General features: G+C 41.0%; 30 protein-coding genes, 3 long non-coding RNA genes and 3 other non-coding genes across 68 annotated transcripts in view; 19 read left to right on the top strand and 17 right to left on the bottom strand.

Annotated features, from left to right (window-relative positions):
* The first annotated feature begins 42837 nt into the window (after positions 1-42837).
* Positions 42838-49027, top strand: LOC139620623 (potassium voltage-gated channel subfamily A member 3). Its single transcript, XM_071476346.1, has 3 exons — positions 42838-46004; positions 47855-47929; positions 48070-49027. The coding sequence occupies exon 1, from the start codon at positions 42964-42966 to the stop codon at positions 44572-44574; it is 1611 nt and encodes a 536-aa protein (XP_071332447.1). The 5' UTR covers positions 42838-42963; the 3' UTR covers positions 44575-46004; positions 47855-47929; positions 48070-49027.
* A 7482-nt stretch (positions 49028-56509) lies between these two features.
* On the top strand, positions 56510-65898 carry kcna2b (potassium voltage-gated channel, shaker-related subfamily, member 2b). 2 transcript variants are annotated; one of them, XM_071476343.1, is made up of 3 exons: positions 56511-57083; positions 57827-58151; positions 58957-65898. In XM_071476343.1, the coding sequence occupies exon 3, from the start codon at positions 59074-59076 to the stop codon at positions 60574-60576; it is 1503 nt and encodes a 500-aa protein (XP_071332444.1). In that variant the 5' UTR covers positions 56511-57083; positions 57827-58151; positions 58957-59073; the 3' UTR covers positions 60577-65898. The 2 variants fall into 2 exon arrangements, with proteins under 2 accessions (XP_071332445.1, XP_071332444.1); XM_071476344.1 differs by lacking the exon at positions 57827-58151 and having other exon boundaries at positions 56510-57083.
* Positions 65899-71146: 5248 nt separating this feature from the next.
* Positions 71147-85875, top strand: kcna10a (potassium voltage-gated channel, shaker-related subfamily, member 10a). The gene is made up of 2 exons (XM_071476342.1): positions 71147-71285; positions 81921-85875. The coding sequence occupies exon 2, from the start codon at positions 82098-82100 to the stop codon at positions 83841-83843; it is 1746 nt and encodes a 581-aa protein (XP_071332443.1). The 5' UTR covers positions 71147-71285; positions 81921-82097; the 3' UTR covers positions 83844-85875.
* Positions 85876-95619: 9744 nt separating this feature from the next.
* pnpla1 (patatin-like phospholipase domain containing 1) lies at positions 95620-99850 on the bottom strand. Its single transcript, XM_071474997.1, has 9 exons — positions 99500-99850; positions 99184-99416; positions 99008-99073; positions 98711-98923; positions 98486-98546; positions 98130-98369; positions 97793-97910; positions 97186-97308; positions 95620-96903 (listed from the first exon to the last, which is right to left on the bottom strand). Exons 1-9 carry the CDS (start codon positions 99705-99707, stop codon positions 96828-96830), a joined length of 1338 nt encoding a protein of 445 aa, XP_071331098.1. The 5' UTR covers positions 99708-99850; the 3' UTR covers positions 95620-96827.
* Positions 99851-100902: 1052 nt separating this feature from the next.
* etv7 (ETS variant transcription factor 7) lies at positions 100903-106234 on the bottom strand. 2 transcript variants are annotated; one of them, XM_071476340.1, is made up of 9 exons: positions 105766-105945; positions 105374-105521; positions 105082-105246; positions 104820-104996; positions 103390-103521; positions 103119-103262; positions 102024-102166; positions 101825-101925; positions 101397-101728 (listed from the first exon to the last, which is right to left on the bottom strand). In XM_071476340.1, exons 1-9 carry the CDS (start codon positions 105796-105798, stop codon positions 101539-101541), a joined length of 1233 nt encoding a protein of 410 aa, XP_071332441.1. In that variant the 5' UTR covers positions 105799-105945; the 3' UTR covers positions 101397-101538. The 2 variants fall into 2 exon arrangements, with proteins under 2 accessions (XP_071332442.1, XP_071332441.1); XM_071476341.1 differs by lacking the exon at positions 103390-103521 and having other exon boundaries at positions 100903-101728; positions 105766-106234.
* Positions 106235-106374: 140 nt separating this feature from the next.
* LOC139620616 (uncharacterized methyltransferase YdaC) lies at positions 106375-108590 on the top strand. Its single transcript, XM_071476337.1, has 4 exons — positions 106375-106520; positions 107356-107612; positions 107926-108106; positions 108203-108590. The coding sequence occupies exons 2-4, from the start codon at positions 107358-107360 to the stop codon at positions 108397-108399; spliced, it is 633 nt and encodes a 210-aa protein (XP_071332438.1). The 5' UTR covers positions 106375-106520; positions 107356-107357; the 3' UTR covers positions 108400-108590.
* A 1095-nt stretch (positions 108591-109685) lies between these two features.
* Positions 109686-112427, top strand: ube2t (ubiquitin-conjugating enzyme E2T (putative)). 2 transcript variants are annotated; one of them, XM_071476338.1, is made up of 7 exons: positions 109686-109824; positions 110233-110342; positions 110926-110995; positions 111080-111185; positions 111288-111386; positions 111653-111736; positions 112119-112427. In XM_071476338.1, the coding sequence occupies exons 2-7, from the start codon at positions 110234-110236 to the stop codon at positions 112233-112235; spliced, it is 585 nt and encodes a 194-aa protein (XP_071332439.1). In that variant the 5' UTR covers positions 109686-109824; position 110233; the 3' UTR covers positions 112236-112427. The 2 variants fall into 2 exon arrangements, with proteins under 2 accessions (XP_071332439.1, XP_071332440.1); XM_071476339.1 differs by having other exon boundaries at positions 109693-109824; positions 110205-110342.
* A 111-nt stretch (positions 112428-112538) lies between these two features.
* Positions 112539-150630, bottom strand: LOC139620613 (leucine-rich repeat-containing G-protein coupled receptor 6). Its single transcript, XM_071476333.1, has 18 exons — positions 148728-150630; positions 134963-135034; positions 128504-128575; positions 126503-126574; positions 123130-123345; positions 122881-122952; positions 120787-120855; positions 120234-120305; positions 120023-120094; positions 119580-119648; positions 119102-119173; positions 118681-118746; positions 118487-118558; positions 117703-117774; positions 117035-117160; positions 115720-115874; positions 115002-115082; positions 112539-114877 (listed from the first exon to the last, which is right to left on the bottom strand). The coding sequence occupies exons 1-18, from the start codon at positions 148973-148975 to the stop codon at positions 113622-113624; spliced, it is 2934 nt and encodes a 977-aa protein (XP_071332434.1). The 5' UTR covers positions 148976-150630; the 3' UTR covers positions 112539-113621.
* Positions 119131-172991, top strand: LOC139620615 (transcription factor PU.1). Its single transcript, XM_071476336.1, has 6 exons — positions 119131-119241; positions 170385-170419; positions 171222-171435; positions 171521-171639; positions 171857-172013; positions 172178-172991. The coding sequence occupies exons 2-6, from the start codon at positions 170399-170401 to the stop codon at positions 172486-172488; spliced, it is 822 nt and encodes a 273-aa protein (XP_071332437.1). The 5' UTR covers positions 119131-119241; positions 170385-170398; the 3' UTR covers positions 172489-172991.
* Positions 172992-173937: 946 nt separating this feature from the next.
* Positions 173938-176480, top strand: LOC139620614 (adenosine receptor A3). Its single transcript, XM_071476335.1, has 3 exons — positions 173938-175081; positions 175205-175668; positions 175849-176480. The coding sequence occupies exons 1-3, from the start codon at positions 174744-174746 to the stop codon at positions 176085-176087; spliced, it is 1041 nt and encodes a 346-aa protein (XP_071332436.1). The 5' UTR covers positions 173938-174743; the 3' UTR covers positions 176088-176480.
* Positions 176479-184928, bottom strand: LOC139620618 (uncharacterized). 3 transcript variants are annotated; one of them, XR_011690854.1, is made up of 3 exons: positions 184225-184928; positions 183276-183472; positions 176479-177084 (listed from the first exon to the last, which is right to left on the bottom strand). It is a non-coding gene; the product is annotated as an uncharacterized lncRNA (long non-coding RNA). The 3 variants fall into 3 exon arrangements; XR_011690853.1 differs by lacking the exon at positions 184225-184928 and adding an exon at positions 183574-184214; XR_011690852.1 differs by lacking the exon at positions 184225-184928 and adding an exon at positions 183651-184212.
* A 7527-nt stretch (positions 184929-192455) lies between these two features.
* tead3a (TEA domain family member 3 a) lies at positions 192456-213211 on the top strand. 3 transcript variants are annotated; one of them, XM_071476330.1, is made up of 13 exons: positions 192456-192705; positions 199175-199416; positions 205402-205466; positions 205690-205752; positions 207843-207854; positions 208253-208363; positions 208478-208521; positions 208632-208693; positions 208782-208915; positions 209026-209196; positions 210384-210524; positions 210632-210784; positions 211292-213211. In XM_071476330.1, the coding sequence occupies exons 2-13, from the start codon at positions 199410-199412 to the stop codon at positions 211403-211405; spliced, it is 1077 nt and encodes a 358-aa protein (XP_071332431.1). In that variant the 5' UTR covers positions 192456-192705; positions 199175-199409; the 3' UTR covers positions 211406-213211. The 3 variants fall into 3 exon arrangements, with proteins under 3 accessions (XP_071332431.1, XP_071332433.1, XP_071332432.1); XM_071476331.1 differs by lacking the exon at positions 205690-205752 and adding an exon at positions 205856-205918 and having other exon boundaries at positions 192492-192705; XM_071476332.1 differs by lacking the exon at positions 207843-207854.
* A 3335-nt stretch (positions 213212-216546) lies between these two features.
* LOC139620610 (plakophilin-1) lies at positions 216547-232397 on the top strand. Its single transcript, XM_071476326.1, has 15 exons — positions 216547-217038; positions 220408-220529; positions 224314-224499; positions 224636-224829; positions 224931-225072; positions 225376-225583; positions 226183-226351; positions 227054-227171; positions 228676-228843; positions 228949-229125; positions 229454-229607; positions 229713-229899; positions 230850-230934; positions 231580-231677; positions 231818-232397. Exons 1-14 carry the CDS (start codon positions 216855-216857, stop codon positions 231640-231642), a joined length of 2157 nt encoding a protein of 718 aa, XP_071332427.1. The 5' UTR covers positions 216547-216854; the 3' UTR covers positions 231643-231677; positions 231818-232397.
* Positions 232398-235441: 3044 nt separating this feature from the next.
* On the bottom strand, positions 235442-242157 carry tnnt2a (troponin T type 2a (cardiac)). 3 transcript variants are annotated; one of them, XM_071476328.1, is made up of 12 exons: positions 242129-242157; positions 240260-240316; positions 238854-238883; positions 238584-238608; positions 238046-238109; positions 237694-237810; positions 237516-237593; positions 237311-237421; positions 237112-237221; positions 236848-236938; positions 236719-236759; positions 235442-235684 (listed from the first exon to the last, which is right to left on the bottom strand). In XM_071476328.1, the coding sequence occupies exons 5-12, from the start codon at positions 238097-238099 to the stop codon at positions 235651-235653; spliced, it is 636 nt and encodes a 211-aa protein (XP_071332429.1). In that variant the 5' UTR covers positions 238100-238109; positions 238584-238608; positions 238854-238883; positions 240260-240316; positions 242129-242157; the 3' UTR covers positions 235442-235650. The 3 variants fall into 3 exon arrangements, with proteins under 3 accessions (XP_071332429.1, XP_071332430.1, XP_071332428.1); XM_071476329.1 differs by lacking the exon at positions 242129-242157 and adding an exon at positions 241730-241786 and having other exon boundaries at positions 240260-240313; XM_071476327.1 differs by lacking the exon at positions 242129-242157 and adding an exon at positions 241730-241751.
* A 1530-nt stretch (positions 242158-243687) lies between these two features.
* Positions 243688-251492, bottom strand: lad1 (ladinin). Of its 4 annotated transcripts, XM_071476322.1 has the most exons (14): positions 251336-251492; positions 250396-250566; positions 249490-249823; positions 248263-248336; positions 247339-247510; positions 246969-247061; positions 246565-246608; positions 246436-246478; positions 246035-246084; positions 245876-245942; positions 245613-245747; positions 245140-245229; positions 244480-244570; positions 243688-244249 (listed from the first exon to the last, which is right to left on the bottom strand). In XM_071476322.1, coding segments are annotated over exons 1-14 (1404 nt in total). In that variant the 5' UTR covers positions 251374-251492; the 3' UTR covers positions 243688-244247. The 4 variants fall into 4 exon arrangements, with proteins under 4 accessions (XP_071332423.1, XP_071332425.1, XP_071332422.1 ...); XM_071476324.1 differs by lacking the exon at positions 245140-245229; XM_071476321.1 differs by lacking the exon at positions 243688-244249 and having other exon boundaries at positions 244472-244570.
* A 2133-nt stretch (positions 251493-253625) lies between these two features.
* Positions 253626-256149, bottom strand: tnni1a (troponin I type 1a (skeletal, slow)). Its single transcript, XM_071474996.1, has 5 exons — positions 256099-256149; positions 255739-255870; positions 255248-255337; positions 254921-255097; positions 253626-254299 (listed from the first exon to the last, which is right to left on the bottom strand). The coding sequence occupies exons 1-5, from the start codon at positions 256105-256107 to the stop codon at positions 254195-254197; spliced, it is 513 nt and encodes a 170-aa protein (XP_071331097.1). The 5' UTR covers positions 256108-256149; the 3' UTR covers positions 253626-254194.
* Positions 256150-261992: 5843 nt separating this feature from the next.
* Positions 261993-264522, bottom strand: phlda3 (pleckstrin homology-like domain, family A, member 3). Its single transcript, XM_071476320.1, has 2 exons — positions 263733-264522; positions 261993-262607 (listed from the first exon to the last, which is right to left on the bottom strand). Exon 1 carries the CDS (start codon positions 264163-264165, stop codon positions 263734-263736), a length of 432 nt encoding a protein of 143 aa, XP_071332421.1. The 5' UTR covers positions 264166-264522; the 3' UTR covers positions 261993-262607; position 263733.
* A 1025-nt stretch (positions 264523-265547) lies between these two features.
* LOC139620607 (cysteine and glycine-rich protein 1-like) lies at positions 265548-272330 on the bottom strand. The gene is made up of 6 exons (XM_071476319.1): positions 272031-272330; positions 268826-268935; positions 267815-267983; positions 267555-267684; positions 267379-267475; positions 265548-266061 (listed from the first exon to the last, which is right to left on the bottom strand). The coding sequence occupies exons 2-6, from the start codon at positions 268932-268934 to the stop codon at positions 265985-265987; spliced, it is 582 nt and encodes a 193-aa protein (XP_071332420.1). The 5' UTR covers position 268935; positions 272031-272330; the 3' UTR covers positions 265548-265984.
* Positions 266933-367726, top strand: nav1a (neuron navigator 1a). Of its 12 annotated transcripts, XM_071476312.1 has the most exons (34): positions 266934-266987; positions 271026-271148; positions 281577-281760; positions 285103-285996; positions 286860-286951; positions 297191-298015; positions 310762-310864; positions 312481-312807; positions 343669-343807; positions 346888-347191; positions 351177-352005; positions 352150-352671; positions 353489-353530; positions 354642-354790; positions 354905-355084; positions 355196-355248; positions 355519-355542; positions 355755-355832; positions 357692-357775; positions 358858-358966; positions 359054-359175; positions 360589-360773; positions 360873-361035; positions 361126-361324; positions 361414-361502; positions 361609-361707; positions 361839-362010; positions 362534-362799; positions 362922-363073; positions 363169-363240; positions 363343-363548; positions 363671-363789; positions 363902-364090; positions 365011-367726. In XM_071476312.1, the coding sequence occupies exons 4-34, from the start codon at positions 285110-285112 to the stop codon at positions 365104-365106; spliced, it is 6876 nt and encodes a 2291-aa protein (XP_071332413.1). In that variant the 5' UTR covers positions 266934-266987; positions 271026-271148; positions 281577-281760; positions 285103-285109; the 3' UTR covers positions 365107-367726. The 12 variants fall into 12 exon arrangements, with proteins under 12 accessions (XP_071332410.1, XP_071332404.1, XP_071332413.1 ...); XM_071476313.1 differs by lacking the exon at positions 355519-355542; XM_071476310.1 differs by lacking the exon at positions 355519-355542 and having other exon boundaries at positions 355196-355275.
* A 388-nt stretch (positions 367727-368114) lies between these two features.
* mybpha (myosin binding protein Ha) lies at positions 368115-387411 on the top strand. Of its 2 annotated transcripts, XM_071476317.1 has the most exons (13): positions 368115-368403; positions 370988-371053; positions 371859-371993; positions 372436-372603; positions 376510-376598; positions 376724-376919; positions 377330-377469; positions 378685-378844; positions 380074-380210; positions 383869-384055; positions 384147-384209; positions 386954-386996; positions 387105-387411. In XM_071476317.1, the coding sequence occupies exons 1-11, from the start codon at positions 368142-368144 to the stop codon at positions 384185-384187; spliced, it is 1581 nt and encodes a 526-aa protein (XP_071332418.1). In that variant the 5' UTR covers positions 368115-368141; the 3' UTR covers positions 384188-384209; positions 386954-386996; positions 387105-387411. The 2 variants fall into 2 exon arrangements, with proteins under 2 accessions (XP_071332418.1, XP_071332419.1); XM_071476318.1 differs by lacking the exon at positions 370988-371053 and having other exon boundaries at positions 368116-368403.
* A 3207-nt stretch (positions 387412-390618) lies between these two features.
* On the top strand, positions 390619-401469 carry LOC139620597 (cell adhesion molecule CEACAM5). Of its 3 annotated transcripts, none has more exons than XR_011690851.1 (19): positions 390619-390769; positions 390886-390924; positions 391761-391832; positions 392464-392748; positions 392855-393124; positions 393368-393637; positions 394826-395095; positions 395965-396255; positions 396440-396712; positions 396904-397170; positions 397355-397645; positions 398345-398617; positions 398701-398815; positions 398953-399110; positions 399199-399300; positions 399570-399638; positions 399807-399886; positions 400298-400366; positions 400508-400577. XR_011690851.1 is itself a non-coding variant. In XM_071476291.1 (19 exons), exons 1-19 carry the CDS (start codon positions 390739-390741, stop codon positions 400570-400572), a joined length of 3270 nt encoding a protein of 1089 aa, XP_071332392.1. In that variant the 5' UTR covers positions 390619-390738; the 3' UTR covers positions 400573-401469. The 3 variants fall into 3 exon arrangements, 2 of the variants coding, with proteins under 2 accessions (XP_071332392.1, XP_071332393.1); XM_071476291.1 differs by having other exon boundaries at positions 399827-399886; positions 400508-401469; XM_071476292.1 differs by lacking the exon at positions 400508-400577 and having other exon boundaries at positions 400298-400380.
* On the bottom strand, positions 401308-403663 carry apobec2b (apolipoprotein B mRNA editing enzyme, catalytic polypeptide-like 2b). Of its 2 annotated transcripts, none has more exons than XM_071476296.1 (4): positions 403320-403663; positions 402176-402356; positions 401684-402035; positions 401308-401562 (listed from the first exon to the last, which is right to left on the bottom strand). In XM_071476296.1, exons 1-3 carry the CDS (start codon positions 403601-403603, stop codon positions 401694-401696), a joined length of 807 nt encoding a protein of 268 aa, XP_071332397.1. In that variant the 5' UTR covers positions 403604-403663; the 3' UTR covers positions 401308-401562; positions 401684-401693. The 2 variants fall into 2 exon arrangements, with proteins under 2 accessions (XP_071332397.1, XP_071332398.1); XM_071476297.1 differs by having other exon boundaries at positions 401692-402035; positions 403320-403654.
* Positions 403664-405752: 2089 nt separating this feature from the next.
* Positions 405753-410389, bottom strand: LOC139620598 (zinc finger BED domain-containing protein 4). Of its 2 annotated transcripts, XM_071476294.1 has the most exons (6): positions 409662-410389; positions 409126-409377; positions 408712-408971; positions 408507-408627; positions 408030-408188; positions 405753-407163 (listed from the first exon to the last, which is right to left on the bottom strand). In XM_071476294.1, exons 1-6 carry the CDS (start codon positions 409809-409811, stop codon positions 406321-406323), a joined length of 1785 nt encoding a protein of 594 aa, XP_071332395.1. In that variant the 5' UTR covers positions 409812-410389; the 3' UTR covers positions 405753-406320. The 2 variants fall into 2 exon arrangements, with proteins under 2 accessions (XP_071332395.1, XP_071332394.1); XM_071476293.1 differs by having other exon boundaries at positions 408030-408627.
* Positions 410390-410532: 143 nt separating this feature from the next.
* On the bottom strand, positions 410533-415478 carry ccdc115 (coiled-coil domain containing 115). 2 transcript variants are annotated; one of them, XM_071476302.1, is made up of 5 exons: positions 415250-415478; positions 413415-413518; positions 413220-413326; positions 412936-413127; positions 410533-411640 (listed from the first exon to the last, which is right to left on the bottom strand). In XM_071476302.1, exons 1-5 carry the CDS (start codon positions 415250-415252, stop codon positions 411501-411503), a joined length of 546 nt encoding a protein of 181 aa, XP_071332403.1. In that variant the 5' UTR covers positions 415253-415478; the 3' UTR covers positions 410533-411500. The 2 variants fall into 2 exon arrangements, with proteins under 2 accessions (XP_071332403.1, XP_071332402.1); XM_071476301.1 differs by lacking the exon at positions 415250-415478 and adding an exon at positions 414092-414644.
* On the bottom strand, positions 414715-414786 carry trnae-uuc (transfer RNA glutamic acid (anticodon UUC)). The gene has a single exon. It is a non-coding gene; the product is annotated as a tRNA-Glu (tRNA).
* On the top strand, positions 414796-418075 carry ebp (EBP cholestenol delta-isomerase). Of its 2 annotated transcripts, none has more exons than XM_071476299.1 (5): positions 414796-414929; positions 416586-416898; positions 417017-417053; positions 417152-417282; positions 417546-418075. In XM_071476299.1, exons 2-5 carry the CDS (start codon positions 416589-416591, stop codon positions 417764-417766), a joined length of 699 nt encoding a protein of 232 aa, XP_071332400.1. In that variant the 5' UTR covers positions 414796-414929; positions 416586-416588; the 3' UTR covers positions 417767-418075. The 2 variants fall into 2 exon arrangements, with proteins under 2 accessions (XP_071332400.1, XP_071332399.1); XM_071476298.1 differs by lacking the exon at positions 414796-414929 and adding an exon at positions 416243-416401.
* trnah-gug (transfer RNA histidin (anticodon GUG)) lies at positions 415461-415532 on the top strand. The gene has a single exon. It is a non-coding gene; the product is annotated as a tRNA-His (tRNA).
* A 576-nt stretch (positions 418076-418651) lies between the features above and the next one.
* Positions 418652-418724, top strand: trnaf-gaa (transfer RNA phenylalanine (anticodon GAA)). The gene has a single exon. It is a non-coding gene; the product is annotated as a tRNA-Phe (tRNA).
* Positions 418725-419022: 298 nt separating this feature from the next.
* fkbpl (FKBP prolyl isomerase like) lies at positions 419023-423196 on the bottom strand. The gene is made up of 4 exons (XM_071476295.1): positions 423025-423196; positions 421741-421908; positions 421333-421604; positions 419023-420331 (listed from the first exon to the last, which is right to left on the bottom strand). Exons 2-4 carry the CDS (start codon positions 421904-421906, stop codon positions 419654-419656), a joined length of 1116 nt encoding a protein of 371 aa, XP_071332396.1. The 5' UTR covers positions 421907-421908; positions 423025-423196; the 3' UTR covers positions 419023-419653.
* A 24704-nt stretch (positions 423197-447900) lies between these two features.
* Positions 447901-461039, top strand: LOC139620590 (protein Wnt-2b-A). The gene is made up of 5 exons (XM_071476284.1): positions 447901-448646; positions 451546-451766; positions 454880-455157; positions 457767-458031; positions 459759-461039. Exons 1-5 carry the CDS (start codon positions 448465-448467, stop codon positions 459986-459988), a joined length of 1176 nt encoding a protein of 391 aa, XP_071332385.1. The 5' UTR covers positions 447901-448464; the 3' UTR covers positions 459989-461039.
* LOC139620596 (uncharacterized) lies at positions 448448-474567 on the bottom strand. Its single transcript, XR_011690850.1, has 3 exons — positions 473619-474567; positions 469808-470059; positions 448448-448683 (listed from the first exon to the last, which is right to left on the bottom strand). It is a non-coding gene; the product is annotated as an uncharacterized lncRNA (long non-coding RNA).
* On the top strand, positions 473285-483279 carry LOC139620588 (putative helicase mov-10-B.1). 2 transcript variants are annotated; one of them, XM_071476280.1, is made up of 22 exons: positions 473285-473442; positions 474590-474771; positions 475635-475728; positions 476117-476264; positions 476946-477168; positions 477396-477482; positions 477802-477964; positions 478087-478241; positions 478701-478868; positions 479106-479212; positions 479323-479522; positions 479805-479908; positions 480631-480728; positions 480818-480916; positions 481162-481267; positions 481356-481473; positions 481591-481782; positions 482206-482274; positions 482362-482487; positions 482759-482847; positions 482942-483037; positions 483167-483279. In XM_071476280.1, the coding sequence occupies exons 2-21, from the start codon at positions 474605-474607 to the stop codon at positions 483024-483026; spliced, it is 2598 nt and encodes an 865-aa protein (XP_071332381.1). In that variant the 5' UTR covers positions 473285-473442; positions 474590-474604; the 3' UTR covers positions 483027-483037; positions 483167-483279. The 2 variants fall into 2 exon arrangements, with proteins under 2 accessions (XP_071332381.1, XP_071332380.1); XM_071476279.1 differs by having other exon boundaries at positions 479299-479522.
* Positions 483280-483843: 564 nt separating this feature from the next.
* Positions 483844-499140, top strand: LOC139620587 (putative helicase mov-10-B.2). Its single transcript, XM_071476278.1, has 23 exons — positions 483844-484143; positions 484236-484338; positions 488814-488995; positions 490040-490136; positions 490236-490377; positions 490492-490744; positions 490870-490983; positions 491355-491532; positions 492040-492182; positions 492299-492475; positions 493864-493976; positions 494120-494316; positions 494469-494566; positions 494729-494826; positions 495699-495797; positions 495925-496027; positions 496120-496237; positions 497266-497457; positions 497573-497644; positions 497726-497851; positions 497931-498019; positions 498148-498260; positions 498365-499140. The coding sequence occupies exons 1-23, from the start codon at positions 484010-484012 to the stop codon at positions 498424-498426; spliced, it is 3003 nt and encodes a 1000-aa protein (XP_071332379.1). The 5' UTR covers positions 483844-484009; the 3' UTR covers positions 498427-499140.
* LOC139620593 (rho-related GTP-binding protein RhoA-D-like) lies at positions 498655-523368 on the bottom strand. Of its 2 annotated transcripts, none has more exons than XM_071476288.1 (5): positions 523346-523368; positions 505254-505409; positions 503253-503373; positions 501624-501754; positions 498655-501510 (listed from the first exon to the last, which is right to left on the bottom strand). In XM_071476288.1, exons 2-5 carry the CDS (start codon positions 505407-505409, stop codon positions 501337-501339), a joined length of 582 nt encoding a protein of 193 aa, XP_071332389.1. In that variant the 5' UTR covers positions 523346-523368; the 3' UTR covers positions 498655-501336. The 2 variants fall into 2 exon arrangements, with proteins under 2 accessions (XP_071332389.1, XP_071332388.1); XM_071476287.1 differs by lacking the exon at positions 523346-523368 and adding an exon at positions 519797-519947.
* An 11556-nt stretch (positions 523369-534924) lies between these two features.
* Positions 534925-576716, top strand: part of LOC139620594 (chemokine-like protein TAFA-2) — a 77744-nt gene continuing 35952 nt past the window's right edge. The window contains exons 1-2 of the mRNA XM_071476289.1: positions 534925-535565; positions 572174-572274. Of these exons, the coding sequence (XP_071332390.1) occupies positions 572175-572274 (100 nt within the window). The 5' untranslated portion in view covers positions 534925-535565; position 572174. The remainder of the gene's footprint in view (positions 535566-572173; positions 572275-576716) is intronic.
* LOC139620595 (uncharacterized) overlaps positions 545025-576716 on the bottom strand; it is a 217741-nt gene continuing 186049 nt past the window's right edge. Inside the window, exons 3-4 of the long non-coding RNA XR_011690849.1 lie at positions 545386-545609; positions 545025-545149 (exon numbers count right to left, since the gene is read on the bottom strand). This is a non-coding gene — a long non-coding RNA (uncharacterized lncRNA). The remainder of the gene's footprint in view (positions 545150-545385; positions 545610-576716) is intronic.

Here is a 576716-nt window from a genome sequence, read left to right as displayed (position 1 = left end):
TATACAAACATACAGCCAGGCATTCATACGCACATACACACATTCACAGGTCCAAACACAACCTGCATTGTGAGAAGTCGTGTTTCCTTAAGTTGGAATAAAATAGGTTTAATCGTTCTTTCTTCAGCATGTTGACACTGAGATGCTCCATTACCAATGTGAAGTCTGACATAAATTGCTGAGCTTGTCTTCACACACTGCCTTTGTCATAGGGGCCTTCGGCATCTGACATGGCAGCCAGAGACACTGTTACAGCTATAAAAATTGACCATAATGATTTTGATTGTACCGCAACATGTAACTGTATACCAGAGATCACAGATTACATAAAGACTGGGGAGGTAAAGCAGGAAACAGCTGGAATTGGGAAACTGGGAATTATATTTATACCCAAAAGATATAAAGTTATTTTATGACAACCTTATGACATCATGGGGACCCCAGGATGTTTCCAGCTCTGACTAATCTGAACTATTTTTCAAACAGGTAAAAAGTGAAAGTTGAGTGAAACCCCTGAGGGTGATTACTGTACATAGTTGGAATGCATAGGAGAGAAAATAACAGTGGTATAGTTTTTAGAGATCACACTCTTGAGGAAAAGCTCAATTACCACCCCCACAAAGCTCTAGGCATGACCTCCCACACCTGTAACCAACAGTAAAAACACTCCCAGTATGTGAAGACATGTGGTGTGACACACCCTCTCCAATCTCAAAGGAATCACATCCAACATGCTCTAACTTCAAAGGAGCACTTAGTAATCAGTGGCCCATGTTTATAGACAATAATATTCCCTGGTCTTATATTTTCTTGAAGTACTTAAATGCTGCTAAATGTAGCAATATTGCTTTATCATTTATGTTTTTGGATTTACATATAATGCAAGCTGGTAACTCATAGATGCAGGAAGGACATTGATAGTAACTTGGAGATTTAAAGGTATAGTTTGGGTTATTTGATGTGGGGCTGTGTGAGGTAGTCATGCATTGTCAGTGAGTGACCTGCAGTAGATCAGATCAGCGCACTGCCAGTTTAGAGAAGCAGCCGGGAACACCAGCACAGAAGCTGAGCGACGTGCTGCTGTGGAACAGGGTCAGCAGAAAAAAAACTTTTAAAAGACGCCCCCCAAAACAATCCAATATCCGTTTAAATGTACGCTTCATTTAGAATATTTTCAGCGCTTTATCTTCCTGTCAAAACAAAGTGAAGTTTAGCTCGGCTGCAGCTTAATACAGTGAGCTGTAGGTGCGCTTGTGCGTAGGAATACGGGAGTCAAGTGGTGGAAAAAATGTAGTACCAAAGGAAAGTGCTGTTTTGACAGCAAGATAATGACTATGCATGACTACCTTACACTACCCCACATCAAATGACTCAAGCTATCCCTTTAAGCAGGGGATGTTTTTGTTATCATTTTTGTGCTATTAGTAAATAAGGAAGAACCTTTGCACCTTTAAAAGCGTCCTGTGGAGTCTGTGTGAATACATAAACACATCTATATTTATACTTAGTGTTCCTCATCAAAACACATTGTGTGTTTTTCTTGAAGTCTGATAAACATGTTCAATGCATTTCCTTGCTCGTAAAACATTCACAAAGGAAAGTTCCTTAGTATTTACTCTGTTTAACTTCTTGGCGCTGTGCACAAAGCCACTGTTTACTGCAGTCTTCTTCTTCCCTGCCTTTACTGGCACATTTCTGCATTTCTTGTTGCACCATTGCCACCTGTAGATCAGTGGGATCATGTGAAACAATTGTCAGGAATATTTATTGCATCACTTGTTTGAGTACATCACACAAAACAAAACAGAGGCTCACACGTTAGAAAAAAACTCCATAGTGCTACTGGAAGTCAAACACTCTACAAGGAACACTTGAGAAGGTTACAAAGCATTGTGTTAGTTCAGGGTGGATATGAAAGTCTATGCAGTCTATGCATCTGCCTTTTATGTGTGTTTTATGCAAACAGTCGCAAAACAATCCCCTCACCAGAAAAGAACATCGATATTGGATGTTTCTGCAAGAGCCCCGATTACATTTAGTGATGGTAATGACTGTACAATACATGGTTATAGAAAAAAAAACTATGGTTAAGGTATTGTTAACATTAGGCAACTTAAACACAAGCCCTGCATGATTGTCAGACACTATGCACTCCCACCACCACTTTCAACCTTTCTACATAAAGGCCACTACTTCCTGTGTTGGTATTGCACATTGGCTTCAGGATATAAATCATGAGATGTGAAATTGTCGGATATGGAGCTAATTTTTGTGATGCTTATATTCACTTTTGTTTGCTTTTGCCTACATGTAGTGTTTATAGTGTAACTCGTATATGTAGTGTTTATAATGGTGATTTTTTAAAATATATTTTTCTTTTTGTTAACAAATCCCATGAAGAGACAACAATAAACTGATCCTACTAACAAGTATTGTATGTGAAGCTCAAGCCTGTTATAGCTTATTCTTCTGCGTCACAGGCCCGCAATGTTCAGAAACTCTTAAACTCATAGTTTGAGTCCCACATGTATCCTCTGGCGGCTGTCGGAAGTTTGAGGGATATTTTCTATAAATTACAGTGGCCACCTGTTTTAAGAAAATATGTAGCCTTGTTTTTCAGAATGAAGCTATGCATTACATTTGTGACCATATTTTAAAGATTTACAACTTCAGCAGAAACAAATGGCATTGGCAAAGTACAAAAAAGATAAACTAACTGGTTTTTGGTCTTTTCATGAAATTTGTCGCCAATAACAAATGTGAGAAAAGCACCAAATATTGTTTTATAAATCAAGTGAGGAGCCTGGGAAGGAATGACATTGCACAAGAGTTAGTCATGAAGATGCAGAATGGCTTTCGTCACTTACACAAACTTAAAATTAAGTGTGTTTGATCTGAAGATTTTATGAGCTTTTAGGCCCGCTCCTTTGTCCTGAGCTGTCCTTTGGTGTGCTTAGACAAAAAGAGATCAGAGTCAGACACAGTCTGCAATGGGGATTAAATAGGAACCAGCATGTAATGGAAATCAGCTCACCAGCTTGCTCTACAGCCACCAAGAGACTGGGATGAATTGTTGAGTAGGGACAAATAATTCACATATGCACCAGGGCACAAGGGACACACACCAGATCTACCATGCCCAAGCTTGTATAAGTCTTCAAGACCATTTTTGTCATTTGTTTAGACCTAACTAAAGCACACAGTTTACTGGAAAGGCCCTGGACATAGTGAATTAGTAATATAAACAGTAGCATCAGTAATATGAGGAATTCTTCTGAACTACTTGGTTAGATGCACTCCTTACTGCTGTTTTAGAAACATACACTTCAGATAACTCTTAAAATGTTTGCAAACAAAAAGAAGAATAAACTATTATTAAGTTGCATAATTTCTCCTGAAATGAGAAAAAAATGTTGTTTTCCTCTACCGGTTATCTTGCAGATTCCTAGAAACCAAAAAACAATTCAAGCACCATTCACACCTCTGGAGAATTTAGATCTAACCAATTAATCTAACTGGCATGTTGTTGGATTGTGGGAGGAAACCAGAGTGCCCGGAGGAAAGCCACGCAGGCACAAGGAGAACACTCCACACAGAAAGGTCGCAGCCAAACCTGAGTTCTAGTGAGGCAACAGTGTTAACCACTACACCACTAGTGCATCAGCAAAATAATTTTTATAGACCATTCAGTAGGAGTAAGTTATGACAAGTTTTCATGATATTCATGTCAGACAGCTATTTGTATTACCTGCAGAGTTTCCAAGCATCATAGCATATGAATGCAATGCTAAGTAGCAGCTGAATGGGGAAGCTCCACATGCTGAAGACCTGCACTGTGGCACCACCAGGAAGGATTCACAGACCAGTTTGCAATTTTAACACGATCAACTCTGAAATTGTGTAATTTTGACAAAAACATGTATGGATGTATGTTTCATTACGACTCAGTGGCTATGGTGAGCAAGTTTCAAGTTGATTTTGATGTTGAAAGGGAAGCCTCTGGAAGCTAGGAAAAATTCATGTATGCACCACTTGCATGAATTGGGAGAAGAATTCTATCAATGTAAGTTGCAAGCACGCTGGATTTACTCAGCTGAGCAAAAACCACTGGCATGGTCCTTTAAGCGACTCGCTTCCTCTGTGTGTGGCGGCTTGCAGTTGATATCTGACAGACAGCATGGCTGGTACTGGTCTATGGGGTTTAGTTACAGCCATAAATAAAAACCCAGTACACAGGACACATCTGCTGCCACACAGTAGCTACTATCTGCTACTTCAAAGCAGCATCTGCTAAAGCCATTGCAGCTCCATGGTGAAGGATGGACAGAAAGGAAGGAGGTGAAATGGGAAGAGAAAGACGCATGGAGTGAGAGAGCAATGAGCAAAAGGACCTTCAGTGACAAGGTCTTTCACAAAGGAATCCCCAAACCATAAAATATGAATGCAGAAAGGCTGATGTCATTTGCTTAGTGCATATGGTGGAGCATCATGAAAAAAGCTGCATTAAGGTCAGGGACTCTTCCCACACAGATCTTCACCATAAGTCTGGTAAAGCAGGTTACAGACTGGCTGTGACAGACAGTAGACCATGGAATACATCTTCCAACATATGGACACTGAACACAAATCATGAAGCATAAAGCGGAGGCTGATCTTGCTAAATTGGCGGGACAAATAGATTTATATAAATCACAGGAGTCTAGAAACCGAAAAAGTCTCTAATATTTAAAAGAAAAAGAAAAAAGCCAGTCGGTCAGCAAAACAACTCTAAAATGTATTTCACTTTAGACAGATATCCTGACATGGATGTCATGGTTCCCTGAGGATAAAGCATAATGGTAACCCTTTGGTGACACACAGAATGTTCTTTCTTTGACCTACTTGTTTAGTGGTGCAGACATAGTTTTCCTGTATAATGGCATTCATGGTGTGCTCACATCCAGGTTAACTCAGCTCCAAATAAAGTGTTTCAGATAATCTGCTGGTTACAAGATGTCTGATCATCTGACCACACAACGTTTTCTTGAACTGTCAGACTTCATTGTAGCAATGTCACTATGTTCCCAGATCTACTTTGGAGGTTATAGTAATCAATAGAAATGACGACCAAAACATGAAAAGTAGACCCAAGATGTGTAATAACCCAGGTTGTGGCCAGCTGTATTCAAGGGGATTGGAGCGATTGGATGTTTTCTGTCAGAACACAGTTTCTTAATGCTAACCTCTGAATGAGATGTTGAAATGTTGTCCCGCGAGCCATCATTTGCCTCTAAGTCCATAGTATCGTTCAAAGTAATGCTGAATACCTCATTTCTTTCTTTTCCAAAAATTTCTCACCTTCTGGCCCTGAGACGGCTGGAGACCATGTTTACACACCCAGCCAAAAATCACTCACACAGCATCCAAAGCTACTCTTGCTGTAAGTTATCTGGAGCCAAAGTCCAGGAAACTTAGCCCTTTGAGAGGAAATTGGTGTATAATTGTCTACTGAGAGAGCTCCTCACGTAAATAAAGCCAAGTGATAACATAAAAAAGATTTTTTCTTTTTCTCTTTTCAGTCCTCTGAGAAAAATATTCATAGAGTTTCATTGTACTTGGCACCTCATTTGACATGGGGATAGCTCTGGACAGATGTTCCCTTCAAACACACATCTGTCTGGTTTTCTTCTGAGATATTTGATGTACTTCTCTCATGGTGGGAGAGGCAGGGGTCAAACGCTCATGAGGTTTCTCTGCATTGAAGTCCATGCAGGGTGGGGAGGTCAGAAAACGGCGCAATGGCGCAACAAAGAATAAAAAGAGTGGTGGAAAAGATGCGGGATGATGAGTGATCTGCGATTATCCCAGCTCCGTGGTTTGGGATAAGGTGATTTAAGTATATCTTCTAGATACAGTCGTCACCTCAGCTGAGTATCATTTGGAGTGATTTGTGGAATATGTCACACATTGAATTATTACAAAAGTGTGCTTTGTGCTGCAAAAAAAGTCCGATAAGCTCTCATGTCTTTTGTCATTACAGAATTTCACAAGATGCTACTCACCCTGTCAAATCCCATGTAGAGCAAAGGAAACATCAGCAGAATGGAATGAAGCACCTAATTGATCCTGAATGACTGGAAATGATGTGGAACCCAGACTCTCTCCAATCTGTGGTTGCCATTTTGGGTATGAGTTCCCAAAATTAGGGGTGTAGTTATATTTTCAGGAAGTCTGCTAAAAAAAAAAAAAGAATAAGTGTGTGTGTGTGTGTAACATAACTTGGGTGGTTAGAGCTTGGCAGACACACCCCGCCTCTGTGCCAGGCACTTCTCTAATCAACGCAGGTCACCAGAGTTAGATGGCTGCTCTCTAAGCCTCCTTAACTTGGAAAAGATGTCGCGGCTTCACCCTACATTCAGCACAGAGCTCCATCACCTCACTTAAACATGGGGACTGTTTCATAATCATTTCATCATGAACCCCAAAGAGATTTCAATATCCTGTGTCTGCGCAATGAAGGTGGAGCTGCTTACTGTGTTACACTCAATGCAGTAAGCATTTCCAGCCTGCATTTATAGCCAAGCTTAACTTTCACTGTAATTGCTTCTGTGTTTTTCCACTCACTCTTCTCCATAGAAAACATTCTTAATAGGCGAAGAACACGTCCTATGCTTGATTCTCTGTGATGTAAAGTATTACATTTGCTTTATCACTTTACCCCTCAGAGTTCATAGAAAGGCGCTGGAAACTTTTCAGTAATGGCTGCCCTTTCAAAATTTATTCTGCAGACAGAATCTACCCCTTCATGGAGGAGGCAACATGCACAAATGCGTGCACACTTACACAGTTAAATCCATACATGTCACGTTGTGGGACTCCCGGCGGTCTGCAGAACTGAGCCTCTCTGGGTGTTTACTGTTGTCTAGCGGCACGAGAGGGCCTCTGAGCCATAAAGATGTCTCTTCCACTCCATTCATAAACCTCTGACTAACTCACTCCTAACCCAGTGGGACCACACAAGACCATTTCTCAATCACCCTGTCAACACACCTTGCCAAAACATTACTACCTTGACCAAGCCTCCACCAACTGGAAAGACTGTAAAATAGTAAGAAGCACTGTGTAATGCTTAGCCTTCATAATTTGTATATGTAGACGGACATTTTTGCAATGCTTTGGATGTCTGTAGACCAGTTTCTAACTCGACTCTCGAGTCAGCAAGAGTTCACCAAGAGTTTCAGCTACTGTTGCTGCCGAGCACAGAATATGAGGAACAATCTGGGTAAGAATTAATCATCATTCATGTAATTCCAGAGTCAAGCCTTTCTGCCTGTGGACAAGATTTGAAGTTTCTTACCAACTTCCTGCACTTTCATCTTCACATCTTGACAAGCACGCAGCACTGAATGTTTGTAAAATGACATCACCATGACCAAACCACATATAAGTCATTCCTGTGTGTGTATGTATGTGTGTGTGTGTGTGTGTGTGTGTGTGTGTGTGTCTGTGTAGCGTGCACCTATGCATATGTGCGTGTGTGTGTCTGCGTGTGAAAGAGAGGGATGGAAATAGGAAGTAAAGTGATAAGTAATGATGGGTGTGAGTCATGTATTTATATGATATCATCAGCATCGGTAGCCTGGTGTACAATAGAGACGTGGACAAATCTGTCTTGACCTACTTTATTAGATGACCCGCGAACCCAACACATTGGGCGGAATTCTAATTTGTTGGATAAGAAATTACCTTCAAAAAGCCATTTTCAGCCGGTGGCCTGTGTTTTTAAGCAGGAACAGGAATTTGCATTGAGGGTTTTGTGGCTCCTGAGGGAGCTGCAGGGAGTCTGATAAACTGACTCAAGTGATGTCACTCAAGGCAGAATCTGTTGGATCTGTACAAAGTTTGAAAATAAAAAATCTGGAGATGTGAAACTCGAAAGAAGTGAGCGTACTAGACCTTTGTAGTCAACCTTAATATCTCTGCTTGAGGCTAGAGGTCACAATAGCTGTTGTGAGTGGTTGAGTTGCATTGTGGGCAATGTAGGCATCATGTTTTGACAAGAAAGAGGAATGTGTGGAATGAAAAAGATGTTATCTCTGGTTCTGGTGCATCAAATTTGATCCTTTTTTTTGTCCATCATGAGTCTGACAGTTTTAGAGGAGTACAATGCCAAATCAGTGGTGCTCCCTTTTAAACGTAAAAATAATATTACATACAGGTGATTTTTAAAAAAAATTGTTGTTGCAAAGATTAGACTACAGGGTCGGCTCTTTAGCAGGATCCCAGGTGCTAGTTAATCACTGCATCTTGCTCAAGCACACTTGTGTTTGCACGAACTGGGAATCAAATCCAGAATCTCCTTTGGATGGATGAGATGAATTGACATTCATGGTCCTAGAGTTTCAGCTTGGGTAAACCGGGTAAATACCCGGTGGGTAAATCCTTATTGTAGGCAGTGTTGTGCACAGAGAAACATGAGGCATAAAAACAGCAAAACATCAATAAATTGATCCCAGTTGACAATGAAAAAGGACACAGCACAAGCTGAAAAACAAGAGCACAAGAAATGTCTGCCATCAGGTCCGATTCACATCTGGCCTCCCAGTTAATGGGGATGTACAGGCTTATACTGATGAGTATGTTCACCATGTACAGATATAAACATCTTAATTTAATGAAAAACTAGGGGCTATATTTTAAGGAAGCAATTTAGTCACCCCAAAAGAAAGAAAATAGTGAATAAAGTTCAGTCCACATCAACCTGACAAAACAGTGTCTAAATAACAAATGTCCTGTTTGCATTATGTCCCACAACTTGTTGATGATGTCACATGTTCCTCCTGCCACGTCGAGGGTCTGCAGAGTGTCGGCCACAGGTCGAGGAGGGGTGGGGGTGAGGTAACAGGAGGTAATGTTACCCAGGGGGGTACAGCGAACACACTTGGCTTTCACACATTTATGTCATTATTCGTTAAGAGATGCTTATTTTGCCTCTTGTGTGTTGCCATTGGAGCCGGCTCTGGTTTACGTCGTGACTTAGAAAAGGAGCTAGAAGAGAAAGGAAGAAATAAAGGCACAGAAAGAGCGAGAGTGAGAGAGAGAAAACAGACAAAAAGAGATAAACACTTAAGGAAAGAATGACATGGCACAGAGACAAGGCAACCATTAAAACCAGCTGACAATCCCCCTGATTGATCTCACCACATCAGAGATGGCACTGATTCTCCGTCTGGCAGAGAAAAGCATGTAAGTGCAGGACAGAACACAGGGACTGACTGGGTCCTATTTTGAGCCAACAACTTCCAGCTACTTCTGAAACTCTACCTAGTGCTGAGAGGAAGTGGGCAAACAAAAACAGAGTGATGGGTCCGTGCTGTCAAACAGTTTAGAAAGCACAATTACTGTTAAGTGTCTACAGATACACACTCTCTCAGACAATCAGGGTCCACACTTCACAGCTAATCAGCATTGCTTCAGCATGTCGACAGAGATGAATGGTGAGAGGCAGGTGCTGTCAAAAAAAAAAAAAAACATTCCATGCTCTGCAGAAAAATGCATGTGCTCCACCAGCCTAGCACTTACAGTATCACAGAGCCGCACAAAGACAACATGTTACTCAAGACTGCCTTTGTTTTTCTTTGTCTTTGACAAGCTCCAGCTTTCACATGAAGATAAGTGGCGGCGGAGAGGGAGGGGTGGGTGGCTGAGCTTCAGTAACGGACCTGAGGTGGCAGGAAACTGGTGTTGTGTTGATGAATCCCGTGGTTGCCATATTTTTTCCACTGTCGGCTTCTGTCAGTGTCAATCCGCTGAGATGCTCTAAAAACAGCTGGTTTGACAAAAAAAAAAAAGAAAAAAAGAAAGAAAAAAAATCCTAATGAAATCCAACATGCTGTTGTCTCTTTGTGCGTTTGTGGACAACTGTGGACGATTACCTGGCCTCAACACATGCCCCTCTTAACCTTTGATTATTGCTCTTTGCTCTTTCTCTTACAGGAAAGATTTTAGTTCTTTGAAATGTGCAGTCTTTTCCATTTTGAGCCACATAATTCCTTCCTGATCACAACTATTTTCTTTGTAACACATCACAGCAGTGGAAGAGGAGGTATGACTCCAATGTGTGGTTTTACACCGTCTTCACAGATATTCTCTGTATTTAAGCCAGCACAACCCAGTAACAACATCCACCACAGCCGAGCGTCTGGCAAGTTTCAGAGATGGATTGCACAGACAGATGAATGCGTTTTGAAGGTGTTCAGGCTTGGTAATTGTGGTTGCATCACACTTTGTCAAGTCCGACTCAATCCTCCTTCCTGCCTTGCCAATCCCTCCATGAGCCTTTTCCACTACACTAAAGACACAATGATTTTAACCCCTGACCCTGACTGATTGTGACCATGTGGTCTCAATCGCCAGCCTGCAGGAGATGTGTGTGTGTGTGTGTGTGTGTGTGTGTGTGTACGTGTGTGAGCTTGCACACATGGAGATGACTCACAAAGAATAATCCGCAACGAATAATCACATGGAAAACCACCAACTTTTACTACTTACACCCGCTCTGACAAAGGCAGATGTGATTTGGGCAGTTTGGAGGAGAGATATGTGTGTGTGTGTGTGTGTGTGTGTGTGTGTGTGTGTGTGTGTGTCTGAGAGAGAGAGAGAGGGGCCCTACAGTGAAGTATTCACAGGTGTCCATGGTCATTAACATGTGTTTATAGCTCCGTCTCACACTCACACAAGTATGGAAGCTTATTCCTGATGTCTGCGGTTGGGTAGACAGCCATGGAAAATCACTGCCACAATGTTCTCAGAGGCAATCAATTAAACAAAGCCTAATAAGTGCTGTCATACATCTTGAGTGGGTAGTGATACTGTAATCAAGCCTGTTACCATATGATCAGGCAGATGCAATTAAATAGTATGTCACTGCCAACATAGATTTGGCAATGATGTTCCCATACTGGCTACACTAAACGTGGCAAAGGGGATTATCCATGCACTTGATGTGAATGAGAGGGGGTTGTGTGCCTGTTTCCTTTCTGCTGATTTATATTTTGACTACACCAAAGGTGAAACTGGAGCCTTTGGTTACGATATAGCTATAGTATGGGCTGTATCTTTGTCAGAATCCTATGTGTGCTGGAGTCATGAACAGCAATTCAACAGTACACTATTCCCAACTCCAGTAAAAGCAATCTGGCCTTATCATAAATGTGAAATTCATGCTCTGAGTGGACTGAAACAAAATCACTGGACAATTTAGAGATTAGGCTATTTTTCATTACAAATTATATTTATGAACCTCTTCAGTGGAACTGTGTTGCAAGAAAGACTGCTTGTGTTTAATTTTTAATTCCTGTCAGATAGGACCAAACGCTGTCTGGGAAATAAACTTGAGACCATTTCGAGTGTTTACATATGAAAGGTAGGAGAAGAGTAAACAGAACTCTCAGAGAGTCTGCGTTAATGGCTTTCTAGTGCCAATTGCATCATGTGGCTGTAAAGACTATGAGCTGATAGAACCTGAAAACAAAAGTTAAAGCAACTAAAATGAATTGAAGTAAAGCGTTTCTGTCAAGGAAGAGCAGAGAAAAAGAGAGTGCATGGATGAAAGGCAAAATGGTGACACACCCACAGAGGTATATATCCAGAGACAAACATCCATCAGAGTCAATTTTGAAGTGGACGGGGAAATAAACAAAGATCTGAGCTAATGTAACCCAGAGATTCATTGCTGAGTAGTGTTTTGGCCAGAGAGCACAGTTTTCAGACCAAATGACTTCCTCCCTCGTCTCAAGCCAGCTCACTAGAGGATTCCTGCTCTCATTATACTGGTCAACATGTTGGTGAAGACTGGGCTTGTAAAATGCATTTATTGCTGGTTACATCTTGAATTACCTTTATTTATGTCTTCATGAGGAGGGAGAATCAAATTTAAAAGCTTTCAGATGACCTGCAAAATCCCCATATTTACTCAGCTGTCCTGCCAAAATAAATAAGACACGACAATTCAGACATCGTACCTTACAAGAACACCTTTCAAAGTTAGTTTCGTAAATTTATCTACACACCTTATAAATTAAATAAAATCAGTCTATACTGAAGATCTTCTAACTACCAGCCATGGCTAAGTACTCAACACAGACTGTGCGCGGCTGAGCAAGACAGACTCTAATAGGTGGTAATTGTCATGTTCCCCCCTTTATTTTTAATGATGTCAGGGTTATTACAAGAGAGCCATCCAAGCCCAGGGTTTTAGGTTACATCTGTGTGTCTTCTTGTTCAGATGAGTGTGACCAGGGGCAGTGACATCTGCTGAATAAAATATCATCCACATATGGATACACAGACATGTGTTTCTGCACAGTGATACACATGAAAAAGCAACGTGGGCTGTGCAAGTTTCGGTTGCAGTAGTCTGCCAAAGTTCATCAATCACTTTTGTAATAGAGTGTTGATTAGTGTTCCCTGATGTTCCTTTAAACACGGGGTACATGCCCTCATGACAGAAAAACGCAGACACACACACACACACACTCTCCACACACTCACACACACACACACACACATGAATACACACCCAACCACTTTGACACATGCTAAATAAAACATCGGACCCTAGTAAACCAATCCTGCCCACATATGCTGAGCACAGCATGGGCAGTACGCTGTATTGTACTGTTGTATGACATTCTGTGGGCTTGAGTTTCAATTTGGAAACCATAACACAGGTCGGAGCTTGGGGTAGGGAGACTGTTCAGCTAATCTAAATCACATGGCATTTTGTCACCGTTGATTTTTCTGCCAGTGACATTATTGCTCGTCCAGGGAGCCAGTTCGACTGAAGAGCATGAAAAGAACAAGGAAAATCATGTATTTTGACATGCCAGGTGATTTGCCAAAGCTGCACGAGAACTTGGACACTTGCAGACTGAAACAAACCCAGTCCCATCTGAAGGACTGAGATGAAGGACTGAGATGAACGATGAGATGACGATGAAACATGGTTTGGAAAAGAACCCCACCCTTTTCTTCGTTCAATGTGTCTCATTACTTGTAATTGGATAAATAAACTGTTTACAAGGCGTGATTATGCAGTATCATAAAACCCCAAAGAGAGACAGATCTGTTTGTCTTTATAGCTGATCACAATTTTATTAGGCCTCACTCAGTCCAAATGGTTTTAATACAGCTGTAATGAATACGCAGTCATGCTCTGTCATGCTCTTACCATAAGGCTTTCAGGCATGACTAGTGGTGATACAGTAAACTACAGTACAATGCTAATGACACAGAGGGGATCTCATAAAGCTAAGCCGTTTGCCTGCTTAGCCACAGTAATGTCATTATCAAGCTATGCTAGGCTAGTAATAATGAGAAGCCTTATTTAGCAAAACAAGCAGAACTGCATAAAACCCCACTGCTTTGTTGGTATTACATGTGGAAATTCTGCAGTGGAGACTTTCTGGTAAAAGCGGAGCGCTTGAGCACAACGCGAATGAATGTGGTGCTAATGCAATTACTTGAAAAGGAAATGATGTAATTGCTTGGTGGGGGGGTTCATGTTAATGGGCATACCATTACATTTCCACTGCGTGAATTTTCTCACTGCTTAATAGCAGATAATTCATTAAACGATCAGGAATCACGCCACAAATCTGATTGTGCATATGGGCGTGTGTTTATATGCACACATGATGCATGGAAAGGAGCATTTTTACTGTACAAATGAAAAGAGGTGCTAGCTGCAGCTGACTAAACCCATGCAGTAAAGGTCTCACATAATGAGCTGCTGTGTGTTTCATTAATTCACCTCATAAAGAAAACGAAACAGACCACCGTGGATCCCAGCATGCTGCCTGCCCTGTATGAGTGAGCTACTTTCTTAACCATTAAGTTAACACCTGGATTTTCATCTGCTTGTTGCAAAAGTAAATGTGTAAAACTGACTCCTGCACTGTACATAAATACTGAGAAAATTTTACTTGAGGAGAAAGTGAGTCTCTGAATTGTTTTTCTGTCTTTAACATTCGTTACCTCTTTAGCAGGTATAGCACTTATCCGACTTGACAGCTGTGTGCAGAATAAAGGCACAGCTCCAGACACAGGTGCATGTTTGGCATCTCTGACTTTGTGACATAGTGGTGCAGCCTCCCCCAGACACACCTCTGGGTCTGACCCTGCATGATTTACCTTCTACACACACACACACACACATACACACTGGACCTTGCATGAGAGGTTTGATTGCGGTCCAGAACTTTCATAGATGCATGGGTGATTTGAGAGTCTTGAGGAATCACAGTACTGCAGATTCTTAGGATCCTATTACAGACCAGAATCCAAACGCACAACTCTAACAACAACAACAACTCTAAGATATGTCTTCATATATATCGTGCAATCATTCAGTTGAAATAATTATTGAAGGAGCTGCTTTTATGTATTTTGCATACAAACTAGAGAGCACAAATCAAGGCCTTTGAAACTCTTCTGAATTCTTTTAGGTCTTGCGTCACTCCTTAAAAGACAATTTAGGTCATAGTTTATTATGACAGTAAGCTATGCACCAGTGGACTGGCCTTCAACATTACACTAAGTGACCAGGTTTCTCCACTGCTTTATAAGGCAGGGAAAGACAAGTTTATGCCTTGTTTATGATTTAGGGGTTGGGTGGAGATAGTGATGAATTCAGTGGAGTAGCTGAGGTAAACAATTTGCGTGTCCAATAGAAACATTTTTATCAAAATTTGACCTATACCTTTTAGTTTTATTGCTGTTGTCACTTTGTTTCACTTCTGAATGTCAGTGTCAGTGTTTGCGTCTGAACAAACAAGCGATAATAATCTGTTTACATGTCTGACATGATGAAGCTAGCACTTGAGATTACTGCCTTGTGTCAACAATCAGGGCTTAGGTATTCCTTTTACATCCGTAAAGCCTAAGTGCAAAACAGTCATATCCGCTGTCAGAAATTCCACCTGCTTGGAAGGTGACCGGGTCTGTGCTTAAACTGTAAAAATTCCTGCCATTGCTCCAGAGCACAGCATCCATGCTTTTAACACATCTAACCTGACCTCGCTCTGACTCAAGAATTTCATTAAAAACACTTTACACACGCAATGAGAAATTGCTGAAAAAAAAAAAAGAATGAAAGAAACAGAAAGAGAGAGAATGTGATACTGATTGACAGAGGAAAAAACTGCGTTTGAAATAAAGTTATGTTTACAACTGTTGGAGCCCACATCAGCGGTGGAACGTCTGTCGTCCTAAACCTGGGGCCTCATTTATCAAACCAAGCTTAGAACACGTTCAGTGTTGTGCATAAGTACCGCCTGCTCACAATGAAGTTTAGCATGCATACACACACAGCATTGATAACTCACACCTAGTTTACATTCAGCTGCATGTGCATGTCTTAATGTAAATGAGGCATATGGCCGAGAACCTTCTAGTGAAAGGCTCAGTACCCTACTCTTTGTAGAAAAACACAGCAGCTGAGGAGAATAGAGACAATAGATATCACAGAAAGTAAAACTAATACTGTTTAATTACTGATGTTCAGCTGAAGCAAAATGTTTTATTGGGCATTTATACATTTCTAAGACTCACGTTTAAGAGGATTGTTCAAAAATAAAGACCGTGGCAAAAAAAACCTTTGCTTTAATTAATAAAAAGTTTACTAAAATATTTTTTAAAAAGGCTAATCTAATTGATCAGGACTGTGTGGGTGTGGTTTGATCAATGCTGATTGATGGCAATACAAGCAAACAACCTCACAACTGTCTTCAGATTCTCATTGAAATGTTGCTTAAATACTGATTGGTGCACAGACATGCCTGACAACACGCTTTAAATCTGAGACGAGCACAAATAAAACCACGCAGACAAAAATCTCTCCTGTGAAATCATCAAAACTGTAGTAAGTTTGGCAGAAGATTCTGTGAGAAAATGTGTTTTTACAGCCTCTAAAGTGCAGTTCACACAGGAGACACTGGGAATGGTATCAAGAAAAAAAAAAAGAATTTCACCATAAAAGAAACAAATGTTTTTCAGTTTATTAACTTGCCTACCATAAAGGGTGTGTTCTTACACGTGGGCAGCAACAGTTGCAGTAAATGTATACATACCCATACTTCTTACACATCAAACTCTGCATGTTTGCACAGTTGATAAACGAGGCCCCTGATGTAGAGGATTTGACATATGAGAGGACCACCAGCTCCACCCTCACCCACCTGCCTGCCTGTCCATCTTTACCTGTCTGCTGAAACAAGATCCTTGAGAAAAAGGGACCCTGCCTATACCCATCTATTACAAACATTGTACTCCCTGCCCACTGTCCTTCCCCATGCCCATCCCCTTTCTGCCTCACCCACCTCACCCCGGGTGGGGATCAGGTGTCTCTCTTTGAAATCTAGGATGGGATCAAAGAGGACGCAGGCAATTGATAGGGCAGCCCCACTGCCACCAGGACCCTTAATGGAGGCCTAGGATGGCTGGGACCTGGGCCAAATGGTATGTGTGTGTTTGTGTGTGTGCATGCATGTTTTGTGTGTGTGTGTGTGTGTGTCTGTGTGTCTGTGTGTCTGTGTGTGTGTGTGTGTGTGTGTTTGTGTGCATGTGACATAGAAAGGGGGAAATTTACAACTGGGATGCAGTGTTGGGGGGGGGGGGGGGGGGGGGGGGGGGCTTGATGAGAGCTAATAGGCTGACAGAGGGGCATGGCAGGAAGGCTGCTGTCTTCTCATTAGCTAACATTGTGGCAAAGCTTAACTTGCAGACACACATCTGGAGTGGGTTGGCTAATCATAGATTTCACAGTTTAGAGAAATTCTGGGAAAGAATTGAAAAGAAAACTACAAAAAGGCAATATGCCTCTTGGGAAAAGCTACAAATCCCCACATAATAAAAGAATTTGAGTAATTTTGCACAGAAAATTAATAATAAATTCACATTCACAAACATCAACAGCCTTTGTCCAGCCAGTCAGCCTCACAGCTCAAACTAAATCAGTTGAGTTGTATAAATGCAAACCATCATGGGGATATGGGTGGTATGGACAGTGGCCAAAAAGCTAAATAGCTATATACTGAAATGCATGTTCCTTTTGTTCTGCTCTCTCTGTTGCTGCAGTAATTGTTTTCAGATTGGTGTTCTGGGCCTTTTCAAATATTTCTGCTGAACCAGTGGTTCTACTTGTCTCAGTTGTAATTTAGTTATTGTTTTGTGGTCAATTACAGTGGCGTGTTACATTCTAAATTACAGCTGAGGGAAGATGAAGAGATACAGACAAATCATGTTTTGTTTGTGTGTTTTTTGTGGAGGAACATTGTTGTTCTGTGCTGTAGGAGTCGTACTCTGCCTTTAATACTATAGAAGACTGCCTAAAATGGCCACCTGTGTGTACTAGACTGATGACACAGTATGTGTGATTGTTCCTTTCAGCACACTGATGCATGTCCAAGCATAGACACATACATGTTTTTTATGTTTCACAATAAATGCGTCACCTTCAGGTGACTGGATTTGGGATGAGAGGTAGGTCCCCAAATGTTAACATGTGTTTATTGATGTGTGCACTTAACCATCTCAGTTTGATGCTTAACCTTAACCTAAAACAAATTCTCACCCTGACGTTAAGACGGTCAATCTACTGGTTGAACGTAGTTTGGATTCATCATGTGCAGACCATGAATGTATTTACAAAATTTCATGCCAACCGATGTAATGTTGAGATATTTCATTCTCAAGGTCTAACACTCAAATTAAGATAGAAGCGTGCACACACACACACACACACACACACACACACACACACACATACACACATACACACACACACACACACACACCAAACAGACACAGACCAAAATCCACCCTAAAATAAATAGCTATTCTCGTGGGGACTAGATTCTTGTCCCCTTATGGAAGGCAAGTCTCCACATGTGATGATGTGAACAGATTTTGTCGCCACAGCATAATGGAACACACACACTCACACACAGTCTCCTTCAAAATGTGTGATGAAAAGTGTCATGGCACGATGCCAGATAACCTAAAGGTGTTACCTTTTTTTTACCTCCTCTTTCCAACACATTCATACATGTTTCCTCCTTTTTCATCTTGAAAATGTCAATTATAATCTTGGAAAATGTAGATAGACATGAGTGTGGAGGAGGTGGGTGGTGGTGGGTGTCAATATAAAATGATAACCGTAAAGATAACTGTCATGTTTAGATTGAAGAGGTTTCTGTAATCCCAGATGTCCTATATTCACATGGTCATGAGGAGCAACTAAAATCTTTGTAAAAACAACTCAGGTAAACTTTAAGTTTGAAGACCACTCACACAGACATTCACACACACACACGCACAAGTGCAAACACAGACCAAAATGGTGCTTTGAACTGCACATAGAGTGCAAGTCGCAGTGCAAGTTCTCACATTTCCCAAATGCTTACATTCCACTTGCTAGCTCGTCCTGCCCCAGTCTCAGCGTCAGTCTCCTGAGTTTACACAGTCAGACAACCAAGCCGAGGGATGACAAGGTGACATCCAAGGCTTTACAGCTCTGATGGATACACACGCACAGATGAATCAGGTGGTATTTGTGTCTCTGGACAAACACTTGTAAAGCCGGGACAGTAAAGCTCTCAAAGACAAACACCTTGAGGGGACAGAGAAGAGGGAGACTTTAAAGCCATCAGTACAGAATTCATGTGGCTTGACTGGTCAGATCTACCAGCGTTACCGGTGAATCTTTTACTATTTTTCAGCCAGCAGGGCAGACTGCCTACAGACTTGTTTCATAAAGATGACAACTCTCTAATTCATTGTGTATACATACAGAAAATACATATATATTATACAGTAATACAGTTTTTTTTATACAGTTTTTGTTTTGTTTTTTTTTGCTGCGGTGGCCTTTCTCAACCTTTAACATTAAGCAAAATATACTGTTTGCATGGGGGGGCGGGGGTTGTTTAGCTATCAAAGTAGAAGAGGAAGAGGAAGTTATGGCTCTGTCTTGTAGGAAAAATACACACAATGAAGTGCTTGCACATGTATGTGTGTTTGTGTGTTTTTTTTTTATCTCTTCATCAATTACAACTTTGCATTTCTTCACTTTAACCCTGGCGTCATCTCTTACACCATGAGAAGGAAGACAGCGGATTTCCGTCTGTCATAGAATGTGTGTTTGTGTGTGAAACTCTCACTTTTTGAAATTTGAAGTTTATACATAATGTTGGGATTAAGTTTAGAATTGAAAAGTGAAAAGTTTTTTACTCAAATGCTGTATGTACTTTGCTACTTTAGTTGGTCAACTACTTTGGTTGCTTTGCAGATTCCAATTTTGCACACAAAATATATGATGAGCCTGTAAAGTATGATATGGTGCTACAGATTAAAATGTGCAACTTTGCAAACTGTGCAACTATATAAAGTTGTCAAAACCTCAAACAGCTACAGCAGTAATAGGCTGAACACACACGAATGCATCACTTATCGAAATCCCCAAATATACAATGACTCTCAGAGCACCATAATAATTACTTTTATACATTTTGTTAATAATACTACTATCAACGTAATTTAAAGATCTGAATACTTCTTCCACCAGAGGGGATAGGAAACACATACTTTATCTCAGCAATGCGTCTTGCAAGTACAGAAGTATGTGTATATTCTTAACTATGGTGGTCACTGATTACCTGATAATGATAGTGTTAACTGGTAAAGGTTCATCATCATGTTTTCAGAGCTTGGGAGGAAACATTGTAGCATCAGTGTCATTTGCTGCCCTCAGGTGGTGAATAATAATCCTACAGAGGGAAGCCTGTCGAAAAAAGTGTGCCATTAAAAGTTTTTTGTCTAAGATGCCAACATCATTATTGGAAATATTTATATTTTTTCAGACTTTACCCTAATGTAATAGTTGTAGTTCACATGCTTCAGCATATGAAACCATAAGCAGTTATTATCTGCTATTATTAAAATCCACCGTGTCACTCCTGCTCCCTGTGTGGTAGTTTGAGACTGACTATCTAGATCAAGCTCCCCTATCTTCATTGATACCAACCGCCCCTCTTCTGCTCCCTCAGTCCCCTGGCTCTCTCGGGCCCAGCCACGGTGCACTTGTAATGGGCAGCTCTGGAAACCCAAACCCTCATTACCTCCCTCATTACGCCCTGCTGCACAATGGGAACCTGTTTCTTGGCTTTCACCCCTTCGCCAGATAAAACACACACACGCACACAGACACACACACACACTCAAATGCACCTCATGCCCTCGTCCGTCTCTCTTTTTATTCCTGCGGGCTCTCTGTCTCTGGTCCAAGACCCTGGTGATCAGGTCTCTGTGGTTCTTTGTCTGAGCTTTTGTACTGTGGTACAAAGGCGGGCTGTTTCCATCTACATCTCTTCTCTTTTGCTGTTGTTGTTTTGTTTTTTTCTTTTTAAATCTACTCCCTTCACTCTCCTCACTCACATATTTATGTGAAAATTTCATTTTTTGTCTTATCACTCCTTAGTCTTTCCTCTTCTTTTATGTTGGGGAGTCTGTGTAACTCTTTCCACTTTGCTTCACTTTTAGGAGAGTGGGCCCCGTTCAATTTCCTTCACAGGCCACTGGGGAGCAGCAGTGGACGTCATGTTGATCTTATAAAATGGTGGCTGGAACAAAATTTGGGGAACAAATCATCTGAGTGGCAGCCTGAGACCTTGTAGTTTACTAAGCCCCGGATCAAGCTCCTTAAACCACAATATTCATAATTAAGCTTTGAAGGCTGAGCTTGTCTGTTTTAGTGTCTTGCATTGTTTGGCCAACAGGTTTTAAATGATCTGTTCAGGATGTGGACTATCAGTTGCCAGTGAGTTGTTCGAGCTGCAGGAGCTGAACTTACTTAATCAACAAATGCTGTTCTCTCTGGAGTCTCTTTAAGATTATGATGCTAATAGTTATCTGAGAAGGTTTTTGTCTCAGCTATGCAATAAATCTTCACACAGCCACCTTCATGTGGTCTCTCAGAATATCCATGTGGATGTGTTTTTATCTGTGTTTGTAACTATATTGTGTCTCCCCCCCCCCCCCCATGCAAAACTGGAGCTACTCCACATTAATGCACACATCAGGCTTTGCAGGCTCAGCCATCTTTATGTTTCGCTGTATTACCAGGTTGTCATAACACGGCCTTCGCTAATGGAGCCTCTTATCACTTTACCAGTGGCAAAACAGGAGAGTGGTCAGGCCTGTAGAGTCTGTTTAAAGACAGAACACATAAATATATCTTACCTAACACCAGGGTTGAGTACAGACTTTCCCACCAATGTGCTCTCTATGTTACAGGAGTGTAGGTACAGGTATTAATGTAAATAGCAAGCTGCTGTGACTATTCAGACTAACTCACTTGATTATGGGTCTTTTCAGTGCTGGCTCCTTGGCTAAGAGGTAAATAGCTAATGATAAATCATAAGTCATGGCTCAGGAGATAATGGGTCATGCTGGTTTCCAGATTGCAGTCATAAAGGCCAAGTGCATTTTTATCAGTATCAGATGTACTGTACATGGCAACAAAAAGGAAAGAAAAAAGAGAGACTGAGTCATTTCCCTCTCAGATCCATCCTAGGACCAAAGGAGGAAGATGTTTACATGTGCTGCCAAACATGTGTGTTGGAGGACACGATGCTATGCTAGGCATTTGTTGCAGTGATCATACTGCACTTACTTCATTCAGGGTTTTACATGATTGCAGTTTCTGCAATGATTGATTATGATTACATATTCCGCAATTTCATTGCAAAATACTGTAGAGCATTACATCAAAAAGTTATACTCACAAGTCACTTGATGTGATGAAATGTTAACACACCACTCGTCCTTCCGTTCTATTAAAAAATTGTGCAAAGAACTTTGGACATGTGTCTTTTCAGCCATAAGGGTAATTTTTGTAAGGGTTAAAGTGAGGAGGTTAGAAGGATAAAACTCATTGTTTCAAGTAACTATACCCTAAATCCAGTGTATCCTTCCTTGAAATTTTTCTTCACCAGTCATTCTTGTGTTATTCTTTATTTGGACAAGTGGGAGCCAAGTGTTTGGGGCACTGTCACTGAGTTCATTGTGTCTTTCAGGGACTGTGTTATTTTGATAAGTTATCTTTCATAATATGGACTTATTTATTCAAAGAAGGGGTGCTCATTAGTCGGCTTCCTCGCAGTATGTCCACTCTTACACAGTCAATAAATGGTGGAGTTCAAAGATGAATTTGATTGTGTAGCTCTCACACAGAGAGACTCCATCTGGTTGCCTGAGGCGTTATTCCACCATGTGTAATCATGACAAAAACAAAGCTCAGCAACGTCTTACCACTCTCAGAACACACACATGCACACTCAAACACGCGAACACACACACTGTCTCTCTCTTTCTATCTCTCACTTATACACACACACACACATACACACACACTCAACATGTGGAAAGAGGATGTTTCATCCAACAGTGCTCCATCACAGAGGGTCGCCCTCAGTCCTGGAAAAACAGTAAACTGGGTCATGAAGGAAAGACTGGTGAGTTGGTTTACCACTGAAGCACATGTGGGCTGGTGTGTTTTCACACACACTCAAGCTGTGTTAGATGCACAGTGCAGAGCTAACCAGAAACGTAAAAACTAATGAACCTGGATAGGAACTACTGCTTTGCTAGATTATTCATAACCCACTCACATTTGGATTGATTATATTCAGGTTTTTAGACAACTCATAATGCTAGAATACAAATCAAATTACTTTTAAGTAAATAAACATTACAGCAAACAGTGCCAAAATGTAACCCCATGGATAAACAATTATCCTTTCTCTGTTGCAATTGCTGCTGTAACAGTTTTGTCATGTTTTTGATTGTCCTTCCAGAGCTCCTAACCTTTTTGTTTATTTGTGTCCATAAAATTTAATAAAAAATGTACCCTAAAGAAGTCCAAAATATACATGGCGACAATTGGAAGAAAATGTATAATAATAAAAACAATTAAAATAACTTTTCCTAATAGAAATCACAATTCATTGCTTAAACTCTGCTCACAATGGAACAAAGATCTGACAATTAAAAGAACTTGGTGAACTTCAGCTTAAATTTAGCTCTGCCTATGGAAAAACCTTGTGTGTGTGTGTGTGTGTGTGTGTGTGTGTGTGTGTGTGTGTGTGTGTGTGTGTGTGTGTGTGTGTGTGTGCACCTGCATGTCTGTCTTGTGTGCATGCACGTGTAAATGATTATGTGGCACATTTCCTTTTGTGCCACAGGCTTCTAATTACCAGCTTCTTTCCATCCCTGCATTGCCTTTGCTAGTATGAGGAGATCATATAAAGGCTAAATTTATACATGAGCTCAATGTATTTAAGCTGCTAATTGCATCCTAATGACTAAAGGTTGGCCGGGAAGCATTGTGTTTCAAGCATTGCTAATTGAAAGGGCAGGAAGTGGTGTTGTGTGTGAAAGGAGGCAGCCAGAGACACACAAACAGAGAGGTGAGCAGGAAAGAAAATGTCATGGAATCTGTGACTGAATCAAATGAAAAGTGGTCATGAAAAAAGAAAGCGAGACTAAGAAAAAATTCTCCTTCTAATACACGTACGCAGGCTACTGTCCCGTGCCTTTCAAATGAATGACTATGTCATGTGTCATTGTCTTTACAGTCTTTGCAGCTGCTCGTCGGAGATCTGCATTCCTATCAGTGACTAGGAGATGACATGTTTGCATCTGCTTCCTTTGTATGTGTGAGTGTGTATTTCCACCTCTGAATTATCAGCGTTTGCTCACAGCTTTTAGAGCATGCAGAGGGAATGAGGACGAGAAAGAAAACTGAGGCATGAAGGACAGATGGGAGCAGTCAAGAAGAGGTGAACAGCTGCAAATCAGCATGATAAACCTGGCATTGCATTCTTAGCATTACAGAACAACATGTTTTTACAAAGAAAAATAAGAAAGGGCAGCATAGCTATGTTCCAGCAGAGTGGTACTGCATCATGAGGATGCCACCCTCTCTTTCAACATGTTATTTTGTCTTGAGCTGTTTGAAATGAACCACAACCCTCTGCTCTCTCCTTTCAACTCCTGCGTTACATAACAAGCGAATACCTTTCTTTATTCCTCTCGTCTTTTCTGTCTCCCCTTCGAGTCACATCACTCTCCTTTGTCATGCTCTCCACACCTTTGTCGGTCTCTTTCTCTCGCTCTCTCTCTCCCTGTTCTAATCAGTGCCTGTGGTGAATAATTCACTCAGTGCAGTGCAGACTGAAGCTCTTTGATTGGCAGCTTTATTCTCCTGTCTGTTACATTATTAACTTACCTCTATTGGGCATTGTTGCTATGGTAAAGGCCATTACATAGCAGAGGAGAGTCAGCAGTTTAATGGAATGACCTGCCCCCCCCCAAAAAAACATATACACCCTTAATCTTTTTCTCCCTCCATCTCTGATTCCATGTATCCTTTCTTCCTCTCTTTGGTTTGGTCTGTTCCTCCTGAAGGTCACTGCTTGATAGAGGCACACGGTGCTGAACTAATGAGTGTCAGGTGACCTTTTGATATGTCTTTAGTTAGTCTGAGGGCTAATAGACATACAAGTCAAGTATATTTGCAGTGCCTTTGTTGGCCAGTCTGGACACGTACAATTATGTAAGAAAAAAGATTGTTAACATTTAAGCAAAAAAATAAAGAGAGGTCCTGCTCAGGCCTGATAAGGATATACAAAAAGTTATAGTTAGACTCAAATTAATATTGGAAAAATATTTGATAATTCACTTTCTGAAGGAAAAAAGCAAACAAAGCATCGTAAATTAATGCTAATGTTGCTCCATAGCTGCCAGATGCTTAGATGGGCTGTTTGCTAACAAGTCTGCGCTATAGACTAAAAGTTCATGTCAGTCTTGTGGTAACAGCTTGTTTTCACTGTCCCCAAATGGCCACCAAACTGGTTAATGCAGGCTTAAAAATTTGTTGCTTTTTATTTTATAACTTATGAGTAAAAGACAAAATAATGATCAACTTCTTTTGACAAAAACTGATGGTTTTTGCAAGTATATTTTTTCATTTACTTATATTTGAACATATTTCAAAAAATGTCAATGACTTCACCTCTGCATATAAGTAAAATATATTGAAAGTCAACCAAAAATGAAAAAATAAACGGTAGACTTTTACTTGCAGCTCCATTTCTACATTCCACATCCTGTTGGCCTAGTCGGCAGATAAATGATAGATGTTGCAAAGGATAATAGTGAGCTTGAACAGAGTCCCAAATCCCCTGTGCAGCTAGTGTGCCTCATTTGAATTATCATTTTTTCCCCTTATAACCCATGTGTTCACTAGTGAAGCCCTTTAGCCACTGTACGATTATGTAAACGAGGTCAGGCAGAGATATGAGAGTGAAACAGTGAGAATTACAACTCTGAGGCCTCCATTCCACCACATGCGCCTAAAATTACTTCCCCAAGAACAATCATGGTTCCTGCAGCTTCAGTTCCCCTGTACTGCAGATTACTTTTTTTTTTTTTTTTTTAATTAATATTTCAAACACCATTCTTCCCTTAGGATAAACACCCATATGAACATGTATGGATGCACAAAATAACACTCATCCAAAAGAACACACAAAGATATGCATGCACACACAAGATACATCCATGATAAGCCTTAGGTGGGAGGAGTGTGGATGGGTGGTGAGCAAATTGAAAGATGGAGGAGACAAAGGGTGAGAAAAGGAGGAAGGATGGAGAAGCATGATAGAGGACAAAATGACTCCAGATCTTATTGAGATTGAGGGCACCCTAGCTGCAATGAAATTGCGCTTTAACTGTGCCAATGTCATTCTGTTTATGGGCTGTGAGGGTGAGTCTGAACTTCTGCGCATTAGTGTGTGTGTGTGTGTGTGTGTGTGTGTTTCCTTTTTTTTTTATCTTTTTTTTTTTTTTTTTTTTTTTGAAAATCAATTCACACTGTCTCACATCCCCTAGATGCCCGGGGAAGTCATCTGTCAAAGTGGGTAGCTGGGGAGTGCGTGTCTGTACAGCATGTATGTCTATGTGTGTCTTTGTGCGGCAGTTTTTATTTGCTCTGATTCCTCCAGTTGCTCAGGCCTTCCATAGTCTCAGTGCTATTAGCCCTTTGCCCTGTTCTGATAGAAAGACAGAACAGAAACCTAATGTACTTACTATAACTTTATACCTATAACATCTTCTCTTCTCTTCTCTTCTCTTCTCTTCTCTTCTCTTCTCTTCTCTTCTCTTCTCTTCTCTTCTCTTCTCTTCTCTTCTCTTCTCTTCTCTTCTCTTCTCTTCTCTTCTCCTCTGCTCTTTCTCTGAATAGAAATAGCACTGGGTCCCAGGACAGGAGCCTCAAGTCCACCGGAGTGAAGAGCACAGACGGATTGACTTTGTAATCTCTGAATGATGACACTCACTAAAATAGTGTGCTGGACCCATTATCTGACAGTAAGTTCTTAGACTGTTTTGAAAGTTTTTCGATTGTTGTAGACATGAATGATACAAGTTTTTGCTAAAGAAGTATTCTAGTGTTGTCAGTGGTAGACCACAGGGGAGCTTTTGTATATCTTTCCATACTTAACAGAAGGAGCTGACAGTATGTATGTCCATGCATATATGCATGATTGCCTGTGTTTGTGCACCTCTACACATGAGTGTGTGTGTGTGTGTGCGTGTGTGTGTGTGTGTGTGTGTGTGTGTGTGTGTGTGTGTGTGTGCTTGAGATAATCACATGAGCAGCCTTTTATGGGAAGCTGTGAGAAATTGGGTTAGTTCTTTCATCACATTGTCCTCTCTCACAAGAGGGAACAGAAAGCTTGTGCGTCTAATTAACAAGCACAGAATCACAGGCACACAATGTACCAAATGACAAAGACAGCTTTAGAAAAGAGCAGCGATAAGAGAATTGAAAAATGACTGCTTTTTGTATTTAAAAAAGACAGGTTGGCAATCTGTTGATTTATTTGTTGCAGAACTAATGAAGCAGTGACAGTGAATGGTTTCACAATCACTGGGCTTCATGGTGGTGAAATTACACTAATAAAGACAATCTCTTGCCGAGCAGTTGAAGATGGCTCTTATGAACAAACTGGAGAAATGTCCACGGAATAAGTGATGAGCTTATCCTCCAGTAAAACTCAAGTTGCATGACAACTAAGTGAGGTGGGAATTAACTGTCAAAATTTCCCCCTTTAAACAATTCAATTGGAAATACAGTTTCCTCTAATATTCCCCTTTTACTGTAATTAGTGCCAGGCCTTCCCCTCCTTTAATTTCCATTCCATGCAGAAGGAATCACTTTGGAGCATGGCTCAGATAGCCTGTCAGATGTGTTTCTCTTGTTACTGTGTTTTAGTCTAAGACCAGAAACAGTTTTTGCTTCCAAAATAAAAGAAAAAGAAAAAAGACTCTCTGTTTCTGTCCGACACGTAATTGGTTGGTGTTTGACAGGAACACCCAGTTATTAACTGTGTCCTATCAATTAAAACTTTTTCACTGCTCCCAGGATGACTTTTCTTTACTACTGTCCCCTCAGCCTGACTGTAACATTTCATCAAAATGTCCCGATATTTGCATTTTCTCTCGTACCATAATAAAATCAATACTTCTGGTAATGTTAACAGTTACATTGACAGTATTCAGAAGTTGCACCATTATATATATATATATATATATATATATATATTGTACAGTGACTATGTATAATACTTATCATTGGTCATAATGAACAGTGTTTGTTAATGTACTATTTATGTCTCTTATCATATTTTTCTGTCTTCAAATGTGCACTTAATGAACCAGCCTTACATTTTTTTTGTGCTGACATCAACATGACAGCAGTGTCTTTGGACTGAATTAAACATTGATCTCAATTAAACATTTACAGTAAATTCTAAGTTTACAGTATGTGTAAATTTTATATATATATATATATATATATATATATATATTAAAAAAAACATGATATGTAGCAGTGAGGAGAGGATGTAGGGCAAGATTTATGTGATACACACGCATTTAACCCTCCTATCGTGTTGGGGTCAAATACCTTTCAATATCTTTAATTTTTTCTGACCAAAACAAGACTGCATTACATTCTCAACAATGGCTTACTGACTACACTTAAATACATTTTGATCATTTTTCTTTTTTTAATCTAATCAAAAACAAAGTTACACCTGTAGTGTTACAGGTCAGATTTGACCTGGTAGTAATTATGGGTTGTTTAAGCAGATTAATATTTAGAAAGTATTACCAAACAAAAAATTACAACAAAACAAAAATAAAAGTAATAATATTGTGTGGTAAAATTATTGTAAAATTATGTGTCATGCCAAGAAAGTGACTTTAATTTAGCTGTAGAGTGGAATGCAGCAAATATGATGACACACACACCCCATCATTCACCATTTCACTCACACCCCCCCACACACACACACATTCACATTCCCATCTCCTGTCCCCCAGCTGCATAGCAGTATATAAGCTGGGGCTTTGGTCTGTCACTTTGTATACTTTTATGTCGTTTTCATTACAGGAACCACTTCTTTCTCGCAGACAAGGTATTGAGAACAGTTATAAAATATAATCAAAATGACCCCAGGTCCCACAAGGTATGCAGCCTCACATGGCAAAGATATGACATCTGCCTTTGAGCTTTTCATACCAGCGACTATAGAGAAGATCATTCGTCATTTCCGTGCTTACATGGGGCTGTTGATACTTGCTGGGGTATACAAATCCACCAATGAGGCCGCTTCCCATGAAGAGTTTATTGGATGCTATTTTCCATCCTACTGTGTTGCTTCAGACCTTTCAGATTTTTCAAGAATTATTCCTCTTGACAGTCAAGAGACAAGAATCGCTGGTTGTGAGAAGGACAAACTTGCATCCATAAGAGATGTTTGGGTTGAACACTTGCTACTGAACTACAATCAAGGACCTGAGGTCACGGTAGATGAATTGCTGGTACCATTCAGAAATCGCTATCCATTTAGACGATACATTCCCAGTAAGATTGGAAAATATTGCATGAAAAACTGGGCAGCTTACAATGCAAGGAACAGCTATGCATGGAATGTGCAAATATATACAGGCATACTTTGCTCATAGGAAAGTACATGTGGATAATTTTTACCCATGACACAACGAATGTAACAAAAAAGCTAATTTTAACATACAAGAAAATACAGGTTATTTTGGAAATGATTTGGGAAATGATTTTGTTTATCATTAGCCTCTTGTGGTCTGATAACATATTTGCATAATATATAAGCAATAAAATTGTGCCTATTTTAACTAAAATGATTTGTACGCTGTCAGTTAAATGAGGTTTACATTACACAAAATATAGTTTTGGATGAATAATAGGTTACTTAATATGTAAAACGTGTCATGAATTCAACCACAGCTCAAATTTGACCGGCAAAGACTAAAGATGTAAACCCTTTTCTGACACATATATGAAGGGGGGTTAAATGTGTGTCCTCTGCTCACAAGGGCAGAGATTTCTAAATACCAAAACTGAATAATTTATCAAGGCAACACCTTTCAGAGAGGTCAGTGATGGGGGATGAAGACAGATGGAAAGACGATGAGTCTGATGAATGAGTGACTGGTGGACAAGAGGAGAGGAAGAATGATGGAGGAGAAAACAATAGCAGACACCATGCACACACTCACACACACACACATTTGTACAGCTATATTTGTGGGGACCTGTCAATGACATAATGCATTAATTTTATGCTCAACTTAACCATTACATCTAAATGCCTAACCTCAACCTTTAACCCTAACATAAACCTAATTCTAGCCCTAACCCTTAAACCAAACCTTCAACCAACCGTCAAACAGCCCTTATGTAGTTTAGTATAATGGGCTCTTTTTGGACCCCATGAATATAGTAAAACAAGCCCCACCACACTCACACACAAAAGAACTGCAGTTATGTGACTGCATGAGAGTGTGTGGGTGTGTGTGTGTGTGTGTGTGTGTGTGTGTGTGTGTGTGTCTGTGTGTGTGTGTGTGTGTGTGTGTGTGTGTGTCTGTGTGTGTGTGTGTGTCTGTCCATGTGTGTGTGTGTGTGTGTGTGTGTGTGTGTGGGTGTGTGTGTGTGTGTGTGCGTGTGTGTGTGTGTGTGTGTGTGTGTGTGTGTGTGTGTGTGTGTGTGTGTGTATCTGTGTGTGACTGTACATTCATTGTGTGCACATTTACTGACAGCTCAGGAGAGGAGCTGGTATTTGGAGTGGCTCCTTAGTCAATCCTGATGTGCATGTTAATCTGCAGCAGTTGAACTGCTGGATTCACAGCTGCTTACCATTTTCTTCAGGTATTTTCTTCTATTTATAAAGACTGTGATGGTACTGTATTATAATTGTGAATATAATTCCAGAACTAAACAAACAACGTGAAAATTAATTGTGTTGATGCATTGTACATGAAATTATTTAGATATATCTTTTATGTATGGTATGAAGCTAACATTAGCTAGCATTAACAACAACTAAGAGCACTGCTGTCAGCGGGGAACTCCCATTCTCTGTTACTAAGAGCGATGTGCTTTTTGCCCTGAAGAGAAATCCTGTGCTAACCAGCTAGCCCCTGAGTCTACTAACATTTTCAACACATCCTCCACCCAAGCCATTGTTCCCTCATACTTCAAGCGGTCCATCATGTGTGTCCTGAGCCCCCTGCTGTGAAACATCTATCCCCACAGGTGCAAAGCAGCTCCGCCTGTAGCATCAAATTCACAGACGACACAGTAGTGGCACCTACAGTGATGAACAATGCCAGTCCAACATCAGCACCCTGAACACCAGCAAGACGGCGGAAATGCTGACTTTAAGAGACAGCAGTTCAGCAGATACACCGCAGATACACATCAGTTGTGAAGACAAATGTTGGGAAACACTGTGATCTCTGTATGAGTGCAGCTAGATCTACCTGCAGGGAAGCAGCAGACCTGCATACATCTGACCTACAGTGGTGATACTTAATCAAACAGTGAAACACTGGACTAGCTGGGAAAATCACCATCCTGAATCCTGTAAAGTTATTTTCTTCCTGTAGAGGACAGGAAACATCCCTCCCAGCAAGCACCTACCAGCAGGAGGGAATTCATGCTGCTTGCTTTTGCAAGGCCCAGTGGATATAATCCTCATGGGTTTGCAGGGAAAGAACTGCAGAGGCAGCTCTCAAAACAAGCAAAAGTTCAAAACTCTTCCAAATGATAACTCACATTACTATGCTGCAAGAAACATGAAAAGTCATTTTAAACATATGGTAGCATGCTCAACAGCCAGACCTGGGTTTAAAGTGGAGGCTAGGCAAGTCAAGTCAGTGTTAGGTCTAGACAATACTCTTGACAATATTATTTACAAAGACCAAAGATTCACACATGAGCAAGCACTTGGCAACAGTGGCAAGGACAAACTAGGTAGAAACCTTGAACAGAACCTGGTCCATGGTGGGCAGCCATCTGCCCTGACCAGTTGGGTTGAGGGAGAAAGAGAATCATTGGGTGGCCTGCTATCACAGATCCAGACTCTACAGCTTCAGAGGCAGAAATATCTGCAGACAGCAACAGGACGAGAGAGATGAGAAAACACAAAACTACAGGAGAGAGGAGGTGCCGAGTTAGTAACATGCATTAATGAGATATAAATGTGTATAGATAGAGACGGAGCTGTGGAGAGAAGAGCTCAGTGCATTATGGGAAGCCTCAGAGCAGCATGGGCATATAGCAGAATAATGGTTAAAGGCAAGCAGGACCCAGCCCTAACTATGAGCTTTATCAAAAAGAAACATGGAGAAGTTGTCTGTCTCCTGGACCCAAACTGGAAGACTCTGCCTCACATATTATGTCTGGAGATTCTAGGAACCACAAGTAAGTCTGCATTCTGGGTACTATAGTGCCTGACCATTAAAGGCTTTGTAGGCTTGGAGGAGGATTTTAAACTAGATTTTACAGGGAGCCAGCGTGGAGAAGCTAATATGGGAGAAATATTCATAGTTTTTATTCTTGTCAGCACATGTGCAGCAACATTCTGGATCAGCTTAGAGTCTTTATGGACTTGTTCAGGCAGCAGCTTGTCTGCTACCAGATGAGCCTGCTTATAACAAATTTTAAATTATAGCAAATGCAATATTAAATTTCCTTATAGTATTATCACATTTAGGTTGTAATTGAGTATGCATAGCCAGATTAACAGACTGAGATTATTTGTAAATTTTTTGAATCACTTAGGCAGTACATTTTAATTGTCTATATGAGCCAGAAAGGTATATATGGTGATGTCTCCTCACACAAAAAGTGGCATTCTTAGCAGACATCTAAGACTGTTATTGTCCACAAATGCATCAATAAAAAATAAAAACAAATCAAAGGTACCCCCATTTTTCTTTTCTTAATTTGTGGCCCTTAAAAGAATCCAAATATTTCTTGAAATTAAACAGTGAATCACATAAAGCCAGATTAGTGGGGATGATGAGCAATGAAGACACTTGAATATAGCAATTATACAAATTTTTCATAGCAAGCAAAAGTATATGCAAATGTAGTGACTGTAGTGACATTCGCCTGCATCGACACTTTCCTTTTTAAAACCCTTATCATGCAGACGTAACCTTGACTGTATCAATAGTTAAAGCAAATTAAGGTCAGTCAAATGTCATGAACTTTTTCAGTTAAACCTTAATTTGCATAAAAATGATAATTACAGTGGGTTTTTACAAAGACCCTGGTCAAGCTATTTAGATGAAAACACATCTTGGGGGACAAAAAGCAAACTCGTCATGAGTGTTTTAATATGATAATGAAAGCAAACACTCATTAAAAAAGACTGCTGAAACTGCATGATAGCCATGTTGCCTCTGTGACCTGGTACTCAAAGGGATTAACAATTGCTACTACACACACACTCACATGCATGCACATTTTTTGAGTGCACAAGATGTACTGCAGAGGTCTGATAATTCAGGAGTGGATGTCAACAATAAAAATAGATGACACAATATGAATATACACTGATGCTGAGAGGTGAAGAGAGTGACACGAGGTGAAACAAGCAAAAGAAAAATAAACTTAAGGAGAAAAGGCTATGTTCGCACAGTTGCTGTTGGCAAAGACAGCCTGACCCACTTACCAAGGATGTATGGCTTGAGAGAGAGAGAACATGGAGGCCAGAGAGGCCACCAAGGAGCTCCAGCCACAAAGTGTGTGTGTGTGTGTGTGGGTGTGTCAGCTTAGTTCTATTAATGACTTATTGCCTCTGCCTCTGTGGAGTCCAGGCAGACTTTGAAAAGGTATTGGACCTCCCATGGTACCATCAATCAATCACACAGATGCACACATACATATGCACACACACATATCCTGGGGCGCAAACACCTTCCTCCTCCTATTTCATCTATCTGTAAAATACACAGCGGGATAAAGCCACAGAAGAGAAATATGGAAATGGGGCGATGGGTGGGCTACAGTGGAAGCTGTCCTTACTTGAAATCCTCCATCAACCATTTATACTGCAGCTAGCCAGTGCCGTGGCTCTATGGATGGCAGCGTCAGTCTGTTGGTCTGTCCACTGCTATGATCCAGAGGAAAATATTTCAACAATCGTTGAATGCATTGCCATGAAATTTCGGCAACATCATGGTCTCCAGGGGATGAAGGTGATTCCCTGCCTTTTCCGCTAGTGCTAACAGTAGACCAAAGTTTTCACTTATCCTGTAAAATATCTCAACATCTTCTAGATGGATTGGAACAAAATCTGGAAAAGACAGTCATGGTCCCCAGAGGATGAAGCCTAATGACTTTAGCCCGTGACTTTTTTCTCTTGTGCTGTCATGAGGTTGACATTTGCAGTTTTGAGTGAAATGTCTCAACAACACAACAACAGTTGCATTTAGCTCAAAGGACTGCTATGCACAGCCGTGCAGAGCCGCTAGAATGGCTATAGACACCTGTGTCTGTGCATCCAGGACTCAACTGCTTTTCTCAAGGGGCATCTGCACAAACTTTGTTGAATGAATGTACATCAGTGCCTGATGAAAAGAAAAAGAGTACAGCACTAGCAGCACATTAGCGACTGAGACCTTTACATTGTTTTCTTCTATTTACCACATTAAACAGATATCAAAGTGCTTAAGTCTCCAAAATTCTGACAAAGCTGTACTAAGCAGCTTCAAAGGTTGGTGGCTGTATGTTGCAGTGGAAGAAAGTGGATTAAATTTTCTGACATCATTATCTGAAGTTCATGTGACAACACTTGAAATCGTGGATCAGTGGAAAACCTAGCTTTCTCTCAGTGGCGTACAAGCTCAGGGATGTTTAGGAAATGGTTTTGTGTTTCACGCTGTCTCAAGTCCACACTTTATTGATTTGGAAAAACAGGGTGAATGTACAGCATCTCCATTACTGGAGATAGGACGCTCTCTTCTGTTTCAACCACAACCTGTTATCTGGTTTGAATAAAGCATATGCATTATTGATTAATATGTTGCTGCTTTTACAAATAACTTGTGAAAAATTGTAAATATATTAATTCCTGCTAATATATAATCAACAATTATTAAACACAAATTTGCTCTTTTTTTAAATTTCTTTTAAATTTTGATTTATCTGTAAAATGGTGTCATGTGGTCGATGAGAAAGGAAATATACTCTGCAATGTGGCTCTGTGGATGCACTCGAGCACATTTCCCTGCATGTACCAACAACCATCTGGACCAACTGGGAACTGGATGGCTTTCCTGAACAGAGCCTCGGTGGAAAGACAGTGCAGAGAGGAACATGTCAAACACAGGTAAACTGTAAAGACAGATGGGCACAAATATATTTCATATGAAACATATATAAAAATGTTCACTCAACCAATCAAATCCCTTAACCTATCAACATACATTCATTAAAGTTTAATTGGCAATGTCATAATAGTGAAATATTGCATAACATAAAATCTGTATCTTTTTAAATATTTTTTTCTTTATTGAAAGTGTCATATCACCTGTTAGTGCCTCTATCTTGGTTTGAATTGCGACTGATTTTTCAAATTAGTGACAAACAGATTGCCAAAAAGTTATTTATTACTATTTCTAATATATGGGGTAAATAATGTAAATGATTACTCTCTGTCCTCAGGAAAGTAAGTGAAAAAATGAGCAATGCAGACAGATTAAGTACTTTGCCTCCAAGGAGAGGAATGAAATGGTAAAAGTTAGCCAGATGAAGAGGAAAAAGATCAGGAGGTGTGGAAAGGGATGAGTGGAGGTGAGAGACATGGAGGGGGAGAAGATGATGTGAGGAATTAAGTGTGAGCAATGTCAGCATGGAAAGGAGGAGGAGGGAGGTGGGGGCATAGAGAGGAGGGGACGTGACGGCGCTCTCACATTTGTGCTTTTTTTAATCCTGAGAGTCCCATGAATATGACTTCCCATGCTCTTTACTACCAGATCTGCCCCCATGGGAATGAATAGGCACTCTGGTTTATATTTTATAGACTGACATATGAAGTAATGGTCGTGTAATGCAATTATTCGACAGCTCTTCTCGTGGTTGTAGCTCTTACTCATTGTGACTCTTCAGTCTGAAAAAGATTTGGTTTCTAAGTAGGGTCTAACTAGGGCAGAACACAGAGACAAACACTCTAATTAATAGATAATTGCAAGGCTTTATAATTCATCAAAGTCCTGCGTGGTCCCCAGAGCTTCAATATGGATAACACATTAGAGTCCTCAGTTAAATCAATGTCAGCCTTGCAGTATTTTCTCCTGCAAATGCGGAGGGGTTTTTTTTCTGTTGTTGTCCTCATTCTACATGGAGGTGATGGTTGGTGCGTGAAGCAGGGAAGACCCTCTCTCTCTCTCGCTGGTGAAGCTGATATGCTATGGTGGGACTGTATCTATTATGCATACATATGGCCTGCCTCTACATCTTCATATTTATGAGATTCCAGTAATGCTGCAACTCTCCAGAAACTTACTGGATCCAATTCAACTTGAAAAGCAGATGTGTTTAAGTGGAAAAGTTCAAGTAACTTTTAAGGTGGTGGGAAAAATACAGTCTTGTGTGCAAATTTGTGTGTGTTTTTTCCACTGTGTTTGTGCAACCACATGTGTTAGTTTCCATGCATGTGTTACCTGTATGCCAGCTATTTGTTTACTTCTTTGTCTCCGCTCCGCCCAGAGTGCAGACATGATCGTCAGGCTCAAACAATAACAGAGTGCCACAGACAGCCGAGCTACAGCCGTGTTCCTCCCTCTGCCCCCCTCACCCTTTCTCCCACATCCCTCTCTCTGTTGCCGGGGTTACAGCAGGACCTGATGCGGCTCCTGGCCAGTCAGGCTTTGTTCTACAGATGGCCCTGTCCTCTCTCTCCCTCCCTGCTTCTCCTCCTGTCTGCCTCCTCTGTGTCTCTGTCATGTGCAGCTGCACTCCAGTCCTGATATCTATAGTTATGCTAATATGAGCAGTTGATTAATTAGTCCACACACACACATACAGGTGCTTTGTCATATGGGACTCCTCTTCATTTGTGAATATTCAGATTACAGCACCCCTGTGTGCTTTCACTGTTGATGTGTGAGTGGACAGGAGGAGGATGTGGGGATGGGTGAGGGCATGTCTCTGGCTGAGTAACAAGAAGACACTGCTTGTAAAAATGGAGTGATAGCAACCTGGATCTTATTCATCATATATATTAGTAGTGGGGTAGTAACAAAGACTCATGACTATGCTTGTCATTGCATCTTAGATTAGCACATCATTGCATTAACTGAGCCAGTTAAAAACAGTAATGCAGCAAAACCAGTTGTGCAATGTAAATAATGTTTACTGTAAATATTTTTTTCTCATTGGAAACTACTGCAGAACAATTAAAAAGGATTTTTTATGTAAATCTTATATAACATGACCCAGTCACCATATAAAGCAAAATCCTACTGCTGTTCCCTTGTGACTAAAAGGTGTCTGTCTGTCTGTCTGTCTGTCTGTCTGTCTGTCTGTCTACTGTCTGTCTGTCTGTCTGTCTGTCACTTTCCCTCTCTGACATTAGTCCTCCTGTCATTCCCTAAGGCCTTTCCTGGGGAATATAACCAGAGAAGCACTTAAACTTTCTCCACAGCTCAAGGGAGATGTGATCAAGCGACATTCATTTCCAGAGCCACACTGACAGGATGTCTCGGTAGCATCTTATCTCAACCTCCAGAGTTTTCCCATTATACAATAAAGCCCATCTTTTAAAATTGTATGTCCAGACATGCTTAGGCATGACATTACAGTATGTGAGTGGCTTTAAATATGTAGATAGTGCAAAAACACTTTGCAATGGTCGGCCTAACACACTGCAAACCAACAACAACATATATGGTAATGACACACATGGTTTGTGCCACTAAAACCTACCGATATACAGTACAAAACGAGAATTACCGCCTCACCATTGTATGCCTCCACCAACCAGACAAGTTGCAGGAAATATGGTCAGAATCTCCCCTTCCTGAGTTACAGCCCTGAATAACAGGCAGAAGTGTTTTTGCAAAACATTATGTCACTGTGAAGTTGACACAAAGTTGAAGTTGAAGTTTTTAACTAATTGAATATAAAATAACTTCATCATCAAGTTATCTTATTAGACACTTAGACATTAGACACACAATTAGTGTATGAATTTGTAAATTATGGCCAAAAAACGTGTTTTGTGAGGTCACAGTGACCTTTGACCTTTGACCACCGTATTCTAGATCACAGCCTTAAAATTACAGTGTAAATATTGTGTACACGTGGAGAAGTCTACTAATATATATACGTTTACCAATGTATTTTTCCCCAAAGTTTTCATTGTAATTATATCCTATCTCTAGAATAAAAGTAATAATTTAATTGTAATATTTGCATTTTTATTGTAAGAGGAGCACTTTATTGTAATATTGATGCTGTTACCCTGGCATCGTTTTTACTGTCTTGCTACCCAGTAACAGTATTGCTGTACCCTATAACTACTACATGCAGTCATTGAAAAAATACTTTTAACATTGTCATTTAGTTATAACTCCCTCTTGACCACAAAGTGGCTCTCCCATCGTTCCCTATCTTTTTGTCTTCTTCCTTTGTGCTTAATATTTGTCCTGGTGTAAGGACAGGTACATTTTAAAATAGATAATAGTTAATAATGATTAACTATAATTTGAGGACTGTGATCTAAACCATTACCTCTACATCAGAGGGGTACAAAAAAGCCAATAAGACAAACAACGAGCGAAATAAATGTTCCATTACAGATTTTGTGGTAAGAGTATACTGGGTGGTAATTGGTCAAATGTTAGTATTTCCTGAGGAGATGGCCTAAAATCAAATGGCACATTTTTTGAGAGAAACTAATGCATATGTAATCTACTTGTGAGGTCAGTGCAACCACACAGAAAGGCTGACTGGTAGATGCTGGGGACAGGTTGCCAGATACGTGATCCCCAACCTAAGTTTTCTCTTAAAGACATTAACTTCACCGTTTTTTCCAGGAACTGTGTGAATGGAGGCTGCTGTGCATCCCTTGCAGAAGATCCAAACCAGCCCATTTTCTCAAGTGCAACCAGATGTCCATGACCTCAGCCAGCTGAGCTGTTCTTCCTGCAAAATGACCCATTTCCCCCTCACTCTTTGGACCTGTTTCAATGCCTTTCAGTCAGCCACATTCCAGTTTGAGGCATTCAAGTGCAATGCGCAAGGTAGCCTAATTTCGTAGGTTAATAAGGGAGTTGGGGTGGTCCTATATTTAACATGGAGAGTGGAAACCACATTAAAAGGCCCTTTGGCTGTCCCAGAGCTCTTTCCCTGTGGACCGGCTGGCCCTTTTAATACAACACAGCTTCAATGTGGCCTCAATAAGAAAACAGGCTCTACAGTGAATGTGTCATGAGTCACAGTCACAGTCCATACATATCATTGTTATTATAACTATAGAATTGTCAATAAATAAATAAGTAAAAATAACACTTTGACTGAGAACAGTGGTGTAACTGTAAATGTAGCTGTTTCTTAATGAACATCATTTCACTTTATTCTCCCTGTAGAGCTTATATTAAACTATTTTTATTTTAACAACAAACACAGAGTCCTGGGCTGAACAAGCCTCTCTTCCATTTCAATGCATTCTTGGAACCAATGCCCCTGTATAGTAAAGTATAGGGATGATGCTCGCAGTGGTAGGAGAAACATTCAGATCATTTAAGCTTGAGTAAAAAGTAGCCAAAGACTCAGTGTAAAAATACTCCATTATAGGCAAGTGGGTATTCATCCTAGTTAAGTGAAGTACTCACTTATCTGACTTAAGTAAAAATATCAGAATATAATAGACAAAATGTGCTTAAAGTGTCAAAAGTAAAACTGTTTCTTATGCAGCAGATTGGCCCTGAGTTACATAATTATCTATAAGAAATGGATTGGCATTATTGATAGATTCACATGTAAGTAGCATTTTAATGTTGAAATTAGTTTGTAATAAAGTGTTTTGTTGAAAAATCTAACAATAGATAAATTATAAATTAAAATAGAGAAGAATTATGAGGTAGCAGAAAATGAAAACACCCAATTTAAGATTAAAGATTAAGATTAAAATTATACTTAACAACAGAATTTGAGTAACTGCACTAAATCACATCCATCCACTGTTTTTAAAGCAATGTCACATTCTAATGAGGAGCTCTACATGAGAGAAAATATGAACAACTTTACTTGCTAAAGTGTTTTTGAGTCAGTTAAACTCTGCTGCTGGGAATATAATGATAAAGTTTTTAAGTATAAATTGTTGCACTGCTTCTAAAAAATAATTGCAACTGTACGTAGCGTTGCCCACACTGTAAAACTGTGTCTTAAAACAGCTATTGGTGCCCCCTAGTGGTAATGTAAAAAGGCACTGTGAGCAAGTTTAGCATTTCATTTTAGGGTTAGACTATCACATGTTGTTGGCTACTTATGAGGCCCGCAGGGTGTAAATGCAATATCCTCACAAGTTTGGTGCAATTACAATTTAAGTTTGCTTGTATGGGTGTGTGGGTGGGTGGGGGGGGTTGCATGTGTCAGGTTGGGTGTTGCCGCACATTGCCCATGTTGACGGGAGACTTCTCAGATTAGTCCAGTCATCCGAGGTTCATTTAATTTAATCTGGAGGAAGCAGATGTTCATGTGCAGCAAACATAGTCATCCCTCACAATTAGCCCTAGGTCTCTTTCCTCCCTTCCTCCCTTTGGTGCTTTCTTCCTTCCACTTGTTGATATGTTGTCTGAGAGTGCGTGTGCATGCCCGACCATGATTAAAAAAGTATAAAGGTTAAAAAAAAAATACATCTGACATCAGACATCAGAGGAGCACACTCTTTATATTTGGTATTTTCTTTGTTGAGCAGGTTCAGTTTAGTAACTTTCATGCTGTCTTTCTCTCATTTTATTCTCAGCTCACATATCCACCACCGCCTACCCACCTACACCCACATACAAACACACACACACACACAAACAAACACGCACACACACACACACACACACTGTGGTGCATAGACAAGTACTTGGCATTGGCAATATACTTGAAGACTTTCCACTGACTACATTTATCTCCCAACACACACTTTGTAGAAGTGAGGACAAGCACAATGTCCTCACCTGGGGGGGACCGTCCTCATTTCCTCTGACCTTGTAAGGAAGTTCCAACTTTATAAGGTTAGTGGGAGATTCCCTTCAATCTCTAAACTTTCCCTACAAGCATCCTGTTGTGTAGGTGGAGTCAGGCTATCCATCCAGGTGATCAAATTCATATTTAGTTAACATCTTTGAATAAAAGAGTAGACTGCATATATGTATAATCTATTTATCACTGTGAAATTATCCCGTAATTTCATCTTCAATATCCTTATTTAGAGATAGAAAGTCGTAAAAAAAAAAAAAAAAAAAAGAAAAGAAATCTGACAAAGACGATTGCTTTATTCATAGAAAGCATTTTGTCAGAATGGATTTTCTGCACTGGATGAACTGAGAAACCCTAATTAAGGACTGAATAGGGTGTGCATGGTATTTGTGTGTCCACTGTAGTTAAGATTTTTCTGCTGCTGCCATCTCTGACACTCCAACTGTGTCAAGACTTTAAGGTCAAATGTCATCAGTTGGCAGATTAGAGTTTTATTTAACACTCCTTGGTGACGCAGCTGCTGTTGAGCTACAATAAATTAGGTTAGTAAGTAAACAGTTTTTCACAAGGGATTTTGAGGCATTTATTACTGACAGTAAAAAGATGGAGAAGAACATTCAACAAAGACCCCTAGTTGGACTTGAACTGGGGACGTCACTGTTTGTGATCAGCCTATTAACATAAGTCACTAAAGCACCCAAATTGTAAGTCACTTAAACCTTAATAAGTGGAGCCAATAAAACAGCTTTTCTGAGTACTGTTTAGCTATGGTGGAAAACTTAGCAAAAGGCACTTGAGTCCATAAGGAAATAAAAATTTAAACTGCAGTGATTTTTATTTTCAATTAATTCTTTACCACTGTATTTAACTGGTAACTTTCACTGTTTTTTTTTTTTTTTTTTTTCAAATTTCAGCACCTCGGACAGCAGCCTCTGGGGTCTCAGCTCAGAAAATCCATGCAACTAATACTAGAAATAATAAATAAAATTTGCAAACCCAACCTCAGAGGAGACAAGTGGAGGAACAACTGATGGCTAAGAAAATATTTTCTAGTGCATGCATTACCTGCAGTTTCTGCACAATGGGTCATTTTTGTCATGGCATTCAACAAAAGTAGGCTAAACATGACTGGTGAGCACAGCCAGGCTAGTAATCCGTGAGAGTAAAAAATGGTCACGTTTCAGGTGGAAAAGACAGGGATTACTCTCTCTCTCTCTCTCTCTCTCTCTCTCTCTCTGTCTCTCTCTCTCTCTCTCTATGTGATTATCTGATCAAATCTGTCACAGGACCCGCGATTCTGCGTGGGTTACTATAGTTGCCCTGTTCACATTCACCATTTATCCATTAAATATTGGACTTGTGCGTGTGTGTGTGTGTGTGTGCGTGTGTGTGGGTCACTCACGATGTCACATGGTACTGTTTTTTTATTACAAGTGTAATATAGTACATAGCCTATCTTCTTTTTCTGCCATTATTTGAAGAACACATTTCTTTCTCCCATCACCTTCTGTTCGATCTCGCTCCTCTCTTTCGCATCCCCGCCGTCTTTGTTTGCTCCTCTTCACTTTGACACGTAATATCGCCACTTTGGGACGCAGGCATCACTTAAACTATATGATTATGAGGATTTCAGATGGGGTGCCACTCACTCAAACCATCAATTCTCGTTGCATCATTAAGAAACTAAGGACGACAGGATTATGCTATCCATTTACAAATGCATTACATTTTGCCATGGCACACCCAAATTCGTTTCTTGGATGAACACATGGTGTAACAAAAGGTAATGCGTAATGCTGTAAGAGTGTAAAAGTGTCTCAGAAAAGTATGGCTCTGACATAATTTGAAGTACCCTCTGAAAATGACTGTGAGAGATGACCTTGTTTTAAAAGGACACTGTTTGGACTCGCCTTTAAATGTGTGTGTGTGTGTGTGTGTGTGTGCAAGAGCGCCTGTCTACAAGACAGAGAGGGCAGAGGGAGGCGGGCACGCCCAAAGGATGGTGTTGAATGACGCCCGTCTGTTGCTTCTTGTGTATATCGGTGCGTCCTGCCATTGGCGGACGACAGCGGAGGGTACCCAGCGCTGGCGCGCAGGGGGCGGGTGGAAGGCCTGTTTATAAACCCAGATCTCTCCCCGTGGGCGGGAACAGCAACAGTAGAGAGTGAAAGTGAGGCGCAGGAAGAGAGAGAGAGAGAGACGGTGGAGGAGACGAGGCTGTGGTGGTTGTGGTTGACCGGGGTTCGCGGAGGGGGCGAGGCGGCCGCCCCTGTATGCGTCTTCAACCGCGCATGGACGACCACCTCAGCCTCCTGCAATCACCCCCGCCGAGCGTGACCAAAACCCGGGGCGACAATCTGGTGAACCACGGATACACCGAGACAGAGGCCGACGTGATGACGGTTGTGGCGTGTGACAACATGTTAGAAGAGTCGGCGGCTCTCCCGGGCCACCACTCTCTGGACCGATACGAACCGGATCACGAATGCTGCGAGAGGGTGGTCATCAACATCTCAGGGTTACGCTTCGAGACGCAGCTCAAGACTCTCTCCCAGTTTCCAGAGACGCTGCTGGGGGACCCCAAGAAGAGGATGAGGTACTTTGATCCTCTCAGGAATGAGTACTTTTTCGATCGGAACCGACCCAGCTTTGATGCCATTCTCTACTACTACCAGTCTGGCGGGCGCATCAGAAGACCCGTTAATGTGCCCATTGACATTTTCTCTGAGGAGATCCGCTTCTATGAGCTGGGTGAGGAGGCTATGGAGAAGTTCAGGGAGGATGAGGGCTTCATAAAGGAGGAGGAGCGACCGTTGCCAGAGAATGAATTTCAAAGACAGGTGTGGCTGCTTTTTGAATACCCGGAGAGCTCGGGTCCTGCCCGGGGAATAGCGATAGTGTCTGTCCTGGTCATTCTCATCTCCATTGTCATCTTCTGCTTAGAGACATTGCCGGAGTTCAGGGACGAGAACAGGGATCCGATCACCATTGCGCCTGTGATAAATGGCACACTCCCCTATTTCATCAGCCCCTTCTCAGACCCCTTCTTTGTGGTGGAGACGTTGTGTATCATCTGGTTCTCCTTCGAGCTGCTGGTGCGCTTCTTTGCATGCCCGAGTAAAGCCACGTTCTCCAAAAACATTATGAACATCATAGACATTGTGGCCATCATTCCCTATTTCATTACCCTGGGCACAGAGCTGGCAGAGAGGCAAGGGAACGGACAACAGGCCATGTCATTAGCGATTCTGCGCGTAATTAGGCTTGTTCGGGTATTTCGCATCTTCAAACTCTCGCGTCACTCCAAGGGGCTTCAGATTTTAGGACAGACTTTAAAGGCCAGTATGCGCGAATTGGGCCTCCTAATCTTCTTCCTGTTCATCGGTGTCATCCTCTTCTCCAGCGCTGTTTACTTTGCTGAGGCAGACGACCCAGATTCGGGTTTCAACAGCATCCCGGACGCGTTCTGGTGGGCTGTTGTCACCATGACCACCGTGGGTTATGGGGATATGCACCCCGTGACGATCGGAGGAAAGATTGTGGGGTCTTTATGCGCAATCGCTGGTGTGCTGACAATTGCCCTGCCTGTACCTGTCATCGTCTCCAATTTCAACTACTTCTACCACAGAGAGACGGAGGGCGAGGAGCAGGCACAGTACCTGCACGTGGGCAGCTGTCAGCCTCTGGCAGACACTGAGGATCTGAGGAAGACCCGCTCCTCTTCCTCACTCAGCAAGAGCGAGTACATGGTGATAGAGGAGCACGGCATCAACAGCGCGTTCAAGCAGCAGCCGAACTTCCCCACCACCACCTCCTCCACCACCGCGCAAAACAACTCGCAGAATTGTGTGAATATAAACAAAAAGATTTTCACCGACGTGTAAGACAAGTTTGTTTTGTTTTTTAAGAGTCGTGGCCCTGAACACAGGAAAAGGAGGAGGGGGGTGGGGGGTTGGGGCGGGGGGGGTGGGGGGGGGGGGGGGGGGGGTGTGAGGTGAGGTGTCAACACACACAGCTGGCTCTGTCGTTGCGCACAGGCGTGTGGAAGCCCCGGTAGATGGGGATGAAGAAAGAAAGGAGTAAAAGAGAGAGGAGAAGAAAGTGCAAACCCTGTCTGTTCAGGGTACGCCGCTTTGTGCTCCATTCAAAAAATCAGGATTTTTTTTTTTTTTTTTTTTTTTTCATTTCAGTGATCTGAATTCATAACTCTGTAATGGTTCCATTCGCACTTGGAGAGAAAGGGCTCCGTAAAGTATTAGGCCTAATATTCTTCTCTGAGGGAGGGAATTGACCTGTTGTGCGTTGTGCAATAGCCAATATATTATCACAACAGGTAGAAATAGAAGCTTTGTAACTGTGAAAGATGAGTCCACATGTACGCTACTCGAAGGACACTCACATTGTATTAACATGCGTTATGAGTCGTGATTCGTCAGTCATAGCCTATGTATAATATTCAGAATCATTTAAATATTTGTGTGAGTTTAAAAACATAATGTCTGAAAACACAGTTCGGAATATATTATCTCAATTAGACGGTTCTGTGCTATGCCTTTATTGTGCGTTAAAGTCTAGTCCAAATGCTACTGTCTTTAAAAGATAACGCCCCTATAATTCCTGAACATAAACGGTCCTGATAGGTTATTTCATGCGTAAACGGCACCAAGTAAACACAGGGGCCAGCCGGCTGTCAGTGCCTCATCATCGGTGCAGGGCACATGTGAGAGAGGAGAAACACAGAGCTCTTTCACAGACACACACAGCGATCAAAGATGGAGCGTGCTTCTCTTTGGATGCCTCAAATATAGCCCGTTGTGATGCAGTCTCCATGGCGACGGTCGTTTCCTCGGTAACCCCCCAGTCACCGTTGCCATGGCGCCCTTGTTTCCACAGTAACCTCCCTGATGGCTTGGAAGCTATATTGAAGATTCTCATCTAAATAGCTTGTCTTCTGTCTCTAATAAGACTGTTAAGTCATCGCCCATCGAGCGCGTAAAATAGGAGCCCAAACGTGCCCAGCGCCACTATCACGAACCAGCGAGCTCGCTTAGTGTCTGCCACATTGACACACACAGACACACAAAGACAAATTGGAGTAAGGAGGTCTGTTTACAAATTGCCACCACGAACTGCCCCTCAAAAAATGAAAAAATTGAAAAGGGCACAACTCAGAGAGGTGCTAAGCCGGGAAAGGGAAAGGAGAGACAGCGTGTGAGGAATTATGAATGGACTGGGAGCACATTGTGTCTGGCTGTCCTGAGTGCGCTACTGCAGGCGCTCAGCAGAGGCTGCTGTTCTCCCACTGATAACACTGGTAAGTCCTGGGCACTGTCATGCCCCTGTCTCTTTGTGAATTACCTATTTGCCTTAAGCCATGTAGTCGTGTTTTAACTGACTGTATATTGAAGTGTTTTGCAGACTTGTCAATTCAGAATGAGCCTGAGGAGAATGAAACTCTATGGAAATGACATTATCTCCACTAAAGATGTGCAGATCAGAATAGTTCATTACAGTTCCTAAGTTAGTTGATGTAATAGTAAAGCAAGAGGTCTCTGTCTGTCTGTCTGTCTGTCTGTCTGTCTGTCTGTCTGTCTGTTTGAAAATATGTGTTGCACAAGTTGCAGATGCACACACGTGTAGATCTCCATCAGCCTGAGTGTGTATGTTGGCTTTCCTGTTTTGCTTAATGGGCGTGATGCTTCTGCTGAATGCCCAGGTGGTCTTTCACCTTCAGCTGACTTTGTCAATGAAATGAATAAGGGCACAGACGGCATGCCCACCCAGTTTGTCTCAGTGCTGCCCCCTGGTGGCCACCAGAACTGATGGTTCCTACCTGCTTTGTGTAACTTGTTGTCTTTTACCACCAACACCACACAAACACAGAGACCAAATATCACTGAAATACCAGACAGCTAATGTAAAAATAGAGCTTCTGGTTTGACACTGGTATTGTTGCATATATCATTTTTTCTCAAGAAGGGGGTTTATTCTGTATTTTATTTGCTAAAAACAGCAAATTATCATTTGCATGTTTTTATTTTTTTATATCAGTGTGTTAATTGGGTTGAAAATGGTCCTGGTCACAGTGTGACCATCTACTTTGCTTCTTTCCCCCGTAATTGATTCCTGTCTTTAAAACTGCTGCACTGCAGATTTATGTCTAGATTTATGTTCAGTGTCCGCCCTGACTGTGATTACTGGAAACAGAACTGAAACAGAGAGGAGGGTGAGGAGTAAAGAACATTTTAAAAAGGAACCAGAAGCTGAGCTCTGAATTTCTTCAGTGTGGCTGTGTGTCCACTTGCATGTGTGCTTTTGAGCATGTGTGGTAGTAGACTAATAATATGTATACCCCCCAGTCATGGTTGAGTAATAATTAGGGCAGTCTCATTAGCTGTAGTACCCTAAAGGCTAGTAGGAAATCCCATAGAAGAGCCTCCTCATTGATTCTCCCCTTCCATTTTGACCCCTGACCTTGACTTCATAATTTTTCAGTGAAAAACTCCATATTAGTCATCAGTTAAATGGTCTGCTCATTTCTCAGGTCACATAAAAGCTCCAGTGAGGAGAAACAGATCTATCGATCAGTAGGCAAGATATATTATGGAGGAGATGGGAGCTTGTCTTCTAATAAGATTGGTCAGTCTGAGAGCTCCTCTCATAAGCATGGGCAGAATGGATTATTAGCCACAAAATAGAGAACCGTGCACACTCATCTTTTCAATTCTTATTCCTTACCTAACCTGTACTAATGTGAATCCCCACAGCTCACACAAGTTTTATATTTGTTTGACTCTAGTTACTTCTCCTGATCGCCACTCCTCTCTCTAGGTTTGCCACAGTGTAGACATTTAGTTGATGCTCATATACAAATTAACTTGTAATTAGTGAGCCACTATGATGCAGATCTACTTCACTAAAACATAGTTGAATGTCTCCTCTCCTCTCCTCTCCTCTCCTCTCCTCTCCTCTCCTCCTGAACTGACAGTGTTTACAGTTTGATTTTTGCATGAGTGGTAATGAGACAGCAGGGACAAGAGGAGCAGCCTTGCATTGTTAATAAGCCCACCAGCCTGTGTGATGGGTCTGTCTACGCTGTGTGGCTCTAACAATTTTGCTTTCTCTTTTCCTCCTCCTCACTCCCTCGCTCTCCCCCTCTCTCAGGTAAAAGTTGTTCCATTTTTCTGCTCAGACCTCCTGGAACCCCCGATGACCCCAATTAGACTGCCTCCCATTTAGGTAAATAGACTATATTTGATAAGGAGTGTAAAAAGAACCTGGGTTAACTTAACTTAAGATTCATTGATAATTACTGAGAAAGGTTTTCTCATTTTAAAGCTGTTTATCCATTAACTGGTAGTGACCTTCTTTCCTTGTAGGGGCACAATGACTCTGGTCTTTCTGTTGGGCCAGATGGGCCAAAGTTAAAAATTGAGACAGAACTCCCACTGGATCAATTTCTCGTCCCCAGCCCTCGTCCCCCTGACTGAAGTCCTCAAACCTGGACTTCTAACAAGCGGTGCCTAGCAGTTCTCCTCCTCCAGTGGACCACCATTCAATCCAAAATGCAACAAAATGCAATCGCAAGAATGAAAAAAAACAAACCAAAAAAAAAACGTATAACATATTCAACATACAGTTTTGTAGCTGCAGTTTTATGACTGCTTCTGTTCTGGAGTTAACACACTGTGAGTGTAACCATCACAGGATCAAAAGAGATTCAGACAGTGACAGAATTCAACTGTGACTGTGTGCTATGGACTCTGACACTTCTCCATACTGCTTTCTATATACAATTCAAAAGGACAGCTTCAGGAAACAGCCAGCAATTTTGCAAAGCACATTTCATTCCTGGACTTTACAAGGATTTCTACATTCTGTATTCACGTTTCTGGGAACTGATATTCATTACGGACAATAACTGAGAAACACATTTTGCTTCGAGTCAAAAGTGACAAAAACTGAAGCCAACCATGATTTGCTGATATGAAACTGTGATACAAATCAAAGACTGTTAGCCATATGCCTTTGTTAGCTCTGTGTGCTCTGTGTTGCTAATATGTGAAACACACACACATCCTTACACGTGCGGTGGTTGCTGCTATTCCCCTGACCTACACATCGAGAACAATACAGAGGCATGCACCTACACACAAACACAGACACACAAACACGCACACACGTATACACATGCCTGTGGATGGCTCTCTTTTATCCCAGAGTGCACTGGTGTTTTTTGGTGATGGGGCAGAATGTTGTCAGGGGAAGGCTGTGTATGCCAGTATTTGTTCTGTGTTATTCCGTGTTGTCTTAAACATGACCCATATAAAGAGATTACGAGTTGTACTGTCTTTATTTGAGAGGAGCTGCAGCCTGCTTTCACTCAATTACTGAAAGAATGATACTCATATATGTCTGGGAGAATATCTAAGTCCAACTGCAGACCTTATTATCTATTATATGTACAGTATATTTCAATTATGGAGAATATGATGAGAGAAGGTTGAAACAATGTAACCCATTGTGTGTGGATGTTTGTGCACTTAAACCACTTCTCTTATTCACTCCAATATGTTATTTTTAGTATGTGCACTCTGATCAATTCGTATTTTATTATTTACCAGGATAAAGGTGGAATAAGGGCAGAGCAAAAACATTAAATGGTTTAAAGTGGGGCACCATATCAAGTGTTCAGAGTACTTTACAAAAAAATGTGATTCTGTGTATGATAAAGAGAAAAAATCAGGATACATTTCTAATGGTTTAATCATTCTATGTTCAATTCAAATTTTCTGAGTTAATCGGAGCATTAGTATCCATAAAAATGCTGTCGAAACACAGGAAGTGTCACTGTTTAATAAGTGTTTCCCATTCAGAGCCTTACACAGTGGCTGTCTTTCAGTAGTGAACAGCAGCGTCTGCCTTGCAGCCATCTAGACGCCTGGTTACAGAACAACACACTCATACCACAGAAGGGTCTAGTGTAGTTGTGCTGAACAGACAGAACAAGGCAACCTCTCTGTAACAGGGTGACTGGGTAAGTCCTTCATGAGAGAATACTGCATCTATTTGTAAACATCAGTGAAGCAGAAGGAAAATATTAAAAATAAAAGACAATATGCAGTCTGATTTAAGAACTGCAACATCAGAAGCGCCAGGGATTTATATTTGGCATGGTGATTCCCAATCTTAATTCCATGGTAACATTATATCATGCTATTTGGCTGCTCCCTGAGCTGCATGGCTGGGCCTTAAAGAGAACTGAACGGTGTACGAGCTCAGTGGAAAACTTCAGATCATCTCTGAGCTGCAGGAGGTAAATATTAACATTCTTACTGAGGTTTACAGTCGTCATGCTGTCATGCTGTGTATGAGCAAGTGTGCTTTATTGTTCCAGTCAGCCCACCGGCTTGCTAACAGCTCTGCCATCTACCATGGCTATTTTGTGAGTATCAAACTGCCTATGTGTATGGTATATTGGAAATTTGGTGATATACTTTTAGAGCAAATACTACCAATGTTTTCCATTACAGCACATTTATGGACACCCACCATCCCCACCCCCTCTTCCTGTTGTTGCCTGTTTGCCTGACATTGTCTCTCTCTATCAGTGGCTTTACTATTAAAAGTGTTAATGAAAGGTATAGTACTGCCTTTGAGATCATTAAAATACCTATGATGTCACCAAAGCTCACAACCGCCCGTGGCGCTACAGCAGAAAATCTCCATAGCAACAAGGGAGGGTTGTTGGCAAGATAAAAAGAAGAGCCATACAGAACAGACTCAGCTCTGCAGGTGGAGAGATCACAGCTTAAAGTGTCTGTATCAGTATCAACGGATGCACACAGCCTCTGAGAGGGGCAGAGTTGGCAGTGTGTCATTTAGTGCGTGTCTGTGTGTTTGTACGTATTTTATATGTGTGTGCTTGTGTCTCTGGCAGAGGATCAGGTTATTGCACCAAAGGCAGATTGGGACTCAGGGACTCCATTTGGACAGCAGGTCTAAGTAAAGTTGAGACAATGCCAACACTACCCATTCACGTGCCAACATTGGATTATATGCACACACAAATAACACAGAGGTATTATAGGGCTAAATGCCAACGACAACTTCTGATTAAAGGACATTCCAACATCTCTAGGAAGATAGAATGACTTAAACCTGTAATAACTTTTTTTTCCACCTGGTGGGAGCAGAAATAAATTTGAACACACAGAGAAACATTAACATTTATTTGAAGTTGTGCTTCTGTTGTGCTTCTGTTGCCATCTGACAACTGTGAGCCCAATATTTACTTCTTTTAGCTCTGTTTTTGGTCTCTACCAACTCCTGACTGAAGCACAAGACTCTTTAACTGCTAAATGCTCCAGTTAGCTAGTCACTAACTGTGTTTAAAATATCTGCCATTTGGTGTTGAGCAGCTAGCATACAGTGGGTTTTTCACTGAGCTTTCCTCGCTGAAAACAGCACAGCCCGCTGCAGCTCAAAACAACACTAGAGTGAACCAAAGTTTTGCAAAGATGCAAAAGTTCGCTGGTCAGACAGCCACACAATGAGCTGAAACTCACATTGTTTTCACATTCTCCTTACCCGAACCGAGGGTCTCAAATGTTTCTCAGGTTGTAAAGCCCTCTGAGACAATTTGCTGATTTTAGGATTATGTACATTTGACGTCACCTGAATTCATTAAAGACCCTCGAAAACATTTTAACTATTGGCTCGCCTTTTCTTGACTTTCAATGATGTTATATTTCAGAGTCACACCATTGGCAGTGCAGGGAAGGATGGTTGCTAAGGCTGATGATGCTGTTGCTAGTGCTCCCACAAAAATCTGATTATTTCTTGATGCTGATTGGCTGATCAGTTCCCGTACCCAGCTACAGGCACAGCAGACCAAGTGGGACTCCCTATCCAGACATATGTCCTCTGTGCAAACGCACAAAACAAGCCCACCTCAGACACACATACACATACTCTTAGAAGCACACTAACACACACAGGCACACACAAACACACATTCAAAATAGTATCTGTCGCATGTTCAAATCCAGATGTTAAGACACATTAGATTTTTTTCTGGCTGTCGGAACAGGGGGATATGCTGCCAGTCATCCCAGGTTTTGCTGTCAAAATAAACAGATGGTGGAGAGGGTGATAGTGTAAAACGGAGCAAGAGAAAAAGAGAGAGAGGGAGAGAGTTGCTGCTGTGCTCTACTGGATGACTCATCACTCTGTCACTGTGACCTTTATCTGCTACCCTCTCCACCTCTATTGTCCCATCCCTCCCCTTCATTTTCATTTTCTGCACTTTTCTAACTGCATTTCCCGCTGACTATGTTACTCTCCTCACTACCTCTTCTACTCTCCCTCTTCTCCATGACACTCCCTCTTTTTCCCGACATCATTTCAACCTTTTCCTACCTTCTCTTTACTTTCTTGCCCCATCTGATCCTATCGCCATCATTGCTCTGGGGTCAGGTGTATTCCCAAAGGATGTACGCTGGCTCTGACACAGCGTTACCACAAGTGGCTGTCACATAAGACACACACACTACAAACCAAATGGTAGCTGATGCCTGTGGCTGCCAGACTGTGGTTGTATACATTAACTGCTGATTTGATTGACCTGACTAGACAGGCAGCACTTAACCATTGTCTGCAATGTGGGAAGAAAACTGGGGGAGATTTCCTGCGTGTCAACGCATATTCAGTGGGCATTTCAAAATCAGGCGAAGCTTTAAAGTAAAGGGGGTCTCTGTATGCCATACATATTCAGTCATGCATACCTACTCATGCAGTACAGATATCATTAATACACATCCAAGTTTCCCCTCTTAGCTAAACCACACCTGCAGCTCATTTAGGCCATTGATTTGTCTTTGTTTTCCAAGGCTGAGACAACAACAGAAAGAGAAACCACATCCAGAATCAATACCACAGTACTCTACTCTGAAGGTGAGTACATGTCTCATCATGAAAGCAGTGATCATCATCAGCCTGGCTGCCCTCAACAGGCAGGTAGAAATTTTCCAAGGTCACTCTCTAAATATAGGGGGTGGGGGGAGCCCGAAGGGAGACATGCAGGGAGAGAGAGGAGTGAGGGGAGAAAATGAGGAAAAATGAGGGACAAAAGGGTAAAAAAAAAAGCTGATGATGGGAACTAACTTCCTTCACCCTTGATGCATACATTCACTCAGGTTTACTGCGAAATGAAAGGTTATGATGTCATGTGGAGCTATCATTCAGGAATTTAGTAACAGAGCGCGCGTGTGTGTTTGTGTGTGTGTGTGTGTTGTAGCTTGTAAGTGAGTGATCACCTGCTGCAGCACCAGCAGAGGTCATCCAGGAGGACGCTCCTCCCCTGCAGTCTGCTGTCACAAGTTGGATGAACGCCCTCTTCTCTCCTTCACCCCGTTTCGTTCTCACTCTCCTCCTCCCTCTCTCACTTCCACATGTCCTGCTGCATAGAAAAGGGAGGGGATTTTATGTGTGCAGGTCTGCTGACTCACTCACTCACGCACAAATATGTCAGTTATCCCACAATATATCTGAACTGAACTTAGATAGCAGTGGATGTGGATGATCAAGAGCTCAGTTATTCTCTGAGTAAATTAATTGAATGTGGGAATCATGGATTTTGTGCAGGGAGTTCTTGGGCACTCCTTGTATTTTCCTGTTGTCCTGACAATCACTACCATTATTCCATATACAACAGACATCTGTTTTCTTATCCACAGCTTACACAAAACGCACAGAGCACAGTGACATCTCTGTCGAGACCTTTTTTGGGGCCCCTTCAGCTAGGGCCCTTGCCCAGCCACTGTGGTGCACAAAGGTCAAAAACTGCCACATGAAATTGAAAAGAGGTTTTATTCATTCAGTGAATAATACACTGACATGATCGATGCAGTCATGTGGGGCCATTAGTTGGAAAGCATTCTAAAGTTTCTCTATGAGGTTCCATTTTGTCTGCTCGGCTGAACACAAAACAGAATCAATGGTCCCATTCTGCTGAGACTTGACACAACTTGAAGGTGAGAGGGAAGTGGAGACGGAACTGAGCATCTAAAATGGTTGGAGGGTTAACAGCCCTCTAAACTGTGGCCCAACTGTGGGCCAGTAATACAAAACCATTTATCAGATTATAGACATAGGTTTTCAAAGTCTGATACTGTGCCCCCTGATTCTCAGTCAAGTTCTGGAGTTACGACAAGCGTCTATTTTCTCAAATTTATCAGTAAATTTCTGGACATTTATTCACACTGGATGTTGAAGCATAATGGTGTCATCAGAAAATTGAAATCTGGAAATTAAATCTAAAAATATGTGTAGAATGTCTGTTTTTAGTTTAGACTGAGTTATGACTTAGGTAGAAGAATTTTTATGCAAATTGTGACAGTTGGGCACCAAGTGTTTTAAAGTATTTTAATTGCCTTAATTGCCTCCATTAGTTGTCTGTCACAGCTACTGCTGCAGTTCCACCTGCTGACCATGTTGGTCAACAGGCAAAATCAACAGGAGGATGGTGCAGTGAGTCAGAGAAATTAGTTCAGTAATATCATCTGTATCTCTTGCAAATTATGCTCATTTGCAACTTTTGTATTATTTGAATATCATATCACACTGTATCAATCTGCAAAACATTTAACTATCGTGTTTTTTTCCTAGAAGATCTGGGAGTCAAAAATGAAGATATGTTTCAAGTATGATAATGTTAAATTACAGCCCATGTATAATATGGTTATGGGCTCATTCTGTTACAGTTAGGCACCGCATTCCCCTTTCCCACTGTTTCCACTGTTTCCTTCCCTTTCTTGTCCCGCTGGTTTCCAGTTTGTCTCTGTTCCTCTTTATGTGTGTGTCTGCTGGGTGTGGTATCCAGTTGCTCTTGCCGCCTAATCGCCCGCACACCTGAGGCCAATCTGCGACTCGCTGCCTGCAGTATAAAACCAGGATCACTCCTCCACTCTTTGCCAGATTGTTCCAGTCTGCCAGGTTCCACTAAGGCATGGCCAGCTCCACTTATATTAAGTTTCTTTCCTCGTCTTTGCTCTCCAAGTTAACCTTGTCTTCTTGCCTGGGCTTAGGTCAACTCTCTCTGGCTCGTCTAACTCCTCAGTTGTTCATCCAATCAGCCGCAGACTTCTTCAGCTCAGTCTGCCCTGCTCCAACGCCGACCCCGGCCAAATGCCCTAGAACCACCTGTAGCTCCACTGGCTATCCTGGGCCCCCTCCCTGAACCCTGACCAACCTTCTTCAAAATAAACACAGTTTTGAACTGATTAATCCAGCAATCAGTCCAAATTTGTTAGAAAACCTAACAAATTCATTTACAGCATGGTTTAGTTTAGCCAACTAATACAATTTGGTTGAGGTTATGAGGTTCCACATAATTGAACATGAATAGTGTATGCAAAGTACATGTAAAGTAGTTGCAAAAATGAAACTAATAAAAAATTACAGTCAATAAAGGGTATGACTCACCCCTCACCCAATCCCAACAAACTCAATCCCATATCCCACACTCTAAGTGCCCTCTTCCCTGTCCCACTCATAAAAGTGTGTTATAGATAATTGCTGTGAATGTGGTGGTGGATGATGAATTGTTACACTGCTGACACCAAGCACTGGATATTGGTAGCCGGGCTCTCAGCTGCCCTGCATTTAGAAATGGACCCTCTTCAATTACAGTTATGGACGATGGGGGATGTAAGAGTTCCTAGCCATCAATCAGCCTGCTTATGATAAAGTGGCAATTGGTCCTCGTTGAGACCTTCAGCCAGAGTTGAAAACAGTAGCTCACTCTATGCGGAGTAACTGCTATCCCTGTGGTCCCATGTCATCATTTTTAATCAGTATTTCGACACTTTGATTGGAGAAGGATTGCATACCACATTGAACCTGTCCTTGGGCTGTGGAGAACGGCAGAGCAAGGAGAATGTGTAAGGGAGGACATGTGGTGTTCCTCATGTACTCTCTAGGGAGTTGTGAAGTCTCTTGTTCTTTCATGTGCGATTCCTGCTCTCTGCCTGAAGACAAATCTGGGTTTTCACCTGGCCCACTTTCAAGCAGCAGAGGAAAGAAGGGCAGGGAAGACTGTCTGCAAGAGAACTTCACTGCACCAGTCAATTTGACCATATAATCGCTGGACTCTGGGCATGAATTTCATCTTCAGTTTGTGATTGCATTAAGAGCTGTTAGCATCAGTCCCCTGTGAGTGTGAGCGTGTGCTTGCATGCGCTTAATAGGTGGGGGCAGTAATTAGCGGACTGTGATACAGTAGGCATGCCTGTAAATGATCAGAGCAGAATCAACGACTCAACAAACTGTACTAGAGCCTGCCTCTGTGCTCTGCATATATTAAAGACCTCACAGGTGGCGCACGCTGTTTACTCATACATTTCAAATCTACTGTCATAATGTTTCAGCACATACTGTACTGTTCTGTTTGTACAGATAAACAAAGCAAAGCACATAGACAAACATGCGCAGACAAACACAAGCACAGGGGTTCTGCCAGTAGTCATTCAAACCTGTACACACCCAGTCAAGAGCTCAAATCATAAGAGATGGGAAAATTATTATTTAAAAAAAACAAAACAAAAAAAAGACCCATTGAGTTACTGGAATAGCTTAGACATGCTGATGCCGGTGTTTTGTTCCCACAATGCACACATGTTGCAGCTTCCTCATTCCTTTAATTCATTGCTCTTATTTCATTTCAGAGGGAAAGAAATCTGTGTTGAATATCTTTTTCTCATTTTTCTCATTTCACATTCTTCCAAAGCTATAAAAAAAAAACATTGTTGATAGTGTGTGTATTCTTTTCTTGTTTTCTTTCTACCTTTGGATCCCAACTAATTTGCTCTGCCGACTGTCAAGTGTAAATGTGGCAGGGGCACAGGGCGAAGTCGAATGCAACATTTTAGGAAATTATATCGCTCATCTTATTGTCAGTTTGTGCTTCAAAAATGTTGTTGCATTAGTTCTTCTCACCTGAGACGCGCGTGTTGTTTTTGTTGAAAAGCGTTCCCACCCTGTACTTCCCCTTTAATGTGGACCACAGAGGACAGGAGTGTCGGGGAAGGGGGGAGCGCAAAGGGACGGGGCGAGGCGCGCGAGAAGCTCTTAGTATGCGCTGCGATGCCCAACTGCAGCCCACGCGTCTTAACTATGGTGAATTATGGTGAAATATGAGAGACGTGGGAAGAGCCGGCAGCTCAAAAACAGTTGGTCGTGATGAGATGACACAGCCGCTGGATAGATAAGTCAAATGAGGGAAGAGGGACAGCTATGAAGAAATGGACTCACGACCTCAAGGCACCTTTTAAGAGGAGACAAACTGGATAAAAAAAAAAAAAAATACATGCGTCTGCGAACCAAGAGAATCAGGGTGAATTCCTGCATGCCATTATCTGAAATTATGCTGTAGTCCGACAGATAAAGCTATGCTGCTTTGTTTAGTGCATGGGGTCTTTTGTGGCTGTCCGCGATCCACTCGGGAGAGGGCTGCAAATGGCTTGAGCATGTCTGGCACCTGTCACTCCAAACTAACTCACCCGCGCTTGCCAAATCTAAAAACCACAGCACTGCCATTTAACGTTTGAATATCCCAGTGCATGAACTTGGCTGCTTTGTCTCAGATTTATGAAAACAACAGTTCTCCGCCTATTAAAAACGCCATCAGAGGACTGCGTTATTCCATGGAATGGGTTGTGAACATAAGCCTCCATTTGTCACTAATGTGCATCATTGGTGTGTTCATATGGATATTCCCCATCAGGAAAAAAAAAGATGGTGGAGATAAATTAGGAAATAACGTTTTAATGAGCCAAAACGCCGAGATGCAAAAACCCTCGGGCGGAACGCGGACCTGTTTGGGGATCAAACAGGTGATTTCGCCTTAGATGAAATCTGCCGAAGCGAAGCATGGGTGCTTCCGAGCAGAAATACTGACAGCATCGCCACCTCCCGCAACCCCCTTCCTCAATAAGTCTCTGCTGATATCAGACTAGAGGATTACCTTTGCTGTTGTTTCAGGCGGTGGCATATTGTTCTGAAGTGGGTGGCGTCAAATTTAGCTGATGCCAGCATTTTAAAATTCGCTAAACAAAAACATCACTGTCCCACACACAGTCAGCACCACCACCAGCACCAGCAGCAGCAGCAGCAGCAGCAGCAGCAACAGCTTCAACCTGTAGCCATAGCTGCATCACAACATGTATCTGCTGGTGACTGAGGCGAGGGAGGCAACTCCTGCATCCTCACGCCTTGTCCCCTCTCCCACTCCCACTGCTGCGTCGCTGCAGAGCCGGAGCTTCGGGTGATGCACGTCTGGAAGAAAGGAGCTGCATTGACCGTGGGGGACTGACTTTGGACCGGACTCTTCTGCTGGGCCCAGTTACACATTCCCACGTGAGGACAGACTGTAAACAAGCCTCACAAGTGCCAGTGAAAATAGGTAGGACCTTTGATGTTTAATCGGACATTGCTGCTTTTACTACCAAATTTCAGTGTCTGAGGTCAAATCTAACACTTCTCCAATATCCTCTACCTCATAGCTTTTATGCAGTGGCCTATGAAGTTTGAAGGTTATAGTGTACTGCTCAACAGCTCTGCAGTAATGCAGTGGGCTATGTCAGCCACTGACTATGACTAATATCCCTAAATGTAGTCTACTGATAAACTATTAATTTGATAAGTGAGTTGATGAAGTTTTTCTTGGCTTAGGGAGGGAATGTACATCACATCACACCTACAGAGGGAGGAAATTTATCTCAGAGATTGTATGGAGCACTCAGCATATAATCAGATTTGCTGCTTGTAATTGCACCCTGTGAGAGCTGATACAGTATTACTGGCTAGCATATTGATCCAGCATTGTGCTCAAATGAGAGAGAACTCATAACCTAATACACATAGACACAATGGAGCCAATGCACTGAAATGGTTCTGCCCCTCCTCTCTGTTATTTCCAACTGCCCTGCTTGTGCCTGCTTGCAAGAGGACCTTGAAATAACACAGCATTTCTGGGAATTACTGCCGATTTTGGTCTGTGAAAGATGATGCATTTAATGAAATGAATGCATCAGAAATGCCACATGCCAATGAACAGCAGTTGGTCAATATGCATGCTAAAACCCCAAATTTGTAAATCTGTTTAAAAGTATGAGTTTCCTTGTTCATTGCATACAAAATACAACATGAAACACATGGTAATCACATTCATATTGCAATCTTTCCCTGCTTTCTATTCTATCCTGTAGCTCCTCACTGGCAGATCTGCCTGCACCTGAACCCACGAGAGTGGGGAGTCTTTATCCCCTCGTGGCCCAACGTGGCCCCACCCTGTCTGAAAGCTGCAGGTCCCATCTCCTTCCAGTATGACGGTTGCTACCAGCGACCCTGCAGATGAAGCAGCAGCACATCCGGGTCAGCCTCATGACCAGTATGACCCAGAGCCGGACCATGAATGCTGCGAGAGGGTGGTCATCAACATCTCAGGCTTGCGCTTTGAGACACAGCTCAAGACTCTCTCCCAGTTTCCAGAGACACTACTGGGTGATCCCAAAAAAAGGATGAGGTATTTTGATCCCCTTCGGAACGAGTACTTTTTTGACCGGAATCGTCCCAGTTTTGATGCTATTCTGTATTATTACCAATCAGGAGGAAGGCTGCGTCGGCCTGTTAATGTCACCCTGGATATTTTTTCTGAGGAGATCCGGTTTTATGAATTAGGCGAGGAGGCTATGGAAATCTTCAGGGAGGATGAAGGCTTCATAAAGGAAGAGGAGCGGCCTCTGCCAGAGAATGAATTTCAGAGACAAGTTTGGCTGCTATTTGAGTATCCCGAGAGCTCAGGTCCTGCTCGTATCATTGCCATCATCTCTGTCATGGTGATTCTTATCTCTATTGTCAGCTTCTGTCTAGAGACACTGCCACTTTTCCGAAATGAAGAAGAGGAGATGTACAAATATTCATCACAGTCCATGTACAACACCACCTCTACCTCTTACAGCTCAACATATTTTACAGATCCTTTCTTCATTGTGGAGACCCTCTGTATCATCTGGTTCTCTTTTGAGTTCCTAGTTAGGTTCTTTGCCTGTCCTAGTAAAGCTGGATTTTTTGGCAACATAATGAATATCATTGATATTGTGGCAATCATCCCCTACTTCATCACATTGGGCACAGAACTAGCAGAGAGGCCAGAGGACAGCCAGGCAGGCCAGCAAGCTATGTCTTTAGCTATTCTCCGTGTCATTCGTCTAGTCAGGGTGTTTCGTATATTCAAACTTTCACGTCACTCCAAGGGGCTCCAGATCTTGGGACAGACTCTGAAGGCCAGTATGCGTGAGCTGGGCCTTCTGATCTTCTTCCTGTTTATCGGTGTGATCCTCTTCTCCAGTGCTGTCTACTTCGCAGAGGCAGACGAGCCACATTCCCAGTTCAGCAGCATCCCCGAGGCCTTTTGGTGGGCCGTGGTTTCCATGACCACTGTAGGCTACGGAGACATGGTCCCAACAACCATCGGAGGAAAGATTGTGGGGTCTCTCTGTGCGATTGCTGGTGTGCTGACTATTGCCCTGCCTGTACCTGTCATCGTGTCGAACTTCAACTACTTCTACCACAGAGAGACGGAGGGCGAGGAACAGGCACAGTATCTGAATATCCCAAGTGTGCCTAAAGCCAGCTCGGCTGACGACCTGAAGAAGAGTGGTCGGAGCGGCAGTGGATCCACCCTGAGTAAATCTGACTATGTGGAGATCCAGGAGGCTGTGAACCACAGCACTGAGGACTTCAGACCAGAGGGCATGAAAACAGGAAATTGCACCCTGGCCAACACTAACTATGTAAATATCACTAAGATGCGTACAGATGTATAATGTGAGCTACTGTAGATGGTTAACTCCAGCTGGGGTCTGCAAGGACTGTAACGGCGAATGAAGGCGTGACTCCCTGTACTGACCAACGTATGGCGCCCAGTATGGGAGTCCGGAACAGATGAGTGAGATCAACTTGCAGAAAAGGTCAGTAGAGCGGACCACATAATCTCCCACATCCTACGGACCTATCATTTCATATCATAGAACTGCCCCCTGTCTTATTTAAGACATTATCAGTGTCTGCATGGAGTTAGTCTTACCGATGTGACAGTATTCGTCCTGCTCGCAACAGTAGCCAAATAGTAGCCTAACCAGTAATAATCAATATTAACAGTGTAAAGGGACCACAAGTTTCTACCTTCTTGCTCAAGCTGCCGTCGAGAGAAGATGCACGATATCAATGATTTCGATCAGCATAACCTTTATATTTAAATGTAAGCTAACTTATATACTTGTGATTGAAAACAGGCCATAATATCAGCGTTCGTGAGCAACTTTAATCTGCTGCTCTAACTGCCAAGGTCCTGAAAAAACAAAATCACCAAGATCACAGCTGTTCTGTCGGGGGAAAACTGAGAGATCGTTTCTTGCTTTCTCTCTGAGAGAGAAAGCTCAAGTGCACTAGCTTTACTCCTTCGGCCCTCACTAGATATTGTCTAGTGCAAAAGCTAGTGGCCTCTGTAGAGACCAACAGATATATGACAATTCTGTAATTCTGGACCACAATAGTAAGCCTCCTTCTTTTTCCTGCCATTTTTCCTTCCTTGATGAAGCTCAAGTGGATTAATCATATGAACAAACTCTCCAAGACTCTGCCTTTTTTTCCAGCCAATGCAGACTAGCAGGTGGACAGAAGAAATGTCTCTCTATACAAAGTGAATGTCTTATGTATTGTTGTGTGTTCATTTGATTTGTTGTAATATATGATTTTAGTAATATGATGAATGTGTGCTTCTCACCTACATTTCTTGATGATTAATGTAGACAGAAAGACTGTGAATATTTTTTCTGTAGTGTTCTGAATGAGTGCCTATTTCTCCATCTCCAATTATACCTTAAAGTGTCTCTTTAGCTGTCATCTGCTCCACTGTAACAGTGACTGCTGTTTCATCTGACCCCACTGCCCAGCATAAATGTTGCTGTTCTTGACTTCATAGCATTCCATGTTTGTAGAAATAGATCAAATGAGATTAAGGAGCAAATCTGGGAGAGATTTTAGTTTGTTGTTTTTGTCGAGAGCTAATTTCAGAACAGTTTAATGTTTAGTGCAGCAAAGATAATTAGTTTGATGTACAATCCATTAAGGCTTTTGTTAACCCCACAGGTTTCAAATTACCTCAATTAAAGACAGAGCTCAATGATCAATTAAAATTAACCTATGGGATCTTTAAGGTCCATCTGCAAGCTCATACAAGCAATGTCAACCACTCTAAGCTTGCATATGATATCCAGAAACTCATCAGCAATACTTGTAAAACTGATTGATCTTACCGAATCAAACTGATAATCTGGTCATTTTATCCTGTCAAGCGCTCTATCCCGTACAGTTCTCCCATTCAATACATCAAAATTACTGAACTTTGCTTGCTTCTGGAACAAATTAGAAACAACAAAGCTGTTTTCTCAGTAATTTTACTGCTAGATTTTACAGTGGTTAAGTGTTGCTAGTTAAGTTAAGACAAATGTGATGCCACCTGAGAGATTATATATCTTGAATTAGATTAATTTTTTTCTCAGAACTTTTTTTTTTTTTTGCCCATGTAGTTTCAAGAGTCATTCCATTGGTGCATTTTGCCCACATAATACAGGACCTAGAGTATGTGTCCTTTATGAGCTTTTTATCAAACAGATGTTATTCTGCTATTGTAGAGCTGCATGTCCTTTGAAGTATTCACGGTAGCATGCATTAGTATGGATAATACTTAAAAGGCAAATTTACTTCAATATATTCCTATATTTCTAGAGATACTGGCACTATGTGAAATATATGAAAGGCAAGTGTCTTTGTTAATAAGTGTGTGTGATGCTTTGCATATGCATCTTTTTTGCCATTGCAATTTGAAATATTGTTACATCCATCTGAAGTACTTGGGAGAGAGAGAGAGAGAGAGAGAGGGAGAGAGAGAGAGAGAGGATTGTGTGTCCATGAGAAGATTTGTTAACCATCTCTAATGTAAGGGTGATTGAGAAAATGACAGCAGGTTAAACATGAGAGGAAAGACGGAAGGTTTGATAGGTTTTGAAAAGACATAATTTAATGTGCCACTCCCCTCAGCTTCATAGTCTTTACAGACTGTTGCAGTCACAACCCAGTTACTGTGTCTCATAGTGAAAGCACGACAACAGCTACTACCTGCTGCCAGCCTGGCGGATGCTGAGAGATTCAAACAGTTGGTCAGTTAGACTTTTTGCTCAGCCGAGTGTATCATAATGCTCCAAGGGACTGTCGGAGTGCCCCTATCTCTGATATATAGGTCCATCATGCTCAGTGCGTAATGTTGTCTGTGTGTGTGTGTGTGTGTGTGTGTGTGTGTGTGTGTGTGAGAGAGAGAGAGAGACAAAGAGACTATGAGAGAAAGAGAGAGCTTTTAGATACAAGCTGAGCGTGTAGCTTTTAGAGACAATATGGTAGCAGTTATCTAAAACACTGCTCTTCTTGACTCCAGGCCAGAGCGACTGTGGTGTTCTGTATGTTCTGCTCCATCTTAGCACAACGCTGAAAGGCTGTGTATATACTGAACACATGCATGTAGTATATAATACAAAGAAAACTGAAAAGAATATCCTGCTGCACTCAGTAGAGATGAGATCGAGGAGGATGTGTTGACTTATAAGTTAAGCTGCAGTATCAGTGAGAGCTGATACTGGGAATTAAAGAGAGGAAAGGTTGGGAAGGAAAATATGATAATGAAAGTAAGATAAACACTGCCCACACCCTGTGCTTTCTACTCTGATATACTTGTATACTTGTATTTCTCTACACTGTACTGGAACACCTATGTGACTTTATGTGACCTAAAAGCTTCGTCTCGACTGCCGTCTTTTCCACTCTTGTTACCAAGCACACAATTGAAGTGACACTCTCTGTCAAGACAGAGACGCTCTGGGAGAAACCAACAAGACGGCACATCAGGATCTGAACCAAGGAAAACACATCTTTGCTCTTCTTCCTCTTCCTACTTCACAAGACAGACAAGGGGACACTTGACACGCACACATCGGACATTTGAATACATACAGCCAGTGTACACACTTGTACACACACTGCCTGTGAACATATAGGCCTACCTTTGTGGTGACGTCTGCTGTCAGGACTGCTGTGGTTTTATCAAACTTCAAGGCCACAAAGTGAATGGACTTAAACCCACTGCTGGTGGTGAACACACGTAGCCATGTAAACAATGTATCTAACAGTTACAGCTGCTTTCAATGATGTCTTAAAATGCCTAAAGCTTCAGCTTTAAAATGAGCTTCTGCCATGTACAGATTCCTGTGTAGCAGTGAATCAAAGTGTATGCTTGCTGAACTAATCCAAGAAACTAAAGTTGTACAGTAGATGAATTCTCTCTTTAGTATGCTCCAGGGACAAAGGGTGGAAGTATATTAAAAAAATAATAATCAAAAAGGAAATATAATTTCTATGAGAACTTAAATTTATTTGTGTCATCAGACATAGCGCAATTAATTTTTGTTTGTTTGTTTTTTCACTACATTTTTGTATTCAAATGTTATTATTAGCTCACCTTTGAGTTTCACACAGTGCATGGGCTGAGGTTTGACTGAAGTATAGATGCAAGCCTTGGTCAAGTAGATTCAGTCTGCACTGACTTAATACATGTTTACCCCGAAAAACAACTCCCACTTACTCTGTTTCCTTGTGTCTCCTTCAACTATTTTCTAGTCAGAAATGTGTTTGAATGTGCTTCAGATAATCCTCAGCTCCTTCACTGTATTGTGTTCTCGTGGTGGATTCTGCTCAGCTATATGTATAAAAAAAATTTTCTACCACTGTAAGAAAAAGACTGATCCAAGATACAAACTGTCTGCTGTGACACAGAGGAAATATGGAGCTGAACGATTGCCATACCCTTCACAAGGACCTATAATGAATACAAACTGATTAATAGAGAATATATAGATAGAGATACTTTCATCATTCAAAATAATTGTAAAATACAAAACAGTCATGGATACTAATAATGGTCTGATGATTATATCAAAAAATAACATCTTTACAATAACCTCAAGCTTCTGTTTTGCCTCTGTCTTTCTCATGTCATGTAATATGTTTTAAAAACAACATTTTGTGAAGACAATTAGTTGTGAAATTCTAATAGTGGATTTCAATGAGTTTGTCTCATAATGATGCTTATATTATCATGGGAGCCCAAAGCTGCTGCTTGTCACAGTGAATTGAGCAAAAGTTTTCTTCTCAAAATCTAGGGCAGTGGTTGTTTAGATAAAATCCAACAACTTACTGTATGTAATGTGTTAAAACACACTTAAACAATGTGTAAAACAGATTCCATTCTTCTTTGGAGCTCCTAAAGCAAAGATATTAAAGTCACGAGAAAGAAAATCTAAAAGTTTCATATACTGTACAGTATAATTTCTCATGTCCATTACAGAAGGTATATTTGATTGACTATCAACCCTCGCCTCCTCAATTGTTTTGTCCTGCTTCTCCCCTTAAGTCAGTCTAATGCACTCTGTGGTTTATTGAGAAAGCAAAGTGGTCTATTTATACAACCAGCGAGGGAGAAAGTGTGGCAGAGAGAATGAGGAAGACAGAGGAGAGCAAAATACTCTTGACTCCTGGTTCAACATCGAGTGGCACAAGTACAAACATTCTCCGTATCGGTGCCATTTAGTAGAGTCTCACACTTCCACCAGTAGCTGCAATGTTTGTCTCTCCTCTCATTGTCTTTCCCTTCTGCTCTCATCATGGCAGCTTGACTCTGTTCTCGCTTTCCCTCTCTATTATTTGCCCCTCTCACATTTCATTTCCCACACAGGCCTCTCCAGCAGCTCAAAGCACCAAAGTAATGTACAGTGGGTGATCTGATTCTTCTTCCAGACATATATTAGCAGGAGTATAATGCTCCCTCTGGCCATCTCAGTTGACTGGGTTCCGGTATTCCAGCTAAGAACAGAAACTGGGCAGCGTTCCAGATAACTGATGGGTATTGATCCACTGATTGCTGTTTGATTAGCTATGTATTAAACATGAGCTTAGATCAGACAATATTCCGACTATGTCACGCTTCTGTGGTTCATCTCATCTTATAGATGTGAGGTTTTTGCTCTGACTTGCGCTTTTATTTTGTCAGCAACATTTATTAAATGATTTAAAGTGGACACAAGAAATTAATGCAATTCGTATATTACCAATATGTTTCCCCATCCATTTTCTCCACTATAGGCCTGTCATTGTGATTGACACAATGCACTTGTGCTTGAATGTCGTATGAGGCAATACCCAATAGACCAAGTGAATAGCTCACATGCTGTGAACATTTGCCCATTGCAGTATGACCTGATTTATAACCTAATACACAGCCCAGTTAATGGCCTGTCATCCTGTACTTTCATTATAGCACAGCAGGTTCCATAGGGGAAACCTGTGTACGTACTGTGTGCACATCTGAACATTTATATATGTGTGTGGAGGAGGGGTAGCCCTTTTATCATCACTCCTGTCCCTACAGTGGAAGCCCCCCTATATTTACCTCCTCTATTAATAGCACTAGGTTTCCTTTCTGTTTATAGGGAATGCCTCCTTCTTGCTGTAAATAGTTTAACAGCCAGCGGAGTGTGTAGTTTATTGTAATTCTAAGTGTGGAGAACCAAGAGTTTTTGTTGGCCTATGAATATTTGTTAAGGACAAGGAAAAAAGATAAAATTAAGGTTATTTTTTAAGGAATTAAAAGTGCAGTGCATATATATATATATATATATATATATATATATATATATATATATATATATATATATATATATATATATATATATATATATATATATATATATATATATATATATATATATATATATATTAGATGCAGGTAGAATGTTTGTGGTTGATACAGGGAGTGAATAAGAGGGAGTGAAGGGGTGGAGTGGGAGCAGGGTTAGATTTTGAAGAGATGAGGAGGTGGCCATGTTAGTAAAGAATGTCACCGGGGAGCTCCAGCCTGTCAATGTGTCTAATGAGCTGAACTGATTCATGGGGTTGTCCTACATTCTGTCGGCTGCTCTCCATCATATAGCTTTACTTACAGCCCAGCGTAGCATTGCTGGATCTTCAATATTATCTTAGCCAATAAGATGCATTTATAGCATAAGAAATAGCTTTTTATAGCTGTTTATAACATGCTGGTATTAACCATTTAAAATGACACTGTTTAAAGATGTTCACATAAAGATTACATACATTTAACAAAATAGAATGAGGAATTTCAAGATCGTTTTTATCAATAATGTAAATACATTTTTATAATAAAATTCTTTATTTAATCTAATTTCTACAGTTGACTTCAATAAGCAGTTCATATAGGTCCACATTACATATGGAGAAATTGCATTGACCATAAACATAAAAGAAACCTAATGCTGTTAATATCTTCAGCCATGCTGTGTCTTTACTGTACTCCATCTGTCTTTATGTCAGCTACTGCAACAAAATTAGGCATGTGGAAGCAAAACAAACACTAAGCACAGAGTTAGATGTGGAGAGGATGAAAAAGATAATCTACATACCCTACCAAGCACTTGGAGTGAGCTTCAGAGACAAAACTCCCAAAAATTATGCATGACAAAATAAAAGGAGTAAAGAAATACACCATGAGCCCCGTGCTCTATTTTTAGCATAAACGTGCATAATAAGAGGCAACCAGCATTGCTGAAAGAGCAGAGACTCAGTTACACTTCAGTCTTGACAACCAGTGACAGCCTCTGTGCACACTGCAGGAGAAACAAACCCAATCTAGTACCTACAAGTGGGTAAAAATGCAGCATCTTTCTCAGCTGAAGGGTATCAATTAAAACAGAGCAAAGATACTAAAAAAAATAAATGTCTAACAGTCCTGCAAAACTCAACGTGTCTGACCTGACACACGAGCATGACGTGGGAATCCTGCTGCTGCTGCTTTCATGAATGGCCTGCAGGGGTGAAACTGAGCCATGTGCAAGCAGGGAACTTGTATCACAGTTAGGACAGACAAACATCAGGATTTTATTTTAACTAAACACCAGTTTTGAGAGATCTGAATTTAGTTAAAGGGCGGGTGGCTTCATTAATCAGCGGCATGTGGATTTCTAGTGGCTGGGCGGACAGATGGAGGGCTTCCTGCTGTGGTAAGTTTGCGTTTCCCTTTTTTTCTTTATCGAACTTTTAGCAAGTAACTGTGTCACTGTTAGTTAACCTCACTCTTCATTCATCATTTCCCAAGCTGTTAACACATCTGCCACCTAGTGCCCGTGAAGAGAAATAACTGTGAACTGGAATCATCTACTTGCCTTGTTTATGTGGTACTGTGCTGCATGCTTTCAAACTTTGATTCTGTGTCTGTGTTGGTTAAGAAAAAAAAGTAGTTATTTTTCCATCTTCATTCAGTAACACATTGGGTATAAGCCTACCTGTTGTTACACATTTAAAATATGTGTGTCAAATGCACTATACTGTTTACAATAAGTCCAATACAGCCCTCAAACTAGAAACAGACAAATCAATCCCCTTTTATCCTTCTGTGAGGAGTGTTTGCCAAAAAAAGATGTGACTAATGTTTTTGTAGTTCAATCCAAAAGAAAGAATTAGAAATTTGAAAAACGGAGAAACAAAGAAAATGAATGACGGAGGTAAGGCTGTCAAAAACCCTTAGCCTGAAAACATGACTACCAGAAAAACCTGACTTCTCCTATGCTACAATAAACCCAAGAGAAGACAGAGGGATAATGTGGCCTCCTCTCATAATTTGTTGATGAATATTAAGGATTATTTTACGTTTCTTCATATAAGAGACAAGGTTTTATGTGTGTGTGAGTGTCTGAGTGTGTGATTAAGTATAATAATAGTCACCGCAGCGAGGACACAGGCAAATGATACCCACTTCCTCTCCTCCTCTCTGTACCTCCACCCACTCATTGCTCACAGGCCCCAAAAATGGTATCGGGGGGCCTAAAATATCCCACCCACATAAATAATTCATAAACTCAGAAACCATGCTCCACAATCCCTCCTGGTCTCAGCTTCGCTTTTCTTTTTCCCCCTTGTTCTTTGGTCCCTGCTGCTATTGTCTCGCTTTGTGCAGGTGTGTTTCTACTCCTCTGTCTCTTCTGCAGGTTCAAGTTTGCTTGCTTGTATGAATGATTTTCTACCTGCCTGTCCTTATACAAGAACACTGCAAAACAAGGATTTTCAGATGCGGTCATACAGGTCCACTGGACACACACATACACACACACACACACACACACATGCATACTTACTGCCTCCTTGCTTTTGTTGTACCTCTTGGTGTATTGATTCAGTGTGCATCAGCAGTGGATCACACAATGGGTGTTAACTGGAGAGCATTAGTAGTCAGTGGTTACTACTATTGTGTCTCAGACTCAAGGGCTCATTTACTTTCCCTCTATCTGCTTGGTCTCCAAATGTTCAAACAAATCCAAATCTTCTAGATATTCCCTCCTTTCTCCCCCCACCCCTCATCCCCTCTCCAGCTTTGTCTTTGTAGTTGCCCAGCCCTGCTCTCTTTGGCCTATTTTTGTGACTCTGATGGGAAAGCAGAGCAGACACAGAGTGATGGCAGTAACAGCGTTGGGAGGAATAGGAAAACAGAGAAGCGTGAGTGACTGAAGGAAGAGCAGGAGATCAGGCCTGTTGAGACACGTGGTCGTCTAGGATTCCTGGAAGAAGACAGCGCTACTCATAAATATGGATTGGGATGATGTAAACACACATAAACAGACAGAAATATCCAGACTTGTGTCGCTGGTGTAAGCTCGGACATTAGCAGTGAGATGCATGCCAGGAGAACATCTGATGTACTTTATAAAAAGGCTAATGACTTGAAAAGTTAAGATTACATTTCAAAAAGGAAGAATGGGGTAAATCCTCTTAAATGTGATAGCACACTGAAAATATGTATGTATGTCAGTAAAAGTTGACTGTACTTGAGTCTAAAACTTATTTTTCAACGTGAAAAAGACATTTTTGATTTGAATTCAGATTTTAACCATAATGATAAATGTGTTAGATAAATGATCTGTGGTAATGCAACTGCAGTCTGCAGGTATACATCTGTTTGACTGGAAACACATGGAGCCCAATGATTCAAGCAACCGGCAGAGAGACAGGTTTTATTTTCAATAGCATCAGTAAGAAATGTCTTTAAACAAAATTTGTTTCTTGAGTGTTTCTCGACATCAGTGCACTTTCTTCCTTAGCTGACAGACTGTCCAAAACTGACATAACACTAACCACAAAAACAATCAGTCACACAAACAAAATCCAATCTGACCAAAAGCTTATATTTAACAGCACAGGCCTAGCGACGTTTGAGTGTGCAAAAGTGCAGTGCCACCAGTGACCTGCAGAGGGAAGCCTCTCCATACTGTGCAGTGCTCCCCATGTGACTGTGCTGATCACTCAGGGGCCAGACAGTGGCATCTCCTCCCCAGTCTGGGGCTGAACGCAGGTCCAGGGGTCAGCAAGTGGAATGGGCCAGACACGTCCATTTAGACAGTGCTGATGGGAGATTAAAATGACAGTAAGAAATGCAGTGCATTGATCTTATTTAACCGCGAGGAGTTTACCATTTGACCTGCATTGCTCATATAAAATACTATATACTGTAAGTACTTACTTATGAGTGCAATAGCTGACAAAGTGGTGCAGGTCTATAGCGAATGCAGGATTAGAAAGTATTCAAAAATAAATTCACATTAACATTGACATTAACATTCACATTGACGCTTTGTTAAGCTGGATTTTAAACTGCATTATTGCAAAGAACAAGGAAGAACAACCATAATGACATTGGTAGCCAGCTGTGCGCCTGCTGGGTCATACTGAGATCAGGAAAGGATCTGTTCAAGGAAATCACGGGGAGTAACAATTACAGCGACCAATAACTGTCCATGTCCATATGGGCATGTCAGTATTGTTTTAAGACTTTAAAAATGTGAACCTATCCTTTAAGGGCATTCTGTTGTAACAAAGAGCAGAATGCTCCTTCAGCTTTCTGATTACAAGTGGGAAAGTTATCATAACTGCTGGTCAAGAGAGCATAAGGCAGCCTGGCAGAGGGAAACAACCCTTTTTTTAATCTCCTTAGCCCCCACCCCACCACCACCACCACCACCACACTCTCTCTCTCTCCCTCTCTCCCTCTCTCTCTCTTCCCCTCGAGATAAAGAGTCACAGCTTTGCTTTCAGGACGAAGAAAAACAGGGATTTTGCAAGCGGGGAATTGGCCAAATTAAACGTAATCATGTTGTTGTTACATCACTCTCACATCTGGCCCCGGGGTGATTGCCCGGGTCACGACCGCCGTGCCTGCTGTCAGCGCGATGAGCCGGAGGGTGACGGGATACGCGTTGTGGCCGCTGTGGTGAGTCGGTCCAGTGCGCACTAACCAGGACCATGCCTCCGGCACGGCCCGGAGCGCCAAACTTCCACCAACAACGGCGTCGTGACGGCCCTGAAGGTAGGCCACTGCCCTCTCCTCCAACAGTCTTTTACAGTGAGTGCGACAGGTTCATGTGGGACTGATCGCCACGATGCGGGTTTTGTTTAGTTTTTAAATTTCACATTCATGCAAAAAGAAATTGAGGGAAGGGCTGCATGACTTTTTATATAGCCTACATTAAGGTAAATTCTTCCGCCAGTCTGGACAAACCTATATTTTTCCCTCTCTTATTAAGGTGTATATAAGGTTGGAGATGCTGGAAACAAATTCTAACATTTCTCAGTGGGGTATTTGTTATGTCTGTGATTGCCTAAATCACAGCTGGGTAGTAGTCTACTAGCCTGTAACTGACTCACATTACTTCAGGACCCTTTATAGAGCATCCTGTCTTGTGATGATGCATCAGTTTCTCCCCTTTCCATCTCAGTTGTTTTCAAAGCTGTTTAGGATTGAGTAAATCCAGCACCTGGGCTTGATTTGTTTTATACCAGAGGCAGGTCTGGCATTATGAAATTAAACGGGTATAATAGCTATATGTTTGATGAGAGTTTACACAGCATGTATTTCATGTAAGATTTTGATTTGCAAACTACAGCTGTTACAAAAATGCTATGAAGTGAAAAGAAGAATGTTTTAAATGTATACAGTGGATCCAGTGCACACACTGACAGAGATGGCATGCCGCTGTAGATAGTGTGCAGTTGTTGATGTGCATGTCAAAAACACTGGAATACACAGTAGATACCCCATAATGTACTGTTGCATTTACTGTTTGCATTTACCTCTGTGCCATGTGTTGTTTTATGAAGACATCTCTCACATATCCTCTGGGTATTACCCTGAACTGAGATTCCATGAAAACTTAATTGTTTAATTCACGCCCTAATTTTTCCCAGAACCACTCAAAAGTCCACTGACTCTCCACCCTCCTGTCACGACACAAACACACACCCCATTTTGCAGTCCATTAACAACTTGTATAGCATTCAAGGTGAAGCTAAAATTATTTTATGAATAAGAAATCTTCCTGACGGCGAAAGTTTTTCTTGGTGGGGAGACCTGGTGGAAAGTTAGTGTGAAATGAAAATAATGTTTTTCTTAAAATGGTTTGGTTGGTTTATTTTTCTATAAAGATGGTTGTTTCTTCTTCTGATAATCACCAACCAAAAACTACAATGTAGCATATTGTATTACTTAACATCACAGCAGCAGTTACATTTACATAAGCTCTTACAGGCTACATGCTGTGTATTAGTAGACTTGTTCCTGAGTCTGTGAACTGTTACTGAGACAGGAAGAAGAAGCCTTTAGAGTTCAAAAGTGTACAGTATGTGTCATGTGATTATTTTAGAAGCAGATGTGGAGATTCACTCAATATGCATGGTGTATTTTGCCATCTGTGTATGTATGTGTGTGCGTTTTGTTTGTATGCCACCTGAGATTAGTGATATGTAACAGAGAGTCGGACCAGATGGCCATATTTTTCCCGTCTGGATCTGGCATAAAAAAAGGCTTTCAAAAAAAAATAACGTGATATTTCTGTAAATGAGACAGGCTTAATCCCCACTGTGAAAGAAGAGTGCCAGGGTGGGGTTGGGAAGGGGGGGGGGGCGGCGCAGGAGGGTGACCTGGGTAGGCAGTGGGAGGGATGAGAGTGTGTGTTTGTGTGTGTGTGTGTGTGTTTACATATTTCATATCTTTTGAGGTAAAACAAAATAATATTTAACCTTCTGGCTGTGCACATAATCTGTTAATATGTAATGATATGCGATAGTAAAAATATGTCACTGTTGTTATTAAGTGACATGAAGAGATATTTAGAAAGGGAAACTGTGAGATGGGCAGGTGCAGACATGACATGACAATGCTGGTAAAAAAGACAACATATAGACTTCTGAGGGCAACTCACATGGCTTAGAGTTCTTCCTTTTTTTGCTGTCTGGGCTTAAAACGAAATTAGCAACAATGGACAGGACCTTTCAGTCTTCTCAAAGACAAAATTCCCACGATGGGGAGAGACAATAACACTTGTACCCTGTTCAAGTCAATATCTTGTCAGGCAAATCACTCAAAGACAAGATGACTTGGCCCTGAAAACTTATATTCTCAATCTGGTTTTTACTGAGTGATGAAATCCTACACAAACACCTGCCAAAGAAAGAACAGCTTTGATTATTCCATTTTAGAGACTGTTATGTTCCATGTTTTATCGTCGTGTTGTCTAATTTACGAAAAGCTGATGCCACAAACTTTGGTGCACCAATCGCAATTTAGTAAAACTCAAATCTCATGAGAGTCGGTCGGTTTCAATCACTGGTTGTTGTCAGTCAAATCTGATAAAAAAACTACACCCAGACAATCTCAGTGATGCAGATTAGCTGCTTTTTAAATGTGTTGGTGGGCTAAACCTTTGACCCTGCCTGGGTGTGTAACAGTTTCGTCCACCCAGACCCAAGATCTTCTTGTCCAGTCTGTATTTTTTTGCTTTTGTCTTTTTTTTTTTTTTAAATCCAGACACACCAACTAGCAGCGTTCAGACTTTGTACATATTTATACATATACCTCCTTATACCTCAGACATAATATGTAGAATTGTTCTTTTTCTAAAAGCAAAACATAGGCAGTAGACTATCTGTCTGATTCCATGAAACAGGACTTTTATTTATTCTGGTAGGCCTGTGTTTTGTCAGTTTCTCTGTGCTGTGTCTCTGTGCTGTTTTTAGATGTTCTACAGGAAGTTTTTAAGTTATTAGGAGGTGATTTTGGCTGTACTTTGCTCGTGATGTTGTTGTTTTGTGTGTGTGTGTGTGTATGTGTGTGTGTGTGTGTGTGTGTGTGTGTGTGTGTGTGTGTGTGTGTGTGTCTTGTCAAAAGGCCAAGGGAGGATTTTGGTCCCAGCTGCTGTGCACTGGGACTTGGCCTAGAGCCTGCAGACACACCCATGTCAACATCAGCAGTGTACATCTTATGAATGCCTCGCAGAGAATAGACAACAAACCCGCTCCAGACAGAATGTTTAGATGTTTTATAAATATTTTGTCACATTATTTCATATCTGCATTTCATATCAGCTTTGTTTGATTCAGTTTCACATGTGCCCTTCAAATTTATGTACTGTTAAAAAATTTCAGTCCTGCAATTCAATTATGTTAAAAAAAAAATCCATTCACTACGGGCATGGCTGAGCTGCAGGTAATAATCAAGCTACAGTTTCTCTTGGAATAATCTTCTTTAACCAGTACCACACAAGACACACAACACAAGACAGCCAGCTTCCCCCTCTTGCTGTTCACATCACACTCACTTTTCTACTCACACAATTCTTCGCAAGTTAAACGTTAGATTTCTACTATGATGTGAAGACATTTATAAGAAATAATACTGGAGTATTTATGTAACAATTTTACTTTGCAGCAGTCCCACAACAGTAAAGTGGAAATATTCCAACTAAAATCACATTATTTACCACAGTGTATATTAAAACTCAACAACGTAAAAGAGTGAAGTAAGTAATAAAGGTAAAACATTGTGAAATAAGAACAGTACATAAGGTTACAAAAACACAGTTATAGTCATCAACCAAAAAAATTCTTTTGTCTACTTAAACGTGTACAGCCTCACTTTTAATAGTGTGACACATAAGTCATGGACATGGCTTTCTTGGTGTGGTCTTTGCTGTAGAAGTTGGTTTATTCATGTACATGACTGTGTGTTTGTGTGTTCTATCTTCGCTCACTCTTCTCTTAGGCTGAATTCCCAGTAAAAGTGTCATGGCAGCTTTATCATTAGAAGAAAATTTTGTAGAGAAGGGAAGCAATAGATTGTAGCACACACGTTTAAGCGCGCGCGTGCATACACACACACACACACACACACACACACACACGCTCAGATATAGTAAAAACATAACGTCACCTCATATAACTGCCACACACTGAAGAACACTGAGGGTCCATTTTGCCTTAATTCTTAGTTCCATTAATGAGAAGCAGCGTTTGGCTCTGGTTACAAGAACTGCATTACCAAATGGACATTTGTAATTCATATTTCAGTAAGTGATTTAAAAGGTCAAGAGAGAGGGATAAGGTTATGATATTATAAAAATCTGTTTTTCGGATAATAGATGTTTAATGATTGAAATATATTCTCAATTGCCAACTGTAATACTGTTTGTAAATGTTTTACAGGAGGTTTGTTTGTACTGAATAGAAATTAGTGTACATTAGGTTTGTCTGTTGTTGTGTGTTCCTCATATGAATTATGTTCATAAACAACATCTGCATCAGTTTACGTTTCCATGGAAGTGAGACTGCAGGAAGTAGGGTGAAGTTCATATGGTGCAACACAAAGTAAGGGTGTGGAAGTGACATATTTAACTGGAGGTGCAACTAGCGGTTATTTTTATTATCGATTAATTTGCCACTTGTTCCACAGTTTGTTGATTAATTGATTGACTGTTTAAAATGTCAGGAAATCTAGAAAAACGCATGTTATAATTTGTCACAACCCAGCTGTGTTCAAACACATAGTTTTGTTTGACCAACAACCCAAAATTTAAATATATTTAGTTCACGCTCACATACGACAGAGAAAAGAGTCAAATTCACATTAAAGAAGCTGGAACCACCATGATTAGCATTTAAATTGACATTTTTAAGAAATAATCTTTTGTTGACCAAATAATCCATTTATCAACTAATCATTGCGGCTCTAAGTGGTTTTAGTTGCTTAACCTTATGCAAGCTTTAAATATAGTTTAGTTACATCAGTGCATGGATTCTGCAGCTGGAGGAAGTTAACAATGAACATTTTGCTTGTATGTCTGTATGTTCCGATAGATTAAAGAAATACTGTGTATAATTCAAGAAGCATTATATTTTTCTGTGTTTGTGTGTGTGTTTGTGTGTTTGTGTGTGTGTGTGTGTGTTGCTTTTTGTGTTTGTGTGCCTATCTGTGATGGCTTGCTAGTATCTGTGTTGATCTGACGGAAAAGATCCCTCGGCTTATGGCACTGAGCTTCCCAGCCTGCATTAATCTGCTTAATAGGGTCAAAACTCTGGTCCAAAAATACCAGCTCTACCAACCAATGCCCTCACACAGCCAAACACCCCACCACCACCACCACCACCACATCACAGCAGCATAACAAAGGGTCCAGCACACAAGGTCGACCACACTGTATTTACTGCGTCTTGAAGTGAGAGTCCTGTGGAAGCTCTTTACACAGAATGGAAAGTTGGCCGTAATGCCCACACACTTGTGTGAGCGCACTTAACAGACACACCAACTGTGCTCAGCTGCAAACATCTGGCACACTGCAGATTTATTCTTGTGATAATGAATTATATTCAGTAAAGTGTGTTGGATTTTAGACTTCAGTTTGTGATGAGGAAAGTGAACTGTGGTGAGGAGGAGATCATTTTAGGGTAGTTATTTGGTTATTAAGCAGGGAAAATGGACAATTGAAAAAACAGCAGCAGAGGCAGCTTTAAGTAAAATTGCACACAACGTAGTATATAGTTTCTACAGTGTGTAGTTTAGTGTAGTATTAATATACAGTGGCATGGCATATATGATGATGTATATTAGAGAATGGAAAGGATAAATTGAATGGAAACAAGAGTACATTTTCTATATTTAAGAGTCCGATTAGGATTGTGTGATCAGCTGTGACAAAAGCAAAGGATCAGAGCAGGACCAGCTGCAAGCAAAAGATCACTTGAAAGTTTAATGACGCCACAAGCCTGCATGGAATTACTCATAAAGACAAAAAACATACAAAAAAAAAACAAAAAAACTTGGAGCTAAAGTCAGAGCTAAATGTTCGGAAGACATAATGGCTGTTATACTCTGTATTTGTCTCAAGCTTGATCTCTGTACCTTTAAAAGCCTTCACGCCTTCAAATATCTGAAGTCAGCAGCTTTGGTCCTCACCAGTCACCGAACAAAATGGACACAAGTGTTGCCAGGCATAAATGTGGCATAACTCAGCTCAGTTGGAGGGAGTGAGTGTGTTGCTCTCTGTATCTTATTTCGTGTGCATGATTGTGTGTTTATTTGCATGAAGGTGTGTCTTCACACAATTCTACTTTACTGGAAAGAAATGTAAATTACAAGACAATGCTTTCAGTGTGCTGCACTTTATCTAAACCAGTTCATGTTGTTATGCTGAAACACTGCATGTGCCTGACGCATGTTGGGGCAGTAACAGTGGTGTTGCACTGATTTATATAGTAATACAATGTTTTGATGTCTAAGTTAAATATTTGACATCTGCATTCATCTCTTGCAAAGTACTGGCTTGTAGTTAAGCTAGATCTGCCTGCACATCTGTTCATGTTTACATACATGTGCTAAAGTCACAGGGCTTAGCTTACGAAAATGTACAGTTTCTCAGCACAGCCTGTAATACCATATTTCTGATGAAGATCCCCAAGTTGTCCCTCACATGTAGTTTTTGTTTTCTCCTCAGTGTATGTGTGCCGTGCTTCCCTGTTTGTATCACATGTAAAAAGACTTCTCATCGGTTTCCCCCACCATGACTCCCTGTGTATTAATAGCACAGCAAGAATGGTCAAAGCGCCATGGATTGGCGTGGGCCCCATATGACACCTCCGTTTTACGTTGTCCTAACATGAGTCAAGGTCACACTGCCTCCTCGGAAGCATTTCGTCCTCACGGCTGCACCGCACAGCTGCTAGTGTCTTTTTCCATGCATATATGAATGCATTACACAATCTGATATATATGTAGACGTATAAATGAATACCTGTTCATTATTTTTTCAGTTTTTTGTCATTGCTCTGAGTTTTAAGCTCTGTTAACCCTCAAATCAATTCCTTGCCCACTAATGTGTTTAACCATCCTAATCCCAGACTTTAGCACAGAGCCTTTTTTTTTTTAAAATGTTGCCATTAATTTAATGGAAATTAGTCTTCAATTCCAGGATGTAGACAAAATTTTATTTGAATGGTAAATTGCACATCAGTTTCAATCTCATTACAGTCAAAAGAATTTGTGTTAAAAAAAAAAAATAGTATTTTTGCCAATATGTAGCCTATAATTCATGACCAAATCTACAGTATGCATGAGTCATGGAATCTAGAAAAAGTGTATCATGTGTTTATGTAATCCATCCTGTACATTGATTTCTTTGTTTTTACTTTAGTTTTTTTTTTTTTTGTTTTTTTTTGTTTTGCTTTGGCATTTGCAAATATGCAGCACATTATCTGCCATCTGTTAACATATGTAGATATATAGTACTGTTGAAAGGTCTGTAGTAAAAATGTTAAAAGTCCTGTTCCAGAGAAGCGCTCATGACAGGCTGTCATGATGACACTACAGAGCCTGAAAAGCACATATCCCTGCTTTATATTCCTGCATGGGTACTTTTGATTCACAAGTCAAATTGAGAGTCCTAAACAGGATTTGATCCCTCTCACATTACACAAATATTAATGGAAATAGAACAAGACATGTTGACCAAACAGCGTTGACAAGACTCTTCACAGTAGTTGTTCACACATACTCGTGGAATTACAAGAGTGCAGTGGCAGCTTCCTTACATGCCTGTGTGTATAAATATGTTTTACAGCGTGAGGACAGGGAGGTATGGCTGGGTAAGCCTGAGAGTCACTCCATCGTATCTGACATAAGATCATTTATAATCCCTGAGGTTACCAAAAATACCTAAGGGCCCCTCAAAAGATCAAATTTCCATTTTTCTCTGCTCAAATGCTGGAAGAAGTTAGGCAGTAATTTAGGCCAGGCAACATTAAAAATGCATGTTCTCAAGGTGTACAGCTTAGACAGAATTTACAGTTTAAGTGTTAAAGGAGGTGATAATATAGGAGTTCTGCTGGGTTGAAAGTTGGAAAGGTGGAAAGCTGTGTGAGGTGAGGAAGGGAGCTTCGGTTCCTCTGCCTATGATTCTCTCTCATCATTCTTCCTGTCTTTGCCATGTTGGACATGTTAATGCAGTTGTTAAACATCAATTATGTATTGTGACACTGTAAATAAATCAGATATGGATACGGCCTGTGTGTGTGTGTGTGTGTGTGTGTGTGTGTGTGTGTGTGTGTGAGTTGAGCATGGAGAGAACTGAGGATCTAATCACGCTGTTCCAGTCGACAAGGCCTTGAGCACATCACCCATATCACTGTAAGACAGCTTATGGCAAACATGGCTGGACGCACACATGTGCACACACACAGACACACACACACACACACACTTATACAAATGAACAGTCTTTAGTGTCAAATAATTTTCCATTGTTTTTCTTTGTTTTTTGGGCAGCTTGTGTGGATGCCTGTTTGCATGTGTTCGTGTGTGTGCACGCGGCCTTTGCCACAGCTCTGGTTTCTACTCCAGCATAAGGTTACCCAGTGTAGTCTGTGATAGATTAGTCATTCTGATCCCAAAAGCTGCAGCACTGGCAGAACTTGTGGAGGACCCTCTACCGCCTTTCCTGTTTTTGCTATTTACAGCACATTCTACACAAATGGTCTGTAGGCTTCTTGCTAATAAGGTAAGGTGTGTGTGGCTGTTTATAGTGTTGTTGGTGCTGTGTCTGTGAGCCTGTCTGGGCAGTTTATACTGTAGTTCCCATCACCTACATTCTTCCTTTAACAGAGTCCAGAGAGCAGATTTTGGTCTGCGGCTGTTGAAAGTAAATTCCTAAGCCAGAGACCGCACTTTGCATGCCTTAATTTTTTAAGAGACAGCTGGATCTTAATCTAAACATATCACTCTCAACAGATCTCAGGTATCACTGTTATTAAAGGTAAATACCTGAATCAGTGCAACCATCTTGATCTGTTTTGGAAAGAATTTGTCTTCATGGAGAGTCCGAGCAGTCATACGTCTTTCAATTACTTTTAGAGACAGACATTTGAGAGTTGGTACTTCCCTCTGTTACATTAGGCAAAAATCAAATAATGATGGCTTATTGAATAATTGAAAAAACATTAGGAATTGATCGAGCAGAGCAATATCATTGGCTAATTTCCAGGTATTGATCTAGAGTTTTTGTCAGTGGACGCTGGTTTGCAGTTTCTATTTTAAGATCATGAGAAAGTTCTGGTGGCTCAAAGGGTTAGATTACATCATTTCAGTCACATGGTCAAAGAGGAGAGGAGTGAAGGGCTTGATTTGATTGATCATTTTACATTGTGTGTGGCTACATGTTGCAGTCCTACATTAAAGCTGGCCTTGTAGCCATCTTATTGATTTTTGTTTGCAACTTTTTCACATCAGACGTATTTACCAGTTATAAATTAGCCTTCTTCCTGTGTGCAACATCGATCACAGCTTTTGTTTCTCTTACTCTCTCATCATCATCTGTTTCTTCTTCTCTTTCCTTGTCAGAGCTGCTCTCTCATCATCCTGTCCATCCATCCACCCACCTATCAACTCCCATTCTCTCTCACTGTCACTTTCCTTCTTTTGCATTCTGTCCTCATCCCACCTAGTCCTCCAACCCACATCCGTCTTCCCAACAATTTTCATGTCATCCTCTCTCTCTCTCGCTCTCCCTCTCTCTCTCTCTCTCTCTCTCTCTCTCTCTCTCTCTCTCTCCCCCAGCAGGATTGGTATCACTGGCATTGGTTTTAGGTGGTGACTCATCTCTGGAGTCTTTAATTAAACATCTGCGGGCGTCACCACTCGGTCACACACATATACACACATGTACAGTATAAGCACACTGCATGCACACACAGATGCACACTCAGACAAATGCACACACACACACCTGACAGATCAGTTTACTAACTCATTTAATGTGACCTGATGAAAAGAAATGCAAATTTAAATGCAGAAAACACACAGCATGGATTATTTATTCTCAGGGCTAGAGGAAATTAAGGGGACGACACTTTAAAAAGTGAGCCCTGGTGTCTGGAGGAAGTTAGGCTCATGCCATCGCGGCACAGTCAGTTAATTATGCACTAATGTATGCAAAGCCCCAGTTACCCTGTACTGTCCTCTCCTCCTACATCCTGCTTTGGGGTCACTATAGGGTGTGTTTTGAGTGAGGAAGAATGTGTACACATGCAGGCCAGTGAATGCATGAAGTAGCTTGTTAGTGATATTGTGTATGTACAAAGAAAGAGGTTATTTTTCATAATTTGGGTGAAAAATACAAGTTTATACCAACAACTGGACAAAGTGATCTGAACAGACATAGATATTTTAACATTTAACAAATAAACCCTCCTTTAGCTACACTTACATTCAAATGCTTAGCTGCTCTTTTGTTTTTTGTTTTTGTCTGTTGTTTTCCTTTTTCAGTTACATGACTCATCACAGTGCCTCAACAATAACAGACTGTAGAAAGAACTTTACTACTAATTAGTCCATCTTTCAAATTGTCTCCTGCCACTGATATTGTATCATCTCTTTTTTCTTTCTTTCCATATTCTAGCTGCCTAACCGTCTTCCTCCTCTTTCTTCCCGCACGTCTGTATCTCCCTCTCTCACTCACCTTTCTGTCACTGCTGGTTTCCAGAGAGATGTGTATCTAAGAAACAAGGAGTCATGATAGAACATGTGCTTTCAGACGTCATATTCTATTAATTAACACAAAACAAACCCTTCACCATTGACAGAATCACACTGACTCTCTTCCTCTCTCTGTCTCTCACTCTACAGGTGTTAGAGAGAACAAAGAACAGAGGGGATTGTCGCTTTGTCCTGTTAATGTAAGTGCTGCTGAAGACTGGTACTCTGCTGCCACATCCAGTGACTGAGCCTCCCATCTGTCTATCTGTGTGTGTGTGATTGTCTTATCCTGGGGTCCCAAGGCTTTGCACTGGCTGGACTGCAGCCATGGAGGTGGCCCTGGTAGACTTTGAGAGCCTGGATGATCTTGACGTCAGCCTTGGGGATGAGGTGGACACCTATGCTGATGAGACCACAGCTCTCACGGTGGACCTGCCCCCAGAGCACAATAGCCCAGGCAGCAACTACTGTCTGCGAGCCCCTCAGCTTTCCTCTTCGCCTTCCCACCTTAGTCCTGTACCCTCTTGCATTTGGGAATCCACGTCATCTTCGCCCATTCCACAGACACAGACACTGGAAGTACCCCAGTCCCCAGCGATGCCAACTCCAAGCAGGCGGGGGCGCAGTAGCTGTGCCAGCATGATCTCCAACTGGAAATTGCTACTAAGCAGTGAGGGCACTAAGGAGAGTGAGACAATCTTCAGTCGGCTTGCTAAGGAGTGCTGCGAGGATCTGTTTGTAGATAAACGAGGGCTGTATGATGGAGACCAGAAAGTCATCATCAACATTGCTGGTCTTCGATTTGAGACACAGCTCAAAACATTGGACCAGTTTCCAGACACTCTGCTGGGAGATCCTTTGAAGAGAATGGACTACTTTGATCCAATGAGGAATGAATACTTCTTTGATCGGAACCGACCCAGCTTTGACGGGATCTTGTATTACTACCAGTCAGGGGGTAAGGTCAGACGACCAGCTAATGTTCCCCTTGATGTGTTTGCAGATGAAATTGTGTTCTACGAGCTTGGAAACGAGGCCATGGAGCAGTTCAGAGAGGATGAAGGATTCATAAAGGATGTTGATATCCCTCTACCAACTAATGATGTGTACAGGCAATTCTGGCTGCTGTTTGAGTATCCAGAGAGCTCCAATGCAGCCCGGGGTGTAGCACTAGTGTCTGTTTTTGTTATTGTCATATCCATCATTATTTTCTGCATGGAAACTCTTCCAGAATTCAGAGATGACTCTGACCCAGTTGTGCCCACACCTGTACAATATTTCAACCTATCCAGTGGTTACTCTTCTGTGGCTCCACCTGGTGCGAAGCCTACAACTTTCTCTGATCCCTTCTTCATCATTGAGACTGCCTGCATTGCTTGGTTCTTCTTTGAACTGTGTGTGCGATTTTTGGTCTGCCCTAGCAAAAAGGAATTTTTCCACAACCTTATGAACATCATTGACATTATATCCATCATCCCCTATTTTGTTACTGTGGTTACAGAATTGATCACGACGCCAGAAGAGAGCTCAGGACAGAACATGTCTTTGGCCATTCTGCGTATCATCCGCCTTGTCAGGGTGTTTCGAATATTCAAACTTTCACGTCACTCCAAGGGGCTGCAGATCCTGGGTCAGACTTTGAAGGCCAGTATGCGTGAGCTTGGCTTGCTCATCTTCTTCCTTTTCATTGGGGTCATCCTCTTCTCCAGTGCTATCTACTTTGCTGAGGTAGATGAGCCGAATACACAGTTTGTCAGCATACCTGATGGCTTCTGGTGGGCTGTGGTAACCATGACCACAGTAGGCTACGGGGACATGTGTCCCATTACGATGGGGGGTAAGATGGTGGGCACCTTGTGTGCCATTGCGGGTGTGCTGACCATTGCTTTGCCTGTTCCTGTTATTGTTTCCAACTTCAACTACTTCTACCATAGAGAGACAGAAGCAGAGGACAAGTTGCCCCTGGCAGATGCTCTTGAGGAAGCCATGAAGACTGAGACAGGTACAAAACAGGGTAGCAGCACCTCACTCAATATAGCCAATGGCATCTGGCAGAGTGACAAGGGGATATAACTGTAGAGAGACTTTGCCACAAAGCAGGAGAGAAATATTAGAGAAGAAGAGAATGGAGAGGAAATTGACTGTTATGATTTCGTTCAAAGAATGCTTAAATGAGACATTTTATTTGTACCTAACGATACTAGATATGTTTTATAATGATATACAGGACATACCATACTTACCTCTTTAGTGTCTATTATGGAAATGACACATTGAAAATAACAGACAAGCGAAAGAATTCACTATAGTCATATTCAGGATTGTATGTCAACATATTTCACGTTTACTTTGTGTTAGGACTCTTCCCTTAGTCGCATAGAAGCAGAAAAAATGTGTCATTGTCATAATTCAACATTACATATGTTTAAAGTTGTTTTGATCATTTTTGTCTTATTTTCATTGTCTTGGCCATTGTTCCTAATGCTTGTAACACTTTGCACAACGGCTTGACTGTTAAGATTTTGTTTCACAAGGACTCTTAACACAACTAAGTGTTTTAGTCATAGATAAGTTTGAACCAGACAAACTTATTGAAAGGTAAAAATGAAAGTTAAATGTTTATATGATTGTAAGTGTTAACTGCATTGCAGAGACACTTCTTGGTTCAGCTTATAGGAATGACCTTTCTGCTGCTGGAAAAGCTGACACATCGTCAGATTTTTATGATGAGTTATAGGTTATGGAAAGGTGAGCAACCCATCATGTGTGTGCAGCACACAATTCCTAACCAAGGCAATACTGGAACTGAGATTTATAATGGACAATTTGGGCAATGCCTTTTATCACTCATCTTCAGAACAGTTGCTTGAGGCGTATGGTCTGTGGCACCCAGTGGATGCTGCTGTGTGTGTGCAAAATAATAACTGATAGGGATGATGGCCAATCCTACAGAAAAATGAGAACAAAATTGTTAAAAAAAAAAACACACAAAAAAATCAAAATGCAATTTTCCTATGAGTGTGTGAATGTGCAACTTGTGTATAGTTTCTAGATTATAGCCCTTGCTGTATTTATTCATTTAAAAAGGTATCACAATTCTATTGTATCTATTCATTCTCTCTGATAATTAGCATGGGTAAGAATCCTCCACTACTAATAGCAGTCTAACTGACTCCACATTATGTATTATAATGGAGTGCCTTAAATTACATATTTGTGATATTGTTGAATTAGCCACACATAATCTCACTGTAACATCTACGTTCATCATGCATAAATGCTCCATATTTTTGATTTCAGCTTGGTTAAAAATGTAGAAGTTGAAACCCTTCTCCATTCTAGCATTTGCTTGTGTGTTTAAGTTATTTTCCAAAATGCTCTAAGAAAGAAATGCATTCTGACCTGAAATACAACCTAACATAGCAAAACTTTGTGAGAAAGATTCTAGCAAAATTTGGATTTCCATCAATAAATATATCAATGGATCTTTTACTGAGCAAGTAAAGCTTTCAGTTACACCACATCAGAAATTCATGAAAGTCATGAAATTCATGAAATTCAGAAAGTGAAAGAAGCCAAAGATACATACAAAGATAATACATGGGATAAAAGGGAACTATTGCAGGGCCAGGGGACATTAGACCACAATGTCCCATGATCTGTCTTATTTTGCAGGAATAACAATAAATTAAGCTGGAACAGAGCAATGTGAGTATTTCTTTCATAAGGTTTTTCTGATTATCACAGAAATCTTGGAAAGTAAACCCAGAATCCAGGAATGCAATATTATCTCAAACTGGTTGAGCATACGATCAAATGATATGTATTTGTATGTGTTTTCTGTGTGTTTGACAAACAGCTTCAAGGGGATAGATATTATTATAGTGACTATACAGTATGTCAGTTTTTATGATATAGTCAGTCTCTCATCTGTCTCACAACAGCTGGTAGACTGGCCTGAATTGACCTGTGTCGTCGTGGCTACAGCAGATGAGAGTTTATTACACCAACAAGACCATCGCACTGTATTTGGATGTGGATGTATGATAACATTTCAGTATATGATTTACTGTTATGTGGATGCAATATATTCTGGGATTTTAAATCATGTCTTCTCATGTTTTATGTGCACTGATGTGTTTATAGAAGTGTGTGTGTTTGTGTGTACACGTTTGTGTGTGAGAGAGAGATAGACAGAGGAAGAGAGAGAGAGGGAGTTGGCATTCTTGCATTTGCTCCTTATCTCCATTGGTGTCCCCCTTCAGGGAAGAAAATCCCTCATGTTATATAAGATTTCGTCATTACTTTCAGTAACCTGTCTCTGCTTTCACTGTAATGTTAGTGCCACACACACGGACACACACAAAGATAAAGGTCACAGCAACACAGCAAGTGCAGCAACCGTATCACTGGAAGCCTTCCAGACTACAACAGGATGCCAGTCTCTGGTTGACATAGAGTAGTCTGCGAGCTATTAATGCTAGCCACCATCACCTGATCCCCTTCTCTCTGGACTCACCTCAACACCTCGTCTCAGGCCAAGTAGGGTCCTGAGAGCTAAACTTATGGATTCAGTAAATACCTGAAGCAAATAAATTGTGAAAGAACTCCACATGGTACTCCCCATTTTATTTTACATGTGAAACAATATCTCTCAGTTACCAAAGGGATCCTAAAATAAGCATTTGTTTCCTTCAAGTGTGATGCAATGTGAAAAAGCAACAGACTCCCTATGGTGTAAGAAGTGAGTCTAATGTCTTCATACCAAATAACAGTAAGAAAAAAAAAAGTGTCCTGCATATTCACATGAGGTAGCTGGTGGGCAAAGTGGAAGATGCAGTTTCTGACACAAAATTCAAGCAAATCCAAGCAATGCATTTCTTCAGTGACTTGTTGTTACAGTGAATTCCTGTGGCTGAATAAAATTTGTAGCCCTGAGTGACATAAAAAAAAAATCTAAGCTTATATGCAGAAAATACTGTAAATGTGACTGCATTATTGAGATATCAGATGTGGGGACATGTTTTACCTTGTTCATGCAGAAGACAAAAATTAAGCAGTAGACTAGGCTTGCAGGGCGTTTGCAATAAAACTCATACTCACAACAATTTTTGATTTGCAAGAAATGTCTCATTAGCAATGCAGATTAAGTTGTACTCACAGGAAACTTTAGAGCTGAATTTTGTTCTCATATCACAACTGCTGTGTTATTATGCAGAGTTGGGAACAATGAAACTAACACACAACATCTCAGACTCTCAGAAGGCTGCTGAAGAGAGCTGGTCAGTGTTATCTGACAACTCTTGCTCCCCAAATTGTTTTCCAACTGCTGTAGTAAAACTGCTTGCATTTCCTCCAACCAGACAACAGGAACCCTACACTATGAATGGATGTATGGCCCAGATTACGACCATAGGAAATGAGGGACATCCAAGGACAAAGAGTGAAAACAGAGCTGCCGTTGGAAAGTGAGAAAGGGGGGATGAATGACACTTAGGAGACGAGATCTGAGAGTTCACACACTACCTGGTCTCTGGTCATTGACTGTCAGCCCGAAATAGGTTACAAGTGATAACTGCCAGACACATAGATCTATGGTCACACATACTCACACGATCTCACATACATAGATGTCCTCTAGTGCAGCAATTGTAGTTTGTATATACGAAGCACAGGAGGAAAAAGTTCCTAGTGCTTCCCTGACAGTATAAACACTTAGTAGCGTTGTTGATGTACATTTAGCAAAAGCTTTACCCTTGAGGGCACATATTTAATATTTGAACAAATAAGAGTGAAATAGACTAGAGTTTTGACTGAGAAGAAAATATAAACTGGTGATGCTTTCCATCAAGCAGACATGTCAGTCAAATTCAAAATATGAAGAAACCTACCATCTTGCTCTCAAGTTCTCCCTCAAGAAAGCCGGGGAGACTTTTGTTCTGTATAAAAGCTCTTCCAGGCTCCTTTTGTTACTAGTTTACCCCCTATTCTTACAGTTTGTGAGGGAGAACAAGAGAGACAGTTTGGGAATGGACTTATGAACTTCACCCAGAAGGCCACTTCAGCACCCAGAGATGACGTCAGTGTCCTTTCCTCTGCCTGCCAGAATACACATCTTCAACTATATACAAGCTGTGAGCTGTGTTATCCCCATCAAGCATTGTTTTTACACTCCTCATTCATATTGATACAGCTGGGTTGCTTTGTTCTGTGCAACTCTTACTGTTACTGTTAAACCAATTTACTTACACATATTTAACAGATTTAAGTATTTTCCAAGACAGGATCACTGTCTGTGCTCATGGTCTAGGTTTATAAGCTGGCAATAACAGCTCTACTTTGAGTAGAAACATTTGTGATTTCCATGGATTCAAACCCAAATTTAAAAAGGACATTCCCAGACGAAATGTTAAATCCAAATATCATCCATCATATCAGCCACGACTAAAACAGCTTTTGATATTAATCCTTGAGTGTCTGTCTTGTGATTTATCCAGAATGTGCGCGTGTGTGTGTGTGTGTCCCATATTCTCATTCCGCTGCAGGGTTTTAACCACAACCAGTCGATCCGACTGCATCCTTTACAAGGTTGGGCAGGTCACTAAACTTGTATTCCAGTCACCAGATACCTCATCAAAATTGTAATCAGTAATGTAAACCAAAGTCAGTGATAGTGACTTCCAGATTACTTTCTGTGCTTGTTGTGTAAATAAATAAGGCATAATATAGTTACTAAACTTTAAGGGGCCCACGCATCAATATACGTACATACACTGTATCCTCAACTGTGCTATATATGCACAAACAGGAACACATTGGAATTGAAGCACATAATTAGATAAAGAGCCGCAGTCATAGTGAGTGTGGGTCATACGCTGGTGTAGGTGCAACAATACTCATGATCCTGTTTGTGGAGACAGTGGGAGTGTTATCTTTTCCATGCAGTGTTTGAAGTAAATCTGCTGGGATGACATAAGATTAAAGCCCCACACAGATATATACAACACACAACCAAAGACAACCAAACTAAATATCACACAATCACACATTTAAACATTACATAAAGGTAGATTTGGGCTGTTCCTTATAGTGCCTCCCTGCAGTACCCAGGTTAGACAAAGAACATTTATTGCACTTTCTCCATTTCCTTCATGAAGTGCAAATGCACTAAACTACACCGTTGACTTTTTTTTTTTTTTTAAAGTGTATGGGAGTTTGTGTGATCAAAGGGCTGAAACAGCACAGTGGAAGATCCCTGTCGAGCGCTTAAAGATGCATGAGAGTGCTCCATCATTAACGAGATGCTTTGATGGAAAGTTCCACAACAGAGTGAGAAAAAAAGACAGAGGAGGCTACAACAAGCGTAGGATGCAGCGAGAGAGTTTGTGTGACACAGAGGAAAGAACTGGCACACAAGTCGGGTCTCCCTCCTCTGAGCATCATGTTGGGTGCGCGCATGAGTGTGTGTTTGTGCCGGTGTGTGTCCATCAGATGAACATGTTTTGAGTAGCCAAAACAAGCACTAAATATAATGTTATGTCTTTTTATAATGTTACTATAGTTATTCTAATATTTGCAGTTTATATGAGCTGACCTCATCTCATTTGTAGTCGCTGAAAAAAAAGGATATTGGAATTTAAGTGACTAGAGGGACAATATGAGAAGTTTGTCATTCCTGATGTCTCACACACAAAGTTTTTTAATAGTAAGGCTTCTCGCTGAAAGGTCAATTCATGCATCAGCAGGTTAAATCTGTGTGGAGAAAGTGAAAGAGCCATGTCTGCCACTCCATCATTACCACCACCGACGTAGCTTTAAGCAAGGCACTTAAAGGAGCATACAACTATTTTACCTAAGAGTAACGGTTTCAAAATCATGTTGATGGTACAGAGAATGCTGTGCTGACTACACACCACAATCTGTTGTTCTCCAGCTAACTGTATTCTCTGCACTCTCAGTACAGACATCATGGCAGAGGTGCAGAGACGAGCTCCTATCATCTCTGTTTTTGTATACAGCTGCTGTGGGTTCAGATGTTTCCAGTCAATCAGATTAGCCAAATGATCACTTGATATGAGTGGACCATGTGATAGCTGGTTTGTGCTGAGATGTAACACTCTGGGTGTATTACACTGTTTTTAATTGTGTGAGTTGATCACAGGGTGCCAAGAATAACACAAGATTAATGGTTTAAAAACAACTTCTTATGAGACCAACTCAAAACAACACTGTGTTTCACTGCAGCCAGTCATGGGATGTATTAAAGTGGTAACCCACTGATTCTTGTCATTCACATTTAACACTTTAAGTGTGTGATGATGAGTACTTATGTCTTACGAGTTGTTTGCGACTAGTTGTCGTCTCTGCTCTAGAAACATGACAAATATGAAAAACAATTTGTCCTAATTTATAAAATCAGTATTACAATACTGCAGTTGTTTACCAGTTCCATTGAAAAACAGCTATAGCAAGGAATGGGCAATTTTAAAATATAGACATTAAATTCTGAACCTATTGGCATTAGACTGTGGCACATAACTCACTAGGAAGTACCCTCTAAATTAAGGATTGATGGGATGAAGAGACAAGATGTGAAGAGAGGAAAAAGGTGAATAAGTGAGGAGTAAAACAGTCAGAATTAAGACAAATGGTGTACTGCCACTGTTTTTTTACAAGGAATAGACAATCCTTCGTGCAGGGCATCATCATCATCACAAGACTGTTTCATCATCTAATCAAGTGGGTTCTAAATTTAAACGATGAAGCAGGAGGAGGCAGAGGTAAAGATTAGAAACAGAAAACTGTCAATCTGTTGCTGTTTACTAGTCAGTCGTATCACCAGGTCCTGCTGAGTTAGTCTGAGAGATCATGCACACACAGACACAGAAATGCAGACATACATACACGCAGACTCATTCAGTAAAACAGATAAGTTGTTCTCCCAAGTGAAACCTGACAGCATCTGTTTAATTCTGTCAACTCAATCAACAGATCCAATCTAAATTATCCCTTATCCCCACAGATTACACATCTTCAAGACAGACAAACAAACACAGGGTGAGGTATGTGTTGGTCACATAAGGCTTTGGCATCTTAAGGCGAAGACTTTTATAGAACTTACATATCCGTTCACAATTTATTGAGATTATATCAAATTTAATTATTTTTTTTGGGGCTTTTTATGCCTTTATTATAGCTTAGTGGAGACTGACAGGAGAGGGGGTAGAGAGAGGGGAATGACATGCAGGAAAGAGTCGGACCGGTCGGGAGTCAAACCGGTGACTGCCCTGCTAAGAGCGTCTTGCACTCAACATGGTACGCGCCCTAACCACTCGACTACCGGGCCCCCCCGAGATTATAGCAAATTTAAACAAGAGTTAGAGTCTACAGCCATTTCAATGGGGCAGCTCTGTGAGGTTGAGCTGAATGCCAACTCGCTAACATGCTCACACTGACTACGCTCACATGCTTCAGCACATGTAATGTTTCCCACGCACAACGTTCAGCATGTTACCTAACCTTTGCTATTAAGTACAGCTGAGGCTGAAGGGAATGTCACTAGCTTTGGAGGCATCTCCTCATAAACAACAGATTAAGACTGTCACCTGCTGGTGTTGCTAGAGGAGAAGTGAGTAGATCCCCAAAGTCAGTCATGGTATTTCAAGATAAAATTTTGTGAATCTTGCAGATATACTGTAAGCTTGTGGTTTCACTTTTACCATGCCTTACTGGTAATTGACAGCCAGAAGGGAGACTATAGTCTGACTCCGCTACACAGAACTTGAACTGTACATGGCTGCTGAAGGCTTTTCGTCAGCAACCAGATGATGAAGAAAATATGCTAGAGTAACTCACTTAGATTAATAAATATACCACATATGCCCACACATACAAACTATACAGTGTACAAACATACAGCAAACCTATCTCTAATACCTTAAAGTTTAAGGCTTAAACCTTCTCAAGTGTAAATCAGTGGCCATACATACACAAGCACAAGCTGGCATACATGCATGCATTGATTTGGTCATATATTTTGAGATATGAGGTGGCATATTTTTACAAATTAAAGGAAAAATCTACCTAGAGCATTAGTAAGTAGTCTATATATGCTTCCTCTAGGAAACATTATTAGGAGGCACCAGATAAATTTCCATTGTTACGCAGATGACACCCAGCTGTACTTATCCATGAAGCCAGGTGAGACTAACCAGGTGGCCAAGCTTCAGGTGTGTCTTAAGGACATACAAACCTGGATGACCAGTAATCTCTTACTCTTAAATTCAGACAAAACTGAAGTTATTGTAATTGGCCCAAAACACCTCAGAGATACACTATGTGACAATATACTGACTCTGGATGACATTACCTTGGCCTCCAGTGCTACAGTCAGAAACCTTGGTGTCATTTTTGACCAGGACTTGTCCTTTACTTCACATATAAAGCAAGTCTCTAGGACAGCCTTCTTCCACCTGCGCAATATTGCTAAAATCAGACCCATTCTGTGTCTAAAGGATGCTGAGAAACTAGTTCATGCATTTGTTACCTCAAGACTGGACTACTGTAACTCTTTATTGTCAGGATGTCCCAAAAATGCAGTAAAAAGCCTCCAATTCATCCAAAATGCTGCAGCACAAGTACTGACAGGAACTAGGAAACGAGATCACATCTCTCCTGTGTTAGCTTCTCTGCATTGGCTCCCTGTAAAATCCAGAATAGAATTTAAAATCCTCCTCCTCACCTACAAAGCCATTAATGGTCAGGCACCATCGTACCTTGGAGAGCTTATACTTCCCTATTTTCCCAATAGGGCTATCAGGCTCCTCTCCTGTGGAACCAGCTCCCTGTGTGGGTTCGGGAGGCAGACACCCTCTCTACCTTTAAGATCAGGCTTAAAACTGTCTTGTTTAGTAAAGCTTATAGTTAGGGCTGGCTCGGGTATGTCCTGAACCATCCCTTAGTTATGCTGCTATAGAGCTAGACTGCTGGGGGATTCCATGATTCACTGGGTGCTCTCTCTCTCTCTCTCTTTCTCTCTCGATTACTTTATGCCATTAACTTTGTATTTTTTTCTCTCCCGTAGTTTGTACTTCTCCTCTCTCTCCCTCTTTCTGTCCTCATTCTGCAGGTATCTCTGCCTCTGGAGCAGCAGGATCCAGATCCACCACTACTCATCATTACTATTAACCACTGTTATCTGTCATCGTTATTGATAACACCATTACCTACACAGCTGTTCCTGGTCTCTCTCTCTCTCTCTTTTCTCCTCTCTCCTCCCCCCACCCCCCCTTTTTTTTATCTCCTCCTAAACCCAACCGGTCAAGGCAGATGGCGGCCGACCCTGAGCCCGGTTCTGTTGGAGGTTTCTTCCTGTTAAAAGGGAGTTTTTCCTCCCCCCTGTCGCCAAGCGCTTGCTCTTTGTGGGAACTGTTGGGTTTTTCTCTGTAACAAAGTAAGGTCTTGACCTTGCCCTGTAAAGTGCCTTGAGATAATGTATATTATGATTTGGCGCTATACAAATAAAATTGAATTGAATTGAATTGAATAGTAAGATGTTCCACCATGAGCCCCCAGGGCACCCTTAATGCCTCTTGGCACAAACTGCACAAATCTCAGAAACTCTATTCATCTTAAAGATATTCCTACATTGTTGTTTTGATGATAAGGGTGGACAGCGCTGTCTAATGTAATGGTCCAAAACCCCCCACAGGTTGTCTAATTGGGTTGAGATGTGGTGAGCATGGGCCTCATGATTCACATCATGAGAATCATAAGGCTCATGACCTGTAAAGAAGCATCTGCATCCTTTACACTTTTCCACTCATTTATTCAGACTTGTCCTACAGTCATTTGTTACCCTTCTGTATATCAGTTTATGAAAATGCAGTAAATGGACTGCATTCATTTAGAGCTTTATCCAAAGGGCTTTAAGTTCCATCAGTACACACACACATACACATTCCAGGCCATGGCCTAACCACTAGGACAAATGGTGGAGGAGTTGGGATCCAGTTAGTTAGTTATACTATCACGCCTTCTGTGTGTGAGATGTCACATACCTGTGACCAAGTTCCCATGATCTTGCTGCTGCATCACTTTTTGAATTCCCTTTGAACTCCCTTTTTTTGGTCTCTCATTCATGCTGAACTAGATCCAATCAGACGAAACAACACCCTTCCAGCCATATGATCTCTGGAGAATTTGTCATCTGATAGCACAGGATTGTTTAAACAAGTAAACACACAACCACACACTACAAAACCTTACTCAGAGAGCAACTTTTGATTGCTTTAACTTTAACTTAATGTTCTAATATATGTATGTGTGAGTCTTTTGTGAAAAAAAAGAAAGAAAACAACAACAACAACAAAAAATGACAGATGGAGATGGTTTCTGAATGTCACAAGGCAGTAAAGGTCACAACTCTTCATCGAATCATCATCTCAAAGGTCATCCGCTTTTCTCCTTGGTTCTCCATCTCAATTGATCAGGAGCAGTGAGGCAATGACACCCCAAAAACCAGCCAGTTTGTATCTCTGCTCTCTCTCACACAAAGCAGCCCACCCATTTTTTTTTTTTTTTTGAAAATCAAAAAATGATGACACACACCCACAAACAAATATCAACCTGCTCATGTGCCGTCAAACCACCTAAATATGCTCTGTTCACTCTGTTGCCAGACTGATTAGTGAAAAGGTCATGTACTTTTAGAGGTATCGTCACCAGAGAGACAGGCAGCTGCCTGTGTTCTAATTTTAGCCATGTCAGTCATTTCCTCAAATCAAATTTTCATGAGGAGAGGAGAGGAGGGTAGAGACAATTAAATTTGTGATTTTTTAATTGGCACAATCTGTTCTTGTTCTGCATATCCTGAACATACAAACCCCAGCATGTTTCAGTTTTACAGACCCCACAGTGTGTTTCCGCTCTGTCTTGACAAAGCCAGCTGGTTGCCAGCTGACTGGCGGGATCAGTGACTGGTGTAGGACAGCAGCAGATGTGTGTGTTATCCGTATGATCCATCCACACTCATTACATAAGAGGATCTCTCCACAGGTAACAGGCCATCTGTATGAAAAGATCAGTACATAGAGCATGGATATCAAATGGTCTGTCCCAGCTCTGTGCCAACACATGATACCAAAGTTGATCACAGGACTTGAATTTTGATTGAAGACTTTACTTCTAAAGTGTTCCTTCAGGTCAAGGGGTTCAAAGAAAAACAATGTTTTTATGTTTGTTTGAAGTGTACTCTCCATGCTGGGTTTGACTGAGAGATCTGGTAGACTTTTTGATATCACAGCACCATGTACCATGCTCCATACTGCTTGCCACTCCATCGTGTGGGTATATTATGAAACAGTATATCAGTCCAAACACTTATTGTCAAAAGTCATTCTGAAATCAGTACATTCATTGTTAATGGTAAATAATAAGAAACAGGAACAAGAGAAAGCCACTTTAAATTAATGACTGTATGAAAATTAATTGGGGTGAAGAGTGGGGCATGATTGATCTCCCCTCAATTTAGGAAAAAACTGCAATATTTCTGCAATTCCAAATACAACAATTAAAATTAATATGATCTGATGAAGTCATATGTGTGTGATCAGATGATCAAATATCTGTCATTTTCAAACCAATATGAGTCAATCCTTATGTTTGTTGGCCTAAAGAGTTGATGGCCCCAATAGAGCAGCAGTTTGTAACTAAATGAATAGTTGCATCCAGATAGATTTTTATGAAATGATAATTTGATTTGATGTCTCAAATTGAGAGTGGCTGCAAGCATAGGCTGGAGGTTAATACCTAACAAAAGCAACAATAAAAAGACACTGTACGAGACAAATAAGGGCAACATCATTTATTAATTTGAAGTCACAAGCATTATTCCAAAAGCTCTTTGGTTTTGGTTACAATATAATAAAATGGAGCCAGAGGAAGTCAAGGATTTCTGCCCCATAAAACATCAAAGCATCATTGTGCGAACTTACAAATTACACAATTTGTTTGAATTCCTAGTATTTCCTGCAACCATTTCCGAACTGGAAATGAGGAAACACAAGAGGCTGCTTACACTCAAGGAGACGAGGAGTGAAAGGGTGCAGTGTTCAACTAGCACATCACAGGATTAGTTATCACCTCTCATGTGAACATAAACTCTAGATGAGTGCCCTGCAGCTAAACTTGGAACTTGACTCAAACCACAAGTGTTTTTGTCTGGGATGTTCCACAAAAAAAATGGTGGGATTCATGATTTTTTACACACAAGTCAGCTGATTAACCACTGACATTCACACTTCCATCAGCAGTCTGTTTTTGTTTCATGGAAACAGAATTTACTGTAAGCTGTGAAACATTTTATTTGTATTTTAGAGACTGAACAAAGTTGATAATAATAATCTCATTATGCCTAACACAGGAGGATTTTAATACAACAATAACGAAGTCAGCACTACCTCCACCAAGGATGCCATGTAATAACATCAGAGTGAGAAACTTTGATTTCTCAGACCACATTATCCAGTGTCTCATCAAGCCAAGCTTTCAGTTTCCAAACAAGCGTCATTGTGACCGCACAATATGAGCACATTAATGCAAGCAGAAAAAAGAAATTGATTTTGGTTAGCCCATAACTTTTTATCCTTTTTCATCTTCACAGTAAACACTAGTTATCCTCACAGAACCTTTCCGCCACATTTGAAGTCTAGTGTTGCTTGTTCATTTGAAGTCTGTTTGGTTAGCTTTGTGTACTGTAATTATTATAACACGAATCTGGTACATTGTTGAGCATAGAAAAACCATTTACTACAACAGCTATAGCTTAACAGAGGTTGGTACTTAACTGATACATAGATACAATTTGAAAAGTATGAAAAAACAGAAACATTTTACCAGCTTAGATAAAAATAAAGTCGCCTTTATATTAAACAAAACTCAATATTCGGTTTTTATCAATGGAAATATGGACTCAAAAACATGTGACCAGATGTATAAAGAATATAGTGTTTACATTTGTGCTTGCTGAGCAAAAAAAAAAAAAAAAAAAAAAAACAGTCAGTGGCTAATAACGTCATTTTGGTTTAATCCTGTGATGGAGTGATGAACTGTCAGTGCAGACGCTTGGTATTTTCTGAATGGGCAGAAAAGGAAAAGTTATTCCAAGCTGCTGAGTGACTGTTTTTGTAGAGCGTCAAATTGTGCCTGAACTCTCAGCCACTGCAAGAACAAGATGATGGGCATAACCCTAAAACACAGAGATGATTCAAGTCCAGTTGAGCTGTGTCCAATCAGGTTGTATGAAACAGTGGATCTTAGTTAAAATCAGTACCATAAATAAATAAATAGTCATTCTAAAAGGGTCAAACACAATTTCAAGTCTATTAATTTATCGAAGGATGTTGTGCTATCTTACCTGTCCATCATATTTTTCTTGAGGCTACAGACAATTATGTTGGAAAAGAAGAAGAAAAAACATCTCAGGCTACACCAAGTCCAGAAAACCAACTCTGGAGCCTGCCTGAACAGCAACTCCATTCTGGGGGAGACAGAGAAGCCACGTACACAATAAATACACAAAGTCAAATTACAACACCTGTCTAATTGTTAAATTGATGTTTGTATTTCTGCATAAGGGAATAACTAAACCATAGCCATAACCATAACATAACCATGACCCAAACAAATACAAAAATGAAGAGATTTGCCAAAGTAAAGAGGGATGTGGGTTGGGTTGGTCAGTGTAAATGTTTTTTAATGCCTCCTTGTCTGTAAGTGTTATTTGTCTGTTTCTTTTTGCAAAGCTCAATTGGTTGCTGGCTCTAGCCTTAAATTTACTGGACAGGTATGAGAGTGGTATCAATTTTCTCATCTACCTCTTGTCAATAAAGCAGATGCTGCTTTTTTTTTCTCAAAATGTCAAACTGTCCATTTACTGTAAATGGAAAATAGAGGTAGACATGAAAGTTTCAGTGCACACAACCTGTCTGTGTTATGTACCATATTTTCAGTGTTTTTGTTACCTTTGCTTACACTGGAGTACGACGTAAAACCACAGCATTAGAGGAAGGAATAGGTATGATAAGATTCTCTCAGGGAGTCCAAACATGTTCAAACAAGTCACCACATTTTCCAGCAGAACTGAAACACAGAAGTCGACAAAAGCAATTTTTTTAGAGGGTTAGTGTAAAAATCTAAATGTTTTTGCTTCAGGCTCAATTCTGAAATGAACAATACATAATGGAACTTCTATAATGACAATAAAAGTTACAAAGTTGCAACAACTAAACTAAATGTAGTTAATGTAGTGTCTGTGTGTGTGTGAGAGAGAGAGAGAGAGAGAGAGAGTGCTAGCCATACCGTTCTTTACCACGCCAAAATGGAGAGGAGGTTCTTGAACTGCTTGATCTCCAGTCGATTTGCCCATCAGCATCGCCTGCATGTGTCTGTTGTCTATAAAAGATGTCAGTGTAGCCTTCTTTTGCGCCTTCATCTCCTCCTCTTCCTCAATGGCGGTGTGCACATCCAGCCAAGGTTTGGTTTGGTTATAGGTAAGTGGCCCTTCGGATGGTTTGTGTATCATAATATATGAGGGAAGATCTGCACATGAGGGAAAGACATTAAAAAGAAATAAGAGAGGTGGGTCAGATTGAGTCTGTGTGTAACCAAAACTTAATTGAATTAATTTAGCAATTTCCTCCTGTATTTTTTCCCACCATTGCGCAGAAGGAAATGAATGGCGTCTTTGTAGCCACTGTAGTAGGCTTGTTCCAGCGTCTGGAACAGAAGTAACTGTTACAAAATAGTCCTTCAGAGAGTCTTTTTCACCATGTTACTCTAGACAAGTGCTCTTCATTCACAATGATTCATCAACATAATAGACTGAGGACAAAAATCTGCACATTTAGAGTTTAGGGCAGTGAGATGAACAAGGGTCTGACCTCTAAAGCCAAGGGGTAAAGAGCATTGAAGATCCTGAGGCTGTTAGCCATGTTGGCCTTCAGGATGGCTCCATTCACTACCATGTCCCACCTGCAGGGTGTGTCTGTGGGGCAGATGTCAGTCTCTCCAGAGAACGGCGACACTGTCAGAGTTTGGCTGGAGGTTCCAGACAGTACAGGCTGCATGCTGGTGAAACCCCCATCTACATAATGCTGTGAGATAAGATCACACATATTATGATACAGACCAAACAATGTGCTCAAAGTGAGTTTGTGAGAAGGGCATCAAATACTCACTACTCCTTTGAAGGATGGAGGCAGCATACCACAGTACACAGGCACAAAGCAGCTACATAGCAGAGCCTAATGACAACATACAACATATACAACAACAACATACAATTACAAGTGTCCATTTTTTGTTTCTGACTTCCAATTAATCAAAAAGGTCTGGACCTGTAGTGCAGACTCACCTGTACCACATCCTCTCTGGACTGAAATTCAGACATGACAGTGTGCTTTCCATCAGTCAGGCGGGTCATAGCCACACCCAGACGACCACTAGCCAGTTGGTGCGCATCAGAAGGAAGATGTTTGTGTAAAACACACTCTAACCAGTGGAACACATTGATTGAGGGGTTAAATGGCCCAAGTGTAAAAGCCTTCATCTGTTTGGCAAAATTCAGCATTTCATCCCGAATGGTAACTATAAAACAGAGAACTTTTAGTCAGAAAAAAACAATAACAAGACACAGAGGTAGATTAAGAACAAATGATAAAGTCTCTTACTTGGGCTCATTTCACAGACCACAACAGCTGCTACCAGAGATCCAGCTGATGCGCCAAGAACACAGGGTGCTGTCTGCAGTATCCAGGGTGCATAATTTAAGAAGCACTGGGCGACTCCTAACTGGTAGACGGCCAAGAACCCAGATCCAGAGAAGGAGAGCGACGGAGGAACTTCATCGTAATGACAACTGGAAACTCCCGGAGCCATTTTCTAAAGCTTTACAAATATTTTTTAATTGTTTAATCGTAGACGGTGACACACATTTGTGCAGTGGCACAAATCTTACTGTTTAGAAACAAGGCTGAGTCAAAGCAGGCTGAAATTAGTTCTCAAGGAAAACTGGGCCTTTTTAAAGAAATCTCAATTAGACATACCATATTGGTTATGGCCATGTGATAGAACATATAACACTATCAATGGCTTGTCTGTTTTTATTCTTAAGATTTTGGTCTGTTTATTTCAGACTGGCTTCCATGTGATACTAAAAAAAAACAAAACATTCCATATCTTTGGAACCACTGGACTACTGAATGAAAAGTACTAATCAATGAATGTACGATAAAAACTGACTTTAACATGCTCTTTATTTGAATACTTTTATTGCAGACATGAAGATTAAAAATCACATTTTGGAACTAAAGCACCAAATATACATTATTGAGTTACATTGAAAATTTGTCAAATAAATATTTGAATTTTAATGTTATTAGTTTCAACAGACAATCTGGTGAGTTTCTGTAATCTTTAACCATACCTTTTTTATTCTTTTATATTCAAATTTTTGTTGTTTTTTTTCTCTATTACCTAATGAAGGGAAGAACTATCAATATTTTTGTGAGTCATATTCTTTATCCTACTGTGTCTATTGTATCGAAAGGGGAAAACGTATTTCCCATATATTAATACTACACAAAACTTTCCATGAAAGTAAAGTAAAATTATTATGCAAATGTCATAATTTCTGCTCTCTCGGAGTTAGGCATCAGCAGCTGAGCCACAGGTTAACATGCTACCACAGCACCCCCTGCTGGAACAGATGCCAGCTTTGATTAAACAGTGTATTGTGAACAAACGTGTTTTTTCCTGACTTCCCTTCCTTTATTTTATGAACTTGCCAGTGCTGAAGTGGAGTGTAATGGATGATGTAGTTCCAGTGCCCTCTGACCCAGCCTGGGATTTTGTACAAAGAAGGTACCAAAATTCCCATATAATTTTCATTGCAACAACAAATTAATTAACAATAAATTAATTATTGATATAATATATGTTAGAAATAGTTTAAGAATTTGAACATTGCTCAGTTCAAATAAACGTTATACAGAAATAAATTTTTAATTTGGGAAAGAAAGAAAGAAAGAAAGAAAGAAAGAAAGAAAGAAAGAAAGAAACTGACAACATTCCATTTCTATGACGTACAAAATATTTATTTTACAAAGCAGAAAAAACTTTGCTACTAGCAAGTTTTTGACTTTACAACAAGCATCATCAGATTGAAAAGCGCAAACTATTGAAAAAAAAATGCTTGTAAAAACTGGCTCACACAAACTGTTCACAGACACATATTATTGTGTGAACGTGAAAAATCTCTCCTGCCTCATCCTGCATTTAGAACACTCTTCAAAGAAAATGGAACAATTCACAGTCATTTCCATCACTTACCTGCAAGACTTACTCTATATAGCATATGGAAATAAGTGCATTATCTGTACAGCAAGCCTGAGAAATTTGAGCTCTGATTATTATTCTGGTGGTTGAACCCTGGTGTGATTTCTCTCAGTTTTCCTTGTCCCTTAAGATTAGTGTTCATTGTAATCACAGTAATACATACATAGATTCACAGCAAAATGAAAAGCAATCTCACAGTGCAAAAATTCCTGATAATACACCCAATGCACCCTAGTGCATTTTGTTAAACCTGTACATGCCTGGGTTATTTTCTGAAGCTGAAACCACAAGGTAAATACACCACAATCTCCCTCCTATTGTGTAATGATTTGTGTTGTTGTAATGTATTTGGCACATCTAATGCTATTTTTTTCTATCTCACAGGGGCACCAGTTGGAGGAGTCTGTGGGGAAGCGCGCTCAGGGGAAACCTCAAAATGGTCCTTGCTGAACTCATGTGTAGGACTGCTGTTTGGAAAGTCCCCATCCGGAGGTGGAGTGCGTTCTGGGGACTCGGCTGGGTCAGCCTGCTGTTTCCTGATGTCCTGTGGGAGTTTCAGAAACCTGAGGGGAGCCAGAGAGGAGGCAATAACAATGATTTTTCATGCTGCTGTGAGGGAAGAGACAGATAGTGAATGAGGCAGAGAAAAGGAAAAAGACCTGAAGAGGAGTTTTTGTCCCCGCTCCTTTTTGATGATGTTGAGCTTGTAGTAGTGCCGCAAAGCACGGGACATTTTCTCATAGGTCATATTGTCTCGGTTCTGTAAAAAAGGGATCACATCATCAGCGGCCTGCGTGACATCATTTACAACCATTTCCCCAGTCAGATGAATTGCATAGACCTACACTATGTGCTCACCTTGTGGTTCCCCCAGAGACGTGCCAGTCCATTGGGGTCAACCACCCTGAACACCAGGCTGTCCTGGTCTTCCCATCGTATGTATTCTTGGTAACGGTCATCACACAGTAGCTGATACACATAGTCCCACAGCAGTCTGCACTCTGGCAATGATTAAAACAACAATATGGCTTAGAATTTAAGAGACATTACAACTTATAGGACAGTGATCGATTGGGATTTCAAGTTCAATAAAAAAGTTGGCAAGAAAAATCCCCTCATTCAGTCATATGGATTTCTAAAAGGTAATCGTGTGTCAAAGACTTATATCTCTGAGTTTTTATACCCCCTCATGGTCAGAAACTGCTTGATGCAGTTTTAAAAGGACGTCCAATTCTAATTCAAGCTGCAAGCAGAGTTGAGTGGGCCCTCACACTGTCGCACACATCAGGGGTGCTGGCAGGAGGCCAGTTAGGGCAGCCGCGCATTTTTGCGACCATCAGACACCATGCTGACGAGTGAGATGTTAAAGTGTATGGAGTCATTTTGACACTCAGTTCTGACACCCACATCAGATGTCAAATGTTGCCACTTGTAGCGTGTGCGCTAAGACACACTTTTCAATGAAAACTCACAATATTCACAGTAAAGCACCATCAAGATTGTAAGAATTTCCTGAAGTTTGAGTTGGGTGTGGTAAACCCGCTATGAAGGGTACAACAAATTGTAAAACATGACGTTTCCTGTCACCATAAGGTGGTGCTATAATTGTAACTGAACAGCGGCCTGTAGATATCTTCAGGCTGGGACTGTTATCAAACACAAAATATACGGTTTGAGGCTTTTTTGTAAATCTTGGGATGTTACATGTGCCTTCTGAGTTTCATACATTTGGTGAAACAAAGGGCGAGGACTTTCTCATTGAAATTTTCTAGTGAGCCCTATTGAGCCACACCCATGTGCCATGTCTGACACGTGTGCAAAGTTTCATGAATTTTCAAACACCTTTACGCCCTGAAACATGCAAGTCATCTTTGCGGGATAATTAATAATAAATAGAGCAGTTCCAATGGGGAACACTGTAGTGTAGCTGGTAATAAATTAACCTAAAAGTACCTGGGATGCGGCCGTTAGCTTTGTGCAGGGGGCTCCGTGGCTTCTCTCGACTGGACAGGTTGAGAGGCTCCTGGACGATGCTCTCTGTTTGAGGAGGACACTGAACCTGGCTGTGGGGCATCGTAGGGACAGCTGCCGATCCATCTAACAGGGAGAGAGAGGAGCATAAAGAGAGAGGGACAAAGAGAGAGGGACAGAAAATCAGACATCTCATTAAATAATTACAACTGCTGGCCACTATATTTGTGGTATGGTAGTTTGATATACCCACTAATATTTGTAAGTGGAACAGGGTAAGTGTAAAAAATCAAGGGATGGTCTCTGAGAGGTGACACAAGCTCTGGCTGGCTGGTCACAGTGGTTACGATAGCTGCCGACACTGCATTGGTGAAAGCGACTGAAACTGTGAGAGAGAAATATAAGGAACTGTGAGACCTAAACTGAAAGCAAAAGTGACTTTACAAGGGGTGTAGTAAAAGCTGCAAAGTATTTAACAAGAGGAGGCCATTTTATTATTTGAATACAGTACAAAGAACAAAGTCATTGTTCTAGACTCTGGAGTTAAAAGATTGCTGTTCTCCAGGTAACCAGGACACACCCACTACACATCTAGTTTCCTGTAATGGAAAGTCTTTTCTTATGGGAAGGGCAAATGAGGGAAATGTGTGCTTGTATTCCTCTACTGAAGGGTGAAATGTCCTCACCAGTGGAAAGTAACAAAGTACTTTTACTCAAGGTAGGCATGCACTGATCAGGGTTCGGTTTCAGAGTCATAAGAAGTCAATGAATGTCCTCAGCAAAACACAGGCAGGAGAGAGCACGAATTCCTGTATGTGTTTGCACACGTACATGTGGCTCATCAGGAAGTATTTCCAACCACAATCTAACCAGGAAAAACAAGTTTGATTTGATATGCAACAAAGGCGAGCAATGGACTGTCTGTGGACATCTGTATGTATGTAGGTGTGCTCTTGGCACTTTCCTACACTCTGTACAACCATCCTGTGTATACAGTACAAAACAATCTGACCTGTATAGTTTATATAGAGATATAGAGAGATATACAGATACAGTTTGTTGTCCAGATCTTGCCTGTATATAATAGCTATATGTTTAGATTTGATTACAGTGGTTTAGTTTGACATCTTTGGGTGTATGTCTGTGTGTTTAAGTATATTGAGAGCTACTCATTCATGCCATCATCTCCAGCAGGGCGGACTATTGTAACAGGTGTTTGTCTGACAACTGCAGCACCAAACATATTACTACCATTCTTAAATTATCACACTGGCTTCTGGTTATCTATGGACTAGATTTTAAAGTGTTGCTGCTGGTGTGGTTTATAAATCACTTCACAACCTTGGATCAAGATATATATATTCCTGATCTTCCTTGAAGAATACAAACCTTTAGGAAGTGGTCAGCTTGTAGAGCCACAAGTAAGACCAAAACGAGTGAAGCTGCTTCTTATTACTGCACTGTAACTGCACTATATGATCTTTTATTTTATTTTTGTTGTATCCCATTTTATTGTACTTTAATTGATTTTATTTTCCTTTCTTTTGGGCTTTCAAATGTTCATTAGGAGTTACTTATGTGTTTGAAAGGTGCTGTACAAATAAAGTTTCCTTGCATTACTGAGAATTATGATGCTGATGGATTCTAAATATGTTCAGAAATCTACTCCTAGTCTTTACTGACCTTGGGTATCATTGACTTTGGGAGGCTGGGGCTCTGAGACACTGTGAGTGGTGATCTGGCAGCTGACTGGACTCTGGCTTTGACCATTTCCCAGGGAGGGAGACGTATTTTGAGGGTCACAGACAACACTCCTCCTTTGTTGTTTCACACACTGAAGGATCTCATACAGAACATCGCCTACAGAAAACCAGGGAGCGCACATGAAAACACAGGCACAAAAACAGTCAGCATGTTCTCTTTTTGCATACACATGCATTTCTACCTGAGCTGGGGCATCGGCGTCTGAAGTCTTCCTTGGTGAGCAGGCACAGGGCTCGGCCGTTCATTTCGAAGCGTCCCTTCTCTGGCCGGCGCAGTGAGTACTCCTTCTGAGCCCAGTGGAGCCAGTGGGCAACATCCTCTTTATCCCACAGAGATGGGTTTATTCCTAAAAAAAAAACAGACAGTGATGTTTTTGTGCAGGCAGAGGGTGCTGCAGTATTTACATGGTATGTGGAATGGGGTCTCCCAGGTAAACAAAGCATATGTCAAACAGAGAAGAGACTTTGACTCACGCAGCCGTCCAGGTAGATGCCACAGGTCTTCCTGAGTGGGAGCACTGACCAAAGTAAGCTGGTTATGGGGGGAGTGCTGCACACTTGGAGTCATGCTGACTTGCCTCCCATGCATTATGGATGAAGGACTGTTTGCTCTGTTTTCTTGCTGCAAACATGCACACACATGCCCATTAGTACACATAATCTCACCTGTTAGCGCCAGTATAAAATCAGCAGTACAGAGAATTTTAACACAATTTACCAAGTGAGTTTTCAATAAAAGCAATGTGCTTAAAATTTAAAGCACTTCATCTCAATAAACTACAAAACTACAGTTTCCCTTTTTTTAAAAAAAAAAAAAAAAAGACAACACGTTGTTAAACTGGTTTGCTCCTGTGACCTTAACTTACCTTGACCAAAGGTGGCGGGGAAATGTTCTCCATTGAAATGATCTTATCTATTCGGCTGAACAAAAACTGGATCGATTTCTTCGTACGCAGACATAAAACTCGTCCAAAAAAAAGAAATAAGCTTCAGATTAGAACTCCCCGAACTCCATTGTAAATGCTGATTGAAAATAACTTTCGAAGAAATAAAACTCTGCCATACTGTATATTTTTACATTCGACCCTTCCGGGAAATGAAAACGAAAGAAACACAATCCTTGCAGGGGGGGGGGTGTGCGCATAATAGGCTGACTGGAGGAAGCGACGGCAGAGGACATTTCCAAATATATTTGACTGCGCTCGATCGGAGCGTGATCCAGATGCGTGTGCAGCACAGGAGCGGTGCATACACGATCTCTTCAGGAAAATCTGTTGTAGCTGAGTGTGTTTTTCACACTTCGGTCCATTAAATATCTGAATGAATAATTATTGTGGGGGGTGGGGGGGGGGGGGGGGGGGGGGGTGGGGGGGGGGGGGGGCATGAATTGATATTGCCGGAAGTGAGTGATTAAAAAATAAAAAAAAACATCACTGGAGTGTGAAAAGTGAGAGGGAGCAGAGTAGCGCTGATGAGAGAGAGAGAGAGAGTGTGTTTCTGCGGCTCCTCCTCTTCCTCCTCCCCTTCCTCCTCCTCCTCCTCCTCTGCCTTACAGGAAGAGTAAACGCGCTGCCTGCTGTTACTGTCCTGAGCATACCAGCTTTCCACCGCGCGGTGAACGGTAAGGTGTTAATCCACTACCCTTACAACCTGTCTGCTTTGGGGAAAAAAAAAAAAAACACTCACCCAGAGTCTGTTTACTACGACACCGTTACCCATAAGTGTGCATGGTCATAGTGTCTCACATGGTCTCATATCTACTATACAGTGACATTATGGTCGACTAATGACAATCAGTTGACATAATTTAACACGTAGGGCTCAATAAAATCTTTCTTATGGAGAGAAGGCTTGGCCACAATAACACCCACTGCCTAACATAAATATTAGCCTATAATATCTTTAAAAATATATTATCAGATAGTCTACTGACGCTGATGATGATTACACTAGACAACTATACAACAAATAGTATCTCTGACAGTGTTTGTTTTTTGGTAGCCTAATACAGCAGATTAAACATTAACTTTACGTAAGAGGTTGAAGTAAGCAAAGTCCAACTAAGAATTACAAAAACGCCGACATAGAAGCTTTTGAGCAACACAGTTTATCATCGTCTTTATCATAATGCTCCCATCCCTTGATCCCCTGCTGTAGGGTTAGGGATGAGGTTGAAGTATCTGGGTCATAGTGGTTGTTAATGGGCTGTATAGGTATCAAAAAGTTCACTATGTCCAAATCATATAAATATATAATATGATGTATGTGGTAGTGTGATCCCCCACACTAATAGAAGACCAGTGCTTAAGATAGTCAAGATGTGTAAAACATGGAGTCACTGACTAGGCTAGTTACAGTGTTTTGTGGATATAAATCTCTAAAATAGTTTAATAGCCAACTGCATAAAAAAAATAAAAAAGAAATGGCCCCATGTCTTTTCTGTTATATTTCTTCAGTGATGTGGGCTCAAAAACTGGGCAAACAGCTGGGTCACCCAACACGATCAGTAGCGGGGTGGCTGGTCAGTAAGCTCCTCACGGTGCGCAATCAGGTCCTCGAGGAGAATGCTGTGCAGCTGTGTGGGATCCAGCCTGGCGACACAGTGCTGGAACTGGGTCACGGCCCGGGTTTGGGTCTGCAGTCAGCAGCCAAATTGCTAACGGAGCCCACAGGCCGCCTTATAGGCGTGGATTACTCAGAGTACATGCATCAGGTAAGATTTGACTTCTGACAGATTGGAATTAGTTGTGTATATTTAGTGCATGTATGGCTTCAAGTTTGTTACAAATTGTCTTATTGTCTTAAAGAAACCATGCACAGCATATTGTTATTTACAGATGTAATAAGATTCTTAAGTCTGTTTATTCTATTTATTCACTAAGAATAAAGTAGAAGAAACCACTGGCAGACATGCACACAAAAACTGAGAAAAGTATAGCTACTGCTGTGGGACAATATTGTATTTGATGGGGAGACGTTACTCACTTTTGGAATAGTAGAATAATTCTCTAGTTCTTCTCTTACAGATGGCAAGTGAGCGAGTGAAGGAACTTGTGGCAAGTGGGAAAGTGACATTACACCACTGTGATGTAGCAGCAATGCCGCTGGCAGACAGCACTGTGGATAAAGTCTTCCACTGTAACTGCTACTACTTCTGGCCTGACCTCAGGAAAGGAGCTTCAGAGATCCACCGGGTAATGAAACCAGGTAGGATATTAAACTGTAGCAGTGACAGATGTTTATCATCAAAATTAAAACCTGTCTCAGATGGGCTGGAGATTTCCCCCTCTTGAACCCATCCAGGAGGCTTGATGGTGACCACGCTGAGGCTGCTCCACGTGGCTACTCTCGCAGCAAAGCGAGTGATGCCAGGGGAGAACTGGTGCCCGGAGGCCTACATGACAGCTCTGAGAGACTCCGGCTTCACTGATGTCAGAATGGAGGACAAACGGCACAAACACATTACTTTTCAGGCTATCTACGCCACTGCCTTAAAATGAATTGTACATGCTCTACCCCACTTGTGTGATTGGCAGATTTTGTATGTTTACACTGTTAATTCATGGTGTACCTTTTCGGGATGGAAAAGCTGTGCACATAATAAGAACTGTATCATCCAACAGCGTTGTTAAATATTTCCTTGATGGAATTACACAATGTTACACTCAGAAATACACTTTATTTTCTTGTATGTGGAGCTGTATTACATGATTGAAATATTATAATTTATTATACAATATTTTTTGATATCAATATGAATCACAGTGTAGAAAATATATGCAGAGCCAATAATTAAACTAATGTTCAAAGCAATAAACACTATGCCACTGTTGTGCATCCATTAGCCTACATGAAACCAAAATCTTAGGTAAAGTGGTCTCAGACTTTTGGACCCCAGTATATGTGTAAAACAAAAACTCCATTAACTTTGGTATCTTTGAAATTGCACCTTACTTGGAATCATTTCTTTGGAAAACATACCTTTGCAACATGATAACATTGTAAATTCATAATATAAGTCTTCTGAAAGACAGTAAATGACAATATTTGTGCATGTTAAAACTCTGGCTTATGGGGATATCTGCCTCCAAAGGAACCAAGTAATACTGCTGTTGGTAAAGTAAAAATGTATGAACTAAGATTACTTCAGATATAACCTTATTCATCTTGAAGGAAGGTTTTATGGTAACATGCTTGAAATATACAGTGAAAAAAACACATTGTATACCTATATGGTGTATATACATTGTAAAATATAAATATTACAATAAAAGTTAAAGGAAAAAGAAGAAGATAAAATAGAGCCAGTGGGTCTTTAAGTGTAGTTACAAATTACAAGCAATGAATATGTTGTAAATAAGGGTGCATATGTGTTGCTATATTACTAGGTGAAATTGTACAAAATAATGCATGTGTTTCACAGTCTTATTAGATTGTAAACATCAGAATATATAGAATAAAAATAGAAAATAAAACATAACAGATAGATAGACTGATAAACTGAATAAAGGGGTGATCATACTGTGAGTAGGAAAACTGGACAAAAAAACAATAGTTCAGTGGACTCAGTTTGCCATGTGATAATAAAGCATGGATATAATATCAGCTCTAAACTATCCCTTATGATATAGACAAATGGATTAAGTCCCTAAAGATAGACTTTGTTTTTACACATACGGAACTGAATTCATTATTGGAGATATCACCCTTTCAAGCATCTCAAACAGGCGACGAAATGTTATTTCACCATGATTCAACGCTAGGGAGCCAGAACGGACGAGAACGCACCATCATTAAAACAGAAGAAGAAGAGCATTGATGACGTAGAGAGAGGGAAAACTGAAAACAGAAGTCGCGGGGTTTGTCGAAGTTGGTTCAAACTCAATATCTGTAAAGTGGACACAAGCTTCGAAGAGGGTAAAAAGGTAAGTGAATGTGATTTAATAGCGAGAAAATAAGATCTTATTTTAACTTCGGTGGGGTGGTTGGACTTAAAAAGACGTGCTGACAATTCCAAAGCCCCAACGTTAGACAGGTTTGTAAGGAGGCAGCTAGTTAACGCTAGTTAGCGTTAAATAAACTAGGCAGGTTAACTGGTGGATGTAAACACCCGGGATGAAGGTTGAAGGAGTTGAAGGAGTTCACAAAATATTTTTCGTTTGGTTCAGCTGAGTTTGTCCCGTCTAGGAAACTAGATTAACGCGTACCATGGCCTCTCATGTAACGTTGTAAGCTCAGTTAATGTGATGATATCTGATCTTTTTACAAGCATACTTACTCTTATCTTTGTCATACATGGCTTCAGACAGTTCACTCCATTCTCCACCCTGCAGAATGCAGAGGGCATCCCGTCTGAAGCGTGAAATGCAGATGCTGAGCACCGAGCCACCTCCCGGAATAACATGCTGGCAGACGGAAGAACGGATGGACGACCTTCGAGCACGTACGTACTCTGTTAATGGATGTATAGCTACTAAAGATACTCTATATGTTAGTAAAACCTACCTTTTACAATCAGTAACTTTATATTTTGTCTGAGTAAATCTGTCATAACAAGAAACTTAAACAGCCAAAAGTTTGGACACACCTGCCCATTCAAAGGTTTTTCTTCATTTTGACTATTTTCTACATTGTAGAACAACGGTGAAAACAACAGAGCTATGAAATGACTCATACGGAATTATGTAGTACATAATAAAGTTTCATATTGTAGTTTCTTCAAAGTACCCACCATTTACCTTGAGGACAGCCTTGCACAATATTGGCATTATCTTAACCAGCTTCATGAGGTAGTCACCTGGAATGCTTTTCAGCTAACAGGTGTGCCTTGTCAAAAGTTACTTAGTAGAATTTTTTTGTTGGAGTAAATAAAACAGCCAAATGTAACATGAACCTTCTGTAGGACTTATTCAATATTTTTTTAATGATTATGCTGCTGTTAATAGGATTGTACTGCATACATGTCTATCCAAATATCTGGTTTGTCCACCCAGTGATAAGTTGTCTTCCTTTCCCCTCATTTGCAGAGATAGTGGGTGGAACAGGAACGCCTTATGAAGGTGGACTCTTCTCCTTGGAGATCAAGGTCCCAGAGAGGTAACATTAATGAGGGAGTTTTCTCTACCAATTACCAGTCACAAACCCTTACTGCTGGATTTATCTGTTGTTTTCCTCTCAAAGGTACCCATTTGAGCCTCCCAAAATACGATTCCTGACCCCCATCTACCATCCAAACATTGACAATTCAGGACGTATCTGCCACGATGCCCTCAAACTCCCGCCAAAGGTTGCCAAAGATTTTAAACACAAATCAAACTATATGTTTTATAGATATATACCAGTGTACACGTGTTCGATTTAATGCTTCCTGCTCTTTGTTTTTATTCAGGGTGCCTGGAAGCCATCCCTAAACATCTCCACAGTTCTCTCCTCCATTCAGCTGCTCATGGCTGAGCCCAATCCAGATGACCCACTCATGGCTGATATAGTGAGTCACAAGTAATTTTGTATCTATACATATCACACTGTCAGAGTATGACATGTGTCATCATTTAAAGTAACCTAACTCTGATACACAATTACACAATTAGATCTCAGTCTGAAACACCTTTTGCCCTTGCCAAAAACAAAAAAAACAATTCAGCCTCTTGCAGCATTAAAATTAGAGGAAAAAAGAATTTTGATCAGACAGTGAACAATTGCGTAATCTCACCATATATGCCAGTAAAAACGCTTACATTTTTTTGAATGCAGTCATCAGAGTTCAAATACAACAAACAGCTGTTCATGGAGAAAGCCAGGAAGTCGACACAGGAACATGCTGTTCAGAAAAACACGGTAAGTCACTCTGATCTTTAAGTAATGCTGTTGTAAAACCTTTTCCTCCTTAAAGCTTTTTAATTTAATTGTATACTGACCATTAAGGTAGGTTGCATTATTCTTAGTGAGTTGTATGATCTTTGTCACTTTCTTCACGGCAATGTACTGTCATTGTATTAGTTGTGTGTAGTGTAGCTTATTTTACCCACAAGGTGGTGCTGTGCTCCTTTGATAAAATGTCTGCTAATTTAATATTTACTTGCAACAAAGTGATGCAGCCTGTCTGATTTATATTCAATTGTGACTTCCATATGTACTAATTATCTCTGTTGGGATGTGGAGAGGCATAGATGGGCAATGCTGTCATTGTCTGAAATAGTTTGTACCTGTCTTTGCTCAGGGAGTCATGGAGGGCAACAAAGAAAATACTCCAGATCAGAAAGCTCCATCCCGCAAAAGAGAGGCTCTCAATGCACAACAGGAGGCAGAGGAGCCAGCAAAGAAAACCTGTGTGTAGTTTCCACTTCACTTGTTAGATTCCTCTCAACTACTATAGAGTGAATGAAATTTTTCATTTAGGTCCAATAGCTACTTGCATTTCCCATGTATGCATTCATCTTCTTAATTCAGAAATTCATACATATTTTAAAAAATATTTATATGTAAATGTTTGTTTGTGTTGAGATATTAAAGTTTATTTTGAACACCACTTCTTGATCATTTAACTTTATTAATATAGCACACACAAGACCATGACTTCTTGTGTAGTGTAGAGGTGTGTTTCAGAGTAGTTGCATAGGCAGAGTGGTTCATGTATATAACATGAAGATAATAATTTTATTCAAACATATGCTTACCAGTTGTATACAAAGTATGTACATCCTAAATAGCAAGACAAGGTTGTTTTTTTTTACAAACTAAGGATTTATTTCTTAACATATAAAATTATATATTTGCTGTTTATCATATAAAAAGGGAGACAAACATCATAAGGCTGTAGTGAGTCAATACCATGCTAGTTCAGAGGTAGTTACATTGTATGTACATATTGCTAGCCTACTCTAATGTCTGTAGAAAGAGCTACATCCCATTCAGTCTGTATGACTGCTTGCCTCTTTTTGGGCAGAGTTGCATATTTGAGATAAAGTTATGTAAACCATGTAAAACTGTACCAGCGATCTGTTTCCTGTTGCATTTTGCTGCCACACAAAGGATAAAATTTTTATAAGCATTATTACACAGTTATTGAGAAATATATGTAACAGTAACATTTCTGTGAGGAAAAAATGTTAGCTTACTCTGGTAAAATGTCCTGGTGTGTTTGATGATGAATCCCTTTATTTGAAACAGACCTTAGCAATAGGATAGAACATTATTTAAAAAAAAAAAAAAAAGACAAATAAGATAACTCCACTTAAAATATAACCAAACAATCTGTAACCCCTAAGTTGCATGTCTCATGATCACATTTCAGTATAAATATTTACACTTAAAATTCTACTGGTTCTACATAAATTCCCCCTGGCTAAACCATTGATTTGTCTGATGCTCCATGATTTTCCATGTGGTTGATAGCTTTTCTTTGAGTTATCTCTGTGCCATGACTGGCACGGTCCACTGAGTAGTGTCTGAAATTGTTCTTTACTTTAACAGTCATGCTGTATTGTGGTGTCTCCTTTAAAAAGTCTTTATTGTGAAGGGAACCATAAGTTGCACTCCCTATTTTCAGAGGCACTTAGTTGTGTTCTCATAAACCTCACTCGAGTACTTTACAGTCTCCTTGTGAACTCATTCTGAGGTGCTTGAGGATTAATAACCCAGAGCTGGTCTTGCTGCTGCTGTTTGATTATGGTCCTTGAATGTCCATAGTGTCCCAGTTATTCAGACAGCTAGCTTGGAAGGCTCATGGATGAGAGGTGAGAGAGGAAGTCATGGTAGAGTGATACAGAGCGCAAGTGTTATGAATAACATCTTGATCCAAACTCCTCAGACATTCATTATCGTTCAGGCTTCCTCGTTCTGTTGGTCTGTCTCTATCTCTGGCAGCAGGAGTGGGTATCTGGCAAGGGATGAGGGGAACAGAGGAAGTAGAGGAGCAGTGGGAAAATCTGATTGGGTCCAGTCGGGGTTGGAGAGAGGACCCTGCACTGTACACAGCATCAGCATCAGTGAGTGACGCCTGTGTTGATGAATCGGAGCAGGAGCTCTTCTCTGTCTCCACAGAAACCAGTGAGTCCAAGGTGCGGTCCCGGCGCAGCTGAGGACGTGCTTTGGGGCGAGGCCAGAAGAAAAACTGGGAGTGGTCACGTGTGAAGAGGAGGAAGAGGAGAGGGTTGAGGCAGGCAGGCAAGGGCTGGAGAAGCAGAAGTACTGACTTTAGCACCTCCTCCCCCAGAGAGAGGAGACCCAAAAGGGAGCAGAGGGAAAGGAAAGCTACTGGTATGTAGAGGAGGCCGTTGGTGAATATCAGCCAGGCAACATGTTTGATCATGGCACAGTCCCACAATCCCTCACACTCCCCCCGAAGTAACTCCCAGTAAAGGCGGATGTATGAACCTGTGACTATAAGCAAACACAGGGTGTTCATCATAATGAGTGCCAAGGGGAAGCCTAGGGAGGATGGCAGCCGTGAGGATGGAGGAGGTAAGGGTGAGGGAAGGCAGAAAGGTGAGGATGCATATTCCCCAACTCCTATGAGTGGAAGAGAGGCCAAGGTGAGGGAAAGAGTGAGGCAGAAAAGTGCACATGTGCGTACACTTCCAAGGGATGGGGACTTCCCATAGGCACGGGCACAAGTCACGCTCACACCACACTGCACAGCTGCAAGAGTCAGAAGCAGCACACTCGCCTCAGACGCAAACACCCAGACCCATCCTGTTGCCTGACAACCAGGACCGCCCTCCCAGCGGGCACCATGGTGGCCAAACTCTCCCAGGGTAAGAGCATCCACAAGGGTCAGTGTGCATGTACACACACCAGTCAGCAGATTGGAAGCACCCATGCAGGCCACAGTGAAGCGGAGAGGCGACAGGTAGCCGGGTGAGCCGAAGAGGGACAGGAGCAGGAGGGAGTTCCCCAGCAGAGACACTAGAGAGATGGACCACAAGCCCACACGAACCAGCCAGCTTCCCAACAGAGAGTCACATGGACGGAAAGGACCTGCAAACATACAAATGATCAGATGTAGATAATCAAACTGTGAATGGTTCCTTGTAGTTCTTTTGACAAAACAATCTGCAAGCCAGTTGATGAAAACTTCATTACAAGGGGTAATTTAGGTTACCTGGCGTGGGTGTGCATTGGACACTGGTCTGTAGTTTGGATTCCTCTATTTCTAGTTGGAATTCCTCCAGGTCGGGGTCGTCTGGAATAAAGCGTTGTTAGGGTCAAAAATCGGTCTGTCAGTCAGTCTGTTTTTGGCATGTGTGAGGCAGCTTACTCTGCATGTGTATACACAGTATTTTAGATTGTGTGTGGCACTGGCTGTAGGGAGTTGGTGTAATAAGCGAGGTGATCTAACATTTATTTGCACTGACAGGAAAAAAATATTTTTAGAAGATAATTGGCACTTGCATGAAATTTGATTATCCTGACTGTTTTTCTAACAATTAAAGGTGAATAAATTTTAATCAGTGGTATGCTATGGCTTGATCATCATTTGTTTTTGTTACCTTTTGGTTCACCAGGCAGTTTAATGGTGTAGGTTTAATAGTTTTAATTTCAACTTAATTTTGGTTTATTGGTGTTTGTACTTTATGCCGGCCACAGGAATGCATCAAGGGGTCAACACTGTGTAAGAGTGTGTGTTAGCTGCCAGGTAGCAGTGGTTTCATCAAGGCTCTGACATGTTTCAAGCCAGCATGTGTCAATAATTCAGCAGTGAGGACCGACATGTGGGAGTCACATTTCCATCTATTACTTTAGCCTCGTCGTGGGTGTGTGCCAATGTTCATTTTTATACTGTATATATGCTTGTGCACATACTGTGTGTGCTTTCTTACAGTGTGTGTCAGCGTGGATAGGGTACATGGCCACAGTCCTCTTGTGTAGGTCCTCATCAGTGTTGCTTTGCTCTGTGTCCCACTGACCGGCAGGCTTGTAGCCATCACAGGAACCATATACACAGCACTGGTAGGCATAAGGCATCTCTATCACCCTGTAACAAACAGGTGGAAATAGTATTGACCATTGACCAGGAAAAACAATGCCACAATAGATGGTGTTAAACAGAGGCACTAAGAAAGTGTAACAAAACCTTTTAGATAAAGTCTTGGACTGTTTCAAAGCAACTTCAAGTTCCTAGAATCTGTCTCGGTAACATTTAATAGATAGGTTCACCATTTTTCAAGTCTGCAAACCTATCCTAAGTCTTAAAACAGTAGCCAGGTGCCAATAGAAACACTGACACTGTTTTAACTTCTTGTAATCATTCCTTTTGCTTATACTGGCCAGTGAGAAAGTCCTTCCCCCTCCTTCCCCCACACCCCATGATGTGAGCAATGGCAGATAAAACCCACAGTCATCACTCTGTGTAAAAAGAGGGAATTTGGTAGTAAAGAAACTGTAACATTGCAAGCTATCCTCTTGATTTGTTTACATTAGATTCCTGAAACCTCTTATTAGCATCAGATTAAATGCAGAGAATGAGCACTAATTGGTTGGAAGCACATTAGGAATGGATATCTTGCAAATGGCCCTTGCGAACAGAGGTAATGATTACAGCAATCAAAATTACCCATCATCTGGAGGGAAAATGTGGGAGAAACATTTAGCTGTCCGAAGTCTGGATCAATTGTCTTTTGTGTATGCACAAGCATTTGCTGTACATGTACATTTTTTACTGGCTCTCTGCCAGGGGTTCTGTTTTGGACATTGTTCTACAGTAATGCTGACATTGCCACTTGATCACCTGCCATCTTCCATGTCTTTGAAATTCACTCTCCAATTTTGTTTCACTGCACCTTTCCAGGCCTTCAGGGATCTTTATAACAAGAATTAACTTGCTGCGGACGAATGCTTCCTCATTGTTAAAGTTCAGTTCAGGAATGGCTTGCAGGGATGCACTGTAATTAGTTCATTGTCAACCCCGGCTGCTTTTGGTAAATTGAAGATATTAATAGAAACCTGTGAGAGGAAGGATAATTAAAGGGATGGCAAGGGATGCATTGTTCCTTACAGCCACGGGACACACACCTGGGTAAGTTATCATCTTAAATCAGTTTCAGGTGAGTGAGAAACCAAAATGCAAAGGTCATGCTGGGGAATACATTCAGGAAGAAAGAATAAGGGATACATGATGGTGTGTGTTTGTGTTACCTCATACGGGGAAAGTGATCGGGACTGAAGGCCTCATATAAATCTGTGTTGCCCCTCAGCTTGAGATGGGTGAGACTCCCCAAACCTGCAACAGGGACTGAGCTGAGATGGTTCTCAGTCAGGTCCCTGAGATAAATATAGAAAGGAATTGAGAAAAACAGTAGAGGGTGGTTGTCAGATCAGACCACGCCAGTGTTTACAAATGTGTTTTCATTTCAGATATAGCCAAGGGTCATCCTTGGTGCCAAAAAGGCCTTGTCTCTTGGATATTTTAAACTGTTCAGACAAAGCTCTCAGATTCCCTCCAGATAACACTTTCTGTCAGATGTAGCGTATCTGCTTGTTTAGCTAGGCATACAGTACTTCAACCAGTCTTCACACAGTGAAGCAGTTTGTATTGGCATGACCTGAGATGAGTCTCCTTGTCTCACTGAGAGGTTTTTCAAACAATAAATGCACACTGGTGTTCTCTGTAGACTCAGCCAAAGACAACAGGATTTCTGTGGCACACACTAGTAAGTATGGAGTGTTTGTGTAAGGTCAAAACGCTCTGACATACAGCTTAGCTTTAATCAAAGCTACACAAATTCGGCATGCCTACTGGGGGAACAGAGGACCAGATGAAAGGGAGAAGAGACTTAGTGACTGCTTTGTATCTTGCTACTCACAGTTTGATCAAAGAGTGAAGTGAGGCAAAAGCATCCGAGTGAATCCACTGGATCATATTCCAGCTCAGATCACTGACAAAAAAAAACAGAAAGTGAAGTGAAATGGACTGAAAGGAACTGAAATTACACATTGATTGTTGTATCTTGATCACCACTAGATGACAGTAAAGGGTTATAAGTATACATAGTTTTATCATGACCAGTGATTCCCAACCTTCCTGGCTTATGGCCCCTTCAAATAATTCAGAGTCTACTTCAGACCCCTCATCGATAGTGACTTTCTCTACACAGGCTGTTTAATTTCAGTGCTTTTTCTGGGCCTGAATTAAATCTGAAGAGGTAAAACTATCACATGAGAAAAGCAAAAATCTGAGGATCAATTTTGTGCTGCAGAATTATGATTCGTGCTTCATCTCACCTATGGTGTTAGTCATCTGATAAAATCTCAGATATACACAAGGTGACAAATTGAAGTTAAAACCAACATTAAGAGTCTCTGTAAGGTGTCTGTGAACTCTACTGGAGGGATGAGTTCCATTCTTCCAAAAGATATTCCCTCATTTGGTGTTTTGATGATGGTGGTGGACAGCGGTGTCCAACACGTTGGTCCATAATCTCCCACCGGTGTTCAATTTGGTTGAGATCTGGTGACTGTGAAGGCTATGAGCATTTTTAATACTCATCAAACCATTCAGTGACCCCTCCTGCCCTTTGGATGGGAGCATTGTCATGTCTGCTCATGTTTTTTTTTTTAAATATACAATTACAACAAGAGCTGACTTACAGGGCTCTCAGAGAGGTGAGCTGCTGGAAGGTGCTTGACTCTATCCTCTTGATTTGGTTATGCTGTAGCCCTCTGATGATAAAAATAGACATAGGCATACATAAGTGAAATATAATATGTGGAGGGAAACACATAGAAAGTATTGATTTCGATGCATGTGCGTATTCGCATCTGTCGGGGGTTTGACTACTCACATCTCTTGCAGTGCGGAGCAGTGGTAAAAACTCGGCAGATCCTCTATCTGGTTGTAAGACAGCTCCCTTCAACAATACACAAAGCACACACACACACACAAAGCACACATAAACACAGTGACCAGCTGTGGATTTATAGCGTGGGAAATTATGGGGGTGACAGGATTATTTGGGTGTACAGTCAGCTCTGTGAGCAAGGCGATATAGCAGGACAATGATTTTTTTTTTTTTTTTTGGGGGGGGGGGGGGGGGGGGGGGGTGATTGGATTTCACAGCAAAGTGACTGTACAAATGATTGCTTGGGGGCACAACTCTCCACAGTTGGGTTTTGTGTATCAGTTTTGTACCTCTGACTCCCCCCCTCCCGGGGTGTGTGTGTGTGTGTGTGTGTGTGTGTGTGTGTGTGTGTGTGTGTACTCACAGCACTCTGAGGCGAGGCAGCTGCTCACATAGATCCAGAGGGAGAGCTGAGAGACCAGCCCGGGTCAACGTCCTATAGAGAAAAAGTGAATCCTCTGATCATTGTTGAAGTGCAAGCAAGCGAAAGGATCCCCCAGTTCTGTGAGTCTAACTTGGTCAGACAGGGAGCTGTAAAGGTTCGCCAAACCTGTCACTGGCTGGCATAACTAACCTACCCCTCCCTATCCCTTTTTTGAATCTCCTGTTCTTTTCCTAAAACACACATATTCTGTTTTTTCTCTCTTGGCTTTTTCTGCATGTGTCTCTCTCCTTCTTATCTCTTTTTCTCTCATGTATGTGGACTTTGGGGATTGTATCTCTGCCCTCAACCTAAGTGTCTTCTAGCATTCTTTGTTGTTTGTTGAAACCTCACTCAGTGAAATAATACTCTGCATGTGTGGTGCCGGTGGTGTGTGTAGGGGCATAAAGGAGATGCTCACAAAATTTCCAGGCTGGTGGTTCCTTTCAGATCAGGAAACTCTCGAATCTGGGTTGCTCCGTTAAGGGAACTGCAGTCAAACAAGAAGAAAATCTGTCAGAAAACTCTCCCTTTTTCTTTCTCTCACTCCCTCACTCACACACATCTATGCATGTGCACACAGACCTTGTCTAACAGCTCATTTCAGCCATCAAACTTTTCCTCCAACATCAACACAGGCTGTTTTGGCTGTCTCTCTAGACATCATAAGTCACACCATTCAACATGTTCTTACAACACACTCTCTCTTACCACATCAGCACGCAGCACAGCAATACGCTAACACAACATCATTCAGTAGGCCATTACACATGTCCACTCAACTCTCACTGCAAAGGACAGAGGATGATTTAAACAGTGTTTGGGCTAACTCACTGGAATGGTTTCTACTGACCGCATACTCACAGTGTGTGCAACTTAGGTAAGAACTGGAAGGCGGATTTTCCCACAAACTGGATGGGGTTCTCATAGAAATGACTGCAAGAAAGCGAGACATTTAGTTTTGGACATTATCATTGTCATATTTTTGGAATGAGTGAGTTGTACATAATGGCAACATGAAGTAGCAACGGTGTGTTCATCTAATTGTAGCATTAAGGATAAGCATTAAGCTCACATAGTCTGGAGCTGAGGGTTTCCCACGAAGGCTCTCTCAGGGATAGCTTTGATATTGTTGTTATGGAAGCCCCTGCAAATATAAAAACACACTGTTAGTCTATCAATATGTTTCTGATTTTGTGTGTGTGTATGTGTGTGTGTGTGTGTGTGTGTGTGTGTGTGTGAAGAGCGACAGAGCGTGTTTATGAGTGAGAGGCAAGTCATATGTCCTCATGTTGCACCTGCCATTGCACAGCTGAAAAACATTTTTGGATACATGAGATGTAAACACGCACACATACGCTGTATCTGTGACACATATGCACACTGCGGAACATCTGCTGAAGCTGAGGGAAAACATGGTTTGTGTGTATGTGCGTGTGCGTCTGTGTGTATGTGCAGGCGAGCGGGAGCGTGGGTGTGTAGCCAGCACCTGCTTAGGGCGAGAGAGATTGTATCCGAGTGCCACATTAAAATCACTTAACGGGATTACTCGGGATAACGCAACCACGATAGTCATGTCGGGCAGGTGTGTTTTCGTGTAGGCTATGCGTGTGCATGTGTGTACTCACAGTTCCTGAAGCTTACTCAGTGTCCTGATGGCCACAGGGAACTCCTGCAGATCATTGTAGTTTAAATCCCTGAGAAAAAGATGGAGAAACAGAAAGATAAACATCATGATTAAATATATTTATACATTAAGTCCAAGGTATGATGGAGGTTTCATATCCCTGAAATGGAAATCATAATTCATTCATATGCAATTTTCTGTGTTTGATTGCATATGTTTGCGTAGCCATTTCCTCTCCGCTCCTTGAGGATGACAGCTGTAGAGTGTGAAGTTTGGATGTGACCCTTGACCTTTGCTGCTCTGACCTGATTATTTAGGTCTGTCTCTGATTAGTTTCCCAGGAAACACTGTATCAAAACAACCAATGCTATAGTTGACACAGCTCTTATGCAGGTGGCAGGAAAAGGGGTCTTACTGTATTTCTTGTCTGTATATAATAATGTACCATAGATGTGCAAAGGAGAAGTGTGCAGTGTACATGTCTGTGCACGTATACAAGTATGGACTCTGCCATATCAAGACATGTGCATGTGTGTGTGCTGTCTTTGAAGATTCTCAGCCATCCAGGACAAAGGATTTCTAAATGGATTTGTTTTTATTCTTTTAAATTTGCAAAAATGCCTTTGATGCGGTATTGATCGGAGTGTGTGCTTTTCAGTGGATGTTGTGAAATGTCTGTCTGGGTCTGTTCTGTCTTGTGTGCGTATGCTGTTGCGTTTTCCAGCAGTCCTCTGGACGGCTCTTCGTAGTAATGATTTTATAATACACACTAGGGGCTGGGGAGGGTGCTGGTGATGCAGATGGTCTCTCGTATTTCTCATAAGCGAGGCCGCTGTGAGAGATTAACCCCTCATACCAGCGCAATCCCCACGTCAGTGACACCTGTCATCTTATCCCGCTGAATCATCTGTCTCTCCCCACCGCTGACGGCCCAAACACTTTAACACAAACTATTCTGGTCTAGAGAGCTCCATCCCTCTTTTTCTCATTCTCTGGTTTCCCTTCATCCCCTTAACCATGGCTCCCCTGACTTATACTCACATTTCCCAGCATGGATAATGGCTTTTAAGTTGAGTGTTAAGATGGCCATACACTTATGAGTACTTGCTTGCATGTGCCCACACACATGCTCATAAAAAGGTAGGTATAGTTTTTTTTACACTTCAACAGGTTGTTAAGCAGCATGCCAGAATCATTTTTTTTCACCAGACCACCATGAATTTTGCAGGAGACACACCATTGCGCTGTCTCAATTTCTCTTGCTTTCTTTCGCCACCTCTTTCATAAGACTGCTTCAGTTTCCTGTGGTTTCCACAATGGTGTGTGGTTAGGATCTAGTTATTGGAGCTACGGCACGTACACTCAAACAACTCTCCTGTAGCCACGCTGAGACATATTTGACCTCAGCGCTGCTTAGCAATTACTTTTACAAAACACAGAAGAATCTGTTGATGTTACTTCAAGGTAATCAAAGAGGAACATTTCATCTCCCCATTTCTCCCGTTGATTTGTTGGTTGTGGTTTTGAGAAACGTTCAAACACCTGCTGAAATTACCAGGACATTAATCATTATGACTTTACGATTTAGCATTACACTTCATTATTTTTTATACTTGGTACATATGATTTATAAAAACATATTAATTTCAGGTGTTCCAAATAATTCCAAACACTTTCACGCATAAAAAGAAGCAGGGCTGTAGTCAGACACACAATTTGAATAAATTGAAGACTCTTGGAAATTAATGGCACTTGGTTTTATTACCTTGTTAGGTTTATACTTCAGGGAGTTCCTCATAAGTCTTAGGGTTATTCTAAGGCTATGTGATTGTTGTAAACATTACCATACCAAATGAATGTTGATACTTGCTGATACTTTGTCATCACAAAGCCTGCGTTAGTGTTTGGGGAAACAGAGGAGGTACTCATTTGGGTGTATGAAATCATTTCAGGGTGAACGCATGTAGCTTTGTGTGAGTGAGACTGTGAAAGTGTCTTACATGTAATTTATAAAGGTAACCATTGTGCACGTGTGTGTGTGTGTGTGTGTGTGTGTGTGTGTGTGTGTGTGTGTGTGTGAGTGTGAGATACTCACAGTGTCTCCAGACTGTGTAAACCTTCAAAACATCTCGCGCCCATGCTCTGGATCTGGTTGTTGTGGAGATGCCTGGAAAAAGGCCACAAATATTTTTTCAACAAATCAGAAATTACTCTGTGAAAAACGTTTCCACACTACAATCATCTCCGCCCTGTTCTAAGTCAGCGGAACAAATAATTTCTCTGGTAAGTTGAGAAACCTAGACTCAGGAGAGTTTTTAAGTAAACAAATCAAGATGTCACTTACAGTACAACAAGGGCGGATAGGTTGGTGAAAGCGTAATCTGGGATGTGTGTGATCTGGTTGAGGGCCAGCGTCATGGCCTGCAGGGAGGGCAGAGAGTCCAGGGCCGTCACTGGGATCTCTCTTAGGGAGTTGTCGTCCAACCACAGGTGTCTCAGAGAGCGGACCCCTCTGAAGGTCCCAGCCGGAACCTCAGACAACAGGTTAGCATCAAGACGCCTGCAGGGTGAGACGAGCTGAGCTTAGAGAGATAATTACCGAGTCTAAGTACAGTATGTTTGCTTATGTGCATGTGTATCAGTGCTTGTGCGTGCATTAGTGTGTTGTGGCATTGAAGCGCTTTGGCTTACAGGAAGGTTATTATGAGAATTACACATCCTTTATTCTCCTTCTTTCATCTTTGCTGCAACTTCTTAAAAGTGCCTCATTATGATTTATTCCCATGCTAAATAACCCATGTCTAGCCTCACTAGCACCGACATGTATGAAATGTAAGAGGACAGACACACAGACACAAGCGAGTAGGAATGATTGTGGTGGGCTTGTTTTATTCCACCTCACTTCATCTATGTTGTGTAAAGCCCTCTTCCATCAATGTCTGGAAAAAAAGAAAGATAGAAGAAGGGAGGAAAAGTTAAAGATGCATCTTCAGCTGCTCTTTCCATTGGAGTCTCGCTGTCGCCATCAGACCCTGACGTTTCCACCGCACAGACACAAACACAACTCCTTTCAGCTAATGAATTTATGACCCTGGACACACACACTCACATATGCTCTCACACATGCACTTTCATCTCTTCAGCCACACAAAACCTAACAAACCTTTGTTCCCTCTCTCAATCGGTGTCTTCACCCCACAGGCTATGAGTGTGGACCGTGATGCATACACCCCACATAAATGCACACATGCATACACACGGTCCATAGTGATGAATGATGCCCTCAGGGCAGAGTTGACAAGCTGAGACCACTTCCTCCTGCTATTCTTCTTTCTTTGGCCCTTCACACTCATTCATTAATCTCCTTTTCCTCCCTCTGGCTCCTCTCACACTCACATTTTGTTTCTTACATCTTCATTGATGCACTCCCAGCCGCCGCAAACCCCTTTGCGTCTCACTCCTTAACTCTTGTTCGTCTTTCAAACATCCTCCCTTATCAATCTTCCAGCGAGGTTCTTTGATTCTCGCGCCACAGCTCCTCCTCAGCCTCCTCACCCCTCAGAGGCTTCACCAAAACAAACAGCATCATCAAAGTGAAATCTGAACTTGAACTCTGAACTCTGGGCTTTTCTCCCCAGGGAAATTTTCCATCAGGAGAGGCAACTGTATACACTGGCAGATGCTCACACACACAGGCACACAGAGACACCCTCCAGCATACATGTAAATACACATGCATGTGTGTGTGTGCAGACACAAACAGCTTCAAGAAGTTCTCATCTTCTCTACTTCCTGAGCGCACTTTTTTTTCCCAGTGCTAAAACATCGTCCTTGTGCAGCCTGTGTGCTCCAACTGTGGACACTGTTTGTCCTTGACCCAAATCGCAGGATGAAAGCTACGGAAGACCCTTCAACTCTCTGGTTTGCTCTCCAGGGCAAAAATAATAATTGCTCCTTTGGGTGGACCTGCCAGGTCTCTAGAAGGTCCAGACAGAACCAGGGATGTTCCACAGAAGCCAATAAAGCTGCAACTATTTCCTGTCACATCAAAGTCTGAGGCACAATTACAGGAGAGAGAAATAGAGACAGAAAGAGAAAGTTCTCTTAAATGATCCAGTAGATCTGTCGACCTGCCTCCACTGGTTTAATTCTCTAGATGGTCAAAAACAAGAAACTTGAAGAAGTATGTTTCACTATTTTGAAATCTTTAACAACAGTGTTGTGTTGATTTAATGCGTCTTATGGAACTCATCAGTGCTGATTACACTGCTTAACCTGTGGGTTGAGACCCAAAACACAGCTGTCTGCTTCTGATGGCACCGAACTAAACAACAGCACTCACACTGCGTGTTGTAATTAGCATGCTCCAAATGGTGAGACAAATTTCTTGACTAGGTTTCAGTCCTCCGCTGACAAAAGGATTCTTGTCTGAGATTAAGTCATGATTTATTCTGGATGAAAGCCTCCTTTATACATTTATTCCAATTTAAAACCCATGTGCTGACTCAGATGCTGTCTCTCTTTCTTTTTCACCTGGTGTGTTTTATGTCAGCGAGAGGCGCCGACAAGCTTCACTCTCCAAAGCCTTTCCAGTAATCTCTCTCCACTGGGCTTATCATTACTGTAATGACAAGGTACGTCTCTATACTCCGGCTCTGTGTGTGTACTGTGTGTGTGTGTCATTACTTGAGACAATCTCTAGGTGAAGAAATTAAGAGAAGACCACACGTATGCTTGTGTACGTAAATACACACACACACACACACACACACACACACACACACACACACACACACACACACACATAGACTTAAGACAGAGACATGACAAAAATGGTTAATTCTGACATACGCACATTCACACAAGGACAGCCTGAGCTATTGTGCCTGGCTGTTAGTCCGGTGTGTATGTACAGATGTGGGAATGTGTGTGCAGGCTTGGTGACTGTATTAAGCGAGAGCAGGCCTGCTTTATACCAGACGGGGAAACGTTGTAGGTGGTAGAGGAGTTCCATGTGCACGCCCCTCCCCTGTTACGACTCCAGCAATTTGAGTGTGTCTGTTTGATGAAGGAAATTGCTCTATGGATATTTACAAAGAATTATTAATTTGGAAAGCAGAGATGTGGAGTTTGTGTGCGGTACAAAGCTCGGAGAGACGGGTAGGGGTGAGGAATTACAGATGAGGTGGTCCACATGCACCCGCCCAAAAGTGAATACAGACACACATCCACACACACACACACAGACACATATATACAAATGTACACTGACCCCACAGATGAGACAATTAAGCCACCAAACACACTCATTAGCCAGGGGGATAGCGGTGTGGGTGGTGGGAGAAGAACGGACGAGAGGAGCGGAGGAGGAAGAGAGGGGGAATTGATGGAAAATGGGGTTGTTTCACAGCTCATTGGAGATGCTCTCCCTGGCCTGCAGTGTCTGCTGTTTCCCTCATGGCTTCCAGATGCTACCATGAACTGCACTGACACAGTCAGGCTGTGACTCCTACCGTCAGGCTGTACAGCACTGAATGCAGAACTACTGGGGTATGGTCTGTAATATGTCAGTGGTACTCTATACCTGCATTGTGGTTAGAGCTGAGATGTGTGGGTGGGTGGCCAGGGGATGTTTCATTCCTTGCTGGATGAGGTAGAGTAGCATAATTAGTGTGTGTGTGTGTGTATACGTATGTGCTTAAGAGAGAGAGACTCACAAGGACAGTAGGTTGGGGAGGTCCCATGGAGCATCATCAGGAAGTCTCTCCAGCTGGTTGTTCTGCAGCATTCTGAAAGGCACATACAGATTATTCAGCTTCAGGTCACACTGCATGTCTATAGGTGATGGAGTGTATGTGTTGTGCGTGAGGGCACATCAAGCAGAGCAAATAATTCCATAGTGAGGGAAATCTGACACAAGGAGGAAAGGCTTGAAGAGAAGCAGAGAATGAAGGTTAGAGGAAAAGAAAAAGAGAAGCTCCTTGGGTGGGCTGCTGATGTCATTCTCAGAAGAATGGAGCAAAAAGCGAGGAGGAAGTGGGGAGCAAACAATAGTCCTCTCTCTTTCCTCTCCCTCCCTCTCTTTCTCTGTCTTTCTCTCCCTCTTTTCTTTCAAGTTTTTATGGTGACCAGTCTCCAGTGTGTCCCTGTCAGCAGTGCCATTATGCCTTTATCGTGGCATCGTGGTGCCACAGTGGTCAGTCTTTGTGAGTCTGTCAGTGTAAGCCCTGTAACGTTACAACAATAGTTACATATCTGAGCTCACAGTTAGGTTAATATGTGACATGATATGAATATCTTTTGAGTATGAAGCAATCTTGGTGCTTTTTTCTCTCGTGAAAGCCTCCTTTATTTTTACTTTAAAAAATTTGAGTAATGCTTTCATTTATTTTGCTAGAGGTAAATGTTCATGTCTCAAGATGTAGAGAGGATATCTTTCCAAATTCATTTACATAACTCAGTGTGTCACATACTTTCATAGTGTAGAATATTTCACAACAGTCTGCAGTGTAAGATATGATGATTGCTTTAGGGAAGAAAAAATGCTCAGGTTTGAGAGGATCAGGGGAATGTTTCCACTGGGATGATGATGCCATGATAAATACACTCTATTGAGCCTTTTCCTGTTTCAAAGAAATTCCCCCATGGGGAGCTTCTCTGTACTGCACTCTGGCTTCATAACCTTTACTCTGTGTGCTTGTGTGTGTGTAGAGAGAGTCAGCGGGGACCTCGTGGCTACCCTACACAAGGTCAGCAATCCATCTGTGTTTAACACAGATTGACTTTAACTAATATATTAAGGAAGGAAACCAACAGCTCAGCTGCTCTGAAGTCAAAAAGACTGTGCAAAGGTGGCTTGGGTGTTACAGTGTGAAGCGTGAATGCTTGCAGGCGTGTATGAATTCAGGATATGTGTGTGTGTGAATGACATAATAGCCCAGGATTCATGGCTGGTTCCCTCATTCCGTCTTGGTGAGTTTCACAACACAAGGTGAGAGAAGATCGACTTGTGTGCCTGGTAATCCCCCCATATTCCTTCAAATTACAAACCACAGTTCTGTAGCTAGGTTTATATTCTGTGGTGGGGCTTCTCAAACTTTTCTCAGCCAAGGTCCAGAAGGAATTGAGTTGGTTGCCAAGGCTCATGAAAACCTCCTTAATACCCTTGTCTTGCACCCACTAGAGGTATGGCCACAACTCATTAGATGCCGCACTCACGAGTCAGAAGGTACTATGGGTTTTATGGTTGCTTTGCACATTTTTGTGATTTAATACTTCACAGCAGTGCTAACAGTTGGTGGCCATGGATCATAAGGCTTTGAATACACTATGAGAAATGGGGTGTTAAGAGGGCAGCTTTGAGTGGCTTTTTAAATTCTTTTTTTTTTTTTTTTTGTCACTTACAGTAATCTCGGTGGGTGGTGTGACTGGGAGGTCCCTGCATTACACCTGTGAGGGTGTGTGTGTGTGTGTGTGTGTGTGTGTGTATGCTTGCAACTGAAACAGGGCTTGTTTGGGAATGAAGGAGCTGCAAGCAGGGCAGGTCTCCCCCAGCCCATAAACTTTAACTGCAGTTAATGATGCGAAGCCTGTGTGTTTTATTCAAGGCGGGAGCAGAACTCCCCTCCCCCTGAAAGGCTGGAGTGGAACAACCCACCTGGGATGTGGACTGAACCACCAGAGTGGGATAGGGAGGGAGAGAGGCGGAGGTTACTTACAGAACTTTGAGGCTGTGGAGACCCTGGAGAGCATGGCCTGAGATATACCTCAGCTGATTCCCTGAGATACGCCTAGGGGAGAGAGACACGGAGATCAAAAAGGAGAGAACAAAATATAAAAGTGAAAAATGAAATATAACCACATACACAAAAAATTTACAAGTCTCATAAGAGAAGTTTTGCCATTTGCTTAACTGTACATTTTTGGATTGAACTGTGATATGACTTCATCCTTGAGTTCCTGCTTCGGGGGTTACTGTTGGGGCAGTATGCAAATAACAATATTCCATTCCATTCAGTGTGGTTGCTATTGGCTCAAAGCACATCCTGAAACCTTAACCAATCCTGGGAGCTCTGATGAGTGAGTAAAGACGGCATTAAATGAGACTAGGTCAAGAAGTGCAGCGTGAAAGTATATTTGCTTGTGGGTATGCAAGTGTGTTTATGTGTGTATAGAGTAAGGTGTATACTACATAAGTGTGCACGAGCTGGTGTGCACGCAGTGTGAAAGTGTGTGCTATTTTCCATGTCCTTGAGGTAAATTGGGCTCGTTCTGAGGGGCCTTGAGGACAGCGAGGGAGAAAAACCACACACATTCACACAAGCAATCCAATCAGTTTGTTTATCAAACACAGCACCTAATGGTCATTTGTGAGTGTGTATAAGATGTCCAAATAAATAGCATTCAGTCCAGCGGAGTGACTCTCGAGGTCACGAGCTGGAAGCACAGTTTAAACACAGATTTTGTCTTCACAGCTCGAGACCACCCACTTTTATTAAACACACACACAAGTTAGAAGTTACTCACTGGCATCCTCCTCATCACACCATTGCTCTGAAGGTGACATTTGCCTGACATTTCACCCTTATGCTAAGCAGCCTGCCTCTGGCTGAGTTTTTCCATCAGTGCCGGGATATTGAAATATTGATATAGAGCGCTGTCTGCCTTTCCAAACCATCATCCAGATGGTAATGGACTAGGGCTCCCAGCAAAGTCCCTCTGACATCTGACACCCATGTCAACATGTCTCATTCTTATTACTGTGCAGTGGCAAACCACACAGCCCTCCCCACGCCTGCCAAATCTCACACTCAGCGCAGTTTAGAACTCTTAAAAAGCTCGTATTTATCAACACAAACACACACACCTGCATATACACAAACGCACACCCACATCAGCTCACTAGAATACAAAATGGACTGATCGTTATCTAAGCTATTGTGGTGGTATTTAGTCATGCCGCTCAAACCACAGTCAAAACTCATTCAAACGTACTTTGAGTGCACCACATGATGTCTCAATTTTTCCTCTGAGATGAAGGATGCAGATGACAGAGAGCCGATCTGTAGTCACTGCGGCACTTTGACCCTACAAATTCCAATATTCATTCTTGTTTCAGGATAAGTGGTTCAATTTGCTCTCAGATCTGATTTGCGCTCATAAAGAAACCTGTATACTGCCCCGTTAGTTGTCCCTCTGAGGACAATAGGTCTGCTACTTCAATACAATTTCAGGTTCTGCTGTTGCACAAGCTGGTCACCAGGGACCATTTCAATAGCTACTTTTCCAGAGGTAACCGTTTCAATAGGCCTTGCTGAGGTCCTGACACCAGTAAAATAGATCTAAGCCTCTTTCTGCAAAGACCCCTAAGTGCCTTCTTTTGGTTCCTGCTCAAATGCAATGATTGGTTACAGACGCACTGAATGGAAAAAAGATATAGGTAGCACCATAGAAAAATAAATGTCTTTTCTATGCAGGGATGAAGAGCGCCAGTAATTTAGAGTTTTAGAAAACAAACATTGTAGTTAAGGCCATGGTATGATGTGCATATCGTACTGCCAACCCAGCCTTTCTCTATTAGCTGCACCATTGGAGCCAAAACAGCATTAGAGTGGAATCATGTTTTTTTTTAGTTTTTTTTTTTTTAGCTGACTTCATTTGTCAAATGGATAATTATGTCGAAAGTGAAGATGGATATTGAAAAAGGAAAGAATTGTTCAGACGTTCTTGATAGACATCAACAGAACACCGGCAGTTGCCATTGACCAACTGTTTCCATGATATCAGAGTGTGTATTTATGTGTGTACGCGTGTGTAAATGATCGCACGTATGAGTGAATGTTCCACACTTAGCCTCCTAGTCGTTCCACATCAATCTCATTCTAATGAAAGGCGCCTTGCTCTTGTCAAACCATGGCTCCAACTGTTTTTTCTTTTAATTTGATTTGGGGATGGTTAGAATTTTTCTTGGCCCCTGGACTGCGTAGATAAAAAATCCACCTCAGCATAATTCAGCTCTATTGAAGTGATTCATAGATAAAATAACAGAAGCCAGTGTAGTTCAAACGTATGGGAGAAGAGTGGGAGGGGTGTTGCTAGTAACAAAGGTGAGACCACCCTGCTATCAGAGCTGATCAGTTAGGGCTTTACTGAAGCATGCCAACTCCTGATTATCCGATGTATCGCCATGTCCTATTGCCTCAAAAGAATAAACAAAAAAGATGGATTAAAGACCTAGAGCGCAAAGACAGCATCATATTTCGGGATGCTATCTCAGGCAGTGATAGGTCGTCATAGTGGCAGCAGGACCAGGATGGTTGATAGGAGTCAATGATGAAAGAAGATGGAGAGGATAAACAGGTCTTATCAGAGACAGGGCAGTTCATGTGTGGGTGTATCTGTAAGTTCATATGCGTGTATGACCTTTTTCACCCTTCGTCCATCAATAGAAATGTTATCCCTCCTTCTGTTCGGAGGTCCAGCCTGAGGGTCAACCACTTAACCTGGTGTTAACCTTTGAAATTACTGGAGTAAAATATAGACATGTGGAAACAGTGTGTGTGTGTGTGTGTGTGTGTATGTGTGCGGGTGTGTGTGGGGGGGTATGGGTGCATGTTTGTGGGAGGGAAAGAGACAAGCAGACAAAAACCCATGTTGGCAACACTAAAAGGAAAAGTTTTAATTGACCTAGATACTCCCAGATGTGTTGTGCACCTGGACTATCAAAACAGCCAATACTGTAACCCCTTAACCCTCACCTACGTCATACTCCTGGCCTATCAGCAGACAATCTTATCACCAAGGGGAAGACAAGCAGGGCAGCATTGGCCTCCACTCACCACTTCTCTCCTGTAACATTTGGATTTCGTTTGTGTGATAGCTGGAGAGCAACTTAGGGCATTCTCACAGGGCTGGAGAAGCCCAGGCAGTATGGATATTCCAGAGTTGGAGGATACTGACGAGACAGATTTATCAGAAATTCAGTCTTGAGCTGATAACAGGAGCTAGAACCATATTCTACGCACATTCACTTAGGCAAAGCCAGCACTGAGAGGGGGTTTTAAAAATATCCAGTGAGATTGTTTAACCTGTCAGGCCACTTTGAATTGTCTGATTTCAGCTCTGTATTTAGGAGGTGAGTGATGGCTACAGATAATGATAAGATGAGCATGAGAGACTCATCCCAAACGGTTGATTATGAAGGGAAATGTGATCTCCGGAGGTACAAACAAGCATGGACTTTGATACTGACGTTAGGCGGAAAGCGCTGTCGCCTTCTAATGTATTTTTCAGGAAGGGCTTCTAGGGGGACACTCTTGCCTAATACTACCCCCTGCTAGTTCCAAGTAGCAATTAGATCAATAGGTAGTGCATCTTTGATATTGGAAGAGAACATTTAAAGAGAGGGGATGTCTTTGATATGTCAGGTAGATGAGCAACCAGCCTCACAGTCTGTACCTGAGTGTGGGCATCGCTGCCCTCTCATTAACCCATAGACACGCTGTGCGCCTCTCAGTCGCCTCTCTTCACGTTCCGTCTGACAGACAGTTGCGTGCAGGTTTGTGTATTTGAATTAAGAGGTGATTCACTGATCAAAGCACCAAATGAAGGCTTAATAAGAGGGATCTAAGATCATAGAATAATATTTAGAAATAAGGCCTTTGAGTTAGCGACAGGCCTGGAGGGCGGGGCGATTAAACTTACATCTTATTATTAATATTAATGCCACAATGAATCAAAGGGAGGTTTAGCCTGGCGAGGTTTGCTACCTGCTTTGTGAATTAATTTAATCACCTTATTTGAGGGTTCAAAGGGATTAGCTGCAATGTGATACTCAAGATTTGAGAAGTGAGTGAAGAGATGAGAGACAGCGTGATAATATTCATTTCTGAGCAGTGCTTCAGAAAGATCCTTTGTAGGTCGCTCATAAGATTTTATTCCTTCTCCTCCCAACAGTGTACAACTGGATGAAAGCTGAACTTCTTGCCGTAAGCAGATGTGTTTTGGTTTGTAAGAATGTGGAGAGCGCCCAAAACGGGAAAGAAGTAGAAAAACTATCAAAGGCAGTGACTCCAACTTGCAATAGCCTGCAGTAAAATGGAGATGGGGGGGGTATAGAACTGAATTGGAAAGGAGGGAGATAGAGTGAGGGAGGGCAGGCAGGGAGGTAGAGCCCAACATCAAACAATTTATCACTCTACCAGTCACAACATGCCTGGCCCTTGCCTTTCCCTCTGCTACCAACAAGTGCTGTAGACCCACATCAAACGCTCTCTCTCAAGCCGACAGTGTTTGTGTTTAGAGCGTCGGTTTGATTTTCTAAGTGCTATAAGTTGTTGTAATTATAATGTGTTTACCATAACCTGCCATGCTTCATCTTTCCAAACATTCCAGATGGGAGTGGAAGTCAGAAATGTGCTTCTCCTTTCAACCCCAGAGATGGTCAGCAGGCTATAAAAAATGGCTTTGGGGCAGGAACATCCTCCTTGGAAGAGTTACAAAGCAACAGAACGTCTCCATAAAATGTCAGAACATGAGAGCAATACAGGGGAAGGAAGATCAACAGGGTTGTAAAATACAGGGAGGATTATCTCTGGACAAACACTACAGGTGGAGTTGCATCCAAGACCCCCACCCCCTTCTTCCCCAATGCAGGCAAATGTCAACCTCAATGTTCAGCATCACTCTGCTCTGTGTGGTTCTGATTATTACGCCATCAGCAATGCCTGACCTTTACCGTTTTTACAACAGCAAAAGTTCACATCAACAGTTCAATTAATGACAATGAATCAAAGTCTTGAATTCTGTAACTTCAAGGTTTCACAAAACTTTGTTCAGCTTTGTTCTACTCTTCAGACCCAGTTTGACTGTGATTCAAAGTCAACTGAACGGTTATCCAGCAAACCTTTTGCTTTCATCATCATTAGCTCATGCCTCACAGGCTGCAGCTGCAAGAATTAGCAAAGAAAACAGCGCACTGTTCAAACACCCCATGGAGACACACGCACACACACACACACACACACACACACACACACACACACACACACACACGCACGCGCGCACACACACACACACACACACACACACACACACACACAGACACTGCAGGCTTCAGAAGTAAAAGAATCAGGTGAAGGCTGACATACACACATAAGCCCCCATGAATTACTACACACTTACACACACATTCACACGCTTGGGGCAAATCTGCGGGCAGCCTTTGTCAAACCGAGCCGAATTCTGCTGAGTGGTCAGATCAGATATCGGTGAGGTCCACCGAAAAATGTGTTCAAAACGTTTTGGGATTTTGCTACAGCATGTGTTCTTTCATCAGCCCTGTGAGAATGAAACCAATACTTTCTACTTTGTGAAGTGCTGACCAAACTGTGTGTAGCTCAGAAGTCAAGAAATTTGGCACAGTGGCAGAGTCAAATTCTTAGTCTTGTTTGCTTATTTTGAGATCACATATACCCAGGTTCAGACCATATTTATGTTAATTTTATACAGCTTTGTTGGCAACATATTGTTTATTTTGTGAAATTAATTTTTTTGTGAACAAAAAAAAAAATGGAATGTATTAAGAAAAGTAAGTATTTAGAACCATGTCTGTTTTGGCATTTGACTCACTCAGCGTCTCAGCACCTGTGTTTCTAATGATACCCAGCCATATGTATACCTAATGCTATAAACAGGAAAAACATATGATCTTTGCTCTCTTCATTTTCCTCAATCCCATCCTGACGGTCTCCTATAGTGTGTGTTTGTCTTGGCAAGGGCTTGTGTCTACGTGTATACTGCTCCTGCTGAGCTCTCCAGCTGAAACAAAGTCAAGGAGGGCAAGAAAGCAGCGGCTTGGATGCTGAGCACAGAACCTGCTCTCTAAACACTTTGAGGACCATATATTCACTCTCTGAGTGAATATCAGAGAGTATGTTCACTCTCTGAGTGAATATCAGGTTCCCTTTGCCTCCCTCTGTAGACATCCCACGATATACTAGCATATTGCTGCAGGCAGTTTCTTGGTAGGAGAGATCAGAGGCAGGCCAGAGTCATCAATCCCCATCACTGAGGGCTGCACATATCATCGGCTCGGGGAACGACTGTTTCTTGTCATGAGTGAGTTGTGGCAGTGGAGGTTTATTAATTGAACGTGAGTTGAATGATTTTGTACTTACAGTTCTGATAACAGGTGCAATCGGTGGAAGGCTCTGGGCTGGATCTCACTGATGTTGTTCATACTCAGGTCCCTAGAGAGAGGAAACAGAGAGCATCAATATCAAAGTATCAATCAATGTATACCTTATCGTTGTTCCTTTAAGGTGCCCTGGACATATACAGTTACAGATGTTTAAATGTTTTTCACATGGAGATCAATCATAAGGAGTGGGAGTAGGACACACAGAGAGGTTAGAGGGGTAGGTAGAGAGGTTGGAGGACGAAAGGGAGGAGAAGGAGATGTAGATGAGAATTTTCCCCAATGAATCATTGCTGGGCAGCTGTAATTTCCTCCTCGTCCGAGTGACTCTTTCTCTTTTCCAGATGTCTCACTCTACCTACTCTTATATCTGACCCCTCAGTCTCCCTCCATATCTACCTCTCTCTCCTTCTCCATCTCACTCTCTCTCTCTCTCTTCTTTTTTTCTCCCCCAGGTTTCTCAGGAGACCCTCTCCTTCCCTCTTTTGTTCAGAGCTGTAATATAGACACACTCCATTTCTCTCTGTCCCTCTGACACACACTCTGACGTGAGAGGGTGTGTTGTGGGGTGAGTGTTGACGCAGCTGCGTTGCGGTCAAAGAGGGAGAGGTCCAGGATGCTCGGATACATGCATGCATGCACACACACACACACACACACACGCGCGCGTTCAACACACACACATAACCTACGAGGACAACTTATGTGTCAGGCTCTGGTAGAAAACATATATAACCTTGTGGCTCCAGTCATGTAAGGTCATCTCTTTGATAAACACAATGAAAGCAAGGAGGTGTTACGTCACCCCTTCTTTGCTTTCACAGCCCATGGGGTCTTGCATGAGTCTTCAAGAGACTTGTGTGTGTGTATGACACTAACCATTGCTCATAAAGCCAGACCACCGGGCTAGCAAGTGTAAACTGTGCTCTCAGAAGCTCTTCGCATTTGGGAGTTTTGACACACTGGCTGTTTGTTTGTCAAGGCAGCCAAGCTGACGGGGGGCTGGATGGATCTGTCCGCAGGCGTGATCTATATTCAGCTTCAGGGGAGATGTGGAAAAGAACACTGTACAGCAACAAGCTGCTCACAAATTTGGGTTTTTGAGTTGCCAGTCATATTTAGCAGTTGTGACAAATCCAGTTATACCAACAGCTTGTTACCTTGTCAAAGATAATGTTTAACATTAGGCTCTGGGATGTGGTGGGAGGAGGTGTGTTCTCACCATGTGATGAGCTTGCAGTCTCTACCCTGTCCTTTTGCCATGAGATTTTGTAGGTCAGATAATTATGTAGTCTTTTTACAGCCTCTGCTGACATTGACTATTTTTCTTATGAAAGCATAATAACGGCATGTTACTTTCCATGAATGGGAATTTCCTGTTACAGATGCCCCCCTCCTGGGAGGTCTGACTGCAGAGAGAGGGGTTCAAGGTGTTACTCAAGGACACATGCAGTGTGGATGCTTTCAATCAGTGTTGAGGGAAAAATGGTTTCACAGAACAAAGTAGAAAAATAATTTTCCACTGTTGTTACCATTACTGACTTAGACTTTATAGCATGTTTTGATATGCAGGTCCCTGTGTTATTTGTACCTCATGCTCTGCTGGCAGACCATGAGCACAGGAGTGTCATTATACACACTTATGTCAACTGTGGAGAATGGTTCATATTGATAGGTGGTGCTAGTAATATGCTATAAAAAGGTAGCAATGGGCAAATAAAAGAGGAAAATAAGGGGATCACAAGTCAGAGTAAACAATGCTCGTTGTAAAACACTTAATTAGGGCTTTGCAAATGTTTTACGGCGTAAAGGAAATTCATTCAACTTGTTTGTAAGGCTTGTTTTTGAATACTTGAATCTAATCCAATCTATGTTCCAAGAAAAACCCCACAAGTGCACCTTTCAGACTTATAGCGTCATCAGTAATGTATGTTGTGGATTTTCCTTAGTTGATACTGAAAATTTTGCAGTTACAAGTGAATGTCACAGGACTGAACATAACTAAACATGGTAAATCCAGTATATAAAATCTTGTGCTCCTCATCAGCTCCTTTAAACAATATAATACTTTTCTTAAAAGATAATAAATAAAAGTAAAATAATTCAGCAAATTAGCAAACAATATATAATTCATTACTTTTTACACGTTACTACCCCAAACCGTATGTCCTATGTTCCCATGCTATCATAGGACCCTGAGCCTGGCTCTCCACTAAAGCACTGTGGTGATGTCATGTAAATTATATGCTTCATGCCTGTCCCATTTTTTGGCACAATCTGCTCGAGCTCCAGGCAGTAATCTGGGAATGAATACAACAAGTGTATTGCACTACTGCTTGATTAAAGTCAGAGGTAAATATAAGTGATAACAAAGTTGCCATGGAAATGACACAGCAGGCAGTAACGGCGAATAAATTGACATAATCAAGACTGGGTGACATCACTTATGACACAGCGCACGATCATCTCATGGGGCCTCATGAGCAATATACATACACACCGTAATCCGATTTATTGTGTGTGTACTAATATTCCACTGAGAAAAATATTTATTGGAACATTCAAGAGAGATCATTAAAGCATTGCAACATGCACATTCAGACACACACACACACACACACACACACATCGCCCAGCTTCTGGGGATGCGCCCATGGACAACTCTCCATTATCTGGTCCTGATTAAAGAAGCCATAAACAAACGTTGTGTGAAGTCCATAACAGCGGCCTCACTCAGACAGAATAAACATGCTGCAAAGGAGAGAGAAAATGTTTAAAAATAAAGACACACAGTGGTGAGTCATGGGGAAAGGTTGAATGCAGCTCAGCTCGGCTGTGCTCTCCAACAAGCTCATTGGGAAGCCGGAGAGAGAGAGAGACATTTCTGCAGCGCAGGCCAAGGCCTCCGCTGACAACTTGACGTATCGTTGGAAGGCGCTGCGCTATGGCTTGTTTTTAAAATCAAATAACAGCTGTGGCTTTTTTAAACCATGATAATTATGATTGATGACTACCACATGTGCATTGTGTCGGCTGGCGCTGTGACGTGCAGATATTTTCAACGCAAATAAACGGCCACAAAAGAAATGAGAAAGAGAGCGGTTAAAGATTTTGCAGGCTCCGCAGCGTAGGGGAGTTTCACAATTAGAACTGGGGGTTCTGTGTCCCCATTTTATGGGCATCTCTAATGTCTGAGTGTGTGTGTGTGTCTCCTGTGTGAGAGAGTGCAAGTATGTGTGTCAGTATCTGTGTCTGTGTGTGCAGTGCAATATTTTTTCCATTTATAGGTGGCTGCGGTGTGCGTGGTAAGATGTCTGTCGCTCATTTTCACACCCCTATTGTTTCCCAGTGAGCCTGCAGATGTGGTGGGTACAATCCCTGGTTGGGCTTTCACCACATCATACATGGACACTGTCGGGGCATGGAAAAGGATTGCTCTGTGGGTCTGTGTGTGTGTGTATGAGGGAGAGCAGTGAACTACATGTGGTTTCTTTTCTTCATTTTTCATGCAAGTATTCAGTAGGGAACTGTCCTGCCCTATCTTGGCCATCACGGCGTCAAGAAAAGGAGCCTGATATTGCTCAGGGAACAACACATCTCTCAACCGACCAAGGCGCACAGGCCATCTGGTCCCCTTAGATCTCTGTCTGTTGCTGAATGACGAACTAAAGACTCCTGAGCAGCATTAGGAGCAAAGGATGCAGACATGGAGACCCATGCTCATCCCTCAACAAACACACTCACAAATGTGCCTCTTGACTGCCCCCCCCCTGCTCCAAATCAACAGTATGACTGACAAAGCTGTCAATGATCTCTTCCTGTTTTCCCCAGGGAGGAATTAGATTTTCATGTGCGCTCATTTAATTCGTGAGTTTTAAGCACAGTAGCTTGTGTGAAATTGAGGAAAATAAGGCAGCAATTGGAGGAGGAAAAAAAAGAAATGGACATTTTTCCATTTCCATTCCCTCCACTGTTCCATGTTTTTCAGATACACAATATGCTCTGATAGATCGTTCAGTCTTTCCTCTCTTAAGTGTGTGCATGCTTATGTGCCTGTGAATGTAAGAGAGGAGGCTTTGGCATGGGAACAAAGGTAAAGCACTAGATATCTGACTGCTTTATGCTGTGATTAATAGAGTAACCATGGCAAGAAACTTGTCTTAAGGGGGAAACAGAAGCATGAAGAGGCAGAGGTACATTTCCATTCATCAGCCTTGGCCCTTTCTCCCCCTCTCTCTCTTATGCCACTCGATCGCTCGCACTCACCCTTTCTGTCCCCATCTCCGTTTCAAATTTCAACCGGAGCATGAGGTTACACAGTTACAATAATGTGATTTATCATATTTCCTCTTCGCCGTCAACAGAACTACTGAAGTATGTTATCGGTTGTGTGATCAAAGGCAGTGTGTGCGTGGGTGTGAATGTGCCCCTAGCTCCATTGTAGCCAATTTCAAACTGGAAGCATTTCTGACAAGAGCTGGTGACTTAGCGCAGCAAAACAACTGGCCACATCATATGAAAAACAGCCCTGTTTATGTTCGGAGACGTACACACACACACACACACACACACACACACACACACACCCACCCACCCACGCTACATCCACGGGCACTCATACACACTCCAGGCTCCGGGTGGCTTTTGTGGGGTGGATGATGGACCACCCTGGTGAGTGAATATACCCTCAGACTGGGACAGATGTGATCAGCAGGCAGGTGTCTGTTTCTAGCATCAATGCTGAAATGTGTCAGTCAGACAAAGCTGAGCAGGAACACAGCCTGAGGAGAGATGACTTGATACTGTTAGAGTAAAAAAAAAAAAAACATAGTATGGAAAAGTTAAGTACATGCAGGTACTGTACATAACAATGCAGACAAAACCGTGTAAACAAACAGGCTTACACTGTTGCCCTTGAGAGGGATGTTTTTCATAACTCTCTCTCTCTCTCGCTCGTTCTCTCTCTCTCTCTCTCTCACACACACACACACACACACACACACACAAATCACTTCACATGAGCCATACCCTGAGGTCTTCCTTCTCACTTCCTCCTCTGCTCTGTCTCTCTTTCTTCTTCCCTCCCTGCCAATCCCTTTCTCCCTCACTCAGGTGGAGAGTCTTACCAAACAAACAGCCAATAATGGCGGTAAGCTCGACGCCTTTGAAGACGGCTTATCTGTGAGGAACATTAGAGTAATAGATCTTTAGTGGAAATCAACAACCGGAGCCTTGCCCAGAGGGCAGGAGTTCTGCACTAGCGGTGCTTGAGCCACACCTTGGCTGTCTTTTACAGTAACTATGACAGTAATGTCTTCAGTCGGATTCAGCCAGTCTGAGCCTCTCCGCTTAGTTCTTTGAAACAGTTAAGGCCACGATGAAAGAGGATCTTTTATGCCACACAATGCAACTGGTAGTCAATGCTCGGGCGCCGCCTAAAAGAGGGCCTAAATGGTTGTGCGCATTTGTGTGTGTGTGTGTGTGTGAAAGAGAGAGAGCAAATGTGTGTGTGCTGTGAGTGAGGGTGAGGTCTAAGTGTGTTTGCTTTTTTTCTATCTGAATAGACTGACTGCTTTGGCATTCAGTTTCTCTCTCAGTCACACATGAGCTTGCACAAACACACACACACGCACACACACACACACACACACAAAGAGTCAGGAAGGAGGGTACAATGCTGTCATGCCCTCCTCCTTCCTCTAAAGATGTGTGTTTTTTTTTTCTCCCTCTCTCCCAGACTTCCTGGGAGGGGTACACTGCCCTTTGTGTCCGAAGGCACTCTCTCTTTATCTTTCCCTCTCTTTTTCTCTCTCTCTCTCTCATTCACGGGGCACAAAGAGCGAGGGAGAGGGTGAGGAGAAGTCTTTCACCTGGACAAGGAGGGCCACGGAGAGATCTCGGCCACAAAAGAGCAGAAAAACAGAGGAGGGGGGGGGGACAAGATAACAAGGCAGAAAAGGAAGATACGTCTATGTTTTTTGTGTTCCCATGTTTTGTGCCCTTTTCCGCTTGCTGCGGTTTAGCGGAGAATGACAGGCGGATGTCTGGGTGGAGAGAGCGGCTGTTTAGTCTGAGGCCATGTCATGGGAAACATATTCATGCCCTCTGGGACTTATTCATACCCTGGTATACCGCACACACACATACACACGTGCATGTACACGCTCTGTGTCCGTTCCTTGTCCTCCCACACACACCCTGTCATGAGCGAGAGGGGAGGGGGGTGAAAGGTCAAGCACTTCAGTAATGGAACAGGAAGTGTTGGAACAGTCGGCGCTACACAACCTACAACTAACTCCAACATGTGGACAGGACTGACAGGCAGCTGTTGTGGGTAGGACATAGCTCTGGAAGGCAGAAAGGCATTCATAGCCCTGCCCATAGTCCACTAATCTGTTGTTTGGCATGTATATTTTGTCTGGCTTTCATATATGTTTGTTACATGACCAGTGCCAGAGAACTTTTTTTTTTTCTTTCTAAATCGAAGCTAAAAATTCATGCCACATTAAAGAAATGTTTCAAGAACACGGGACAAACAGATGCCACTGATGTGTGGAAGAGGGTTACAAATTTCACCACTTTTCCGCACATCCTGAAAAGGTATCTCTTACAGAGCGTTTTTTTTTTTTTTGCTGCACACTGATTCGAGGCAGATTCTCAGCAGTGGATACAACAGTAAATGAAACCCGATGAGTATTAGTGTCAGGCTCTATTATGACTTCATTTGGTTGAATGGCAGAAACAGGAGGACACTGGATCTAGTTAGAAGACTGCTCAAATCCACTCCTGGCTCACTCCTCCTTAACTGCTGCACTCACAGATCTATGATCAGCTCATCTGCTCCATATATTCAACTGTACCCACGGATAACATCTAGAACTGAACTTAGATCAGCGCTCGATGAAATCTTACCCCATACCAATGAGGACATGTGGCTGCTGTTGGTTTAAAGAGATTTAGTTTGGCCCCTTGCCATGCATGTAAAAAGTCCAGATTTCCTCTTTTGCTCCTTCTCAGACATGTAATAGAGACATGAGTAAGTCTGGCTGCAGTTGCTGAGGCTCTGCAGTGGACGAATTCTCTCCAGCCTCCCTTCACAGCAGATGGAAAATACACCTGTGAAGCCCAGTTGTAGCGAGAAGTAATACCATTGCCTTCTGCCATCAGAGTGACCTGACTGCTGTTTCTGTATTCAGGTCAGTTAAACTAACCCTCCAAAATTAAGGCTTCTGAAAATGGTTTTATCGTTCTTTCTCTCCCTTCTTTATCCATCTCTTCACCTTCTGTTTTCTACATCCCATCTCCCATTTCCTGGACATTCCTGTGCCGTTACCCACATTTGGCCAATGCTATATATGTGAGTGTGTGTGTGCCCTGAGGTGTGTGCACATGTGTGTGACATTTAAATGTGTCTGCGATTGCTTCTTTGTTCCCTTTAGCTAACTCCCGTCCCAGTGGCCCATTCTCCCGACCTAATCCCTGCTAGCGTTGCTGTATCAGCACTGCTCTGTGGGATGCTTTGATGCTGCACAGGGAGATTGGATAGGGCATTAACCATCATTAAGTCAGTATGCGCATGTGATTGTGAGTGTGTGTTCAAGCATGGATGTGTGTATGTACATCCATGCTTGTGGAACGTGTTTCCTTGTGTGTAATGTGTACATGAGGGTCTTGTGGGTACAGAGAGTGTGTGTGTGTGTGTGTGTGTGTGTGTACACTGTTGGAAAGGGCATTAAGTATCATTAGCTCTTGCCAGTCATCACCTGCACACTGCCAGCCCCACATGAGCCACTTTAGTCAGCAGGCCTGGCCAGCGATCACACAGATAGGTAGACAGAGACAGACAGAGCCATGCTGAGGTACAGAGGGGACTTAGAGAGCTATGTCTTACACACTTTGCATTCAGCACTCATGTACACACAACCCTTCATATAGCTCATTATTTTAGTTTCTATGAGTTTATTGTTATCATTTGAATTGTAAAATTGAAAACCAGATATTAAAGATAAGAATTACCATTTCTTTTTGACCTAATCCTAACCTTTTTAATCTAATAAACTCAGTTTTGTTTGTTTTCTTTTCATTTTTTTCTTGTTTGTTCTCTTTTCAAACTAGCCTCTGCTTTACAGAGGTGGGAAAGAAAGAAAATTATATAAAAAAGACAAATATCTAGAGATATCTTTATGATAACAAGTCAGTTTTAAGATGATTCCTTTTTCAAATTTGGGAGCCTCATAAAATTTGATTAGCAACCACTGCAAAATCCTAAATTTGGTTGAAACCAAACTCCTTGTTTTAAGAAAGTATTATATTCTTCTGGTGAAGATTGAGAGAAACAAGAAACAACTAGTGTAGGACACGAGTTATCCGACCATATGTACATACTGATAAAAAATAACAGCTCGCATGGGTCCTGGGTGCACATGTGTATAGATTTACACATATGCGTGTATACGCACTTGGACATTTAGGGAAATTTGTCGCGGCCTGGCCTGGGACAGTACAATGCCTTCTCTGTGGTGGAAAAGATAGGGCTAGTGCACTTGCACAGATTCATGCACTCACGCACACACGCACAAACATTCCCATGGATTCCCAGGGTTGGAAAGGGGCTGAATAGGAATCTGGGCCATGCAGGCATTCTGAATCCTCTCAGTCAGAAGCAGCCCTTCACCCTTCAACCACACGTCACAGAAAGCACATTCCTGGCCCCTGTGTCACACTTGCGTCACGCTGGTATCACACGAAACATACAGATTCACATATTCAGTCATTGAGCATGGGTAACCACTGTTGTGTTTAGTCCTCACAGGCTTGTGACATGCAGCCCCAAGACACCCTTCACTTTACTTCGCCGATCCTCCTCCACCCTGGTTCCCCTCAAGATCTTGTGTCGTGATTGCTTTCTGCTGTTTTCTAAAGGACAGGATATGGAGCGGTAGAGTAACACTATGGCCTCTCTGTCTTCTCTGCCTGCCGCTCCTGAGGGAATTGTCATTGTTTCCATTGTTGTCCTCTACCTGCCTACCTGCCGTCTGTCCCTGAGCGACATTTAAAAGCCTCCCAGGTTGCTCTCAGGAAACCACAAACCACTGCACCATCCAACGCTAACTGCCTCTCCCTTCTCTCCAACACCCTTCTGGCATAAATATCACTTTTGTTGCAGGCGGAAGTGGCTTTTTCTGCTGGTGGTCACCGCAGGGCCTCCAGGGAATCTAGGAGAGAGCTGAGGAATTGACACTTTGAGGCAAACACCTCCAGTTTGTGGGAGGGAAGGAACAATGAATGACTGAACAAACAAATCGAGAAAGGAAAAAAATTGTGCGTCTTTGTCCAACTTTTTAAGCAGAACAGAATAACTATGATTACATATGTCACTGTTTTCTTCCTCTGTATAATCTGAGGTGCGTAACTCTCTTCTCCAACTCTGATCACAGCTGACAGTTAGTTGGCTTGTAGCCGAAGCACCACCTCCCCCCACTGACACACACACACACACACACACATACATACATACACACACACCTTGAAAACATTTACACCAATTGGCTTGGGTACACACCCTTCATTTTTCTCAGCCCGCTGCCCTGAGCTATATGCATTCATTCTGAGTTTCTAAGAGGCACAGTCCACATCAGAGACTGTACATTTGCAATTGGTGTTACATGACCAGCGTTAACACCTGCTCTGAAAACACGCGCCCGTGTACACACACACACACACACACACACACACACACACACACACACACACACACACACATACACATACACATACACTCAAGCACTTAATTTATGGATTCTTCTTCTAATTGAAGCAGGCCAGAGGAAACAGGTGAGGAAAGGAGAATGGGTGGTGGGGGGGTAGATAGAGAGAGGGAGGGAGGGAGGGGAGTGTAGTTGAGGCAGAGGGCTACCATAGACGACTGGAGCCAGGACATTGATGCTGGAGCTGATAGCTGCTGTATAGAGGACCCTCCACTGACAGTTCACACACACACAAACACACACAAACACATGCACACACACACAGTCCTCTTTTCTCTACAATTCTCTTATTTTTGTTCATTCTTTCCCCCCCCAAATTCTCCTTCCCCTCCATCCCTCACAATTTCTCTCTCTTTTTGTGTGTGTTCTCTCTCTCTCAGACATGATGTTTACAGTGTGACCCCCGGTCGCTCATGATAGGAATCATTCCATCAACATAATGGCTAAATGACACGCACACGACTGTTACAGTCATGGCCACCACAGAGAGGCAGGATGTTGTCTCCTGCATGTGTATGTACAGTATGTGTTTGTTTTTTGCATGCTTGTATGAGTGTGTGGACTCCTGCTTAACTTCAACCGAGTCAATACACATTTTTCTACCAGCAATTTCCAATCCTCACCTTTCTCCTTCTCAGTTTTTTACCCCTTTTCTTCATCTTCCCTTCTTCTATTTTTCTTGCTTCACCTCCACTGGCTAGAAAAAAAAAACCCTCAGCAGTCTGGGTGGTCTTCACACACACACACACACACACACACACGCGCACGCACACTCACACACTCCTTGGTTTTCCTCTGTCTGGTAATGCGCTAGCTGCGGTTTCCTGGCCTCGGCCAAAACACCGTTAGAAGTTCACCGCGCTCACCGCTACCACAAAGCATCACCTAATCGCTGCTCAACCCCAGCCCCTGACTCACATACAAAATGCACACACACTCTTTTCCTCTTACACACCCATGTGCACACAGTGAAGACCGCTGAGGGAAGTGTGGGACGTGTAAACATAAGCACCTGACAACCCTCCAAACTGAAAGTCTATGGCAGCTTGATCTTGAACATACTCATTATTTTCAACATGATTCAATATTTCATTTAAATAGGTATAAGTCTATCAGGGGGACAGTTGTCTAATTCATTTACTCCCAGCTAACATTTGTGACAGACAGCCTACTTATTGTGTCACTGTGAGGCCAATTCTTTATGATGAGTTACTTTGCTTGCAGCTACACATAAAACAGCACCAATCCCTGATGTACATACAGTACGCAGTGTTCTCAAACTCAACACACATTAACACACATGCACGCACACCCACGCAGACACACACCCTTGGGCAGTGTCTTTCCTCTCTAATCTGATATCAAAGAGAGAGGCTTTCAAAGCATCTCACATGACAGCTCATTTCATGCGTTGCCCACGGAAACGATTATTGTCATAAATCTCTACCCACTTTGCTCCGAGTTCCTGGAAGCATCTTTGCCTCCGAATGGTTAAATTCCTTTGCAGAGTCATCCTGCATTCACCTCAGTGTTATGATTGTTTGTGTACAAATGTTTCTACCTATATGGAGTGGAAACGTCCAAGTGTGCAAATAAACACTAGAAAATGGAGTGAATCATGCATTGCCTGGATTGCCCCTTCGGTCGCTACAGCACGTACAGTCGCGCTCACTTTGAAGAACTCTCCGATGACACGGGTGAATGATGTCATATACTTTCACAGCATTGTGTGGATGTGGTTTGTAATGTGGACCGTTCCCAAGCAAATCCCTGTGACCTCGGCAGCCTACAGTATGTGCTGGGAGGCTAATCCAGCCTCCACAGCACAGCGGGGCGTGCTGGACAGTTTGACAGATCCTGGTGGGGATTGGACCGGCTCTCCGCTGTTGTAACCTTTTATACTCCAGGACGAAATGAGAGACTGTGGCCTGCTGTGCTGGGCTCTGGGTTATGTATGCATGTGGGCAGGGTTAGGGAGGGGATGTTGTTTTGTTTGTGTTTGATGATTTTTATCAGCGAGGCAAAGGAGAAATCTGTGATTCTTGTGTGTGGTATCTTAATTTGTTGCGGCATCTCTCCTTGTGTCTCACATTCCCTTCTTTTCTCATCTGCAGAAATGTGTGTTTCTATGCATGTGTGGGCGTGTGCGGTTGGTCGCTGAGTTTATTTATCTTATTCTAAATCAGCCCTCAAACTCACTAATTGGTCCAGTTCCACCGTTAGGTAACAAGGGGAAATGAACAATTACTCTTGTGTTTGTAGGGAATGATGTGTGTTTGTGTGTATATTTGTGTGTGTGTGTGTGTGTGTGTGTGTGTGTGTGTGTGTGTGTGTGAGCATGAATGCATGCACATGGTTGTAGTGGATTACTTGAGAGCAGTGTAGATTTAGTCTCAGGTCAGCACTGTTTTTATTTTAAAGGAGGACAGAGAGGCTCAACACTCTCCCTCCCAGATTCATCCCCGCTTGTGTGTGTGTGAGTGTGTGTGTGTGTGTGTGTGTGTGTGTTGGCTTAGTTGTATGGCATGCCCTGTTGTTGGACCAAGTGCCTGATGTTCTCATAGGTAGAGTGGTTAGAGTTAGTGACCATATTTCACCACCATAAACTCTGCATGTGTTTTAACTTTCAAATGAACATTGTGAAATCTGCTGAAGAGTCAGGCATCATTCAAATAGAGCTGTCTTTTATGTGTCTCCTTAAAACTCGTTTGCTACATAAACTGTTGATCTTTCCTCACTCCCTCCGAATTCTGTCCCTCCACTCTTGTAATACTTGTAGAGCCCCTAGTGAGCAACTGCTCTATCACACCCTGTTTCCTGGATTCAACTTCTATCACTTCAATATCAGTTATCACAAAGTGTCTCTAATCTGTCCTCAGAGGCTTAGGCAGTGAAGCAATTTAAAAGATCTGGCTGTAAGCCACAGCAGGGTGGTGTAAGGAACTGCCCAGATCTCCTGTCTTTTGCATAATATACGTCAAAAACTTCTCTCACTGCCCTTAAAAATCCCTGGGATTAATTCCTGCAAATCCCTATAGTAAAATACTATTGATAAATAATATTAATGATCATGTTTTTATGGTATTTACACTATGTTTATTAATGTCTTGTGCTCTTAAACACAACTCATAAGTCAGATTTAAAAATGATGTCCATTTCGCTTCAGTCTTTCTAAATGAAGCCCTGAAATGAAGTTATCTAACAAAAGAAAAACAGACAATTAAATTCATTTTCTGAGTCAAATGCCAACAATTCTTCTCTGTTTAACGCTTGAGTTTTGGTACCATAGAACAGCAAGATACATACTTGTGGAATAAAACTGATAATTAACCCTTAAACACATCTGTGTTTAAACATGCAAACACATGCATACAAACACATATGTGTGTGTGTGTGTGTGTGTGTGTGTGTGTGTGTGTGTGTGTGTGTGTGTGTGTATATATATATATATATATATATGTACACACATGCATACATGTACACAAAGGCGCACACAAACACACACACTCTCTCTCATGCTGGGTCTCCAGTTGGCGCTCAGAAACCTGACACTGAAAGAAGTGGTCCAGTAATTTTGCTATAGTGGTCAGCACACACACATGTTCCCACTTGGCCCTGTCCGTTTTTATCTACATGCGAGCTCTGCCACTGTTTCCTGGTCACACATCCAACTGTCTGTTGCCTACTGCTCCCACATACAATTCAGCAACATGAATAAGAGTTTTTTCACTTACAACTGAATATCCAGAACTATTGGGACTCATGATTGTTTTTTATTTTTCATATGAAACTAACTGGCACCATGGTTGAATAAGAGGAGGTTTGGGGATCAAGGATGACATAGAATGTCCATACACAAGACAATAATGACTGGGGTCAAAGACACAGGCCTGGAGGTGGAAAGGTGAAGATGAAACAGGACAAGATAACACACCCCGGAAGTCCCTAACTGTTGTAACAGAATCACGTGTTACTCACAGGTAAGTGGTGAGAGGGCTGAGGTTGGCTGGCACAGATGATAGTCCCAACTCTGAGCAGTCCACCATGACGAATATCCCATCTTCTTCACACTGGCATGGAGACGGGCACAGCGACACCGCTGGCCCCTGCCTGTCTTCCTGGATCCGTCCATACCCCCACACTCCAGGGGCGGACCCCCAAACTCCTCCAGCCATGCAGAGAAGCACAAGCAGAGACAACATGTCTGACTGTCCACCTGTCTGCATCTACACCTGTGGGGTTTCCTGTCCTGTCACGCTCTCTCTCTCTTTTGTCCTCTTGGTTGAGAGCCAGCTGTGATAATTGAGGAAGTTCCAATGTTTCTTCTCTTTACTGAATCCTCCTCTGAATGCTGAGCAGGTTGTCTACACTGTAAATCTGTCCCTGTCACAAGTTCTGCCCCTTCATCTCTCTGCTCTGTCTCCCAGTCACCACTTCATTCCCAGGGGTTCACTTGAATATAACTTCTTTCCCCTCTTTCCTGTCTTCCCTCTCACTCTGCCCTCTTCTCTCTCACTGTCTCTCTCCCCCAAACACAGTCACTCTTTCCCCCTCTCTGTCTCTCTCTCTCACTCTTCTTGTATATATCTCTTCCTCTCTCTGTCTCTCTCTCCTTACCTATTGTAGAAGGACCGCATGAGTTGTGAATGAGCCACCCTCATTGGCCCACAATTTAGGGATGGGCTGGAGCATCTCCGGAAAGTAGGAGGAGCCCGCGATTCTCAAACTCTTCCCTCTCTTTCTCCCTCTCTTCCTTTCCCCTGTTTTACTTTGCCCAGAAGCTCTCCTCTGTGAGGAGAAGGAATGAGTGTTTAGTTTGAGGAAGGGAAAGGGGGAAGAAGGGTGGAGGGGGTGGCAATGCAGTACAGTGGTGTGAGACAAGATTTCTCCTTGTGGGACCTTATGAATGGAACTCAGAGAAAATGAGACAGTGTTTACAGTTGAAAGAGAGAGGAGGGAGAAAAAGGCAAGCTCTGGAGGATAAGAATGAAGGCAGCAGTGTGTGTTTGGCTGTGTGAGAGAGATGCAGAGGGTCAGAGTGTGTGACTGGGAGTGACTGTTTTTAGGAAATTGGAATTCTGACACTTCGGCACCCCTCAGTCCCCAGAAAGAGCAGAATCCAGTGTCTCGTAAGTCACACCTTCTCAGGTTTCTGCCGCTGGAATGTCGCGATTGCACACACGCAGAAACACACACACATGCATGAACACCCATAGAAAATAACAGATTATGAGTGACCGGCGCAAAGGAGTTCATGTATCCATTTCACATACACACACTCCAGTCTATAGAGAGAAGAGTGTGGATTTGTGAAGCAGTGTCAGCTGCCTTGGGCTAAAGCCTATCTGTATTTCACAGTGCTCACTCAGAGTTTCTCCACAGAATCCTGAAAATAATTTCATCCAACAGCCCTTTCTCTTATTGCAGCACATACAGTAGAGTTAATATTAAAAAAAATAAAACTGGGCTTTCCCTGATTCAGTAAGCAGCAGGGCAAGAATGATGTTACATGATGCATACAACTCTGCTTCATATGTTACACAACTAAGCTTTACATGCTGGGCACCTGTAAGTACAGGATGTTGCACAAGAGCCTTATGATGCATTCTATGATTGTAACAAATCAAAGAAAAACTGGCTTGCCATTGAGATCAGGCCTTTCTCCCAGCAGCAAGTACTAACTGGTAAAAAGCTGCAACAGGGAGGGAGGATGAATTTCTTCAGTGAAAGAAACCATTACAATAAAACACTACTGGCTGATGAACGCAATAAATTTCAGAAATTTAGCGGAAATCCTAGATGGGGTTAGCATTTAATCGCACCTCATAATTCCAGTTTTGGTGACTTTCATGTTTTACGAGTGGGATTACATGGTCTTCAATGAGTTGATCAAATGTGACAATAACTTGGGCTCAAAATCTTTTCAAACCCCACTGGATCAACTCAAAAATGCATGGTAGTCAATGTGGACAACAAAGCTGTTTTCTTAGTTCCTGGAAATCTCAGACTTGAGGAACCGTAGATTTCATTTTACAGCAGCCGTATGTTATATGCACGCAAATGCGCACATGCAAAGCCAAGAACAAAGGTGCGACATATTAATTTATGACATAAATTACACTGTGAAAAAATGCATGGCTGCAGAGATACTGGACCTATAAAAAATGCGCACCATGCTATAACAGAAAAAAGTCTTTGCACGCACTTTGAGTTTGTCTACCCTTCCAGCCTTTCTGTCTGTTACTCCGTCTCTCTTTTCTCTGTCTTTCTTTCTCCACCATTCTCTGTAGGCTGAATAGTTTCTCATTAATTAATTAACATTCCTATGCCACTGTGTTTTCTGAGGGGCCTTTGTTATGGTCCCACAAAAACTCTTTCAGAGCTGGTCTTCACACAGTCTCTCTCTCTCTGTCTGTCTTTCTCTCACTCTCTCACTCTCTCACTCTCTCTCTCTCTCTCTCTCTCTCTCTCTCTCTCTCTCTCCTCCCTCTTTGTAGTGGTATGTCTGTTGTTGCTTCCTCTGTCTATTGTTAGTTTGAAAACCATAAAAGTGATGTTTTATGGTATTTTTTCTCTCTCTCTACTCACTGCTTCAGTTGCACATTAGGAGTTTTACAGACTGCTCACAGTAGCACCTTTGCGTGATCTTACAGTACACCCACGTACAGCACACACTGATTCCCATGGGCACACGTGCACATATACAAAAACATGCTCACATACTCTTCATACACCTGCAAACTCTTCCACTCCCCGGGCTCTCGCACCTCTCCCCTTCTTGCGTACAGAGCTCTGTCATCTTTTTAAATACTATTTAATTGTCTGGCCCTGAGGGAGCCCTAAAACACGCTTACTGTAAAAACCTGCATGTCCGGTCTCCTGCCTGTCTCTTTCTGTGTGTCTTCCCTTCTCTTCTTCTTCTCATTTGTTGTCCTTCTTCCCTTCAATCACAAACACACGCTCACAACCATGCATGGCACTCCTAACCAATAGAGCAGTAGGCTATGTATTTGTTTTCATTGCACCTGTTCTGACACAGTTGTGATAGATGTGTGCGGGGTCAAATGTAAGCCACGGTAATCCAGTCCTCTTGAGAGAAAAAGGGTGAGAATGCAATAGTTGATAAAGTGGTTGGTTAAAGACATGCGTATACTAAGGTGCATGGCTTCATGATAGTTGAGGGGGAAGTTTTATGCTTTTCTACTTTTATAGATAAGAATAAATCAATTTATGTCTCTAGTCGGATTATTTGGGGACTAAGAAGCAGCTAAGTTTTTGTATGTGCTTGTGAGAACTTTTGTCAAAATGTGTTAATGCTAGACTATTTGGAGTCTGGAAAACCCTAACCTAACCCTTCTTTGCTGAATTTGATATGTGGTAGTTAATACTAGTTTAATCCATCAGCTGTAATTATATGATGCTGCATGATATTATGTTGATGTTGCGGTTTTGTCTGGTGATGCTCACCTGTTGCATGTTTTATGTTAACATGTCCTGCAGCTCCGTATTTGATGAGAATATGTTATGTCATTTATAGGGCATGCCTACTAACAGTCAACCAAATGTAAGTTGATGAGAGGAGTCTTGGCCGACCCAGTTTTCATCGGTCAGTTTGTTGCAGGAAAAAGAAAAGTCAAACTCCACAGGAAGTGGGGACACTCATACAGTCAGGGACAGACATCATACACATGGCTGGTCCCTGCAGTTATTACAGTGTGACCAAGCATCTTGGGTTCACTTAACTGGGCATATTTAATAATAAAATAATCAACAGGACACAGAGATGAACAGGCAGCATTTTTTATTTTCACAAGTGGGAAATATCAAAACACGTAGCAAATACAAGACAGTGTGTTCCATTAATTAGATATGTCGGGCAGGAAATCCAAAGTTTGGGTACATTTTGCGTGGGTAAGGGATGACCGCAAGAGGGTGACATGTAAACTCATTAATTAACATGGATTATCATTTGAAACCCGAAAGTAGCCTGATGTTAGCCACTTAGCATGGCCACTCACTCTAAAATTCTCCTTGCTGGTTGCTCCAACACATTCAGAATCATCACTGCTTTTGCCAGTGTTCAAACAGGCAGTTTGCTTGAATTTTGTATCATAGGCTTGTTATTACAGTTTTGTGTTTCTCTGTGTTGACAATGTCACTTATAACATTCTTTCTCAACCCTGGACCTCAAACCATTTTCTGATTCTCCCCAAAAATATAGATTTAAATGATTCAATTAATATCATAAATGTGTTATGACTAGTCAACTAATGGCTTGAACTAATGACTACTAGTCCACTGGGAAAATCTTTGGCCAGGGGCAGCCCTAGTCATTCAGTTAGCTGTCAGCACATACTGGTGGCTTGGAGTCACATCATTTTCAGTAAAATTGCTTCAGCTTCATTAAGGGCAACACACAGAGCAACATCATGACAACTTGTCACAATATGTCACTGTCCTATTTCCCAGCATGCACGCACATCAGTTCTTCAGAGAAGCAGAAACTTTATCACATTCACTTCCCTGACTGGCACATCCCAGCTGCTGGAGCTTGCTACTGCTCCTAGCTCTGTGACGCATCTGGCATGTGATAAATGCATCAAAAGACATGTGGCAAATGACCCGAGCCTCCTTTATGTGGTGTATGTTGCACTCTAGTGATAATCAAGCTCTGTGTGTATGTACAATTCATTCACACAACCCATATAGTGGGTGAAATCATGTTCTGCTCAGAGCTCCAAAAAGGCTTGAGCCAGCCCTGCGCTGAATGAATGGCTCACAGTTGTTTGCAAGTGTGCAGACATTTGCACATGGCACTGGAAAAATATGCATGCACTCATATTCTTTCTGTCTCTCTCCTTTTTTGGCATACTCACTCTCTCACTCACACACGCTATCAAACAGTCTGCATCAGATCAAAGCCTGTGCTCTCTCCCCTCTCCTCCCCCATCCTCCCCCTCTCCGCTGTGCTCTCTGGGCTGTAAACACTATCCAAGCAACGGCAGCCTTGAAGACACAAAGACAAGTAGCTACCTGACACCTGACACTAACTTGAGAGCACTCACCGTGGTGTACCTGGGAATAAAACACACACACACACACACGGCTACCTGAGCTCCTTGCAGGAAGAAGAGTCCGTTTGGGGAAAGAACAGAGAAAGTAGCCGTGCAATCAACCCCCCCAACACACACACACACACACTCCATCCCACCTCACCTCCTTGCCCATATCCCCTAACCCACCAACACCTCCACACATCAACATAAGTGTGTGTATATTTTTGCACACCTGCACGCACATGTCAACAGACGCATGTGCTCACAAATCTGCCTGTGTCTGTATTTCTGCATGTCTGAGCTGTACAGGCAATTGAAGGTATACTCAGCGGAAGCAAGTGAGACGCAGTGGGTCACCAGTGGCGGCAACCTTGGTGTGTGCTCTGGCTTTTCATGTGAAACCACCTGAAAGCCAACAAAAGGTCCCTCTCCTTCACTCCATCCCTCCCCCCGTCCCTCTCTTCCTCTCTGCATCTCACAGTACAAAGGAAAGGAATGAATGAAAGAAAGAGCAGCAGGGGGGGGGGGGGGGGGGGGGTGAGGGAATGAGGATGCAAGGGTGGGGCACGGGGGGGGTTGTAGAGGAGGGGGTGCTGGCGAGTGGGCAAAACAGGGGTGGCTGAGGTCTTTATATATCTGTGTGTTTGTATGGGACGATAGTAAGCCTCAAGGGATGTGGTTAGTCATGGAGTTCAGCAAAGCACTCCATTACCGGCTGGAGAGATAGAGCTCCTCACCTCCACTGGAGGGTCCGAGGTTAGTGTCACATATTAGGAAATATGCAGTTCAGCAATGTTGTGTCTTTTTATTATAACACAGATAAACGAATTACAGTAGGATTCACACTTTAACCTCTGAAATGATGACCAGTGATAGCCAAGATATCCCATTATATTCCAGCAGTGGGAATAATTTGATTATGTGTTTATTTTCATTTCATTACCAGAGTTATCTCAGAGCTGATATTCATCTGCAGTGAACAGCACTAAACAAACAGGACAGAACATTTCATGAGAAACTGTATACAACCTTACACTGTGCACACCATGTCAGCAATAAATGTAAGCCAAACAAATTCGTTTTTCACAATCGCAAAAACACATTTCTTAAAACTTTCCATGTTTTTCTCAAAACTGCAAACAAAAAAACCAAGTTGTCCAACTACATTCACAAAACTTGACTCTTCTTGCAAAATCAATCATCCCCAAACATTTAATCTATGCTCAAATGAAACACTGTTTTCAAATTATACACAAAAAATAAAAAAAACAACTGAGCATTCATTACACACCACATAAAAAATGGAAAGCACAGTGTTCAGGACATGTGGCTCCAGTAAAGGCATTTTATAAAGTAAATCTTCACTATGGCAAAAGGGAAAAAGGACAAGGACAAATTAAAAACACATGTAAACGTAACGGCATAATCAAACTCAAGATTCATTCCACCTAGCATCACGCCTTTGTACTGGGTCAGGCCAGAAGATTTCATCTACATCACAGGCTATATTCTCCCTAGCCAGGCATCAGGGGAAAAAAACTCTAGTGTGGCAGAGCCAATCTTGGCAGGACTCCACACTTATTGTATTTCACCACAGACCAATTCCATGGAGGAGGTTTTCCCTGATGTAGAGTTGTTGGTCGTACACCTTCCACCAATGTAAAGACAGTGATGAACTTTTCCCTTCCCCGCCTTTACTGTAGGTCTGTACAGCAAACTTTCAATGATGATTAACCCAACCGGTCGAGGCAGTCAGCCGCCCACCCTAAGCCCGGTTCTGTTGGAGGTTTCTTCCTGTTAAAAGGGAGTTTTTCCTCCCCCCTGTCGCCAAGCACTTGCTTTTTGTGGGAACTGTTGGGTTTTTCTCTATAACAAAGTAAGGTCTCAACCTTACCCAGTTAAGTGCCTTGAGATAATGTATATTAAAATTGAATTGAATTGAATTTTATATATATATATATATATATATATATATATATATATATATATATATATATAGTACACACACACACACACACAATACAATGCAATATATGTAGTATAAATACTTGTTCTCGTCTCTGAACCTCTGGATTATGGTGGCCACAGAGACAGAGGGTTGCACTGTCATTCAATGAATAAGAACATGGTCTATTACAGTCACTCATATTTCATCTGAAATTACTATTCTTGGTCTTGGTCTTGGTCTTGGTCTCGGTCTTGGTCTTGGTCTTGGTCTTCCTTGTCCTCCTCCTCCTCCTCTTCCTCCTCTCACACACGCTGTTCCTCCTCTACCTCTCAGATTATTTTCCTCCATTGCTTCTTTCACACTTCAACCTTCAACAACCCATGCACTCAAATCTGTAAGAATCTGGACAATAACCAATACACTGTAACAAAACATCTCAATCTCCCCCTGCATTGCACACTGTGAACTGCACACAGGAGCAAGCAGAGAAAGCAAAGTGTTATCAGAAGTAACAGACGGCAAGATAAACAACAGAACTTATTTCTCCCGTCAGCGAGCATTTAATCAGTATGAAGTGGAAAAAGCTTCTGATGAAAAACTACTGTTGAAAAAATTTTAATAGTGGCAGCCAAAAACATTTAATCTCTCATTAAATCTCTGTAACCACAAAATGCACAGTCAAGAATTCTATATATTTTTGCTATATATACACAATGCATTACATTTATCAAAACTGCAACTCCAACACACAACATTCAATGTATCGTTCCCTTCCGAAAAAATGATTTAGTGGCTAGTCCTACACTTGGAAGCTCACCTCCACCTTGTTTCTGCATCACCTGCTGAATAAAATGAAAATGTTTTTGATGAATTTTGGGTACTGCAGGTGCAGTTCATTGGAGGTGTGAGACAAGAAAGCAAGAACATAACATTGTCAGTTCACATTTGTAAGTAGAACTTTCATTTCATTTGTGATCCAGTGATTTGTTTGCAATCTGACTGGAATCACCAAAAATAAAAGTTAGAAACGCCTTCCACAACAGGAAGCCCAACACAACAAAAGTGTACCCACCATTGTCTGTTGCAGTAATAGGACTAACAGATGACCTGTGCAGCCTCGCTTCTTAAAGTTGTTCATCAGACTTGGACAGAGGGCACATAAAGTAATTCTTCCTTCTTCCTACAAAGATTAAAAACACTCCAAGATTGAAAAAGCACAGTTTGAAAGTGGCTAACATTAATCATATTACTTAAATATGTTTATATTAATTGTGGAACATTACTTAGTCATATTAAAATTCAAATGTAATGTAACTTTGAAACAATCTGTTAGGCCTGAACTAACAGAATTTCATGATATAAAAAGAAAAAAAAGATCATGGGAGAAAATGGTGCAGCCTCCTGAACTTCATTGTGGTCAGCAGTCAAACTGCTCCTTATTTGTTTGATGATGAAAAAATGTTAAACAGTCAAACAAATGACAGTGTTTTTGAGTGTGAAGCGAAGAGAACATGGCAGTTGTTTTCTTTGTGATGAAACAAGCACTGATCATGCTCACACAAGTTGAGTGAATTTGACAATTAGAAGTTGGCAGAGTGCTGCAGTGGTGATAAAGGGGTGTGGTCCAGGATGAAAATGGATGTATTTAAGTCTGTTGAACTCAAAGATGACAGTGAAAACAAATCATTCCATCATAATAGTACAATATACTAAGGATGAATAAGTAATGCAATCAAACTAAATATTTTTGAGTAACATAATACAACTGTTAAAGTAGAAACAAAGAAAGTAGAGACAAATTCCAGGCTAACGGTTCACTTTCCTTTTCATCAAGATATCTCTCATGCAGAACTTACTGTCGTACCAAGACAAAGCTTTCTTGTGTTTTGATCTCCATTCTGCTTGTTTTCTCTGCAGTGACAGTTTGATATACGAGGGTTAATATGGTGAAATAGACTGACTACAGCAGACAGGTCTGCACCTGTACAGTGCCAAAGAGAGAGACGCTCCACTCTGTTTGATGCTATTCTAAGCGACGCCACTGGCGCTGCAATCAGAGGGTGTGAGTTTTGGAGTGAGTTTGTAGGTGTGTGTGTTTTTAGGTGTGACTGTTACACTTGTACACTAAATACTATCTATTAAAAGTTTGTTGACCTAGAAATAAAGTAGCAATCACTGTGGTAAGAACGGCCTAATCATGCCTCTGTACGTGTGTGGAATTCTGCAGCAGTGTGTGTGTGAGTGTGAGTGTGTGTGTGTGTGTGTGTGTGTGTGTGTGTGTGTGTGTGTGTGTGTACTTGTACTTGCTACATAGTAAGGACCAAAAAAAGTATTTTACTAACAGAGTGAGGACATTTTGGGAAAGTGAGGACATTTTGGCCAGTCCTCACTTTTTGAGACACCTTCAAATCACATTTTGAGGGTTAAGACTTGGTTTTAGAGTTATGGTTAGAATTAGGTTTAGGTTAAGGTTAGGGTCAGGGTTAGGGTTAGGCACTCAGTTGTGATGGTTAAGGTTAGGGTAAGGGGCTAGGGAATGCATTACGTCAATGAGTGTCCTCACAAAAACAGAAGTGCAAGTATGTGTGTGCGTGTGTGTGTGTGAGTGTTCATGTGCACTTGTGCATGCACTTGTGTGAGTGATGAATGTTTGTGCCGTCTTTGTAGTCATACCCAGTTCTGCACGATAGTATCAGCCTTGTCAGTGTGGAGGGAGACTGATGTGGAATGTTAACAGTGACTGAAAGTATTGGACTGTCTCCATAGAGTCTCATTCATGCAGAACCTAGATAGGACTGGCAGGAGACTCAACACAATATAGTGAGAGATGAAGAGAGGAGCCTTATTATTGTAGGTTTCACACCAACATCAGAGAATTCCAGCCACCTGAAAAGTACATAGCAGCAGCTGAAAGATTACAGCTATTAAAACAGAAATTGGGCACCCGGGAAGTATGACACATATCATCACTGAAAGCATGATTACAATAATCGTATTGAATCATACCATTATGCTGTGTGATCTGCTCTTTATGTGATCTAGAGTTGAATTCCGAGTTAGGTGATGAAATGGCGCCATCTTCAGCCAAAAGACAGAACAGCATCAGTGCAGCAGGTCAGGAAGTAAACAACCAGCTGATGGCGACAACCCACTTGACTCACTGTAAGATCCATAATACACTGAACTGCTACCGCTCCCATCGTATTTCAGCTTTCATGATTTTGGCACAAGCTAAGATTCATATTCTTTATGAATGTCTGTAAATAAATATGCAGCTGAATTCACTGGAAACATAGTCGTATTGTACACCGATAGATACACCATCTCTTTGAACTCCTATGAGATAAGTGTACAAAAGTAAAAAAAACAAAAAAAACAAACATGTCTTCTCTAATTTCTTTTTTAAGCCCTTCTACCTGCAGTGTGTTAATTGAAAATATTCCAAGAAAAACTCTTGTGCTCTAGTGCTTTTTAAGTCAGTATGAAAATCTCAAAAATCTGAATCTGTGTGCCTGTAAATAGTGGAGATTATCAGACGAGATTGGGTGTGGTATGGCTGTAAGCATGGAGATTATCATGCATGCTTTTGACAACATTTTACCGCAGCCTATTTGCGTGTGAAGACAGAAACCAATAAGAGATGAAGATGAGAGAGTTTCAATTTTTCCACCACCTCCAGACGTACACAGTCCCCCATTCCCCAACCCAAGTATCTCCAGACTGTGAGAAGGTGGTCCATGCTTTTATACAATCCAGTACAGTTGAAGGAGCAATTTGTAAGTTTTACCATACATACCCAGCATTAGCATTAACAGCGGTTTATTTACCAGTCTAGAAGAAACACTGGGAGTTCAGCATCAACCTTAATTCCTTAAATTCCTTTACTTGACAGGAGCTGTTTCCAGCTTTGGAAAGCGGCCCTCTTGTTTTGCTTCTTTTTTCTGTCACTTCTTTTCTTTTACAGAAGTCAGCATGCTAACCAGCTAACCCCTGCCCGGTCTCATCACTTTCCAATAGCGAGTCACTGAGGCGTCCAGTCCCCCTGAAGAAGTAGTGCTTCTCAGAGGATGTACTATACTATGTACTATAACCTCTTGTATTGTAAACACAACGATGGCTGACAAGACTGATAAGTAAACAGCTGTTAATGCTAATGCTGAAGTGATAGCAGAACAAAATAGTCTTTAAATTGGGCTAGATTGTTTTACTGGCTAGACTCCTGCATCTTATTTGCTTATTCACGTGAAACTTACGATACTTCACTTTATAGTTTATGTTTTGTGATGATTCGCTGACTTGCAAAATACATTTGAAACCAAACAAAAACAGAAATACCAGCACATTTTTTCACTTTCCTCTGTAAAAATTAGTATAAACTAACTTTAGAGAGTGTGAGATTAGAATTCAGACTGGACAGGAGAGCAGTACATACAACACAAGTCACATGATCATTTTAGTAGTTAGACTCCTCTTTAGGTCTTTCTGTAATAAAATTCTGTAGATCTGAGCTAATTACACAAACTTTTATTAGCGTGTTAGAATTTCTGCTGAAACAACCGCAGAAAATGAAAGAACATAACATTATCCTGCTAAATAAACTCAGACTTGGTTCCTATTGTTTTCTGCCTACCACTTATTCTGTAAAGCCGGACTCACTGTCAGCTGTGATCCTGAGCTCACTCTGCTGCTCTGATCCTGTCTGTTGCTGAGCAGGACTGAAACTGGTACTCCTCGTAATCCTGCTGACAAATAAACAGTCATGACTGAACACATAACCCTGTCTTGGCAAATAACATAAAGACTGTTCACAAGTCCCAAATCTCAAGTTTGAGTAGAGTATCAAGTCTTTCGAGGACGAGTCTCAAGTCAAATCTCAAATCACTGCCGTGGCGACTCAAGTCCAAGTCACAAACTCCAGTCCCCATGTGAGCCCACTAAAAAAATCCCCACTAAATCTGATGATGACAGACATTTGATTTTAAAAAAATTAACAATAGGCATTTTTCATGGATGGCATTTTGAAAAATCAATGACGACTTAATTCAATTAAAATTGCTGCTTTTTTTTTTTTACCCAATTTACACTCAAGAACTATTTATAGACTCCAACCAACAAATCATCAGGGCCAGTCATCAGCAAATGATCTTTCTTTAACTTGCTGTGGATTTATCAGTATTCATGTACAAGCCGGCAGATGAGTAACCAGACATTGCAGTGCAGAAATGCCAAAAAGGGCATTTGTTTGTTGCCATTGCATAATTAGTTCAAAAGAAAACACTGACAAGTTTATTTTTCAACTCTCTCAGTACATATTTTGGTCACACTTTTAGGGATCCTCATCAAGAAATGTGAAAAAGAAAAGATATGTATTTATATACAGATTAAATTTGGTTAACTCCAAAATATCAGTTGTACTATCTGCCTGATAGTACAGATAGTCCTGATTCAGTTAGGTTATTGGCAAAAAAAAAAGTTGCTGAAGTCTACCATTATGACAGGTTAGATACCAGAGGAGTCAAAATACCTGTCATATAGGTGGTCTTTACCCTGCATCCACCGTTTCAATCAGCTGTCTATTACAAAATATTTTAATATGCAGTGTGATTAGGGTACAGACAGAACCCCCTTTCAGGTTATAGTCCATTAGATCACAGGAGGTATTGTGATATTTTGATGGTTAAATTTAAGGCATATTTTGCCATATAATACCCTTTTAATGCACAAATCTCATGCATTAAAAGGGTATTATTTAATAAAAGTTTTTAATTCTAATGAATAATCATAAATTGTGTGATTCAGTGTTGGTAAAGAATTAAACATGAAAAAGTCCAAGATGAGTTAACATGCTTTATAAGCACTGTAACTCCTCAGACTTAAACACAACAATTCAGCTACTGCATATTTAGCACAAAAAGTCAAACCACATGAACTCACATTCCCACGAACACACACTGCCCTTTCATTAATTCTGCTGACCACCGCCCAGTGCAGACTTCAGCAAAGGAGAAGTGAATATCCAATAGTTACTCAGACAGTGTTATGGTCTTCTGTGGAAAGAGGAAGCCTTTCCCCTACCATGACATCACAAGCTCTTTCTAGGGCAGCCAGACTAACCATAAAGTGATGTACACATACTGTCACAGGTATCCTGACTCCACTGGACACTCCTAAATGTGCAGAAATCACAGCGCAAAAAACCCCAACTGGATGTAGTTTCCATGGATTCAACATTAATATAAAGTAACTGTTGTATTGTTGTGATATGTCCTTTTTGGAATTTTTCCTTCCCTCCCTGATGACTATTTCCCAAGATGTAATTTGTGTTTTAGCTTTTCTTTTAATGAGAGCTTGTACATCAGACATGTGAACCAATGTCAGACTTAAGCTGTCAATTTGAGGACTTTAGATACAGTTTGACAAAAGCTTGAAGTCATTGCAAGTTTGACTTGACTTGAGAAAGACTTGATATCCACACTAAGTGGGTAAAAGGGGTAATGGCTAAACATCTTAAATTCTGAGCATATATTCAGGAGCAGAACACCCATAGTGTGTTCAAGGCCTAATTGAGCCTGTGCCTTTGGTCTGGGGGGGGGGGGGGCAGTGTTACTGCAGCCCCCACATCAATTACCCACCACATCCAATGACAAATCGCTACACACTTGCATACACACATGAACACATACACATACATACACACACACCTACCCCTTCCCTCATACACACACGCACAGACAGATTCACACACACACACACACATACACACATATACACAAATACACATACAGAACATCTAATGGTTAAGGACTATAGAGTGACCATAAATGTGGATATTGTTAGTTATTGTTGTGTTGTTGTGTTGTTGTTGTTGTTGTTGTTTTTCCCCATCTCTCCACTCCCATTTTCCTTTTCCCCATATTCTCTCTGTTTTCCTCTTCCTGTCTACTCTCATTCCTGATGCGGTCCGGTTGTCTTCATAAAGTTTAAATATGCGATAGGCGGAGTATCTCACACTCCTCCTTTGCAGAGTAAATCTGCCCCAACAACACAAGGCATCCAGACCACTCATACTGCTTGCCAATATTGGGACAGGACAAAAAAAAAAAAAAAAAAAAAGGCCTAATTGAGGGTCAGTTAAACTTTTATTAATTAGCTTTTAATGGAATCTCTGTAACTTTTATTTTTTTGACTTTCTCAGATGAGTTCCGGTTGATTGCTTTGCATAAAATCTTTTTATGTTCTTATGTTTGCACTTGTACAAAATGTTAGCATGCTAGCAAGCTAAATTAAGATGGTAAACATGGCAGTTAAATGCTAAGCATCTGTATGTTAGCATTGTTACTGTGAGCATATTAGCATGCCAGCATAATTGAATAGCTCAAAGTTTATTGTTAAATTCAAAATCAGCCTAATTGTTGTTTGTTGTGTCTTTGCTTTGTTGTTTGTCTCTATCGAGGCTGTTAAAGTAGAAAAGAGTACAAACATAATACTAATTACAGTGTTTCTGTGTTAGGAACTGACTGATTGGGTGGGTCAGATTTACTTGTGTCTATGACTTCACACAGTAGTAAATTATATTGTTTTTCATGCCTCAGTATCATTTACTGCACTAAAGGGCAGAGGACAGCAAAACATTTTGTTTTGTAATGTTAACATCATAGTTCAAGCACTTTACCTTCGTATACCATGCAAAGCGGGACAAACGAACAGATGTTACGTGTGAGTTTGTTGCTAATGAGGCAGCAAGTTTAGATGTGGGAGGTTGATAGAGAAGACAGCTATTGTTTTCGTCTACCCTCCCTTCATGACAACAGCTGCAGAGTGGAGGTGTGGGCCTCCAGCAGGAGGATACACGTTGATCTGGTCAAGCTGTACAGAGGGGTGTGTGGGCTTCCGTCTGTGCAACAGGGACTGGTTTCAAAATAGCTCATCAAAGGCCCTCAGGCCCTTTTATTGTGTTCTTTGGAAGCAAGATGGAAACTCTCTTGGAGATGTTTTATTTTATCCTCGGAGCACAGATAAAATGTCACTGTCTCGCTCAGGCTCTCTTTGTCTCTACTTATCTCACCATGAAAACAGATGATTTATGTACAGTCTTTGCACTCAAGTTTATGTGTTATTCTGATAAGGCCCTGTGCGTGTGTGTGTCTGTGTGGTTTATGAGTGTTTATTGAGACCACAAATTGCAGGACTGCCTACTGGACGACACAAACAGTGTTCCGTGGGAATGCAAAGTCCCACCAGTTCCCAATCCCTATTTCTTATCTCCAGCATTCCCATATGAGTGATGTATATTATTCTCCTGAACCAGGACCACTTGCTAATGATCATCTGCAAATGACATGCACTCATGTGCATGCTGCAAGGTTAAAACAAGATGAAAACCTTAAAAATGAATAAAGCTGTAGAAAGTAAAGCACTTAATAAATAAATAAAATGCAATTTACAAATGTATAACAAATATAAAACTAAAGTGATGGTATAAAAAAAAGAGAAAATTACAACTTGGAACCAAAAATATGAAATGAATAAATTACTATGTTACATATTTGCAGTAGAAATGCAGAGGCAGTGAAAGCACAGAAAAAGAGAGACAGCAGCGTGTGAGAGCAATAGAGAGGCGGTGGAGGTGGTGATGTTGCGGGTCAACCTCAGGTTTTGCATACTTGCTCATGTCTCTGACACACAGTACATATGCCAGCACTACGGCATGTCCAACTGCCTCCTCACCTGCCAGACTGCTCACCTGACTCACCTTGCCTCCACTGGGGCCCTGCCCATGGGTATGAACATCAAACAGAATTTTTTTTTTTAACCGTTGCTCCACAGAACTCATTCAAATCATCATCGGGTTTACCATCAGACCCACACAGATACATGATTGTGCTTAACTTTGCAACACAGCTAAATGTAATGTGATTATATCAGACATATGTGAAATGTTGGCTGCTGAAAATTTAACATATTACTCGGTTCAGTAACTCTACATGTTGGTGTTCCCTTCTGGGGTGTGGGGCGTTGGGTGTGGGGGGATATGGCCTTGCCACTTATCACTTGACACACACACAAACATGCACACACATCCCAGCACACACAGAGACACACACACACGCACGCACCGTTTTGTCTAGGCGTTAGGGGAATTCCCAGTAACCTGCATGTGTACTCGTGATTTGCGTATGTTCACAAATCCAGGGGGTTTAGCTTTAACTGTAAACCCACTACACCTGGACGGACACACACACGCACGCGCACACACACACACACACACACACGCACACACACACACACACAGCACATTACTCATCAGCAACTGATGACTGAGCTGATAAGCCAGAAAAAAACCCTTTCTTATGTGCTGCAACACTCCACACACTAATGGTCAACAATGTTTGTCTGTGTGTGTATGTGTGTGGTTACCAGTGTTACAAGTGTTCAATTCACCTGCCACTCTGTGACCGTTAAACATCCCAGGTGACTCAGACGTACTGCAGGCAGACAGCTGACCAAATCTCTCACTCTCTCTTACACACACACTCACGTGCACACACACACACGCAGATATTCTCAGCCACATAAAAATATTCAAATGTAATTAAAATAATATAATAATAATTATTATTATTATAATAATTGCTACAAACTGACAGTGGCAGCTTCTGCATGGCCTGTAGATAGTTTGTCATAGTACATTAATATAGAGAAATAGTGTAGTATATAATATACTATGGAACGCCAGCCTCAGTAGTAGTGCTTCATGTGTTAAAGAAAGAGTGCAATCTTATATCTTTAGCATTCGTTTGGCCCCTGTTGCTGTGTGTTTCCGAAAATCTGCCTCAGGTTCAAAACCCTCACCCTCCCCTCTGTGAATCCCTTCACTACCTTGAGTTTATTTATAGAGGCAAACTCATATTTTTAGCTCAGATTTCCTTGCTCATTCTTGAACAGGGGGGGTTTAACAACATTTTAAGTTCTAAAAACCCAAGTCAGATAACCCATAGTTATGTGACAGTTCTCAAGTTTCACCTGCATCTGTCTGTGTCTCTGACTGCAAGGGTCCAATGTCTCTCTGGCCTTATCACCTTGTCTGAATCCTCCAGGTGCAAGTGGAGTTAAAGGAAACCTAACTGTCACCTATTTCATTGAATGCTGAGGGTTTTTCCAAACATGTTTATCAAGTCTTTTTTTTTTATAAAGCTCTTGAGAAGTATTATTATGTTTTGATAAATAATAACTACTACTGCTCCTTTTACTGCTATTGTTACTATACTACTGGCACCACTACCTTGCTGCAGAGGGTTAGATGAGAAGATTCACACTCTCATATCTGTAGGTTAAATTTGAAGCTACCTCAAGCAGCTGGTTAGTAAAACTGGAGTCTCCCGGCCAAGAGGTAGTCCAGCACATAATCTCTCATAAAGCTATAAATTATCGTTCTTACACTTCAGCTACCTAACATTAAGCAAACAAGTTATAATATATAAGTTACAAAGCTTTCCTGATCTTTGATCTTTTTCCATGTATTTTAATGTGGTAAAATCTTATTATTTATGTGGGAATTTTTATTAAATTTTAATCCTGTAGTTATTGGTAAGAAGAAGTATTAGAAATAGTCCATGCTCTTCTCACATGTGCACTACAATGATCAGTCTAAGGCATAAAGTACCACTCGGGTTTTATACAGATTTACATGTTTAATCTATGTACTGTAAGAAACCCAACTAGACATTAAACTGCTACTACATCTACTTTGTCTACTGCTATTGTGGTTGTCATTGTATTGGTATTACCATTTGTATGAGTATTGTCACTGGTATTGGTGTTAATATTGGAGCTGCCATTGGTAATTCTAATGTTACTGGCACTGGTATTTTTATTGGTACCCTAGGGGATAGTGGATAGGAATTAGGACTTGTATTGGTACTGGTATTATTTATCTATAATATGTTCAAGACAAATTATGTTTTGAAAAATAAGACAAATAGATAAGACTTTCAAAACAATAAATTACTTGACAAGTGATGTAAAATATGCAGCTCGCCTGAGCTTCACAGACAAATTATTGCATGACAGAAGCAAAGGCATGTAGTTTTGTAAACAAATGCAAATACATACTACATGTGTACATGTGCATGTGTAGAAGTTACACTTACACAGCTAATAAAAGAGAATTATGATACATGGGGTTAGGATGGAGGATGGGAATATCTACCTTAAGTGTGAGCAAATATTAAGCAATGATGTCAAACCATATCATAATGATTTAGGCCTGCTTTTCAGTTTGATTTCTGAAGTACTGTTTTGCTTTCATCTGTTTTACATATACTGTTAGGATCCTGGGGGTTAAAAAAGGTGTATGACATCATGTGCATCAAGTACGGGAATCACTTGTGATGTTTCACGGAAGCTATTCTCAATGCTAAACAGGTTTCCCAGTGACTCCACTTTAAAAACCACAGCCTACTGTAGTCACATGAATAAACAACTGGGGTGAAGCAATTAGTTCATGATCAGATGTAGAACCAGAAGCAATATATTTTAATATTTAAATCATGACCAAATATGCACAAAGCAAACAAAACTGTGCTATGTGCGTACAAGAAAAACAGTAAACTTTCACAGTGCAGTTTACGCACATACTGTATGTATCTGTATGAATGTGAATGTGTGTGTGTGTGTGTGTGTGTGAGAGACAGAGAGAGAGAGAGAGAGAGAGAGGTTGATAAAGACTGCAATATTCCAGATGGTCAGCCTGTCACACTGGGGAAAATCACTGGCACTATTGGCTCAGCTGCCGCGCTCTTTCAATCAATTTTCTGAGTTTCCCACATAAGTATGTGACATTGGACACACGCACAAGTACATGTACATGTGTGCAAATTTTTTAAAGGGTACAGTCTAGAACCAGAGAGAAAGAAATTCCCAAAACTTAAGTGGTACAGAAACTATATAAAGTTTTTTTTTTTTTTTTTTTAATGTTTGCCTGGAAAACAACAAAGTAATTGCTGAGACACTTTGATATACTGACCTTCCATGACCCTCCAATATTTCTTCATGCCCTCTGATAGGTTTACAGTGGAGGGGCCGGTAGTAATATTTCATTGTGGTGAATTGCTACACTAAACCTGGACAATTTGTAAAGTTACTAATGTCATTCCTGTAAGCAGAGTTTGAGCTTTTATCATGTTGCAATGATAGCCCAGGAATAAAACACAGGTTGTAAATACCCGCTGCCTCTCTCATTATTTACACTTCATTTATCAATTTCCAAGGAGGTCACAGGCTGCTGGCGCTCCATTTGGATTTATTAAGAAACTGTTTCTAAAGCTATAAATACCTGTGTCAAAGGTTTTTTTGTTTGTTTGTTTCCTTTTGTTTTTTATAAAAGTCATGTCTGCTCTGTTTTATTTCTTGAGGTTAAACTGTAGAAGTGGACATTTACTTGAATGTTTAGTGTGGGGAAACACTGAAACAAGTCACCAGTCCATGACAGGATCAACACATTTACACAAAGCCCCTGATGTTCCCATTAATACCAACAGTATGAACAGTTAGAGTCTGTGGTTGACCTGACATATGTCTTTGAACTGTTTGGCCACGAGGCTGTGATTACAGCTCATTCATAATTCTTGACTGAATCAAACCCCAGTCATATGTTGGTTGTTAAACATCAGGGTGTCCTCCACTGCCTCTGTTTGTACAGCAGGCTCTGTGAGTCAGTCAGGTTGACACGATTGCTGTTTTGCACTACAGAATCACTGCTACTTCACTATTAGAGTCTGTTTGTTTCACACATTGAAATGTTTGGGGAAGTCACTGAGCTACAGGACACATGTTGCACATCAACAAAAAGGAACAAGCTCACTTGCAAGAAACAAAGCATATACTGAAAGTGAGCTGTGAATGATGTCATACAGTCCTCACCTACGGTGTGATGCAATACCTGTGTGTGTTTGTTTAACCACAGTACATGGAGCTTATGGAGAACAATGACATTCTTACATAGCAGCCCTCAGTTTAATTAGGAAGTTGATTAGAACATACTGTACTGTATATCAGAGCTACAGTTATGTTCAGAGAATTGATCCTGGGAAGGTTTTCAGAGGGTAGGAGACTTAAAATAGATGTATTTCATTCACTAAAGTATATGAGTATATACCAGGCGTAGTTCATGATAGACAAACTTGCTATAGCAGTGTAAGAATAGGGGGGATGTTACCACTAACTGGCACAGGGGGCCTAGGGATATCAATTTAATTTTAACACCCTTGTGTAGAATTTATAAGCACTATATACATTTAATAAACGGTTAATAACATGTGGTTAGCAGAGGTAAGTGTCTCCTGATGTAGCTGTCAACAACTGTAACTCCTCCTGTGAAGCATTTATAACTAGATACTGGTATATAAACAGATGATGAAAGACAATATAACTCGTAACTTGTATTTATATAAAATTTATCTTAATGAGAAAAGTTGTATATGATGAAAATACTGTACATTATTATACACCTAAAAATGACCTTCTATCTGCTTACAACTTCATTATTATGGGTTATTATATGTTTATAGTGCTTATAATTGATAAATAGAGGGGCTAAAGTAAGTTGAATTATTGCTGCCTGAAAGACAAAGGACCCTGTCAAAAACACAGTCCTCATTTGATCATGTGGAACATGTCATGATTGAACATAAACATAAACATATTTCTCATGAAGTCAGTTTTTTTCAATGTATCATTCTCAAATGGGTGAGAAAATTTGTCTGTCACACATGACGGTCAATATGTGAGCATGTGGGTGTATTGTATTGTTTTCTAATATACATGTTAGATTTCAGCCCATATTCATTCAAACCACATACGTAGGAAACATTCTCCCACATCCTCCACATGCCTCCCCTCTCCATCCCATCTTCCCCACTGCCTATATTCGATTAACACTACGCTGTTTGGTCTTTCTGCAAAGGTGCTTCATGTTTGATTCCAGCAGGTTTGTTCAGCCAAAAATATAAAGCCACATGATTATCTTCCTTATTACTGTACCTCTGCTGCGTCATATGAAATGATAAGAAACCACAGATACACCACAGGCTTTGATTCCATGAACTAAAACTCCAACAGCTAAAAGCATATACTGATGCTCTTAATAAAATTTTGTTGTAAAAAATAGACAATAGACAACTAAATTTCACCTCTTTTTGGCCTAAAACCCTGCTAATACAATACATATATAATGTTCAAAAACAATAGCCAGAAATACCCATTAATTTGTAAACCACTCCCACTCCTGTGCAAAGGGGCTTGGCCAAAAGTGTTCAAAGACTATAAAAGGGAGATTAGGTCCAGGGCATCATACAGGTGAGCATTCACATTCTCATGTCTCCACTCTCTACTGCCTGAGGATACTACCTCACTGTACCAGACACAGGAGTACACCTCACTTAACAAGGTACAGCTATCCTCTTCCTTGTGTTCATTCATTCAGGTTGTGATTTTGTGTGTTGCTGTCATATGACCATCTGTCAGCGTCTGACAAGTTAGAAAAGTACGTATGACAGCTTCTTTCACTTCTCTGTTTGTGTTGTGAATTTTGAGCTTCGATTCTGGTCTCATGAGGGTGTTTTCTCTGTACAGATTGTCCCTTAAGTATGCTGGCAGAAATGGAGACGGTGAGTCTGATATTATTTTATTTTATTTCTTATTTTAAGCTGTTTTTTAGTCTTTTTTTGTGTGTGTGTGTGTGTGTGTGTGTGTGTGTGTGTGTGTTGGGGGGGGGGGGGGGGGGGGGGTGATTGTGTAATTTTTTCCCCCATGAATTACAAAGAAAAGTGTTTGTTTGTAAAACTAGGTATTCCACAAATAGTCTACTCTAAATAGATTATCTTTTTAAGTGTAACAGATGTGTGTAGGCTGAGAGTTAAAGGTTTTTTTTTTAAATAGCAGCTAAACCACACAACGTTGTCACCCAAATGTTACCTATGCTGGTGAAAGCACAAACACTTGCATAAATTTGCCAGTCAAACTAAAACAAACACGGTCACAGTGTTGTTGCCTGGCTCATTTCCAAGACACAAACACTACAATGCACAGCTTAGATCAGGCTAAAGTTCACTGCAGCATGTAAGTGTCATTAGTTTTTGTCATTTGACAAAACTATGCTATATGGAAAAAAAAAAAATTACATCATGTAGAAAATGGATGATGAAGCTCATTGAAAAGCTTCACACCTCCCAGCGACAGTATTCACTGTACATGTGTGATGGGCCACAACACCAACAATGGGTTCTCCTGAAAGAAAACAGTGGGTGTGCGATAATAACAACACCTCAGGCCATGACTGACATGAGATAAATGCCACCCACTATAAAATATGTTCCAAGCCCAACAGCAACGCAAACAACAACCATGCCAAGGTCGAAACCCAAGTGCGTTTGATTTCTGACAGCTGTTGTCCTGCTCTGGTTCTGTCAGATGGCCTATGTGACTGAGATCAGGCTGAGTGGAGCTCGTGGGGCCTGGAATGGAGTGGCTCCCTCCTCTTGCCCTGAGGTGGACCTGGAGGTCATTGAGGAGTACCTGCAGGAGCATTCATTGGAGGTCCAGCCTGTACACACACCCACATCACCTCTGAGCACCATGGGGCAACAAACGCACACACACTCCCACCAGGGCACCAGGATCATAGGTTGGTGTGATGATCCCGACAATGTAGGCACTTATATATTTCTACGTCTTTTACCTGACTGTATGTTTGGCCTGTTTCTCTGTAGAGAATAGCTGGTCAGGCCAGCATGCATATGAGTGGCACTGTGGCTCTCACACTCCAAACAAGGAATATGAAGAGCAGGCCCCACCTCTAGCCTGGCCTAGTTCCCATGACAACCAATGGGTGAGTTCAAGAACCCCAATCTCTTCGTAAAATAGAGCTTAATTACTTCTTTCATAGCTAAGTACTACAACACGTCACTGTGTGCGACACATTTCAGCATTTTGAGGCTGAATTTAGACTAACACAAGAAATTTGATTGGCTTCATTCATGATTTTCGAAGATGGTTACACCTGTGAATTATTAACATTGAATATGTTTTGCATGTGTTTGCTTCAGGACCACATTGCACATTCCTATGAGGCACCTGCATACATTGACTCAGACTCCCAGTCCAGTAGCTCTCAGTACCAGGAATACCAAGATTCACCATCACCATCATCTGACAGGGGAGGCAGGGAGGATGGAGACTCCCTGCCTCTTGCCCCACTGTCAGGTATTTACACATACACATATAACACGAAACTCTCAACAGCCCAGATCATGAACAAGACACAGTTGGAGGGTGGAGGGGGGTGGGGGGGGATGCATGTTGACGCACGTACTAATGTGTGAATCATTGTCACCTCATATTTGTATTTACATCCCCTTCTTCCTCAGCAGGAAAGAGGAAGGAGCGGTTGTTCCAGTTCCTGTTCGAGATGCTCCAGACGCCATCAATGCGAAGTTGCATCTGGTGGGTCCAGTCCTCCTCTGGCACCTTTCAGTTTTCCTCCCAAAATAAGGAGCGCCTGGCTCAGCTGTGGGGCCGACGAAAGGGGAATCGCAAGCCCATGACTTACCAGAAGATGGCACGGGCACTGAGGAACTACTCCCGCACCGGAGAGATTCGGAAGGTGAAGAGGAAGCTCACATATCAGTTTGACGAGAAGACGCTGAGAGGCCTACAAGGAGACTCTAATACAGTGTAGGAAGCATGATGGCGAGTGCACGTAAGCACAGAAATCGAATGAGTAGTGGATATTCAGACTAAATTGCTGTGGACGTCCCATTACTGTCCTTTCTCCTGATTCTGATTCTGACATGTGGAAACAAATGAATACTGAGTATTTGAAAAGCCAGAAGATGAAAACACTGAGCTTTCTGTAGATCAGAACCATACTGGAGTTTGTGCGTGTGAGGAGTGAATTGGAAATGATACAAGGATGCAAACTCCAGGCATAGGCGATGTGTGAAAAGTCAGCTGGCATTAAAAAGTATGTAAATCTAAAAGGTTGTGACGTAATCTACTTCATAAGTAGAATTTAAATCATTCTTAAAATAAAGTTGTGTTTTTTTTGTTTTTCTGTTTTGATATTTAGCAGATGTAAAATCATTTGTCTTAACAAAATTAACTGGTGTAAACATGTTTGTATTAAAATAACTTTTTTTCAGATTAAATAAATCAGAAAATATTTTCTGAATATTTGATACATTTTCTGTGTCGGTCTGCATTTCTATTTATCTATCTGTCTACATATAAGAACAAAGACATACTGTGTAGTTCATATCAGCCAAGCAAATACAGATGTGGTTATAAACTGAAGCGTGCACGCACACACCCAAACACACACACACACACACACACACAGCCAAAATTGTATGCAAAGCGTGGACTGAAAAACTGACACTAAACACAGACCTGTTAATCAGTAACATCTAAAAAGTCCCCTCACACACGGAGTAACAGAACACACACTGAACACATATGAGGCGCTCAGTATTATTTTCTTGTTTAAAAATTACACTAACAAAATTTTCGGAGTCAAAAAATGAGGTCATACACTTATATGCTGAAAAACCAAATAACACAGGGGCAAATTACATAATCAACTCACATGTACTGTTACTCCTGACTATGCAGGATATACTTCAATGCAGAAGGTTTATTCAGGTAACTGTCACTGTTCCTCTGGTATGATGTATTTGCTATGAGTGGTGGAAAGTGACAACGTACATTTACTCAAGAACTCTGCGTAGGCACGATTTTGAGGTATTTTTACTTACTATTTCCATGTTATGTCTTTCAGAGGGAAACATACTTTTTCCTCAACTGCGATTTTCCACTGCTGTAGTAACTAGTGACTGTGGCTCAAGAGGTAAAGCAGGTCGTCCACTAACCAGAGGGTTGTTGGTTTAACCTATGGCTCCTCCAGTCCACATGTCAAAGTGTCCTTTGGCAAGATACTGAACCCTGAATTGCTCCTGATGGCTGCTCCATCTGCATATGAGTGTATGTATGATGTATGAATGTGTGGGTGAATAGGTGAACGTGGCAAGTATTAGTAAAGCGTCTTGAGTGGTTGATAAGACTTGCTTACTGATTAAGATTTTACATATGAAACATATGATCAGCTTATACAATGTGATGCTGTTGTAGCTACAAGTATCTTTCAGTAAATTAAGTTCATGAAATTAGCTGAAACAGTCACAGTATCAAAATGCAAAACATCAGACTTCAAAAACTCATAGTAAATGATCTGAATGTGCCCTCAGATCTGATGGGTTCCTCCATGGCTCATACCCCATCCCTCCACCAAGTTCGGTGCAAATCAGTTCAGGGCTTTTTGTGTAACCATGCTTTCAAATAAACAGACGTGGGTGAAAACATAACCTCCTTGGCCGATGTAATTAACACTTTGGATGGGGCCAGTAGCCCTGTAATGAGTAATCCTACTTTTGATGTATTTGACACAGCAGGTTTTGCTGATGATAAATGAGTACTTATGCTCATAATTTGGTACTTTTATAATGTGGTATCACTACTTTAGCTTTGCCACTTTTACCTTTACCTTAGTAAGTCTTTCACCACTGGCAATTCCTATTGTTTGAAAAATGTGCCATTCAGAAGTCCTCTCCTTTCAGGCTAACGAGCCACATTTATCACAGTGGGAAAGACATTTTCGCTCACTGATGAAATACAGATGGTGTCTCCATGGAGTGCCTGTTGCTATGTGTGCACGCAGAAGCGCATGCATGTTTGCATATAAAAAGCATCTGCTCAAAGTTTTCGTTGGTCATTTGAAGCCAAGAGCTGAAAGCAGCAATAGACTGAACATCAAACTCAGGATTATGTTGGATTTTATTCAGGTGTGGAATTTGTCGCACCTGTCTACAGCCTTTAAGGAAACCTGCTCAATCAAACTTCAAAGATTCTCTCTCTCGTCCCTGCTCTCCATCTTCAGCGATGGCTGAATGGAGTTGGGTGGTTTACACGGTACTTGAAGTGCTGATTGCTGTGGCCTGTTGCCTTGGCAATGTGTTGGTGGTGTGTGCGGTGTGTGTTGGTATCCGGGATTCCCTCCGGGAGCCAACCTTCTGCTTCCTGGTGTCCTTGGCGGTGGCTGACTTCCTAGTGGGTGTGGCTGCTGTGCCCCTGGCTGTAGTATTGGATGGCTGGGTGAGTCTGATCCCTGACCTGTGCCTGCTTCTCAGCTGTGTCGTGCTCGTGCTGACGCAGGCCTCTGTGCTGTCACTGCTAGCTATCGCCGTGGACCGGTACCTGCGGTTACACACACCACTCAGGTGAGGTATGCACTCTGAAACACTGGTTTACAGGTAGAAGAGCTATGTGGATAATGTGCTTTCTTTGTAAAAAAAAATAATCTCTGTTCATTGGCTTGTTTCTGTTTTATCCCTCATTCTCAGATACAAAGCCCTGGCCACACAGAGGCGTACATGGTTGGCTGTGTCTGTGTGCTGGGTACTTTCCTGTCTGCTGGGGTTTACCCCTCTGTTCGGCTGGCACAACTACTCCTCTCTGACATCTGATTCCACCAATACATCTTCCTCTTCCTCCATCTATCCACCATGCACCTTCCTCTCTGTTATTTCCCTCCCCTTCATGGTCTACTTCAACTTCCTGGGATGTGTCATGGCACCCCTGCTGGTCATGACGCTCCTCTACGTTCGAATCTTCTGGAGCCTGCAGGGCCGTCTAAAGGAGAGCTGTCCCCAAGCCCAGGCCTCTCTGCTCAGGGAGAAGAGGCTGGCCTGCTCCCTGGCTCTGGTTCTGATTTTGTTTGCCAGCTGCTGGATTCCTCTGCACCTGATGAACTGTCTGCTGCTGTTTCACGGTCCTCAAGCGGTCACACAGGGGACACTCTATACAGGCAGGTGACAGTAGCTTTACAAGTGTAACACAGACTGCAGCTTGTCATTTTTTGTTTTCATATTCACAGATTTGTTTGCATAGTTCCTCCATAGTTCTGAACGATTTTTTTTTTTATGCAAGATGTTATCACAGATCGCAAAACTTACCAGATCTGACAGTGAAAAATCCAATTTTCCAGGTATTCTCCTGTCTCATGCCAACTCAGCCATCAACCCTGTGGTCTATGCCTACCGCATCCCAAAGATCCAGCAGGCCTACACCCAAATATGGAGACGCTTTCTGTTGAGGCTAAACTGTTGCCATGGGGACAAGCAAGTTCAGCGATCAATAACAACCGAGCCAATCACACAGAGACGTGTGGATCAGGAGGGAAGACCACACCCTGACAAAGCACCACGGGTTATTTTGGTGAAGTGAAGGCTGTTTGAGGTTTGAGTTTATGGGAAACTCACAAGAAAGGCTGACTATCCCTGTGTCCAACAGCCAGTTAGAGCTTTTATCACAGAAAACCATGTAGACTGAGGTGATGCAGGCAGCTTGTGATCCTTTGAATTAGTAAAATCCTATCTTGTAGCATTTGGTTTGAATGAAACCCTGCAGACTCCAGCCCACCATGGCATTCGGTTGCCTATCCGTGATCTGAAAAACCTTATTCTGCTCAAAGCTATCTCCTGTGTCTCCACTAGAGGGTGCTCGACACTAACAAACTCAGCAGCTGCTTTTGCACACAGGCCATGACACCATCAAAAGGCAGAATATGGTGAACAGACAATTTCAAGACCTCATTCACTGATTTTTGGACAATTGATTTGAGGCAAGTATAACTTTATTGAGATGTACATATATTTAAGCAAGTCATGTGACAGGTGAAATCAATTCAACGCTAATCCTTTGCAGCACATATGTACCTGATCCTTTTTTATGATGTCATAGAATAAATGTGATACTCAAGCCACGAGAGTGTGTTGAATATTGATGAGTGTTCAGTGAACTCCTCAGGGAAGGCAATAGACTGTATAGTTATCACCTGAGCAGGGTGCAATCCCACCCACCAAACTATACAACCTACTACCTCACCCTGACAGAGCCAAAATCAAGCACACCACAACTTCACCTGTTAGGGAGCATGGCACCTAATTTTTCTGCTCTAGCAAACCAAAAAAAAAACAATGCTTGTCACAATGCATTATTTTCATTTGATGCAAGCATATGTTTTGATTGGACAGCATGTTTGCCCATCTGGAGATGACAGTCGGCGAGTGGCTGACTCAGCTGTCTCCTTGGGAAAGACAGTAGATTGTATAGTTATCTCAAAAAGAGGTTACAGAACCCCACAACTATTCAATCTACTACCTCAGCCCCAAGGACAGCATCCATGTTGCTTCAGCAGTAAAGATCCTCAAAGGTAAAACTCCTGCAATGGCACAAAGAAAAAGAGACAGAGAGGGTTATCTTAATTAACTAGTCTTTTCTGTAAAATACATGCAAGATAAAACTGGATAGAACTGTCACTTAAGTGTATATTTACATAACATTTTTGACTGTTTTGTTCAAATTCAATCCCTGCAGAAAGGAGTGTAATCGTAATTTCAGTTGTATCTCTGTGTCTGATTCTTTGTTTTCGTTTAAATCGGTTCCTGGAAATGGTTCAAAATCATGACTTATGGCAAAACCTGCTCGTGCTTCATGACAACAAGTCTTCAACTGCCAAGACTTGGGGACACATTTACCACCTCTTAACAAAAGAAGACCCACGGAAATTTTGCATATTGGCACATCCTCACCGATCAACCAGAGCTGATGCAGAGCTGAATGAGCATTCCATTAAAATGAATCAAAGACAAATAATGTAACAGTAAGCAGACATCGGAAAGTGAGAGCACTAATGTGTGAAAGCCCACCAAACAACTCACTGACTTCCTTAGACTCTGGCATGTGATCGAAAGAGAAAAAAAAAAAAAAAAAAAAAAAAAGAACTGCTCGACTCTGTGCCAGGAATTCGTTTCCGTTTTTGCCAAAAACTGAGCTCATTCCAGTGGGCTATCCCTGTGTAGGCTGGCTGCTGCTTCTCAGACGGAGGTACACACACAGATGCCTGCAAATATGGCTTCCACCAGCTGCCTCTGATTGAATACAAGGCTGGGATTCTGCCCCCCAAAACACAACATGAAACACAAAATGGCGTCTCGCACATCGGCCATTTTAGGTCTGCTTAAAAACACTATAAGGTCTACCTTTCAGGTTTTTCCCCGAGCCTGCTGTCTCATGATGAAGAAAGAGCCGCTGTTCTATCGAGCATCATGAAGAATCAATCTTGTGCCAAGCATTGAGACGAAGCCAACAGACCCAGACGACACACTCTATCACGGGTACTGAGTGAGACAGCAACTCTTACATTTCTTATCAGCTGGAAAGTTCACAAAGAAAACGCATCATCACATAGAGCATGTCCGTGTCTCTGTGATTTCCCTTGTACCATTCATTTCATTATGACAGATCCTACTTGTGCTTTATGGGATAAAGGTTGGGATGGGCCAGCAGGCTTACACGGCAGCGACTGAAGGGTTAATGAGTGCCAGACTAAATGCCAGGCCTAGGCCTCAGATAGACAGAGAAAGGGTTAGGAGGTACACTGCTTGCATAAATTAGCATACAGCCACAACCCCTGAGACTTGGTCCAGACCAGCCCGTAGTTAGCATGCAGTAGACCCTACTTGCCTGATTACAGAAGACCAGACAGACAGAAGGGGGTGGGGGTGTGTTGGCATGATGCCCAACTCTGCCACCGTGCCAGTGACAGATCTACGAGCTCTGTTTGGTCGCCAAGAAACATCCCCTGACTGGAGCTGTATTTGGAGGACGAGGGCAACAGACTAATAATGATATAAGACACTGCACAGGGGGAAATGGGTCAAAGTAATGAAGATTTAACAGGACATGTGAGCATGGCCTCCAATGAAGAAAAACGATTTTAACATTAATTGTGGGGAAGTCTGTGCTTCTCGGTTAATTGCAGAAATTGCTGCCCCATTCCCTGTACAACTCCCGACTGTTTTGGAAAACACTGAAACCAGACCCAGTCATGTGAGCTCCACTGGGCGCTGTTGTCTGTGATTGTGGACTTTGTCTATGGCACATAAAAGGGGCACACATGGCTCTGCTGGGGCAAATCATTTTCTCTGTCAACAGCTCCAAACTAAATGCGCCTCAAGCCTGTGGGGCAGCTGAGAGGATCTTGAAGAAAGGACAAGAAAAGGCAGAAATGTGGTCTATTGAGTTAATCTCATCTGCCTATCAGACAGTCTGTCTGTGCATCTGTCACAGCAGAATTATGGCTAAATGGTAGTAAATTCACATACGCACTCTTCTGCGTGAGCCAAGAAACATGGACCTTGTCCTCTCTTGTCCTCTGATAACGCTGCTCTGCTGTGACCAACCAGGATATGTTTTTCTGGAGACAATTTCCTGCTTGAGTATGTTAATCTTTCTTCGGGTGACAGTTACAGTTAGCTTCTTTTGGGTTTTCTAAAACCTCTTCTCAGCTATAGCACAGGGAATCTTATCTTTTTCAATAAGTTTCAAGCAGATGTTTTGTACTTAACGTGTTGTGTCTATGCAGCATCAAATATTTGTTTAAAATAAATTCATTTTATAACGCTGCCACTAGTATAAAAAATGAAGGCCTTGTAAGAAAATTAAAAAGGAAACACTTACAAAACAATGAAGACAAGTCGTTCTGATCAAACTATTCACTAACTCTAATAGAATGCGTTGAAAGAATAACATCAAAATCGCAGCTAAACTGAATTACCAATGTTTATTACACCAGTTTTACAAACTTCCAACATCAACCTAAACCTGCTGTACTTTCAAAATACACAAGAATACATAAATGAAAAGACATGCGAAAATTAATTTTAAGAATATGGTGGAAACAATAGGCCTTAGCTTCCTCTCTTCCACTGTGAAAGGATGCAGGATTCATCGGATTTACTCCTCACCCAATACGCAAACGACGTAAACACACAAATTAATTAGCAAATCCCCAAACACACACAGCACACTCAGATGCCAACAAAACTCCGCAGAATTGGAGCAGATTTTCACAGGAAGCAGAGGCAGGGAAATACCTATTGGATTGCCTGGTCCCTTGGTCCGCGAGACGGGATGAATGCTTGGCACAGACACAACGGAGGGGGCACCAGACGATTGGTACAGGTTCTTGTGTGTTTCTCTCTCTCTCTCTCTCTCTCTCTCTCTCTCTCTCTCTCTCTCTCTCTCTCTCTCTGAGCTTTGTGCCAAGAATGGCCAGTGTCTGTGTGCCAGGCAGAATTTCAATGAGGGAGGAAGGAGGTGGTGATAGTGGGCAAAGAGGAGGAGCGGTGGGGGAGCTGGAGTTGGCAGAGGAAGTATGCCACACAATAAATGGCAGGATGAAGAATTCCCACAGTCAAAAAGATACAAACGGATGTCTCCTCTTACTCATGTCCAGTCTTACTCCAGAGAAAAAATGTGTCCAGCCATCTGGCAAATACAGGAAAGAGGGCTGATCCGCAATAGAGCACTATGGTTATTTTATGGTACCTGCTTTTTCACCTTCCCCGCTCCCTAAGGAATGCCTGATTTCCTACATTAAAGGACGAAGGACAGGAGCACAGCGCCTTCTCCGTGCCCACTTGGCATGTTGCCCGCTCTGATGTTCTGTATATCCTCATTAACCAGACGCAGGCACACAGGGCTCATGCTCACATGTACGGTACTGAACTGAAATACGCTGCCATATGCACGCACTTACACACAACCACACGCTGGTAGACACAACACACACACAACGTTTGCTTGAACTGTGAACACAAAAGGAGCTCAGCTTATCTTACCCTGATTTACTAAATGGTAATTAAATGAGAATACTTCCAGTCCTACAGCTTCAGCCATCAGCTTCTCCTTTTTATGAGATAGAGGGCTGCACAAACACATGTTGGACTCACATGCGTAAGAGCTAGGTAAACATGCAATGTGTCTGATGAAATGATAGTATGACCCAGATAAGGCGGGAGTATAAGAGAGCCATTGTATTGACTATCACAGTGTCCAGCAATCATTTCACCCATAGATACCCACACACAGAAGTGGAGCAAAGTTGAATGATCAATATAAAAATTCTAGATCTAAACTTAGGCATCTCAGCTGAGTTTGTTGTGACATTAAAAATGTATTTTTTATGTACATGAACTGGTCTCAACTCATTTAAGAGAATGATAAACAAAAAAAAGAAGACAATCTTTGACCATCATTATACCCTCCAACTACCCAGATGGCCAGTGACCTGCCTGAATGAAGAAAATACACATCAAAGGTGTCTTGCCTCCTCTTCACCTACTCTCCCTATCCCTTCTCCTCTTTCCTACTTGTTTATGCTTTTGCTAATGTGCTGATGAAATGTGTGGTTACCATGGTTTCAGATGTTTCTTATAGCTCTGATGCCTTGCCTGGCATGTTGCTACACGCCCACATATTATAGCATTCACTAATGTCACACAGAGCAGGCCATACATGTACATGCACACACACACACACACACACACACACACACACACACACACACACACACACACACAAACACACACACACACACACACACACACACACACACACATATATATATACAGCATATCCACACAAACACTTGAAAAGGTATGCCCTTTCAAACAGGGTGAGCGTGCATATTTGTGTGCATCTATACAAAGAGTATGCGTGCAGGAGTGCAAAGTGGTGTATGTCGGGCCGAAACAGCTGCAGCTTCCTGCATGAGAAGAGAAACTTCCTGTTGCCTCGCTGCAAAACGCGGCCGGTCAGCCAAGATATCAACCAATCAGCTATGTTGAGGCTGAATGCAGGAAGTTAGCCTGACTGCCTCTAGGAGAAAAACTCAGAAACATTATGAGGCAACACGATAAGTTCATCTGAGGATAAGAGAGGGGCGGGGAAAGAGCTCTCCCACTCCTGCCTCTCTTTCTGTCTCTGTAACCCTTGTTCTCTCTATTTTTCTCCAGCTTCTTCTTTCTCAACATTTTCCTCTCATCACCGTCACATGTCGATATGGTTAAAAAGAGGTTCTTTTGGTTCTTTTTTATGAGATAATCTGTCGCTTTATGCCAAAGCTGGATGATTTGAAGTGACAGAGACTGATGCAGACGAATTGGGAGTAGTTTACCCACAAATTGTGAGGGGTATGTTGAAAGGGTCTGCCCATTTTCAGTGTTTCTTAAACACGTGGCACGAAGGCGCCATCTTACCACCAACCCCTATTTAGACCAAGATACAGTACTGACAATAAGCAGTCTACTTAGATAGTCCTAATAGTACAGACAATATGTAGATATTGGCTCAATTCAATTTCCCCTCGAAAAGTAGGTTGAATGATGGAATCAGTTGTTGGTTCATTTCACTATTGTGTTTTGTTTAATTCGAAGAGTACAACGTTAATATTTTGCTTTTGTTTTATGGCATTCTGGCCTCTGGCATGCGTCTGTAATCAAAATAAACTGTGTAATATGAATAGCATGCTTGTTTTCTTGCAGCTGACTAAGATACATATCAATCAGATAAATGCTACTGTTTACGTTGACATTTTTTTCTCTTTCGACGGCAGGTCAGACTAGTGATAAAAAACCAACAGCTTCACTGATTAAATATGGAAGACCTACTGAAGAACACCAACATTTAACAGCAACTTTTTGCTGAACAATCTTTACAGCGTTGTCTGTTTGTGTGACCTAACTCAGTTTCATTTCTGCCTGAGCGTCCTTCTGCAGTGTTAAGTATCATATACAGTAGCTGATGACGCAGTGTGTCAAGACAAACATCACAGTGGCCACCTTGAAACAAACTGTCACACCTCTAGATCGCAGAAAGATAAAACTAATGCACACACGCACACCTGTTCCTGTGAAGCAACTGTCTTAGTTTTCACGACGGCAGAAAGTGCAAACAGTGTGTGAAGCGAATGAGTGTAAATAGTAACAAAGTAAATATTGCCCTCTTATTTCCTATCATAACAGCTTTGGATAATAAGAGACCTGCCAAGCGCCTTGTCCTGTGGGTGCAGCTTTTCATCACTGGTCAGCAGCTAAACTTATACTGACCTGAACACAACAACAGCTCTCTGGCTCGGTCGACACTCTGAGGTCAGAAAGTAACCAAGGAGGCCTGTCCTTCCTCCTGCCAGTCTACAAAGAGACACCTGTTCAATCGGAAAGCCACAGAAAGACTGTTTACCACCCTGTCAGAGCCTGGGAGCAGGGAGGGGAGAGGAAGAGGAAGACAGGGAAAGACAGACAGACACAAGGGAAGGAGGAGAAAGAAGATGGTCAGCAGGGAGTCAACGAGTCCCTCTAAGCTCTAGAAAAGTTTCTCCTGTTATGTCCATCGAGCCAAAATGGCGGCGAGCGGAGTGCGGCGTGGCAACCCGACGACGATAGACACGTTTACAGGGGGAAGACCATGATGAAGGACAGAGAGGAGGGCGAGAGGGACTGGAGGAGAAAGATTATAGGGCAGTGAAAAAGACGGGAAGAGGTGTCGCAGGATAAAAAAGAAAAATACCTGGAGCCTGTATGTGAGCGGCGGGCTGGGCCGGAGGACTGGAGGAGAAGAGGGCCGTGATGGCGGGAAGAAGGGAAAAGAGAGGAGTAGAGCACACCCTCTGAGAGCTACACCCCCTTCCCACAATCCCCTCCTACTGGCGTGAGTGCGTCTGTCCGCACACAGGGTGACAGAGGGACGTCTGCTCACACACAGCTCTATAACACACACACAGAAAACACACACAAGCCACAATATCAACCACAATGTGCACAAGGAAAACGAGAACAGCTCCAAAACAGACTGGCGACAGACTCACTGTACATGCAGTTGCGTATGATCAAAACGGCGACACGCGAACACACAGTCACAGGACAGTTCAAAACACAAACATACACATTATCAATTCGCCAGCCTTTGTATCGCCCTCTGCTCTGCCCTGTGCTGTGTTTGCCTCGGTCCGCCTGCCCACTTTGGCACTGCTGCCAAGAGGGAAGGAGAGAAAAAGGAGGGGAGGAGGGGGGATGTAGAGATACAGAAAGAGGAAGGGAGGGACATGCTGTAGCGAGAGAGGGGGAACAGAAAGAGGAGGAGTCAGAGAAAAAGAGTTAAGAAAGACAGTGAGACACAGAAAGACAAGAAAAAGAAAAGAGAGGAAGCGTAAACTGTCGTGAGCAGAAACAGTGACACAAAACAGTGGGACAGCAGCTGGGAGCACTGAGAATTTGTATGTGTCTAACATCCACACTACACCTTTCGACTTGTACCGGACAGACTATCTTGCAGCCACAGACAGATGGCGAGAGAGACGAGCAGATCCTGATACTTCTGCCATATTGTTCCATCTGACCATATTTTTACAATCAATACATCCGAAAAAGCCGAAACTAGCTTAATATTCAAACTCTAAACTGTCAGGAAATTTGTTGTAAAGTTCTCTTGCCCGAAAGAGGAGTCCTGGGTGACTTACTGTCTTCTTCGACATCTTTATTCTGCCTGCTTTTCTCCGCGTCTCCTTCCATCCTTCCCCCAATTTGTCCTCTCCCTCCATCGGGGGATAATATCAGCCCCCCTCAGTGGGAGGGGTATGAGGGAGTTAAGCTAAATGAATCAATGAGCGAGGAGGGTGGATATTTCAGAGAATATCACTTTTTTTTTTCATCCATTGGCATTTTTCCCAGGTCTCCCTTTGATTTCTCACACTAGCGAGAGAGTTGAACACCACTGCAGATTTTGGATCAGCAAGCTGTTGCCTCTAGATGACCTCAATCATTAGGAGAGAAAACATAAATCCATCTGTTCATAAATGGCCGACATTCTCTATAGCCTGTTTGCGGACCAGTCACTGGCATTTGAGCGGGTATCCCAAGCAGAGCCAACCAATCAGAACGGACTTCAGAGCTGACGTTGTTTTGAAAATGTTGAGAGTAGTTCTTAAAAGCAGGAATACTTTTTACCATTAAAATGCAAACATATCCCGTTTCTCTTTTACAGCTCACATCAATTACTTGAAGACAAAAATCAAACCTTGTTCTGTCTTTGGCAAGTGGAACAGTTAACTCTTCGTTGTAGCTGTTGTAATACCTGAGTTACTGAGTCCTCAAACTGACCGAACACTCACTCACTCACTCACACACACACACACACACATTGGGAGGGTGCTGCCAGTCCTTAAACACTCACCACAGAGACAAAACAGACCACAATAGTCCAGCTTCGCTGCTAAAACTCCGCATGAGCCTTTTCTCAAAGATAGGACAATGAACACACACTCACACACACATTCATACTGTACCCAGGCACGCACACACACACACACACACACACACACACACATGTGGTGCGAACAATCCAGTTCTTCCATGGAGGCTCAGATTCAGCCAGCAGGTTGGACAGCCCCTCAACCTGACGTCACGTCTCCTTTGTTGTTTATGAATTTATTTCTCTCCTCAGCTGAACTCTCTGAACCCAAAGTCCCCCACCCTCTACTCTCCTCCCCTCCCGTCCTGTCCTCCAGCCCTACACTTACCCCCTGCCAACGAAGGCGGGCAAATACAGTATGGCTTCAACAAGGAATAAGAAAAGAAAGAGAGACAGGCAGACACAGAGAGGAGAGACAGGGAGAGGAAGAGAAAAGAGCTCAGATGTCTATCTCACTTTTTCTTTTCCTCCTTTTCTTCTTCGATCGTTCCCTGTGTCTCTTCCTGCTTGGCCTGTAAAAGTTTCAGCTGCATGGCGGGGCCGGCCTCTTTTGGCAGCCATCCAACTCTTGACTCTCCTGTCCCCTTGCTAGAGCAAGAGAGAGAGAGAGAGAGAGAGAGAGAGAGAGAGAAGGAGGGGAGGACAAATATAGTCACAGCTAGACTGTACTGTACAGTTGTGGAGGCAGATGTACTCTGAATGCACAGCGACCATTTTTATTTCACTATAGCCCACGCAGGAAGAGAGCAGTTTGTTGCATTCCTTCAGTATTTATAAGAAGTTTTCAACGCAACATGCAGTGGATAATGTGTAAAATACAAGCTAATCATTGCCCGGGACATCATGCAGAGTTTCAAAAGGCTCTGCCAACAGTTGTGTTGTTAGTCTGCCTTTAACTGAGTGTGACAGCTGAATCTGATAACAGTGTTTTACTGCTCACACCCAGAGCAGCGCTCAAATTTCGTTGTACTATGTATAATGACAATAAAGGCGATTCTGATTCTGATTCAGTTCACACGGGGACACACTGACTTTGTCATTTCTCCTGGTATCGATAACACCAGCAGCTCAGTTATTTGCACATGCACACGAGAACATTTAATTGTTACTGATTTACACACAGTTACTGAGAGGCAGTTACTGAGAGACCATATCCTACTCATCGCTATGCAATGTGAATTAGACCAATTAGGGGACTAATTACAGCATTAACTACTAGGTGAATAAAAAAAAACCAACGAGGCTGTATATCATGGCGACATCTTACTTATCCATGAAGTAACTTCAAACAGCAAGTATCTCCATTTTTGAAGACAACTGTTTAAGGCAGTCAGTTAATATAGGAACATGCACACAATATATTTTAAAGCCAATGTAGCATATGAGCTAAAATACTGTGAAGGCATTGGTCAGACATTGTGTGCATAACTACCTGAACCTGACTTCTAATGTCCAATAATGCTGCTGTCTTGCCTGTGATAACATTCAGCTTAGGTCTTGTATGAAACATTTAATAAAGAAGAAAAATCTAATTTATTTACTAAATTATTTCTACAGTGGATCAAGTAAAGCAGCAGGTCATTAAAGGTGAAGTTATGCAAGAAGACTATAACTCGTTTTTAACTGTCAATCAGCCCAAGAACAAGTTATTCAAGTAAAGCGAAGTGACCGACCTCTTACAGTCCTGACACTTTCAGATATCTTCTCCTTGCTAAAAGCTACTTGCCAAATTTGAAGAATTTTACCGGATGTTTATCAACTTGAACGTTTAAAACGTTTTTCTTTCGAAACTTTTGAAATTGCACAACTCTAAAGTAAACAACAAATGAAGCAAAAAGAAAAAACAACAACAAAAAAAAAAAAAAAAAAAAAAAGGAGGACGAAAAGAAAGAAAGAAAACATAGGTAAAGTTTCTCACCTGGCTGCTGGGAAGTGATGGCACTGAACAAAAAGCGACTCCATACACTGTCTGCGCACCTCATTGTGCCGAAATGTCTCTATTACGAATTTGTTGGACCTGCGCAGGAGACAGTTGAATCAATATAGGCCCATAATATAGTTTATAAGTTGTAATCAATGGTTAATAAATCATTTCATTTCATTTTCATAGATTAGTTATAAGATAGAAAGAATCTAAGAAGAATCTAGAAGATCTAAAACAAATTACTAAATGATGTATTGACCATTAAATATTTTGCTTCATTAAAGCTTATAAACCTTTCAGAAATGGTGCCTGGTGGATGAAAGATGTGATGCAGTTTAACAATGTAATAGATCATCAACTCAAAAGCACATACAGTTTATTGTTATTCCACTGTCACTGGCTCTGGTTTAACTACTATCCTGGACACTGTGGAAAGATGAAGCGCCCCATCTAGCGGCCAAGCTATGGTTTAGCTCTGTTTCACACTGACAAGGACCAAAAGGTACAAAAAGGTATAAATAATTCTAAGTTCCATTGTATTTATCTTACTGGTGGCCTACCACTTTCTGATAATGCACCATTTATAAAGGGTTTCTAAAGTGCGATTACTGGCTTTATTAATCGTTAATAAAACATTTATTAATGCTTTAATAGATCTGTTTCAAGCCATTAATAAGAACTACTTTGGGTTGCCAGTTCCACAGTAACACTTGCAGTATTAATGACTGTGAGACCAATATATTGCGGCTTGTGGCCTTCATCAGGCTCATCATACAACATACTACGAAGAACATTTAAATAGAATAGGAATGAAACAAAATCATTTTTAAAAGTTTGAAACATACATAAAACACAATCAGTTGTAATTGCATATCAGCCAGTGGGGCTACAAAAAAAAACCAAAAAAAAACAAAACACAGAAACTATTAAGGGTTGAGATTAGATAACTAGATAATCTTTGCTCTTTGCTTTTTGCTCTTTGTGAATAATGTGCAAATATGTGTGTTTATAGGGTTTTGGACTATCATGATTCTATTGTATTATATTAATATTACTAAATAATCAAATTGTCAAACATCAATTAAACCCATTTTCCTGCAATATAAAGTCAGGCAAAAATAATGAACACCACAGAAGTTGGAAAGAAAAAAAGTAATGAAGAAGGAAGGGAGCTCAGGAATGATCATTCAGTTTGTTTTTCTTTACAGTATGAAGAGCAGCCTCACCCCTCCAGGGACTTAAAGTAATAATCCAAAAGAGTCTGTCCTCTGCCAGTTTCTGAGTGAGTGAGTGAGACAGGAGTTGAATTTGAGGGATAAGAAAGATAGATTGAGGCTTATTCCCCATTTATCTCACTTGAACACAACATTGATAAAGCTGAGGGAGGGGACCTTCTTAGAATTCATGCCAATGTCAAGATGTATTGTTGCCATTATTGCCTCTTATTTATGCTTAGGTTTTTCTATAAGGTGGGAAGGAAATGAACTACCTTTGACTACCTGATCTCCACTGCTGCTGCAGACCTCACAGGAGGAGGGAAAGAACTTTGTATAGGCAGGTTGAGATCTAGACATGTTTGTACATGTCAAAAAGAAACAAGGGAAATCCAACTGATGTTAGTCATCTGTTGTCTACTGTGTATATTTCACTCTGAGGCACTTTTGTCAATCACGAGTCAGTCGACAAATAAATAAACATTATATTATCTTCATCTAATCGATAAGTGCAAGGAGACCACAGAAAGAAGTAAACTGAAAGTGCGTAGTAAGTGCTGGTTATGTATGTTAGGGTGTTCGAGGTGCTAGGAGAGGAGGTGCTCTTGGAAGTGAGTCTTCAAGATAGGGGGGGACGCCCCTGCTCCGATAGCGTTCGGTAGCTTGTTCGACCAGCCGCAAATGAGAACAGTCTGGACTGCGATTACCTTGTGTGCAGGGATGGCAATGCCCAACGACCTATCCTTGGAAGAACACAGTGGCCTAGAAAGGACATAAGCCTGTACGATTGAGTTTAAGTAGGTGGTTACAGACCCAGAAGTAAGTCTGAAAGCAAGCATTAGTGACTGTCAGAGAGACAAGCCAAGATCCATGCAGAGAACGTGGAGTAGCTTGGCGGGAACAAGCGATCTAGTTGGGTGTCATCTGCATGGCAGTGATATGAGAAGCCTTGTAAGCGGATAAGTGGTGAATATTACAAAGAGAAGCATTCCCAGTACTGATCCTTGGGGCAAGTGCTTTGCCAGAGATGCCCATGTCGGAAACTACAGAAAGCAGGATGCAGTTGTTCACTGTATCAAAGTCTGCTGATAGGTCCAGCAAGATAAGAACTGGGAACTGAGCTGCACCTCTTGCTGCTCTTAGGGCTTCTGTCCCAGACAACAGAGTTGTTTCAGTGGAGTGGCTGCTCTTAAAGTCAAACTGATTTGGATCAGTGGAGACAATTCTGTCAGAGGGTTTCTGAGACCTGCTTGAAAACTGCTCTTTTAATACACTTAGATAAGAATGGAAGTAGTGAGAATGGTTGTTAGCTTGTTTGATTGCAGTTGGAAATGTTCCCGAAGCCAGTGAAGCATTTATCACGTGTGATTGCTGGCACAATAGTGGGAGATATGGCTTAGAGGAGGCTTGTGGGAATGGGATCCAGTCCACATGTAGTAGGACAACAACCGGTCAGAAGTTTTGACACATCATTCTCATTGTGAGGGTTGAATGAGAGAAAAGATGTGTTTTTGGCCTAGGGAGACCAGGGTGGACATGTGGTAGGACTGCTACATGCTACACTTTTTGGAGGCTTTGAGCTCAGTTAGAGGGCTGAGTGAGGGAGGTGGTGAGCTATTGACAGGAGGAGGCAGAGAAAAGCATGAGAGCAATGATGTGCCCTTAACCAGGGGAGACTGGTTGTCTTTGAGAGGCCTAGAGAATTGGCAACTCACCACCTTTTCAGTAAAGAAGGAGGCAAAGGTATTGGCTGAGAGATTTGTGTCTGGTGGAGATGGTGGAGGATTGAATAAAGCTCTGAAGGTGGAAAATAGTTTCTAGGCGTCTGTCGTACTGTGGTACTGCTGATTGTATCATTGTAAAAAAACCCTTTTGGCAGCACTGATGTTGGGTGAGAAGCTAGATAGGAGCGACCGATATGATGATGAGGTCATTGGGGTTACAGGTTTTACACCAATTTCTCAGAGCAGTTCTGAGATCAGTACACAGTCAGCCATGGGTGAAGCACGTTAGAGCGGGTAGCTTTGGTGGATAGAGGGCACAGGCTATGCAAGCATGTGGTCAGAGTACAGGAGAGAGACTCTGTGGCATCACTGACATCAAATGAGGAAAATGTGCTAATAGGAGGTAGACCAGAGGTGACCACAGAGGAAAAGTGGGTGAGAGATATGTTATGGCAGAATGAAACCAATGGGATTGGGATGGGGTTTTTTAAATATGAATATTTTGATCAAGTCATCAGCAAAAAAATGAAATGGGCCTTTGAGTTCCGAACAGTTTTCAAAAACTCACAGAACCAAAAACAAACTAAAACACTAACAAAACAAAAGCTTGCTTGCTGGCTGTAATTGTCACCCACTTTTTTCATCCATCAGTACCCTGTCACCTATGACCCACTAGGCCTTTGAACTATCCATGTCTACGGTACTACTGCCCTCCAGTGTCCCTTTGTGGGACCAACATCAGTCCAATAGTAAGTCAAAGGGTTGATATTTTTGCCTGTCCTGTCTGGTCTTGTTCTTCTTTCCATTACCAGCCACTCCATTGTAACTTTTGTCTTGTCCCAGCATGTCGCTTTTATACACAATCACATTTCAATCAATAAATTTGAAATGTTAAAGAAGCCAAGTAGGAGCAGAGAGGGCAAGCAAGTCCTGAAGATATTGGAGTGATAATTTTGAGAGTTCTGCTTCAAAACCTACTGACCAATCTGACTCCAACTGTTAAAAATAAGCACAGCTGAGAGTCTGGCAGAATCCAATGTAAGATGTTAGCCTTTAATCTTTTCCATTAAACAGGAGTGTATTGTTAGCAGTCGAGGGGCATGTTGAGAATAAGAGTGTGTGTCTTGTGACATTTCTTCAAAAGGCCATTACATCTCCTTGTACAACAGAATCACTGTTGCATGTCGGTTGTATAAGTAGGGCCTTTTCCTCTAATCACTCTCACCTTGTCTGACAGGAAGCAAATAAAAACATGCACCATGTATATTTGTATTGATATATACATATCCTCTTAACATGGAGTTAAGAGGATAGGAGTTTAGCTTATCCAACTTCAACCAGTGGGCTCAAGTGAAGTGAAACTGCAACTGCCGGTGCTGAGACGGGCTTCGGTTGAACTAGCATTTAATACAGTTGGGATGACATAGCATACTGACTGACCTCAGAGACAACTCTAGACCACAGACACTCCTATATTGATATAAAAATACAATTTAAAATAATAAGAAAATAGCTGCTGTGTTTGGTTCATTAACTGATATAGGCCCTATGAAGAAAGAAAGCATGGAACACTGGGACAGTTGCCCAGCTCATAACCCATTCCTGGTTTCTGCAACATATGATTTTATAATTCTCATTAAATGTAGTTAAGAGCTAAACCAAGCAATGTATAAAGGACCTAAATCAGTTGGCAATAGCAAAACATTTGGGGACTTCACCTCAGCCTTAGGGGAGTTGTGATAAAAAATAATTGTTGGAATGATTCTATCTTGCCTCATGTTATGGGTGTTAATTACAGTGAATCAATTTAATAAAACACACTTGTATTTAGTAATATATATGAGCGCTGGCACAATACAAACCAAAATAATAACAGTCTTAAAACAAAGCAAAACAAATAAAATCATAACTTTGATACACTGTCCCTCTACAAGACCAGGGCTATAAGATTGGGTAATGAAGGACCCATCTTAGCTGATATTGCACGTTAGTGGTTCAAAGCCATAAAGTCATTTTGAGCCCTTAGAGGTTTTAGGCTCCCAGGCAGCTGTCTGCTTTGCACGGTCGGCGTTCCAGGTTTGACAAATATGAAGTAATAATATCCATTACTACAGTTTACTATTAATAACACCGTGATAGAAGTGTTTCTGTATGGTGAGCAGGTACTTTTGCTTCTTTCACCCCCATCAGAGAGACACTATGTTTAACAAAGGGGGGAATCTGTACTAAAAAAGATTGTCATGTAGGAAGAGAACAATTTGATTTGTTTAACTCAGACTAACTTCCCATAAACTGTGACATTTATTTTTACACAGAGCGAGGGCTGTGGATTTTGTCCCCAATGTACTTAAATATTATGATGGGTATGAGTATGAACAAGAATCCTGTTGCAGCGTGGGCATTGTTTTAAGGCAGGCGTAAAAAAAAAAAAAATCCCTCAGGATCACTGCGCTTGACCATAAATAACCTAAAGTCTAAGACACAGTATCGAACCCACACGTTTTTTAAAGATGATAATAACATCAATAACACCATCTTCCCCTGCCCCTCTCCTCTTCCACCAGGAGTCTGATGTCATGGGAGGAGTTTGCACTGGGACCCACAAAACTTTTGCTTGTGCTGCTTTCGACGCCACGCCTCTGTGCGTTTTCCTCCGCGCGTTGATTTCATACCAAACTCATACTTGGCATTCCGCCTTTTTTTTTTTTTTTTTTTTTTTTTTTCTTTCTCTCCTCTCCCTGGTTGTTGTTGAGTCAAACACGGTTCTTTTGTCGAGGAAATACTCACGAAACCGTAAGAAAACCCACCGTAGGAACAAACAAACAAAAGAAAAAGCACAAGGAGAGAAGCGTGTGCCTGTAAGAGCGGGGCAGGGAAGCCGTTGTAAGGTGAGTGCGCCCTCAGACAGTTCTTTGTTGTGTGCAGCAACTTTCGTGCTGCAGCAGCTGCTTCGCTTCGTGTGCGCTCGAAGTTTTGGGATTTTTGACATATTTCACATTTCCCCGCTGCCGCTTTGCTGATTCAGAGCCTCGTGTGTTTAGCAGGGAGCTCCTCTGTTATTTACTCGGTCGCTCGCAGGGTATTTGAAGTGACTCCCCAGCCGTCTCTCGAACTTACTTTGGAGTTTTTTCTTTTGAGGTATTATTAGCCCGCAAGCTAACCAACTAGCATGTCAGCTCGAGTGGGTTAGCGCTGACCTGTGTGTAACATATCCACCGAAGGGACGGAAAATAGCAGCTCTCCGTACACTTTAAAGTCTTTGTTCAGTGTTTTTTTTTTATTTTAAACGATCAGGGCCCAGCTAGATGGAAGTCTCCGTTTCCACCGGGGATCAAAGGCGGATTTTGCCAACTCACAGTTGGCTAAACGTCTCCCAACCGTTGAATGTGATTTAATTTTTCCCTTTACGTGCTAGCAGATGGGATTCATTTCTTGATATTGTGAAAGTTTCACCAGGATGTGAGACTGGTTTTACGGGTTCAACAGAAGTCAGAAAAGAAATGAATAAATAGCACCTTTGTCCCTCCCCGACACGATTACTTTGACTGAATTTTCAAACTGTGTGAGACGTGACCTTATGCCTGCGTTAAGGTAATGTTAGTGCTTAGAGCTTGATAGCGTTGCTATCGAAAATCGACAGCGGTCTTCGGTGATAGTAGTAGTATTCAAATGCAGGGGGAAATCTGGAAGTACTGTGATGAAATCAAGCCTGGTTAATCATAGTGTCACTGCTGTCCCCATTGGAGCAGAAGGCAGCCCGTAATGTGCATGTGCCTTGTCAGTGTTTGCTGAGCTCATAGCTTTATTTAGCTCAAAGCTCTGCCGACTTCTCACTGCGCTGAACAGCTGACCTTTTGGCCACTGGGGGCTATGTTGAAAACGGCAGAGCAGCATCTGACTTGAGTGAATTATGTCCTAACTTTAACATTTACCATAAGTCCCCCAGTGACAAAGCTGTGGCTCAGTTATTTGCACAGTTTCCCAAACCCCAGCCAAATTGCTCAGAAGTAACCTTACACTCATTCTTGATATGCACTTCCCAGCCACTTTATTAGGTCCGCCCATGCAATGTGATGCAGCCCAATCCAGTTGACAGTTTTACGTTTATTTAGATGGTGTGTTCATTTTTTGTTTTAAGTTTCAGAGAGGTTTAACTTAGTTCAACTGTATGTTTGTTATTGAGATCACTGGTATTGTGCTCGACTGCATTGCACTGTTAACATAGTGAATTATATATACTATATTGCATTGAAAGGTGCTTGTAATCTGTTTGTGAATGCGGTTGCAAAATATTCTAAAGACCTCTCCATGTAGAGGTCCATTTCAACACCACTGCAAACATGCAAACCTCAGCTACACCATGTTTGCAAACATGGTGTTGTTAATATTTCTCTGACAAACCAAACATTATCTTTCTAAAGATGGGATTCACGGCTCAGCAGTTGTATTGGATTGAATTTGATTTTACAGATGTACCTAATAAAGTGGCCATTGAGTGCACAATAGTGTGCTATTTACACTCAATGATGTAGATCAGTTGCAGTCATGTTAGAGTTAACTGAAGTGATTTAATCAAAGTTAACTCTTATGTTTTGTTGACATTGGTTTTACTTCCTCATTGGTGGCGGTCCCACAGACTTCACTGTCATATATGTAAAAATTGCTATATCAACCATATCTTAATTAATGCATTATGATCTTATTAAAACCTCCAATGCAGCAAAATACTGAATTGACAGCTCCTCCATTTTCCAAAATCTGATCTGTTTTGTCTGACTAACAGTCCAAATTCCAATGGTATTCAGTTTACTGTCATGTTGGACAAAGAAAAGCATCAAATCCTCACATTTGAGAAGGTAGAAACTTTTTTTTTGCTTAAACAATGACTAAACTGACCATTGATTAGAAAATAGTTCACTGTCCATTCTCCATCAATTGACTCATCGGTTATTGACTAATTATTGCACCACTTGTGTGGACATGAGCTTCGAGTTGTCCACCAAGACTGGAGTATTTCCATCTCAGAATGTTTTAAGGGCTGTTTAGAGGCCTGAAGAGGTCGAAGTATCCAGTATCTCCACCTAAGGTAGCAGGCAGCTTTATGACTTTTTGGGTGCTTAGTAGCTCTGAGGACAAAAGATATTAAAAAAGCTCTTCCTAATAATGAAGAGGCAACATTTACAAATGAAGTAATCCTTCACTGGTTAAACAAGGCTGTTAATGAAGGGATTTGAACTGTGATTTGCTCATCCTCCCAAAGGATGCCAACCAGCTGAGCAGATTTAATCTTAATCTTAACCATAACCATATTGGTCCAGTGTACACTATTACATGTTCTTTTTTATTACTAAAGAATTTAGTTTTTTTTTAATTATTATTATCATTTTTTTAAAAGAATAAATTCAGTACAGGATTAGAATATATTTTTAGGATATTTTAAATACAACTAAATACTGTTTCTAGAGCAGCAACAGTAATGTTCACAATAACAAAGTGACTATAAACTCAATAACTCACCAGAAACAAATCTAAAATGTCAGAAAAATAAATGATATATCTAAAATCAAAACACTGAGTGAAGTTTAGAAAGGATGAAGAACACAGAAATCCGTCAGTATCAGTCCTTCCTCCTGTCTTCTGTCCTCCCTCTACTGCTGGTGGAATTCACTTCCTGCAGGAACCCCCAGTAGAGAGAAGAAGAGATGGTTTGTTTCAACCTGTAGCTCAGTTTACAACAATTTGTGAACTTTTAAGATTCCTAGAAAACTAAAATAGACCACATACAGACAGCTTTTGTTTTAGCCTCTTCCTAACAGTTCACTATTAGCGTAACCAGCGTGCTGTGGTTGTGTAAAACATGCTGGCAGACTACTGGCAAAACAGTTGAAAACTAACTTGTAACATTTCAATGTGCTTGTTGAGCAGTTGGTTTCATAAATTACTTACTGGCCTCTTACTTTTTGGCCTCATTCTTTTTATTGCATTTACAGTAATATAAAGTGCAGTAATAGTTGTCAGCTCAAGTAATCCTCGAGTGATCTTTACTTCATCTGGTTCTGTAACCACCACATCCTCTCTGCTCTGCTGTTTGCTCCGTGTGTGTGTGTGTGTGTGTGTGTGTGTGTGTGTGTGTGTGTGTTAGGACCATGGAGCACTGCAGAGTGCAGAGAAGCAACACAGCCATCAAAGATAAAATAGAAAATAAATATGTTGTGGCTATTGTTGATATAGTGGCTAGCTGCCACAAAAAATTAATGTATGGGAATTGGGGATTTTGATGTCAACGTAGTTCATTACAGCGACTAATTGTGTTAGACCCACAGACAGCATCCTCTGAGTTGCTGACTTTCCACACAGTACTTTGAAGGCTGACACATCTTCTCCTCTTGAATATCAAAATGTTCTTTTATGCTTTGCTCTTTCCTAACCATCTCACCAGGGCCCGTCTAATCTCTATGGCAACAGCACAGTCCCGTCAGCAGTGATTGAAAATGGGAAGGCCCTGTGCAGAGTGTGTCCAATAAGCCCACCACAGCAGGGGAAGCTCAGTGACCACACTGATCCTCTGTGGTTCTCCTGTGGCCGGGACCATGTTAGCCACACTCTGGAAAACATTACACACCAGGCAGCACTTATGTTGCATATGTGTGCTTGTGTTTGAGGAGACTTGGAGCATCTTCAACAATAGCAAAAGAATGTGTAATTTCCTCATGTGGCCTAGGCAGGCAAAGTTGTGGGCTTCTGGGAAGTTCATATGGCTGGAGTGTTGCCTTTTGAGCTTGTTTCTCAAGGACACTTAGCTAAGGAAAATGATTAATGAGTCTCACCATCACTAACTATAGTCAATTTGTCATCTATCATCTTCCATCCACCAGTGTAACCTTCATAGCTAGACCAACTGCAAGTGTCTTCATTGACCTTGCCCAGTGTCTTTATAAATTTACAACCTCTTAATGTTTTTCCATTTTGTTTGTCAGGTCTTTAACCCTGGATGCCAGAGCTATTAATACACCCTGTACTCATGGAAGCTGTAAACAGCTTCAGATGAATATGATCTCGCTCTTGGTGAAGTGTGGAGACATCTGGAGTCCAAGAAATCTGTCACCATTCTCCACAGCCGCAAAGTTAATCCTGGTTTCATCTATCCATCAGAGTCCATGTGATGTAGATTAGTAAAACAAAGTTCAGGGCCACTCTTGATTTTAATGAACTGTCATTTGTCCTCCTTCATATAACTCCCAGATTTGTTTTGATTTGTTAGCCTGTACAAATAGGCACATTAGTGGGATTCAGTAATATTCAGTAATGTTTCTGAAAGGCAAGTGAAAGGCAAGAACAGCATTTCTGATTGATCTCCATTGCTAGTAGTGATAGAAGTAATGCCCTTTCCCATTATAATTTCCCTGAACCAAAGTAGCAGCAGCAGATTCTGTGTTTTATCCAACTGCCAATCCAAAACCCAAAGATATTCAATTTACTGCTATGCATAAGAATTGACTGACTGACTGAACAGACTGAAACTACTTATTTATTATCAGAATAGCTGCCAATGTATTCTCTGTCAACTGACTAATAGACAGTGATATTAATTGACAAATTTTTGAACCTCTACTACAAACCACCATCTTCAGATGGAATGGAGTTGTTTGTTGGTCTCTGTCCAGTAACAAAAACACCAGAGTTAGGAATTACAATTTTGATATATGGTATATTTTGATATAAATGAATTAAGGGAAACTGATGATAAGAAAACAGACTCATCCAGTCTTGGCTTTGGCTCATCCAGTAAATTAATTAGACAATAAATCAAACTTTTTCATCGCATTGGTGCAAATATCATAAAAGTACATTATTGCCATAAATCTGTCCTGCTCATTGGTATGCAACATTAATATCCACAATGGCTTTATCCACCCAGAAATATTAAAATAATCATTACCATGGTGTATATGATACGGCAAAATCTCTGAAGGTTGACAAATTTAGGTTTAGTCAAATATACGAAATATAAGAATATATGATCACGTTGCCCAACGCCAGTGGGTGTGGCCAATAACAAAGCAGGTGCTCACATTGTACTTGTTTGGGGAACCTCTTGTCCCCCTCTCCAGCCTCTAATACTAATGCCATGGGGGTTTTTTTCTTCTAGTTTTAAATTGAACCAGATTTTGTAACTTCAGTCATGTACAGTTCAGTTCAGATTAGAGTTTGTCCGATGCACCTGGATAAAACAGCAGTCTTCCCACAAATCAATTCTTCTTTGCTGCTCTAAAACAGTAGCTGACACAGGAAGTTGCACAATGCAGCCACCGGCAGCTGCTGAATTAGACTGGCAAGAAAAAATTGATTTCCTGCAAATATTGTAAGCCATTAGCAAAATATCAGCAATTTTGCAAAATGTTACACTAAAAAGTCCCACCAGAAAAAAGGCAACATGTACAGTATGCAAGGGTTTAATTTCGAGGGGTGGCACTAGTGTTAGGGCAACTAGTGGAGGAAGTTTTTATTTCAAGATTTATTTTTTAATGACTGATAGTCAAAATAGATAATAAAGAATTCTATCATTCATGTATCTGTTAATGTTTTACAAAGGGTTTAACCTGAGCCATGCCATACAACAATGACTATGCACTGAATATGCACTTTCCATGTACTTCTTAAAATGATCTCCTTGCACTTATTGAACAGATGTAGGACTTAGTACTTACTTCAAGATCTCCTACTGCTCTGAAGCTTTAATGCTGTCCCCCACTTCTAAGTCACTTCGGATAAAAGCATTCGCCAAATAATGTATGTGGAAATTATACATTCAACTTTGATTTGACATCTTCCTATGTACTGTGCTGCTTAGAGCCCATTTCTCCACTTCTCACATTCCAAAATAATTAATTTTAGAACATGTCCAGCCAATTCAGAGTTTTGGTTTATAATTGCTTTAATAGATGATTTAAAACTGGGCTGTGTTTTTCAAAACACCCAGGTGACAGCTACATTAGTTTCTTTAACCTTGCTGATTGCAATGCCGTTTTATCTAAATCATCAACTATCAAAACAAATACTGCTCTACTCTCACATTGTGGTAGATATTTTGGTCTAATGCTTTTTTAATGTAGAGGAAACCTAGGGTTCAGAATAGGAATTGTCATTTGGATTATTTCTATTATTTCTATTTTTGTTCCATAGTGGAATTTACCTTGATGATTATTATTACTTTAAATTAAAAATCCCCCATCAAAAGAATTATAAAATGTGATGTGTGATCATGTGGTTGAGTACATGATCTGTTGTTGCATGTCTCTCTAAAAGGTTTTACACCACCACCAGAATTATTAAAAACGTACTGTCTGTGTGTTCAAGGTGTGTTGTGGCTGGAGCCGTCATCATTGCGTCGGAGTGGAGTTGCCGTGGCAGCCCTGACGGGGCTCAGGAGGAAGGTGGCAATGGAGAAGGACTGGGAGATGGGGCAGACCGTGGCTTGGACGGTGACCCCGAGGGCGTGTGGAGTCCAGACATTGAACAGAGCTTTCAGGAAGCTTTGGCCATCTACCCTCCCTGCGGCAGGAGGAAGATCATACTTTCGGACGAGGGGAAGATGTATGGTAAGGAACACAACATATTTCTGTCTGAACATATTGGTATTTATCCTACTGTCCTATTATCTTCTCCTGCATCCAATCTCGTTCTTTCATATCTACTCCAAAGGCCAAAATAAAGTGATGTCGGGCTCGAGCTCTGGCTCTGAAATGACAATATATACCACAAGTTTTATTAGACAATCAGGCAATCAAATTTGCAAGGAAATCTACTGGCTGTAAAGCCACTTACCATTGTAAGCTAAACATAGTTTACAGTTATAATAAGGTTATAATCATGTATTTTAAATTATGAAGTAGTGCTGCGAACAATGATGATTTAAATTGAGATTTAAAAGTACAAAGATTCCCATATCCCATCTGTACACACTCTATCAACTTAAACCTTTCCAGAATAATATAAAACAAAAACTTTATTCCTGATGTTGTTTGGCTTTTCGAGGAACCAACACAAAGACCTGTAGTGATCTGCTGCGTGCACATTGGAAGCAAGTGGTTTACTGATTCTTGTTAAGACATCAGTTTGTACCCAGGTGATCTGCTGGTGATTTAGACAGTGGGGTCAGAGCATAGGACAGGTTAACATTTTAGGTCAGGTTAGGATTAACATATTAGGATTAGCAGATGTTGCTTAACTGCTTCGTAATTGCCAAGTGACTCGTTCATGTTGGTCTATGGGAATGCATAATGAGCACTGTAGCGCATGCCCTCATGCAATGTGACCTTTGTTTGTTTTTAGTAAGATCTTTTCAGGATGCTGCCTTTGAGTAGAGCTTTGATGTAATTTGATCATTTCTTCCTACTTCATTGAAGACCTTGGCCAGCGCCCAACATTCTCTGCATTTTTTTTTTTTTTTTCTTCTTTGGCTGTGAGTTGCCATTACCGCCTGTAGCAGTCTGTGTCGTGCATTTGTGTATGTGTGAGTGTCTGTTGTGAGGGGAAACAGGATATGTGATCCCATGCGACAGAAAGGGAAAGTTTGTTTCAGCATTGCGGCATTTTCTCCTTTTGTGGAAATGTGGGCTCACTGTGTTGACCACCCCCACTTCCCTCTCAATAAATAAGGATTGTCCCACTGGCACACACAGTCACACACTGAAAAGTGACACTGACACTAAGAACATAATACCCATGCTCCTGTTAACCCACCAGTTTCTCATTTTCAAGTCACTGCCTCTTCATACAATATTGTGATAAACTTTGAATAACCTTTTTCTTTCATTTAAAAAAATTTTTTTTTTGCCAAATTAGTTGTGATTTATGAAAATGCATAATTTATTTGTTTTCTTTTATAAATGAATACAAAAATATTAATTAATCCCATCCTACATCATAAAATCTACCAACAAGTCAAGGTTTATCAAGCGAAGTACAGACTTTCATAGTGATTTTTAAATTACTGATTACTACACGTTACCTTATTATCTTGTATGTGCCCTTTAGTAGTGTATCTGCTTTCATCCATGTGGCAGATTTTACAGAAATGTTAATGGCAGTTTACCAAAGCGTCTGTTACATATGAAAGAATGGAGGTCCTTTTCAAACATGAAGCAAGCAATGCATTAAGGGATTACAGTTCATATCAAGTGGCTCATGTGGATAGATATGGATATACATAACAGTCAAGCAGTTAGAGCCATTTAGTGTTGTTCACTAAGTTCACTTAGCTGGAACACTCAACTTCAGAAATATGTATCACTTCACGCAGCGGTTAAAACCAGAAAAAGACAAACATTTAAACTATATAAGGAGTCTACAATAAACAAAATCCCACGCTCTACTTAGTTGTTTGTAGTTTGCATATTGCAGCTATATCCAAAGACACTGCGGGAAAACTGCAGATTGTGTGGGCTGGTGGGTGAAATAATACATAAAGTATGAGGAAAATATTATTTGCGTTCTCTAAAATGTGAAAGTATTTTAAGATTCATTTTTCATTTTTCATCATGTGTGTAAACTGCTGAATTCATTTTGAGTTATCGTTTATTTTGAGCATTGTTTGTGTTTGGGAAGTTGAAGTGACATTCAGAATTTGAGTACAAATAGATTAAAAATGTCAGACTGTATTCAAGCTGTTGTGTAAATACCTGTTTCCATTTGCATTTAGCCAAAAATTGACAGCTGTTACTTTAAATAGATGTTTTATTTAAAACCAGCTTACTTCAGTGTAATTTGTTACTCTATCATCATGCGTGATATCCAGCTGAGAAGTAATGATAATGTGATCAACTGTAGGTCTAAATCACTCTAAATCATAAAATATAATTTGAGTTTCGAGTGCAGGGCAGTTGGATTATTCATGCATTCATGCAAATTTGGATGACATCATAGTTGAATCACACATCACCATTACCTGTGTATAAAAATATAAGATTTACCTCAGTACATGTTATAACTTTAATGTATCCTCCCACTTTAATAAGACCAGTTATTGAGCGCAGTTTCACTGCTTCTGTATTTGCTCTCAGTCATATGTTACTAGCATGATGTCACCCTGGATTACGGTTTCAAGCATGTGTTCCAAAATTAGGATGATCAGCAGACAGATCACTTGCTCTTGCACTCATAAGGTCAAGCACATAAAACAAAGGCTACTTGTTTTAATGATAATATTTTAGTGACATTGGTAAACACAAGGACTGAACACACTTCAATCTACTTGTGTAAACTCCTGCAAAAAATTGGTAAGAGTGCATTGAGACTTCATTGAGGGTTTGAGCCCATATTTACTTACCTCTGAGAACTGCATTGAATAATGCTCTATAGAACCAACTTAGAAGTAAAACAGTTCAACTTGAGTGTGAAAAATGACACACATTTATCAAATGTGCTGCTACTTGCATTAAAGTATAAGAGTTTCATTTTAGAGAAGTGAACTGAGACAAGGATTAACCCCACATCTGCCACATTGTTCAGTGAATTTTTTTCTGTCACAAAAATGAAATCTGACATATTCCTGATATATAGATATACAAATATGGATGAAGTAACTTTTTTTTGCAATGCAAACAAAAGCAAAGCCATTCTGAATTATACATATACTGTTTCTGTACTGCAGCTATCTAGGCTCTACCTTGAACCACTGTAAGAGACCAGAGCTCTCTTAAATTTAATTACATTTTCAAGCCCAAAGAAATTTCCTAAATATCTTTTGTTCTTATGTTTGCCATAGGAGTAAAACTTTCACTCATTTTATTTCTACCTTTTAATAAATATAGGCTTTCGTGAACAAAACCTAAGACTTAATAAATCAAATCTTTTTGGGGATGTGGTTGAATTTCTTTTGTGGTAGTTGCCAATTTACAGACTACATTTTACAGGACTAATGCAAATTAGAACAAGGGCTTCATCTATGTTGGAGTTGAGGGGAGAAACCGATAAATTTACATGAAATTACATGATTCTTCCGAATGAGCATAGTTACTTGCAAAGGATGTTCATCTTGCAATGTAATACCATGTTTCCTAACTTCTCATCTTTCTATTCTGTTCTCTTGCTGAAGTGTAAATTAGATGCTGTACAGCAAATGGGACATGTGTTGAGTTCTGATGAAAAACCATTTGGCCTTTTGTGGAGAAGTAGTAGGCTGCACGAAAGTGCATGTGTCCTGTTTTGGGAATTGGAGCAGACTGCTGTGTCTGAGTCAGCCCCTTTTGTTGATTTTGGGGAATTCTGTGTTCTGGTAACTTCTCAGAGCCGATGTGACTCAGCCTGATGTAACCTAAGTCCCAACAGCATCGCACCACTTCCCAGAAAGCAGGAAGGTGATGTTGATGATGTTAGTCCACGTGTATATGTGATTAATTGGTTGCAGCAGCAGTGGAATCAGTATGTAAGGTTTCATTTAATCTCCTTTATCTTTAACCTCTCTTTGGGTTTTCTGACATTTGCAGGAGAGTGAATCAAAAGCTACTCACCAGTTACGATTAGAGACAAATGGGTCATCAGGTGTGGGTTGGAGCTGGGGGAGGCAGAGAAAGAAAGAGCTGACCAGGCAGTCTTTAGTGACCACATTCTGGAAGTCTGTTAACTGTATGATGACCCCTCCTCTTTTTTTCCCTCCATTCCCATCACTTGTCTGTCTGCTTCGGAGCTCAGCGAGCCAGCCAGCAAGCAAGATCAAATCTGACTCAAAATTAACACAGGTTGTCCTAAATGGGAATAGCATACAGCTACATAACTGAAAGCTTGACAGGCAATGCAACTGCATGTGTCTTAGTGTTTGAGACACCTCACACCGAGTACAGTCACATTAAACTCCTGGCTTCAATTCAAATGCTCTCTGGGGATAAAAGGTTTCCACATCATCTTTGTCTTCTTGTTTCACACCATAGCTTGATCTGTGAATCTGTGAACCTGTGAACCTAAACACACAAGTGACAAGTTAATCCTCAATGTCACTGTGACCTCTGGGCTGAAAAACATGAAGGACTTAGGGGTCTTGCCAGGTTTGTTATGATTGTACTTAAGAAGATTAACATTGTAAGATACAAACCAAAATAGAGACTGTCTGGTTTGCTCTGTTGTAGTAGACTTGAGATCAAGTTCTGATTAAGTTTGGCTCAAATTTAAAGTATTTCTGCCCTTTTCATCACTCTCTTTTAGGTTCAGTGAACAAATGAGCTTGGTTGCACCAGTAGTTATAAGAGTGGTTTAATTAAAAGCATGTGGGTCTCTTTTTGTGAATGTACGACAGAGAAAAACTAAGGCACGACCCTTGGACATTCATTTGATTGGCTCTGGATGCATGCCAGTGAACAGTGTCCTACATCTGAGTCAGGCATTATTAAATTTGGTCTATAATAAATTAATCATAAAATTTTAACAGTCATTTTCTGTCAACAAAGTGATTACATTTCCCCAGAAAATTGCACAATTGAGTTTTGAACATTAATTCTGACCAGTTTTAGATCATAATAAAGATTATAGGGCCTTACATGCTGCAAGACTTTTGGCGATTTTGCTAACAAAAGGGGGCCAGCAAAAGGGGACCATTTGCTACTAACTAGGTGTACTATATTAATGTGCATACTGAGGGAAGGCTCTAACAGAGAGGTAACTGAGTGGTTGGTCACATTTTAGCAGAAGTCATGTTCTCTTTCAGTGTTCTTTAGGAAAATGTTGAACTCCTGTCTCCTCACTCAATGTACAGTAAGTCTGCTGACTACCATAAATTCTCAGAAAAGCCTGTATTCAAATAATGGCCTTGGGCAAGGCCAGCATGAACAAATGAAGTATGGTCTTTGCCTACTACAATAGATAGTACACATGATATCACATGATAAATTCAGTATAATGTATCACACCATGAATTCATCAGTACAGCAACAGTCATTTCATGCTCACCACTCTACTGCTCCTAGTTTCTCTTTTTTTAACAGAAATAATATTTTTAGTCTTTATTTAACTTTACTTTGTACTCCTGAATAATGTTAAGTTACTGTCCACAAAATCCAACACTCTCTTAAGTTTTTGCGGTGGTTTGTTTTCCAAAATAAAACCCTATTTATAAAGAGAATACTACTAGAACTTTACTGTGAAAAATCTGTGGATTTTCATTCATTGTTGCTTTGGGGAACAAGGTTAAATGGAACACCTGACATGACTCTTGCTGCACTGATGGAATTAGTGCAGTGGAAATGGCCATCATATTGAATTTATCAAGACAACAGGTAAACATGGTGGAGTTTTGAGCTTATACTAAAGGGTGACCTGGGGAAATGAAAAATAAAAGCCTGTTTCTCTCTGCCACTGAGGTACTCAAAGGCCCCAGCCAGTATTTAAAAATGTCCGCTAATTAGTTGAATAAAGGAAACTTAATAAAATGGATCACCGATCCTTGCAGGTTGTACCAGCCCCATCAGGTTCTTACTCTAAGGCATCATAGTAAAACACAGTCATTTTGTGTGTGACTAAGTTGTTAGGATGGCAGAACATATTTTTGTTTAAATGCTCATGTCTGATCTCATCTGTTACTTTCTCAATTCTAGGTCGAAATGAGCTGATAGCTCGGTATATCAAGCTACGAACAGGGAAGACACGCACACGCAAACAGGTACGCAGATGTTATTGAGGACATCAGTATTTACATGTGTTAAATATAATGGGATTTGCCAGATGCAGCTCCCATACCTCCTGATATGCTTTTTTTTTTTTTTTTTTGTAAATTACTCATTCACCTTGTAAAAGTGATTATTAATGGACCATTGTCATTTAAAATTTCAAAAAATCATCTTGTAAATGTGTTTGTTTTCATGGGGGTAACCCTGGCCCCATAGGTGTCTAGTCACATTCAGGTTCTGGCACGTAAGAGGGTACGAGAATACCAGGCGAGCATCAAGGTGGGTCCCCGCGGAATCAGCTCTCTCTTCCCTCTGTAGTCACATCCCCTCTTCTTTTCCTTTTCTTTTTCTTTTCTTTTTCCTTTATCCTGTCTTTCTTCAGGTCTCTAGTCACCTGCAAGTCTTGGCCAAGAGAAAGTCTCGTGAGATTCAGTCTAAGCTGAAGGTACACACGCTCACTGCCTTTGCCATGCTAGCTGCTTCGCTCTGCATGTGCCCCAGATCCGACTTAACTCACTGAACCAGCAGAGATGTCTTTGTCAGAGCTTATGGCAGGCTCATACTTCTCTGTGAGGGTGTTACAGTTGACCTGCACCTCCTGATAAATGTAACAGTATGTCACGGGGGTTCAGGGAATATGTGGACACCACAAGAACTGTAATTGGTCAGTATAGTCTACAGACAAATTTGATAATGATAGGATGTTAGGATGGGGTTCAATAATATTTTGTCAAATCCAAATCCAAAATCCATATCTGAATCTAATCTGAATCCTGTCAAACCCCTTAAGGAATCTTATTAGGTTTAACTAATGGCTGAAATAACTACAACTCAAAGATGTTTAATTACATTTTGTTGGCTCTGAAGGGAGAAACACTAGTTTTTAGTGACAATCTAACTAACGTTCACAGTCTGTACCGACAATTAGAAAATTAGATGATCAATTAACAGCTGTAACCTACTGTAGTTCAAGGGATACCTTCTTCAAGTACTGTAAATCCTGATTTGGACCTAATAAATCGTCCAGATTAAACATTTTTTTGTTTTTGTTTGTATGATTTAAAATTAGATTATTTCTCTAGAGTCACCACTCAGTTAGTCCCCGTAGAACTACAAAAATACCTGTGATCATACAGCAGTGTTTACGATACAGAGTGATGTGTTACTTCACAAACTTTTCATCAGCCATTAAGGAGTTAATGATGATGAACATAAAGATGATTTAATCTGCCACTGGCAATGTCTGTCTTCTTATATAGCTGCCAGGCATTATATGTTTACTATTCTCTCTCATTTGATAAGAGATTCAATAGTGTCAGAGCTTAACAAATCTGGAATGGAAATGGATCAAGCTACTGGACCCCATCCCTAATTGCATGACATATCCATGAAATGTTGTGGTGATGCCACAGTTCCTATATTAACATCTAAGGCAGGGCCACTGGAACACCTTGATGGAGAAGAAAAAATCCAGTTAACAAAGAGTTAGGCACATGATGGCGATATCATTAGGGCACTGAGATAGTGTTATTTAATATGTGTGGGAACGTGGCGTGGCAGGCTCAGGCTTTGCATATTCATTACATTATCAGACATTTTCTTTGGTTGCTTGTATGCTTTAAGGACTCATTCATTTGCTTTCTGTCGATATTTGAAGTTGTGTGGCGTTGCTCAGTATAAAAGCCAGGTTTTCCGAGTGTGTTCGTGTATCATCATTTGTAATTTTTGTTACAATGCATGGCAATAATGTTGACTTTTTTTAGAGTTCAAGAGGTTTGTGGCCTTGGACAGAGTTGCATGAGAATCAGTATCTGGCATGGTTGGCCTAAGCATGTAAATGGCTGTAGTAATGCACATGAAGACCTTCATACACACAAACATGAAAGGGGTTTTTGATGAGCCCCTCAACCGTAAATTTCAGTTTTCTCCTTTGATACATTTCTGATCTCCATGTTCTTGCTCTTGAACATTTCCCTCAGTTCTTTATATCTTTTCTGTTATAGCACTTTTCTTGTGGTTTTACCGTACCCTGTAATAAAGGCTGTATGTGACATCATTTTGCACCAAAGGCATTTAATTTGCTGCTCTCTAATAAACATTTGGAGAGGATAACTTGCTCAGATTTCCAGGTCAGTATATTTCCCAGCTTTAAGATGGCACAGATTAATAGGATGTAGCGTGTACTGTTAATGTAAGACGAATGTTTTTGAGCTTAGTGTTTGGGATGAGGTAGGTTTGTAGTTTAGTCACTTCTAGCAGTTCTGTGTAGTGAGCAAGGTGTTTTCCATTATTGCCTAACAGTGATTCTGTGACCTGCTTTCAATTTGAATGTACTGAAGTTAATTAATATCGTGTCTTTTCTGCCATAGGCCATGAACTTGGTAAGTTTTGGTTATACAACTACAGTTTTCTGCTTCAGGCTTTATGCTTTGTGGTGGGCATCACATTACTGCTAGTCCACAGTGCAGTTCTTCTGCCAGACTCAAAAATCCTGCTCATTACTCTTTTGTTTTAGTGGCTTTAGTTAAATACTGGTGATGGCTCCAGTTAGCTCTCCTAGCCTGCTAGCCTGGTGCCCCTCCTGCTTCGGCATCCCCCTGTATCTGCTTTGCACTCTGTCCTGTCTTCCCCCATTACTGCATCATGTTGAAGTAAGTTGGCTGGCTCACTGTCTAAACTGGCCTTGACGTTTTGCTGACTCTGTAATAACCACATTTTTTTGCTAGGTTTTTCAGGATGGAGCTGTTTCATTGTGTATTACTGTGTCTCTCTCGTTCAGGACCAGGTATCCAAAGACAAGGCACTGCAGACAGTAGCCAACCTCTCATCAGCTCAGATTGTGTCTGCGAGTGTAATGAAACCCCAGACTCCTTTCCCTCCACCAGTCAGAGTGAGACACAAACACAGACACACAAACATCTGTTGTTTTTTTTTTTTTTTTTACCTTCTGGGTAAAAGTCTCAGTAACACTATCTGCCCTCTTTCCCTTCTTTCCTTTGTGTAGTTTTGGCCCGGCCCTGTGCCAGGACAGCCTGGACATTCTCAGGAGTAAGTATCACTGGCAGATTAGTTGGTTTTGTTTGTTTAAAATCGGAGATAGTTTTATGATTAAGATGGGACAGTTATTAATTTTAGAGTTTCTGCTCTTACGTTTACAGCATTAAGCCCTTTGCACAGCCACCATACACTACACTACCAGCCCCTGTCCCTGCACCTATCAGTAAGTGTGAACACAAACAGACTGATTTCACTATTTACTCTGATTGTTGTCATGTTAATGATGTTCTCCTGGTTTCAATGTTTGGCAGGTTATGAGCCCCTCCCACCCCCTCGCCCTGCAGCTATAGCAGCTCCTGTGTGGCAAGACAGAACCATCGCCTCAGCAAAACTACGGCTACTGGAGTACTCTGCTTTTATGGAGACCCAGAGGGACAGAGAGACGGTACAGACATCCAGACATTTTTAATGAAAAGTCAACAGTGTCAAATTTTGCCCCTCCCTTTTCTCCCTTTTTTCCCTTTCTTTCTTACCATTCTGCCTTTCCTCCAACAGTACAAACACCTTTTTGTACACATTGGCCCATCAAACCCGAGCTACAATGACCCTGTATTGGAGTCCATAGATGTGAGGCAGATTTACGACAAGTTCTCTGAGAAGAAGGGAGGCCTGAAGGAGCTGTATGAAAAAGGGCCACACAACGCGTTCTTCCTTGTCAAGTTCTGGGTCAGTACTCAAAACTAGAGTTCCCACTGAGGGGCATGTGTAAATCCAGTGAATTTGACAGAATAGGGAATGGCGAAATGATTTATTCCATTCAATGCATTAGATTAATTGATTATTGATAATCTGATTTTTTTTTTTATCTTACAATGTCGAACTGACAGTCTCACATTAAGCTATAGCTAATGTCGAAATAGAGAATCTCCTCTCACCTGAAGATGCTTATTATACTTTTATCCACGTGAGTGAATGACAGACACAACTGTGTCACATCAGGAGCAGCACACAGCGCCTGGTTCTGCAATATGTCTCTGTCATAGCAGTTACAGTTACCCACAGAATCACTTCCTCTTTAGCGATTTTGTCAACAAAATAAAGGTGCAAGAAAGTTTGTTTTTTTTCTGCAAATTTATAGTTCAAACAAGCTTTTATTATGAAAATTTCTGACAGGAAGTGTCAAAGGTTCTGTTGCTTGCTTGATAGACCTCTGAAATTGCAGACATATGATGTGATATGAAAAAAAATAACACCAGTTCAATGAATCAGTCAAACGTATGTGACTGTGGCCGGACAGTAAAGTAAATTTAAGTTGCATTTTTTTCAATCAGTTTCTTAAATTAGCCTTTGATTATGTTCTGGACCGCCATGTAATGGGTAAGGAAAAAATTGGCCCGAGGCCAAACTTACTTGCCGACCCCTGCATTAGATAGTTGTTGTACATTACATAGCTCTCTTTACAGTTTGAGGTCATAACCTTCTACACCACATGGGGGAAGCAAAGCTCATGTGATGCTGAAGCAAGGGTATAAACAGGAAATAACTTAGTAGTTGCTTGTTAATAATAATAATAATAGTAATAATAAACATTATTTTTTATTGCCGTTTTCTTAACAAAATCACAGTGTTTTACAGAAAAATTAAAATGGATAAAAGAGAAAGGCCAAAGAGCCTGAGCATAGTAGAATTATTAAGAAGTATTTATTAACTCTCCTGCTCATTTTCATAGGCAAGAAAACAAGAAATGTACTTTAAGTTCATGTTCAAGTTCATTTACTCTACATGTAGAGTCACAGGAAAATTAAAAAAAAAATACTTTAGGAACCACAGTAGTAACCTTGACCCAGATATACGCAGGAATACACACATTCAATCTCTTTTCACAATGTCCATCTTTTGTGTGGTTGATCCAGGCGGACCTGAGCAGTGACACTGAGGAGGGCTCTGGTGCCTTTTACGGTGTGAGCAGCCAGTACAGCGGAACAGAAAACATCACTATCAGTGTCTCAACAAAGGTCTGCTCCTTTGGTAAACAGGTGGTGGAGAAGGTGGAGGTGAGAGAATCAACCCAGTATTTTGATAGACATGAAGTATTTTGTATCAGCCAACATCAACATGAGTTTAAATTGTGATGCATGTGTGTGGATTCCTCCTCATTCAGACAGAATATGCACATATGGAAGGAGGAAAGTACGTGTTCCGTATCCATCGTTCACCCATGTGTGAATACATGATCAACTTCATCCACAAACTCAAACACCTGCCAGAGAAATACATGATGAACAGTGTACTGGAAAACTTCACCATCCTACAGGTAGTGTATTTTTTTTTGCGTTGCACCACTTGATGGTGCAGATGTAATACCCGCTCCCGCAGGTTCGATGCCTTTTGGTGAACCTAACATGATAGATAGAGGAGAGAGATGAGAGGAAGTGCAGACTCAACTGTTGTCTCTAATGCATTGTTTCAGCTTCAGTCAAGTTAACAAACCAAACTGTTATAGAGAAAATTTGCACACTTTCCACCACTGATTTGTAAAAGTGGACCATAGCGTTCCTTAAAATTACAATTTTTCTTTAGCAAAAAATCGTGTCCCTAATGAGCTAACTTGCTTTAGCAGAAATTAGTCATATTTTCAACTGTTTCCTGGCAGGTTTTAGAGATTTCCCACCTGCCCTCTCCTGAAGTCTGTGATCTTATCTTTAGTTTCCCTGGTGTTTAGCTGCAAATTAAAATTACAGTTAATAATCCTCTCCTAGATTCTTTTACTTATTTCCTTCATGTCTATCTCTGCACTTGTGTTTGTTCCTTCTCTTGTTAGGTGGTGTCCAACAGAGAAACTCAGGAGACTCTGCTGTGCATCGCCTTTGTGTTTGAAGTATCCACTAGTGAACATGGAGCCCAGTACCATGTTTATCGACTAGTTAATGACTAGCAGCACGCTGCGTGCTTGCAGAGACTCTCCACAGACTTTTTTGATGCATAGAGCATAAACACTATTACCAGCTCAAACACACAGAAACCCCACTCCTCTACTCTAAACACACTCTTGTTTTAACAGACCAACAGTCCCACTGTAGTCACACCTGTTGTTTAATGTGTATGCATTTCCATCGCTGCAAACTAGGCCTACATCACTCTGCAACATCCCATGCCTTAAAACACTAAAGTCACAAAAATGTCTCACCTTGTGAAACTGATTGTGCAAATCTCTCAATGTCAAGATCAAATTATCACAGTCTATTATACTGTATGTATTAGGCTTTTTTTTTTTTTTTTTTTAATGAGAAATTTGATTTACTGACAAACATATGATCAAGACAAAAAAAAAGAAACAAGCAAAAGAGCAAACTATATTAAAACAAGTTTAATATGTGATATTTGAGAAAGTGGGAAAGTGTCTGTGATGCACTAAAAATGAATGTTATTCATTTCTATGGACTTATTCATGTATACGCATTTATGTCACAGGTGTGACTGATGTGAGACGAGTTTGAATATAGGTTGGTAAACAAATCATTTAATCAGTGTTAATGTAACTCTGCCACAATGACTATTTCTTCTACAGTTTGTATTGTCTCTGTAAGGTGGGAATTGAATGAGCCTATAATGGTGTATCTTCTATCACTGCTTTAAGTGGAGTCGTGATCTGCAGTTTGATTAATCAAAACTCTTAAGGATCATACGACACAAAGAATGAGTGTGCCTCTTCTCAGAATATAATGCACTACATGTAAAAACATACAAGTCATATTTATATTTGAAACACAGTGTCAAAAGTGTAAGGAGAGCCATCATTTTAGGTGTTTTTGTCGTTTTAAAGGTTTCCAGTGGTACGTGGTTTGGAGGGAAAAATTAGCTCAAATCTCAAGGAGGTGTTAAAAAGTTTGACTCACTCGTCTTTGGAAACAACAAAATGGTTCACAGACAGTTTCAGATTCAGTTCACACTTGGGTGTCAGCAGCATTTTGAATGAAAGAATTACCATTACTGTTCATAGACACGATACTGTTTTTACTCTGACTGTGTGGGCTTGCTGCAGTATTTCTACCTCCACGTGAGTTGGGATAAGAATGTGCTTTGGTTCATAAAGCCTTAACCTGAGGAGCACTGATGTATAGGTTGTGTACACTACACTTGCAAAGGTACTGTTTTATAAGCCAAAACAAGGTAAAAAAGACTTGTTTTTGTAAAGATGATCTTTGATCTTTTTTTGTATTTTACCAGCACAGCTAGAAGTGTTACACTAAACATCATAAATGATGAGTGTTTCGGTTTTTTTCTTTTTTGATGTATGCAAAATTATGTCTGGTACAGACAACACTAAGGTTGCCCATAGTGCACTGGGGTAGATTTTTGCCTGATAACACTAACAAACTATCCAACTGACACTTGCTTTTTTTCTTTTGTTGTATGTAATGTTTTTGATTTCTGGTACACATGGCTACCAGCATTTTTTTAATGGTAAATCTTATTTGACTATCACGCCCTCTCCTGGCAGGATCATTTTTAACCATGTGGAAGGTAATGATTTGTCTTTTGACATTGTATCATGACAGTTTTTAAATAAGATCATTTAATATTCACTGTGTGGTCGGCCAATATTGTTTTATTTTATTATGTCTTTCCTGTCTGTATACTCTGGTTGGCTGTGCCTCATCACTCCTTTGGTCTGGTCTGCTCAGTGAATTAAATCTGTGCCTTCATGCTGTACCAATAAAATCACAAGATGTTTGCAGAATGGTGTAGCCTTTATAGTCTTGATAGTAACATTTAAAGAGCTGAGAGAGGAAATCATTATTAATATAACCTAATTGTCTTTGACATTTTTAACCGTTGTAGTTAAGTGAATTTCTAAACTTTCTTAAGTACAGGCACTTGTGTGTTGACAACATTTAATACTGATGCATTGAAAAACATTTCACTCAATCAAGAAAAAATGTATAATGTATTAAAGTGTCATTTTTGAATCTTTACTGCGTAACTTTAGCACCAGTATCATAAAAATACCCAGCTCTAATCCGAATTCCTAAATCTCTAGCGAGACCCCACCTACAAGTTTTAGCACAGATATTGCAGTTCTCATTTGGCCTGCCAGGTGGTGCTGTCACCTCAACGTTACCACGATGTTTTAACAGGAGACATGATCAGTTGGGAGTTCAGTAATGCGTATCTAAAGCAATGGTTCTCAAACTCTTTCACATCAAAGACCCCTACAGTGACACAAATTGGACCACAGACCCCCAGTGAATAAGATTTTGTCCAAGGGTACCCTATCTGAAAAGAGTTTTGCTTTTATGTCAGCAGGGCTTTGAAACCCATGACCAAAATAGTCATACATTCTGTTAATGTGTTACCTATTGATGGAATTATAGTGAAAATAAAGTATTCCCCTTTTTGCTGGCCACCCCTGGAAACTCCCTCCCCCCAGGGGGACCCCTGGACCCCACTTTGACCCCTGGACCCCACTTTGACTGCACCAACTAATCAGTGTGCCTCTTCACTTGTCACTCACTCTCACACACGTCTTCCTTCCAGTTACATAACATTATACGTTTTACGTTTACATAACACCCAGGTGTTTGCTAAGATCTTGGTGTGCGCTTGTAAAATTGAACAGTGTCATTAATGTTATCAAAGAAAAGTCCAGGGCAAGTGGACTTGGTTGAATATACTAAAAGGCATTTCATCTTGTCCAAGAAGCTTCCTATGTTATGATCTCTTAATGTTGATTAAGTTAAGTGCACACAATCACATCTATGTTAGTATGAAATATTCATATTGTGTGCTTGGTGATTTGCCAATGAGAAAGATATACAGTAAGCTTTCATACAATATGTTCACCATTCAAGGATGGATTGCATGGAAAAGTTACTTATTAGAAAAGTGACGGACAAATGATACTGACTACATACTATACATACCATTACTGCGCTACTTCTTTAGGGCAGAGGTTGACATTTATCAGCAGCAAAGCTTCTGTTATCTCATCAATCCCGACCACGTCAAATGCATTTTGACACAAGCTTAATATCCAGTTGCATACCTCCTCTTTAAGCCTGTAAGATCAAATTTTTTCAGGATCTTTCAGAATCATGCAATTTGCAACATATTACATATACCATGTGTTGGCAACCTTACAAGCTGTACACAGCAAGGTTTAAGTGATAAGATTTGTAAGACTTCACACACATTCTGGCAGTAGTCCAGCAGTCCATGTTGTCTGTATACAAGCTACAAAGCGGCGATGACAAGTGACCTTGTGCTTGGATTTTGAGCTACTTTGAGCTCATTTGTTCTTATTGTAAATGAAAACTTGTCCTCCCCAGCCACACAAGCATTACCTATACCTGCAATATTACCTATACCTGCAGGAAATTGGGCAAAGATTTAGAGTGGCACTTGGCTTTATACAGATGTTCTCATTGTAACTTTGTCAAGGTTATTAACAACCTGTTCACTTCCAGTATTCCTCTCTCTCTCTGACACACACTCTCTGTTTACCGGCATTAGTCAGAGTTTTATCTGTCTGTGACGCCTCCACTTACCAATGCCATGTTGCCAAAACTGCAAGTGGTGAACAGTGACACACACTAAGCCCTCAGGCAGGGTGTGGTACTTAATCCTGAACACAAGGATATAGCTAACAGGTTGCTCGTGGCTGTATCTCACCTTAAATCAGTAAACTTCAGTCATGGCTCATTCTGACCAGTCAGTCGATCTAATCAAACAATACATCCCTGTCCTTAACCCAAAATCTTACCTGCTTGGATGGATTTACACTATCAGTATATCAAACAAATCTCTGACTCATCGCTCTCTCCTTCTCTCTCTCTCTCTCTCTCTCTCGCAGATAAAAACACTGGTAGGAATACACCATTAGAGGCTGAGTTTATCTGCACCCACTTTGACATACTGTACATTATCATAGACACACACACACACACACACACACATACACGTACACACATTATTATTATATATTATATATATTATTACAGCTACATTACTCAAAGGACGTGTATTTATTAGCTTGGCAGAGTTGAAGTGAAGGGTGTGGTGGGAAAATGTCACCTGAAGAAACTTAGCCAAAACAATCCGGTTATGCAGAGACCATGCGCTCATATTATCTTCTTTTCTTCCCTTCTCTTTTTCTTTCATCTAACTCATCTCTTTCCCTCTCTTTCTGATTCCTCACCTTTTCTTAGCTCTCTTTGCAGGTTGTCTGATGCTCGCTCATGCCCTGACCTGTCTCTCCTCAACAATGAATCAGATCATACAATGTCAGCCAAACCAAAACCTAGATTAAAAATAAACAAAAACCCTAAATGTTTGAGATTTATAAATATGTACATAGGTGCTAATGTGGGTTAATGATCTATAATGCATACAGATGCATTTGTGTGCTTCTTTTTTTTTTTTTTTTGCATAATTTTTTGTGATTAGTTATTTTTTTTCATATAGCAAAATCAATACAATATAAATCATTAAAAAGTTACAAAAAATAATAAAAAGTAACACTTTTTTGATGACGTAACTTTCTTATAACTCAAAATGTATCCCTGATAAGGCATAATACACCTATAAAGTCCTTATTAAGTATTTAATAAAGAGTAATTTGTGAAATCTGTAAATTCTGTATGCCTTTTTAGAGAGTGGTAGCCAGCTTTTGAATGCTGTAGCTGGTCGGCTAACTTTTGTCACATACACTGTTGGGTATTTTTCCTTCTTATTTATTTCATTTTATTTTAGAAGCTCATGTTTTCTATGTAAAATATTCACCTGAGGAAAAAAAAAAACCCAACAACAACTAGTAACTGTATTAAATCAATGTACTTGAGTAACCTAAATGTATTTGGTTCCACTCTGTTAGTTTATACATTGTCATAGTCCTCACATTGTACGTGCCTATTGTCATTGTCTACCTAAGCTGCGCAGTCTGTATAGTGACAAGTAGGAGATCGACAAAAAGAAAAAGATTACGACACAACAGTGAACGCTACTTGCTCCGTTGCACCACAATCTGCGCGTAAATTACGCAGCGCACGTAGCTTCAACGGCCCCTCCCTCCGCTCCACACCTGCCTGTGAACCCTCCAGGTCCCCACCCTCGGCGGGGCGCGGTTCCGTGGGGTGGAGCCGCCGCCGCAGCCGCTGCTGCTGCTGCTGCTGCTGTGGGAACTTTAAGCCTCTCCACACACTCGGCACATCCGCTGCTGCGTTCAGTCCAGCTGCGCTTCTTCTTCTCCTTCTCCTCCTCCTCCTCTCGGTCTCTACTTTGTTTTTGTTTGTTTTATTGTTTTTGGTGGTTTTTTTTTTTTTTTTTTCTTTCTCTCTTTTGAGAGCGGGGTGACAGCTGGTTCAGGCCGAGCCGCTCACAGGAAGATGATGGCGCCGGAGCCGCTGAGATCCGCGATGGCCGCCAGGTGCGCGGAGGACACGTCGCTCGCGCTGCCCTCCGACGACAGGCTGCGCTCGGGCCAGCGGCGCGTGCTGGACCAGGTGCACACCATCAAGAGAGGGAGGTCAAGGGCCGGGAGGAGCGACCCGGTGTCCCCGTCGCCGACAAGTACGCACTCTCACATCTTCATATTGGTTTAAGCTGCTGAGACTCCGAGCGTGTGTGATGCTGTTATGTAACTAGCGTTTTCCTGTAAAACTACCGGGAGTAACCGAACTGACCCGGAGTTGGTGGTTGCATCCTCCAAACAGATTGCTGTTTTTTTTTTTTTCTTTGTTTGTTTTTTTTGTTGTTTTTGGTTTTTTTTTTTTTTTTGTGCTGCGTTTTTCTGACCAACTAATCAGGGAGAATAACCAGAGCTCAGCAGGATTTCTTTTCTAGGAGAAAAAGTGGGCATACACATTGCTGTTTCGAGTCTGTGCTTGTTCAGGGGAAGGAAGTGACCGAGGGACAGGTGGGGAGTTGTGTATTGATTTATTTAGTATGACAGAAGTCAGAAGTGCACAGGCCGTGTAACCGGTGTGAAATGTCATCTCTGGCTGCACCTCCTGTTGCGATGAGCTGCAGTGCATGGTGTTTATATGGCCACAAGGAAAAATATCATTAGCCTTTGTTACTATAGTAATTTGCAAAGTAGGCTGTCTGTGTGGTGTTTTAGTGACACGGTCACTGTTTGAAGTGGTTGTGAAATTTATGGCACACATGATAAGGACGCCTCCATTAAATTTAAAGTCCGTATGAGAGGCATAAACAAATACTTAAATTTAACCTGAAGTAAATAAATACTTTATCATGTCTGCTCAACAAAATGAATAGCTTCAAAATGAACTCTTCACAATGAAAACTGAAACTGGTTTGTCCCTTTGTGTCCTTATTTGTAAATCTGTCTTGTCAACATTTAAGACACACTAATTGCTCTAAAGTAAAACATTAGGCTTCTAAAAGTAAGCTTAGGATCTGGCTGGGAATTCTATGCTCAGGGCAAATATCAAGGAAACACAAAGCAGTAAACAAACACTGAATAATAAGCAAAACAGCCACACACCCCTCAGGTTATCCAGCTACTCTAAGCTTTAATACTGGGGCAAAAACATGAACATTATTCAGCATTTATGTGACTGCTCAACTGGCTGTTTTACTTACAGTGTTGTAGCTACAAAGATGATAAATTCAGACATTAGCTGGACGCCAACTCATGTCGCAACTGTGGATTTTTCTGTTAACAGCCATGTTCTCTTCTGTCACAGTCTAATGAGCAGGTCAAGCACGTTACAAAAAGGCATATTTTCTCACTCATCTCGAGTGCTATCAAGCCAAGCACACAGTTTTGGTTTTATGTGCAGAGGTTATGAGATGTCGCCCTCTCACATTTCTGCTGCTACCCCCAACACAATGCAGGCGAATGGATTTTTGTGTGTGCAGCTCAAAGAGTTGAAGGTAGAGGGGAAAAAAATCATTATGCACAGATGGGTGCGGGCATGGTCAAAAATCCATCTAGTAGACCTACAAGAAGAGTTTGCTCATCCAAATCAATCAGAATGCTCTTTTAGCTTTATTCAGTTTCTATTTAGCACAAGGGATTGAAACGTACAGATGATTCAACTTTGCCTTCTTCAGTGTGCAATATAGAGGAAACTGCTTTCTACCACAGAGATCGTCTCTATGAAAACTGCCCACAGCGAGGTCTGTTGATTATCCTGAGACGCCGTTTCTTGGAAGACATGTTGCTGTTGAGTTTCAACCTCTGCTGTAATTGGAGTGGCAGCAGCAGATTCAGATGCAGATATCTGAAAATCTCAGCGTATAAAATGAAAACAATCTGTTTGGCATGACATAAGGGTAAGAGAAAAAAAAGTGAGCTTTTTTAATGCTGTATGTGAACTTAGCTTTTAAGGTCTCTTTGGGAGGCTTCTTCCTTCCCTGCGCAGAGTTCACATATGTTGATGTGATGATTAAGCCATAGTTTTGACTGCAGTAATCCTGTAATGGTGAAGTGTCAACCTTACACTTGGCACAAAATGGCAGTGAGCCTCACATTCACATGAATCATCCAACAAGACAGACGGGCACATGTGCTAAAACATGCTCCCAGGCAAACGGTGGATTTTCCTATGCATACACACGTGACTGACATGATGTCATGTCTCTTTGTGACCGATTTAAGGATTAGGAGACATGTATATTGATTTTAAAGCCTGTAATATGTGTGTAAAGGTCTTCTAAGCTGTCCTCTAAACAAAATAGTTACAGAGCAAAATGATTACCTGTCAATCGCTTTACAACTAAACGATGTTAGCCACTAAAAGCTCAAATTACCAACCAACTCAATCATTGATGTTTAATCTGGCAATGAACATAAAGTGATAAATCAGTCCATCAGTAAATGGATCCAATTAAACTGTATTAACAAATAAAAACACTCATGACACTACTAGATTAAGGTTCATCCTTCGACTTAGCAGGTTGACCAACACTTTGTTTTGCCAAAACTAGGCAACCAAATTAAAAGTATAGTATTGGCAAATTGAACCAAACTGTTAATCAAATTGCAAATTGAACATAATAAAAAAAAATGTAAATGTGAATTTGGCTTGTTATTTCCATTTTTTAAAATGTAGTGTCATTGATTTCCATATTTTTAATTTATGTGTTGAATATTTGAAATTAATCTAATACAATTCATGAAGTTGGTTTTGTATCTATTTTAAATTGGATTTCAATCAATCAATCAATCAATCAATCAGACTTAAGTTGTCTAGCAGTTTCTATACACACATATAACAAAAGCGCTTTACAGACTAAAAGCAATAAAAACAGTGACTGAGGAAACGCAATCATGAATCGTGTAAATTTGCAATGAAGAAACACCAAAGACAGGAAAACAAAGATGAAAGATAAAAGAAAGATAAAGGAAGAATAATAAAATACTAAACCAGAGATGTAAACCAGAAATAAAGGGTAGGATTTTAAAAAGAAAACAAACCTGAAGATAAAATAAAGATAAAATAATAAAATGTCTTTGTCCAACATAACAAAGACAGGGAAGCAGGCTACTTATCCAACGACACACACCTGACTCAGTCTGATACCTCTGGCCTGTGGGCCTACCTGTGGGTTGGGTGGTGCATTTTCTAAATGTAATAAAGTTTAAAACATTTGTAAAGGGCACATTAAACAGTGCTGCAAGTCTCTGGGAAGCAGAAATCACCATGCATGTGGACGGATATTTTACATAAATAATAGCATACGCACAAAACAGATTGTTACAACTTACAGAATATCAGGGATAGAAACCTGATGCCCACATGAGGACACCACACATCTCCATGTTGTCTTGCCAGCTTTATGCTCCCTGTAGATTTTATCTTAGTTTTTTATTCTCAGTTTTTTTCTGTCTGCATGCCTGTCTTGCATTTTGCCTCTCTCTGTGCCTCTGTTGTTCATTTTCAGTTTTTCTCACGACTTCTCTTTTAACAGGCCCGATGCCGCAGACTTTGACAACATACAGCGAGTTTGGATCGTTCAAGTTTTCTCCATCCAATGCTAACAGCACCTTCAGCCGCAGCAACTCCGCTATATCATCAGGCTACAACAAAACGGTAATTGTTTGTCTCTTGTAACAGCACCATTTGTTACTTTAGAGATAATCAGAGCACAGATCCTTCTCCCTTTCACAGACTCTGCGTTAAGGGACCAAATGTTATTTTCCATAATCACAGATTCTTTACATTACTGCTTTAGCCATCTGTTTCGGTCATTTTTGTTGTCTGTGTTGTGTGGTAATGCAGATTAAGCTTTTTGAATGAAACTGACAATTGAATTACCATGCAAAGATAACACAAGTCATACAACAATAAAATAATGAAAATCATTTTTGTTTAATGCATACAAAGACCGAAGTGTAAAAATGACAAGTTGTGGTTTTACAAGGAGTTATGTGCAGGGCCATTTGGGTTAAGAGGTGCTGATTTGCAGATTTTGTTACTTCTGGACAGAACCAGCCTAGTTGTTTTCCCCCTGTTTCCAGTCTTCATGCAAAGCTAAACTAACTGGCTTCTGGCTTCGGCTTCATAATGAATGGACATAGATGAGAGTGGTATCAATTTTCTCATCTAACTATTGGCAAGAAAGCAAAACCCAAACTGTGAAACGATCCTTTTAAGAAAATATAGAACACTGGCACATGCTTTAAAAAACAGTAAAGAGTAAGATTTTTTTTTTTAAATGGGCTAAATATGCAAAAATGCTGATATGGTCCTTTACAGATACACTCCCTGATTGTTAAGATGTCGGTGTCATTGTCAAATGGGAGGATTTGCTCAGGCATAGGGGATTTCAAGGGCGTAGGTTTGATTTTATCTTTGGTGGAGTTTCATGACACAGCCACAGTGATGCTCAAACCTATTTTTAAATCATCTAAAAAAAAAAAAAAAAAAACTGCTGATCAGGACTTTCAGAATAATATGATACCTCACATTAACAAACAAAAGCTAGACTAGCTGTGGCTAATTTAGTCTAACTCTGCTCTTGATCCACTTGTGAAAAAGGGGAAATATGGTTTTAAATAGTAAATATTTCTCCCACTAATTAAAAAAAAAAAGATACATATTTGGATTAATTACAGAGCATTCTTAATATCTGAGCTAAGCTGTTTATTACACTTCTAGCAGTTCTTCTTTAAAAAGAACCTGATGTGCTAATTGGCTTTGGCAGGCACTTTTGCCTCACAAGTTAGTTAACCACTGATAATTAAATATAACATCAACTGATGTATTTTTGGCCATTGAACTGAAGACGTTTTCAATTCTATGACATTCTGTGACAACTTCAGCGCCACCTTGACACTGGTATGGAGGTGTGCCAACTTTCCATAACCGTATCTGCACACATGGGTGATTTATGAAACGTTATACCGTAATCAATCTGGTTAAACTGTTGGTGTTGGCACATGGCTCTCCTGGCTCTTACAACTCATACCCTGAACCAGTAAGTTATTAATGTGTCCTCACATTTTATGATACTGTTTTGTCTTTCTCCTTGAAAATTAACATTTTCTCTGAATCAATTTTCAATCTGTTTGATTTAATTTAAGTGTTGCCTATGTGCATAGATGCAATTGTGGATTTTTTTTTGTGTGTGTGTGTGTGCGCGCGCGCGTGTGTGCGTGCATAGCAGTGTGTCTGTGCGAATGTAATGAGCAGTTAATGCAACATACTTTTGTATCTAGCAACCAGGTGTGTGTGATTTTCTCATTTTGGAAATGGACAGATATTGTTTTTGAGCGTCATCCTTAATTCCAGTCCTCTTACTATGAGTCAGGGTGAGTTCAACTCATTTGCAGCACTGAACTAATCCAAATTCCACAGAGGATTAATGTTGACTTCATCATTGTGTGTGTGTGTGTGTGTGTGTGTGTGTGTGTGTGTGTGCGTGCGCGTGCGTGCGTGCATATATATGTGTGCGCGAGTATGTAGCTCTGGGTAAGCCTGACCTGACCTATTGACAGTGAGTTGAGGAATGTCTAGGGCGTGTGGTGATGTGTTCTTGCTGATGAAGGTTCGCAATCATCACACACCACTGTATGCACATCTGTCACCTACTGTCCTCTGTAATGTTTGTGTTGATTCTGTCACCTTATCTAAATTCCACATGCAAAATGAATACTTGGGTTGCTCGGTAAAAGATGCACTGCAGAGCTAGTGACCACAAATCACCCACTTCGGTTTCAGTTTAGAGGCACTTCATGGACTTTGTTATGTAATTTTAATCTAGTGGCATCAGAAGATTTATGCTTGCTCGTGTAGACTTGAAGTTCTGTATATAATTCTGCATATAATAAATAATAGTTTATTTGACCAATAAAGGAGCAGCGCCACATCATTTAAAATAAGAACCCAATGTCAGAAATGCAAACCAAACTGCAAGCAATCAAATCATATTTTGCAGTGCTGCAGTTTTGAGTCGCTAACATGCTGCTTGATACTTGATCATAAATTACTTTGTGTTTCATTATCTAGACAAAAAAGTTCCATATTTGATGGGTTGATGATCTTTGCACATGTATTAAAGATCACAGTGGCTCAGTCTGTCTGTACCCAAATGAAGGGAACATGGTGCACTTTTAGAGTAAATATGCTGTCAGTTCTTATCAGGCATGTTGTTGACAGATCTCTCCTCCATCATTCTTTTGCTGCAGGGTAACAGGGCTCACGTATGGTTGGTAACTGAGCAACCAGTCCAGTTTGAAGAGAGAGCTGGTACACAAAGGGAGAGGATGGGGTTAGTTTAAAAAAAAAACAAAACACTGTGTGTATGTGTGTAACCTACTTAGCTGATATACCTTCCTTATAAATTCCACAAATCAAAATGTCAACATGGCAGCTGTGGTGATTAACTGTGAGAAAATTCTTGTAACTTCATAAGCTTTGATGTTTGGAGAGGAGAAAGGGAATGTTATCGCTTTCATTGTCTCACTGGCACACACCTCTTTACTTAACTTTCAATGTGCTCAAAGACCAGTGAGAATCTTTTTCTCATCCAGAAACGTCACATTTCACTGTAATTTTTCAAACAAACCAATAGGAGACCAAGGTTTAATTGTAAGAATGACTGATCATTAAAGCAGTGGCGAGACATGTTCTGTCATTTTGCTTAAGCTATGCCAAGTTTCTTCCTTGGTTATTGTGTGACAAAGCTTGAATAGTGTGTTGTGTATACACACACACACACACACACACACACACACATAAAGCCAAAAAAGCAATGTAAAGTGATATAATTACAATCCGTAATTACAGGAGATTAAGTTGTTTATTGGCATCAGGATTGTGAACGTTAGCGGGTGCTGTGTCTGACTTGTACGCACAAAGCTCTTCTGTGAGAAACTGCTCAACTGCGCCAGTGGTCTTATAATGCACAAGGCTTGAGTTAGTCTCCAGTGACAGATATTACGTTACCTTGGTTTGTGTGATTGTTTGGGGCATTCTGCTGCTCTCAGCATGAAGTGAGAAGGAAGGAAGGAAGGAAAAAAGGGCTTTGCAGGCTTTGTGTCAGGTCAAATTCCTCTGTCTTGGTTAACAGGGTGATGTCTTTGAAAACTGCTCTTGTAGAAAGTGGATAACCTACTTTCCTTTTTTCCCGACCTGGACTGTTGCTGCAAAGAAGCCTTAAGGTTACACAGTGTTTTAGCAGATAGGCTATAGCTAAGATATACTTTTCCACGACCGGCTGGTGTGGACTTCTTACAGTGTGTCGTGTGTATTTTTCAAACTAACCTGGATAAAGTGCTAAAGTATGTAGGTCCTAAAGTTTTAAAACCGATCGTCCGTGGATGAAATGTTTTATGTAAGTAAATCTCATGTGAGACACATTTTTTCTTTTTAGATAAACACTCAGAAGATTCGCACTCTGTCCACTAGAACCATGGGAGCAAAACATTTCAGCACGTCAGGCACATGGGATCAGCAAATCCAAGATTCCACCTGGCCCCCCAGTCCCAATAGGCTGAAACCCAGTCGCAGCGACCCTGCCTTGGCTCCTCCGTTTTCTACTGCCCCTGCACCTGCTATGGTGATCATTTATTCTTATTCTCTCAACCTGCAATGCCACGGAAGTACCTAAACATGTTGTGCAAAATGTGTGTAAACATCAAAACTGCAAGTACCCCACAGAACCAAATTAGCATTGTAAAATGCTCTTTATTTAGAGAGCCAAGGGGCAGGTATCCCAGAGCCAGCACACCATCCAGACTCGACTCAATAGACACAGCACCTATTCCATGACCAACGGCACTCAGATGACCAACAGCCAGACTCGCATCCTCCAGTCGCCCTCTGCCCAGTCCCAAACTGAGGGCAAGATGGGTACCATCAAAACATCTAAGATGCTACAGCAAACAGCGTGAGTTTACCTGCCTTTCAAATGTCTCTGGTTGTCTTTTTAATATATCAGAAATGATTTCCGACACTGAATTAAGTTCATGCTGATCTCTACTTCTCCAGGGTGGACAGTGGGATTAACATGGCAGACGTGACCCTAAAGGATGCCGTAGAGTACCTGTCTCACCCTGATGAGAATTTCCAGCAGTTTGGAGCCACCTTTATCCAACACACCACCTACAGTGAGGAGCGTGCGAAACAGGAGGTCTGAGCACTCGTACATACATTTACTGTTATTGCTTATAGTCCAGACACGCCCTCCAAACAAGCAGACACTGCTGTGCAGTTTTCACATCACACGTGTGTGAGGATTGTCTTGTACTGTACATATACAAGCAGGAGAGCGCTCTCTGAAGACCTTTGTGTAACCTGCCTTGAGGGAAAGGGAGGAGAGAGCATTTATCATCACACTTGGTTGATAGTTCTGTTTGTAATTTACAGTGTTGTGAATGTAATGCCACGCCTGAAAGGTTTACTCACCCGTTTCCTCCACATTCTGTGTCGCAAGGTTTTCCAACTAGAAGGTATCCCCTCACTGGTGACCCTGCTGCGGAGCCCCAACCCTGCAGTGAACCAGGCTGCTGCTGGGGCTCTGAGGAACCTGGTGTTTAAGCACCAGAACAACAAGCTGGAGGTTCAACACTGTGGTGGTATAGCTAAGGCCCTGCAGCTGCTGAAGGAGACCGATTCTACTGAGACTCAGAAACAAATCACAGGTAGAACATTATATAAGACAGGTCATGAATATTAGGTGAAAGTGGGACATGGTGGAGTTTTAATCCTGGGTGAAAACATAAACATTTTACATTTTACCCACATTTACCTGTTCATCAATCAAGTCCTATATACTTGCAAAAGAGAAAAATAAAATGAAGAAAAAAGAAAATAATAAAGAGAAGGAGGTTGTTAAAATAAGCAATATTATTAGTTTTCAAAAAAGAGAATTGGCCATGTGGAAGGAATAAATCAAGTAGTAATAGTAGTGATACATTAAATACAGTCAGACAATATCACAGGAGGCTTAAGAGAACATTCAAAAATGGGGGTTGAAGTAAACCACTTATGTAAAGGTTAAAAAAAAACAAGCACTAATATTCTTCCCTATTGTACCATATCCATAATCATGTGCCGTAACCATTGTGAGCAGTATTTCATACAGTTATCAAAGAAAAAGTAATTTCATATTAGTTCTTCAACCATCCATTTCTTAGTCCACAAGATGTTTTTAGGAATATAATGGATGAAATGACTCAAAAATGTCCAGTAGGATTTTTTTTTCAATTGCTCGTACTTTAATTCTTCTTGCAATGTGTAGGCCTGCTGTGGAACCTGTCCTCCAGCGATGAGCTGAAGGAGGAACTCTCAATGACAGCGCTGCCCGCTCTGACTGAGAATGTGGTGGTGCCATTCAACGGCTGGTCAGACAACAGCACCAACAATAACATACACCCTGATGTCTTCTACAACGCCACAGGGTGTCTGAGGTGAGAACATTTCATTAGGATCAGTTGTGCCAGTCTGTACCTTATATGGGTGATTATCAAGGCCCACAATCTATACTGAAAATCCCCAATACATTGGAAAAGTATTCAACAACTATTTGCATAATCAATTAATAATTTTAAACATTCTTCTCCCGTGTGAGGTTTTGCTTCTTTTCTCTGTTTTACACTACTGTAGATTTAATATCTTCATGGTTTTAAAACAAGACAAAACAAGACATTTGAAGACATCACCAGGGACACTGAAGGACGTTTCAATAGTTTTACAGATGAAATGATTAATGATGAATCAAATAATTGGAAGATTAATCAATAATGAAAGTGTGGTAAAAAAGGAAGATTATGAAAAAGGCATTGGTACCTCTCAGTACAGTGAGCAGCTCGTTTGTCTGATGTCTGCCTCCTTTAAAAGTCTTAATTTCTGTCCTATACACTTCCACATGCATGCAATACACAAATAATATTAATGTGTACTAAATTAAAGGTACAATTGCAACTACTAAATACTGGCAATATAAAATCATGCTTTTTTCCACACACACACGTTGCCTGATCAAGTTTGCTTACAGGGTGTGACAGTGCAAGTTACCTGTCGAGGCACATGCAGTCCTGTGTCTCATATTGTGTTCTAGTCATGCTAGTGTTCCCATGCAAACTTAAATGACAACCGGATGATGTTTATAGGAACCTGAGCTGCTCCAAAGAGAGGGAGAGGAATGCAATGAGAGACTGCAGTGGCCTCATCGACTCCCTCATGAGTTACATCCAGTCCTGTGTGGCAGAGGAAAACCCTGATGACAAGGTACACCTCTGAGTCCAGTAACTGAGTTAATTTTCTGTTGTTGTCTATTTTACTTCCTCCACTATCATCTATACCACCTTCATCATCATCATCATTATCATTAAAACTAGTAATTGAGTCAGTAAGTCTTTGTGTACAGGAAATTTAATGACCTTGTACTTAACAACATTGTGACAGGTATTTTTCACTCCTTTTAGATATTTTAAAGAACTATTCATCTGTTAATAGAGAAAACAATCACTGGTTGCACAGAGAGGAGTTGGCATTAATTGCAGTGTTCATAGAGACACTTGAAGTTTAAACATCATTATTGAATTGTTTTTTTGTTTATTAGGCCACACACTGGGTTCCTGGCTTGTTGTTTTTGTCCACATTGTCCCTCTATCAATGACTTGTGGATGTGTGAGAACAGCTGTGGTTGGATTCATGCATGCTGACTATATACTAGTTTACTCATAGTTCCTGTAGTACATATCTCATGTGTCTCAAACAGAATGTCTTAAGTCAAGATGCTGAAGCACATGTACACACACATACAGTACAAATACACATACATACATACCCACTTGAATGCACAGTGACATGCTGCCACATCCATAAACTCACTATACATGGATAAGCAGGTAAATACTGCAGGCGGAGGCAGCATATGTACGTAGTTAGTGTGCTTAGATGTGTAACACCTCATTTGTGGAAGTTTTGGGTGTGGATCTGCACTTAATCCCATGTCTGGGCTGGTGCTGTTTACAGAGGCTTCTTTTAATGACGTAGTAGAGTATGACTGGTGAGGTATGGCTTCATGTTGTCTTTGTGGGAGACAGAGAGAGAATGTATTTTGTTTCATTTTTCTCAGCTCTGTTAAGGCGAGACGTTAGCTTCTTGTAGTGAACTCCAGCTGGAATCCCTGTTGCAATGGAAGAGGACAGTTGCTGCCCTGAGCTTGTTGATGCTAAAATGGTTTTAGTAACATTTGTTGTATACGTGAAGCTTTCATCCTTTTATTGTTATTCACTGGGATTTTGATTAAGGATCATTTACCCCAATCACTGAACCTTAATTAAATTCATTTATTTTCCTGTTAAATAAACACACTAGCTGACCTCGTTGGCTGTTTGCCTAATAGATTAGATCTATGAAAGGGAAATTCCAGTATGTGTTAACTTGGGTTTTATTCTAAATTACTTTTGTCCATTGGTGTGATAAGATTTTACTGTCTCTATTGTAGAGATTTGGGACACACAAGGTTTGTATTTTTTTGTCTTGTCCATCACAACAATGGTAGACAATGAGAAGTGAGTTGTGTGTCATTTTATTTTTTCAAATGACAAACAAGCAAGAGCCATCTTTGTATTTGCAAATATCTCTCTTTGAACACAGTAGCAAATGTGCATAAATGTGGCAGGTAAGTCAGAAACTAAATCTTCTGTGCTGTGGAGTTATTGGTGAAAATGCTGATGCGAAGGTTAACAGAGTAGTTAATGACTGCTCCCGTCATCTCCTCTAGTCTGTGGAGAACTGTGCATGCATCCTCCACAACTTGACCTACAAGTTGGAGTCGGAGGCCCCTGAGTGCTTCAGCAACTACAACCTTCAGACAGAGGGCGAGTCTGGAGGTAGGAAAAGCCCCACTGTTGGATGCTTCAGCCCCAGGAGCAGCAAGGCTCAAAAGCAGGTGGGCATCAACCAGCAAACCTCCATCTGTGCCTGCTGGTTAAAAACTAGACAGGCCCTTTAATCCAAGCCCCACTTCCATTCTCCTGTCTTCCTCTATCCTCAGTTTTCATTTGATGTGAATCGGGCAGTGCTAGACGACAGTACCCCATCAGGTCAAAAGTGGTTGTGCCATCCCAAAGCTATGCAGACCTACCTGTCTCTGCTGGGCTCGTCCCAGAAGGACGCCACCCTGGAGGCCTGCTGTGGTGCCCTGCAGAATCTCACTGCCGGCAGAGGACTGGTGAGTGCCAAAATGGACATTCAGGATTATTTCAGATTGATTTAGGAGAGGAGAAAACAGAGACAGAGAGGTGGTAGGATAAATGACACAGCAGTGCTATTCACAAGATGAACGAACTGGTTTTGTGAGAAAAAGGGTGGAGGTTTGTCTCCATGGATTTAGAGGTAATTAAAGAAAAAAAGGGAAAGTGGGAGGCATGCATTTTCAGCTAATTACAATGTCAGCTGGAATGGATTTCACAATGCAGATATGGGATAAATATGGACATCTACAGCTAATGTCTTTTCCTCCCTCTGTCCCACTGTGTTTTGCTGTTCTTTTGTTTCAGGGGTCCTCAGTCATGAGCCAGATTCTGGTTCAGAAGTTGGGTGCTCTGATGCACATGCCCCCTCTCTTAAAGTCACCGAACTCTGGCCTGCAGAAGACTGCCATGTCCCTGCTGAATAACTTGTCTCGGACCAGCAGTGTGCAGACCTCCATGGGTAAGAAGAAGCATGAGATGTTGATAATGCCTGCCAGTTCTGTTGCAGGTGCATGAGTGTAGTTTTTGTCAACATGTACCTGACTTGCGATTTCCTTCTCTATAGCAAAGCAGATTCTGCCTGAGCTCACCAGCCTCATCTCCTCTGGCCCCAGGGAAATGGGAAAAAGCGATGACGCTATAGCGGCAGCTTGTAACACAGTACAGACCCTGATGATGGCGGACACTGAGGTCAGCAAGAAGGTCATTAGTAATGAACTGGTGACATCGCTGGCTGACCTCAGTGAGAATGGGTGAGTTCTTAGTTTTTCATCTCTGTGGGGGAGATTTGATTTTCAAATTTCAAATTTTTGACAAACTTAAATGCATTTCCCTGACTTATGGGAAACATTTGGGAACTGCCTCTAGTTTTGAAATGATCTATAAATAAACTTGCTTTGTCTCACTTGTCTCTGGTGGTATTTTTCCACACATAGTTTTGGGTTTTATCTGCCCATGTTTTGAGATCTCTCTGAGATTTTTCTCTCACAGCACGCAGCACTAACAAAAATAAACTCTTAATTACCAGCAGGGGCACCTCTTTGCAGAAACAATCTTCTTGTTACTCTGAATAAAGTCCCTGTCAATAGTTACAAGTGAATCTTTAAATATATATCTTTTCACTGCTGTGAACATTATAAACAAAATTACATTCACCTCCACTATGCGGAAATCTCAGAGACCCATCTCAAAACAGGATGAATAAAACCAAAACTATCTTTGTGGAAAGAGACCGCAGAAGATGTAAACAGCTTTTAAAAAAAGAAAAACAAATTCTGCATTCATCCCTTTTTACAGTGAACATAAATCAAACATTCTGATCTATCATCAGCACTGCAGCAACTACTGCAGTTTATTGTCAAAAGGTTGTTTTAACACAAACACAATCTCTCAATTCACTTCAGTGTTCAGTATCTAAAATAGCAGTAGTGCAGGTGATATCGTAAATGTTTTTCTTCTCAATTCTTTCTTGTTTGTGCACGGTTTGCCTTATTTTTTTCTATCTCTTCTTGTTTTCTTTTGGTCTTATCTTGTGCTGCTAACTTGTGCCCTTTCTTGGGTCTCTTTCTTTCCCATACTTTATAGAGAAGGTCTTGACCTCCTCCAGTTGGAAAGTGCCTTGAGATAACTTCTGTTGTGATTTGGCGCTATATAAATAAATGATTTGATTTGCTTCCTAATGTCCACTGTCCTTCTGTCCTAGGTCTTTCCCCAAAGGCAGCAAAGCAGCCGCACTGCTGCTCTACAACTTATGGAATGACAAGAATTTGCAAGGTGCTGCGAAAAAGGTAAATTAGACAGAGGTGTAATGCAAAACTTTGGTTGATCCATGAGTTCAATTCTGTGATGCAGACACTCCACAAACCTAACCAGGTTAAAGCCTAGCACATGCTAGTGGGAGGGCCCAGCTGAAATGGGTGGGTGTTTGTTATTACTCCTCTGGCTCACACAGTTACTTTCCCTTCCCTCCTGCCACACCCAAGAGTTCAGTGAATACAGGCACAGTCACACTGGAATCCCAGCAGACTGGTTTTCAGTTCTTGCTATCTATTATGGGAGGAGTAATATGTGGAAATTTGAAGAGAGATTAAGAAGAGGTCAAGACAGTGAGAGTCAGAGGTGGGAAGCGTGGAGGATAGACAAAATATATGAAACATTTCCTTGAAATGAATGAATGAGGAAGTGTGCTTATCATATGAGCAGCAGCAATAGCAATGCTTATAAATGTTATCAATTAAGAAGCAGAGCTGGCAGCAGAGGGAAAACACTGTTTCACACTGCCATAATTCACCCAAGGCTCCTCTAAGCTGCTGACGCAGTGCTTTTCCCCTTACAGTCATTGCGAGAGTGCGTTCATTGTATGTGTATGTTTGCGTGTGCTTGTATCTGTGTGATGCCTTTCACTGATTCCTTTTTAACTTGTTGCTCCACAGCTGGGTTTGGCCAAGTCACTTTTTGTCAATGAACACATCAAGTCAATGCAAATTTTCGATTGAGTGTGATGGACAAATGGCACCACGCAGCCTTAGAGGTAGGATATGTTTCAGGACGCTTGTAGCTGCATGTTTTCAGGAAGGCTCGGTGGGGCCGCTGTGAGCAGAATATGTATCAAAAGGATTAAAACGTTTTCTTTTGTCTTTTCTCTCTTCCTCTTTTCCTCCATATGCTCAGGTGTGTACTTGCAGATGGAAACCAACATGTCTAGACACTGCTGTGGCCACACCCTTGTACCAAGGAGAGTAAAATGCTTCATATACTGGCCTTCCTGAAAGATCCTATCAATTATGAGTCAATCATACCGATTATTGTATATACTATAAAAAAAAAAGAAAGCTTTTAATTTCATGAGTAATCCTGCGGTGTTGTATGTATTTAATTTGAAAATGTTTCTGTGTATATAAATGGGTGAGTGTGTTTGTGGTAGGTTAAGTGTGCATATGCTTAAACCTAGTTCTTTTACCCTGTGATCCACAATACACTAGACAATGTTATCAGTAGTGAAATGTTACTTAAAACATGCAGTCATTATTCAGATCAAATGTGTCTGTCTACAGTGGCTACACAATAAAATATCTTATTGTGGCCTTGAGGGGTGACTAACTGACAAGTAAAGTAATAAGAAAATATATGAAAAGGTAAAAAGACCAAAAAAAAAGTGTGCATCAGTGATGCTGTTGCTTTCAGATGAAATCATATCGTACACCCAAAGAGTGTGCTCTGTAGGTATTAAAAAAAAAAAAAAAAAAAAAAACATTTAAAAATCTGTTTTCTTGGTTCATAATGGGCTTCTTTTTAACTGTTTGCTTTTTTTAGTAGGTTGAATTTGGTTCAATATGTTGAATGTGCCGACAGTATGTAAAAGAATGAGCAACAGCTCAATTCAAGAAAGCTATAGCGCTTGGATTTGCAAGGTTTCCACACCAAAAAGTGCTGCATTTCTAATGTTTAATACAGTTTATTGGATTTTTTTGTGACTTCATTCTGCTGTCTGTTTCATTGAAAGTGAGATGGTGACTAGTAGTTAAATGGTTTGACACTTTGGGAAACACAGCACTAATTTGTTTACTTGCCTGGAGTTAGATGAGAACAACACTCTCAGTAAATATGAAACTACAGCCAGCAGCTGGTTAGCTTAGCTTAGTTTAGTGCAAAGACTGGAAACGGGGGAACAGCTAGCCTGGCTCTGTCCAAAGGCAACAAAATCTACCTACCAGCAACTGCAAAGCTCACTAACATGATATGTTTGTTTAATCCCTGCATAAACCAAAGTGTCAAAACAACACTTTTATTTTACAAGGGTTATAGGGCTGGGAAAAACCTTTTTTTTTACACTTTGTTTTTTCTGTGGCTTAAACAAACATTGTCCTTGGTCAGAGTCAGGCTAGCTGTTTTCCCACTTTTCCAGTCTTTTTACTTAGCTAAGCTTATGTTTATGGTAGCTTTCGATACAACATTTGGTATCGAGGCAAGACCTCAAATAAACTTATTTCCCAAACTGTTTCTTTATAGTGTAGTACTAAGTGCCTTGTTCTATTACATTTGTCATTAAGTTACCTTTTGATATTCACACATTCTGTTATGTATTGGGTTTTTTTCACTTGTTTCATATTGTTTTCTTGCATAAACTAAGGAATTGGAGACAGAGGGGATTGGAATATGATCCACACTGTGTAACAGCAGGTGCCCATTCAGTATGATCAGCTATGTATAGAAATTTGGAGCAATATACACCAAGAGTCAGCCCATGGAAAACCCTGGTTAGTCAAATTTGAAATTGTTCGACAGCTGACATACCCACACAGTCAGTGTTAGCTGCTGCTGCACACCGAGACTCTTTTAAGTGGCTTTTGATCTAATCCAACAGAACACCAAGGAGCTAATAAAGGTGCTTTGCCACCTTCTCAGATCTTTATGATATTTGTGTGCTGCCTCAGTTGAGAGGGACACATCCGATAGACTCGCAGTACAGAGTACTTGTACATTGCAGGGTTTCTGCTATCATAGCCAACTTCAGTCTTGTTTACTGAAATCAGTTTTTGAAATGTAGATACTTTTTTTAAAAAAAACCAGCATTGCCAATTATTAAAGCATCCTTCAAAGAGATTAGATAGTTGACAACTATGGGGATTTCCCAAGGTCCCACAGTATGCTCTTTTCGTGCTTGAGACGTACAGTCATACAGAGGTTCATTTGCGGCGGGAAAGACTGATGTCAGTATTCCTCTGAGTTTATATTTGGAGAAATGTATGTGACATATAATTAGGAGCATTCCCTGTCACTCAGTCTGTATGTAGAATAAATAACATATGCATGTAAGTGGTGGTCTTTTCTTGAGCAACCAACCAAAGTAATTCAATGTGCAAGCAGAAATGACATACTCTGTGCATATTTGACATTTAATAAGTACGAGCCATGTTGGAAGATACTGGAATCTGTGCTCATCCTTCTTGAACTAATTAGCAGGGTTTTTGCGGGTTTTGTTTGTGCATGCCGTTCTCTGACTAAGAGAGCGGCTATGAAAACAAAATGAGAAGCCTTGTGGCTCCATTTTCTAAATTGTGTTTGAGGGTCTGACTGAAGCAGGTTTGATGAGGTTTAAATCCCAAAGGCTTATGATTTCGAATGTGTTTTTAACATTGCATTGTCTTCACACAAATGTACATTAATTGTTAGTTTCAATTATTCACAATATGCTGAAAATGCTGTGTTCTGCATGATTTTTCCCGTTTTTATCCCGTTATTCTTTGTCAAAGTTGACTGGCTTCCTGGCTTGTTCTTCAGTGAGAGAATCATTAGCTTTTTGTTTTTTCTTTCACCCTTCACATCCATTTGTTTATCATTAACACCACTCTGCCAAATCAGTCTGTTCTGTGTAAGTTTTATTGCCAGCACTGTTTGACAGGTGATGAAAAGTAGCGAGACAAATGGCAGATAAAGTTTACTGGCTCACTTATCACTGTCTCTTCGGTCTGTTGACAAATAATAAACCACAACGCAAGAACAAGGAAATCCCCAGTGCCTCATACTGTTCTAGGATATTCTAGAAATATTTTGTATTTAATTTAGATTCATTTAGGATATTTTAGATTTACGTCTCCCTCCCCTGAGTGGTAGAATACTGAAGAGTGATACAGAGCATCACAGAGACATAGCAACTGCACCCTACAACCAAGTTTGTGGGCGTGTTTACTGTGTGTTTTAATTAACTGAGATATGTATGTACGTTTGGGGAAAATCTCACCTCACATTCATGAATCATATTATCACTAAATGGAATGCTGGTTTCATTACAAGTTGTAACTTTTCCAGCATACTTGCTGCCACATCCGATCCACACGAACAACTTAACTGGTATTTCAATTCGCATATGCGTGTCTGATCAAAACCAAGAATGCTTGCGAATAAATTTAATCTGAGGTGAGTTCTGATACAAAAGAAGTTGGAACACAATTGGTAAAAGAACTTATTATTTCCTTACAAGGATTTTCCCACCTTGATTATGGGAAATGATTCATTCTCTTTCAGATCTGTGTCTTTGCGTATGTGCGTGTGTGTATATGTGCGTGTGGGTGTGTGCTGGGAGGAGGTCTGGGCGTTAGCCCAAGGAGCATCATGTCAGTCACAGTCGTGTTAGAGCCTGTTTTGAGCAGGAAGATGTCTCTTCCTGTCATGGCTTTAGGCTTTCTGCATTCATGTCTTTATTGTACGTTATGTTACTCTCTGTGCATTTTTGATTGTCAGTAAACGAACATGTGCACCCACACTAAAAGGTCTGAAAGAGCAAGAAGCCAGTGATTAAACTGGGATGGTTTTATTTACACTATTAAACACAGAATATCTAATTGAAATGATGGGGAAAAAAAGAGTGAGACAGAGCTGGATGACTGGTTATAATTTGTACTGCAAGTGGTGGTTTAGAGAAACAGGTGGGACTGGGATGTGTCTTGACGTGGTGGCTGCAGGACAGGGCTGATAGTGACACTGTTCACTCAGCACGTCAGCATCTATTTCCTTAGGCCTCTCTTGGTCCTCTTAGACCTGTTGAAAGCAAAGAAGGGTCACATGAAGCAGACACCTGGCCTAACTTGTTTGTCCACAAAAAGCAATGAGAAAGCTGACATTTTCAGGTTGCAGAATCCTCTATAATGTATCCCAAAAATAACAAGGCAAACAGCACACGGCGTGAGACACACTCAGCCATTCGAGAGCTCTTTAAGTGTGTAACAGGTGTGACAGCTGACCTGCCCGTCTGGCTGCCACACCCAGCCATGCAGCCAGCTCGCCCAGTTGAAGTAACAGAGCCTTGGGGGCTCATGAGAGAGGAGAGGAGAGCAGGGCCGTGACAGGGAGGGGACGGGGCGGGGTGCTTGTTTGGCTTCAAAATGCCATTTAATTAAAGATGAGCGCTCAAAGGCCGGCTACAGATTACCAGTCACAACAAATGCATAAAAGCACCTGGTCATCTCTCAACACAACCATTTACATGAAAAAGAACTCACACAGTTGCATGCTGTCATCGGTTATAATTTCTTTTCAGCTCTATTACATGTTTTCTGTATTCTTAGAACTTAAATTACAAGACATAATTACTGTTTTTTTTTCCCAACTGGCCATGCAAGTTTACTTAAACCTTTGTATAACAGGCCTATGCATGAACACTGAGGAGCATTTGTGCAAAATTTGGCAGCCTGACTAATATTCACAAAGCATTAACCAGCCTAACCAGCCTGGTTCAATAGCCTAACTTAAACTCTTAGAGAGACTCTCTCTCTGACAATTCTCACACATAAAGTTGCTAGGAGTCCTCCTTTTCTGAAGCCATTTCACTCGACAGGTGGAGAAAGTGGTCTTGTTAGCTAGGCTAAACAACTAAGTAAATGCAGCTGATTTATGCTGCACAGGAACAAAGTCTTGATAGCAACACCCTGGGTAGAGCTCTAATTCACCTCCTGCTCGACAGTTAAAATTCCTGTCAAGGGTCCCACATTGTGAGCAGGTGTCCATGTGGGTGGTGGATCTATGTATGGCATTAGAAAGAGGAAAAAAACATTTGATTCAAAGTTCCTTCTCACGTTTTCTGGTGATCGCTGACACGATTCCTCAGCACATTAATCTGGAACAAAGAAAACATGCAAATGTTACTCTAATGAGGTCTGTTAGATCCTGCGTCTTACTCCATGTGTACCTTTCCTCACACACACCTCATATTTCTGACTGGTGAACTGGTACTGCAGTTCAAACTTCTCTGCCTCCAGCTGGTACATCCACTCCCACAGCTCCTGAGCCTTGTCCCTGAGAGATGGAGAAAAATTTGATTTTTCGGTTGTTGTTGTATGTGTAGGGATTATTTTCATCTCCTAGTGTGTAAATTTCCCTTTGGGATAAATAAAGTGTTGCCTTGTCGTCACACAAAGAATGTCCCTTACAAATATGTTTTTTGTGTGACATGATATTTCTCCACCTACTTGAGCTTTTCCTGGCTCAAGTTCTCAATATCCAGAAATTTGCGTCTTTCACTCAGGATCTTCTTCTTCTTCTCTCGCTCAGTCTGCCTCTTACCACTCCGTTTCTCTGTCTGTGGGAAAGTGAAATACTTTGTGCCTCCGGTCTACATCCCACACATTTTACCACTTTAACTTCTTTGAAACAGCCACAATTGCTCACCAGCTTCTGCATGTACCCTCCAAAGTGGAGGCTGGTCAGGGTTTTCTTCTTCTTTGCATCATCCTCTGCTCTCCTCTTGGCCTCCTCCTCCTCCTTACGGGCTCTCTCCTCCTAGGAAACCATGGATTGAAAGAGAGGAAAAGAGCAGAAGTGAAATGTAGGCATCTGTGTAGATTATATTACAGCAGCTGGAACAGGACTCTACCTCGAGACGCTTCTGTCGCTCTTTCTCTCTCTCGCTGCGGATTCTTTGCTGCTCTGCTCGCTCCGAACGCCGCTTCTCCTGCACAACAAGTTACCCCATTCTAACAGGTCTTGAAACAGAGCTTAAACTTGATGTGTGTGTCAACAGGCTTAGATTAGCCATGGTATATGGCACTTACAATCCTCTCCTTGAGATGAATGAGCTCCTCTTCTTCCTTCTTTCTGCTCTCAAAGTGAACCTCAATCAAAGTCTGAAGCTCCATTAGGTCCTTCTCCATCCTTTTGCGATGTATATCCTACAGAGACAGGGATTTGATATCTATGTTTCATCGCTTTCCACTTTACAAAAAGACAGGATACACATATTTGTTATTTGTCTCTTTGAAACAATAGGAACTCTAGAACATGCTAATTATTGTATCCCAGCCTGACATCCGGTGATGTTTAAAATTGCATGATATACACAGAAACTAAGCACAGTAAATACTGTAAGTAAACAGGCAGTCCTCTGATCTGATCTCTCTCACTCACATCAAAATCCACCTTCTCTCCATCTGGGATCTTAGGAGGGATGAGGTTTGGCATGATGAATGGCCTGGATTTTTTTTGTTTTGTTTTTGTTTTTGTTTTAAAAAGAAAGAAAAAAAACAGAGAGGTGAGTTATAGGATAGAGTAAGATTAAAAAGCAATACAAAAATCATTAGTCAATGTCACTGTACAATTAGCAGGTTCAACGTACCAACAAAAAGTCTATTCATTCATGTCCTTGCCTGTACATATTACACATGATCACAGGCAGCTTCTATATTGTTTTTATTGTCTATATGATGTTTGACATAAGGGTTGGGTCTAAATTTGTCCTATAGCGTGAGAATTTTGTGCTGGTGTGATGTGAGATTATTTGAGCTTAGATTTCAGTTTAAAAGTTAGAAGAGAACACTGATACCACCCACATACATGTACAGTAAATATGAAGACAATTATCACTGGATTTCTTTGATACTGATGCAACCTCAAAAAAGAAATGATTCTCAGACAAGTTCTGAAGTTATAGGGAGAGTTTACTCACTTGAATTTTGGTTTGGCTTCCTCCTCTGTGGAGAAAGAAAAAAAAAATAGAAAGAGAAGACAGAAATAAGCTTGTCCAGACCACACACACAGACACACACAGATCTCATAATAATCCTACAAGGAAATGCCAGCAAGTTATGACAATGGGTTTAGTGTACATGCTTATAATGGCTGAAAACATGGTTCAGGTGAAAAATGATCTGCGTTTGGTTTTGGATTTATAACGTGTTGGCATTCATTTTGATGCAGGTTAGAATAATAGTGTTACCTTCTCCATCTTCTGCTTCCCCTTCTCCATCTGAAACCAAAACAAAATGCTTGAGAGGTTTTTATGTGTTTGTAACTTTGTCACATGAGTGTGCACTGTGAGCCAGTAAGTTTTACTGCTGACAGACAAAATACTATGCTAGAGTGCACGAGAAGAATAAAAAGAACAAAACAAAGCTTGTCTGTCTAGGGTGTGTCAAAAGTGAAGTGTTGCATATTTTGCTGATCATAAATAGCACGCTGGAGTGGTGAGAGATGATATCTACAGACATGTCTCGATAATAAGTATTAAGCAGCAAAGAATGGCATCTGTGACCTCTGAATGGTACTCCACAAAAACTTCAGCACTGGTCTCTGCAATAGCAGCAGGATTCCAGGTGATGTTTTCTTGTTTGAACAAGGGGAGGCTTTGGCTAACAGCTGTGTGAGGCTGTACTTAGACACAGTGCTGCTTTGAGCCAAATGCTGATGTCAGTATGCTAACATGCACACAGTGACAATGTTAACATGTTTAGCAGGTGTGAGTGTTAGCAGACCAACATCAACAACACTTACACTTAAGACCTTAAGACTAAACACCTGCACTTGCACATTACAGCCGGGTTGATGAGAATATCATTAGTTTTGCAGGTATGAATTTCTGATATATTGAGATTCTGTGGAGCTAAAGGAAAAGTCAAGGGATCTCCAAAGTCAGTAAGGTACATCGTCTGGGGACCTGGTTAAGAAGTTTAATGGAAATCCCTCTGGTAGTTATTATTTTTCAATCGGGACCAATGTGGTGGACTGACTGAGATTGCCATTCCTTGAACCTCACTAGAGGATGGGCTACAAACTGAACTGGCAGTAGAAACGCTGCCTTCACGAACCATTCTGGCGTGACAAAAAGCCACTTTCTCCTGCCCTTTGTGCGTGACACATCAGGCGAGAGTTCACGTGTGCTTCGTAGGGTGTTTGCTGATTGAAAGCATAGATGAGAATGAATCTGACTAACATTCCCTGCAGTTTCATGTGACTGACAACAAAAGAGAGAGAGACACCTAAACATTGCTGATTAAGTATGACAGCAAATACCAAATTCTGACTAATGAGCAAGAGTGTTGGGACTGGGAGCAATAGGAGGCTTAAAGATTATCTGACCCAGAGGCTGCGTCTGGTGTGACTAAGACAGAGACAGTGAGACAATTGCACTGCACACTATCACATACCAAAGTGAAGTGTGACTGAGATAGCCTATCATTTCTTGTCCGTCTGTCTCATAGTTACTGACAGAATAAATTAATCATCATCACCCTGTTGTCAACACATAACACAACATTTTGAAATTGTTTTTGCTGAGTAAATACTGGCACAGCAATCCAAAAAAAAAAACATGGCAACAGTGTTTTCCACAATAAAACCCCTCACCTTGTTGTTCACCTTGCTCCTCCTCTGCGGCAGCTGTGTCTTCTTCCTGCACACCTTCTGGGAGAGAAGGAAGTTGTACAGCAAACAGGGCCGTTTTAGTGACAGTCACAGGGTGTGATATTGACTCATCGCTATACTCAGACGATCCCTCTTCCTTGTCAGTCACCTGTCATTTTACACAAGTTCGGTGTGAAAGGAATGAGATAACAGAACACCGTGGAAAACCTTTCAGAGAGATACGAGTTCAGAATGAGCTACCCTCCTCTGGCATTTAAAGCAAACAACACTCAGGAGACGGTGCAGTGGTGTGTATTTGTGCATGTGTGTGTAATTATGATGACACTCAACTCTCTCAACCCTGTTTTGAGGTCCTCAAACTACGGAATTTAAAAACAAAATTGTACCCACAAGCTCATGAGCAGTTCAGTCAATATTTGGGGGGAGAGAGAGAGAGAGAGAGAGAGAGAGAGAGAGCAAAGCAGCAGTCCCAAATATATGATCCAAACATGTGACACTTTCAGAAATATCTCCATTACTGACAGCAAAACAGACTGACTTTGAGATCTTACAATGCTAATCCAGAAAAGTCTCATCAGTGATAGTTGTATCTATGGAGGACGGAAACTGACTTGATTAAATTTAATTAGCATATTAAATTTATCTCTTCATTTCTGTACACTTGCATGTGAGCATTTTCCATTTCTACATTTATCCTTTTGTTTGTGTCTGTAATTTTGTGACCGTATGTTAATGAGAAAGGTGGCACTAACCTCTCTCTGTGTGTAGCTGTATTATTTCTTCCTGGTTTACACAGCTGACTGATCCTGCTTTAAGTTAAAGTTATACTTTCCACATCTGCGAGTACATGATGGTCCGTTTGGGTCCATGTGATGAAAATTTCATCATCAGAGCCTGTATGCAATTGGCTCTGATCTGCAAGTGAGTATGACTTAGGCCTTAGAATGAATTTAGCACCACCCACCACAGACACAGAAATACATAATAAATCTTTGAAGAAAGGCATGCATATAGAAACAAATTAAAAAATCCATAAGTAGATACATAAATGTATGTAGAAATGCGTAAAGAAGAAATATATAGAATAGAAAAACAATTCTGTCTGAATTCATTTATTCTTTGTTTAGTTATTCCAGCATTTATTTATATTTTTATTTATTTTTGTGTATTTATTGCTTGCCAAACGTTAAGTGGATATTTTCAGCTCATGTATTATTTCTCATTAATATTTGTAGGGATATTAGAACCCAGAACAGTCTGCTAGAACATTTCATTTAATTCTTCAAATCAAATTTTTCTACCATAATTTTTATGACCAGTTCTTGTGCACTTGAATCATCACACTTAATTGTTTCTGATTGTATGGGAAAAATGTCACCAAAATCAGCCGGACAATGACTGTCTATGGAGTATCTCCAAAATAATATTTTCAGCCCAAAGCTCAAGCAGTACCTTCTTCTGCCTCTTCCTCCTCCTGCTCCTCCACCTCCTCCTCTACCTCCTGCTCCTCTGCTGAGCAAAGCACAGGTCTGGTTAGTATAGCCAACCAGCCAGCAAAGCAGCCAGCAACATTCAGACACACACAAAGAAACAAATAAATCTTTCAAAGCTTGGTGAGATGAAGCAAGACTAATCTAAACATAAACATTCAAGAATGTCAGCCATAGCTTTTGTAGTTTAACCACAAGCAGCCTGACTGTCGGGACAAACTGCGCCTACCACTCCACCTGTTGCTCTGGTAAACGCAGTTTGGTGTCACTGTACCATGACCAAACCCCATTCTTAGATGACACAGCGCTTCATTTATATGTCAGTGCTAAAGCTGTGCTGCAAAGTTAACAGGTTCCATACCTTCAGCAGCCTCCTCTTCTGAATCAGGCAGCCAGGGAGATACACATGGAAGGATATTAACAAATGCAATTCCAAAATGAGAAATGTGGGTTATGTGGGTTATAGTAACTTATGTTATGCACACACACAGCTATTTTTATTGTAATGCCACTAATGCTACAGCTAATAACAAACAAAAGAACAGGAAGAGAGAAATCACCCTCAGGACCCTGAACAAATAACTTTTGCATCCTGTAGATTTTCCAAGAAAAATTTAGCTACTGCAATGTTTGACTCAACAAGGAAGTGCTTTGGTACAAATACACTTTGTGTTGCTTTGTGATAAGCCTCAGACGTTAGGAGCAGATACCCTTCAAATATGTAGTGCTATACGTTAAACATTTATCTTGTAGATACGACAGGGCTTAATTGTCCATACCCACAGGTATTGAAAATGCATGCTGAGTTGACGGGAGATATGACAACCATGCCATTACTTTCATACAGTTAATACAGTATGTAGTATATTATAGTATCAAGTTGCTATTTTAAACACTGGATTACTGGATTACATAAAAAAAACATTGGTCTCAGCAACATGCCTTTATTTTTAAAAGTAGATCACATCTTTCAGCAGGCTAAAGTGGCTGGCAGGAATGATACTGAATATGGTGAGTCACGAATCGAGTTCTTACCTTCCACTTCCCTGTGAAATTCAAACACATATATGCATTATTATTCTGATCCAAGCCTCAGATACAGAGTAATCCATCATCACCTTGCAGTTACAATAGATCTAAACAAACTACGTGCCTCTATGTGCACAGTTGAATAACAAGGTATTCAGTATGTTTATGTTTCTCTTTTGTGTGATACATGAAGATGAAAATGAGCTTCGACCTACTCCTCATACTCCTCCACCACTTCCTCGTTGTCCGACATGGCAGTGAACGTTCAGGTGTGCTGCAGTGGATCTGAACATTAGACAGACCCAGTGAATTCTCCTAAAAATCATGTTCCCCTTCACACTCTCACCACTTCTTTATAACCACATTTTACAGCGCACGCTCTATCTTCTTTCACACGCAATCGGTGACACTTACCTAGAGGTCAGATGGACTGATGGAGAAAGAGACCGACTCAATGTGCAGCAGACGAGAGGTCCTCACTTTCTCTAACAGGAACGTGAGGTGGGTCTCAGAGGGCAAAGGGACTGACTGTGTGGTGGGGAAGAGGCTTTAGGACCCTTTGTTGTGTTATTAATAAACTTTTTAGATAGCATGTACTCTCCTTTATCACCATTCCCAAAAAAGGCTGCTGGGCGCAGTGCCTAAACGATCCAGATAAGTCCACAGTTGCTCACAGACAATGATTCACACTCATATACACACACACACACACACACACAAACTGAGGCACCCAACCATGTATGGCATCCTGCCACTGACAAAACACAGGCATACAACTCTTATCTGCATTTTCCCTCCTCTGAGATAAGTCATGTACAGATGCTTTTTATGACTACACACTGTCTCTGTATTGTGTGAGTGAGCAAATAAAAAAAAAATATGGCAGACATATGTAGGAAAACATTTTATTCCTTAGACAGGCAGCATCTTGCCCACAAGGACGCACAGAATAAACAAAAATTATATTTTGGCAGATCAGACAAAAACATATAATTAAAACTCCAGAGTTCCCACTACTGTTATTCAATAAACACGAGCTTTAAGACCTTCACCTGTTTAAAGTGCTTGAGAAAAATTACACAAAATTAAAGCAAACAGCTGAAGAGTTTTAAAACAAATATGTCACTGCCGTTTCTCTTTTCTATCACTTTCCTTATACTCTGCATAGTTTGCTTTTTTACTCTTTTCCCTTACTCCACTGAACGTCCTTCCTATCAAGCCTCCTAATTTTTAAAAGCAGATTCCTCCTTTTCAGTCCTTTAAAGCTACAACCCAGCTCACTGATTTCTCTGATTCTCCCATCTGTTCCTCCTGTGTGCTTTGGCAGTGACAAAAAAAACAAAAAACAAAAAACAAAAAAACAACATATATAAAGCCTGAAGAAGCAATCAATCAGTCATGGCATTCATTAATCCTCCAGTTCTCTTCACCTCCTCCTGCCATCTTCTTCATCCTGCAAATTACAGCAGAGAAAGGCAAGAAATTATTATTCAAGAAGTACTTTTTGATTCCATATTTAAATATAAAGTTATGTCAAAGTTTCTGGCAGTTTTAGATCTGCTTTATTTAAATGGTGTTATACACAACAGTTTTTGTAGTAATGTCCAGACAATGAGGTCTTACTGCATGTTACTACATGCAGTGTGGCACAGTAATCCCACCTGTCGGACATGTTTCACTTACAGATTTTTCCGGGGCTGGATTTGGAGACACTGTCCTCCCCTCTGTTCTCAAACAAGCTCCTCTTACTGGTGATGTTCACATGTCTCAAGTCCTATTAATCAAAAATAGAAAAAAGATGAAACTTATTTCTAAAAGGCAATTACCCCCTGACACAGCAGTAAAAACGGCAGAAAGGAGAGAAAATATAGACTCTGTATAACAAGATGTGCTTGTATCTTATGCCTTGCATTAATTTCTCTGTAAGGTTTTTGCTCAGATATAACAGAAACTATACCTTACTGTTACTGTTATTTCTTGGAAACTTATCTGAACTTATGAAATAACTTCTTAACCAAAACTTCCCAAAGTTAAGCCAACTGGATTTTCTATTAAACGCTGAGCTTAAGTCTCTAATCACCACAAGTCAAACATCCCCCATGATAACAGAACAGAAAAAGGATAGAGAATGCCTGTAAAATGACTGTAAAACGTAAAACTAATCAAAAGTAAGCAGCACAAACAAAAAAGGATAAAAGCCGTCCTGCTCAGGACACTGAGGCACATGTAACTGAAAGAGCACTACTGCCCTCTAGCAGCCACTACACTTGTCTAACTTTTTACATGACGCAGTTTCAGTAGATATGCTGCAATGCAAATAGCCTGATTATCAGGTGACTGTACAGTAGGACTGTGTGAAGGCCCAGTTTGGTTGGTCTTGTTGAGCCAGCGGTTAATCCGGTCCGACATTCCTGTTGCGAAGCTCCTAAATTCCTGGTAACACCAGAGATGTGAAATAATCAGAACCCATTCATGTTAATAGTATCATTGCATAGCTGTAACTTTACCTGTTACACAAGTTTAACTATTTTATAGCTATTAATAATGTGGTGTGTGTGTACAACAGTTTATTACTACTCTTGTAAACCATTTCAATAAGTGTTCCTTACCCAAAATCCCCTGTAGTTATTATTATCATTATGTTTGTTTGTTTCATTTTTTATTTTATATTGTGTATTTATTAATCTTTGTTTTATTTACAGTCTGTATTTTTTTTAATTGTATGCCTACTGTGTCTTTGCAGTCATTGCTAAAAATCAAAGTGCAAACGTGTGTCTAATACGGAGCATAAAGTGGATTGTGAGCAATGAGTTTACCTGTCGGGAAACTCCGGGGCTGGTGGGGGCTGCTTGCTGCTGCTCCTTCTCAAAGAGCCCTCTCTTCCTGGACACCTCGTCCAGCAGGAACAGGGTCCTCTGGGTCACGTCTGGAGATTTCATCATTTCTGACTTCTACACACAGAGTCCAGACAATACACCATGAATAATACTGACAGTTGGTGTAGACTAGAGTAAGAAGATAGTTACTTTTACTGCATTGGAAAGCTTAGTTATGATGTTTTGTGGGCTGAGAGTCTGACCTGTGCAGCCTGAGCCAGTCTCTCCATCTTCTCCTGGATGGCCCTGGACGAAATCCTCTGCCTAGAGCTGGAAAAAACAGAAAACACACACATATGCACTCGTCCAGTTGTATTCACTCACTTTTTAACTGAAATTAAACTTGATTAAAATCAACTCACTTTCTTGTGAAAGATGACGGTTTGTCTTCATCTTCATTTTGGTCCTGGTCCTAAACCATGGATATTTAATATTAGATACACTATAAATCATCTATGTGCAACATTACAACAAATGACATACATTTTCTTTTCAAAATCCTTGTCAACATATGTCATCTTTTTACTCAACCGATATTGAAGGAACATCTTCCTGTTTAAGGTGCAGATGTAATGAATTACAGTAAATCTCACTAAGAAATTGAATATAAGCCTAAAATCTACCACAGTGATCATTTTATCATTTATAAATGTTCACTTATCTTTTTTAAATAATTGCAAAAACAGGTTATTATTGTTATTATTTTATCATTATATATCTTTATGTTTAGAGCAGGTGCTATTATTACTATTATTACACTTACTGTGTTGGATTCAAACTTCTTGGTGGCCATCCTCACACTCGCACTAAAACAGAATGAAACCGTTTGCATTTAAACTAAAGGGAGACGGACACAAGGTGACTCAAAGTAAAATCAGGGATGTTTGCTTACCTCCTCTGCAGTGGTGTGCTCTCCTCTTCTTTCTTCCTCATCATCTGTGGAGGACCAAGTGGAGGACCAAGAGTAAGACAAGTGTGTGTGTGTTAGCAGACCTTACTGTCTTGCAAACGCCAGAAGCTAATGGTCAGCTCAATCATCAGCCTCCCTCTTGTGATGTGTTAGGGTGTTAACAAAGCAACCAGTCACCGGTCGCAGCTGGTAAATATTGCTTCAGAAATTAGCATAAGCCCAAAGCTTGAGAGGCACAAGCAAATCATCCTGAACTGATAGTCTGACACATGACACAAGATTAAATCATGTTTTAATAGTCAAATAGGCAAAAGTTAATGTTGGCATGTCCTTGGGACGACATGTGCATGCATGTTTGTGTGCGTGGGTTAGGTTGATGTGTTTACCCTGAAAGATACAGTCCTGGAACTCTGTCTGATGAAGGCAGGTTTGGTCGTCTGCTCAAAGTTGCCGTTGGAGGAAGAGCCATTCTCGCTGGTCTGAGGTAAAGTAAAATAACTTCAACTTCACTGCTGCAGAGGATCAAACTTGACTATTCCCAGGCAGAGGAAGGTTCCAACTATGGAGCCAGTACTAGTTTGTTAACATTGGCACAAGGACTGTGACTTTCACTCATCTAACACTGGATGGTGCTGTTGTTTTATTGAATGAATAAGCAGCTGCGTCAGCACTTTGCAAGCACTTTGACAAGCAAAACATGGAGCACAGATAGTTATGTTGTAAATGATGTCATCTGACAGGGTATCGTTAAACTACCTCCTGTGTGTGTCCGTTCTGAACAGGGCTTTGAGCTCCTCTGGGAGAGGGACTCTGACAGGGCGAGGGCCAGTGTTCTCGAGGTGACAAGGGGGCAGTCGGAGAGCAAGGGCTCATGGGAGTTGAGCGCCCGCTGAAAGAGGGACTCTTGTCGAGCGAGATGGACACAGAACTGCAACAGCAGAAACAAAAGTGAACTGAAAGGTCAGTTGAAGATGTGCATGAGAAAGCAGCCAGTGATCCAGGACAAACTCACAGTCAAGCTGCCGAGCATTAAAGTCTTTACTGTACCCTGTTCACCAGGCTCCTTCTGATATATTGTTTTGTACGATCTGTCTCTACTCCTCTAGGGCTATAACAGTTCAACATGCCAAAACACTGTTGAACAGATGATGACATTTTGATCCCTTAGAATAACAGGCTGGCAACATCATCAAACTGACAAATAGCAAAGTGATATAAAACAGGCTCATGAAACCAGCCCTCTTTTCTGTCAGGTTCACAGAGGTTTAAAGAAATTCAAGCACCACTAAAGTCAGGCAAGGAGGAGCCGGACTCACAGCAGGACGTCATAATGCTTCCAAACAATAAAAAGATTCTACAGAGAGCCAGAGATGCCTGGCTGCCTCACTGTCCCATTATCCCAGATGAGATCTTGCCAGCTGATCATGATAAGACAGAGGTCTGTGTATGTGCATTAAACACTGTAGCCTATATACTGTATTAATAATGAGGTATATGTTAAACTATATTTAGCATTTAGAAATTTGACATCTAAATCTAAATATATAAGTCTCTAAATCTAAATAAACCTCTGTCTCTTAAAAACTGGTTTGTAGGTACATATGATTGCCTTAGTGCAGTTTATTATTTAAACAATGAACTAAGTATTTTACAATACAATAGAAAGTTCTGCTTGTTAACCTGACAAACTTGCGAGCCGGGTTGGATGGTGGCCTGGGATCAGGGTCTTTCCTCTGCGACTCGCCATTTTCATGCTAACAAAGAGACAAAGAGCAGAAACAATCAACATGAGCGCACAGTGTACAAGCTTTTGTACAGAGCCACCTGAGACACACCTTGCATTACGTAACGTTGCACTGTTATGGCCCCATTTGCAGTAACACTGAATTAGAGCTGCCTGCAAGTGTAATAAAAGATAAAAGTTCAAATTATGACCTTAAACACACCTTATCAATGTTTTATAGAAGATTTGCATGCTCTCTTGATTCACAGGAAGAGTGCAAGTCCGGAGATGAATATACAAACAGTATTTCCCTCTATTTCTTTGAACTGTATTATTATCTTAAATTATATAGTGTGTCTACTCAAAGAAAATATACCAAAGCTAGCATCTATGACGTGTCTGTTTATGTGTGAGCATCATGTACTCTCTCCTTATGTCTTTGTTCACTTAAATAATGTCAGTAATGTGCACTGAATATTTCCATCTTCACAGAAAAACAAGAGTAGGGGCAGACGTTGGTGAGTTGTTTTTGTTTTAGAATCTAGAAAAAGATTAACACGACTCTCAGTCTGTGTGGGGTAACAGTTAACCGTGGTTAACCACACTGCAGGGTGACACCGTTTGTAGCGCTGTGTTATGACTCAGTGAGGCATTCATCGCTGGAATTTTGAGTGAGGGTTTGTTGACTGTTTGTCTACCTGTCTTTACAGAGGATTTGTCTCTACATATCATTTAGGAATAGCAATGTCGGCCGGTCCACCACTTTGGTCCAGACTGAAATATCTCAACAACTATTGGATGGATTGCCATGAAATTTTGCACAGACATTCAAGGTGCCAAGAGGGTGAATCCAAATGACTTTGGTGATTTCCTGACCCTCTATCACCACCAGCAGGAAAAGTTGTCACTTAAACATCTCACTGAAACATCTCAAAATCTACTACAGAAATTTGCACAAAATACTGCACAGCCACCATCAGGTCAAAAGGTCAGCTTGTCCAATACTTTGGTTTATAAATGCATGCTTGCGAAACTAACAGTCCCATCAGCCTCAGTTTTACTTTGTGATTTGTTGCACTTGTTGTCATATGATAACTCCACTAGGTTTACAAGTCAAATGGCAAATTGGTTCACTAAATATCTCTTTTGCTCTGCTTAAAGGTAGTGAGTGACTCCAGTCTTACTTTTCTGCTTGTGATGTTAGTGCTGGTGCTGGTGCTGGTGCTGGAGCTGGAGCTGGAGCTGGAGCTGCTGCTGCTGCTGCTGGGTCTGTAAGAGACTGTTTTCTGGGGAGGTTGTGGTTTGGATGTGGTTTTCACAGAGGAAACCACACTGCCCTGCTCCTCATCCAAGTCCCCCAGTAACTCAACCCTGGCACCCCCTCCTCCTCCTCTGCTAGCCTCTGCTTCATCCTCGTCTTCCTCTTTCTGTCGTCTCAGTGTCTCCACATGTCTCATCCTCCGCTTTTCGTCACGGACTCGCAACATCTCCACGAAGTCCAGTTGCATTTGCTCCACACTGGAAAAAAATGCATGCATGTGAACGACTGATGTATATGATGGATAGTCTCTGGAGAGAGGTGAGAGGACCTGTCTGTCCTGTGTCTGATCAGGTTTCTCTAATGAAAGGCTCTATAGTTCCTTTCTCTCTTTGAAGACTGCTTCTGCTCCAGGCACTCAGCTGGAGCTGTATTTGACAGCCTTTCATACTTTCTATGCACGATATCAGGTTTTTGATTTGTGTTTGAAAAGTATACAGATGACACACTCCCATGGGCCAAAAGTGTAAGAATCCTCTCTCTTTGCTTCTAAAATCCAACCAGTGAAAGCTGTACCATGAAAGAAGATGAATTCTTACATAGCAACCTCCCTGTGGCTTTCTTACATGGCAAAAACAAACAAGAAAAAGAAAGCTGGGGAGAATAAAAGAAAGAAAGAGAGATAGCAGCAAAAATAGCAGTAGGTAAAGAAACAGAGAGAGGAGGAGCAGAGCACACACTTATGGCTAACAAACATGATCAGAAAGTCTACAGATCAAACTCTGGCAAGTATGAATCAATAAATGCTATTTTACTAAATCATGAGAATAACCTGCTGAGGCCTTGGGACGTCTCACTTGTGGAGTCTGTCCCAAAGGGGCTGTCGCTGGTGGTCATGTCTCTAGGTGCATCTGGATCAGCGGTGCTGCTTGAGCTCTTCACCCTCCTCCTCTTCTCCCTCTCCACCTCCTCCTCGTCCTCCATTGTCCACTGGCGTGCCAGGCTGAGGGCAGAGTCATAATGACCACAGGGAACATAATAATCGGCAAATGTGAACACAAAACAGAAAATGAAACAGAGGCAGAGACGAGGCCTGACAAGAATGGAGCTACACAATGCAATCAGTCAGACAATCAATCTGCTTTTATGAAGTCTACAGAAATGAATTCACTGAACAGCTTGTTTTGGTAGTTGAAAAGCAGAGATTACAGTTATAATAACCGTTACACAAAACCTGTTGTACTTGTTCATCAAGTGTTTTATTAGCAAAGTCACAGTTGGCGTCTTGTCTGAGTAACTTTAAATCAACAGTTCAGTTTAGTACTATGCGTCATGTGTGTAGAAAACACAGCATTTATTAGCCTGTTTATTACTATTTATTAGCCTGGCAGTGCGGCAAAGGGTTGATGTTATTCAGGGGCACAACTATTTCTTGACTTTAACTGTGACTTTATAGCTTATTATTCAAGCATCACAGCAAAGGAAGCGCCTGTAATAATATTAGTAATGACATCAAAGGAAATAGAGAGTAGCACAATGTTAGAGATGTTAGAGGTTAATGTAGGCTCATTAGGCTGCTGACTACAGATATTGCAAAGTCCCTAAATTAATATTACAAAATCCTTCTTATTCAATATTGGCTGCTTGACTCTTATAGTGAAGTCAGCTCAGTGAATAAAGTTAAACGCCATGACATCTACTGCCAAAAAGCCACAGCTGCAGAAGGTGTCATACTCTCTTTAGAAAAATCAAAGTGCCAGCAATTACCTTACCTGGACAAAGCCGACCAGTTTTTCCGACTGATGGACATATTGGACCAAACAAGATAAAATAAATAACGTTTCCAGGTGCACTTCACTCACAGACAGGAAAAAGTCGACTGACTGGGACTCTGAGGGCGGCAGTCAAATAACAGTCAGTGCGACACAAAGCAGTCCACCTTTACCCTGGCGGTGTCACATGACCACAAAGGTAAGCTACCCACCTGTGAGAGAGAGAGAGAGAGAGAGAGAGAGAGAGAGAGAGCGCTTTTCCTTGTATGGTGTAAGTGTGACAGTTGTGATAGCTGTGACAGTCACTCCTGCAAAGCCTGTTTTTATGACCTGATATTGTAGCAGGTACAAGAACAACAAAATAGAATCAGATATTTGCAGCTAATATACACAAAACAAGATGACAAAAACATCAGTTAAAATGAGTTTTTAAAAAAAAAACAAAGTTCAGTTGAATTTGATTGATCAATGGCAAACAGGAAAGTATGTAACAATGTTTTAATGCATGTCCAGCTGGGTTTTGTTGAGTTGTTGCATTGGGCAGTGAGTCTCTTTGTAGTGTGAGTCAGACTGTTTGCTTTGCTATGTGAGGCCACACCTTTTCGCTAGAGCCCAGTGTATAGGACTCTGACCCAGAATCAGACTCAGTCCATCCACACACACACACACACACACACACCTTCGACTTAACCTGGCTTTATACTGCACCTGTACCTGCGCTCACCAGGAGGGCACAAAAAACAGGTGGAACTACTATTGTGATAACTGATAAAGTGGAGCACTTGATTTTTCCTTCTTTTGTGCATGTGTAAACATGCGCCTGCTCCACTCATATTTGGAGAAGACTGGCTTATAGCAGGTACCATTAAGATGCTATCTTATGGAACCAATTTGCTTGTCACTCCCCGGCCAAAGAAGCAATGCAGACATCGGTGCTGTTTCATTTCAAGCACTGAAGACTGAATGTCGTGTGCATTTGTGTCAATGTGTGTCCTTACTGTCCCTTGAAAACTAAAATTAGCCTTACATTTTCAGGGAAGACCTGACCACATAAATGGAAGTGAAACAGACCCCCCTCCCCCCACGCACACACACACACACACACACACACACCCCTCCCTCCCCCATTCATGAGGGGAAATGGCTCTTCAGGTTCTTTGCATTCACATGGGATAAGGCGATAAGGATTAAAGTCCCATTACGGAAACACTTTACAGAGCGTGCTTTATGAGCATGCAAAACAGACTGCAGCAAAAAGGGACTGTTTTACAGCTGTGGACAGCTGGCAGGCATAAGAATATGTGTGCAACATGTAAGCTCTTTCCAGAACTGCTTCTATATGACAGGTACATTTCTTTTTGTTAATACATTCCTTCTACAGTTCTCTGATATAAAACAATCCACAACCATACGTTGTATGTGGTGCTGTGAACAAGAACAATGCTAGCATTTTTTTAGTTGTTGTGATGTTTACCATGTTCACCATCTTCGTTTAGCAGGTTAGCCTGCTAACATATACAAATTAAGACTGAATACAAAGTAGAGCTGAGACTGATGGCGGCGTTGTTAGTTTTGCAGGTAATTGGTTATGAACTTAAGTTTTAGACAAATTAAAATTTCACCTGTTGGTGGCACTAGATGAAAAAAAATCAAAACAATTCATCCAATAGTTGTTGAAATATTTTAGACTCAGCAAACAGACCAACATTGCCATCCCCAGAGCAATGCTGCCGGCATGGCCCAAACAGCCAAGTGCAGCCATGAATTCTTGAAGCTGTGACAGAGCAAATCTCTGTTGACCCCAGACTGGAGAGGTAAAAATCCTGTTTGATTTAGTGCTCAAATTTCACAGACAGCGAAATTACTCTGGCAAATACTTGGGCCACATATTTATGTTTCTTCAGACCCACTATATGTCTGGGTCTTCGGCCCAAGTCCAGCCTGTGTAAAGCATAATTGTCAGATGGTCCTTCCAAATCTGGTCCATGTGTCTGAGTAGGAGCAAAAAGCTTTCAAGATTATCTGTGTGTGTGTGTGTGTGTGTGTGTGTGTGTGTGTGTGTGTGTGTGTGTGCCAGAATTTTGCTATATCAGCTTAACCTGTAAAGTATAACATTGATATCTGTGCTGTACCTCTAACACATGTAGCTTGCACTACTACAAGGCGAAGACAGCTGTAAGAGAAGACAGTTACCTTAAAGTATCAAAGCTTCCCAAAATTTTTTTTCTTATTCCACTGTAGTCGTTGTTCATTGAGCACACATTTGCACAGAAAAAAAAACACAAGGAAATTAGACTTGATTGTTTTATTGTTGTGTCAGCTTTCGTGTAAATACAGCTGATGCACATCATCTTTTTTACAGTTCATAAAACCGCAACCCATGCTTATAGTTAATCCCGATGCAAGAATATGAAATATGCAATTTCATTTGGCCAGATCATTGGCTATAATATCATTAGGCCTGATGAATAAGTCACCATACCATCCACATTTGGTTATTAGAGATACAAGTTGCACATTTTGACATTTCTGTGCAAACAAAAGGAGCTACATAACTGGGGTTCATGCACAAGATCAGTTATGTGAACAATATAAATAACTGTATTTGGCCAATGTCTATATCTATGTAAGTATATTGATTTTTAACACCTTATCAATGAACAGCAAACAGAAGAGGAGAAAACCTTTCGTGAGTGTGGCAACATCTTCTCACCTCCATAGCAGGAGCATACTCAGTGATGACAGCACGAGACAGAAAATGCAGAAGCTGCAAAAAACTGTAACAAAAACTGTAAACAAAACCAATTCAGGTACAGCAGGAGTGATGGTGCTCACATGACACCAGCCCGCCTTCTGTGTTCACTGGGCAGGACCCTTAGCAGCATCGAACATCTTCTTCCTTCCCTCCATCCCTGACATGGCCTCCACATTTTTCCTCCAGTCACTGTCTTCTACTGGCCTCTTCTACAGATAGATACAGTAGATAGATGGATGGAAGGAGGGATGATATCAAAGATTGAGAACAGTCTTTGTTGTTTTTTTAGAGCAAGTTCAGATGTTCTTGTTGTATCTAAGCCTTTGAGACTCATGCTGCCAACTGGGAATTCCCATGTAAGAATACTGTACCTGTGAAATTAGTTCACAGCTCCTGGGTGCAAAGACACACACATCTATGCAAGCACATGCACAGACACACACACACACACACACACACACACACACGCACACGCACACACACACACACACACACACACACACACACACTGACCAGTGAGCACAACCGGTCACAAAAGCTACTCTTCTGTGTACAATGGGATCATTGTTTTGTGTACTCTCTCTCACATACACACACACACACACACGGTCACCGCCCTGCATTAGCCTGCTGCTCGATATCTCAAACACACCTTTAACACACACAAATGCACATTTCAGGTGCTCCGTGGTGCTTTCAGTGATGATGTCATGTGTATATTTGAAACTTCACAGCTACCTTGCACGCTTGCCCTTAGGAAGGTACACAGCTTGCTTGGTGTGTGTGTGTGTGTGTGTGTGTGTGTGTGTGTTTTGTACATCAATACAAACCTTCTCTGTGTCCTCTTTCTTGACGGACTTGAGGTTGGCTCGGAGGTCCATGGAGACTTTGTGCTTGGAGCCCAGCAGCGAACGGAGGATGGCGTCAGCAGACACACGAACACGCCGAAGATTAGGCCTCTTGAATTTCCCCCTGAGATCCAACACCTTGATGTTCAGATCTTTAATCTGGGCCAGGGACAAAGAGTTTCTCACTGTGACAGTTCTAAAACATCCTAAAAGTAGGGCTTTATAAAATGTCACATTAATTAAGATGTTAACATGCCGAGTTCTATCCAGACCACAGGGAAATGGGCTGGGAAAATATCACATACCCACCTCACGTGTATTGAGCATAACTTTGGCCTCAATGTCATATCGCTCCTCATCCACCACATCTATTTTGGCATGGAGCTCCCTGCAGAGATCCTATACATGTGCATGCATAAGACACACCCACAACAAAGTGATAAATATTGTACACGTTATGAGAATGATTTAGCTGATTTCCAGAGCATTGTTAAATTCATGCATTTAGGGAAGTATATTCCTTAAAGCAATCAATATGAATGAGCTGTAATGACTTGGATTCCTTTAACTGAATTGGGAAAAATATTTAGAGATTTATTGATTTTTAATAGAGTAGGCAAGGGCGAGAGTAATGAGTCAGAGTTCTTGAAAATATACCTATTGAAAAAAGATATCTTCTGCTTGGATTCCCTGCAGTTTAATGGGAGATGCAGCTTCTTTAGCAGCTTTAACTGGTTTTGAATTCCTGGGAAGTGAGTGGAGAGAAGAATGAGAGAATTCTGGGAGCTTGAGGATATTACCTGTAGCTGTCCAAGGCTCAGACTGTTGGTGTTTAGAGGGGGAGCTCTCTCTGCCAGATACTTGTGTTTTTCCTCCTCTTTAACAAGGATCTCCTGCTCCAATTCCTCCTTGGCCTTTGCCACCATCAGACTCTGCACAAATATGAATCAACATGTAATATGATAATGCATTACATGATGCTTTTCTCTCGAGAATATTCTTTCAGGTACAAGGTGAAACACCGGGGGCTCATAGTACGTACTCTGGATATTCAGGGTTACTGAATATCAGGGGAATCATAACAGATGCAAAGAACATGACCTCTGCTGCTCTCCTGTGGTTAAACATATGTATTACAAAAAATGTCAAAGCTGACTTACCTTGAGCATCAGCTTCCTTGAAGCTGAGATCTTTGGTTTCCTCTGGATGGAGAGCACAATTGAGGACATTGCCAACACAGTTAAAATGTTAGTCGCTCACTTGCAGTTTAACAGTATATTACCTGAATATTTTTGGCAATAAGAGAGTGTTCTGTAATGGTCAATGATAAACTGGACTTACCTCTGGCCTGTTAAAGAAAGAAAGACCAAAGTTTAGAGACAATGCCTTAACAGTCAAAAGTGTTTGTAAGTGTGTCTATGTGTGTGAATGAGTAAATGGTCTATAATAAGAACACAAAGCCTGGTCACTCACACATGTTCAGGCATCCTGCTGATTAGATCTCACTGGAGGAGAGACAGAAGAGATTAGAAACACACACACACATAATGAACAGTTGTCAGTGTTTGCTCATCAGCTTTTTTTGAGGCCAGATCATCTTTCTGCTCTTCGGTACGAGCGCTCTCTCAGAATATGGAGTCAGTTTCAATATATGAAACCTGGCCAGTCGTAGAAAACACTTCAAACTGACTTCTACCCTCTTGCTGCTTAACACTGTCTTGACACTTGATTTCTTTATAAAATAAAACAAAATAAACATTTTTTTTTCTCTATAACACTGCAGGACTTTCCAAAACCACTGGAAATTTATTGTACAAGTACTTAGAAAGTACTTAGTAAGTAGAAAAATTATTGTTTTGTTTCACAGAGGGTACTTCTGGAGTTGGTTGGGAGGTATGTGGAGAGATTGTAGAGTAGTTCAACTAATTTGAAAAAAATATTACAATTATATATTACAGTTTGAATGAAAAGAAATATATCTTCACTATGATTACTCTTTGAGTCAGCTGTAACAGTGAACACCATGTGTTGAGAGTACAGGAAAACTAGTTGGCAAGCAGGCAGAAAGAGTGAAACAACTAAAAATATGGATGAACAGTTCGAATACTTTGCTAAAAGCTGTGGATAAATGGGTGAAACAGATAGCTTAAACTTAATGGTTAAAAATGATATATTATAAGTAATTGTGCAGATTGATCGATAGCTGATGATTGAAATACAAAGCAAAGAGTAATGGATAAACATTTGTAAATAGTTAGTTAAGTGTATTAAATAAATCAATACCAAGTTTAAGGTAATGGGTAAACAATTTTAGTAGTTACCTTAAAGTAACACATAAGTGGTTGAAATCCATCCACTAAATAGTTGAAATTGTTTGACAAAAGTAAGGATGAATGGTGGTGGAGTGATGGTAGAGATGGTAGAGTTGTCTCACAAAAAGTGAAAAAAAAGGTTGGTATGGTGTACTGATCTAAGTTTCCCTAAATGCAGCTGTTATGTCTGGTTTTAAGGTTATTGAGGTTTTGAGATCTCTGCTGCTGTGATTTGTATCCACCCCAGTATAATAATAATGGAGTTTTGTTTGTGGTGCGTCAAAAATGTACATTAGAGAAACTCAGTACCACAATATAACAAATTCGTAGACCTCACTGACTGTGGAAAGAAGTTTCACTTGAGTAAAATTGTCTACCAACTGCAAAAATCATGAAAAGTGTGACATATTTAACTGGACATAAGATGAAGCTGTATTTCAACTCATTTAATTTGTCAATTTATCCCTGTAGTTATTTTACCCCTCCTCTCCCTCAGTCTCATGACCTTCTGCCCTTTATCAAATCATCAAGCAATTAACAGCACTCTGTCTCACCTTATCTCACCCTTTCTCTGTTTATACCCCTCTGCCATTTATACTAGCAGGTTTGAGTTGTGAATGATGTGACCTAAGATCTCCTTGTATAACGTGGTTACTTGCTGCCCAAGCGGATTAGGAAAATTCCAGACTGATAGCCATCCCTCATCCATCTCCCTCGTCTCTCATCCCCATCTTTCTCCTCAGGATTATCTCAGGGAGAGGAATTTAGAGTGGCCTGTCTCCCCAAATAGACCAGGGGACATCTGATAGACAGCTGTGGAGGGTGATTGTGCTGTGGGGGTGCCCAGCCTGGATTAGGGATTTACCACCAGTAACCCATGGATGCTTATGAGCCTCTGTGGTGCAGCCAACTTGGCAATGCAAAAATCAGCCAAAGGTGCTTTGGAAAGTTCACGCCTGCCTTGAATTTGAGCTGCTTTGGCTACAGATTTAAACCAACTAGTTCATATTATTTCAGTTGATCGACAATGTTCTGGTTAATGCAGTTATGGTTTAGGTACAGTTACAGCCCCAAAGGTGAAATCATGCTGCTAATATAACTACATTAAAAGAACTTTATAGCTCTGTACATTTCTATTCATGTCCTTGTTTACTGGATTGAAATTATATACTGTACACTGGCCCCCATCAATCACATGGAATCTGCAGCTCTGCCAGATCTGTTTGAAGGCGACTACATTTCCACTACATAAACCATTAGATCCAGAAGTGTTTGAACTTTTGATTAAAGTCAAATTTTCAACTTTTAAAGTCAAATTCGATTTAAGTCATTTTTTCAACAATTAAATGGTTGTACCAGACAAAACTATTCAAACTGTCATCCATGCACAGAAGGAAGAGCACCCCACCTGAAAAACGTTATAAACCACACCATGAAGGGACCTTACCAGTGTCAGAAGCAGGAGAGAGAGATGTGACAGCGGCAGAGGCAGGATGGACAGATCAGAGATGAGGTCAATGTTTTGGTGTCCCTCTATTTAACTGCACCCCTGATTGTCTCTCTCTCTCTTTCTCTTTTGTTAGTGGAGGCTATTATTAGTCAGGCCCATCTCACTTACTCTCTCATCTTGCTCTGTCCAGTCATCTCTCACAGATTCATTATAAACCAGAGGCCAGCAGTTACAGCCTGAAGCTTTGACCTTGCACAACACAGGAGGATGAAGGCAACTCATGATGAGCTACAGACTGGAGTTTGTATGTTTGTTCCGTTCAAAGATTGCCTGAGAGGGGAATGTTATACTGAATTTTTATCCACACGTAGCTTAAGGGATGGCAACTTTTGGTCCAGACTGAAGCATTTAACCAACTATTAGATGTATCGCAGTGGCATTTTTACAGACATGCATGGTCCCCAGAAGATGAATCATACTGACTTTAGTGATCCCCTGACTTTCCTTCAGAACCAGCAGCAGGTCAAGTTTTGAGCTAACCAGTAAAATATCAATCAACATTTAATCAATGGATGGCCACTAAATTTGTAAGGGCATTTATCCCAAAAATTAGTTCAAAGGACATTGGTGATCACTTGACTTTTCCTCTAGCTCCATCCTAAGATCAACAATGTACCTTTGTTTACAACCAAATACCTGCGAAACCAATGGCATTCCTACCAACCTCTACTTTGTGTTAATTGCCAATTAGCAAATATTGACATGCTAACACGCTAAACTGAGATTGGTTAACATGGCGCACAGTACCTGCTAAACATCAGCATGTTAACATTATCATTTGAGCGTTTTAGCATGCTGACAGTAGCATCTAGCTCAAAGCATTGCTGTGGCTAAGCTTGCAGATCTGGTAGCATGGCTGTAGATTCCTGTTTACCCACACCTAAATCTCACAGGGCTGATCAAAATGCAAGACATGCCTGTCTTGCAAGGAGGCCCTTGGGAAAATTTTGTAACTGCAAAATCTTGTATTAAGCCTCCCAGACAAACCCTCTTGACAGACAAAATGAAACTTAAGGACACCATCTGTAAGCCAAAAGAAAATGAAGGCGTGCCCCAACCACCAATTTCCAAACACTGGATTGGAACCACGTATTACTTCCAAATAAAATAAATATGCAACACTAAATCAAAGTTGTTTAAGTTTTCCTCATCTAAAAGTGAAATTTATAAATTAAATGTTAGAATTAAGCTGCAATTTATATGGCCAAAAAAGCTGATTAGACTTTAACATCTGCACATGAGCAGCATTGACATTCCACCTCGAAGGCTCAGTCCAAGACAGTCATGTCCTTCATTGGGGTATAGCATTGTACCATAATGTAAAAAAATATACAGATATGTCATTATTGTTATGTGTACACCTGTAACTACCTATTTTTGTAATTTTGTAATTTTATCTCTGCTACACTATTACAGGAGTGTTATGGTTTTATGATGCGGTGTATTTTCAACAACAAAAATAACTGGAGCATTTTCATGACTTTTCTGTATATAATAAGTACTGGTGAAATTTACCATAGTGTTGTAGTATTGAGGTAGTGAATAAATTACCATGATGACATTTTTATGATGTTATCACAGTAACTGTAATTCTTTTTTAGTATTTATATTTCCTGTATTTATTTCACTTCTCCTGGGTCTGATTGTAATTTCATTAATTTTGTCTGCCAAGATTTTTTTGGCATTACCCTCTTATACCCTCTAGATTGTAGATATATTACAATACTTATAATTACAACGAGAATGTTGTGAGAATATTGCACATACAAAGTTAACATGGTTCAACAAATTCCAGGAACCTTCCAGAGGAGAAACTATGAAACATTTCCCAGTGATATGGTATTTCAAGTTTATGAATGTATGATGATGTAATGTATATGACAGCAGGATGAAAAATACACTCGCGAAAATAAACACATACGCAAGACAACTGTGATGTTGGCTCAGTTAGCTTTAATCATGAATCAAATAGAAGCTTGCATGAAGGCTTGCCAAAAACTTAAATGTGCAAACCACTGAGAAGTCTCTCTCACATACACAGCCAACTGTGCACGAAGAAGTTCTCTCCACTTACAGTAACAGAAGAGAGACAGACCTCTAGTGGTTAAACACTCACGTAACAGAAAGCAGCTCAGTTTGCTCCTGAGAGGAAATATGTCACTTTGTCAACTTTTTGAAGAATAATCTGGGGTCAGAAAAAAGTTTGCACGTATGTTTTTCCCTTTCTCAAAGCACTGATAAACTAATCAGGTGGCTGTCCTATTTGCAATAACACGATTGTCAAAATAAGGCAAACAGTCTTGTTCTGACAAACACTCATGCAACTCTAGATTGCCCCGTGTTCTAGTATTTGGTTTATGAAATGGTCGGTTTATGCAGGTGTGTGTTTATCTGCTGAGAAAACCAGATACCCTGGAGAGAGGTTGTGATGTTTAGACAGGGCATTTCACTAAGTAGTGTGAGCACACAGACTCTGAAGGACTGTATTTTTAGGACGCACGCACACACACACACACACACACACACACACATTCCTCCATAGATCTTCTTCACATACTGTATTCTGTGTATTTACTACAGCCTGCACAGACACACTTTTTAGTACAATGATCCATCACTGGGTGCCTCTGCTCCTTGCAGCACTCCTGGTCCCTTGCTGACTCATGCGGTGTGGCTGGCTTTGGGGCTTTCCACAGCAACGAGAGAAGTTGCTACACAATCAGCCCTTTATCCCTGACCTGCACTCCACAACCACACACAGCTCATACACAGACTGCTATATTCTTGACGCACACATACACACACATACACACACACACAAATCAAGCTTGAATGCACAACATATGCTGTTACTCGCTCACGAATGTCTGCTGATGCAGGGACCTTGCTGAATTTCATGCTGGGTGTGCACATAAACTCCTGTAGGTGAATATGTGTGGGTGGATGTTGGTATGCCTCTGGCTCACTGAGATTCTCATTAGTCCTCCACACTGCTCAGAACAAAAGGTGTCCTGGCCACAGTGCATGTGTCTGTGTATCTGGGGTGTGTGTATTTTCCAGAGGCTATAACAGCAAGGTTACACCACAACTGGAAACAAGCTTAGTAATTAATGGTCTGAACCTAAAATAAACTGCAACTGCCTGTTTTGCACTAAGAGACATTATATGCTCGAGAGAAGTGAGGCTTCGTACAGAAGTAGGAACTCAAGTGAAAAATATCAGTACTCTGTGATTCCTGAAAAGATTTATTTTATTATTTTAAGCATGTAATACTGTACATGGTTTCAGCAAATATATAGAATATAATAATATGAGCAAAATACGTATTCTTCATGTTCAGCTTAAAAAAAAAACATGCAGATGTATTCAGTCTATAACAAAAGTTTTCAAAGCCGGTCAAATGGCAATGAGTTTCCATCAAAAGTAAGACTGAAGAAACAAAATGACTCCTGATTCAGCAATGTTGGAAAGTGGTGGGAAAACATGCCAAAAATAGAAGACATTTTTAAAACATCAAGGCACAGGTGTAAACAGTGTCCCGGCTCCAGTTTTTGTCCAAAGGAATCTTTTCCTTATGCCACGATGTCCATTCTGTCAGGCAATGACAGAAAAAAAACATATCCATGCTTACAGTATTTCAGGTTCCTATGCTTTGTGTGACAGTGTGAATAAGCTCATAGGAATACAAGAGTGTCTGCAGCAATTGTTCTCAGTCCATTAATCCATATTCACTGTTGGCTCTTCTGTACATCCCATCATGCTGTGCACCGCAGTATCAGGCCCATGGATCTGATGTCTTCCACCCTTCACCGCTCTGATTGGTTCACTCCCAGGAAAATAGAAAGGCCTGAGATAGAGAAGACAGATTTTTAATATTCAGTTGTTACTTTATATATTGGACACTGATGGCAGCTGATGGTGTCACTACAAAGTGCATTTGTAGTGAGTTATAGCACACTGTTACCACGGCTACTAAGTTAATTTGGGCACTTGACTTCTGCAGCTCTCTTAAGGAAGCATCGCTGTAGATTCCTGAACTGTGAGCTCATAGTTCAGACTTACACACTCAGTTCATGAACATTTGAGATATCACTAACCAGTTTCTGTTTCAGCTCATAATACTGTTGTCATAAGATGACGACCTAAATATTGAAAAGCTGAAAAGATATATGGGGCACTTAGCTCTGTTCACACCATGTGCTCAATCGTCTTCATGTCAGTTAAATACATAAGCGATTGCTCTCTGTGTGTGTGTGAGTGTGTGTGTGTGCGCGCGCGTGTTTAAATATACTTGGCTGTCTAGTGAGGGAGAGGCAGGCAGATGTTATTTTGGAGGCTCACATTGCATCGTAATTATGTCCTCAAGTGAGAGTGGGTTTGTGTCCTGAGAAGACTGTGGTGCACTCAAGGCGGTTGATGACTATGGTCAGGAAACATTGACGTGACTTTGACTCAACAGTGGAATATCTAATCACTGAAGCGCAACTTGTAAATAACCTTTAACATGATTGAAACTTGAGGCTTGAGCACTTCTCAGCCACGTGCCCCCTTATCCCCAAGAGTGTGGATGTTTTCATTCCATCCAATCACTGCACCAGCTTGTTTCAGCTATTAGCACCCCTTTTACCACAGAGGGGGAGATTACCACTGCTGCACTATTTGGAGTGTTTGAGTCTTTGAGGGATGACAACCTCTAGCAGGAAGGAGGGGAAATTTACCTTCACACTTGAGGGTTTTAAGTGATGCTTTGAGGTGTGTTTGACTGTCAGTGTCAGAAACACAAAGTTAGTACTGAGAGTGAACCTGAGATATTCCAGTGACTGGAGGGTGAGGTGTTCCACTCAGTCCCCCAAGCCCCCAAACTAATAACATTTAACACTAAATACAGTATTATATAAACATCTTTTCAAATCGAGCCTATATTTTTTTTTAATGAAAAACCCAGTCCATTTCACCTTTCACCTTCCCTTACCTCAGAGCTCCACATCCTCCCCTGTGCTGCCCAGGTGTGCTGTGGACAGGTGGCGGTTCCTCCCTGTCTGAATGGCCTGCAGGTTTTTATAGCGCACCAGTGCCAGAGCAATCTCCGCGTTCCACGCCGTGCCGTCCTGCGGACACCGAAAGTCAATTTCCTTCCCCGTAGCCATGACCACGGTGAAGTACACCAGCCCCCGCTTGTACTCCACACAGTCCACCGTCACCATGCGCTCAAAGCGGAGCTCCTTGGTTTTGGAGCTCCACGCCGAGCCCGGAGCATCACCGCCGCCGCCGCCGCCGCCTTTGCAGTTGTGCAGGCGCAGCCCTTCCTCGGTGAGCACGCAGCGCTTCTTCTTCCACAGCTGGAGGAGCCCGCTGCTTCGCTTCTCCAGCCGCCCGTCTCTCATCACCTTGACCGGGAGCGACATGGCCGCGCCGGGCCACGGTCCTCACACAGAGCTCAAACTTAGAGAGTCTTCAGGCAGTGGTGCGCCTCAGGATGGATCAATTAAATACACATCTTGTGTGCCATCGGTGCTATGTGTCCCTCAGGAATAATAATAAAAAAACAAACAAACAAAACATAGGTAGTTTGAGCTATAGCATTGGTAATGACAGCCTACACAGTAACTGTCAGAGTATAGTCTGTGTGAATAAATCCAATCTGTGCGCACTGACAGCTTGGTAGGCTGGTCTGCATGGATATGTTTGAACATGCCCGGCTCCTCTGTGGACCTTCTCCCCTTCAACTAGAACACACCGCCTCCTCCCGGTGACGACAGAAGGACGCACGGTCTGTTTATGAAATTCCCTGCTTGTGTGTGTGTGTGTGTGTGTGTGTGTGTGTGTGCGCATTTGACTGTACGTCTGGGTTTTAAAGCACTCTGTGTTGTGTTTATGTGTTAACTGATATACAGGTAAGTGGGTTTAACCACCTCCCACTTACGTCTAGGGGCACCTGCTCAGAAAAAGCTGCCACACACACACGCACACACACACACACACACACACACATCTTCCAGTATAAATAAACAAAAAGAAATGAGTTAGTGAAATCGCTTTTAGCTCCAAAGAGTGTTTATGTGTTTATGACAAGCTGCTTTCTCCTGTCTCTGAGCGCTGGAATGTGAGTGGGAGGCTAAGGGTGAGTAAGAAGTCAAATGTTGTAATGTTTGTGTGTGAGAGAGACAAAGTGCAAGGAAGACGTGTTTTTGCTGAGCAGATAGAAGGATGATTAATCAGTCAGTTAACCACTTAAACCACTTAATTGGGTATCAGCAAGGAAGTGCTGGGGGCCGGCATTTCCAGTTATATAGAAGCATTTACATATCCTGAAACAGTGGTGGGCGTGTCTCTAACTGCTCCTGCCAACCCTAACCCTAACTGGAAATAACAATGGTAAAAGTAAAATTAAGTGGAAAAGATGGCCACATTTTCATAACGCACTTGAATTCATCTAAGGTTTCATTTCCCTGTACTGTATGAGGGAAAGGTTAATGATGGCAGTTAAATTCTCCTTTTCATTCCTCACATCCTTCATGGTGACATGGCTCTAATGTGACAGATGAGCTCTGCGGGTGCAGTGAAGTGGTAATTCCCCCCCCCCCCACTCTTACAAGATGCTGGACTTACCTCATGTGGTCCCAGCGACATGATGTGTCACTGTGATATTATGTGAGGAATGGAATGAACATGTGACATTTCTTGAAACCGAAACGCACGACATCAACCTCCAGAGATACACATACAGTTTCACTCGTGTTCTCATGTACGTTTGCACCAATCGAGAAAACAGCTGGCACCAAAATCATTATTTTTTTTTCCATTTTATTTATTATCATGCTGTTTGGAAAGCATAACATGTAAACAAGCGACATTGTGTTACATCGACTGAAGTGAATCCTGTGATACTGAGATTTCGTTTGGAGAAAGGAAAACTGCCCTCACGATAAGAATATGATAAATTTCAGTCAGAGCAGGTAGTGCAAATCACCAATGCAGCTTTATAGATAGGTACTACAGTATTAAGGGTGATGGGTGGGTATGGGTTAAGATATACTGTAATAGCAAAAGTAATCCCCTTTAACCTGTATGCGACTGTGTTTTTTTTTGTTTTTTTTTTCTACTGTGCGCCTTATAATGCAGCTTTTTAATCAGGCGTGTGTCGGTCAGGTGCATGCTAACCGGCTGCAGTCTGCCCCCTGCAGGAAGAAGACTGCACTGCAGAGCCCTGGACACTAGCGGGCTCTACTGCGTATGCGCCAGCGCCCCGGCGCCCAGTCCGTATCCAAATCCCTTGGGGCCGAAGTTTTTGCCGTAGCACCCTGGAAGGCAGAGAGGTAATGTCAGAAAACGCCACGCTTCATATATCGACATATCATCACACCCTAGCCCCATTTAATTAGCCCCCATTTGGCTATGGTGGCAAATGATGCTGAAGTTAGTTCAGTTTGTTGAAAACACAAAAGTCCAGTCTAGATCGACGGATTTAGGAAAAAGGTTTCACTAATCTGTTTTTTTTTTTGTTTGTTTCCTTTCACAAGTAAAATGAGGATTAACCCGAGATTGAAACGTAGTCTGACAACAATAGGCAAGAAACGGAGAATCTGTCGCTCAGTATCAACATTTTAATTTCCCTGAACTGTCAAGTCTGATGTTACAGAAGCTAACTTCAACTCCGTCCTCAGAAGGAGAACTGAAAAATTACTTTTTGGTTATTTTGCGTCTCTGTGAAGTCGTTTTGCAGGTCTTTGTAGTCGTTTGGCGTCTCTTTGTGTGACATGACCTCAGTGCTGTAAAGTAAATGTAAGGTAATATTTGTTTGTTGTGCCAAGCCAAAATGATCAGTATGTTCTCAATTTAAAATACCCCAAAACTGTAGGGACGCAGTATAATAAGCTTTTAAGCCATATTTAGATTTTTTTTTTTTTTTGTTATTGTACTGAGGATATTTTTCTGTGTTAGTGGGCCCTCTGCTGTATTGTTGCATTTATTACAACTCAGTCCCCCACTCACAGGCCACAACCAAAACATAGCAGTTCGTTTTCTTGCCAAAATCCGTGTTAGGCCTGGATATTTTGGTGTTGCGTCCAGTCTTGCTCTTTTAGTAGTCACAATAGTGATGTTAGTTTTTAATGATACATCACCTATATCATATCTCTTATCATATCTCTTTTAGACTAACTCTGCCTGAGTGGATCAGCATGGGTCACCCCCCTGGCTTCACCACTCTGGACCAGCATTGAAAGCAGTCAGTATATATAGTAAAGCTACTGAAGGATGTAAAGTACCTCACAGCAGATTATGGGCTGCAACTCTTGACCATAACTTCAGAGTAAACTTGAACATGGTTTCATATGTATGTTATTATGTTTCCATTAAGAGACCAAAGTCAGAAAACAAACCCAGTAAAACTACAAAACCTTTTAATCTGCAGTGTTGAACTTGCAGTTGCACAACAGTACAAGTCAACAACTTGACAGACATTAACCATGACAGTAGTCTGATTAGAACGGGTCAAATGTGTGCTGAAGAATGCTTGGTCAGTACCAGATACACAGTGTCTCTGTACTTGCATAGCAATACTATGATTTCATTTGAAGTCATTCTTAAATGAAAGGGGGAAGATGGTGAAGTTTTACCTTTGCAGTAGATTTCACCATCCTTATCAGCTAGTGTGGTTGACTCAAGGCTCTTCCCACAGGTAGCGCAGGTGAAACATCCAATCTTGTGCCATGACTGCAAACAAATAGAAGATCCATTTTAAAACAGGCTTGTTTATGCATGCTTGTGCGTGCATGAATGTGTTAGTTCTTACACTCCCAGCTCCGATCACTTTCTCTGCAGCGTAGACAGCCTTGCCACAGCGAGGGCACTTGTCTGAGCCTCCAAACCTCTGAGCCAGCTTGGATGGGTTTGAGTTGGTGGTAGGGCGATGAGCAGCGGGTCTGATTGAGAGAAAGAGAGAGAGCAAAAATGTGGATATAGGGCCTTAAAAGACACCAAGAAGTGTGTGTGTGTGTGTGTGTGTGTGTGTGTGTGTGTGTGTGTGTGTGTGTGTGTGTGTGTGTTACTCACTCTTCATGTGTTATACCCAGAGACTCTCCCTTGTCCATGCTCAAGGTCCCTGCACCCTGGCCATAACCGTAGCCTTTTGGCCCGTACTTCTTGCCGTAGCATGCCTTGCAGTAGATTTCATCCATATGAACAGCAACAGTTGTGCTGTCCAAGTTCTTCCCACACACCACTACACAGTCAGACACATGCACACACGCACAAACACACATCCTTGTTTTGCATATTTGTGGACATGTTTTTGAGCGCATTCATGTTTTTAAATAAGCTCCTAACTGTTTCCTTTTATGGAACAGCTCTGCCAAAGAAACATGTTCTCATCTAAATTCCATCACAGGAATGTTCGATTACGACGCAGAAACACAAATAACTCCACTCAGAACTCCATGAACCTACATGTTTTTTTTTAGTTGAGGCAAGGAGATGCTTTGCTTGTTTTTTTTTTTTTGGTATGGTATTTATTTCCTATATTTATATAGTTACATTATAATCTTCTTTAAATCACAGGGGATGTGTGTACGTTTTTAAGATGCAGAATAAGAAAACTTAAGTACACTCACACTGTAAGTGTAGGTGAATTATCATTTTTCTGGTGTGCCCTGACATAGAGAATAGCAGCTCAACTATAACGGCGCTTGTTAGAATCTTCTTCAGCAAATGTCAAATTTCACCCTCTAAGAATCAAAGAGACTCACTAATTTACACCAATGTTCAAAATGAATAGAGAAAAATACACCAGGATGCAATGCAGCCATGCTTCCACTATATAAGTATTGTAATGTGAAATTCAACAACACTGTCTTGGATTTTTTTCTATTTAAGCAGCCATGCATGATACCATATAACCACATTTTCTCCTGCTGTTGCTCTCTCCATCTATGTATACATTTTTCTTTAAGAATATGAACAACAGTCCAAATTAGATTAGTATTACTTGTGACCGTCATGACAAGTGACAAAAGTTCAGTGGTTTCCACTCTGACAATCACAGGAAGCAGCAAAGAGTTTACTCACTGCACAGGAAGCAGGACCTGTGGAAGCTCCGCCCATCACAGAGTACCTCCTCTGCAAAGTAAACTATCTTCTGACAGCGGCCACACTTGTTTCCTCCTCCTAATGGCATCCTTGAATGATATATGCAACACGAACACAGAAATACACACACACACTGTGATTAGTCTGATGTGTAGAAGACTTTTCAACCTTTTATTTTGTCCAGAAGCTGTCAATAAGGAAAAGCACCTGAACAAAGAGAAATATGAGAAATATGAATTATTTATCAGTGTCTCAGTGAGGGATAGCTGATGGTGATTTTGATCGTGAAGTAAGTAAAAACTGGGGAGAAAAAATCTAAAACTATACTTATAGTCTAATTTTTCCTCCAGGGCATAAAATTCAAAGGTTATTTCACTGTCTTGGTTTAAAGGTCTTCAATTTACATGTGGAACTAGGCTTTAAACAGGAAAACAAATGGTTCAACAAACTAATAAATTCCTTTACGTGGCCGTCAACACATTTAGTTTTTAGAGTTTTTGTTGTAAGAAATCCATTTAAACGTCCATATTTGGTGGCCTGTAATTTTGGCTTTGTCAAGCTGGGCCCGGAGACTGTAATTTCACTCCTGCCAGTTCTCTGTGGCTTCTGTAAAAGGGCCAGCAAGCCAGAGGCAGGGTAAAAAAAAAAGATGAATTCCCTTTTGAAAGTTGATGAAAGTTGCTCTCTCTTAAAAACTTAAGACAGCCAGTGAGGAAATAATGTGAAAATGCCACTTTCTGAGGAGTCTTAAAGTTGCTGTGATGTGGGAGAACCTGGCATGGTGCCTGTTACTACCCAGCGTGTTTCCCAGCATGACCCTCCCAGTCCATTCTCATGTATCCACATTCCTGACCGTGTAAACCCTCCCACCTCACTGCCCCTGACTCACACTGTCTACTCCCTGCCTGTCTCATTCTGCTTCACTTCAGACTGGACCTCTCAATCTGGATTGTATGTTTGTTTTATTAGGCAGGAAATATATTGAGGGAGAAGCTGCAACTCTACCTGGGTCAGCTTCTTTTTTCAGTGGTCAGAGGGTGGAGCTGAGCTCTCGGTGAATAAGTTAGGTAATTTCCTATCACCCTTGGACACGCTTCCTGTTTTTTATGTTTTTGTTTTAGCAAGTTCATTATATCATCCAGTGACTCACCCAGAGAAACCTGGCGATACCAAACTGTCCCTCTATCTTCAAAAATAAATAGAACACCCCAAAATTAAACGTAACATCTTTGCTGCTGACACAAGAATGGTACTAAATGTGAATATGAGCTCATGGCATGATATTAAATCATAGCTCAGAGTGAAGTAGGACTGGGTGGAGCGCTGGAGCTGGGTGTCTGGCTGCCGCCGCTGCACCGTGCCTTTTTGTCATTGTAAGCACTAACTGGGTTGTTCAGAGGCCAGACAGTGAAATCTTAAAAGAGATATGGGAATAATTGACTGCAAATAAGAAGTATTGCAAATTACTCAGAATATTTAGGCAAGGCAAGGCAAGGCAAATTTTTTTGTATAGCACATTATCATACACAGAGGTCATTCAGTGTGCTTAACAGAAAATAAAAGATGCACAGCAATAGAGATAAAAATCATGATAATTAGCATAATTTATTGTGATTTAACTGGGATTGTAGGTGAACTTGTATGTATGTATGTATGACATATGAATTATTTCTACTGTACAAAAAGAGCTTAACATATTGATTTTTTTTTTTTTTTTTTAATTGAAGTGCTGCTATCCAGGCAGGCAAATTAATGAAAATCAAATACAAAATGGTGCAATAATCTTGTTGTTTTTGCTTGATCATTTAGTCTTTGGCTTTGTTCTTTTTGCAGTCAAGTCTGAACTGAGTAACGTTCAGCCACAAAGCAGAAGAAATACATGATTTGAAACATGGGGTAAAGTGAAAGGCCTCCTCTGGAGAGAATTCATAATTACAGCCATACAGACACCAATGGGCATTTCCAGGATTATTTTATGTAAAAGCTCCAAGTTTATATATTCTGCAGTCCTGGAAACAAGACTGAGTGCCAATAAAAGCCGAAATGTTAGGAATGTTTTTGTACCAAGGGGAAAAATATCATTTTAGAGCTTTCCAGTGGCCCAGCTAGGAAAACATGACATAAAGTGGTGAGTCAGAAGTGTCAAATAACGTTCTAACTCTTTTGTGTCATTTTTTAGCAATTTTGGAGACAAGACAATGAGCAGAAGAAGAAGATAGAAGCTTGGACAGGAGTGTCATGACCTGAAAAATGACTCCAACTCCAAGCTCCCAGCTCCAGGACAAAGTGCGTATAGCAGAAGGTGAGAAGAAATGATGAAGAATATGACGAAGCATGATATCTCAGAAATGAAAGGGGGAAGTTAGTCAATATGCATTTAGATTTGTATCGGTAAGGGCTGCCCCTGACTTGTCATCACTAATCATCTGTCAGGATTGACAGGATATGCAGAATTGACGTGACTGGCAGGACAGATAGCTGTCAGTCTGATCACATAGGTATAGGGAGGTGAAAGTGAGTACTCTCACTTGACAGACTGAAAGGGTATTAGAGCACGTGGGGCACTTTTTTGAGAAAGATGAGGGTTATGATTGCTGATCTAATAATCCAGGTATTTATTCAGTTATTTGCATAGAAGTTTTGAGGATAAATTGTGGTACATTTCAATAGCCATGCAAGTTAAGGCATGCAGGGATACAGGGGGTTGAACAGGAATGCTCAGCGCAGCGATAGAGAGCATAAAAAATCGTCCCAAATCAGGAAGTCCGCTCATGAAATAGATGTGACTGCATGTGACATTTGTGTAATTTAGGCTTAGATTAATATCAGTAAGGCTTGTATCCTCTTTCAGTTTCTACACCTTGTTGCCTAAAGCAGAGAGCATAAAGATCTTTGTGTGTTATATTAGGTCTTCAGCCTTCCTCATTGTGTTACTGTTTAACTGCATGCTTTCTAAGCCAAACTAGCATGTGATTCCTCTTTAAACTTTAACACGTCATAGCTCTTCAAACAAAGAAGACTTTTCTAGGCTGACTTGCACTAGAGCTTAAGGATAAATAAATTTGCATTGTGGCAGAGTTTTTCCCATCATGCATCGGCAGAAAGATTAGGAAATTAGATACAGTAAGAAGCAAACAGAAAGCAGGAATCTGAAGCAGTCGGTAATATATTGACCTTAACTTACCTGCAGTTAATGGGTGCTGTCAGTCAGTGATGATAGACAGGTTGAAGTTTGACTCCTTGATCCGAGTAGCGTTACTACGGCCACCAGAATGTGTTCAGGAAACCAGCTGTCCGGAGTTAGGTGGAGGAGTTGCACTTTTAGCCTGCAATGACTTTGCCCTGATTAGTGATACAAACAGGCTGAGACAGACTGCTGCTATGTGCCCCTCCACTCTTCCACTGTTCCAGATGTGGTGAAGGGGAGGCGCCTCTGTTGTTGCTGTTCCAGTCTGCAAACTTACTGTGTGTTGAGGAACAGGGGAGTTTCTGACTGACTGGCCAAGTGAGAGAGAGAGAGAGAGAGAGAGAGAGAGAGAGAGGGGTGTGAATGGGGAGGGTGCTTAAATTGAAAAGCTGTGTATTGTCTTGCAAAGTATTTTACTGCAAAGAATTAGAATTAGGATATACATATGCTGAGAAGGTATGAAGTAGCACAAAGACATACAGTTTTTTACTTTAACATTTTCTCCTTGGTTGCAGGCTGTACTTAATATGAAATCATGCATAAGGCCTGACTTGAGCTGTAAGAGACATTTACAGGACAATCAAGAGGTCCACTTTGCTGAGGCAGCTTTAAAGTATTTGAGTTCTCTGATTTTGTCTGAAAGCATCCTGTCGATTCTGAAATTACTTGGTGAGGGTTAACATGCCTGCACTGTGTCCTATCTAAACCTGAAATAAAGACGATTCACAGAAATATAGGGAAAATATCTCCCCTCTAGATTAAGCAGTAAATTGAGTATTATCCTGAATGGTCCTCTGATTATCCTTGATGTTGTCAGATTTTGTTTAACTATGGGTATTTTTCTTTCTTTTATTCCACGTTTAATCTGATAAGATAAATTTTCCGCTCTACCTCTGTCTAGAGGTTAACCTTTAACATTTAATCAGTTTGAAGAGTAAAATGGAAAATCAGCTGTTTTCCCTCTTACATAGTAAATAGGATGCCGTGTCAAAGTAATTCCAGCCTTTGTACTTTATCACCACAACCTTAAATGACCTTTAGAGACCAGCTGTTAAAGGCCACTCAGATATGCTTAATGAATGAGAAGACATTAAAAGAAATTGATTGAGGAGCTGCTTGCTAATGCAGTAAGAGAAAGCAGGGTGGATGAAGAGCATTCAGCTCTACAATAATTGATATCTGCTACCATCATGTGGTCATTGTGGGTACTGGACATCAGTAAAAGAGCTAGATGGCCACCGTACAAACCATTAATACACTTATTCGTATGTGCTTTAAGATATTTCATGTATATCGTTAATATCAGTGACATGCAGGAAGGATGATAATGACGCTCTGCATGTTTGTCTGTTGTTTGTTGGGCATTTTTAAATTTCAAATACAAGAGTAAGAAGGTTATAAAGTGGAAATAATTTCTGCAATGAAATCTATTTATTATTTTATTTTTTTAATATTTGCTTTTTCCTTCTTATCCAGTGTGAGGATTTACTGTTTTGAAGGAACTGGGCATGTAAACATTTTTTGAGTAAGTCATCAGCAGAATCGATAATGAATATAATTATTAGTTGCATTGGTAGTCAGGCTACTCATTGTGGTTGTCAGTTCTTGGAAATACAACCATTAATTCATGACCACATACTTCACCAGCATGAAGCTATAGCCAATACAACAACTGTTTAATTAGGAGGGTAGTATTGTAATTTCCATATGAATAAATGGAACTTTTGAACCTCTGAACTAAAAATTAAGAGTTGCAAGAAGAAATGTAAAATGTGCTATGGAAGCAAATGTGTTTAGAAAAAGACAAGTAATAAAAGAACTGCTGTAACTGGCTGATATGCATGTACACAAATCTTGATCTAGTGCTTTGTATACTGTATAATGCCTCTGCAGCCTCAGCTTCTCAAAACATTTTGAGGCGGTGGAAAGTGTGGCCTCTACTGCTTCCACCCTCATCTCTGTGGCTGGCACCTCCCACCCTATCCAGAACTTTACGAGACTCTTTAGCTCAGCTGGAGACGCTGTGTTAAAATAGCAGCTGGTTAGACAACACAGAATCTGCTGAACAGACCTCATGCTACAGTCTCCACAAAGATATCACTGTAAAAATAGTCATACTGAAGGTTTTCAGTAAATGTTTTTAAGTAGCCAGACACTCGACATACGTCCGTGATGTCTGACTCATCGTCATTTTCTACTTTGTATCTCTCAAAGATGACAGTTACAGATGAAGGCCATATGATGCAGTGCAAGATCACATGTAACTCCAACTGTATTCAAAACAATCTATGATCTTCTTAGAATGTAATAGTGGTGCAGTAGATACAGTGGCAATGAGTGGGAATTAATGTGAACTCCTTAACAGTTATTGTTTATGAATAATCTTTTGTTTTTGTTTAACTTACATTTCAAGTAAAGACAAACCAAGAGATCATAAATCTGGTGCTGTGGAGTTATAAAGAGGACAGTTTATCAGACCTCTGTAGCCTGCTCCTCACCTCTGACTCAAGGCTACATTAGCTGCATTAACATACCAGAATCACTGACTGAACCGTCAGCAAGTTGCATTGTGGGTAGTGTAGGATAGGCTACTCAGAGTAAACTAGACTGTATCACTGGTTGTGCTACATCAGTTTTGATTATTTTTTTAGGTCCATCATGAGCCCAACACTATTATAGGAGTGCAATGCTAAGTCACTGGAGTACTGTTTTAATAGTAAAGATACACTCCCTGTTTTATTTATGATATGGTGTAAGTTTTGGAATTTAAGGGGCAATACTGGTCACTGTAATAAATCAGTGAGTGTAGTGAGTAACATTTTGGCGCTCCTTATTTCCTTTCCCCAAAATAAATGTAGTGTTTTTTGTAGGAACTATAGTGAAGTAAACTTCAACCCTATCTGCATAAAGGCCTGCATGTAGCATTAGACCCGTGTTAGCTGTGCCTTGGCTTCAGTACCTGAGGGGTGACTTGTGCCTCTGACTCCCTGGGAAACAGGATTGGGATTACATCTTTTCTGTGAAGGAGGAGTGGCCACAGTCCTGTGTCTTTTCAGATTGATTTGATGCCATATTTGCTAGATAACCTGCAATACAGGACACACAGTGTAATGTCTGGCCTGCTGTGGTGGTGTTATTGTCAAGCAGTTCATATGAAACCGAAGGGGTTAGGTGGTCAGACTCACCTTTGAAGAGTTTGATGATGGCAGCAGAGTATAGTCAGTATAAGATGAAATACCTTACCTGATGTCTATGTGCAGTTTTATAGGAATAACCATAATCATACATTTCAGGTAAATTGTCTGTCTTTCATCTGTTTTTTCAATTATTTTAATGATTAAATCATCAAGATTTAGATTTTTCAAAATTGGAAAAGGTTTTCTTGTTTATTAGACCAGATCTTGGTCTTGCTCCTTCTTGTCTTGTCTGATGTCCACACTCTGATTTCCACCTCAGATTTTAACCTATCTGGGCATGACCTTTAACTTGCAAATTTTGCTGTTCTGTCTACAGTATTTTGCCTTTGACTTTCACTTTTTTGTTAATGGATGATTTTTTCCTAACTAAACCTTGGATGGAATAAATCAACATATTGTTCACTTCACAGTTATAAAATATTTAAAATCAATTATTTCAAATTTCTTTTTTTTCTTCTTTTTTGACTTTATTTCCATCCATATACATATAAAAACACATACAAAAAAATAAGCAAAAACAAAAAAACACACACCAATATTGGCCAAAAAGGTGTAAGCTGAAGCTACAGCTTATTGCACCTACCCTCTCTACATAAATCGGCAGCCCTCTAACTACAGATCAGTGTGTAGTCACAGAAAACAAGAAGAAAACAAGAAGAAGCAAAATGAAAAGTATTTTTTTCACCACCATGTTTTACCAAAAAAGAAAAGAGAATTTTAAAATAAACTTTCACTCCTACAGTTATGCAGTGTTGATAATCATATCTCTGTTTTATATCTAATTTTCATCATGTTTACATTACACACATTCTTAATTCATTGTCACATCTCATCCACAGGCTTTCAATTTAAAGAAGCTTCTTTTTCTCAGTGAAATGTATTGTTAAATTATGTAATGTAGGCAATAGATTAATGTTCATTAAGATTAAATTTGTGTGCATTGGGATATAGTATGATAATGAATGTATGTTTCCAAAAATATCTAGCTCAGAATCATGGTTTGAAATAATGTCAGCAGGGGGCGGTATTTACACGTTCATGTCTTATCAGCTATTGCTGATGTGAAGAAATATTCAGTAAAAAATAACTGGAGACCAATGAAAAGGGTGTGGTCATAGTAAAGTTCTTATTCTTCAAAAAAAGACAGTTTGCACAATTTGCTAGTGTTAGTTCAAGAGAGAGATCAGCTAAAAAAATACATGTATAACCAAAAAAATCACATGGAAAAAGAAAGAAGAGGTAATTGTCAGATGGGGGTAGCAGTGATGCTTACCTGTGAAGATGGGTGACTGTCACATCTCTGTCAGTGCTGTTATTGGGACTGGGTGGGAATTTCAACTGCCTGTGATCTAAGCTGGTTTAACATGTCAGCACAGCTATTGTAAAAGCAGAAAGAGTCTAGAGGTTTACACTACGGCAGCTGTGTTTATCAAAGGGCAGATTTTGAAGATGCCAGTCAACTGTCAACTGATGACAAATTAGAAATCAACATTAAGATATAAACGAGCCTATTCCTCCAAGATTTCTATCATCCTTTTTTTTTTTTTTACTTTATACACAATTAAAGACTATGCTAAACCAAAATTATTGGCCAGATGTTTGTCTGTGTTTGATGAAGACTTGATTTATCTGGGGACCTGCAGGCAAAATGCAAAATGGATGAATGGAATCTTTAATAACTGTTCACAAAGTATCGGCCATACTAAATGTGCTATTTTTACTGTTTCACCACAATCCAAAAAAGCAGTAGGAATAAAAGCAGCAGGAAGAGGAAAAATATCACAGGCCCGCTTCTCAGAATAGGCAACATACTGTAGCTTGTCTGCTGATGCCAACACATTCAACAAACTTTTAAGGCACATGTAAACATCAAAATGCACACATACACAACTAGTTACAGAATATCAACCATAAACATCCTTTTTTAAGTTTATAACATCCATTTATTTGGTGTCTGTACATGACACAATGTAATTATTCACCAAAGAATTCGACAGTTTGACTCCACACACTGAAATACACATCTGTTGTAATGTAACCTGTGCAAACTGAGTTTTAGAATAAAACTTCCTCCACTGAACATCATCAGCTGACCTTAACACAAACAGGCTTTGTAATAATACTGTATTGTAATTAAAAACAGGAGATAGATCAACGTTTAGTTCCTGGCTGGTGAAATGATTAGTGCCCTGTGTAAGTCATCTGTCAAGACCTTTTTCAGAGCAGACTTTGGATATTTTGACAGCAAAACTGTCTGCTGTGAAAAAAGTTCTATTAATGACATGAGATTTAAGAAGGAGATGTCATGTTAGGCTGGCATTGGGGCTGAATGGATGGATTTAAAATATCAATAAAAAAAGACATTTAAAAAAATAAATGATGAATTTCCTGCATATACTCCTGTATGTAACAGTAGTTCATAATTTTACTGTCTGGTTTTTCTTCGTCTCAAACTGGTATTCTGTAGTGGGGCAGTCTGCTGCCAACAGTTGTTAACAGGGCAGTCACATGAGGCACAGTCATACTCACTATATATATATAGAGGGGGACAAACTCGGGATGCTGATATACTTTGGATGGAGAACTATGGTAATTAGATACAAACTTTCACAGGGAACTGGTGACTTCCTCTAAGCTGAATCAGTACAGTACTTGTCCTGTGTGTGTGTGTGTGTGTGTGTGTGTTTGGGCGAAAGAGAGAGAGAGCGTTTGAGTGTGTGTGTGTTTTTTTTGTTTTTTGTTTTTTGTTGTTTTGTTGTTTTATTTTACGCATTTCATTGAAGCTACACATCTGAGACCCCATGTTCCAGACAGTCAACATGTTAGAGTAACCCACCCCCACCCCCTCATCCCTCCAGATGCCCCTTGGGGTGACAGTGATACAAGTGTCCCATTGTGACAACAGCGTCTGTCAGGGTCTGTCTCTCATGGGGGGGTGGACATGCCTTGGGGGACATCAGAAGATTAGTTATGACATTAACCCCCTCCCCTCAACGCACACACACACACACGCACACACACACACACACACAAACACACACACACACACTCTCTCATTGCAGACACTTGCATGCTCCTACCCATAATCCTTCTGTTACAAGTCACTTCCCGTTTCATGAGCCACCGAGTCAAAGCAACAGATCATTTGGGTGTGTTTTGTGCTTGTGGCCAACCTCAGAGTGTTTGCTGTTGATCAGTTTCACACATATAAATCCAATAGTTTGGGATTTATTGGAGCCGGAGAAAACAGAGGAGGGGCCTCAGCATTAATGTGAGTATTTGGGGGTGAGCACTTAAGTGTTTGTGGGCTGCAGCGTGAATGGCAGACTGTACTGTATGTGCATACATGTGGGGGAAAGAAGGGGGGGGGGGTGTATGTATACAGTGTGCATGTGTCCTGCATGTGTGGGGGAGGTGCTGTGCTTTTTGGGCAGCACACTGTGTTCTAATAGCATTTGTCAGTTTATAATGATACTGCTGTTAAACTGGGCACATTATCCATTATTTATGTATTTCTCCAGCAGAGACTTGCAGACAAAGTCAAGGGTTGGCGCAGCCAGTCAATGCCTGATCAATATGTGATCAGCCAGAGAGCTACGAGCTGTAATTCACTGCAAGATCAAGGCTGCAAAGACCCTGTTCAGTCCAATGATTGACGAAATACACACACAGTAAGAGAACAACACATCATGATTCTCAAAATAACATTTCGAACAATACTTAGAGCTGCTGAATATACATTGTGAAAATGGGGTAATACAGAGACATTGATCCTGTTTGTGTATCACAATCTTCATTAAATATTCAGGACTGTCCCTTATGTCAGTGTGTCAAACTTTAAGCCAGCTCAGCAGAAATATGAGAAGAGAGAAGAGACATAGAATTGGAGACGCAGAGGAAAACACAGAAGTGGCTGCGGAGAAAGAGATTGATAAGCAAAAGAAAAGAGAAAAAACACAAAATAACCAGATTTCTTTCTGTTAAACTTAGATAACCTTAAATAACCTGCCAATAGCTAAAGTGAATGAAGTCCAGTTGTAAAATTGCTAATAAAAACATATTTGGGGCCAGTTAAGTGTTTTTTACACCTCCATTTCATTGCATTTAAACAACATTTCCTTCTGTTTGTAAACTGTGGACTGGCTGCAAGTGATGAGAATTTTATGATCTGTTGCTGATGAAGACAGACAGGCAATCTGGACAAGCAAGGAGATGTTCAAGGTCAGATCTGGGGACGTGTATTGTTTCTCTCTGTTCGCCAGCTGGGGAAAGACGTCAAGAGGCTTTACTCTGCACATGTTGATTTCTCCATCACTGCCTCCTGTTTCCAGCCTCTCTCTCTGCTCTTTTGTGTCTCCCTCATTTCCCTTTCTCACCCCGTCCCTTCCCTTTTCATTAGAGGTATGGGACAAATTAGAGGAGTGATGGATGGGCTGCTCCTCCTTCAGGGGGCTTGCTCATGCAGGCATGTGCACCGACTACAGACACAGATACAGACATCTGATGTATGTGTGTGGGTGATTGTGTGTTGTCAGAGGAGCTATCATTAGAATACTGTTTTTTTTTTTCGTGTGTCTTTTTTCATCCTGCTTTCTCTGACCACCAATTAGACCTCGAAAGCCGGATGATGGGTTTGGGCTTTTCACATTTGTGGCCACATCTGCTTAATTACCATGTATTACTCACACTATACAGGCAGCCGTGCACGTGTACACACACACAGACACACAAACCGCACTCATCCAGCTAATGGGCCTGCCTGTCTCTGCCTTGGCTGAGCTTATATTTCACCTCAGAGAGGGAGGGAGCACAGCCAACAGGTCCATTACTGAGAGAGAGAGAGAGAGAGAGAGAGAGAGAGAGAGAGAGACTGTGACTGTGATGAAGGGAGGCAAAAAAGAAAGAGAGGGGCGGGGATATGGCTGCAGGCGTACTGCGGCAGCAGCAGAGCGGCATGACGTGATAGAGGAGAGGAATGACAGACAGGGACACACACAGAAATACACATGCTCGCAGCTCAGGGGCCTGACAGGCAGAAGTAGACGGAAGCAAAGGCAGGGACTCAGCTGGACGCACTCAGCAGCATACAGATTGGAGACAAACTCACTTGATGCTTTGTATCCTGATGCTTGCAGAGGGTGAGTGTAGCCTTGTGTTTATTTTGCTTAAGTTAGTATTAAATGTTTCTGTTTTCAGTCATGTGTTAATTTGACTGTGATTGTGTATTTCCTGCTGTTTGTGTGAACCTCGTCTTCTCTCATCTGTGCAAATCCAACTATGATTCTGTGAGCAGATAAATACAAACACTGTATCTTGATCTCTGAACACGTTCACAGCGGTCTCGCAATCAGCAGCACCGTAACAGAGGGATGGCAGATGAGTGAAAGAGAGAGGCAAACAGAGAGAAAGGCAGAGCTTAAGTGGGATGAAAAGAGGTGGAGAGGGGATGAGAGAGGTGGGGGTGTCCTATTAACCAGGGGTGACATGATGTGATCGGCCTGAGTCAGCGTTATAGGGGCTGTATGACTCAGTGCAGCATGCATAACATACATACTGTAGTGTGTGTACATCTGAGGTGGATGTGTGGAGAGGATCAGCAGCAGTGGAACAGAACGGAGGGAAACTGTTTGTGCACACATGGTTATGTTTATATTGCTGGTAGTCTGGTTATGCTCTGTCCTGTTTAGTTTGCGGGTGCTTGTGTTTGTACCACTATACTAGCTTCTATAATGAGTACATCTGGAGTGTGAGTGTGTGTGTGTGACGTGCATCTTTCTCCCAGTTTGTGAGTGATTCACACTCCTTCGGAAGAAATCTTGAGACTCCTCATCTGATGACTTCTCCGTGTGGTTGGATTGTGCTGCACTGAAAACCTTGTGACACCAGTTTTGGTCATTTTTGTGTTTTGAATTCAGTCCAACTGGTAATCCTCAGTAAATGAAACACTTACAAAGCCCATTGTCTGACATGAAAAATACATTGTGAGGAGATTGATGGCAAAACTTAGAAAAAAAAGAAAGTGTTTTTGTGCAGTTGAAATATAGAGATACGTGTTTTTTATGACTTAAAAGCTATGTTGTGTCAGGATGGTCATTGTGGGTCACTGTATGCCAAGTAAATTTCCATTTGGGTCACTGACTCATCATAAAAAAAAACAACAGTCCTCATTGTTCCAACAGACACTTTGTCTGTGTGTCTGTGTATGTGTGTGTGTGCGTGTGTGAAATTATAATTTTTTTGCCAAAAGATGAGAACATTGATTTCATCAAAGAAAGTCACTTTAAAATGAGTCACTTTGTTATAGGGAGCCCTGATTGGATGAAAATGTCGTTACTGTTTGTTACAGCTTCCTGTCTTGGTGAATGGTGAGGCGGCGCGGACCAATGAGAGGGCAGCGGTAAGGATGCAACCGTGATCCAGGAAAAAACAGCCCATTGTTCCTGGGACATCGGAGAAGTGTGACCTCCATCCTGCCGGCTCTGCCCGCTCGGCCTAACGGCACACTGAAAGACTCGGTACCCCAGTGACAGGTAAGACACATGTGGGACAGCAGCTCTGACACATGACATTTCTTCATAAGCTGTTCATGAGCTTCACATGTTGTTATTTTTATTCTGTGGTGACTTCTAAGGAAACTCTGCCTTTCCAAGAATCCTGACAGCACCAGTGTGTGTCACTGGCACACTTGTAAGATGATTTATGACACCTGCATTATTGCTGTTGTGTTTGTTGTTGTCATTATAGAAGTAATTACATTCATTTATTGTCGACTTCACAGATTGGGCGACACACACACACACACACTCACAAACACAGGCACTGCTAATGCCCTTCAGTTCACTAACAGAAATCTGTGCTACCGCCTCATTTATTGATTTTGTGATGAGTCAGAGAGTGTTCGTCACAAGGCTCACCCTTGTATGTGAGCCTTTTGTGTGTGTGTGTGTGTGAGAGAGAGAGAGAGAGATGGGATGTTTCTTTGATCAGACCAAACTCAGTTCAGGCTTTGTGTGTCATGGGACAGGGAAGCTAAAATGGTGTAATGTGGTTATGAAGTTAAAAGCTGCCCCGCTATCTTCTTTTCACCCTCCACCCAGAAAGTACATACCTAAAATTGCTGCCTTTCGTGTCTCATCTAGTGCAACTCCTGGATATTTGGAGATATTTGGAGGCAGAAAATTACACAGAATAGAGGAGAAGTGAAGAAATCAGGGTCCCTGCTGGTGCAGTTGCCTGCCATATCCAGCAGATGTCAGTACCACCCTTGCATAATGACGGGGGACTAGTCAAACACTCACCCCAGTCATTACAGTCTCCTTCAGCAAAAAATTTAAATTGTCATTATTTTTTTGTTACCATCTTTGTGTTGGTAGCTTTTGTCTGATTTAGTTAGCGTACTGTTGGGTATTTTGTTTAGTTTCATTCTTTCTACTTTTAGTGGCCTGATTTCATTTAATCTTCAAGTCAAGTTTTAGCTTGAATTTTTTTTTGCCTTGATGTAAAGCACTTTGAATTGCTATTTTGAAATGGTTTTATACACACATTCTGTGTGATGAACATTGTCTGTATCTGTGAATGTCACAGACACACTAATGCATGTCACAAACTGGTAATTTGTTTGATTCCTTTACAGCAATATTGATAACTGATTAATGGTTTGTCTCAGTTATCACACAAATATGCCAGGAAATCTCGTTTCAGCCTTTAACAATGCTGCTTTTCTCTGAGTTGAATACATCAGCTGATTCGAATTGTCTGTCAGTCAAAACAAGCAATTTGAAAACGTCACCTTTGCTTTTGTAAAATTGTGAGAGGTTTTATGGACTTTTTGATTAATCATTTAATCAAAAAAGGGGAAAAAATGACAGTTGATCAAGGAAGGCCCGAGGAAGCAGGCCTAACTACTAACCGACTAACCCTAAAGCATACCTCACCTGTATGCTAACAATCTTTTTTCTTTCATATTTGTTTATTTTTAGACAACTCCACAGATTACTACACTTTCTTAACTAAGTTCTATAACCAGATGAGCCATTAGACCTACAGTAAACATCGGCGAGCCAACAATCTGACCATTGTAGAAGCACTTATGTAACAGAAAGATACAGAGGGATCTTGTCTTTGAAGCCTATATGGAGTCTGAGCACATGACACAGAGAACATACTCTATATGTGTGACAGGCTTGTGCTGTAAAACATCGTCTTATCTGTGAGGAAATCAGACCAGAAATTGATTTGCCAGATTTTCACCCTCTTACAGCCGCTGGGTTCAGTCAGCAGAAATGTCTCATTGTGTCTTTTTTTTTACCTCTGGCTTCTTGCTCTTTCTGTGTATTTATCAACACAGAAATCCCCAACACCAGCTGAGCCTCTGTACATTCTTACGTGGGCTGCAGTAGTACCAGTATGACCCCTGTGTGTCCCCAGGGAATAGCCAATTTCCATACATATAGATACATACCCAGACTGCACCTGTGCTCCTGGAAACCTTAGCAGGAATTTTATCAGACAGAAATTCTGATGCTCATTACTGACTCGACCTCCCAAGAGAAAGAGTGAGAGAAAAGGAGACAGAGAGAAACAGACACAGGGGGGGTTACGGGAATGAGGGGGAGGAGGAATTTAGAAAGAGAAATGAGGGGAAAGGAGGATGGATGATCACATCTGTCTCTGTTTACCTATTGCTGCATCGGCGCTGCTGTACACTGCTGCGCATTAGCATTGAGTCAACTATGACAGAGCACTGTGTCACTATGTCTGATATAATAAGTAGGTGAGAGGAAGGTCTCTCTACAGAGACACTATCCTTTCCTTTATAAGCAGCTAAAAGGTTATTTTGGGGAATGTTTTGAGTTTTTGAGCTTCTGCAGTCAACCTCCCTCCACTGCAGGGATTCTGAAAAAGACAGACCTTTTGCTCAGACTGCTGGGAAAATGTGTGTGTGTTTGTGTGATCCACATTACACTGTGTGCAATACCATGATTAGATGTGCTGTGAAATAATCCAACATGTTCTCCTCGTGACTTTGACGGCTTAATTTGACACATCTCTGCTTTGCTAAAGACAGTTTCCCAAGAAGTCTTCTGGCAGCAAAATTTCCGCTATTTAAGAGAGGGCAAGACGGGCTAAGCATTAAATCTGTGTATTTGTGAGTGTGTGTATAATTATATTGAAATCTGTTTGCGCTGCACTCTTCCAAAGCAAGTGTGCTGTACAGTAGGTAGAAAGTAGAAATAGATGTTCACTGCAGTTTGTGTAAAACAGAGGGACACAAAAAATATCAAATGTCTTTTGTAGCTCTTGGGAGGTCTGAGTGGGACAACGAAGGAGGTAACAGATGCTGTGAATATGTGGAATCAAAGCAAGTCAGGTGAGGACAGACCTATTCCTCCACCGAAGGTGTTAAAAGCAGTCGAGAGCAGTATGTGTGTGTGTGTGTGGGGAGTGCTGAGTTCATTATGTGGAGTAAATCAGTTATTTGAGAACCTTACACTATAAAATGTTATAGTGAGCATGTGTCTGTATCTGAAGCTGTTCTTGTATTTCGAGCTCCTAGCAGGCAAATCTGATTGCGCAGTTCAACTCGTGGTTTACCATGACTCAGTTTGTCATATGTGCTTGATTCACATGCTCACATGCCATGGATGCCTACTGAGCTCTGTGTTAAAAACCTGATTAGATTAATCTCCAATGGAACTTAAGTATGTAATTAACCTCTAAATGGATAACCAAACTTATTTAGGGGGGGGGGCTTTGGTGACTGATAGTTTCATATTGTTGCTGTGGGTGTGTCTTGAAAGTAGAGCCACCCACTATGTCTAACGTTTTGATTCACCATAGGTGTCTCTCTCTCCTTGTGTTTCTACATTTAGGTCAGATATGAGTGGGGGAGTCAATGTGAAGTCGGCCCCCCATGGGCCTCCCTCTTCAGGAATCCCCCTCCCGCGTAGCCTGTTGCCCTCCTCACCCAAAACAGACCCCCGACGCCGGGCAAGCGACCTCCCCAGGCCCTCAGTACAGACCCCTAAACACACACCCACACATACTCCCACACACACACCCACACACTCTCCCTTACTTTGCCCAAGGAGCTCCAACATCCCCGGGCCTTCCTCCAGGGACCTGCTGAGAGATGCTAGCCTGAAAAGTCAACTGTTCCAGCGGACAGGAGCTCTACCTGCTCCCCAGGTGTCTCGCTCTGCTTACAGCAGCCCACTGACCCAGCGCCGAGTACCACTGCCACACTCCAAAGACACACTGGATTTGGGAAAACCTGCCCTGACTCACAACCCAACACATGATGGCAATCGCAACAAGACCACCTTCACCAATAAGAACCAAGCCTTGGGAGCCAGCAACCTGCGTCAGCCGCACCACTTCAGGAGAGGGGACAACTCCAACTTGGTGACAACGAGTGAGGTCACGCCAGAAAGAGAAGAAGAGCATCCAGAAAACCAGCCGGCCCAGTCCACCATGTCAAACAACAGTAATCTTCGCCCCTCTCTCGCTCAAACGAGCTGCGAGCATATCATCAGAGGTCGTAGCGGCTCCATGAGCCAGTCAGATGAAGAGATGGGGACTCCTGAGGACAGCAGTCTGGCCTCCTCTCCTTGTCCTTTGCCGCTGCCACCCATCACATTCACGCTGCCAGTAATATCCAAGATGGCTGCTGATACACAGGATCAAAACCCAGAGAAGGAGGCCTCGTTCATAGAGACTCACACACCCAGAGTCAACATGGCTACTGTGGCTCCCTTCAGCTACAGGTGAGTGGCCTGCACTCACACACACACACACACACACACACACACACACACACACACACAGTTGAGTTTATGAAGACTTCCATCATGAGCCCTCCTTCACTGACCCCCTTGTAAAACTATTCTCCTGTCATCATCATATGATCATTCTCTTCGCGTAGATATTCACGATGTCCCTCTCTACTGACACACACACACACACACACACACACACACACAGATCCCCACTCTGGATACTAAAGACGAGCCCCAGAGGTCTGTTTGACCATTTTAGTCTAATTCCTTTGTATCTCTTCCAGTCATACATTTGTGTGCATGCATACACACACTTGGTGTTTTCTGGAGCAGAGCTGATTGTTAAAGTGTCCTCTTGACAGCCTCTGGGCTCACTCAATATACTGTTGTCCTCTCTCATACACATGTAGTCTCTCCTGATGAGGGATAAAAACAAGAAAAGAGAGAATCCTTATTTTGTAAGTTAAAAAGGTAGAGTCACTGTCTCTGTTGCGTGTTGTTGAGTGGTGTGTGTGGTATTAGTGAAATGAATCAATCTATGATGAATAGATCAGTCAAAGCTGAAAATCATTTTCATTGAATGCTTGGTGTACAATGCTTTTTTATAAGATAAAGTTCAAGACAAGAACTTAAATTCATATGCTTTTTACCCTCATAATGATGGAATTATTTACGGTTCTTTATGGATCATCAGTGATTTTGCTTTTATGGAAATTACACATCTGGAAAAGTCCATGTCCTTCTGCCTTCATACACAGGAGCTTGTGTGTTTGATTGTAATCAGCGATATTGAAGTGATTTGCATGTACAGTAACAGATGCGTAATGGCTTTGTTCATGATGTTTTGGCAGGCTGCAGGTGCAGGAGGGTGATCTTTCCATGGATGAACTGAGCGACTGCTCATCTGGATCCATAGAAGTCTGCTGTGATGACCTAATGCCAGGTTTGATGCACACATTTTTGCAGAAATTACAATAAGCAACATTTTCTCTTTCTCTCTGTCTCCATCACTGAACAAATCTTGGAAGTCTAGTTTTGTCTACCTGGTTAGCATCAGGGCGCCGAGAGGCCAAGAGCTCTTTTGGCAGGTATAGATGACTACTTCATGGCAGCCAGACTCAGACACATTTACTACGACAGAGTCATAAATGGCGTGAGACAGGACATGCCAGGAGCCAGCCTTTGGGTCTCATTGTGGAACCTGAATAGACTCAGTGAACACTAAGGGACAACCATTCTCTGTCTGTCACGCTGCTACTCATCATTCCTCAGGAGCCATGTCTGAGGTTAGGTGGTGTAATTTTGTGTGTGTGTGTGTGTGTGTGTGTGTGTGTGTGTGTGTGTGTGACTGCAGTGGTTCCCTGATGACGAGATGGAAAAGAGAGATGGGCTCAGGATGTTAAGATGAAGGAAGATGACAGGGGTGATGTGGGTCAGTAATGGGATGAAATGGGGCACTTCTCAACTCGCTGCCAGGCAGTATTAAATGTATGTTGATTTCAGCTTCGTCCAAGAGCTGTTGAGGAGTTTGAACTCTTCCTCCCCTCACACTGTCTCTCCACCCCTCTCTTGCACTTCTTCCTCTCCAGCATCATTGACCTAAAAAGCCACAACCCCCGTCCTCATCCTTTTGAGTAACGGTTTGCTCAGTACCCGCAGCCATTGTCATGCATCACCATGGTCAGTCTGAGTCTAGAGATGTGGACATGCCTCAGAGATATGACTTTATCAGTGGTTTAGTGAATCATTCTTTTAGATGTGGTGTCAGTTGGACAGGAGAGGACTGACTGCCTAGCTTTGGGAATTGCAGTCCAGAGTTTGTGTGTTTTACACTTTAATGGCCAAAATCTCTTCTAGGTTATACACACCTGACAGAATATGTGCAGTGTAGTCAGGAGTGTTATTTGTTTTTCTCTGTTTGGCTGTAATTTGTCACATTGAATTGAAATTAAACTATGACAATAAGTTTGTACTTATAGGGGTTTTAGAGGTTTTCCCATCCATGTTCGGTGAACACTGTAGGAATCACAGCCCTTTTTATATATAGTCCCAATTTTAGGGACAATGTAGCAGCACATTGACTTAAACACAAACTAAGTCAAAGGATAACACGCCAGCCTCTGTTTTTTGTCATAATCTAAATCTAAAATCACAAAGGCTAGTCCACAGAATTCAATTTTTTTAAGGTCCTGAACCAGAAACAATATGATCCCACTGCTATCACACTGCACAAGAAGTAATCAAATAACACTCCTACTCTGTTTCTATTATTAGTGTGAAATTAAAATGACATTGTAATCCAGTTACAAATATATTACACTTTACCATGGTGTTTTCAGCTGCTTTTGACTTTATTATTTGTTTTCTTGAAGTGTCTGAGGAAGTGTGGCCAAAGAAAAGAATCACCTTTTCCGCCCAAACACCTTTAACATCAGGGAGTCAGGTTCAACAGAAATTTTTATTATTTATGAAATTATATGTCAGTTCAAATTCATTCAAGGTTCACTCACAAAATTTGCCCTGGCTACAGCATACAACGAACTTTACTGTACATAGAACAGACATATCATATGCCAGACATATATTATTGTTAATTTGATTAATTATTAATTGTTTGACCATACAGTATATGATGTCACAGTTTAGCCTTGACTTTTAAGTTCTATCCTCTGTTGATCTGCCCTGTCTGTATAAAATTACCAGAATAGTAGAGTGTGCAAATAAAACCTTGTAGCAGCTTTTTGGAGGTTTCGACCAGCTGGTTGTGGAAAGGGGGATGGGAACTGGTGGTGGACCAGCCCCAGTCTTTAAAGGCCTTTGGCTGTCTTGGGACTATGGTTGTGGCCTTGTAATTGCTCCCTAGCAGGCGTTAGAAACAGAACTAAAATGTTTTAGACTCCTCTGAAGCTGCACTTACATGGAGGGTGGGCTGACACCGTAATAACTGTAATTTAGGGAGTGGAGGAAGGAGGTGGAAGCAAGGGAGGAAAGCAAAGTTTGGAGAGGAGGAAGAGAGAAAGAGTGAGAGGGGTCAGAGATGAAAAGAGAAGGCCGATGAGGTCAGTGGGTTGAAGGATTTTGTTTTCTGTAAGGAGGAGAGAGAACAAACATCAAGGACTCTGCTTGAACACACAAGGCCATATCATGATGTGATTTTGTAATGGTTGTCCATAGTGACTATGGTAAAAGAGTATATTTCCCTAAACTGAATCTTTTCCATATGCTTTCATTCAGCTAGATTGAATCAGCAGTAACATAATCAGCTCTTACATTTTCTATCCGAGACACTAATGAAGACCTGAACATTTAAAATGACTGTAGCACCATGTGCTCTTTCAATTACACCACAGACCTCCTGACCCTGTCGCTCTCTGGAGAGGAGTATTTGAGCGTGCGGTTGTGTCCGAGCATGTGTGTGTATGTGTGCTGATGTATGCGTGTGTGACAGTACACAGATGGTGTTTGAAAGATAAATGTGATGTGGACTGTGTATCATTTTTCATCTCCCACTGAGGGTATGGCCTGATACTCCCTATGGACACTCTCAAAGTCTGTCAGCTGTCTCTCTCTCTCTCTCTCTCGCTCTCTCTCTCTCTCACACACACACACATACACACACTGTATAGATACCTTCAATCATGGAGGATTGACTTACATCTGGTTTGAAATCTCTGTTCACAAGGATATGAAACACTGCACAGCATCCCACACCTACCCCAACCCATCATATGACCTTGACATTTACAGATAGAAAACAAAACAAATTGTACTTTCCAGGTTTGAGTTAGACCTCTTATTTTGAAATAAATCAGGCATTTGTTCCTTTAATGCAGTCACACAGTCTGGAGCAGAGATTTCACAGAGAGTGTTTCTCTAAAAGCGAGATAGAAAAATGTTAGCGGCTATGTGCCATCTTCCACTGTATTTTACTGAACTGTACAATGGTCCTAGTAATTTATTCTTTTATAATATACACTCAGTTAGCTGGTACACTAAACTAAAACTAGTGCAGTCTAATACAATAGTCCTGCAATAAATCCTCTCTCATGAAGGTTGTAATGTTGAAACTGTTTCAGAGAAGAGTTGATTCAACTTCATGATCATTTTTGAGTTTGCAGTTTGTGGTGCTGTTGAATTGTATTGTGTTATGCTGGCAGGTGTTTCTCATATTTTATACACCCCGTTTGTATCAGTGAGGGTAGGCTAAATAATAGCTGTTTTCTGGGGCTGCCAGAGAAAGGCGCCTTGAAGCAGCTGTGAGCTGCACTTTAATGGAAATGGGACAGTTAACCAGTCATTAATCTGCAAAACCAACCAGTTAATGCTCATCCTACAAGTCTTTTCTACTGCTAAACTGAAAAATACTGTCTGAAAAGTTCTCACAAAGCATAAATTTCACCTTTTTGTTCGTTGTTGACATTTGTTTTCAAGTATGTCCCGGGCTCACTGTAGCTCCTTGGAGTGAAAAGAAAAAACAGCTCCTAAAACTGCAGTTCTCACCAGTCATCAAGGGCAAGGAAGACACCACCCTCGAAAACAGACTCGGACAAGCCTCAAAAGCAGGATTTATGCGTCTCTGGAATTGTTTTCAAACGATATTTTTTTACTTTTACAAGACAAATGTCTTTCAGGATGAGGATCAACTGGTCGGTTTTCCAAATGTACGTCTGGTTAACCGCCCCACCTATGTTAAAAAGCAGCGCACAGCCGCTCCATTAAGCTTTTCTCTGGGAGCTTCCAGAACTGTCTCTCACGCAGTGGATGAGACAGTCTCAAACAGGACTAGATAACAGAAACACCACCTTAAATAATGCTATACAGTTCAACAGCACCACAAAATACTTCCTCCAAAATGATAATACAGTTCAATCAGGACGTCTCCACAACAGTTTCAACAAAAACTGAACATTATAACGTCCATGGAGGTGTGTTGTTCTATTTATGTGTCCATGCAGCCCGGTGCATATCTTATTTTTGTGTCTTACCTTTCATAAAATATCAACATATACACTATAAAACACTGCAAATAGAAATACAGTATATGTTTTTGTTATCATCTTGCAGGCCAACTTTGAGGAACCCTTACAAAGAGCTACATTTTGAAACACCTTTATGCCATTCACTTTCAGGCAGAGAAAAGGCAAATCTTTAATAATGTATGTATGAAATCATCTTGCAATTTATAAATTTCATGGTAACCATCTCTTTAATGCCCCTGGACAGTTTAGTGAATAGCATTTTGATAACCCCAGGCTACATCTACTCTTAGACAGTGCATAATCCTCTTTGGCCAATCTAATCTAAGAGAGACATATGCCGATTTGGCGTTGGACAGTGATGAGTGGTTTAGTAGCTTTGGGAAAATGATCAGACATAAGCGTGGAGTAGATTATGTCCTCGCTCATCACCATGAGTGGGGCAGTAATCACTATTTAGGGTTTAATGTCATGCCCTACTCTATATTTGATCCTAACTTTGACCTGTCAAGAGTTCTTTAGTCAAGCTCCAGCACAGATGAAGTGGAGGCAGAGGTTTTTTTTTATGTTAGGTAGTGAATTTTAATGGGGAAAGCATCACATGAATGTCAGAAAGAGAGTGTCTAAAATGTACCCATGAATGCACATAAGGCACACATGCGTATACACATCTGAAGCTCCTTATTCTCCCATTCGTCTCACACACACAGCCATCCAGCCCTTGTGTGGCAATGCACTAAGACAGAGCTGCCACCTCCTGCCAGCTACCCACCCCACCCCCACCCCCGCTCACCCGGGAAATTTCCCTGCAACCTAGGAGGCACACGGTAATGGCTGCATTAGACACAACGAGAGATGAAGGAGGAGAGAAGGGAGAGAGAAGGCTGAATTGAGGAATGGGTGAATGAGTGCACACACAAGATCCTTTTTGACCTCTGGGGTGACTCCCAACCCAGGGAGTCGAGTTATCGAGTCAGTCATGTGTGTAACCTCTCGGTGTCTCTGTGGAACCACACACAGACACCCACTCACATAGGAATGGAGTCGCAAAGACATCTATCTGTCAAATGAATAACCCATCAACAATTAAGCACCCACCCACATGCCAGAATATGAGTGTATACATTTAGGATGCAAATTCCTGAGGTTTTTTCTCAATATATATTTCAATATTTGTCATATTTAACTTAATATTTTATTTATCCACTACTGTATATCTTTCTTTAGCAACAGCAGTTTTTTTTTTTCTGTTTTTTTTTTCCCAACCAACAGAAGCATAAGTGCGCAAGCAAACACACTCTCACATGGTGATGATATCCAATGCTGCTGTATGCACACCACGCTGTAACCAAGCAACCAGCCTCTGCAGCACAGCATTTTGGGATACCCCTGGGATGTGTGCTGAGAATGTCAACACTGACGCGACTGCGGGGGAGCGTCTACAAGGAGTGATTCCTTTAAAAAAACACACACACAAGCACATAAATTCTTTATTTTTTTTCACTTAACTTTAAGATTCTCCAGTTTGTGCTTGATGTTTTTTTTCACCTCTCAGCTGTGTGTGATTCATGATTCACCCCGGGAGAGAATGGTGTTTTTGTTGGATTAACATTTGTGCCTTGTGGATTCAGGAGTTGGAATGACTGATCACACTCACACTATTGTCATGGATAATCTTTAAGTGGCTGAGTTGCCCAAATGCCTAAGCCAGTGACTCATGCTGTGCATCATCAGCGCTGACTAAGACCACCAGAAAGGTGTCATTGTGGAAAAACTCTCAGACTAGGAAGCCACATACTGTATGTATCAGATTTGGATCTCAGTATTTTGTGTGTAAACAGGACATTAATAGCTATGTCATTGTGTTGGTGCATTACCAGCATGAGTGCGACTGTAAGCCTTCCCTTGTGTATGTGTGTGTCATGGTCTGGTATTCTTCAGTGTGTCCTGTGGACCCCATGCATTAGCATGTTAGCGGACATAAGCAAACGTAGCAGGAGTGGCGAGGCAGTGACAGGATATCCCCTCTCTGTCTTACTGGCTTCCTCTGCTCCTCTGGCACACATACAGAGATCCTTCCTCACCCCATCCTCTTCCTCCTCCTCCTCCTCTCACTTTCCTTTCGTTGCCTTGTTTTCTGCGTTTATAATTTCACATTCTTACATTCCTTCTACTTTGTCCTCACCCAGTAGCATCCAGTAGGCCTCTTTCATGGTGTCTGTTATCCTGACACGCTCCCTCTTTCTTCGTCTTCTATTCTCAATCACACTCTTCTCTCGTCATTTTCTTCTCACTTCTCTGCCCCGTTCACGCTTGTCTCATCTTTAGAGCAACTTTTTTTTTTCTTGTACTTACAAACAAAAAGGCAAAACAAGAGGAACCAAGAGGGAGTGAGTGACAACAGGGAGTGGGTGAAAGTGAGAACGCATGCCATCTGCTTAGTCAAATGGGAACCGTTCCTCTTAAAGTTTAAAGCGCTCTGATACAATTAGTTACATCCAGTGCAGCAGCGCTTTCCTCTTCTCTCACAGTACTTTTCCTTTCATAGCTGGAGACCTTGTGTAACCTTGTAAACATGCGTATAATGCACCACAAAGTGTCTGTGTGTGTGTGTCCTCCTGGCTGCATGGCCGCTCTGTAAAAAATACAGGGGCGAATCTGTTCCAAACTGTTTAGAGATGCAAGGGCAAATATACTCATGCAAAGCACCTCTTTCTGCCTGTCAGTCTGTCCCTCTCTCTTTCTAATTCACTCTCTGATTTCAATCTATCCATTCATCCCTATATCTCTGTCTACCTGTCTCCCTTACCTTTACTAAGCTTTGCTTAAAAGTGTCTTTATGTGTGTCTGGAACTGTTTGCCCATCATCGTAGCAAATTTCCCAAGGCTCCAGCCACTGTGGTTAGGCCACAAAGTTTTTCACACACATACACACACGCACACAAACACACACACTTCTGTTTGTGTATGTGTCTGTGTGTGTGCGTGAATGTGTAGGCTAATACTGAGCAGTGGCACTCATCACACTCTGAAACTGCCAGCTTCTCTGATGTCAGGCCAGATTGCTCAGGTCAGTCAGACACCCTGCACAGACGGCATGCTGTGTGTGTCTGAGTGTGTGTGTGTGTGTGTGTATGTGTATGTGTATGTGGAGTTAGAGAGAGACTAAGCAGAAAGAGAGGGAGAGAATATATGTTTACATCAGCCATATATTAAAGTGATTAGACTGTGGAGCCAGAGAGACGAGTAGTGGAACAAACAAGTAGCTGTGTGCTGCCAACACACACGTTACCTGTGTGTCCATGTGCTTTCAAGAGCACTGATGCGTATCTTTGCCCCTCGTGCATCTGTGCTCCACACAGACCTGCCTTGTGCGCGGTCACTCTCATTTGACCAACCTTAATCCCTCATCAGGGAGGTATAAGAGCTGACGTACAGCACCTATTAGCCTTAAATTACATCCCTTAGCCCCCTACTGGCCTGCTACCAGCCCCCAGAGCCCCCATAACTGTCACCATGCAGCTCTGGCCTCAGAGTGGCATAAGCAGCTCAACATTGGCCCTTTATTAAAGCTAGCTGCTTCTAATTAATGGCTTTAGCCTTTACACAATAAAACAGCTAATGTTATGTCTGTGTTTTTGTCTGCTTCTCAGCTCCTGTATGGAACACACTCATTCAAGGCCAGATGGATGTTAAGTTGTTGGCAAGTGCACTGTGCGCGTACCTTAATGATTGTCGTTGTCATTTTTAAGTCCAATTGGCGCCAGTTTGGTTGCTGTTGAAAAATGAGCCGTTTTTAAAGTACCTCTCTAAAACTGAGTGTGGAATGTGAGCAAACAGGACATTGCCTGTTTTCCCTCTGGTTTAGAGTCAACCGATTTATGCAAATGGAACAGAAAATGGGCGTTAGCCCAACAGGCTGTTTGTCTGAACTACTAACGGTTTGAGGCCTGATAACATCATAGCTGTAGGCTTTGCTGCATGCATATGTGAGAAAGTGAGGTGCACTAATGGTGCATATGCACTACTAAAGTTAAACAACAAGACCTGTATGCAGACAGGATGCATTAATACACAAAAACAAATTGTACTGCAAACAGTTGTATTGATTGTTAATGAGTTATTATGGACTTAAAATTCATTTTATGCCCTGTCATCATGATTACCTCTAATGGAAATGAAGGCAGATGAGAAATGACGGCATCATTCTATTTCTCTGTCTCTGTTTATGTCCCTCTGTTATCGGATCTCCACCCAGCCCTTTGTGTTAAGAGGAATTACAGGAATAGATTCTGTAGGTATTTGAAGCAACGTAGGCGGGTCGAGCAAGAGTGATGATGGCGGTAAAACAAGGGAATAATAAAGAGGACGGGGTGGATGAGGATGGAGAGGAATCTGAGCTACTTCTGTGTCTTGTGTTCTTCGTCATCTCATCTTGAGCGATGAGATGACGTAGCTGAACGTGCCAGAGCTAAGCGAGATCCCTGGATGCGAGCTGTGGCTTCTCTGGGTCTGCCTCATCAATGTGACACACTCGCAGAGACAGACCCACGCACACGCACACACACACTCGCACACTTGCAGGGGAGGATTGACAAAAATATAGACACACACTCATTCACACTCCCACACATACACATGGGCGCTTGTTTTAAACAACTGAAGTATCATTATGGTTGTGCTGATGGATGGATTGTGATAGAGATAATGATGAATCCATACCCTGCAAACTTAATGGAAGGAAATGAGAAAAGGGCAATGGAGATGAAAAAGAGGTAATGTGAGGCAGGTGGGGGGTTGTGTGATGATCATTTGAGGTCTGTTGGCTACTAATTGAAGCATAATTAGTGACTGACCCATCCCATTGTGTGTTAGGGATTGGTAAATGTGTGTCCTGCTCTCCCCTCCCATGCTGATCCTGCAGTCACGGCTGGTTTTCAGATAATTTGAATCAGCTTAATCATGGGTGGGCCTCTTGTGATTAGGACTCATAAGAAATTCTGAATGTGAATGGATGAATAGAGCAGCTAATGTGATTATGAAAGATTGGATGTGCATGTCTGAGTGTGCAGGGGGTCTTTTTTCTGGCTGCAATATTTGGCATCCAGGATAATTTGAGTCCCCCGCAGCTGATCTTAAAATAAACTTTCTTTCTTTCTTTCTTTCTTTCTTTCTTTCTTTCTTTCTTTCCTTCTAAAAGAAAGAAAGGAGATAAGAACAAAGGGATTAACTGGCAAAGTGGACAAGAAGAGAAGAGTGACTTAGTGAGAGAACTCTTTAAAAGGATGTGAGGAAAAAAGAGAGCTGTTGTTGCAACACAGGAACAGGGAAGAGTTGAGTTTATACAAGATGCTGGTAATTTATCGCCAAGCCCTTATGCTCGCGCTCACTGGTGTGCAGCATAACACAGCATCTGCGGAGTGTGTTTGAGAGAGAGAAAGCGACGGAGAGAGAGAGAGAGAGAAAGAGAGAGAGAGAGAGAGAGAGAGAGAAAAGGAGAGAGGGAGACGATTGGCGGGTGAGTCAGCCAGTGGGAGGAGAGAGAGTGAGAGACAACAAGAAAGAAGGAGGGAAGGAAAGAGGAGGAAGAAGGAGAGGGAGGGTGAATGAGCCAGCGGGGGTAGAGTGAGCAAACCAGCGAGTGATAGAGAGGTAGAGGGAGGAGAGAGAGAGAGAGAGAGAGAGAGAGAGGAGGAGGAGGGGGGATGTTGCTGCTGCTGCTGCTGCGACTCTTTCTCCTGTCAGTCGGCTGCTGCTTGCCTGGCAAGCAGGAGGGAATACAGAGCAAGCGAGAAGCAGAGGGGGAGACTGAGGAAGAGGCTGCTCAATGCTGTATTTTATTCTAGCAGCGCTATTGTCATATGTGTGACACAGGGAGCCGCATACGCGCCGTGAGGGAGTGGATTTAGACGCTAGACACAGATCTTCAGATCCATGGATTACCAGCAGTGAGTAAGGGTGACTGCTACTGCCACTCTACTAACCCACTCATCATTTTCAACAGAGGGGTGAACCCACAGTCTCACACAGCGGGGAGTCTGGCTCAGTCTGGACCCAGTGGAGACAGAGAGGCAAAGAGGGAGAACAAACCAGACGGCCCTGGGGTTTTTACACCTTTCTTTCTCCCCTTTCTCCCTCCATTTCTTTCAGTCTGCTAGTCTGTATTTCAGAGTGTGTCACTGATGCTGTTGCTTGGCTCTCTGCAGGGGGGATGCTGGAGGCTAATGTGGCTAACATTAGCATGACGGCTAAGCCCAGAGAGTTGGACCTCAGGTCTGCTGCTGTCTCCTGCCAGGACACTTCGGCCCAGGCCATGGCCTCTAGGAAACCCCCGCCCAAACCCTCTGCTCTGCCCCAGGGACCTTCACGTCCCTCCGGGTCAGAGCTCAAGGTCTACCGGCCCACCTCTGGATCTATCCCAATCCCAGTCCCTAATCCGTCTGGTCTCCGCAAGCAGCGATCACTTAGCAACTTGTCTGTGCTCACCGATGCTGAGAAGAAGCTGCACCTGTACCAATGTCCGCGGTGGAATGATGATACAAGCCGGCCTGGCGCTGGCCCCAACAAAGCAGGCCAGACTAAAACAGGGCAGGCTGGGGGTGGGAGACCACCACTCTCCCGGACCCTTTCAAAGTCAGAACAGTCTCTTTTCCAAGGAAAGACAAAACCTCTCTGCTCCCCGGGTGTGACTTCCAATGCAGGAAAACCAAGTCGAATCCCTGCCCCTGGTAAACCACGGGGACCTTATGCTGAGGTCAAGCCCATCAGCAAGGCCTCTGAGGCGGGCCAGAGTGCAGACACAGACCCTGCTGGCCACCCAACCAAAGCCAACTCCAATGGAGCTGGGAGTCCTGGGACTAATGGCAAAAAACCAGGGGAGAAGGGGAAATCTGCAGCTCTGTCAACAGAGGAAAAGAAAGAGAGGAAAGGGGTAGAGGGGGAAGACAATAAGGGCTTTCTGAAGGTGGACCCAGAGTTAGTGGTGACAGTTCTTGGAGACCTGGAGCAGTTGCTCTTCAGCCAAGTGCTTGGTGAGTCCACCATTTCTATCCCTATTTTGCATGTCAACATACTGGTTCAAGCATGAGACCTAATATACATCACTCAGGACGGAATACAATTATGTCACCAAGTTCGCTTTCTTATTGGTTCAGTGGACATTAAATAACATAAACATCCTCTCCTCTCTTCTCGTCTGTTCTCCACACCCAAACTGTTCCCTCCAGCTCTGGCTCTAGCCTCAGCATCAACAGTGAATTTTAAATGAGTTCAGTCTCTATTGCAGCAGAGCATAATGTCAGTGTGTTTTTCTAAGTGCTTTTTACCACATGATGGTGAGAGCGCTCACTCTGTACCAGCCACATGTGCTTCGTTCATGTGTGTAAAATTGATTTAGGTTGCATGTATTTTTGCTCAGATATCTGTGTGTGTATATGTACCAGCACTGTGTGCTCCCATGAAGCAGCTGAAGTAAGCATTTCCAGAGGGCTGACATTGTTTTGTTGTTGATTCATTAGGTAGCGCTGGAGTGTTTTGTCCTAGTCTCATCTGACCCACTGCCACAGTGAGCTAGATATAGATTAACCTACCAAACACCTCCCTCTTATTTTCTCATTATAACATCATAAATCTATCAGTTTCTCTTTCATACACACATCTACATCCACAACTATGTCAGAAAGAGTCTATGTATGCAGTAATTGAGAGACTGAACTGCATGTTTCATATCAGTACTGCAGTCTTAGCTCCTCCTGGCTCACACCAAAATCAGCCATTCGTTAATAAAGGCCGTGTGAGTGTGACTAGTGGGGTGTGTGTTTTCAGTCGGTAAATAAAACGGCTGCATATTGAGCCAGGCTCTGGGTCACAGTGGGCCACATATTTAGCCTCGCACCGCTCCCTCACCCCAGCCCCCCTCCCCACCTCACCCTTTCCCTCCCTCCTCCCCTCTGTTTCCATTGATCTCTAGGCCACTGACAGATGGTCACTATCCACGCTCCCCACCTCCCTCTGTTACCGGGGGCAACGTGCGGGAGGAGAGAGGGGAATCTGAGGGGGTGGTGGCATGGGCAGGTAGTTCACGTGCTACAGTGCACACACATGCCTCCATCAAGACACAGTGTCACACACATGGAGGTTGGAGGTGTGTGTGTGTAGGTGGGGAGGGGAGGGGGGGGGGGTGTCTACCAGGACACTGTGTATCCAAAGTTTTTGGTATTGGGGGGGGGGTGGAGGGGACTAATAGGTCAAACCACGGTCTGAATCTGTACCTATCATCCATTATTCATCTCATACACACAATCTGTGGGTCTGTATTTTTCTCTCTCTCTATCTATTGCTCATTCTCTTTCTATCCCTCCCTCTCAGCGGGAGCAGATAGCATCAGAGAGCAAGGGAGGTGGCGAGAGAGTAGTGTAGCAGGTCATTTATATCCGGCTTGATAAAAAGGAAATCATTTTCTGTCTATCATCATCCCCCTCTCTCTGTCTTAGTCCTCTCAGGTCATTTCCTCTTTCTCTCTTCACCAGCTTGCCTCCTGCAACTCAGCCCCAGATCACAGCTTGTGTGACCTTGCTTTGAGTGTGTGCATGCACTGTACATGATATGTGAGTGTGTGTGTGTGTGTGGCATGTATCTACGCGTGACCTTGTTCCAGTCCTCATTGTGATGTTGCTGGCCACACCTACGTCAGGCAGCCAGGTGGGGTGGAGGGAAAAACAGACAGAAAGAAAGTAGAGGGTGTAAGAATTGAAGTAAATGGAAAGTGAAAGGGCAGAACTTTCACAGAGGGAGATTAATAAGGGTGGGTGATCTTCTCAAAAAAATATTTTTGACACACAATCAAGTTACCACCGCAGACACCCCTTTTTATCATTTGTTTTTAATGATTCGGGACCTCATGAGATACAGATGAGTGGGGTTGTACCAACCTGAGTGAAACACTCTCTGCATGTTCCTTCAGATGCGCTTTCAGAAATATGTGTCTCTACTGACATTGAGTCCTTTTTTCAAATATGTCACGCATGAAAGAGACCCTATGATAGAGGCACGTGCATTAATTTGGCCAATCACCACAGCCATCTAGTAGGTGGTCATTCTGTTGGCTTGTGAACGCAGTGTGTTGATTTGCTTTATCAGGATATAAAAATTGTCAGATTCCACCCCTATGAGAGAGACAGACAGAGAGACAGAGCGAGAGAGATACAGAGAGACAACAGAAACAAAAACTGGAGTAAAATAAAGGCAACAGCCAGTATCCCAAATTTCTATCTGGTATCTCTGGTGACCAAATGTAACTTTGGGTCATTACAATTTACCAGAACCTGTCCGAGGTTTATCATAGAAACCACAGCGGGTGTGTTGGTTAATTGTGTGTGTACACTCATGCGTTGTGTATGTGTGTGTTTATGTGTGTGGGTGGATGTGTGTGTTAGGGAAAGGTTAATTGTAACTTGCCCTGTAGCTTGCGGCTGTGGGCTCATCCTTTATCATATCTGCTTCTCCATTTCCGATGGGACGCGCAGCTAATTGGTTTCTGCTCCGCATGCTCTGTCATAGGAAGATAGATTATGGATGTTCAATGGATCATTCCCAGTGATCCACTCCTCCCTTTCCCATACATAGTCCCACCTTACCCTCATCTACGTCCTACATACATGAAAACAATGTGAGCCCATACTGTATGGTATTATATATCATGATGAATTGACTTTAACTCACTCATAGCCTGTTGGAAGCTAAATGTTAGCTGTTAGCTACAGGGAGTAGAATGTGTGCCTGTGTCTTGTGCATGTCTTGTTGCATGACAGCTAGCAGCATGTGCTGTGACACTGTCCTGTTTAGGCTACAGTGGAGGGCAAAGATAATGGAGAACGCCAAGGAGGTCTAGTTAGGATGTATAACCCAACAACATAAAGAAAAGGAAAAAAAAACAATCTTGGATACTTTAAGGTTAGGCCTACATGTTTATCTTGTGAGGCGATTTAGGATTAGTGTTAGTATTATCTGTTTTTCTTTAATCGGACGTACATGTTTAACCACTGAGCGATGAAGAGCTTTTTGCTAATTCGATTTAGAGAATTACTTGACTTGTGTGTCCACAGGCAGTAGCTCTGGACATCTAGCAGTAATTCCCTTAAATGCAGCATGTATTATAAGATATATTTCGTTAGCAGCTTTAGCAACCAAGAAGAATAGAATAATGGAGTCTGAACCTGTATGGCACCTTGTAAAGTGTCTACTGCATGGGCTGTGAAGGTAATCTAAAGCACTGAACCTCAGATGTCCCCCACTAATGACACCTTCCGGTCCCATTCAGCACCCATAATGAGGTGTGTGGGAGAGGGTAAGCTCCCTAAAGGAATAGCCTTTCCCAGCATGGGGCATGGTTTAGAGAAGATCCAGTCTAAAGACACCAGCAAGCATCCAGATTAGGCCTTGCATAAAGATAATGAGAAGATTCAGCCTCCATTCCACTAATCACAGATCTATCACCCTGGAAAAGGCCAGCCACCAAGACTAAAACGAATTACAGATTAAAGCCAAAAGGACATCTGTTTGGATGGAGATTTGGGTATTTAGGAGAATTTTACTTTATGAAGGATCGGATAGAGAATATAGATTTAGTTTAGAAGATTGGAGATGTTGTGTGGGTTTTGGTGTTGAGCTGAACTCATTGTGGAAATTGGGGGACTGTGCCGCATGTGAGGATGATGAAGGCTCAGCTGAAAAGAACCAAAAAGCAACTCGGTGACACATGAATGCTCATGAAGGCAGCCTTGACTGCCAGCGTGCTTGTTATTTTAGTGTGACATTGTATTGTGTGTGTGGGCACGTTTGTGTGGCTGATGGTTACTCCTGCATCCTCGTCAGCTGTCTGTGGAACAATACACCCTACAGAGGAATCGACAAAGCCTTAAAAAGAAGACGCGCACGAACAGGCAAACACGGGCGCAGACACAAGCCTGTTCAAGAGAACTTAACAGCGCTGCAGGAAATAACAACAAAGCAGTGCAGCTTTAAAGCTCACACATGCTCACACACGCAAATTCAGCGCGTGTCACATTCAGTCACTGATACCCACTCCTATCTACACTCCCGTGTATTCATCCTCTTGGCCGTGGCAGCGTATTTTTCATACTCCGACCCTGCATTGTGATCACAGCGCCGAGGCTCTAATGTGATGCGGGTGCGGACAGAGCGCCTGCTTCTACCCCGAGCTTTGCTGACTGAAGGATTCAGGGCAGTCGTCCTCCCATCGAGGAGGTGGAGACAAGCCGAATAAACACAAACGCCCAAGGAAAAGCGAGGGATAAAAGCATCCTTCCAGTTCTCTCTCTCCCTCTCTCTCCCTCTTTCTCCCTGTCTTCCTCTTCTTCTCTTTCAGCTCTGATGTGAGTTGACGGGTAACAGTGTTCTGTCACCAGTCAGACAGCAGAGAGGATATTTCTGGTACGAGTTGTTTAAGGAGGAGGACAGAGGACATCTTTTTACTCTGACAGAAATTTTGTGACCCTGAGTTTTCAAAGATAGGAAGAGTGTTCACACATATGGGTGCATGTATGATTATGCATTTTTCTCTATGGGTGTTTGTGTTTGTGTGAGTGAGTGTGTGTGTGAGTGTGTGTGTGTGTGTGTGTGTGTGTGTGTGTGTGTGTGTGTGTGTGTGTGTGTGTGTGTTTACGGTGCTTTGTGGTCAGTCTCTAAGGACTTAATGCAGGAGCCATTGCATTAGTGCTGTCTGCTTCCTGCCATCTTCCACCTAAATCATATTACTACTCTCTGTGTTTTTGTCCCATCAGCTCTTACACAACACACACACACGTTGCTTATCACTAAAAAAACAAGCGAGTTATTATGTGATTATACCATTGATAGTATAGTCTGTTTATTTTCCAGCCATCACTGTGACACTGGCAGGGCTGTATATTTTTTAATTTCTTTGATGTTTGTATTGATGTTTGAAAGATTTAAGTGTTTATTGATGTCTCTGGAGCACTCACACTTACACTTTACGTACAACGAGTGTCACGGGAAAATTACCACTAAATTGCTACAGGATGAGACAGCCAAGCAAGTACTTAGCTCTGATATGATGATGAGCTAGAGAATATGGATTAAGAAAGGATATGATACTAGTCATAAATGTTGTAGCCAGGCCGGAAAATACTATCCAAACCTTCCTTCACGTATAGAACATTTCATTTAAGAGACTGCAAGTGTTTCAGTCCCACTTCTGTTCAGTTTCTCTCTTTAGTTTATATATTTACTTAACAATCTTACCTGGTGATAACAGAAACATGGTGTATGCATAGATAACTAATAAAACTGTAATATGATATGATTTACTTACTTACTTAATTTCATGTCCGTGTGTGAGAGGGGGGTAGGTTAGACAGATGGAGAGTTATGCAGGCTGCCTTGTGATAAGGAATACTTAGTATTCATCTATTTCTGGTCTATTTGTGTTTTCCTCTTATTAAATGTCTCAAATAAAAGTGTTTATTGTTCCTGATGCAGCTGTCTTCATGTTCTAGAAGTTGCATAATGTAAGGAAACATTATCAGTCACGCACTTACACACATATACATATGACTGAGTCTTATGACAGTATCTTGGTTAGCCCACACTGGAGATAATACCGATGCAGTGTCAGTGGTGTAGGCTGAAGCTAAAGGAGCAAACAGACGTTACCTGGGAACAGCTTTTCATAACACCTCCTCTGATCCCATTTGTTGAACTATAAATATACAATGGCCATCACCTATTTAATGGTGACATCTTTTTTTGAGTGTGTGTGTGTGTGTGTGTGTGTGTGTGTGTGAGAATGAATATTGAGGCAGCTATTCTTTCATTTCCTGGTTTTATTAGGCTTGATGAAAATATTGAACAAATGATGTACCTTAATATGTCAGGATATCAGATTGTTTTATCTATGAACAGCTGTTTAATTAAGTTTCCAGAAAATGTAGAATACAAAGTTTTTTAAATGTCAGATTTCTCTGGCTTTCTTCCGGTTCCAGCTTCTCGAATTTATAAATATTTATTTTCACTCAGGAGGTTATGTTTGCACCTGTGTCTGTCTATCTGTCGGCAGGATTACACAAAAAGTTTTTAAACCAATTTGCACCGAACTTGGTGGAGGGATGGGGTATGAGCGGGGGAGGAACCTATATTCTGTGGTCTCTGAGTGACCTTCTAGTCTTAGTCTTTTATGATTGTAAAGTGAATATGTGTGGGGCTTGCACTATTGGTCAGACAAAACAATTGAAGCTGTCACCTTTGGAAATTTGTGATTTTTCACCATCTTATGATATAAGAATAAGAAGAAAATAATTAACATACATTATGCATCTCATGAAATACTCTCTTCACAGTCAGACTTCCAAAATCATGTGAAAAAAAGACATCTGTTTCAAACCTATGCGACTGTTTAATTCTGTCCATGTGCTTCACTGTGCTGCATTTTCAAACATTTCAGTGAAGACTCTTGCTTACTCGCTGTCATCAGTCCTTCTGTCTCAACCACAGCGGGCAGACTGTCTGACATGTGAGAGTGGAGCTGCAGCTGGGTTTAAGCAGATCATAAAACACAGTTCCACAGGAAACAAGTCTCTTGAACGAAAATAAACCCAAACATTGCTACACATTATGGTCTGCCTTGGCTCACCACTGGCTTTATTTAGTATGTGTGTAAGTATGTGGCTGCGTGCTTGCATGAATATATGTGTGACATGTTCAGTATTTAGATTTATTCAGATTTGGATTCAAGCTGAAAGTTCCCAAGTGTACACAGGAAGCACAAGAGATACACAAACACACACACACACGCATGCACGTGCACACACACACACACACACACAAAAAAAGACAGACTTTTTGGACAACCTCATCTGCATACTATATGTCCGTTTATATCTGGTGTGTGTGTTTTAGCTTGTGCCTTCCTTCATCTCTCTACTCTTAAAGACACACATCTAATCTCATCCAGTGCTGCTTGGCACAGAGGAATACACACACATGCACACACTCCTCTTTGTGGTTGGAAGTCTAATCAGGAGGGCTAGAGGTGAGATGTTCTTTTGATGTTTCCTCGATGAGGTCTTGACCTCCTTCGCTGAGAAAGTAAACTTCTTTCAAGTCACTTAGAGCTTCCTCATCTCCCCCTCTAAGCGGATAGCGCTCTGACCCCTAAGCAGATAGTGATGTGGTTAAGGAGATATGGCGTATGTTTGTGTTTGGGACAATGTTCAGAGAGCCAGGTTTTGTGAGGGAGGGAGATCGGGGCTGAGAGGATAAGAAAGTGAAGATAGAAGATTTTAATGATGCCCCAAATTGTGCAGGATCCATTTGTAATGTTACTAATGCCTGCATCTGTGTTTCTAAGGAAGTCAGTGTGTTGGTCATCCTTTCTGTCTCCGTTATGGAATCTACTCTTGCACAAGGATTTTCCACTTTTTAATGGATTTCAGCACTGTCAGCACCCCCAAAATGCTACTGACTATCTCTCAATTGCTTCTCTTTGTGGCACATGTACATTAACACACTAATCTGTCGGGACTGATGCATCATTTCTGTATTGTTGCTGTATCATTTGAACCAACAACTGCTCAAATTTGTTGTACACAGATGCAATATTGTTCTCGGATATGCTCATCAACCATTCGTGTCACACATCAGATACCATCTTCAAGCGCTCTAATATCCTGTTTCAACATCCCGGTGAAGCAGATGAACTGTGTTGTGTGTGTTTGTGTGTGTGTGCACAAGTGGGTGGATGCACATTTGGGTGCATTAGCGTGTGTTTGTCCGCATTGTCCAGATGTGCAGGAACGGCTGTATGTTGTAATGCTTCCTGTTTTGCAAACTGTCTGACTGAGGTCAGCAGAGGGCTCAGCAAAAACTGAAAGAGCGAAGACAAGGAATGAGAGTGTTGGTCACGTCAGACAAAATAAGAAGTAATGGACCATCTTGGCAGCACAGCAGATTCATATACACATTGTGACTGGTGTATATCTGGGTTATAATATGCTCTAAACTTGTATGTAGCCTAAAGAAATATGTTCAAAAAGCTGAAACAATAACAACAACCACACAGGTTTTACTAGCATCCTGTTTGTGTGATTGTTTACATCACTTGTCAGGAATGCTGTAATGATTGCTTTTGCAACAGACAAACAGCCACCTCGGAAGTGTTTGACTATTTTAAAGACTTTACATGCATCGCTTGAGGTACGGACATTTTACAGTGTAGTACCAGTGATGCTCAACCACACCCATCTATCATGTGATAAGTGCACTGTAGCCTGAGGGGGGTTATAGTGACACTAACATATGTGCACATACATGGAAAGGACAGGGACAAATGAACTCCGGAGGGAAGGAAAGAAAGAATAGAAACAGGAGCCATTACTCAAACCTTCATTCTTATTCCGCAAAACGGAGGCTCTTGTCAGTGAACGCGCACCTTCATGTGAGGGAAGATGCATGAACACACATTTACAGTCACAATACAGAACCACACTGTCAAAGAAGGATGTGATATTACTACACAAACACATACACAGACACACACACACATATACACACACACAATGGCAGACTACTCCTGCAAGGACAGAGCCATTAAGTGTTTCTTTGGGGAGTTTGTTTCTTTCTAATGGAGAGGAGAGTCAAGTGAGCCAAGAGAGGAAGCCAAGTGGACAGCACTTTCTCTTATTTTTTCACTCACTCTGTCTGCCAGCCATCAAATGTCAACAAAATGCATAACTTCCTTTTCTTCTAAAAGATAAGGCTGGCGATATTTGATATTTTTCTTATTATCAAAAAAAGAAATCCCATTAAAAGACCAAAACCAGAAATGCATTTATCCCACCAGCAAGTACAGTTTTTTCTTGCATATCCAAAGCCTGATATAGCTTATTCCTCTCCTATTGTTGTCCTAAAACTATTAAAAGCACACAAATGAGTCACACTGTTGCACTGGGTGGCACACTTCGTCATTATGAATCAGCATAGGTACTGTAGATTATTTTGAGTCAGTTCAACATGCACTGTAGAAGGTTTTTATTAATCTGAAGGTGAGACTAACACCCAAACATACCATTTACTCCTGTTTGAGTAACATTTTCTGAAGAATGTACAGATGTGTTAGTATATGTGTTAGTATATTTCTTAGCCTTTTTAAAAATATTTTTTATGCATTTTAAGGGATTTGCATCTTCACTATGAAGTGGGAAAGTATCTAGAGCCAGACTAATGCAATGGTGGTCGTAGTCTTTTCATGTGATCTCCTTGCAATAGGAAAAACATTTAAAATGTGTTTTTGTTAGGCTGCAAAAAGCTATCACATTGATCGATTCTGAGTAATATTAAAAGTTTCTATGTCCTGCATTTGACCATCATTCTTGAGCGCTGTGTGAACTTTTACCTAATCTTTTGCTGTCCTGAGGATTCAAACACAAGCTGCTTAACTTTGCTGCTAATTCAAAGACCAGCAATTCTGTTTAATGGCCTTGTGACTAGACCAAACCCCGCGTTAAGAGAAAAAAGGCCTTTGTCCATTTATGCAGTATATTACCATTTGTGATTTTGTTGTGGTGTAGTAGGCAGAATATGTCAAACTGAAATACCCTCTTGCTTTCATCCTTCACACCCACTTTACACAACTTTCCATTTCTTCAACCTCTTTGAAGTCTCTCCCTCTGTCAGCTTGTTTTGTCTGTTTTGACTGACTTAGGATGCAGAGGTTGTCCTGCACAGGCAGGACATGCATGCACTTACAATAAAACTCTCACTCTAACTTGCTGACTCTCATTTCAAGAGTCTGAGTGGGCCATTATGAAAGGCTCCTCAGCTGGTTTCACAGTCTCTTCAGAGCTGGAGTGTATGTTCACAAGTGCATCGAGAAAGAGGCAGGTGGGGCTTCCGACCCAACACACACCTGCATGTGCACACAAGCACTTTTACAGACACATACTCAGTTCAAAGCAGATGAATGTAATTCATCTGTATCCCCAGAGAGCTGCCAGGGCTGACAGGGATATTTGCATCCTTGATTCCTTCAGCACCACCGCTACACCCCCTCCCTATGCCAGCTGGGACAACCAGGGCCATGGCAGAGGCGGGACAGGAAGTCTTTTACAGACGTGTACTCACACACACGCACAGGCACATGCACAATCTCGCAGACCGTATCTAATCAATTTGATGCCAATGTTAAACAAAGCTCTCGTTTAGGGTAATTAAAAACGCCCAATTAAAGCCTGCATGTGTCTGAGTGTGTGTCTGACTTTGTCTGCATGTTGCATGGTTTCTTTGTTCCTGCTCTACCTTTGTACAATTAGGTTACCAAAACTGAACATTTTAAAGCTTAAAAGTGTCTCTTTACAGCTTGAATTTCCACACAGGGCACAAGTACCTTTCATATGAGCACCTTCTGCAGAGCAAAGTTCTATTTTTGTATATGTATTTTTTGTTACGAAACATTTGCAGCATGTGACTGTGTGTGTCTGTGTATGTCAGTGTGAGCAGCAGAAGGTCGGATCATAGTAACTTCATCATCTCTCCACTGAGCTCCCTGTCCCCAGGGCTGACTAATCAATTGTCTGTGTGGCCATTCTCTTTTGGAGAAATCAATCGAGCTTCATAAATCTGGGCTGGTGTAAGCGTTTTTCACTGTTTGTGTGTAAGTGTGTGCATCTGAAGAGACCCATCCTGCATATACATATGTGTGTATGTGAAGACGGCTTTTAGTCTGCAGCTGTTGTTGAGATTGACACTTCTGGCAGCTCATGATTTGCCGTCCTCGCCCATTAGAATGGTCTCTCCCCCTTCACCTCCTCACTAGCCAGCTGGACTGATTCATAGGAGGGGTGGTTGTGAATGGGGTGGGTGTTTGTGTGTGTGTATCTGTGTGAGTGTGTGTGTGTTGTCAGGGTCATATGTGCTGGTTTTTTGCGGGATACAGAATATATTTTTCTGAAGGCTCAGTATTTGTCGGTTTTTAGTTTATCAAAAGGGGAATTTATTTTGAATCTGTAACAAGATTTGAAGGTCTTCAACAATGCTAGCAGCTCAGTGAGGCTGCACAGCTAAATGCTAATACCAGTATGCTGACATACTCACATTAACATGCAGATACAAAACAGGTCTAATGTTTACCATGTTCATCATCTTAGTTTAGCATTCTAACATCGCTAGCACTAAACAAAAAGAGGCTACAACTGAGGCTGGTGGGAATGTCATTAATTTTGCAGGTATTTGGTCATAAGTATAGGTAAACTTCAAAATGATCAACCCAATATATAGAATAATTGGCAGACAAGAATAACTAAAAGTACACTTACATTTATATTTTTTCCCTACCCTGTCCTTTGTTTGTAGTAAATCTTTTGCTGTGCTCATTTGGGAGGCAGCTGGCAGAGTTCTAATGGTCTATTGAACTGAACCTCAAGGGTGAATAGACTCTCCCATACCTTACCACCATAACTCTTTTATCACCACCCCCCCATCACACATAAATACACACCAGAGAGTAGGAGAAAGAGCAAGGGTCAAGGTCATGTGAGGCAGTTTAGATGTGCTGATTAGCACACTTTCTAAATGTGTTTATTTGTATCTTGGCTCTCAGTGTGAGATCTGAGTCATGGCTCTAACCCCTTACTGTGTATGATCTTCCAGCCTAGGTAAATTCTCTGTTAGTAGCAACAAAATTAGGATAGTTTGACGTATTTATAAATTAAAACAGTAAATTGAAACTTTCTTTAGTATTCGGACGTTCCTGAGCATGGATACTATGTCTACGGTATATCACTTAGTGGTTAAATGTTTTTGGTGTTGTGGTAGCTCAAGTGCTTCAAGACGATTTAGAAAATCTCATTGTCTTTTATTGCATCCAGTTGTCCAATCCCCCGAGGGAGCAGTTTGAAGACACACACACACACACACACATACACATACACACATATAAAACAGCAGTGTGGCCAATAGCCCAGCATTAAGCTACGTAGCCAAATCTGAGCAGATTATAGCATATTAGGAAGGGGTGAGACAAATGCCAGTGTGTCCCCTGGTGGGTTTATGTGACAAAGGTTTTAGGTCTATGCTGCCACGGAGCAGTTGAGGGGCAAAAGGGGCAGAGTTCAGTAAGCGGGCACCAGGGCATTGTGACTGAGGGTGGTTGGAAAGGAGGGAAAGAGGCATCCAGACAGACAGAGAAGTGATGTGACCTGTATGGTTTTACAGGACTCCTCTGTTGCTTTGCCAGTCTGACTGCCATCATATTTAATTAATTTTGCTCCAGTGCCATCTGGAAAAAACAACAGTGCTCACACTGACGTTATTACTCTGTCATGTCTTTTTTTGTGAGGTTCTCTAGTTTCACCATTTTTCTCCCCTGTTGTAGATTTGTTTCTGGCTTTGTTTCGATGATTACATATAATCCTACATTTTGGCCACTGGCTGCTTTTGGGACCGAACATTATATTATTACCATAATATTATATGATTATCAGTCTGCATGATTAGTTTTGAGCATTTAGGAAACACCCTTATCATCATTTATTAATTTGCAATTGGTCATTTTTAATAGTGTATTTATTATTTTACCTGTCTATTTGTATATATAGTCAATATATGTAAATGTAGGAACAGTAGGGCATTGTGTTTTGCTATCCTCTAATTATGTAACATGGCACTTCATCTAAAAATATACTTTCTGTGTGTGTGTGTGTGTGTGTGTGTGTGTGTGTGTGTGTGTGTGTCTGTACCCCTGCAGACCCAGAGTCCCAGAGGAAGAGAACCGTGCAAAATGTTCTGGACCTTCGACAGAACCTGGAGGAAACCATGACCAGCCTAAGAGGGGTGCAGCTCAGCCACAGGTCAGCCACATATATAACCATACACACAAGCTCACAGACAACCACACACACATACACAAACAAGTCTGCATCAATTGAAACAAAAAGCCAAGAAAAGGCAAACAAAACTAAAAATCCAGAAATAGTTAGTAAAAAAAAAAAAACAAGCAGCAGTTGAGATGGGCAGATTCTTATTGACACTGCTAACTGTGTGTTGGGGTGTAGTGGTTAACTGCCTGTTTGTCTGTCTCAGATCAATATCAGTATTCCTGATGGACCAGTAGCCGTTAGCCTCTCATTTTCTGCCTGCTCTACTCTCCCTCTGCGTTGGTTAATACGGGACTGAAGCAGGATTAGCTCAAAGCTGACTTCAAAGCCGACCCTGCCAATGCACACTCACGACTCACATTGATGCACACAACAAGACATGCAATACTGCTCTGATTAATTGTATGTGAGCATGTGTGTGCTCTCCCATCCTGTGCTTCCTGTCTGTCATTGACTGATTTTGGTTGTGTCTAGTACGTCTTAAGGTTTTGTCCTTGAGAGCTTCCCTTCCGTCTGCCTGTCCATGCATCTCCTGCCATGTATCCTCTCCCTGTCCCTCAGTGGGAGCTCCCTCCATGAAGAGCAAATCAGCAGATGGTCCCCTGCTGAAATCCATTTCCTTTGCCATTCATACTTTTATCGTACTGTAATAACCTTGAATCACTTCCCGCTGTCCCAGAGGACGTATCTGCTTTGAGGCCTACAGCCTGTCCGCGGAAGTTTCCTGTGCAAACAAGATGTCATATTTCCTGTGAAAAACGGGTGTTTAGACTGGGAAATTTGCATGAATTAAACAAATGGACCGACGAGCAAGCAAACTGTTTTGTCTACACATATTTTCCCTGATATACTCTGCATGTGTAACAAGCAGATAGCCTGTGAAAATCCATTCTATCAAGATGGGTCGCATCCTCACTTTCATCCTCACTCCTGCCTGTTTTATGTTAGCGGTTAAGCATTGCATTTGAAAATGTCTCTATTGACAGTTTTTGTGAAGATGATTCTGTATCCTGAAGACAAGATTAATGTTAATTTAGATGGCAAATGCACGTACTGTCACACAGCTAGAGAGTCAGCAACTTTTAATATGCTAATTCTCATCATTCTCAGCCCAGGCACAAAGCAGTGACGTACTGTGCTGCTTTAGCACGGGGGATGCATGTGATTCTGTTGTTACTGAGTCACATGGAAGTGATGGAGCATAAAACATAAAACATAAAATATGAAAATATGGAGAATGAAAATTAATGAAAATAAACACATGCAGACATATTACTTATGCATGTATACAAAGCACACACACACACAGTCACCTAGATACCAACTAATCCCAGATTCCCTCTTAAAATCAGTATAACGCTTTTTCAGTTTGGCCCCTTTGAGAGAAGAGGATGCAGGATGGGGAGGAGGATAGATGATTGGATGATGGAAGCAGATCCTAAGCTTTTCTGGGGAAAAAATAGGAAATTAAAGACCAACATTCACTTCCTGTCTGTTAAAAGTGTGCACATCCCTTTCAGCTCTGAGGGGAAGCTCACTGTTTTGAAAATATTTTAATCCTAAAACGTGTCCTCTTTTTTATTTCATAGCTGTGTGGAGGGCACCGTGTGCTATGACAGTGATGAAGCTGCTGCCTTCTCCGTTTCCAGTCTTTCGAACCGCTCCTCTCCATTGTCTTGGCGTCAGGGTCAAGCCAGCCCCCGTCTACAGGCTGGTGACGCTCCTTCCACAGGTAACGCCCAGACAGACATTCCCCTCCGGATCAGCCACACCTCCCGTATCCACCTCATTGAAGCCCTGGACGACTCAGATCCGTCCTTGCTGAAGGTGGATTACCTCAGTGACAGCGACCTCGGCGGGAAGAGCCCAAATGAGGATGATGAAGATGATGATGACATTGACGATCTGGGGAATGGGTAAGTTACGTTGTTTTTATTTGGAAATGATTTGTTTTCACCCTTGCTTCATTCACATCAGCAGCAATAGAAACATTTCCTGACGACATGACGCTGTAGTCAACATGCTTGTAAGGTGAATCCTGCCACCTGCCAACTGTTACAACCCCACAGCTGCAGTCAGGCTTACAGTTAGTGATTTACCAGCACAACAAACCCTTGATCAGCCCCTCTGTAATGCATCACAAGCCCCCCTCATAGTGTCTGCTTTAACACTGGCAGCTGTAGCCCCCCTGATGCAGCTGGCTCTGCCATAGTCAGAAAACAGCCCTCTGGCAGAGTCCGGGAATGATGTCACCATCGTCCAGCCCCCTCGCAGAGATCACCCTGTCATATTCAGCTGCGAGCCCGCCGGCTCTGCCAGCAGGCCTCCATGTGGAGGACCCCTCGCAGCGTTGGCTCACCAGAGCCCCCTGGCAGGGCTAGGAGGCAGATGTCTTTGAAAATGGGTAACTCATTCTGTCTAGCCAATATGGGATCAGTCAGTGCTGTCAAGGTCAGAATGAGTTTTGTTTTAAAGTAGCCATGGTTTCCTTGGATCAAAAGATTTAATGTTGAGATCACATCAGAAAACAAAACAAGCCTCAGAAGTGTTTGTTGGCATGTTTGCTGTGTTGTGTAGCAGTTGTTACCCCGGTGGTGTGTGTCTTTGAAACTGTTCTCGCTTTTATGATTGGTGCATGTGCTAATGTATCCTTTCCCACATCACACATATGCACCTTTCCATTCAGTTCACACATCACAGCTGGCTGCCTCCAGCTGTGTGACTGAGCAGTTTCCAACCAGTGTGTCATGGTCTGTAACCCTCATTCATTATCTGCTGCATAATGGGCGACAGTGGAAGAATCTGAAATCATTTTAATGTGAATGGGATTGTGTTTTGGTGTCTGTCTGGGTGTTATTGATGACAATAACATGACAACCCAAAAAAGATTGTGTAGTGTGAGAGATCCTGCTGGTAGCTGTTGTTAGTGTTTAAATTGTTATTTATCTCCCTGAGTCTTAGTCACTCTGTCTCAGTCATGTGGTAATGTGTTGTAAGAAGACAACACATTACCTTTCTGACTACCTTCAGGAAGAATGATATGTTTCTCATCAATACAGAAATACATTAAAGTAAGTTTAGAGGGTCTATCGAAGAATGAGTTGAGTCTGAGTTGTGTTCCCTGGACTTTATTCGTTTGTTTTGGAAAACTTGCAGCTCTTGTCCCAATATGAGAAAGTATGACAAAACAACAATTGCACACCCAGCATCGCGTTTCACTGAACAGCCCTAAGCACAGTGAAGAAAAACACATTATCTCATCGCAAAGTATGATTCTAGTTCTTTGTGTGTGTGTGTGTGTGTGTGTGTGTGTGTGTGTGTGTGTGTGTGTGTGTGTGTGAGAGAGAGAGAGAGAGAGAGAGAGAGAGAGTATGTGTGTGTGCAAGCTGAAGAAGTTGGCCAACCAAACTAAAAAAAAAAAAAAAAAAAAATCCCATTGCTTGACATCTCCATGGTGACCACAAAAATGCCCCCCCCCCAAGTCACCAGGAAATCAATTGCAACACAGTTTGGGTCCCTGTAGCTTTACAGTGTATCTGGTCATGGCCTTCAATTACTGGTTATACAGGTTTATTGTTCTTTGTGTGAGGAGTTAAACCAAAAAGCAACATTTGTTGGCTGCTTTACGGAAAAAGGTTGAGAAAGAGAGATGAGAGAGAAAGAGATGACAGCAAAACAGTCTCACAAGCTTGTAAACAGACAAAAGATGGGAAGTGCAGCTGTTTGGATCTGATCTTTATCCTTTAGATCCAATTGTCACTGAATTAATTGTTGAGTTATGAGATGAGATGAGATAAGATAAGATTAACTTTATTAATCAAATTGGGGAAATACTTTAAAGCTGCACTAGGCCCAGGTTTGTACTAGGTGTGGAATAATGTAAACATGCGTATAATCTAACATTATCCAAAACAGTTTCTTGTCATTCATTGGCTTATATATATATGCTGATACTAATATAGCTGCAATGAGCTTATACTGTATATTACTCCAGCCTGGCCAATTTGTCCATTAGGCCCAATTTTCATTTTATTTTTTCCTATAATTTTTTTGAATTGTTTGGTCTATAAAATGACACAAAAATCTGGACTAAGCTCCCAGGTGACATCTCCAAGTTGTTTGTTTTATCCTATCAACTCTCAAAAACCCACAAATAATCGGTAGCATAAAAAAACAAACAACAAAAAAACAGAAAAAAACAGCAACATATGAGAAGCTGAAACCAGCAAAACAGACATTTCATTGTGATAAATCTTAGACTATTGACCTGTTATCAAGATTAAATCTCTGCTGATCGACCAAACTCTTAATAGACTTTTCATTTTTCCATTTGAATCATTATGGACATTTTGAGTCTGTAGTTTGTGGTGTGGTGCCTTCTACAGCTTCAGACTAATAAATCTTTACCACTGGAGGGCAGGCTGGTGCTGCTGTTTCCCCTTTTCTTCCTGTTCTCTCCACCCTGTCAACTTGAAGTGACCCCATGCTGGATTACTCTCGCTTATCTCATAATTTATTACACTTCCTCATCCATTATACATGGAGGCACTACCCCTGTCATACAGAGGTCACACTACACTACCAGATGAGCATATATAATACATAGGATTTCCCCACATACATTATGCATCACAAATGCACACATGTTCTTTGTTTGGGTTCTGTTGCCCTCATCTCTTTGTTGTGTAACACTAAAAAGGAAAAAAACAACAATAAAAATCAAACTTATATGGATGAGCAGGATTTGACTCATCATGGGTGACTCGCTGTGACTCACCTGAGTGATATTGTATAGACATGAATCACATTCACACAACAATAAGTTTACAGTGACTGTACCATGACCTGTCTGACACACAAACCTTATACACTGACATATACACACACATGTGCACTGAGTCAGGACCTCTTATGTCAGTTATCCATTTCCTGTGCTTCTCCAGCCCGGGCCTCTGCCTGTCTGAAGAGCTCCACTTACATCTGGAACCAGAGCACTCCCAGTAACCCCACACACACACACACACACACACACACACACACACACACACACACACACACCCACCCTCCCCAAACTCTCACTCACACTCACGTCACTCTCACCAGGGAACAGCAGGAAGGGGGACCATGAGGTGCTTATTCCACTTGTGTGAACTTAAACAGTAATGAGATTTAGTCCAGTGTAGGCAGTGCATTTACAAATCTGTAGCTCTACAAGTCCCTGTTAATTCATAGTTTTTCATGGTGAATTTATTGTACAATTCAGTCTCACCTTTTTCCTCAAGCAGCAAGCAACTGTTTTGAGCAGACAGTATCTGATGTTGCTACCTGCCCAGCACCGAACAACAGGCAAACAAAGTCAGCAAAACACAATTGGAAAGGAAATCGAGTCTGGCAAGCTTAAGACCCAGATGTTTATCTCAGGAGTCGGGGGAGGTCAAACCAGCATACTAGGTCAGACACATGGGACTCTCCTGGGATGATGATGTTGCTTCATGTCTGCTGCATGTGTAAAGTTGGAAATATGCTTCTGTGGAAACATAAATGCCTTTGTGCATAGTGTGAACCTGCAAATCAAGCAAGCTGATTTGTTGATCCGACATCCTGTTGAAAGTTGTCTCTAGTTTTTCTAGTCCTACCACAAAATGATCCTGTAGCAGAGAATGGGAAAATTGATCTTCGAGGCATTTGTTGTATTGTAGCGCTGCCTGTCTTGTCATTGTCCCGTCCTTTTACGTTTATAAATCCAAATTCTTTCATGGTTATTTCGTGGATGTTGTGATGTCTTTACACTTGGTTTTCACTGATTTCTTTTTCGTTTTCTTTACATTGAATTTTATATACATATAGTGTAAAAGAAACACACATGCAAATGTTTCAGAATGGCACTAATGTTGCTTTAGTAGGCAGTTGTTTGTCAAGATCATAGCTCTAGCAGCTTTATTAGGTGATAATGTCAGGGCTGCCTGTTACCTCAGTTACAAAAAAGTGATGCCTAAAGCTTTGAATAATAGTTAACTAATCTTTATTCCTTAACAACATCCATTTGTAGCCATGGATTTCGGCTTTATTATCACATCTATATTACAGCCCCTGCATTCCTCCCATACCCAAAAGGTTCAACACCTGTGATTGACACAAACACTATATTCACATTTCCATAACACAGACAAGCAGGAAATCCGCTGTCTAGAGAAGAGCTAACACCACACAGCACAGTAGGGTAAATGCTACGCTTTGTCAACAGCCTTTTTCTTTTGAGATCAACACTTTGTAGTCTTTCTTGCACTGTTGAGTGTGTGAAAATACATCGGGAGGCAAGATACTGTGCTCAGAAAGGGAGAGTTAGCTCTGTGTGTGTATATATATAATTATATTACAAACCTGGATGAACCATGGAGTCTATATACAATCAGTGTCTGAGCCTCATCTGGGTTTGATAGATAGCATTGATTGCCATTGTTGTTGTTCGAGTAGTGGTAATGGGCTCAACATGCACATACACACGTGTCAGTGATTGGTTGAGCATGTGGCTTGTGGCTTGTTTTCTGCCCCGCTGGGTGCAGACGCTTTTGTTTCTGGATGGAAGAGCGACCTCCCATTAGTAAACGCACACGTCTCCATGGTTACGCTGTGAGACAAGCTGCTTCACTGCACTAAACGTCTGAATTATGAAAATATTTTTTTGGAGCAGGACACACACACACACACACACACACACACACACACACACACATACATAGACACACTAAGCTTGTTGAAGCTTTTCAGAGGACTGGTTTAACTGCTTTCTAGAAAAGCAGAAGTAAGCTTGTTGTTCTTAGTGTCAGTCCAGTGCAGTGGAAGGAACTGAAAGAGGAACTTTTTAATAGAGAAGTAACATGTTTTGTACACAAATGTTGCCAGGAATAAGCTTTGATGTCACTTTTTCCGCATGCCTGCCCCAAAATATTCAAACACTGGAGCTAGACCTGCCATTGCTCCTAAACCTTATCTCCAGTGTGTCAGGGCAATGAATGAAGACCGTGTGTTTGTGTGTGTGTGTGTGTGTGTGTGTGTGTGTGTGTGTGTGTGTGTGTTTGTGTGTGTCTGTGTGTCTGTGTGTCTGTGTGCAGTTTGGGTATAGACAGGAGTTTTAGTTTGTCTAGGTCAAACTCGTCCTGCTATACTCTGACCCCATCTACTGGCCAAAAAGTATAACCACACACACACACACACACACACACACACACACACACTCTCTCTCTCTCTCTCTCTCTCTCTCTCTCACACATACACACACACACACACAAAGAACCTAATGCAGCCTGACAGATCTGATTAATGAATTCCTCCTTCCACATCTGGATCTGATTTACGTTACAGGTGATGGATCCACTCACTTACTTAGTCACTCACTTTCTCTTTCTCTCTGTCTCTCTCTCACTCACACACACACACACAACCTCCTCTGGATGTGATCCTCAGTGGACACACCCAGGGCTTTCCTCTTGCTGAGAGCCAGATCTTAACAAATGTGACTCATACTGCAGTCCAGTTACAGACCCCCTCCCAAAAAAAATCAGCACAGCACTTTTTTCCTATCTAGACACAGTCACGCTATTTTTGTGAGGTGTAGGTAACAAAGAAGCACATACATTTCATATAATTGCAACATACAGCTGATTAAATGCTTTTGCCTGTATTTACATTTGTTGTTTGCCATGTTTACATCTCGAATGACTTGAGGAAATGAAAAATGTATCTAAAACAGTGGTGAAAGAGAGAAATAGATGAGTTGTTAATTTCTTTTCGAAACATAGGACTATCTGATGTAAATATCAGGTCAAGCATGTTTCATGGGTTTGCCAATTGATTTTTATACCATATTGAAATGAATGGAAACCAGTAGCTGCCTGAAATGTAAGAACAAAGTGGTAAACTACTGAAAAATATAATATGATTTATAGTTAAGCAGCTAAAATGAGCAAAAACACGCGTTTAACCTTTTCAGTCCATTTATCAGCCTCTGTAAGTCGCTCATTAACTTTAAATATGGATGTTTTGCACTTTGTCTTTTTCAGAACACCCACAACTGTTTCAATATGAAAACTTCTTTGATGTGAATAGTTGTATTTAAGATTTATGATGAGTTATATATACAGTATATAACAAAACTGAGTTCACCCCTGGTCAGTAAAATGTCAAGTCATTATAAATCCTGTACATTTAATACAACTTTATTTGTTTTTAGCCAAGGCACAAGAAGAATGAAGCCAATTAATTTGGAAAACAGAAATGTTTGACCAATTAAACTATAAAAGTGTCTCTATTAAAGAGCCAACTCCAGCTGCTGTTTGCTGAAGTTGTTTTGCTGCTTGACCTTCCACTATGAAATACTCATAAGGAGTTATGTTGGATTCAAGTCAGGGGACATACAAGGCCAGGTCACAGTTTTCACTTATTTCTCCTTTAAAAACTCTTGATTTTTGGGATCATTGTCATATTGGAAAACTCCTCTCCTGCCAAGCTTCAGGAGACTGGGAGTCATCTTTTCATTCAGTATTTGGGTTTACGAACTTCACTGTGCCATCTATAAATGTCACCTCCCACCTCTGGGCTTCACAGTCGGCACTATGCAGTCACTGTTGCTGTCTTTGCCAGGTCCACACCAAACATGCTGGACCTAAACAAAATGGTCTAAACAAATTTATTTTGGTTTCATCCGACCAAAGAATGTGCTGCCAATATTTATCTGGCTTCTTTTCATGTTCTTTGGCAAAGTTTAGTCTTGATGTTCTGAGCAAGTTTTCTGCTTGGGCGCCACCCATACCACAGCACTTACCTGTTTTTCAATACAAGGTTGTGCAAATAGTGAATTGTGTACCATCATTTTTTGAGGACGGCATCTGTGACCTCTGGTATTGGTAGTATGGCTCTTTCTATAGGTTCTAACCACTACTGCAACTGTGTTTCAGCTTATGTTTTACCGGACCTTCCATTTTTAGTTGCACACAGTTGTCTGGTTTCAGTCTGGGAGTAATAATGCATTAGACACAACCCAGGCCCAAATTGAGAAAGCTGTACATGAACTATTCAGGTTTGCCCAGTAAAAAGTGTTACAAAATGCATTTTGTCATAATTCTGAAGTTGTTAAATATTAGACCAGTATAATCCAATCTAGATACTCAAATCAAACCATGCCACTGACCTTTGTAACGTCATGAGGTCAGAATTGAATTCCTAGAATGAGAGTTATTCACAAAAGCATCATAACCAATAAATAATAAAAGCAATTACTCAGTGAACTCCTCACAGCCTCTTTGTCCATTAATTAAAATTGGACACAACCAAACATTGATTCTCAAATTTCTGCTTTAAGATGTCTCCCTCACTCATCGTGTCTTTCTCTTTGTCTGAGTGGCGCTGTGTGTCAGAGACGATTCACATGAAAAGTTGATGAGAGGCAGATTGAGGTGGGGTTCAGGAGGGCGATGGGCCGTGTGTTACTCTTGTCATCCACTACCTCCTCTTGTCTGGGCCTCTCTGGTGCCTCTCTGGTTCTGTGCAGCGCTCCTTTGGCTCTGTCTGCTCAGTGTGGCGTGTAATCAATTACTTTTCCTGTCATTATGGAGGGAACTTGTCTGAAGGGAGGAGTGTGCTCTTTCTTTGTTTCAGCACGTGTGGGCAAAACACTAGAGAGAACACCCATGGAGAACGCGCACACACACACACACACAGACACACACACACACACAGACAGCATTCTAAATTAATCAGAGCTATTCACCATGGTCACATGAGTATATATGAATATAAGTCATGTGGATATTACTGTGTCATTCTGTATTGTACTCTGAATGCAGTTACACACACACACACACACACACACACACACACACACATATATATATATATATATACATACATACATACATACATACATACATACATACATACATATATATATATATATATATTACTATATTGTTTGTCTGTCTGGCTATTCTTCTCATGGATGATGTAACTGGCTCGAGCTGTAACAGCAGGACGCCGCTGACAAACAATAATGACATTAATCTGTTTGTCCGCTAAATTGGCACAGACACACACCCACACCGCACATGCACTCATATACACATATCTAGGCATACACACACAAACACACAAACACATTAAAAGATTTAACAAAGAGTAACATATGGGGCTGTGGAGGGATTTGTAGTCCTAGAAACCCCCTGACACCTTCTATTGCAGCAAGAACAACGTCCCTCTGTACCTTTTTTATACTCTTGTGTTTGCTGAGGCTGTTTGAGCCACATGGTTTCATTATTAACCTTCTTAATGCACTACATTACACTGTGTAGTTTACTGTAAGACCAAACAAACAAGGGACAAACCGCAACTGAATGAGACTTTCTCGTAACTGTTCATCCGCAGTGATTTCCACTGTTGCTTAAGAAAATATTTACTTTACTTTTTCTACTACTTCTTTTTGCCACTCTTTTTTTTTTCTTTCCATGTCTCTGTCTGTCCTCACACACACACACATCCACACTTTGATGTAGAATTACACACATACACTGGTGTTAATGTGCAAGTAGACTGCAGTCAGTTGTTGCAGGAATGCTTGACTTCTCCTCCTGTCGGTCTCCCTGGATATGTTTAGTTTGACTGTGGGCCATATCATTATTGTGAAACATACTGATGTTGAGCAACAAACACGTGTTCTCGATGGGAGCTTGGGAACTATACTTAAATCCCACACACAGATTTTCCCACATTCTGATTTGGAAGGAAAGAAAAATTTGGGAAAGTTAAGAAATTTAATTTTTCTCTGCTTCCTTGCCATCTTTTTCTTCCACAGCATCTATCCCCTATTCCCAACATGACTATGCTCTCTCTCTCTTGAAGGCCGTGTCATTCAGCTTCCTCTCTCCCACCCTCCACCCAACCAAACGCCAAAACCACTGTCACGGCTACTGTTGCCTAGACGCCCCCCCCATGCTGAGGACTGGTAAATCCCTATGGAGACGCTATGGAATAATCCCCGCTAATTCCTGGCTTCCTCTTATGGCAGGTTTGGAAAAGAATAAGAGAACTCAGGGACTTGGTCAGCAGTCTGCAAGGACAAGGGGCCATAGATTGGGGGTTTATGATGGCCATGGTGTGTGTGTCTGCATGTGCAGGACCCCCACATAGTTCAGAGGGATGTGTTACCATGTCAACAATACGAGCGTGCAAGGGAAATAAACGGAGTACGTGAGTGTGTGTGAGTGGAGCTTCCTAACTTACAGAGGTCAAAGGTCACAACTTTTACCCTATGACCAGTTTTATCCCATCTCCTTTAGGGGAAGAGATGGATCCTGCTCTTCCTGAAGTTGTTTTTCATTTTCTTTATTTTCCTTTCTCATTATATAATAACGCTCAACCTACAGAAGAGATGAAAAGGGGGAAATGACCTGAAAACAACAACTGATGGTTAACATGATGCTAAACCAACAAGCATAGATATCAACAATATAGACTGACATCATTCAGTCAACAAACCTTTGCTTTTGAGACTTAAGAGGAAGGCTTATCCAGCCAGACAAATCATTTTGGTTTAATTTGTCCAGGTTTTAAGACATCTACCTCTGAGATTTTTTCCTCTGCAATCCAGTGGAAGTGAATCTAATTTGGTTTGTGGTGATCACAGCATTAAAAAGTTAAATAATTAAATAATTTATCAGCAACATGTCTTATCAGATCAAGTGTCCTTGTTACTCTGAATAATCCACAGGCTTCACTATGAAGAATTTTCATTGGCATTACTTCCTACAGGAGAAAAAGTCTCAATGAAATGAACTAGCTTTGATATCTTAAATCTTACTAGCTTTCTTTTTAGCTCTTTATACAAATCCTAGAGCGATGCTGCAGTAAAATGTAAGTAATTAAGCTTACAGGTCAACAACTATCAACTAGATGGAGGTAGATTTTGTACAGACTGATGGTCTATTGGCTGGATTGTCATGAAATAGCTGCCTGTGGACTTTCCTTTGAGTTTTCATCTTTTGCCAGCATCAGGGCAAAACTTTAATTTGTCCATTACTTTAGTTAATGACCAAATATGTTCCTATCAGCCTCTGCTGTACTTTGTGGTGTGTGGTTAGTGCAGATGTTATGCTATCACACTAAAGTGCATGGAAATGGTAAACGTTATACCTGGTAGACATTAGTATGTTAGCATTGTCATTATGGGCATGTTAGTACATGTACAGCCTTACAGAGGCGCTTGTATGGCTGTTGACTTTTCTTTTTACTACTATACAAGGTTTGTTGGTAGTGTCTTTGGTGAATTATCAAGAGTGAAGGCAACACTGTTTCAGGAAAGATTATTCAGTTTTGTTCATGGTTTAAAAAAGTGTGATTTTTCAGTATATTGGGGCGACAGCAGAAATTTCATAGATGGATACTTGAAAACCTGGGCAAATCTAACTGAATAACATATGCAGTGTATGTAATTTGCAGTATATAATACACTATCTGCCTGGCTAGATACCAGGGGAAATCATTTTTGTGTAAAACATTGTTTTCAGTGTTAAATGAGAACTTTCTCTGTTATTAAGAAAGAAGAGTTTGAGGAAATGATCAGGTTCAATCCTCAGAAGATTGGTTCCCACAGTAAAAAACAGTCTCCTCCTCCACCACACACACACACACACACACACACACACACACACACACACACACACACACACACACACACACACACACACACACACACACACACACACTCACCCACCCACACACCCAAACCTTGCTCTCACTCGTTCATACCCTCCCTCTACATCTATACAGCCTTTAAAGTACATTCTTAGTTCCTCTCTAGGGGGTAAATGAAACTGCATGGTTAAGGACAAGCTTTTTAGGAGCTTTGGACAGAAGCTGTCTCAAATCTACGCCGCACACACACACTCACAAACACACACACATACAATATGCACACTCGCGCTGAGCCTTGGGAGTTTAACAGTGGGGTGTGACAGGGGTTTGTAATGCGCATAAGACTTAACCTTGCTTCCCTCCCATTGACTCCCACCGTGTTATTCTCTGGAGCTGTTTGGACATTAGTCACACACTTTTCTTTTTGCCCTCCTGCCATCATTCTCCCTTCCTGTTCTCCTCATTACACCATCTCTTAATCTCAACCTTTCCTGTGTGCTCCAGTGCTCCCAACAGTGAACATATCCTCATTATTTTCCCAGGACACGCGGGCTGAACTGGTTGCAGCAACCTGTTTAGCCACATTTTAACTCTCTAGTATGCTGGCGGTTTTTTGTTTTGTTTTGTTTTTTTTGTCCTTTCTTCTGTGTCTCGTGAAAGAGAAAGCATATTTGAAGTCAGCTTTTTTTGAGCAGTTCCACTTCATATTGTCCTCAGCAAACAAAACCTGAAGAATAGCTTCCTCTCCAAGCAGGAGCCTAATTAGATGCTTTTGGTGGTCCAGGCATGGAGGGTCCCTCAATTAACCATGAGAGCAACTTCTCAGACTGGGACATACAGGCTTTGATGTTCAACCTTGAGTGTGTCACTGTGAGGTCATGTTTTCAGCATTTGGGTTTTTAAAACCTTGGTCTGTTGTTAGTGAGGTAATAGACTGAGCACGCAGGCTCGTATACAAACTATGGCTTGACTCTTCCTCTGAGGGAGGAGGGAATCTGCCAGGAAATCAGATAGTGTGTGTGTGCAGACAGATTCCTTTTACATATCCATACATCTGAGTACACATTTCATGATTAAGATACAGGTACATCACTCATCACACATATTTACCGTTGTGGTATGAACACAGTAACTAATCATTCAGCTTCTACTGAGGAAATGAAAAAAAAATCCTATTTCATGTACAAAATACATACTGTGTATACATGCTGGATCTTGAAAACCCTTTGAAGAAGCACTCAAAGTACTTCTCTGTAATATTAAATATTCATTACTAAATGCACACCAATTAAGGTTAAAAAATCCATTTCTACAGGTATTATTTATTTAGTTTAGTTTTAGTTTAACAGTTAAAAACTGCTTCATCACAACTGTGTGAGGCTGGTTCGGTCAGATTTGATTGACCGTGCTGGCAACATTAGCAAGCTGCTGATCATAGGACAGTCTCAAGACGGCGTCCATTAGTAGATCTAGTAAAAATTAAAGTTGTTCCATTTCGGATTCTAGATTTTGGAAATGCCTCCAATGCTGCCTGAAATACTGGATCAGGAAACGGAGAGTACTTGAGTCTCTGGGTTTCCTGGAAATTAATTCTTCTTCACCATTTTAAAATAGGAAGTTGCACCGTGATGCCACTGGCAAGTGCTGTTGTAGGGCAGAAGTAAATAAGTAATAAGTAAAGCCATTCAATGCATTATTGGGGATTATTACATTTTTTGTGCGTTTTGAGTGTTCCTGTTTTAACCAGCATAGCTTTTCTAACCTTTACGACACTGGTCAAGTGATGCTACTCAGCCAATCATTGCGACTTGATTCAATGAGTGAGATTTACACAAAGTGAGATGTGTGAGACATGTATGTATCATGTATTTGTTCATGTTTCACAAAGGTTTTAACGTTAGCTATGCCACACAACAATCACAGCAATCACATCACATCCAAACAGGGGTAGTCGTATACAGCTGTTTTTTTTTTTTTATGCATCAATATTGGATTGGATACTCGGTATTGGCTGATTTGCAAATTCAGGTATTGGAATCAGTGTTGGTAAGGAAAAAATTACATCAGAACATCTCTTGTAAAAATTATTTATTTTAGTTATTTTAATTTCATTTCATTTTTATCTTTCAGTCTCAACATTGATCTCACTGCCAACATGGACAAGAAATTATTAAAATGGTAGTAAGAAGACTCACATTAGGAAAATTAATGCTAGAGATACATAGTTACATACTTTAAATTATTCTCAGTATTTAAAGAAGCTGATAACACTCAAGAAAACTCCAGTTATGTGATTGAGGAAGAGAGTGAGGAAACCAAGTGTTGTGGTGTGAATGTTTTTGTTCCAGGATGACAGTTACATTGAGGGAAGTGAAATTTAATTAAGAAACTGAGAAATATCTGTGATAATGAAGAGGAGTATTCCAGTCTGTGTCAGTGTGTGTGTGGGGGGGGGGTGTTTTATGTCTGTTTATATACAGTATGTGGCTTAGCAATAGTTGCATGTGTATATCTGTCTGTGTGTGTGTGTGTGTGTGTGTTCCTGGTCTGATAAAGGGGATGAGCTTTCCCAGGTCTCTTGTCTCTTTCATCAGCAGAGAAGTGACAGGTTCCCAGGGTCAAATGGATGACCCTGTCTGTATACTGTCATTATACAGTTACATCACCACCTAATTATACTGGCCCACCGCATCAACACACACACATACACGGATGTTGAAAACAAGCACTGTGGCCTTAGATACTGGGTGAAAAGGAGGCTATGAAAGAGTCGCTCTTTGATGGGGAGAAGCAAATAAACAGAGAGGCACAGACAGAGGGAGCATGTCTGGACATGAGTCAGTGGTCAAAGTAAAAGCTGGCCAGACTGATGCAGAGCGCTGTCCAGCTACCCTTTCCAGAAACTCGGATGAGAGGAAAGGAAAAGGCTCAAATTGACTTGAGGAGGATTTCAAGTGTGTGTGTGTGTGTGTGTGTGCGAGTGTTTGTGTGCTCATAGAAACAGTTTTCCTTTCTCTTCATTAGTAACGCTGGGCAACAACGATGGCAGCGTCTCCCCACACCTGCAGTTCAGCATGCCAATGTGCCAATCAGACCCCCCCCCCCCCTCACACACACACACACTCTGTGTGCCCACCTGGCCCTGCATGGTACGGGTGAGCAGTAGCCTGAAGAATGCTGCCTTTGTTCCCTCTGCACTTAAAAAGAGTGTGTTAATGATCTCTTTTTTCCCCTCTCTGTGGGTGTGTTTTCTCCAATCTCTCTATTTCTATCTCTTGTCTTTCTTTTCTTCACCAATCACACCATTTTCTTTCGCCAGTCTTTACTGAAAAGACAGTGTTAATTATCTCAATCTCCCCCTCCTCCGACTGTCTGTCTCTCTCTTTCTCACCCTGAATTCATTTATTGAACCGACCCAGCAGACAGGCACATCTATTCACTAGGGTCCACTCAGTGCTTAAAGTGTTTAAACACCACTGGATGTTGTGAGGGGGCAGAGCTCGGGGGGGAGTGGATACATGATACCCACTCTTTTCCTCTGCAAGTCTCCAATAGCCAATACGCACTCTGTTACAATAGAAACACTAGAGTCATTTACCCTCCCTGCTTCATTACATCCTGATTGAGGCTTCTTTATGCAGGCGACAGTTTGGCTGATAGCTGGCATTTCTTCTTGACATTGCAAAAAGATATTCAAGTGTAATAAATCAATGTGTAAGAAATGTACACTTAATGTACTTAAATTTAAGGTACTTTGCTCCAGTAAATTCCACTGTATTCTTATTCTTGTCTACACTTGACAGATTTGACATACAAAACATATGACCAGGCTGTAAATTTTGATGCATTGTTACAGAATAAACCAAGCAAGAGTATCAAGTAGTTGAAATGAACTCCACCTTCACTACTGCTGTATTTAAAATGAAAATGCAAGACCCATTATTAATAATTTACTGATTTCACAATAAGTCACTGAGTCTGCAGCTCAGGCAATTTTGCAGCTCTTTTCCAGAAGTTATGGACCTTGAAACATCCATTTGAGCATCATTCTAATTAATTAAAGAGCTAAAAAGGCAAAGCAAGTTTTGCAACATAAGGATTTACTCAGGCAAAAAGAATTTTCACCTGGCAACCCAGATACAGATAGTTTTGTGATCTATAAGGAATTAATAAATTATTCATTAACTATTAGTAAGGCCATTATTATTATAAACCCCTTACTAATAAGAAAGTAGTGCAAAGTGCAAAGAGTTTGTTAGCAAAACTCTGTTGTGGAAAGAAAGAAAGAAAGAAGGAAAGAAAGAAAACAGCGATTTAGAATAATAAATACAGCGAAATAATAAAATTAGGTAAAGGCTATATCGGTGACATAACAAGTGCCTAGTAGCGCAGTGTAGTGGAACACTTTTATTTTTTTAAGTGGCTAAAGGAGTAAATAAAACGAATGCTTTATCTCCCACGGATCAGTATTAAAATAAAAGAAATGCCCGTTTTGAACGTAGCGTTGACTCGGTGTCAGAGGCTTGAGTGAGTGGTGTCGGCGGGGTGTGTCTTGTGAGTTGATTAGAGATTTGAGAGCGCGAAAATGTCTGTGACATGTCGCCTGAGAGAATGTGATGACTGCGTGGGTATCCTGCGGCTGAAGGCGCGTTAAAGCCTCGGAGCGCTTCTTTTTTTTTTTGGGGGGGGGGGGGGGGGAAGGCACAGCTGGTCGCGATCAGTGAGACGGGGTCTGGAGGAGGAGGAATTTGGGGTGTTGCCTTTCTGTCCATGCCTCCCTCCCTCCCTCCCTCCGTAAGCCGTGTGTGTGTTTGTGTGTGTGTGTGAGAGAGAGAGAGAGAGAGAGAGAGAGAGAGAGAGTGGAGGCACTGCGGGAGCGGGTCAGTCAGTTAACGCTGCTGACTCGTACAGGCGGTTCCCCGGCTGTCAGCGGCGGAAAGCACCGGGCAGAGTCTCTCTCTCTCTCTCTCTCTCTCTCCCTCCCTCACTCGCCTCGGAGCCGCAGCGGCGGGGATGAGCTCCTCCACCCGGGGATGAGCTCCTCCACCCGGGGACGAAGCTCCGTGAGAAGCTGGACGGTTGTAGAATGAGCGGGCGCGTGCTGACCGGCAAAATGCCGCAGCTCGCGGCTCCGCAGCGCGCGGGGAGGACGATGCACTTCCTGTCAAGGTAAAATAATAATAATAATAATAATAATAATAATAATAATAATAATGACGAGACCGGAGCCACGCGTGTGACCGGCCGAGAGAGAGCGCATGAGTTCGCGCCCCGGTGACACTGCTGTCTGGTTGCGGGATCTGCGGGACGGGCGGGGAGGCGAGGCGGTGTGACAGCGGGGAACGGGTTGTAGAAGCCGGTGCGTAAAAAAAAAAAAAAAAAGCAGCAGCAGCAGCAGCGTGTCTCATTGATTAAAAAAAAAAACTCCCGACAGCTGCACGGTGGCACGGCTCATTGTTAGCCCGTTCTAGGAGACTGTGTGTCAGTCTGCACGCCGACTGAAGGATGGGCTGTCGGTGAGCGAGTAGACGGAGCTATGGTCTGCAGCATATAGGCGCATATAGACCTCAATGCGCAAAGGCATGTGTTGAGTCAGCGCTGTGTTTTATGAGGGACGGCAACTGAAAAGGCAGGAAGGTTCCGGTTCCTTGATGGGAATCTGTATCAGAGGCGACGCACTGGTGTAAACCGTCTGATGGGGATAGCGTCAGTGTGTCAGTGGATGTGAATGCAGCGGTGTGGATGTGTGTTTCAGGATCTTACGTGCTGCTGGCGCGTCCATTGTCTTAAGCGCAGTGCGATGACAACTGGTTGCTGGTGTTTGGTGGCTCAGTCAGCAGAGACAGGTATGCGCGTGTGTAAGTGGGTGGGTGGGTGTGTTCGTATTGATTGATCCGCTGCGGGACCGGACCCGCATTCTCCTGAACGGCTGACCTACATTCTCAACGACGCCTTCTCACGGTATAGCTGCAGTGATTGGGTGAAAACCAGCAAGCCTCCTCCAGATCATCTTCATGCCCACGCCATGAGCATTATCTAACTGTGGGCCTGTGTCTTACTGTGTGGGCAAATGTAGGTCAATTGATACGTGTGGGCTGTTGATGGTGACTGAGGAAATGTAGCAGCATGAAAAGACGCGTGTTTGTTAAAACAGTGAACGCAGATAAAGAAAATCTATTGAGAATTATTGTTAGGATCAACCCTAGAGCCAATTTGCTCTACAGATGCATTAAGACAACGTGGACAGACAGAGACATGCTCTTAGGGTATTGATTCAGAGTGTGTGTGTGTGTGTGCACATTTGTGTGTGAAGGGGTCTGTGGGGGTAGTGTGGGTCAGCTTTGCTCTTTTTGGTAGACTGACCCCTATAGGATCCATCGACCCTTTATGTAAACCCATTAGACCAGAGTGGCCCAATATCAGAGCATTAGATACACACACACACACACACACACACACACACACACACACACACACACACACACACACTATAGAAACACCTCTCACCATCTAACTCACTAACACACAGTTTTGAGTCCCACAGGAGCAACTAGGGTGTTTTTATCTGTGCGTTTGAGTTGGGCATGTGTGCTTAAACAGACTGGCTGTCAAAAGACTGATAAATGGTCAGATACGTAAAATCTGACAGGCGTGCGCACACACAAACACACACCGAACACACACAGTTCACTCACTCATCAAGCTATATGACTGAAGCCAGAGGTGAGTCCTTGCACAGGCAAGCCAGCATGTGGGTGTCAACGTTTGTATTTAATCAAACATAAAACATGCATCACTAGCTAACCAGTTCCCGCCAACACAAAGATTTGATCAACTCTGTTAGTCATATTGAAAGCAATCCAACATCAACTTAATGTCTGCCCCTGTGTTTGTGTGCTTGCGTGTGCGATTTGTCATCTGAACACTATACAAATAGCCCACTCAGCATGACCCACCCCTATCTAGATTCCCCCCTGGTTCACACAACACAACCTCATCCAAACAGCAGATTTGCGAGCTGGTGACATCACTCATTAAAGCGAGTCGCACTCAGATCCTCTCAGTTTGTTTTAATTAAATAAAAATGGCAACTCAGTCACTGTGATTCAGGCCAGACCCATGTCATAGCTGATGTCATTTAACGATGCATGGGAAATGTTGGTCATTGGTATATCAGCAGCTCTGATTGGTTGGAGGCTGTAATGGTCTCTGGCCATCAGATGATTCATTAGAGAAGCTGCATACTGTAATTAAAGCTGAAATCTGTACTGTCTTTATTGAATAAATCATGATGATATCCATCTGTAGGGTGGAGTGGAGTTCACCGTGCTATTGAGAAATCCTGATCAGGTTTGACAGGTAGCACCTGTCTGCTGACAGTTCAACTCCTTTCTGACTTTGACATTTTGTTAAATTAAATACTGGGCATTTATGTTACCTGGTCTTAACATAAGGTAACAATTTTTCCGCATCCCAGCAACAATAAGGTGAGACACATTCGCAAATGCAACACAATCCTCATCACCCACATAAACAAAGTTCGTCTATTGTGCGAGAGTTAAGGGCTCAAAGACAGATTAGGTTGTTTTGGAAACGGACTTTGCTGACTCAGAGGGTCAACGGCCTGTTGATAATGTTACGCCTAAATGAATCATGATTTATGTACTTTTCTCAGAACACAAACATGTCCACACAAGTGCAGATTAATGTGATAACAGCCAGACCAGTATGACTATTATTTCTATCTGATATTTTCAATAAAGCTTTATTTTCAGCATCCACACTGTCAGCATTTTTAGATTTATTTACAAATGGCTTAATTTTCTGTGGACTAAAGACCCAGAGTCAGTGTGGATGGAAGGCAAAAATGGAGAAAAGCACATGGCTAAAGTGAATTCATGCCGCCACTGACTCTTGATGCTTTGTAATTAAGTGAACAAGTTTGCTTGCCCTGCCTGCAAGGTCATTAGGGAGACCCGAGAGCAAAACAACACATGCTTGTAACCTGTGCTTGTAAGACACATGTACATACACTGTTTTATTGTACACACAGGAGCCTGTGTTCACAAACAGAGCTCATATTTTCACGAGGTGGTGCCTCCTGTGGTTTAGTTAGTTTCTCTGTTACATCAAAGCCAGAGAGGGACCTACAGCCAGACAACATTACACCTTAACAGGCTTGCTAGGGACTACAGAGAAAGCTATGAGCCTCCCCTCAATGACCATAGAGAATAATAACTTCTGGATGTCATTTTCACCCGGTAGTGAAGCAGTTTTCTAGGGAATTGAGAATGAGTAGAAAACAAGACAGTGTCTTGCATTGAAACGTTCAGGGCTTCCTTTGAGTTAAATGGAAATTGAGACAACTCCTCCAGTTTGTGTTGGCGCAATGAATGTGAGTCTGTGGATTCCGGTTTTAATGGAACCTCTGGTTCTGTCATTTTATTTTTGTGTGTGTCTGTGCACTCATGCATTGGTATGCATATGTGCGTCTGCATATGTTGGAGGATTAGGGAGTGGGTCCCCAGAATACACTCGCTGGAATGTGAAGTGTGTGTTTTGAGCAGCCCGGGGGCAAGGAATGTCTCCCAAATTCACTGTAACAACTTTAAGTGGCATGACCAGAGTGTGCATGTGTTATGAGTGACAGCAGGTGATGGGTGTGCGCTCTTGTGGGGTATGCCCCAAGGCCTTTCCGTCCCCACGCACAACTTATTTTAACGTATGAAAACACACAAAAATACACACAGCGCCCGGTCTGTCCCGTCCACTCACAGCATGGGAGTAATGTGTGTATTTTAATAGGTGTCTGCTTTATCGCAGCCAGGAGAAGTGAAAGAGAATCTCTGCTGCAGTCAATGAGCCTTTCATTCTTTTCTGTTTAGGTGGTGTTTGGACAACCTTTGGCAGGTGCATAGTGGTGTTCTCCTCAGATGTGTAGCCTATTTGTGAAGCTTGATTCAATTTAAACAATCACATTTGATTCACATGTTCTCACTTTGTGCTTGCTCTATCTTTTTCTGTCTTTTTTTTTCTTTCTCAACATGTCTATTCATTTCCTACCTCAAAACGGATTAAAGAGAAGCTGCTTGGCCTCTTAAGAACCACCAGCCCACTGATCCAGTCCAGTCTGCACATGTCACATCTCACAGTAATGTGGAAGCAGACTCCTGTCTTCTGTACTAATCTGGGAGATTAACACATAATCAAGTGGGTTGGAATTAGTTGATGAGCTGTTGTCATCAGAAAACATGGAGATGACCATAGACTTGCGTGCAGATCAGGGAAAAATAATCTGGCCTTCCTACATTGCAGCGTCTTTGTTTGGTGACAGGACGCCTTCTGTAATTTTATTAACGGGTCCATTGGTCCTGACTGAGGCATTTGGTAGCCAAGTTGAGCCACTGCCTTTTTTGGCCCTTGAACTACAGCCCATATCAGGCTGACATCATAGTTCCTCCATCTGTTACATGTGTATGAGTGTGTGTATGACTGTTTGTTGTCAGTGGATATTTCCCGTTTTGGTACATTTGATTGTGTTTAAAACATAGACTGCATCCTCATTTCTGCAAATTGATACCAAACTATAAGATTTCTCAGTTGATAGCAGTAATTCATCTTGTCTATACAAGATTTTTCCTTCCCAGGACCTAACAGGTTAGCTGTATCACATTTCACCAATTTTGTTGTCAGTATTGTCTGTGTTTGTTTTGATGTATTTCTAGCAGGATATTACTGTTCTCAGCTCTGCATCCCGGACAGCTGTCTATTGCTTGGGGTTTATGTTGCTCCAGGGTTTGTTACTTTACTGTATTCTTTTGATCAAAAAGGCAACTGTCAGAGGAACTGTTTGTGTATGTGTTTGTTCTTTTTCACATGACTGCTGGACCATCTTTTGCACAGCTGCTTCAAGTTAACAACAACCTGAAAGTAGCGTGCTTCATTCAAAAGTGGAACCTCCCTCTCTTTCTCTCTTCCTCCCTTTCCTTCCCTTTTCGTCCTCTCGCTGGTCCCCCTCTTTTCAAACCAAAACATCCCCTGTGCGCAGTTAATTCGCACAGCCGTTAAGTCAGCTGACATGTCTGGAGGGAGGCCAGGGGTAATTCTACCCCAGGATCCAACCCCTGTCCTGGGCCTCTGCGTGGTGGGGTTCCCCTTGTGAGCTCGTCCCCGGTTCTTAGCCGTTGAGTTGGGGCTGGGAAGTGCTCCACACTGCACCCCAGGCTGAACTACTTATCAAGGTGATTTAAAAGGTCATTCCACCTTGTCCCAGGAGTGCTGTCCCTCTTCTGCTTCCTGCTCTCTCATAGAGAAGAGAGGGACTTCGGAGGTCAACGGTTACTGGGTCATAGTAGAGCTCTGCTGGTCAAAGCCTAACACGCAGATATTTTAATGTTCTTTTGTGAAATCTAACACTCTTTGACCCAATTCGTCATGCTCTCTACTTTAAGAATATAAGGACACTGTGTGGAGAATTTTCTCCAGTTCTTATTCAACAGTTAATGCTTTGTGTTACCTATATATTCAGAAGGCATTGTTTGTATTGTGACGACATTCAAAGACCTGGGGCAGCCTTGTTTAGACTTGGGGCCAGTAACCTTTAAACTTTAACCCTGTTAGAGCTGAGTCAGAGGAAGACAAATGCAAAGAAAATGGAGAAGACAAAGAAGAATGTGTGACTGGTTTCTCTCAAGGAATCCCCTGTACACCTCTCTCTACTGTTTTCCTTTTTGGGGCTTACAGTATGAGAAGATCAAGATGACCCAGTAGGCGTGAGCATGATCAACAGTCACACAATTTTTGCTTCCAAGAGTATTTCACCACTCCAAGTTCCTTATATGCAGGTTGGAGCCTTTCACCATTCTTACCGTCCTGCTTCATTTCAAGGGGATGAAATAGTTCAGAGCCAAGTTGAATCTGGGCCGCGATGTGTTGAACTCTGAACAAACTTCATCCATCCACCCAGGGGAGGTCAGGAGGAGAGAGGAGATTCAGAGATAAATTTGCAGTCTGAGGAGGATTTTGCCAGAGGAACTTCTCCTCTTCTCAATCTGTACAGTTTTCCCTCTCTATCTATCTCCACCTCCCCCACGTTCAGATAAAGGGAAAGAAAAAGAATTTTACTGACCAGAGTCCTGGTGCGTTCAAGTGCTTTAACTTTCCATCTAGAAAGCCCCAAGCATTTGTAGAATGTGTCCCCATCCTTGAGGAGAACTTGGAAGAATGGTGTATCACAGTATTCTTCCACACACCTAAGAGCCAGTAATATGCAGCCTGGCTGGCTTTGTGTAACCCTCATTGGAGCAGTGACATGAGCAAAGCAGCCATTCCCACCAGCCACTAACATCACACACTCGCTAATTCAAGATTCACTATAGGGGACTATGGCAATTCAGTGCATTAAGTGTGTGTGTGTGTGTGTGTGTGTGTGTGTGTGTGTGTGTTTCCGTGTCCGTGTCCTAAACCCCCAGGCCACTGTTGTCAGGGTTATGCCTGTCAAAGACACAACAGGGTTTCTCCTCTCTGTGATGGCCATTTAGGGATGTGACCTCCTACTGTATTTCTCTCCATGGACTCACAGTCAGACACATACACACACACACACACACATACACACACACACACAGCACCTCTAGCTGAGGCCCCTGGCCTGCTCTGATCCTGGTGGCAGATGGAATTAACAGTAATTATGAGCTCATTAACTCCAGCCTGTTCTGTAATCCCCTGTAATGCCCAAATACTGCTGTGTGTGGTGTGTGTGAGTGTGTGTGGTGTGTATATGTGCATGTGTGTTCACAAAAGACTGTCCAAGCAGCCATCACACATTGTTCCATTTTGCATCATGGAAAGAGGACAGAGAGGAAATAATAAATAACATGGAAGAGGAAATTAATTTCTGTGTTGAGTGTGCACCCAAAGGCAGGCTGCCTGCACAATCTAGTTTTTAATTGTGTCTTGGCAATAATTTACTGTAAGTGTTTAACAATACAACTCAGCAGAGAGCATGTATTGGGTAGCTAATTAAAAGCCATTTTAATGACAGATTTGTAGCTAATTATTCTTCAAGTGCCCCATGACAACAATATTCTGCCATTAAAATGTGGTAGAATCAGTTATTTATCAGCATCAGTGTGGTGTGTACTGTATAGCAGTTTTTCTGTGATAAGAACATACCATGACTCCAGAGAGCAGCAGATGGCTGCTACTTTATGGAAATAAGCAGCTAAAGCTACATTTGTAATCAATCTGTCTGCATCGTAACTACAATAACAGATAGGTAATGTAAAGCATGATCACCATAGCTACAGTATGTCTGCAGTGGTCTCTTCGTGTTATGTCTGTACCGGCCTTATATGTCAGAATTTGAGGCTTTCAAGATATAATATGAGGTGGGCCTCCACAGGGGATTCTTACATAGCCCTATATATGGTGTCGCAGTGATGGATAAGAACACAGCTGCTGAAACAATGAGTGCGAGCTAGAGCATGTTTTAAATGCTCATCCCACATTTCTACTTTCCATTTGAATGGGAAATGATGATTTTACTGGGATAATCTGCTCTGCTTTTAATTCATCAAGGTGATTCACAGATCTGTGTGTGTGAGTCAGTGTGTGTGTGTGTGTGTGTGTGTTTGTTTCCTGGTGTTAAGCTGCTGAAGTGGTCCAGGGACCCACAGAGTTAGCCATCTGTGCTCACCAACCACACTCGCACTCTGCTTTGATTTTAACAAGTAAATGAACAACTGCATGTGTTTGATGGGAGCTCATGCTCATTGTCGTCATGGTTTTTATCACAAAATTTCTCACCCCTGAATCTACTATATTATATACTGTGCGCAACTGTGTTGAGAGGAAACACTGATAATGGGTGTGGCCGTCAGCTGGTCATGCTGCTCTCCCCTGCAAATGAGTCATTTTGTGCTGTGAGAGTGTGGACGTGTGTTTACACCAATGTAAACAGTGTGTGAAATCACTGTTGATTTTACATCCTGTTTGTCCTGACTGAAACCTGAAGAGGATTTTAAAGCGGAGTTCCTGTTGAAAAGCTAATTTTCTTTTTTTGGTTTATCTGTTTCCTTTAGGATTTTGTCCGTTAAACTTTATAAATATGATAAATGACATTATTCATGCATGCATACATCTGCTATAAGGTGGAATATAGCATTTTGGTGGCAGGATGATAAATGAGTCTGTCTTAGCCACAGTATTTTTTTTCTCTGTGTGTGTGTGTGTGTGTGTGTGTGTGTGTGTGTGTGTGTGTGTGTGTGTGTGTGTGTGTGTGTGTGTGTGTGTGTAGGCAGATGTGTCCTTTACCCACATGTTAAAGGCCAAGTCTCCTGCTTCCTCTTCAAGTTGATCTCAAGTGTGCAGACACATACACAAGCACAGACAATGCATCTCACCCAATTGTCATCTCTTGCACCACTTACAGTCTCACATATTTAGTCTTTAGAGAATCTAATGACTTCAGCAGCCTTTTCATATGTGCCCCCTCTGGTTTCTGAGCTGGCTGCCCAGTGCCAGTCTGGCAATGCCCTACTTTCCATTTGCCTGAAAAGGCATCACTACAACCAGGAACCCGTCTGATTTAGCCATTTTGGGTTCTGCCATGTGACACTGTGGATTTTAATAGGAATGGAAAGTTCCTGTCCACTGTAGGACTGCAGAAACACTTTCCATGAATTTACACATATGAGAGAGACGGTGTCCAAATATCACCCTGGATAGGGCCATGAGGTAACAAAAGTTAAGCTTGAATTTGTATTATATAATTCACATAACTGAGAAACTTTCTATCCTGCTCCTGCATCAATTTTTCCATCCACCTGTTTTTATGCACATTTCCACCTGAGTGAAACTGAGTGAAAAAGCTAGAAATTTGAAAAAAAGTTGAACTATAGCGAAATAGTTTTCATACTTTTCAAAGGTGGACAAGTTTCCGTTGATAAAAGCAATATGGAAAAAAGTGTAATGAAAACAGGGTTGACAAATTAATCATGACACACATGAAGCACGTGACTTAAACATCCACTAAAGGTTCTCCTCCTTTCTTTTACTTATTTTTATTAAGTTCAGATGAAACATGGCTAAAGTTTGCTTTTTAAAAAGACTTTTTGTCTCCTCTCTTCCATTAGTCAGCAGGTTTAATACTAATTTCCAGTCATCTGCTGATTGGCCAGATAGTTCACTTCACATTCATAATCATTTCAAAGTGGCACATGATTACAACAAGATTGATAATGAGATTGTGCTCCTCCTTGCTATTGATCTTTTTTTTCACAGAAGGTTTTGCATAAGTGCTCTAACATTCTCTATAATGTGCATTGAATAATGATGAGGTAATTACTTTTATCAATCCTCTGAGTGCATGACAGTAACCACCATCACTGCTGTCTTCTGACATTGCAGCAAAGTCAAAAATCATGGGGTTAGAATTCAGCATAGGAGAGCTTCTGCGTCACATTCCTCTAAATGGCCTTCATGCAGTTTTAACAAATGTTTGTTTAGATGGAACAGCTTATCGACCAATACTGTTAAGTCTGCTCCCTTGGGCTGGCAGGACTCCAACTCCCAGCAAGCACTGCTCTAGAAAACCACAGGCAAAGCTGCTTTGTCTCTATAGTGGCTTTTTCCTCCTTCTGGATCAGCTGTATTTCTCTCAATGTCTTCCTCCCATCCCTCGAGAGGAGAAGAGAGGAGAGGAGAGGAGAGTACAGAGTGCAGAGCTCTCATAATGAGCAGCAAAAAAAGACCATTCACGTTGAGATCAAAACAATTGGCTCTATAGTCTGAAGAGCGGAGGAACGTAGAAGCTTGTTAATAAAAGCCGACTATTTAGTTCAGCAGCAGATATTCAACAATTCGCTTGATAGCTTGTGAGGCGCAGTGTTTGTGTGGGTGTGCCCGTCCACTCAGCAGGCTACGAGGAACAAAGAAATCATGTCTCAGTAAAAGGAGGATGTGGTGTATATTGTCCACCATGACCTTTAATTATCTAGTAAATGAAAGAGAAACATTTAAACCATTTAAAATATTCTTCAGCTTGCAGCCGGAGAGATGATGAAATCTCACTTTACTCTGGACTGACCACTGAATGCCTCACTGTGGCTTTTCTTTTCGAGGTGCAGTTATAATGTCATGGCTGAGGATAGAGTAGGAAACCACTTGTGTGCAGCTGGCTCGCGGTGACAGGATACACAGTGTGTCCATGTGGCATACTCTCTGCTCTGCTGGATGCTGCGTTTTGCACATGGTGCACTGAAAAAAAAAATCATCGGTCAGGAGGAGGTGAAAAATGAGTTTAATCAAGTGCATTTCAGCTTAATTGACATTTATTGCGGCCTAAATCGAATCACCATTGATATTCATTTTGCTCATAAAATTACCGTGATAGGATACCATTTTTCAGTGTCTTGATCCTTTCCCTCCAGCTGTGTTCTTGAACTTGAGCTCAGGTGTAAAATCACAAAGGGACAATGAAACTTAACATCCCTTACGAGGCCATGCAGACCTAGTTCATGACCATGGTTTACACCCTATATTTTCATGACATCATACATTCATGTAATTTTTATAAAACCATAGTTTCATCCATTACATTTTGAATGTTGTTGGTGAGAGATTCATCTTTTTCCGGATGTGTTACAGTGCTGTGGCAGACTGGCTGTATCTTGCTTTTTAGAAGAAGCTGTACTGTAGGTCAGGCTAATTAAAATGAATATAAATGTGACAGGGATGTGGGTTGACTAAAATGGTGCTTGCCGTGAGACACTAGCTAATCTGCGAAAGGGGTGATGTAGATGAATTAGGTGCTAATATTATCCCTCAGTCTCTGCAGCTGCTGTCGAAGAATGAAAAAGGATGAGGCGGAGCGGGGAGAGATTATAGCAGGAGAGTTCAGCAGCTGCTCTTAAAGGAAGGAAGGATGGAGCGGATTGAGGGAGAGGAGGCAAGTTGGTGGAAGTAAAGAAGAAGAGATGAGAGACAATCCTCTTCAGAGAGTGCATTGTGTCGTGAGAAGTTGAGGAGTGTCCATGTGTCATCAGCAGCACTTCTCTTTCCACTACAGCTCTCTCTTTTCCATGCTTGTCAATTCAGTACTTTCTTTTCTCCCCACATACCACTTCACCCTCTTCTCTTGAGTATCATCATGTTTCATCGCCCTCATTTAAAGCTCAGTCTTCCTTTTATCTCACCCAGTAGGGTTGATGGAGGACTGTAGAAGAGTTGGATGACAGTGGATCTGGTGCAGCCGGATTTTGGTCGGCGCCGATTGAGGGTGTCAGGTTTTGGCAGGGAATTGAGAAAATTCTTTTCAGCCAGAAACCTTTGGACTGACTTGGACAGACGGGGTTTCAAGACCTTCAACTGATATCTTTTAAAGTCTTTTGGGATTTCCTGCTCACAGAACTGAGAAGTGTAGGTCACTGAAGCCAACTGAACATAATTTTGGCCGATCAAAGCTGAAGGCTTTCTAACTTACTGCCAAGACAGTTGTACTGAAATTCACACACATACACACAGATAAATTGTAACACTAACTTATGACGCCTTATGTTCTTCTTGGCGCCCACTTTGTCTCAACTCTCATTTACTTTTTGAGTCTCTGAGGCACCTTTTGGGATCATTGAAGCAGCTTTTAATGGAACATCTCTTTTTGTCCTGATGGATGTAACATTTTTATTAAAAGAAACTCATTTCATTTTTCATAAGAGTCTGAAAACACAATACAGAATTTCTTCTTACTGATTCATATACTTGATTTTTCTTTTTTCATATCTACTCTGAGATTATTTTACTGATAAAGTCCTCTGTTTTAAATTTTACTCATCTATTTGGCTGGTGATGTCTGGTGATCCCTGAACTCGTCTCTTTTCTTATGGGTTATTGTTTTCACATCTCTTGCTGAGTGACAACCGAGCCCTGCAGAGACTGTCTTTGTACTGTTTCTTAACACGTCTGAATTATTCATCAGAGAGGGCATTATCATTCACAAAAGCTCTGGTGGACACGCAGATAGCTCTGAATAACAGCATACAAAGAGACAGGTATTGCTCCAGAGCGGTAAACCACAGCTGTGTCCCCCCAGAGGAGGTTTATCTCCCAGCGATGGGTTTGTTCAATGGAAAATAAATGACATATGCAGACAAATTTGGTACAAATAAATCACCTTTCTGTGAGTCCAAAGTTTACTGGCATTCTTGTTCTGGTCTGATATAAAACAGGAATCCAAGATCAGCTTTTTATGGAAAAAACTACATCCTTCTTGGAAAGTTGTTAAATCTCTAATTGAGTCTTCAAACTGCAGATTTTGTTTTAAAACAAGTCGTGAAATCATCTGCCAGTTGATAAGATGATTCAACACATTTTCAGTGCAAAGACTAAGTTTGTCCAATGAGTTTTTAAAAATTTCATAAACCTGGGATGTCAGATGTATTTTTTATGTAATAAAAATCTTAAACATACATTTGATATAAAAACACCAACCTAATCATCAAAGGAATTGTAGAATAGAATTGTTTTTTATAGCAACCTTTGATATTCTGCCATGTCTCAAGAATAAAAAACATTACTATTGAAAGTGAAAAAGCACAAGTATACCATCCCACTTTTTTGTACTTGTTTGAAGAAGTTCAAATATCTTAGTGTTTCACATACAGACAGAAAGTGTATCTTGGCTCTCTTGGTTGGGCCTGACCCAATCTTAAATTTGCCCTTAATCTTAGTCTGGCATATAGACAAGGGAGCAGGACAGCCTCTTCAAACATAACATCACGTCTACTCTTTTTTGTGTCTAAGATATCCGCAGACTAGACAGGGAGGGCTTTCCCTTTCGCCCCTCTCCCCCGGATCCCCGCCGTTAAGTCCCTCAGGGTACAGTGTGACCCATAGAGGCACCCAACCGGAAGGCCCTCTCCTCTCCATCCTCAGCTGTGCCACAGTATAGATGACCTCATTAGGCAAACCCCACCCTCTTAAATTGCTTGACAGTATAGTATGATATCAGTCTAACCTATTGACCCTAATGACTGAAAAACCCAACCCCCTAACTTCCTAAACATGACCTATTTATTGTGTACAAGCCCATGTGCAACAACATACCCAAGTACCTCACACATGTGCCCCACTTCTCCCCCACTTTATCATCCCTGTAAGTCGTTGTGTTGAGCTGGATGGCAGATTTGTTCCAATTATTTCTTGAGGCTTATATGACTTGATCTTTCACATTAATGTAGATATAGTGTTTGATTCTGGTGAACTTCTGAAGGAAACCAATTTCTGTTTTCACTTGAAATCATACAGGCCAAAGAGAAATGTATCAATAAAGAAGCAAAATAATGCAATGGACACATAAGGCCATTATGTTTTATTGTTATAAAATAAAAGGCACACCTCACCTTTTCTCAGCTAAAAGAACTGATCCACAGATGAATGCTACAAATTTAGCCGCATTCTCCGAGGTTTGCTGAAAGGTGTCCTCCAAAAATAACAATAATAACTTAATTTGTTGCAGTTTTCAAAAAATGAAATAAAGTACAATTAAATTGGCGAAGGGTAGGACATGGAGGATTTAAAAATGATAAAATACATGAAAACAAATGTAATTAAAAGCCAGATTAAACAACTGTGTTTCAAGATTCTTATTAAAAGCAATGAGTGTATCAATAATCTTGAGACTGAGGTGACTTTGGGGGCTTAAGTGTGATCCTCAAATTTTGGACCAAAATGTTGGGGTGGTTAGTGAATTATCAGGCAAAGATTTACAGTTAGTGATTTGACTGGAACACATCTTGTGGCCACATTGCCACGGTGAACAGGGGTGTGGCCACTGAGACTTTTAAGGAATGAATCATTCAAAAGTAGAGAAGATTGCTTGAGGGAAAAAGTGGTATAAAAAGTCAAGTACAACACTGTTTCATAACATGTTTCCAGGAGAGCACTAAACATCATAGATCACTACACAACATCAATGGTGTAATTTTGATTTAAGTAGGGCATCTATTGATGTTTATGTTTTAGATATGCAAAGGTAACTACTGCAGAAGCTTCCCAACCCGTTTAAGTCAGGATTTTCAGAACAAATACTCTTGGGGAAAAGACAAACAAAGCAGGTGTGTGTTAAGCAGACGTACTTCATAGACTTGGCACAGACTCCCCTCCTGCATGAACTCGTGGGCGCATGCATCGATGTATATGTTCTTTAGAGCTATTTTTGTGTGTGTGTGTGGGTTGAGATGATGTTGAGAGGGCTCCGAATTTCACTTTGCCAACTTCTAGCAGTGTGAAAGTTTGGTATATAGAGCAGACAGCTTTCTAAATGAGGTCTATGTATGAATATTTAATCAAAATACATGGATCCAAGTAAGCCAGTCGCTGATGTAACTGAACTGGTGGAGCTTGGTGTACTGAACAAACTTGAACAGATATCTGAGACAGATTGCATTGTTTTCCAAGATATTCTTGGGTATGTGAGTAGAGATTAGCAATTATTAACTTCTGTATGCTCTTGGAGTTGGTAGGTCTTGATCTTGATCATGGACTCTTAAATAAAGATGGATGCTTAAGGGCATTGAGACTCAGGTTGACCAATTGAAGGAGACTTTCAACCACTGACCACATTTGTGCACCAAAAACAGGGCTGTCAAAATTATACTTCTGATCATTAATGGTAGTGTATTTGTTTGGTAGGGCATTGCATCAGTCGGGATACTTCAATAATGTTTTAACTGAATGATTAACACTATATAGTAAAATGGGTATTGCTACGATGTATTTTCATACATGAACTGCCAGTTGGTTGGGCATATGCAGAAGCGAACTATTTCAACCATTTATTCATTACTTTGAGATTACAATTTTAACTGTTTATCCATTACTTTTAGCTAACTTTTAAAACTATTTATCCATTACTTTAAGCTAACTACTTTAAGTGCTCCTCCATTAGCTAAATATTTGAACTGCATATTCAGCAGTATGTAGAAGTGCACCCTGAGGTGAGGAATTAAGATAGCCTTTATGAGTCCCACAGTGGGGAAATTTGCAAGGTAACGTGAATATTATGTCTGACATATCTTCTTTGTCATTGTTTCTTTTAGTTGGGATGAAAGCAGTTCTATCAGCAGTGGTCTAAGTGATGGCTCAGACAACCTGAGCTCTGAAGAGTTCAACACGAGTCCTACTCTCAACTCCCTTCCCACCACTCCAATTGGCTCCCGCAGAAACTCAGCCATAGTGGTAAGTAAGGCACAAGTAGGCATAAACACAACATACACACACACAGCCATCTCTGCAGATGGATCATCGGTGTGTGTGTTGGATACAGTAGTATTAATTAAGCTTTCAATCCAGTGAAGTATTGATTAGGTTCTGAATGACGTGTCGTACACTCTGGCAGTGCACTAAGGACACACACACACATGCAAAAACACACAGCAGGCAGCAGGACACTGGCATCAGAGACAATGCCTGATTAAGTATTCTATGCACACCTATAATATTTATCACATCTGCAGGGATCAGCATTTGCCGCAACAGACACACTGCATGGCGGACAGCTGCATTATTCCACAAAGCTCTGCTGAGGGGTGTTTTTAATTTTTAATTCTTATCAGGCTAATTTTGGAGGTTTTGTAGAAAAACAGTCTGAAATGATCAGCTAGTGTAACCATAGACCTAAAGTTGCAAATCAATAATCTATTCTGATCCATTAAAAAAACAGGAAAAAAAACATTAAATATCCCTAAAATCTTATACGTATGCCATCTGATTGAGCTAATTCAGAGAATGTAGTTTTGGTATATTTAAGTAGTATTATTAGCCTGACTGACTGGATTTAGAAACAAGTGTCCTGAGTGATTATGTTTGTTCTCACAATAGACTGAAGTGCACTTTGTGGTCTTAAAAAATCTGCTGTGGGAATGGGAGGATTTAGGACTCATGACCTCAGTGCATCTAAAATCCTGTCTGCAGCTTTGCTTGAGTGTCTTAAAAGATCCATCTGTAGCTGTAGTTGGTTCCATACTGTGTGTGTGTGTGTGTGTGTGTGTGTGTGTGTGTGTGTGTGTGTGTGTGTGTGTGTGTGTGTGTGTGTTTTTCCCAGAGTGTCTGATTTAGGTCACACCTCCACAATGTGCTTTATGTGACTGATGTAGTGGGATTTTAGAGGGAGAGAGACAGTGAGAGGCGGAGGGAGTTATAGAGAGAGAGAGAGGGGAAATCAGAGTAACCATAGCAACCAAAGTGCAGGGATGCTGAGAGTCTTTGTCTTCTCCCATATATACTAAAGGACAGGTCTCAAATGTGGCCATCTGCACACACACACACACACACACACACACACACACACACACACACACAGAGCCATCTGCAGTCCCACATCCAGGCCAGCGAGCTGGAAGAACCGGGGCACCTCCCTCCACGCCTAGTTGCAGGAGTCATAGCAACCATTACCCCCCTATGGCATCATTACCATGGCAACCAACCATCACATCATCATGCACCCGATATCGTGTAATACACATGGCTCCCCATTCTCTCACCATTCTCAGCTGATTTTTTTTTTTTATCGGTTTCTCTTTGTCTTTGTGTCCTGAAGCCATTTCTTTGTCTCTGTGTTCTCCCCTGTATTACTCACTTCCTTTTTTGCTTCTGTTGGTTTTAATTTCCTCAAAAGGCAACTCTGACATAACATCCACTCCTCTCCCACATACTGTATGATATTCTCAACAGGGATATGAGTTTAAATGAGAGAAGGGTAATGAGCAAAGGGGGCACAAAGAAGACAATGTGTAAGAGAGGGAAAGAGAGAATAGAAGCCAGAAAGTGGTGTATGTAGGTGGTACAAAAACCTGGATTTTCTCATTTCAATATGGAGGTGGATCAACTACTCAAATTAATACACCTTGTTTTCCCAGTAGCTTTGTGTGTATGCGTGTGTCTGCCTATCTGTCCCACTGTCTGTCTGTTTGTGTTGTTATCCATGTTTTGTCATGGCTATTTGGCCAGATGTGTATCTCATCCCCAACTCTGTTTCAATAATCAGGGAATGTGTGTGAGGAAATGGCAATGTTTTATCAACAAGGTCTGGTCAGACAGGACACACACACACATACACACTCACACATACCTCCTCCTCATGTGATGTGAACCTGCCCATGGGGTCTATTGGTTTTAATAAAAAAGGAATTCAGCATATGAGTCTTCATGAGAACCGCTGGGTGAAATGTCCTGAACTGGCACACACACACACACACACACACACACACACACACACACACACATGTCCAGCTTCACATTCACACACCTCCTGATGCATTGTGTAACTGTCTGTCCTCTACAGGGGGGAGTATAATCTGCCTCTGTGAAGACTAGTGATATCCGTCCTTGTGTAGTCTTCCATTAACACTCACACACACTTACACAGGTATTGTTTATTACGTGTATTCACCACATACACACACAGAGGACCTTGACTCAGTAATGGCCTCATTTTCACATTTCCTTTAGTTTAACATTTGGTCTTCCTTATTGGATTATTTTTAGGCTGTGTTGTCTGTTTTCTCTGTGTGTGAATCTTTGTGTCTGATATAATTTTTGTGTGATAGTGTGGTGTTTGTGTGTGCATTACATATGTGTGTATTTGTTGGGTAGTTTCTTCCCCTGCTGTCTCTGTCCACTTCTCTTTTGAAGTGTTCAAACAGAGCATACAATAGGATTTAGACTGGGAGGAAGCGGCATCAGTGACTGAGTTTTTAGGTTGACTGGGTCAAACATGTTTTTCTTCTCAGACAGCATCAAGACGAGTTCACTCACCTCATCAAATTTTCAAACTGTGACCCATGATGAACACTTGAGCACAGACTTTAAGGGATACACAGTGTTTTTGCATAAACACGTGCACAAAAACCTCAGCTGAACAGGTGCTGAACACAAAGGTCCATGTAAAAGGTCCCCTTCAGTTTCAAACAGTATGTCTAACAATATGTCTGACTAATAAAGCCAGTCACCAGTCTTATGAGAACACTCTGATTCCACAGTGTGGAAGAGTGATCCCATTTTACTAACGTCACTATAAAAGCCATATGAGCCTATTTTCTCTCTCGCTGTCTCATTCTTAATGAGCCATGGTCCCATGGTGCTTATGCTCAGTTTTGTTCTAGTCTACTTTTAAAGCTGTCAGGATATACTACACAGAACCTACCAGAGAAAAAAAAAATATTGTCTCCATCTTCTTTAAGTCAAATCTGACACACTCACTTCCTAAACATTTGCTCTACACAGTGTCTCTAAGCATATGTCTGTCATTCTCTCTCTAGATGCGCACAGATGCAGAGAAGAGATCTCTGGTGGAGAGCGGTCTATCCTGGGACTCTGATGATACCAAACCCAGCCGCAAGAGCCAGGGCAGCAGCATTTACGATACAGGAAGTCTCAAGTCTGAATCAGCCAATAAATGGAAAAGGACAAGGCCGCAAGGGGAGGGGCTGGAAGGGGGGAAGGGCGAACTAAAGAAACCTCAAACCTTGGGTCAAGGAAATGCATTGAAGAAAGGAAGAAACCCACCTGTGGGAGTCACATCCCCGATCACCCACACCTCTCAGAGTGGGCTGAAAGTAGCAGGTAAGTGGAGAAACACACACACACACAGTGTGGTGTAATATATATAGCTACAGTTGAAATTGTTTCATAACCTGAGCAGACTGACACATTTCTCTGGCTGTCCTTTAATATTCCCGTCTTTCTAGCAGTCCCACACCCACACACAGTCACAGACACACACACTGTCTTTGTCCCACACATTCATCCACAGCTGCAGCCCACCCTCTGGGCCTTTAGAAAGTGGTGCCATGTATCAAACGCCCATCACTACCCACTCCCTTCCTGCCAGCCAACCACACACACACACACACACACACACACACACACACACACACACACACACACACACACACACACACACACACTGACCAACAGTATTTTTTTTCTTCCTATTGGGCCAGCCTTTCCTATCCAAGCTTTATTTTTGTGTCGGACAGAGAGAATTTATAGTACTAAGATAAAGGCCTTGTACCCAAAACAACTGGACCAGAGACAGTGTGTATGTTTGTAATAGTGTGTGTGTGTGTGTAGACAGGTCTGAGATTGTGCCAGCCTTAAAGAGTGTCACCCTTCACACACTCTCACACACATAGAGCACAATAGTGACGATTGTGCAGCTGCCTTTTAAGCTAACCATCTGTGTGTTGTTTACGTAAGCACACACACACACATATAGACAACCAGAACAACAGGATATTAGTTGTTCTGTTGTGTGCCAGTCTAGATAGGCGGTGTCTGTGTAAATAGTTCTCTTTCTGTGGGACTGTCCTGTGTTTGCATTGCCAGCTGTTGAAATGACAGATATGCCAAACAAGTGTGTTGAACCAGCCTGTGATCTATGAGCTAGGCTGTTATTGTTACTGATATCAACAGTATGAATCTGCTATGAAGGCTACTCAGTCCACCACCAAGTTTCAGACTCTAATTAATCAGAAGATGAGGTCAAGTGAAAACAGACTGGAAATGGTTCTTGTGAATGTGGAGGAACTCATGAATTTAACCAAAGAGGGGTAGACATCCTTCGATAGTTAGAGAGTCTTTATTGCTCATGCTTCAGTTCAGTTCATTACTGAGGTTTGGCAGGGTGGTGTGTAGCATTTCCAAGAACAGACAAGCACTGTGTCACATTTCCATATTATGTGGAATTAAGTGTTCAGACGCCTTCAATTTTTTTCACATTTTGTTATGCTAAAATCACAAAAAAAAAAAAAATCCCTCAATCTGCTCCATAATGATAAAGCAATGATATTGCAATTTTTGCTATTTAAAAAAAAATGTATAAATCTCATTGCCATAAGTCTTCACACCCTTTGCCATGACACTTGAAATTTAGCTCAAGTGCCTCCCATTTCTCTTGATCATTTTTGAGATGTTTCAACACCTTGATTGGAGTCCACCTGTGGTAAATACACCTGACTGGATTTGGCAAGACACACAACTGTCTATAAAAGGTCTCACAGCTGACAAAAAGAAAAAACCAAGCCACAGCAAGAGGTCGAGGGAAGTGCATATAGAGCTCAGAAATAGGATTGTGTCAAGGCACGGATCAGGGGAAGGATACAAAAAAAAAATCCTGCTGAATTGAAGGTTCCCAAAAGCCCAGTGGCCTCCATAATTCTTAAATGGAAGAAGTGTTGAACCGGGACCCAGAGCTGCTCGCCCATCCAAACTGAGATATCATGGGAGAAGGGCCTTGGAAAGAGAGGTGACCAAGCACCTGTGTGGAGATGGGAGAAACTTCCAGAGCGACAACCAATTCTAAGGGTCATGTCTGGAGGAAACTAGACATGAGTCTTGTTTCCCACAGTCTGAGAGTCCTTTAGGACAGTAATGATGATTTGTTTCAGCTCAAGTTTTATTTTGTACGAACAGAAAATGATTCAATAGGCCTTTACAGGAATAGGTACATTGTCTTCATTCAAACATTTTAACACTTTGCCTCAAACTCTTTAACTTATTAAATGTAAAATTAACTTAATTTTATATGTTATGTATTTTATTTACTTAATATCTTAAATTTACCACTGCTACCTCTCTTTAGCCCATACATATACATGTCTGTCCTGTAAGAGCAAACTCTCTTGCTCCTCAATCATCAACGGAGGGTGTTGTGTGTTGGTCAGATTGTAAAGCTCTCTGAGACAAGTATAAAATTGAAATTGGCCGGTCTTGACTACTGCCAGTTAAACTTAACAAGGAGAAATTAAAATGTTTTTCCAAAGAATTAATAATTTATTTGTTATTTTGGTGGGGCCCTTAAACCACCGTCCACTATTTGTGTGTTAATTTTTTCCAGCTGTGCGCATCGCCTCTATTTCCCCCGTGCATTGCATGGGACAATAGTGTCCATTAACAGTAAAGTCAGACATTCAAATGCTTTAGTATAATGCATAATGATTTAGTTTACAGATTTTTGTCACTTTAGCATGAACGCACTGCATACCTGCTAGAATTAGCATACAAACAACAAATGTTTACAACCCTCCCATGTACATACAAATCAACACTGATACTGTTTCTCAACAACCACACATGTTGAGGGTATGATGGTTGATGTGAGACGATGTCAGCAGAATCGTGATGTCTAGAAATGAGACGGCTTTTGTTTCTACAGTATATCTGTGTGTACAGTATTAATCGTCATTCCATATTTTTCTCTTTCCACTGCTCTCATCTCTCCCACAGTCCCCTTAAATAGAAGACAACTTAGGGGAGGAGAATTGAAGTGAGCAATTTTCCTTTAACAGATAGCAGTGATAGACATTTTATGCAAAGGATTTGTCTATCTGCCACTATGTCTAAATTTCATCGGCGTGTTCAGATCTCCACCTCCTCAGACATGCAGGCCTCTTGCGTCGAGACATGTGGTGATTCACAGTCTCTTCTACACACGCCACTGTGTCAAACTGTGAGCTCCACTGTCTCCACAGCCGGTTACAGTAAATCATGCTTCATATATGTCAAAGTTATAACAAACCTGGGTTCTGTCAGTGTGTGTCACTGCCAACAGTGTGCGTTTCTGCAGCCTAATGTTGTTGGAATGGGCAACATTGCGGTTATACGATGGATTGAGTTTATGACTTGACATGTAAACCCAATTTTCACATTTACAAAAGAACTCCAAGCGTAATGCGTTGTCAGTGTCACATTCCTATATGATCTGATCACTGAGAACTGTGAGTGTGTGTGGTATATATGTCTGCTCCTTTGTGTGTGTGTGTGTGTGTTTTTTTTGCGGGTTTATAAATACCCTTAAGTGACTCCAGATGTCCCCAGGCAGCACGCCGGTGGGTCTCATTCAACAGCAGTTCTTTGACTCAGTTAATGCCTTATATATAAACCTCCCTTAACAACTCCCATTAGATACAAATTAAGAGCGTGGGTAGTGTGGACTTGTACTTGTGTGGGTGGTACATACAGTGCACATGTGTCTAATAGACTGTTTTTTCTCATAATAACTTCCAAACAAGTCCAATTAATTTGCCAACAGGGAAATGTACGTAAGTGTACAAAATCACCCCTGTTCCACCAAGTTATCTTTCACTCCACCCTCTTTCCCCAAAGAGTCTTCAAGAGATGGAGAAACTCAGCTACACTGGGTGTTTCTGCAGTTTCGTGCCCACAGACACGCTTCATGAACGTGAACACCAGTTTTCCACAGCCATGTTGCACATGTTAATCTCAGCACTCCACAGCTGTGACACACAGACGTGCTCTTACTGGAAAGCCAGAGAAAACTATTTTTGTTCATTGGGATGGAAAAGAGGAGTAACTGCATGATAACAGTGTGTGTGAGGGTGAAGCTGGCTGTGAGTCTGGTCCACACACTGTCTGTCTGCTCAGAGAGGGATATACTCTTATCAGCTGACAGTCAGACACTGTAGGTGTTCAGATAAGATATCATATCCTAATATGGCTTGGTTAGTCTCTCTCACCACAAGAGGCTGTTCAGGCATTAGTCAGTTCATGCTACTCTAGTGATTTTTTTCCTCCTCTACTCCTCTAGGTACAGTAAAGTCAGATGGGAAGCCCATGGATAAGTCCCGGTTAGCAGTGAAGACTTCAGGTCTTCAGCGCTCCTCATCTGATGCTGGTAAAGACCACCGGAATGGCACTAGTGGTGGTGAACAACGTAAACCTCCATCCGGCCTGGTCAGGCCTTCAACAGGTGGAAGCTTTGGCTTCAAGAAACCCACCACAGCTACCACTAATGGGACAAACAATGCCAGTACGTCCACTGTGATGAGTACAGGTGGCAGTGCCATACCCAGCGGCTCTGCAACTGTGGGAAAGATTCCCAAAACATCGGGTATTCCTGTCAAACCAGGGGCTGGTGGTGGTGGAGGACGTAAGACAAGTCTAGATGTTTCAAGCAGCGACCAGAGTGGTTTTCTGTCCCCAAATGCCAGGACGTCTCTCCAGTACCGCTCTCTGCCTCGTCCTGCCAAGACAAGCACCCTGACTCTAACCCGGCCAAGCTCAGCTCGCCCCGTAAGCACCACCATGGACACAGGCTCTGGACTGATCAAACCCTCCACTACAGCGCCCCAGGGCTCGAGGCTTAAAGAACCCGCCTCAGGGCTCAATTCTGGAACAGGGCTGAGTAAGGCAGGGGGTCGGGGGATCCCTGGTCCCAGTCCTGTCAATCAAACAGACAGAGAGAAAGAGAAAGAGCGAGCCAAAGCCAAAGCTGTAGTATCTGACTCTGACTGCGGCAGTGGGTCTCTGAAGGGCAGTCCTGCTCAGACACCCTCAGAGAACGGAGGGAAGCTACAGGGGCTGAGACCTCCCAGCAGTGGCAAAGGCATAGATCTGCCCTCACCCAACACACACAGGTACCAAAGTTCATATACTATTATACTACTATTATACATTATAAAATATACATGCAGTAATTTATCAACCGATGCAAACACTTGAACATACAAAACGATTTATGAATATGCATTTGCTTCAACATTGTCTTGTATTATCTTTAGATTATCTGGGGTGCGCAGCCTAGCAAAGCCTCCATCAATGGCCCAGCTTGACAAGCTGAACTCCAACAGCCTGGAGGTGGGGGTACAGGACTCCCTACCTCCAAAGATTCCTCCCTACTCTAAGCTCCAGGACCTGGCTAGCTCAGCAGGCAGCTCCACTAGCTCCTGCCTGACCCCCAGCCCTGCCCCATTACTCAATGTGAACTCTTCAGCCTGCTTCTCAAGCTCTGGGATAGGGTTGGGGCCCAGGCAGGTCTCTTCACTCGGGGTCGAAGGTAATGGAGGGAGCACCTCTCCCCTGCTCTACCCTCGTCTGTCTGGGCTGCATCGGAGCATGGAGTCTTTGCCGCTCCAGATGAGTCTGGCTCCAGAGCCCCAGGACAGAGAAAAGGATAGGGAGAGGGAGAGTTTGGTGAGAGGATACACGACCCTAGAGTCCAGAGACAAAGAGAGACAGGAAGGCAGAGGCCCTCCTGTCAGCTGGAGCTCCGGAAGTAAAGTCTCGCTGACTCTCACAGACAGGTGAGTTCAATTCTGCTGAAATGTTATCTTTAACCATGCACATATTTAAAACACTATCAGAAAGCTGATGTTCTTTTTTTTTCATCTGTATTTCATTACTACTGCCATGTAGCTCCATCTACTGGCTAGCTGAGTAACTACACCAGCATCATTCATTGCTCAGTGGTGGTATCAGTGGTCAGGGAGAGGTTTTGATATCTTATACACTTTTTTCTTTGCTACAATCACACATTCTCCTCATATTATTGAGTGGGCCTGTGAAAAGGTGATTTATTTGGCATTTAATGACAAAATAATACTGAAAAAGGTATGGAGTTTTTTGACAGCAGTGGTATTTATGAAGAGGAAGAAATAACACTCGACTACACCTACAAAACGGAGATAAATTGGTAGAGATGGTCTTATATCACAACATATATTTAAGAATATTATTTTCAAGGTGCGTGGATGTGTGTGTGATTTAATCTGAAAACCAGACAAACTGTGCAATATGAGATGTTAATTATTTCCCAAATTCTACAGACATAACTACTTTATGATACAAATCATAAAATGGAAAAAATCATAATAACATTATGAACTCAAACAACAAGTAAAGGCAACCACTTGGATGCATATACTGAGGGTTCGCCAGGCTGTTATTACTACAGGCCTATTATCAGTGTTGTACCAGGCCCACTGACTGAAGTCGTAATTACTGGCTGACACCAGCTGTCTGCCAGTCTTACTGTGCCTCTTTGTGCCTGCTGCCTGTTCTTGAGAGTTTAATAACTCCCTGCACCAGTGGTTAAATAATGACATTGTTTAATCTCCACAGTTCTCAGAGAGACAGAAACACTCTGCCAAAGAAAGGTTTAAGGTAAGTTGACAGACACACACAAACACACACACACACACACACTCGCATGCACGTACAGCTACACGCTTCATACACCAGATTGTCAGGCAGTGATTGTTTGACGCCATTTGGGCACAGTCTTCTAATTATACACATACTGAGATCCCATTGATAAGATCTGTTCTGAATGACAGACTGTCTTAATCCTGCCTGCAGGGCTATTAGACATCATTCCTTTCACTTGTATTCCAAAACCCTGCCTTAATCCCCTCAAAATTGTATCTCATTTGTGTCATACTGGCAGTGTTTTGTGAGTCTTTCCACTCTGATTTTGGTGCTGTATATGTAATGCAGAATTTCACTGGACATCTATGCAGAGTAATGCAGAGTTTATGCAGTGTAGAGCCATGCAAAGGTCTTAGGTGGGAATGAACGTTAAATTACTATTATTTTTGTATCTTTATACTGTATAATAATATTAACCTCATATTGAGATATCATTGTTCACATTAGGGCTGCAGCTAATGATTATTTTCATTATTAGTCACACTACAAATTATTTCCTCGTTTAATCATTTGAAATAAGTACCAGAGAAGAGTGAAAAATGGCCATTATAAGTTCCCAGAGTCCAAGGTGACATCTTCGGAGTTCATGCTTTGTCTGACCAACCGTTCAAAACCCAAAGGTATTCAGTTTACTATCATATAAAAATGATGAAAGCAGTAAAGAGTCACATGCTGGAACAAGCAAATGTTTGGTATTTTTGCTTGAAAAAGGGCTAAAACTGATTAGATTGATTATCAAAATAGTTAAAGATTAAATATCTGCCGATTGTAATCGATAATCAACTAATTGCTGCGGATGTAGTTCACAGTAATAGTTCTAAACATATAAATAGTTAGTTTTTACATATTTAAACTTTTTTCCAGATTTTTTTATGTTAAGGCTTTGGTGCATATGACTTTTCTGTGTTCTCTCTCCAATAGCCTTAAACATGTTGTTGCCAAATGTACATTGTACATGAATTTTAATGTATAACAACAAGTGCATAATGTGTGACAGTTTCTTTATTTGCCATCGGTACACAAACTCTTACCACAACATAACTTACTTTGTCCCCTGTCTGCGTAGTTTCAGCGGTGCTTCCCAGGTTGAGGAGGAAGGGAAGGAGAAAGGAGAGAGGAGACACTCCCATACTATTCTCAGTATGACCGATTCGCTTACTCTCCCACTGCTGTCCTCACCCACCTCCCTGCCCCGCACCTCTAAGACCAGCATTGGTGTGTATATAATCTTATATAAGCATAGACGCACTCTAATATATACTGACTAGAACAGTGCTACACTAATTATGCATAGGTCTAATTTCATGTATAACATTGGTTTCTTACTAGTACCCAGCCCTGTCGGTGGACCTCCAAGAATGACTCGATCCAACAGCATCCCGACACATGATGCCTCTATGGAGCTATATGGAGCATCTCCGCTGGGCAGCACATTGTCACTTGCTGAGCGTCCCCGAAGCATGGGAATGGTTCGCTCTGGATCCTTCAGGGACAAGGAACCTGATGAAGGTGAGTCGACTTATTTTGACATCTGTTATATAATGTGCTGTTAGGTGTTGTTGTGTTTCTAAGGCAGCTTCTTATTGGTTTATTTTGTTGCTCTTAACTTTCCATTTTCAGTTCACGGGTCTGTACTCTCTCTGGCATCCAACGCCTCATCAAGCTACTCCTCGGTGAGTGTGGGCGGCATTCAGACTCAGGTAGATACAGTTCAGTATGTGGTGTTGTGTGTATTTATGTATGACTGCGTATAGATGTTTGTGCATACAGTGATGGGTTGTTCTCGTCTCACACTTTGAACAGTACATACTAAAAACCAGAGTTTCTCCCTTGGAAACCTCTCCTCTCCTCTCCTCTCCTCTCCTCTCCTCTCCCCTCCTTTCCTCTCATCTCCCTCTATGCCTTATCTAACATCTTGACTTTTATTCCCCCTGCTTCCAAAGGCTGAGGAAAGGATTCAGGGAGAGGTAAGTTTTCTTTCCTGTGCTTTCTTCTTCTCTGTCTCATCAATTTCTTTCCTTTCATCCATCACTCTCATCCCTGTTGTCTGCAGGAGAACAAGTCTGTCATTCATTTCATGAACACCATCCCCTGTAGTCACTCATGTAATGCCAGCCATTGTCAGCTTTAATACCCTTGGTTATTTTATAATACAACATTCTCTTGTTCTTCCTCACAGCAAATCCGCAAGCTGAGGAGAGAGCTGGAGTCATCCCAGGAGAAGGTGTCTAACCTGACTACACAGCTGACAGCAAACGTATGTACTGTTTGTCTGCTAACCTCATTAACATGACACCGCCCACTTGAACAAAGTGCCGGAATGACATATTTTGACGACATAGTTTTCTTGTAATGTGTGCAGGGAGTATTCTTAAATAAATAAATACATTTTATTCCCAAGTGCATTTCAACTCTTAAATACAATTTTCCATTGTGTGCACATGTCTATGACAATGAAAATACAGGAAAATACCAAACTTACCACCACTGGCAACTCATTTCAGCTTTGCTTTTTTTTTTTTATTAAAAAACTGAACAAAACAAAAGACAGCCTGGGACTGTCAACCGCATGAGAAAAGCAAGAATGTCTGAAAACAGCAAATTCAACTAGTGCTTAGATAAGAAAAAAATGATCTGATAAGAAAGAGGAAAAACATGGCTCCATCCAACCAGACACTAATCTGTTTAAGTGACATTTTCATGTCATCATTTAAGCTACAAAATGCAGCCTTTTACCTCGAGGCAACTGAAGAATTAGTACTAGCCCCTCCCTCTGATTTTACACCCCAGTACTTGTCACTCATCTTGATGAACTGTCCACCTCGATCACATGGGCCCTGAGGCTGAGGTAACTGATACTCATACAGACACCATCAGCGTTGAACAAGGGATAGCAGGCAAACAAGGATCAATGTCAGGGTGGCTTCAGCTTTGTTTTTTTTTACCACTGCCTTCATTCACTTTTTTCCACAATTAGAAGAATTTTAGCTGATCATTTTTTGTATCTGTCACTCTGTCACAGGGTCACAGAGTGATAGTTTATTTTAATGTAAAACGAAACATGAATTACATAGTACATTAAACCTCTTTCAGATTAGGTTAGTGTACCATTATTGCACCTGTGGTTATGCTCATATTTCTTTTTTGCTTTTTTTGCCAGTCAATGGGTTCAGACCTCAATCCTTTGCCTTTCATCCAAACCTCCTGTTGCCCTTCATCTCACACAAGTCAAGGAATTTACCCTTCATATAAAATAGCAAAGAGCCACACAGAGAGAGATTTCATATTCAAGCTGTGGTATGTCAGTCATAGATCATTTCTGTGCAGTCTCAGCACATTTCTTATCTGTGCGGGGCCTGAATAATGCTAACCTCCTCCTGAACCTCTCCCCAAGCCACTTAGCTTAGCCACACACAGATACACACACAGGTGCCTCGCCCTTTCTCTCCACTCTAAAAGGTTGTTTCTGAATGACCACCCTGTCAGCATTTTCATTAGTCCAACTGCATGAATACAGCACAGGCATTATGCTGTACAAGTCAATCAAGTGTGTGTGTGTGTGTGTGTGTGTGTGTGTGTGTGTGTGTGTGTGTGTGTGTGTGTGTGTGCGTGCGTGCGTGTGTGCGTGTGTGGGTGTGGGTGCGTGTGCGCATGTTTGACCATATTATGCAAGGGGAGTGAATAGGCAAAACATGTACGGATCACAATATAATGTGTATTGCTATGGTCTATAAAGGAGAATGGAAAGTCATTTTCTTTTCCTCCTCTGAGCTCAAGTGGATGTGTGTGTGAGAGAGATTAGGGAGGAGGAGAATTTTCCACAGGAGACATGCTTTTCAGCCTATGTGTCTTATTCAGCTTTTTAACAACTTGTATACAAGGAATAAAAGTCAACACAAATGTAAAATCTGTTCCGCAAAGGGTGTAAAGCTCTAGTTAGTCTCCCTGTGCTTTCTGTTGTTCTTTCAGAAATCAGTAATGATAAAAATTATTGGTAGATTTATATCCTGCTAGTTTCCAGTTATAGACAATATACATAGATATAGGTTTTTGGGGAAAATTTTAATGTCTGCTCATGTTTTTGCACTTAATTTATGTTTCTTCTTTTCCAAACAGGCAAATCTGGTGGCTGCCTTTGAGCAAAGCTTGGCACTGATGACAACTCGGCTTCAGAGTCTGTCAATAAGCCATGAGCAGAAGGTAACAAAACCCATCACACACACACACACTTACAAACCTGAATTCCAGCTGCATTCCACCATTGTGTCCGTCTTATGAGCTAAGAGGAGGCAGCGTTTGTGCAAACATGGAGAGAGGTGACTTTGATCACAGCCTGCAGTGAGGAGCTAAATGTAGGTGAGAGGCCGAGGCTGCAGTTACATAGGGAGGGTTCATGTGAGAAGAGGACAGCGGATCAATGGGGAAAAAAACCTTCACTTTAGGCTGAACAATAAGCTCAAAGTGCAAAACATTTGCACGTGCACTCACAGCAAACATCACATTCCTGCGTTCTTCTGCCTTTGTATCAGTTTCGGTGCGAATAAACTGATCACTGCCTGAGGCAGTGTTCAGTGTGTATTTGTGTGAGTGTGTGTGTAGAAGTGAGGAGTCTCTCTCCGTGCTTCATGCTTTGCTGCTCCCACTGAAAGCCCCGTCTAGACCGCTCCAGAAAGTCTTTGTTGTTCGTGCCAGCGCGCTGACCTGTGCAGCTCAGCCTGGAGCACAGGCTCTTTAACCTTGAGGAGATGGGCCCAGTGGCTCCATTTATAGTGGAGTGGGATCGACTTTAGCGCACAATAAGCGGCACAGAGAGGCTTTGCTGTTCTGGACCCTTTGTCCTTTTGAACTGTTAACATCATGAGGGAGCTCAAGCCCACCAGGTGTATGACCTCATACTGTGGGTTTGAGTTGCAGTGATTTACTAAAACATCAGGCAGTACTACTCCTCCCTAAAAAAAGTATTGTATATATCAGTATTTTTTTTTAATATTAACATTTAGAACTACCATTTACAGTGAAATGCTACATTATGCGATTATTTACAAAATGTAAATTTTTTTTATTTACAAAATGTAAATAATGTGCAAAAATATTAAGGATTTTGAATATATTTAAATGTGAAAAAGTTTGACCATGATTGAAAACGCAGATGATGAAACTTTTAAACTAGTTTGCTTCTCTAAAATCTAAATTCAGTTACACGGCTCTGAGTTTTGCAACAAATACAAACTGATCCATCCCAGCCCAGCTCTCTGACGTTTATTAATTTAATGTTTGTGCAGGACTCAGAGCTGGTGGAGCTGCGGGAGACCATCGAAGCTCTGAAGTCCAGGAATGAAGAGGCCCAGGCTGTCATACATGGAGCTTTAAACAATCCAGATAACATGAAAGGTTTGGACATTTACCAGCTGATGCTGTTTACTTCTGTCTCTCTGCACATCTACCAGTGTTTTGATGTTGATTTTTCTTGTTTCCCAGATATGCAAATTCGACGTCAGAACTCATGTGAGAGCATCTCAAGTCTTAACAGCCTGACCAGCATGTCGAGTGTCGGCAGCTTGAAAGACCAAGATGCCAAGAAGAAGAAGAAGAAGAGCTGGGTAAGAATGAATGCACTCTGCGCGAGATGCAGTGTTTACTCTCATGGCCTGGTGTTTGTCTGTGTTCAGTCTGTTCTCCTTCATGATAATGACAAAGCAGCATGGAATATAAAGTATGACCAGTCTTTCCCTCCTCTGTGTTGTGTTATTCTGCTGTTTTAGGTCTTTGAGGTGAGTGCAGTCATTGTGTCCCTATAAAGCCTCAATAAGTTTATGTCATGCAGCATGATGGGCCATCTAAAACTGCAACACAATATTCAAGTACCCTCCATCTCTGCTGATTCACTGCCTACGCTACTGATTGGCTGCCCGTTCTGTGAATATTTAATATGAATGAATGGCTGTAATTCAGTTAGAGTGGCAATCAGTAGACATGATGTTCCACTAAAAGTGGTTTTCAGTTCTCAGTTATGTTTTTCTACATTTACGCCATGCTTAATTGTGTATTGTATCCTTCTGTAAAAAATATGTGCAGGCAGTATTGTGACCAACATCCAGCTTTACCATGTAACCCTTTCTCACCCAGCAGCTGGGTTTTAATGACTGTATATAAAGATGGATGACACGTCTCCACTTCCTCCCGCTGTACTGAAATGAGGCCAAAATATCTCAGATACATGCACTGCCATCTTGCGTTGGTGACGTAGTCTTGGCTGGTGGGTCCACAGTATCATCCGACCCATTTGCAAGTCAATCACAGCTGTCAATCATGATGTTACACTCGTATTTTATAGCATCAAATAATAAAAATTAAAACCAAACATATCACTTGAACATATATCAGCGTGATTAGAACCATGACCCATTTACTTACATGGAGGGGGCCGGGTCTATGACCTTTACTGCATTCAGCCACTAGGGGGCAATCAAGACGTTTTGGCTTCACTATTGGGAACCTGTCATATCGCCCATCTTTATAAACAGTCGTTTTGGATACTAAATCTGCAAAAGCATATACTGACTGTAACTTTGGCCTGTTTGCAGGAAATATTGAAAGCTTAAAGGAATAGTTTGTCATTTTGGTAAATGTGATTATTCATTTTCTTGCTGAAAGTTGATATCACTCTGATGTTCGTCCATTAGATATTGAGTTACCACCAGGAGACAGTTAGCTTAGCTTAGCATAACCACTGGAAACAGGAAAAAGATGTCGTCGTTCTCGTCGAAGCAAACTAAATCTGCATCTCTGAAGCTCATTAATTAACATGTCTTTTTTGTTTAATTCACACAAAAATCTGATTGTGTTTGCAGTAAAAGACAAACTATTCCTGTATGTTTAGCATGTGTCAAATTAACAATTCTAACACATCCTTTTTTTATCCTCTTGGTAACAAATACAGTTAACCACTGAATATTAGTTCAATAGTCTTTCTGTCTCTCCCTCCTACTCCCTGCCCCTCTGTTTCCATGTAGCTGAGGAGCTCCTTCAACAAGGCATTTAGCATTAAGAAAGGCTCAAAAACCTACTCAGACATAGAGGAAATCGCCACCCCGGACTCGTCAGCTCCCAATTCCCCAAAGATGCCTCATGAGGGGGGAGAAGAAGGGGACAATCAGCCTTTATCCCTCAAAACCTCAGCTTCTGCCACCTCCTCTGTGTAAGTACCTAAACCCCTTACACCAGCTGTCAGCTCAGCAGTAAGAAAGCCAGTATAGTCTGCATGGGTGTCCTAATGTGTGCATCCTGTCCCCTCCAGGATCATGGAGACTACAGAAGAGGGGGACAATGAGGAAACAGCTGTATCAGATCTACGGTCAGAACTCTGGGAGAAAGAAAGGGCACTGACAGACATCCGACTGGAGGCCTTAAACTCCGCTCATCAGCTGGAGCAGCTCAGAGAAGCCATGAACAACATGCAGGTTTGCTTTGCCTTTATGTCAGTAAGCTATATATTCAAAGTGCATTTGTGTATTAATGTTACTAAAGTTTTCACTGGCCCATGTTCTCAGTCAACGGTGGAGAATTTGAAGGCGGAGAATGACCATTTGAAAACAGGAAGTCAGCTTCACCTCCCAGGCTCTGGTCCCACCTCCTCCACCTCCCAGCCTTCAGGCCTGGCCTCTCTCTTGGGGCCTTCGCTGAGGCAGCCGATGAGCATGTCCCTCACCAAGTCTTTCAGCCTCAGTCTGAATGACTGTAAAGATCCAGGTAAGAGATGAACAGAATCCTCTCCAATATAATGACATGTATGAAAAAAGTTAGTTTTCATTCGTCCCTTGTTTACCCCTCTCTTTCAGACGTGTCTCCAGTTGACATGCTGAGTGTATCTTCGCAGCGGGATGACATGTGTGCACAAGTACTGGTCCGCATTGGAGATCAAGCTGAGGTAAACACTGAACACCTTTAGCTACAATATTCAGTAAAGTCATTGGCTTTAAATTGAACTGCTTAGAAACTTTGCACTCTTTCTTTCCCCCACTGTATCTCTGTAGGACAGTAAACAGCAGCAGGAGTTTTACTTTGGCTCAGTGCTGGTCAATGCAAGGACTGACTGGGCCTGTCTCGACTCTCTTATAGCTAAGACCTTCGAAGTAAGTCAGTAATCATCCTCTTTCATTGTGTAGACATTCTTGGTTCTGACAACGAGTAGCTGTGATTTGATAGATCAAAAGTCACCCACTTTAACTTTGGTCATTTTATGTCTCCCTTTTCTTTTGTTCAGGACTACCTAACTCAAGTGGACCCGACAGCCAGCTTGGGTCTGTCCTGTGATTCACTGCATACATACCAGCTGACCCAGGGAGGCCTGAGAGTGATAGGAGGGGACAAACCTCAGGCATCACCTTATCGTTGTCTCAGCAGTGGTTCAGCTCGAATATTCGTCACCTTGAAAGGTTAGCAAGCGTCCTCACCTGATAATAGTAACTGCACTTGTAGTTTGGCTTAAAATTGTGTCTAATTGGCAAATATTGTCAAACACCTTGGTTTGGTTTATTTATGAGCTTCTTAAGCAGCCACTTGTTTCCGTTAATATCGCTATGCAATAAATATCAACTTTGAGATGTCATGTTACTGTTGAAATTTGGTTATCCTTTCCTGGTAATGCAGGTGCATGGAGGTGTGATTTAAGATGATCTGACATCCTGAAGAGTCAGCTGTTGAAACAGATTATATATGAACCACGTTATGAGAAAATCAAACACAGAAGATAAACAAGAAGAAAACACAGACATTGTGAAAATAGATTTAGTCATGTCTAAAATGTTTTCTCTTTGGCAACCTTTTCTTCAAAATGCTCCCTGCTCACCACTGCATTGCCTTGTGATGTAAACTCAAGTTTGACTTTCTTGTTAAAGTATTCAATAAATTCTCTTGCCTCTCCCTCCCTCCCCCTCCTATGTCTGCCTCTCTCTCTAGGTCTTAGAGAAAAATGCGTTGACTCACTGGTGTTTGAGACTCTGATTCCTAAGCCCATGATGCTGCACTACATCAGCCTGCTGCTGAAGCACAGACGTCTGGTTCTGTCTGGGCCCAGTGGGACAGGAAAGACCTACCTAGCTCAGCGTCTGGCCCACTACCTCCTGCAGCGCAGCTGGACAGACTCGTCTGAGGCCGACCATGAGTCCTGTCTCCTGGGTCGCAGCGCTGCTGTCACCTTCAACATGCACCGCCAGTCACAGAAGGTAACACATGACATGAATTTTTTACCAGCCGGTTATTTTGAAGTCTCTTTATTCATAGTGAGTTCTGAATATTGATTTATAGATACTGAAAATTATATATTCACTTTTCTTTGCTGTCACAGGATTTGCAGTTGTATCTGTCCAACCTAGCGAATCAGATTGACAGAGAGAGTGGAGGAGAGATGCCACTGGTGGTTATCATAGATGACATTAGTGATTCAGCAGCCATCACTGAGCTTGTTAATGGAGCACTTACCTGCAAGTATCACAAATGGTAAGCCAGTTCAAGCAGTTATAGTATTTCACCAAAGAGTTCAAATAAGATTTGGTTCAGAAAAAAATACATAATTTCCTCTGTTGATGTTTCAGTCCATACATCATTGGAACAACTAATCAGCCAGTGAAGATGACATCTAACCATGGACTGCACCTTAGCTTCAGGTGAGCACAAAGCCAGAAAATGTTTACGATGCCTCCTCTGACTTTGAAACATTATTAAATAGAAAAATGAAGCTAACAAAAAGTTTGTGTATATGGTCACAGGATGGTGATGTTCTCCAACAATGTGGAACCAGCAAATGGGTTCCTGCTGAGGTACTTGCACCGTAAGGCTGTGGAGGCCTACCAGGAGGAGGAGAAGGACTCCACATGCCACCAAGCTCTCCTCCATGTACTCGACTGGGTCCCTCAGCTCTGGTACCACCTCCACACGTTTTTGGAGAAACACAGCACTTCAGACTTCCTTATAGGTGAGATGCAGTGGACGCAGGGTCAGTTAAGGTAGAAAACAGCGAAAAGGAGGGTTGGTTGGATCTGTAACATCGAGAAATAACTCAGGAAAGTAGTTAAAAGAAATTTCTGCCTCCCCCAGGTCCCTGCTTCTTCCTGTCATGCCCAGTATCAGTGGGAGAGTTCAGGCAGTGGTTTATTGATCTGTGGAACCACTCCATCATACCGTACCTCCAAGAGGGAGCCAAAGATGGCATCAAGGTGAACACGGACACAGACACCCCGCAAAGTGCAACATTAATGGTAACAACAAGAAGTCAACTCCGTCACTCTTCACATGTTGTTTTACATACATTTCTATCCGTTCCCTCAGGTCCACGGACAGAAGTCAGTATGGGAGGATCCAGTGGAGTGGGTGAGAGGCACCCTCCCATGGCCCAATGCACAGCAAGACCAGTCCAGACTCTTTCACCTACCTCCCCCCAGCATAGGTGCACCCAGTGAGGAGAAGAAGCCCCCCAAAGATACACCTCCACCCAGCACACTCGAGTCAGACCCACTGGTGAGTTTCTCTTGAGGTGGGGGACAAGTTAAGAGCAGATGTCAGTTTATCAGTCCATCAAGAGAAGATTCATTGAGAAATAATTTTGATAATAGATTAAGAGGATTATAGGCACCAAACAGTCAAATTGTGTTCTTATTTACTAAAAGACTGCACCATAGTTTTGCACAGGGCAAATGAAAGGAGAACAGGCACCACTGAAAATTGTATGTCTGGGCTCATGCAGTCTATATTTTAAGGTGTTCCCTTTTAGTGGGGAAAAAAATACTGATAGAGGGAACTGAAATAATAGAAATAGCAGCTGTTAACTGTAGACTGACGCCTGCAGCACAGGAAATGAATCTTCAGCATTTTTTTATTCGACACACACACACCTAAAGGATGACCGACTATAGCCAGATAGAAACAGTGAAAAAGACAAAAACACAAATTAAAATTGTCTCCTACGGTGGCTTATGTATGTTCCTCCTGAGCTTTACTGGCTCACAGCAACTCCAGAGCGGTGTGAAATAAATGAAGCAGAAAGTAATGACTTAAGTTATGTTTTAAAAAGTTTCCCAATAAATGTCCCACATTGATTTGTCATATGTCAGTCAATCACAGAGCTGATGACATTGGGCTAGTTGACTGGTATCTTCTCACATACAGCCTTTTGTTGTGAGATTAATACAAGCTTGCAGTTCAACGAATGTCTGCTCTTGACCCAGTATTAAGAGTTCCCCTACTGATGGGCAGTTTTCACTGTTTTCTGATGTTTCATAAGTGAAAAGATTATCTCAATAATCATAGGAACATTTGACATGTAAACTTAAGTGTGCACTAGTGAGATGGATTTCAAGAAATATTTCATCTATGCCAAGCCAAATCTAACCCTGGAAAACAAAACATGTTAACCGGCAGCTTGCCTCTCTCTCTTCCAGATGGCCATGCTGCTGAAGCTCCAGGAGTCGGCCAACTACATAGAGTCTCCAGAGCGGGACGGCAGTCTGGATCCCACTCTGCAGCCTACGCTCTGAGGATAACATACGACTGTCAGTCAAGTTATGGAACTATGGACTCTTTATTATGGCTGACACAGCGAGTGCAGTCCCAATGAGACTTTAAAGACTCAATAATGAACTTTACTGTGTGCTCAGTGAGCAGTTACAAAGCTAAATGTAAAGGATCTAGAGAGAGACAGTGACTATGGACGAGGGGTTTGCTCTGCCCTGCTATCAAAACATTGGAAAGACAATTAAACTGCTTTCATAGGAAGCTGTGATGATCATGTCAGGGAAAGATATTGATTTATCTCGTCTCTGCCCCCAGTTAGTCCCAGATGGGTTGTTGTTGGATCTGCAAGTGCATGGTTATCAGAATAGTATGATGCAAAATATTACCTATAATCCTATTGATCAAGACCCATTTGTTTCCTTTCTTTTCTTTGTGTTTGACTTCCGAAACTTTCACTACAACTATTGGTGCTTACTGGTTTTCTTAGGAAGCACATGCTTCATTTCAGAAAGAAATTCACCTCAGAAGTAAAAGAGTCTGATTTCCCCAAAAGTAGGACCATCACTTGACAACAGCCAAAAAAATGCACTTTATTTTCTACATGTGGTAATTGGATTTAAGGTGGCTGTGTCAGTGACTGTGCATCAAATTGGGGACTCAGTTTGGCCAAATCATCAGCAGTTCATTTGTAATTCCTCTAGATGGCAGCATCCAGTAACTCCTGCCTCAGTGCCCTCCTGGTGTGCTTTTCGTCTTATCAAAGGTGCTCGGTGAAATATAACACACACTCAATAACACAACTACAGAAATGGCCTTGAATGTCTTTTCCTTTTTGGTTTAGCCATAGAGTCATTCATGGATCAAGTATCAGACCTGTGAAGGTGTAGGAGTAACATGCATGGGTGAATGATGAATTGAAAAATGAATCAGTTTGTGCAGAAATTGTCATCGTCAGTTGACTCAGTAGCCAGTGGTTTACTCCAGTAATATACTGATCCTAACCACAGACATTGACCCTATTCTCAACATACTGTATTGTAAACACACAGAGAAAAATCAAAAACTGCTTCTTTATCTAATCTGCCAAAACAGCCTACCATTTCTGGCTATGCTTGCTTCTATCCTGTACTTAGATATCAGTTTTAAAACACAAACTTATCTTGTGATAGCTGAGGATACAGCTTTGAAAATCTTGATTTTCTAGGTTTTTATACTGAATCATCTTCACTGACCATCTGCATACAGTAATTATCGCCTAGTATATATATATATACACCAAACATGTCGTTATCAGCAGCAGCAGCAGACAGCATAAAGGCGTACTTCCGTCATCACTGTTTCATTTCTCATTCATGATACCACAGGAGGAAGAGAAGAACATGAGTAAAAAAAAGCTGCCATCAAGTGATAAGAATATGTATAAAAACCATTTCCTTCCTCATTTGCATTTGCTCTTTATATCTTTGAAGTTTTCCAATTTGTAGAGATCAGTTTCCTCCCCACACACTGTTCTAAGATTTACAGTCGGACTAAGGGCTGCGGGTAAGAATTCATTCTTTTGCACATAATATATGTTAGAAAGTACTAGATTTCAGCGAGTATTTATTGCTCACATCTTGACTGTTGTTGCGATGAAGGAGTTCAGCAAAAAAAAAGAAATGTAAAAGGAGGATAGTGGGTGGGTAGTAGATACACTTAAACCTCTCAGCTCTGTGCCCCTTGACCCTGAAGTACCTCAGACTGCCATATTCTGTCCAGATGTTCCTCTATTTTCCAAGCAGCCAAGTGCTGGTGGGAAGTAGAAACATGATGCCTAAGTCTATCTGTGCCTGAAACACAATTTGGCCTAAAGCTGCTTTTGAGCTGCTTTAATCCACCACACGGAGGCCTCAGTTCAGAGGAAACATCTTCACTTCCTCTCACCTACTCTGATGTCACTTTAATGTCGTCACCTTGATGCCCGCATTTGGGTGGAGAGTGGGTTATTGATTTGGACCTATTGCTGGTAGTTAAGGTGTGTGTCAATTAACTCTGCAGTAGATGAGACTGTGTATCATGACTGGCCTGTTTGTGTGTGATTTGACACCATTTTCAACTTCCAAGTGTGAAAGACTAGACATCTTTGAGACTGTTGCCTGTGAGTGGGAAGCAGCGTAAGAACAGATATTAGCCTGGAGATGTAATGTCGATGCATGTATCCCTGGTGTGCTCCCAAAGTTTTGCTTCATTGGACCTACCACACTTAAACCTTATCACGGGAGGGATTTTTAATAACTGGATATCTTCCTTTTTTTTGGATTGTTTTTAAGGGCAGACATTTGTTTTTTGTTTTTCTTATGCAAATATTTGTAAAGGTTTATTTCTCTTTTGTACATGACATCACTATTGTAAACACTGTAAATAGTCAGTGCATCTGCGACAACAATCACTAAAAAAAAAAAATGTAGAGGTCTAAGAGAAGGCATGGCTCCTGTATGCAGAAAAATGGCGTTCTCAGTGGTTTTATTGTCTTCCTCCAGCAGGAAGGAGCACTTGGCTTAAAAGGGGACCTAATAATGGTTGTATGGCATGTCTCTATAACCACATCAAATCCCATATGTCTAACATTGAGCTATGGACATAATAAAGTCATGCCATTCTTCACATCACTGCCTGTCCCGGTTGTCTGCTGTCATTATGTTATGCCACTGGAGGACGCTAACGTCACCGTCTGACCTTTGCTTCTGACCATGTATGAGGCTCTGTGATGATTTTGATAGCATGTGGTTCTCTTTGTTAAGGCAAAATAGGATTTAGCACATTTTAAATCTTAATTAAAGATTGAATTGCTTCCAAAAGTGAAAAAGAAATGTGATAAGGGTCACAACGAGCCAGGATATTCCTGTCTGTGTAGGTTAGGGCTTCTAACGGGGATAAGGATGTGACTGAAGAAGGGAGGGGGGCATCAAAGTCAGGGAATGGGTGGAGTTGAGCACAACCCCACCATCCGTCACCCTATATATATTACCTAAGACCATCCTGGCTCCTTCATCCAGAGGACTCGCCGTCTGTCAGAGCGATGCCAAGCAAACCTGCGCCCATCAAGAAGTCCCCAGCCAAGAAGGCTGTAGAGAAGGCACCTGAGCCCTCCCCCGCCCCGGAGCCTGAACCCGCCCCGGCAGAGGCTCCACCTGCGGAGCCTGCACCTGTGGAAGCTGCTCCCCCCGAGGCGGCTGCTCCCGCAGAGGCACCGGCCGAGGATGCGGCTCCGCCTGCCGAGGGAGAGGCAGCCCCCGCCGCCCCAGCTGAGGACACCCCCGCTGTGGAAGAAAGTGCCCCAGGTGCTGTACCATGGACCTAAAGTCAACTTTACTCCTCTTTACACAGACTGGAGTGGAGGATAACTTTACTCGTCTCAGATAGATTGGGCTAGTAACAAGCATGGAGCAATAAATCAGTGAGAGACTGTTGCTTTTTTTTTTTTAAGTGACTAGAATTTGGGAGCAGAGAAGTGACTCTCTCCAGGTCAGTATGTACAATTAGCGAAAACGAATGCAGTCTAGTCCTGCGGTAAATCCTCCCTTCATCATTAAGGCGGGGGATGTACTGCAATTTTATAACCTCCATGAAAGTGTCACAGACATGCAATTGTATTATTTTATTCAAAATAACAGAAACGGTTCCCTGTATGATACAATACAGTCTAACAGCACCACAAATTACAGCCTCCAGAATGACCATAAAGTGGAATCAACACCTCTCTAAAACAGCTTCAAGAAAAACTGAACATTATACAACATGAAGGGAGGGTTTATTGCAGGACCTGTATAAGGCTGCATTAGTTTTAGCTCATTGTACCTAATAAACTGCCAAGTGAGAGATTATGCGCATTATCAGAGATAAATATTTGTAACAATTGTCCCTACTCAATTTTACTGGAAACTGATAAAACAGGGGAGTGTGGCTGACCAGTGTTTAACACACTCTGACTTTTGTCAAAAAAAAATCTCTAATTCTAAATCAAGCTTTTTGACCTTTTGAAGCTCTTCCCTCAACTGTTCTGATCTTTATATTCTCAGATGTCTTGCATCCTAAGGTTTAGTATAGTGAGGCATGATAACAGCACAGAGCTACACCTCTGGTCTATGACGCTGGTTATCAGTGGTTGTGCTGTTGGTGTCCCAGGGGCAGTGTTGCCAGATTGGACTGACAGAAAGTAGCTGAATCAGAATCAACAACCCACCCAACAGTAGCTCATTTTTTACTTTTATCTAGGAAACAGCAAACATTAGACAAACTCAAGATCATAGTTACAATAATGATACATTAACAGTATTAGTAATATGATAAATAAAAGTCTTTGTGATAATGTAATGAATGGATGAATAAATTGAAATAATATTTGGTTTTGATAAACACAAGTTATCAGTCATTGTGTTAGTCTGAACTCAGTGCCCTGTCAATCTCAGTTATATTACTTGGATCAGAGGAGGGGTAGATTTATTGGAATACAACCTAACCTTTTATTGGTGGAAACTGCCCAAACTGTGTAAAAAGTATCCCAAAATGATCAGAACCTGCCCGAAACAGTTTTTACACACCCAAATAAATAAAAATACAGTCTGGCAACACTGTTCAGGGCCTCTGGAGACTGAAAATTGCAGTTCATAGCAGTCGCCATATTTTATTTACAGTAACTTCGACTGGATGAATAGACCAACTGCTGCAATTATATTAATCAGGATGTCTCCTTTGTTAGCTGTATGCATGCTTTGATTTATTAATGACTTCTATGATGGTTAAATTGCTGGACCCACCAGTGATATCTACATTACCACCAGGTAGTAGTGACATCAGAGGTGAATGAGTGACTCTGTCCCTCATTTGTACCCATTTCCTGTGAATGTCACTCACCAGACCTTGGTGGTAAAGTACGTAAATGGTGGCTGTAGTATTTTTATTTCTTTGCCTGCTAACTTTGACATGCAACCCCCTAACCTCTGCTGATGTCACTGCCACCGAGGGAGAAGCTGATACGACAACTCCCGCTGAGGGTAAACACACACCACAGGCATTCCACGCAAACAAGCTGTAATGCCTGATGCTTGTTTGTGTGTGTGTGTGTTTGGTTGTGTCCCATTGTGCACTACACATGCTGTGTGTGTTTCTTGCTTATGATTTGTTGTATATTGGTACTTGTGTCTGTAGATTTAATCATGTGAAAGATTTCCTCTTTGAGCTCTGAGTCTGTTCAACCATCCAATGAGGGTTTGGTTCTCAGTGTGGCTATGTAATGGTCTTCCTCTGTGTGCGGATCTCTAACAGTGTCTTCAAAATGTGTTAAGGAATTGTAGTTGGGTCATAAATCTACCTGCTCTTGTCACTGTGGATACAAAAGATTTTTTCCACACTACTCCGTCTCGCTGCATGCCTCACTGGAATATATCTTGATGAAATTAGGTTGAAACTGATTCATTTTCTGCATGAGTAATGTCATAATGTAAGTCATTAATTTGTTTCCCTAATGGCATTTTAACGCGAGCTGCTGCTCCTGCTGCAGATGCTGCCACAGATAGTGAATATAAACCACCACACAGACAACAGCATTACCACTCAGCCATAAAATACACTGCAAACACTGATAACTTTATTTAATATATCATAAATCAAATACCACCCACCATGCCTCTCCCCAGCTGTGAGGCCAGCTGGATTCTTAACAAACTTTTAATTTCCTGTTATCTTTTCCAGTGGAAACCCCACAGTGATTGGCATATTGTAGCACATCGGAATTTAGAAATGAATGCTCATTATTTTGAAAAGTTACAGCTTTAACAATGGAAAAGATGCCCTGGGTATTTATCAGGTCCTCGTCGCTGGCGTGTGTTTCTAAAATAACATTAACTCCTGCTTGTTTAATGCTAGCTGCTCCAGCAGAAGCTGCCGTAGTTGAGGAGCCACCCAAAGCCCCCACGCCCCCGCCTCCTGCAGGTAACGCCAACATTTATGCTTTGCTGTTAGCTTGGTACTGCTTTGAAGACCTGGTTAAGGTCAATGTGAGATGTTATGACAGGGAGAGATTGAAAAGTCTTTTCCAAAATGAGGTGGCCACCATCTGAAGTGTGTGGCAACTACTACTTCCAGTTGCTTAATAGATCAAAGGAAAACTAGTGAGAGTTTATAAACCAATATAATGTAACTGAACGGCCTGGTTGATAGAATGATAACTTCAGGTTAGGGCTGCAGCTAACGATTATTTTCAGAAAATAGTGGAAAATACCCATTATTTTTTTCCACAACCCAAAGTTATGCTTTAGATGTCTTGTTTTATCTGACCAACAGCCCAAAACCCAAAGTTATTCAGCTTACTGTCATGTTTGACAAAAGAAAAGCATTTAATTCTCACTTTTGAGAAGCTGAAAACAGCAAATATTTGACGTTTTTTATTTAAAATAGACTAAAACCCCTATAGTTTTAAATTAACCCTTATGGTTAATCATTTCAGTCGGTTTTCAAGCAAAAATGCCAAAAGAATTCTCTTGTTCCAGCATCTATGACCATTAACTGAACATCCATCGGGTGTTGGACATTTGGTTGGATAAAACAAATTTGTAAATGTTACCCTGGTTGGAAATTGTGATGGATATTTTCCACAATTTTTAATATGATTTATCACATTAATTGACAATGATCGTTGCAGCCCTGTAAGCAACCATGATGTAGAATAGAAAGTTTGTGTGTAATTAGTTGGCCGCTTCAACCATTATCTAATCTGCTGTATTTGAACCTCCCTCAGTCCCCACCAGTGCTCCTCTGGACGTATCTGTGGATGATGTGAACGACTCCAGCCTCACCATTAAATGGAAGACACCGGACACCGTTGGTGACTCTGGCCTGGATGGATACATCATCGAGTACTGCAAAGATGGAAGTAAGTCTGTGTATGTGTGCGTACAATATGTATGTGAGGCTTCAAGGCCTGCACCTGTCCTCAGGGTGTCAGAGGGCAGATAGACTCATAGCTGGGTCCAGGCCGTATACGGAAGGCAGCATTTCACCGGCTGTCACTGTATCTCCTGACACCACTTTTAGAACCACTCGTTTGCTCAGATGACAGCATGCCTTCTGAGGTTTCATCATGTTGGCCAAAGGGTACTTCTTATGGGCAGGTTGTTTGTAAACTTGTGTCGACAGGCGATAAACCACTTAACATGCCCCATTAAGGGATGTTTTACGCTTTGATAAATGAAAACATTTTACGGGATATATGGGGAAAGAAATAAATAATCCTGACTGTTATATTTGTCTTCATGCACAACCGAAGTGAAACCTGTAGTAAAAGCTACTAACACTAACCATGGGTTTCCCTGCAGCAACAGACTGGGTCGTTGGTAACGAGGAGCTGACCCCAGCAAACCGCTACAGCATCAAAAATCTGACAGCCGGTGACCTGCTGCATGTTCGCGTGGTGGCTGTAAACCCCGGTGGCCGCAGTGAACCTGGCACACTTGCTCAGCCTGTACCGATCCGTGAGATTGCTGGTGAGTGACAACCAGTGTCATTTCTCAAACTTCTCAAACACACCAGTGTCTGTTTAAAAGGAAATTCCACTCCATGAAAAAATGCAGAGAAGAACAGATAAACCCCCAGACTTCACTTTTAAGTTTGTCCTTTTCAAAGCTGACACTTTCTGAGATGCAAATATTCTTGAGATTCACACAAAGTTTTCCAAACCTTTCTAACTATACAATATGATATTATTATTATTATTATTATTATTATTTAAAAAGGAGCAGCACTAGTGTCCAAAAGTGTGAAAAATGTCCAAAAAGTCTGTCTACAGATTTCCCTTCAGTTGATATTTGAGGCTTTCACTGGTGTAAAGACTTGTAAGATTGTATGTCTCCAACCTCTTTATCAGGAGCTCTCTGATAGTTGTAACTTATGACCTATCCTTAAAATACTCATGTTGCAACCAGGGGGGCAGAGGTGGTGTTACCCACCGGGGCCTCAGATGGACTGCACAGATGCATTCCCATAAATCTCACAGGTGCTGACATGTGCTTTCATTAGCTGTAAATCATGCTTTCACTTGTGTGTACGCACTTCTTCAGCAGTCGCTGCAGGTTTGGCATCACAAATAAGAAGGTCAAGTACACAAATTTTCTACTTCCATTTTAAATGAATAGCCACAGTTGATGGACTTTTGTTTCTTGGTGGTGAGATAAAACTAAAAGAGAATCATGATCAAGTTTATTCATTTAGCTCATAACAAAATCAGCAATTAAACCTTTCTTTACAAAAATCCAACCTAAAACAATGTAAAGCTATGAACTGAGTAAACATGAAAGCATTTTGACCAAATGAGGGAAAAATGACAAATGAAATACAAATCTACATCTACATATATGTTTATATATTAATATACATGTCAATATAGAGAAGAGGATGTTGCTGTCTTTGTTTTGGCACTGTAGGTTTGACAAAAGTCTGAACCATCAACTTAAATACTCAAATACTGGATCCAGGCCAAGGTAAAAACTCACGATTGCTCAAAACTATCCATAATATGATGTGTTCTTAGTGTTCACATTTTCACATCAGCTAAATCTTCTGCTATGATAGCTAATGACATTTCCACCAGCGCCAGCTTTACTGTGTTTAGTGCTAATTAGCAAATGTTAGCATGCTGAACCAAGATGGTTAACATGTTAAACATTATATCTGCTAAACATCAGCATATTAGCACTATCATTGTGAGCATGGGGACATTAGCATTTAGCTCAAAGCACAGCTATGTCTAAGTGTAGCCCTCACAACGCTGCTAGCATGAGTCTTTCTCTTGTGAACGCCTCAGTGTCTCATATTTTTTTGGCATATCTGCAATCCAGTGCCGGTGCCAAAATGATACTTTTTACAATACCTTTCCTAAACCTGCCTAACTTAACTACACCTAACCTAAAAAACCCTTTTGAAAAGAAGTCTTCTTCTCAAGTTAAATGTTGTCCAGACACAAGCAGTTGTACTCTGCTTATATAAAGTCTAAAATGGGCAAAATTATAATTTAAATCAGGAGTTATCTTATCAAACAATGAAAGTAAACAACACAACAAATCAGATCACAACAAATCACAAATGTCAGCTTTCAGCTCCACTAAGTACTCAGGTTTATTAGCCAGCTCTAATACGTCAATACGTCTCTTTTTTCCCATGAGGGTGGGTGCCTTGTTTTTGCATATTATGACTCTTTTGTTGATGCAACCTAATTTATTCCCTAATGTAACTGTCACACCTAGAGGGTTTACTGAAGTCTCACTGTCAGCCTCCTCTTCCTTTGTTTAAACCAAGAGCGGTTTCGTGACTGCAGTTGTGATTTTCCACCGGCACTCACACTGAGATACTGACGTAGTCTAGACCTGAGGTGACATACCCCAGTTATCCACTTTCAGAAGTGCAGCTTGCTGCCTCTGAGCACATTTCCTGGTGTGGGCTCAAACCCCTGCGAACAAACAGGAAACTTAAGTGGAAAAATGCGATCATGCAACCAGAACTGCTGGTCAACTGAGGTGAGCGTAACATGAGCCTAATTGATTGATTCTGGGTGGCTTGTTCGGGGGTAAATTCAGCTGTGTCAGTCGCCCGCTGTCTGGACTAGACACCCATCTGCATGAACAAGGTTCTGATAAAGACATGCTGTCCTACATATGCTGAAAGCCCCCAACAAAGACACTTTATCCAGAGACAAAGAGAGATTATAGATTCTTTGCAGGAGGGCTTGCTGGCTGCTGGATGCTGAAATGCCTGCAGAACTTGTGGGCATTGCTGGGAAGTGTGCTTCTTAGTGGGGATTAAAGTTTGAGCCAAATCTGGAGGCAGACTTGATCTTCATGTGGAATGATAGTTCCAGGAGCCGAATCCCAGCCTGTGCAGCGGTGTTAAGGTGACAAATGTTAGGACGGGGTGGATGAGATATTTCTGGGCAAGAAACCAAGTGAGATGGGGAGCAACAGAGGGAGAAACTGTGACAGTGTGATAGGTAGAAAAAGATGGACGGGAGGTTGATGGGCAATGCGATAAGAGGACATTTGAAGCGGATGAGGAGAAACAGAGGCTGCTGCAGGGTAAGAGAGGTGATGGAGGGCAGCAGCCTGGTGGTTTTATGTATCCCGTAAGCTCAGAGAGCTTTTCAGACATTTGCTGCTCATGCAGAAACATGCAAGGGATGCTGTTGCTGATACTTAGCACCCGGCCTGAAAGAAACCATTCTGCATAGTGACTGGTCTTAGAAAGTCCCCTCCACGATACAGTTTCAGCAATATTATTTTAGCTATTTTAACTAAAGCACACCAGCAGTTGTCATAATTGATTTGGGTGTCAGCAGTTTTCAGACTGTACCTCACTGTCTCTAGATGTGATGTTGGGCCACTCCACTCAGCTGAGAGTGACGACATCTTCCTGCTGCTTCTTTTTGCATGACATGAGGGAACACGTGTCGGGGTTCTCGTCACCAAAGCTATTTTAGGAGCTGCTGGATGAGGGGTCTTCCTCTTTTGCTTCTCTCTGCCTAGATACTGTACTTTTCCTCACACACACGCAGACACAGACAGATTTTTTGTCCAGCTAGATTTCCTGTGTCACTTTTTATTGATGCCCAATCATACTCATCAATAATAGTGAGCCATGAATTTATTTTGACTTTTAACAGCCATGTGATGTTGTTTTGTGACTGAATTTCAGATGTTGGGTTTATCTCAGAAAGTGCAAATAGTCTGATCAGATGAAATTTGAATCAGATAAAAAAATTGTTTTGTTTTGTTTTGTTTTGTTTTGTTTTGTTTTGTTTTGTTTTGTTTTGTTTTGTTTTGTTTTGTTTTGTTTTGTTTTGTTTTGTTTTGTTTTGTTTTGTTTTGTTTTGTTTTGTTTTGTTTTGTTTTGTTTTGTTTTGTTTTGTTTTGTACAACTGTCTTCAATTCTGTTCTTTATACGTATGTCTTTGTGCAGGAATAATAACGTGTTACTACTAAGAACATTTAATTTTATCAAACCAATCATTGAAGCTCTAAGTCAGATATGATAATCTTCCCTTCTAAAAGACTGAACCATCTGATACCATCAACTTTGCTGTCTCAATATTAAAAATGTATTTTATTTTAGTGATAACTCTAGTCCTTCAGCCATGAAGCTTTGCCTTGCTGCAGTGGGCCTATTTAAGTCTTGGTGACCTGTCATTTTGAACCTACATGAACCCGCTGGGAAGTGTTCTTCACACAATTTGAACTCTGTACACTGATAGCTTGTAATGCTAGCTAGTGCTGTCAAGTGGATGATCGGTTCAGTTGCCCAGGTTATGTCATCAAATCAAAATGTACCAACAGTTGCAACAGATCAGTCAATCAGAATAGAGAGGCAGAAGATGAACATGCTTGACTTCAGTTCTTATTTTTCAGACCGCCCCAAGATCCGCATGCCCCGCACTCTCAGATCCCGTCACGTCAGGCAGGTTGGAGAGCAGGTCAACCTGGTCATCCCCTTTCTTGTAAGCCAGCACAAACACACATTTCATACTGAATACTCCATAAGTAACTTATAAAGATGGCACAGAAAACTTTACAATTTTTACACTTTACCATTCATCTTCTCATGTCTCGTCTTTCTCCTCAGGGGAAGCCCAAACCTGTGGTGTCCTGGCTTAAAGATGGTCAGCCTTTGGATGCAAAGAGGGTCAACATCAGAAACACTGACAAGGACAGCATCTTGTTTATCCGCACAGCTGAGAGGGAGGACTCTGGTGTTTATGAGATGTCTGTTAAAGTGGAGAGCTTTGAAGACAAAGCCACCATCACCATTCAGATTGTAGGTGAGTTGCACATGGCATGACAACATAAACAAGCTTCCACATATGCACTCTTGGAAACAGGTATGCGTGCAACATGTGTAAATGTCTGACTTGTCTCAGACCTCCTTGATGAATCTGCTTAGCTCTCTGTGCAGCTGACTTGTTAGTTTTAAGACTTGTGACTTCCTCCAACAGAAATTCAAAGCACTAGACAACATACATCACACCTCTAATAACGATGCCCTTTGACCCTGTGTTTGAGCCTGCTGTCAGCTGCTGCTGCTGTTAAATGTGTAGCCGCACATTAGAGACATTGCCACACAAATACATAAGTCATTTTAGAACTAATGTGGTTGGGAGCAGACACCTGTCTTGCTCTGGTTATAAGTTGAGTCTTTCATGTTATAGTTGACAGTGATGTGTCTCCTCAGAGCTGCCCGGTCCTCCTGCCAGTGTGAAGCTGGTGGACACCTGGGGTTTCAATGCTGCTCTTGAATGGACTCCTCCCAAGGATAATGGCAACACAGATATCACTGGATACACCATTCAGAAAGCCGACAGAAAGACCGGGGTATGGCAGATGTTCACGTACAAATGCACCTTCTTATACCAAACCCATCATGACTGTGTGAATATATAAGCTGGATTTAAACTAAAGACACTAGATGTTAATGGGAGTCCAGAGTAAATTTTTATTCATAGTTTAGGTTCTGATTGCCGCAACACTAGATGGATGTCACTTATGTTTTATTTAATTTCTCTATATATTTACTTTCCCATGTAAATTTCTATGTTATATACTTATTTGTTATTTGTCTATTTATTATTCCCCTTGCATTTCTTCCCCTATTTATTTCCCCCCAAACTTATTTATATCTGTTTTTTGGGTTTTTTTGGCGTTTATTCCTCTGCCTACTTTAACGATAAGGGCGCCCTATCTAATAAATGCAGTTAATTTGCTGTAATGAAGGTGAAGGGTAGCCCTAAGCCCACGGTTCACACACATACACGATCCAGACATTTACCTTGTCTGTTTATACCTCGTCTTGTTTTCAGATAGATGGACGTGGATGCTGATTGCTAACTGAATACAGTTTTCCGTATTTACATATTACAGCCTATTTAGGTGTATGCAGTATTTAAATAAAATCACCTCATCCCCATCCCTTTTCTTTCACACATACAAAATGGATAACATGATCAGAGGGTTTGGATTAGACTGCAATGTTTCTTCTCTCTGTGTTTCTACTTGACAGTCTTATCAAAATGATAGCAGGTTTTTAAAGTTGGGACTTAAAGTGATCAGACAAAGATGTAAGAGGGTACCGCTGCCGGGTGTCAATGAAAATATTAAACAAAACAACCACACAAACCCATGATAAAGCTCAAGACATGTCTTTCTTTTATACATGGTGTTGTAGGGAGAACTAACCAAAAAAGGATCCTAATCATTACAAACTCATATAGATGTGGGGACTCCTTAGCAGATGTGTGAAGTGGATGGACAGAAAGAAAGAGAAGAAATGTGGGAGTGATGGATTAAAGAGAAGAGAAGGAGCCAGGGTACAGGGTGCAAAGAGAAAGTGAAAACTGTTGGAGACAGTGAAAAGAAAAACAAGAGACAGGATCAAGATAACGGATTGGGTAGAGGTAGATCACTGTACTGTAAAAATGAAAGTCTAACTGAAGATATCAGTTTATTGATCAGCTGATCGATAGCTCACTGGCAATAAGCAGTGCGGTATCATTTCCTGTGCTGAGCCGTCTGCTGCGTCTCCACCTGCAGGAATGGTTCACAGTGCTGGAGCACTACCACAGGCTAACCGCTACCGTCTCAGACCTCATCATGGGCAACTCGTACACCTTCAGGGTGTTTGCTGAGAACAAAGTGGGCATCAGTGAGACGAGCGCTGTCACCAAGGAGGTAGCCACCATCCAGAAGACAGGTGACCTTCTTGATATATACAGTGCTTTAATTCTCCTGGGGTCAGTTTGTTTATATGAGCAAGAGTTTTAGTGGCAGGGCTGCAGTACAAGTGTGTACTTTACACTTTAATGAGCTGCAGTAAGTCTGTGAGAGTTGTGTGTGTGTGTGTTTAAAGAGAAGACCCGAGGAGTGGGAATGGCTTTGGCACTGCTTTAATCATAAGTGGGTAGCTGTCTTGGCCAGTGTTCAGCTGCCACGGAAATAGATTTTAAGAGGCTCCGACAACGTTAAGACAGCTGAGAGAACAAATGTTGCTCTTGTGTGTGTGTGTGTGTGTGTGTTCTTGGACGTGTTTATACTTACCTGTGCTTGCCTCCCTGCAAGACATGTTATTTGGTCATGTAGGTCGGTACACTTAATCTCTGAAAGGGGCTAAAAATATTTTTCTAGCTGGTAGTACTTGGTCTTGGTATTGATCATAGAAAAATGGTGCCAAGTAACAATACAACACAATATTCAATTGATTATATTCAATTTGCCATTTTTCCCATGATTCCCTGTCTATTTGAGGCTACCATGTAACCCCATGAAAAATTGACTCTTTTCCTTCAAATGAAAACAGAATGTCTATGTAGGACGTGCTGCAAATTACTCCTGCAAGTTTATTGCTTGCCAAGCTGCATATGGGTCATCAGCTTATGGAAATATGAACTGTAAGCATATGGTTTCACTAGTACTTAATCCTCCTGTTCTTAGTTAAGCAGTCCTACACAACACATGAACACATGTTCAACTCCAGGCAGAAACTACAGGGATAGGAAGCATATTTTTTGCAGCAGTATCGTATTGCAGCAATGCAATAGTACACAGAAGAGTTAGACACAGATGCGTACAATACATACATAAGATACAAGAATTATACAGATATCATCTTTTAAAAACTTGAAAGCAAGACTATGACTTTTGAAAAAAGAAATAACATATTTGTTTTATTTATTTAAAGTTGAATTCATAGGCAATGATACACACGAGTGTTCACTTCAGTACACTAAGGAGTTTTGCTGATACTGTCTTTGTTTGTCTGGTACGACCAGTAGCTTATAGCTTTATTCCATTTGCATTACAGTTACAAGCTAAAAGCTAAACAATATAGTTGCATTCAGCAGTACTGTCACTTGTAGCAGCTATTCAGCAAAAGTGACACAATCATCAGCCCCAAGATCTTTACCTTGTTTCATGTGTTCACAGGTATTGTCTACAAGCCTCCCGAGTACCCAGAGCACGACTTCAGCGAGGCACCAAAGTTCACCACACCCCTCAGTGACCACGCTGCCACTGTGGGATACACCACCAAGCTGCTGTGTTCTGTTCGTGGGTCCCCCAAGGTCAGACACACACTTATATATGTCTATTTGCCGATACAGTTTGAATAGAGGCCCATGGATCAGTACTCTGTTTCTTGCTGGGTAAAAAAATCTTAAAAAGCACTGACTTCAATTTACCCACCTAAGGCTTCATATTATCTAATTTAAAGACATTTTAAAGAACAAACATTTGATTGAGAAAATAATTAGCAGATTATGCCATTATGAAAATAACAGCTAATTGAATCCCAACTCCATCATTCATGGTGTACCTTATCGGTGTATCTTGTGCGGGATCACTGTGGTGTTTCTGTTAAGCGTCATGATAGCTAAGGCCAGCTGTTGAGTGTTTAGTATTTTTACACCTGATTGAATGTTTGAAGCACATGCTCACAGCAAGGGGAGTCTTTGGGAAACATCTGGTGATTATATGGAGAAATGAAGAATATGTCCTGTCGAGATTTTAGGTATCTCTCATATTTATATGAAGCTTGAGTCCTGTTGTCCTGATTAGACATCAGTTATTCTAAATTTAAACCATTTGTCTTTACTAGAGAGAGTGCTTCAAATGAGGTATTAATATCACTGCCATAAAGATCCACTGTATAAATGGGGCAGGGCTTGCACTGGTATGTCTGTGAAATTTTAGTATGTCTCTTTCTGTTCTTGGCGGCCACTGCTCCGTTTAAACATATCTTTACAGTTGTCTGGATGACGCAGATGGCTTAGGTGGCCAGCCATGGTGAACATGCATTTGATTATGCGTCCTAGCTGTCCTTGGCTTGTCACCTAGTACAGCAGTGGTTGGACAGTGTGCACACTCCAGTGTGGTTGAGACGAATCAAACAGGAACTGGTGTTTGCTCGGCCTACACTCAACATGTCTGAGGACTACGAAAAGAGGGACTGATGGGTAATGGATGGGCATGGGCTAGTCGGCAGTTGTTTCAAAAACAGCTGAGAAGGTCCATGATTTTTTTAATATTGCATGTGTCTTTATGCTTGAGAGTAGAGTTGTTTTCGGCTCATCACAGACTTATGACATGTGTCAGAGTGGATGCCTGTGTTTGAGAATAAAGACTCAGCTGTTGATTCATGCACTGGGCCTGAAATTAGGGTCTATACCCAGACCCACCATGTCTAAATGAATCATGCTGTGTTTCCCCCCCGTGGACCAGCAGGCTTGGATTCTACAATTAGAGCAACCGAGTCATAGAAGCTGTGTGAAAACATATCCACACATCATCTGCAGGGGACCATGGAAAGAGAGGCATTCAATACTGTTAATGTGTACCTAACCCATGTGTGACCCTGTTCATATGAAACTGCTGTCACAGGTTAATCCTTCAATGTCACCAATCAGAGACTGCCCACCTAATCATGCAAGCTCTCTCTCTTTATAATTATTGTGAATTAGACTACTTCACACATATGTGGGCTGCAAGTGTGTTACAGCATGTTTATTGAGACACCTTCTCTTCCCTGGCTCAGACTCCAGAGCCCATTGACAACTGCTGAGGAGATCCAGCAGGAAGGCATGTAGTGTGATAAGTTGTTCAGCTGCGTCTGATAAAGAGCTGTCACATATAGAGGCAGAGAGCACATTGGGAAAGATAAGGAGTAAAGACAAAGAAGAGACAGTGATAAGAGGTATTGCTTACTGTCCTCTCACGGCTGAGTGAAACAGGGGGTACTATTTTTGCCACCTGTCCAGACTGCAGCTCTGTTATCAGTGTGACTGATTATCCCAGTAACATCCTCACAAGTGGATGTCCAAACACAACATGATGGGACAGGGGAAGATAAAATAATAAGAGCAGCAGAGACAAGTGGGAGGACTTTACTTTACTTTTTCTTTGTTTATCTCAATGTCAGTAAGACAAAACTTACCACTAATGAAGTAGGCCCAGAAATGAGAGGTCCATTGCCAGTAGATGATGCATTTTAACTTTAAAAGGCAATACAAGCTAAACTGAGTTGCAGTGCAATTTAAAATAAAAAAAGGGGTGGGGAGATCATCCTCTGGGCACAAATGAATGTCTATACAAAATGTCCTGGTGCTGTATCCAATAGTTGTTGAGTCACACTGCCAGCATGTTTAGAAATTTTCACACATCAAAATTCTCCCCTTTTTCCCTACTGGCTTTTCTTTTGAATCATCTAGCATCTGTAGACTGATTCCTGATTTCTTCTGGTGTACCGATCCAAACTATGATCTCATGTGATCATATGAAACCTACGGGTCTCTGCAGATGACTACACTAGTAGCCTTAACATGTGTTCGAGGTGTTGGTTTACAACAGCATCATCAACATCAGCAGCAGCAGCATCTCCTCCGCTGCCAAAGGATCAAATATACATGACTTGGTCGACAGCCTAGGAGGAAAACATGTCCCTCACCGTTGTCATGCTCTACCTCCTCCAGCAGCAGGTGTAATGATGACTGAGAGGACACAATGGATGGCATTAATTTTCACTTTACATTGTTTGCCCAGCTTAGTTTAACTTTTTTGTCCAGTTGCAGATGTAAAACTATAAGAACATCAATGTCAAAGACATTTGATTGAACCATCATGAATTTTTTAATTATGTTTTTGTATGTCAGTTCCAATAATAATAACCTGTGGATCTCAAAAATCAATGAACAGCTGTTACCTCACCACAGAATAACCTATATACTCATACAAATATTTGGCCTTCTAAACTATGCCAGTTCCCCAACTACTTAAAATAGAAGAAACATCTACTTTGAAAACTTGTCCTTAGCAGAACTAAATATGTTTTAGACATTAGAGAGGAAGGATTGAAAATGCAGATCTGAGATGCATCAGCTGAGGTGTAATTCAATAACCAGAATCATCTTGCAAGAAGTTGGACCATTAGGAAATCCATGCAAGGAGGTTGTCACTGAAACCCAGAGCAGTACATATCTGGGGTCAGGAAAAGGTTTACGTTATTCCCGTTCTCCCCAACTGTCACGCTCAGCACAGACTGTCTGAACTCCCTGGAAGACTCAAATTGACAACAAACTCAATGTCCAGTCTACTCAGGTGTTATGTGTTTGTATAAAAACACATGTAAAACTGTCAACCAAAAAGAAACCAGTCTCTAATAAATCCTGAGTGGGGAGGGAAGTAAGCACAGTGATTAATTTGGACGTCTAATGCAATACGGGACAGACTGAAAGTGGGCATGGTAAATAGATACCAATTCAGAAACAGAAGCTCATATACAGTAAAAAGAAGTGTATGTTTTTGGTGAAACACAGATCTAAAATTCTAAAATCCTCTCTTAAATTAAATTAAAAATTGTATTTAATGCCCATCCATCAAGTAGATGATGAGATATTTCACTGTATAAGTAAAAATTGCTGCTGATGGCACTAGTGATAAGTCAGAAGGGTCTCCAGGGTCAACAGCATTCTCTGGCCACCATGAATGTCTGTACAGAGTTTCATGGCAGTCCATCCAGGAGTTTTTGAGATGTTTAAGTCTGGACCAAAGTGGTGGGCCAACTGACATTGCCATCCATGGAGCAGTACCACCACCCTGACTTAAAATCAGCACATTTGACGCTACATTTTTGAAACAGAGGAAACTTTGGATTTTTGGAACTATAATAAAACAGGGAATGTGTCTATGAGATGCAGTCGTGTTAATGACTCTTTCCTCTCCTCTCAGCCAAAGATTGAGTGGCTGAAAAATCAGATGATCATTGGTGACGACCCCAAGTTTCGTCAGATCTCCAACCAAGGCATTTGCTCCCTTGAGATTCGTAAGCCCTGCAGCTTCGACGGTGGTGTGTACACCTGCAGAGCCAAGAACGCCCAGGGAGAAGCCACTGTCTCCTGCAAGCTGGAGGTCAAACGTAGGTATCTCTTGATTGTTGTAATATACCTGTACATAAATCAATTTAAAAAGATAATTAACCTAATTTAATTATATTTCTCCCCTAACAGAGGTTTATGTTGCAGAGGCTGACAAAGAGAAGGGCAAATAAACTACTATCTAAATGTCCACAGGTAAGGAACAAAGACAAAGAAATACCTGTTCCTGTGCAAGAGTGATTATAATATTCAGTAGAAACATGTTACTTGTGGGTGCATATTTCTTCATTATATATCTTCATTTCCTCAAAATTATTCTTAAATCACATGCTGCGACCATCAGTATGACAACAAACAGCTCATAACTGCGTTCATATATAAACCTAATGTATGACATAATGATGCAGTTCAATGTGGTGGCCTGATAATGTTCTCATGTGTGCTGACCTGCCATGAACTGCAGGGTTCTTAAACCCATAGCATCAAATTAAAACCAGTAACAGCTCTGTACATGTTGCATATTTCAAGCTCTGCTTTTGGATGTGGTAATGTGGCAAAGATTAATGTCAGTCAAATAGAAATTCCAAATTCCATGTTTTTACAGCTTTCATGTTTCTATTTATACCCTCACTATAAGGCAGCCACATTCATGTTTTGGTATTGGCACTTTCATTTAAGCTTTTTAAATGCTTGAGAGGTGTAGCCTTTCAGTGAGTGCCAGGAGGCTTTGCTCACAGTGTCATTTCTACTGCTGACAAGAGAAGCCGCATTTAATTATTGTTAAAAAAAAAAAAGCATGAGGGGGGAGAAGAGCAAGAGATTAGAGCAGAGAAGAATGAGGAGAGAGATGATCAATTGAACATGTTGGTAAAGACATGCACAGGATAGTTGGAGATTGTTAACGAGTTAGAGTGAAGGATAATGGTTTATTAACTGTAAAGGTCATACCACTGGTTCTTTTTGCAGTACAGTGAAACACTATCACTTTCCATGCCTGCTATACATTGCAAACATGTGGGCGAGGAGCCAATTACATTAAATATTTTTTAGATGGCAAGCGCCTGCTGTTCCCGAGCATTAATTGCTCTTAACTAGAGCCTGTTTGGACCTAGACACCATTAAAATGCAGATAAATTAACTTGAATGAATTAATTATTAGGGTGCTGTGAGTGAGCAGGCTGTGAAGTAAGGAAAATGTTCAAAATCTTGCAATTACTCTGGATCCAATTAGGCAGAGCCACGAGCAGGGAAATGGTCTTCCTTTTCATTCTGTCACTTCCACACACATATTGTTCTAAAAACATGACCAAGTCATCATGTGTCTCCAGGCAGAATCTTTCTGTTCTGACTAGATATTTCTAAAATCACGAACTTGAAAAATGAAAGTTATTGTTGTTGTTTACCTGGACATTTCAGAAATCAGACCACTTCAAAAAAGTGGAGAATAATCAGATTTTTAAATGATAAGGCTACCTAAACAAATGAAAAGGCAAAAAACAACCTCACGTTTGTCTGTCACTCAAAATTGTCCGACTTAATCATTCATCCGTGGCTTTCTACCTCAAAGACATTTATTCTTACAAAAGTAGGATGTAAATCTTTAACAGGTCATCAGCATGTATTTTAAGTAAATAATGCACTTGTTGGGGACTATTTCCAGCTCCCGATTCGGTGCACTAATACAGCAGCAGGACAGAGGATGTGGGATTGACTCACAACAAACTACATTATTGCCCTTGTCTATGTTAATGACGAAACATGTCAGTGCCACAGAGTTATGAAAAGGTTTTAAACAATAATGGTGTTTTGTGGCACAGAGCAATTGGCTAGACAGGCAATATTTTTTTAGGACAAATTCATTGTTTTGTTTGAGTCTTTTCGTGGGATGTGTAGATTAAAAAAGGACTTAAATTTTGACTCCCATTTTAAAGTGCATCATAATACAGACCTGCTGATACCACACACCCAGATGTTGTCTACATCTAGCATCATCATCATTTCATCGACATCATTTGCAGTTCACACCCAGCATCAGAATTCATCTCAGAATGACCACTTGTGATCAAATGTTGCACACATTTGTTATTTTCATTGAAAGAAAATGGCCACTGTCAAAGAGGAAACTCTTTACGTTTTGCACTCAGGTATACACTCAGATGAAGATGGCAGTGTAATTTTGGTACTTAACCTTGCACATAGAGCTTCAATTCCCTGTCTCGCTTGTTTGACAGAAGCAAATAAACTGGATGCAGTTGCTGTGGTACATGCGCAGTACAAAGTTGACCTTCAGTACAGTCAGGGACATGTGTAATTACACTATACTGTCACATGCCTCCCTGACCACCCCCGAGTGTGGCTCGAGTGATCAGATCTTAATGCATCCTGGATGTATTTGGATGCGTTCACACCTGTATTTACAGCTGTCCACTTGTGATCAGATTACCAAAGGAGCAATTTCATGTCAAGTGCAAACTGCGTCCTATAGATGATGTGATCATGCTTGCAAGTCAGTACAGGGTGTCAGGATGCGGTCCCATAAGGCACAGCCATACATGGGAGGGCCCCTTCAAGGGGAAAACGAGGGATTAGACAGGGAGCGCCTTTGGGTGGGGGCTAGGGGTGATGTCAGCATGGCACTCCACAGCTTCTAAAAATGACTCCAGATGATCTGACACACAGCCAAACTCTTCACATTACCATGAGTCAACAGGCCGAGTCGGGTGCTGTGAGAAGAAGGGAGAATGGGCTAAGGGGACAAAAAAACAAGCCATTTAATCCTAGTTGGAAAATACGCAGTGGATCTCAAACACGTACACAACGTCAAGCAAATCCACAGCCTCGCACACGCAGTTTCTCCCAGGACATTCCTGGCTGAAGTGATTATTAACACCTTGTGACCCCATTTAACCCTCTTCTTGCTTTAATTATCTTTCCACCAGTGCCTTTTAAGGACCAGCAGAAGTTCAGGTCTTATGTTTTAAGGTGAGTTTATGTGTGGGTGTGTATTTGTGTCTTTGTGTACGTGTGTGTTAGCCTACATATAATAAATCCCTCTAACCTTCTCTGTTGCGTCTCTCTTATCTTGTCCAGAGTGTTTGAGGAGGTGAAAGAAGTCATGGTTGGCTGTGCAGCAGTGTGTACATAATGACGAAAGGGACAGAACATACCATCATCTCCATATCTAGTTCTACAGACACATGCCGACTCACCCACTCCCTCCAGTATGCAGGAGGGACCCACACAACCCCACCCGTCCCAGTCTGCCGAATGTTGCATGTTATTTGAGTTGGTGACATGGATGTAATGTTATATTTACAGTGTATTTTTCTGCCTGTGTCCTTTTGCTGTTTGTTCTAGTATATACATGTACTGCTCAATAAAACAGTGAATCCTTAGACATGCTATTGTAATGACTGTATGGATGTTTAATAAAAATGTATTTTATTATAAATTATGTGCATTTCTACACAAATTTCAAAATGCTGTGATGGTTGCAGTAAAATGCTACACATTGTTTTAGGCTAGATAAAAACTTCCCCTTAAAGGGAGCAAACAAACAGAGCACTGCAGTGGTTTTCAAAAGGTTTACAGTGATCTCGTCAGCAGGACGATGACTATACTGTATTTACTGGGTTTAACTGATGAATTGAGACTGAGGCCCACCCACCAGTGCAACAGTGGTAACAGGTACGAAGCCTGAAACAGTAAAAGAATAAGATGCTATCTAAAAGTTAAGGTGTAAAGATGAGTTTTAAGTTTAGATTTGAAGACCTCAGTTTGGCTACAGTGTCAAAAAGAAATTGAGGGTTGTGTTTGTTGTTACTGATTAAGTTAGAGGAATGCTGCTCTAACAGTGGAGAGAGCACACTTATATTTCAATATACACTTGTGCCACTAGAAGTACAGCGCTTCTGTTTTTGATTTGCACTCCATTCTCCTGCTTCAGAGCACATTTCCTCAATAAACCAGGATGCAGACCTCTTTGACCATCTAGTTTTGGTGGTGAGAGGAGCACCTGAAGCCAAGAGACTCGACAGAGCTGTGTTTAATACACTGGTACAATTTTTAGCTGAGTCTGTTTCTACAGTGAAAGGAGCCAGGACAAGAGCTGCTGAAGTTAATTTACCAATGAGTGGTAACAACATTTCAACTAACTGTATGAGTGCAAGATAGAGTTGTTTCAAATTTGAAAAGAAAGTGAACAGAGATAACAGAGGTGATGGGAGAGACAGTCAGACTATAGAAGCCTCTATCCCACAGGATAGAATCAAGTCAAGCGTTAACAGCACTGAGTAGGTTCACTCACAAACTGGGTGAAACCTAAAGTGTTAATAATTGCTAAAAATTCTCTACTTAAAGGGTCACAAGCTTTATTCTAGTGAATATTACAGTCACCAATAATTAGAATCTGGTTAATTTATGCAACAAGTTTTGAGATAAATTGTCCAAATTCTGCTCAGAGTTGTGAATAAGGGCCAGGTGGTCTGTCGAGTACCACAAGGTGGAATGGTCGTAGTCTTTTGTCATGGAAAGGGAAATTTATAACTAATGGAGATGGTTTCAAGACATATTGTATTTTTAGTGAGAAATTTAGACGGCCTGGGCACATGACGATGTGGGGGCTTGTGATTCTGTTTGGAGGAAACATATGCTTTGTGGGACACTTCACTGTCACCAGTGGTGGGAATGGTGACAAGTGCATGGTGATTTGCATTTGTAGAAAACATACTGATACTCCAAAACCCCACTTTCTATAACCCTAGCAGGGACTCTAATCACCTAGACCTGCTGAGCACTAGATCCCTAATGTCAAACCTGATTTAAACACCTGTCTATATTTCTACATAAAATAGTAGAACCTACTCCAGTAGGATGAAGACCAAAGAAGGCCACAAAAAAATCAAATCCCTGCTCACTACAAAGCCAGAGGTTCAAAAAAGTAAACCTGCTGTACATCCTGTCATCACCCTGCACAGGTAAGGGACCAGAAACAATTAATCAAAACCGACTCATGTTTCTGGCAAACTCAAATGTCCTGGCCAGGTTAGCTTTTGTGATCTTGGACTATTTTATCCTCATGTCATTGATGTCGACACAGAAAACTACAGATGGGTGACAGACTGAAGGAAAAAACTGAAATGAGTGGAGAGACAGGATGACAATGCTGCCATCTATAGGCCATGGTGTGTTATTGGATGGTTTTATGAGTATGAACATGATGTGAGTAATATGCTATGGCCATTGCAGTCGCTACATCTCAACTCAATTGAATACCTATTGTTGAATTTGGACTGACTTGTTAAGACACTGCTCTCCACCACCACCATCAAAACATGAGGGAAGGATGTTCCATCCCTCCAATAGAGTTCAGAGACTTGTACAATCAATGCCAAAGAGCATTGAAGCTGTTCTGGCGAGAAATGATGGACAAACACCTTGCTTGACACTTTGTGTTTTTCCATCAATTTGTCACCCATCTGTATGTTGCTCTAACTAGTGCTCGTGGTGCTGTTGGGAGAGGTTTGCCCTCAGGGTTTTCTGCCAGACAGCCTTGCTGCTACAGGACTTCCCTTTTCGCACTGCCAACAGAAACTATGTTATCGTATATACGTCTAGTGTTATTGATTTATTCAGTAACACTAGACAGAGTAGTTTGTCAACAGTATAGGTACTCTCATATTTATCCTTCTCAACAAAATAAATTTGCAGAAAAAAGCTAATTTGCAGGCTCAGGGTCTGAGCTGTGATAAGATAATACATTTTATGTGTTATACTGATACCTTATAGTGAGTATGATGAGACAAAACCACTGGCAGATAGCTTCAGCACTTAATTTCCCCTGAAGCAATCACTCTGAATAGTAAAGAGAAAATGTCTAACATTATGTATAAACATTTATGAAAATATATACTGTATACGTATGTGTAGGTTTCAGGGGAAATTGTGACTAAACTGCTTTCCGTTTTAATGTCTAGAGAGTAGCATTTAGCTGAAGACAAAGGATGTGGCTGTGTTGTTTGTGGTTAATATGATGGTCACACAAAAAAAGTCTGCAGCTTCCGCCCAGCTTTTCAAATCATGTCACACCTACATTTTTAAAAAAAGATCTACTGTGAAATTGCACTAAGACACTGTAAAAGTGTCAGTATATACTTTTAGTGAGAGCTTTGGTTTTAGTTCTGCTTACTTTAAATACTGTCAGGAATCAGTGTCATTACTCAAATAAAGGTTAGTGTCATCGTAAAATGTAACTAAGTAGTTTAAAATTTAAAATAATCATGGCATACTATAACTTTTACTGTAAATTGAAAAGCAAAAATCCCTTTCTAAAGGACACACTCAACCTCTCACCACTCAACCTATACACACAGAATAAACAATTAACACAATATTTGTTTGGTAAACAACACAATAGCAGGCTTATGAACACATTAACATTCTTGCAAGTTGTTTCAATTCCCTAAACCCTCTGTCACTTTTCAGCAGAAATCAGCAGTTCAAATTCATTTTGAGAACACAGTGTGGTTACGTTTCCTGTTGCTTCAACAAAAAAAAGCAGATGTCATAGAGACAGGAAAGCTGCTGTTCTGAGGTGAGTTCAGAAATGAATGTGTCACATACGCCCATCCAGTCTGCAGTGTATGTCTGCTGCTGAACTTCACCACACAGCAGATGCGTGACTCAACTCAGCAACATAGCATCTATATGTGAAGCTCAATGGAAAATGTGTCTTATCAAAGTCTTCGCTGTCATATGTAAGTTTTCATGCAATTGCATGAATTTTTGTGATTTATCAAAGTATTTCAAGAATATCTTCATGTACATTCAAATATGATTTCCACTGAAAATTCATGATTATTTGGTTTGACAGATTTCACTGCTATTTGTGCTGCTGCGGATCCTGAAGATGGTAAGACACGTTTGACATGCTGACAAAACATTAAGGCTAAGTCTGCAGTTTTTAATCATGAAAAACGTTTAGTCTGTAAGCAGTTGGACAAAAACATCTATCACTTCTGCAATGAATAAATAATTATTCTGTTTCCAAGTTCGTTTATGTGATTGTATATGGAAATATTGAACCTGTATTTATGTATTAAATGTTTTAGTAGTCTGTGCTAAGTCAGAATAAGACCAAAATAATGATTAGGAAGTAGAGCATGGGTTATGTAAACATGAGGAACATGAAGTACTTGTCATGAGTCTGACAGTTCCTACAATTAGGACTCCTACTAATGCAAGTTCGTATTTCAGTATTCTGTTGTGCAAACATTATGTTTTGTACATAGTTATGTTTTCTAAACTGTATTGTTAATGGAATGTAACTGCTCATGTGTCATCCAGTATATGTGATGGATAAAATAAAACCTGATAATATATTGTATAGCCCAATAATTATTTTCATTATTGATTTATAGGCATTTTTTTTCCCAATAAAATGATTGCCCAATTTGTCTATAAAATAGCAGAAAATAGAAAAGGTCCTGTCGTCTCAAGGAGCTACTAAAATTTTATTTAGCAGTCCAAAACCTGGTGTAGTTTGCCATCATGTATGACCAAGAAAAGTAACAAATCTTCACATCTGAGAAGCAGGAACCAGTGAATATTTGGCGTTTTAGCATGAAAAATTGATGTATTATTAATGTTGTAGCTGTTTAAACCTCCACTTGACATTTAGATAAAGCACAAATGTTGGCTGCTTTGATCTAAAGTTTATTCCTCAAACCTGTCCTTCTTTTCCACCAGCCACTATCATGTCCATCACCAGTTTTCCACCCACTGCTGTGCCAGGAATGATGGAAGCTGCAACTGTTTATGGTGAGATTATAACCTTTGTTTGTTTTTTGTTGCACATAAATGACTGTGAAGCTTCCTTCAATGTTATGAATTAAATTTATGACTTCCTGACATTAATCAGTTGGGTTTTCATACAGGTGATGTTAAGGTGCATATAGGTGATATGAGAAAATTGACCCAAAATCAATGTGTACATCACAGTATTCCACCTATTTTGGCCCAAAGATGAGAAATGACAAATGGCACCTGTGAAATCGCAATTACTCTCTGTACTGATTTGTATCAAGATGAAATCACCAAAGTTTGACTCTCTGCCTTTCAGGAGAAACCTGTTGCAATGTGCAAAATAAAACTGTAATAAATCCTTCTGTATATATCATATTATTAATATATCATTTGTATTTTATTGTGGAAGTTTGATGTGGAAAAACTTTGTAAGAATGTGTTCATGAATAATTTTAACTGTAGTCTGTAATTGTATTTATTTTAATCTCATTTAGAGCCACATTCCTAACTGCACTTAACACAACAAAAAACAAGACAAGAGTAACTAAAGTTACATTTTAACACTAAACTTCCCAATGCCAGTGGGCCTACATGTTATTTTCTAATTATATGAACACAATCAATAATATTTTTTATAAACTTCCAGAGCCTCCCACACCATCTCTGCAGCAACTTTCATCCTGGTTGGATGTGTTTACCTCTGAGAAAGTGGAGTTCAGTTGTACCATCAGTGGGAGCTCTGACTGGAACATCGTCTGGTACAGAAATGAAGTTGAGCTACAAGATGCAGATGTGTCCATTTCTGCCGAAAGATCAGTCCTTACAATCACTGCAACAAAACAAATGGAGGGAAGTTATACCTGTGAAGGTCAACACAAAACAAAGAGCATTACCACTCCAAGAAGCAACCCTCTTGAAGTTAAAGTTTATGGTAGGTTTCATTATGTTCCATCACCCATACTTTTTCTGAGTGTCTAGACAGAATATAATACAGAATAATTGAAATGTCACCCTTTTCTTTATTTTTTTCTGATCAGCAAACAACCCCAAGCCGTCTGTGAGCCGAGAACCAGACTTTGACAAGATGTTTCCTGGAGAGTCAGTCACCTTCAAATGCGTGGTCAATAAGTCCTCTGGATGGGAATATCTGTGGTACCATAATGGAAGTGAAATTCAAGGATCTAATACTGATACATACATCATAAATTCTATAGATCATTCTAAAAGTGGACAGTACCACTGCAAAGCCAAGAGAGGCAAAGACCCATTCTACACAGAGGAGAGTAAAACATCTCTGCAGGTCTCTGGTAAGCATACCATTGTACTGTATCACCAGCTAGGTCAAAATACACTACAACCATACGACCATTTCATTCATCTGGATGAGCCTTTTGGATACATGTATAGTACTTAAATATGAAAAGCTGACAATCTGAATAGCTAATAATGCACTTCACATTTTTGTGTTATTTTTCTTATCCTTTTCTAATGCAATGAGTGATTTTAATTAGGTTTTATCCTCAAGATTTCTTTGTGGTGCATATTTTCAGACCCACCTACACCATCCCTGAAGCTGCTGTCTTTCCGGTTGGATGTGTTCAAAGATGAGACAGTGACCTTTAGCTGTAATGTTGATGACCCTAACTGGACGTACACCTGGTACAAAAATGAACAGAAGCTGGACAGAAGAGATGAGGATGAAAATATTACTATCACTTCAGTCACTCAAACCGATCAAGGAGACTATGCCTGCAAAGCACACCTTAAATTCAGGCCTGTCAGCTCTGGATTCAGCAACAGAATGAATGTCATAGTTTATGGTGAGATTTCATACCTCTGTATAGCACAAGCCTACATTAACTTTACATGAATTCAGCTTTCTTAAAGCAGCTATAATCCATATTTTTATAATAACAATGACTTCAATGAAATGTCAAAACAGTGTGAAAGTAGTCACTTATGGTGATGAACCCGTAGAGAATTATTGCCCAAATTTGTAGCTCCCTTCGGCTAAATAGAATTTTAAAGTGAGTTGTAGTTCATTGTTAAGCTGTTTGGCCCTCAGCTTTGCCATGCTGGTTCACTTTCACCCCACTCATAGTGCTCTCAGCCACAGCAAAAAATTCTTTAATACCTACTGCACACTACCTGCCAAAGGGCAAACAGACAAAGGTCAGCTTACTTAGAAACTAGCTAGTGAATATATTAGAGCCTCGAGAGATGGCAGAGACCAAAAACAGAACTATGAGGGAAGTTACATTGGACTGGAAGTTTGGGTACAGAGCTAGCAAAGGTAACAAAATCTTGCATAAACCATACTAACGAACACATTGCATCGTGTTTGTTTAATCTGTGCAAAAACCTAACTGTGAGAATGTCAGCTTTAGGCAGAGCCAGGCTAGTTGTTTCTTACTTTTATCAGTTTTTTTGCTAAGCTAAGCTAACCAACCGTTGGCTGTACTGTTACATACATACATACATACAGATATCAGAATGGTATCTCCTCAGGTCTCACCAAGAGAGTGACTTAGCATATTCCCAAAACTTTTCTTTTACAAGTACAGTTATTACATCTTAATTGTAATATTTCATTAACTTAATTTAGGTGGTCATACTGATATACACTTAGTGGCCCCTTTGTGAGGTCTATTTCAATCCAATACAGCGGCTCTCTTGTAAATTCTACCTTTATGAAGTTTATAATGTTTTACAGTGTTTTTCCAAATGTATATTTATTGCTGAGAGCAAATTTAAAGGTGGTCTTGTACAGCACTATGTCATATTGGGAGGTGTTTCTGGTTTTTTTGCATACACAAGGGTGACAGGATATTACACCTCTGAATATAAAGCAGTGTGGTACAACAACGCTAACTATGACCTTCATCATAAATGTGGACTTTATGGCAGAACAGTCGTATTGGATTGTGTGATTGTATGTATATGACTGCATCACAAGCTTTGAGGTGCAGTGTAGCAGTAATTTCGTGTGAACTGTCTCTTTGTTTTAGAAAACACACCAGTGCCAACAATGAGCAGGGGCCCTGATTTTAACCCAATGTATGTTGGAGAAACAGTGAACTTCATCTGCAATGTTGATGTGTCCTCTGGCTGGAACTATCAGTGGTACAAAGATGGAAATGACCTCTCACTACCTGCCACCAGCAAAACCATCAGCATCCCTCTAAGTCTTTCTCATGGGGGAAAATACTCATGCAAGGCCACCAGAAGTGAAAAAACATCAACAGACCACAGTGCAGAAATATCACTAGATGTTCACAGTAAGTAAAAACAGCAAGTTGTATTATTTAAAACATAGCGTTAAAGAAAAGCTCAAATTGTTTGTTGTAAATGTGCAATATGCTAATCATATATGTAAATGAAGTTGTCATTTACCGTTGTCTTGCTGTTGTCACGCCTTAAAAAACCTCAAGCTGCTTTGAATTCAGTAAAACAGCATTTTGAGAGCATCTAGCTTCCGTTATTTTTATGCCTATTCTGTTGAAACAGGATGTTGTGGTGTGGTATAATGCAGGGAGGGATCGCTCAGAAGTATGCAGTATGTCTATGTACCACTGGAATATCAGTTAGAGAAAGGATGTTTTGTGCAATCTATGAGCTCAGTCCATAGTTTCAAATTTTTTTTTTTTTTTTTTTACAACTGTTAAAAAACTGGTCTCTGCTTCCTTTATGTTAATACAATACTTGATTTAGGCAGTTGTTTCTTCTCTAAATCACGTGAATAATGGGCCATTGTGTTTTGATTTGACATCCTCGTCATCGCACCCCAGATGCTTAGGTTGACAAGGCCGTTGTACGCTCTTTGTGCTCTCAAAAAGAACATGGTGGTTACTTTATGTTCGAAATTAATCAGACAAAGCACCTTTATGTATTTTGTCTCCTTAGCTGGTTTCTTACTTTAAACATTTTTTCCAGCATTACATCTCAGTGAATTAGTTGCTTTTCTTTGTCTTATTGAAAGTAAACTTAATATTTAAAAAAAAGCCATTTTAGAAAATTATAGACCACACGGTTACCGAATTCTTCAAGAAAATAACCTGAAGATTACTTGATAGAAAGTTGGTTGCAGCTGCAAAGATGATATCTCTAAGGATATGCAAAGTGGCTAATGTGTCTTGTGTGTTTTTAGAAATTCCAGTTCCATCTTTAAAGAACATAACCCAGTGGTTGGATGTGTTCCCCACTGAGAGCGTGACGTTGAGCTGCGGCATGGATGAAGGCTCTGGCTGGAAATATACATGGTACAAAGATGCAGAGGAAGTCCAGCTTGATACTACTGTCTCTTTTAACTTGAATGGAGCAACTTTTTCCATCATTTCTGCTTCAGTGAAACATGCTGGACAATATAACTGTAAGGGACACCTCCAGGATAGGTCTGTCCACAGCACCTCTAGCTCTGCACTTACTCTCACAGTGTATGGTGAGTTTTCTTTTAAATTTGAACAAAAATAAAAATACTTAATTTTGGGGGAATCTATAATAGGGAATGTTTTCTTTATTTTAGGTACAATTAAAACATTTTTTTCAAGATTAGGCCAAGGGGTTGGGGTGGGATAAATACCTGTTAAAGACACCTCTGATAACTTGTAATTTTACACACTCAGATAAGAAACCCAGTGTCGTACTGACACAGGATCCAAAGTACAAGGTGATGTTCCCTGGGGAATCCGTTTCCTTCAGCTGTCACATTAATGTCTCCTCCGGATGGGAGTTCCTGTGGTACAAAGATGTGGATGAACTTGGTGTATCTGAAAACATGTATTTGGTCAACTCCATTGGGACAGCAAATAGGGGATCATATAAGTGCAAAGCAAAAAGAGGCAGGAATAAAGCCTTCATCTCTGATTCTAGTGAGGTTATACATCTTGAAGTTGAAGGTAAGTTTCTGTTGACTTCCCCCAAAATATTTTTTGTACTATGGAGGCATTGAGTTTTCAGCTGTGTTTCTGCAGTGCATCTTTAGTCAGTTATGATGCTGTTATCTGACTGGTCAGATATTTGATGAACAGTTAATGACCACTGGTATGACAGAATACACACATACATTTCTTCTGCTTTGTGTCTTTAGAGAAAAAGCCGAAGCCCCTGGTGACTCAAGATCCAAATGTTGACATGGTCTATGCTGGAGAGTCAGTGTCCTTCAAATGTGAAGTTGCAATCTCATCTGGTTGGAAGTATAAGTGGAAGAAAAATGGAAGAGCATTTTTTTACAGCAGTAGCCTTACAATCAGTAATGCCAGTTTATCACATAGTGGGACTTATGAGTGCATGGCCAAAAGAGACAAATCAGATTACCATTCAGAGCAGAGTGATAAACTGGTCTTACGAGTATCTGGTGAGCCAAAGAAAGTAATACTTTGTATTAATGTGTGATGTGTGTTTAGATGAATAATGCTGTCTTCATCTGTGTTTATGGTTTTCATGCTATGATAAAAATCTTATAAAATCTATAATCAAGATAAATTCAAGGATATTTTGTAGAATAATACAAGTGGCTAACGTGTCTGTGTTTTTTTTAGAAATTCCTGTTCCATCTTTGAAGAACATGACCCAGTGGTTGGATGTGTTCCCCTCTGAGAGTGTGAAGTTTTGGTGTGGGATGAATGGCAGCTCTGACTGGAAATATACATGGTACAAAGATGAACAGGAGGTCCAGCCTGATGATACTGTGTCTTTTGACACAGATAAAACTACTCTTTCCATCAGTTCTGCTTCAGCCTCACACCGTGGACAGTACAGCTGTTTAGGAAAGCTTAAGAGCAGGTCTGTCACCAGCACTGTCAGCTCTGGACTAGCACTCAGTGTCTATGGTGAGATTTTATTCTACTTCTTTTTTTTGTTGTTGTTGCCACAATTCTTTAGAATAACATTTTTTAATTCATTGTTTAATATTGACTTGTCACACCGTAGGAGGCCAGTGGGGAGTATATTAAGTGAAAACAATCATTTCAAAGCAGCAGTTTGACAGTTTTGGTAAATTATTTGCTTTCTTGCTAAGTACAAGAGCAATACCACTTTTATATCTGTCATGTTCAATATAAAGCTACAACCAATAGACGGTTGGCTTAATGACTTGGAGCACTGGGGAAACAGCTAGCCTGGCCCCATCCAAAGGTTTAAAAAAATTCACCTATCTTCAGGAAGCACATTGAGCACATAGCCCCTTGCAAAACCACACATTGTTTTTTATTATTTTCTTTTAAGATTAAACAAACAAGATTGTGTTGGGTGTTAATTAGTGAGCATTAAGGGAGCTGGTAGACAGATTGTGTTACCTTTGGACAGAGCCAGGCTAGCTGTTTTCTCCTGCCTCCAGTCTTTATGCTAAGCTAACCCAGCCATCAGACAAGAGAGTGTTGGTATCAATCTTCTCATCTGTCTCTCACAAGGAAGTGAATAAGTGTTTTTTTCCAAAATGTCTTTAAGTAAACTGGGGGGGGGGGAAATGTTTTTTTGAGACATTTAAATACTGTTGTACTATTAGCATTGGCATGATTATCACTCCTCAGATACAAAACCCAGAGTCACACTGATGAAGAATCCCAACTACGATGTGATGCACACTGAAGATTCAGTCTCCTTCAGCTGTCACATTAATGTCTCTTCTGGATGGGAGTACCTGTGGTACAAAGATGGCACTCTGATTGATCCACTAGCATCTGGAAACAATCATAACATCAGTTCTGTTATGACGGCAAACACTGGATCATATAAATGCCAAGTTAAAAGAGGTACACTTTTCCAGTCAGACCAGAGTGAAGCTGTAAGGCTCAATATCGAAGGTGGGTTTTGTTTTCTTCCTCTTTGATTTTTTTGTATGTACGCCAGTGTTAAATGTGTTTATCACAGTTCGTGTTTACTGCAGAGCGCCCACAGGCTCACATAATCCTGTTAACTGGCTGGTCAGAAGTCTTTTCCACTGACAGCTTGGTGCTCAAATGTGAGGTTCAGGAAAGCACGGACATGTGGAACTACACATGGTAATACTCCTCAAAAATACTCTTTAATACTATAGAGGAAATATTTCTAAATGCATTCATATATGTACCATGTGGATTCTCGCCTTTATGAAAATTCAACATCAATGCAGAGAATTCAACATGTAAAATTTAAACAGGTTCCAAAATGGAAACCCAATTGAGCAGCCGCCTTCTGAGAGACACATAGTCACACCCCAGAGTGACCCAGAGCAGAGCCTGTACACCTGCTATGGCAGTCGTACTGGGAGACCATCTTATTCAAAACTCAGCATTTCTTACAAGACCAAGAACCTTCGTGAGTACAAGTGAAGCCTGGAAGTTATGAGTTTTTATTCTACAAATATTCTCTCTCTCATTCTCTCTTTTTTCATTTTAATCTGCAGTTTTGAAGAGGAGGGTGCTTCTGTCCATCTCTGGCTGTCTCTTCTTTGGCCTCATTGCTGTCTTCCTCGGATGCATTATCCTCAGAGTATTCCGCAAACCAGGTGTTACTTTAGTTTGGTACATTATTAAAGCAGCTAAAATCAATAATGTTTTAATAACAATGTATCAAATGACAATGTAAAAACAATGTGACAATGTGGTCGCTTGGAGAGACGAAACTAAAGATAATTATCACCCAAATCTTTATGGGTTTATAGTGTGTTTCAGCACATCCTGACATCTTGACTTCTTCATGATAAATATTTCAACATAAAATAATGAAGAAAAGCCACAACGAGTTAACCTTTTCCTATGTTTTCTCATCACGTAGCTGATGATGAAGACAAGCCGGAAGAGGAAAATCTGTTTCTCACCATGGCTCAGATGAAGGAGCGTACTGGTATGCTAACACCACCTCCCTGTGGTTTTTGGTCACTCTCTCCGCATATACTGCAGATACTGCCCCACCAATGATTCGTTACTGAGCTATTTTTGAATTTGCTATTTGTGAAACTCCCCACAAACATTTTCAAGTTGGCCTTTAGCTGTTGGTGCTCTTGTGTTCAAGTTCCTTCCTCCCTCGTGCAGATGCACCCTGTCCACTGGTTGATTACATCACCGATGAAGCACTGAATGCACCACCTAAAGGTAAATGACCCAGGCGTGCATAAAACAGATAATTTAGAATTTATTATTTCTAATTGGGCTGCAACTAATGCTTATTCTCATTCTTGATTAATGTGCTGATTGTTTTTTCAATCATTCTATTATTTGTTTAGTATATAAAATAGACAGAAAACTAGTGAAAAGTCCATCCCAGTTTTCCAGAACTAAAGGTGATGCAGATCACAAAAGACCAATAAAACCAGAAAATAATGACATAACTGTGTATTTTTGGCTTAGTGTCCAATTATCATAATAGTTGACCATTCATTTTCTGTCAATGATTGATTGATAACAAGGTGTTTCAATTCAATTTCTGAAGGTTCCCTGTGCTCATTGCTCACTGACAGTTTCTGCTTTTATCGTTTGGTTTTCTTAAAACAATCTGAACTGCAGAAGGGGATGAAAATGGCATGATTTCCAGTGAAACAACACCACTACCCATAACCACAAAGGAGGACCAAGGTAATATTACAAATGCATTTTTCTAATGAAACATTTTCTCTGTGATGATGGGTACAACACCCATCAGCCAGTTTCTCTGTAGCTGACATATAATGTATTACTGAGCCATCCTTTCACATCTTGCTGTTTGTGTCTTTCCAGCTGAGGTGGCTGAGAGCCATGATACAGAAGAAAACAACGGTGGGCTGGTTTCCTTCAAACAATGAGTTATAACTTTATGCCTGTAAAGTTGTCACTCATTGAAGGAGACTTACTACAGCCCTGTGAAGCTTTAAGGGTCATTGCACACCAAAAAATAAAATCTTTGAATGAATTAAAACTGGAGAGACAGTTTAGCTGTTATGCAATGCTTGGGCAAGACCACATCTAAGGATCAGCTTGTCTGGCTCAGCTCTACATAGTCAGACTCTCAGCCTCAGTTTTGCTTTCACCTAAACATTAACGGTCTGAGGTTCAATTTTTAAGTATTATTTTAAGTACACCTGGGGATCAATGGGGTTGCATAAATGATGAGTTTAAAAGGTCAGTTGTTCTAGTGGCATCTTTTTAGAGACTTCGAGTCGAGTAAATTCATTAGGATCTATCCTCTCGGGACAGTGTTGGCAATCAATTGTCATGGGAATTCATCAAATAGTTGACAAGATATTACACCTTGAATCAATGGATAGAATATAACTGTATACGTTTGTTCTTCATACATTACCTTACTTTGTAATTGTACATCTTTGTTATTGATATAATTGTATTGATGATGTCAAATGCACTGTTTAACTGTGAAACATTATTTATGTAATAAGCATCTATCAAATACATTGTTAGCTTCCAGTTTTTGCATGAACTGTACATAATGTGATGTTTTCCAGGATAATTTATCAGTTCTCCAGTTCTCCACTATCAGTAGTGTTTCAGTTCTTAGAACAAACACCAGATGTCAGTAGATATAACTTGGGCTTATCCAAACCTTATTTAATGTTATGTTTCAACAACAGTTATGGCTTTGTTCTTCTAAGCGACCAGTTGGATACTGCATGATGTATTTATCTAGAAATTCAAGCATTTTGTGTCTCCCTGTGAAATTATCAAAATAAAAAATACAAAATGTTGCCATGAGTGTTCAATAAAACATATGTTCAACCGGTGATGATTTCACAAGTAGGCTGATCTGTGGTTCAGTCAAGTGGGGAGATCTTGTTTGCCTGTAACAAGACAGGACAAAAGACACAAGGAAAACAGAGTAAATATCCAGCCAAACCTTTAAAACAAAAGCTATTTATTGACAGAAAATGCACGTAGACTCACTGCAAACAACACACTTACTGACTCACATCTACTTAAGGATATCAGCTAGTTTCTCCACATAGTACTCATAGTTCTCCTGACAGTCCTCCCAGGGTGTAAAGCTCTGGTCCTCCTTCTCAACATACGTCTCCCAAACATGCAGGAAATCCGATGGCTTCATCATCCGCAGTTTGCAGCCGGCACTCGCCAGAGCCCGGAGCCCTTCTGCTATCTCCGGCTGCTCCCACTCAAAGAGACGGGAGCAGAATATACAGAGACGGAGCTTTTTGCGCTGCTGGAGGATGCTGGCCAGCTTGGCTGCACAGGCCACACAGGGACTGGATGATACATACCATGTGATATCATGCTCCTGGGAAGAGTTAGGGAGCACCTGGAAAGGAAAGAGTGGGGATTTACTGAGGTATTAAGGAGAAAAATCATATAAGAAAACGGCAACTGTTGCAAACTAATAGAAGTCAGATCTCCAATGGGGTTTAACAGTGAGAGCAGCTGAGCGTGAGCATTCATTACCTGTTGAAAGAAGGCCTCTTCAGCATGAGCTGTGGCATGTTCATCCTCCATATAACCTTTCAGAGGCTCTGTGCTGCCTCCTGCTGTATCCACCCTGAAGCACAGTAGGGTTTTGTTCCTCCCTGATGAGTACTCCACGTTCCTGAACTGAAACTTGAAGTAAAAAGGGCTCATCTGTTCCCTGGTGGGCAGTGAAAGTGAGAGTTTTCTTAAATCTATTATAAAGTAGTCTGTTTCCTTTTCAGAGAATATGAAAGCTAGGGTCTCATAAAACACTTTAACAGCACTCACTGTCATCGTCATTGGCTTTTTTTTTTTAGTGCATGAAGGTTAGATTACCAGGACTAAGTGAAAAAATAATCAGCATTATGCATCTGTCAACAATACTTTCAAAGTAATTTGTCACCTTTTATTGTGGTAACTGGAAGCGCCTTTCCATCTGAAAAGGCGTTCACTTCTTCACCTGACACTGTGAGCATTAGTCACTCATTTTATGATGAACTTTTCAACAAACTACGACGGTTAGACGATGGTAAAAACAAAAAAAAGTGATCATGGTAAGCCCTCAGTAAAGACGATGGTAACACAGGGAATAAAATATTAAGGCCACCACTGAGTAAACTTTCTATAAATATTACTGGATTTCAAATCATCCCATTATCTCTGGATGTGCCGGGCCCTTCATGATTCAGCCACTCTACCAAACACATACTCCTCCTGCCTTTCTTTTAGTAAGCAATTGTTATATTTTACATTAATAGCCAGATGGATTACAGAAATAGATCTCTGATAGCTTTGATATCAAACAGCTAATACTCAAAGGTAAAGGAATGGGGAACAGATGCTAGGCAGAGTGATACAGGACGGGCCGGCATCTGTGTCGGCTCTGTGACTCATTCCTATTCTTACCGCTGTGTTAGTAAGGATGGCAGGTGCAAGTTATTCGTATCCTTCCCCACTGAAAGCAAGTATAGAACAAACATTGGGAAAAATATGACCCAAAGAAAAACAGAATACAAAGAAAAAATATTTAATCTACGAAGAACATAACCCAAAAGTGGATGTGTTAAGAGAGCAAAATAGGTTTGTAAGTAGGACATGCTGACTAATAACTCATGTGGAGCATATATTAAATCTTACCCACCCTGTGACAATCTCAAATGGTGGCAGCTCTATGGGCTGAAACTCTCCATTTTCTTCACTGTTCCCCACCTCCGTTCCTGTTGCCCCTCCACTTTCCCCATTCCTCTTCTCTTCCTCCGTTTTAGGCTGCTCAGGGGTCTTCTCTGGCTTCTTCACAACTTTGTCAGGCTTTTTCACATTTTTTTCCTTCCCCTTTTCCTTGTCTTTGTCCTTCTCATCATTTGTTTTGGTTTCCACCTTCTTCTCTTTCTTCTTAACACTGAGCCGGCTGTTTCTGTCAGCCATGATTTTGTGTAAGTGGGTGACAGTGTTAGATAAAGAGAGAGAGGGAGGGAGAGAAGGGTGGGGGTGGGGGTGGGTGGGGGGGTAGTGTAAGTGGAGTGATAACCCTAGTGGTTTTACAGAAATAGATCCTATTGTGTGCTGTGGCTGGAGTCATAACATGTGCATGTCTGGCCAGGGCAGGGGTAAGTGCCTCTGTTAACTCACTCCCCCTCTTTCCATGCCCTGGCTATTAAAAGGCCAAACACAAGATTGAGTGCCAATGTGCTGCATCATGAAAGTAGGCCAGGACAGGACTTACATTTCTTCCAACCAAACTTTATGCCAAATTAACACAGCAAAATGCCATATTTATGTATAAATGTACTCCCTCAAACACAGCGTGTGGCAGCCTTTTAATCCATCAGGCTTTAAGTGTCAACGGGCCAGCAACAGGCAGGTTATTAATAACGATGCTTGGTTATGTGTGTCTGTGTGTATGGGGTAACCAGGGCTCTGTTGATACTGAACACCACTTTTGTTTGTGCCAGCTCTCATGTCCTGCTGCCCATTAGCCCTTAGCAAAACACCAAGGCCAGCTAAAGGGCACCCCATATAGGGAAAGACTGTTAGGTGGGCAGTACAAACAAATACAAACACATAAAGTGTAGGAAGAATATTTGTCTCTGGAGTGCAGTGTGGCCTAGTGTGCACGTGCCCGTGAGCAATCAATCTGTGAAATCACCCTGCATCAATATGGCCCTCTGCTGAGGCCATTGTGTGGGGGAGGGGAAAATTGGTTTCGTAAGAGAGTGTGTATTTCTGTGTCTATGTGTGTCTATATACGGACAGAAAATGGCTTTCTGCACTGCAGATGTAATAACTTGAGGCATAAGGGAAAGGGTGGGAGGGAGGGGGCAGTTCAATTACAATTTCCTCCACTCCCTCGGCCTCACTCCATGCCAAGTAATTCATTTCAGAGGCAATTACCAACAGGACCACAGCCCAGCCTGCTTGTCTAACTCGAATGGATGAGCTGTCACAGCCGGTGTGTGTGTGTGTGTGTGTGTTTGTGTGTTGGGGTGGGGGGCAGGGATGCTTCAAGCTGCTCCGCATATACTCACAAACAACACATCTGTGGGGATGAGCAAAAACACTTCTTAAAGATAACCGCACTGACACATCCACACAGAATATCTGGCAACACATCTAAATCCACAGAGATATCCCGGGGTGCTAATCATTAAGATCACAGAAATCTTTGATAATTTTGATCTATGAGGGAAATCTCATTGTATCTCACACAGATTAACACACTTCCTCTGAAGTGGTTTTCAACAACAACAAAAACAGCAACACTAGGATGAAACTGTGTGCAGTTGGTTAAAAAGAGACATAATCCTGGTGACAGCCCTTATCATTGCATCATTGCAATTCCTTCACAGCCACTCACCTTTAGGCTGATTGATGCTAATGTCTTGTTGTTCCTTATTCATCACAAAACCATCATCAATGCATGTAAATACTTTGTAGCATTAGAGAACAAGGCTACAGCAGCCACACATATTTTTCTGCCATTTATTTCTATGTCCTTTGGCAATAAGGTTTTGTGGGCCTAGTTGGCTGTGAGGATAAGGGCCGTGTAGATTGTGACTGCTGTCTGCCTGCTGACTCAAATCTAAGTGTAATGGAATTACTTGCAATTTCCCTGCCTCCCCGCTGGTCCAGCCCAGAGTAACAGAGTCCCTGAATAAAGGCGAACACACACTGCAACATTCACAGTTTCTGTGATGTCGTGCAAAGTGGTTTCAAAAAATATTTCAGTGAGGTCAGGCAAAGCAAAAGTCTCTGTTATGCCATATGCACTCATTCTCTGCTAGCCTTGTGGGGCAGAGGCAGGGTCAAACTCATTTCAATTCCTCAAAGTTCAGAAGTAGAATTGGACATGAAATTGAAAAAGGAAAAAAAGTGCTGATAATGAAAATGAAATGAAATTGACCTCCACTCTGACAGAGCACACGTAGAGTTATAAAGGACTGACTGAGGAAATATAAATGAATTAGGGTCAAAGAATGAGATATACGAAGTAGATTTCAGCTTTTCTACTCTGGCAAAAAAGATGGTGTGTGATGTACACATGCACTCGCATCTGCAAACTGCACACACCTCTAGGTTAGGAAGTGTATCTCATTTATTATGATGTCCCAATGATGAGGCATACATACAGAAAGAGAAAAAAAAAAGGGAGATGACATATTGGTTACCTGCTGATACGTTCCTTCAAAAACAACATCAAATGAATTAGTCGCAACCTCTAGGGTTATTGTATATCAGTGAAAATAAATCATATGCTACAGTATGCAATAACTGACCATTTGGTTATTGTTGGTATATCAGTGTTGACTGGTACAGACACAAGCTGTCTTTTGGGTTGGGATGATAGAGAGTGGGGATGGGGGGGTGGGTGGGCTTGTGGTTTTCTGGAGACCCTGATCAGGCAAAATAACGTCAAAGTAAACACATAAGTATTCATCTAGTCCCGTCAGTCCACAGCGTGTGGTATGATAGTCTGTATGCAGGCTACATGGTAAACAGACAGCAATTCATACCTACTGTACTCTGGAAAACCCTTCTAAACTGTGCCTCGACTCAATGCTAGCTCACTTTCCTTCCTTTTTCCTTACTGCAGGTACACAGCTATCAGTTGCTGTTTAGTTAAAAGAAATGTTTGACCCTTAGCTCTAAGTCCATAATAATCTGTAGTTGGCTTTGAGGTAGATGAGCGTCTCCAGGTTCTTTGGTAAGATGCGGCCTCTCTCTGGCCGCAGGCAGCGCTCGGCAGTAGTGAAAATACTCCCCACCACAGTGCCACAAGCAGGTATGGTAAACGCCCTCTTAGCCACCTGGGCAAGTAGAGGAAAGTCAATTGCTTTACGCCGCCAGAAATGCAAAGCCTCCTCATCTGTGGGTTCCTCTCGTAGATACACAGTTAACTCCTGCTCTAGGCTCTTGGCCTGTGTTGTGGGTCTCTGCTTGATGAAAGAGAACAGCTTGCAGGGCCGAGAAAGTGAGGAGACCGGCGATGGAGCCGGAGCAGGAGGAGTCTTGGATTGAGGGTGTAGGTCTGTGTTGGGGTTTCTGGGGCTGGAGGCTGTGGAATGTTTGGATAACTCCTCTATGAGAACTTGTCTGTGCCAGTCAGGGTTGCTGCTCCATGTAAGCTTGAACTGGGGGTCCAGAGCAGTGGCAGTGATGTAGAGGGGGTCCTCCAAGATAGGGGCCAGCCAACGCTCTACAGCCTGGCTGAGGGCCACGAGGAGAGAGGGGCAGTGAGGGGTTGATGTTTCAGAGAGATGCTTACGAAGGCCCAGAACACATGGCAGCCCCAGGCTGATGGACACATGTCTGTGTGTCTGTATGTCTGCCTGTCTGTCCCCATGCACCATGTCCCAGGCCTCAGTGAAGGGCTCCAAAGTGTCAGTGAGCTCCCTCAGGAGGGCTCTCTCAGAGGCACCCAGCGCCAACTCCCCTGGACCACTCACCTCCTCCAGGAACTCTACTGAGTCCAACAGCCGTCGAAGCACCTGCATCAAAAATGAAACAAACGAGTAAATATTTTGAAGTAATAATTTTTTAAACCATGGAAACACACTCTTGATGAAGGCTACAATTTCTGAGTCTCATAATATAAGTCTTAATGATACAACCACATATGAAACTCACTCTATGAAACGATGTTATGATGGTCACATAATGGTAACAATTTACCCCTATGTAGCATTTATAAGCGGCATATAAAAAAACAATAAAAGGTTCATAAAGCACTATAATGTAGTTGGAAGAACATAGTGATGAATTTGTTACATTAACTCTTCCTGTGAAACTTCACTAACTAATGCAACTGGTGATTGACAATATTGCAATATAACATTGTAATCATACAAAATATCCTCATAAAATTGTTGACATACATCAATAAACATTTCAAAATGCTCTTATATCTGTTTACAATTACTTCATAACATGTTATAAATAATTTATTATCTGTATTAGAGTTGTCCTGATGTACCGTTACTGCCAATAACAGTGACATTTAAAAACATATGACATATGATAATATCATGAGGGCAGATGTTAGGCCTTGTGGATATTTTTGTTTATCAGTTCATTAGGTGTAATTGTTCTTCTTGTGTGCTTTAGTCGAGTTATGGTTACAGACTCTCTCTCCACCTCCCTATACTTGTATTTCAGTCTAATTAATTTGCCCAAAAATAGAAAAAACACACAATAAATAAAACTATAGATGAATTTCACTGATTTTCTATAGTTATCACAATAATATTGTTATCATGAATTCTTTTGGCCACAATGATCTTGTACTGAAAGTCTGATATCATGACCTCCCTAGTCTGTATACTACTTATGTGTAATGACTGGTAATATTACATACCTTAAGCTGAGCAGCCCAGTCTCTTACTGCTGGAGGGGTATTTCGTGGTCCCCCCATTGTCAGCCCAGTACCATCAAACACCTGGCTGAGTTTCTCAGGTGGGACAGCAGAGGTAATGTAGTTGTAGAAACAGGCTGCCTTGGCCAGTGTGGAAGAAAGCTGTGGACAGGAGCGTAACCCCTCTCTAACACACTGTTCAAGAGAGCGAGAGAAACAGTCCACCCGACAAACACCTAGACCCTGCTCCCATGAGTCCTCCCATTCACCTTCATCTCCCCCATCACCATGGCCATTACTGATGCCTTCTTCCACATCATTACCATTGCCCACCTCTTCTTCATCATTGTCCTCTTGCAGATTTGCGAGAGGAGAAATCAGAAAACCCGGAAGACAACATGGCTTTATGGTTGTTGTTGCCAGAAAAGGGTCTGCAACAACACGAAATGCTCTCCCCGACACCCCATGAGAGTGACATACTTCATCAAAATCTGACAGCACACGATTCCCGGAGCTGCTACCAGTCAGGGGAAGGCACGCCAGCAGAGCTGAACGCATTTGCCAGTCAGATGTAAGAAAATGGCAGGTGACACCAAGGTATCTACGGAGAGAGACAGAAGACTCAGCAGTGAGAGACTCAAACCAAGTTGGAATTGTGTTGTTTTTGGCTGATTTACGTCCTTACCCTGATGTGGCTCCAGAAAAGCCCCTCCAGAGATCCAGGCTGAGACTGAGCGCGTGTGCTGAGGCCAGGGCTTGACGGGTAGTCAGCTGGACTTGGTAGGCATAGGCTGGGAGGAGCTGGCTGTGGATGTAGTGCTGAGGCTCTGGAGTGTAACGTGGCTCCAAGAGCTGCAGCAGCTCTTTGAAGCCTTGATTTTCCACTATGGACACTGGCTGCAGATCACGCACAATCATCTTAGCTATAGCCTCAGAGATCAAAACCTAAGGTGACAAAACCCAGTGTAAAATACCCTTATTTGATGGCAGTCGATGTCATTGCAATGCCACACTGAATATCGTAACACTTGTTATAGGATTACATAAATAGTAGGACAAATTATTTGCATCTCAATTGGTGATGGACTATAATGCACACCTGACGTGGGTCATGTCTGTCAAACTTGGTCACCCCTCCTCCTGAACCTCCTCCTACTCCTCCCTCCACAGTTCCCATTCCTCCAACACCTCCTCCTCCTCCTCCTCCTCCCTGTCCAGTAGTGATGGGAAGAGTGTAGCGGGTATTCCCTCCTCCATTGCTGGTGAAACTGTGCAGGGAACCAGAGGAGTAACCCTCTCTCTTCATATCCTTCCTTTTCACAAAGTCATCATACATAGCCTGGTGCTTCCGCTGAATGGGAGAGAGATGGAGAGGGACACCACAATGTTATTGGTTGACAGGCAGAACACTTAAATCAGTGTTTAGATGTATACATCTCTTAACCATACTGTCTTGCCTAAATATCAGTAGGCTAAAAAAGGCTGTCATTACAGTCAGGTCTGTGCAGCTGGCACTGTGTATGCATTAAAAAGATGCTGTGGGGCCAGCTGGTCAGCTGATGTTGATAGAAATATGGTAAGACTGAGAATAAGTGTTGAGGATTTGCACAATACATTTTATTTTGAAATCATTACCTTGAGATGTGTTACGAAGTTGGACGTGACGCTCCGTTTCGCCTGGATTCTCGTACCACAAGCCTTGCAGTTGGACTCGATTTTGCCATTTTCACCTTCAAACACAATATTAAAGTAATCCAGAATAGACACCTTCGAAACTGACGCCATTGGAGCCAACAATTCCTCTGCTCCAGAGTAAAATCAACTTGCGATCAAGGGCAATCTGAGTCTGAGGTATCAATCTCACCTCGGCTCTGATCATGAGCGCAGGCCAGCGTGTTTACTTCCCAACCCCTGATCACACATCAACAAATGTTGCTGCCAGTTGCGCAGACAAAAGAAAATTGAATTTGAGGCAGGAGTTAGCGTCGCTCGCTCGTCCGAAATCGGCCACAATCGGGCTACGGGGGCTGCTGCGGATGTCTGGAAACATCAATAATCTAACAGTCAGGGTACATCCGTTGCTTCTGCGCTCCCATCCGTCGATCGGACGCAAGTGGAGGGGAGGCAGAGCAGTGTGTTTCATGGAGGCATGTAGACAGTGTTATAATTGGACCAGGAAGCACACACAAGAAACGGGAGTTTCGTATCCCATTTCGACAGTTCCCGGTAATGCTCGGCTGTCCCCAGCCAAGATGCTTGAATCTAAGGGTGGTGGCGCTCGGTCAGATGTTTTTAATTTACTCATGTCGTTATGATAACAGGAGGCAGTTTTCCTCTGATATTGTAGCATATCCAATAAGATCCGACAGTAAGGTCAGATATCTTTATTTCGAATGTCATGAAAAAAAAGCCCTAAGAAAAGTAAGTCTTAATAATAAATAAAAAGTCTTCATGAGAGACCATATGGTACCACTGTCTAAAAATGAATCCTTTATAGAGAGTTAAGAAGTTTTAAGTAATTGCTTTATTAATGGTTAATAAATATTTTTCAGGTCTAACAGTCATAAACCATTAACAAGAACGTTTGAGTTGCCCGGATGTGAAAAATACCCTCACTGATTCGTCAATTTAATAATAATACTAATAATAATAAAACATTTTCTTAATTCAATACTTACAAAAATCAGTGCTACAAAGGGCTGTACACAAACCAGACCACAAAAACATAGAATACAAGGCACTGACACATACCAGTGAACAGAGCAAACACAAAAAACTGAAAGCAGCATACACAACACATACAAAGACATCAAACATATTTTAAAGTAGGCTACAACATTTGAAAACAGTTCAGAGGCTACTGAATATGTATTATCCGTTTACCCTCTGGAAAAGGGCTGCAGAGGATCTGGACCAAAATCTATTTATTCACAACTTATTTAGCATTACAACTGCATATTTACCAAATAGGGAAAAAGGATGAACACCGAACAAAGGCATTTTTCAAAACCGGGCAAACTACAATTCTTATTGGCTTATAGGCTAACTGATCTATAAACCATCAGTAAATGATCCATTAATAATTTATTATTCATAATATGAATATTCATAATTAATGAAGGCCCTAGTTTCAAATCATAAACCCGTTGCTGCCTCATCAGAAAGTGGTGCTGATCATTGATTGAAAAAGTTCAAACAGGTTCTATATTTATGAATATATTAAGGTCTGCAACACAGACTTAATTAATCCTGAAAAATTCTCAAAGACAGTGTTCTCAAACCAGCAGTACATTTATCATACAAAACAGCACAAAAGAGCATCTAATACCAATTACTACTTTTGTCATTTTCATGTAGAAATCCCCCTGTTAAAGTTCACTGGGCCCTAAAAAATATTATCTTCTGACTCCATCAGCTCTCTGTGGCCAAGGCTCTCTTCAGATCATCTCTCCAGCTTTGACTCTTTGTCTTTACTTATTCTGCCACCTTGTCCAACTGAGCTGCTGAGGTTTTCTTCTGGAGACCACGTTTGTCTTTCATGCTGTTCCTCAGCTCCTGTCTGGTGTTCAAAACTGCAGTCTGAAGGGTTGCAATCTCAGCAGAGAGCTCTATAACTGGAATATGACAGAAATGAAAGAGAAAACATGAAGGACACGGAAAAAGATGAGACTGATAGTTCATTCAAAACATCTTGCACATGCATGACAATACCACTGTCACTAATACAATTACATATTATTCTTATATACCTAATTAGGCCATGTTGCATGTAGGTTAAGTTTTTTGTACACTCATATTAGTTGCTCACAAATGATGTGTGTGTTCTTAATCAAACATAAAACTGCATATGTAACATTTAGACATTGAATGACCTAGTCTTCGTTGACTGTCGACAGCAGCAAGACAGTATTATCTTCTACACCGGTATCTAAGTTCATTTATCTACAAATACACATAAATATCTATCGATATGGGCTCAGTATACTGTCCATGCACTAGAACCCAATGTGGCCCATTACACAGCAGCTAAAGAAAACACATGCAAATAAACAAATAAAAATCAAATTAAGGAAACATCTTAACCAATGTGCTAACATGCAGTAGGTAGCATAACAAAGCACGCTGCCAATATAGAAAACACAGCCAATTGCAGAGAGGAGCTGCAAACTGACACTGACAACACAAACAAACACAGGCAAAACACCAATATAGAAACCCTGAAGTTGCACAGACCAAAACTGAACTGAGATGCAATACAAAAGAGTTTACAGGACACCCTAAAAACCAATGAACATACTCAGACATGCGAATGTCTATGTTAGCCTGGCTAACATGCGCTTTGTTCACTATGTGCAGCTGTATCACACACAAAATCCTTAATTATGTGTATTTTGTCAGTGTATTTGAATTTTGGAACTAGTAAAGACAAACAAAATATCTGCAAAAATATATGAACACCGCAATCAGAATGTTAAAACTGAAATAAATCATGGGCTCATTTTCCAACAACACTGACAGGGAGTCATTTTGTTTTGGTTGTGTCCTCTGTATTTGTAGGGGTTTTGCTGATTGTGTGTTTTCAAATGAGGGAGTAGGTTTCTCAATTTGCCCGTGTGTTATTTCTTTGCAGCGTTTCTCCTCTTAATTCAGTACATGTGCTGTTATGTAGGTGTAGATATTTTCTTCATGTGCTTGTGTTTCGTCTATTTGCATGTGTTGTTTTGCTTTTGAGAAAGAAAACGATATCTATCCTTGGCTATATCTACATGTAACATATCAGATCAAAATGATGACCTACAGTAACTATAGCTGCATCCTGATGTAATCACGTGCTATTGCCTTTCTTATGGTCTCACCTTAAACCCAAACTGTAATAAAGTATACACTTGTTTGACATGTAACGTGATACCTTGCTTGAATGATGACTGCGATTGTTTAAGAGACTGTGGCACCAAAATCCCAAACCATTTCAGTGGATCTTGCTGAGGATTCTGGTCACTTTGTTTGACTGGAGTCACTTCAGGAGCTTTGTCACTGTTTGCTTTATCAATTGCTTCATTTTCTGTTGTATCCTTTTTGGGTTTGTTTCTTCTTCTGACACCTGTGAAATTAAATAATATAATGAATCTGAAAAAATAACAGCGGACGTAAACAACATCCATTTTAGCATCACACAGACTATGGTAGACTCACCTTCTTCTTGAGGTCCAATATCCTCTATGGACCTTGCATCTTTTCCAGACTCTTTACTTTGTGGAACTCTTTCTGTGCAGAACTCCACCTCACCACTGTCCAGTTTCCTATAGCACACAAATTCCTGTCTTACAAAGCTGACAGTGCACACTGATTTATGTTGAAGCATTAATTTCCACATGTCTAATTTCTCACCTGGCATGAACACAGACTAGTGGCTCAATCTCACTTGCATACTGAAGTGCAGAGACTTGTTTGTTCCCCATGGAATATCGTGCCTTGGACATGGTAAACCATCCCTGTTGGGAACACAATGGCAGCTTTACATTACACATAGGTGACAAAGTGGGTGAAGAGGATTAATTGACTAATCATTGCAGCTGTGGTGCATACATTTGAAAAATAACTTACACAAAACTGAAGTTTGCTGTGATATACTTCATTATTTTCATCATCTACAAATCTGTTAATTATTTTCTCGATTAATCTGTGAATAATCTTGTATTTGAAATAATAGAAAATACTGAAAAATGTAATTCTGCCCAAACAAACATATTGAAATAACTTGTTTTGTCTGACCAACAGCACAATACCCAAAGATACTGTCATAGAATATAAAAACGGCAGATCCTCAAATTTGAGAAGCTGGAACCAGTGAATTTTAACAAACATTCAATTAGTGACCAAAATGGATCAACAAATTGATTAATCAACAAACACTTTCTGCACTATTTCAAAAGGATTGCATCTTAATTTACGTTTTCATTTTTGTGCAGATGTTACACATTTATAAACACACAAGTATGGAAAGATATATATTTCTGCACGCTAATGGAAATAACAGGTCAAGTCTGGTTGCTTTTCTGTGATACCTGTTCTATGAGAGAGTTGAGAGTAGCTCGTTTCTCCTCCAGTATTTCCAATTGTTCCATTAAACGTAGCAGCTTTTCGTCCAGTAACAGAGAACATTCCTCCAGCTCTGGTACTCCCATGTCACCTTTTTCTACTAGATTAAATCCTTTTTCATACAGTCTTTACCACCGTCGTTTTTACTATGAATCAGCCCTCGAAGGTTAGAATAAATTACACTTCCGAATTGCTGCTTCCGTTTAGCACCATGTGACACATGTCACATGATTTAGATCACATGCACACGCAGTACCCTCTGCAGTAAAATCATAGACTGTATATAAAAAACAAAGAGTAAAACAAAGACATGTTAAGATCATGCTATCAGTATTGCAACTTTGAAAGTATAATATTACATAATTTGAGGTAATTTATGAGTAATTTCGTGGCAGCCAATACTATTAAAGCCGGCTGTATATTTAGTCATAACCTACACGATGAACTGGGCTCCCTGCATGCTTACTGTCATTACTGTTATTTTTAGCTCTCGCTTGTAATGATATTGCAAAACTGTGCTCTCTAGTATCCCTGTCTTTATAAAAAATAGATATTTAAAAATGAAATCCAAAATAGTCAAAACGGTAAGTTCCCATACCGGGAGTCGAACCCGGGCCGCCTGGGTGAAAACCAGGAATCCTAACCGCTAGACCATATGGGACCACAATACATGTGATTGTTATTTATCTTCTTGAATTCAAACCTTACCAAGGCACTCACTCTCGATTCGGTCCTCATGGCATTGTTCAACTCTAAAATTTTGTAGAATTATAAAGTAGCAGAAAATGGAAATACACGTCAGAAGTAAGTACACTACTTCAGCTGATGTACCTACTTACATTTCACAATTCACCCTGAAGGAAACTTCAGTTTAACTTTCATGCGAAGGCTGTCTTCAGCTAATGTTAAGATACACGGTACAACCCACAATGTGCAATTGGTGAAACAAGGACTGTGCAACAACAACGTTACAGTGAAACATGCTGTTTTACCTGTATTTTATATCTATAGCTAGAGACGTTTAACGATACGTTAGTGTTACACGGACCTTAACGTTAACAACAATGGCGAAGTTTTGGAAACGACGGTGAAGCTGTTCTTCACATAAAAAATATAACCGTTACCATTAGTTTATCCTACAGAAGTTAGTTCACCAACGAAGCAGCGTAACTGATTTGCTGTTGAAGACGTCCAGAGCTGTAGCTGAAAATATCGGCAAACTGGCGGTAAATTGTTTTCACCGAGTCAGACAAACGATTTTTTTTTTTTCCTCCTCACTTCAGACTGTTTCATAAAGGCCTCTGTGCCCGTTTGGAGCATGACTCCCAGTAGCTCGCCGTGATCGTATAGTGGTTAGTACTCTGCGTTGTGGCCGCAGCAACCCCGGTTCGAATCCGGGTCACGGCAGGGATAAATCCCTGACACGGCTTGGGAGGAAATCTTTTTTTATATTTATTCTCACATACTACGTCGAAAATATTGCGACCGTCTGCCGTAAAATACAGTAAATGATAGGAAATGTATTCAGTCTCACCAGCTGCCATAGGCATTTCGCCGATTACAATTTGCTTTCATGATCTTTGAGCAATTTCTCTGTTACATCATGCCCTTTGTTAATATGATTTAACTCTGTCTATCAATCCATCTATCTATCTATTATATTTTATATTAATTCACAAATGTAGCGCAGTAAAAAGTACAGTATTTGCCTATGAAATGTAGCGTAGTACAAAAGGAAAACATAAAGTAGGAATGGAAATATTCAAAGTACAAAGTACCACAAAATTACATAAAAAATAACACAACGTGTGTAAACGTATAGTCACTTTTCACCACTAGAAATATCTTGAAAAATCGTTATTCTTTAAATGCAATATCGTTGCATAAAGTGCAGTAATCCACCCTTTAACCACTGTTGAAATAATTTAGGGCTTCGTCCATGAACCGAGGTGACAGTCTTTCGGAGTAAGAGGTGCACTTTCATTGGTGGTTGCCAACGACAACGTCAATGTTCCGAGATGAAGAGCCAATGAACGAGCCGCCAGATCGCATGTGCCGCTAGGTCTATGCATACCATATTCTGATTGGGCTTTGTAATCACAAGTAACCGCCCCCTCCTCTAGTGAGTTCCGGGTTTGACTTCATCTGCATTAGTATGGCATATAGTTAAGACAGTAACGGGCTATTGCATATCCAAGATATATATTTATATATTAATACAATTTATTTGAGGTTAAACTCTGCACTACAGGACAAGCATTTTGATAGCATCACCGGTAAGGACACATTGATTATTGCTTTTGTCTGTTGTTGAGTTCTTGCTTAAAACCTTATCTGTAATAACTGTTATGAATTTATACATTTGTGATGAATTACTAACAAGTAATAGTCTCTGTGTAAGTCATCTTTAATATCACATTAAGCCTATCATGGATGTTTTTGATATATTTATTTCAACAGATCATGGACGCCTCTTCAACAGCTGGGGTTCTTCATCCCTACTGGCCAAGGGACCTTTTGATTCCCGCCTATGTTGCCAATGACAGATCTATGTCAGAGATCCTGGTGTTTCTGTTTTCTGTGTCTGGGGCGTTTCTGCTTGTGACCTGGCTAATCACTGGCCAGAAAGGGGCCACTGGCAGGCTGGGGACCTGGAGGCGTCTGGCTGTGTGCTGGTTTGCTGTCTGTGGTTTCATCCATGGTGTCATTGAAGGCTGGTTCTCACTGTATTATGATATTATTCCAGGAGACCAGAGCTTCCTGTCACAGCTATGTGAGTTTACAAACAAAACACATTTTAAAATAAAGTGCATAAGCATTAAATCGTAAGTTGCATGTTGGAAGGGATTTTTTTTGTTTAACACAGTATGTTTTATATTTTTCTCTCACAGGGAAAGAGTACTCCAAAGGAGACAGTCGATACGTAATGTGAGTTCCCTTTTGCACAGAATTATGTTAAACTTTTGCATAAAAAGAAGAAACAATGCTTTAAGTAATTGCACCATGCATATTTCTGTTCTCTTTAGAGCTGATAACTTTACTGTCTGTATGGAGACCGTGACTGCTTGGTTATGGGGACCATTCAGCTTTTGGGCTGTGTTTGCCTTCTTAACAAACAAGCCCTACAGATTTGTACTGCAGCTCATCATTTCATTAGGTAAGAAGGTGATACAACACTTAAACTGTAGGATGCCTAGGTTCTTAATGCATCTGTAGACTAACAGATAACCTGAATGTCAGAGTCCAAGTTGTCCTATTTCCACTACCATTTCTTGACAATTATTACCTTTAAAATGTATATTACTGTTAGCAGAACTACAATCCTTTGGGAAAAGTAGGCCTACCTCTCACAAGTTATCAGAATCCAGTGACTGTCTATAATATCTATATGTTGGGCCTTAACACACAATTTGATTCCAGGTCAGCTGTACGGAGTCGTGCTTTACTTCTTCACAGAGCATAGAGATGGATACGCACACAGTGAGTTGGGACATCCAGTCTACTTCTGGTTCTACTTTGTGTTCATGAATGTGTTGTGGATCGTCATACCACTGGTGCTAATTGTGGATGCATGGAGACAGATGTCAACAGCCCAGACACAAATAGATAACACAAAGTCACTCAAGTCAAAGAGGAAGTGAGTGGCAACAGGCAAAAGGTACTGTGGGATTGTGGGACACTACCAAGGGAAAGAAGACCGGGACGAGCATACACTTTGTATTGATGAAGAAATGTTTACTTTGTTGGAGTTGGACGTGCCTCATTTAAAGTTTGTCATGCTGTACCTGTACCTGTGAATTTTAAATTTGATACTAAAAACTGTTGGCAAACAATAGAATTTCATTTTAAAGTGCAAGGTGTTCTTTGTGCGTATGATAATGAAGCTTTGAATTTTGTTCTGGATTGGTGAAGAAAGAAAAACAAAATAAATCTTATTTTTCTCAACACCATCACCATTGTATTTATATTTTGCACAACTCCATGAATAAACTGAAAACTGTCTTAGGTGATATTAATTACCTCTTAACACAGAACCAATATTCTTTTTTCTTTTTTTTTTTGCTAACATAAGGCTGTCAAGATTCACTTTAGTGGGTAATCATTCAAGTGTTTAATCCAAATCAGATAGATTCATCACAACTGGTTATGTTCCTTTACACCATTTACTACCATTGAGATATTTAATGTACCAAGCTAAACATGAACATTTTCCTTTGAATGCATTGACTTTTCAAATAATCCGTTACACCAGTGTAACACATGTCCTTTAAAACCCTGTCATAATATGTAAATGCTAAGGCAAAATGCACATACAATTGGTATGATACACAATTAATTATTATACACAACAGAAATACATAGAAAGTGTGGCTTACATTGTATTTAAGCCATACATTATGAAAACGTTACATTAATACGTTTGAGACATGAGATCCCTACCTCGTCGAGTTCTCCTTCAAGTTCGGGCATAACCATATACAGTATGTGAACATTCAAGAAATAACGGTATTATGCTAACATCAGCCGCCGAAATAGCTCAGTTGGGAGAGCGTTAGACTGAAGATCTAAAGGTCCCTGGTTCGATCCCGGGTTTCGGCATTTTGATTGAACACGGCAGAGGGTACACTTAGACCACCGTGCAGAGAGTCAAGCCTGACACCATGCGGCCGAATATAACACATTCACCATTTGAATTTTATCGGGCCTCAATCCATGTTACACTTAAAATACTACCAGTCACAGAGATTATAGGCTATTCTTCATTCAGTTCCTCCACTTAAGTAAAATATAGCCAACTCCATTACAAGTAAAATAATTGTGTTTAAAATCTTTTGTGAGTAACTGTAAGCATAATCAGGAAAATGCATTTAAAGCAATAAGTGAAAGTAAATATTGCCAGAAAGACAGCGGCAGCATTTTACTGTTGTAATTGCAGAGGTGGAACAAAACCTAACTGTTGTATGTAAGACTGCAACTAAAGATAGCAGAAAATAATGAGAAATGTTTATAACAATCACTCAAGGTCCAAATGATGCATTCACGCTCCTTGTCTAATGAAAGTTATTCAAATAATTACAAGACAAAAGCAGCAAACCCTCAACATTTGAAAAGCTGGAACCATCTGACGATTGATTTATTAATCATAAATCATCTAACAGTTTGAATTTGTTAAGTGCCTAGTAATTAAAGTATAAAGTGGCATGAAAAGACAATACTCAAGTAAAGTACAGGTGCCTCAAATTTGGCACTGCACTAAATAAGCTTTGCTACATTACCACAATACCAGATGAGGACATTATTTCTGCAAAATAAATTACTGAAACATGGTTTTTACTTTGAAGTTACATTCAGGGAATTCACACACAAGCAGCAAAAAGCTGGGAGAAAAATTTGCATTTACAGATTCAGGGCTTTACATTTGTGCTGAGGCAGAGGCTACAGTTGCACTTCCAGTTAATGGTGTATTATGAGAAAACACATACCGTTCTGCTGATAATATCTGATGACAAACTGATAATATTTAATCTTCAGCTGAACATTTTGCTGAGTCTCAGTCCCAATTGTACGTTTGTCTCTTTCTCTCTACTTGCTATGTCCTTAAGTGCCTTCAAAGCAGCAGGTGATTCTGGCTGTAGTTCCAGCAGTTTTCTAAACGCCTGTTTGGCCTCCTCCAGCTCATTCATCTTCTGGCAGGCCTGGCCCAGCCGGTACCAGGCTTTGGCCCCACCTGGTTCCAGCTCAGTGGCTTTAGTTGCACTGGCCTTAGCCCGCTCTGGTTGGTTCAGTTTGAGCTGGCACAAAGACATGTTTGAGTGGAGCTCTGCTTTGATGGTTTTGAATTCATTAGCTGAAGGAGGGTGGTGTGCTTCATCACCGTTCTCTCTGTCCATGTCTCTCTGCTCCTCTGCTCCTTGTTCTTGTCCTTTTTTCTCCAGTTCTCTGACATGGCCGTAGAGAGTGATAAGGAGTTTGAGGGCTCGGCTGTAGCTGTCTGCAGCTCCCCACACATCCCCACTCCTGAATCTCCCTCCACCCCTCTCCTTGTGTGACTTCACCCACTCCCATTTTTCACCAGGAGATATCTCCCAGGATTCCCTGCCTGGTGTGAAAGCTTGGAGTTCAACTGTGGCACATATAGGTAGGTGTTCCTCTTCAGATTGTGGAACAGAGACATTTGGTACATTTCCAGCTGGAGAAAGTAGTATCTGTGTAGTAAAACAAATGATTAGACCTCTTGCATACTTAAATTTTTATATACTAAGAAAAATAATGTAACGCATAATGCCACAGTTTGTGCATTTAGCCTTTTAGCTTTAGTCAAGAGCAATTAGAACAGAAAGCAGCAATAGATAGAAAGTGATATTACTTGTATAGTTTGCAGGAGAAACAACTGTCACCCAGTGAGCCTTTTGTCAGTGAGCATGGGCAAAACAGTTCCTAATCAGGATTTGTAAAATGCTGCTTTTCTGCTGGGATCACCTTTCTCTTTAACACTCTCTCAACTTAGGCTTCTTTTCAGACACCCACTATGTTACTTTTGCTCTTCTCTGTCAAACTATCAACTTAAAACAAGCATTTTTTCCTGCTATAGAGACTGAACAGTCTTGAACGCCACTGGACAGTTTTGACAGAAAAGCATAACAGCATACTGAAAATATTTAGTCCATAAAACTGGGAAAAGGTTATAAATCAAGCTACATACAGTATACAGTCTCAAAGTACTTTAAATACCTTTTGTGTCACACCTCAGCAAAATATTTGCATTACAATTTTAATTGTCATGTGTTAAGGGGATCTGATAGCATCATCTGGTATGACCATGTCATAAAAAGGACTATTTTAAGCCCATCCATCTTTATAGTTTATATAGTATACCTAAAGCAATATGTTGAATGTACATAAATGTATATAAATGTTACCACAAGTTGATTAAGAAAGAGAGAAGTATGTAGAGAAGAAATAAAATGTTAAGGGGGCTCTAAGGTTGGGCAATCAGGCTAAAAATCTATTTCAGGATATTGATGAGAAAGCTTTATATCATGATATTGCAAAAATCACATACTCTTCAAATATGCAAAACAAAAATCCTAATGAATGGTTTTGTCAGTTTTTACTTACAATAACAATATAATCACTAAAAGTTGAGTTTGGGCAGCCCTTAGGGAAATAACACTAAGTAATTTCTCTGTACTCTCTTCACTCTTACCTCACACTTCTCTCCTGCTCTCATTCCCTCCAAACATGCTTCTGTGATATCGCACTGACCCTCTCCCAGCCTCAGCGTAGTCCAGTCACCCAGTGGGACCTGCAGCACAGAGTCCTGACACCTTGGGAAGGCTGTTTCCACTGCTTCTGTGACTTCTGCGATTGCCAGATTCTCACTTCCCTTATCAGATACTGAACTCTCCGTTTCATCCATGTCAGCTTTGAGCCGCACACGGACTCGACACAGTGACCCCAGCCTTGGACAGTAACCAGCTGAACATGTTAGAAAAGACAGAGACATTATGTGAGATAAATCACTAGATACTAAACATGTTTCTATTCTCAAAATATGGACTGAGAATGGATCATTTATATTGAGGAATGAAGTAATGTTAGGAGAACAACATACATGTAACATATCCAGATTCAGACACAGTTTGTTTACTCTCCTTGCGCGTCTGCTTTTTCTGGACTTTCCAGAGGCCTCTGGGACACACTGACACCCAGGAGGTGACATCAACACCGTCATGATCACCATGACCACGCAGTGTTTCCAGAAGGTGAACTGGATCCATCACTGGGTTCACAGAAACGTTAAAAAATTAATAATCATATCCTGAGTTTAGACATCCATCTTAATGCACATGACAGTAGACACAGGAAAATGACATGTGTAAGTAATGACTAAACATTATAGCTGCAAACAAGTCTGTGTATCCTGAGGCACCACACAACCCTGTTCTGTGTTTTGAACTAAGTTAAATGAAAGGCTGTAATCTCCTATGGGATAGTCACAGCTAAAATCTCAATGTCAGACTCTGGGAAAAAAAGCTGAGGGGCCTCCAGTGAAACAGTGGCCTGTAGAAATGCATTACCTTACACCTGAAAAAAAAAAAAAAAGATGTGCTTTGAAACAGAAATGCAATATATCCTACCTTCAGAAAGTTGGTTATGTTCAGTTTTTGTTTAAAAGTTTTAAATAGGGGGTATGAGTTTATCCATCCAATTTATACCAATGAAGTTAGGCTAAGTAACAGACACCTCTCTGTATAACATAATACAGTTCAACTGCACCACTGACTACATCCTAAACTCTCTGCAACAATTTCAACAAAAACTTAACTTTTCAAATGTCAAAATTTTGACGCTTTGTTTAACACAATACACTGACTATACTTTTAAGGGTAAACTTTCAGTTGAATAAAACGAGCAATTTGAAAACATCTCTTTGGGATGTGGGAAAGTACAACATGTATTTTTCTTTCATTTTATATGAATCAGTTAATCGTGGAAAATGCTCGACAGATTAATCGATTATGGAGAGGTCGATGTGTAGTTGCAGCACTAGTTACACTACACTACACTACTAGTTGTAGTTAACTATGTACATTTCCAAGCGAACCACTTATTATTTTCTATGACTGTTTCGCTCTGACAGAGAAAGTTAGCAACAGTGAGCAATGAGGCAGGGCTCCTCTGCGTTTACCGCTATCATTGAAACAACAGATGTGTTATATAAAGATTTATTTTAATGAGCACATGGATGTACCTCAGATCAGCCTGACAAACCGCCGTTTACCAACAAAACACAGTAGCGCCGGATAGCATTACACAGCTATCGAGCAAAGTCAAAGCTCCTGAAATTAAATATTATGCATAACTGCCACTTGAAATCTAAAAGCATCGCTCTTACCTCATACACAAGTATAACGTGAATTATTATTTATCCCATCAATAAGGAAATAGTTAACTGAGAGGCGATCAGAGAATAGAGCAAACAGTGGATACTTTTTGCCTCCTCCTTCTTCTTCTGCTGCTGCTGACGATGGTTCTTCTTCTTCTTCGTCTTCTTTTTCTTCGTTGTAAGCCAGTTCAGAGGTGCATTACCGACACCTACTGTACCGGAGTGTAAACTCACATCATTTTAAACTAGTTGTTAATTATTTACGTCATTTATTTTCTTGTCAACGTTACAGGAAGAAGTAAAATGCACATGCTACACTGTTTGTATGTTATTTTAAAAAAATATATATATAATGTGTTCTGTGCTCTTCTCTTCAAAAGTTCAGTTTATACTTAAAGTTACTCTGTTATATTAAGTATAAGGGGAAAAGTTAGAGTATAATTACATACGCATTTAATGAAATTCATCTTCTTGTTAATGTAACAGGGTTAATTCAGCATGTGATTCCACTTGTTGTACTGCCGTGATCTTATCTTTAAGTATGTATTTATTGGCTCAAGGACTCCCTCTCCTGGAGGCAGTAGATTTATGCCACTGGCAGCTAGGAGGCATTGCCAGTTTGTGAGAGTTGTGCCCAAGTGTGCTGTGTGAGAGCCACCTGTAACAAGCCAGCCGCCACTGACCAGTACATAGTCTGTTCCAGGCACACAAAGATAGCAAGCCTCCTGCTCCTCATTCTGCACATACAACACAGAGTCGAGGGGATGCCTGAGCCTGCCAGTTACAACGACCTGCGGCTGAGCGCAGTTACGCTAAAGACAGGCTGTTGTGTTACCACAGTGATGCTTTGGTAAGGAAGAAATAGAAGAAAAATAACATTCAAATCAAAATCTATTTACAGACATTTATGACAGTTGTGAAATGGGATATAAACCAGTAATAAAATTGTGGCAGTGATCTGCAGGAAAAGTGATTGAAAATTCCTATGCCACTAATAGAAAAACTCTTGGCTTCAACAAAGCATTTGTAAGCTGTTTGCCTGTTCAGAAAAATGTCTACTCAACACATGCCAAAAAAAGATTTAATCTTTATATGGTATCCTAATGCAAGCCAGTGTAGCAGTTGTGTGGTTTTGTATGAGTGTGTATATGTGTGCATGTATGAGTCTGTGGGTGTGGTGGCTCAGGATTTGTAAAATTATGTTGATAATTGAGCAAATGTACATGTTGTACCCTCAACATATTAAATATAAATTAAAAAAAGGTTTGGTTGTTTTACTTTGACCCTGATAAATATTGTGCTTCAAGCTGTAGCTTAGGTCTGTCAAGTGAAATCTAATAAAAAATTTACATTATTTCATCTTTTATGTTACAACACAGGATTTACAAAACTTGGTAGAACTTTAGACACAAACACACACAAACACACACAAACACACACAAACACACACACACACACACACACAGACACACAAGCAGTTTACATCTCTGTCTGTGTATTGACCTTTGACTTGCACCACTCATGTTTAAGTCCTGTGTGTTAATCTGTCCTGTCAGTATGAGTTAGGGCTCTATCTTTTGAACACTAGAAGCCATTAGGGCCAACAGAGAAATACCACAGCCTACGTGTGTGTGTGTGAGAGAGAGAGAAACAGAGAGGAAGAAGGTCGCCTTAGATGCAATCTATCCTCTTACATGGGGCCTGTATAACCCTTGATGAGGATGAGATGAGGCAATAAAGTTGCTACACTAGATTGCACCACTGGATAAGGAGAGCCATACAGTTTTAGTTTTAGGAATACTGAGGTGAACCCCAGTGAAGCTTTCACATGTGTCCAGGAGTTCATGAAAAGGTTCATGCTCCAGTTAAAGTCACTAACACTAGAATTTTCCTGTTATTTAGTGAGAACAGAACAGTGTGTGAATTTTCCAATTTACAATAAAAATAATCTGTCTGGACTAAATCAGAACTTCTGTACCACTTTCTGATAAGGCATCATAGATTATGAGGATTTCCCATAATCTGGCAACCCAAAAGTGATAAGTAATCTGTTAAAGTATTAGAAAATCATGTTTTAATAAATCTATTAATCAATAGTAAATGAACCCTTTATAAATGGTGCCCTATCATAAAACGTCTTAATCATCTATAGTTGGGGTCAAATAATCAAATAAAAAGTTCAAGGCCTTCTCTGTCCCGATCGCCATTTTTCATTATTCATCTTACATCAAGGACAGGCTCTTTACAGAGACATTACTAAGAACAACTGCTACAGTGACCAGCAATGTGAAATGTGAAGAGATACAAACATATCACTTACCAGCATGAATTAAAAGGTGCAGAAACACAGTGATAACAGAACTCATGAAATAAATACCCATAGGAAAGACTGAACCGGCACTAAACCTCATCCAAAAATGACTCTATGAGGAGACAGTGATTGTGTGATGGGAAGGTGACTAAATAAAAGGAAAATTATATCATTTCAAGCCTGGATTTAAACACAAACCTTTTGTGGCTCAGACAATATGAAGTAAAGGTTTATGTCAAAAAGTTTAGATGTTTGGTTCATTTTCCAGTAGGGGTCTCTCTCTTCCCAGCAATGTGACATAACTTGGATAGGCTCAGCACTGCCCGCATTGACAGGGTAGTCAATCTCACTGGCTGGGTGATATTGACTACAGCTTTGCAACATGTCTGTCATAATTCCTACAGCAAACAGTTCCTCCAAAATGTACCATTCACACATGCACTCAGCTAGAAGTCAAATATGGACAAAGAAAAGGAATTTTTTTTTTATTTAGAGAGATTAAGTAAGAATACAAGGCTGGTCCTCAACTGTGTTTTATTGCTCTAGAATAAATTAACTTCTAATGATGAAATATTGTTTAGCACCTGATATTTCAATATTTTTAGCTAAAACACAAGCAAGGGTAAATTCAAATTATTTGTGTATATTAAAAACGTTGAGAATATAATAATAATAATCTAATTTTTTACTTGCAATGTCTGTGTTTTTCTCTTTTTTTGGCCAAATATTTGTTGTTTTCTAGTTGCCCTTAGGTAATACAACCCACAGTTCTCAAAAATATTCTGCTGTGTTTTCCACTGTAAGAGAACACAACACTGACCATTTTCAGCTGAGTGCTTTTCTCTCCTGCTAATGAGGTTATAGTGTTCCAACAAAGACCCAAATCTTTGCTTGTAAGGTGTTTTTGGGACCTGTTAATTGTGAAGCTTTTACATTATAATGACATTCTTAGCGATTTGCAAGGATATACAGAGCTGTATTCTGAAGACAAATCTAACTGTAAGACAAGATGGTAAGTTTCAAAGGATTTAAAGGCTGAGACTGTGTCAGCAGACTGAATACTGACTGGAAGGCTGTTCCAAAGCCAAGGAGCCAGTGCAGCAAAGGCTGAATCACCCTTCGACTTGAACGAGGTGACTGGGGTGATGTGAGAAGTGCGTTTGGCCTTTGTTGAGAGCCTGGCTGCAAAGATGTGCACAGTCTAAAGCTGAGCTACAGCTTGAGCATTAAGGCAGGTACACAAAGGAGTGCAATAATCCAGGTGTGAAGATATAAAAGTGAGAATTATTTTTCTGCTATTGTGAAAAGACAACATAGCCTGGATCTTGGAAATACTCCTGAGTTGGTAAAAACAAGACTGGATACATTTTTTTGTGTTGTCCAAAGTTTAGGTTACTGTCAAAAATAGCATCGAAATAGCAGGACCAGTGAGTATCCAGTAGATCTGGAGTAAGGTAATTGGGCAGTGGCTGAATTTGTTAACAAAGGGGCTCAGGGCCACAGATAAAAAACCTCTTTTTTTTGCCACTGCAAATATGTTTGTGACATCAATTTTCTCACATTAGCTAAGCTACTCCATTGTGTGGCCAGCTTGTTAAACTCTCATACTAAGATGTGACAAATAGTGCAACCTAATTGCACAATATTCAGTGAGAACAGAACTGGTCCAATAATCGATCCTTGAGGTACATCACATGCTGTCTGTGCAGCTGAAAAAGTGAATGACTCAAGTGAAACATACATCTTCTTTTTGGCAGGTAGGATGAGAAGCAATTCAGGGTTGTTCAAGGAATACCTGCCCACTCCTTTAGTCTATTAATTAGCTGTACTAGTATTAATGTATCAACACTATGCACTGGGTGAAACCTGGGCTCCTGTGTATGTCTGTGTGTAATGACAGTACTGCAGTGACACAAGATTGAGAACATTTGTTTCTCTTTGTTTCAACTGTTCTGAGAGCAAGTGATTCTATTTGTTTACAAATGAAGGGCAATTTTACATACTTACTACTACTGACAGTGTGGGACTGGCCTTACTCTTTCATACATATTTGGATAAAGTTTAAAGTGATTTGACTGAAAACAATAATGCAATGCACGACCGTATCGAGGTGAGTGAGAGGTGTGTCATTCTTTCTGACGAACGCACAAACTGGTTTCCTGAGTTGACAGTGTCAGATGAGAAATGCATCAACACAATGACAAAACATCTTTAGTAGTGAACCATGTGTTGGACACAGTGGCAGTTGGTACAAACACAATGAGAAATTCTAATGTCTGCGGCGAAATGCTGAAATGCATTAAGAGTTGTGAGAATGACGTTTCAGATGTGTGAACTGCATCAAAGCAAGAATCTGTAATCAACTAATTGTAGTGCATTTCTATTTAATTGTCAACCACCTTACTTGAGAATAATTTCAAACGCTACCCACGCTGTCCCACCATCTCTTTCAATAAGTCTCTGTCTTTCCCTCTTTCTCACACACAAACCAGAACCTTAGCTTCTTTAATCCTTCTCCATGTGTTACCCATATCATCTCTTTCTCCCCTGCTTCTTCTATCTACCCTCTCCTTCAACCCCCTCACCTTCCTCTTGGCTCCCACCGACTTCCCAGCTGGCCTCTTGTGAAATATCCCAGTGGGTAAATTCAGAAGCATGTATCCCAGGGCTCGTGGACCGCTCTATGTTCGCCAGAAGGGCGTTGCAACCTGCCAGTAGTTGGGTCCAGGGAACAGCTGCAACCTCAGCAGCCAGGGCTTAACACTGCTAGGAGGGTTGGTACGACCTCTACTAGCCTCTCTGAGGGGTTCAACATGCGTCATTCTGGGAAAAGGTGGAGTATGACAGGTGAACAAAGAAGAGAAGTGTGCCAGATGGAAGAAGAGAAGATAAAAGGGAAAATCAGAACAGATGAAACTGTGTTTTCTAGATAGATAGATAGATAGATAGATAGATAGATAGATAGATAGATAGATAGATAGATAGATAGATAGATAGATAGATAGATGGGAATGTGGGTGGAGATTCTTCCCACGAGGATAAAGATGGAACGACCACCAGCAGGATCACACAGCGTAACTAACCGAGAATGTCAATCACACCACAGAGAATATCAACACAATTTACTGGCTGAGAGAGCGAAAGAGAAAGAAGGTGGTAAACTGAGAGAATTCGCTTTTTATCTATGATATGGTCCCTCTCTTCTTAATAGAAATAGACAGCGGGATAAATCGAAGACAAAGTTATTCTCCCTACCAAAAACTCTAAACACTGAGCTTGTCTAACATGTGTGTTTGTTTTTTCCTTATGAAAGCGGCGGCCAGCTCGCCTGTAATCCCTCTATCACACATTCCCTAACACTCTTAGACACTAACACACACATATACACACACACACACAACCTCCACGACCCTGACCAGGCCAGAGGCTAACTCATAAACAGATCGGGCCACACCACAGAGTGTTTATCCCTCACAGTGAGAGGGACCGCTGCACATAATGTTGTCCGTGCATGTCCTGATGAGCGCGTCGAGCACTTTAACTGTAGCTAGTTTTACTCCCTCGAGGCTGTTTGTTGTTTATAGTGAGAGACACTGACAACAGGCTCCGACTTCCCTGTGTAAACGCAGTGTGTAGGGAGAAGCTTTATTCTAAGTGGTTCCCACACTCAGCATTAATACATTAGACAAACTGGATAAACTAAAGGATCACCATACTTCATTAAGACCCCTGCACTGGACTGAGTTCAAAATTTGATGTCAAATTTCAGCCGATGAAACTCAAACCAAACCTTCAAACAACAGCATTACAATCTTGCCGAAAACTCGTAACCACAGGCTTCTGAAATATTCCACCACTTCCTATTTCATGCTGCGGTCTTTGGATAAATGTCACACTGTACCAATGTGCTACCAGTCCAAGTCCAAGGAGTTTGATTTACTGTTTCTAGGTCAAGTGGGGATCAATGCTGATCCTGAGGCTGCTTAGAGGCACTGAAACGATAGGGTCAAGAGAGACAGATCTAAGTAGAGTAAGAGCTATCACCCTACCACTTGCGACACCAACATATATGGCATTTTGTTTCTTTAACTGTCATATGAGTATTGCTTATAGACCGATCAATAAAAAAACAAAGCCTGTCTTGGTGCACGACCTTGTAATTCAGACTGATTGCCAGCAGCATTGCACAAGAAGTGAAATATGACTTTTCTCTTCTATTAGCATCTGCCAGGTCAGGGCCATTCATCTACATTATAATGTCATGATGAGATTGCTCCAAGTGCAAGGGAAAAAAACAGAATCCCAGTTCAACTCCCAGGGTAACAAGACATCATAGTATTGCATCCTTATGTGGCAGATGCAGTGTTACATGCACATAAGCTGCACATCTAAGTTATGTTTTTCTGAAAATGTTAAGTCTCATAACTGTCAAATGTGCATTAATTACCATTAAAAACTATATGATTGATGCATGTTTTTTCCTAGGACAGGGTGGGAACATCTATGACACATCAATGCTCAAGCTACGGAGCATCATCACTGGCTCTTACCTCCATCATGACTTTCTAGATGAACAACACTTTCGATATCACCACGGCAGCCGGTCCAAACCCTGCAGCCACTGCAACCAATTACACCACACATCACCCCAGCACACATCTTTCCTCTCAGTGGCCATCAGACTGCGTAACATCTTTCTCATTACTGGACACTGACAAGGATTATTGTTAGAGCTGTAACTATTAGTCTATCAATCACTTAGCCGACTGACAGAAAATTAAGCAACAATAGTACTTTGACAATGTATTAATCAATTTTCAAGCAAAAACAAACACAAAATAAAAGTCAAGCATCCCGATGGTTCAAGCTTCTCAAATGTGAAGATTTGCTTGTTTTTTTCGTCTTACTTCAGCCTTTGGTTGTGGACTGAAGAAGGTGAATTTATTTGAAAATGTCATCTTGGGAATAATAATAATTTTCTGATATTTAACAACCAAATGATTAATCAAGAAAATACTCAGTACATTAATGGATAACGACAGTCAGTTGCAGCCCTCATTATCATCACACACTGTTGATATATGTCAAACTACATCTACTGTTGTTAACGGCTTTTCAAGCCTCTCGCACATGAAGCCCTACCTTGACAGCAAGGACCGTGAGCTGCCGTCAGCTTTCCAATTTGTCGAATTCACCTGCTTGCTCTTCATCAACTAAACCCCCCCTTTTAGGAAGTTCGTCCCACTGGGGAATTAATCTGTTTTGTCATTTTCTTTTATGGTTATACATGCAGTAAAAAAGTAATATTGTGACATAGATGCTCTACACTGTACAGTTTTTTTATTGTTTGTAATTTTTTAAGATAGAGACTAATGCCCTACGCTTTTATTATCATGTGTGCTTTACATTTCCATGTATGTCTACATATGTGCTGTGTATGTGGTAGCCTATATTACTCCTTGCGCACAAAAAATGTCACTGGGAAGAAAAAGATTTTATCTTATCTCATCTCTCTTACCTGCTGTTTTCCATCACAAATTGTATGATTGTAAGAACAGTCAAGCCTTAAATTTTTGTAACGCAAAACATAAATTGTACGCACCCTAAATCTTAAATGCAAGATTAGAATTGGTACAGAAAAAATTGTGGTCTGTGCTTATGTCTGAGTGCTTCTATGTGTTGAGTCAGAGCAAACAGGTATCACAATCAAAGTGTCAGTGGTTTAATTTCCGATGCTGTGTTTGAGACACACAAACCAGACTCCCTCGCCTGTGGTTCTTTAGTGAAATGATTCAATATGCTCCCACCCACAGTCACGCAAACATGCACACACAAAGTGTGCCACTATTTTGCCATTAGTGAACACATTTAAAACATAGCATGCTTATATGTGTGTGCCCACAAGCAAAATGGGGAATCTGGCATTAAGTAGGGGTACATTTGTTTTATCTGGAGCATAAACAGGCTCCTTAACTCCATTATGTTGTTTCTCTGGGGGCCAGTTATACAGTCGGACCTGAGCAGCCTGAGTAGGAACCCACTGAGGGGAGGAGATGGCTATCAGGAGCCAGAGGGCAGATGGGGGGACCATTTTTATCGATGCACATGGTGTAATGGGGTCTTCCTGTGAGGGAGCCCGAGGAGTTTCTTTTGACAGAGCTTTCATGTGTTCCTTTGCTGTTGTGTGTGTTGTGTGATCGGAAAAAGTCACTGTGGGCCATTAGGGCTCTGCACGCATGCATACTAGCACACATCTGGATATGCTTCTCCTCAAACAGTCATACCTACATACAGTCTGGCAGCCCATGAGACCTTTTAATACTATCTAAGGACTTATACATAAAGCCAGCTAGGCATCTCAGCTAGTATATACCACTACCACTGCCACACACACACACACACACAGACACACACCTGCTCACATCATGTCCCAATGCTTGCACGCTATTACAATTTCCTGTAGATGATAAATTTATGTGCTCATTGATGTCAGATTATTTGCAGAGGATTCTTGGGGGATATTAAGCAAGTCGCCCTTGTAAAGCTAATATATTATCAGCTGTCATCAGAGTAATCAACTGAAGCATCTATCCATCTCTGATGATGCAGCCTACAGTATGAGTGGGTTTGATGTTGAAGTTTGGTTGACATATCCATAAAGATTTTACAGCTGTGTTTAGGTGAGACCTCGACTGTGAGGCCTGGAGTGTTAAGTCAGTGATGTATCAGCTGCTCACATCTACCACTGCAGATGTAGGGAACACCCACTTGCATCTCTCCCTTAAAAAGTGAGTGAATGCATTGTGGGTTGAGAGAGAGCAGGAGAGGCAGAGCTAGAGAGAAAGAGCGAGAGATAGCCTAAGTTGGCCTTTGAAAAGAAACACATGTCAGGATTCAGAAATCACCTGGCCAGCAGTGATTTATACAGGAGCTAGGTCTGGATCAGGGTCGGAGGTTTGCGGAGGGGGTGAGAGGCTCTAATTCAGACCAGCCGCCAGTCAAAGTAACAGTTAGCAGCTCCACGGTCTGTTAGCTGGTCGACCGGGGCATGTCCTGTCATGTGTGTCTGTCAGTTATACTTGGTGGTTTCATGCAGTGCTCTCAACAAGCTGTCTGTGGTGGGACAAACCCAGTCAATCAGACAGGGGCTGTACTGGTCCTCTACTTGGAGGGTGGTGGTACTGGCCAATGGCTTGAGGAAACAGCATACCAGCACTGGAATGTCTTGGAAATAGTAACCCAGCATTTATAGTACAGATACTGGCATTTATTATATAATGGATACTAACTACAAATGTTCTACACAATATGATGGACGAACTATTGAGCAAAGCCTAGAAAATGAAACACATAGAGTTTTATGTGTTTATTATAATGTGTTTTTATCATTATTTATTCATGTACACAGATTTTTTAAAAAAACTGAATGCATGTATTCCAGAGTTTACCTCGGCCACTCAATATGTGTGGCCTTTCTTTTAATCAATGATCACTGGAGGTCACCTATAATTGTATCCCTGTGGTGTCGTACATGGTGAATGATGTGGATCCTAGAATCACAAACTTTCTTGCACTGTTGGTAAGAATGCACGGTGCTACTGGTGATTGGAAGTTAATGGGCTCGCCTTTCTTTGTTGACACTTGTCTTGTCTGCAGCCTATCAGATATCCTCTTCATGAGATGCAGCTCCAATTTGTTTTGAGCAATGCCCTGCAGTTAGTTGTGTCTATGTGGAACCTTACTGAGGCTGATCTTGATGTTGTCCTTCTACATCTTCCTCTGACCTCTATGAGTCTCCTGGCTTTCTTGTTGGTGGGAGGACAGGATCCGTTTAGGAGGGCATGGGTCAGGCATCCTTACTACTGTACATGGGCAGTCCATCTGAGTTGGTGTTGGTGTCTTGGTTCCTCTCACACACTGATGTTTGTGCATTTGTTTGTTTTCCAGAGACATCTCTGGTGATAGTACAGGGCTCTGATGTGTCCACCATGGGTGGTCCAGGTCTCTCCATACAGATGAGCAAATGTAAATGAGCAGTTAGCTTCTCGCTTATATATTGCACACTCCTCTCCTCATCAGCTGTGCCAGTTGTGGACGTCCATATCTCCAAGTTTTCAAAACTGGTGTTGTCAGTGCGTTACTGGTGGGGAAGTGGTGCCATCCGGTGGCGGCTGAAGGATAACTTGTGTCTTCCTGATGTTTAGGGCCAGTCCCAGGAGCCCATAAATGCTTGGGAAATAGATCAAGAATGCTTAAGATGAGAAAAATTGGTTTTCCTACTCCCAAAGCAACTTAAACAATCACATTAGTACAACCTTCACTGGGTGATTTTTATACCTGATGGTGCAGTTTCACCATAAAATTTTGAGGAAGTAATCCTTAAATATTGAATCATAAGTATCAGGATCTCCCCTGCAAGTACCCTTTCAGTTCGAGTACATACACTGGCCTGACCAGTCCTGTAACCTAGGGAAATATATAGGAAAGTGTGAGGAGAGGGCAAAGGCAGAAAAGGGCAGCCCACCCATTGCAGTCCAACATGCGGAGGGCAGATGTACAGGCAGGCGTACAGGACTCCTTTCAAAGTACAAAAGGTTTATCTAAATAAGACCCAGCTGATGTTGCTGTTTTCTCCTCAGACCCAGCCCTCTCACTCTCTGGTCCTCCATCTCTCACTCATCTTTGTAGGCCTCTTTTGCTAATCCTCTCGCACTGTTTGACCTATGACTTGGTGCCTATACTTTTTCACGTCTCTCCCTCCTCTTTTGTTCTGCTCAGAGCGGGTGTATGTGTGGCAGATCTCAGGGGAGCAGGTAATGTATAAATCTATAGCAGTTCTGACATCTCACAGTCTCTGGTTCCCATTTGGTCTGATGCCCTGCAATCAGTCACTTCTCTTCTCTCTTCTTTCCCTTTCTTTCCTGTTCATTGTTCTCATTCTGGAGACTTTTACAAAACCTTGTGAAGTTCTTTGCGCTTTTGCCACAAAAAAATTAATATCATATGCTTCAAACACACCCACGTCCAAATCAGTGATATCTACTCTGATCATCTCTCCTTTGTATTTTATTTTGCCTTGTAAGCAGCAGTGTTAAATTGACATATAGTTTTAATGAAAACATGAGCAGACTCGGTGAGGATTGTTGCTGACAGCTCGCAGCAGCAGCACTTCAGGGGGGGGGACGAGTTCCCGCTCTGTTCTTTCATCTCCAGTCATATCAGCTTGATCAGTGAAATGGCTTAATGTGGACATGTGTTTCCCCCTGCTAACAGTCTGCTACAGGGCACAAATGCACACATACACACATAGTGAGGAAGAGAGCGTCTGTTTCAAATCCCACAGAGAGCAGGCCGATAAGGTAGTCTGTGGGATTTACAAGACCTTTAATTTGTCGCTCATGCAACGCCATGTAAACACATTGTAGCCCTTCGTAGCGCTCTCCTCATGCTCAACCCAACTACATGATGATAGCATAACATGAAGACAAAGACTCAATTTGAGTAATTCACTGGTAATTTAGGTAGTTATGCTACAAGAATCACTTCTTGAATCAGATGTTCCAAACTGAAACCAGGCAGTCTACAAATAACTCCCCATCAGTTCACTTTCAGACATACAATGAGCCTAAAATAAAGAAATACTGGGAAATAAATTACTTTGTTTCTAAAAAATTAGATGAAAGGATTGATACCACTCTTATTTGCATCTCTTAAATGTGAAGCTGGAGCCAGGAGACAGTTATTTTAGCATAGCACAAAAACTGGAAACAGCTAGCCCTTTCTTGACTTTCAGCCAAGAAATACTCCGGTGCAACTTATTTGTACACTTAGACTTTTGTAAATTAAACAAAGGAGATATAATATTAATAAACTTCAGTGATGCTGTTAGGTGGATTTTGTTTTTATCTTCGGATAGAGCACTGCTGGCTTTAGATCTGCAAATATTAGTTGATTAGGTGATTATTCAATCAACAAAAAATTAATCTGCAACTTTTTTGATAACTGATTAAACTTTTAGTTCCATCCTCTTCAATGTGATGATTTCTCTTGTATTATAGGGAGATGAATATATTTGTGCTTTGGACTGTTGCACTGTTGTTGGACTGAAACCAACTGACTTCCACTGATCTATGACATTTTACTGACAAAACAATTACTCAATTAACAGAGGAAATTATCAGCAGACTAATCGATAATGGAAAATAACTGTTTGTTGCAGGCTAACCAGCTGCTGGCTTCTTATACTGAACATACAAACATGAGTTGTATATTTCCCAAAATATCTAACTATCATTTTTAACAAAAACCTATTTCTTTCCTTGTTGCCATTTTTCAATCATCATCAATAAAAAATAAGTTCTTAGAATAAATAATGTGCATAATAAGATACCACAATGACTCAATAAAGCTGTTTTTGTTTCAGTCTGAACCAGAATCACAACGATCATCCAGCAGCACATGGTGTTTGTGGGTGAAATGTGTTGAGGAAAGAGATGCATCCTTATCAGGTACAATTAGAGAGATGGAGCTGGATGACCAAGTGTGATTTGAGACAATAGTGGGGGATTAAGTGAAGGTGCAAGATGTTGTCCGAGTGAGAGTGCTCAGTATAGGAGAATGAAGAGACAGAAGACCACAAAAGAAGACCTTGGAGTTGGATTAGGAGCACATGGTGAGACGTCTAGAAATTGCAACGTCTACGTGTGAGGATCAGGGTTAGTACGACCAGTCAGCCCTACATCAGAGGACTCTAAGGGGAGGGTGGGCAGCCTTACATATCTGCAGCAGAAATGACAGGTATAGCCATTCATAATGAGCTTATTCCAAAATGTGAGCAAGCCAGATATAAAAGAAACAAGCATTCCTGAATCCATGTCCATGGTGAATAGTGCATCTAATCAAGCGCTGTCTTAAGTAGAAATTTGAGGCACTTTTACTTTATGTGAGTATTTCCATTTTATGTTCCTTTATACATCAATGTCATAAAATCTGCTGCGTTATTATACATCAAACCAGTGGTTCTGAACCCTTTAGACTCATGACCTTTTACAAAAATGCAGTGTTTACTTGGGGTGCCTTGGCACACATTTCACATGTCTGAGTTGTTAGTAGTTCCATCAAAAGATTTTCCTCTCTAAACTCCTCAGATGGTTTCACTTGAATAACTGTTCCAGACCTGATGAGATAAAATCATCCAATATTTCACAACAAAGCAAAGATTATTAAAGAGTCAAAAAGAAATCTAAACGGACCTGTGTACCAGAACTCTTCCCTACCCTTTAGACCTCTGACAACCTGCTGGATTTATCGTGTGACCCTTAAAGTGATAGTTTGGGTTATTTGACGTGGGGTTGCACGAGGTTCTTGTCTATAGTCAGTGTATTCCCCGCAGTAGATTTGAATCAGCATGCTGCCAGTTAAAAGCAGCAGCTGGGAGCACAGCACAGAAGCTGAGTGATGTGCTGCTGTGGATGGGGTCAGCAGAAAAACTTATTCAGTATTAACAATCTAATAATGTCATATATGACCATGTATCAGTCACATGTGCCATTGTTCCATGTTATTCACATTTGATACTTAAAAAAGATCTTAGTGACACTTAAGTACTTTCACTTAAGTAGGAGTTTAAAAGTTGGACTTTTGCTTGCTATTCACTATTTTTACATTGTTGTATTGCTACATTTTCTAATGTACAGGATCTAAATACTTCCACCACTGCCTTCAGTACATCCCAACAAGGAGAAAAACGACCTCACCATCTACTGAAACCTGGCAGCAACAAGCCAGGAGATGCTTCCAGGGCCTTGAAGTAGTCCAGAGGCTGATCTAAGCCTCGGTGTATCTCACTGTGTGTTAGATCTCCAGAGACGATGAGAGGGCCCGTCCATCACAGTCAGAGATAGCAGAGTTGAGCTGACATAAGAGCAACATTTCACTCTGACAGTCCAGGCCAAGTGCCAGCCAGCTGCCAAAGATATGCCAGCTTTTACTGGACTGCTCCAGCCAGCCACAACACAACTATTGTTAAAATATGGCGTGAAAGCTGGTGTTCTTCACCAAGAAAATGTTTTTCATTCTGATGCCAACGGTCTCTCACAGTTTTTTGACATCAGCCTGGCAGATACAAAGGCTTATATATGGAGCTGGTTAACTGGTGTCACCAGTTCACAGAGGTCAGAGTCTGCAGCTCAAACATTATAGAGAAAATACACACACTTCCCTTTAAAGTGTACACATCTGAGTGCAATCTCTATCTTGTCGAAGTATTGAACCAACATGTTTGCATACTGGTGATATTGCTCTGACATTATATGCTATTATCAATAATACAGAAGTTATTGAAGTACTTTCCATCCCACCCAAGCTGAAATCAAGACAGCTTTTTTGTCCAGGATTTACCATGGCAGGAAATTGAAAGCCAGAGACATGCAGGGCCTCAGAGTCTTTCAGACATGCCTGCTGGGCTTGGAGGAACACACAGGATGAGCTGGCTTTGACCTCAGTGACATTTAGACACAACCAGAACACCAGAAAATTGTAGAAATGACATTAAACTTGAGTCTGTAATGGGGCGAAAAGATGTGATAGCCTTAATCATCAATTTACTTGCTTCTGACACACACCTGATTCCTAAAAGATTTTTCCTAACTATGTTATCAACCGCTGCGCTCGACATACACCAATTACAGACCGATTACACACTCAGACACCAGGGCACATATTTCTGGAGCGTGGCAATGATTTCTCTATCACCAGTAACAGTGATTATGACTGTTTGATCACTGAGTCACCATTTTAGAGAAGCATCGCACAGCCATGTGTCACTGAGTGTACACAGATTTGTTTGGACGTCTGGGATGTAGCAGTAGGCTGGTCTGAGTTCACTTGCTTGTCCATGAGTGTCTGTTTATGCTGCATAAACTATCTCTTACATCCTGTTGATGAACTCATCATAGCATCCTTGTTTGGTGCAGTAGCATGACTTTACCTCATTTCATTTTGTGTCTTGGACTTGGGACTCAACATATAGTACAGCAAAGAGTAGGTCACTGAGGGAAATACATAGCTTTCCACATAAAACAACCATTTTTAATCTAGTCCGTTAATCATTTTCAGAATTTTATGAATTCTGGTTCATATATGATAATAAAAAGCATCAAATCCTCACAATTTAGAATCTGGAAATAGACAGAATTTTTTTTTGCTTTGCTAGCAGCATGGCAATGTGAGGCTGTTGGTGGGTTGTCGGTCCATCGCTATGGTTCAGATTCAAATATGTCAACAACTATTTGATGGATTGCCATGAATGTTTGTACAGACATTTATGCTCCTCAGAGGATGAATCCTAAAGACTGGGGATTCCCTCACTTTTCCTCTGGTGTCACCATCTGGTCAAAATTTCAATTTTTCCAACACTTTGGTTTATGGCCAAATATCTTGAAAATATATATAACATTCCCATAAATTTCGGCTTATACCACAGGCTCTTGGTGCTGCTAACATTTCCTGCTTAATTTTCTGCCTGTCTGTCCACTAACTCTCTCAGTATATTGAATGATTATTTCAGCATTAGTGTAATTATTAAGACTGTAACAATCAAAGTAAATTTTCATAATACATACAGTATATACTTATGTGAATTGAAAAATAATAATATGCAGGTAATAAAATAACATAATAAATAAAATAAAATGACATTGTCCTCTTTCGGGCTTATATTCACATTTGCATTAAAATATTTGGGGATTGTTATTATCCAAATACAGCATGTTACTGGAGACAGAGTTATGAGTTAGAAGTACCTTTTTTTTTAAGCTCTTATTATTATTGACCCCCCACTCAGATGTACTAGCAGACGCTTGGCAGACAAGTATCCACAGGGTTTTAAGGGTTTAATAATTGTGTAGAGGCTGTATATGGGTTGTTGCTACTGTTTGTGCCAGAAATACTAGTCCCTGTCTGAGCCCCTTGATGTCTGCTGAGTTCACTAGGGTTGGTACTGGAGAGACTGGGACTGGTGGGGGTGACCACCATGCTGGAGTCCTACCTCCCAGTCTGTGTGTATGTGTGTGTGTGTGTGTGTGTGTGTGTCTGTAGTACAGAATGCCTGGGACTAAAACGCATTTGATTTTTATACGCTTGTGGCTAACAGGAGCCAGATGTAGCTGCCTCCAGGGAGCTTACCAGTGAAACAGTCATTTTTTTTTTTTTCACTCTCTTTAATGAGATGTGTGCATACATGCTTGTATGTGTATGTACATTTGAGTAAAAACAGCCAATAAGCAAAAACTGTATTTGCATTATTTCTTTATCGGGTAATTGAAGTAGTATGACTCCGCTGGCTTGTTTAGCAGCGCCAAAGACGGGATGTGTCCTGCATGTTCAGATGACAGAGCGAGAGAGTGAGGAGATCCATGATTTCATCACATAGAGATAAATGAGAAACAATAGATCAGAGTGTCAGAGCTCTGAGGACTCACTGTTCTCTGGATCCTTAACCTGGCCCTGACACACAAGAAGATTCATGATGCCTGAGTGAGAGGTGAAGAAATGAGCACACACCCACACACAAAATGTAGTTAGATGGTCAAAAATCCTTCTGAAGAACAATCCTGGCATCGCGACTGCAGGGCATTCATCAGCTCATTAATGATAGTCATTCACTAATAATGACAAATGGGATACTGAAAATTATTCCACCACATTTCTCAGGCTGAATGGTTTTCTTCTGAATATATACATAGGTGAGTATTGAAAAAGAGAGCACAAAGCAAAAGAGAAGCGATTTAAAGAGAATGGAGAGTGTTAATTGAAAGCGAATGTGTCTGTGCTGGCTGCTGGTCAGAGATGGGCCCAGGTCCCAGTTGGCTTCCACTTCAAAGGCCCTACCCGCCTGTCTTGAGCGCACCTGCAGCCGGTTAAACCCTGCTCTCATCACTCAGGGAGCGGAGGAACCTCTCCTACAACTTTGAGCCCTCACCACACAGCCTTTAGCCAAAGGGCCATAATGGCCCACACTCAAGAATTCAACCTAACATACCAGGTAGCCCATACAACTTTCACTGCAGAACTGAATGTCAATCACACAGTGTGAGTGATCACACACCATCCACAGCAGGGTTCCTGTAGCCTCAACCACAGGGTCTATGCCACCTCCATCACAGGTCACACAGGACTCATATAACCATCACAATGTGGTCTAGACTGAGGGTTTCATGGGCCTCCACACATATACAAATTGGTCACAGAAAGAAGCATTTTTGTTATTTTCTTGTATTATGTTTAATTACTAATTTGTAGAAAAATAACATCAGTATTTATAGAAACTTTTGAGGGGAAACTTATCGGTAAAAAAATAATTAATCTATATAGGCACATATGAGAGTTAAATAGAGTCATCTCTTGTATCTAGACATATCCATATTATGTCTGAAACTGATTTTGTTTTCACCTGGAATAAACATTTGGCTGACAATTAACATCAGTGACTGTGTTTGCTTCCCTCTAGATATTCAAACATAATCATCACTTTTATAATACTTCCAGCAGCTCAAAACATTCACAATAATTTGGATCCAATAAGGTGGATCACTCAAAATTATATACTGTAATATACAGTAATGTGCAAAAGCTTGGGGGCACTTTAGATCTACAGATTCCTATCCATCACACAGTGTCATCAGGGAGGCATCAGATCAGTCCCAAATTCATTCTGCAGCATTAGAATGACCCCAAACACAGAGCCACAGTCATATCGTCAGAAACAAGAAGAACAAGGAGTCCTGTAGCAGATGGTTTGGCCCCCACAGAGAACTGATCTCAACATCATCAAGTCAGTCTGGGATTATATAAAGAGACAGAAGCAATTGAGAGCCTAAGTTCTCCAAAATGCTTGGAACAATCTACCTGCCAAGTACCTTAAAAAAAAACTCTGCACAAGTGTACTGATGAGAAAAAGTGCTGTTTTAAAAGAGATATTTCAAAGATTTGCTATCGCTATGTAGCCACTGTTATCACTTTAGACTACAGCTGTTACTGGTTCTTACCAGTCTCTTTACTTATCAGTTTTGGTCAATTGTGTGACTTTTGATGAAGTGTTTTGTGATCAAGTTTTAGCGTCCTCCATGGTTTATATATGAAAAACAGCTGATCCATCCAGCATATTATAACATCATGATGACTGAAGCTCTTGGCAAGACTGTTCAGAAAATACTGTAACTGTTAATGCAAACATTGTTGCAGCAACAAAACTTAAAAATAGCTCCTTTAAAGACAAATGGTCAAACCAAATATTGATTTGATTTCGTTTTTTTCTGTTTACTGCACTTTGTATTGGAATAAATGTTAAGTACAAACAATTCATGGCATCATTTTTAAAGCATCCTCACTTGGGGTTTGGATTCTCACTGTATCCTTGATGCAGTCATATCTGTTTTATCTTTATAACATTAACTGAGATGGATTTCAATGTATCAATCTGGCTGATGAGGACCTGACAGAGCAAACTGTTCTTCCTCTTACCCAGGATCTACTGGAACTACCTCAAGGACCTCTGTTCATGCAGCAAACACTGCTCTCCACTCAGCCTCCCTCAATACACCAAAAAGGAGAGAAATACGAAAGTATGGTAGGGTTAAGCAGACTAAACAAACACCAAAGAGGCTTAGGACCTAATCCAGACCGCAGACCCTTGTATGTGCAACATACAGTAATAATTTAAGCACAAACATGATGCACATACAGACACAACCACTATCAGCACTTGAGTCCTATTCCTTAAGCCTTGATATGATAGCCAGCGTACATTAGTCAACTGTAACTGACCACACAATCAAATGGTAGACTGGCTATGTGAATAGTTTCATCATGTTGACAATATTATAAGCAAGCTCTCATTTCTGGCAGGCACTGTGGATGCAGCACAAGTTGTCCAAGTTTAATAGGCTGGCTTTGTAATGTTTCTTTGCAAATAAAAATATGGAAAAGTCGAAGAAGTGAAAGATGAATGAAAGCATGTTTTGCTGCCTTTTCAACTTTACTAGATAATGACAGCTAGGTTGAAAAAAATAACTTAATTCACTGTACTGCCCAAGAGCTACTGGCAACTTTTAAGGTGGCTTTTTGTTTTATTGTGAATCAATCAATAAAATCTAAATATGACAACTTTGACCATTCAATACGCTTTTATTGGCTCTCTTGCAGGACATATGCTCTAGTGATGATTGGACAATTAAGCACTTAAAAAAATGTACATTAAGTTCAACTGGATTATGCAAAATGTGAATATTCTCGCTTAAAGGAAAGAAAATTGGGTGAAATAAGCCCTGTCCCACATGACACGCTCACAGGCACAACCTGGCTAGTTAAAACATAATGGATTTTTTGATGGTCTACCGGCCCTCCAGGATTTTTCCCAGTATGTCTAAAAATCTATCTAACTTAATGTTAGCTAGTTGAATATATATAAATATAAATATTCTCTCTCATTTTCTTCCCTGCTGTAAGTTCAATATTTGCTCTGTTTTTGGTCTTTGAGGGAAATATCTGGCTCTTTGGCAGCTAAATACTACACTGTGTTCATTGCTGTTAACTTTGTTGGTGGGAAGGTGTTCGGTGGGTTTATCATCCCTTTTTTGCTGGCTGCTGTTGCTGACTGCTTCCGTTGGGAATAAGCTTGATGACAACAGAAAGCAAAACTAAACCATAACAGTAAAATTGTGGGCCATAAAACCAAAACAATTAGCTTAGAAGATGCTATGATGTTGCGTAAAGATGCAGGGAACTGCAGAGTCTGAGTCTCATCTATCAAGCGACATCTCAATTATTAATACTAAAATATTGATAAGAGCAGCATTAATGTTGCAAAACTAAAGGAATTTAGATAATTTTCAGCACTTTTTCATTCAACTATCTTGACTTTGACACAGAGAAATATGGACTTGCAAATTATGTTCTCTAGGTGGGAGGTTTTGACTTGATGGCATTGTGAAAACAGTTTGCTGACAGGCTGTAATGACACGCTGACAAAAATAATACATTTCTGCTTTCATTTGCATATGCACACACTCAGACATATTTGTGCACACACACAATCCTCAGCCCATGTCTTAATCCTAAAACAGATGGTTAACTTTATGGATATGAGCTTTTTGACCCCAGAATAGAGGCTGAAATGAACTTTCTCACTCAGCTCTGGAAGAAGAAAAAAAATGATGGAAAACACAAGCTCACAACCATAGACATGGTTGCTGTTCTACGTTTATGATTTCAGTCTGGGTTTACAGGTTGACTTTTTATCCTGTGTAAAAAGTAGAGAGACAGAAAAGAAGCATTCACTGTTTCAGGGTTCAATTCACTGATTCACTGTTCACTATGCTACCTCAGCCAGCCACCATGTGACCAGCTGCCCATGACCTGCAGTGTACGTCACGCAGACAGTTCCCTACTAAAACAGGAAACTACTCAGCACAAACTCAGTTCCACTCAGAGGGAGCAAGGAGTCACTGTGCTGTAAAAATGACCAGCATCCATAAAGGTAAATTTCAATGTGGATTATTTTAAAACACTTTCACTCTGTAAAATTTAAATGTTTTCACTGGAAATTGGAATGAAAGTAGTCGGCTTAAAGTTTATCCCAGTCTAATATATACTTTGTATGCCTGATTATTTTTGTTTGTGTGACTGTTTGTCTGTGTGCATCATTGTCCCAGTCTATCTACTGCCAGTGGGGCATGCCTGTTTTTGACTAACAAGTGTCTGAGATCTGTTAGACGTCAAAGAGGCCATGCTGTCCCAGATATTCCTTTGATGTCATCTGAATCACCTGCTCTACACTCATAGTCTGAGTGTGTGTCTGTGAGTGTGCATGTGTGTGTTTGTGTGTGTGCATGCTCCGAATTTGTCCAGGATGACGCCATCCTCCTGCAACTTAGTAAACAGTCTATTAAAGAGTTATCACCATTACATCTACGCTTCACTTCACAGGAGCTATAAAATCTATTAATGACAGGGTATCCTGGGGATAAAGAAAGAAAGGGTCACAAGTATGCAGAGCTTAGCCCTATAGAGGCCAATCGTGATGTAACATAAGGGTACATAGTTTAGCAGCAGTTATAGATGTGTGTCTGGGCATTTTTTTGCATCTGTGCAAGCACAAACTTTCTCTCAATGTACATGCCTTCCGTTACACCCTTTGCACCAGGGGAAAGTGGCTGACAACAGGCTGCGACACCTTCTGTGAGAGCTAGCCAAACGTTTTAGAGGCTTGTGGAGTTCCAGTCTCGCTGTGTTTGTTCAAGGTAGTCCATCTCTGTCGGCAGATCTAAATTTACAAGACAATAAATTATCACAGATCTGGTTCTCTGGCTTGCACTCATGCACACGCACAATGTGGCTTGGCTGTCCCTGAAGGACGGTGTATTTTTAGGGTCTGTGATGTATTCTGACCTTTCATTAGCTTTATGGATAATGCTACTGGATTTTCAGCTGATTATTATCTAAACAGCCACTCGGGCCTGGTCCTTTTATCTACGACTACTTAACATGCAGAAATTATTACAGTATTAAATCCATCTCCAACAAGTCATCCTGCAGGAATTAAAACATTTAGAATAGAGACTGTCCTCATCAGAAAAACGACAGCATTAGTCATCGCGTGCACACACTTAAAACAATGTGTTTATATTTTCTTCACAAGTGACCTCTTGTGGCCATGCAATTAATGACAGTTGTCCACCAAGCCAAGCGTTTTAGGAAGCATTGAAAAACTATGCTTTATGCTGAAAACCCATTTGTTTTGGAAATCAGTGACAAGAAGACCACCATCCCAAGAAGATCTACAGCACCAGTCATTTCAGCTAGTGCAGCCAAATGACATATGTTTACGCTCAAGTGACAACGCACTCCAGTGGCCGTAGTAATTATGATGGAAGCGAAAAAATCAAGTGTGGTGATGTAATTATAGAGCACATGTAGGTTGAGGTGAATGGGTGGGTCGACAAAACATTGGAGTCAACAATATTTTAAATCACAGTCATTCTCTGACATTAACTACGTTTTTATTGTTATAGCCATGAAACAAAGTTTTCTGTTGCTTAACTTGGACTTTTTTGGACTTGTTGCGATCAAGTTATTGTCTTGTTTAGGCTGAGGCACTTTTTATTAGGATGAGATGTTGGGAAATGGTGGCTATAGTAAGACGCCACATCTTTCCCTAATTCACTTCAGTTCACCTCTTTTTTTGTCTTCGAACCTCCCCTCCCTCCAGCTGTCCCTTGTTCCTGCCCAGTGTTTAGTTTGCCCCCTTTGTGTCCCATACGTATTGGAGCTCTGTCCAGGCCTGACGACAGGCTGTCCTCCCTGCTCCAGCCTGCCAGAGGATGGGAATACATGCTGAGCTCATCCCTGGACTGCCTGGCTGGTGACAGGCCACAGCATAATCCCCACAAGGGACACATTACTGGGCCATTAGTCCAACTCTTCCACCTAGAGTGCATGCCTCTGGCTTGCCCTCGGTTCATTCAACCCATTCCCTTTTCAAACCACAACTTTCCTCTGAGAAATAATCCTGAGTGATTATAATGTATCAACACAGAAATCAATTGGATTAGTCCAAAACCCCTGCCTCTGTAAATCTCACATTTATCCCTCCTTCACCCCCAGTGCAGCATTTAAACATAGCAACTCCTGTCAGTAATTTTCCTCTGAGGAGATGGTTGCCAGATTGGACCCCGTACATCAGGGCAAACTTTTCCTCCAACTGACAAGAAGGCACTTGACTCTGTTATTGTTTATGAAGAGAAAGCTGGGGTCAAGTTCACAGGCTGGGAGAGAGAAAGAGAGAGAGAGAAAGTCTGTTCCAGCTCTGGCCCCATGAGAGAGAGCATAACTCAGCCGTGTTTGTGCTTCCCTAATTCCTTTTGATTTAGCAGAAAATTGTGAGCTGAGCTGCAGCGCACAAATATTCACCAGAGCTTAGCGTCTTTGCCTCACCTCGCGGCCTCTCACAAACCTGTGCCCACTCCACCCCGCGTGATTGTGCATGTCTCTGAAAAGTGTATGCATGTGTGTGTCTCACTCTGACAGCAGCCTGCCTGCCGAGCTCTAAGCAGAAATACAAATGTCTCTAAAAGGAGCTTAGCTTTAACAGCAGCTTTGGCATAAACACTAGAACTGTTTTCTCAAGCTTTTGATGAAATAGCAGTTTGCAACAGCTATAGCTAATTCTAATAGTTTCAATTCCGACAGGGATTTTGCTGATTTGTTTACTTGTTTGTTAGTATTACTGGGTCAGCTGAATCAACTGTGGTATTTTCAATCCAATATCACAAACTCCCCAGAGGAGTTCAAGTCTACGCTGATAAAAAGCATATGAATTGGTGTCTGTAAACAAGTCACAAAGTGGTTTATGAGTCTTTGGATACTCAAAAGTAGTTTTTAATCTGTCAGAAGCCGTTCAAGGACAAACAGAAACATCAGATTTGATGACAAATGTCAACACGCTACCAAACCTGAAGACAACCTGAAGACACAACAAGCATGGGAACAAAGGTAAGGACGGTCGTTCTCCAGGGACAATGTAAAGTGTGTATATATGTGTGTGTGTGTGTATGCGTGTGTGTGCATGCTGTATTCCAGTGCTGTCTCAGCACTCTCTCTCTTACACATGTGGTTCATATTTAAGCCATAGTGCTGTTCCACTAGATGATTTGGCTCTGTTCTCCCAGTCCCACATTCCCAGCTTTTTTCTCTGACTTCTGCTAAGCTTTAGGTGGTGCATGACTGCAGACATGACACAAATTTGATAATAATAATAACTTAAATGATGCCACAGGTTTACTTGCTTTACTTTTTTTATAGGCTACCTTCATCGGGGGACAGGACAGATTATTTAATGTTACGATATATGTGTGTGCCGGATTTAGTGAAAAGGTCATTTTTTATCCACAGTCCCTGGGCAGGTTGATGTTACCCAAGGAATAAATATTTAAAAGGTGTGCGTGAGTGTGACGAAGAACATGAGGGGCAGAAGTGGTGCAATCATATAAATACCCAGTCAACATGGTAGTTAATTATAATTATTAATATGTGATAGACTAGCTTTACTAGATAGATTTAGATAAAACTATATCTGTGAATATCATATCTACTCTTATATGAACTTCTACAACTACTGCCATTAACAATTGCATTCCCACCATATTTGTCCATGCAGCTCTCTCTCTCTCTCTCTCTCTCTCTCTACGTATACATGTTTGCATTCTGCTGCATTTCACATTAGAAAAAAGTGGACCATAATAAGAAAAGAAAATGGATTCGAAATGGTCTTTCGAAAAATGCCTTTAAAATAAGAAAAACAGATTTTTCTTATGATTAAATTTTCCAGTTTTCCTGAGTTGTAAAATGAAGGCGCCAACATTAATTCTAATAAGCTGAATTCTGTTAGTAGTTATAGATGAACCCCTCATATTAGAACCCCCCCCCCCCCCCCCCCCCCCCCCCCATCATCACCCCTCATCCCAACACCAACACTTGCACGTCTCTCCATCCATCCCTCTTTAATATCTCCTTCCTAGTCAAACTCTGTAACCCCTACGTCTGCCCAATGGGCGAGAGGAGCTATCAGCAGCGAGCCCTCCCTCCTCCCTCATCTCTCTCTCTCTCTCTCTCTCTCAGCTCTGACTCTTGCGCGCTGATAAAGGAGAGGTCCTGTGCGAGCATCCGACCCAGCGCAGAGTCACGCAGCCGACAGAACCGCAGCCAGTCACGCATCAACCCAACCTCTGGCTCCATCTTTCATTCGGACCTTTTTTTTTTTCTGCCTCTGAACTGAGCACAAATCGAGGATATGTGTTCGGGGAGCTGACTGGAGAAGTGAAAGAGCCGACACTTGTTGCTCGCCTCATCAGGTAAACCTCCTGTCGGCGAGTCCGGTGCGCACATGGCGCTGAAAACGCGCTCCTGACAGCCGCGCATGGAGCCACACGCTGGATAAGGAGGCCTACCTAACCTGCTGAATGGGTGCTTCACATCCAACTTTATTCAAGTTTGGCATTTTCTTCTGAAATCTGATTTTTTTTTTTTTTTGCGGGGGGGTAGGACTGGTTGGTGGTTAAAAAAAAAAAAAAAAGTGCAGAGCCATGCTGGGTTTAAACAGGATTCTCAGCCTCCGGGCAGCGCGAATTCGGAGCTGTGGTTCGGCGGGAGTGAGACTCTCATCCCGGTCTTCTTCATGCCAAAACCCCGGTGCCAGTTCGAGGATTTACTGTGCGTGTCTGTTGTTGCTGCTGCTGGTGACGCCTCGGGTGGACTCTTCATGGTGGTGAGTGTGCATCCATCACACCTACAGGCCTGCCCGCCTGTCAACAAGATTTACAGAAGCTGAATTTGTACAGTTTCTTTTGGAAGTAAATGTATGTAAAGAATATTCATTATTATTGTTATTATTATTATTTATAATAACTAAAATGAAATTAAGACTAAGTGTGACTGGATGGTAAGAAAACGCTACACGATTTCAACATTCATTGATGTTAATCATTTGAAACGGAGCTGGGACTGCTGCCTAGCTTTGAGTTTAAAAAAAAAAAAAAAAAAGAAAACACCAAAAAAACTTTGACGGCTCAAACTGCCAACGAATTTAACTTATGATGACTATTTTAATAACCCTTTTCCAATGGCAAAAGCAAAACCCGCTCCAATTAATTCGGAGCAGCTATTTTCCAACAGCAGACACACAAGGCCATTATGAGGGTTGAGGGTTTGTATCAGTTAATTTATTATAGGCCTCTACTGTAGCATAGCCGACAGTGCTGTTCTCATCAATGTTGCCGTGCAATGTTGCCGGCAACATCTTAAACTTTATTATTCTCCTGCTTATTTTTTTTTTTTTTCTGCAAATACTTTAAATGCATGGGGTTTCATAGGCTATAATTTGTCATGAATGAGTGCACTGCCTTGTAATTTTTATGGGGTAATGACTGCAAAGAAAAACTCTTAATGTGTTTTTCTGTCATCATTTAATTTAACTCCAATTGAATTGCTCCTGAAAAAAAGAGAGAGAGAGAGAGAGCCGAGAAACACGATGGGGCATTAACAGTGAGAATTACCTAAATTATGAGTTTGTGAATCAGATTCAAGCTTCTTTAGGATTTTGTTTCTAAGACGCATTTTCTCCGTGTCAGTTTGTTGGCCTGCCATATTGAGCAATAATAATAGAGCGATAAATGTAATTTATGTCGGCGCTGTTGGCTGAACGCGTGTTCAGCTCAGCTGGAGCCTGCATTAGACAAGGCAGAGCAGTCATTAATTCACCAGGTACCACACACACACAATCACACACACACACACACACAATCACACACACACACAAATTACTTCACTAAAATACCCCAAAACCAGCCATCTAGAGCATAGGTGAGGGGTGAAAAAATATCTCATTGCCTGCGTAATAACATACGTGAAAATGTCCATGTGTGTGAGTGTGTTTATAGGAGAAGTGTCTGTGTGTGGGCGGGTATGGGGGTGATGGAATGCCTAATAGTTTGTGTAGATTAAAAACAGTTATAGGGAGTAGTGGGAAGAGTGTGTGTGAAGGCTTTGGCTGGGCATTATTGGCTTTGAGGGGGATTAGGTGAAGAAGATACACTGTTAACTGTTTATCACATTTCTGTGGGGGTACAGTAAGAGATGAAATGGACAGATCTGGAGCTTTCATACCCCAGGAGGGTCACAAAAAATGATTGTGGCAAGTTCAAGCCACTTGAGAAAGGAGAAAAATATAAGTACATTATGATCATAATGCATACAGTTTGTAATTGTGATAAATCTTACTGTGAAATAATGACCAATACAACCTTCAACTACTCCTGAAAGGCAATAAATCTGTGAGTAATGCTAATGTTCATCATCTTGCATGTGTATGTACAAGACTTATGTTTGTGGCCAAGTTCTCATTCATCCTTCATCCTTCATCATAAGTCACTGAACCTTGATTTTGATGACCATTAAGTCACTTAATCTGTGCATCCTTGGCTAATTTGGCAGGAAACCTAAAACTATATAGCGAAACGATTTCTTACTGACAATGCTACAGAAAATGATCAGATTATTAATATCATTTTTCTCCTTATATGATCCAGGTGGGCTTGAAAAGATGACAGGGCAGGAAGAGAAAAATGTAATATATATACTGTGGAAGTTGTGGTTACATCATTAGAAGTCCGTCAAAGCCTTCAGTGTCCCTACTTGTCTTTTTCCTATGATCCACAGTATAGTCGCTGGGCTTTACAGCATGTTATTTTAGACCTATGGATAGTGATTTACTATCCTATAAAATCCACAAGTGCTCCTGACTTTCAGAGAGAAAGAGAGAGAGAAAATTAAGCGTGAATTGCTGCTCTGCCTCTTTCCTTTGATGAGCACTCTGTTCTTATTCCTCCTCTCTAATCGCACTCTGGGGAGGAGAGAGCCTCCAGTCTCAATCCTATCGCCCGCCCTCATAAAACACGACCACACAGCTACACGCTCCCCTGACCTCCCCTCGCTGACCTGCCAAAGCCATGCAGCCACCAAGTTGCAAGAGGTCTCATGCACACACACACTCTCGCACACACAGGCACGTCACGATTAGGTTCAGAGTTTATTTTGGGCAAGCAGCATTTATCGTGATAGGACACTGTAAAAATCTGTTTTATTAGGACACGGAGGAAGGTTGGAAGAAGCACACAGGAGAACTGTGGGTAAGATGACAGCGATCAGGCAGAAGACAGAGAGGAGTAAAGTGAGTAAATGGGGTCTTAGTTTGACAGAGTTATTGGAGGCCCCAGACTTCTTGCTCTGATTTGTGACGACATGATTTCAACTATCCTATTGGGAAACATTTAAACACACATACACACGCAGGTCTTGTGGGGAGAGGTTAAGTGCTTATTTATTTGGAGAGCGGAGTAAATGGTTTCCACTCCCCTCCTACTCGCAAACCTTAAACTGTTAAGTGTAGTGAACTCTGACTCATAAAGGACTGTTACTGCAGCTCTCCTTCATGCCACTCACCACCTTTGAGTATGTGTCCACATGTGTATACACCTACCTTATGAGGACACCTCTAAGTGCTCATGTATTGCAATATACTATCAATCACTGCAGTACATTGTATTCCAGTCCAGTCCAGATAAAAAACCATTTTGTGTTTTGTTTTGGTTTTTTTTTCGCATCCTCAGGTACATTGGTGCGCTGGGGGCCCGTGTGATCTGTGACAACATCCCAGGCTTGGTGAACAAGCAGCGGCAGCTCTGCCAGCGCCACCCTGACATCATGCAGGCCATCGGTGAGGGCACCAAGGAGTGGATCAGAGAATGCCAACACCAGTTCAGACACCATCGCTGGAACTGCAGCACGCTGGACCGCGACCACACTGTGTTTGGACGTGTCCTGCTACGGAGTAAGTCCATGTGTGTGTCTATGTGTATGTCTGTCTGATTGCTGATTGTGTGGCCAAAGAGTGTGGATGCTGAGCCCCATCTGCTACCGCCCTACTCGTCTTCACTTTTACTGCCTTATCTCTCCCTTCTCTGCTCTGTCCTTCTGCACTCATTCTGTTCTTTCTGCGATCTTTCCTTCTCATTCTCACATATGCTGCTGCTCCATGTTTATAGTCACTAATGGACTGTTGTAATGCCTTACGCCTCGTCAATAAACACACAGGCTTTGAGACCTGGGCTTGCCGTCATTTTGTTTTTCCACTCCTGCCAGACCTCAGATGCGTGTTAACATACATACATTCCTTGTCTTTGTAGTTGGTGCATGTATAGTTCCTCCTTATGAAGGTTGCTATGATTGCATACAATCTGAATCATGCCCATTTATTTAATAACACAGGGACAGAGGCTCTTTAGTGAAAATGCTGCACAACTAAGCTACACTGCATTAGGGTCTTGACGTCAGGTGGTAATTTTGCATGGAAGATTAAATGTTAAGTTACTAATCATGCCTTTATTTGTAGTGATCTGTAGTAGCCAGTGTAGATTATTACTGCTGCATTTTGAATGCAGTATTGTACCTGTGGCATGCAGTGCAACATGTACAGACAAGCACTTTATGATACATCTTTAGCTCTTGGATTATGCTTTCTCTACTTTGTTGCACTGAGCGAGGATTACTTGGAAATGCTTTACTAACAGGCGTTCACTGTAGCGTATCTCGATGCAGCTTGCACAATATAAGATGGTTGTCTCTACAAGCCTAATATCTGACAGCACTGACTCTCTTTGGCTTGTTATTGTCCCTCTTCCAGCCATCCTAAGCATGTGTGGGGGCTAACGATGCATGGAAAAAAGTAGCAGATATGGAGATACAGGCTGTGTGTGCGTGTGTGTGTGTGCGTGCGTGTGTGTGTGTGGTGGAGAGGAATAAACAGTAATGTAGATGTAAATATTTAGAGAGATATTCTCACTGTCAGACAAACAGCGCAGGTTTGAACGATGACCAGCAATGCCCTCCTCCATCCTCCTCCACATACGCCCCCTCAGCACCCACTGCCCCCTTCTCCTCACCCCACGGATGAAACGGGACATTCCAGTGAATAGAGAACACTCAGGTTGGATCACACAAACTCTTCTGGCCCAGGACTGGTTCAGATAGATCTGAAGAGTGAGCGTGTACCTTATTTTCAGATATAAATGTATAAGTGCCCCACCTCACAATCAGCAATATGTCAAAAAGCTTTGTAATATTCTTTTGAAGCACTGGTACATAGTATTCATGAATATTTCTCCCTCTACTTCACATTTGCTTTACTGATATAGTTAGAGCATCTAAATACTCACAACTTCAGGTGATCAAACAAAAACAAACATCTGTGTGAGGATGGTTAGAAACAGTTCAATAGACCTGAGAAACAAATGCACTATGCACCTTTTGTGAACACGCAACTATGAGCTAAGCTGATATAACCATAAGCTTAAGTCCAACACTCTGTTTACACGGGCTGTGTGGTAAAAGCAGCAGTGCAGCGGCTTCTGTCGTCCATCAGTGTCCATGGATGGTTTGAAGCTAGGATGCCTTCAGCCACAGTGGTGCTATGTTGCCACCCACATTTTGGCAACGCTCAGAGACAAAGGCGCTTCAGGTCACAGTTACACATAAGAAGCACAGGTCTGCACAGACAGCTGTACAGATTAAAATAAAAGCATATCTGTTCCATCAGATGTGAGACAGATGACTGAAAAGCGCAGCTGAAGGGCATTCTGTGTGGACAGTGGTTAAAGGCAGATCAGCAATACCCTGGAGACTGCAAAGTTAATTATATGACAGTGAGGGTCAGAATAAGCAACATACTGGCAATTTCGATGTTCTCAGACTTAACAGCATTGTAAATGCCCAAAGCTGGTGGTGCTACAGCAAAGGACTTGGTGGTCATTTAAAAAGTGGTGGATCCTCTTGGGAGCTAAATTAAAATCTGCCCATTGCAGAATGGGATACTGTGTATGCAGAGTTGACATTTCAGCCTGAGGATGAGTCCAAAGTTCATCATGTGGAGATCATAATTGTGCTTAGTGCATTTCATGGCAAGTAAGTGCAAGATTAGAGTAAGTTATGTGTTTAAGATTAGGTTTAGATGTTTCTTGTGATACAAAATTTGGCTTTCAGATGTCAGATATTAATTTGGCTGGAGGAAAGGTCGCACAAGCACTAAAAACATCATCCTCTGGGAACCATGAATTTCCACAGCAAATTTCGTAGAAATTAAGCCATTACTTGTCAATGATCAAAACATTGTTTCCAGATGGTCTGTCAGGGAGGAGCCTGAGTGACCAGAATCATTAGGGGACATTAAAGCTTCAACGATGTCCATGGCTGATGGCTGTTCAAATATCTGTCTCTGGATGCAAGTGTTTGACTGACAGACCACCTGCCTAACATGACATGAACGTTGACAATAAAGTAGTCCTTTTTAACTTTGATTACAGAGGCACCCAGTGAAAACCACTTATGTCTGTTTGGCTGACCATGTGACCTAAGAGTTCTCATGCCTCTTGCTGCCATGTTTCTTTTTGGGGCAGTCATTCCCACAAAAACCAACTGTGGAAAAGCAACTGTGACCAAACACTGTGTCTAATTCTGTATGTGTCTTTGGCCACACAATAGATGAGTCATATTCAAAGGGAATAAAGAAACCAGGACAGAACAGATGAGCACAGCAATGGTAGATAATGCTGTCATGACATCACCCTGGTTCTGATTAATGGTGTATCACTGTGTCTGTCTTTAAACAATTTATGTGAGCAGAGGAGAGCCCCGCAGCTAGAATTATTTCCATGATAATATTTAAACAGAGCTGTCCTATACTCCACATCAGGCCTGATATGTGCCCGTCAGCTGCGCCTTCATGTCCTGATGGCTCACATCCAGGCCTGGTCATGGCATTACACTGTATGTATCTGTGTATACATGTTAACATGTGACTTTAGGTCTCTGACAATCTAACGTATTACATGATATGTTTGACCTCGCTGTTTCTTTTTCCTTTGTGCCTTCTGTGTGTGTCTCTCTCAGGCAGTCGTGAAGCAGCTTTCGTCTATGCCATCTCCTCAGCAGGAGTGGTATACGCGCTTACCCGCGCCTGCAGCCAGGGGGAACTGAAGACATGCAACTGCGACCCACACAAGCGTGGGCGCGCTAGTGATGAGAGGGGAGAGTTTGACTGGGGCGGCTGCAGCGATAATATCAACTATGGGATAAAGTTTGCCAAAGCCTTCATAGATGCCAAAGAGAGGACTGTCCGAGATGCACGGGCACTCATGAACCTACACAACAACCGCTGTGGCAGAACAGTAAGTGTGTGATTACATCTGAGTCAATTCACCCAAATATAAAACTACATAATATATATTAAACCTTACATCTAGTGGTATACCTGGCTATGCAGATTTTTTGTTTTATTTGCCCAAGCTTTGATATATCTGCAATTTGGACACACTTTACAGCTGGTATTGAAGGTATACATATACCTTCTATATGTAAGAAGGTGAAGCAATTTATATTTATAAATGTTTTTTTCCCAGCTTTTTTATTGCCAATGTGTGAACGGATTGGAACATAACTTGAACAATGAGACATTCCCCAACTTTCCCAGTTAATAACAGCATGTGGACTGATTTCTATGTGGACTTTCTGGGAAAATCCTAACCATGTGAGGTCTATGCTCATTTCCTGGCACCTTGCCTCAAAGCCTCCCCTTTCACTACCCTCCAGCATCAACAGTGTACAACACTAGCAAAGGTTAGGTTAGAAATGTCACCAAATGACTGGCTCCTAACACAACACAGACAACACAAACTCAACATAAGCACAAAAACCAAAATAAAGTTTTATCTAGTGAAGCCTATCTGGTGGAATGTGACTGAAGTTAGGGGAAAACTAGGGTCAACATTAGCTAATAATGATATTACGTTTTATATATGTTACTATAACGTATTTATAACGTTACTATAGTCTAACATAGCCAGACCTCATAGCCAGTGTCCACACTTTTTTTTGAGTTGAGAGTCAAATATAATCCAAAATATAGTTTATAGTCAAACTATGAACAGTGTAAGTTAAGTTACCTCATCTATCAACATGATGCCTTTAATCATGTTCAGTCTCGTGTAGTCAGACTGGCCATACAGATTACCAGGACAAATCCTGGTGGGCTGCAGCATCAGTGGGTCAATGGACTGTCAGTGTCCCTGTCAGTCTCTTTACTGGCCCTCTCTGCCTTTCATTCAGGGTGCACATGAGAGCATGCTGTCTGTCTGCTGTAGCAGACAAGTCCAGGTCATAACGCCACCACTGGTGGTTATGCCTTTCATGCATTCACCCTGACATCATCACCGGTCTCTCATCTGCAGCCCCAGTTAATCCCACTTTAAAACTTATTGGCAGCGACAGAAGGGTCGATCACTCCTTCTACTTCTGCTGGTAATCCTTAAATTGATACTATCCAAGCACCATACGTACTCGTGCCTACCTACGATGTGTGAGCTTGCATCTGAGCAGCAGGAATGGTTTTCTGAATGTTTAGTATAGAAACTTTAACTTGGAATCGCCATCTGCCAAGATTTTATGGGAAATGATCATGTGGCTTTACATTCACACATGGTATTAATAAGCGTTCTTCTGATCTTGATTCCACATATATGCAAATCAGATAGGTGGAACAGTTTAGGTGACCAACATGTTGGAGGGATTTTTTTTCCTAACAGCACAGCCAAACTGCACAGGCTGCATTCCCCCCTGCTGGGATCCAGTCTCAATGCAAGCCAGAGCATCTCCAGATGAAGTCTGGCCAATATGACAGGATTGCCAATTGCTATGCATTCTGGGTGAATTTCAGGGTTGTTTGAACATGGAATCATCTGTACAGCTTCAAAATGATCAGCACAGAAGGGAAGACAGGCCCTGTCTTGTAGCCCAGCAGTTCCTAAAATGCACTGCGCTCTTGTTAAATGACTGTAAAACACAAATGTCTTGAAATGTTAACTCTTCACTCAAGTGAGGCAGTGGAGGCACTATGAAATAACAGAAATGTACTCACATGCTGAGGCAGAAAGTAGGCAGGGCAGAGTTGTAAGTACAAACTAACGGGTGCTTGCATTGTTAGCGGGCTAACAAGAAGTTGAAAATTTAGCTTCATGATTTTGTTTGTCAGAGTTTCACCTGATTGAATTTGGCGCAAAGCAAATTATGTGGGGTCAGTCTCGTCCCCGAGGTGCAAAATCCACTGTGACTGTGGCTACAGCTTAAGTTAGTGATAGCTATTTGGGCTGTGTTCAAATTTGTTTGAACTACATTTTTTTGAAGAAGTGACAGTCTTAGTGTGTTTACATCTTGCGTTGAAATGCGTTTTCTTCATACAGATAAGATATTTAGATATAGATCACGTTAATACAAAGTGTAAATGGGGTTTGAGATTTCTGCTGCCACCCTAATGAAATGAATTTCATCTGAGGTGAAATATTTTATCTAAAACTGCTAAAGCTCTTTCCACACATAGCATCCTCATATTTCTGGATAATTCACAGGCCTCAAAGTCACTGGGGACTCATTTATTGATAGAAAGTAGTTGAAATAAAACTGTTCAGAGATCTGTGGATTATCCAGATTGAATTATGAATGTAGTTTTGCATGGCTTTGAGCACACCAAACAAAAATCCACCTACCTCCACTGTATTACAGAGAAAAGGATAAATATAACAGGTGGGAAAATAAAATCAAAAACTATCTGCAAGACTAGATACCACTACAGGAAGTGAAAAAAAATGTTTTCATCCACTTTAGTTAAAAACAACCCTTTAAGAAACTTTCCTGCCTACTGCTGCATTTTTAGAGCAGGTAAAAGCAAATTTCACGATGGCTTTAACAATATACACATAATCCCCATTTCTCTCTATGTACTTAGGCAGTGAAGCGATTCATGAAGCTGGAGTGTAAATGTCACGGAGTGAGTGGCTCTTGCACGCTGCGGACATGTTGGATGGCCATGTCAGACTTCAGGAAGACCGGTGACTACTTGAGGAGGAAATACAACGGGGCCATTGAGGTGACAATGAATCAGGATGGGACAGGCTTCGCTGTAGCGAACAAAGCCTTCAGGAAGGCCACCAAGAACGACCTGGTCTACTTTGAGAACTCTCCGGATTATTGCCTGCAAGACAAAGCAGCAGGTAAGACAGCAAAGAGAGAGAGAGAGAGAGAGAGAGAGAGAGAGAGAGGGGAGGAAGAAGATAGACTGGACTGAAAGACGCAGAGAGGCAGTTTCTCATGGATGTTGATGGATTGCCCCGACTGTGTTATGTGTATGTTGTGTGTATGTTCATGCATGAATAGTGTGTTTGTGTGTGTGAATGTCAGTGTGTGTGTGTAATGGTAGACAGATAACACAGCAGGCCTCCCGTGTGATGTCTGTGGAAGCTAATATCCTTGTGCCCTGGGGACATGGTCGCTCTGTGACCACCTGACCTCTGTCAGTTGCTGTCAACACACAAACACACACACACACACACACACACATATACACACACACATGGTCAGAGGGTGTGTTGATCAACTTTTGATGCACCTCATCACATATGACTGTTCATGATTGGCTGATGGATGAAAAAACTGTAGGACAAACTTTTGGGATATTTGACATCAACACCTCCATCATTCAGGAGCTCTGTCCACTTCTCCCTCTTCCTCGCTCCCTTTGTCTGACTCTCCCTTCGTCCCTTCATCCATCCTCCCCCTCTTTCTCACCTTCCCAGAGGAATCCACAGCCTAGGGACACAAGCAGCTAATTTTAAAAAAATCACTTCTTTCTGTCTGTCACAGCCTCTCTCACTCTCTGTCTGTCTGAACTAAGCGTAGCTGGAGGGCAGAGTGGGCCTCAGAGTGTGAGAGCCTGTCTGTCTGTCACGCTCCACTGTCCATTTAACACACACACACACACACACACACACACACACACACACACACACACACACACACACACACACACACACACACACACACACACACACACAGAGTGGCTTCAAAGAGAGCAGTGGCTTGGGAAAGGCAGTGTAACTATAGGCCACTCTACCAACACTGCATAGTTGTGTGTGTGGGTCTGTTGTTCTACGGGCAGCTTGTTGTGATAGGTAGCCTTTCAAACAGGGAGCTTCTCACACCAAACACCAGCACTAATCTCTGTGGGGATGACATTCACATAAGACACGGACAATATGCAATTGCATTAGGTAATAGCCAGACTGCTAAACATAATGATACATTCAGTGCTGGTAGATAATGTACTTCTAAAGATCACAAAATGAACCAAATAGAGCTAATAAGCCACATTCACATCATATCTTTTAAATAGAAATTAGCTGAGATTATTGAGAGAAGTGCAAAAGTGACAACAAACTGCTAGAATCATGGCTGCAAAATAACCACTACTGGCAGTTACATCTAAATAAAAATCCAATATTGCTACTAAAAGCTAGCTAATTTTAAAGGGTCAATACACAGCTTGTTTGTATCTGGTTTCATTTATCAACAAAGTGATCCATGTAAGTAACACAGCAAAAGTAGTTCAATTAAGCTATTTAAATGATGTTAGAGCATGAGAGAGTGCATGGATTTTAAGAGGGATAAGACACTGACATGTAATAAGTGTACTGTAATGCTAACAAATGAATTGTTGTTTAACTTTGTTAAAATCATGAAGGGTTTAAATGCTAATAGCAAGTGCTGCAGTAGATGCTCATTGATCATGTTAATCAAGTAATCATTGAGTTTTGCCTTCCATAGAAATGATCGCCCAGTTGCTTTTCTTTCAGGAGAAGTGAAGCATTAAAGACCAGTTAAGAGAAACTAGGTTTAGTTAACTTTTAGCCTTTAGTAGTTAACGCTTTTGTACTCTGTGCAGGTTCCCTGGGCACGGCTGGGAGGGTCTGCAATAAGACATCACGTGGCACAGACGGCTGCGAGGTCATGTGCTGTGGACGGGGCTACGACACCACGCGAGTAAAGCAAATCACAAAGTGCGAGTGCAAATTCAAGTGGTGCTGTGCCGTGGAGTGTAAGGACTGTGAGGAGGCCGTGGACATACACACATGCAAGGCCCCAAAACGAGCCGAATGGTTGGACCAGACCTGAGGACACGCCGTTTCCGCCCCCTGTAATGCAACCCCACCCCTTTCCCCTTTGCAGGACATCCTGTGGAACATGGCATTCTGGGAAAGTTTGTCTGAAAGTGCTCTGCGTCTTCCGCCCTCCCCTGCCCCCACCTCAGTTCATCATTGCATGGCTTTTCTACCTGTCTCTGTGAAAGCACTAGAATCCAGTACCCATCAATATGAATTAATACAGATTACCCCTGTTTGTGAATGGCCCTATGACTGACCTGCTGGGATCAGATGAGGAACAGTGAAACCAGTAAACACTTTGGGGTTCGAGTGGATTGGGCTTTTATCAAAGATTCAGTCCAGACGGCCTTTTTTCTAGTGTGTGGTTCTGAGTTAAAAATGGTTTGCTGCTTTCATGATGCTTTAAAGACACATTTTTACATTAACTGAGCCTTCAAACGTATCCAGTATTATTACAACAACATCATATACTCACATAATTTTCTTTCTTTTTCTGGGGAAATACACTTTTATCTACCAAAAAGAATACTTGGTTGGACTTTGGGAAGTAGCTTGACAAGTGCACTTTGAGAAGTGGACATCTAAGCACAAGTTTGGCTTTGCGTGGCCAAACTGAAGTCCAGGCAAAGGACTACCAGAGGACATGGAGATGGACACCAGATAAATAAATGGACAGATGCATCATTAGAACTTTGAATGCAACTGTAAAAAAAAAAACAAACAAAAGAAAGCTGTTTGAAAGTGATTTATTTAAATTGTAAAGTGTTGTTTCATTTCTCATCTGCGGATGAGACTGCACTACATTGGCTGACACGAGGAGAGAGAAGAGCACTCCCATGATTGTGATTATACAGCGTACTTTAGTTTTCAGTGTGTTAGATGACAAAATTGCCGCCGAGAAGACGAAGTAGAAGAATAAAGCCTGGATGGTCATTCAGTCACACATAACCACAACATCAGACAGATTTCACTTCTCTGCTCTCCAGCTTGCTTGTATAACATTGTGTATATTGCCTTATCTAAACAGATGTTCATATGAAATATATGGTGCATTAGTATGAGACTGGAATCTTTGTTTTTTGTTCAGACAGAAAAACGTAGAGGTTAAAAGCAAGGAAGAGACTAGATAGCACCAACAGAGCAGAACTAATCAGTGTGACCGAGTAATTTCTGCTGCACTGCTGTCATAACCTCCCATGTCATTCCCACAAAGATACACACACACACATCTCCTCACCAGCATGAGTTGAGAGACACTGGGGCAGTAATAATACAATCTATGTCTGTAACAAAGGCTGATTCTGTGTGGATTGGGGTGGGGTGTGTTATATCAGTCAAGGGGGGGAAGTGTTTGATTAAAGGCCCAACCTAAACCCCAACCCCTGCTGGCCTCATCCCACCCCTCACTATGTGGAATTCCAGGTGGGTCCCAGGCTAATGACTAGATGGCCGTAATTACCCGGGGCTGTTGATAGCTGGTGATTGGACATGGTCGTGCCACAGAGGATCTAGTGTGGGCTCCTGCTGGGACCACATTTAATCAAAGGCTTCTTGGCCGGCTTATCAAAGGGAATACTTTCCAGCAATCTTCTCTGCCTCAGCCCTCTCTGCTTCCCAGAGTCTCAGTCCAGTCCAGTCTCTGTTATATTAGAGCCCCGAGACTCCTGATAACGTAAATTCAAAAGGACAGCGCACATCAGAATAAGACTAACACAAAAGTAGAGGGTAAACACAATGCAGTAAGGAGACTCAACCTCAGATACAGCAGCTGAGATGAAAAAGGAAAAATACTCTCCTGAGTTTCCTCAGTCAGTACGGGTTCAATCCTGTAATACTGCTTTATAATCAAATATTTTAATGGACCAACATTAGGCCACTCATGATTCACTTTTTAGTTAACCAACCACATCTGCCCAAAAAGAGCCCTCAACATCCTACGACTGCTCTTTTAATAGCCACAGGAGGCCCATGTTGTTAGATAAGATAAGCTTTATTGACCCTCAGGGTAATATTATCAAGTCATTCCAGTCATTGAGACTATTCTAGTGCCAGCGTCCTGTGGCAGAGTCTATCTGTGTCCTGGATGCCAGGCTGAGAGCATTCCTGTTGCAGAGTATCACAGGCAGACCATCAGTCTTCACAGCTGGCAGGCAGCACTGAGGGCGAGGAAGAGGAGAGGCAGACAGCACTGAGGGCGAGGAAGAGGAGAGGCAGACAGCACTGACTGAGGGCACAGAAACGGCAGCAAGTAACACAAGAGGTTTAAAGGATACCTCTGAGCTATCATGACTTGGACCTTGTTTTTATAGGTTTAGCCAGCTGCTCTATTGGTTATGATAACATTGTACTCATCAAATTGTTAAGATCTGGGATTGTGGTAGCATCACTAAAAGAAGTCATACAGGCGAAACACAAGCAGTCAGACAACTCTCCAGGTTTTTAACCAAACTCAAGATTAGCCAAATATGGAAGAGAAAACAGACCAAAATACTGTAAACATCCATCACATTTTATAGATCAACTCTGTGGTTCATCTTTGACCTGCTGAGTGTAGTTCACAGTCATCCTGCCTTTTACCAAAATGTAGCAACATCTACCCCTTTTTCAGATCTAAGAAAAGAACTGGGTAAACCGTTCATAACCATAACCAATAGAAACGATGACCACAACTAAACCAAAGTAAAACCCAAAACTGTGGCAAAACAAAATTGTCCCTTAATTCCACAGCAAGGCCAAGTAATCTGACTGGGACCAAAATACAGACACAAGTAATTCAGATCAAACTGTGGTCCAGCTGAATTTTAAATATTTTCTGCTGAAAGGTAAAGGTTGCCCAGTTGTATAATACTGATTCTGTAAAAACCGGCAAATGGACACACCCATTTCTGCCACACACACAGGAAACACGGCCCCAATCATTTTTTCAACATCAGTTATTCCTTTTATGCATCTTTTCATACTTGTTCTGTATTCTCTCTCTCTCTCCCATGTCTCAGTACTGACAGTTATGTAGATTTATCAACCTTATGTCCAGGCTGTAATGCATGTCAGTCTGGTTGCCAAATGACAACAACCCTGAGAATAGAGGATGAACTTCACTCCACTTACATACACACACATGCATGCGGGTACACAAACACACAAAAAAAAAACATTGTCTAGGTAGACAGGACAGGACCCACCACCTTGACTGTGGGAGAGTTGACTCCAACATCTAGCTCTAAAATCCAGCTTCTACCTAGAGACAGAAAAAAAGGAGGTGTGAGACAGTGAGAAGGAAGACAACGAGTCAAACGGATAGATGAAGGGGAGCGAGAAATGTATAGGGTTACATTGAGACCTGGCAGGCATGTTTATCAACAGATCTTAATCTGAGCAGAAAGAACTGCGTTCCCCACAATTCATCATCATTACACGCCCCACCTGCCACATCTCCCTGACTGCCTTCCCTCCGCCTCCCTCCTGCACCATGCTTCTGATGGAGCTTCGGACACCCCACCAACAGTTCCCCAGTAACGTTCACTTTGGGGTGGTCTGGGTGTCAGCCATGCGATCTGTTTTGCACACATATTCACATGTACATACCTGCAGGCTGGGATAGAACCCCCTCAGTATGTTAGGGAGCCTTTCTACTCTGTCACTCATTGTTCGTGACCAGAGTGTGCATGCAAACATACAAGAGAGCGTGTGTGTGTGCGTGTGTGTGTGTGTGTGTGTAGTGGGGTGAGTTTAAACCTCAGGGCCAGTAAAACTTGGGTCATTTTCTTCCCAGAGGTTGGAAGGGGAGTCTCGTGAGGTCAGGGCTCATAAAGTTCAGGTGTATCAACAGAGGACCTTCAGCACTATGAACTGACCCGTCTCCTCTTGACACCTTCTAACCATGAACAACTTGCTCATGTGGCTAAGCTCCTCTCTGGCTCGCCAGCAAAGAGATGAACTCAGAAGAACACCTGCTCTGCCAGATTAAAACCTGGCCTACAGTGTAGCTGCTGACAGTGTCAACTCTTCCATTCATCTTTCATCCTTTCGCTCTGCCTCTGTCTGACGGCGTGGGTGTCAGCCACTAGGTATTAGGTGATGCAGCTTTGTTGGGAACAGGTTTGGATTGGGAGGCTGTGGGGGAGCAGTGGGTGGTGCAGATTTATTAGGGAGCTCAGACTAATATTTACATGACCTGTCAGGACCCGAGGGGTGTAGAGACAGAAAGGGAGAGAAAGTGCGGGTATGAATGCAGCGTCTGCATTGAGGGGGAAAAGGAGATTATGACACAAAACACTTATCTGCTGGAACCTACAACAAAAAAATACTCATCACCACCGCCAACCCTTTGCCCCCAGTCTCTCCACCTTCACTAACTGCCCCCTTTGCTCTGTCATTTCCTACAATGGTTCACAGCAACACAGTTTGATAATCGACATAGTTCAAATCCTGTAATATCACAGCAGCACATGCAATTGTCTTTTCTCAGAATATTGGCCCAACTTGTAATGGGTTTCCAAATCAATTCGTTGATCTGGCAAGTCGCTGATTACAAGAATAAAGCTGGAGCAATTCCTCTCCATTGGTGGAACAGTATTTCAGCACCCACTCACCTTTGCATGTAAAACATTTCTGATGCTTCTATAATTGCTCCAACTACTGACACATACAAACGCATGCAGGTTGACCTCAATGAATTTTCCGTGAGCAGAAAGCCTGTGTGACCCGACACAGCTCCAATTTGTCATCCATAATTTATCCTTGATATAACTCACTCACTTGCGAGGGCAGGAGTCAAGCTCAGTGTTGGCTGGCTGAGCATTCAGCAGGTTCGGCTCACAGACAGCCACCATGAGGGTTAAAGGACAAGGAGACCTGGTGCTGAGCCTGAGTCGGACATTTAGAGTCGGTGAATTCTTCGCCGTACAAGGTGTGGGCTGCAGTGTGACGAGGTTTGTATATGCGTGTGACAGTGTGAGTGTGTTTATCTCCCTCCCTGTGTGGGAATTTACAGACACACCTCACAAGGCACAAACAACAGTGACCTGGAAAAATAGTCGAAATTCCACCAACATACCAGGGAATCTAGGGGTTTGGGTTGACAATACACACTGACACACACATACACAGGCAATGAGAGAAAGAGGTGTGGGAAACAGGGGAGATACAGGGTCAGGGTCAAACTGTGTAGGCCTCACAGACATAGATACCAGTGAGTGATACCAGCTGACACACACTGATGCTAACACTAACAGTGATACCATGGCTACCTGAGTGACATTGATAGATAGCGCTGAGCCGTCCCAGCGTGCACACACAATCAAACCAAACACTCAGCTCATCCCTATGACTTTTAATCAGGGATGAGGATTACTGGGGGAAAAACATTCTTATTTCAGTGTACCAGATGCAATTTTAAAGTCTAAACTCTGGACAAAAATAACATCAAATGGGTGAAAGGTGAATGCATCTACTAGAGCATCTACCTGGACTCAAACATGTTCACAACTGTGTGTTTATTGTTGCTTTGAGTGGTGTAGATGTGTTTACCACACCACTGGAGCCTACATCCCGCTCCCAGTCTCCAAGACTCCTCACCTTTAAAAACACAAACCACTAAAGATACACATAAATTCACTTGTACAACGAATCCCTAACTCAGACCACACAAACAAACACTCTCCATGTGGAATGTGAGAAACCGTCTTGCTTGTGTTTTGAGGCGCTCATCGTCTGGAACTTACATGTATATTCTCGCTGGCACTTAGATTGGCCCAAAGACATAATTATAGAAAATTTGGGATTATATGTAACTTCATATGTGTCTTTTTCGCAATCAGCCTGCTGATACCTGCAGCAAAGTACAGCAGTAACAAGTCTAGACACTTCCCCTGGCTGGGCTTCACCAACTACCAGCACTGAGACAGCTGATCGAGAGCAAGGACACAGTACAGTAGCTTCAGTCGCTCAGTAAACAGTGGTAAACAGAGCAAGCGCTCGGCATGAAATGGAGGAATACCGCTCACAAAACATTTACACAGAGCTGCCACGGGAACAATATCATTTCAGTTTTACAATAAAGTGCTGGTGTAACAAAAACAACAGAAGGAAACTCATCTGTCCCTCTCCCCGGTCAGCGGGACTTGTTTATGCCCGGGCCTCCCACTTTGTGTAAGGAGATAATTCAATCAAGTATAATAGAGCTTTCACACAGGCTTAACCCAGCGTTAATACTAATACTACATGAGCCAAATATGGAGACTGACCCCATATATCTAGTATTTTATTCTAATCAACGTCAATAAAATGAGATGTTCTGCTGAGGCTGTTAATGCCTGGATTTTGTTATCACAGATTTGAGCTTTCATTATGAAACCTGAGGTAAATTTAAGCCAGCTGCTATATGCAACATACATATTATGAAAGGTAGACAAACAAACTTGATGTTTTTCTATCTTAGAATTTACCATTTAAATGTTTTAATATGAAATTGTATTGACTGTAGTGTAACAGGCTATAAAGATCCTATAAAAGGATAGAACAGGACACACTTCTGAAAATAAGCACTAATATTCTCAATAAAAATAAACACTCATGTAAGACGTAGCAGTATCAACCATCTGTCTAATTACAGACACAAGAGAAACACTTCAGGCACAGGTGTGACAATGTTTCAAGGAAATGTGCTATTTTAATCATACCCACTGTCTGCCATAAAAGCTAGGACACACCACACCTTGTTTTGTGTCCCCACCCTCCTACTGACAGTGTTCACCTCAGACTGGAGAGCTGCTCCTCTCATTAAGTCAGTGTGGGGGCACGTAGCAGCACCAACTCCCCTGTGCTTTCCTGTGCCATGTAGAGTCTAGGTCACACAAGCGAACATCAATGTCCACACATAAATAGTGTAAAAACACAAATCGCTCTTATACATTGCATGGTCTCACAAAACTCCTTGTGCAGGGAAGAGCATGTTTAGAGTTACTTACTGACACGCACCACTATTCAAATACATATAGCATATACAAGCACTAAAACTAGCTCATGAAATTCTATTTCTATAGGCTCTCCGTTATGGATGCCTTAATAAAAAGGTATAGAGGAGTAAAAGAAAGGGTGGAAAATATAGAAAATACCTGGGACATGGTTTTCATCCTGGCTACTCAGTAATGATACATGTCAAAAAGTACATGACTTAAAGAGCCTATGTGTGAGTTTCCTCTCATACATAGGCCTTGTCAAGAGCTTCAGCCATTGTTGCATTTACAACACAAGAGGTTATAATCCGCCCCCTGAGCTACTTGGAGCTCCTTACACTACTTGGAGAACTGGATGCTACAGTGACTTGCTATCAGAAAGTGACAAGATGGTCGGGCGGGGCCAGGCCAACTGAGTAGCATGCTAACTTCAGTGTTATAAAGAAATGATAGGAATAGAAGCAAAACAAGAGTCAACACTGGCATTACTCACCTAGAGCTGCTGGAGACAGCTCTAGGTGAGTAAAGGAATGAAGTTAGATGCTGAACTCAAAACATTTGTTCTAGACTGGTAAATGAACAGCTGTTAATGCCAACGTTGGCTAGGTGGCAATAGCAAAAACTTACCTATAGCTCCTTTAAAGGCATATTTGTACTTGTGTGCATGAGTGTGTAAAGATTTTACTCTCACAAGTCACAGTACTACAAGGATGCTCACATCTTCATTATTGGCTTGGAGCTCCATCTCTATCAAGTGTTTGAACTGGGATAGTTTAGGGGAGAGTAAACAACAGTCTAATGTGTTTATCAGACACTAGAGCACACACCAACAGCTGTTTACCTCACGGAGACCCAAGTCACATACAACAACAACAGCACGAGGAACATGTAATCTGATGGAGTTATATGATGTAAGGGAAGGTAATGCTGAACAGGGTTTGTGTCTTGGATTGGTTCGGGGATCTAAGAATATGGCCACCCTGCATGTACCTATCCTGCTGCTGCAAAGTACTCTCTAACCCTCCCTTCCTTAGTTTAAATGAAGGAAGGGAGGGTGAGGGAGACAGAGACAGAGACAAAGAGAGAGAGCTGTTTATGCTTGAAAAGCCTCCTACTCCTGGTAAACAAATCAATAAACATGATTCCACTTCACAACAATACACCACGCCTGACAAAACTACAAACAGCTATACACGCAGGAAAAGCTATAGAAACAATTAAGTCTCATAAATATACATCTAAGGATACTTTACACACAAAACACACACAGACACAAATGTCATCACCAGGACTGTCCATCACAGTCATGGCCTCCAACCCTGAAATACAACATGGGAAACCAGTTCCACAGTCACTTAAAAAAATGATAAATGTTATTTGGTATTTTATCTCTTTAAAAAGTGAGGTTAAGAAAGAAACTATTTTCTAGAACCAATGTAAAATATAAACAAGAAAGTCATTGCAGGGATTATACTTTACATAGAATATAACTGAAAGCAGCTATGCGTGGGGTCCTTGCCCAAACACAAATAAATGAAATGCTGCAATTTGCCCATTTGTCCTAAAAGAGAAACAGAAAGATGCATCACTAAATGTGGTCTGACGCACTTTGTATGCTACACTGGATGGCTCTAGCATTAAGTATTTAGGTTTGTACATCTTCACTGTCAACATTGTTTGTGTGTGTTGGCCAAATGTTTATGTGTATCAAAATTCTCTGGAATACAACATTAATTTGTACTTTATGCACCCTTGTGTCCACATTTCTTTCATTCACCAGCACAAAATCTGAAAACAATAAAAAATACAAGATTTTAAAGCTTTGACATTTAGGCTTATTTGCTTTCTTCTCGATACTTAGATGAGAAGATCAATATCACTCTCATCTCTATAATGTAAATGTGAAGCTACCACAAGCAGTTACCTAAGCTTAGCATACAGACTGAGAACAGAGGAGAACAGCTGGCCTCGGTCTGCAAAAAAGGTAACAAAGTCTGCCGACCAGCACCTCTAAAGCTCACTATTTAAAATGACAGTGTGGTTTTACAGGGGGTTATATGACGGACGCTTTCTTGGCTGCGTGCAGTATCTTCCTGATGTCTCAGCAGGTGGCCTGGCCATGTCATGGCGACAAGAAGATCCTCCGTAAAACGCATGTCAGTTTTTATACAGATTAAATAAACCCGATTAAAAAACCTGATGAGTTATTTAATCTTGTTTGTTTAATCTGATGTACTAGTTTTACTGTCTGTATATAGCAGCTATGTGTGTGCATTGTGGAGCTGGACAGTTGCAATGTTTCAAATATGTATTTTTGTTTGGCCCATGGACAAGGACCTCACACATTGCTGCTTGCGAATATATTTTTTAATATAGTTTTCATCTGTATGTAATTTAAAGAAAATTGTATATAAATTGTTAATAGTTTTGTGTGTGCGTGCTTATTGGAGCTGGACCGCATTTTGTTGGTGATCAGTGTATTTAGTGTTGTCCTAATCGTGTATGTAATATGTTTATGCAAGTTTTTTGGTTTTTTTTCCGCCAAAACATTTCTACTTTTCACACCACCTGAGCCGCAGTCACAGTATTTCAATTCACCCCCTGGCAACAACAGCAGTGCATCTTGAGATACAGGTAGCCCTCGCTGGGAGTCACTGAGAAAGAAAATGTGCAGATTTTTGCATACATGCTATCTATATGAAATGTGTACAAAGTTTGACGGCAAATATTCAGAATATATGCCTCATTTTTCCGCTAATATGTCTTTACACTCCTCTTATAAATAGCAGGATCTTTAGCCAAGAGATCAACATATCTTTGGCCATCATCACCATCGCCATCAACTGTCCAGTGGTCACACACATGATCATTACCTTGAGCATCATGCAGCACTCTGCCAACTGCAAGGAGGACTTTGTGATTGAGGGGGTTGGAGAGTGGGACTAAGTCCAGAGGAGAGAGGCCTCTCTGGTGTGAGGAGGGTGGGATGAGTGTGGCACTCAGTCTTGTCTGGGTCCAGGACAGTGAGATGTGAGAAGGGATGGTAGGAGATAAATCCACTTCACCAAACTCAATGGGACACTTCAGTACAGACGCAGCTCTCACCCTGAGCACTGTCTGTCTGCCTGTCATAACAGAGAGGGATAGGGAAACAGAGACTTTGATAACAGGAAGTTGGATAAGGATTCTTAATTTGATTACAGCTACATCCATCTGTAAAACAATGCCCCAGTTACTTTTTCATTGTCATTTCATCCTACAAGGCATCCTACAAGGGTAATTTTACCGATGAGGAGGCCAGTTCATCAATGTATGTGTGTGTGAGAATATATGTTTGTGTGTGTGTGTGCACAGGCTGCAAGCACAGTGACAGAGACAGATTGGGTGTCTGAGAGGGACAGATAGCCTTACAGCCAACCTCCACTCACTCATCGAGTGAGATAAAAAGCAACATTCACACACAGACACACACTCCTCCACTGGCATCCGACCATTCGTGTTGAAAAATAACTCAACCCTTAACATGAACAAATAGGTGTGGATAAGGCCTGTGTTGGGTTCTGCTGAAAAACTGCCGATTCATCACAAATTTCAAACAAATAGATTAGAAGAAGACTGTTGTGATATTCAAATGGACTTATAGGATTTGTCCGTGTATACACTCCGCCGTGCTGTGTGAGATTCAGGAGGGTATGTGAGTACGAGAGTGTGTGATGGTGCCAAAAACAGTGACAGGCCATTCTTCTACAAACAGGTTTTCAACAGACTGTTATCTCTCTTCTGCTCTCTCCTCATCCATTCCCTTGTTTCTTCCTCTCTTCTCCTGGACGAACTGCCCTTTCCATCACAAATATACTCGCTACATGCAGCCTTTTTGTCAGAAAGGCAATGTTGCAACAGCACAGACCCTTTCACCAGATACGCAGAACATCAGCAGAAAACTGGACACAGTTAAGGTGAGCGCCTGTCACAAAGCAGTGTTGTGGGTTTGTGTTTGAGGGTGCGTGGGAGGGGTGGTCCTGTGTTTCCGGGTGACCTCAGTGGCCCAGGCTGCCTGTCTATTAGAGCAGGGGCTATTAGACCATCAGAAAGTGGGAGCATCCCCTCTCGCCATGGTGATAAGATCAAGGCATTCCGACGGCCAGAGCGGTCATTACCCTGCTCTCTAGCCCATAATGTCCCTCCATTAAAACACCCTGTTGCCATGGAAATGCAGCTGCGGCCGTTTAAGTCATTTCTTGGCCCTGCTGTCTCTCTGGGTCATTGACACACACACACACACACACACACACACACAATACATCGACATGTTGTCTGATAAACAGTTACACATGCACACTGCTATCAGGGGCACTCACTCACTCTCAGACACACACATGCAGGAAATATCTGACTCTGCTGTCTGGGTCCGACTCTGGCTCATGTGGGGTCACGGCCGCCAGAACAGCGAGATGATCACTGAGTCACTGTCGGCGCAGAGATGACAGATGGTACAGTAAGACAATCTGGACGGCTGAGTCATCATGCGGTCTGACAGAATTCAGCTTCAAACACAAACATAAATAGGCAGACAGATAGGAGGCTGACATAAACACACACACAAACAGACACATGCACAACACTAACACTGATCAGGATAAACAAACACCTCAGGTTGTTCTGAAGATTTTGTGTCAAACAAATCCGACCCCATGTCCTTTTAATCCTCAACTTGGCCACTTCCAAACTTTCTTCAGAATAATCATCGGACACCTCCTACGCTCAGATACACACACAGAAACTAACCCTTTCTAATCACGAAACTCACAGCCAGCATTACGACTTACCAAACCCTCTAGTGCTTCTCCTGGGAAACTACTGAGCATTTCATACAACACAGTTTTACCTAGTTTAGTCCCTGTTTGTTGCCCTTTTTTGTTACCATTTGCATGCATCTATTTGCAGATTTCTGCACAGTAAGTTTGATTGTACTTTGTGCAATGACAATGAAGAAATCTTGGACCTTGAAAAACTTAAATATGATCTAAAATTATAACGTAGGGCTGCAACTAACATTATCAATAAATTTGATTATTTTTTTCAATTCATCAGTCAATGATTTTACCACTGACAGCAGTACAACAGTTATATCAGTACCTGAAGATCTCTTTATAAACAGGCAACATTTCACAAATATAATAAATGTATCACACAAAAAATAATTTGAATACTAATATATTATAAAAAACATGCAACTCCGCAGTGAAAAAAAGATACCTCACAACAAAATGGCAAAACAGATAATACAGACTACTATAATGTCCAGCTTGTTAAAATTGTAGACTTATTAATTTTTATCAGAAATAAGAAAAGGACAGCCAAGACAGCCATCAGTGTCTGCTCAAACATACTGAGCAAAAATTAGTCTGTGTTGCCCCCTAGTGGACACAGTTCAAATGTTTAAAAAAAAAAAGAAAGACCCATTCACCATCCTAGCTCTCTCTGCTCAGGAGCAAATTAGAGAGAGTTCAGATAAGTGTAAATGCTGCTGTCTCCTGTCCTTTCGTATGTATTTTTGTATGTATTCTTATTTCCCCATGGTGCTAAGACAATGTAATTTTCAGCGGTGGTAATGACAAGTGCAAGATTTTTTACAGTATTTTACATAGAACTATTTCTACGCTGTACTTAACACATTTTTTCCCCTGAAATTGATATACATGCACAGTCAAAAACATGTGATCCGGTGGTGGAAGGAATACTTTACCTTTTCTTAAATAAAGTATCAATACCTAATTTATCTTGTGTCCCTTTATAAGGGCCTGATTCTGACCACATATAATTATTTATCAGTCACATCAGTCACAGGATACCTTTACTTTTGACTTAATTTCGCTGAAAACAATTCAGCAGAAAAATTATCTGCAACTATTTTTGATAACTAAACAATCATGTTCTTTTCAAGCAAAAATGGTAAAAAAAAATTTAGGAGTTCCAGCTTCTAAAATATGAATATTATCTGGCTTTCTGGTGGTCTTGATCTATGCTAGTGGACAAGACTCACTGCCTTTGGGTTTTGGACTGGCTGTCGATCAAAACATTTTAAGACATCACCTTGAACTATAAAATTATATACTGGAAATGATAAGAGGCATTTGCCATATTGTTCTCTTATATTTTCTAATAAGAGAACAAGGATTAATCGATTAAAAAAAAAAGATTAAAAAAAAAAGTTAATTACTGTCGTGTTGTGATACAGTATTTTTACATTGTTGCACTGTTATATTCAGCTGAGTGAAAAAAAACCTTCCACCGCCTTGGTATGAATCATGGATGTATTATAAGACTTATAATACATATGAATGGTATGAACGCGCAGCCTATGCTCCAAGCTGCTTCCCTAAAAGTGCGTTGACCTGCGGTAACTAGGATACGCTCATACCGGAAATCTGTTTCTCTTCAAATCAAAACTAAACTTTAAAGTCATTTAGTTTCTCATGCCGCTAACCCCCTGCTGTCCGCAAATCAAGTAAGTTTCTATGTATCTAAGCTTAATGGCTAAGTTACCATATATGTAAGCAAAGTTGTAGCCTATGAATAATATGATGGTTGGCTAGGAATGTTTCGGGGGGTTAGTTAGTAAAGTTTGCATGTTAGAAATTAACAAATATTAACCAAAGGTTACACATATAGCCTTACACTTACCGCTACACCCGGGTATTAAGTGTTCTTACAGTTACTGAGGTTATTAAAGACAGTTTCTTGCTGCCTCATCCGTGCCATGTTCAAATGCTGCCATACTTAAGCTAGCTAACTAGAGCTTTCACTGCCACCTAGCGGAAAAACGTGGCAACAACTAGTTGGCTAACCACCTGATTTCAGAAAAATGTGTACATTGATTGTTGTTAATGAGGTATCACTGTATTTCTGTCAGCCATATCCATAATGATATTAATACCAGATATTAAGTTTAGCATTAGGCCTATATTTACAGTACTGTGCAAAGGTTTGAGGCCCTAAAATTAAAATGGGGATGTCCAATCCAGTTTTTGTTCATCAATTAACTTGATATAATGTGCAGTAAAAGGCAATGCAGGAATCAGATAATTATTTGATGTGACCACCAACTGTCTTTAAAACAACACCAGTTCTCCTCGGTGCACTTGTGCAGTTTTTGAAGGTACCCTACTTGGCAGGTAGGTTGTTCCGAGCACCTCGGAGAACCTGCCAAAGAGATACCATGACTAGCAGTAATTCTATAAATCTTATGGCATTAAATTGACAATGTATTATAAAATAACAATGAATGAATGTGTGTGTAGCTGTTACCTATTCAATATTAGGTTTCATAATTTTCTGTTACTTGCTCTGGGGTTAAGTGTACTGACAGAAGGGTCAGGTATGCTGTTATGGGAAAAAAATTCTTAAGAGGAGTGACTGCTTGATGCTTGCAGGAGTTAATTTGCATCAAATACAAATCTATCAAAAGTCAGAACCTTCTAATGACTGATGAAATGCTAAAGACAGCACGCAGGACTAATGGATTTTGCTATAACAACAACAACTATGATTTTACCACAACTACGTGATACTTGCTTTATTGTGTATTCAGGCAGAGCTAGTGTACTCCTACTGTAGACAATGTGTTCATGATAATTACTGGTTCTTTCTTTTAGTTCCATCAGGACCAAATGATGATGATTCCTGCAGCATGGTCTCTCCAGAAGACAGGAACAGGAACATCTGCTAACATGAATGAGCCACAGAGCACATTTAACTTTGAAGCACAGATGGCTCTGGAGGCCCGCCAAAAGATTCAAGCCCGACTGAAAGTGGCAACATTATTTCAGCAATACAGGTAAGAAAGCCTCTAATTTCTCTCTAAAGCTCAGACGGACTGAAAGGTATCACCAAATAATCTTTTACTTAACAAATTTGAAGTGGTCACGGGCAGACCATCACAGCACTGGAACATGATTGTTATGTGGTTGGTTTTATCCTAGCTCTATCCTAAGCTGTTCTGTTTATGACCCTCAATGAAGGATAGCATTGATTTTCAAAAAACCATATCAATAATAAAATAATTACATTTTTAGTTCTGCGTAACCAAGTAAATATGTCATACATATCAATGATTGAATTCAGCTAGACAAGTTTTTTCTTTAGAATTCCTCCCTTTATGAATATATATTTACTGTTTTTTATAAAGCAGATATGAGTTCTTTTCCACATAAACTAATAATTAAAAAAAAAAATGTGTTCAAATTCACACAGTGTCTAATAAAAACTTTGTAATTTCTCTAAGTAACTGCTTACAACCTGGGATTTTTATAACAGTTAAGACAAATACTGCAAAGCCCACAAACCTAACCAGCCTAACCAACCTTTGCATGATGTGGTTAAGGGCTGTGAAGACAGGTGCCACCCTGAATGTTTGCTTTTGCAGCCTTCATTGTGCATGTGCTCCTCCTATGTGCCAGCTGACCTTTATCAGTATAAGATAAGATACCGATTTTACCTCAACAGCTTGTATTTCTTTAGCTCAGCTTGGTTTAGTACCCAAGGCAAGAGAGATAGTGTCAGTACACCCTAAATTCACTGTAATCAAAGCAAAACATGAACACAAGTACCTGTTTTTCAGTCCACTTTTTTATTATTTCAATACATTTTAATATTTTAAAACTAGGTTTTTGTGTTGTGTGTTGTTGTCCAACAACACAGGGCTCGGCTAACTCCCACTCAACATGATGTCACTGTAACCTCAGACCCTGCGTCAGTGGAAGAGAAGATCTGCCTCATTGTGCAAGAAAACACGGTGAGACAGACTATGAGGTATAAGTAATCTAGGAACTAAACTAAATTAGGAACCTGTGAAGTTATTAATAATACTAATATCTACATCATTTTAAACATTTACATTAAGTATTAGTACAAGCAGATAGTTCAGATTAATTTCATTTTTGTTTCTTAACATTTAGGTTTCACCATAACAAACACAATATCTGACTGACTTAATGCCATTACTTATTGTATTGTATCCAGGTAAATTTCACAAAGCAGAGTTTTCTAAAGAGTCTAAAAACATGCATCATCGTCATTGTTGGAAGTAAGAGGGCTTTTTGTTTGTGTGTCAACATGTGTTTGCCCATGGCTCCCACTGATAATACTAACAGCTCATATGTAACATGTTTCCTGCCTTACAGAGAATTGTGCCACTTACTGTGAAGAACTCCAGTGCCCGTACGCTTTATTTAACTCTTTGGGTTTCTGATCTTGTGAAAAAAATTTTCACTGTCAGTGACCGTTATGGATACTTTAACAAGACTATCAAGCAACACACCCTTGGACCAGGTATGAAGAAGACAGACGCACTCATATACCACACAAGCAGAAGGGTTTATAACGTTGTCAGTGATTAATGGATACTGGTACCAGTGACAAATGAAAAACCCATATCACGCACACCAGTCATAACTCTGGATACACAATGAGAAAGAACACAAACAGCATGGGTAGTGACTTTGCATAGTCATTGTCACGAGCATTTAGTGAAACCAAAACAAGGGCTTGACCAATGTGTATACATCAAAATAGATTTTTAAAAAACAAACAAAAAAAACAGGCAAACAAAAAGGGAATTCAATTACTGTTATATAATGAGATACAAAAACTATGAGTCATAGTAGAAACATGAGGATTCATTGACTAGTCATAGTGAAGTACTTCTTGCCATTTGGAGTAAGCATCATTATATCCAGTTGAGACACGTTACTCTTTTGCAAATTCCTCCAGGTGTTCATATGTTAAGTTAGGCTTTGCACTTATGTAGCAAACATTTGATGCTGGTTGCTGAATTCAATATGCAAGGCAAAAGTTATGACTGTTATTGTGATTTCAGGTGGTGTTTAATGTATATGTATATTGTTTAATAATGACAAAAGTAGAGTTTTCAAAAAATCTGCTATTCGCAAAATAAAATTACTGCAATATATAACTAATTTCTTCATCTTTTTTGTCCCACACTGTTTCTAGGAGAGGCATATAAGATCAGGGTCCATTTCTCCGCTGAACATGCAGGCTTCTATGAACAGTTACTGGTCTTTAAGTTTAAAACAGACCCGCAGTCCTCAGATATATTTGAGATTATGCGCCTCTTAGAAGTCATACATCGGACATCTTTTAATGAAGAGCTCCTCCCCACAGCCACAAACTCACTGTATACCAGCCAAACTGTGAAGCACGCGCCTACTGACGGGTATAACACATTAATACCATGTTATGTTATTTATGTTAGTGTGTTGAATATGCTATATACCAATGTTTATGAAATCATCCAGTCAATATCGCCTTTTTTTTTTTGGAGTCTGTCAATGCCTTCTCTCATGGCCTTTGTCAGATACTTTAGAAATAACTGTCACATTTATGAGTCTTCTATTTTATTAGTGTCCTTTGCTTTTTTTTTCTTTTGTTTTTTCACTCCAGTGTTGAATTGGTGTGGCTTAAGTCTGAAGTTCCTTTGAAGAAATATGCGATGGCTGACGATATCAAATACCTCAGTAAATCAGACATGTATGTATTTTCAACTGCACACACTTTCAGTGAAACGGCTATGTTAATGTGTACAAGATTTCATTTTTTCTCAGTCTGTTAAGGTAAACCAATTCAAGTTTTGATTCAGACTTGTGGCACATTGTGCATATTCATTAACAACCAAACAAATGTCAGGACAATACATTACATAAAACCTTCAAGTAAAGAAAAATAATCACTCAAAAATGATCACCTTTAAACTAGTCTCATTCCACTGTGAGTAAGAAGAGGTTAACTTCTCAAGCTAAATAGACAGGCAATCCTGTCCAATCCTTTTATGTCACTGGGGTCTCTTTAGGGACCTGGAGAAGGAAACTCTGAACTGGATGAACTACGCCCAAAGGTTCCATTTGCTACTGCATCTTGAGGAGCTCCAGCTGAAGACAGATATCGAAAAATACAAGCAGAAGGATGTGCACATGTTCAGACACAAACACAATCCAGACCTTCTCGTTTTACAGGTGATGCGTCTCACACACAGTAAAACCTAAAAACTTACAACTGTTGCTGCCCTGGCTGCAACTCTCACCTCCACAACTCAGAAGGAAACAGTAAGCTACACATAAATGTTTTGTGTCATCAGATTGCAGAAGTGGCTAGCAACTCACCATTGAAGCTGTCTGGGAACCAGGTGTTGGTGACTCCTTTAGAGCAACTGGGAGTTTTGGGAAAAAAAGTTTACAAAGGCTGGGTCCAGCATGTGGAAACGAAGTGGGTCTACCTGCAATTCAGTGATGAGTAAGAGCAAGATTAAGTTATTTTTAGCACATTTTAATTTTCAGTTATATAAAACACAGTAAGATGAAACCTAAGCAGTAAGAAATCCAACATAAAAGAAGTGGGCATAGAAAGTTTTCCACAGTCATTTATCTGAAAACCTTATCTACCACTATTGCTCTAGTCTGAGTTAACAGTTGAAGTTTAAAGCTTGACTGAAATAAATTTGCACTTTTTCTCTGGGTTTTTGACCCTGTGACCCTGGGAAATGTCAGAAAAAGGAAGATACCAGCAACACTTGTGTCTCTTCAAAGGCATCATAGGAAGGAAGGGGACTATTGCTAATAATGTGTAAACATGCCATTAAATGGGTTAGGGTACTTGGTTTTGAATGTTGTTTGAAGTTTTCACCAATTATATTTGTTAATTTGTTCAGTCCTTTTCACCACACATATTGACTACACATGATTTTGAATGCAGGTTCCTGAGTCAGTTCAAGGACAGCATGAGGTTCAATGTTACCTTCGTGATCAACCGTACGCCCCTGTGTGTGCAGCACAGAGCAGCTGCCCTGGTGTACAAGCACAAACTGAGGGAGGTGCTGTTCCCCACTGGACAACTTTCTTCCCACCATTCACAGCTACACAGGTCAGACTACCTCAAGGTCATGAATCCAGGGGAATCATTCAAAACATATAGAGATACAGACATGGTCATACTTACATCTTCTACATCTTCTGTACATCTATGTGCCTTTTATCTCATCTGTACCTAAAATTATTTTTTCCCTGTACATGTAAATACACCTGCATGTAAACATTGACTCTGTCAACTGTGACTCAGCTCTGATATTAATTCTCTGCACCTATGTCTCACTGTCATTAGGCTGTTAGCGCTGAAGAACAACCCGGAGCAGTGCAAGGCTATTCAACACATTGTAGCTGGTACTGCAAAACCTGCCCCTTACCTGTTATTTGGTCCACCTGGCACAGGTACTGCACATGCATGCATGTGTGTGTGTGAATTAACTGTGATGTTTAAATATAATTTATTTTATTTACATTTACACTTAGAATAGTGTATTTTTACATGTATTTGTCAGGCAAAACTGAGACTTTGGTGGAAGCCATCAAGCAGTTAATAAAAACCCAGCCCTCATGCACCATCCTGGCCTGCGCTCCCTCCAACAGTGCAACTGATCACCTCTGCGAGAAGATCCTGGAGGGAACGATAGACAACCACAAGTTGTATCGCTTGTATGCCCTCCACTACCCTGTGGGAAAAATTCCCCAAAATTTAAAGGTCTGCACTCTTCTTGTTTTGACCCAGTACCTCAAAAATTAACAGAGATAGAAATTTGCACAAATACAACAAAACAGAGTATTTGTTAAGAAGTCACATTTACAGTTTCTGTCTAGGGCTGTTTAAGACCATGTGATTGTGAATGTAGTATTATATGTCTAGTTTAGTGCGATCAATCTTCCTTTTTGTTTTCATTTCATGTCTATATGTACTGTACTATGTAATGTATTATATTATACATATATGTGTGTGTGTCTGTGTGTGCATGGTTGTTTTCTGTAGTTATGGTGCAACCTGGATCGGCTCACAAACAAGCTTATGATTCCTCCCAAAGTGAAGCTGATGAAGTATAAAATCATGGTCACCACCCTACTAACTGCTGGAAGGTACAGTGGCTAATGCAGTGCAGTGCAATACTATTTGCATTTGAATGTCCATAATATTAATAAACTCACAGAAAAATTTGTTTTTCACTTGGTATAACTCTCTTTGACATGTCACAGCAGGAGAAGAGCAGATGTGATTAATAACATTAAAATCCCAATTATGTGTGCCAGTTGCAGTTATTGTGGTAATGTGCATGCTGACATACATACATACATAGAGTAGCTTTGATTCAACAAATGACAAAGACAGTTTTTCTCTCAGCTAACACATGCAGATACTGAGCTATAGCCAACATGGATAATGAACATAATAATTTTATCATTATGTTGAGTGTACTTTTTATCTGTTAAATGTTTTCTGAATTACATCTTCAGCTACACTAAAATAGAACTGTCAAGTTAATGCAACCTTCTTTGTGTCTGTGAAGTAGTATTTTTTTAATGTGAACATGTGATTCCCTATTTACAGTCACACAGTTACTGTATAGACATTAATGTCTAGGCGATTCACAGCACTTCCAGTGTCCTCTAATATGAAAACTGAGAATCTCGATTTGTGCAGTTGTTATCAAAGTGCTTCTGTTTTTACATTACACTCATGCAATCCAATAAATAAGTACAAGTTGGAGTTTATACCCTGTGCTGTACGCTAAATAAAAATATCTTACTCGTATCGAAACCTGCCACAATGGTGGAAAATCTCTCTCTCTCTCTCTCTTCAGGCTAGTGACAGGAGGGATTCCTCCAGGTCATTACACTTACATCTTTGTGGATGAGGCAGGTCAGGCTGCAGAAACAGAGTGTATCATCCCCATAGCAGGTGACAATCTAGTGTATAAAGTGTGCTCTTAATGTTTGATACTCAGAGTTTTTGTCTTCTATGCCTTGTTATTTGTTATTGCCCCATAGGTTTACTAAAACCAGAGACATGCCAGTTAGTGCTGGCTGGAGATCCTAAACAGTTAGGCCCCATCATCACATCCAGAATGGCAAAGAGACATGGCATGGGTGAGCACTGTGTTTTAAGGTGTATACACTATGGAAACTCTAATAGGGCGTGTGAAATTTCTGAACCATAGATAACAGTTTCTAGTTTCAATGATACATCAAGTTCTTGGTAAATCAAAGGTTTATTTAATGCAAAATCTGAAAATATTAATGAAAATATAAGTGAAAGAATTGTTGAGCCAATAACTCATCAGATGTTCATAATGACATATGTAAGAGACTTTGAAGGTTTTTACTTTGTGTAGGCGTGTCCTTGTTGGAGCGTCTGATGAGGGACATCAGCCTGTATAAGTCACATGAGGTACACGGCTTCAACAACCGCTTTGTCACCAAGTTACTGAGGAACTATAGGTGTGGTATTTTTGATACCTAACTTTGTTGCTTTGTTGTCTCACAGTGTCACTTTTAAGTTTACTTCTTTTCCTCCTCATTCTCTCAGGTCTCATCCCGAAATTCTCAAAATTCCCAATGAGCTCTTTTATAAAGGAGAACTTCAGCCATATGCTCAAAAAGAGAAATGTTGTTCATACTGCCAATGGGAACACCTGCCCAAGAAAGTAATATAGATGGCCACACACACATATACACAATCACACACACACACACACAATCAAATACACAGGCATATGCAATTCTCTCTCTCTGCCCTATTCTCATCTCTCTCTCTGTCTCAGGATTTCCCTTTGATCTTCCATGGAGTGGCAGGTATTAATGAACGTGATGCCAATAGTCCCTCTGTTTACAACCTAGCAGAGGTGGAGGTGTTGAAGGAATACTTGAAATCCATCCTAGACCATCTTCACAAAAAGGGTGTGACTAAAATTCAATCAGGAGAAATTGGCATCATTTCCCCGTACAGAAAACAAGTGAGTATATAATTACAGTAATCCATGGATATACTAATAGACCTGGATATTTTTTCGTTTAGATTGACATTATTAAAAATATATATAAATCCAGTGACAGGACACCTTAAATGGCATGGACGGTCAATTATTTTTTTGCATTAGAAAACATTTTGGTTTGTATTTGTAAGACTTTTTCAAAACCTAGAAAAACAGGGATCAGGTGGGATCAGGGAACCAGATACTAAAGAGACACTCCTGCCATACATGCTGGGTGAGCAACTTTAACAATATTGAATGGGTATCATCTTCATCAATACAATACAATATTGCTTAAGTGATTGTTACTTAAGAGTCTGATGGTTTTTCAAACACTGTAATGATGAATGCCTCATGTAATAAAAGTACTTCTGTTCACATTGTCCCGTGTTTTTGTCCTGACAGGTGGAGAAAATCCAGTATGCCCTTCAGATGGACAAAGATCTCAGGAAGGAAAACTTGGAAAACATTCCAGTATGAAGATATCCTGGCTGTTTGGGAACATGTTTGAGAGAGATTTTGGAACTGTACTTAACAAACTTTGCATTTATGTTTTCATAGGTTGGTTCAGTGGAGCAGTTTCAGGGAAAAGAGTTCAATGTGATTCTGGTGTCTACAGCACGCAGCAATCCCAAACTGACTGCGCACAAGGAACGGTTCACTTTAGGCTTTGTTTCTAACGAGAAGGTGATAAACATTACACGAGCCCAATAACTCAGTAGCAATATATTTGTGTGGATAGCAACAATAAATCAGATACTACTTATTATAAGCTCCTTATTGCAAACACTTGCAACTTTCCTGTCTCTTTCTCACTGCAGCTGTAATAAAGGCAAAAGATGCCCAAAAAGTAACTTAAAAAACTGAGGGGAAATTTAATTCTCTGCATGGTGGCACCAGTAGATCAATTCACAAACAAACATTAATATATACACACTAATTCAGATTGTCTCCTCAGAGGTTCAACGTGGCAATGACCCGTGCCCAAGCTCTACTGATTGTGGTGGGAGACCCGAGAGCCTTGAAAACTGACAATATCTGGAATAAGTAAGTCTATAAGTGCTCATCAGTCTAATACTCTTTCAGTGGTGAAGACTGGGTTGCACAAATACATAGCTAACGGCGGACCTCTTTTTTTAAGGTTTATCTATTACTGCTTGAGAAAAGGGGCTTACCGTGGCATTACAGTCTCTGAAGAGGAAGATGCTCTGACTAAGATACACTGATAGACCCTTTGGTAAAAAGCATAGTCACATACTCACACAGTTGACACTGCATGTCTTTTTATTGTCTGGAAATTGCCTTGTAGACTAAGTGTGGATTCTCTTTCCTCCTCTTCTGTCCACCTTTGTACTACACCTCACAGCAAGGAGTGACATCAGCTGGATCCCTGTTGTCAGAACCCACAAACCTAGCTCACTGATCTTGTGCTATTTAACATCAAAAAGAGTGAAAAATAAAGAGCTGGATGAGAAACAACTAAGTGTGCACTCACAACTGTCTTTTCCACTCAGACACAAGACCGAACTGCCTATTTAAAAGCTTATGATGTATTATACAAACAAACATTACAGATAGAATTAATCATATGTTTTCTGTAACACAATGTTTAGTTTAGAAAAATGCTTCACTAATTTAGATATAACTATATGATAATGCTTCGAATAAGTATAACAATAATAATAATTAAAATAATAACGCACACTACAGTTATAACAGAGGACATGTAACTTATTACAATATACAAGTTAAAATGTGTATATTCTAATGTTGCAAAACGAGTCACTGAAAGGAAAACGTGAAGTTAATATTGCTGACTTGTTCACTGACTGACTCATCCTTTTTGTTTTTATAGCTCTGTTATGATCCGATGTGTCTACAGTTTCGTTTTGCTCATTTGGCTTCACAGTTTCAACTCTTAACTTTCGTTTCTCTTGCCTGACCGGCTGTGAGGGTGTATCCGCTTTAAATCTCCAGGCTCAGTCTAAGTGTCAGCTGTACAGCTCCGCATCATGAGAGGCAGAGAGACACCGCCCATGTGGACTGCCCAGGGATATAAAAGCGATTAGCATTCTGAGACGCAGATATCAGAGTCGCACTGATGAGCGGTTTATATCCGTTTTCAGGTGAATAGACTGAGCGCTTCCGTGTTTGATTAACTGCATTAACTGCGATCATACCTTTTTTTTTTTATTTTTTTTTTTTTATCATGGTTAATGTGAAGTTAACTTCACGCAGCCAAATTGGGCTCGACTTCTTTGAGTTTTTGAAGGAGAGTGATCGGACATTCATCACAGACAGACTTCAACTAAGAGACATTTATAACACAGAGTTCAGGAGTAGGTGAGTTCTTCCTCATCATGTTGATGATTTGTCTGTATGTATGAATGTTTGATCAATTTTAGCGAAATTACATGTTTTTGCCTTTATTTCAGGAATGCGGGGACCAAAGACCCAAACTTTGGTTCAGTCCTCTATGCCCTGAAAGTGAGCGGCAAAATAACGAGACGAGGAGACACCATTCGCTTTAAGTCCACGGTATGCACTTCTACCTGTAATATATTTTAAGCAGGTGTATGAGTGAAAGGCTGAATCCTTTGATGAAGATAATGAAGACGATGCTTGTCTGATGAAGAATCGGACATGAGAGACAATAGTTCACAGTTGACGCACTTTACAAACGGGCCTGAGTCAATGTTCTTCTTCACATGCATTCAGAAGATATTGACAATAACCAAAGCCTGTGTGAAGCTCATATACTCTCATCAATATGCCCTGACACATGAGAGGGTATAATAACGAGGTACATACCATTAAATGTATTAGGAGGACACAAGGAATACGCTCTGCTTCTCACGACAAGCAAGTAATCTACTTTTCTACATCTGTACCCAGACTTGCTGGCCCCCAAACCATAACAAATCAAATTTATGTAATAACATAGTTCAACACAAAAATTCACAACGTCAGTCAGATTTTTTTTTGTTTTAATATAATGAGAACCACATTTACAGACTTTGCAATGTGATGATGCAGAGTTAGTTTGAAATCTTTGGCTTTCATTGTTTTATCATGATCTGTGCCACTGGCACATTTTATTTTCCCTTATAGATCTCATGTATTTTCACAGTTTGGCTGTATATTATAATATTTTTGCCATAGTGGCACAGTAGTTGCAATATGCAATATTTTAATTCAATTTAAAATCACTTGTTTTTAAGTTAAATGACCTGTTTTGAATCAAATGAAACCAATAAATGATGTAGGCTGGATGCAGAACTGACATTTACAATAATACTATCAACACATTGATAATGAATACCAGTTTAATGGCTTTAAGTTCTGAGGTCAAAGTCTATCACACATGTGACCTCACTATAAATAGTGGATATGGTCAGGAGCTTGTTGGTCATCAGATGCAGCAGTGACGCCACTGGACACCATAGGGCAGTGCTACAGTGTAAAGTACAAAATACAAATCTATTTTTTTATAGTGGTTCCAAAATGATCTTATTCTGGTGGATTGGTTATTTAACAGGGACGGCACATTGTTTACTTATGAGAAGTTTGTATTACAATACAATATCACTGTAACAAGTGGGGATTATTCAAAGGTTTTAGTGCAATTCCTTCAGGCACATGTATGCTATTTAGACAACAACCAGGGGGTAATCATCAGTTTTTAACCTTCTCTCCTTCAGTGCACTCTCTTCACATCCCAATGGTAACAATAAATCTATAAGATGTCTTTCAAAATGATACTGTCTGTATGTAATCTCATACTAGAATGGTTTTATGGATAATTTGGCATGGAAAAAGGCCGGGCTCTTACCAGTGGTGAAAAATAAGAACATTTACTCAAGCACTTTACCTAAGAAGAATAAGGTAGAAGGTGGTTTTATTTTATTTAAGGGTATCCATTACACATATTTACCAGCTATAGTTACTATAGTTTAAGATTTTACTTACTAGAAAATGTATGATAAAATTTTAAAAAATACAGTGAATTGTTAAGTGGTTCCAACATTTTTTGTTCAAAATCAGTGTCTAGTTGGCATCCTTTGACACGTCACGACAAGTCTGTTAGTTGTTTTCAGTTTCATCAAGAGATATTTCGCCTCTAACTTTTCAGTTGTTTTCATTTCAATACATTTTTATGGCCCCAATGAGATAAAATTATCCAATGTTTCTACAAAAAAGCAAAAATTAATGAAAAGTCGAGAAAAAGAATAGAAATTTGTGAATCAGAAGTTAGTTTTTTCACCTTTTCTCTCTCATTAGTCATATGATACATATATAGTGCAAACCAGATACACCTCAACCACCTGCAACAGTAAAATTCAGCTTACGCATTGTATTAACAATCTGATAAATATTTGATAATATATCAATAAATATCCAATATATATTTGATAATATATCAATCACAGGGATCATTTTACTGCCTCATTTTTTATTATATAAAATAGTAGTTGTATTTTTACATTGATGTATTGTATTTTGAGCTAGTTAACCAGTGATGGAAGAAGTTTCAGAAGAAATTTCAGGAGACCCAGATGTCTTAAGCATTAGGATTTATTGAGGTTTGGCCAAGGAGAATAGGCCTCCTAATTCTGCATCTTATCCTCCCTGCAGCTCTTATTTAATCCCATATAACCTTATGCAAAACTTACTAAATGTCTAAATAAGGATATTATTCATTGCACCTATTCATACATGTGTGAAGATTCTCTTAGGTACCACATCCTAAACAATAAATCGAGGTCACCTAAGTCACACTGTATATTTTCATGCAGTTCTTTTCTAAAGGAAGACAATCTTTCTCATGGGTGAGGGGCCCTTGTGTTTTGACTGTTCACTCCCTCGACTGGAGGCAGGCTTGGTTTGTGATATCTTTACGACTTTGGTTGTGATAACATTGGTCATTGGGGCCTGTTTGACTCTATCTGTGTCTTCATGGCTTTCCTTGAGACAGACAACTAGCTGTTGCTTTTAGGCCCTGCTTGTAAGTGACCTGTGGAAACGCTACATAATACTGCATAAAGAAAGAAAAATTCCTTCACAATCAGTGTCTGATAACTAATAAAATTAAGGAAATTTCTTTCAACCACCTGCAACAGTAAAATTCAGCTTACGCATTGTTGCATCAGTATTAACAATCGGATAAATATTTGATAATATATCAATAAATATCCAATATATATTTGATAATATATCAATCACAGGGATCATTTTACTGCCTCATTTTTTATTATATAAAATAGTAGTAGTATTCTTACATTGATGTATTGTATTATTGTATTATATTGTATTTTGAGCTAGTTAACCAGTGGTGGAAGAAGTTTCAGAAGAAATTTCAGGAGACCCAGATGTCTTAAGATGTCTAATTAGGATTTATTGAGGTTTGGCCAAGGAGAATAGGGATGAGCAATGCAAGTTAACACTGTGTACTGCCTCCTAATTCTGAATCTTATCCTCCCTGCAGCTCTTATTTAATCCCATATAACCTTATGCAAAACTTACTAAATGTCTAAATAAGGATATTATTCATTGCACCTATCCATACATGTGTGAAAATTCTCTTAGGCACCACATCCTAAACAATAAATCAAGGTCACCTAATTCACACTGTATATTTTCATGCAGTTCTTTTCTAAAGGAAGGCAATCTTTCTCTTGGGGGAAGGGCCCTTGTGTTTTGACTGTTCACTCCCTCGACTGGAGGCAGGCTTGGTTTGTGATATCTTTACGACCTTGGTTGTGATAACATTGGTCATTGGGGCCTGTTTGACTCTGTGTCTTCATGGCTTTCCTTGAGACAGACAACTAGCTGTTGCTTTTAGGCCCTGCTTGTAAGTGACCTGTGGAAACGCTATATAATACTACATAAAGAAAGAAAAATTCCTTCACAATCAGTGTCTGATAACTAATAAAATTAAGAAAATTTCTTTCAAGCTTATTCAAAGATTTAACATAGCTTAAATATCCTTTTGTAAGACTTTTGTATTTTTGTAAATAGCCATGTTGATGAAATTTTAACATTAATATGGAAACATGCACTGTTCGGTGTGCTGGAAGATAACACATGATAGAATTCTCATCTGTATATTGCTTATCTTTTAATTTTATTGGCTAAATTTAATATTCAGAAAAGCAAATTTACAGGTAAAAAGCTAAATGTAATCGCAAAGGAAGTCAAACAGTACACTTTTTCTGCAAATCCAAATTTTGTAAAAACTAAAAATATCTGTTTTTTGTTGAAAATCTTAATATGAATTGTAACTCCTCCTAGTTTAAAATAGCAAACTGTATCGTGTGCACTTATTTATGGTCATTTTGTGGTACAAATAATTGGTACTTCCATATAGAAAGTAAAGCTCTCAGTTACTAGACGGTAATAATAGCAATATTTCCACCCCCTCTCCAGAGTGTCATCACTCTTTAAACAAATTATCTGTCCTGTCATCAACTTTTATATATGCTTAAGATGTGTCCAGTGTCCAACATAAAGGAGATTTCAAGTTGTTACTGACTTAAACTTTGCTTCATCATTCAAAGGAGAAAAAATGTTCACAGTTTTTTTTTTTTTGTGTGTGTGTGTGTGTGTGTGTGTGTGTGTTTTGAAATGTTTAAAATTATTCAAACTCGGTCAGAATTAAATGCAGATGTTCTAAAAGATGTTATCGAGTAGAAAAAACAAACCAGATTTAGTGTTTTAAACAAACAACAGCAATGTGTCATACCGAAAGCAAGGGTTGTGACTCATGGCCCAACCACCAGCATCTGGGTGGTGCCATTTTCTCATGTCTTAAGACAAACTACTGCTGCTACTATATTTATATGCATTTACAAGGTTATTAGACAAATAGATGGGTGCAGATTAAGTACTTTTATAAACAGGTGAGGACACCATTACACATGTGCTCACCCTCCACTACTGCCTAAGAAAAATCATTAGAGGAAAGGAATTTTTCATCCCAGGATAAAATTGATATGAAGTGATACTCTGCACAGGTCAGAGCTCTTTATGTGGACCAGTGGCACACACCCAGGAGCCGTCAGCCACAGGCCGTGCACAATGGTACAGCCAGTCCCGGGCCAGTGCAGACCTTTACCTCCCCAGATGAAGCAGAGACGGGAGTCCGAGCCCGGAGGAAACTGGCCAGTTCTCTGATGGACAAACTGAAGACACACAGGTAACAGGACCAAATAATGAGATTTCCTCTTTTGATTATCATGCTCCCCAAAAGCCTTTTCTGTTTGTTCTGTTTTTTGATATTTTTAAAACAATGTTTTTCTACTGTTTTCTTCTACACTGCAGTCTTCTCAAGTCAAACATATTTAATCATTCTTTTAAATAATAAAAGAGAAAACCGGTGTTTTAGTTCATAGACAGTGTCATAAAAATTACTGGAATGTATGTGTAAAGTTGCTGAATCACTGTTAAATCATCTGGTGTGTAACATCTAAGGGGCATTGCAACCTTTGATGTTAGTAATGATTCAGACTGTATATTGTGAAGGTTATAGGACTTTGTTGAGTCTTAGATGTCTGAGATGTGTTTGTTGGAAACTGTTTTTTAGTGGAATTTGTAATTCAGAGAGAGATAAAATAATTAAGAACAACCATCTGCACCCCTCATTGTTACCGTGTCCTCTTTGCAGTTTTAGTAGAATGAAGTGGGGGGTGGGGGAAGGGATGGTTACACAGATTGTATGCTGTGTCTGGTACATGGAGTATTATCCTGGTATCAGAATAAATATATCAATTTAAGACAGTGGAGACTGCCCAGAGACTGTTTCTTTATGCATCAGACAATAAGTAAAGGTAATTTAAAAAGTGACACTCAGCAAACAACTGTCTTCTTTGGAGTCAAGCCTCGCAACAACAGGCTTAATTTTCTTGTGTGCTGTGGCAAAAAGCAGACGGGACAGGAAGTAGTGTGGGTAGGGTTGTAAGTATAAACTGCAGGAATCAGCATAGCTTGTAGACTCACAATAGCAGTCCACAAAGCTGTGAATTATACAGTTTGTTATCACTTAACTGTTATTTCCCTGTAGCGTGTCACTAGCCTTGCACTCACTACAGCTCTCCTTCACTGCTGCCTGTATTATTTTTTCATGCACTTATAAAACACTTGAAAGAACACACTTGAATCTTGGTTCTGATTTAATAGTGATCTTCAAATTCACACACCACTTGCCTGTAATATATAATCTTTGCTATTTTTGCACCCGCAGGGCTCACTTCATTTCTGACAAACATGGTATCACCATCACCTCTGACCATCAGTTTGAGGATGGGAAACTTTGCTTGTGCGTGGAAAACACATTTGAGGTATTTGTGTTGTAAAATTTTAGTGTTATTTCTATTGTTAGTCATTGTACAAATGTGTAGCTACATTACATAGATCTGTTTTTCTTCTTTTTTAAACAGTATATGATAAATCTGAATGTGACAAACACTGGAACAGAACCTGTGTATTTCACCTACTACACCCCACTGCACTGGCTCAAACACTTAACTCTGATGGATGAGCACAAAGTGACCAAAACAAACCCCCTGACACTCAAACCGGGTAACACAAAAGTATATTCATGATGCCATATTTTCCTGCACTGAGAGATGGGCACAATAAACCACAATGAATAACCCACATAAAATATTCTTGTCTGTTATGTTCTGATCTCAGGTGACAGATATGAAATCAAGGTTGACTTCCGCTGCAGTTTGGTTGGTTTCTATCCAGCTACGCTGGCCTTTGAATTCAAACCAGACCTGCAGCCCTCCACCACTGCTTTCCACATTGTGCGCTTTATTGAGACTCAGTGTATAACTTCCTTGGGACGGGAGCTGGCACCTATAGCACCCTACAAACCTCAGTCTCTCCCTGCCTGGACACCTGAAGTTAATTACAAAATTGTGGATGGGCAGCGACCTGATGGGTAACACTGTTCACTCAATACACTGTTAAATATACAGCAAATGTTAAATATACAGCAAATATAAAAAGTGAAATACTGTATGACTCATAGTGATATATCCTACTTTTTGCATTTTGTCTTACTAGGCTGTCAGTGATGCAGCTACAAAATGTGGTTCAGCTAAAAAACTATCCAATACCACAGTATATGAACCAGCTCATAAAGTTACTGAAGCAGTCTACTTTCTCCACTGATAAAAGGTAAATTCAGTTGTTTTTTTGGTCATTTCCAGTTGTGATTTTATTTGGTTTGTGACAAATATCTGGCCATGCAATGTCCACTTGTATTGACAACAGCATTATTTAAGTGCTTATTGTTATGTAGACACAACGTGATATTTAACATTTAACCTAAAACACAATGTTTTCCCTAACCTTACCCAGTGTGCTGTTGTTGATTGTGGTAATACATGTGAGTAATATATATAAACAAAATTTCCAGGAGACAGGGTTGTTCTGAATGTGAACACATAGTGTAAAGACACATGAATGATATAATTCGAGACAGCTTCTGTTCTACAGTATATATACTGCCGAGTAATTTGTCTCTTTTGCTTTGGTCCGTTTATAAGGACCTTGTTGGAAAATCCCTTGAGCTGGGAGAACTACACTGAGAAGCTGCAGCTGCTGCTGTATCTGGAGGAGCTTCAGATGGAGGTAGACATCAAGAGATACAACATCCCCAACAAGGAAAGACAATACGCCATCATGTCCAGAGACCCAGTAAACAAGAAACTTCTTGTTCTGGAGGTAAATATGTCATGCACTCAGTCACTTCCCCAAATAATCAGTCTCTCCCTAACTTGTTCAACTCATACTTTCACTTTCAGAGTCACTAGATCACATTTAGCTTTTCTAGTTCATTTTAACCAAGTGGCAACCTCTGGGGCTGATAAATGGAGTCAACATGGAAGTTCCAAAAATTGCAGTTCCTCTAATGGCCACTGGAACCTGGCTCTAAAAGCGTGTCAGTGCCCAACTTTACGGCAGAAATAAACATGTTTGTGTGTGTGTGTGTGTGTGTGTGTATGTATATATATATATATGTATATATATGTGTGTATATATATATATATATATATATATATATATATATATATATATATATATACATTCCTGAGACCGAACTCTGATGGGGTATGATTAAAAAAAGGCCATTAGATTAACACAATGGGACAACATATTCACCTGTACATTCACTGGCATACAGATAATAATAATAAATAAATAAATTCCTTCTTCTTGCTCACCTGCCAGGTACCTGGTGTGTCTGAGAACCGCCCGTCTGTGTTACGAGGAGATCAGCTGCTGGCATATCCCACAGGAGAAACAGGGGTGAAGTACCGCGGCTACGTCCACAGTGTGCAGCTGGACAGTGTCAAACTGGGCTTTGGCTCAGAGTAAGATCAAGACAATACTGTAACATACAATAATTAAAACATATTGAATTTTTGACTAATATTTTTTTAAATAATAATTTGTGATTCAGATGGTTTGTCTTTTAATTTATTTGCAGATTGCTGGATCGCTTTGTAGACAACATGAAGTTCAGCATTGAGTTCACTGTCAACCGCCTGACTCTGCGTGTTCAGCACAGAGCAGCAGAACTGGCAGCTAGAAATGGACTGGGGGAAGTGCTGTTCCCTGCTGCACCTACCAACTCCTGTCAACTAACTGAGCCTCCCAACCTCAGGTTAGGCAAGTTAGTATATAACCTGCGTGCATATCTATTCGTGGTGCATTTTTAGCTGGCTATTTGCAGCACATATGTCTGTAGTATCCCTCTACATGAATCCATGAATAATGTAAGACAATGATTTATCTGCACATATGACCAGACTTCTCAACAAGGGCTGGAATTATGTTTGCTCTGAAGATACATGCAAAGGTCTCTAGAGGACTCGGCAGAGTCAATGGTCAGATATCCTGAATATCAAAAACACCTCATGTGAACCTGATCACAAAGCAAGTTGATTGGTTGATTCTATTCATGTAGGAAGATGGATTTAAAATGAAAAAGGAAGAACATCTAAAGGTTACACTTAAAATCAATTTTACATGCCATACTACTCCATCCATTCATCCATCTTCTATACTGCTTATCCGTACAGGAATGCAGGGACCACCATGTTAAATATAGCAAATAAAATGAGGCCTATGGGCTGTTATGCACTGTAGTTAACCTATTTTTCCTAGTGTGAAGCAAATTGTTCCATTTTGTAAATGTCTATTGTATTTCCATCCACGCATTTACATTTGAGCTCTCCTGTGATAATCATTTACTGGTGTTGAGTTTACTGTCTTTTCTCATTTCAAGTAAACTCGCGTGTTCGTTTGATGTTAATGAAGTTAATGCAGGAGACGAATTCCGAATTCTTTTCACTAATTTATTAAACAAGCTTTCACAAAATTAAAAGAGGATCGTTACAGAGCTCCGGGTCCAAACTATCTCTCCCTGACAACAACATGCAGCTGTGCCAGTTCACAAAGTCTGACACACTAACTTCCTCCTAACCCGGTCTTTTTATTATTGTTACACAAAGAAAGCAAGGAATGTAGGTTGAACTCTTCTTCATTGGCTGTTGCCCGACTGGCCTTCGCCCAGGCGCCTCCTTCATGGTTATCTGACTCCATTTGACCTCCTTCACTCCTGCCTGGCAACAGCTGATTTTTATGTGTGTGGAACAGAGAAGAGAAGACAGAGACAGACACAACCCTCCCCTCTCCTCAGGGCTGTCTCCCCTCTATCAGTTAACTGTGCCCTTGCCTACTTCTATCCTCATCTTCTACCTATGCAGTCTATTCATGGCATGTCCACCCCGCATCTGAAGAACAACCCCTCCACACATCCTTGGCTTCACTATCTGTAACATCCTGCTCCCTTTTGAGACTTCAGCAACTCCCCAACCTATAGTTATCAAAAGCAAGCATCATAACCTTGCAATCCTCACACACACGCAATGCTATTGCACAATGCTAAAAATATTCTTCACTGGTTAGAGTGTTTTTACCAGTCACAAGCAGTAAATTCATTAACATTTATCTTTTCTTTTTAACCATTCTTCTGTGACACGTTGATAGGCTGTTTGACTCACATTTGGAGAGAAACAAAGAGCAGTATCAAGCAATAAAGCACATTGTAGCTGGCTCATCCAAACCTGCCCCTTACCTGGTGTTTGGCCCACCTGGAACAGGTACAGAAACTATCAGTATACTCTTCCTTCTTAAAATTGTGCTGTTTAAGCCATTTAGTTTTGACTTGTTAACATAACAACTGTTTACAAAGCCAGAAATTTATTGCACTTGACTTTATTCTGTTTGTTCTTTGTCTGTTCAGGCAAGACTGTGACTCTGGTTGAGGCCATCAAACAGATAGAGAAGACCCAGGCCTCCTGCCACATCCTGGCCTGCGCTCCTTCCAACAGCGCAGCTGATCTGCTCTGCAACAGAATTCTGGACCACGTGGATGAGCATAAAGTGTACCGCATGTACGCTAGCAGCCGAGACCCAAAATGTGTCCCTGAACAGCTAAAGGTCAGTGCCAGGTGCTCTTGTACTGCACGTGATTCTGATTGACTGATGCTTCACTTTTGTTTGTGTCAGATGAAAAGCATTTCTTTTATCCTTTTATTTTCTTGCTGTAGCACTGCTGCACTTCTGTGCTTTACTTTGTGGTACTTTCACAGGCATGCTCTAACCTGGTAGGAGAGTGTTATGTTTTTCCTCCAAAAGAGACGCTGATGGAGTATAGGATCATGGTCACCACCCTGTTAACGGCTGGAAGGTAGTGAATGACTCTCATTGAAGTTTGCTCACCATAACACTAAAAGTTGCATTTCATTGTTGCACACTACAGTATTTACTAATCAAATACTAACAGTCAACTGCACACGTGAATTTGTGAGAGTAAGTTTGCTACTATTTACCATGTCTCTGATCTCTTCAGGCTGGTCTCAGGAGGCATTCCTCCAGGACATTTCACTCACGTGTTTGTGGACGAGGCAGGGCATGCTGTGGAGACTGAATGTTTAGTCCCATTGGCAGGTAAAGAGAGCAAAGACCACTGTGTTTTTATGCCTCCATGCCTGTGAAAGCCATGGCTGGAGGCATAATGTTTTTGCAGTGTCCGTACATTTGTCCCATTCTCATAAACACAAATTCTCAGAGATGCCTTGAGGGAATTTCATTTCACTTGACACAAACATCCACACGGATTCAGGGATGAACATATTAGAATTTGGTGGACAAAGGTCAAAGGACAAGGTCCCTGTGACCTCAAAAAAGTATGTTTTTTGACCATAACTATAATAGGGTAAAGTGATGAAGTGATGACATTTTATGTCAACTGTCAACTTCACTGTGACATCATAATGTACTGTAAAAACACTTCTGGCCATTATTCAACACTGTAACCATATTCCTTAACTGCGAGGTGGTAATTAAATTTTTTTTTTTTTTGGTTGAATAAAAATAAATAAAAATTAAAAATAAAATAATAATAATTAGAAATGAATTCACTTTAATCTAATTTAATTTACTTTTTTATTTGAGTAAATCTTATTTATTTAAATTAACTGTCTCAAAAGATTTAATTCAGTGAAATTAATTTTGATCAATTTAATTTTTATCAACATAATTTAATTGAGTAAATATAATTCAATAAATTTCACCTAATAAGTAAAATTAATACAATGAAATTTGATTTGATCAATTTAATGGCACTCAGTTTAATTGAGCAAATTTAATTTGATTAACTAACTTTAATTGTATTGAGTACATTCAAAATACAAAATCTAATTGTTTGAATAATTCAACTCAATGTAGAATGAGACATACAAATGCAAGCTGGTAATTCTAGCTTGAAATTGTACTGAAGCTTTATGTGTTGTTTGATTTTTGTTATCTGTGCTACAAAGGGCTGCTCCATCCAGAAACTGGTCAAGTTGTTTTGGCTGGAGATCCTAAGCAGCTTGGACCCATCCTCAGATCCCCTTTTGCGCTGAAATATGGCATGGGTTAGTACAGGCACACTCACACAGATTGTTTAGTTTGGATAAATGAGTATACATAGTTCTGCAACTCAGTTTTTGTTTGCACACATTTGATATGTTTCTGGAGTTAAAAAGGGTCTGCTGTCTGCAGGAGTTTCCCTCTTGGAGCGTTTGATGAATGATTTCCCTCTGTACCGCAAAGACGAGGGCGTGTTCAACAATCGCTTTGTCACCAAACTGCTGCGCAACTACAGGTATCATAGAAGAGATGGTTATAGGTCACTGCTTGCAGGGATTTCCAGAATGCATTTTCAAATCTATTTTCATTTCTCTTGGTCCTTTTCAGGTCCCATCCTGCCATTCTGAAGATTCCCAACGAGCTCTTCTATGATGGAGAGCTGCTGTGTCACGCAGATGAAATTTTACGCAACTCCTACTGCAGATGGGAACATCTTCCCAAGATGGTAATGATTCACAGCATGCTGCACAATGCATGTGCAAACAGAAACTGATCACATAGAAATCAAAACAATGAAAAGTGACAACCAAATAGTCTTTACTATAGCTTCATTATTAAAATACAATGTAGCCATTTTATATTAATTCTAGAGCTAAAACAGTTGGTGGATTAATCAATTAGCTGATCAACACAAAATTAATTGCCAAATATTTTGACAATCTATTAATCAGTTGTTCTTTTAAGCAAAAATGCCAAAACATTTGCTGGTTACAGCAACTCCAAATGGAATATCTTCTCTGTCTTATAGCATTGTTGATTGAATATTTTTGGGTTTTCAGCAATTGGTCGGACAAAATTTGAAGCACTTTGAAGACAACGCATTTCCGAGAAATTCTGACAGACATTTTCCCCCATTTTTTGACACATCATAGACTAAATAATTAGTGTAGAGATATAAGACTAAATAAAAATGAAGATAATTGTCAGAAGCAGCCCTAGTTCATTAATACCTTTACCTTTAAGATTCAGTATATTAATACTAACATTTTAGTGCAGTTTTCTCCATTTTGATGGAGGATTTTCATTGAAGGACAATACCTGTAACATCTTGATTAATTTAATGATTTTGTCTGGTGAATAACTCTGGTGAAAGACAAAATTAACAATTTCTGACTATGAAATACTGTTCACTATGAATGAGACCAAAAAGTCTGATTTATTTCCATTCCAAAAATTGATTTGTTAGATTAGACAGTTCTACAAAACAGAAAAGAAAATGCACACTTGCCAGTGCTTCAACACACTTCAAGACCCAGTATCATTATAAATCACGAATACCCTTACAGCACTTGCTGTATTACTTTTGATTTAACGTTTTGATCTTTGGTGAATGTTTTTTTTTTTTTAATTCTACCTTGAAGTTTACTCCACTTTACAAACAACACAGAAGTTTTCAAAAATAATGTCTCTAAAGAATACAGCATAAGAATGCAAAAATAATTTCCTTTAAATTATTTCTCATGTATTTTTCAGGGCTTCCCATTGATCTTCCATGGGGTCACCGGTATTGATGAGCGTGAGGCCAGCAGTCCTTCATTCTTCAACATAGCAGAGGTGGAGGTGCTGATGGACTATGTGAGGAAACTGCTGCAGTCACAGGGAAAGAAGGGCCTGGCCACTATCTCACCCAAAGACATAGGCATCATCGCCCCCTACAGGAAACAGGTCAGAATGAATTCAATTCAACACACTTCAGTCTGAGGTCTAATGAACACACATTGAAGTGGAAAAATGTAATTATATGTAGATTGAAAGATGTTTTTTTCTGGGTGTCCTATAGGTGCAGAAAATCCGTAAGGCCTTAGAAAAAGTTGGGAAAGACTTCAAATTTAAGGACATAAATGCGCTTAAGGTAACAAAATATTTCACACTAAAACAATGTGAAACACACAATAGAGGCTTTGTCTGAAGTTTATGTGCATATCTGTGATAGGTTGGTTCGGTGGAAGAGTTCCAAGGTCAGGAGAGGAGAGTCATCCTGGTGTCTACAGTTCGGAGCAGCCCCAATTACGCAGAAATAGACAAACAGTTCAACCTGGGCTTTGTCAAGAATGAGAAGGTATCTGCTATAAACACATGCACATACTCTGCATAGGTACATGCAGAACATTATTCTGACACATTCTTTGCTTCTCCAGAGATTCAATGTGGCTGTGACTCGAGCCAAAGCCCTGCTGATTGTGGTGGGAAACCCCAGAGTGCTGAACAAAGATACTACCTGGGCCCAGTACGTGTCACATGGTCACTTCTGCTTTCTGCTGTCACAGCACACATATCGATAAAATTTCATATTAAATCCAAGAGAGCAGTCCCAGGTAACTTTGTCACGGTTCTCTTCTCTCTGCTTGCCTGCAGCTTCATCAAGTACTGCAGCGATGAAGGAGGCTACACTGGCTTTGTTCGTGCAGAGGAAGACGAGGATGTGGTGATGAGACTCGCTGCTCTCTGCATTAGTATTGAGGCTCAAGGTGACACACAGATCTTTATTTCCATTACTATCCCCCTCAGATGGAACGTTTTGAATTGATGTAAAAATCTTCCATCTTTCTTTCTGTGACTCTTTTCCCGTCAGTGGAGACTGCTGAGAGTGCTGTTCAGCAGATCATGGACCCCGAGTGGAGGAATGACCTGTGAACAAACGGAGAGCCCAAACGCCCAGAAACCTGAAATGAAAGCTATGTGACACAGCCAGCATTCACATGGAAAAAATAACATACCAAAATATATATAAAATATAACCAGGTGGTGTTTTATGACTGTTTGCCTGTTGGCTACTCCAGTGGGGTGCACTAACACCACTTTCATTTGAAACAGCTGTACAAGCTGCTATTATCAAAAAAAAAAAAAAAATCATGGTCTGTCTCAGGATTAGTTTTTTAATTGGTAGTTTTTAACATTCCTCAATCATCACTGCTTTTTTACAGTCATGTAGTTTTATGACGATTTGTCGATTCACTGAAGCAACTGCACATCATTGTCAATCCATATACAATGCATTCAGAAAATGTTCAGACCTCTTTAATTTTTCACATTTTGTTATGTTGCAGCCTTATGCTAAAATAAAATATTTTTTCCTTCATCAATCTACACTCAATACCCGATAATGACCAAACTTTTGACTGGTACTATAGGTATTCAGATCCTTTGCTATGAAGCTTGAAATTTAGCTCAGGTGCCTCCCATTTCTCTTGATCATCTTTGAGATATTTCTACAATGGATGGTGAGACATGAATACATTTTTTAATCACAATTTTTAAGTACAGTAATTTTTATTCATTTAAACCAGATTAAAAATGTGTATGCTTATTTTGTATTTGCCATTTTCTGAATTAAAAAATAAAAGTGCATTTGTTGTCAAAACTGCTCTTTTATCAGGTCATTCAAACCAAACTATAAAAAGTTCAGATGATTTAGCTTTTTTGTCTTTAGTTTTCAGTGGAAGTTGGGTTTTGGTTCTGTTAAATGGAAAAAGAAAAATTAAGAAATCACACTTGGATTTTAATATCAAATGGAGATGAATATTAACCAATTCCTGCCTGGAACATAAGAATGCAAATGTAAGATGCTGCAATATACTTTGGAAATATCAGTTATTTTACATTTTGCTGGTGGAAATGTTGGACAAAAGTATCAAAATATCAATTAAAAAGTGTTAAAAGGATTTGTGATACTTTTAGGACTGCAAAACAAAACCAAACCTGTTAAGATTGCATAGTATTTCAAAAATACTTTATTAACACGTTTGTCTCATCCAAACATTCAACACATCCCACTCCTGTTAGTATAGCATCATCACCATCAACATTTTCTCTTGAATTATGTTTGACATTCACATAGAGGCACTGTCCAGGAATTAGCCTGAGCCTGCAACATTCTGATCTCTATGGATCTGAATGCAGTGAATTAAAGGAAGATCACCATTGATGTAGCTTATGATGGTGGTAAGCTCAATGTAGGGACCATCTCATACACTTGTGTGTACAGTGTGTTAAGGGCTTTTGTCTGGGCAGGACTAGATATGGAATATACAGTACGGCACAGCACAAAGTCCTGTTGAACTGTCTCGAATAGGTTCACTTTAACTGCATCAGAGGGCTGCTTTTAAGGAGATGAGGTGGTTTCATGACTGTCACTTAATGGAGAAAACTACTGTACTTTAAATAGTACTTCTGGTCACTAACAAAGCTGGCACTCAGGCTTTCATCCCAATTCTATTGCAATTTCTTGTTCAAATTCCTTGATCATAGGATTGGTGTAAAACATGTCAAACTTTGATTTAACATTTCAGCTTTGAACCCAAAGATACTGTGGTTGTCCACACACACACACACACACACACACACACACACACACACACAGTGTCTATAAGGTTGACCATGAACTTTTCAATGATCTTAAAGAGCCACACAAGACACCCACTTAGATATCCTTGTTTGTTCAATCACATTTTTAGGAATGTCCCTGTACTGTCAAATAAAGGGCTGTTATACACAAGCTAAACCCCAATTTCAGAATGTCAAGAGTTACTGATCTGGTGAGCCAAACAGGTGAGGAGATAGCACATTGGTAATGATGCTGTCTGAGCTGTCAATCAAGTTGTCAGTTGGGTATTTTATTAAAACTTTTATACACAGAATAGACCTATAATCTGTCTTTATATTAATATGGCTGTGTACAGTGTGCACTTGTCCTTGGTTAATCCAGTATACAGTGATACATCACAACTGTATGCTGAATCTGAAACAGACCACTGTTTCCAGTGCCAGTTTAAGCTACAGGCCAAGGTGCAGTGTAACACCTCTGTGCACAAATAGTCACTGCTGCTTCAGTTTATGTAGGTTTCAGTAAATTAATGCAGTGTAAACAGGCTCTAAATTTATTCCTTTGTCAGAAACAGGGGAAAACTCTGCTGACACAGTACTTGGTGAAATAGGACTTTCAGGGTGTAAAATTAATGGTGGTATGACAAATAGATGAAGAGATCATGACTGAAGCTGATGTATAAAAGGAGATGGAGTGGTACATGCAGGTTCAAGAGAAGCTTGGGTTCCATACTATCCATAAAGCAAATCTAAAACTGTCTACAACTTGAGCTGAGAGAGAGGGAGTCAGTGAGCATGTGAGCTACAAGACGCTTCTCTGTAAACAATCATAACACAGAGGCAGACGCATGATATATTTGTAAAGTATATGCACGTATAAATACAAACATAAATTCATACATACAGGAGGAGGGGGGCAGGTCCTTCACAAAAAATAGCCCAGTGTGGTGGTGGTGGAAAACAAAACAGCATACAAACAAAATCTGACAGTGTGTGAGTAGCAGAGGAAATAGAGTTCTAAAAACAAACAAAAAAAGGCTGATGTGTTTTGCTTTTAAACAGGTGTGTCAGTCTTTCATATTTGCCTGTGGCACATCTGCATCTGTGAAGTAAGTATAGTCCACGGAAGCCATTGATTTAAGGTTTCTCTAACTTTGCTCTGTGTGTTGCGGGGGGGGGGGTCCTCCCTCAGGTGCTGATTGGCCAAAAAACTCCACCTCTTCACAGTAGCTGGCAGGCACCCCTCCTCTTCCGCTTGCGGACCTGCAGGGCTGCTCGGGTGGCCATCTCAAACACCTCCCGCACGCCATCCTTGGTCTTAGCAGAGCACTCCAGGTAGCCAAAGGCACTGATGCGGTTGGCCATGTCTCTTCCCTCCTCAGACTTAACTGGCTCCTGGAGGTTAAATGGGCAGACAGTGGGTTTAAATTTGAGTTTTCCAACATTTAGCTGAGACACTCATCAGTTTTGGGATAATTTGTTACTGGTAAGAAGAAACAAACACGCACCTGCTTCATCTTGGCCAGCTCCCTGCGTGTGTGTTCATCATTCCTAAGATCCTTCTTGTTGCCCACAAGGATGATTGGGACGTTGGGACAAAAGTGTTTCACTTCAGGTGTCCATTTCTCTGGAATATTCTCTACAAGAATGAAAAAATAATAATAGTATATGAAAAAAAAAAAAAAACCCAAGAAGTCATTGCACTGTAAATTCCTTCCTTACAAGGACACAGTTGGGAGAGCTGTGTCATTTCCCTTACTGCTTTACAGACATAAACATCAAAAGGTCACCGACCCCTGGCTGATACATGGTCCGACTCTGCTTGCCAAAATAAGCGGCTTGCTCTGGGAGGAGATGTCATGTTGTGGTAGTGTAGGCATACCATCTGTGGCATTGCCCATAACAAAACACTGCGGGAGAAAACCCTGGGGGTTAAGTTTTGTCCAACTAGACATATTTATTCATCAGTTTCATTTGGTTTTTGAGGGCCAAGAACGCTCAGATCTAAGCCTGATATATATGCAAGATATTCAGTGTAAACCTCCAGAAAATTCCAGCATAATCTCAAGCCCTGTACAGTTACAGCAACTATGTTGCATTCTGGAAACCTGCTCCATCTTGTTCTTCCTGAGTGTGGAAACATCTGCATTAAAAACACTCCTCTCATCTCTATTAAGGATGACTTAATATCCAACTGAAGAGTCACTCTACAGTTGGTTAATCTTGATGACTGTGTGCTGTACAAGTTGTTCAATCAGCTTCCATTGATTTAAAAATTTACTTTTTACTGTATATAAGCTAATTAATTCAAATGCTGTAGCTGGATAACAGTCATGTACGATGTGAAATTACTTTGTTTTAATTACTTGAATTACTAAACCAGAACACAAAAGCATACATGCAGGTAACTAATGTTTGTCTGGATGGCAGCAGCTGGGTTAATTGCAATACTAATCATTTAATCATACACATGGGGAAACACAGTTAAAATTTTTTTACCATGTGGATCATTACTTTTATGAAGTCCCTGAAAAAAACAAACAAACAAAAAAAATAGTAGCAGAAATTGAGAGGCTTATTATGGATTATACTGCACTGAAAGATCTGCTCTCCTTGTGGTGGGAAATGTGGGCATTTAACAGAGCATATGGTAAAATTAAAGCTGCCCTGTACAAAAATAAAGTATTGAAGACTTTTCAGTACAAATAGGTTTCTACACTCAGAGGAAACTCTGATTTCTGATCAGTGCTGTGTGCACATTCTGCATGTTGTGGATTGAATCCATCCATGAGCCTCATCTAACTCTACTTATTAAATGTTGGAAACAAGTTCAGTTCTCTCTAAACTGTGAGGAAACATAACTAGTTGCCATGCCTCACTGAGGTACCACTACAAGGTAAAATACAAAGATTTTCTTTTTTTTTAATCATCAATATTTCAATTAGGTTTACACACTTCTTTCTGAATTAAGTCTCTTCAACACAGGCTCACTAAAACATTGCTATGTGCTATCACCAGTCAATCAACATCTCATTAAGTATCTGGATTTTGCTTCTTCCAAAGAAAAAATGGGGCACAGCAATGAGCTACAATGTTACAGTCTCACTAAGTTGGTAAGTAAGTGTGTCCAGCCTTACCTAAACTGTCAGGGCTGTCTATGGAGAAGCACATGAGGATAACATCTGTGTCGGGGTAGGAGAGAGGCCTCAGTCTGTCGTAGTCTTCCTGACCTGCTGTATCCCACAATGCCAACTCCACCTGAGAGAGAGGAAAACAAGTGATGCAAGTGATGTCTAGCATTGAGCGTAAAATTCAGTTACATTATTAAAATGAGGCATTATGTTCACACTTCACTGACAGCAGGAGGAAGAGGGAGAAAGACATCAGAAACACAAAAACACAATATGGACAATAAGAAAAGATGCAAATTAACTGGAAACAGAAAAGAAAGGATTTTAAACAATTATTTCCTCTGCTATCAAGCCCACAATCCAACTCCCCAGAAGTAGACATGGCTCCCACGGGCTTCTCTTAGGTTGTTAATCAAAGTTTTAGCAGTCCCACAGTGCCTGACCTGATCTAGATAAAATAAATACCCAACAAAAAAAAAATTTTGCAACAGCCCAGTAAGAGCTGTAGCACATGCTACAATGCAACCACAAAGCACCATAGATCAATGTCTTATGTACAGTAGCCTATAAGTGTCATTTCATGCATATATCATGTGGCTTTTTTTTACTATAAAACTCCATACAAATTGACAGTGGTCTCTTAGCTTTAACAGTTATCTTGACTTGTTTTATCCTGATGCATCCTGCTGATTAAATTATGCAGTACCCTTACCACCATTACAATCATGGCTGGAAAACTGTGCCTGCTATTGCTGAGAATTGGGGGAAAAAAGTCTTTAGCGTGCCCCAGAGGACAACTACAGTGTGTTAGCAGTTCATCTGGGCTTTTCTGACATTTTACTACTCATGTTTTGCCAAGTCCTGCGTCTTGGCTGTCAAGCTATTTAACTTAGCAAGACTGGCTGGCCACAGCATCTTCTGATTTATAACACATTGAGGGCGTTTTCTACAGTGTATGAGACAGTGAGCTGAGCTGTACCACATCTTCTGACTGGGAAAGCAAGCAACACCATGCCTATACAAACTTCAGTGTCCATTTCTGCCGCTTTTGAGTTCTTTCACCACTAGGTGTCTCACTGGAGGCACCCTCTTCTGTAGTTTACCACTATGCTGTCTGTGTGAACTTTTCAGCCCTCTGTTCTTTGTCTTTGGAGCTACAACTGAGTATAATCATAGACTAATAAGGAGTCAGCTGTAACTTGAACAATGACACTGACTTGTTATGAAAAATTTCACCTCACCAAATGTAGTTTTTTTTAAAATAAGTATACCATACAGAATACAGTCAATTTTGAATATCCAACCTAAGTCCAGCCCATTGATACCAGATTTTGCAGCTCAGGAAACAGGAACAGGAAATGGGACATTAGTCATTATGTATGAGGAGGGGGGTTCCAACCCTGTACAGGATCCTTTTCCTGTTATTGGCTGGAGGTCTGCAGCTTTATCACAATGAAAAGACCCACAGATTTTCTAACAATGCGCACTTATCCCCATCAGTCTTGACAGCACGTGGTTCTCAAACACCAGAGCCAACAGGGTCACATTTTTAGCACTACAGCAGCAGTTTTATTGTGTCACATAAATCTGCCTGCTCTGAGGAATATGATCTAATTATCAGTGGTGGTGGAAGAACTCAGATCTTTTACTGAAGTAAAAGTACAACAATGTAAAAATACTGCAATACAAGTAAAAGTCCAAGTCAAAATAGTAAATATAAAGAAGTATTATCAGCAAAATTTGGTTGAACTATCAAAATTTAAGTGCATGTTCCCACAGTAAAATATCCTGTGAGTGATAGAGCCAGGCAGGTCTCTTCCAAAAGGTCGCAAGAAAAATCTAAAGGATTGTAAAATGCATAATGATTGAGTAAAGAACAAAAAACAATGTTCTGTACTGTATAATGCAGTATTGGAGTAAACGTACTTAGTTACTTTACACCGCTGCTAATTACTTCACAGTCATCACACCAAAACAAGTGAGCAGAACATTAAAATTATGAAGTACCTGTTTGCCATCAACTTCGATGTCAGCAATGTAGTTCTCAAACACAGTGGGGACGTAGACTTCTGGGAACTGGTCCTTACTGAAGACGATGAGCAGACAGGTTTTCCCACATGCACCATCCCCAACTATTACCAACTTCTTCCTGATGGCTGCCATCTACAAACAGAATACACTTTGATTAGTCTATATGTTAAAGCTGGAGATACATGAGAGTGAACAGTCAGTAAACTGGTGAGAATCAAGTCTTTTCTAGCAGAGTAGGGAGGTGAAAAAATGCAACCAGAAATAGAGTGAAAACAAGGGGAAAAAAAGGAGATGATCCAATTCTGTTTTAGAGCCGCACCCTATCCCTTTCCTGGGCTGTGTCCTGTGTGTGAGGTGAAAAACAGAGTCGAGCTGAGGGCTCTGCACTGGTCTGGAAAAGCAGTGGGAGGTGAAGAGAAAAGGAGGAGAGCACAGTGCTCAACATGCTGCTGCACATGCAAGGCCTCAGTCACACAATCTCATTAAAAACAATCCGTAAGGTGTCACTTCCACACCCATGTGGCAATGTGATTTACAGCTCTTACTGGGTTTGTCTGACTCCTCTCTATTGCGCACATTTGTTCTTTCTTTTGGCTTGTAATCCTGAAAGGTGTGTATATGTGAGTGAAACGTGGCTTGCCAGAGAGATATGGCCCCACACACAAACACACGCGGATCAATAGCCATCTCCCACAAGCTGACAATAATGGAGAGAAGGCAGTAGGTGATGAGACAATGCCCTGGCCGCCTGCCATCAGCATCAGCCTCCACAGATCTCAGACTACCAGGACCAACACAGGCCTTTTATCCCCAAAGATCTAAACATCTTCCATCACACACACAGTGTCCAAACCAATGCTGAAGAATGATGCAGAAATACAGCCTTATTATTTAAAGTGGCTGAAATCAGTATTTTTATATTAATAAAGTACTTGCACATAAAGGTGTCGCTTGTAGTGATGAACCCACAACGAATCATCACAGGACTCTGCAGCTCCCCACAGCTTGATAGAGTTATTTCAGCTCATTGTTTTGGTTTTTGGGCTCACAACTTCACTGTTTTGTTTCACTCTCATCTCTCACATATTATTTTCTGCAGCAGCAGGAAGGTTTTTTTTTTAGCAAAAATGCTCAGAAAAGCCACAGTATACTACCTGCTCAGCAGCACCAAACAGCTGATAAAGTCAGCAACTATCTGGTGAATATAGTCGAGCATTTAGCTGCTGCAACAGTCTGATATTTCTCTCAGGAGTTGGTGGAGACCAAAAATAGGGCTAAAAAAAGTGAATATTGGACTGGTATTAACTAATGGGACACAAACCCTAGTGCAAATGAACACTATGTGTAAACAGGCAACTGTCCACTATATAAACTTTAAGGTGATAATATGTCAGTGGCAAAAAAGCCAGTTATTGCAGGGTTAAGGAGCCATTAAGTAATATGACATTTCCTGTTGAGTAATATGCAGACATGACCTAAGACAGAAACAAATCTGAGCTTATATAAAAACACTTGTTGAGTACAGATCAACAAATCAACCATTAAACACTCACAAAAGTATTGGTAACTGTGATATCAATGACAGTATTTTTGTGTTATGGCATGATAAACAGAACTGTGCTGCATTTATGTGTTTAAACAATTGTTTCCTCAGAAATGGTCTGTGGGTGGGCTAAAAAGGCCCAGTTGGTACAAAATCTTCATAGAAACTAAATACAATTCAATTCTCATAAGCTGCATGGTGACTTTTCTATTGTGACCAAAACAAATTATTCTATTTAGGAAGAGCCTGAAGGATCGATTACATGGTATTTTCTGCAGAGTTGTTAAAAACAACAATGAGCTCTAAAGATAAGTTAGAAGACCCAGGTGTTCATGTATGTTAAAGAATGAAATGTGCATCTCTACACAAGCCTTCATTTGATAATCTCGGTTTGTGTGGGCCTCAGTGATTTACCTTCACTCACTGTAACAACAGCTACCATTTTCCCCACAACAATAAAAAGACAATTGTTCAGTTTGCTTTTTTTCTCCCACACATTAAATCAGGCCAGTGTGTTGTCAGTTCGTCTCTGGAGAGAGCCACCTGTTCTCTGTGATAGCAGGCTGCTGCTACTCCATACATCATACTGTCACTGCCAGAGGGAACACACACACACACACACACACACACACACACACACACACACACACACACACACACACACACACACACACACACACACACACACACACACACACACACACGTGCGTATGTGCACGTGCACACACACATACTTACTACTATGCAGCCCCAGAAAGCTTAAGAAAATGGGGCTAGCTCTGCAGATCTTGTACTGTGATGAAATAATGCAGCTTACTGACGACAGTCTCTCTCACAGCATGCTGCCCGCTGTGACAATGGCAGCACATGCCGCTTAGTGGGGATAATGTCCCCTTTTCCTTTGTATTAATGTGCCTGCATGTATGCGTGTGTGTGTGTGCATACTGTGCCAGTACAAGGACGAGAACAGGGAGTCCAAGGACTTCTTCCTAAATAAGACAGCATGTGATGTGTTCTGCTGACCTTAAAATGTGGCATGAAACTATTTACTTAAACACTGATTAGATATTCTGACAATATGTGGTGTATGTAGCTTATAACTATTGATACCATCCACATTTCTAGTAAAGTTGCAATGTCATATCAAAGTTTAACCACTGCATCATTTATACATTAAACAAAAGTCATATTTTGCTAACTTTTCTACAGTGACCAAGCTCTGTTTTCCTTGAACAACGGGATACCCTCAAATCTTTGTGGAGTCAGCCAGATAGGACAAGTAGTCAGCGAAGATATTTAAGGCGCTAACACAAGTAGAGTTGAAATTTATAAATTTTGATAATGTAAGTGTAAATTGAATATCTTTGGATTTTAAACTGTTGGTTGGACAAAACAAGACATAAAAAGGAAATCATAATCCGTAGTTTTCACTATTTTCTGACAAAAAAAATAATCAGTAATGAAAATAATTAGTTTTACTGCTAAAGAGAAGGAAGTGAGGAAACAAGGCAACAAGGAAACAGCTTAACTGAAAAAAATGAATATCACTATATGGCACTTAAAGCAAACCTATGGCTATGACTTCCTCCAAAACATGCAAATTGATTCGATTTAAATAGTAGGTGGTAATAAAAGTTGCGTACTATACACGCAATTTTAAATAAATTGACCAATGATAGTGGATTGCACAAATTAACATTCTGGTCATTACATCAGTTAGACAAAAGCCTTGATAGGACTAGGAAACTACTACTTTGTATGAGTTGTTGACCGACCATGTTAAAAAGCAAGTGTTTATAAATGTTCCAAACAGCCACACTCAAGGGCAGAGTGAAAAGCCGGCCATTATAGAGAGGAACAAGACACAATAATCATATGGAGATAAGGGCACATATTTTCAGACAGACTCTCCAGGTTGTTGACATGAAAAGTGACAGAAATAGTTAAGTCAAGAAACCAAGAGAGCTCAAACCCCGATTTGTCTTTCACCTCTGCACTGCTGGTCAATCATGGCGTGACGTAGAGGTGAATATCAGATCATCGGTTTTGGAAAGTTACAGAATTTGTCAGGTACAGCCCCCTCAATTCCGATGTCGGGAAGGGGTGGGGGGAGGGGATTTCCGAAGCAGTTTGATCATCAGACGAGCACGTCTGAAGAAGTTTGCCATCCCCTCTAGATTCATTCTAGCATTCAGGTGTAAGAAAAATGCACCAGGCAGCATAGAAGTGAGTAGCTGACTATTTCACTGGCAGCTGTAGACGAATGAAACCATTTGTGTCAGGGTGTACTATACATTTACTCATTCGGCAGACGCTTAGATCCAAGGCATCACTAAAGCAGCAGGAAACCATCTAGTAATATTTCTTAGGCACTTATTTTTACCCACTACTATTCATTTGTATTCGTATACTGCACAGTACTCAACACTTCCTGTAGGTGGCTCACAGTCAAAGCATTTCAGCAAAGAGAACAGGGCCAAGACTTTCCTTATACAAAGTTGCAAGAAGTCCTAAGTTGTAATAACTGGCAGGCAGCTTTTGTTAGTTTTAACCAGACGTTATCCATTCAGTCTCTTTGTTTTCCTGATGTTGTTAGGTGATGATCTCGGGGCACTTGTGTTTTGTGGATTTTCCCATGTCATTCATGTTTTTGTCCTCCTTAAAGTGACTTCCTGGTAGGACATAAATGGTAGTGACTGAGCGACAAGAGAAAATGAACAACAGGAAAGACAACTGGAATTCACCCATATTTGTCATTTTCCCCTTACTCCACTTCCTTGAGTTTCTCCCCTCAGATCAGTTCAAATAAGCTTTATTAGCACAGGGAGGAGTCGAACACAATCAGTCTCCTCTCCTCTTTTTCTTCAAGTCAGACAGCTCGAGACTCAGTGTGGGATATCCCTGTTTGCTCTCACAAGAATGTCTGCTAAAGCACAGCTAGACAGTGTGTGAGGATTCATCAGGGCGGACACACACTTAACAGGGCTGAGGTTTTACTATTCTATGTGAATATTATGGATATAAAGTTAATACTACTGAGGACACTTTAATCGATGGTCTTATAAATAATACCATAAGTTCATTAATTGCAAATTAATAATAATATAATCTTACAGTATCTGCTTTCAATGTTTTGCCATTTGCTGGTGGTATTGTGGTATATGGTGGTTGCTGTGGTATTGTGACAATCAGCATTGTGTTATATTCAACAATCAATAATTAAGTGTGCCCTGGATTTTATGTTGTGGTAAGTAGGCTCCTGTCTGTGTTGGAGATAAATAACATTAAGAGAATAAACTGTGAAAAACGCTCATAAATAATTGAAATGAAGATGGCTAACTGTATGTGATATTGAAATTCTTCCAGCAATGTCACCACAACAGTCACATGGAAATACAGCTTCATAGATCTTAGTGTTACAAAGAACAAAGGAGAACCAAAAACATATTTAAGTCATATACTGACTAATGAGCCACAGTGTACACCCACACAGGCACAAACCTCAAAGAAACAGGTCATGTAACTGAGCAGGACGCTGCATGTTAGCACGTGTCTCTGGATGAATGATCCTTTCTTGCGTAATGTTTGTCCCTGTGTGGTAGCAAAGGACAAAGTTCTCATTCCTAGCACATGCAGCACAGATGCTGATCTCTCGCTGGCAGGGTTTGAGTCACACCTTCAGTAGTAACATATTAGCCAGTTGTGTTCATTAGACGTGGTAGGGGGTAATGAAAGCACTAAACCACACAGTGACTTCCAGGAGATAAGATAGAGACAGAAACTTTCTTTTGTTGAAGCATCAACCTGATTCCAGTCATATGGATCAGCAAACTCAAGCTAACTACACCATCCCTGCACTTAGTGACCCATTTGTTTATAAGTATGTACAAACCATAAAACTTCTATTATTAAACGTCACGCAGGCTTGCACCAGCCCACTTCAAGCAGAATAATCAAAGTACATTGCTGGGCACTTGTGTGTTTTTACCTCAGTAACAGAACCACAATAATAACATGCTCTAAAAAAAGATCCAACTTATCAGAAGTAGCTCAAAGTGAAATTACTACTTTACGATATTAGACTTATCTACTTATCTTATTTTTAGGCCCAATGCATTTCCAATCTTTTCTTGGTTTATTCTGAGTGTGCTGGCCGTTAAAAACACCCACTGCACTTGGTTAAAACAGTGGAACTGCACCGTGTTGTGAATGAGTGAAGCCAATGTGGAGCTGCTGTTTATTTTTCATAAACAGACAGCTGTTTCAATTAATGACATGTGCAGGAGTGAGCAATGCAGTCACCTCTGATTTGAAACAGTTTTAAAAAGCACTTTGCTTCTGTTTCAGTGACATATTGATTTGAACCACACCTCTTAAATGCTGCTGATGCTTACAGCTGCATTGTACTTCAGTATTTTGTTCAGTGTGAGAAGCTATCCAACCTTCCTGCCACAAACAATTACAGGTCCTATAATACAGAATATTACAGGACAATATAGAATATTACAGGAAATCACTTTTTGACCTAATTGTTACATTGGTCATAACATCGCAATGCTCATCACCTGGCTTAAACAAAAATAGTGGGCTCCAGCTTAAAATGCAGGTTCATCCAGCAAAAATTTAAAACTCTCTGACATTTTGCCAGATCACAACATGTCCTCTTATAAGAAGTCACCACTGTGACGAGTCAAATTAACCGTTGTAGGTTACTTTGTAACGTGCACAGCATATTTATACTGTTTACAACAAAAGGTGAAATAGTTGCCACTTGAACTTTCACTTGAACTTTCATGAGTTAAATTCCTTTGTCAGAGTATTACAGATCAGAATTTATTTGTCAAAATTATTCTGCAGCAATTTTGCTAATCAATTAATCACTGGGGGGATTTTTAAAGCAAACACAATGTCCATCGTTTTACTTCAGTTTCACTAATATAAGGATTTTCTGTTTTATATTATTGTGACCTGAATATCTTTGGGGTATAAAATATTGGTTGGACAAATCAAGCCGTAAAAAGAAGTCACATTGAGCTCATGCTACATAGTCTGATTAAATGTTTAATCATAATGATAGGCAGATTCATTGAAACTAAGAATAAACATTAGTTGCAGCATCAGAGTATTATAAACCACTGTGCAGTCTTTTGGCATCAGATAAGACTTCAAACTCATGGATTTGTTAATTAGACTTCCTGGATTGTATTTAATGTCTCATGTCACAGAATTGGAAAGCTGAAGACTGCAACTGTGTAAGCCTGGGATGAGGACCTCAGACTGCAACAACCTGAAAGACCACCAGCAAGACTCCTTCAGAGAGAACTTAAGGTGTCCTTTTCATCAAAGATGCTTCCTCATTAAGTCTGAGAGAGCAGCAAAGAAGATGGGAAGAAAATGTCCTAATATGGGTGTGAAAGAAGAGTCAAAACTTGCAGTGCAAGTGGTGCTTCTGCACTATACTGAATAAAGAATCCTGATACATGGGTAGAGTTTTGTTAAATTTAGCCTAAGATTAACATGGAAAAAAGGACATGAGCAGCCAGGATACCTCCCATCAAATATAAACTAGCTGTGCAGTCATGGGTGACGTATGAACAAGAAGGTGTCATAGACAAATACTGTCTGAGTGTTAGCAGTAGAGGTATTGACACACTGATTGGTCAAAGCAGAAAAGTGCATTCCACATGGTGATTAACAACAGGTCACTGAATGCTCACACACAACACTGTCTGACTGTGTAAAAATGTGGGAGGACATAAGCTATGAGGAATGTCTCACCCATGTTCAACCCCCCTAACTCTTTTCCACTTAACACACATCTCTTCCCCCACCAGAGTCTCTCTCTCCCCCTTCCTCCTGCTTGAAATGCTGATGACAGGATTATACACAAAGTCTGTTCTACCATAAAGATGTGTAAACATGTTTATAATTTAAGCTTATATACACGTTTAGCTGACTGATCCCTAATGCCCAATGCAGTTCTGTTGATGAGCTACGGTATTTCCAAGCATTATGATTATTTTAGTTACAGACCTCCAATTCAAATGTTAGCAGGTTAAAACATATTTTGGAGAGGCAAGTCAGTCAAATTCAGAAACCGCACTGGTACGAGGCAAAACAGTTTCAGCTAATGCTGTAATGGCTGGAGCAGCTTAGGGTTACAAAAAGGTTTGCTTTGCATCTACTTAGCTACATTTTTCAGATGCTCCACCCGTGTTAAGTGTTGCTGTTGGTTGAAAACTGCAGATCAGCTTCAATGTTTTTTTCATGCTGACAAGAGGAGAAGCTATCTAAATCCTGTCCAAACCTTCCTGTCACCACAGATCCACACTGACAATAGAAAAATGTTCAATGTCCTTTAGAGCTCAAACAACTAATCGTTCAACAGAAAATTACTTAGATCTGGGGAACTGTAATAGGCTTTTTTATCTACAGAATAATCAGCAGGTTAAAAAATACTGGAAATAATTGTTAGTTGGAGCCCTAGAAACCATGAAAAGAAAGTCTACTCCTACAACACTGTCAGACTTAAAGTGGACAGTTTAAAAAGAAAGTAGGCCTATGAAAATCTGTAGCACAACCAGAGGCCCCACTAAGACCTGTTATTAACATCTGTCCCGGGTGATCCGATCACAAGTGGACAGCTCTAAGTACATCAGTTCACAGTTCACAGTTGTGATCAGATCTCACTTCTCTAATTACAAATAAACACCTAGGCGGTATTGTTATTAGCCAATCTGACTGATCTGTTGTCAATGTATTTGTGAGAAAAAGCGAGAGGGGCACGGAGGGGTCGAGCAGATCAATGTGCTATGCACAGGATTATAATGAACAGTAATACATTTTCGGTTTATTATGAAACTGTGGCAGGACTAATTATTAGACTGTGGCAGAGGACGTCATTTGAATAGAAGGTCCTTCAGTGTGGCCAGGACGCATTTGTATTCACACTGCTAAAAGAATGCGGCCACATGTGGCCCAGACCACCTCTTGATGTGGTCTGAGTGATCGGTTCTCATATGCGTTCTCGATGCTACTTGTATGAATTTACACCTGTACTTGAGTAATACTGTACTAGAGCTGTCCACTTTGTGATCAGATCACCTAAGATGTTTTTAACACCAGGCCTGGACAGGAGCATCTTTTGTTATTCCCTACATTCTACATCCTTCGTTGTCACAAATCTGGCACCTACAACCAGCAACACGGTAGTGTCAGACATTTGGTTGTTATGCTAGTAGCAGCTAATGTAGCCTTGAGTAGAGATGAGGAGCTGGCTACAGCGGTCTGGAAAGCTTACTTCTTTCTCACACCACAAGATTTTTTTCATTTTCAAACTTGTAGTCTTGCACCTAAAATGACACTGTCTCAAGTGATATGACTTTACGCAATTTATCAGATTTCACACAGGTCCCACTGGCGCCACAAAGATTTTCCAAAACTCTTTCCACAGACGCAGCAGTACTCCCAAACACCTGGATGTGTAAAATCGGAGGAGTTCCCCTTGAGTAAACCATTTAGGGAGGTGCAGGCTGTACTTAATGCAGAGTCATTTAGTTGACAAACATACTTAAGCTATTTTATTCATTTTAATGTACACCTACTTAAGGTTTAGTGTGCCCTATAGAGTAGTATAGTGCAGGGAAAGACAAAACATACTGGATCAAACACTGGTTGGAGCTGGAAGCACAAAAAAACCTGATCGGGATGTACCTAGAAAAGTGCTGTTTTCTGTCATGTAATTTCTTCTCTTTACAAAACATAACAACCTATTGCCTCAGGTTTGAACAAAGAAGTTGAAGCCAAGCTCAAATTTTCAAGGTTGAATCAAACTTGAGACCAGAATTGGCTGCTGAGGATCCAGGCCAGGGAAGCGGCTAAAGTCAGAGAACCTAGCTGGAGCCCAAAATAGGACAGAGCCATTGAGACTCCCCCAGCCCAATTTATCACAGTGCATACAGCTCAACTCAGAGAGAGGGAGAGAGAGGACGAAAGAGAGAAATATCACAGAGAATTATCCCTTCATCCGCCCCTGAGCTTCCGCTCGCAGTACAAACAGACAGAAAAGTCGGGCAGATGGAGGGAAGGAAGGAAAGAGAGGCGTGGTGGTCAAAACTAGAACATGAGCATGCCGTAGCACAAGCAACACATATGAGGAAACTTAAAAATCTCTAAGTGTAGTAAGTAAGTCTTTGATTAATATTACATGAGTGCGAAATAAATAAATGGATGAATTAGTCATGGGGGGGACTTGGGAACTGAGCAAATCAGGATTTGGTTAGAAATCATGAATGTATTTCTGCTTTCCAAGTCATTTGGCAAAGTCTGCTGTTACTTTATAAAGTGCTTATAGGTGGAAAACACACCACCTTAGCTGGACATGGTGAAGCACCTCACTTGATTGTACTCGCTTACTCTGTTTGCTCCCTCTCTTCTACCCATCCTCATACACGCTCTTGTTCTAACTTTGTTCTCATCATCCCTTCCTTCACTCTCTCCCCCTCTCTCTCTCTCGTGTTGCAGTGTGACGTCACCATCAGGGAGCTAATGTTGCGTATCCTTAGGGTGCTGCATTCCTCTTTACCAACTCACATACGCAGCACAAATGAAAGCCAACGCTGACACACACATGTACGCAGCCTGGATGGCGTCACCAGTCCCAACACTGTTCCTCTCAATGGTCCCATCCATCTGTGCCTCACAGCTATGTAAAGTCTTTGGACATTTAGATAAGGGTTCAGCAGCATTTCATCAAAAATCTTTTTAAGTATACCTGTTATTTCAGGCCTTCACTTTCAGCTGAAATTATCAGACAATTAATTGATTAGTTGATCGACAGAAAAATAAGCAACAACTACTTTCATAATCAATTAATCTGGTCAATCATTTTTCAAGCAAAAGTAGTGAAACAATGCCAATGTTCTCTGATTCCAGGCACTCAAATGAGAGAATTTCCAGCTTTTCTATGTTATATCTCTAGGGCAGCGACAATTATTTTCCTTATCAATTAATCAAGTAATTGCTTCATCTATAAAACCAAGCTAACATCTTAAAGTGTAGCGTTGTCTGATTAACAGTCTAAAATCCCTAATCAGCTCTGTGAAGTTGTGATGAACATTTCTGGGCAATTTGTCGACATTTCATAGACTAAATTGTTAATTGAGAAAATTATTGGCTGATTAATCTAATTATATATAATATATATTGATGAGAATGATTTCAAAAGTAAAAAGAATTGCTAAAATTACTACATTACAATGTCTAATGACCCTTTGTTGGCTGAGAAGGCAGAAACTATAGTTTATAGTGGCAGACTAATGAATGTTTACAATCTGTGCCTACAATCTGAAAATGAGATGAGCAGCACCATATATAAAATGTTCATTCAATGTATATCTGACATTAGAATTATCAATCGACCAGATTAAAATGTTGATATATGTATTTAAGAATGCAACTAACTTTTCATAGTTAATTAATCTTCTGCTTATTTTATACAATAATCAAATAAATGTTTTCTCTATAAAATGTCTTGGGGTTTTAACAAAAAAAATAAAATAAAAAAAATGTGGACAGTTACAATTACAGTTTCCTCAAATGAAAGGTGACTTCTTAAAATAACTTTGTTTACCAGAAATACCAGAGTCTGAAAAAAAAGTTCAGTTTACTATCACTATCATTTCTGTCGATCAAGTAATCGATTAATCTTGCAGCTCTACGTGAATTTTAAATAAACTTGAGGTGATCAGCTACATCATATCTCCAGAGAAAAATCGACACTGTCTTGATCCCTGTTGAACTGCAAAAAACCACACAGTCCACTTGCGTTTGTGCAGTAGTGTTATAGAGTAATATATTACTAAAGAAAGATGAGAGATAAAAGGTTTGATAAAAGACTCATTATTGTAAAAGTTTAACAAGTGTATTACCAAAAGGGACCTGGATCCAAAATGGAACCGGCTACCACCCCTAGAGGCTCTACAGCCAATGTAACTCAGAGGATTTGTTTAGCTCTCTAAATTGTCCTTTTAGGGACTTCCTGAGACTGCAAGCACTGAGATCCAAACAGGAAACTCTCCCTGAGATTATTTTTATTCCCCAGAGGATTTTCTTGCTTACATGCTGCCTGTGCGTGATACACCCCACAGTCTACAGACACAGTTTTCCACATAGACATGTTTATCGGTCACCGTCAAATGGAAACAGAAACAGCTAAGAGCCTAAACGCAGCCTTTTCCTGTGTTCCCTGTGTAAAAGAAACTGCAGTCATATTAGTTTTCAGCATGACACTGGCCTCCTTGGAAATAATCGCTGATGGAAAGACTAATCTGAGACAGGATACTGTGGAGCATTGTGTTTGAACACCTTGGCCGATAAGTTCCTATAGCTGAACAATGCACAAACCAGCAGCTTGCCATATAGCATGACAATGAGCTGGAAAGATGGAAAAACTATTGAACCATCCCCCTTCTGTCCAAGTAGGACCTCCTAAACATTTGCTTGTAGGTTTGTCTGTGTACTTCCTATGTTCGCCATCTCTGAATCTTGGGCAGGCACGTACAGCAGGCGAAAAGTAAAAACACGCAGAGTAGGTCAGTGGTAGAGAGCATGTCAAGAGGAACAAAATGAGGCACAACATCAGGGGGAAATGGCCTCTGGCAACCTTGGTATATACAGGGGCTTCTGATCCATAATATTTTTCCATGAAGGCTTTTGTACTGAGCTATTCAGCTTCTGAGGTGACCTCAATACAGCAAGAAGAAAAGAATAGAGCTTATATGTTAGAGATGGAAGATACACTGTCATAATATCAATAGTGTAAATAGGAGACACCATGTCTTCTCATTTTAAAGTTTTTGTTGTTTAAGTTACTGGTAGTTGTCACAATATATCTATTTTTTTAAAGCTATCTTAAGTGAATACTCACATGTCCATATATTCATTGGTATAAATGTCCTTGTCCTTGCTGGCTGCAAAGAGATTCCTTCTTAAAGCAACTTTCAAAATTACTCTTTTGTGCCCTTCACACTAAAAGAAAGACTACAGCTTTCAATGTACAGGTACAGGTGTGTTCTATTAGGATTGAGCTGAAAAAATGTGAACCTAATGTGAACTTTTCTCCATTCTATATCATTGCAAACTGAACATATTTAGGTTTTGGACAATTGGATGGATAAAATAAAACATATGAAGGCATTTTGCACTATTTTCTAACATCAAAATATTGATAGAGAATATAACTGTCTGATTAATCAACACTGAAAATACCACTAATCCTGAGTTACAGCCATGCTGTGGATGCTTTGACCTCGCTGGTCATCATATTCACATTGCATTTTTTTTTCCTGCTTATTTTATTGTGTTTAATTACTCCTACAATACTGTCCCATTACTGGCAGAGGTATTAGGTTTGAAATACTTTTAATTTCAACATTTCTCATTTATACACATCATGCTCAGGAAACCTAGCAAACATTTTTAGTCTATGTTTTGAAAAGAGATATTCAACTTCATCATTTTGCTAATTACATTTTTGCTTTTGCTTTTCTGTATATCAATATAGACAACCACCTATGAACAGTATTTATATGTGCAAATGATACTACTATTATTATTTTTACAACCTTAATGCAACCCACTTTCCTATGAGTGGCTCTGGATTACATCACTGGGTACAGTGATTGTCAGAACCGCACTGTGATGACAACAGCAGACAGGACTTTTATTTTAATACAGTCTGGATTGGGGATTTCCACAACATTTCCTTCCACTGCACTGGCACTGATTTGTGTTGAGAGTACCACTGGGTAACACCGTCGCTTCTGTCCACCACCTGCAAACAGCTTGGTCAGCACTCAGCTGTTCAGCAATAATGACATCATAGTTTCTCCTGTAGTAGCCACACAAACAAAAACATATTCTCCTGCAAGCGTGCGCACACAGACAGACAAACCAGGAGGATGTGGGATAATATGTTATGCTATCTTCTCCTATGTATGTATGTATGTATGTATGTGTGTGTGTGTGTGTCTGTCTGTCCTGCCACATCCTATGTGAGAGTGTGTGTGTGTGTGTGTGTGTGTGTGTGTGTGTGTGTGTGTGTGTGTGTGTGTGTGTGTGTGTGTGTGACAGTGTACAAACGCAGATGGGAGTAGTTCAGTCGAGGCATGACATAGTTTTGCAGGTTTCACGTTGATTCACTGTGCATTTTTGTTTTGGAGGAACATGCCAAGACAAGGGAACACGGCGCTCTGAGATATGAGGGTCTGTGCCTCAGTAGCCGAGCTGCACAACAAGGGTGTGGTGGCTCGGAGAGAGGAATTTCCTCGGGACAAACAAATGTGTGAACAGTTATTTAGCACAGACAAGGAGAAAAGACTCCCTGACCGCACAACCAAATGAAGAAGGTCCCTCATTAGTTAGCCTAGAATTTGTTTTCACGTTTTTGCTTTCCAATAATTCCTATTCAGGGGGGAAAACATACGATACTACAGATTCCCCTTGACTCGCCAAACAGGTTTCGAAAAAGAGAAAGAGAGAGAATCAACTTTTTAACAACCGGTGAAGGTCGCCTCCGCCTTTCTTCACAGCTGAAGTCCATTTCATCTAATTACATAATGAAGTAGGCTACACTGAGGGTAGACACAAGGGCTGGGTCTGTGTGGCAGGAATGCCGATGTGATCCATATCTTCAGCTGGATATGGCAGGAGAGAACAAACAGGTGTGTCCCCCAGTCTGTGCCACTTTTCCTTCAAATCTCTATCCAACAAACCTCGAAAAAGTCGAGCCATTCCGCCGGAAAACTTCTAAACAAGTAACAGGTTTCAAGCCGCCGAGCTGCTGCTGCTGTCTCGGCTCACTGCCGTGTCAGCTGACAGCGGTGGTCGTTCAACTACTTTTCCTTCCAACCTCCAACTCGCTTCATCGACTCCAGGTGTTTGAAAGAACTAATAAAAGCTGAATCGGTTCTCTCACCTTTCCCAGACTGCGCTTTCAGACACCGAGGACCTCCGTGTTTCCTTCTCCCTTGAAGCAGCTGTGGCCGGAGTGAGCGGCCGAGAAGCCAAACCGATGCTCACAAGACCCTCCCAGACTGCTGCATTCACGGTCGCTCGGAAAAGTCAACGTTCCCATTTCCCGATCCGTCTGTTCGGGAGAATTGTAGTAGTGGGGCCGCAACTATCACTTTCATTATCGAGTGTTCGATCGATTAATCCTTTCTTCCACAAAATATCAAGCATTACTTGTTTTAATTGCTTGTGTTAAAGGACCAACAGTTCCAAAACCAGAGACAGTCAATTTCATATTATGTCTGCAGGGGCATAGTAGTGACTTCTGGCCCAACATATGACTAGATCCTCCAAAGAATCTGGCTTCTATTGACCAAGGAGAAACAGAGAAAATCAGGCCCAATATTCATTATTATCAGAATAGTTTGCTATCTGGAGAGGGTAACAGTGGTAGCCTACTAAGTCCCCAGAACCCCAACATGGGAGGGATTTTCAAAAATCCTGTAATTAAAAGTATGTTTTTATCTGCAATTTTGAAATTTTACAGTAGCAGTAAAAGTTAACTTGGAACTAGTGACCAATACTACTGTTGGCTGAATACTCTTATATAAGCAGTGTTGGGGAAGCTACTTTGAAAGCATAGCTTTGCAGGCTGCCAATTACTTTACACTGGAAGAAATTGAACCACAGCAAAGTAGTCCACGGGAGAAATCTAGTTTAGTTAACAAAAGTCACATTGGAAAAAGTAGTTCAAACTACTTTTAAAAAAAATTATGACATTTCCATATTACACAAGATTATAACAAAACAACAAAACTACTTGAATCACTATTTAGGTGAAATTAACTTAACTACCAGCAAGCTACTGCAACTTCTAGTTTAATTACTATTAATTACTTTAATTAGTAGATATTCTACAATATCATAAAGTTTGAAGATGCCTTTAATTAACATTTCTCAAGTAATTACTTCTTAAATATGATCGGTTAATTGAAGTGTTTTGATCAGTTTAACCATTGTGTTCACAAACTTTACTGATATAAATAAACCTTTAGCAGCATCAGAAAAGTTTACACTCATTCAGCATTTCTCCCTCCTAGACACCAGTTTGATTGTGAGAGCAGCTTCTAAACCTGTGTTTTCAGTAACTGGGGTTAGCCTCTTTTTTTTGTTATATATATAATGAAAACTATGATTAAAATAATATTCTGTAATGTTCTAAAACCTCAAAGTGAAAGCTTCACACTTCAGGACCAGTATGTTGGGAAAAGAGCCTGAAATATGCTTCAATAAGGATTATGGTAGAGGTTTTATGTTAACCATTTGGTCACTGGATTCCCCATGAAGGAGGATTTTTCTGCATTCAGGTTATGTCCTGCTTTCAGTCTTAAAACTGAATTCAGTTTCCTCAAAAACAGGCATTAATATGTAAAGTCTTATATTTACCAAAGACTCAATTTGTTATACGAAAGTGTCCGATTGCACCTGAATGCAACACGATGTCTTTGCCGTTTGCATTTCCAGCGCCTGCACGGAATTGGCTCAATTTGATTCAACCGTTACAGCGTCCCCGCCCCTTCACGGTTAGAAAATAATGACATCATTTATATAAAGAGGTGGTCTGTCATTTAAATGGTCAGCATTAATTAGGTCTTCCGTTATTTCACAAGTAATGTTTCAGTGTTATTCAGAGTATTGTTAATGCTGAGGAGAGCACTCTGAACGCAACTATTATTATTATCATTATTATGATTATCATTATTATGATGATGATTATTATTAGTAGTAGTAGTAGTAATAGTGGTAGTATTTTGTAACTGTGTAATGAAATGGACTTTGACCCAAGTGCCTTTCTCCCACAGTGCAACAGGAAATCACACAACAGGGATTTGAACTTTTTAACATGCCATTCTCTCAGTGAGGTCATAAGTTCATTCACCCTAGAAGGCAGAAACTGTACAAAAACACACAGCCGTTCCATGGTCAGGAGAACATTTCATGCTCAACAGTAAACATATTATTAAGCACTCAAGATCATATCAAAACACAGTCCTTTCATAGTCAAGCTGGGAAGTTTTATTGTACTCAAAGAAAAACACCTAGCGGGCAAAATTATTGTGTGTTGATTTTGTTGCTCATGGGGAAAAAGTGTCAACAAAGACTTAGTTGTTAAAAGGTTGAAGCCACAAGCTTCCACAACAAAACTGAATGTATTTGACTTCTCTGCATCCTGGCTCCTTGACAGTAATTTGGACAGTTCTCAGCAGTTTCCATGGTAATACCCACATACTGTAGTTTCAGAAAAAACAGTGTGCAGTGACACCCTCCAGTCCCTTACAAAAGTGATGCTATTTCTGCAAGCTGTCTGGGAGGGGGGGCTGCTGGCTAATGTGCACTGACTGGAGAAAGATGAGTGTTTGAAGTGGGGCCACACTTCAGAGAGAAAATAACCTTGCATATGGATTTACAACATCCTGCCATTCTCTCTCTGTCCCTGTATAAACTGCTGCTTTGACACTATATGCTATGTGTTGCATCAGCCAATTCCGTAAACTTAAGTGGTTGTTCGGATAAGGATTGTTTGGAAACATAAATACTGCTGGGAACTTCAAATATTTACTTGAAGCTGTGCAAACGGAGAATCTTGAGTATAAATATGACAAACTTTTGAGTTTCTCAGGTATTTCAGTCTTAAAGTCCAGTCACACCATTATTCATGGGAAATCAGTTCATTTCAGTGGAACTGCAGCTATAAGTTGATTTGCCTGTGGTGGCGAGGTAGGTTTGCATGGTGCTTTTGTGTAGGGTTACATTTTGACATGTACATTTATACTGTCACCAACAGTTAATCATCTTTACAGTGTGGGCCTTTGAGGGGGAGGAAGAGTCCAATATACACAGAAAGCTACCAAAAACCAGTGAATGTTTGACATTTTTACCTGCAAATGACTGAGTTAATCAATTATCAAAATAGTTGGTGATTCATTTTCTGTCTGATCAATCAACTAATCGTTGCAGCTATAATAATGTCAGCAGTGTTGCACCATCCAATATAAAATACCCTGCTCTGCTGGAGAATAAACTGCCCAACAAAAGAGACATGGCATGGTTTGTAGAGCTAAGGTAATCAAAGCATCTTCATTTACAAATTTCTGGCACCACATACTTCATGAGGTGTGACTGAATTTCAATGTGCTGCTTTCTGAATCTAGAGAAACTCTGTTTATGTCATGAGACCAACAGAAAGAAAAAGAGAATAATTAATGTGTTATTTTCACAAATGTGCAAAACACGGTAATATTAACAAGGCTATAAAAACCTGCTTCACCAAACTCTGCCAGCAGTATCTGCAGGCTGTCAGGGGAAGAGTACAGAGTATGTGTTGCAGAGGCTGTACTTACTGCTGAACAGAAGTATGGAGATTAACAGTATTTCCAACATTTAGCACCATTGCCGACACAGAGCCTGACTAAATTTCACTATAGAAGTTAAGTGGTAATAGTGAGGAGCCTACCTTCACAGTCCAGGAGCCCCGAATGGAAGAGAAGTACACCTGCTGGATACACAACACAAAGACACTGTTACTAAATTAGGTTTTGTTTAAAAAAAACATAATCTGAAATAGGCACCACTAATAAGCTATCAAGAGACAGTTATCTCAAATCCTTCAATAAAAACAAGCCCTGAAATGAGCTTCCTCTGCTGTGTGCAGTCTCACCAGCACGTACGTAAGTCTCTGGGCTCAGTGCTACACTGAACAGTCTCAGCACAGTACAGCGAGTTTGTACAATAAGCCTCGAGGGGACAACTTGTCAACACCCACACTGCACAGTAACTTAGACAGTATAAAGCAAGTTGGTGGTTTTCATGGTGTTGATGAAATATAGTATGAGTGCCAGGCAGGAAATGAACCCATAGAGTGAGCAGTTAGTGGTGGTGGGGGGCAGCTATTGTGTGATTTAAAGCGGGACACTGGAAGCAACACACAACAAGCCACAAAATACAATCAACAATGGTCAACAAGAAAGCTGGAACTGAAAATGCAGCCAAAGAGACAGGCTGAATGAACTCGTCCATGAACCCCCAGCCCCCCAGCTACCGTTCAATGGTGCAAGTATGAAAGGTTAAAAATGTGGAGATGAATCAATCCAAATTTGCAATATTCACTGAAAATTTAAACATCACAGAATAAAAAAAAAAAAACCAAATATATTTGCATGAATTGCTAAGGAGGAACATTAAATTGTGCAAATGAAATGCGAAACTGTACACAGATATTTGACATATTGTTAACAAGCCCGGAGCACTGTGGCATGTCATTGTTGCGTGAACAGTCAAAGACGAATGGTACTGCTGGGTTTAAAGGTATGCAGATTTAATCTAAAACCACAACAGATTAGGGTAATAACAAAGAGGAGAACACTGTTTCCTCTTACTTTGCTGTGAGTTTGTTGTCAAAAACTAAATTAGGGAGCATACAGTATGACAGATCATGCTGCCATTTCCTCACAGTGTCCAGTGGGGTATATAAAACTTTAGAAAGGATAAGCTCCTGCTCAACAAACAACCAAGAAAACTCAGCACATTGAATCTACAGTAAGTCTTAGGTTTAAAGGTTAAAGGTTTGAAACAAACATTGAAACAAAAACAGATTACCACAACTCCAAGTGTCATGAAAGTAAATTCAAAAACTTAACTTTTGCAATTTTAATTTAAAATACAATATCAAAGTATAACTTTAGGAGGACTGGAAATGCAACAAAAATTGAACTTACAGTGACCTACGCATTTTATTGATTTATGAAAGCTTATGTAAGTCAGTATTGTCGTCATACAGAACATTCACCCTGAGGACATAACATCAAAATATCAATAAAATCTCTGTGAGGCCCAGACAGGCATTTCTCATCTTTTTCCCACGCTGGTCATTATGGCTCAGTGGACACAGAAAACAAGAGAAACAAGCTCATGGCTGCAGTGAACTACTGAGTCACTCATCGTGTCCTCAGAGAAGTTTACTCATGAGAGAAGAGTGGGTCCCCATGTCCTCATGTCACCCTACAGATGAAATATGAGGACACAGAGACACCTAGTGGTGTGACACACTCAATACAGCCTACATGTATATCACAGTTTATCATCAGAGATAGAACAAAATCCGCCTCATTAACCTCAGTTTGATGCTGCTCTCATTGTTTTGTTTGCAGTCATTGGTCAATGGTCCACTTAAAAGAAAGCGACATCTGGACTCTTATATAATATATTTAAATGAAAATATTTTAAAAGAAAAGGTCTCACACAGTTCTTTACAGATGCAACATTTTGACCATGGATCTTTATCAAGCACCATATTCCCAAGTGAATATTTTCAGTTTTTTCAGTCTTTTAGTAGTACGCTGGCAGTTAACTGAATATCTTTGGGTTTTGGACTGTTAATCAAAACAGAGCTTCTATAGATCAAGCAATTTATCTGTTAATCAAGAAAGTAATCCATAGATTAACCAATAGTGAAATCAATCAGTGGTAGGCCAGTTCAACAAGAAAAGTTAAAGGCATAAAAAAAAGCGTATAGGGCAGCCAGATCAGACAATAGTCAGTCTGTCCTATAACCACACTAAAAAACTGGGCATGGGCATTACAATCAACTGCTATTAAGTAAATATTAAGTACATAGTCTAATATTCCACAAAATAGCAAGTTAATCTTTAAAAACGTTACTCAAGTAAATAGTTGAATATTGCAAGACACGTGACCAATATTTAAAAGCATTTTTGAAATAAAAAAGTGGAAAATAGTGCAAACAATTGTTTAAGGAAAGATTAAGTAAACAACCTTAAAAAAAATTGTTTTTTTTCTTTCTTTCTTTCTCTGTACTGTGGCGTCAGTACAGAGATACGTTGTTTCACTTTGTGAATTAGATGCCTGACACCTGTTCTTTCACCACCATCTACCAGGTGTGTTGTAGAGAACTCTTTGTATAGCGAATACTTGACTGTATCTACCTGTAAGAATGTAAACTAAGCAGCTGCTTTATTTAGCAGATAATTTTTTAATTTTTATGCCATAAACATACTTCAAACTTTGATAAAAGTCAGTGCATGCAGGTTTGACCACTAGAGGGCCCTAAAATCACACCAATGGTGTCATTTAGCATCACTCCTCTGTATGATTGTCTTTCTTTGTGATAGCATAATAATTCATATTCTTGATAGAAGGTGTTTTATGAGGACTAATTTTACCTGCCTGCTTTCCCTGCCTACTGTTCATGCTCATTCACTCCTATAGAGGATACGTTTAGGATTTTTAAACTAGGCCAAAACCAAATAAAAAGAATCATATTTCTCCACAAGATGACATTTATAACCACCGACCTCGTCTGCCTCCTCCTACTCTTGCTTGGAGCTTATTTTTCTTCAAAACAGTGCTATTAGTAGCAGGGAATGTGGGCTCACTGGTTCCCTCCTCTCCGAAGTGTCTTTTATCTTGGCTCCCTCTGGTGTCTTTTTCCTCAGTAAGATGGAGTCAGTTGAGTAAAAGACACTATTGGGACCAGAGAAAGAGTGAGTGAAAATTCCCCTGCTGCCTCTCATATAAAATGCTCCCAAATCGCAGCCAATGGCCAGCATGGATTATCATTAATCGTGTGTAGGTGTCACCATCAGGTGATGGTAGGTGAAAATGAGGAGGTCGGAGGAAAGAAGTGAGAGGAAACAGGGAAGCAGGTGGGAAGGGAGGAGTGAGGGAGGGGTGAGATGGGTGAATGAATGCACTGTAGTTGCACTGGCAGCGTATACAAATGGACTGAATTGCTTTCGGTGTCCGTGCTTTGCACAGTGATGCCTCTGTGGGGTTACAGACACACATCTGTATGGATGGGATGTTATCTCACTATCAGGCAATTTAAACCTGTATGAATGTGAATCCAGGCTGGCAGACTTTTTGTTTAGCAGACCATGTTCACAAGGAGTTTGAAAACAATTGCCTCCTTCTTGTAAGGCTTGACAGGGATGAACGAGCCATGTAAACGTAAAAACCAGGAAATGAGGTGACAGTAAAAGTTTTATCCCATTTCACATGGGCCAGATATCCAGCTGTGCTGCTCAAATATGCAAAGCTAAAGGCGTGCATCCGTGCTTGTGTTTGTGTCAGGCCCTCTAATCCAGCTTATGTACACTGAGCCACAGTGTAACAGGGTGCTGGATGCAGGGATGGGTTAAGGACACAGTATCTGCTAAGACTTTTCAATGCAAGTGGAAGAACAGTCTCTAAGCCATACGAAACTGTATTCTCTCTCTCTCTTTCTCTCTCTCTCTCTTGCTCTCTCTCTCTCTGGCTCTATGCTCTTCCTCTCCTAACTGTGCCATAGTGCAGTATAAACCTAACAAATGCATTTGCAGAAAACTTTTCTCTCCAGCCCCCAAATAGAGCCTTTTCTGTCTGATCCCATCCTGATAAGAACGAAAGCTGTTTACGAGATTTAGAGAAGCAAAGAGACAGACTAAGGCTGTGAGAGGGAAAGACAGAAAAAACCGAGAGTGAGAGAGGATTAAAAAAGAAAGACAGAAGGAGTGAGAGATATTCCTGTCCCTGAACCGGTAGCGTGGAACAACATAATCCCAGATTTTTATGGGCGTTGTTTTTCCTGAAAAGCTTTTGGATTATGAGTTGCTGTTGTATTATAACGCCTGTATCTCATTGTGCTCAGGCGATTATAGACATGACCCAATGGCCCTGCTGCTCAGATGAATTGATGAGGCTGAAAGGGCAAGACACAAGGCAAGAGACGAAGAATGAGAGAAGACAAAAAAAAACAAAACATTTTTCCACTGTCTTTCTCTTTCTCTTTTATACAGGGACTTTATTAGTCCACAGTAAATGTAAAAGTCATATTGCAATAAAAAGAAATAGCTTTTATTTGCACTGTTAAGGTCAAAATGTCTGGTACACCTGTTCCATCATCTTCACCTTCACCACTGAATATTTTAAAAAGCCATGGGAAAAAAAGTCTTGTTACACCCTCTCTCATTGCACAGAGTGAGCTTTCCAGCTGGTGTGCATATCATGCTCCATGTATGGGATAACTGACTCCCATCCACACATAGATATCTGATAAGTTCAAGGATCATCACCGTGGATCCTCTTCTTGTTCCAGAGCAGCCTGTGCGAAAACCAGAGTTGTTTTATTTCTGTAGAGGACAGAGTGTCCCTGCAGAGCTGTCCCTGTTGCAGTCCTCTTGTGCCACTGTAAGTGAAAAGCCTGACAAGTAGGAAGGTGGTGCTAGGAAGTGACATTTTGAGAAGAGAGGAGAACAGAACATCAAGTAGCGACACAATTCTCTTCATTTACTCCTTCGAGATACAATGAGTGGCACATTTGCTGTGTTTATCAAAGTCAACCTGATGTGTGGAAGCTGCTGTCCTGAATGTCTTCAGGGCTTCATGTACGAGCATTAAACCACTGAGTGTATATCTGAAATGAGGATTTGCAGAGTAGAGTATGATCACATATTCCTTTGACATTACTATAGATCCTAGAGGATGATAATGAAGCTAATTACATTATCATAAATATCATCACATGCATGATATATTTTTCACTCTAGAGGACGTTATAGCATTTAAAGGACTAACTCCAGGGCCACAGCAGAGACACAGAGATCCAAGGTGTCATTAAAGCTCCACTAATCAATATTGTTCGCGAACAATGTATCAAATGACTATGTGTAATGTGTAATATGAGAGGTGTTGCTCGTAATGACAAACTCACAGAGAATTCCCCTCAGCTCTTTAATTGTCTCTCAACTCACTGCTTTGTAAAATTTGCAACTTTGCTGTTTCGGTTCACATTCACCGCTGTCATCAGCCAGCTGTTTTGAGTAAAACAGCCCTATAATCTCATTCTATAGGCTACTACCTGTCCAACATCCAACAGCAAACAGACAAAGATAAAGACTCATTTCAAGGGGTTGCTGCTCCTTTTCCAATGATTGTGCATGGGATTATTTTTGGGCTAGTGTGCACCTCGTGGTGAAGGTGGGTGCTGCAACACCCCGTTCAGCCACTATGCCAACATCACTTCCTAGCCCAGTGCTGTTCCAGTTGGCTCCAAAGAAACATGACTCCAAATGAATGTTAATATTACTCCATGCCTGCTGAATGTGTACATAAACAGCTAACACTGCTACAACAACTTTATACAGTCAACACTTACAACATGCTGATTTTGTGGTTACAGCACAGTGGGTTGTCCGCTAATGGTTGGGTTGATGGTGTGATCCCCAGCTCCTCCTGTCTCCATGCCAAACTGCCCTTGGGCAAGACATTGAACTCCATTTGTTAGTCACGTTGGATTAAAAAAATCTGCCAAATGAATAAATGTAAATGTAAATTTTGTTCCAAACAAACCAAACTGCTTTAAAGAACCAGTGGGATTTAGTGGCATTTAGTGTTGAGGTTGCAGATTGCAACCGAGTGAATACCCTTTCCCTCACCCACCCTTTCCAAGAATGTAGGAGAACCTCCAGTGTCCTTCAGGTATGTAAAAACCTGAAAGGCCCTATCTAGAGCCAGTGTTTGATTTGTCCTTTCTGGGCAACTGTAGAAACATGCAACATGACGCAATGGGCTCTATGGAAGAAGGTCTGCTCTCCATATAGATATAAAGAGCTCATTCTAAGCTAACAAAAACAAAACAATTCTCAGTTTCAGGTGATTATACACATAATTATGAATATTATATTCCATTTCTCCCGATAGATTGCTCTAAACCCTCCATTATGGCAGGTTTTAGCGCAATCTGTTGGTAGAAACAGAATTTGAATGGCTCTTTAAAAGAAAGTCACTTCAATAAAATTAGTACACACACACAAACACACACACACACACAAACACATTTTATAGTAGATACTCCAGTTTAAGGGTGCAGTGACAACAGGACGAGCAGAGCATCACAGATGTCCTTTTTTAAAGCTACCTTTCCTGCAGCTATCCCTGGAGAATCTCCAGGTGTTGCCATACCATCTGGAAAATGTTGTCAGTCACTCTGTCATGTTGCTTTTCAGTCTGGGTTTCAGCAACTGTCTATGGTCACATGCCAGCATCTACTGGCTTCCCCAGGCCACAACCTGAAAAGAAAGCAATTTCTTGCGGTTAGACCACCTGCCAGGAAAGGTGAAGCTTGATATAAATACCTACTGGATGAAGGGCTGGTGTGGAAAAGAACCAGAGGTGATAATAAAGTTTGAATATCTCACACTTATTTCACACTAATGACCATTTTTTCATTTCAACCCCACTTCATAATCAGAGCTGATTTCTCTGATAAAATCAAATTTCCATCTATAAGGACAAAATACGGAAAAGCATGTTTTTATTTTTAATAACAGTGTGTCCTGTATTGTGTCCATATTGTGTAAATACAAAATTTGTCTGCCTGTAAGTATGGGTCACTGTCATGAAAGAGTGGGGCTAGCCTTCCACTTTTAGTGCAATGTTACCATTCAGCTCACTTCCACGTTCTTTAAATGACATTTAAAGTGAAGGAATTACACTGAAGGAGATTAGTACAAGATGTGTCTAGGATATCTGTAGTGTAACTTTAATGGAGCTAACTGTAAGTGTAGTTAACTGATAATGAGAGTCTCGAGGGAGGCTAATCTAGCTTTCATGATGCAATACAAGACCATCAATTAGCAATGAGGGCGGAGTTTGGTCTTTCATGCTCATCATAGCTTTGAAGGAATTAGTCTGTTTGAACATTTACATCTTTGAGTGAAAGAGAGAAAGACAGACACAGGCAAGAGGAGAGAGAGTTGAGCTGGTAGGTTGCACCCTGCTGCTATCTGAGATAAAGTGTTCTTTGCCGAGGGCAGCTCTGTCTTTCAACTCAACTTACAGCCTGTGATAAGTGATCTACTGTAACTTTATTTTACACCATAACTCACATGATTCGAGTTAAAAAAGAAAAAAGAAAAAAGAAAAAAACTGGCTTCTTCAACACTTTAAAATTTTATAAATGAAAGCAGAGATTTCAAGATTAAGGGAACTTTCAGGACATAACTTTTAAGAGTTCCTGAAAGGCAGCATATGTTTGAATTTTCAGAAAATGTACATTAAATGACATAAAATGCATGTTTACACCATATTTGTCATAGCTGTCTGCATCCACTCTTCATACCTACATGTACAATATGTCCCTTACATTGCTTGAGCAATGTGATTACAGTGTGGAAAAAAAAGAAAAGCAGCATGACTGACAGACAGAAGGAGACTAACAGAAAGACGAGAGGGAGCGTAACAGTGAACATCAGTAAGGCAACAACAGAGGAACTGCCATCCAAATGAATAACACAACAAGGAACAACAGCAGTGACAGCTACACCTTCCAGCTGCTGTCTTTCATATGCTAATGTTGGTATTACTGCCTGCCAATGCAACACAGAAGACAATATGCATCTCCGTGTGTGTTTGTGTGTTTTTTTTTTGTGTTTATTCCAAATGAAGTGATGCGCTCAGCACTCTGTGCCACATGCTATTGGTAATAGGAGTCATCTGGCAGAGCTTTGAAACACATGCACATGTGCACACATAATACAGTGTAAAGAGCTTTCATCTTCACTTTGATGTTTTTACATTATATTAAATGTAACACAGCGGTGTACTGGACAAGTTTTGTGATGCCAGTTAGAATAACAGGTGGAGGCCAAGGGAAATTACATTTTGTTTTTGAGAGGATGAGTCTGATGATTTTCTATATTTTTCTTACTGGCAACACATCCCATGAAAATAACAAACCTAAAAATTACCTGATTCTAGTAATGAGTATTGAGCCTGTGGAGCTGCAGCCTGATATACTGTGGCTTATTCCTACTGTTGTCCATTTACTGCTTAAAAAAAAAAAAGAATGAGCCACAGCGTTGCACTGGATGACATGCACTTTCATAACATGGGCACTGCAGTTTATTTTGAGTCAATCCCACATACACTGTCCCGTTACCATAAATACTCAGCAGCGTACCAAATCCATAGCAGAAAATAGTCCTTAACAAATGCAATACTCACTCTTGTATGAGTGATGGTTTCTAAAAACTACAGTGCCCATCTGTATTATTAAATGACCTATCCTTAAAAAAATGAAAGTGTATATTGTATCTGTGACTTGTTTTTTAAGATTTTCATCTTCAGTAGGAACCAGTGGGCTCAGTGTGAGAGCCACAAGCTGAGGGAGCTGTAAAATATTGAGAGACAGACTAACACACGGTTGGTTTTGATCTTTTCATAGAATTTGTTGACAGTAACAAATATACGGAATATTAACAGCCTTATCCTTTAACCTGTCAACAGGCTCCTGCTTTTTTGTGCACAAGCCCAAAAGACAAATCCAAAAATAAAACAGTTCCTCTTTTTCAGCCCTTCTGATCCCGGTCCTGATCCAGGTCTCTCTTTAAAGGAAACAAACCTGAGGAGTCAGATGATCAACAGCATAGGAAAGCAGAAAAATAACATTTACTGTACACAAAATGATGCATTTTTTTGGGCTTTTTTTGTTTTTTGACTTGTGAGTAACTGGTTAATTTGACCTCTTCTATAGCTTCCAGAAATCATTTGCATAAAAAAGGAGAGAAAATGTCACAGTTTTGTTGACTGTGTCATAAATTATGGACAGAATGAACCAGTGATGAGGGGTCACAAGTAGACATTGCTTCATTTCAACGGGGCACAAGCCAAAAAAATTCGAAACACTGGCCTCAGAGTAAATGAGGCATATTCACACAGGCAAAATGTGGTTAAAGTGTATTTGTATCTTTATTTATTGTTGTATTGCTGTGTTTTGTGTGCTCTCCTGCACTCCTGTTACACTAAGTTTTGGGGACCTTAAGCACTGATCACAGTCACAGGACCTTGTGCTTTCAGACAGTGTTGTTTGTTAAGGCTGAGTGAGGATACAACTGTTCCCAGATCAGTTAACAATTTGTAAAGGGAGTTGAACATGATAAAACAAAAAACAAAAAAAATCCACTATGAGGTTTGTATGCCACAGCTGCCACATGGTACACTGTCTACAGTCATTAATTTCTCTGATTATACAGAGCCATGTGGCACACTCATGTCTGTAAGGATTATCTCATGGTCCAGCAGCATTTGTCTCCGTTCCAGCTGTTTTACTGAGCTGATTTATCATTCACTTCAGTGATTGAAGGAAGTGTATGACAATAAATGTGATTAGACTATTTTGAGTCGCTCTATTAATATACCCACGTGGCTGTGTATGTGTGTGTGTGTGTGTGTGTGTGTGTGTGTGTGTGTGTGTGTGTGCTAGCATGTGCTACTCCCCATATGCACCACATCCAAGGCTGTCATGTGGTCTCTAAAGCATCTCTCTCTGGGAATTGAGTATCTATTCTGTGACAGAAATTAACCAAGGTCTCTGATTGGCACATGTTAAATCACTCTCTGTGTCACTGGGAAGCCACCAACTGGAGTATGTGAGTGTGCGTGAAACTGTGCACATGCGTGGGTGAGGATGTATGCGTGTAAATGCCACAGATCCCGAAGGAATTAGGTTGATTTTTGATGGCTTCCAAGCAGCCCTGGGATCTTGCATGCATGTGTGTCTCTGTTTGTTATCTTACAGTCCACATGCTGAGTTTAACTGTGCTGCCAGTGAATAGGGCAGAAGACAAATCCCATGGCTGGGTTGTCCATGATTCACCCATGTTACCTGAGAGAGAGAGAGAGAGAGAGATGAGGAGACAGGATGGGAGAAGGGGAATGCTTTGGTACATTAAGAAGATAATATGGAGGGAATTAGATATAAAAACACAGAGGCTGGCATAAGGTAAAAAAAAACAAAAAACAAGAAGAGACGCAGGGAGGAGAGGAGAGAAGGGTGTTGAAGGCTCCAGAAGGAGAGGAGAGATCAGTAATCTGAACTCCTTGTCAGAGTAACAGATTAGCTCAATGGGTAAAATGATATATGACTGGCACCAGGCCTCCTCACATGCACATGCACAAGCACACAATCACACCCCCACTGGATCAATTACCCTGTCATCCATGTGTGCAACCATACATCATCCCCTCGATTACATCTCTCTCACACACACACACACACACACACACACACACACACACACACACACACACTGCCACTTGTATGCTGACTCCTATATATACAATACGCACACAGCTAGAACTTCGTTTCATTGACTGTGTTTGTGTGTGTTTCATTAACTGTGTTTGTGTGTGTGCGTGTCTAGTGTTTTACGACCAAGTTTCCCCACTGCCTTAATTCCTATTACTGTCCATATGTTTCTCTTGCAGCCAGAGGAAAAACTGCACACCACACACACACATAAATGCACAGTCACACACACAGTTACACCCCAGAGCCTGTGGGGCTGCTTCCTCAAATGAACTGCACTGGTCAGAGTGACTGAGTCTGGACAAAGTTATTTGTGAGTAAACTTCTTTGGGCAGTTTAGGTCATTTCAGGCAGCGGAATAAACCGAGACACCACACATACTCTGAACACATGCACACACACACACACACACTCTCACACACACAAACAGGTCAGTTTGTTTGGGCAAAGTGTCGATCACCCCTCTGCTCCTGTTGGTGTAGCCTACTGGGAAATGCCCATAGCTCAGCTAAAGTGAGTTCAATTTAATTTGAACTTCACACAGCCCAGAGAGAGAGAGGGAGGGAGGGAGAGGGAGAGAGAGAGAGAGAGAGAGAGAGGAGGAGGAGGAGGAGGAGGAGGAGTGGGAGAGCCAATATTGTTTTGTCCTTCATGAAGTGACACAAACATTTCAGACTTTCCGCATGTCCAGGATTTGGCCCCTGAGAGGCACTGATGACGCATCTGGAGTTGTGTGACTGTGTGTCCGTGTGTGTGTGTGACTGTGTGTCCGTGTGTGTGTGTGTATGCGCGCTTTCTCGTATTGTACCGAGGTATTAGACCATGCCTCTTTCTGTCTGTCTGCCAATCTACGCTGACTAGAGACAACTAATATCATGTGCCCAACAGGTCTTGGCGCAGCCCATATGGTCTTGTTCACATTAGTGTGCAGTATCATTCACGTTTATTTCTTGAGCCTCTCTCGGCAGTTGTTTTCTCACCAGGCCGCTGGGGAGCGCTGCTCCACTTCAGAGCAGACAGTCCAGCAGCGCTCTGTGTCTTCCAGACGGACAGACGGGAGCGCAACAACAGTCTGCCTGACTCCCCGACCGCATCGCACCTCTGTCCCGCCACACTGGGCTACTTTCCCATCCTTTCCCGTGAAGAGGATAAGGAGGAGATTATCGGTGCAAAAACAAAAGCCTGGTTGAGGGGTTTAAAGTTGGATATTTCCTCTGTGACGGTATGTAAGTAAGCTCAGTAAGTAAGTTTCCTGTCTCACCCGCCGCGCAAAGGAGGAGGAGAGGAACGGAACTTTCAGAGGACCCTTTCTTGCACCGGAGTAGCGGCGGGGGCAGCGCGCTGGTTTTTACCCCAGGAGGTCATATCTGCCACCGGCTCCCTTTCTCTCTAGTCCGGCGGCGGAGGTGGATGGTATGGTGTAACTTTTCCTCCGCTCCAGTCGAAGCTGAGCGGCCGGTGTGAGAGAGGAGCCGTTTGATGGTACTGGAGAGGGGATGCGAGCCTCTCCTCCGTCTCGGGTAGCGGAGCGGCTATGAGGAGAGAGGTCTACCTGCTGGGCTAACAGAACAAGACCACACCGCGCCAACAGGTATGGGCCACTGGAAAGCCCTCATACCTGGGCAGAACACTCTGGTGGTGTGAATGCGCTTTTTATTAACTGAATGAAAAGTGTGCGTGATAAAAAAAATAAAATAATAAAAAAGTAACATTAGTGGCACACCTGTCACGCATGGACATGAGTGTTAAACAGTCCACTGGGTCATCTCGTCTTTGAAAACCATTTACGCGCGGAATAGATTACACTTCATCCCTTCCATTTGAGGAAAATGAGACAGGGATTTTTATGAAGGCATTAGAGTCATGCAAAAAGATTGCTCATCAGCCTGCTCTGGCGTGGTGTGACTTTTATCATCACGGTTGTGATTTTATAGCAAAGACAAATGATTGCGGTTGTTTCAGGTGTTGCACAGCCCATATAGGTTTGCCTCTCTCTCTCACTCTCTCTCTCTTCCTATCTGTCTGATACACACGCGCGCGCACACACACACACACACACACACACACACCGGGGCACACGGGTCTCAGCTGTGCGTACACGGGCATATGGCGCCGGGTTCAGTGCGCTATTTTAAGCCGAGCTGGTGTTTAACGGTGGAAACTGCTGTCTTACTTCTTGTTGATTGATTCTATGAGCTGTGGTATTTCCAGTGGTACTGAATGACAAGTCGCCTTGCTCCACGGAGAAAGAATAGATGAGGAACCTTTATGCTTCCCGTTTGACGTGACGCACTATTAGGCTACTTGTCTCCCATTTCAAAACAGATGGTTTGCATTGTCTTTACATGACAGCGACATAATGAGCACAGTTTTTACACAGTAAAAATGAGAAGACGTGTGTGGAGCATGTAGGGAAACTCACCCTGAAACCATTACTGGGCGTCCTCTGCGCAGCGCCATGGATCACCTGATGTACGGTTAAGGGTGATTCATCTAAGTTATCCTTTGCTGGTGACAGTGGCAAAATAGTGCATCAGAGAGGCTGTGGGGTGTTGTGGGTGTTACAGTGACTTCTTTTACCTCTGGATATGTTAACATATACTATTGCAAGTAACAAGGCAACACTATTTTCTCGTTTTTTTCTGTTCTTTTCATAACCAGGAGCTGTTTATAAACACAAGCTGGTTTGATTTAAACAAATATGGTCATCCCAACTGTGAATATGTTCATGGCATGGTCCTGCTCCATCTGTCATTTGTCTCTTACTCTCGCTCTGCTTTCACCAGCCTCTGTGAAGAACATGGAGGAGGCAAGGCAGAGAAGTGGAGGGAGGAACTTACAAAATAAGGAGAAAGAGGACTGACAGTGAGGCATGATTGACAGGAGAGAAAGATGCAGGGAGGTGGCAGGAAGAGCAGAGAATGATTGGATGTTGGGGTTTATGGGGAGACACAGAGATACATTAAAAGAAACAAATGTGTGGTCAGTGATTAGCTGGTACTAGAATGGTTCTTAAATGTATTTTTAATGTGGCTGCAGGCTGATGAATACCATCATGAAATGTTACATCACCAGTTAATGCAATAAATGCTTTCGGTTCTCTGCTCACATCACTGATCGCAGATACATGGATGTGACAGAGAGAGGAGATGGATGGTAGAAATGGAGAGAACGAAAGGAAAGATAGAAGAATGGAGGACAGAGGTGGGAAGTTCATGTGCAGCGGGAGAAATTAGTTTTTAGATTTTTTTTAAATTTTATTTAATGAAGCTTAAAAATGCTGTATGCACTTATGTAAGTATATCATTACAAATCTAACGCCATGTCATTCAGGAAACATTTGCAGCATCCCTCCTGTGACAGGCTGCACAAGTGCTCCAAGAAATAAAACAAAACATTACAGTTCTTGTCCTGATGTGTTATTTCTTAAATATGAATTGTAGTGTTGGCTGAATCGCATTATGGCTCCCCCAAAACGAGGCAAACAATGTAACTGCAATAACAGGAGAGATAGAGAGGATGAGGTGGTGAGGAAGATGGATTTGTGTGTGTTTATGCTTTGTGAGGTTTTAGACATTAATAAGGACATTTTTGGAAAGTGAGTTTGAGGACTATCAGGCCTTCATTGTTACTGGCTACAATAATAAATATGTGTGGAATGGTCACAGTTAAAAGAAACAATGCTGGATATTGGTTTCACACAGGAAATGAAAGGCGGTCTCCTGTCATGATTACTGTACCTACTAGGGGTTCCCCAACAAGAAAACCTAACTAAGACTCGAAATAAGCTGATGACTTCATCAGCCATAGGAGGACAGTCAAGTATGTGGAGATAAATGTGTTTGCTTTTTACAATTATTTTCTTCCTCTCTTTTTATTCCTTCATTGCATCGCAATTAGTGAAAGGATGACAGGAGAGATGCAACAAAGATCACAGTCGATATCTTGATCCCTATGCCACATGGATGCCTCATGGTTGTATATGAAGAGCAATCTAGAGGATAAAGCAGTGTACTCAAATTACCTTTTTTCCTAGGACTGCAATTAACAGTTATTTTTGGTTTTGATTAATCTGCCAATTTTTTTCTCAAACTGATTGATTAGTTATTGAGAAGAGTGAAAAATGCCTATTAAAATAATCTAGAGTCGAAGGCAACTTCATCAAATGTCTTGTTTTGTCCAACCTACAGTCCAAAAGCCAATAATATTGAATATATTATACTGTAAAGTCTACAGCAACAAATGCTCACATTGTAGAACCTGAAGCAACCATGTGGCATTTCTGCTTGAAGAATTATGTAATTTGATTAAACACACACACACACACACACACACACACACACACACACACACACACTCATTCTAATAAATTCAGAAAGCTTTCATGTTTCCATATCCTGCAACTTCTTTATGTCTCCCTGTGCACCTTTAACACACACTCTCCCCTTTCCTGCATTTTTCTCACTCACTTCCTTTATCCTTCTCTTATACCAATAAGCCCCCTGGGCCATGGGAATAATGTCAAAGCTCCTGTCCAGAGAGAGAGAGAGAGAGAGAGAGAGAGAGAGAAAGAGAAAGAGAGAGAGAGAGAGAGAGAGAGAGAGTCAGCAGAAATAAAAAGTACAGTATGTGTCCTACAAAAAGTGATCTCTTTTTCATTTGTCACCTCCTGTAGCTTTGTGTGATGAGAAGAGAAATGGAGAGTATGAAAAAAGAAAGAACGTGACAGAGATCTAGACAAAGAGAGAGAGGGGAAAAAAGAAAGAAAACTACAGGGGATAAATAAAAATAAATAAAAAGCATGTGTCCTATAAAAGGTGTTCTGTATTTCATTGGCCATCTCCAGTAGCTGTGTGTGGTGTGCTGAGGCCCAGGGGGGACGAGTAGCCACTCTAAATGTGTGTAACCCACATAAAGAAATTGTTTCTGGGAGATCGGGCCCTGTAAATTCATTCCTAGCCGCCAGCCCTGTTCTTATCCCACCTCCCAAAGGTGAGCTATAACATCCAAACACATATATTTTTTAGATTCTTTCTCTCTTTTTACACACACACACACACACACACACACACACACACACACACACACACACACAGAGGGAGAGAGAGAGAGAGATCCAGACTTTTTCCACCAAACGTGCACACATACAGACACACACACACCCCTCCCCCCACAGACACACGTCTCTCAAACCTGTTTGCTCAAAATACACATGTATACACAATTTCTTTTGACACATGCATACACACTTTTTTTTTTTTTTTTGCAGGAAACCCACATTCACACAAACACGTACACGCATGGCTTTGCTCCCAAATGGCTTGTGTGGGACAGTAACGGTGACAGCTACAAAAACATTGGTACCTGCTGTGGAACAGAACAACAGCAGAGGGAAACAGCAGCAGATGCTGCGCTCACAGCTCCAGGATTACCTTAGCCTGAACAAACTCCATTACTGCCTCTATTACCCAGGTATACACAGCCCGGGAAAAGCACTTTGCAGAACCGCTGTTTACCCAGCACCTCTGTGGCCCTCACACCGTTTCCCTTGACTACAGAGCAAGAAAGGGGTGAAGACCAGATGGAGAGGAGAGAAGAGAGAGTTGCATGGGAAAAACACGAAGTCTACTGTATCTGTCAATACCTCTCTTTGTCTCAGCGTAGGACAGATAGTTGGTAAATTCAGTTGTCAAATGAGAGAAAATTCATAATCAATTCGTCAGTTGATTGTCAAAAGATGAATTTTGGTAACTCAGTCGTTAGGGTCAGTTTTCAAATGAGAGGAATTGCTGCTGCTCTATATTTAAATATCACTGTTACATTCTGTTTTTGGGTTTTAGACAGATTGTCAGACAAAACAACCAATTTTTAGATATTTTGTGAATGAAACAATTAACGAATTTATAAAAAAAAAAAAAAGCAATAAATCAATAATATAAGTAATCTGTAGTTGCGATCCTAAATAAATTATTTATATTATTCGCCAGGTAGAAATACCACACCCCTGCCAGTAGCTGCCATACTATATTAATTTGAACGTATATGGCATTTAATCTCACTGTTGGTCAGATGAAATAAGACATTTTAAAGCATCACATTTAACTCTGATATCGCTATTTTAATAACTGTGTACTTGGTCAGGTCATTAACAAAACTAAACTGCCAGTTCCCTGGCCCTCAAAAATGTGAGGATTTTTTATAAAATGGAATCATAAGCAGTTTTGGGACATTTTGTAGATGAAATGGTCAACCAGTTGATCTAAATTGATCAGAAATGAACGAATAATAAAAAAAAAAACAGTTACTGCCATATTGTATCAATTTGAATGTATTTAGATTCTTTTGGACTGTTGGTCAGACAAAATAAAAAATTGACTCTGTTAATATATTTCCCATAACTTTGAGAATTGAGTAATTGGTTTGGTCAGATCAAAGTAAAATGCCAAATATTTTCTGGTTCCAGCTTCTGAAATGTGCGGATTTGTTTAATTTTTTTTCTGTTTTATATCACTGTAACCCAAGTATCTTCAAGTTTGGGATCATTTGTCAGACAAAATAAGCAATTTTAAGACATTTAATTAACTACATGGAAATTATTAGCCAAGTCAGTTAAAACAAAGAGGGAGGCTGCAATGGCTAAAACAATCAAAAGCAGAGCCAATAATAAAAATATTCTGTAGTTGCAACCCTAAATTAATTGTCTCTGTCAGAGAAAAAACTTTTGCCAGTTACAGCCGTATTGTGTTCATTTAAAAGTCTTTGTGATTTTTTGGACATGATGTTGAACTCTGTCATTCTGTGTCTTTCTGTGTCTTCTCTGTTTGTGTCTGCACTCAATGATTGTTATTATCTAGCACCGATTGCTTATTATTTTCAGTAAATCTATTAATTATTTAGTATACAAAATGCCAAGAGTAATGACAAATAACAGTGATGTGATTGCTTAGCTTAGGAAGAAAAGTAAATTTGAAAGTGAGAGAGACCAACAGTGAGACAGCACAACAGAGAGTTTGGTGAAGAGAGATGGCCATTAACAGTGTAAATGAAGGGAAACATGTAACGGCAGGACCCCAGAGTCACTGACGAGGGTGATGGATGGCTTTTAACTCAAATACATGGCAGTTCATCACTCACCTTAGACATAAACACACACACACACACTCTCTTACAATGCATTCTCACACACAGAATTACACACTCACTCATGCTCTTATTCACTCTCTCTCCCTTATTATCCTTCTGCACATCCACTTGTGCTGCTTTGCTCAAGCCCTTCAGCATTGTATTGCTGGCAACGCAATCACATATACTGACTTGGAAAACATTCATGTATAAACCCACACACACACACACACGTACACACAAACACATAGACAAAGCATCACTCACTGTTGCCCTATCACATCACCTCATTAGTCCAAAGAGAAGACTGTCAGAGCGCAGGGGTTCGTTCATTCTGCTGCAAGTCCAAGCTGCTATATTCAGTTTAGTACAGAAGTAGTTCTATACAAACTCTTTTTACAAGTTCATAGCTAAGCAGTCAGCTAATTCAGTGATCACATGATGAACGTTGGTGTGGTACTGATATGTTTTAATAAGCCTTTACCTGTAGCATGTTACAGTAATGTGATTACTTTTGTTAGGAACGAGTAGTGTAAGGGATTACAATTAGAAATTTGGTATTTACATTACATTACTAACCCCGGCAATGCTCTGTTACATGGAGGTGGCATGGAGGGTTGATATCAGTTATTGTATCTATTTTCAGTACTAGTACATTGTATAGCTGCCTTGTTTTCTGTATTCACATGTGTTAAATGCAATGATGCGACTGGTGGGTGTGGAGGATTTCCAGTTGTTTAAAGGCACATTTGATGGAGCTGAGAGCTGAGTAATGAACAATGTAATACATTACTTTTTACCTGTTACCTATTACCCTGTATTATTCTGAAACAAAAGAAGAATTCCTTCACAAAGCTGCATTTTATGTCCAGATACAGCCAAATCCAGTAACATCAATTTGCCTGCAACATCTTCATTCTATTCTGATCAGTGATTTTGTGTTTGTGTATATACAGTCTGTTGTAATGGACAGTACTGTTTAAAGTGTATTTGTCATACTGCAATTATTTTGTTTTACTCACGTAAAACACAATTATTTACTAATATGTAACATAGCTTTGGCAAAAATGTAACTTTAACATTCATGCTAATAAAGCTTTTTTGACTTTGACAGAGACCAGCATGTAGACCTGCAACAACTGATTAGTCATTTGACAGAAAATATGCTATTAATAAAATTATTATTTTTTTATTAATACAATTAATCTTCAACCATTTTTATAATTGGTTGATCATAAATGCCAAACATTTGATGGTTCTAACTTCTTAAATATTTGGATTTCCTGCATTTCCTCGTCATAACTTCATAGAACATTGAATGTCTTTGGGTTTTAGACTAAACAAGACATTTGGTAACGTCTCCATGGGCTACAGGAAATTGTTATGGACATTTTATTAGAGTTTTCTGTTTTATAGAGCAAGTGATGAGTCGATTAATGAAAATAATCTTTTGTTGTGGATGTTCCTGCAATGCTGTGTCGTCTCTAACCTCTGTTCACTACTACATGTGTCTGCCCAGACTGTTGCATGTCTCTACTTTTATGAAGCTCAGAACATTTGAAAAACTTCCTAATCAGGAAATTAGTTTTGGTACATTAGTTTTTTGTTGCAGAAATGTATAACTCGCAGCAGTAATATTCAGAAACATCAGACTGTGGTGGATGCTGCAGTACGGGTGGCTAAATTCAGCGGGTGCAGGTGAACTATTGTTGACAGGTTGCAGCAGTTTTTGGTGCGGCTATAGCTTCTGCTAATGAGAGGTATTGCTTTCAGCAGCAGTTATAAACGTTATAAACACTGACACCGTAGCTGTGGTGGCATCAGAGCTGACTCATTACGGCTGACGACAAAGAGGAGCTGTTAGCCACAAGTCAGAGCTACACCACACCCACAACCCTCCAGCTCCAGCAGCTTTCTTCATCAACATCAAATAGACAGCAATCACTGTGGTCATTAGGCCAGCATAATTAGGCCTGGCCTTGTGTGTGTGTGTGTGTGTGTGTGTGTGTGTCCTATCTCTGCTCTCCCGAGGTATGTTTGTGTGACTCTTGCCTTGGTCATTCCTTCGGCAATGGTGAGGAGTGAGGACAGGTAGGGAGCAAATGATGTCCCAAAGGCTGTGACACTGGAACCGCAGGGACTCTGATGAACTGAGCCACTGTTGGCAGAGTATAATGACAGTGGTAAAATCAGTCACTCACTCTGTCTTTTCTATCCTTTAATAATTTCTACTCCTTTTTTGCCTGTGTGTAGCTCTGGGCCTATCCTTCTGGCTGCCTGTGTTTGTCTGTGTACCTCCTTTTATCTTGTAGTCTTTTATTATGTTCTTATAAGTGGAACCACTAGCTATTTTATGACTGCCTCATTAGGTTGTCAGGCAAGCCCACAGCACATGCAATTAAATCTAATTATGCAATTATATATTCAGTATGAAGCTTTATATACTGTAGATTGGTATGTTTGAGCTGGAGCACATACACAGCAGTAATTAGTGCAGTTTTGCGGGTGGTTGTGGTGAAGCTCACTAATGGCAGTGATAACAAAGAAGACGGAGAAATACACATGCACAAACACACACACATTAATACTCAATGTCAACACGTCAATCCATGGTGGATGGATGTGGCTATACACAAAAAATGCTGTGGGGTTTTTTATTCAAATTTGTCTGAACATGGGGAAGGATGAAATATTCAAACTGTAATAACCTGTTTAAAATAAAAAATGTACAATCTATAACCACATCAGACCATTTGAAGTAGTTTGCCTTGTGCTCAGTTAGAGTTTGCTCTTTAAAATTCACAGTCAACTTGACCCGCTGACCTACCAGTAAACTAAGCTAAGCAGTGAAAATGGACACGAGCAAAGCTGTGCTAACTGGATAACCACGACACCAAAGCATGTGAGAAGCAGCGTGTGGAATTAATTCAGGTCCTGAAGTGTAGCTCGGTGCACCAACCTATGATTCCAGCTGTAGAAGAGACTGTTACATTTACTCAGCTATATTCTCAACATGCTCCACCCATCAAACTCAGCTTGGCTACTTCATCTAACTGTGTCATTCGTTCAGAAGAAAACACCATTCAGGAAGAGAACACACCTTGGAAAAAACATTAAAAAAAATAAATAAAATAAGATAAAAATGAAATATTGAAATACTTTTCTGCTTAAGCATAATTTAAGCAGTCTGACTGTTAAGCTTTGTGGCTGGTGAGGCGCCTCACGTGTGCCCTCCACTTGCCAACACTGCATTTTCAGAAACACACAGTGCCGTACGCTATGCACCTAACTGAGAAGTTTGTCACTTTGGCTTCAAGTATAAATGACACAGTCTGCCCGGTTAAGAGGGAACACCTTGTTAAGAAGCTTGAGAGCGAAGGACTGTTTCTCCTAATCCGTACGCTTCACCCTCCAACACAGCCGGAGCATTTCTGTTTTTCTACGAGAAATGCTTCACACCAGCACTTCAATAGATGAGATAAAAAAAAAAAAAAAACCACAGTGGAAGAGGGGAATGAGCTACAGTAGGTGGTGCGCTTCAGTGTGTCATGTTTCTCAACAGATCCTATTGAAGAAAGCAGGCGAGGCTGCTAGGCTCCCAGTGTGTGTGCGAGACAGGGCTGACAGTAATACAAGCAGCATCTGGCACCCCCTCCCAGGGATCACATCCTTAAGACGGTTTCTCTTACTAATCCTTTCCTAATATGACTAATATTATGACACTGCCATTAGCCACAGCACTGTGAGGGCACACACAGGGAGACAACCATAGCCATGCACATGTGCCGTTTGGGTGGGTTTTAAGTATTAACCTGCAACTTCTTCAAATGATAATAAATTAACATGTTTGAGTGCTCTGTTTCTGTCTGAACCAAACAACTGTGATCTAGCTTTTACATTTGCTATTTGTCATCCTAAACATCCAGTGCTGGATTGGTGATTTCTGGAGAAACCCATTTGGTGGACAGATAACAATGCCCTTTATATTTCCGCCAGCAGCCGCAGTTGTTCATTACAGGAACTTGTTGCTCAGCTCAGACTTAGTGTTAGCCCCTGAGGCAGAGGACACAAAGATATGTGTCAATGCCCACAGAAAACAAGACTTAATCAACAAATGGTGAGGAAGAAAAAGCAGCAGTGACTGCAAAAAAATTATAGCTACTGTAGGAAATGGAACATTACACCAAGGATGATGTTACAATAAAACATAATCACTTTAAGATAAATTAGAATTAGAGTACTTTTAAGTATTTATGTTCTTGAGGAATTAAAGTAAAAAAATGCCTTACATGTTTGTAGATAACACATCATTCTTTCAGTTCCAGTCAGGATAAAACTCAGGCTGTGTGGAAGAGACAGAGAGAGGCCCTGAATGCAGAACAAGAATTCTAATTTTAAAGCCATGAATTACCAAAAGACTGCTTTCAATTTGATTGAATCCAACTTTATTAGCATTCTGCCTGCCTTTATGTGATGAGGCTGAGTCGGCCTTGTGTCCTCTCCCGGGCTGCAGCTGTGGCAGAGAAGAGCACAAAGAGGAGCTTAATTTGTGATGCTGATGGCTTTAGGGCTTTCGGTCACAGGGAATTACATTGTCAGTTATTTTTGTCAATATGTCTTTTACACGTTTTCTCCTCTTATCTCACACAGAAATGCTTTGGACTTAGCATGTCTGTGATAAATAAGCAGCAAAGTTTAGTTCTTATTTCAAATGTTTATTTCCTATGAAAGGAAGTAGTGGAAGAAAAACCCAGATCTTTAACTTAAATAAAAGTAGCAACAACACTCTATTACAAGTCCTGCATTCAAAATACTACTTAGGTAAAAGTACAGCAGTATTATTGGTAAAATACACTTAATTTAAATAGTAAAAGCACTCGTTCTGCAATAAAATGGCCCCTTTGACTGATATGTAAAGCAGTGTCAAGTTAGGACCCTTTGCCAAATTTCATATGTCTGTGAGTTGGCTCAAAGAACTAAAAGTGTTCAGTATTTAAGAAAAACAGAAAAGTCCAAAAATGAAGACAGGCTGATGTAGCAAAAGTAGAGTACAGGAATTCCCTCTATAATGTAGTGGAGTAGCAGTACAAAATTTAGCATAAATATACTTACTCACTTACTGTTTTCATTGTGAATCTGAACATATTTCTTAATGAGCAACCAAAGTCGATGACCATATGCGTTTTAATTCAATTCAATTCAATTGAATTTTATTTGTATAGCGCCAAATCATAAAACAGATTACAGCAGGGGATAAGCCAGGGAGTGAGCAGTGAGAGTGTGAGTATTAAATGTTTATTAGTTAAAGCTCCTCACCATGAACATGAAATGTAACATCTAAGCAGTACCTGTTACATACTTTAACCCTGTTAGAGAGACTGTCATCAATCTTTCTTGAATTTCTTGAAAATGTAAAGGTGGTAAGGAAAGAGGCGACAGTTTCTGTGTAATATGCTGGAGGCATTACTGTCAGACTGAGCTGAGGGTATTCTTTATATACTCTGCTTAGAGGTGGGAATACTGTACTAATGAAGCCCCAAAGGCCTTCAGGCCCCTCTTTGAGAATTGGGGAACTGTCCGTGGTGCTGACCAGAGCGGCAGCTGTCTGTGGTGCTGCAGGGATAGTGTGCAGTGAGGTACAAACACTAGTACAAACTCTAGGACAGTAATACAACTCAAGATTCACAACAGAAACTCTGTGTACACACAAAGACAGAAATATGCATACATAATTTTTTCACCAGATTTATAAACCCGGAAATACATGCAGGTTGCCTGCATGCCTGCAACTGGATTCAGAGGACTGTGTATATGCCCGGTCTGAAGTGCACCATATGTCAGGTGCCCTTCTAAACACCAGTTTATATTTACTATGGAAACAAAGATGGTCACAGTGGTCACTGCAGCCCACTTGGTATGCATGACATGAGTGCATAAGATCACAATCATTTCTGTCGTGTCACTGCCTGAAATTCTGGGCACCCACATGATGATGAGAATGCTGCCCTCCGGTTGTCTGTCAGAGGTAGAGGTGGAGGGTGGGGGGGGGGGGTCAGCTGCTTTAAGGACAGATTTGTTCACGGTTTAGACTTTGCAGCGTGGGGAGATGGTTGATGGTTGAAGCTCCTTGACATAACATGGTCCTCCTCACCCCCAAAGGTGTTTGGAAAAGAGGGGATAATGCAATGAGGCATGGTGTAGAGAAAATCCATCTGACGAGGAGTTGTTTGTTCATGGGGAGAGAGAGGCGAGGTCAGGGCAGCGGGTCACAGCAAAGGAAGAACAGCTACTGAAAAAACAAAGGAATTCTTGAAAGTGTTAACATGGAGGATAAACAAAAGATTGAGATTTTTGAAGCAAGCATTGTGTGGAGTTTGTTTTTCATGCAGTATAAATTACCTGCAGAATGCTTGAGATTTGAGTCATCTTTTTTTTTTTTTCGGGAAACTCTGCGTCTTCCTGTGTCATCCCAATTCAACATCAACTTTAAAGCATCCTGTTTAAATATTAAACGACTGCTCTCCAACTTGCCCTCTCATTCCCTGAATGTGTGTGCATTTCCTAGTGCAAGTGAATGCATATGTGCGTATATGTGCATGCATGTGTGAACTTGTGTCTTGCACCCTCATTAATAGATTATAATCCTGACTGGACTTAGCTTTACTAATGGACTTGTTTTCCATGTCTCTTTTTTGTTGTCTCTCTGTTTCTGTCTCTCTCATTTCTTTTTCCAACTGCTTTGGACGCAACGGTGAAGACTGAAATGGGAGTTGGGGATAGGGTTGATGTGAGGATCCTGTGTGTACGTACATGTGTGGGTGTATGGGTGTGCGCTGGTGTGTGCGTGCAGGGTAAGCCTAGGGGTAAGCTTTTAGAGGTCTGAGCAGAAGGGTGTGAGTGAGAAGGAGAGGACAGATTTGAGCAGTTATCTCTCCCTGCAGACCTCCTGTCCTGCCTGCCCACATGTGCACAAACACACACCGCAACACACACTCATACACACACATGTACACCATTCCCATCTGTAATCATATTTAGCATGGCTCTCTCTCTCTCTTTCACTCACACACACACACACACACACACACACACACACACACACAGTCCAGTCTGAATGGACTATCACATCCAGCTCGAACAGAATGCCTATGTGGACTGAGTCTGGCTGCTCTGTATTGGTTGTGCAGTAACAGCAAAATCGCTCCACTGTACCTCCCATTGCTCACAAGCCCTGAGCTGCAAGCAGACAGAACGTTACTCGGGATTGTGGGGTTGATGCTATTTTTACAGCAAGTGTGATGAGAAGTGTGCTGAAAGAAAGTTCAGCTCTCTTCCCTCCCAGAATGCTTGCACTTCTTCATCTCTTTGTTACATGAATGAATGCATGTTAGGGAAATACAGGTAAATGGATAAATGGAGAGATAAAATGACTGAGAATACAATTTGCACTCGCTTTGTTTCTCGCGAAAACAGGTTTGCAAAGAAAAGGCACTTCCATTTAGTCAGCGGCTTCATATGCATGGGTGTGTGTGTGTGTGTGTGTGTGCGCGGGCATGCGTGCTACAGAGTGTTGCAGGAGGAGTGGAAATCAATGCAGAGAATATAGTGGCAATTACCACAGCAGCCTGCAAGTGAACCTAGTGGAACAAACTAACTAATACATGAATAAATAAGCACAGTGAAATGGAGATGTGCGTGTGTGTGTAGACTGGTCTGTAGATCTTGGACAGTCCTTTGCTGTGCCAGCCAATTAACGAAGTGTGTAAACCGAGCTCATTAAAGAAACACAGCATTGGCCACACGCTAACGCACACTTTCATACACATACACACACTTGCACACACACATAGTCTCAGTATCAAACCACACTCTCTCCTATTTCAAGCATACCATGCTATACAGGGTGTGCTTGAAAACCTTTTCTCTTTTTCACAACACAGGTCTACTACAAAGTGTCTGGTATTATCTGCTTGTTTGTGCTTTCTGTTGTGTGCATGTCCTTTTTGTGTGTGTGTGTGTGTGCATGCGTGTCTGTGCGTGAGTCTGTTTGGACAAGCTGTCAAAGATTGATTTAGAGTTTGTTGCTTTGAACCAACTGCCAAGTGCTGCCTCTCTAACCCTCCGTGTTGAGAGAACAAAAGCTTTTCAAGGTCCACACCTACTAACCATTCCTCTCTATTTCTCCCACTCCCTCTGTCTGTCTTCCTCGCTCCGTGACTCCCTGCCTCTCAGCTTCTTTTCTTGTCTTACACTTATCCATTTCAGTCTGGGTTCTCAATTTCTTTGACTATGCCCTTCAAGTGGTGGATGGATACAGCACAAATATGAGTTCTAAATTTGCTCCACTGTGGAATAATGTTGGGTTGCGAAGATGCTGTTTTGTTGTTATCTCGAGTGAGTGCCCAGTGCCTGCGCCTTTTAACTTTCTCTGCTCAATGAGACTGTGAAAAATAAGCAACCAGGAGGCTTAGGTGAACAAATTCTCTCTTACTGTGATTAATAACCATGATTTGTGGAACGCTGTGGACTTTCATAAGGGAAACAGAATATAGTCACGACATTTAATGTGACTGGATCAGATGGTGATGTTTATGTTATTCCTTCAGGGCTGCAGTGTTGAAAGGCATGTCTGTCTCTTCTATTCCTGCAGCGCACGTGCTCTGTGTCTCAATTTAAAACAACTTAATTTAGTTTAATTCAATGCAGTCAGATTTACTGTCATGCATATTAATGAAGAGTGTTAGGGTTAGCCTCAAAAAAAAGATCACAGTTATAGATGGTATGTAGTCAATATTATATTTAAAACACTGAAGCATAGCCAGGTTAGAGCATCTATTAATCTTTTCAGTGAGTTACCGTGTAAACACACAAAATATTTGCAGGTTTTGGCTTCTGAAATTTGAAGACTCTCTTTTCTCTGCGCTGGAAAAATAATTGAACTCCTGCTGATGCATGTGTGCAAAACTACAATAAGTGGATGCTTATTTCTGATAAGTATCCCCTCTGCCCTGGCAACATTTTTGTCTTTTGTCTTAGTAATTTGTTTGTTTTTGATTTTCTTCTCTGATTTCATTGTTTTGTAAGGTCTGATTGTTGTTTACTGTTGTGGGAAATTTGTGTTTTGTTTAATGTTTTACTGTGAAAAAAATGTGATTAATCAAAAAGCAAATAGTTAATAAAAAATGAAACGATCCAGTAGCTGTAGCCTTAATTAAATTGCTTCTTCCCCCTCGTGCATGTGTGTGTGCCAGTGTGTTCACAGTGGAAGATCTGACTTTGATTTGACTTCCTCTTTGTTCTTACAGCAACCCAAAAGATGTCATAGATTGTCACAGCCTGTATATACACACAGGGACTGTAAGTTTATACAGAAGACAGCTGCATCCTTTAGTTAAACCTTTTGCAAAACGAAATATGTGTGTGGGGGTGTTGTGGAATAGGGACAGAGTGTGGGTCTGTGTGCATATCTTTGTTTTTTTGTGTGTGTACAAATGCTGATAATGTGCTGAGTGAAGGATTTGGAGGATAGGGAAATGAAGCTGCTGTGTCCAAATTTTATCAGAGATTCCTGTTGGTTATGCTGCAGTGCAGCCAGTTCAGCTCTGCAAATTACAGCCAGTACAAAATGTGATTTTCTTTACTATTCTACAAAACTAAGGGAAACATTTATGCTCTTTACATCAGCATCTGTTTGAAGCTACGCCATAAATGGTTAACCTCACACTCCATTCAGAGACTTAAAACAATTCTGCAGCACACACATTTACAACAAAGAAGTGGACAGCCAAGCCAAAATGCTAAGTCCTCATCCAACACATGGGGATTTAGCTACAAGCTACAGAACATGCTATATTGCTGAAGGGGACTTGAAGAATTGTGCCATTTTGAAAAGCCTGACTGCAAACTGGTAATCAAAGACCCAAGAGCAAATCCTCCCCTGAGGCAAACATTCATGTATTCACATACACTTATGCAGCAGTATAGCCTACGGGCCACCCATGGCTCCAACTGTACCCAGCATGCAGCAGGACTAATCAGGGGAATACAGAAGATAATGTGCCCAAACAGTTCTCTCTAAGAGATGGAGGTTCAAAAAAGCATGCATGGTCCACGTGCACTTATGTGCACCATCCATCCATCTCCAGTAGAGTTCCTCTTGAACCCTCTGCTACATGACAGTGGGAGTTGCCAGAATGGAGGGCTGTGGGGCTTGGTCCAATGCCAGTAGAGCCAGGTGGTGGGAATCTGTTGGAGATTAAACTGCTTGGTGACCAGATACTCAGCTCACCCTGGCCCTGACAGACGTGGCACCCCTGGCTGATTGACCAGTGTGGCAGGTGTCATGGGTACGGGTGGCAGGTCAAAGCTTGCCCTTATCTCCTTTTTCCTGGCTAGAGAGCGCTGTGGATGTGGGAGGTCGTTGCCTGATGATTAATACTTGCCAGAATACCATGCCACATCATTGCAACTTTCCTGGGCTAAAATAGGATGCAACAGGATGCAAACTCCAGTCTGATAGTCAGATGTGCTATAAGCCCATACATCACCTAGACTTCTACACCCTTACTTTTTAAGGGCATGCTAGTCCTTGGGCATACATTTACACTTTAGGATAAAGATGAAGAGATCATTACCACACTCATATCTGTACTTTGGATATGTAGCTACAGTCAGAAGCCAATGAGTGTAGCATAAACAGCCAGCTTGACTGTCCAATAGTAACAAAATCTACCACTGCCTTTAAAGCTCACTTATTACCATGTTGTTTTTGTAGAAAAACAGAAAGACAAGCTGCTCTTACAGGGAGTTATGATGCAGCTTTAGCTTCACCTATAAAAGGCAGATATGATATTATTATCTAACTCTATAAGAACAATATGTGTGTTTAGGTTGGAGTAGTCCTTTAATGTTAGCTTGTAATTACAGGAAAAAAGTGAGCACATTTGCTCATCACTGTATATTACTCAACAATGCAGATATTTCTTGATGTGAAATAGTTTCATTATAACGGGCCACTTTCAAAGTAGATACCCCAACAATGGACGTAAACTGCACACAGCAGAATTGTCCAAAATGAACTTAATTCATAGGGATACTGGGACATTTATTTTCTCAATGACTACATCATGTGTTGTGAATGTGTTTTAACTGGGGCATAGAGAAAGGCAACCTATTCAGTCCTTATTCTGTGTTTATGTATATTAAAACCTGGGATACACAGAATAGTCCAGAGAATATGCTGATACTCAGAGAATGTCAAACCATTTCAAGCTTTTTCTAATATCATCTCATAAGCATAAAGCTTTATTGAGAAAAATAGAAATCTGAATGAGTGATCTTGAAATGAAAGAAGAGGAACACACTTTTCTGTGTAGCTAATAGGTTTTTATTCAAGGACTCTCTTTCCCTCTCGCTCCCTGTCTTGCTTTTGCTCTTGTGTGCAGGATCAAATCTGTGCAAGTCACTGGAGAGCTGTAGACCTTTACCTGCTCTGGTCTGGCTGTGTTAAAGGTCAGATATGAGAGGATCCCATACACTGGTCTCAGATGCCAGTACCGCCTGCCTCCCACTGCTTGGATTAAGAGGCAAGAGACGATGGCTGCCAGGAAATCACTTGTCCTCCAGTCTGTCAGTAACAGTCTGCATCTCTGTCAGGGGTGGAGTGTGTGTGTGAGTGTGTGTGTGCATGTGTGTGTGTGTGTGAGAGAGAGAGAGAGAGAGAGAGAGAGAGAGAGAGAGAGAGAGAGAGAGAGAGAGAGAGAGAGAGAGAGAGAGAGAGAGAGAGAGAGAGAGAGAGCAGGTGTATGCATGTGTGTTTGTAATATCAATACCCCACTGATCCTCATCTCCCTGCTGTCTGTGTGTCTGCACATCTCTCATTGCCAGATGTGTTTATGGAGAGAGTGTGTGGATTTGTGTTTGTGACGATCAGGTGTGTATCTGAGTGTGTGAGCAATCTCTGTGTTGACAAGGCTGATGCTGTTTATTTTGGCAATATGCTGTCAGGGGCATTGGGACACTGGCTGTGTGTGTGTGTAGGAGGGCTTGTGCTGCCAGCGGGATGGTGTGTGTGCTGAGTTATACATCTGAATTGCTGTCACACCCTGAAGACAGCAGTCTGTAATCAGGCATAATCAGGTGGTGTGAATGGGTGTGCATGGATGTATTGTATGTGTGTGTTCAACAGGAATCACGTTTAATTATGGACCAGCCCCCCCACCCCCACCCCCACCCCCCACCCATTCTCTCTCTGTCTCTCTCTCTCTCTCACACACACACACACACACACACACACACACACACACACACACACACACACAAGACCAAAAACTCTCCATACAGCTTGGTAAAAATCCTCCAAATTTCATCTACTAGTTTGCATTAGTGCCAGCATAAGCTGAAAAACAGACTGCTGCTTCTGTAATTCTTAAATCTCCAGGATCACTTAATTGTTTGCTCGCTGTTGCTTCTGATGTAGCCTTGTCTGTGAGATAGCGCCCTACAGCTAACTACAGCTGCTAGATAGTGAAGCCAGTGAGGGGGGGCAAATGCAACACTATCATTTATTGGCACCACAGGAAATTTCTTTAGGTGTCTGGTGTCCTCCTTAGGTCCCTCGGCACAAAAATACAAACACAACACATATGGTGTCAAAAAAACAAAACCAAAAACCTTTTTCTCTTTAACAGCCACCCTCTCTTTGGAAGAGTGTTCTGCCTTAATTAAAACAAACTGACTATTTTTTGATCATCAGACCCTTACAATGATGTTGGTAAGAAGTAACTGAACGCATCTTTTTAGAACATGCTACAGAAGGGGCCACACTGGTATCAACTTTATTCCCAGTTAATGTTGTGGCTCTATCAACTGACTGTTTTCAGTGAGTGGAAGAAAGCAGCAGCACATTAACTCAACCAATCATCAGCCAGAAATCAGCGTGAACGAGTTGTGAATGTGCCTACCTGGCAACAAATCATTGATCTCCATTGATGATTGGTGAAACTCCTTGTCATTTGTTTTTGGTCAAAATGATTTAGCTTTTTTTTTTTACCAAGCGTGAGTTATTCCAATGTCGCTATAATCTCTCATCATGATACTGCTTTTGAAGACTATAATTTGAAATTCGAGGTAGATTTAAGTGCATATTGATAAGATAACACAGCAGCTTGATAAATAGTTACAGTCAATGATATATAGCTAGTAACTGACTTTTTAATACTTTTTTTGTAAAGATTGTTATGTTATGATGTCACAGATCACATTTAGTGAATTTTCCGAGCAGGCTTTAGCTACTTTCTTTTGAAAATAGTTGCTAACAATGTTCAGGTAATAGCCACAACCTGTGACATTCACAAAAGCTCTCAACTTCTCCTGCCTATGCTGGCTTGTGCACATTACCAAACTAACTGCCAGCAGTGGAAATGGAGGCATTAAAGTACATTACAGTATTACAAACTCACTCAAATACTGAGTGATGGTGGATTTAGTTTATTTATTATGTTTATTATTATTTATTATATTTTTTTATAATAATTGTATTTATACACAAGTTCTTGCTTCATGTGGCCTAAATGTAATGTTTTGGAAGGATATTAAAGTATAAATTGATTTACCTCACTCAACACCAGCACATCCTGTGGAGCATACTTTGCTCTTTTGTCGCCTAAAAGGTGCACAATGCCTAATCATCAAAAACCACGTAAAGGTCCAGACCTGGTATAAGCTGAAGCAAACACTCTTACACTGCCTACAGTGAATTTGGACATAAGGTTTTAGCACATTAATCCCATCGGTGGACTGCAAGACTGCTTTGATGGTACAGAGGCCGTTGTACATGGATGATTTTTATGACACGGCTTTCTGAGAGTGACCAGAATGACCTAAAAGATCATAGTTTAATAGACTGATGTGACTGGTGTGTAGTCTTTCAGTGCACTAGCACTCAGAGTTGTACATGGTGCTAGCATACTGCAGGCTGAACAGTGGGTGGTAAAAGTTTAAATTCATTCTCTCTTTTACACATCCCAGAATCCCCCGTGTTAGAGATTCACTGAACTGAAAATGAGATTTCAAACAGCCAAGTTGGCACCCGTTTTCACTTTGTGTTTCCTTAACTGACATCAGTGATGACGAGCTATTCTCTCTTTCCATTTCTCTTTCTGCCTTTTCTCCAGTGCAATTTCTGTAACACACATCTGCATACACTAGATAATTTTCAAAGGTTTTCAACCTGGCTTGAGCAAACCATGGTCTTCTGCCTCCGAGTAAAACAGCTTTTACGACTGACTGAAAATGAACTGTTTGAAGTCTGCCTGAAAATGAAGGCTGTTTGACACTGAGGATCACAGCTGTAAGTCTTTGATGAAACATAACTGTGACCTGCAACAAAAGATGAGAAATAACTATTTGCTTCAATTACCACACATATCACACGATGAAATGTTAAACTATGATGCAAGTGTATCTCAGTTTTGTCGAGCTAACTATAGGCGAGAGACTCAATGCTTTAAACATTCTGAAAATTAATCCATGCAAATATGATTAAAAGGATGTGAAAACAAGTATTTGAATAAGAAGGGTTGTGTATAGCAAGCGTGAAGATGAATAACATGAATACATTACAGATCGGGGGATTGACGCATTTCAAATCGCCTGTGATGTTTGAGAATTATAGATTCATTTGTTCATCCAATTTGCAGATGCAGATACAGCACAGTCACTTATAAGGTGTCATACTGACTCGTGCTAATGTATTCACTGACTGAGGGCCACCTCAGATCACAGATGTGTGTGTGTGAGAGAGAGAGAGAGAGAAAGAGCAAGCACAAAGAGTATTTCATTACTATTTCATTACATTTGTGTTGGCTTGTTTTTTAAGGAGGAAGGTGCTTTTTCATTTTGTGTTCTATTTGCATACAAATGTGCATGTGCGTAGGTTCACAACTCGCCACTCTGAGTGTGTATGAATGACACACGTCAAATACCTAAACCCTGGAGAGGAGGAGCTGTCATGGGAATGCAGAAGGAAGGGGAGGAGGGATAGAGGGATGGGGTAAAGGTAGAGAAAAAGAAACATATAGTGGGAGAAATCCCAAGTGAAAAAGCAGCCTGTTCATTAGCAGCATAGGAATGTGTGTGTATGTGTGTGTGTGCGTGCATGTGTGTGTGAGTGTGCTGCTGTGTGTGTGTGTGTGTGTGTGTATGTGTACTGAGCAGCAGGGTGCTAACTAGGACACATTTCCCAGAATGAAGCAAAGCCAGATTTTGAACAAGATTCTTCTTATCCAAGTATTTTTCTCGTCACTTTTTTTTTTTTTTACCTCTCCACGAACTGCTCTGTGTGATGCATTCCTCAGCATATCAGCATGCAGATCTGCCTCACTGCTATTGAAGTGCTGTGTTGCTTTAATGTGGGTACACAGCTTATGTACTCTGAGTTACCACACTACATCACTGGCCTGTCAATTAGACCAATTCTTGATGAAAGCGAGGATACATGAGTGTTTCCATCTCAGGAATGAAACTGCAGGGTGACAGAGGCTAATTCAAATCCAACCTGGCAGCCATTTGCCTTTTTTTTTTTTTTTTTTTTTTAACCCCTTTTATCCCTAAAACCACCAAAATGTCAACCTCTTTACTTTGTATTAGGTGCATTTTCACCCTTTGTTTTCAAATTTTTCTAAGCCAGCAATTGTTTTATCCATCCCCAGGCAGATTTCCTCTTCTGGTACTGAGCAGGATTTCCAAAACAAAAACTCTTATATATTCATAAGACAGACACATACTTACCTCAGATTCTTCCAAACTGCATTCATGTTCTTAGGTGCATGTTTTTCAGCTGTGTTATAAGTTGATGATTGAATTCGACTCAAGAAAGTGAATCACAAACAGAGAAACATAGGAATGACTGTGTGTGTGTGTGTGTGTGTGTGTGTGTGTGTGTGTGTGTCCCTGATAGTGTGAGGGAGGGATGTGTTCCATTTGCGGAGACCTGTTTTCTGTGATCACAACTCTGATAAGAATTGTGGGAAACCACACTCACAACAAGCCACCCTGGAATACCAACTAGAAATGCATGCACACTCTCCCGGCTGCCTTTCTCTCTGAGACACACACAGATGCATACACATTCAGACACACACTCAAAGGCATACACACATCCACGCACACATGCATGCACGTGACATGAATGTGCATCCATGTTTACTCTTTGTCTAGATGTAGCTCTGGATTTGATTAGGTGCTTTGCCTTGGCCATGTAAATGTTATTTTCTTGTTGTGAATATAACGCCATGGAAACAGAGGCATGAGTGCGTGCGTGTATGTGCTGCAAGCAAAAGAGTGAATGAGGCTGAGCAGTATAAATGATTTAGTCAACTTACAGTGACAGTGGAAGCGACTGTCCGCCCAGATTAACAGGATGTAGAAAACCTAATCATCTCAAACTCAGACTCAGAAACAGTCCAACTCTTGCTACTGGGGCTTTATCCTGCTTCCACAGCACACACATTGGCAGAGAAAAAAGTTTAAAGCAGCTATAATTAATATATGTATAATAACAATGTATCAAATGACAATGTGAAAACAATGTGGCAGTGTGAAAGGGGTTGCTCGCAATGATGAACCTACGAGAGCATTAGCACCTGACTCTGCGGCTCCCTTCGGCTCTATTGAGCTTTATATTGAGTTTCAGCTCATTGTTCAGGTGTCCGGTTAACAGCCTTACTGTTGTGGTTCACTCTCACCACTTTCACAGCGTTGTTTTCAGCCACAGCAGGCAGCTGCTGTCAGCGAGAACACTATAATAACCCATTGTACCTGCTCAGCACCAAACACGACTGGAAATGAGTAATAATGTTGCTACATATCCTGCCGGATGTGTAAATGAGCGCTAGTTTGTTAAGAACTTTGCCATATCAACTTAAAATGTGATAATATTTTTAAATGCTGTGCTCACAACTTGCTCCCATTGCCCTCAAAGCCGCCACCAAAAAAGCCTCTCTTTGTGGATAAAACATTAGTTTGAGACCTAAGCTTTGGCTTATTAATTAAATAAAAGCTAATTTGACAATGCTGAAGAGGAGATTGGACAAGTTTCAAGAGTGTCTCGTCTGACTGTTTTCTTTCTTTTAGCTCTCCATGAGTGAGAGACATAATTTCACCCACCAGAAAAACTACACTCTGTGTTTGGCCGTCTGTCTGCCTCTGGTTCTTGCCAGCCCAGCTGCTGATCTGCCTGCCCCAGTGGCTTCAGTTCTCCATTATCATGTCTGGTGGAGGGATGTGTGTAGAAGTCAATAGCTCACCCTGATCTGTTGGCAATAAGTTGTTATTTGAGTTTTTGTAGTGTGTCGGTGTGCATGTGCGTGTGTGACAAACCCGCACACCCGCCAGATTTCCTGGCAGCCTAAAGAGATTCCTGCTGAGTTGAATTTGCTATGACAGGGTGTACTGTGGTTAAATGTTTAGATACTCACCTGCCTGATCCCGTATGAGCCTGTACAGAAGTGGCATAATTAGGATGAAGACAAAAGCTCCATGGCCACTATTCACACACACACACACACACACACACACACACACACACACACACACACACACACACACCTTCAGTACAGTTATAAATATTGTAATACAATGTGCTAGTTTACCTTTTTGTTACTTCAGCCCATGATAAATGGTATGTGAGACAGTAGTTTTGAATGCACGTGAGTGTATTTGCATGTATGTGTGTGTGTGTGTGTGTGTGTAACCAGAGCCCATCTGTTGTTGTGCTTGCTGATATGGCAACTGCAACTGCATCTGTGGGGATCTGAATAGCACATTAGGAAAGAACACAACCTGCACATACTGGACAGCTAACAGTTCATTTGACACTGTAATTAAAGCCAGTGATCATGGATCCATTCATCAGGCCTCTTCCTCAGGGCGTCGACTGACCTCCAACAATATCGCCATGAAACAGCGGGAGGGAGAGAGAGGAGGAGAGATGAAGGGTGCAGGGAAGAGAAGAGCAGGGGTGGAGGGATGAATAGAGGAGAACAAAATAATGGGTTGCAAGTAAATATGGGAGAGAGTAGATGGGGAGTGATAGAGATTGACAGGATACATTTTTATGGGCCTGGAGGTGTGTCTGTGGGGACTGATTTATTCACATGTCTGTGTGTCCATATGTGTGTGTGTGTGTTATGAGTTCAGGTAGTTCACCTTCCACCACAGTCTCTTGTGTTGACCTTACCTGCTGTTTCACTGTTGCATCATTAGAATGAGTTATACACCATTACTGCCCTGCTGCTGCTATCTACAGCTACTGGCTGCAAACACAACACACACGTACACATACACACACACAGACACACGCACGATGAACACTCACAAAGGCACAAACCAAATCATGGCAACCTGTACGAAAACAGCATGCATAAGTTATGTGCACCACACTGTGAGGTGAAATAGGAAAGATATGAGAAGAGATCTGGGGAGGAAACGAGTCCAAGTTTGTACAATTCATGCAACTTTGGTTTATTTCCTTTGCTGCTTTGTGCCATCAGGAAATGTAGTGAAAATCCATGTAAGAATCAATTATAAGCCACCACTAGACCTGAATAGATTTGTTTGCACGTACAGTACACACATCTGTGCACAGAAACACACACACTAAGAAGATTCTATCAACCTCAACCGCTGATACCATCTGTCAGTGACTATTTTTAGAGATAGTTTGGAAATTCTGTATTTTTTTTATTTTTAGTTTTAATACAGAATATGAAAATAAATACTTCAAGTCAGTGGGTAGCCCTGTGCAATAAAACAGACCTGCTTTAACCAGATTTTTATTGATATGTTTGCACTGTAATTTTCTGTTGTCATTAAATTCAATTTCTGTTATCATGTCAACACAAGAACAGTTATGTCACTATAGAGACTCTGACTTCATGCAAACAGCAATTTTGTGCAGATGAATATCAACACATTTTGTCTGCTGTGTTTTCAGGTTATTAGTTGTCTGTGTTTGTGTAGTTTGTCTAAACAGCTACCGTGCTTGTGCAGAACAAATGTGCTCTTGATAAGGGCCTGTCCTAATTTAGGAAAACCTAAATACAGACTTGTTTCGGTTCACACAGCAGCCCACCTTCATGATTCATCGTTTGTGCAGTTACCGGCATCTGTTATCACACTTCATCTAACGTTCTTTGCAAATGTCGATCTGCTTCTTGTCACAGCTTCAGTAACATTTATCAAACTGAAATATTAACTTCAGTTTAATATCAATTTCAAAAACATTGCTGTCATTTCCTCAAAGATACTTCCTAGGTGCTACATATTTTTGGGGACTGTTAGCAAAACTATTTTTGAGTGATGGTGTGTGTTCCTGTGTGTGTCAGCCTCAGCCTGATACACATGGGCCTACTGGGACCACCCAAGCAGATGCTTCGTTTACAAAATTATGCATTTAGGGCAGAGAAATAGGTCTGAACCGGGGGAGTTTAGTAGAGTTACAGAATGAGACCAATGAGGATTGAAGCCATCAGTGCGACGCCCCATTGTGATCTCTGTATTGTTCTTTAGAAACTTCTGCCCTGTGTGTTAATCTGTCAGAGATGGCGAAACAAAGACGGGAAAAAAGAAAGGCAGGGAGAGAGGATGCACCAATGCCCTTTTACCATCTCTCAGGCTCTTTTCCTGTCAGAAGTTTCTAAGGGCAGCTTGGACACTAATCATTACCTCCTGTCTCTCATCTACACACATCACTGATGATCAGACTCTCTCTCTCTTCCTCCTGCCCACATTTTCTCTCTAAAATGGAAAAAACAACAACAGGGAATATGGATTGTTGACTCCCCTAATATACTTTTATCCTGCTCCATCGCTCACACTCTCTCTCCCAGCCAATGCTGGCAGTCCTCCACTGACACACATGGATGAAGTTTTTCATGCTTAGACTGAACATTTTTGAGGTTCCCAACTGACAGTAGCTTGTCTTTTATCACAACATGATGGATGGATTTTAAACAAAATATTGTGTTTACTATGTGCTTTTAAGTGTGTGCATGTGTATGTGTTTTCTGTGGCAGGTATTGGTTTCAGAGTGTCTGAGAGTTGTCCGGTAGGGACGACCTCTTAGTGTGTGGTCTGTATAGGAAATCTGAATCTCCAGTGAGAAACATGAGAGGTTTCCTCTAAGCAGGCCATGAGAGTGATTCAGCTGCTAGTGTGTTTTGTGAGTGTTTAAATGCATGAAACTGTCTTTTGCATGTCACAAACTGCCTGTATATGAGAGACTAACACCCCAAGAAGAACAACGGCTTTATTTTCAGAAAATGCCCCAAAACAACAAGTGACAAAACCTTCAAACAACCATGAGAACTATGACTCTTGTCATAATTAAAAGGAAGGAAGAAGTCATGTTGTCATAGAGCAACAAAGTCCACAAAGTTGGTTTCTTTTAACAATGACCCCGATTACTCCCTTATCCCTTTCACATGGTTATTATTGTAACCATGACAACAACAAAGTGGTAATTTTTGTGCAAACCACAATGTACTAAGTGCTTATTTTAATCCTAACCATTCTGTTTCATTTGTACTCCCCAAGTCTCTTTAGTGCCTAAACCTTACCAAATCTTAACAATCACACTGCCATATTATAAAATATGAAATCAACTTTTTGTGATTTGTTATTTGTAACAGTTTTGGGACACACATTGCTCCACAAAGGCTTAAAAGAGCTTACATTTTTCAGGCTGGACAGGAAGCTGTAAAAGATGCAAAAGGTTAATTGCATGTATTCATTTTAGGTTGATTACAAAAAAAACACATCACTGCCTAAGAACCCACAAAATAAACAAAAATGTGTACATAATGCACACATACAAACGGATAACTTAACATTTTAACTTGCTTGTTTAAGAACATTTACTTTGGTTTGATTATTTACAGTCCATAACTCATAGGAATCAAGTGTTTCTGTGTTTGGCTAAGTTTACTGGGACATCATCAGTAATATTTATATTATATTTATATTGAAATCAATATAATACATTAATTTAAAAAATTGATACATTTAAGTACGTGATATAAACAAAGCTTAACCACCAAATCATATGGAGTTAAAAGATGAGCTGTCGCTATTTTTAGCAGTTTAGCTGTTTTTTCTATGCTCCATCATGAATTGATTTCACTGCTGCTTCACCAAATACAACTCAATGTTGACCAAATATTTAGCAACTGCATTTTACCAACTTATACTGTCCTGTTGACAGGGGTATCAGATCGGAGAATGCTTCTTCGACTTATAAACTGGGGCTGCAGCTAAGGATTGTTTTCATAATGGCTTAATAACTATTCACTCATTTAATTAAGTACTCGTTTGACGTAAAAATATCAGAAAATTGTGAAAAATAGTCATCACGGTTATTTTAGGGTCCAAGGTTTTCCAATGTCTTCTTGCTGTATGTGCAACCAACAGTTTGAAACAAAAACTCCAAAAGAAATTTAACTAAAATGAAAAAGACTTGAAAAAGACTTTACCGTGATTGATTATAAAAATAGTTTCAGATTTAATTTGCGTAAATTGACGATTGATTCGTCGACTAAATGCTCCAACTCTAACTTAAATATCACATGTTGGAGAAGTGACGGCCATAAAATGTTGTGTCAGTGATGATGGAATGAATGAGTGGTAGGGAAGGAGAGGGAGAGAGAGACAGAAATGGAGGGGGAAGAGAGACACAATCTAAATATACCAGCTGAGGGCGGTGGAGAGGAGAAAAAAACTCCCGTCCTCTGAAAACCACAGTGTGATGAAAAATTAAGATGGGGAGGCACAGTTGAGAGGAGAGCATAGACAGAGAGAGAGAGAGAGAGGGAGGGAGGGAGGGAGGGAGGGAGGGAGGAGTGGAAGGGAGAGCGAGAAAGTGCTTTTATTGCCGGTCACTTTCACCTGTCGATCTGGGAGATGGACGGATGAAATCAGACTCCTATTAAAGGGAGCTGGAGAAGTAGAAACTGCATTCTTCCTCTGTCAGTGAGTCCAGAAACAAGGGAATAACTGCACCCTTGTTCTGCCTCCTGTGCCTTCGCAGTCCTGGAGGTACTTATCTTAAACCATCTGTGCCTAAAGTGGTTCCTTATTGTTTTACACTCTTATAGCTTGTTCAGCAACATTGTCAGTTCTCTGGAATAAAACCGTGTTTTACTTTTAACTCTTGTTCTTACTCTGCAGAACAACCACTACATTTGTCAACAAAGGCTTATAGCACTGGATGGATTTCCACTTTGCTCATCTAGCGCTATAATAATCCCAGCCAAGAGGCTACAAAAGTCAAAAAACCTGGACTGAAATTGAATTAAAGAAGCCATTTCTTCTCCCTGGATTATTTTTTCGTCTGTGCTCTCCCATGCCTTACGCCAACCTCTCTCACGCAGTGGAAACCATTTGCATTTTGCTTTAATATATTTCCTAAATTCCAAAGCTTCAAGAGATCCCTACTTTGCATTTGTTTATTTAGTTCAAAGTGTTTTTTTTCTGTTATTGCCCAAGAACCTTGCAGAAAATTGAAGTGTAGTCAAAATGTGATAGATAAATATGAAAGTGGTATGCTGTGTATTCTATGGAGAGAGGGACTTTGATGTTATTTTTGCAATGTTAAGCCAGCTTATAGCTATGGTGTTGCTTGCGCCTGTAGGTGAGGGCTAGCTATTCCCCTTTTCTTCTATTGTGTGATGCTGTTGGACTTGTGGGTGATAGAAAGCCTCAGACAACATAACTGCGTTTACCACATGGATCTGCACTGTCAGCAAACACACTGCAGCGACGTGTTGTTTCTGTATGAGTGTGGGTGTGTGTGTCTTTGTGAGTGTTTGACCTCGGGAGGTTTTAGGGGTGGCTATGTCATGTGTGGACGATGGATTTGTAGTGACATCAGGATTGTACCTCGCGGTGCAAGGAGTTCTCCAGGTTAACACAGCGAGCGGCAGGCAGAGACAAAGCAAGAGAGAGAGAGGAGGGAGATAGATGGATTGTGACACCCTTGGGTCGAATCAAGCTTTAGGGATGTGTTGGGGACACACATGTAGCAGCAACAGGCAAAAGCTGATTTGAAAGATGGGGATGTCAAGTCTGTGATGTGCACTTTGCTGAAGTCAAATAGCACTGTTAAATAGCGAGAGACTGATAATGTGATGGAATGGAGGGGGAAAGAGCCAAAAGCTTCCCACTCCTCATTTTCTTTCCTCCTTCTTCACTCTTTCCCCCTGACACACACACACACACACACACACACAGTGTTGAGTTTCCACAATGCTTGTTAAATTGGAGGCTTAATTTGGAGCCACTGGCTTTGTCCACAGGTCACATGGAACAAATTTATCCACAAAGGCCAAACTGTGGATTTCATTAATGAAACACGCATGAAACACACACTAATGTTCACACACACACACACACACACACACACACACACACACACACACACACACACACTCCTGGCAGGATCAGGGAGGCCTAATCAAGCTGAAATATCCTGAGGTTGCAATTAGTTTTGGAGAGCCACAGTCCTAATTCTGGCTACAAAACAAACCCTTCCATTAAGTCACAAGAATACAAAGATTTTCTCCTAGAAGTCATCATACTATTGTGTTCTGTCCATCTTCTGCTGTCCATCTTCACACACACACACACACACACACCTGCAATTTTCATGGCGTATGTTCTTCTGGTATTGCAATGGTGTCTTCTTACTGAACTTACCCGTGGTTCTGACCTTAAGAACCTTTTCTGTGTAACTAGCTGTGTGTGTGTTTATCTTGCCCAATGAGAGCTGGGATAAGCTCCAGTCCTCCGTTTCCTTTTAAAGGATAGATGGATACAGATGGACAAATTCACTCAAATTCAACTTTGTCAACACTTTGAAATAAGATAGATCGGGAAGAGTATTTTAACAGGACCAAGAGTCTTCAGCCATGCTCGTAGCTCTGTGGGGCTGTATTTGCATTAAATGCCAACGTCTGCATGCTAACGTCTGCATGCTAACATGCTCACAATGACAAAACTAAAATCTGATGCTTACCAAGTCATTTCAATCATGCTCATTGTCTTAGTAGAGTGTTTACATGCTAACATTTGGTATTAATGACTAACACAAAGTATTGTGCAGGTTAATGGGAATGTCAGGATATCCGGTCACAACTCTACACCAAATTTGTTGGCACTCTATCCAACAACTGTCTAGACATTTCACTTAAAACTGTAAATGTGAGCCTCATGTTGTCACCAGAGGAAATGCCAGGAGCACACCGAAGCCAACAGAATATACTGACTGATGACCACGAATGTCCGCACAAAATTTCATGGCAATCTACATTGTATGTAGAAATATTGAGCTTGGATCAAAGTGGTGGACCGACAGACATCGCCATCCCTCGAGCCACGCTGACACAGTGTGGCTAAAAACAAATCAGCATAAGTCAGCAGAGTATTTTTCTGAAGATGAAACCCAGTTGGCAGCGTTTTCTCCAGCTCCAGCACATTTAGGTCTTAAAATAAATACAGGTTAATCTACTGATTGATAAAGAAAAATTCACACATTGTAAGTTTAAGAGAGTAACCAACTTTTACATAAATTGATTAAATTAACTACACCATACACAAATTTTACTGTCAAGTTATTTAATGCAATAACCAACCAGAAACGAATTTGTGAACTCACGATACCAACTGACACGTTGAAATAATCTCCCCAATATTTGTCATCCAGTTTTGAAATGCTATAACTCCTCTACCTTTGTTTCCTTCCTCCTCTTCATCCTTGTACTGTTCTCTTTTTGTTCCTCACTTCCCTTCTATGCACTCGTCTCCTTACCTTTCATCTTTCCTTTCTATCATCTCTGTCATCTCCGTTCCTCTTTGTTGCTTCTTGACAATATCAGACAATATCTTCCAGTTTCTTTTGATACTGTGACTTTGAATAGCTCAGCATGCTGCTGTGAGTATCCTGATGACCTTAGGCATAGTACCACTCCACAGGAGACTGAGATAGTCATTGCTCTATTGAATTCTCACAATGAATAAGATCCATTTCTACTGTTTTTACAGTTTTTGTTTGTACATTTCATTTGTGTGAAGGAGGGGACACACACACACGCACCTCATGCACAGAAGCAGAAAAACACACACACACAACCAAATGTTTTAGAATGCTGTTGTTACTGAAATGTATACAGTGTATTGCCGCAGTATATTCTGAATTTAAAGCATAGATCAAATTAATAAATCCTAAATTTAATCTAAATGTTTGACTCATCCAGCAGCCGAACACAGTCACGGTTTTCTTCCTACAATGAAATCAAATACTGTTTAAAATGTTTGTCCCAACACTCTTGCAGAAGCTCCCACAAATGTGTTGCACTTGTAGTTTGCATTGCTTTCACCTTCTGTTCAGTTAATCTCAAACCACCTGCATGGGGTTGAAGCCACTGTCTGCTAATGATTTAGGTCATTATCCTGCTCTAGGATGAACCCCTGACCAACCAGTCTGTCTTCCTTTGTTACTTGCCTTTTTCTCACTACTCTGATAGCAGTAGAAGTCCTACTTCCTGTAGTACAGTATTGTCCTAATAATGCATCAGAGGGTGTAGTAACGTAGTGTGTTCCAACACTGCCTTTGTGCGGACAGAGGGTTTATAAGTTGGGTACCAGCAGGAGTTGCGTTAACTTTCAAAGCTTCATTTATGCTGCAGGAAACCTCATTTCCTAATCCCTGAAAAGAGTCTGTTTTCTATGAAATGTACACCATTTTTCAGTTTTTGATGACCTCAACTTTTTTTTTGTGCTTACTTTTGTACCATTTAAGATTATCCACTGGACTTGAACTGCTGAAATGTCTATAAAAATTAGGCTGCTTTGAAACTTTTGACAGTTAGTGTACAAGATAACAGCTTGCAGGGATCACCGATTCCACCACTAATTGGTGCAGAAGTCTTTTCTCACATTTAATGAAGAAATTACACTGAACACAATATGTCACAATATAACACTGGGAACATTTTAATGTGCTTTCACACATGTAGTTTGGTACATTTCGTCAAAGTTTGTTTTTTATTTATTACATTTTAGTTTTCCAGTGTGGTTCATGTTTAACTGGCTTTTTACAAACAAACCAAGAGCTGTAAACACGGAGTCATACAGTCTGACTGATTGGACAATTTGGCGACTGTCATCCTGCATCATTAGGACAGCAAGTCACACACACATAATTCTTCTTATGCACATATTTATATTCTTTGGTGTCAAGAAGAGCTCGAGAAGAAATAACTGATGATAAGCATTAGTAGTATTATTAGACTGCAATTAAACCACATGTTATGAATAATGCCAAACAGGCAGAAATAGGATGAAAAAGAGGCAGGAATTACTGGGGCTTCTGTGAGGTCGCTACATCACATACTTTTTAATGGACTTAATGAACTGTCAAATTAGTGAGAATAGGATAAAAGCACACCACAGCACAGTTTTAACTGGTTTTGACTGTTGATCTGGGAAAAATACATGCTCCAATGTACTGATGCACATACATGTTACCATGGTTACCAAATGTATAAATATGTAGTATACTGTATAGAGCCGATACATATTGCCTAAGATCGCTTCAATAAACTAATGGATTTAACACATAGACATTTCTTCTCATGATAATAAAAATAATGGGAACCACAATCAAGGGTAGTATCGAATCCAGAATTTACATATGTTGTCTTTGTACTAACTCAGGTATAAATGCATAAAACTATTGACTATTGACCAATTGATTCTTTGAGCTGTGAAAGGAAAAAGGAATGGTCACAGTGTGACTAAACAGTTGGAAATTTAAGTTGAATCTTTTGTTTACTGAAATTGTCTTTTCAAGTTGGGATAGCTTAAGTTAGCTAGTTTTACATTTTCACAACTCCTGAGATGACATTTAACTAATTAATAAACTTATGATTGTTTAACTCACATTTTTTAGGCAGCAGGTGAACTTTTTTACGAGTTTTACGTTAAACCAACTCAATAGATTTGGGACTCTACGATCAAAAAATACTGTGGTTAATCTGTTTACTTTCACAAACCCTCATTTTCAGGCCGCCCAAATTATTTCCATCAAATGAGCAAACACACCGGAGTTCGTTTTACCTCGAAACAAACAGGTTGGTGTGAAAACACCTTAAAGATGGTTTATACACTGTAGCAACTCAACCTGCTGCCTCAAAACTATTTATTCTCCCAAATTATTTCACTGACAGTTTAAAATAATTTGTCAGTATTAAAAAAAAATATTTCAGTTTTTCTGGACAAGGGATAATGTTGTGACAGTATACAGTATATCTTCTGGTAGCAAAATCACTTCGTGTTAATTGCCGCAGTGACTGATGTGGAGCGTACAGGCATCCCATTTTCTAAATGGTGGATATCTCAGGGAATGGAAACTCCTTGAATATTAATGTATTTCCACTACATTTTTCTCCCCGACCGTTGGGAGCTCAACCAGAGCTCATATGCCCGTGAGATGTCTGTCCAGCTTTAGCTAAGATGCATACAAACACACGCCCATGCATGCACACACACAAATACAGACTGGAGATATAGAGGGGAAGCTGATCAGCCATGTGGAGCGGGGAGGGCACTCCAATGGGACTAATTAAAGGGATGGAACAGACTGCAGAACTCATCGGAGACCACCACTCTTTCTCTAACTCAGTTTCTTTCTCCTCTCGCTCTTCCTTTCCCTTTTGCTCATATGTGTTCGGTTAATGAAAGCTACATCATTCAGAGTTAGAGGATGCAATGCTGCTTTCTTACCCCTATTCATGCCAGCGGACATGATCAAAGGTGTTCAGGGATGTCTATATGATGTCTACAGTTCCTCAAGCGGCTGCTCGATAACGCTTTCTCAAAATGTGTGCGTGGAACAATTCGCCAACAGATGTAAGCAAGTGTAAATACAAGTGTTTACAAACTGTTAACACACAATCAGATCTTAAATTCACAAACTTCCTAGCTCACATCATACAGCATTTTTGGTTTATCCATGCATAAAAACTGCTGTTGTTTGTGAGTTTGTGCTGATGTGCTGATGTGTGAGTGTGTGTGCTCGTGTGTGCGCATGAGTCACCATCAGCTGCTGTGTTTGATACTGATGGAGAGCCAAGCTGTTTAGATGCTATTGATCAGAACCCCATGTTCCTGAGCAGCCAGACACAGACACACTCACACACACATGCACAGACACACACACAGACACACTCCTCCACTCCCCTCCTTTCTCTCGTTCTCCCTCTCTTTTTCTGCTCTTTTCTGAATCCATTTCTGTATCACACACCCACTCGTTCTGCGGCAGACAGACCAAACAACCAACCATAATGAAGTGGCACTGCATCATCACAAACACTGCTGTGTGTCTAAATGAGCTGGAGAGGAAGCAGGCAGCATCTCTGCTTTGTTTCCTAATTATTTACTACAAGCAGAGCATAGGTGAGGACAGGAGGAAGGGAGTAAGAGGAGGAGTGAGAGGGGAGAGGATGTAGGAAGACTAAGGGAGACGAGAAGAGACGAATGGGAGAAAAGACGAAAAGTGACAATAAAGCGTGTATGTATGATTATCTGTGTGTGTGTGTGTGTGTGTGTGTGTGTGTGTGTGTGTGTGTGTGTATGTGTGTGTGTGTGTGTGTGTGTGTGAGAGATGCCCTCTAACCAGAGAAAGCCTTGGCTCAGCCTGTCTGGCTTTGCAGCTTCTCCCAGCTCTAGAAATGCCAGGTTACATAGCCAAATGACTCACACACCCAGCTCAGAACTCAAGCCAGGGCTTAACACACACAAACGTCCTCATGGAAAAAGTGCTCACACACACAGGCACACACACAGATATACTGTATATGCCCAAATATGTGTGTGCAAATAAACACATCAGCACATACTCAGACCCAAGCAGGTTTGTGTATAATCTCGTCTGCACTGAGCTGATCTGCACAGACTCTCACACAAACCTGGTAAGTTTGGTTTGTTTTATGAGCATCATCACATATCTGCTCAAAAGTATTTCACAGGAATTTTTTTTTTTTTTAAAACTGATATTTTACTATCAGTTGAATCTGGTCCCGTTCTGAAGCCTTCATTGCAGTGACAGCTCTGTGCCTTTTTCCAAAGTAGCTTGAAAACGCATGCTCTGAAGTGCAAGGCAACACAATGTTCACTACAATCTGGACAAAACCTCACACAGCAGAGCCATTTAAAGACAGAAATCAGCTCTTGCAGGTGTGGAGAGGTGGATTTGGAGCAGTAGTTTACAAGGTGAAGTGTTTGGGGGTAAATCTGCATCCTCCCAAATACTCAGAGACATCCTGTTTTGTTTGTTTGTGTGTTTGTTTTTGTTGATGTGAACAAGGCGTGTTGAAATAAAGTGAATTGTTCAATTTCTCTTCATGTTCTATCTCAATATCACACGTTTGCTTTTGTTTTGCTAGCCTCCTACGGTTATTTATTCACACACATACAGTACATACAGTACACTCACACAAACACACACACGCGTGCACAAGTTGACTTACAAAACATAAGATTCCCTGGTGGAGAAATAGAATTTGTTTGTCAGAATATAAAGTACTTAGACACTTGCCAGCATTTGCACAGAGAGAGAGAGAGAGAGAGAGAGAGAGAGAGAGAGAGAGAGAGAGAGAGAGACACACACACAAAACATGGCATTTTTATGATTTGGGGTGTTTAGTAACCATTGTCTGCATCAATAGAAAATAGATTATTAAAATGATATTGCTCACTATCAATAAAACATGACTCTTGATTTGTTTTTTATTAAAAAAGTTTTCATTATTATTTTTATTACAAAGATTTATTGCCTTGTTTGAGAGTTTGTGTAGGTTTGTGTCCTCAGCAGACATTTGTTAGACCTGGGGAGGCTGTAAAAGCTTTGCACTGCTTTGGTCTGGATCACAATCCTTGTCACTTAACAGATGCCATCTATTTGCAGCCATCAAAATCAACAAACAAAGTAGTTGATCACTGGTGATGGTGTAGACTGTAGGCTATCAACAGACTTGGATCACATCGTTTTTGATGCTGTTTTACTGTTGGCTGCCAAGACAGAGAATTAAACACAAGTTTCCAAATTTATAAGCAATGATAGTCTCCTAATTCTTCCTCTGCACTTCATGCTGTCATCCCTTTGTTTCTTCCTCCTTGCCGTTACTTCTCTCCGTCTGTGTGCCTCTCTCCATCCCCCCTTTGGTTTGAATGTGTTTGCAGTAAACAATAATTTTGCCTGTGTAAATATAGGAACTGAAAGGAGTCTGTGGATGCAGGTTGTGTCTATATGTTTTACAGTTATCTTAGAAAATCATCTAAGCTTTACGTTTGGGTGCTTTAAAAAGAATAACATGTTGAAGTTTAGAAGATATAACGTTTCCAAGCTCATGATCATAGTTCAGTGTGTTGGCATGCTAACATTTGCTGACTGGGACCAAGCACAAAGCAAAGCTGAGGCTGGTGTGAAATACATTACTTTTGCATTTGGTCATAAACCAAAGTTATGGAAGAATCAACATTTTGACCTGATGATGAAAATTTCAGGGGGTCACCAAAATTTTTGTAATTTATCCTCAAGGGAACATGAACGTCTGCACTACATTTCATTATAATCCAGCCAATAGTTGTCGAGATATTTCACTCAGAAGCCACAAATCTGAACCTCAAAGTGGTACTCGAGGAAAAGTGAGAGGATTGCCAAAGATTACATTAATCCTCTGGGGACTCTGAATGTCTGTACAAAATTTCAAGGCAGTCCATCCCATAGTTGTCGAGATTCCTCTCATTTATTTATTGAGAGAGATATTTCAGTCTGGACCAAAGCGGTGGACCGGCCGATAGAAAGGCTTACATTACCATCCCTAGAGCCATACTGCTAGAAAGACTATAAAGGCAGTAAGAGGGAATATACATGACTTTACCTTCCACTAACAGTATATTCTAATCCTTTGGTTAATGCTTGTTCTCTAACAGAGGTTGTGTGTGTTCGTTTCTTTCCGGCAGAATGCGGGAACGGGGTCCTTGCATTTGTGGAGTAGGTGTGTGGAGTCTACTGCTGTCCCTCTGTCTGGCCTCCCTGACACATGCACACAGGAGCCACACAGGTAGGTAGATGTATGTGTTTATGTCTGTCCATGTGTGTGTGTGTGTGTGTGTGTGTGTGTGTGTGCGTGCGCAGCACATATTCCTGCCAGTGTCTGTGTACAGCACTCACAGTATTGGATCTATCATAGATTACCACTGCAGGCAGCCTCTGCAGCCAATTTCTTTTCACATGTTGTAAAGTTGGAGTGAATAGGCTGTGCACTGCCCGAGGGAATGCAGAGGTCGGATTCACTGTGAAATACGAGACCACAGAGGCAGGTTGCCAGGAAGAACACACAAAAACTTCTTTAATAAAAGGAAGAGGAATAAGAGTAATCCAACAAAGAAAGGTCTTCTTAGTTCAGACGCTTTTACATCGTTGCAGCTCAATCAGGGTGGGGCAGGGTTGAAAAAATGCTTGTACTTCACAGCACAGAGAGCCTCGTGGATTAGAAATCCCTGGTTGCATGATACCCCTCCCATATGGGCCAAGTGGCTGAGTCACTGGCATGATTGAGCCCAGAGGCTTCTTACTTCTTTCCAGTTCATTTTGCGAGTGAGGGTTGAGTATCTTTGCCTCTCTCTTTAACAATGATTACCTGTGTGTGAAACTGGAAACTGCCTTCCTCTGGGGAAAAAAAAGCTTTAATGGAGAAGACACTGTACCTGCTACCTGTATATGAATGAGAGCTTTTTTGGTCATGCTGTTCAGTTATTAATATACATGATGTGGAAATGTGAATATGAACATCTATGTGTGCCTATTGTGAAGCTGTAAATATTTAGATTTTTGTTGAGGTGGTTTTGTACTAAATTACATTACAATGTGAAATGTTCTGAACAATTTTCCATCACTGCATGTGTTTATGAATATACAGTTCTGGTGAATTTGAAGAATGAATTTGAAGTACACAATTTAGCGTGGCATATTTTCAGAAATAAATTCAAATTAACCAATTTTGTATATTTTAATAAAATGTTTATTGGTTATTGAATAAAAGAAAAGAAAAATACAAAATTTGCACAGTGGTGAAATAACACAAATACAAAATGTAACCCAGACACAATTATTGGCACCCTTAAGTAATATTTGGCAGAACCTTTGGCAACAATGACAGCCTCTAAACATTTCTTGTAGCCATCTGGAAGCTTCTTGCACCTGTCTGCGGGTAGTTTCTACAACTCTTCCACTGCTGTGCATTCAAGCTCATTTAAGTTTGGTTTTCGGTGGTATCCAAGTCTTTACTGGCCAGTTTAAAACAGTTCATCTTCTCCTTTTAAACTATTGTTTTGTGCTGCTGGATGTGTGATTTAGGTGATTATCTTCTGATTTCTGAATCTTCTGATTTCATCATTCCTTTGATATATTCAGTGTGTCCAGTCCCCGAGGCAGCAGAGCTCCCCTTCCATGTTTCTGTAGGTGTGGTGTTCTTTTACCTCATGGGCTTCATTTTGGCTAGTATAAACCAGTTGATGCACTGCATTCCCAAAGAACTCTGGTTTGATTTCATCTGTCCATAGAACATTTTCCTGGAAAGGCTGTGGTTTACCTATGAAAGTTTTTGTTATTGCCTTTTTGTGCCTTTTTTTCAGTAGTGGTGTCATCCTTGGCCTTTAACCATGGAATCTTTTGTCTGGTATGCGGTGTATGGTATGTGCTGCAACCACCACTTCAGATTGCTCCAGGTCAGCCTGAAGCTCTTTGGATTGCTTGCGTGGTGTTTTTTTTTTTTACACAATCTACACCAACCTTCACAGACTTCTCTCATTCAGTTTCTTCTTAGCAGCATGTCCTGGAGGCTTTTTAACAGTTTTATGACGGTGAAACTTCTTGATAACAAAGCAAACTACTGAAACAGGGATTTCAAGATTAGAGTTATACTGCTGGGTTTTGTGATATCGCCATGATCTTGACTGTTGACCATGAAATTCTGATCAGTTTGTCTCTCACACCAAATGAACATTTGTGCCAAATTTGAAGAAATTCCGTCAAGGCATTACTGAAATATTGCGTTCAAGAAAATGGGATGGTCGGACAACCTGAAAACATAATGCCTCCACGCTGGCAGGAAAGTGTGTTTTAGGATGCTTCTTGAATATGGTGAGCAGCAGTTGCGGTTGTGTTTGGTGGGAGGGTACCAGATGGAGGAGGTTCTATTGAGAAGATCCTGTCACTTGTTCCTGAATAAGAGTCAATGAGGTAGGAGGGGAATTTTTTTCGGTGAAACAAAGGAGTGTTGAACTGAATATGTTGCAGGACATAGATCCAGTGGACTAAAAAAAAGAAAAGATATTTCAGATATTTTGTTCATCCAGATCATGTCTATGGGGGTGGTTAAATGTGAACCTCATGCGTTGACTGCATAGGCCCCAGAAGGCACCCTGAAGTACAAGTGTCCTCCTCTGAGTCTGGACTTTAGTGGTGGCACCAAAGCTTCAGATCTTTTGATGCTCCGGGGGTTTCAAAATTAAGTTGCAAAGCCTGTGTTACAGACACAATTATTTAGCCAGAATTTTTTATTTCAAGACTGCTCCCCCAGACTAGTGGAGCAAAGAAAGGACCAAAGCAGGGATGTGACTAACATGTTAAAAAACATATCTGACCTCAATAAGTAATTGGCAAAGACAAGGAACACCTGAGGATAAAACCAAGAAGTGATGATAGTGGATTTTGTGTTTTGTTTGACTACAGAAGATAGGCAGTGATGGCTTGAAAATGCTAAGCTCTGCCTTTGGCTTTCATGTCGTGATAGTGGCGGGCACCAGCTGCCCTTGATCTGAACTGGTTGTCTTTGTTCGTCATTGTTGTTACCGTGTGTCTCACATCACTGATGTTCAAGATATTTATACAGCAGTCAGTGTATTGTATGTCTCAACATCTGCCTCATATGGCTGTGTCATTAGATGACTGAAAGGGAAAATGATTGATGAGTCTGATGACTTGTTTTTTTAAAACAATGCAGCATCTTAGACAGCCTTCTGAGTAGAAATCAAATATTTCCCAGTATGTTATCACTTCATAGAGACTAAAAGGTTTTTTTGTGTGAGTTTGTGTTTGTGTACCGTAAATGTTTGTGTCCTTGTTGGGATGCGTGTACACGTAACCACGGCTTTGTGCGTGCTCTGTCTGTTTGTGTGTAAGATTGACTCTGCTGTTCTCTGACTGCCGGGCATTATCTCGTCCTCTCACAGAGAGATTCTTGACAAGGCAAGGGCAAACATTTCCATAAATGGAAGGATGGTGAAAAGACATAGAAATAGGAAGGAGATGTTCTCTTCTTGTGGTGCATCACTGGGCTTTCACTGAAGTGCTGAGGTCTGCACAAAGCAATGAAAACACTGAAAACATCGGGTGAGAGAGATGAGTAGCAAAGTCACAAGATAAGAAAAGTTTCGCAGTAGCGGCTTTGTGTCACTGAAGATTCTGTCATATTATTAATTTCATCACACCACCCTCTCAAGCCAACTCTGTCTCCTAGAAATTATGATTGTGTAGACCTCATTTGCAAATGCGTGTTGTACTGTGACCGGATTATGTTTTCAACATAACGAGGATATGTTGTTAATTTACACATTTGATAAGTCACAAATACATTGATACTGAACCTATCAGTAAAATGTTCACAGACAACTGGTAGCATAACATAATTGTGATTGGCCGCGGCACAAATATTTTGCTGAGAAAAATGTATCAAAAGTCGTCAGTTCAGCAGTAAACCTCCCCTGTTCTCTTCTACCCTCTCTCGCCAATTGTTTGTTTGGGCTTGCTAAATATTACGCTGCTAACTGAATAGTCAGTTTGCTGAAAAACTTGCTAAAGGATTAAGAAAAAAAAAATGATGTCCACCTACGCAAGTTATCACAAATCACCAGGTGCAAGCTCATTGGACAAATAAGGATTTCCCAGCAGGCCTTCCTTTATAACTTCTGGGAAGAAAATAACCAAATTAAATAAATGGTGGGTAGAAATAATGTTTATTTAAATACAACATGCAGTTAAAGAAAATTTCAGTAAGGCCCCGGTGCGGTGCACCTGTTTACCAAAATATCAGATCATGTGACACAATATCACCTTGTTGTGACTAAATCATTATTAACCTTTTTATGGTTATGTTTGGACACTCACAGCGCTTGGTTAAAGTTATGTAAAAATCGTGGTCTGGTTTAATCCAGAAAACTTTCACAGTGACTTCAGATGCCAAATGTTTATTTACATTTCACTAAACCCACAATCTTTTACTAACCTCAACCAAAGTGCTTTTGTTGCCTAAACCTGACCTCAGGCAGCTCTCTGGTCTCTGCTGTGACAGTTATGCATTTTCTTACGCCTGCTGACCACTCCAACCTCCTCCTTGCAAATCTGCTGCTGTTAATATATGTAGAGATTTATGAAGAAAAAAAAGCATTGTCTCTGAACATAATCAAGCCAGCGATTAAGTTGCCACCACAGTGTAAATGAGAA

This window comes from Trachinotus anak, unplaced genomic scaffold, assembly GCF_046630095.1.
Source record: "Trachinotus anak isolate AG129_WGS33_773 ecotype Australia unplaced genomic scaffold, CSIRO_AGI_Tana_v1 ptg000004l, whole genome shotgun sequence".
NCBI lineage: Eukaryota > Metazoa > Chordata > Actinopteri > Carangiformes > Carangidae > Trachinotus > Trachinotus anak.
This window is presented reverse-complemented; position numbering and strand designations above follow the sequence as displayed.

Bases quoted from the DNA above. Each gene is read 5' to 3' on its own strand.
- mybpha (XM_071476317.1), top strand. From the start codon at position 368,142: ATGCCAAGCAAACCTGCGCCCATCAAGAAGTCCCCAGCCAAGAAGGCT. The intron at 368,404-370,987 runs GTGCTGTACCAT...GTTTAATGCTAG, and splicing joins TGTGGAAGAAAGTGCCCCAG to CTGCTCCAGCAGAAGCTGCC. The intron at 380,211-383,868 runs GTCAGACACACA...CTCTCCTCTCAG, and splicing joins CTGTTCGTGGGTCCCCCAAG to CCAAAGATTGAGTGGCTGAA.
- lad1 (XM_071476321.1), bottom strand. From the start codon at position 251,373: ATGTCCATCAGTCGGAAAAACTGGTCGGCTTTGTCCAG. The intron at 248,337-249,489 runs GTAAGACTGGAG...TCTCTTTGTTAG, and splicing joins CTAACATCACAAGCAGAAAA to CATGAAAATGGCGAGTCGCA. The intron at 245,230-245,612 runs GTAAACTCATTG...TGGTGTTACCAG, and splicing joins GCCCCGGAGTTTCCCGACAG to GAATTTAGGAGCTTCGCAAC.
- kcna2b (XM_071476344.1), top strand. From the start codon at position 59,074: ATGACGGTTGCTACCAGCGACCCTGCAGATGAAGCAGCAGCACATCCG.
- fkbpl (XM_071476295.1), bottom strand. From the start codon at position 421,906: ATGGATCCAGTTCACCTTCTGGAAACACTGCGTGGTCATGGTGATCAT. The intron at 421,605-421,740 runs GTATGTTGTTCT...TAACATGTTCAG, and splicing joins TGAATCTGGATATGTTACAT to CTGGTTACTGTCCAAGGCTG. The intron at 420,332-421,332 runs GTAAGAGTGAAG...TTTACTACACAG, and splicing joins GAGCAGGAGAGAAGTGTGAG to ATACTACTTTCTCCAGCTGG.
- LOC139620590 (XM_071476284.1), top strand. From the start codon at position 448,465: ATGCTGGGTTTAAACAGGATTCTCAGCCTCCGGGCAGCGCGAATTCGG. The intron at 451,767-454,879 runs GTAAGTCCATGT...TGTCTCTCTCAG, and splicing joins TGGACGTGTCCTGCTACGGA to GCAGTCGTGAAGCAGCTTTC. The intron at 455,158-457,766 runs GTAAGTGTGTGA...CTATGTACTTAG, and splicing joins ACAACCGCTGTGGCAGAACA to GCAGTGAAGCGATTCATGAA.
- tnnt2a (XM_071476328.1), bottom strand. From the start codon at position 238,099: ATGCCAAACCTCATCCCTCCTAAGATCCCAGATGGAGAGAAGGTGGAT. The intron at 237,222-237,310 runs GTGAGCAATTGT...ACTTTCCCACAG, and splicing joins GAGGGTACATGCAGAAGCTG to ACAGAGAAACGGAGTGGTAA. The intron at 235,685-236,718 runs GTGAGAAGGAAC...TGCTTTCAACAG, and splicing joins GTCAGCGATCACCAGAAAAC to GTCTAAGAGGACCAAGAGAG.
- LOC139620623 (XM_071476346.1), top strand. From the start codon at position 42,964: ATGCGTCTTCAACCGCGCATGGACGACCACCTCAGCCTCCTGCAATCA.
- LOC139620588 (XM_071476279.1), top strand. From the start codon at position 474,605: ATGATGATGATTCCTGCAGCATGGTCTCTCCAGAAGACAGGAACAGGA. The intron at 478,242-478,700 runs GTAAGAGCAAGA...TTTTGAATGCAG, and splicing joins TACCTGCAATTCAGTGATGA to GTTCCTGAGTCAGTTCAAGG. The intron at 481,783-482,205 runs GTGAGTATATAA...TTGTCCTGACAG, and splicing joins TTTCCCCGTACAGAAAACAA to GTGGAGAAAATCCAGTATGC.
- tnni1a (XM_071474996.1), bottom strand. The intron at 255,338-255,738 runs GTAATATCCTCA...GCACATGTATAG, and splicing joins TGAGCCTTGGACAGCTACAG to GATCTCTGCAGGGAGCTCCA. The intron at 255,098-255,247 runs GTGGGTATGTGA...TCCCTGGCCCAG, and splicing joins TTATGCTCAATACACGTGAG to ATTAAAGATCTGAACATCAA.
- LOC139620593 (XM_071476288.1), bottom strand. From the start codon at position 505,409: ATGGCAGCCATCAGGAAGAAGTTGGTAATAGTTGGGGATGGTGCATGT. The intron at 501,755-503,252 runs GTAAGGCTGGAC...TCATTCTTGTAG, and splicing joins AGACAGCCCTGACAGTTTAG to AGAATATTCCAGAGAAATGG. The intron at 501,511-501,623 runs GTGCGTGTTTGT...TTTAACCTCCAG, and splicing joins AGCTGGCCAAGATGAAGCAG to GAGCCAGTTAAGTCTGAGGA.
- ccdc115 (XM_071476301.1), bottom strand. From the start codon at position 414,211: ATGGGAGTACCAGAGCTGGAGGAATGTTCTCTGTTACTGGACGAAAAG. The intron at 413,128-413,219 runs GTGAGTCTACCA...TTAATTTCACAG, and splicing joins TATTGGACCTCAAGAAGAAG to GTGTCAGAAGAAGAAACAAA. The intron at 411,641-412,935 runs GTATCACGTTAC...GTCATATTCCAG, and splicing joins GCAGTCATCATTCAAGCAAG to TTATAGAGCTCTCTGCTGAG.
- tead3a (XM_071476330.1), top strand. The intron at 208,916-209,025 runs GTACAGACATCC...TTCCTCCAACAG, and splicing joins CCCAGAGGGACAGAGAGACG to TACAAACACCTTTTTGTACA. The intron at 209,197-210,383 runs GTCAGTACTCAA...TGGTTGATCCAG, and splicing joins TCTTCCTTGTCAAGTTCTGG to GCGGACCTGAGCAGTGACAC.
- LOC139620597 (XM_071476291.1), top strand. From the start codon at position 390,739: ATGTGTCTTATCAAAGTCTTCGCTGTCATAT. The intron at 395,096-395,964 runs GTAAGTAAAAAC...GTGTGTTTTTAG, and splicing joins AATATCACTAGATGTTCACA to AAATTCCAGTTCCATCTTTA. The intron at 397,646-398,344 runs GTGAGATTTTAT...ATCACTCCTCAG, and splicing joins ACTAGCACTCAGTGTCTATG to ATACAAAACCCAGAGTCACA.
- LOC139620614 (XM_071476335.1), top strand. From the start codon at position 174,744: ATGGCTGAATGGAGTTGGGTGGTTTACACGGTACTTGAAGTGCTGATT. The intron at 175,082-175,204 runs GTGAGGTATGCA...CCTCATTCTCAG, and splicing joins CGGTTACACACACCACTCAG to ATACAAAGCCCTGGCCACAC. The intron at 175,669-175,848 runs GCAGGTGACAGT...CCAATTTTCCAG, and splicing joins ACAGGGGACACTCTATACAG to GTATTCTCCTGTCTCATGCC.
- nav1a (XM_071476303.1), top strand. From the start codon at position 285,110: ATGAGTGGGGGAGTCAATGTGAAGTCGGCCCCCCATGGGCCTCCCTCT. The intron at 361,708-361,838 runs GTAAGTCAGTAA...TCTTTTGTTCAG, and splicing joins TTATAGCTAAGACCTTCGAA to GACTACCTAACTCAAGTGGA. The intron at 363,241-363,342 runs GTGAGCACAAAG...ATATGGTCACAG, and splicing joins GGACTGCACCTTAGCTTCAG to GATGGTGATGTTCTCCAACA.
- LOC139620616 (XM_071476337.1), top strand. From the start codon at position 107,358: ATGTGGGCTCAAAAACTGGGCAAACAGCTGGGTCACCCAACACGATCA. The intron at 107,613-107,925 runs GTAAGATTTGAC...CTTCTCTTACAG, and splicing joins ACTCAGAGTACATGCATCAG to ATGGCAAGTGAGCGAGTGAA. The intron at 108,107-108,202 runs GTAGGATATTAA...GAACCCATCCAG, and splicing joins CCACCGGGTAATGAAACCAG to GAGGCTTGATGGTGACCACG.
- kcna10a (XM_071476342.1), top strand. From the start codon at position 82,098: ATGGAGGTGGCCCTGGTAGACTTTGAGAGCCTGGATGATCTTGACGTC.
- phlda3 (XM_071476320.1), bottom strand. From the start codon at position 264,165: ATGTCGCTCCCGGTCAAGGTGATGAGAGACGGGCGGCTGGAGAAGCGA.
- etv7 (XM_071476340.1), bottom strand. From the start codon at position 105,798: ATGGAGAACATTTCCCCGCCACCTTTGGTCAAG. The intron at 105,522-105,765 runs GTAAGTTAAGGT...GCATGTTTGCAG, and splicing joins CCCCGCCACCTTTGGTCAAG to CAAGAAAACAGAGCAAACAG. The intron at 103,263-103,389 runs GTGGGTATATCA...TCTCCCTGTTAG, and splicing joins TGTTCCACTTACAAATATTA to ATGGATCGGCAGCTGTCCCT.
- ube2t (XM_071476338.1), top strand. From the start codon at position 110,234: ATGCAGAGGGCATCCCGTCTGAAGCGTGAAATGCAGATGCTGAGCACC. The intron at 110,996-111,079 runs GTAACATTAATG...TTCCTCTCAAAG, and splicing joins GAGATCAAGGTCCCAGAGAG to GTACCCATTTGAGCCTCCCA. The intron at 111,737-112,118 runs GTAAGTCACTCT...GTCTTTGCTCAG, and splicing joins ATGCTGTTCAGAAAAACACG to GGAGTCATGGAGGGCAACAA.
- LOC139620587 (XM_071476278.1), top strand. From the start codon at position 484,010: ATGGTTAATGTGAAGTTAACTTCACGCAGCCAAATTGGGCTCGACTTC. The intron at 497,458-497,572 runs GTCAGAATGAAT...GGTGTCCTATAG, and splicing joins TCGCCCCCTACAGGAAACAG to GTGCAGAAAATCCGTAAGGC. The intron at 498,261-498,364 runs GTGACACACAGA...TTTTCCCGTCAG, and splicing joins CATTAGTATTGAGGCTCAAG to TGGAGACTGCTGAGAGTGCT.
- LOC139620607 (XM_071476319.1), bottom strand. From the start codon at position 268,934: ATGCCATTAGGAGGAGGAAACAAGTGTGGCCGCTGTCAGAAGATAGTT. The intron at 267,685-267,814 runs GTGAGTAACACA...TCTCTCAATCAG, and splicing joins CTGGGTATAACACATGAAGA to ACCCGCTGCTCATCGCCCTA. The intron at 267,476-267,554 runs GTAAGAACTAAC...ATTTGTTTGCAG, and splicing joins AAGTGATCGGAGCTGGGAGT to TCATGGCACAAGATTGGATG.
- LOC139620615 (XM_071476336.1), top strand. From the start codon at position 170,399: ATGCTGGCAGAAATGGAGACG. The intron at 170,420-171,221 runs GTGAGTCTGATA...TGGTTCTGTCAG, and splicing joins TGCTGGCAGAAATGGAGACG to ATGGCCTATGTGACTGAGAT. The intron at 172,014-172,177 runs GTATTTACACAT...CTTCTTCCTCAG, and splicing joins GCCTCTTGCCCCACTGTCAG to CAGGAAAGAGGAAGGAGCGG.
- apobec2b (XM_071476296.1), bottom strand. From the start codon at position 403,603: ATGGCTGACAGAAACAGCCGGCTCAGTGTTAAGAAGAAAGAGAAGAAG. The intron at 402,357-403,319 runs GTGGGTAAGATT...ACTGCCCACCAG, and splicing joins CCATTTGAGATTGTCACAGG to GGAACAGATGAGCCCTTTTT. The intron at 402,036-402,175 runs GTAATGAATGCT...TTTCCTTTCCAG, and splicing joins AAGAGGCCTTCTTTCAACAG to GTGCTCCCTAACTCTTCCCA.
- ebp (XM_071476299.1), top strand. From the start codon at position 416,589: ATGGACGCCTCTTCAACAGCTGGGGTTCTTCATCCCTACTGGCCAAGG. The intron at 416,899-417,016 runs GTGAGTTTACAA...TTTCTCTCACAG, and splicing joins GAGCTTCCTGTCACAGCTAT to GGAAAGAGTACTCCAAAGGA. The intron at 417,054-417,151 runs GTGAGTTCCCTT...TGTTCTCTTTAG, and splicing joins GGAGACAGTCGATACGTAAT to AGCTGATAACTTTACTGTCT.
- LOC139620613 (XM_071476333.1), bottom strand. From the start codon at position 148,975: ATGCAGACAGGTGGACAGTCAGACATGTTGTCTCTGCTTGTGCTTCTC. The intron at 123,346-126,502 runs GTGAGTCTCTCT...CTCACCCTGCAG, and splicing joins CTCCCCAACCTACTGTCCTT to GCGTCTTGATGCTAACCTGT. The intron at 120,856-122,880 runs GTGAGTATCTCA...TCTTTTTCTCAG, and splicing joins TTACACAGTCTGGAGACACT to GGATTTAAACTACAATGATC.
- pnpla1 (XM_071474997.1), bottom strand. From the start codon at position 99,707: ATGGCTCCGGGAGTTTCCAGTTGTCATTACGATGAAGTTCCTCCGTCG. The intron at 99,417-99,499 runs GTAAGAGACTTT...TCTGTTTTATAG, and splicing joins GGTCTGTGAAATGAGCCCAA to TTACCATTCGGGATGAAATG. The intron at 99,074-99,183 runs GTGAGTCTGCAC...TGTTGTCATTAG, and splicing joins CCAGAGAGGATGTGGTACAG to GCTCTGCTATGTAGCTGCTT.
- LOC139620610 (XM_071476326.1), top strand. From the start codon at position 216,855: ATGATGGCGCCGGAGCCGCTGAGATCCGCGATGGCCGCCAGGTGCGCG. The intron at 225,584-226,182 runs GTAGAACATTAT...TGCAATGTGTAG, and splicing joins GACTCAGAAACAAATCACAG to GCCTGCTGTGGAACCTGTCC. The intron at 229,608-229,712 runs GTAAGAAGAAGC...CCTTCTCTATAG, and splicing joins CAGTGTGCAGACCTCCATGG to CAAAGCAGATTCTGCCTGAG.
- LOC139620598 (XM_071476293.1), bottom strand. From the start codon at position 409,811: ATGGCGTCAGTTTCGAAGGTGTCTATTCTGGATTACTTTAATATTGTG. The intron at 409,378-409,661 runs GTAATGATTTCA...TCTCCCATTCAG, and splicing joins ACTTCGTAACACATCTCAAG to CGGAAGCACCAGGCTATGTA. The intron at 408,628-408,711 runs GTAAGGACGTAA...CTCTCTCCGTAG, and splicing joins TTTTCTGGAGCCACATCAGG to ATACCTTGGTGTCACCTGCC.